Consider the following 529928-nt stretch of genomic DNA (forward strand, 5'->3'; position numbering starts at 1 on the left):
ATATATTATTATTAATAAAACATGGGAGACCAGGGCATGCTTGTGGTTTTTACTTTCCATTTGTTAAAATACATGACCTGCCCTTTCTTTCAAAGTAAATGAGCGTTGGATGTTGCTGGTTCTCCTCTGGAAGGTTATCCAGGATTACCCTTTCAACAAAATAAATGAATATAGATAGTGGTTGCTTTTTATGCACACCTTCAAAACACAGTTAATTACACAGTCTCGTTAATCCAGTATGTGGAGTGGCCAAAGGGAGACCCAGGCTTAAACCCCTGTTCTGCCATGAAGCTCGCTTAGGTCACTGTGAGCCAGCCATTCTCTCTCTCTCTCTCTTTCTCTGCCTAACCTGTTTTACAGGGTTGTTGTGAGGATACATGAGGAGAACCAAGCAATGTATACTACTCTGAGTTCTTTGGATAAAAATATGCTAAATAAAAAGCACATAGTAGTGAATAAATCTGCACAGGATCAGGCTGCATAGTTGGAAGTCCCCTGGTATGTGCTGCTGGAAATTTATTAATGAAACAGCTGGAAATTTATTAATGAAACAATCTGCAGCCTATCTAGAAATATATGGGAAAGTTCCTAATGAAACCAAAATTATTTCCAGTGTTTAACAACCACCAAAACCCTTCAGAATTTAATTTATTCTGAAGTCCATTGTCTAGCTTTGTTTTTCTGGGGCAGCAGGGAAGGGAGCTGGACAGCAAGAGGAGACAATAACTTGGCATAAGCAAATTATGTATATCATGATCCTTGACCTAGTGAGGCCTACAGGTTCCAAAGAAGCCTTTGTAGGAGTGGCTAATGAGCCTACATCTCCCAGGATCCTTGGGTCCCTCTGACTGGGTGAGAGCAGTTTTGGAGGGAAAACTGACCCAGAGAGGGGTGGCACCTGGGAGGAAAGCATAAAAGGCCAAGCCACAGACAGGGTCTTCTTTCTGGAAAAGACTGCAGGAGGAGAGATCCCTCACTTCAAGGGGATGGTGAGTCTTTGCAGTTATAGCAAGAGAATGCCTAGTTAGATGCATCAGGGCTTTTATTTATTTACATCAACTGTTACTGTTTCTTTATTCACTGTGCACTACCCACTTGTTGTTCTAGAGCACTTATAATAAACTCTTGTTGATATTATACTGCCTGGGTCCTCACATCTCTTTGGTCACAGTTAAAAGGTGCTTTCTAACAGGAAAGATGCAGGGCTTGGGTGGGTGTTCTGAGCCCTCCCGTACACACCCTTACCAGAGTGGTGGCAGCCAAGAGAAGGCCCTTCCTAGTCCCCTGCTGTGTGACAATGTACATAACAGGAATGTCATCCAATCACACAAATTACTCCAAATTGGTGTATTGGTGATGACTGAGAGTTTCTACTTTCTGCCTATTATTATGACATCTTCCTGGTTTAGAGAAGGCTTTTCTACCTCTGTATATCCAGGGTCCTACTTGCCTGAGGTAGTTTATAATCTGTGACTGTTTGCATCCGAAGTAGGCCAGGAAAATACTTTGCTTGTGTTGGCTGTCAAACAGGCATGACAGAATAGGATGGGAGTAAAGGAATAAAAGTTATGCTTCTCTCCTGAGGCCATTTTGAGTTATATTGTCATCCTCAAGCAAGGCACCCTTGGATCCCCTGCATCCTCTCCCTTCTCTCTGCTCTACTCTTGTTCTTCACCCTTTGGAAGAAAGCAGAGGGTTATCTTCCTCCTCCACTTCCCATCCTTCTTTTATATTTTATATTCTTTCAATATTAGGTAGCAAGCCACACTTAGCCAGCAAGCCTTCTAAACCCCTGTGAGATCCAATCATCTTGGGGCAGTTTGTATGCTGTTTTGGCACCTCCTTCTTATGCTACCCCAAGCAGCTGCTTGGATGGCTTGGTGGGAGAAATGGCCCTGGCCCCCTCCTAACAACAAGACTAGCAGTGAAACCCTAAGAACACTTTTATGGGAGTAAGCCCCTTGAACAGAAGTAGAATTCTGAGTAGATCTATTTAGGATTGTTCTCTAGACCTGCCAGCCTGCCTATCATAAAAGTGACTAAAGAAAAGGCCTTGTTTTATACTAGCTGGAAGGCAGGCAGAAAGGAAAGATGGAGTGGAAGGCATAGAGGCCTTTGTCTCCCTGGTGAAAAGCAGTTCATCTGCTTTGCAAACAGACTGAGGAGATGATTTTTTAAAATAATGTTTTTATTTAATGTATGTACATGTTGTATGAATGGAGATAGGAACTAAGATTAAGGTATGTCTTGTTTCTCCTCATCAGTATGTTCCATTTTTGTAGCAAATTAATAGGATTTCTGTGAAAATGGCCCAACAACTGTCAGATATGCTCCTCACACAGAGACTCCAAGGAAAAGAGAGGAAGGCTTAGTCATACCTTATTCACACCTGTCTGTGCCTCTATAGCAAGTAAGAATGCTAAGAGGAGTTAATACTGTTTAAGCCCATTGATTTCAATGGATCTGGAAAGCCATAGCTCTGTGTAGGATGGCATTATTCATTACCTCTAAAAATGCTTTCTCCTCTTTGCCTGAAATTTGGGAGGGAGGATCCCTTGGGTGAGGGATGCAGTTCCCAATAATTTCATTTTAATAGGATAGGTGAGCAGAATGAAACCCAGAAATGTGTCTTCCTTTGAAACCAAAGGAACTGGTGGGTTTATTTTCTTATAAAACAACCAGCTCTGCCTCTGATATTAACGGGGCCATCCTAAACAAAATTTCACCCTTCTAAGTCCATGGACTTCAATGGATATAGAAGAGTTTAACTCTGATTAAGATTGCTCTGTGAAGAATCCAACTCTTAAAAGTTGCATATGTGGCATACAGCGTAAGTCCAAATCTGACTTTTTCCAGGGATGGGTGGCACCTTGCTATATATGCCTATCTCCTCATTATTCTGAGTACATCAAAACGTGATTTAGACTCTTCAATCTATCTCTGAAGAGAGTCTGTTTCACACATCCAGCCTGATTTTGGGATGTGAGGCTGTGCTGCTGCCGCCAGTGTCTCTTCGTGTCTAGGAGTGAATTAAACAGCTTATTCTTTCTTAATTGAAGATACCAGAAAGGTTGGATGGTTTTGTTTTTTTAAAAAATAACAAATATTCTTAAATAAATAATGCAAGAGACACTGCCTCTGCCTTTACAAGCTTGCTCAGAGGCAAACAGAGCAAGAAGGAGTGTAACAGCTGTGCTTCCTGCCTCATTCCTTCACCATTCCCACCCATCTTACTTTTCTGGCTGCCATGCGAGTCTTTTTGCTTATTCACAGCACTGAAATCTTATTGCCTATTCTGGAGTCTTATTGCTTATAACATTGGAACTGCTTATTCACAGCAAGCTGAGAAAAGCACAGGCAGGAGAATTGTTAAGAGTGCAGCCATTGCTCCCTGCTTCCTCAGAGCATTTAAAGGTACAGGCAGAAGTTTTGGATTAAAACTTGGCCTCCATAACCAAGCAGAAAACAGCACAATGGATGCCCAGCATGTCTGTTACTCCCAAAAGCTTTAATCAGAAAATGGTAGGACCTGTTAAGGACCATGCCACCAAAGAAATGAAGTCTAGTATGCTCATTTACACAGTGAGGGTTTCTGTACTTTTTAGAAAACACGGAAGCTGTTTTGGAAAGTGCAGAAGTACTGAAAAAATTCCTTCTTCTGCACAAGTACTAACAATGAAGGGTACTTGAATGCCACTGTCTTAGTGTATCTGGTTACCCTACATATTTGGAAAATGAAGTTTTAAAACTGCAGCAGAACTAATCCTTTAGGACTTTTGGACAGCCCTAATAAATCTGCAGTTGTCTGTCAGTACTTGAATTCTGGGATAACATGATTTTTTTCCACACAAACTTGCTCACTCTGTGCCCTCCTCCCTGTCCCCTCCTAAATACAAAGGTTACAAATTATATGCTCCATCTGCTGGTAGCTTCTGTTATTGCAGAGTCTTGGCACAGTAACTTCTTAAGGACGGGAAACAACCATCATGTTCTGGCAGTGTTTGTTATAGGGCAGTGGGATTTTGAATGTAGCCATGCTATCTGAAGAAAAACAAAACTTTTCTCACGATCAACAATTATAAATCTCTACCTCAGGTGTTATTTATGACACTATTAGAAGAACCAACAGAAGCAACCATACCAAAAAGGGCTGTGTCACCAGCACAACTGTAATATGATTCATCTTATGTGCTAACAATGCTCTTCTGCTATTTACAGTGGCCAAATCGGACAGTCTGAAAGTGAAAGATGGTGCAATCCTAAACAAAGTTACATCCTTCTAATTCCATGGTAAGTTTAGGAAGCAATTTAATTGGTCTACTCAGAAGTGAACCCAATGCTATTTGATGGAGCTTACTGCCAGAATAATCTTTATAGGATTTGCAGCCTTAGTAGGGATTGCACTGTAAATAGTCACAAATCACACATAAAGACTCAGAAAACTGGGGGGGGGGGGGGGGGGGAGGGCAGCATTTCTACCTGCTGGACACTTATTAATACATTTAGAGTGTGAGCCTAAGCATGTTTTCTAAGTAAGTTCCATTAAACTTAACATGACTTACTCCTTAGTAGGTATGTTTAGGATTGAATCTTCTGAAGAGGCTTTAATTGTGGATTATCATGATGTATTTTGTGGTCAACACATTTAAACAAATGTTTGAGAATATATTCACTGTGTACTTAGAAATTATTTTCTAATGCTGTAGGCTGTCTTACACGAACATCTTCAAACTATACATTTTGAGCGAATAAAACCTTGTCTTTAAAAAGTACTAATTCCAAAGGAAGAACAAATAGTTTATTTCAGTGCTCCCCAAAATAGCTAATTTTTCTATTTGAAAAGTGAAGTCCTCGGGGACAAAAAAAAAATCCTCTGAATTGTTCCAGTTGGGGGGGGGAGGGGCTTGATATCTGTATCTAAGCCAGGCATTAGTGTGCGGAAGACGCTTCCCTCGTCACCCTTGCCTCGCATGTGGGCTGCAGAGGAGCTGTCAAGGCTGTCTTCAGAGCCAGCGTTAACTGCTCAAGTGACCCAAGCCTTCTGCTGGGGCCCCGAATCAACAAAAGCACATGGAAGGAAAGAGACCACAGTTGTGGCTTGCACCTGCCGGTCTCTTCTAAAGCGATGCTGCTCTGGTCACTCCGCAGCCCAGCCCTAAATCGGTGGGAAGTGGACGAGGAAGGGCACCCTCCTCCACTCATGCCGTTGCCATCGTTAGCCAAAGGGGGCGGCACAGGAGAAAAGGCCCTATTTTAACGACCCAGCTTGCTTCCAGTTTAGACTATAGAGATAATTCAAGATCTGTAGCAGCAAAATGAATGACGAGTCCGGTGGACCGTATAAACTAAGAAAACGAATTCCAACGGAAGCGTTCGCGAGTCAGAGCTCACCTCACCAAACGCGTGCATTAAAAAAAAAACAAAAAATGCCAGCAGCATGCATCTGATGAAGAGTGCTCTGACTTGCGGAAGCATACGATGCAATCAGTTTTCTCGGTCTTCAGGGTGCCATCGGACTCCTGCTTAGATTCGAATACGTCGAAATCCTCATTGGTAATTCCGGTCTAAAACCGCTGGTTTTCCGCTAAACTTCCAGCGGAGAGTTTGCAATAATAAAAATTAAGTTTGCCCATCCGCCACTTTTAACCGTAACGGAAGTCTGTGCCCGGTGCGCCGCTCTAGATTTTTCTTTCGTTAGCTCTATGGTTTAGAGCCGACGACACGCTTTGGCCCTGCCCTTGAACCTCGGCGACCAATGACGCTGCACTCTCGCCGGTAGCCTGAAATCACGTGATTCGCATGCCGGCAGAGCAGGTCACGCGCAGGGTAGAAGCCGGGAGCCAAGATGGAGGAGTATGCGCGTGAGCCGTGGTAAGCCGCCGCGGGTCCCGCGTTCTCTTCTCTTGCGTCAAACACTGGCGGGAGGAGGTTGGAGCATTCGGCGGGTCGGGTGCCCTGGACAAACCCCGCATTGCTTTCTCTTCTCCTATACGTGACTGGGAAAGTTGACCTTGAGGAGGAACAGGACGGTCGGTCGTTTCCTTTGGGAGCTGGGGGTGGGTGGGACGTGGTGTCAGCCCAGTGACCTCCAGAGAGACTGAATGGGCAGGAGTTCCAAGTAACTGTGAAGGTGAAGAGGCCTTCGGGTTATGTGAACTCTGACATGCTTGTGTGGGGTGAGGTTGGTAAATTGTGGTTTCTGAGGGAGAGCGTCATGCCTTCTTGTTGCTGGGTTCTTGCCTAGTGTGCTGCACCAGGCTGATCCAGGTTATTTGTGCATACTCACTTACTGATGAGGTATTCCTTCTCTTTTGAGAGAGCCTGAATATGCATTGTTACTGCAGAGCATAAGAGAACATAAGAGAAGCCATGTTGGATCAGGCTGGTGGCCCATCCAGTCCAACACACTGTCACACAATGGCAAAAAAACAAAAACCATCAGGAGGTCTATCAGTGGGGCCAGGATGCTAGAAGCTTTCCCACTGTTGTCCCCCTCCCCAAACATCAAGAATATAGAGCATCATTTGCCCCAGACAGAGAGTACCAGCTATACTTGTGGCTAATAGCTATTGATGGACCTCTGCTCCATATGTATATCCAGTTCCCTCTTGAAGCTCTCTATGCTTGTAGTTCCTCCACCTCCTCTGGCAGTGAATTCCATGTGTTAATATTACCCTTTGAGTGAAGTACTCCTTTTGTCCATTCTAACCCAACTGATGAGCAATTTAATTGAGTGCCCACGAGTTCTTGTATTGTGAGAAATACCTTCTCTATCCCATGCATAATCTTTTAAACCTCTTTTATGTCACCCCTCAGTCAACATTTCTCCAAGCTGAAGAGTCCCAAGTGCTTTAACCTTTCTTCATAGGGAAAGAGTTCCAACCCTTTAATCATTCTAGTTGTCCTTTTCTGAACTTTTTCCAATACTATATCTTTTTTGAGGTGTGGTGACTAGAAATGAACACAGTACTCCAAATGAGGCTGCACCATTGATTTATACAGGGGCATTATAATACTGACCTAATAATCCCCAGTATAGCGTTGGCTATTTCATGCATTTGAAACATGTTGGGCCATGGAAATTGTAGTATTAAGACACACAAAAGACTGACCTGTATACTTGAGGTTGAAAACAAATTAGGTGCAGAGAAAAATACTTTAAGCTTGAGTTTACAGGGACCCAAAAAATCTGTACAGATGACAACATCTGCCGGCCATCCTCCAGGTCCCTGAGACCAGCTCAAAAAACTACCACTTCCAAAGTGGCAGCAAATCTTTGAGGTGGCCGTCAGTCGCCTCTCTGCCGTCTGGACAAGGAAGGGCGCAAGCGAGGTGACTTGGCTGTGTGGAACTGCCAGGCCACCCCAAACTGGTCCCAGGGTTTTTTTTTAAATCATTCAGAGCACTTGAACACTTGTGTGCATGAGTGTTTCTCCCCCCCCTCGGGAAAAAAAAGGAAATCGGCTTCTGGGGCGCCTTCCAGTGTGGAGGTGCCCAGCCGCCGCACAGACAGGATGAGGGACGCATGCGGGTGAGCGTACGGAGGCATTGGGACGGCTCTTTTTCAGCTGTCCCAATTCGGGGTGCCTCCAAGCCACCCCAGAATGCCCGTCTGTTCTCAGCCGTAGAGGTCCTTACTTATTTTAACAAATTTGCATATATCTACATGTGTGGCACATTTTGGTTCTTTTATTTAATAGGAAGAGGTGGGCTCTAAGTTTGGTACAAATAATTCTATAAAAGTCTTTGGCCCATTCTTCTGCCAGGACCGTAATTCTTTAGCACTTGCTTCCTTGCTAGAACAGAATTTTATGATCTGGTGCACCACCCCATAGAATCGGCAACAGAGCTGGTGCAAGGCTGCAGCTGATCAGTTCACACTTGATACCAAGATTGGATCTGAGCCTGAGTGTTGTGTTGGGGCATCTCATCCTTCTTCCACCATGATATAAAAGAAGCATATAAAGTCCCTTTTATGGTATTGTCAGAGGTAGGAAACGTATATGATCCCTTCTGGGCTATGAATCCAGAGCTTGCTAGGTATTAGTCAGGTGGATGAAACTACATGTTATGAGAAGCATGAAAATGGCAGCTTGGTGTCATAAGAACATAAGAGAAGCCATGTTGGATCAGGCCATCCAGTTGAACACTCTGTGTCACACAGTGGTCAAAAAACCCAGGTGTCATCAGGAGGTCCATCAGTGGGGCCAGGACACTGGAAGCCCTCCCACTGTTGCGCCCTCCCCAAGCACCAAGAATACTCACTATGCTCACTAAAGCTTACTATGGGGGATGCACCCCTAGTTCCTTATGTCATCATGTTGTGCTTCACTACATATTAAACAAGGAGCAAAATTACTGCTTATTCTTATATTGCATTAGCTTAAGGTATTTTGTGGGCGGGGAAGGGGGAAGAAAGGTAGGCAAAAGCTATCTTAAGTAAAAATGAAGTTGCTAGTTTCAGCAGCAGTTCTAGCTTTCTCAGAATCTGTAGTTCCATCATAATTTTAGCTACTGTGACAGAAATTTATATGGTCTTTGGTGACTAAGTGGGGCTTCAAACTTATACTGCAAAATGGCATATCCGTAAATTGTCTTAGCTGAAGTGAGATCCAAAACCAGTTATCTTTCTCTAGGATTGGCACAGCAGTTGTTTGACAGGTCACACAGTTAATTGACTGCCTATTATTTGGCCACAGTCAGATATTCCAAGAAGCCAAGAATGACACTGCACAGATTGCAGTTTACTTTTTATTTCATTAAGATATCCTATGTTAACAAGATCAGGAGTGCTTGCCCCCTAGCCTAACAACAGTTGGGTACAAAAACATAGCAGAGCTTCTGTTAATAATAGCAGCCATTGCCCAACAGGCACTTACAAATATCCGAATAGCTCCTATTGCCTTGTTTTACTCCTGCCTTAATTTTTTGGAACTCTAGGCTGAATGTGGTGTGCCACAGTAAAAGCCAAATAAAAGAACTTTTCAGTTAATTTGCTTACATTTATATAAATCTTTACCTGACATTGTTAAAGCTTAAAATAATTCATTACCTTTCTTAGAAATTGATTTAATTTTTAAGTACCTATGAATTGAATTTGTAGTTAGCATAAGAATAACAACTGGTGATGGTTAAAAAATCTGTTGTTGCCCTAATTAAATTAGTGATTCAGAAATACTTTACCAACATTTAACCAGCCAAAACGACCCTAGTTTTCTTGGTAGCTGGAATGGCTTTGTTGTTGTAGATGTTTTGGGAGAAGGCCTGCAGCACAGTAGTAAAGTATCTTATTAACATAAGAAAAGCCATGTTGGATCAGGCCAATGGCGCATCCAGTCGAACACTCTGTCACACAGTGGCCAGGACACTAGAAGTCCTCCAACTGTTGCCCAATCAGCTTAATGTGCAGAAGGTTGCAGGTTCAATTTCCAGCACCTCCATTTAAAAAGATCAGGTAGTAAATGTTGTGAAAGACCCTTTACCTGAGACTCTGGAGTGTCAGATCAGTGGTCTGTCATGTACACAACGGTTTCATGTATCCATTTCTTCCTTGAACAGAAAAGTGTGAGTGGGTAGAATATAGGATTAATCCAGTCAGATTGTGGCAGGAAGTCTGTTATCATTGTTTTGAAAGTTTTATTAAGTGTATCAAATGGATTGATTAGATATTGAGAGCCAGTGTGGCTTAATGGTTAGAGTGTCAGCCTAAGATCTGAGAGACCCACGTTTGAATCCCCAGTTTGCGATGGAAGCTTGCTAGGTGCCCTTTGGACAGTCACACACTCTCGGCCGAGTCTCCCAGGATTGTTGTGAGGATGAAACATAGGAGAAAAGAAAATGTAAGCTTTGTGTCTCCATTGGGAAGAAAGATGGGTATAAATGAAATAAATTAAAAAAGAAAATATTGTTAAATTAAAAATTCTCACAAATTCATTAAAGTCCTTGATCATGCTTAAGTGGCTTTTGAGATCCAGGCTTTAGCAAATAATTTTATTCATTTTTTTTCATAAGGCTACTAGAAAACATTCCAAAATCAACAAGCTATGTGGGAAGAATAAATAGTGGTTTGAGAATAAGTTTATTTTGTAAAGAAATGATTTTTATTTAAATGAATTTCATGTAACTTTAAGCTTCTATTTTTGAATTCTGGCTGTATGAATATTGTCAGGCACAGTTGTATGGAGTACAGGGAAAGCCTAGCTAGGGCCAGCCCTAGACTGTCTGGCACCCTAGGTAAGGCTACCTTCTAGTGCCCCCCCCCCGCATTGATAACATCACCGAGTCACATGGGGTTGCCCAATTTGGTGCCCCCAGAAGGTCGGCGCCCTAGGCAATCACCTAGTTTGTCTAGTGGCAGGGCCTGCCCTGACCCTAGTGCTACAAAACTTCAGAGAGTCTGTAGGTGAAGCCAAGAACCAGAGGTGGGCTGGCAATTTAACTTACAGGGAAATTTCTCAGTGGGTCACTTGGCTCAGACCCTTTATTGATAATTATTGTCACTGTCATACTGCACAATTTTTGGGAGGAAGCATTGGGTGAGCTAACGCTCATTGTTCGTAATTGTAATTTGCTTTGTAGGGGTTACAGAGACCACTCAGGTTGGCTTGGTTCAGGGTCATTTTCAGTTCCCAGTCTGCTTCTGCCAAGACCTGTCTTGCCTGGGAAGATAATCTGGGTTTATATGTAACGGGGGAAAGTGACACTGCCTTTTTGAGAGCCAGTTTGGTATAGTGGTTGTGTGGACTTTTACCCGGGAGAACTGAGTTTGATTCCCCACTCCGCCACATGCAACTGCTGGTGTGACCTTGGGTCAGTCATAACTCTCAGATGTTCTGGAAAGAGCAGTTTCTGTCAGCTCTCAGCCCCATCTACCTCATAGGGTGTCTGTTGTGGGGAGGGGAAGGGAAAGGAGATTGTAAGCTGCTTTGAGACTCCTTTGAGTAGTGAAGGGTGGGGTATAAATCCAGTCTTTTTTTTCTTTTTGAGAAGGCATACAAAGAAAAGGTAGAGATTGAATGTGAACTGTTTGAATGTGAACTGTTTGCTTGCAGTGGTATTCTAACCTGCATGACATGCTCTTTCACTTAGCCCCTGGAGAATAGTGGATGACTGTGGGGGTGCCTTCACAATGGGAGCCATTGGTGGTGGGATCTTTCAAGCCATCAAAGGATTCAGAAATTCCCCAGTGGTGAGTAAAAAGAATTTCTTGCGGATAAGAGTTTTATTTATATTTTCTTCAATGGCTATGGGCCCCTGGTGGCGAACCTTGGGCACGCATGCCGTTGGCCGTTTTTGCCTCTCCCACTATCCACGCCGCCCGTTTTCGCTTCTCCTGCTCTGCTCCCTGCCACCCATTTTCACCTCTCTCACTCTCCCTGCCACCCGTTTTTGCCTCTCTCGCTCTCCCTGCCACCCATTTTTGCTTCCCCTGCTCCCCTACCACCCTTTTCGCCTCTCCTGCTCTCTCCGCCACCCGTTTTCACTTCCCCGCTCTCCCCGCCACCCCTTTTTGCCTCTGCCGCTCTCCCCGCCAGTCATTTTGCCTCTTCCACTCTCCCCGCCACCTGTTTTCGCCTCTCCCGCTCTCCCCACCACCCGTTTTTGCCTGTCCCACTCTCCCCGCTTCCCCTTTTTCTAAACGATAACCTCAGTATTCAGGTTAAATTGCCGTGTTGGCACTTTGCGATAAATAAGTGGGTTTTGGGTTGCAGTTTGGGCATTCGATCTCTAAAAGGTTCGCCATCACTGCTATAGGCAGTGGCATGAAATTAAAAGGTAGTAAACAATCATACAGGTCTTTGAAAGGTGGCATCTCTGACAGCTCTATCAAGGTCTTGCTGCTTAAGCCTGTGGAAGAATTTACGTGTGAAAGAGCCTCCTTGGAGAACTGATGCTGCCTGCTTAAAAACTTCGCAGTTTTAGTACAAGGTGATGGCTTGGATCCCAAGTACCATGAGTAAAGCAGTGCTCATACTTACTGAGCTCATGTGATTCTGCTCCTGGAATTTGGAGATCCTCATGAAGAGTGGGGAGGGGAGAAGTAAATCAGCTTCCACCCACAAAGTGGAAGTTCAGTTTATTGGCATAAGTACAGTAATGCCAGCAGAACAGCACTTTTGAATACAGCCAATCAATAAACTTTTGTGCAGGTGAAAAGCTATTTTTCTTTACATTCTTATTTGCTATGAAGGGTTTTACGAGTAAAAAATTGCAAAATAACTAAATACAAATTGCAATTGAAACATAAGGGTGAGTAGAATGTACCCTTTCCCCATGCGGAAACTTTTCTATTGTAGCTATTTTGTATGTTAAATAGTTATGTTATAAAATGACCATGGGAAACAGAAATTAAACAAATAAATATAAACTTCAGTGACAGTTGTATATGTATCAGGAGTAAACAATTTATATAGACCTTCAGGGTCTTCCCCACCCTATTAGATGCTCATAGGTGAATTGGTATATGATAGAAGAATAGAGCTACATGAGCCCAGGGAAGAAAAGCCTTGGTAAACCTGAGTTGCCTCTTTTATCTAGACCTGGGAAATCAAAGTGGTTGGGAATGAATCATCTTGATCCGAAGAACTTCTGAGAGTTCTCAGGGTTAAAAACAAGTGCCTCTGTTGAAGATAAAACAAACTGTTAAGAGACTGGATATTTTTAGCTTCACTTATGTTTCCATTTATTGCAGGGTGTAAATTATCGATTGCGAGGTAGTTTGACAGCAGTTAAAACCAGAGCACCACAGTTGGGAGGTAATTGTGCTGTTTATATATCAGTAGATTCCTTTTAAAGGGAATCAGTAGATTGCATTTAAAGGGAAACTGATGTTATCATGGGACATTATGCCTTAGATTACCAAGAATTTAGAATGTTCTTGTGTAATGAATTGGTATTTCTATTCCTAGAACACTTGAAGAATTGGCTGCTAATGAGCAGTATGCTATTCTTTACCTAATTGAAAACATATTCACTTAAGTCCAATACCAGCTTTCACCTCTAATCTATTTGTTGCATCATGCAACAGAGGGGACATATGCACATCATGCTGCTTTATGCTGCATCAGAGCACTGGTCCATCACAGTTAGTATTGTCTACTCAGACTAGCAGCAGCTCTCCAGGGCCTCAGGCAGAGGTCTTTCCCAGCACCTACAATCTCATCCTTTTCACTGAAGACGCCAGGGGTTGAACCTGTGATCTGCATGCCAAGGACATGTTCTGCCACTGAGCTATAGCCCCTTACACCATAAAATGTGTAGTTACATTTTCTGGAAGAGTATAGTTGAGAATTGCATAAGGTTATTAAGGCCATATATTCGTAAAATATTCCATTTAATATATGGAAGTTGCAATTTCACATAATTAGTTGTGTTTAAATCCTGTGGAAAACAATGGAGCTTTTACACATGGAAGGATGTGTGGGGGATAGCTGTCATGTTAGAATAATTAATTACTCATTGTGAGCTAAATTTATGAGCCGCCCTGAGCCTGCCTTTGGTGGGGAGTGTGGGATATAAATCAAATAAATAAATATTGGATGGTAAACAGAAAACACCGGGTGACCTAAGAGAACATGACTAAGGAAACAACTGTTAGTACTGTTTTAAATAGTTCTGATGTCTAAACAAATTTCTCTCCATATATAGGTAGCTTTGCTATCTGGGGAGGCCTCTTTTCCATGATTGATTGCAGTATGGTGAAAGCAAGAGGAAAAGAAGATCCTTGGAACTCCATCACCAGTGGTGCCTTAACAGGAGCCATATTAGCTGCAAGAAGTAAGGGCTGTCAGTGCAGTGTAAATGCTCATGAAGTACCATCTGTCAAAAATGTTGAAATATGTCCTATTTTCTAAACATGTCTGCCCTTTTCCAGTCTTCTGGACTAAGTTTATAGTGATAAGAACACAACATACATTTGTGACACCCTTATAAAAGTTGAATTTCTATTACTTTAACACTGACAGGGAAGATACAATCTGTACTAGAACACACTTTCTAGCTCCTCTGCCTAGATGTGTAACACTGATACGTAACATTGATGAATTGTTTGAAATTTGCGTAATCTGGAGAGCCAGTTTGGTGTAGTGGTTAAGTGTGCGGACTCTTATCTGGGAGAACCGGGTTTGATTCCCCACTCCTCCACTTGCACCTGCTAGCATGGCCTTGGGTCAGCCATAGCTCTGGCAGAGATTGTCCTTAAACAGGCAGCTTCTGTATGAGCCCTCTCAGCCCCACCCACCTCACAGGGTGTCTGTTGTCGGGGAGGAAGGTAAAGGAGATTGTGAGCTGCTCGGAGACTCTTCGGAGTGGAGGGCGGGATATAAATCCAATATCATCATCATCTTCTTAACAAGATGTAAGACAGTATTGTAATCTGTATCATCATTATAAACTTTTTTTAAAAGTCAGCCTTTTCTTATGCTGCCTCTTTCAGATGGACCAGTTGCCATGGTTGGGTCTGCAGCTATGGGAGGAATTCTTCTAGCTTTAATTGAAGGAGCAGGTATCTTATTAACAAGGTTCGCATCTGCACAATTTCCAAATGGTAAGATGTCTGCTGTAATTGAAGGCACAGTGTTTGTAATTCTCCCTTCCAGCTTTATTAATGAATTAACAGTTGGCCTTCCCTTAAGGTAAGCAGAGGCTATTCTGAAATGTAGATAGAGCTTTTAAAAAAACAAGGTTTGTCAGGAAAGCTAAGACAATATGGTAATGAGCTCTGGAAGTTTTCATAGGTATAGAAGTCTAGGACTTAAATTCACTTTAAGCTGATGGTTCTGTTGCTGCTATTTGTTTAAACCCTGCTATGTTTTTGTGTTAAGAATGGTGCATAACAATTTTAGTAACTGTTAAACACTTTAGCCCCTCTCATATTACATAAAACTAATGCATTCTATATTGAATTTTCATTTGTACATATGGGAGTTACTTATAAGTCTGCATGTACATAATTACTTTGAAGTCTCTGGGGTACAGTGATTTCTCCAGTGAGTGCTGCTGGTCACATACGTTTCACAGTTTCCTTATTCCTCAGCAATCCCACTAAGGTTGGGTAGCTGTATTTAGGGTTAAAAGTGTACAAAATTCCTTTTCATGTCTTCTCAACAGAGCTGTGCTGACAGAAGAGTGTTATTTCTTTTTCCTGTCCTCAGTGTAGCTCTCTGTAACCCATGTCAGTGTTAGTCCATGTGCATCCCACAACTTTAAGTATCACCTTCTCAAGCTTCTGCCCATGGGATGGTAAAATACATGATCAAGTTTTTAAATATCAAACATATGAAGCTGTGTTCTACTGAATCAGACCCTTGGTCCATCAAAGTCAGTATTGTCTACTCAGACTGGCAGTGGGTCTCAAGCTGAGGTTTTTCATGCCTATTTGCCTGGACCCTTTTTCATTGGAGATGCTGGGGATTGAACCTGGGACCTTCTGCTTACCAAGCAGATGCTCTACCACTGAGCCACCATCCCTCCCCTGAACTGGGCATCTGAAGACAGCTCCCTTAACTTGATGAATTTTGCCAACTTCTGTGATAAGTATCTAGGAGGCTGCAAGAATGTTAGTATGTCATGAAAGTTAATTGGAAAATTAAAGGCTTGCATGAACCCAAATGTCATCTACATGCAGAGAACTGCCTGCTACCTCCTTATTAATTTGGCTTGCCCTCTAAGCACTTTTTTGGTTTAATCATATTTCTATATTCAATACAAAGAATACTGAAAGAGGCATATTCATCAGGACACTGCTCTCCTAAAACATAGGTGTGGACCATTCAGATGTATACGAAAAGAAAATTTTGATATGCAAGTGAACTGTGCTTCCAAGAATTGTTCATTACTGTTTGGTGTAGAAGCAGCAGAAAATAAGACACCATCCTCTTGTAAAGTAAAAGTGTCCTGGAATAGCATTTTGTTGCTGTTAAGTATCTCAAAGTGCCTTAACTTTGGCTGGATTTTACTCCTGGTGATCAAGCTTTTGTGGACTAAGACAATTAGGCTCAGTGGTTGATATGGAAGAAGTAAACAATAATAATGGTTTTCCCTAATAGCGAACAGTGAGTTTTAAAAGTTGATACCCAAATCAGCTGGTAAATAAAAAACATCCATAAGATCAGTGAATGTAAGCTAGACCAGAAAGCTCTAGAGCCTGATTAATCCATGGATTGGTCAACTGCCTTACATACACTTCACAGGCTACTTCCCTACACTATCCATGCCTGGGGACTGAACAAGTTTGTATTAAACTCAGTCTATTTGTGTACTGTTTTGTGGTCAATTTGTTAGTACTTGTGTAGAAATATCTGAGTATGACTAAAATGTATGAGTGGAAAATGTTCAATTGTGACATGCTGCAGAGTACAGTCTAATGCCTCTCTTAAATTACAGGCCCTCCATTTACAGAAGACCCCTCTCAGTTGCAGCCCTCCCCTTTTGGAGACTACCGGCAATATCAGTGATTTCTTGTATTCTTCTATTCCATTTTGTCACTCTTAAAAGAACAAGCATCAGTTGAAGACCTTTCATTGAATGTGCACACCTAGATGTTCATGCAAGTGTTTTTCACATCATCCACAAATAGCCAAAGTCTTCCTGTAAAGCGGATGCAGGATATTCAGTGTAGCTCCTTTTAAGTTATGTACTAAGACAAGAAGACTAACCAGAGTATTGCGTCATCTTGGATGCAACTGCAGAAAGAACTGAACCCATGTGATTTTCAGTAATGGCACTGAGCGTACTGATGCCATTGACTTTAGACCAACAGTGCATTGAACCAAATATCTAAAGGCACCATGCAAGAAACAAACTGTAGGTGTCTCAAGTAGAAGGCAGAAAAGGAGCACACGGACTAAATAAACAAGCCAAGACAACTGAGGTGGGCTGCTTTTTGCTTTTATATCAGGCTAGTTGGAATGAAGGACTTATCGGGAAAGCTGTGTGAAATCCTCTGAAACATTACAGGAATGCTTTTCTCACTTCATAGTATAACAAAGTATACTACATAGTAAACTGACTTTCTTGGAAGTTGTCCTAGGCCGCAAGACTACACAGCTTTGATTCCTGTTCAATCAGATAAAGTAACTTGCAAACAAAGTCCATTCCAGGGGTCCCCAACCTTTCTGATCTTGTGGGCACAACCACAAATAGGAAGGCCAAGGGAAAAAAGAGGGGTAATTAAAGAAAATACACTGGGGGAGAGAGGTGATAAAATCACCTTTGCAGTGGCAGCTGCCAATAAGACAGTATTATTTTAGCCTACATAGAGGCAAAATAGCAGCTCTGTCTACTGGGCAGGAGCCCATACCTCCTCATAAAAATACTTGACTGTAACCACGTTAGGAACCCCTGGTCTATTCAGTCTTTCTCCCCCAAGTTTCCAGTCCACTGACTGCTTTTGTAACTGGTTTTCCAAACATCTTGCTGTTTTCAGTGGACATTTTAGGTAAATTATGAATCTGCCTGTTATTAGTGATGGCTAAGTCACTGTTCAAGGCAGGAAAATATCTCCTTTCCTACCCATTGACAATTCCAGGCAATATATTGCTGACATGGTACTCTTACCTAAAAAATGACTGTTTTTGCAAAGATGTATGCTTGTAAAATGTGATTGTTCAATAAACTTAATTACTGCTGCTAATTCAGCTGTCTTTATATTGTACAACAAGTTACAGATTGTTTTTTCCTAAGCTGTGCTTTATAAAGTGTACCCTTGAAGAACTCCTGGCACCTACTTTTTTAGATGTTTAAATGGTTTGTTTGACATTATTGTGTGCTGCTTCTTCGTATGCATTTTCTTCAAAAATCCTGTAGCTATATTCTACCACTTTATCCATGTGGGAACTCCTATGACTGAATACCTGTTATACCTATCATGAGAGAGTTTTCTACATACATGGAAACTCTGGCATCCATTTTAGGACATATATTCTATGCAACCTGTTGCAGTAAACATACTGGCTCTAGTTTTGGTACATTCCTTGTTCTCTATATGCACCTTTTGTTACTGCAAACTACTACAAGATACTTCCACAATCTGTTTAAAATCAAAGTACAAAAGGAAGATAAAGGAAAGGGGTCAAGTAGCCTTGACATATACGTTATTAGAGATATTAGATTATCCTTGTCAGACACCTCAATACCTGCTATGTTTACCCTTGTAAAATACACTTGCTACAGTAGTATTCTTTTACAAGACCTTTCCTATCTGACAAGTCTTTGGAATTGTTATAGACATCAAGCTCTATTAATTTAAAAATGTTTATTGCTCAAACATCTCTTAATTTCCCCTAGTTACCATACTGAACAAAATTTTGTTATGCATATACCCCCAACACAAAATAGTGAATACATTTGCTGTTTCTTGTTTGAACATTTGTATCTAAGCAATAAAACTCTTATTATTCCAATTATAATGGAGTCCTTTTGCAATATAGCTATATTAATAAATCCCCCCAGTGATCAAAAATTTTGGATTTGGTTACTTTCATTAGTTGTCTAAATCTCTTAGTTGTTACATTCCTTTTTAAATTACTTACTATAATTTTAGTTTCCCCTTTTGTCCAAGCAAACCTCACACCCCTTTTTGAGAGGTCTGGACATTTGAGTCATGGGTTAATGTATGCAATATTTCCATTTACCCTCAAATAGCATTTCCAGTTCCATTTCACACCTGTATTTGTGTTAATAAAAACACCCACCTCATAGCAACTACAAAGGTTTTGTGCAATGATATTTGTTCCTACTGGTTGCAAAAATGCTTCTACTTTCTCACTGTTTGTTTTCATACTCTCTAGTATTGTATTTGCTAATCTGAATAGCTGCCTGTATTACTACTTTGTTCCCACAGTTAAAAAGCCACATGTACTCCAGATTGCTTGATTGTACTAGAACATGCAAAACTACTACTCTTTCTCAGGAATACTGTCCCAATTCTCTAGTCCATAGCATTTAGGAATGTAACACAATTTCTCTTCTGTTAAGTTGAAATCTACAAAAAAAAATCTCAAATATGTCAAACCCATCTTCCTTAAGTGGTGAAGATTCTTGAACTCATTGTAGACTAAATTCCTCACCTTCCCATTCACTGTCCTTATTCTACTTTTTGAGATTCAGTATAAGTGCTTATGCTGTATCTGTCCTTAACATTACCCCTTTCAGTCAATTTTGCTTGCAGATTTGGATCCACTCCGTCTGTAAGAGTTCTAGAACCCAACCTTAGGGATTGAACTTTAAACAAACTCTAGTTAGGTTTCAATGCTTCTAAATATTACAGGGGGAAAAAATCACCCAAGTGTACTCACTGTGGTTACAAAAACTAATTAGGAAGATGGAAAAACAAGGCAAATAAAGGGACAGTTGCAATACCCTCCAGTAGCTGAAGCTGGGGCACCAAAGGAACACATTTTTATCCCAAGATATGCTAACCTTGTGCCCATTTGACAGGGCAGCGGAAGTGCTGGCCACAGTGCCTGCAGCATGGGATTACTGGCACTAGGCACAGAAGGATAATCTCTTCTACTTTTCATTGAGCAGGGAATACCAAATGCAGATGGAAAGGAAGTTAATTGCTGTGGAGTCATGCAGGAGTCAGCTCATCTCAGATGTTAAAAACAATAGTCCATGAGCTTGTTCTGGCAGAAACACAGGCTTTCAGAGCTCCTTACAGAAAATAAGACTGTCCAACTAGAATGCAGCTGCTATCTGCAGGAGATTATTCTGCAATTTAATTGCATTGTCTCACTTATAAAGCTTTTGGTGAAGGAGTAACAAAATTGATATGGTTTTAGTATGCCTGAGGTAGATTGCACCAGTCTATTTTATTCAGCCTTCTTTGGGGTAGCTGGGATGGAGGTGAGGGTATGGGGCAGAATCTGAAATACAGCAAGCCAGGTTGAGAAACGAACAGCAGTGCTCTTATAAAAATCCCTGTTTACTACAAATAACTGCAAGTCCTATCCTTAAGCACTATACCTCTAATTTCGCATATACCTTGGGAGTTTTCACATCAGCTTTCCTCTCTGAAAAATAATTAAATGGATCTGGAGGGCTAGTGACTTTGTCATACAGAAATGGCCCTTCAAGTGATCCACTGGATTGCATTTTAGTTGCTTAGCCAATCTGGCAGCTGCAAATAATACAGAGGACTCCTTTTTCATTGAAAGGGAAAATCTGGGCAATCACCTCTGCGCAGCAATTGACATGGTACCAGGCTGCCCTGTCCCACCACTAATTTTTGGCAAGTCTGAAGGTTTATGACCACTCTTACAGAGGATAGCACTGTAACAAAACTGCCGATTCCTTCAAGCAGATTAAAAGTGCTGATCTAACTTTTAGGAGGCTAGTTTGGGGTGTGTACCAGCTCCCAAAAGAACATTAAATCCTTGGAAGTGGTTTAGGCTAACTTAATCTAGATTCAAACACAGTTTAATCTCTGCTCATCTTCCCCCCCTCCAAACAAGCTCAAGTTGAGGCTGAAATAGAACTGGAATGGATGTTCAGTATGTTTAGGCATGGCAGCATACAGTACATGTGTTAGTACTAACTGTAACCATATTTTACACCTGGTTCCAGCAGGGAGTACTCAATTTCATGTAAGCCTACAAAGACAAGCACATATGGACTCCCTTGTAAAATATGATAAAGTTCTGAGTAGTTTGTGTAACAAAAACTGGACACTGTCAGCAGGGCCAGCTTCCATCCTGCCCACCAAATGCACCTCTTCAACTGCAATGAGCACAAAAATGGAGGCAAAGTCATCAAACTGGCAGCATCTATTCTTGCCTACAGCCTAGGAGCAAGCATAAAGGAGAAAGGCTAAAGCACACTTCAGTGGGGTAAGGAGCTGGGAGGGCCCCTTATCAAAACTTTCCCCCAAAGTCCATCAACTGGGGAAAAAGGTCCAGCTCATAACTTCTGGCAAAGAGAAAAGAACCCCTTCCCACATTAGACTGGAAATCCAAATGGTGAAGTGCATTAACAGCTCAAATTTCCTAACTTCCAGCAGCAGGAAGCTACTCCACAGCAGATAATCTCATTAAAGGGGGCTGGAGAAGCTTAAGCACAATGTTTCTTAAAACAGCCAAACAAGTCTGCCCCTTTGAAAATTCTTAAAGAAAGCACATCCCAGGCACATGATAAATACAGAAGGCTATCCTGCAGCATCAATCCAGTAAGAATTATCTAGGAGGTAGAGAGAAGGGCATACAGTTGCTGATCTGCCACAAGTCATCAGGGGAAGACAACCACCCTTATGCTTCCCAATATGGTCACAGCCATGAGAACTGTGCAAGCAACTTAATACATGCAGTTGGATTTTCATTTCTCCTACTTCCCCTCTATCTTCCAGAAGCCCCACTCTACCTGAAAGCACAAAATGCTTTTTAAACTCAGGAGCGTCAAACACAGTTAGGAATGCCATGCAAGAGGCTGCTTTTTGTGTGTGTTGGTGGGTGAAGGGGAGGGCCCACTAGGCCAGATGGCTGCAGAGAATGTGGACACTAGCAATGCATTGCAGTCCAGATGATCACAGGACCAACAATACAGAAGCATAAAACATTCCCAAGTGCCAAGCCTGCAGGCCCTGCAAAATGTTTTGTGGGGCTTAAGCAGGGGGAAAACTCATTCAGTCCCTCCAGGGGAAAAAAATTATTAGAAGGCATTTGAGCTGAAACCTTGAACAACCCAGCATTAAAAGCTACAGATCTTTTATTTCAGTCACTGTGGCATAAAAGCAACAGCAGCTCTACAATCCTCTAAACACCCCACTTGTAATACCATGAATAGCTCTCCAGTAACAATATGCTGGAGGGTTAGCAACTTATTTTTTTAAAGCTTATTAAATATTAAATACTCTTTTTAGGCATACAATACTTTTGTCAAGAAAGAGACAGATCTCTAGTTAAATGGCCCTATGCATCCTCCTCCGAGCTCTCCTGCTATGAGCTGCCAGCGCCCTACCACACAAATGCAACTCGTCTCCTACAGATCCAAAGGAGAAATGGGTATCTGATGGATCACAAACATTAAGAGTTTCTTCAAGCATGGGGTATGTGTGCAGCATCAAAGAGCAGGTAACAAGCCCCTTTCCATTTTTTGCCAGGTGCCAGAATTTTTCTAGTGTCCAGAAAACTGCAAATGTAATTCCTGTGAGCAGTCAACTCACTTGTCAAGAAGGGGCTTGCTTGCTGCTGGAGGCACTTCCACTTAGTGGACACTGTTGGCAAACCACGCCACCCCCCATCCCATCTTCCTGAGAGAAGGAAAGCCAGGAATGGCCATTGCCAATGTTGCCAATTTTTTTTTTAAAAGTTCAGTCTTCTTTTGATTTTAGCAAAGAAGAAATTTTAAAAGCACTTGGGAAGCTTGTACCAAAGTCCTCTAAAGTTCTCAGAGAAGAGAGTCGTCAGTACATCCTCCTTCAAGTCCATAACGGAATTCCTGCAAATTGGAGACTCCATAGAAATGGACAAAGGCTGCAGCTACCACCAGCACGTGAAAGATCTGATGGGACTGGAACTGTGGAAATCCAAAAGAAGTGTTAGACTAGACAACCATATTTTGTGATCATTCTAGCAAGGCCAAAATGCAATGTCTTCTTTAAAGAGTCTCACACAACATTTTAAACAGCTGATAAGGCATTTTCTGCAATATCACAAGGGAATTCACCCAAAAAGTTTGGGACTAACCAGTTGGTTCTAACTTCCTATCCAAAAATGAAACCTCTTTTGCATATACTTTTACAAAAGTATGTTGTGTGAAACCAATCTGGTCATAGGTTTCTAATGAGACTTTTTATAGAACATGTATACGTATCCACTTTACAAGTTATAGGGTACACAAAATTAGTACTCTCTAGTCACTAAAAATAATGAACTCTGTATCCAGTAAAACAAATGTAAAAAGGGATCCTTAACAGCACAGAGTAACTTCAAAAGCAAAAATACTGACGCAGCTGCCACCGCCAACATTCTTGGATGGCCAATGTTACCTCCATGGTCAGAGACACAGAACTACAACCTAGTGATTCCTTGGACATTGTTCAAGCACCATCAGAGAAGTCACAGCAGGTGACAGTCCCTAGCAAAGGCCACACTTACCCAGATGTCAAACTTGCCAGGAAAGAAGCGCTCTGGAATTCGGGCAGCATACAGCCCAGCTCCTGTTATGTACATCACGGCCATAAGGAAAAACCAGCCCATCTGGCCCACAGTGGTGGCTTTCACAAAGCCTTCTGCTATGGTGAAATGCATGGTGGGGACCACACCACTCAGCCCCAGTCCCAGGAACACCCCTATGAAAGGAACAGCAAAATCTGTCAGCATTTAAAAGTGCTAAAATAAGAAACCTGACCCCTCCCTAGCTGGCCAGGATATGTTGCTTTTTTATAAAAGGAAAGAACCCCTGGTAACAGTATTGGGGGTATTCTGGAGGGTTAACAGGGTCCTAGGAAAGCTGCCGTCAGCATTCCCAGATTCAAATTCTACGTCCCACATCTTGTTTGGGTGTGTGAACCATTTATAGAAGCAAAGCAAAAACAGCCTACACTACTGGCACAATTAAGGAGGAAAAATAGTTGTGTTTCAGAAAAAAACAGGGTTGCACTTAGCTGTAACTGTTGTTCATTGGGTGGTCTTCTGAGCAGGCACACATTGGCAATGCATGTTCACAGGCCAGCTGCAGAAAAGATTTCCAAAGCTTTCTAGTAACTAGGAGGGCCCATTCTCCCTCTGGCATTTTCCCACAAAAACAATCATATGACCAGGAGGAGGAATGTACTCCCTCAGTTCTCTCCATGCCACTGCTGGAGACCCCAAGAAACTAAGGTTCCAGAAAGTTCACAGTGGGGCGGGGAGGGGTTGTGTGCCTTCACAGAAGACCACTCGATGAACAAAGGTTACAGAAGACCACTCGATGAACAATGGTTACAGGTAAGAGCAATCCTGTTGCCATTGTTGTGGCTTCTGTACAGTCTCATAATGCGAAATTAGCAGCTCACTGAGTGAAGGGGGTGGGGTGTGAAGCTCTCAAAGGAAGAGACCATGGAGGACTGCCTTCCCACTAGTTGTTAAGCATCCCATAATGACCTTCACCCAGAACTGCCTTACAAAGGGAGCTCTCTACCAGTATCTCAACCAAAAACATGCAGGAAAGTGGAAAAGAAAAACAGGGCTCTTTCTGAGAGAGCTGTGATATGTAAAATAAGGAAAAAACAGGGCAGGGGGGGGGATCAGTGTAAAAGTCAAGTGGAAAACCAAAACCCCTGTTTAGATCACTACACAAAATCACTCAATGCATTAAAGATGTATTAAAACAACATATCTATCTCATCTATAAACTCATATCATATGGTTTGTGGTTCAAAACCAATATGCAACATAGTTCCTATTGATTCCATCTTATGGCATAAACTATCGACTGTTTGAAATATTGCTAAGACTGGGTCCCACTTAGAAGTCAATACAGTCTGGAAAAAGAACCATTCAAAACGTGACATTATACATTCTTCTTTGGCTTTTGGAAATTCTTTCATATGATCACTGGTCCACTCCTTAAGGAATTTTGGAAAATACATCCTGACTGAAGAAGAAATTATTGCAGCAGGAGTGAAACTTGTATATTTAGGGACATGTACTTTGGTTAGACACACCTTTCTGCTTAGGGCATATGTGAATATTGTATGTTGCATGTTGATATTGGACCACAAACCATATGAATTTATAGATGAGTCAGACATAAATTGTTTTGTTTTCATACATCTTTAGTGCATTGAGTGATTTTGTGTAGCAGTCTTAACAACGCTTTTGGTTTTCCATGTGATATGTAAAGTGGCATTCAACAGCCATGTACTCAAGAAAGAGTGCGATAGCCTCCACCAACCCACAAGAACGGGTTGTGTGAGGACACTGACCAAGCCTATTTAGAGCCTGAAAGACCAATACAAAGTAGTGTTGAATCTCTAGCAGCCCAAAACTCAAGAAAAGTCACATTCAAGGAATATAAGAGCACAAATGTTCGGCATCAGAAACAAGTGTAAAGAAAACACTATACGACATAAGGACTGAGAGACAATCCCTGTTAAGGAATCCAGGCAAGGGCATCAGACACCCTAACCTTGTGAAACTTCATGAATGGAGCAGGCATTGTTTAGAACCCACAATGCCCTCATTCCACAGTTGCCTATTAAAGCTCCAGGGAAGTGCAAAATTCAGATGTAGGGTTTTGCTTCTGTTTTGTAACATCTTAGAAATTCAGTACGGAAGAGCAAAGTTTAGAGCGGGGTGACCAACGATAGCTCTTCAGATGTTTTTTTTGCCTACAACTCCCATCAGCCCCAGCCAGCATGGCCAATGGCTGGGGCTGATGGGAGTTGTAGGCAAAAAAAACATCTGGAGAGCTACCGCTGGCCACCCCTGGTTTAGAGAGTTTGAGTCCACACAAGAACCAGGGTTCAAACCCTGTTACAGCCCTAGTAGAGATTCTTTTCCACTTAAGAGGTACAAGATCTGGTAGTGAAGGAGTGGTGCTCATAACTCAGAAAAGTCGGAGGCACTAACTTCCAGAGGCTCAGAACAAAAAGAAATAATCTGAGAAAAATGCATTGCTGAGATGACCAGAATGATACACATTAGCCATGTATCAGAGAGAAAGAAAAAACAAATCTGGGAGAAATATATACACAAAAATACAAATTCTGTTTTGGTGTTACATACAGGTATGTATGAATGCCAGAAAATACAGCAGTGGAAGCCAACCCCCCCCCACCCAAAAAACCCCCCTTAACAACCTTAGTAAAATAAGGACTGACTAAAGACTAAGAAAGGCAAAGAGAAACTCAAGTATATATTTCCTAAAGGTAATAATTACAGTTTGCACATCAAAGACTGTGTCCTATGGGGCAGCTTTTTTTAGCAGAACATGTAAGATGTGCTTTATAAAGACAGGTTTATCTTACTCCCCAATAGGGATTCAAAGTGCCTTATAATATTTTATACTTTTCCACTCCATCCTCACTAGAACCTTGCAAGGCAGGACAGGTTGACAGAATGTGATGGCCCAAGCTCACAAGCAAGTTTTCAGACAGAATGGCATTTGAACCTGGGTTTCCCAGATCACAGCCCAATGGTCTGACTACTATACCACACTGGCTTTTGCTACAAATGGCGTCATGTAGGAGTGACTCCAGAGACTCTGAACCCAGTTGAAATGAGAGCTCTCTCCCAGAAGCAGCAGTGAGACTGAGAACTCTGGGCAGAGTCTGTGCCATTCCCTTGCAGGAGGAAGGGAGTGTGGGCAGACATGAAACCGACACGGGAAATTGCCTACAAAAAGATTAAGCTTAGAGGTGCAGGTTTATTATTCTTACTGAAAATGCTAGCAGCTAAGCAGTCCCCAAAATCATTGATGGTTCTGAAGGCTACCATGGAACCAAGAGAAGAAGCAGTTGACCTGATGAGGCTCCTTTTGAGCCATAATGGAAATCCAAAAACATTACCTGACATGTAGTTTATTCTTCACTAGAATGAATACTAATGACAAAAAAGTTTAACAGAAATATGTCTTCTCAGCCTCAAGAATGAGAAAACAAAGACAGGATAAACAGGGACAAACAGTGGAATTAGCACCTCTTCTCCTGGTAATGTGATCAAATTTGGTGGAAATGCGCCAGAGGGAGGAGGCATGCTTCTAGCCTACTAGAAAGATATGGGAATCTTTTCTGAGGCTGGCCTGTGCACTCGCAGTCCCAACTGCATTGATCTAATATTTTGGCCAGGTGCCCCTTTGAGCATGGAAATCAAGAGCCCAGAAGTAATAGTGGCTTTGAAACCAAAACTACCATTCATACTCATTGCACTTCAGATGTTTACATGCAAATCTGACAAGATACAAACAACTTAATCCAAACTTGGCCTATTTCCCCAAATTGCCTGTCACCTCTGCTTGGGCATGCATTTTGATCATCTCTACACTTTACTCCCTTTGCGGATAAAAAAAAAATAAATGTTACACGCTTTCATTTTCAACAACCCCTTTTATTAAAGTGTGAACATGCTGTCCAAGAATTTTCACTCCAGGCAACCCAAAAGAACCCCAAAGATGAAGTATTTTTTTAAAGTTTCAGCCTCCACTATTTATTTGAAATCTGTTGGAGTTATAAATCCCTAGGAATGCATTTTACATTGTCTGAAATCCATCCTACCTGCTCTTGTTTGCCTGTGCTTAGGTGTTGCAAATCTGTCCCACTGTGCAACAATGATTGCTGAGATACCCAGCACACACACAATGGAGAGGTAGATAAGTCGAGGCTGCGGAGAGCAGTAGAAAGAATAATACAGCCATGGAACAAAACTCCCCATAATTAGCAGAGCTATTCCGGAATAATCCAACCTAGGAGGGGGGAAAACCAAAAGACACAGAGGATGCTGTATGAATTCCAGAACTAGAGATTAATTACACTTGCTTAAAAAAGAAACTCCAAGGCATTTTTAAAATGTATTTAGTTCTGTTATGTCACCCATCTATGAAAAATATATTCAAGGTGGTCCACAAAAAAATAAAGCAAGACGACACCATACAAGAAAGGTGTTTTCAGCAGCAGTTCCACACCTCCCATGGCAGCAAGAAACTGGGGACCATATGTGACCAGAGCCCCATCCAAGTGTCATGAACTTTAGCTACAGAAAGCTTTGTTGGTTTTATATGACTTAATTTAATTACCATTGTAAGTGGGGTCTAGTTGGTTTAAAACTTCATCTTGATGCTAGGCCCCCAAAACCTCTCTCCTTCATTTGTAGGGCTCCAAAGTATTAATGGGCGAGTGTGTCATTATCTTTTTTCCATTTATCCACATGTTCTGGTCCCAATAGGTAGCCCATCATTTTGGATTGATTTGCTCTGGACCAGCCAAGCAGGAAGAACATGCTGAGACTCACATGGGGAATGATTTTGGTAACCCCCAGGGCCAGAATAATCAAAACCCACAATTTTTTGCTCTCCAACCAAATCGGTTTCGCAAATCATACCCTGAAAACATTTGCAAAGCATAGTGGCTAAAACCAATTTCTTCTATAAAACTCTGCCCAACAGCTTTGATAGGACTTCAGTGTACTTGAAAAATCATACCTAGACAACAATTCCAGTTTAGACATTTCTTCATACCTTGTAACAAAAAGGACTTAGTGTTTTAATTAATAAGCGGTTACCTGAGAAAACAGCCTGTTGGAACAAAAGTTACATCTTGTCAAATCTTTATTATTCCAACAGACTTACTTGGAAAATGTCCGAGACACCTTTTCTGAATGACAGTAGACTGTATGAAAAAGCCAGGAAAAGCTGAGACACAGCACTGCTCCAAGGAAGAACATTCCAAACACCACCTTTTCCTGAAGAGGGGCCATGAAGTACATATTTGGCCTAAGCATGGTCAAAATTCCCAGGCAAAGAAATAACACAAAGCCTGTAATTGGGATACAGTAGACTCATTTCAGTCAAATTTGTCACAGAAATGGAAAGACTTATGTCAATTATACTAAAATGAGACCCCAGCCAAGGACTAAGCCTAGGCCCTCTGTTTCCCCCACTTCTGCAAGATGGGTGACAAATAACTGCAGATAAAATGGTGTGCATGTGTAATGCAAAAGCTTAGGAGCAACTCTGATTTGCCATGTTAGGGAAGAAGCATAAGTTCTCAACTAATTTTTTTTACAAACCAAAATCATATGTACACCAAATGGAACAGTCACTACCTACAGATTCATGTACCAATTTTGTAAATCAAAATTTGAGCTTCCAAACTAGCAAAAAGATGCATGTAATGTTCCAATACAACTCCACTTGTTCAGAATGGCATTATGATCTAGGAACTGCCATCTACAATGAATCTGCTGTTGTTTGGCTATGGGCAACCAAGAATGATAGTGCAGTTGCTACTTTATTATTTTTATAGTCTTAAGGCTATGGCCAATAAAGCTGTACCACTGAAAGAAAGAAGAATACCAAACTAGTTTATTATTCACAGAGTGTTAGTGTATTTTTACTGGGAGAATTCTTTTTTTAAAAAAACAACAAGAATCACTATGAGCTTAACAAAGCTGGAGGGCCATTACATTTTACATTATATGAAGTCCAATTAGGATACCTTATGGAGCATTCCATACAAAAACAGTATTCTGTGCAAAAAAAGAGCTTGCAGCCATTCAAATCTTCTGTTTCTATTGCTTCAAGGTAGGGAGAATTTTGTAGCAAAGCTGTTAAGTCTATTATGACGCACATTGTGCCTAGCTATGCTTAGGTATTTTTCAAGGTTCAGTTGCAGGACTTGCCCTAATCATGCCCTTGCACCCTGCTCTGTTATCCTTGCAGCCTATCCCTCTTTCAAAATATTTTAAGCAGCCTACAGAAAAGGTTACCACACTTTACCTCTGGCCAGAGTAGGTACTTTTGACATTAAACACCTAGTCTATACATTAAATGGTTTTAGGATAGGAAGAACATTTTGGCAACAAAGCTACCAACATAAACTTCTCCTGAAAATAATCACAACTCTCCACATCCCAGCACAGGAAAATAATTAGTCAGCTTTGAATGTATGTACCTGTGTCCTTGAGAAAGGCAAAAGAACCCCATACTTGAAATGACTAGAAGGCAGCAACAAGGTGGTTTGCACATTCTGCCTTCTAAAGTAGCTGGATTTTAAATTGAAGAATACAAGCCTGAACTCTCCTAGTCTTCTACCAGTAACTTTTATCAGGCCTCCTCCCTGTTTGTGTGTGTGTGTGTATGTATGTGTGTGTGTGTGTGTATATATATATATAAAAGCATATAAATATGCTGGTTTTAATGTTTGAAATGCTTTAATGTTTGCTGCCTTGGAGACTCTGAGCTGGATGAAAAGACAGCATAGAAATGTTTTAAATAAATGAACAGCCAGCTTCTCAAACTAAGTTATTCAATGCCCAGCAAAGGGTCAGATCCCAAGATGGAAAGCAAAACTCCCTACAAAATGAGGCTTTCTCAATTTCCCCCACATAGGAACAGCCCAGTGTGAACCTAAAAATGCTGCCCTCAAGGGTTCAAGGAACCTAAAGGAACACTGATGGAGCATGGTATGGGAGAGAGAATTTACAAAGATTGTCATGCAGGTAGAAAATGAGGACTGGATCTAACCCACAGTTTTCAATCAATCAATATTTATTTCAGTCAAAGACCAGAACAGCAATAAAGGAAGACAACAAGACAACTCATAAGAGTACAGTCGATGAAATCAAGGCTCTTTCAACTATTTCCTCTTACAAATTACAATGTAACAAAATTTTGCTGCTCCCTGAGTTATTGAGCGCTGTATATTTTCCAATAAAAATTTCTGAAGTACCTCAGTTCTAAAATTTATATAAAACTCCAAGGGTTTGAATTCAGATAAAAGTGGGGCAATAAGTCAATCTTTTCTCTTTAAAAGTTCACAGTGGAGAAGGATGTGCAAGACCATTTCAACTACTTTTTCTGAACAAAGACAACATCGTTTCTGCACTGGTAGATGGGAGAACCTACCAGCTAATATTGCAGATGGAAAAACGTCAAGGCGAGCCCTCGAGAAAGCCCATCTATGTCTCGCATATGTTATATTCAATAGATAAGGGGCAGGTGTATAATCTGGTCATGATTTTAATCTGGAATAATTTATGGGGAGCAGTGCTTTATCATTTTGGAGTTCAATGTCACACCAGAGCTTTTGCTTCTTTCAGGCTCCTATCAAAAAGTTCTTCTGGATTCAGCCCCATCAATCTGATTTTTTCAATAATCTTAGAAGACCAGAAAGGATAGGGGTCTGCTGCGAGAAAAAATGGTATTAGGCCCTTCGGCTTTAAGTGAACTCTTAACCAAAAGCAAATTGCAAGTTTCCATATTTTAAACTCTACTCTAGGGAGGCCAGCTTTTTGTCTTAAAATGGTATTAGAGGTGCATCTAGGGACATTAAACAATGATCTAAGAAATGTTGACTGTACAGTTTCTAAGGTTTCTACATTGCTGATTAGGATAATTTGTGACCCATAAAGTAATTGGGGGAGAGACTAGGCTTGAAATAGTTTTAAAGTCGCAGGAATAAAGCCTAGGCCATCTTGTCTGAGGAATCTGAGGACAGCATTAGCGCTCTTTTCTGCCGTGTTTGCTGAAATTATTGTATGCAATTTGAAGCTGGCATTGTGTGGAAAGGTGACACCTAAATATTGGAAAGTTTTAACCTGTTCAATAATTCACAGTTTTGATCTTTCTTCATACACTGAGATAAAGGAATTAAACAGGCCAACAGTAGGAGGCTTCTAAACCTGGAGTACCACAGCATACTTCAGTTCTTCACATTTAACAGCTACACATCATGAGGATTATGTCCAGGGGTTATTTTGCAGAAGAATAGGTGGTGGAGCTCATCCAGGGATTGTTATGCAGCTGCACATACTATTCAATGGACGAGGTGGAACTCTCAGAAAGGTTCAAGAGCTGTGCTCCTGTGAGCTCCCACTGAATCTGAGACCTGATTATGTCAATCATCCTGCTCAGCAACATTCTCTCTAAACTGTGGAGCGCTGTGAGCAAAAATTCTACTTTGTGAGCCAAAAGACCTACTAGCACTAAAGTTGTGAGTGAGCCTACACTTGACTATCACATAAATTAGTTTTGAAGATTATTACTATAACCTTGTAAAAATCTCAAAATAAATTTTAAAATTTATTTTATGAATGATTTAATTCATCCCAGAAGAGATGGACTAATCTCAACTGAGCTTGCAAGTCTATTCTAATGGTAACTGAAATGTCATTTGTATCTAAAAACCTTAAACTTAAATGTACGTATATATCTGTATCTGGCAAAACTCTAAGTGAGTGACTTGTATGTATCAGGCTGATCCATCACAATTACCAATTCATTCCAACACAGAACATGGCTCCTCAAACTAGAAAACATGACACTGTGAACATGCAAGAAAAAATAAACCAACCAAGAAAAAGCAATGCAAGCTGAAATTGTTTGTTCCAATAATCTATCATTATAAAACTTACAGTGTGCCTTTCAACACAATTGGGCTTCAGAAAAATTTGCCTCCGAGGTGCACACTTGATCCCTGGTGCCTTGGTAACTGGCAAATGACAGGGATGATATTGGAGCAAACACCCAGGCTTTGCCACCTTACTTTTAAAGCAACCAATCCACTTGAAGGACTGCTTCACTCTCCCAGTCTAAAGCCAATTTCCTTTGGAGGGCAATTTTAACTGTGCAAACACTGCCCTACATTGAGCCAAAAACCTGTGTGCCAAGGGCTAAAAATCTGTGCACCTGCACAGGCTAGCAGGAATGCTGCTACTGAGTATTGCTAATGAAAAGGGAAGGCCAGTATTTGATAGGACTATTGTACGTGGCACTATCCAGTACAGCAACTGCAGCCAACAGACACTACTTTCAGGCACCTTCTCTCTCCCTAGTTTAGTGTTATAATATACAACCTGAATTTCCATTGCAACTGTAACCATTCAATTAAAAAAGTGTATAGACAGGACTCCCTATTTCCTAATAGGCTTGTTACAGTAGTCCTGGAATCCAGCCCCAAGTCTCTTGCACACAAAAGAACAGCAAGTAATCCTTCAAGCTTGATTCACTGCCTGTCCAGTAATTACCAGAGAAGCTAAATCTGACCCACTGATTTTATTTTAGATTAACTGAAAGAAGACTGCAGGTCTTAAGAGGGATTACCTTTCTATGGCTCTGATCCTTGACAAGATTTGTTCTATATCCAGACTGTTAGATGCAAACACAAGATCTACTGACTGCATAATAGTCACCCGAAAAAAAACTGGACAGAGATTTCCGTCTACTTGCGAGAATCTCATTTATTGTTACAGGAAGCAGAGGTGTAGACAAACTGCATTCACTTTTAAAAAACACTTTTTATGCTCTTATATTTCACTCTGGAAGGACTGCAGTATAACTAGGTGTTGCTCCCTAGCAAGCAGTTTCCTGTCCCTGAGAATATATGATGAAGCATCTGATAAATATCTCAGGAGCCTGAGCCACCAGTGAAAAATAGCTAGTATTCCATGGGGAGTACACTATTTGTTCTGAATTTCGGCATGCTCAAGTCAGTCTAAAATCCGGAGTACAATGGCATTAATACTCTCAATAGTGGAGGCCAGATCATGTGATAAAAATAAAAATAATATCAAAGGTTATTGTGAAAAAGCTCCTAACATTCAGTTCCCTTCCTTGCTGTTCAGCAACGGGATCACATGAATAACAGAAGAACAAATGGCACAAAACTGTCACCTGATAAAGAAGTTTTTAAGTGGGAAGTTTGCTCACTTAATTTGCCATTCATGGCTCTCATTTAAGTCTTACTAGTCAGTTACATGCCCTGATGTGGATGGCTCTAGGTAACCTGATCTCATCAGATCTCAGAAGCTAAACAAGTTCAGCTGTAGTTAGTATTTGGATGGGAGACAACCAAAGAATACCAAGGTTGCTATGCAGAGGCAGGCAATGATGAACCCCTCTGAAGTCTCTTGCCTTGAAAACTCTTTGAGGTCGCCATAAGTCAGCTGCAACTTGACAGCACTTTCCACCACCACCAGTCAGTTACACTGTCAAAGAGATACAACTGCAGGCTCCTTGTGCTGAGATGACTATAGACACAGTGACAATAAAACAGCAGCTCAAGCTTTTAGAGACCAGGCACACAACCCCCTACAATACCCTAGTAACTCAATGTTTCAAATGTATTCTTTTTTTTAAAAAAATGTTTTATATTTAACAGGTTCTTTATCTTTATGCTGCAAGTAGCAAGAATAAAAAAGACAGAAGAAAGGATGATAGTGCTCATTGATTCACAGGAACAAACAGAATGTAAAGTGTAGGACACAGAATGTTAAACAGGGTTCCAACAACAGGTAAAGGCAAAGTGATGTATATAGTATAATACTGAAATGGTTTCATATCAGAACTTTTAAAAATCAGCAGACAAATATCTTTCACATCCAGTAACTAAAACCAGAATGGAGCTACATGTCAAAGGATATTTATGGAATTAAGAAGTGGATTCCTCTGGAAATATAAAGATAATAACCAATTATATGAGAAATACATAGAGTGCAATTAACTGGACTGGCAATTTTCAATTTTGGAGGTATCTTTCCCAATGTCAAAGCTTCCAAATTTCAGTTTACCTTTTAAAATAAGAGGTGCATCTGATTTTTTCCAATATGCTGCTATTGACTTTAATAGGTAGCCAAAGTAGCAAAATTAGCTCCAATATAATTTTGGCTATCAGGTGAGTATTCCCAACAAGAAATTTATGTCATTTTTAATGTGCTATGTTTGATTATTTATGCCATTTTTAATGTGCTGTGTCTTGCAAGCTGCTGTGAAAGTCCTGTGGTTAGACTGCAAGACATTAAATGACAGAAACAATTAATAAATACAGTAGATATGTAATCCAGTGTCAAGACTGAAAATATGTATCTGTTCTGTTGTAACACTACCTCAAAGTACTCCTAGAGCGGCAGAGCTAGAAATGATCAGAAAATCAGAATTCAGGCTCTGTACTGAAAAGTTGCGGACATCAGATGCAGCCTCTCTCCCCACAATATTATCCAATGTTCCATAAGCATTAATAATCTCCAGGTGGTGGTGATGGTGGAAAGTGTGTCAAGTCACAGAAGATTTATGGCGCTTCCATAGGGATTTCAAGGTAAGAGACATTCACAGATGGTTTGCCACTACCTAACTCTGAGTAGCAACCCTGGACCTCCCTGGTGGTTTCCCATCCAGGTACCAACCAGGGCTGACGCTGCTTATCCCCTGAGATTGGGCTAGCTGCGGTCATCCAGATCAGGACTATCTCCAGGATGAAAAAAAAAGAAGCCACCATACATATATCCTAAGTTTCCCAGCCATTCTACTGTAGCAGAAATACTTTGCCAACCACAAATATAGGAGACTCCAATTTAGAGTGAAGCCAGCCCAACAAATTCCCTGGGGTTGGGGGCTTTAAACCATTTGTGCAAAGTCCAGCCCACCTGCTAACATTATAGTCTGTTTCTCCTGAGGAAAGGTGAAAAACAGTTGGTAAAATAAAATAATTTCTAACATTAATATAGAGATTACCTAATAAGTGTGTCCAGATGTTGCCTGTCTCAGTGTGTATGCGGAAGATGCTCTTGAAGCAGGCTCTGAAAGATGGCATGGGGGGCCGATGCCCATGCAACAGGTAATCGTTATCTTTCAACCAGTCAGGCAGCACATCATAAGGAATAACTCTCCAGCGACCCTCCCAGACCTACAAACACACCAAATTGTACAAGCAACTATTTTTACTGGTTTTGATATTCCTTTGGCATTAGAGCAATCATCTGCTGGCATACCTAGGAGACTCCCAGAACTGTTATTGATTTCTCCTGTGAAATATGGTTAAGTGCTTGCTCCTTGCCCACAGGCAAATATTTTGGGAGATTTCAGGCTGGGCTTCATGGCATCTGTAGTTGGTGTAGTAGGATTTTCCATCCAAAGCTGCATGCCGACGCTATTTTACTACGTAGGAAAGTATATTAGGAGCCTGCAAGGCACGCCTGGCCACAGAAGGCTGAATGGTTCTTCAGGGGAAATAACCACCTCATTCAAACTTGCAAAACTCTACACCTCTTATAAGTTCCAATCTACTAGCATAAGGGGTTGATGTCAGGATCTCCAGTAACAAATTTTTACTCCCAAGAAACAGCACAACTGATCCAAATTTTAATGAAGTGCTAGAATTGGTATTCATGACCATACTGAAGCTGTTACATGCAGAATATCATTTGCCTGAAGGAGATGATGAGGAGAAGAGAACAAGGAGAAAGGCCCAATACAAAGTGCTAGAAGCTCTGCTAGCTCAGAGCATTAATAACCACCTCATTAATAACCAAACCACCTAAATCAATTAAGACCATGTGTGCCATTTACCTTATATACAAATTCTTCCATTTTTTCCATAGCATGATGTGCCTGCAAAGGAAGAGTCAGCACCCGCACCTCCTCCTCTTCCTCCTCTTGGGTTGCCGGACATGGTTGGTCTTGGGCCTAGAAAGAGAGACTCATTAAGCCTGAGTACAGGAGGGTGTTCTGAAGGATCTGGGAAATTAACAAACCAACATATTTCCATCTTATGTTGAACTGCATTAATTAAGTGCTTTTGTAAAGGGAAAGCTCAGACCAAGAACAGGGACTACCTCAGAAGAGAGGACAGGCATGATCAGACTTGGATATGGCACAGATTGTGGTATTTATTACTTTTTAATGATATTTCTATACCATCTTCCAACCAAATTCAAGCAGCTTCAAAAAACCCCCCATTATATCATCAATAGTCAGTAAAATCACTAGAACCATGAAATCATGCACCACCACAATGCAACACAACCAATCAACAGGGCCAGGAGAAAACACACCCACATCAAAAGCCTGACAAAACAGAAATGTTTCCACCTGAAATCTAAACTCAAAATACTAGATCCTGGATATGTATATGGGGGAAATTACTACCACAAATAGAGCACCAAGACAGAAGAGACCTCCCCCCTTCTCTGGTCACCATACTTCAGAAGGCAGAGCATACTTCTGCTGTGAATCTTAACAGCTAGGGAGCATGCAAGGTATCCTGCTTGGTGGTGGAGGCAGGGTAACTAAAAACTAAGAGTTGGCCCTATCAGCTGCCAGGTATGGGGCACTTTGGAAATCATAGGCATGTTGAACATTGGAAGAAAAGCAGGGTACGAATTAGATTTTAAGAAATGAATACAAATACACTATAGCTGAAACTTTTAAAGGAGATTATAATTTTAAAATAACCAGGCTTAAAACAAAATCTGAATTTATTATTGTAGGAACTTAAGTCTGTTTTCCTTTTTAAGGACAAAGGGTGGACAACGACTTTGTTACTGATCATGCAGCACAATTAATTCAAGTACTTATACTGCGGCTGAATACTTGGGGGTAAGGGACTAGCAAATCACAATAAGTGGCATCCACACAACCATCTAGGTGATTTCCCAGTATTTTATGCCTAGTAACCATCTGATCTTTGCAAAGGGCTCATTACCTTACCAACCTTAAAACATGGACATTTAACCTTGCATCACACTGTTCTCCTTTGTAACTATTATCAGTTTCTGGTTCAGATAATATATTTCTGCAAGCTGGAGGTAGGGAAGGGCAGTTATACGATGAATGATAAGCTAAAGAGTTATGCCATTAAAGGTTACTGGAACTGATAAGCTAAAGCTAAAAGGAACATCAGAAAAAAACACTGTCTATTATTGATTCCAACTAGCACCTGTCTGGAGTTGGGAGGACAATGTTCTCAAAATAAGCAGGTATTTATTTATGAATTGTTACTCCTCTTCCCAATGGAACTTTAAACTGCATTTTTGTCCATTTAAGTTAACAGGAAAAAAGAGTACTCTGTCTCCACACAATGTCACAGGCTGTGGAATAACAATAAGAAATTTGTAGAGTATTCTGAGGCTGTATGAAGGTTCTACTCAGTTTTAAATCAGTGTGTTCTTACAGCAATCAATTAGTATGCATTTTTATTTATGAAGTCTCTTTAAGATAGAGTGATCTAAATCAATTTATACTGCCTTATACTGTTTAGGGAGTCCTGAAGCTAGTTAGACGTTAAATTATTTCAGCACTGGTAAAATATATTCCCAGTAACTTCCTTCAATCAGCAATTTAGGTGCTGCATGAAGAAGACGAAAAAGAAGAACAAAAAAAGAAAAAGAAGGAGACAGAAGAAATAAAGAAGGAAGGAAGGAAGGAAGGAAGGAAGGAAGGAAGGAAGGAAGGAAGGAAGGAAGGAAGGAAGGAAGGAAGGAAGGAAGGAAGGAAGGAAGGAAGGAAGGAAGAAGAAAAAGGAAGAAGAATTGCAGATTTATAACCTGCCCTTCTCTCTGAATCAGAGACCACAACCAGATTTGGTCAATCAGCTGAAATTGGTGAAAGCGCTACAAGCAAGAATTGTATTTCCATCTCCAAAAGGCCTAACACATTCAAGATGCAAACCTACATTATCAAAGGTAACAGACCAAGGTCTCAGTCCCAGGTTGTCTACACTGTTGATCAACAGCATCTTAGTTTTATGTACAGTGAGTCCAGTTCATTAGTCCTCACTAGGGGCATGCAATTTTTTTTCCTCAGTATTTTTTTGGTCTGGGTGTATGGGTCCTGGAAAAAATTCAGGATTCCCAGGAAAAAGAAACTGGATCCCAACGCCAATAAAGTATTCAGATCCAGGATTTTTTTTGGAAATTCCAATTTTTTTCTGGTCCAATAGACCAGAACCAAAAAATACCTAGCAAAAAAAGCAGTAGCAAAGGTGCAAAAAACAGCTGAGAGGTGGATCAGCTGGAGCTCTTTTTGGCAATCCCTTTAAATTGGACTGCCCCCCCCCAAGAGCCTGCAAAGCAGCTGATTCTGCAGGGAGAACTCTTCCCGTGGACTCAGCTGGGGCTCTCTTGGGTATTTTGAACTGCCCCTGGGAGCCCCAGCTGAGCCATGGGGAGAGTTCTCATCACAAGACTGGCTGCTTTGTAGGCTCTTTTGGGCAGTCCGGTTTAAAGCAAACTGTCCAAGAGACCTTCAGATTCTTTGCAGGCTCTTTTGGGCAGCCTGGTTTAAGCTGTACTGCCAAAAGAGTCCCAGCTAAGTCATGGGAAGAATTCTCCCCATGAGATCAGCTGCTTTGCAGGTTCTTTTGGGCAGTCCAATTTAAAACCAACTGCTCAAAAGAGCCCCAGCTGAGGGGTGGGGGGAAGAGTAGTCCTCCATTCTCCAGTAGTTTTGCAGGCTGTCTTCTGTAGTCACTTTAAACACCCCGTTTTAAAGGGACTGTAGGTAATTCCTGAATATACCCAGGATTTTTTTTTAAAAAAATTTCTAGTTCTCCCAAAAATCCCAGATATATTTGGGATGCCAAAATATACTCAAAAATACTTATAAGGAGCTTTTCAGGTATATTTTTGGATCGGGTAGATCTAAATGCACACTCCTAGTCTTCACCCATCCCATTGCCACTTCCAGACATCTACTGGTGTGTTGTAATGGTCAACATGTCAGCCTAGGTTCTGGAAGGTCCGGGTTCAAAACTCTACTCTACCATGAAGTTCACTCAGTGCCTTTGGGCTAGTCACTTTCCCTCAGCCTAACCTACCTCACAGATTTCTTGTGAGGATAAATGGAGTGAGGCAGAAGAACATACACCACCCTGAGCTCTTTGGAGGAAGAATGAGATCAAAATACACAATATAAGTACATATAATAAGTATTTAGAACATCTACCAGAATAACTGAAAAGGAAAAAAAATTAAGTCTCATTGGCATACTGGTGACATTTAAAACCTCCTGACAATCTCTTCTTAATTTCAAGAAAATGTTAAATGAAAGACCCTCCACAGCAAGACTACCAGGGGACAAGCAACTGTCTCTCAGCACCCTTCTAAGATAGGTCTGCTAGATTAGTGGTGTCGAATATATGGCCTGTGGGCTGGAAGCGGCCATCCTAGGCTGTTATCTGGTCAGCAAGCAACTTGTGCGAGGGAGGGAAGGCGGAAGATTACTAGGTAGGTGAGCAGGCATTTTAAAGGTCTCTGATTGTGAAAATAAACAGCTAGCGAGCATGTAAAAAGCCCCAAAGGCCTTCACTGAAATTCATGGTATGAAAGGAAAGAGAGACACAGAAGAGAAACAGCACATGGGGCAAAAGTTTGTTCAAGTAAATGAAAAATTTATTTCTTCCATTTGCCTCACCACAAGCAGTCCCAAGTTCTTAAGGGAAGAGTGCACACATCGCATGAACAAATCCTGCTCTTCTCCAAATAAGCCCTCCAAGGGAGAACACTCACATATTCAGCAAGGGGCAGAGTGGCAGCTACTTGCTATGCTCATGTGTTCATGGAGAAGTGAAGGGTGGAGGGAAAGCAGGAAGGGTGCCAAAATGGGACATAAAGAGGAGGAACCTCATAGGTGAAAGAACTACAGCTTCTTCCCTATTCCATCTGAGGTGCTTCATGAAAGAAAAAAAACCTTGCAGGGGCCCAAATAAAGCCTCCTAAAGTAATCAATGTGACAAATACACAAAAAGAACCATATATGACCTGATGCATTCTGGCCCACAAGAGCCTTCTTCAAAGGTCAAATAGTACAGAATACAACATAGTCCCTGTTATACTTGTAAGGCAGTAAACAACTGAAATAGGACCAAAAGTGGCAAAAAAAGTCTGCCGTGAAAACATAGTGATGCAACGTCACCCCAGAATCGGAAATGACTGGTGCTTGCGCAGGGGACTACCTTTACCTTTTTAATTTAATATTCTTACTTCTAATCTGGAATTGAATGACACAGACAGAAAAAAATGGGGGGGGGGGCACAAATCTATCTGGCTACATGGATGGGATCTTTCATCCCATCTCATCAAAGAAGTTTAGAGTTGCACAGCTCCTGCCCACTTGAGAATCTTTTTTTTGTTTTAAGGCCAAATAAGTTCATTAGCACTTATGGAGGGCTTTGTCAGAAGAGATCTCATGACAACCTCCTTCAAGACAGTCAAGAGTCTGGACAACCCCTTCCCTCAAAGAAGTGTTACCTAGCTCCAGGGCCCACTCTTCCCACAGTGAGCGGTAATGAACCAAGGTGAGCAAAGATCAAGGAAGGTGAGAAATTTTATTTGCAAAATGTCCTGCAGATGAATGGTAGTGGGGCAATTTATCAACACTGTGGACTCAGATGAAAGAGACCTCTTACAACTCTCCAAGGTTCCATTTGACAACTTTGTACAGATGCAATAATGATGAAAAATTACTTATACTTTGTGGTCTCTGGTGTAAAAGAGTTCCCATCCAGTGCTTCCTTCCTGCTGTCTTTGTCCAAGAGGAAACTAAGTGCATTAGAGAGGGCTTCTTTTTCCTCCCCCAGCTCCCACCTTTCGTGCCTTTCTTCAGTTGCCATCACTACCCAAGCTTTGCCCCTTCTCCCCCACCTGTGGTTGGAGTCACAGATAGATGCTAGGTGCATGCGTACATGAGTATTTACTTCACACACACTCCCTGGTCAGCTAACCATCTGCAGAGCTTCTGGTCTATGAATGAAATGAGCAGTCATGTGCCCTGGATGAGATTCTTTGACCTCAACCTGAGATCTTTAAAAGGAAAATATTTTTATTAACCAAAATACAATACCACGTCACTAGAGCACAAGGACATTAGAAAACCGTATTAGCACACTACAGAGTATTACAGAACTAAGAAAAAGACCTAAAACATATGAAGCACTGCCTTGGCATTCCATTTCCAAAAACGGATAGAAGCCTGCTGTAACTTTGAAAAAGAGAGGATGGTCAAACAGACTTCACTCCTTTGCTCCCTGTTCCCCAGACCTTGGCTTATGTAATTCTGACAGGGTGTCCAGATCTTTTGACTTTTCCTGTCCTGGGGGGTGGGGGTGTCACTTCAACCTATTATGAAACTGGGAGTGGATCTCCAAAGTATTTCTTTTCTCCAACCAAAGCAAGGAGAATGTCCCCAAAAACAACTCAGGACATCCAAACAGCCATCTATCTTGCACCTTTCCGGCAGCTGAGTAAACAGTTTTCTTCACCCTGCCTATTTGTCTCCTTAAAGGAAACAGAGTTACTAGTTGAGGACACAAAGCAACTCTGAGCTGCTTAATAAAATACAGAAGAAAATATACCCCAAAGCAAGAGAGGTTTTCACTCAGCAACTGGTCCATATCATATCAAATAGCACTAGTTTGATACACTGAGCCTTGCAGTATTGCACAGATGAAAACCTAAGGAGCTGATACAGCATCCCCAAGACAGCCTTGCATGTACAGTAATGAATGAACAGCTAGATCATTTTTTAAAAAGCCAATGGAGAGCTTTCCCCAAGTTATTCTAAGCAATCCAAAATAATAAAGCAGTTTACCATTATCAAAAGCTGCTGAGAGGCCCAGCAGGAAAGGAAACTCCTTCAGTGACTGCCCGCACATGCAGCTTTACAGTCAAATGCCAACACTGCAGTAATCCCTGATTTGCTGGAATTCAGAGCAAGGATTAAACCATAGGCTTTTCTCCTTCTTAGGACTAAGAGGACGCCCAAATTGGCAACTTGATTTCCCACCCTGGCTGGAACCCAGGAAACAAATTAGGAGGCAGCCAAAGAAAGAAAGAAAGGACAGGCCTCCTTTTCATCATCTATTTGCTTCCTTAACAGTGCAGACTTTGTGTTTCTCATTTCAAAGCTCTACACTTTCAGCATATGGGAGAAAACAAACTAGTCCTCAACTGCAAGGAGAAGTGGTACTACTAGAAAAAAACATTTCTAGGTAGTTCTACAAGTTAGTTTACAGAGCAGGAATGTGACAGACGTGCAACATAATGAAACAAACAAGCCTCTCTTGCAATGCTTATAAGAGAGGATAAATCAGTTTATTTCCAGGAGTTTTAAAGTCCCAGAACCAGTCTGCTGTATATGATATGGACCAGGAAGACTTGGGTTCAAAGCCCCACTCAGCCATGAAGGTCTAAATCAGGGTTGGTCAAACTGTGGCTCTTTCACACATATTGTGTGGCTTTTAAAGCCCCCACTGTCTCATCAGTTGGCCTGGAGAAGGTATTTGTCTCTTTAAATCACCTGTCCAAATCAAGCCAACTGGTGGCTTGGAGAATGTATTTAAAGTTGCTTTCTTTCCACCTTTCCCATCCTCCAATCTATTTGCCTGCCTTTCAGCTCTCAAACATCTGATGCTTATTCTATGTGGCTCTTATCTTAAGTAAATCTGGCCACCCTTGGTCTGAATCAAGTGTTGTCTTTTAGCTTAATCTCTCTCTCTAGGCAACTGTAAGAATAAAATGGAACCATTCCCATGAATACTGCAGGATTTAAAAGTGATAAATACATTGATGTACCGGTATGTTGTCCAAGAAAATGGAGAAGCATTGCAAGATGAAGGTCAAACCTAAAAATTACACAAGCTCCCATTCTCTTGGCAGAGATTATAGTTACAAAGCTGCTAACAAGATTCTCCAGTATATTTATGGCTATTCTACGACACTGCAAGAACCTTAATACTTGACCTGAGCTCTGCGAACTTTAGGAAAAATGGCATTTTACTATAAGCTTTTTTCACATCATATATTCAGGTACAGTTCTCTAAAAACAGAAGGGCTCATCTATGCACCTTTTCCCCCCTACTGAAAAAATGACTATTTCCTGAAGGAACTATGTTTCAGTGAATGCTGTCAAGTATGTATTACTTAAGGGAGTTACAGCAAAGTGATTTTTAATAAGCAGACGTCTACATAAATGGTTTAATACAGCTGCCTGACAAAGAACTACTTACACTAGATGAATTAGTTGCCACTTGGTCTCCTTTCTCCTCTAACAGAGGTCCAAGTTCAGCCAGTTCCACATCTTCCCTGTCTCTGCCATTATTTGAAGGTCCATTTCCTTGGCTGGTTACTGATCCTTTACGGGACGACATCTGGTCAGAAGACAGACACCAGACCTGGACTTCTGCAAAAGCAGAACAGGAGACTTCTCCAGTACCCTTATGAATTCTCACTAGGAAGAAGAAAATGTTACTTTGCAGACTAGTTTGTTTCTGAAGATGTTTGCAACCTAGATACATAGTAGTTGTTTCTTCCTAGTAGGCCCAAGAATCTTCTACCTGATCAAACAAATCTTAAGCAATTAGATCCAACTAGGTTTGCGCAAAAAAGGAACTAATTCTGAAAAAAAACCCTGTTATGTTGTTTACAGATGATGCACTCATGCATCACAGCAAGCACCATGCTAAGAAAGGAATTTTCTCTTATATGAAACATGACGGAATGCAAAGCTGCTGCTTTTTTGTAATATTTAAAAATTAAAAACAATTGGCACTTGCCCAGATAATCAGGTGAGCATTTTTAATTAGAAGATTTGTATTGGGGGAATATATCCAATCAGCTAGACATCAGAACAGCACTCCCAAAGACTCACTTTCAAAGCACAAGAGTTTGGCAGCCAGACTGGCTTGATTCAGGTCGCCTATGAATACAGTACTCCTTCCAAATGATTCTTCAAAGAGCAAGGGGTTCAAATAGAAGATTCTATGAAATCCAAATAATCTATTATTCAAATCCCTTCCAAAGTCTATGCAACAATTTTGTCCTGAATTTGACATTCATTGAAATGACTCATACATAAGTGGACAGAGGATAAAGAAAGACACATGTTTCATATCCTGGGGGATGGTGGGAGAGAATCAGCAGAAACCAGTTGTTCAAATATAAAGCCACAAAAACAAAAGCTATACATTCCTACTTGCATGAATGAAAACTGTTCTGCTCATGCACAGGCAGGTGAGTGGTAGCTTTCCCCAGGCTGTAGTCCCTCAAAAAGCTGCTCCAGAAGGTCAGAATGACATGTGATGTGGAATGGAAAGATGTAGCCAGTAAGGAATATCTGTAATAGTACCATCACCTCCTGTGTTCAGCAGAGTAAGAGTTTTCATCAAAGCTGTAACAGGCTAGAACAGTGGGAGGCAACGATAAGAGATTATGGAAAGAATTATGCACTGAATAGGAAATAGGTATACCAAAAAGACTTTAAACTTTAAATTAATTGATTGCTGGACCTTGGGTTAAAAGCTGCAAAATTCTGGGATTTCAAAACATACATCATTGAGGTCTGCATATTTAGCAATAAAAACGTGCGGACTAGCTCTCAACAGATTTGCAATGCAATCTATGCAGAATTATCCCAGTCTAAAACCCACTGCAATTAATGAGTTTAGAGTGGAACAACTCTAAGATTGCACTGTAAAATATAGATAAACTGCTGCCCTAAGTCACTGGCAGGGTTCAGAAAACACCTGATTTATAATGCCAACCCGATCATCAGCTTCAAAGAAGTTATTTAGCCACACTAGCCTAAGGGGAAGAACAACAAAAATGTATACATACTAGGTGCTGAGAGGACCATTGTTTGAACACAGACGCTAACAATGAATCAAAACATAACAGAAACTTTGAAAATAATTTGTTACCTGTAAATTGTTAGGAGAAAATGATGCACTTTGCAGGATACCAGCTCACACTTCTACCCAGCTTTCCATTCCAGCTCTGCAAAGCCTAGAAGTAGGAAACCCATAGTTTAGAAATCTTCTAACAAAAATTAAAAACTGTCCCAGCTATGTTTGGCTAAGGTTCAGTTGCAACTATCCATGAATACTTCCTTCACATATATTACCATGCAGTTTTGACAACTCTATAATACAAGGAGAAACTATATTGCCTCTTCCAAAACATACAGAAAGCTTACGGAAAGACTTATGTCTTTCTTATTCCACTTTTTACTATATACTGTCATCTTAGAAAAGATGTTCCCTACAGCAAATGCCATGGGTGCAAGACTTGCAGGACAACCTCTATGAACAAATATGTCTGCTATGAATGTAGCAGAATCAAGGGCACCCTTTTAAAAATGGAGCTGCTTTTCAAGTGCACCAAAAGAAAGTTTGTTCACAGTGATTAGTCTTCTCCACTGTGTATCTGTGTGTACTCAGATTGCACAAAGCCCAACAGGCCTTATTATTTATCCGGCTATATGACTAAAATAGGGTTGGATGCCACTATGTCTATCTCAAGTAACATCCAAAAATACATGATACAATCCACATAACACCTTTTTACTAGAACCAGCCTAGTAACACATAACAATGTATGAACTTTTGAGTTCACCAGGACTCTTAATCAGACTGCATGTTACAAAAGCAAAACATTAAAATGCTTAGAAAGACAAAGGAAAATAGCAACCATAGCTATCATGAGGCCAAAACATGAAAAAAGTCATAAGTTGGATTTAATTTTTTGTTCTAAAGTGGAATATGGTGACCTGATGAGAGGGAAAGAAATCCATCCAATCAGATCATTGTTTGCTGAAACCATGAACCTGTCTTTCACTGCATCAGATCATTGTCTATCTCTGACTGGCAGCAGCTATACATGGTCTTCCACATCACCATCGACTTATTCCTGTCAACTAGAGATGATCCTGGTCCGCAGCCTGTTAACAACCAGGCCGTGCAGGGCATCTCTGCCCCACCCCACCAGCGCCTCCTCCCGCCAGGAAGTGGGAAGGAGGCAAGGCCCAGGAAGGAAGTGGGGAGAAGGCAAGGGCAGCGCCACTTTTTCAGCGGGTTGCTCACTGCTGCTGTCCCCAGTGCTGATCGTGAGAGCGCCAGAGGGCCATGGGAGCTCAGTCTTCAGCGCGGTGGGGGGTCGGCCTTTAAAGAGCCCGGGAGGCACTCCACCGCCCCTTCCTGAGCCTTAAAATTGTGAAGAATGGAGGGGGGAGGAGGCTGGGGAGGCAAACAGGGATTTGCCTAGGGGGCGGGGGGGGGAGGCCAAATTCAGTGCCCCCACCCTGCCGGCCCTGGGGCCAAGGTGGGTGGGCCAGTCCTGGGGCCTGGCCCTGGCGCCAAAAAGGTAGGGGGCCATTGAAGTAGATTGAGCCTGGGACCTTCTACATGCAGCACAGATACTTAAGCACTCCGTCATGTCTCCTACAGTAGTGGTGGATCAATTTCTATAGCGCACCTTTGGAAGTCAACAGATCTGACTGGTTTACAAGATATTGTGGGGGATTCTGACAGTCCAAATGGTAACTAGAGATGAGCACAAACCCACTCACAAACTAAATTCCATGATAAGTTTCATGGTTTGTGAAACTTTCATGGTTGTGCCAGTTTGTGGGCAGATACATTTCCAGACAGACTATCTCCACTCAATTAAAATGTTTACAAAACTTCAAAACAACAACTTGGAGGACATGTAGGTGAGCATTTGAGGGAGGTTCCCTGTAAGTTCGATGTCTCTAGCATGCACAGGATCCATTCTATACACTGCTAGATCTGATTCATTTTGATAGGTACAGGCTCAGGAGTATATAGAACAGATCTTGTGCAAGCTAGAGACACCAAACTCCCAGGAGATCTCTAGCTGACTCTCCTCTATCTGCCCTCCAGTTTGGTGAGGATTGGATTTACGGGGTCTGAGTTATGGTCCCCCAAAGGTGTCCCCAAGAAAGTGCTTTCTGAGGAAATTAGTCAGTCAACTGGAGATCCCCTGCAAGTATGGTGTTTCTAGCATGCCTGTGTGTGTGTATATGTGTATGCACATTCACTGCCCCCCAAACCAAACCAGTTTGTGAGGTGGCCAAAAGTTCATAACAGTTTTTGGTTTGCGAACAGGGCATGCCATGAACGGAACCACGTTTTTCCAGTTTGTGCCCATCCCTAATGGTAACTCTGATGCCTTTATAGGAGTCCAGAATACTAGGTTCCAGGGGACAGCAGACAGGGTTGCTTGCCAGTACCCTATTTCACCCTCATGTAGGAGCACAGACCTTATGGTGTTGGGGACTGAAATGGGAAAGATGATGACTAGGACATGATCAACAGAGAATGTGGGCTGAATATGACGATATGTTATGAAGCTTCTTGGAAAGCCTACTAGGTAGTGGCAGTAACAATAAAGGCACAATACATTCCCACTACCTCTGCACCAGCTAAGTCACATCCAGTCCTGCTATTTAGGATATTCTATGAATATCTGATTCTTAGGTTGAAATTTCAATATCAAAAGCAATTGCTACTAGCAATGATAACACTGGCATGCTTTTTTGCTAAAAATATTCTCTGATTTGCTGGGGTTTTGATGACAGTTTTGGAATTGCTCTGCAGAAGTATCGGCAGTACCATCTGGACATTCTATGGATATCTTCAGCTTGGTATCCCTTTTTTATTGCACTGCTAAGATTAAGGATGTTATGCATACAACTGGGATCCTTGTCAGTCCTGGCTGATAAAATCTTGTTGTGACAAGGTGAGTCTCTAATAGAGCTTAACATTTTTGTTTGAGGGATATTTTCTGTAGGAGGTTGATTTTCATCCTCTATTAAATGTCACCTTTTGACACAAAGAATGTGGCTAATGATATGCAGATCTCATATAATTATATGTACCTGCCCTTTATCCTTTTAAATCCAGTTTCAGATCAGAGCTGGCTTGATCCAACCAGTGATCCTCCACGAGCCTCTAAGACAAATGAGTGCTCAATATTGTTGAAGTGTCTGGAAGTTGGTACACAGATTAGAGGAAAAGTGCTGGAGTGGTTGAAGTTGTCTATCTGATGGAATTTAGAAAGCTGAATCAACATATTGGGATTTATCCCAAAGTATCTCACAGGGTTCTGCATTATCACACATGCTTTCTAATATTTATACAAAGCCTTTGAATTAGATGCTACTTATAAATCTTAAAAATGAAAAATGTTCAGTGTTATCTGATGCAAAATTCTTATGTTCGAGGAAAAGAAAATAGGGTGCAGATACCTTGCAAGTAGATTCCCTAAGTAGGGGAGGGGCTGTCACTCAGAATAGAGCATCTGTTTGGCATGCCGAAGGTCCTGGGTTGTGTCCCTGGCATCTCCAGCTGAAAGGACCAGTAGCAGATGATGTGAAAGATTAATGGCTGTAGAGCCACTGCCAATCTGAATAGACAATACTGACCTTGATGGACCAAGAGTCTAATACAGGATAAGACAACTTCATATGTGTCTATAAGTACAATAAGGCTTCAATTGGGTCCTGAAAAATATTTAAGTTAAAAATGGGTCCCCTACAGAAAGTTTAAGAACCACTGGAGTAGGATGTCATCAATATGCTAATAACAGCACACTACACATCTCTTCACCTAAGCTTCCAGAGGCAGCTTTTCCTATTCTAGGTTAGTAGCTCTCTGCCACAGTAAAGTAACTGAGGTAAATTTGTGAAAGATCAAACCAGACAAGGCAGAAGTGGTGCTGAATAGCAAAGCAGGAATTGTGAGGAATATTGTGCTCCCTGCTCTGAGTAGGGAAAGTCTATTGTTAGCAGATTCAGTTTTGGTGGAACCTGCCCTTTTGCTAGAGAAACAAGTGGGTATGGCAGCAGAGAGTTCTTTCTTTCAATTCTATCTAGCATAGAAATTAGCCCCATTTTTAGCATCAGTCAACTGGCCAAGCAGATCCATATTATGGCAACTTCAGGAGTGGACTACTGCAGTGTACTCTGTGTGAGACTACCCTTGGACAATTTAGAAATGTCATGCAAGATACAGAAGCCTCTAGAGCAGCAGCTCAGTAGCTGCTTATAGCTCTTCGGCATGCCACATGCAGCTCTTCTGAGCAGCATTTCCCATTGAGGCACCTGCTTGTGGGCCAAGAAAGTGGCAAAGCTTGTGGCTGGTGGGTTGCTGCCACCTTGAAACAGTTGCTGAGGGACTGGAGTGCTTGAAACAGTTGCCCAGGGACTGGATGGGTAAACTGCAAACATTCCTGAGCTGCAGATCTCAAACATGAGATAGCCCATCTTCTCCAGCCACCTTTACCTTTCTCCACAGCCTCCACGCTCTCATTCCAGCACCCAGGACAGAAAGAGGACAGAAAGGACAGAAAACCAAGAGGACAGAAAGCTAAGGGAGAAGAGAAAGTAAGTTTACCTCACCTTCCCAGCAGCTATACTGGAAAAAATGAAAGTTGGACGCAGGGTGGGGTGTGAATTCTATTCCCCTTCCTCCACAGCCAGCCTGACCTACTCTGGTTGTCTTGCAACTTCACTAGCCTGAGCTGCAGTGCTGCATGCTGGGGAGAAAACAAGAAGACACAGAGGGAAGAAAAGGTGTCCACTACCCAGGCTTTCCTTTGTCATCTGCAAAGAAAGGCACATGGAAAACAGCCTCAGCTATCCCTCTCTTTCACTTGAGCTGCAGGCTTCATACCAGGAAGCAAACAAGAAGGGCAGTAAAAGGTGCATAGCCTTCCCTCTGCAAAACCTATGGCAGTCTAATGAATCAGCCTCCCTTGCAATGCTCACAGCCTGTACAGGCTCCCACAGTGGGAATCTCAAGCAGCTTTTACTTCCATCTCTGCCTGCTCTCTTCCTCAGCACGAACAATGGTCTGCTGAGGCTGCTGGCTGGATTCAAGCAAGTAGGCTCTGCAAAGGAAAGACAGGTACTTCACCTGCAGAATCCTTTCATCAATGACTATGAGCCTCTGACATCCTCCAAATCCTCAAACACTTGCAATGAAAACTGTATAATCGTCAATCCTTTGCACACTTACCTGAGAGTAAATCCCATTCAATAAAATGGGACTTATTTCCAAGTAAACATGCATAGGATAGCACTGTTAGTGTCTTCACCATCCCTGAAAAGAAAAGTTTTGAATTTGGGGGTTTCTCCAGTCCTTTGGCCCCATCTAGGAAGAAAAACGGGGATCATTTTATCACTGACATGTGCCTAAAACAGAACTAACAGTTTTCTTTTTAAAACACATTACAGGTTGTCTGATTATATCAAAGGTTATGGAGATGCAGAGATTCCACACATGAGAGTGGGTCTACTTATGCTGCTTAATGAGCTGGGAGAATGAGGCATACCACTGTTGAATGTTAACTCATAAAACAAGATCCAGGTGGGCAGCCATTTGGTCTGAAGCAAAAGAAAAAACTTGGGCCGTTTTCCCACTGACCTTTCTCCGGAGCGACGTCCCTCTTCACCGTGCAGCGTCTGCGCGGATTTTCCACCAACTGCTGCGCACAACCAGGAAGAGCTGTGGCTTGTGTGTTGCAGATGTAAACTGGTTTTTAGCGGTTTACATCTGCGACACGAAAGCCGCGGCACTTCCTGGTTGTGCGCAGCAGTTGGTGGGAAATCCGCGCAGACACCGCGTGGTGAAGAGGGATGTCGCTCCGAAGTAAGGTCAGTGGGAAAATGGCCATAGAGTCCAGTAGCACCTTTAAGACCAACAAAGTTTTATTGAGAATGTAAGCTTTTGTGTGCTAAAAGCATACTTCATCAGACAAGCTTGTTTTGTTGTTCATAAAACAAGACTTGTTGCAAATAGAAAAGTTAGCACAGAAAGAGGTTCTAACCACATTTTTGAAGCACATGAAAGCACCACTAGACTCAAACTTTGGTCTCTTAAAATAATGTTACCTTTCTGCTTGTACATTCCAAAAGTCATTTCAAAGCATTGATTCTCACCCTTTAAGACCTTCACGGCCTGGGCCAGAAATTTGAAAGACCAAAAGACCCTGGAATGTTCCTCTCATCCTACAGGCTTTTTCATTATTTACAACAGGAAAGTGGGGAGCACTGAAAAAAATAGGTTCTCTTTTAGAATGAGTGAAATGCTTACGATAAAAAGGTTACGTAATTCAACTCATGAGCATATGCAGAATGTACGACAATCCACTGTATTAGAGAACAACTCCAGTGCATACAGTAGACATATCCAACATTTCAAAATAGTTATTGCTTAAATGTTCCTAATTTGAACATAATTGATATATTGCAGTCCAAGCTCTGCTCATGATCTGAGTTCAATCCCAGTGGAAGCTAGGTTCAGGTAGCTGGCTCAAGGCTGACTCTGCCTTCCATCCTTCCAAGGTCGATAAAATTAGTACCGAGCTTGCTAGGGGTAAAGTGTAGATGACTAGGGAAGGCAATGGCAAACCACTCCCTAAAAAGTCTGCCAAGAAAACGTCATGAAGGACATCACCCCATGGGTGGGTAATGACTCGGTGCTTGCACAGGAGACTACCTTCATCTTTTTATGATACCCTCTCAAATGTTATAATATTAACTCAGTCTCAAATAGGGGTGCACAAAACAAAAATGATATTTTTCAGTTCAGGTCTATTGGACCTGGAAAACATTTTTTAATGGTATTTCCAAAAAAAAAATCCCAGATCCCAATACCTGGTATGGTATTTGGACCTGGTTTTTAAAAAAACAAACTGAATTTTGGGAGGTTCAATAGACCTGAAAAGAAAAATACTGATTTAAAAAGAGACAGCCTGCCCTGGGGAGGGCTCTGCTTTTCCTGCAGCGTGGTTTAAATTGAGCTGCAAGAGGAGTCCACCAGCCATTCAGTATAACTGAATGTACCCAAATAAAAGCCCGCCCCCAAAAATCAGCTTTATTCAAGCTCAGCTATAAAATGAAGCTGATAAGATGCTACGATCTGTAATCAGCTTAAATAACATCTGAAAAATAAAGAATTTCCAGGGGGAGGGGGGGTTGGGTCAGTATATGGTAGAAGAAGAAGATATTGGATTTATATCCCGCCCCCCACTCCGAAGAGTCTCAGAGCGGCTCACAATCTCCTTTACCTTCCTCCCCCACAACAGACACCCTGTGAGGTGGGTGGGGCTGGAGAGGGCTCTCACAGCAGCTGCCCTTTCAAGGGCAACCTCTGCCAGAGCTATGGCTGACCCAAGGCCATGCTAGCAGGTGCAAGTGGAGGAGTGGGGAATCAAACCCGGTTCTCCCGGATAAGAGTCCACACACTTAACCACTACATCAAACTGGTGAATGCACATCCCTAGTTCCACATATACTGCTAGCCATTCTGTGAGTGGATGAGACTGTTTCTACCTCAAATGTTATTAATCTTTATGGTCCTACTGGGCTTTTGTTTTATTCTATCAAAACCATACAATATCTTTTGTTTACTACAAAACTTATTCTGTCTTCACCTTCTGTTTTCTTACAGCTCTGATGGCAAACACTATGATACATATGCTAGAATAAGGTTGCAACAGTTGGCAGGTCTTTCAAGTACTGTCAATGCTGTTTACAGAAAGCACACATACTGTTATATTTATAAATAAATAAATATTTATGACTTTTAACTAACAATACCATTTTGTCACAGATACATTTTATATTAACCAGTAAAATAAGCATATTTTTTCCAATACTGCACATATTTCAGATTTTCCCAAAATTTCATCCCCTCCCCCCCAAAAAACCAAACCGAATACACTACCAACATAGCCCCCACCATGATTTCAAAATTTTCCACACATTTCATAACTCCATCTGGGACCCACATGCTTGCAAGACAGCTTTTCCTAGTATGTTCCCTTATGGCAATTCTTCAGACCAAAGCTTGAGAGCCAGCATAGTGCAGTGGTTGAGTGGTGGACTCTAATCTGGAGAACCAGGTCTGATTCCCCACTCCTTCACATGCAGCCTTCTGGGAGACTGCAGGCTAGCCAAAGTTTTCTCAGAACTCTCTCAGCCCCACCTACCTCACACAGTGATTGTTATGGGGAAAAGAAGGCAATTGTAAGCTGATTTGAGACTCCTGAAGGTAGAGAAAAGCAGGGTATAAAAAGTCAGCTCCTCTTCTTGTTTGTCATTCCATCGGCAGGAATGTTAGAACAGCCTCTGCTGACATTTAGGCATTTTCTTTAGTACTCTCCCACACTGTGGAATGATCTTCCTGACTATTTCAGGAAACATTCACTATGCTAAACTTTCAAAACATTATAAGAACAGATGGCCTTCCCAGATTTGATGGCTGAACTACCTCTAGTGTAGAGGTTATTAGTAGGTGGACATTCATTCTGGTTTTGATGTATTTTAAGGTAACCAATTCACACAAAGCATTGGTTAGACCTGCTAGGTTTCACTGTTGCCCTGCATGAGCTGAAAATGCAGTCTACAAGATACCCAACATATGCCTGTAGCTATCCATTGCAAGGAAGTGTGGTAGCCAAGTTATCATTCAGGCAAAAATAGCCCTCCAAAAATTTATTTTCTCATATGGTATCCTTGAGAAATATTGGAAGAACAACAGAGCAACAACAATCTAGGTAGCTATATCATTCTATTCCCTCCTCCAAGAATTATTTCATAGGCCTTAAATACATTTTCCTCAGAATCCAATAGAAAACCATAATAGCATCCACTGCTGCAATCACAGTCTTTGCAACTGGTCTACTTTTATTCACATAAAATATAGCGTAACATTTTTAATATTGGCTAAATTTAAGGTAGTACTCTGCTCATACTGATAGAGGTCTCTTAGTTTTATGAAATACCTCCCTACACGCATCATTCCCATTTAAAACTTGCTAACTGCCACAATACATTTTAAGCTATATATAAAATAAATACGGATGCTATAATGAATTAGAAGCCTACTAGGGGAAAGGTGGTTTCATTTCCTGTATTTTGTTGCCCATGAACCATAAAAAACCCTACCATAAAATAATTTCTCCAAGGAGCTAAACAAAGATCTCCCAACTACAATAAGTCCCCTAAAATAAAGCTACTGATCAAAGACACATTAGAAGACCACTCAAAAGCCACCATGTGAACTAATACAAAAGAAGCATCTTCAGTAAGAAATCATTCTTGCCATGTTACAGTATGAACAGTTTCTGTACTTTCATGAACAGCTTAGTTATCCAACTCAAGGCGGGGGACTAAAGACTTACATTTTTAGGCCCTAAATATAACTCTAATTGCTTCTTGAAACCAATCTGATCTCAAATTACAGATTCAAGCAACACTTAACTTTGAGGCCACTTGAAATTTAACCTGTCATTTTACAGGGGCTACCAGACTGTATTTGCAAGTTAATAGATGGTTCTTGTTCCCAGAATAGCTTGAAAGAAAGCTTATGAAAAAATGGAACTCTCCTGAATCACTCAGTGCAATAATATAAAGAGTAAAAGGTATAACACTAAACACTACAAGGATGGGCATTTTTTTCCTAGGGCTACTTTCCACAATCTAGGTAGCTATAGCATTCTATTCCCTCCTCCAAGAATTATTTCATATGCCTTAAATAAATTTTCCTCAGAAGCAATATGAAAGCCACCATTAATTATCTTACCATAACACTGGCTTACCCACGCACTACATCTTAATAGCTGTTTTAACAAAGAAAAAAGTGTTGCAGTTTAACAGTATCTCTGTACGTGTCTCTTCAACTGAAAATTTAAATGACTTATGTGGTTCATACTGAAAACTTATACATTGCTTGAGCCACAGACTCAGAATCCTCAACTTTCCACTCACACTTTGCTATACAGCCTGAAGCATGCAGTACAATAGAGACATCACAGACCCCAAAATATACTTTGTTGGCAAGTATGAGAAACTGTGCATCAAAATGCTTCCTCTGCTGATACCACCTTCCTCATCAGTTAACCAAATCATCACCAAATGACTGAGCATTTCCTCTGCAGATGTAGAAACACAGACAGGAAAAACACACTTCTTTTTACCTTTTCTTCCCACTGAGAATAACCATTACAATACCAGCTACCGAACACTTTAAACGGGGTCCCTTAAAAGGAACCATAGGATTAAAACATGGCTTAAAATCGGTGTGTAGATTTAAATACAAGCAGAGGATAGTATCCAGAGGAGTGACTCTAAAGGTATTGTGGGAAGCCAGCCGAGGCAAGGGAAGGGAAAGTTACCTGTGGATATTTCATCTCGGACCTAAATGATCCCTTTCAGTGAGTGCTAAAGAAGGCGCTTGCACGGTCAGAGCCCGAGTTCAGAGCGCCGCATTCACCAAGCAGAACAGAAGCATAACATGCTATACTTTCGGCTGCGGCTAATTGTGCTACTATAATAAGCTTCTTATCCCCAGGATTAGAGACAGGCACAAAGTGAGCGGCAAGGGGATAATATCGGCCGCCCGCAGGTTCTGAGAGCGACACCGCTGGGCCAAAGAACGGCACACAGGAGAGCCTCTGCAGTTCACAGCCAGCCACGAAGACCGAATCCAACGACGAGTGCATATCATAAGGACCGAGCAATGCGGGGCCTCCCTCCTGGACGCACTAAGCCCCCGACTGACGGTCCCTTCCCGTGTGGCCGCCAACGCAGCAGCCCCGACCCCAACACCGCAACCCTCCCCCGCCCCCCACAAAGGACGCCGGGCGCAGCAGGCAAGACCGCTGCGGCGGCAGAAACGAGAGCGGCTGAGCCATGTCGCTCTAACACCTACCGGACTGCCCTCGTCGCTACATCCCGCGAAGAAAGCAGTCAGCACCACCGGCGGCGTCCCCAACAAACAGCCGCCTTAACAGTACCGGAAACGTCCCCCTCACTCAAAGGCTACTTCCGTTTTGGAATTCCAAAGTCACATGATTGTGCGGCAACAACACTTCCGGAAATGGCCTGAGAGGTCCGTCCGTGATACCGGGAGGGAGGGGGGAGGTTGCTGTCTTTCTCCATCTGACTCCAACAGCTCCCTCGTGTGGGGTTAAGAATGTCACAATTTCGCACTAGACTTTTAATCCTGGTTTAGCCCTGTCCCCAAGGTGACATTCTAAACTAAAACCATTGAGTTGGTTTCTCTCATTCTAGTGTTGAATGTCAGTATGGGGACAGAGTTAAACTAGGATTAAAGGCCTAGTGCGAAATCCGTCTGTTTTCTGTTTGGGCCCAGGTCGCTTTCCGAGCCTATTCGTTGATGCCATATAGAAATTCTGTATTTGCGCCTTAGAAGTGATGGTGGGTGTCGTTGGGATCTAATGGGGGTCGATTTTGGAACTTTGGATTGTAATTCTATTCATATTTACTCGGAAGTAAGAGAAGCAAAAACATGAGCACTGAAATACATCCGGAACTCTCAGTCCTGGGTTGTTGTCTCTTTGTGTGTTTATAAGAGAGAGCATTTATGAGTAAATAATCTATCCTTCTTAGTTGCATTTTATTAATTTTACAATTTACATCTCAACCAATAAAAAATAAAACGAAGAAAATGCATCTGGGAGAGTGACTCCCTCTCAAATGACAGAAGCTGTCCCTGTAGCTTTAATGTTTTCTATGCCAATTCCTAGGCATCCACAACAGTATTGGCAGCTTGAACCCTTGGTATCTGCCAGTAAAAGACAGGAGAGAGGAGACAGGGTCCAGATTCTCATAGCAGGGGATTCCCTGCCCACACCAAGGGCTTGGCAGCACTAAACACAACTGTCCTCTGTAATCTGGAGTTCAGTTATAATTCTGAGAGATCTCCAGGCCCCACTGGTAGGTTGGCAACCCCTGTGTGTATGTTAATTGCTGTCAAGTTGTTTCTGACTATGGCAGCCGCCCTGAGACACTTCGGTGAGAAGGGCGGGATATAAGTCCACTAAATAAATGAATGAATGAATGTCCTCCAAAATGGCCTATTTATTAACAGCTTTGCTCAAGTTTTGCAAATTGAGGGCTGTGGCTTCCTTAGTCAATCCATCTTCTGTTGGGTCTTCATCTTTTCCTGCCGCCTCTAACTTTTCCTAGCATTATTGTCTTTTCCAGTCATCTTCTCATAAGTGACCAAAGTACTCTGTTTAGTCATTTTAACTTCTAGTCTTAGTCTCTTTCTGATTTCTTGGTTTCAGTCTCTCTTTTGATTGGTGATGGAGGTAAGGAACAGAAAATCTTGAATAATATCAATTTCTTCTTTGTCAGCCTTAAAGTTGTGTAATTCTCCAGTAGTCATTCCCTTTGTCATTTTGATATTAAGATGTAATCCTGCTTTTGGCACTTTCTGCTTTAACAGCAGCTGTTTTGAGTTTCTGCTAGCAATGTGGTATCATCTGCATACCTCAAATTGTTATTTTTTTTACTCCACCTTCATCTAAATCTAATCCAGTTTTCCTTATGATATGCATATAGATCGAAGAGATAGGGAGATAAAATGCATTCTTCTCTGACAGCTTTGGAAGGTGGAAACCATTCTGTTTCTCCATATTCTGTACTAACAGTAGCCTCTTCTCCAGAGTACAGATTGTGCATCAAAACATTCAGATGCTGTGGCACACCCATTTCTTTTAAAACCAGCCAAAGCTTTTCATGATCCAGACTGTCAAAAGCTTTGCTGTAATCTATGAAGTGCAAGCTGATTTTCTTCTGAAATTCTCTTGTATCCTTCAGTAACCAAATAAATTTGCCATAATATCTCTAGTGCCTCTTCCTTTTTTTAAATCCATCTTGAACATCTGGCATTTGTTGTTCCACATATGATAAATTTTTGTTGTAAGATTTTGAGCATCACTTGACTCATGAGAGAAATTAATGCTGTGGTCTTATGCTTGCTGCAGTCTTTGACATCTCCTTTTTTGGAACTTAAATGTAAATTGAGCATTTCCAGTCTGTGGGCCATTGTTTTGTTTTCTGTATTTGTTGTCCTATCTTTGTTTTGATGGACTCCATTCCTGTGGCTTAGAATAGCTCTATTGATATCCCATCTACTCATGATTTGTTTCTCCCAATTGCTCTCAGTGCAGTTTTCACTTCACTTTCTAAAACTGTAGGTTCTTCTTTAAAAGATTCTTCTTGGAAGGAATCTGTCATTCTTTCATCTCTTTTGAGTAGTTTTTCAGTATGTTATTTCCATCTTTTCTTTATTTTGTCCTGTTCAGTTCATGTATTTTCATGTTGATCTTCCAGTATGCCTAACCAATGCTTTAAATTTCCCTTTGATTTCTTGAACCTTATGAAAAAGATCTCTTGCTCCTTTTTTTTTTTGCTGTTTACTTCTGCTTCTTTATATTGATTATTATAATAGTTCATTTTGACTATGTGCACGTTGCTGGAATGCTGCATTTAGACTTTTGATTCTGTGTTTGTCACCCTTTTGCTTCTCATTTATCCTTAGCAATTCTAAGAGTTTCATTAGTCATAGAATCATACAGTTGGAAGGGACCTCCAGGATCATATAGTCTAACCCCCTGCACAATGCAGGAAACTCACAAATACTTTCCCCCTCAAGTAACCCATTGAGGCTTCTTATATCTTTTGGCTACAGGAATAGTCTTTGCAGATTCTGATTATCTTCTGGTTCTCTTGGTGTTTCTATCTACAGAAATGGGACTTCCGGCAGCCTGCCACATTGCGGCGGGGCTGCTGGGGAGATTTTGCCCTCCCCCGGAGGAAGAGCGAGCGATTTAGCGCGCGTCTTTAGGTGACGGGGCTTCAGCATGCCTGCAGAAGCCTCCGCTCCCCTCTCAGCAGTCCTCCTGCGGTGCTCGGTGTGAGCATGCTCTCACGCTCGTGGCTAGCATTGGGGGGGGTGGGATTAGGCCTTTAAGGGACGTTCGGCATGGAGCATGGCGCAGCGTTGGGCTCAGATCTCATTGTGGGACTGGTGCAGGGAATCTATATCAGCACAGCGGGGCATTCTCTCCTTACTGTTGGTCCCTCTTTAATGTCCTGCACAGCGTTGGTTCTTTATTGGGACCCCATCTTCCCCTCATTGTTGGTGGGTTTTTTGGGGGGGGGATTGCAGGGGCGCTTTGTAGGGGCGGTGGGGGGCTGCATCATTTTGAAGGCCTCATTCTTTCAAGCCCCTTGTTACTCAGCGAGCCTCTCTCTTAGGGCCTTGTGGCCTTGGCGGCCATTTTAAGTGGGCCTGAGGTGGCAGTCAGTGGGTGGGTGAGCTTTGGCCATTTTGTGAGGCACTGGAGTTGCTTTCTTCCTCCTTGCATCTTGTCCCTGGTGGCCATTTTATGCTTGCTTTTCGGCTCGCCTCTTGTCCTCAGCGGCCATTTTAGGTGCTATTGAGGCGGCATCCATTTTAGGGGTGGCCTTTGGCCTTTTTCTGGGTGAGGAAATTGAGTGGTTTTTTGGGGGATTGCAAGACTTAGCCTCTGGGGCAGAGTGGTAAAGCTACAGTACTGCAGTTTAAACTCTCATCAATTTTTGTCTGGTGCCGTAATCCCTTTGGGTGGCAAACATGTCGGGGTGGAAAGGCGGTGGAAAATCTAAGGGTAAGCAGCCTGCTCGTAAGGCTCCTAAGCCGCCCCAGAAGCGTCCTCCGCCCCCCTCATCTTCTGATGAGGAGGGATAGGATGAGGTGAACGCAGTCATTTTTTAGAGGCTGCGGTCCCTGGAACGGGCATCTGGTCTTCCACCTTCTCAGATGCCAAGGAAAGGGCGGGTTCCTGAACTGGATTTGCAGGCGGATATACTGACCCATTTGTCTATTTTGGAGGACAGGTCTGCTGCGACTGCTAATGGAGGAGCTGTTGGGCTGGTCAGCTCGGATGCTGAATCTGGCCCGTTATCCGGTGTGGTTGGTGCGGGAACGGCATTGGTGCCTGCTGTACCTCCTGGTAAGTCGGGGGATGGTTCTTTTCCCTATACTGGGCCTGTGTGGCCCTGGGGGTCTTGGGGATCTGCCACATCTTATGGGGCTGGTGCTGCTTCAGGTGGTTCTGGGACTCCTTCAACTTTGGGCGTAGGACAGCAGAAAAATTGGATGTGGCTGCAGGGTCAGTTTGGCCCATTTGGTAATTGGCCTGGGGCGGGGCAGCAGGGGGCAGCTGCGGCTTTAACTGGTGGATGGGGTTTCCCATCTCCTTACAGGGCGGTCCCTTTTGGCACTATGCCTTTTGGCGAGGTTGCCTTACCTTTGGGTGATCACCTGCTGCCTGCCACGAGAGACAAAATCCTTAAGGGGGAATATGTTGACATATTTTCCCTTTTATTTAGGGAATTAGAAAAAAAGGATAAGGAAGAGCTTGATGATAAAGAGAAGGAGAAGCTTAAGAAGAGGAAGGTTGATCGGACCTTGGCCAATTGGCTTCCAGGGTTGTTTATACATGCGGGAGTGATAGCGTGTGCTCGGCCCTGGCAGGCGGCAGTGCTGATTTAGTACATGGACATCATATATAAAGGGTATACGATGTTCAGCGGCCTGGCCTGGATTCAATATGACCAGGAATTCAGGATGAGGGCTGCTTTGTACCCTTCCCTCCCTTGGGATCGGATTCACCAACAGTTGTGGCTGCAGGTGATGTCACCGGTGCAGCCCAATCTGGGGGACCGCTCTGACAGCGGTCACTTAGTTTCTAAGGGTTCCTCTTCTCCTTCCATTTCATCATCATCTTCCTGCAGGTCTGCAGGGCAGGCGGTTCAACCTTGCTTGCTTTGCTGGGAGTTTGGGTTGCAGGGGGAGTGCAGTCAGAAAGCTTGCCAGTTCAAGCATGAATGCCCCCTGTGTGCTGGCCCGCACTCGTTTAACAACTGTCCAAGAGTGTGGCCACGTAAGGGTCAGAAAAGACAGGGTGGGGGTCCATTTGCTAGTCCTCCAGTGGTTAACCTTAGGGTTTCCCCTTTAGGGGTGGTGCCAAAGAAGGCGCCTGGTGAATTTCTTTTGATTCACCACCTTTCTTACCCCAAGGGTTCTACCATTAATGATGGGATACCTGAGGAACTATGCTTAGTTAGGTATATTACCTTCGATCAGGCCGTGGGCGTCGTTCGACGCTGTGGTCAGGGGGCCTAGTTGGCTTAATGCGATATTAAATCTGCATTTCACCTTCTCCCTGTTCATCCGGATGATTTTGAGCGTTTGGGTTTCTCTTTTGCAGGGCAATTTTACATGGACAGGGCGTTGCCTATGGGCTGCTCTGTATCGTGTGCTGCTTTCGAGTATTTCAGCACATTTCTCGAATGGGCTGTGCACGAGAAAGTGGGTTTACAGGATGTTGTTTATTATTTGGATGACTATCTGTTTGTGGGGCTTGCAGGTTCTGGACGCTGCGCTCAGTTGTTGTCCGGCTTTATTGAGCTGGCCGCTGAGTTGGGTGTGCCATTGGCCGAGGAAAAAACAGAGGGCCCGGCCCATTGCCTTGTGTTTTTGGGGATTGAGCTGGACACTTTAGCGCAATCATCCAGGATTCCTTGCCAGAAGCTGGAGGATTTGAGGGAAAGGATTAATACTTTCCTCCTCAAAAAGAAGGTTACGCTTCTTGAGCTTCAGCAGTTAGTTGGGCACCTTAACTTTGCTTGCAAAGTGGTTGCCCCGGGTAGGGCTTTTCTTCGCAGGTTCTGTGACACTATGGTGGGCCTTCGCTTGCCTCAGCACAGGACCAGGGTTACTAGCAGCATGAGGGAGGACCTGCGGGTGTGGCAGGAGTTTTTGGAATCCTTTAATGGGATTTCTTTTTGGAGAGAGGACATGAGGCTTGAGGCGGAGCTTCAGGTCATGCCCGATGCTGCTGGGTCATTAGGTTTTGGGGTCTACTTCCGTGGACACTGGTGCATAGAGGTGTGGCCGGATTCATGGGTGCAGGCTGGTTTGAGCCGGGATCTCACATTTTTGGAATTTTTTCCCGTTTTGGTTGCGGTTTGGTTGTGGGGGAGCGATATGGTTGATTGCACTGTTCATTTTTTGTGCAACAACATGGCTGTTGTTCATGTTATTAATTCCCTTTCATCCAAATCGCAATGGGTTATGAGGTTGGTGAGGGCCTTCACTCTGCGTTGCCTGCGGCTTAACATTTTGTTTTTGGCCAGGCACGTTCTGGGGGTGAATAACGGGGTGGCTGACGCTCTCTCTCGTAAACAGATGGAGAGGTTTTGTCAGTTGACCCTGGACACCAATCTGGAGGCGGCACCAATGCCCCAGGAGCTATGGCTGATTGGAGAGTCGAGGCCTGCAGAGTGATAGGCCTAGTCATTGCACCTAGCACCAGGAACGTGCTGTGCGGCAGTTTGAAGACTTTAGGGCCGAGGTAGGGTATTGCATTGTTTGGCCCCTCCCGGTGGAGCAGTTGCTCCATTATTGTGTTTCCTTAAAAGGTAAGGGATTAGCCGTGCGATCAATTAGAGGACGCATGTCTGCGCTGGCCTTTGCTAGCAAGGCGTTGGGGTATAAGGAGGAAACAGCAGATTTTCATATCCGAAAGATGCTGGAAGGGTGGTCCAGAGAGGTTGGGCCTAAGCCTCATACCAGGAACCCTATGTCTCCTGAGGTTCTTAGGGGTTTGAAAGGGGTGTGGAGAGCAGTTTGTGCGTCTCATTTTGAGGCTGTTTTGTTTCATGCAGCCTCTTTGGTGGCCTTCTTTGGGGCGCTGAGGATTAGTGAATTGGTGGCAAGCTCCAGGAATGATGTTTCTTGCAGGGCCTTGTCACTGAGGGATAATAGGTTAACGGAGGGTAAGGAGGCTCTTACCATTCGCCGATCCAAGACAGATCAACAGGGCATTGGGACTGTACTGGAATTGGGTCTGTGTTCAGAGGTGGAGCTTTGCCCAGTTTTCGCATTGGCTGATTATTTGGCCGTGTGGGGAGGCTGCGAAGGGTTGTTGTTTTGTCATTTTGGAGGCAGCCCTCTGACAAAACATCAGTTTTGGGCTGTGACGTCTAGGGCTTTAGCTTTGTTGGGATTGTCTGGAGTGAGGTTTGGTACTCACTCGTTTAGAATTGGGGCGGCCTCTACAGCCACGGCCTTGGGTTATTCTTCTTCGTCCATCCAGCGCCTTGGCCGTTGGTGGTCTCAGGCTTATAAAGGTTATATTCGCCCTTTGCTCCACTCTTAGCTTTGTTATTAGGAGCTGGGGGTAGTTTAAGGTTTGGGTTTTATAACTTGTCTGTTTCTCTTTTTAGATGCTGTTGTTCCTGGCCGGAGGATCCGAGTTCTCATCTGCGGGCACAGTTATGTGTTTTGGGCGGCACATCAAGCTCGGAGAACTGCCGTGGGCTCTCAGCTGGGGCTCAGCAAATATATTAGGTTGAATGGCAGGGGCGCCGGGGTCTTCAGTGGCTTGGCTTCCTACCGCTTTTATTTCATGGGTGTGTGGGCCCTCCTCCTCAGGTTTTAATTATTCACCTGGGGGGGAATGATCTCAGGCTGATTAAAGGCAAGGCTTTGATCTTGCAAGCTCGAGATGATTTCGAGTACATTAGGAAGAGATGGCCCGGTATCATTATAGTTTGCTCGGCCATGATTCCGTGCTTGGTGTGGCACAGTGCTTGGAATCCAGCTGGGATAGAGAGGGCTCGTTACAGAGCGACTAAGGAAATTCGCAAGGCATCGGAGGGTGATTTGGGCCACTATTTGCCCCATCGGGATATTTCTTCGGAATATCCTGACCTCTACAGAGGGGATGGGATGCATCTCTCAGAAAAGGGTAATATGCTTTTCCTGAGGGATCTTCGGCAAGGGCTGGTGTTGGCTTTGGGCCTTTCGGTGGGTGTTAAGCCCTAAGTAGAGACTTGGCCTTAGTTGTGGCAGGCTTTACTGGGTTTATGGTGCCATGCAGCCTGGGGAGGACCGGTTGGCCTCCCCCTTTTGGGGAGTTAGGGGCCTGGCAGGATCAACCTTTGGGTATTGGTGACCCAAGGTGTGTGAATGCAGACTGTCCTGGAGACTCGATTGGATGGGTGCCTTTCACTAAGACGCGCGTCTGGTGTCTGGGCCCTCCGGTGCAAGCCTCCCTGCTGGGCCTGCCTGACGGGAGCTGTGACACACAGCTCCGGCTAGGGGGCCGGGTCTCTCGCCCGCTGGAAAAGGCAGGGGAGAGGTCTGAGGAGACCCCTAGCCCTGACCTGGCCGCAGTTTGGTTGCCCTTGCCGCTGCTGTGTTATTTAATAAAGTGGCCCATAGTTTTACCAATTTATTTGTGTCCGCCTCTTTATTCCAACTTGGGGGGGCAAATCAGCTTGCATTTCATAGACTACAGCAAAGCTTTTGACTGTCTGGATCATGAAAAACTATGGCTGGTTTTAAAAGAAATGGGTGTGCCACAGCATCTGAACGTTTAAAGTGCCAGATAGTGTCTGTCCTGCTCGCCTGTGCTTTTATTTGTATATATAGCCATTCATGTTCTGAAATGTATGATTTTACAAAAAGTGGATAAAATCTCCATTTATTCTTCCAACATATCCCCTTTTCCTTAAGCGTAGCCTTTTCCATTGCTTTTTTTTGTAACAGCAACAAAGGTGCTGGTACTTATGTAAGATCACACTGATTCCCCCCAATTCCCCCTTAGCCCTCCCCCCCAAAAGGTGCCAGTACCAGTCAGCACACACACACACACACACACACAACTCTGGCATTTTCAATCTAAAATCTGTGTTATGCAAATGTAAAAACTATGAGATGTTGTGTTGTCTGTTACCTCTTTAAAAAATAACCCAGAAGGCCTCTGGGCAAGCAGGTTTTGTGTGAAAGTAGGATAGGGTTGCTAACCTCCAGGTGGAACCTAGCATTCTTCAGGGATTACATTTGATCTTCAGACTATAGAGATCAATATCCTTGGAGAAAATGGCAGCTTCAGGGGCACACTCTATGGTATGCCATGATATTTAGGAGAAACTAAGTCCTAGAGTAACAAGACATTCCTGCTGAGCCGCCTCCACTCTCCAAACTCCACCCAACCCAGGTACTGTCCCCAAATCCCTAGGATTTTCCCAAGGTGGAATTGGCAACCCTAGAACGAGGGAAACATCTTCAAGTCCAAGTTGCTGCTTTCCAAAAGAAGTTATGCAAAGACCACAGAGTGAATAAATGCATGAGTTATTCCAATGCCACGCCATAGTTGGAACTAAGGATTAATAAGGAGAATTTGGGTCTAGATACTGAGTGGCTGATCATCCAGAATGGATTTTCTTCAGTCTGACTGGTCTTGTTTTGGAGGAAATACCTTCACATTGAATATTAACAAGGGTTTCCCCTGGGAGCAATGCAGAGCACGCAGCAAGAACATCTGCTACTTAAGATACAAGCCATGAAAAGCCAAGCAAGCTCCTCAGTAATAATTCATTTCCGAGTTCACCTTTTGTCCAGTTATATCTAGATCATTTTCCTGGCCCTTGTTAACTGCATCAACAGGAGACTATTTAATTACCTCTCCCAACAATGCTAATGGTGTAATCCTGGCTCCCTTACTCTGCTGCCCTTCATGTATTTTCCTCTACAAGGGTGGATCATGTTCCTTATGAATTATTAGCTTCTGTTTAAGTGGTAGGTCCTAAGGTTGAACTTTGTTGCAAGGGCCCTCCTTGTTGGGAGAGTTGTGCAGCATTGATTGTTAAAGGAGATGAGACAGCCTAGGAGCAGAATCCAGAAACGGTGCTTTGGTAAGTAACATTGAGGGCTGATCAGTAGTGGATCTCTGTGTGTGTGTGTGTGTGTGTGTGTGTGTGTGTGTGTGTGTTCAGCACTAGTTTATATTTTACGTATGATTTTAGTTTAGATTAAAGGATTGCTACCAGCCATACTCCGTCAGGAGGATAAAAATCAGAATAAAGAGAACTCCTATGATTATTTCCCATTTTTTTGTGGCTCGTACAAGAAAAGTTAAGAATGAATTATGTCTGTGTCATCCTAAGAGGAGAGATAAAGTGAATAGTTGCCAAGAGGCAATTAAGTGGACAGGATGAAACTAATTGGTGCACTGTTCAGTGAAAATGTCTACCTCTAGAGAGCCAGTGTGGTGTAGTGGTTAAGAGTGGCAGACTTTAATCTGGAGAACTGGGTTTGATTCCCCACTCCTCCACCTGTCGCCAGCTGGGTGATCTTGAGTCAGTCACAGTTTTCTTAGAACTCTCTCAGTCCCACCTACCTCACAGAGTGTTTGTCATTAGGAGAGGAAGGGAAGGCAATTGTAAGCTGCTCTGAGATTCCTTCAGATCATGAAAAATGGGGTATAAAACCCTACTCCTACTACTTCTCCAATGATCCAGGACCAAACTGATCATGAAGGCTCTATCTAACAACAGTGTTAGTTTATGATGGTTAAATGAGATTTCCATGCTCTGATGTGGTATGCCACTGAATACTGGTTCCTGGGGGACAGCTCAAGAGGAGGGTTACTGCTCAAACCAAACACTTGGCACCTACTTTGCATGAAAAAAGTCCCACATTCAGTCCCTGGCATCTCCCGTTAATTTTTATTTTATTTTATTTATTTTTATTTTATTCGATTTATATCCCGCCCTACCCCACCGAGGTGGGCTCAGGGCGGCTTACAACATAAAAACCAACAGAATCCATTTAAATACATTCATGATAGATTAATAATTATAATTATACAATAAAATATATAAAATACATATAGAATACATAAAAACACATAAAACTTACTACAATATGTACTATGCTAACCTTCCTTAAATCAATTCTTCAATATTCCAGTATTAAATAATCTGGTGTTATAGATTGGAGTGTTCAGGCATTCTGATAGCAATTAATTATATGCCAGCCGGAAGAGGACTGTTTTGCAGGCCCTGCGGAACTGTTCAAGGCTCCGCAGGGCCCTCACCTCTTCCGGGAGCTGATTCCACCAACAGGGAGCTGCAATCGAGAAGGCCCTGTCTCTGGTCACTTTCAGACGGGCCTCCTTTGGCCCAGGGATTGTAAGGAGGTTTTGGGACCCCGATCTCAGCACTCTCTGGGGAACATGTGGGGAGAGACGGTCCCTAAGGTAGGCAGGTCCCAGGCCATAAAGGGCTTTAAAGGTCATAACCAGCACCTTGTACCGAACTCGATATGTTATCGGCAGCCAGTGCAGTCCCCGAAGCCCCGGCTGAATGTGCTCCCATCTAGGGAGCCCTAATAACAGCCGGGCAGCGGCATTCTGCACTAGCTGCAACTTCCGGGTTCGGCACAGGGGCAGCCCCATGTAGAGGGCATTGCAGTAGTCTAACCTCGAGGTGACCGTTGCATGGATCACTGCTGCCAGGTCGTCGTCCTCCAGGAAAGGAGCCAACTGCCTTGCTTGTTAAAGGATCTTTGGTACCAGATGCTTGGAAAGATATTTCTCTGCCTGAGACTGGAGAGACGTTGCCATTCAGAATAAACAATAGATTCAGGATAGACACAAATCATTGTATAAAGCAGCTATACATATTCATATGTGAAAAAGCTTTATGTAAAGTCCATTTTGAACATCCTAGTGGAATCTGGTTGTCTGTGCTGGGAAACAAGATGCTGCACTTTGGTCGGAGCCAACAGTCCTCTTATTATTCTTAATTATTATATTTGTAATATTTCCTGTTATTATGTTGTGAGCTACTTTGAGGACATGTTCCAACAGCAGGATATACATTTAAAAGAAGTAAGAACCTAGAAGGATGAGTCAGTGCTGATCCTTGTCAATATTTCTGGAACTATTGTTGAACTAATGCAGTTAACCACCACTTTAGCTAGTATACATATCTGAAACTAGCTCTATACATATCTGAAACCAGTATACATATTTGAAACTAGCTCTGGGAGGAAGAGCTATGCTGCTTATCTAGCAGTGCCATCATAAGTACCCTTCTAAATTAATTGACCCCAATGGATTTAGGAGGATATAATTCTCCTCAGGAAAGCACAGTCAATCAAAGCACTACTGATAAGGCTTTTTTTTTTAGGGGGGTTCAGTCTGCCCAGAACTACTGGTGAGGTTATGGTTTTGGACCTGAAAGCCTGGAGCTGCTTATAAACGCAGAGGCAAAGATGCAAAGCTAGTGTTAGCTCTGCTGGTGGGGGAGAATGTGCATGAAAGGGCAATAAGGGCTTGATACATAAGAAAAACAGGTATATGGGTCAGAATATTATATTAGACCCAGGAGAGCAAGGAGCAAGTATCAGAGTGAAGAAAATATGCAATTTTATTTGCTCAATGCTGTTTTGAGGATTATATATAAACAGATGAAAGTTTGGGATAGTAAGATACAGTCTATGGCACATTCTCTCTAATGCACGTATATTTTGCATCATATATTTGCCAAATGTATCATATAGTTTCACATAGAAAGTAATACTTATACATAGAAAAAGCTTAATTCTGAAATGCAAACATGACATTCTGAACATCTACATTGGTTTTAGGTTGAAAAGATTAATAGCTCAGTCTCAGGGTTTAGTCATAGATTGTCAACAGACTCAGCTGCATGCTACTGTAAATGTAGTTGTATGCTTAGGAACTTTATATATTTGAAAGCCTCCTATGGATTTTAGAAAATTATAAATTGGGAAATCTCCAGATTAATAGCTTTAGATAAAGTTCGAGTCTATTGACACCTTTATGACCAAGAAAGTTTTGTTCAAAGTATAAGCCTTCATGTGCACTCACACTTCTTCAGATACATAGAGATAGTTCTAGTTCAGAATTAATTTATTTGTACCCCTCTTTCCTCCTTAAAAGAACCCAAATAGAAAATAATACTATATATAAACCAGTAAACAACAAAACAAACTACATCTTGGGCCAGTCAGAAAATATGGGCTTCAAATCACAGGAGTCAAATGCCTTTCAGTTCACCTCCAATGGCTCTCATATCTGGTACCTAAAGGGATTTTTAAATAAATCCTCAGTGTGGCTGGCAAAGGTGAACATAAGAACATAGGAGAAGCCGTGTTAGATCAGGCCAATGGCCCATCCAGTCCAAAAATCTGTGTCACACAGTTGCAAAAAACCCCAACCAGGTGCCATCAGGAGGTCTATCAGGACTACTAGAAGCTCTCCCACTGTTGCCCCCCGCAAGCATTAAGAATACAGAGCATTATTGCCACAGACTGTTCCTCCCACTATTTTCCTCCCTGTTTTACATCTTCTTACAAAGTCTTGTAGGAAAATCCAATGAAAAGCTGACATTCTTCAAGAATAATTCTTCTCCTTGCTTAGTTTTGATTTGCACTATAGGCAGTGTGCTCAGTACAGGTACTTCCATAGAGTGCACTCAACTTTTGTCCACAAAAAATAAAACTACTTCTTTTTCTGGATGTCTTTCATAATATTCTACAATATTTACAACAGTCTTTAAATTGTCCCTAATTTGTCTTTTGGGAAGAAATCCTGCTTGTTCCTCCTTAATAAAGTTCATCAAATATTGTTTAAGTCATTCTGCTAAGATTCTTGTATATATTTTATAGTCATTATTTAACAATGAGATTGGTCTATAGTTTTTTACATTCGTAACATCTCTGTCCTCTTTTGGAATCAGCAAAATTATGGCTTCCTTCCATGTATTTGGTATTTTCCCCTGCAGTCTTATAATATTCATCAGTTTTAAATTTTTTTGCTGTATATCCATCTGGACCAGGTGCGTTTCCCATTTTCATTGAATTAATTGCTGCTTCAATTTCTATTTTCCCAATTGGTTCATTCAAAACTTTTCCCATATTTTCTGTTAAGGGAGCTATTTTAATTTTTTGCAACTATATTTCCATCTTTTCTTTGTTTATCTTAAAGCCTTTAAACAATTTGGCATAGTATTTAAAAATTCTCTTTTGATTCCTTCTTGATCCACAATCTCTTTACCACCAACTATTATTTTGTTAATAATTTTATTTTCTCTCTTTTTTTTCATTTGCCAAGCCAAATATTTTCCAGGTTTATTTGCTCCTTCAAAAGATTTCTGCTGCAATCTTTTCAGATTCCATTCCAGTTCTTTATTTAACAAATGTCTCATTTGTGTTTGAAGTATTGTAATTTCCCTCATAATTTTCTTTTTCCCAGGTCTCTTCCTCAGCTCCCTCTCTTTTTTCCTTATTTCATTCTGAATGTCCAGCAACTGTTTTTCCTTTGCTCTTTTATCTTTATTATTCACTGTAATCAATATCCCTCTCATTACTGCTTTATACGTATCCCAAACCGTTTGAAATTGGATATCCTCCTTATCATTTATTTGGAAGAAAGCTTTAGTTTCTTTCTCTAGAGATGCCACTATTTCTTTATTTTGTAGTAAGTCTTCATTTAACCTCCATCTTCTCACCTTTTTGACCAGCTTAGTTGACCACAATAATGGATTATGATCTGCTCCTACTTTAAGTAAGATCTCTATTTTCTTTGTAATAAGACCTAAGTCTTTTGTACCACACAACATGTCAATTCTTGAAAAGGTATTATGTCTTGCTGAAAAAAAGGTATAGTCCCGCACTTCAGGGTTGAACTTCCTCCATATATCTTCCAAATTTTCTTGTTTAACTAATTAAAAAAAGGACTTTGGCAATTTCCCTTCCTTTTATTTTTTCCCCAGATCTATCCAATGCATTCTTAATTGTTCCATTAAAGTCCCCCATTATCATAATTTGTTCATATGTCACATTATCCAATTGTTGTATAATGTCTTTTTAAAAAGTATCTTTTGCTCAACCCACAGCAGGGCAACTGTAAGCACTCTTGGTCAATGTATCTTCAATACAGACAAGCTTCAAGGACTAAGTTGTCATTAGGGCTGCCAACTTCCAAGTGGAGCTTAGAGTTCTCCCAGAATCATAACTGATCTCCAGACAACAGAAATCAGTTTCCCGGGAGGGAATGGCTTATTTGGAGGGTGGACTCCATGGTATTCTGCTCTGCTGAGGTCCCACCTATCTCAAAGCCCCACCCTCCCCAGGCTGTACTCCAAATATCCAGGAATATCTCAATCCAGGTTCGCAACCCTAGAACTTGTCATGTTAAATCTCTCAAACCTGCACAGCAGGATTCTAGAACTGCTGTGTTAATCTGTCATTTTGTTATCTAAAGACACATTGAAGTGAGCCTTCTATAATACTCTTCTTACCTAGCTAACTTGAAGAATTATGACTTATAGATAACCTCTTTTCTGGATCAAAAATTGATAAATATAGAAATGCGCAAAACAGATTTATTGTGAAACTGTACCATTACCACGTGGAAGTACAATATACTCGATAAGGTACCAAACAAGGGGCGGTCTTAGTGATTTTGGGGCCTTGGGCAAAAGTCCAGGACCTAGAATGACTGCCACCACCCCTCATTGGAGCCCCACTGCTAGCCGCCTGCCAAAAGCAAGCAATGGGCAGCTGTCACTAAGGTTGCAAGGTCTGACTGAGGAAATATTTTGGGACTTTTGGAGTGGAGCCAGGGGACTTTGGGCATGGAGCCAGGAGCAAGGTCATGACAAGCATGATTGAACTTAACTGAAATATGAAGGGAGTTCCAGCCATTGCATTTAAAGGAACCACACTCCTTTTAAATGCCTTCCCTCCATTGGAAATAATGGAGGATAGAGGCACCTTCTTTGGGAGCTCATAGAACTGGACCCACTAGTTCAATCTTTTTGAAACTTGGGGGGGTTTTTTAAAGGAGAGGCACCAGATGATAAGCTGAAAATTTGGTGCCTCTACCTAAAAAACATGTCCCCAGAACCCCAGATACCCACTGATGATTCTCCATTATACTCTATGGGGACTGGTCTCCATAGGGTATAATGGAGTGCCCAGTGGACATTCCACCCTCCCTCTCTTTCTGCTAACCCTGAAGCAGGGGAAAGGCCTCCAAACTAGGGGATCCCCTGCCCCCAACTGGGGACTGGCAACCCTAGCTGTCACTCTGTGTAAAGCTGGTGGGAACTGTTGATTGAAGCTGCTGATGCTGAGCCCTGAATGGGATGGGCAGGTGGCCTGAGCACTGGATAGTGCAGGTGTGAGTGGCAGCAGTGGGAGCCTTTTTTTATGTCTTTTACCCCCTTCCGGGGGGGGGCAGTCAGGGAGCCCAGCATGAGGCCTAGGGAAGCTGCCTCTGTTGCCCATTGGCTAAGAATGATTCCGCTCTAGAGGCATGGATTTGTACACAGAGATTGTGCTGTGTTCATTATAAGTTTCATGATAAGTCCAGCACAAAAAGCCTCAAGCAAAACAGTGTTTCTATGTTACTGACATTGAGAACTTGCCCCAAAGCATGGGCTTCATGGCATTTAGTTAAGACCTGTTAAATATGCCCTTCTCAGTAGCAATGCCAGGGCCTTTTTTCAGTCCCTGCAGGTCCAAGAAGACCATTATGGAAGGTCAAGTGAAGCAGGGCAAAGAAAGGACATAATGCTGATCTTTCTCTCCTTTCTCTTCAGGGCCCGTTGGTTGCTTCTGCCCCCCAGACTAAAGCTGGCTTCGTGATGGGAGTTCTAGACCTTATTAAATACCTGATGTTTGTGTTCAATGTGCTGGTGTTTGTGAGTATTTGGATGTTCATTGCAGCTCTCAATGAGTACACTTGTGCAGATTGTCCACATGCCCAGCTGGGCAGAATGAAGTATATTTATACAATCTTAAGAGGGGGTTGGGGGGAACCAATCAGATCCACTTTGTCTGCGCATATTTTTGCCACTCAGTATTCCCCTGGGGGCATGACAAGTATGTGAGACAGAGTTAAAAGAGGCCTTCTGGACTTAGCGTCCTTACCCAGAAATTCAGCATCATCCCTGATCACCAGATCAAATCTTAGAAATAAGCAAGGTTCTGGATCTGGATATTTTCTAGCAAGGAATATCCATCTTGTCTTTTAAAAAAACAGCAAATGTAGCAAAAGCCATCCTAGGTGGCTATGCAGATTCTGCTATTTATGTTGATACTGAAATCACTAACATTTATATCCCTTATTTTAAAGGAGACTAGTGGATTGCAGATTTCTTTTTTTTACTACCCTGATTTTTGTTTACCTTGGTCTTAACAAAAGCATAACAATTTTAAATAGAATGAACTGAAATGTGTTGTTGATATGTGTACATAAGCAATATTTCCATTATTTCTTCTGAGAAAGGTGTAAATTATGTTTCTAATAGGCTGTTTATGGGTAGTAGCAGAAGTACTATATGCATTGTCTGTGTTAGCCAGTCACTGAAAGCAAAGATTAAATGTGCATATAAATGTGCCTTTTAATTAACCAGTTTATTGTGCCCCCCCCCCGTGCCTATTTTTCAGGGTGGAGGCATCTGCCTCCTAAGTGTGGGCATCTGGGCAGCTGCTGACCCTAATGGATTTCAGAGCATTATCCTTTCCAGTCCGCTTCTGAATGTAGGGGCTTACCTCATCATCTTTGTGGGTGTGGCACTTGCTTTCCTCGGTTTTTTGGGTTGCTTTGGAGCCATCAAAGAAAACAGGTCCACATTATTGCTTGTAAGTAGAGTGCAGTTGTGTTGGAAATGAAGGATAAATATGGAGTTAGGTATGTCATAGACTGGGAAATATTACAAGGGATACAGCAAGCATAGTTGCTACAGTGTGAAATACTGGGAGCCATGGGTGCATTAGCAGATGCATGGGTTATGGATTAATGCTTAATAGCCTCAAGATTTATAATGATATAAGGCAACGTTTGAGTTGGTGGTTGAGTTGACGCATGTGGTTCCAGTATGAAAACCATGCCCTAACTGGTCTTATTCTTGTCCTGCTTCCTCTTGTCATCCCACAGTTCTTTGTGTTGGTGCTTCTGGTGTTCTCTGTGGAGATTGTGGCTGCTGCACTCATTCTTGCCAATAGGAAACAGGTAACAGGTGATCCGGGGTTCAGTAGTAGGGGATGGGCAGAAGTACCTGCCTTCTTCATCCCCAAATCTCCCCATGTTTGTTGCTCCCTCCTCTTACTGAAACTATCTTCTGCAACCCTAAACATTGCCTCCTTCTCTGAGACATTTCTGATGGGAAGGTATTAAATAAATAGCTATATTAATTTACTAAAGATAGGGTTTAATCAAAATAAACATCTAGTGCATGAACAGTGTTAAAGCTATGGAGAATTTTAGGTAGCTCAAGTAACAAAGCATTCAGTAGAGCAAACAGTGCTTGGTTTAGAGATAATGAGGAAATCCAAGATGATGCAGTTTAGCGGCGCATGCTTCTCAAGGCCACTGACAGACCAATCTGATTCTATGTAGAGTTCAGTCCATTGATTTTAAAGATCTTAGGTGATGTAGCTGAATATGGATGTGTCTGCCTCTCTTTTTCCTGATTAGTTATACTCCTTCCTGCAAATTGCTAGGTGAAGGTCCTTCTAGAATTGATAAATTTGGGAGTCTGGAGATTTTGCAGTAAAGCTTCTGATCTTCTGTAAAACTGTCATTGCAGAGTCCCAGAAATCCTCAGAAGGTGACTTGGCTTCTCACTGAGTTTTCAGTTGTGTTATGGAAGTCCTTCTGTATGATAATACTGTTGCTATAGGAAATAAATATATTAAGTTAATCGAACAACCTACATTAGATTGACTGCCTCCCTTTCTTGCTGCAATTTGCTGGGTTCCTCAAAACGCCACTCCTAGAGACTTGTTGGGGTCTCAAGAACAGCATAAAGTGCCTGAAAAGGGTCTGCAGAAGGAGAGGTAACTGGTAGAAATCCAGCACAAGTGGAAGTGCCCCTTGCATTAGTGGAAGGAGCCTTAGGATCGAACCCATGACTTTGGATCTAACCCATAACCTAAGCCTTAGGATCTAGTCCGTGACTTTGTATAGGACTAGGCTTCATTAGAATATAGTGGTTGTCATGAATGTTTGAAATTTTGATATAACCTGAAATCAGTAGAATCAATTTTTTAGAGTGGAATAGAGAGCGCTCTGCTGTGAGCTGGTTCTTTGGATAAAAGTCTCAAGAAATGACCATCTTAGAATTGCCAACTCTTGGGTGTTGCACTTTTGATAGTTAGATGTCATAGAGAGATTCAGCAGATATGGCTTCTTCTGTCAGAGCCAGCAGGAAAGAGAAAGAGTGCAGTTGCTAAATCTCTACTTGTGCAGCTATTAAATACACTGCTGTAGCTTTCAAAATGTGATTTGAGAACAACACTAGCCACATCCAACATCTCCCTTTGAAGCGTTACACTTGTTAGCAGGATAGAAAAAAAAATCTCTACTCTTTCTTCAGATCAAAGCTGAATTCTTCCTGTCTGATCTGCAGAGGAATTACCAAGGGGACAATGCTTCTGATGTGTTCTCCAAGTCTTGGAACACCATAATGATTGCGGTACAGTTCAAAACATTATTATATTCAGATCACAGTAGAGCTGGTGAACTGACTGCAGAAGTGTGTAGGGTTGCCAACTCTGGGTTGAGAAATTTCTGGACTTTGGGGGTGTAGCACAGGGAGGGTAGGGTTTGGGGAGTGGAAGGACCTCAGCAGGGTATAATGCCACCATCCAAAGCAGCCATTTACTGTCCTCTGTAGTCTGGAGATCAGTTGTAATTCAGGGTGAACTCCAGGCCCTAACCAGGCAACCCTGTTAAGATTCCTACCCCACTCCCTTTTGCTCAATAAATGAAGCAATTGTTATTAATTTGTTGTACAGAAGAATCACAATATCTCCATGGGGAGGAATGTGCTTCGGGGGCAACACGTGTTTCTGTCTGTGGTACAAAAAGCGCAAGCCATCTTCTGCAGGATTGTAGAACAAAGGATGAAACAGGAATGCTGACAGAGTTTCTGTTTCATTGTTTGCTAGAATCTGTAAAAGGGCTATCATGGGGTAGGCAACGCCTGGTCACATGTGCCAAATAGTAGCATGCTAGACCATTTTGCTCAGCACACAGGGTCAGTTCTGCGACTGAATGACTGAGGCAAAGTTGGCAGATATTCTAGGGCTCAGTTTGCTCTGAGTGCGTCTGGCCAAGTACAATCTTTGTCCCTCCCACACACACATTTTTGTTTGTTGGCACATCTTCACTGCTATAGTACTTAGGCCAAAAGAATTGCCTACTATCAGTTTTACTGTTACTCTCTTCTGCATCTTCTCTTGTACTTTAGTGAATGCACAAATTCAGCAGTTTTTTTAATCTCTAGATATTATAGCTGGAGAGAGAAGCTGGAACATAGGATTGCTAACTCTCATTAAAAAGCTTAGAAGAAGAACCCAGAAAAAGAATAGTAATTATTGCTCATGTATGGCTAGGAAATGGACATACCAAGCAGTTGCTTGTGGAAAAACTGCAGTGTTTAATGAAGTATTGGAAACGGCAATATAAAAATGACAATACACAATTGATACCGCTAACTGCGGGATTGAAGTTTGTTTTTAGACTGTTATATTGCTTTTATATTGTATATTGTTTTATTATATATATATCTTATTTTAACCTTGTATTATTGACTGTTGTTACCCACTCAGAGCCCATTTGGAAAAGGGTGGGCTATAAATTGAACTAAATAAATAAAAACGCTGCAAAGAATTTGAATATATGCCATCATTTGACTACACACTGTAATGTACCTGTGGCTGATATAACTTTTATACATTATATATTTCCATGTTTGTTTACATTACACTTATTATATTTATTCTTTATAAAGGAACTCAGCCCCAGTTCTTTCAGGTAACTGAGTTTCTTCAAGTGGTTGAGCAAGAACCTGAACTCTGAGTAGGGCTGCCAAGTTTCCAGGCCGGGTGGGGGTTCCTCCGCCCCGGAGGTTCCCAACCCACCAGCTTGCATTGGGCCAGCAGGGTAGGGATCCTCCCCCGATGTCACTAACATGATGACATAACTCGCAGTGATGTCATTGTGCCGGTGACATTGTGCGCTGGCTGCTCTAGGAACTTCTGGGAAAACTGTACCATAGAGTTTTCCTAGAAGTTCCTAGAGCAGCCGGCACATGCTGTTGCTGGTGCGATGACATCACTTGCAAGTTATGTCATTGTGCCTTGTGTGCAAAGTGCGCGTGAAAACAGTCCCCCCCCCCCCAGAGGCTGCAGGGGACTTGGCAACTCTAACTCTGCCAAATTTCTGATTATCCTTTTCTTTCTGTTTCAGTTTTCATGTTGTGGCATTTCAGGGCCTGATGATTTTGGAAACTGCTCCCATTTCCAGGAGCAACAGCCAGATGAACTGTTGCCTCGTGCCTGCTGCACTCGAGACAAGCCCCTTCACACAGGTCACCTTTTAGATTGGAAGCGCTGCAGGCAACGAGATCCCGAGTATCTCAATAGCCAGGTAGGGACAGAAGTCAAGCTACAAATCACTTAATTTCCCCAATCCACATATCATAGTGAAGCTGGGTTCTAGTTTTCTTTTGAAGGAAAAGGCCCCTTACAAGCTCCTCTGACAGAGCAGTAATGGATGAGATACTGCTCTACTCTTCAAGTCTTTTTCTTTATGCAAAGTTCGAAAGTTTGTCCTTCAGCTGGTGTGTAAGTTTGACATGGAGAATGTAACATTATCACCCTTTTATGTGAGAGACTCCTTATATGCAGCCTCTGTAAAAGCACTTCTCTGTAGTTTTCTGAGATGATCTATGTCAGGGGTGACCAACGGTAGCTCTCCAGATGTTTTTTGCCTACAACTTCCATCAGCCCCGCCAGCATGGCCAATGGCTGGGGCTGATGGGAGTTGTAGGCAAAAAATGTCTGGAGAGCTACCGTTGGCCACCCCTGATCTATGTTATGCCGCCTCCTTACATTCCTTAGCATTCCCTACTTATTTTCAGTGCCACCAAAGGCTCTCACAGCATGAGAGCATGGCTCTTTACAGCTTTTAACAGCTTCTGTGTGGACTTTGATTTAGGTCTATTGCATTTTGAAGTTTCGAGTCAGCATTGAAATTAACTGTTCATGTACAGTATAGAATGATTCTATGACAAAAAATTTTTCTTAAGTGTTTTATTGTACATTTTTCAATACAATTTATACCATTTGTGGAATGGCATTGAGTCAGCCATAGCTCTCACAGAGTTGTCCTTGAAAGGGCAGCTTCTGGGAGAGCTCTCTCAACCCCCCTACCTCACAGGGTGTCTGTTGTGGGGGAAGAAGGTAAAGGAGATTGTAAACTGCTCTGAGACTCTGAAATTCAGAGTGAAGGGTGGAGTATAAATCCAATATCACCTTCACCTTCACTTTCACCTTCTTCTCCTCCTCCTCCCCCCTCCTCCACAAAGCCTCTCTGAACTATCCAGTCAACTCTGCCCCTGCCAAGATACAGCTACCATCTAATAATAACACACTTCGATTACACCCACCCCTTCTTACTCTACAGGCCTGCATTTTAAATCACAACATAATATACAGTAAATCTCCACATTAAAACCTTGAAATGTAGCATACACAAAATGTTTAGATTGTGAAAACATCACAGAGAATTTTCATAATTTTGATGAATTTTGCAGCACAGCATATGACTGACATGACCATTATAAATAGGAAAGGCTTGGCTGAGTAAGGTCTTATACACTTTCATCTCTACAGGTTTGTGGACATCCTTTTGTTAGTATCTGGAATTACAGTCTGCTACCCTAGAGCACAGTACAGATGAGATCTTCTAAAAGCACTTGGAAAAAGGTGTCATACAGAGGCGTTGGTCACTTCAATGCATACAGATAATCTGGCATTGCAATTTGGACAGGGTTTTCATTATTATCACAACTGTACTTATAATAATTCCCCCCCACACACACTTTTTTGCAGGGCTGCTTCCCTACGATCGCCTGGATGTTGCAGAAATATATCTCTATCCCTGGGGCCTGTGGTTTGGGAGTGCTAACTATTGAGGTATTGACAATAGTCCACAAGGTTAAAAACACAGATGTTGAAACAGCACTGCAAAGAGATAGACAGACAGACAGAATCAATTACATAACAATAAGATAGAATGTACATGTTCAAGTAATGGTTTTATTTACAGGTATTGTTAACAGGAATCTGATAATCATCTTTCTAGAAAATACTCTTAGTCAGATGATATTTGTGATGACTCCAGGACAACTGTATATTACATTTAGTGCATTCTGCTTTATTGCAACTGCTCAGTCTTGAGGTTTCTCTGCTTTGATTTTCTGATTTCAGGTGGGACACGCTAATTGAAATTATTAGAACCACATGCCAAAGCTAATTAGATATTGGTAGGAACAATCCACACCTGCTACACGTTTCTAGCATCACTGTGGTTAATTGCTCCAGCTGAAGCTGAGGTCCATCAGTGCCTATTAAGCATAAGGTATAGATGGAACACTATGTCTGGGGCAGTGATGCTCTGTATTGTTGGTGCTGGGGAGCAACAGTGGGGGGGTTTCTGAGTCTGGCCCCACTGGTGGACCTCCTGATAGCACTTGGGTTTTGGCCACTGTGTGACACAGAATGTTGGGCTGGATGGGTCATTGCCCTGATCCAACTGGCTTCTTTTAATGTTCTTATTTTTGATGAACACCCGTGGATTTTTGCAGATTATATTGCTTATATATAGTATACTAAAATTACTGCACAATGATTACATACATCATCTTGATACCCTCTCTGGAGCTTGATTTAAGCCTGGCACTAGTGAGGCAAAACAACTCACTTGTAAGATTTCTGCATGGGCCTATTGTCTTGTTTCAGCTATTTTGCATCCTGTGCAAACCAGCTATGCATACTTATGTCCAGTGTTACATAGTGATTAGAATGTCAGACTAGAATTTGGGAGACCCATGTTCAAATGCCTGCTGAGCTCTCTGAGTGGCTTTGGGCCAGGCATTCTTCTTCAGCTAAACTTATCATGTATGTTTAATGTAAGAATAAAAATGGGAAAAGGAGAACAATGCACACTGTAAGATTTTCTGATTGTTAGCTGCTCTGAGTCTGTTTGGTTTTGCAGGATATAAATTGAAAGTAAATAAATAAACTGCTATGAGCTTCTTGAGGAAAGGACAGGATAAAATGTGCTAGATAGTAATTATGCCAATATAACACCTGTTCAGGCTACCAGGCTCTTGCATCTTAAGTGCATGTTATCTATTTTTTACTGGTTGCAGCATACATTAATTGCTGGGTCTATGCACAGGGATATAATTTTGCCTCGTCAGCATCATGCTTAAATCAGGCCTGTCTTTGCTCAGATAGTCAGAACTGAGTAGATACGATATGACAGGTCCCCCTAGAAACCACTCCATCCAGCTATTAAAGGGTCAAGCCATTTCAAACTCTGCAGGGCATATATTTTTCTAATGAACAGGAGTTGCACACAACAGCCACACAGTGAAAATGAAGTCTAAATATAAATTCTGATATACACTGTAAATATATGTGTTGTGTCTCAGTTCAAACTAGTCACAATTTTTTTTTTGGTAACTAAAATGTCTGCTTAACCACCACCCTCTGCTCCCTGCCACTGCTTCAGCAACCAAATCCAACGGATGTTTGAGCCTCTGTCCAATCAGATTCATCCACTTGCCACCTTAACAACCCCCCCCCCCAGCTGCTTACCATGTTGACCTACATAACTGTATAAACACGACAAAGCATTTTATTATGGGCCCTGTTCCCATAATTCCAACATGCACATTGTGTTACAGTGATGTTGCCTGTGTGAACAGCATCCCTTTGCTCACAGACAATACATCCTCAGGTGCATAAAAGTCCCCTTTATTAGAGTCTTATTTATTGAAATATTTATACCCTGCCAGTCCCCAGGGCTCAAGGCAGTTTACAAATACCAGTTTTAAACATACAAAATACAGTAAAGCCCCAAATAATCACCCCCAGCCTTTGTGCTAGGCTAAACAGAAGCTCAAGAGGTAGAACTGGTTGGGGAGGAATGGAGAACTGGTGGTGTTGTATATGAGGTAGAAGTTGGATCTAACTTGTCTCTATCTCTACTTTTGTTTCAGATGTTTGCCATGATCTTTGCTTTTTGCCTGTACCGCTACTATGACTGAATTAGCTTGCTAGCCCTGGAAAAATCAAAGTGTGGTTTCAGAAATGGATAAACTCTGAATATTCCTCTCAGTATTCAAATTAATACCTATTGCTCCCTCCCATAAGTGAACCCAGTTGGCGAAGGCTCACAATTGCCTGATTGGGGAGAAGAATCAGATGCACAATTCTTTAGCCAGGGTTGCATTCTTTTTGTAGCTTCTTGCCCTGGAATAGATAATTTTAGATAAATGGTTCTGTTTTTGTGTACCATATCAAAATTGTTATATTTGGTGCCTTTGCAGCTCCTGCACAGTCAACACCTAATAAGAGTCTATTTCAGGAAGGAACAGAACCCACCATAATAGTCAAATTATCATGGGTCAATTGGGTTGACCCACATGATTCTCACACTTGGGATCAGTCACTGGTGATTATTAAACACTTAGAAGAACAGCCCAATCTTCAGCAGAGTTATGTTCTCTTTAATCTATTCAAATCACTGAGCTTAGGTGGGTGCAACTCAGTTTAAGATGGCACTGTAACAGTAAGCTAACCAGGTTTCATGTTTGTGCTTCATCCAGAGTAGTCACCATCCTTCTACCATACAGTAATTGTTATGTATATGGACTCAAGCGAAGACTTTGGGTGTTCCTGCCTGGCACATTGGAACCATACGGACTGAGCTTGGGGACTTGGGAACAAAGGGCTGCAGGATCCAAATCTCTGCAGCCCTGAACCAATCACAAGCCCCCACCAGTTTGAATTACCCAATGGCGTGCTTGTGCAGGAACCCAGAGATGTATATAAGTTTGGCCCCCAGTCTTGTAATATAGCCTCATACTATGCTATTCCTATTAAAGAGCTTGTTATCATTGATCCTGAGACTCCTCCATGCATAGAACCCACTATACCAGGGGTGGCCAATGGTAGCTCTCCAGATGTTTTTTGCCTACAACTCCCATTAGCCCCAGCCATTGGCCATGCTGGCTGGGGCTGATGGGAGTTGTAGGCAAAAAACATCTGGAGAGCTACCATTGGCCACCCCTGCACTATGCAATAGTAATACTCAAACAGAGCAATAGACCTGCTTAATACAGTAAGGAGTAGATAATATAAGATATATTCACCTCTCTATATTTACTGTGGGGGCATATCTCATTACAATTCAATTCACAAACAACATGGGATCAAGCAGATAGATATTTCCATGTGTTTGGCTTCAGGGCCTTCACACTCCTGGCTTCAAAATATTATTAAACAAGAAAAGGTTTGTTAAAGGGAAAACAGCATAAATAATAAAAAGTAGTATTATGTACAGCTTCTTTTCCACTAATCACTGCAGCAGCATTGTAAGATAAATAAGTACCCTCTTATCACAGGTGGGTGGTATGCCGAGATTTGAATTTAGGGACTTCCAGGTTCACAATTCAAATTGTTAGTCAGTACATTAAAATCAGATTACAGTTGTGTAATATAAAAGACACAAAACATGCTTTCTAATTTAATTTATACTCAGGTTTAGAGATGGAAAATGCCAAATCAGGGTGGATTACTTAGAAGTACAGAAATTCCAAAGGTTATCCATGCATGGTTAAATCAAAGTGTTTTTGTTTCCCAAAGAGCAAGAGGTTGCATTTCTCAATTACACAGAGACATGCCTCATGTTCATAGCAGTGTCTGCTCAGGTATACAGTAATCAGTGTGTGCTGTTCTGCAGGAAAAGGATTATCTGGGATTAATGGTACAATGATCTCCCATCCCACACAGATGAGAATCAATAGGTTCAGGTTTGAATTTTGAATGATAGGTAAATAGGTGATGGACAGCCCAATCCAGACATACATGGCGGGCGGGCACTTGGGCATGGGCAGATCTGCGGCGCCGCTCGTTGTCTTCCAAAAGGGAGTCAGCATGCCACGTCCAGGCGCACACCATTGACCCACTGCCGAGGCAGGGGTGGAAAGGTGGAGGCTCGCGCGGGATCACAGGATTGGCCAGCCCGTTGCACGTGACCGGGCGAGGGGGTGGAAAGCCTGCGCCTGAGAGGCCATCAATCCCCCCACTCCCTCCCACTGTCAGGGGCATGCGCGGAGAAGCAGGAAGTGCCAAGTGCAAGAGTTCCCTGTCCTAGACAGTGGCTGGAATGTGAGTCTGGGAGCGGCCAGACCAAGTCCAAAAGACACCACCCCCACCACCTGAAGCCCCCCCCCCGGTGTTGACCTGCTGCTGGCCCCCACTATGTGCAAAGAACACCTCCCCTGTGGGCCGCAGAACTCAGAGTGCAAGCCGCTGGGCATGCATCCACTTCAGCAACCCGCCCCCCCCCAATGCCCAGTGCACAGCAGCCCTGCACGGTCGGGTAGGCCATCAGCCCGGGTAGGCTGAGAGGCGGCACCCCTCCTCCCCTGTCCAGCCATGTGGGGGGCAGTGTGGCGGCTCATAGCTCGATCCCCACCCCCAAGAAAGAAGTCTGCCCACTCTCCCAGGCACTCCCTTGGAGAGGTCACTGACAGTGGAGGGTCGCCCCGGGAATGTGCAGCATATGCCAAGCAGGAGAGACAACAGAGGGCACAGCTCAGACTTTATTTTTCTGGAACAGAGTGCAACAGTCTCCCTCATATGTGCTGGAAAGTCTCGCCATGGGCAGGGCTCCATTCAGAGCGGCGGCCAGAAGCAGCTGAGGGAGTGGGGGGGCCATGGAGCGGCACACGTGGAAGCCTCTGTGTTGGAGTCCCACCTGCAGAACGAAGACAGAGATCAAGAGCACCTGCAAAGGTGGCGGCTGGAAGAGCAGGCTGCGTTTCAGCCGGGCGCTCTCTTAAAGGAACAGTCTCTGACCCACCTCCCCGCAATGGGGCAGCTGCCACACACACATGCCCCGTGCCCCGCCAGGGGTTGGGAATGCAGAGGGCAGACCAAGGAAGGAGAGCAGGCGGCAGCACAGGGGAGCAGGGTCAGCAGATGCCCCCTGCGGGAGCCCACTGCCTGGTTCACGTGCCAGAGATGCACACCACGTAGTCGAGAGCGAGGGGAGGGGGAGGCGGGGGGGCAGTGGAACATACCCAGCCATGGGTGACAGTCCTTACATGCAGAGCCTCCGGGAGCCTGGAACATGTAGAGACCTGGAAACAAGAGCAGTTAGCCCCAGGGGAGAGACCTCTCTCTCCCCCTCGCAAGGCAAAGATACTGTCAAAGCAACCGCGAGGTGCAAAACCCATCACCAGCGTGCCTGCCTGTCCCTCACTCTAAGTCCATATGGCCGGGAACTTGCCGGCAGAGCTTCCCACCATGAGCTCCTTTCCCTAACAACTGAGTTGTGCGAGGCCAGAGCGGAAGTATTTCTAGGAGGGGGGAGACTGCGATTGGGTGATGAGGTGTGAGGGGATTGGCGAGGCAATCACGCCGCTCCCTAAGGGGTTTCTGAGCTTCTGCAGCTGCGGCGGCAGCCTTTGTTTTTGGCTTCAACGAGTGCCTGAGCCACTTTGTGGGAAGGGCGGGATATAAATCATAAAATAAATAAATATGGGGCATGCTGCCATGGGCATGTCATGGGCCACACTGCTCAGGAAACCGCCTAAGCCTGGCTAAGCCCCCAACTCCACTCCCTCCTCCGCCTGAATGCCATGCTCCACCTCATTTCCGCCCGCGCTTGGGCGCAGCCCTCAGGTGCTGCTGCCCTCGGGCGGGGTGCTGTGTGGGCAGCCCCCTGCCCATGTACCTCCCCTCCGCTCTGGCGGTGCCAGTAGTACGTCGGCGCAAACCCTTCCTGCGCCCACGTACTGGCTCGTCTGCTTCCAAAAGACTTTCCGCCGCCCCACGCTCTGGATTGCGCTTTAAGTAAGATGAATTGGAAGGTTTAGGTGTCATTTTTTAAAATTAAAACTGGTTTCTTACTACTATGTAGTATGTTGGTGAAAACATGGATGGCTAGCAGAAGCTAGCTCAGAAGCTAGACTGACTAGCTTCCCTAAAATACCAGAGAAATGGCAACATCAGGTTGTAGATGTTATAATAATATAGGAACATATTTTAATATGTGGTGGAGTTGCAAAAAAAGCAAAACAAACAAACCACAACCTACGCCAAAATGTTTGGAAGTTGATATATAACAAGATTAATACAATTTTGAAATTAAATTTAATACTTGAGCTCAAAGTAGTTTTGTTATATTTAATCAAAGGAGAAAATATGAAATTGGCACCTAAATAACTGATATGTTCTTAAATAGCAATGAGATCCATATTAGATTATGTTTTTAAATAACAATGAGATCCATATTAGATTAATAAAACAATTGAGTCTAGATGCTTTTTATGTTGCTTGGAATCTGTCTTTTGCTAGACTGTGTTCAGCAACTCTGCATTCTTCACTTAATACTAGGAATTTATGGGAAAATGTGAATTGACAAATAATATAGGCATAAATGGTAGAACTGTAGAAATATCTTGTTTAAGCTATAGAACAAAATGTTTAGCAATGATTGTAAAAATTACTTTTCTTCCTTTTTCTTAATTTCTTATTTTGTTTTTATTTACCTTTTTGTTCATGTATGATTAAGAACATAAGAGAAGCCATGTTAGATCAGGCCAATGGCCCATCCAGTCCAACACTCTGTGTCACACAGTGGCAAAAAATTTATATATATATACACACACACAGACACACTGTGGCTAATAGCCACTGATGGACCTCTGCTCCATATTTTTATCTAAACCCCTCTTGAAGGTGGCTATGCTTGTGGCCGCCACCACCTTCTGTGGCAGTGAATTCCACATGTTAATCACCCTTTGGGTGAAGAAGTACTTTCTTTTATCCGCTTTAACCTGTCTGCTCAGCAATTTCATCGAATGCCCACGAGTTCTTGAATTGTGAGAAAGGCAGAAAAGTACTTCTTTCTCAACTTTCTCCATCCCATGCATTATCTTGTAAACCTTTATCATGTCACCCCGCAGTCGACGTTTCTCCAAGCTAAAGATTCCCAAGCGTTTCAACCTTTCTTCATAGGGAAAGTGTTCCAGCCCTTTAATCATTCTAGTTGCCCTTTTCTGGACTTTCTCCAATGCTATAATATCCTTTTTGAGGTGCGGCGACCAGAACTGCAAACAGTACTCCAAATGAGACCGCACCATCGATTTATACAGGGACATTATGATACTGGCTGATTTGTTTTCAATTCCCTTCCTAATAATTCCCAGCATGGCATTGGCCTTTTTTATTGCAAACGCACACTGTCTTGACATTTTCAGTGAGTTATCTACCATGACCCCAAGATCTCTCTCTTGGTCAGTCTCTGCCAGTTCAAATCCCATCAACTTGTATTTGTAGCTGGGATTCTTGGCCCCAATGTGCATTACTTTGCACTTGGCCACATTGAACCGCATCTGCCACGTTGATGCCCACTCACCCAGCCTCAACAGATCTCTTTGGAGTTCCTCACAATCCTCTCTGGTTCTCACTACCCTGAACAATTTAGTGTCATCCGCAAACTTGGCCACTTCACTGCTCACTCCCAACTCTAAATCATTTATGAACAAGTTAAAGAGCATGGGACCCAGTACCGAGCCCTGCGGCACCCCACTGCTTACCGTCCTCCACTGCGAAGACTGCCCATTTATACTCACTCTCTGCTTCCTATTACTCAGCCAGTTTCTGATCCCCAAGAGGACCTGTCCTTTTACTCCGTGACTCTCGAGCTTTCTAAGGAGCCTTTGATGAGGAACTTTATCAAAAGCTTTCTGGAAGTCAAGGTAAACAACATCTATCGGGTCTCCTTTGTCCACATGTTTGTTCACCCCCTCAAAGAAATGTAACAGGTTAGTGAGGCAAGATCTTCCCTTACAGAACCCATGCTGAGTCTTCCTCAATAACTCGTGTTCATCAATGTGCCTACTCATTCTGTCCTTGATAATGGTTTCTACCAACTTTCCCGGTATTGAAGTCAGACTGACTGGCCTGTAATTTCCCGGATCTCCTCTGGAACCCTTTTTAAAGATTATGTGTAATTAATTTTTTAAAAGAAGAATGTCAATATTTGTGTACACAATAAACATCCCAAATGGTTTATTCATTTCACAGAAGTTTATTCCACTTGTAAACAACACTGGTTTATAATAGGGGAGGATGCAGACCCTATTCTTAAGAATTATGAAGCCCTTGTGGGGAGAAACCTTGTCTTAAGACTACATCTGACCTCTCATTTGTACAGATGCTATTATCAGGAATTGGAACAGCTAAACAAATACTAGAGATTGAATTGGCTTTTCTGGCTGAGTCTGCTGTAAGATGATGCTATCTTGGAGGGACACTGCATTCCTCAAGACTACCTTGCTGTGTACCTGGCTAGGAAATAAGCTTCTGTTCCAGGTGCTTATTTTCTGGCCCCTTCTCCACTAGAACTACTTAACCTATGTTTGTTTCATGAGCTGGTGTGTACCTGAAGATCATCTGGCAACTGCTGAAGATACCATATATGATTCTAATTACATTCACCAGTGTCTGATTTATTTGAGTATTCATAATTTAACTTACACATCAAAGTAAGAAAGATTCATTGATGCGTGCTCTGGTTACATTTCCTCAAGATAAAAACCCATACATTGTCAGTCCGATAGTTAGACTCAAAGTACAAATAAATGACAGTGGGTTTATTGGAAGCTAGAGAGAGGAGTTACATAAAAATGCATCTAGAGATTTCAGTCAGTGCTGTTACGTCTTTCCTTTTGCTCCTGTAGGGTCATTATCCTGCCCTTCAGATGATAGCAGCTGAAAAACATAATGGTGGTGGACACAATCCCAATTGCTAGGGCCAGGGGGTTTAAGGGATCATGTCTTGCCTACATCATAATTCAGAAAAGTAGTTGCTCTACTCCCTTCTAGGCAGGGCCAGCCTCAATATAATGCAGGGCAGCTGTCAGGGCCCAGAGACAGAGCCTCTCCAACCACATGCTGCCAGGAACAGACCTGCTGGTGTCAATGGTGGCACTCCTAGCAGGCAAAGTGGTGGTGTTCCTCTCTTAATTCACCACCCAGCACTACTGGGGAAAGGACATATGGTTAGTAGGAAGGCTCACAAACAGGTGGGGGAAGGAAAAAAACAAAGGAAGGCGGAGATGTGGGTTGCTGAAAGGAAGGCATGAGTGGGAGTCCTGGTTGTGCTCAGAGGAGAAGAGGGGGGCTTTGGATACTCTCTGCCTGGCCCCCTCCAAAACATGAAATAGTTCTTGCTTCTAGGACTACTTGATATGAATGGTACAGAGCCCAGAAGAGTCCTGGAAGATGGAGGTACAGGCTCTGCCTGCTACACTGTTCCAGTTTCCTAGTTGAACCATTATTTTCCAGCCCCATATGGTTCTAAAAAAGGGAGCATGAAAACAAAGATGAACATGAAGGACTTCAGTCAGGCCTCTTCCCTGAGTGGAACAACTCAAGGCACCACAAGTTGCCAAAATTGTTGGAGAACTGGGTTGGGAGAATCCAATGCTTTGATGATGATGATATTGGATTTATATCCCGCCCTCCACTCCAAAGAGTCTCAGAGCGGCTCACAATCTCCTTTACCTTCCTCTCCCACAACAGACACCCTGTGAGGTGGGTGGGGCTGGAGAGGGCTCTCACAGCAGCTGCCCTTTCAAGGACTACCTATGCCAAAGCTATGGCTGACCCAAGGCCATTGCAGCAGGTGCAAGTGGAGGAGTGGGGAATCAAACCCAGTTCTCCCAGATAAGAGTCCGTGCACTTAACCACTACACCAAACTGGCTCTTTGGATCACATATAGATAAAAAAAAATTGCCTTGTATGTTTCATAGCCACTCATTGTGACAAGACTGCAGAATCTCTTGTTGCTCCTCCCACAATGGATTATTGTACCTAGACAGGTCTTTACCCAAAAGCAAAGTCTGCAGAAGTTCCTGACCCAACACAGCATTCATTTAGGGACTGGGCTTTGTCCAGATCCTTATGCTGCGTATGACCAGCCATTCAGTCTGATCTCGAGTTACCACAATGCGTATGCACTCTGGGGCAGAGGCTGCTATGTTCTCCAGGCCCTGTCTGTCAAAGTTTCCCTTCTCAAACAGTCCAATAGAGGTGTACATGTTACAACCTTTACCATCAGTTTTCTTCTGAGTGCCCAACTCAACAAGCCCTGACCGGAGATAGTCTTCATGGTGCTTTTCAGACCCTGTTTGGATCTGTATGTGCAATATACATGCAGGCTGCTTGAACACAATGGTGAATGAGTTTCCAGCTGAGGGGGCCTTGCCCCAGAAGTACTCCTCTGAGTTGGTATAGGCCTTATAGGGTAAGTAATTCTCAAAACTGGCAATATCTGTTATCATGTCTGCAGGGGGATTGTCAGGAAACATATTAGGATTCTCTTCAAAATCTTCATCTTTCAGTTTGTTTGCTGTGCCTTGGAAGGAGGAGTAGAGGCCAATGTGCTGGAAAAGGGATGGCTTGAAACGAATCACCTCCTTCTGGGTAAGAAGAAGTCGAAAGTGTCCAAGAAGCCAGTCACATGGCATTTCTTGGTAAAAGAGTAAGAGAAACCGAGAAAGCTGGGGAAGGTCACTGGAGTGGTAGAGCTTGCCGATGTAGCCAAGCTTGGAGAATTCCAAGGTGACCCAGTAAGACCTCTTCTGAGATTCCAGCACCCTTCTGATCAATGAGAAGAAGTTTTTGGCACACCGGACATCATCCTCGATCATAAGGTAATAGGTGGAGAGGTTGGCCGCAAAGTTCATAAGGTAGGCATAGTCTACATTCTGCTTTGATCTGAATTTCACACGATCTTTAGCATCATTAAAGTTCTGTTTTAAGCCTTCTAGGGAAGGATAATATTCATGAGGGGCATGTATAACTAGTAGATGGCCCAGCAAGATTTCATGAGGAAATCCCTTGGCAATATTCGCCACAACCTGAGCATTCCACTCCTGGTCTGGATCAGCTAGATGCACCACTACCACCATCTCATTCAGCTCTTCACGTGTTGACTGTTCAAAGATGGACCTCAGTGTCTCCAGGAGGTAGTTCCCTTTCTTCCGTTTTACAGAACACAGTCCCACAGTCAGAAACTCTGAAACATGGAGCCAAAAGATATACTGTGTTAATCCAAGACATTTTAGCAATTACAGCATCAGGCATATCACTTCTAATCAATGCCAAATATAGGCTTCTCTCCATTTTTGCACAAGTTGCCCCAGAGCTGTGAGTTGGTGCGCCGCTATTCTGCAGCAAGCGAAATCCTCTGACAAGCAGTTTCTACTTGCTGCAGAAAAGCAGCATGCTAACTAGCAGCTCCATGGCAGTTTATGCAAAAATGGAGAGAAGCCCGGGGGGCAAAAGGGCTCTCTGCCCAGAACAGGCCCTAGTGTGAAATCAATCTTACTCTTATGCTTTGCTTGAAAGCTTCCCAGAATTATTTGGTTAGCCTGTATGGGAAACAGGATGATGGGGTTTTAGTATGGTGTAACAGGGTTCTTCTTATGAACACTTCATATATCCAATGAATATTGTCTAATTTAAAAAAACATTTCACAGTAAGGTAGGTCTAAGACACAGAAGAGGGCAACCAAGATGATTAAGGGGCTTGAGCACCTTATTATGAGGAAAGACTGAAGAGTCTGGGACTTTTCAGGTTAGAAAGGAGATGGCTAAGTGGGAGGATATGATAAAGGTTTATAAAATTATGCACAGGGTGGACAGAGAGAAGAGTTTTCTCCCCCTCTCAAAATAGTAGAACTTGAGAGCATCCAAAGAAGTTGAAGGGCAGTAGTCTCAGGACAAACAAAAGGAAATACTTATCTACACAGCAAGATGGGTAGCCGTATTAATCTGTTTGTAGCAGCAGAAAAGAACAAGAGTCCAGTAGTACCTTAAAGACTAACAAAACTTGTGAGCTTATGTGAACCATAAAAACTTATGAGCTTTCATGAGTCACTGCTCGTTTCTCCAGATAACTTCTTAAGAAGTGATCAGTGACTCAGAAAAGCTCATACCCTGCCACAAATTTTATTTATATTGAAGTTGCTATTGGACTCCTGTTCTTATCCACACAATGAATGATTAAAATGTGGAATTCACCACCAGAGGATGTAGTGATGGCCACAGGCAGAGATGGTTTAAAAGGGAATAGTCATGGAAGACTAATCTATCACTGGGTACAAACCATGATGACTAAAGAGAACTTCCATATTCAAAGGCAGTAAGCCTCTGAATACCAGTGCCAGGAGGTAGCTTTAGGAGAAGGCCTTGGTCTCTATGTCCTGTTGTTGACCTCTAGAGTAATTAGTTGGCCACTGTGTAAGACAGGATACTGGACCAGATGGCCCACTGGTCTAATCCAGCAGTGTTGCTTCTTCTTACACCCAGCTCTGAAATTAACACCTAGGAACATAAGAGTAGCCATGTTGGATCAGGACAATGGCCCATCCAGTCCAACACTCTGTATCACACAGTGGCCAATATATACACACACACACACACTGTGGCTAATAGCCACTGATGGACCTCTGCTCCATATTTTTATCCAGTCCCCCCTTGAAACTGGCAATTCTTGTAGCTGCCATCACCTCCTGTGGCAGTGAATTCCACATGTTAATCACCCTTTGGGTGAAGTACTTCCTTTTATCCTGACAGCTCATCAATTTCATTGAATGCCCACGAGTTTTTGTATTGTGAGAAAGGCAGAAAAGTACTTCTTTCTCAACTTTCTCCATCCCATGCATTATCCTGTAAACCTTTATCATGTCAGCCCGCAGTCGACGTTTCTCCAAGCTAAAGATTCCCAAGCGTTTCAACCTTTCTTCATAGGGAAAGTGTTCCAGCCCTTTAATCATTCTAGTTGCCCTTTTCTGGACTTTCTCCAATGCTATAATATCCTTTTTGAGGTGTGGCGACCAGAACTGCAAACAGTACTCCAAATGAGACCGCACCATCGATTTATACAGGGGCATTATGATACTGGCTGATTTGTTTTCAATTCCCTTCCTAATAATTCCCAGTATGGTGTTGACCTTTTTTATTGCAATCGCACACTGCCTTGACATTTTCAGTGAGTTATCTACCATGACCCCAAGATCTCTCTCTTGGTCAGTCTCTGCCAGTTCACAACCCATCAACTTGTATTTGTAGCTGGGATTCTTGGCCCCAATGTGCATTACTTTGCACTTGGCCACATTGAACCTCATCTGCCACCTTGACGTCCATTCACCCAGCCTCAACAGCCTTTGGAGTTCCTCACAATCCTTTCTGGGTCTCACAACCCTGAACAATTTAGTGTCATCTGCAAACTTGGCCACTTCACTGCTTACTCCCAACTCCAGATCATTAATGATCAAGTTAAAGAGCATGAGTCCCAGAGCCCTGCGGCACCCTACTGCTTATCGTCTTCCACTGCGAAGACTGTCCATTTATACTCACTCCCTGCTTCCTATTAATTAGCCAGTTTCTGATCCACAAGAGGACCTGTCCTTTTACTCCGTGACTCTCGAGCTTACTAAGGAGCCTTTGATGAGGAACTTTATCAAAAGCTTTCTGGAAGTCAAGGTAAACAACATCTATTGGGTCCCCTTTGTCCACATGCTTGTTCACCCCCTCAAAGAACTGTAACAGGTTAGTGAGGCAAGATCTTCTCTTACAGAACCCATGCTGAGTCTTCCTCAATAACTTGTGCTCATCAGTGTGCCTACTCATTCTGTCCTTGATAATAGTTTCTACCAACTTTCCCTGTATTGAAGTCGGACTGACTGGCCTTTAATTTCCTGGATCTTGTCTGGAACCCTTTTTAAAGATGGGGGTGACATTTGCTACCTTCCAGTCCTCAGGAATGGAGGCAGATTTCAATGAAAGATTACATATTTTTTTCAGGAGAGTCACAAGTTCAATTTTGAGTTCTTTCAGAACTCTTGGATGTATGCCATCTGGACCTGGTGACTTATTAGTTTTTAATTCGTCAATCAATTGTAGGACCTCCTCTCTTGTCACCTCAATCTGACTCAGGTCTTTTAACACCCCTTCCAAAATTAATGGTTCTGGAGCAGGCAAATGCTTCTTGTCTTCCACAGTGAAGACTGAGGCAAAAAATGCATTTAGCTTCTCAGCCATTTCCCTATCCTCCTTCAGTAATCCTTTTACCCCTTGGTCATCCAAGGGCCCCACTGCTTCCCTGGCTGTTTTCCTGCTTCTAATATATTTGAAGAAATTTTTATTGTTGGTCTTTATGTTTTTTGCAATATGCTCCTCATAGTCCCTTTTTGCTTGCCTGATCACAGTCTTGCATTTGATTTGCCACTGCCTGTGTTCCCTTTTATTAATCTCACTCGGACTGGTTTTCCACCGCTTACAGGAGTCCTTCTTACCTTTTACAGCTTCCATTACTTTGTTTGTTAACCATGCAGGCCTTTTCTTATACCTGTTTGTGCCTTTCCTAACTTGTGGTTTATATTTTATCTGAGCTTCTAGGATTGTAGTTTTAAATAGCCTCGAAGGTTCCCCAAGGGTTTTGACCGTATTTACCTTTCCTTTCAGTTTCCTCTTCACATGCCTCCTCATCTCAGAGAATTTACCCCTTTTAAAGTTAAACGTGGTTGTGCCAGTCTTTTGGGGCAACTCCCTACTTATACAAACGGTGAAATCAATAACATTATGGTCACTGCTCCCAAGCGGTGCGATCACTTTTACATCTCTCACCAAGTCTTGGGCATTACTTAGGACCAAATTCAGGATTGCCCCACCCCTGGTAGGTTCTGAGACCATCTGCTAAATAGCACAGTCATTGAGAGCATCAAGAAACTCAATCGCTTTCTCTCGACCAGAACACATATTGACCCAATCAATCTGCGGGTAGTTAAAATCACCTATTACGACACAGTTTTTATGTTTAGCCACTATCTTTAATCCTTCCATCATATTATAATCGTCCTCTATCTTTTGATTTTTTGGGCGATAAACTCCCATAGTTAAATTTCCTTTTGGGCCCTCTATTTTGACCCGAAGCATTTCTAGAAGGGAATCAAATTCTTTGACCTCAGTCTTACTGGACTGTATACTCTCTCTGACATACAGAGCCACCCCACTCCAACCCTTCCCTCCCTATCCTTCCAATATAACTTATATCCAGGAATCACCGTGTCCCACTGATTCTCCTCATTCCACAAAGTTTCTGAAATTCCCACAATGTCTATGTTTTCCCCCAACACTAAACATCCCAACTCACCAATTTTACTTCAAACACTTCTAGCATTTGTATACAAACATCTATAATTTCCCAGTCAAGTTTGGCCTGCAACCTTCCTCCTGCTGCCTCAAGACTTCGGCAGGCAGTCCATACTGTTTGTCACCATCTCAATGGACAACTCTGATCCATTACCAGGTAGAAAAGTAACAGTTAATCCTTCATCTCTTTGAGATGAGTCCTCCTGAACCAGAGACATTTCATCTCCTGTCAGCTTTCCCCCAAGATTTAGTTTAAAAACTGCTCTGCTACCTTTTTGATTTTAAGCGCCAGCAGTTTGGTTCCATCTGGCGACACGTGGAGACCGTCTCTTTTGAACAGCTCCCGTTTGTTTCAGAAAGCATCCCAGTGCCTAACAAACTTAAACCCTTCCTCCCTACACCATTGTCTCGTCCACACATTGAGACTTCTGATTTGTGCCTGTCTCTCCAGCCTGTCTCTCCATAGGAAGGCCTATATTGTCTGATTTGTAGCGAAGAAAAAACTCCACTAGCTTGGAATCCATGCTCCTTAGCTTTCTTAAGGATCCTCCTGAATTTCACTTAAGTTGTATCCATCTGGACTCTGCTCCTGGCTCAAAAGCAAACTACAAATACAGGACATGCTGTCCTCAAATGAAGGTACAATGAGGCCTGGAGAGGTCCAAACTGACAGGGCAGCCTACAATACTTTTCATTTGCTGTGAATTTCTGAGCCTCTGTCCATTATTTTTGAGAATTCTTGGAGAACAGGTGAAGTGCCAGAAGACTGGAGGCAGACAAATGCTGTTCCTGTCCTCAGGAAGGGAAAAAATGAGGATTTGGGTAACTACCAACCTGCCAGTTTGACATCTATACCTGGAAAAGTTTTAGAACAAATAGTCCTTAAGCATTTATAAATGATGGCTGTGATCACTAAGAGCCAGCATGGGTTTCTCAAGAACAAGTCATGTCAAACTAACCTTATCTCTTTTTTTCAAGAAAGTTACTACCTTGCTGGATCAGGGGAATGCTGTAGACACAGTTTATCTTGATTTCCATAAGGCTTTTGATAAGGTTCCACATAATATTCTTGTTGATAAGTTGGTAAATGTGGTTTAGATCCTATTAGTGTTAGGTAGATCTGTGACTGGCTGACAAATCACACCCAAAGCGAGCTTGTGAATGGTTCCTCATCCTCTTGGAGATGAGTGACAAGTGTGGTGCCTCAGGGATTTGTCCTGTGGCTTGTTTTGTTCAACATCTTTATTATTGATTTAGATGGAATAAGGGAATGCTTATTAAATTTGCTGATGATACTAAATTGGGAGGGGCAGCAAATATGGTGGAGTCTGGATTCAGGATGATCTTGACAGACTGGAAAACTGGGCTAAAACATATAAAATGAATTTTAACAGGGATAAATGTAACATTTTGCATTTAAGTAGGAAAAATCAAATGCATGGTTGTAGGATGGGGGAGACTTATCTTGGCAATAGTATGTACTAAAAGGATCTAGGGGTCTTTGTAGACCATACACTGAACATGAGTCAGTGGTATGATGCATAGCTAAAATGCGATTTTGGGCTGTATCAACAGAAGTAAAAGTGTCCAGATCATGCAAAGTGATGGTATTACTTTGCTCTAGTTTGACCTCATTTGTTTACTTTTGGATTCCACAGTTTAAGGAGGATCCATATAGACAAGCTGGAACCAATGTTCCCTCTAAGCTGTGGAATCTTGTGAACAAAAATTCTACTTTGTGAGCTACTGGCATTAAAGTTGTGAGTTACTGCATAAATTAGTTTGCTCTGGGGCCATTTTTCCTGAGTCAAGGCAAAAATGTGTGAACTGGAGGCTAAAAAACTATGAGCTAGCTAACACTAACTCAGCTTAGAGGAAACACTGGCTGGAACGTGTCCAGAGGAGGGCAACGAAGATGGTGAGTGGTCTGGAGACCGAGTCCTATGGGAAAGGTTGAAGGAGCTTGGTATGTTTAGCCTGGAGAGGAGATGACTGAAAGATGATATGATAACCATCTTCAAGTACTTGAAAGGCTAGAACAACATAAGAGTCTAGTAGCACATTTTAGATCTTTAAAGTTTTATTCAAGGTATGAGCTTTTGTGCACACACATACTTCCTCAGATACACAGAAATGGAAGATAACTTATAGATGCTTCAGACTCACAGGGCTACCCACGTGGATCTACTTGAAGGCCTGTCATACAGAAGACAGTGCGTCGTGCGGAGTTGTTTTCTGTTGCCCCAGAAGGTTGGACCAGAACCAGCAGGTTGAAATTAAAAGAGTTTTCAGCTGAACATTAGGAAGAACTTCCTGGCTGTTAGAGCAGTTCCTCAATGGAACAGGCTTCCTTGGAGATGGTGGGCTCTCCCTCTCTGGAGGGTTTCAGAAACTATATGGTTCACGGCCCTTTCTTACACACCCAGGGTCAGGAAGCAATTTTCTCCAGGCTAGTTTGGCCAGCAGTCCCAGAGGGGGGGGGGGGGTTGGGCCATATTCTGGGCAAGGAGTGGGGGGACATATTTGTGAATGTCTTGCATTGTGCAGGGGGTTGGACTCGATGACCCTGGAGGTCCCTTCCAACTCTATGATTCTATGATATTATGAATTAAGGGTAGCAACCAGCATGTTTCTACAGCATGGTGGTGTTGCTGTATGTTCCGGAACGTAGCTACTAGATCATAACTCAAAGAGAGATCCTACTTGTCTTTAATATTCTGAGGCAATAGGAGAGGATACAGCCGCTGTGACTCATGCCCTGTTCTGCTAGTTCCTTCCCACACCCTCCACCCACACCTGCTGTTTGTTGAAATCAGAAACCAGCTTGCTACACCAGGTAGGGAGGAGGATGAACAAGAGTATCAGTTGGCTGGCAAAGCAGCAGCTGGTTTTGCAGCTACAGGAAGAAAAAAATGGATGAAAAGTGGAGCAGCAGCAGCCCTGTTCATTCATTTCTTATTCATTGGGTGCAACAGAGGATAAAGCCATGAGAAACACATATAATATATGCTTTTTGCCATATCCTCCCACTGGATGGCAGTGTAAAACCAGCAGTGAAAAGGAAATCCTACTCCTGGATCACAGTCACAAAAGTTTTTCTTGTGTTGTAGAAAAGAAAGAAGCACAGCTCTCCTGCAGAGTGATCTCTCCGCAACCAGAACTGAAAGTAAACTAAGCTAAGAAAGTGGCCCAAGTGATACCTTCCAACTGTTTGGAGGTCTCCCAAGAGACAGGACCAATAAAAAATTAAAGTTACTCTCACCCCAGATTGCAGCTGTGTGATGAGCAAAGAATAAGATCCTAACAGAAAGTCATTCTGTTCCACTGTCCTTTGTGCACTTGGACTTTCCCGCAAAGAGCCAATATGGTATTATAGTGGGTGCCTTCGCACAGTGGCTTTGCAAGTGGATTTTTCCATTTCACACAGTAAAATCTAATAGCAAATTACACTAAAATTGATTATTTAGTGCAGGGGTGGCCAACGGTAGCTCTTCAGATGTTTTTTTGCCTACAACTCCCATCAGCCCCAGCCAGCATGGCCAATGGCTGGGGCTGATGGGAGCTGTAGGCAAAAACATCTGGAGAGCTACCATTGGCCACCCCTGATTTAGTGTATGTGAAAGCACCCAGTGTTGCTGGATTTAGAATAGGAAGATCTTGAACTAGCAAGGTGAGGTGGTTGGAGTACCAGAATGGTGTTTGGGATACCTAGGTTCAAATCCTCACTCTCCCTTGGAAACTTGCTGGGTGACCTGAGGTCAGTCACACACTCTCAGCCTTGTCTACCTCACCGGATGGTTGTTAAAAAGATAAAATGAAAGAGGAGAGAAGGCTGTTGTAAACAATTTTTAAGTCCCTACTGGAGAGTAAAATGGAGTATAAATATCAAAATAAATCAATAAACCAATCAATAAATAAAAACTATGCACAATCACAAAGCTCACAGAGTGACCTCAGGCCAGTCATGAACCCTCAGCCAAATGTACCTCAGTGGCGTGCTGTGAGGATAAACTTTGTGTTCATATAACCTGAACTCCTTTGTGGAAGGGCAGGATAGCATTTAATAAATAAAATAGATGTCTTGAAATGCAAACTGCATTTCTAAGTAACTTGCTGCGCATTTCTGTCAATGTTTTGATTCTGTTGGAGGTATGTGGTACTCACTTTTCTTGAAAGGGGGAATGCCAGCAAAATAATGATAAGAGATACTCAAGACGTTGGTGGCATTGGTTAGATTTCGAAGGCTATGCAGGTTCCAGTCAGCTTGAAGTTGTTGTAGCCCAATATCCTCGGCCCAATGCTGTGCTTCCTCCTGTGGACCCACAGCACAAACAGGAATGTTTAGAAACTTTCCCCACATTCCATAGAATCTGTAGCCCAACACAGTGAGCCAGTTTGGTGTAGTGGTTAAGAGCAATGGACTCTAATCTGGAGAACCAGGCTTGAGTTCCCATTTCTCCACATGCAGCCAGTATGTGGAGCAGTCCTCTCAGAGCTCTCTCAGCATCACCTAACCTCACAGGGTATCTGTTGGGTGGAAGAGGAAGGGAAGGAGACTGTAAGCCACTCTGAGACTTCAAGTGAAGAGTGGGGTATAAATCCAACTATTCTCAAATAGCAAGACAATTAGCAAGCCAAGATTAGTAAAATCTTTACTCTCTCATTAGTAAAAAAATAAGAGCCAAGATGTTTCAAACCCAATGTCTTTGTCATTCCCTTTCTCCTTCACTTTTAAACAGTTTCTCTTGTCAGTAATGTGGGAAGGGGGAGAAGAAGGAAGAAAGAAGGAGGAAATTGGATTTATATCCCATCCACTACCTGAAAGCGTCTCAGAGCAGCTTACAATCTCCGTTCCCTTCCCCTCCCCACAACAGACACCCTGTGAGGTAGGTGGAGCTGAGAGTGCTCTAACAGAAACTGCTCTTAAGCAGAACAGCTCTGCAAGAACTTGTGACTGAGTCAAGGTCACATCAGCAGGTGCACGTGAAGAAGTGGGGAATCAAATCTGGTTCTCCCAGATAAGAGTCTGTGCACTTAACCACTATACCAAACTGGCTTAAGAATATATACTATTCTTAAAACAAAGTCATTGCTTAAGAATATATACTATTGCTTAATACAAAATCATTACTTAAGAATATATACTATTATGCAGCCTCTGCACAATGACAGTCTGTATAATAACATATTTGAACAGAAGTAAAAAAATAGAAGGAAAAAAAAGTAAAAAAGTAAAAAAACAGAAGTAAGAAACTGTTCCCTGGAAGGTCAGCTGCTGAAGCTCAAATACTTTGGCCACCAAATGAGAAGGGAGAACTCCCTGGAGAAGATCCTGATGTTGGGAAAGACAGAAGGCAAAAGAAGAAGGGGACAGCAAAAGATAAGATGGCTGGACAGTGTTACTGATGTAACAAACATGAATTTGAGCAGACTTCGGAGGATGGTGGAAGACAGGAGGGCCTAGTGTGACTTTGTCCATGGGGTCACAAAGAGTCGGACTTGATTGTGTGACTGAACAACAACAAAAAATTTTCAGCAACTCATAAATGCACTGACAAATGACAACAAAAGGGAATTGTGGCCCCCATCAGGCTGGCCCTACCTGAGAAAGCAGATTTGAGGGTATTATTCAGGGGAAATGCATTGACAAATATTTATTATATGTGTACCGTCAATGGAGTTACATTTGTTTAGAAGAAGAATTGCAGATTTATACCCTGTCCTTCTCTCTGAATCAGAGACTCAGAGCGGCTTACAATCTCCTATATCTTCTCCCCCCACAACAGACACCCTGTGAGATGGGTGGGGCTGAGAGGGCTCTCACAGCAGCTTTCAAGGACAACCTCTGCCAGAGCTATGGCTAATCCAAGGCCATTCCACCAGGTGCAAGTGGAGGAGTGCGGAATCAAACCCAGTTCTCCCAGATAAGAGTCCACACACTTAACCACTATACCAAACTGGCTCTAGAGTGGCTTTTGTTGTTGCTGTTGTTGTTGCTTCATTCAAAGCAGGGCTTTTTTTGAGCAGGAACACACAAGAACACAGTTCCGGCTGGCTTGGCACAGCGGGTATGGCCCAATATGCAAATGAGCTTCTGCTGGGCTTTTTCTACAAAAAAGCCATATGTCTCAATGGTGATGTCAGGGGGTGTTGCCTAATATGAAAATAAGTTCCTGCTCGGCTTTTTCTACAAAAAAGGCCCTGATTCAAAGTATCTTGTCCCATTTCTGGACCTCAAAATGGAGAATATGACAATGTGGGAAGGAATAGCTTATTTCCTTGCACTAAGGCAATTCTACAGCAATACCTGTTTCTTGAAGATAATTTGGGAAACAGCTTAAAGGCAGTCCTAGACTTAAAAAGGGATAAGAAAAGAAGTAGCACAACCAATGTCCCTCCTAATTTTCAGTACGTGTGTGCCCAGTCTTTACGAGATGCTCACCATCTCAAGGTCCTTTGGAGTCCAAATAGCCAGAGTGATAAACATAAACACAAGGAGAAATGTGGCTGCTATAAGTGAACGTCTCAGGAAGCATCGCATGACACTTTGGGAAGGAATCCTCCCTGCAGGAGGCTAGCAACTTCACAGGATCTCTGTCTTCACCCTAACAGCAGGGAAAAAAATGTATTAGAAATACCTCAGTGTCCCATCCCAATACACAGTAATAAGGCTTCACTGTACTAGCAAATCCTTCATGAACCTGGGAACCTAATCACAAATCCAACTGCCACAGCAACTTTGCTCTCCAACAATGCATATCAGGCATTTAGAATCATAAGAGAACTATTAAAATCTGTCAACAAACAGAATAGATATTTGCATATTTAATAGACTGAAGATATTCAGGGCTTGATCAAATGGAAAGGTTACCAAGAATATCTGGCTCTTATTTTTTAATTATCATCTTTGTCATTTTCAGTGTACAAATTAAACTGCAGTATATACAGATGATACAAACCAAACACAAAGGCCACAATCTGATGAAGAGTTAAATCTGTTTAAACTTAATTGTGCCCTAGATTGAATTTTTGTGCAGAGCATTTGACTCCATGAAAATAATAAAAGAAACAGCAAAGAGAAAGGAGCTGAGTTATGCATATCCTAAAAACATATGTAAGGAACATAATATATTAAAATTTTAAACAGCCTAAGTAATGGGTATAAATAGTAGTTCATTCTAAAAAAAAAGTTTATATGAAGGATATAGAAGACGATTTATGCCCTTGATTTGGTGAACTTATGTTGGCAAATTTAATAGGGAGAAGGAATTACATTGAGCAATAATAGTAGAACCAGATGGGAAGCCATTTGGTCATATATTAATGTTCTATTATGTTTTATGCAGGGCTTTTTTTGAGCAGGAATGCACAAGAACGCAATTCTGGCTGGCTTGGCATCAGGAGGTGTGGCTGAACAGGCAAATGAGTTCCTGTTGGGCTTTTTCTACAAAAAAGCCCTGTGTGAAACAATGGTGCCACCAAGGGGTGTGGCCTAATATGCAAATGAGTTTCTGCTGGACTACTATTAAAAAGCCCTGATTTTATGCAAAAAACATCCACTTGAATATCTAAATATCCATGGCCTTCAAAAGAGCATTAACAATGGTGGTTTTTCCCCAGTGAGATTTTACTGCAGTCCTAACCTCTAAGAGCCCCATGGCACAGCGTGTTAAAGCTGCAGTACTGCAGTCCTAAGCTCTGCTCACGACCTGAGTTTGATCCTCGGCAGAAGCCGGGTTTTCAGGTAGCCGGCTCGAGGTTGACTCAGCCTTCCATCCTTCCGAGGTCAGTAAAATGAGTACCCAGCTTGCTTGGGGGGGGGGGGTGGAAGTATAGACGCCTGGGGAAGGCAACGGCAAACCACCCCCTAAAAAGTCTGCCATGAAAATGTGAAAGCAACATCACCCCAGAGTCGGAAATGACTGGTGCTTGCACAGGAGACCTTTCCTTTCCTAACCTCTGCCTCCCAGTGATTTAGGAAGGCATCTAAGCCCTGCACAAGCATAAATAGCAGGAGGGTAGAGTTGCTCTCTGAGAGATACATGGCTCAGCCAAAGGGAGGGTAGGTGAGTCATCCCCAATATGGCTAGGCTTTTATATATACAGGATTGTAGAAAGAAATATTGAAGATGCATATATAATCCAAAAATTACAAGTATGAAAAATGGTTGTAATTACAAAATTACAACCCCCCCTCCACAAACACAATAGCAATAAATAGGAACACTATAAAACATTTTGTTTACAATAACCATTACTATTAGCCAGACTGCATTTGTATGGTCACTCAAATTAGGCTTTGCATATGTATAAAAAGTAGGAGCAGTTGGTCAGTGGAGTTGCAGATTAAGTGGCTCTTCTTGGAGCAGTGAGTAGGCTTCCAAAGCTCTCTGATGGGTTGGGCTTTGTGTTGTCAGATTCAGTCCACTGCTTCTCCTCCTCCAGGTGTCAGACAGCTTAACAGACTCTCAAGAGAATTAAATCTTTTGAAGGGAGTGCAGCATAGGGCACAAAATAAAACGAACCAGATAAATTCACAGATACATGCTGGCTAATTAATGGCAGAAACTTCTCCACTTCCTGTGTTCTTGGTAGTTTGATGGATTGGCAACTAGACAACAAATTCCCAAGTTTAAAAATTGGGGCCCTCCAAAAAAATGGGCAGGTAGAGAGGAAGAGTGAATGAAAGAGCAACCTCTCACTATTAAGTTGGCTCCAAATTATATGCAGGGTCCACATACACAGCACTGCCTGCTAGCCAAGACTCAGTCATGATAAGCAAAACAGGAGACAAGGGACGGGGAATTTTGCTGGAGGAAGATGTAGGAAGAGGAATCTGATAAACTTCCCTGCTAACAGAGTACACCTTCCCTCTCAACCCAAGATAACATAGGACGTCACATAGGACCGACCAATGAGGATTGCTGCAGGAAGCGCCACCTGCTGGTGGTAATGAAGAAAAGCTACAGAAAGAATAAAACCCACTAAAAGTCCGCTGGAAAACAGCTCTTGGAAAGTAAGCAGAAACACCGAGGCTAATGCAGCTTCACTCCTGTTCCAGGATTTCAAGTGTAGATTGTACCGAAAAAGCAGGAGCTAGACAGGAGTGAGGCCAGTTTTCAGTGTGGATTGAACCATCTGAGAGGGTAGTATTACTGGCTCTTTTGCCCAGTGCAGAATCGGCCATAGATGCATAAGAAGGCTCCTGGCTGGAGTGGGTGGGGGAGGAGAGGCAGAAGCAAGGAAGGCAAGAAGTCAGAGCAACCAGCTCTTGCTGAGGAAGGAAGAATTATTTTGCCTGTAATCTTGGAAGCCACTTGGAGAAGCCTTGATGGGTGGCGCCTCTAGAAATGTTCAGTATGCAAAAAACTTTGTATCCTCTCCCTTTTTTTTTTTTTTGCAAAATTACCAGCCCTTTACTGTCTTTTCCCCACTGTTTTTGCAAAAGCAGACCAGACATCTCCTGGTCTCAATTACACAGCATCTTTATCTTCCTTACATACATATATGGCCCTCAACATGGTAATACATAGATGATAATAATAATAACAATAAATTTTATTTATATCCCGCCCTCCCCGCTGAGGCATAGAGAGGAGGGTTGAAAAAGCTGAGTGGTATAGGTACCTGAGCTTTGCTTGCTAGCAAAGCACCCAGAATTGTGAAATACTAGTATGGAGAATAAGACCAAGAGGAAGGCTGACAAAAGCAGGGCTGGCCCGTCAATTAGGCAGCAGTAGGCAGCTGCCTAGGGTGCAGCCCTGGGGGTGCTAATTTGGGCCCACCCTCACCAAAGAGGCGAGCACAGCATAGCTCCTGTGCCTCAGAACACACACGCTGCCCAGCTGCCATCACTTCTGGAAGTGCAGACCTGAGAGGCTGAGCAAACGGTGGCTGGCAGTGTGCACGCTCTGAGGTGTAGGAGCTGTGCCGCTGCAGTGGCACTCACCCTTGCTAGGGGTGGGGGGAAGGAGGAAGGGTACGGGTGGTGGGGTGACAGGGTGGGGTGGTGGTGGCGGGGCCTCACCTTGGGTGCCAGACACCCTGAAGCCGGCCCTGGATAGAAGGAACCATGGAGACCAGAAGAAACAATGTTATTGTGGTTTAGGTTTTTTGCAAGAAAGGGACAGGAAGAACAGCAGTAGATGGTGCTTCCTGAGGCAGGAAGAACAGTGTGGCTTGCATGTGGCCCATGGGCTGCAAGTTATGGACCCCTGCTCTTGAGACTTGCATGCTTTCTCCCCAGTCCCTTCCCATGATGAGCTCCTTTCAGCATGCAGCGCTTCTTGACCCCACCCCAAGGTGGGGACAAAAAGGTGGCTCTTTGCTCCCCGTAAATCTTGTTAAGCAAGATGTTGGAATTCTATGATTACTTGCCACCACCCCTAGCTCTTCCTTGTTAGCTGCCCCCCGTTCCAGTGTCACCAGGAGATACAACACTTGGGGCTTATAATAGCATCACAAGAGCAGTCTTAGATGTAAGTGAGGGATCCATGCAAAGCTTCTTAACAAACTAGCTTTATTTCTACAACACATACCTCAAAATACAAGACAGTTTTAAAATACATCTAAGCAAATAAAAGAAAATGAGAAAGGTTATTAGGTTAACTTACAGTCCTTGAACATCTGGCCCAGGCTCAGTGGTGTTCTGGCTATTGACTTCATAGCATGCATACCACCAAGCCATCAACAATCCAATAGCATTTTAACTTTGTACCACTTTGCATTCCAAACCCTTTGCATTCCAAACCACTTTGGATTCCAAACAGCTATATGTGGCTCTGCTTAATGTACCGTACCTCATTCCTCGTCTGAAGAAGTGTGCATGGACACAAAAGCTTACGTTCTGAATAAAACTATGTTGGCCTTAAAGGTGCAATCGACTCCTATTTTGTTCTACTACTTCAGACCAACACGGCTGCCTGCTTGGATCTATCAGAACTGCACTGTGAGCTAAACTCAGATATTTCTGTGCTTTGGGTGCCTTCTTTGCTGGCTTGGATGGAGAATACGAGGGAGGAATTGAAATTATTTGCTTCTGCTGGGACAAGGTCTCTCTGTGGGTCACCACTGCACCCCTACTGCTGTAACAGGGTTTCTCACCTCGACATGAGCCCTCAGACAGGCAGGAAAGAGGCTGAATACCTTCTCCTTTGCCAGCAGTTCCAGGAGTTATGGGACCAAGACAACTTCCTCCTCTTCAGTCCACCTGTTCAACAGATTAAGCACTCACATGATGTCATGCCTGCCCAGGGATCACCTGGTCTTCGGTGTGGTGTTTAGAAGTCCAACGGCACAGTGGTGTTCTCCTCCCAAATCTCGTCTTCTTCCTTACTCCAAGCAGCTCATAGTCCTTGGGCTCTGTGGGCTATATCTTGCCCCAAAATTCTGACAGCCTGTCCATTACTTGGGGAGCTAAAGCTCTCAGGTAGTTTGCTTCCAAGAGCTGTTGGATTTCACATTCATGCTCAAAATTCATGAGGAAGAGCTACACAACCCACTCATTCTCACATCTCTGCAAAGATTTGTGGTCAATTTTGGCAGGGCTAGGAGCTGCTCTGCCTCCCTCATTCTCCCATCCTTGCATTGACTGTCATCGACTGGATGGCTGTTGTGTAGGCAGAAAAATTTTGATTTCTGCAGTCCCACCTACTTGACAGCCATTTTCCCTGCTCCTTTCTCCACAGTGGCCATTTCCCCTCATCACAACTTTGAGGGGGGGGGGAAGCTTTTTAAAATTGGCAACTGAATATTGTCATAATGATATAAAAACCTGTTCTAAGGCAAAGGCATTAAGCACCACTATATAACAATAACCTGAGTTTCCTATGTGCTCAATGTCATAAACCTCTTTCCCAGGCTATATCTGAGGATTTTAATTGTCCCATGCTTCACAAACAAGCATGTGTTATTTCATGGCTTATTTCCTCTTCTCATGAGACTCAGTTGATCAGCACACTTATTTATTACGTATATTACCCCAGCTTTGTCACCAATGGGAGAATGTGCCTTTTTGTCAGTTCTCCCTACCTAAATCAAGGTAGATCCGCACAATGACTATAATATAAAGGCTTCCTTTTCTGCCTTCAGCTGCATGGAATTGAAATAAGGGTTTTATACCTCACAATAGTGCTATATTTCCTTGTTCTAAAAAAAACCCTGGCAATGCCCATCTCCAAGGAGTTCCATGCTTACTTCATATTAAGCCTGGCTCAGGAGATTTGTGCTGTTCCCCACAATCCTCGCTAACTTCAGCAGAGCTAATTAATTACTACTTCCTGTAATTCCTGCTGCTTCAACTGGGGGTGGGCTTTAAGTATTCCTTTTCAACAAATGTGATCATTCATTTTTAAAATTCTTGAAATCATGCAATTTTGAAATTAAAATTATGAAAAATAAAAAGAGCACAGGTTGCATTTGAGAAGAATGCAATAATTGAAGCTTTCTCTCCCACCCACATCCCAAGAAAGGGAACTGATTAAGAATGAATTCAAGAAGTAACCAGTCAAGGACCAAGGAGAGGTAATAAACAGGAAGAGAAGCCATTTCCAACCCACCCCTCTTTAAATCTCTTTACCTCTCTCCTTTCATAGCAACCTCTGAATATCTGTGGTCCATGGTTAGTTTGTGGATAGGGCTGCCAGTTCTGTGTTGGAAAATACCTGGAGGGTGCATCCAGGAGAGAGCAGGGTTAGGGAGGATAGCAACCCTACTTGTGGACAGTTCTCTGCCAGGAAAGGCTTCACTTATTATACTTCAGCAGACAATGTGTGTGTTTTTTCCTTCATAATTGTGCTCCTCAGGGCTTTGCTTGTAGAAAAAGCCCAGCAGGAGCTCATTTGCATATTAGGCCACACACCCTGATGCCAAGTCAGCCAGAACTGTGTTCCTGTGCGTTCCTGCTCAAAAAAAGCCCTGGTGCGCCTAATGCCATTAGGAATGTTAAAACAAACAAACAAACAAACAAACAAAAACAATCACATTTGTTGCAAAGGAAAAGGTAGCCCTACTCAGGTGAAGGATCTATTTGGAATGCAGGGGCATCAGACCCTCTACTGAGGAAGCAATATCAGAACTGTTACAGAAAACCCAGAGACAACAAAATTAAAAGATACAGCAGTCATTGAATCCCTCAGTAGCGTTTTGTCAGTCCCCATGTTAATGGCTGGTGCCACAAATGTTTTTTTTTTTAACTTAACACCACAAAAGGGTCTGGAAAAAATGCAGCAAAAGAAATGATTGGGATAGGCCTTAAAAAAAAAAGTGGCCTTGCAAATTAAATCACTCGTGCGCAAAGAGCCATAATACAACCTGGCTTTTATCCCAGTTATGAAAAGCCAGCCTCTCTACATCTTCATCCAATAAGTTTCCTTTCAACAATGTAAGTGCTCAGGTGGCCAAAAGGGATAGTAGCACAGGAAGGAACCTGAGATTCATGCTTGACAGAGAAGCCAGGCATTCCAAAGAAAGCCTGCCATTAAAAAAAAAATTCAGATACTTTAGTCAAAGGCAACATCCTAGGCAAAACATAGGCTTGTACCTTTCAAGAATAAATAAAGGCTGCTAACAGATGGGCAGTTTGGGGCATATGGGGGGCATCCCAAATTGCGCCAGCTCAGAAAAAAGCATCCTAAACCATCCACATGCTCCCCCACAAGCTGTCCCCATCTTGTCAGCAGAGCAACTTGGTGTGATTGGATGACTGTTGTTCACCCTCCCCTGTAGCTTGGTTCGGGCTTCTTTTTTAAATTTATTTTTTGGTTATGTGCATGAGCATTCATGTGCCCATATGCCTATATGCTTGAAATCAATTTTTTTTAAACAAAAAAAGGCCAGAAGTGGCTTGGGGTGGCTTCACTCCACCAAGGCACCTAGCTTGAGCACTTCTGCATCCAGACGTCGAAGAAGTGACTGGCGTGCAGCTCAGAAATTTGCTACCACTTTGAAAGTGGTCGCTTTTTGAGCCACTGTGAGGATGCTGGAGGACGGGGTGAGTACTGGATGGGGACAAGTGGCAGATGTGCTTGTTTGGACAGGTTTTTCTAGTTGGCTTCTGAGGTGTCTCTGAGTCGCCTCAAACTGCCTGTTTGTAGGCAGCCATAGAGTGACAATACTGACTTTTATTATACCATTTCCATTTGGTATAATACCATTTTCTGGCCCTATCACTGTGCTTTTCAATTAATGCAAGGGGAGGAAATTATTTTCCTTGCTGGTTGTGATTGCAGTAGGAAATGGTGGTCTTCTCTTCTGTAGGTGACTACAGGGCTAGCAATGCCTATGAAATTATAGGTACCAAGGCAGGAAAATCTGAGCAAGAAGGAAGTCAGTGGTTGTTTATTGTGTTTTCTTTTAGATTTGGCAGTACCTGTTCCTACCATACACATTTGATCTTCAGGCACTTGAGTTACAAATGTGGGATGCTTCTACACAGTGGTAACCTTTTAAACCTTGGCTTAGAATCTTGAAGTCTTTTTTTTTTGAGGGGGGGAAGCATCCATACAACACTGTTCTTTAATCCTCCTGTCTCCAGTTTTTCCCTTCCTCAATACACTCTTTCCCAGACCTGCCTTATTCCAATCTTTTTGTAAATAACAGAGTACACTAGGGTTAAACACAGCAGAAGCTTTCTTTGTTCTGAGTGTGTATTATCAAAGTTACAAAGTTGCACAGAGCCTCTCATCAGTTTCAAAGTACTGAAACCTTTATTTTGAAACTACATTCTACAGATGACAGACAGATATAGGCTCCAACTACTCTATCTAGAATGGGTGCAGATGGTGCCAAAAATGGAAAGCAGCCTGCTCTGTGTGTGTGTGTGAGAGAGAGAGAGAGAAGAGGAGGAGGAGGAAGTGAGAAGGCAATTTCCATAAGAGTTATCAATTTACACATCAAAGGGACAGAGGCAGAAGAGTAAACTGGAAAGAACCCCCAGTTTGCCAGTCTACCTAATTGATTCTCTTGTAAGACCCCCCTCTCTGGAGTCTGAGGCTAAGAGATAGTGCTGAGGCCTTCTCTTCCAACAGCCCCCCCCCCCTTTAAGATGTGATACCTGTCATTACATGTTCTGCACTACTCCAAGTATATTTGCAGAAGTGAAACATCTATGATTCCTGAATGATATATGTACCCAGTGGATTACTTTGATCCAAGTAAGTGAGAACCAGGCATAGATGGAATTGTACAACCCAGGTAGAAATCCTGCTCAGCCATGTACTCAACGGCGAAGTTATCCTCCTCCTCAGAGTTTTATAGCTATGGAACTCTTTAGTCTCAGTCTGAGCATTTTCCACAATCACTTTAATAACTTTGGTTAGGAATGTAGAAAGAAAATTTGATGATTTCATTTTGATTATGTACTTTATATTCTAGGAATTACTCTTGTTTTTTTAAAGCCCTCATTTGTTTTTCCTGGCAGGCCTTCCAGAGATGTGGTTCAACAAGAGATTCCTAGCTTACCATACCAGTTATGACAAAAACTACCAGATGCCTGCTAACACTTATTAGGTGCTTAGATAGAAAACTCTTTAATGGAGTCAGTATATAGTAAAAATATAATACAAAAGTAATATAATTACCCAGGATTGATTTTTCCTTGGATCTATCACATAGGAGTCTACTTTGCAGAGAAAAATACTTTTTTTCCCCAATAAACCCCAAGAACTCTGTACCACTATGTTGTGATCAAAAGGTCACTTCAAGGGATGGGGTTTTCCCCCCAAATATTCTTTTTGCACATTTTGTCAAGTAGGTAATGTTTCAAATTAAATGAGGAAGCTTCAGGGGAAATAAACATGGGTAAGTCAGAAATCCTTCAAAGCAAACGTTAGCTAAATAATGGAAGCAGATAAACGAATAGTGGAATTCAGAAAGATCTCCATCAGGAGATTGTTGTATATAGTACCATCAGGGCTTTTTGGGTAGAAAAAGCCCAGCAGGAACTCATTTGCATATTAGGCCACACCCCAACACCAAGCCAGCCGGAATTGCTTTCCTGTGCATTCCTGCTAAAGAAAGAAGCCCTGGGTATCACGGCAAAGGTTTTCAAATGTGTTTATTAAAGTCATGCAATTTAGCTGCAAGCTTGAGTGATACAGGGCTTGTGATTTCTACTCTACCTAGGAAAACATTGCTGTAACTCAAAGTTTTGCATAATCTTTCAGTGGATAATCTTTCAGTGGATTCAGTGCTCCTGCTGAAGAAACAAGATTACAAATTTACCAAATCCTTTCACTCCAAAAATCTCCAGGTATTTCCCAGCTCACATCTGGCAACCCCAGCCCAGCCTGGGATGTATGAACTGGAAAAAGCACAGTACCCCACCCTGAAAGTTCAGGCAAATACATGCTCAGAGGGGTCCTAACAGACTGCAGATCTGCTCAAAGCTTTAATGATTTCAAGCTTTGCTATACATTATTTAATTTAAAAATGGAAGACTGAAAGAGCATACATTAGCAGTAGCACTGTACTTGCTCTCATCAGCAGCTTATCTGATGATGGATTTGGGACACTTGCCAGAATATTTATAACTTTAATGAGCATTAGGGTTTTTTTGTTTTTGTTTTTTTCATTTCATTTTATTTTATTGAATGAGCTATATGAGATTTTGAGTTGGTGCAAAGATGTATTTTTATTTTGCCCTGGTAGCATTTCCCTTCCCTTGACAGAGTTCCTGTCAGCATTACATTTGTATAAAAGGAAATTGGCTAGATTGTTACCATTGTTACAGGCATAAGGGCAAGGTCATCTAACAAACAAGCCTACTAATAAGAAAGGAGCCTGTTGCACTGTTAGTTTGAATTTAGATGAGGATTACCAGCTTCTGTCTGGCAGTGCTCCAGTACTTTTAGCAAGCAGATATTTAGCAGGTGAAGCTTTTCCATCATTCTATGGGCCAAACAAGCTTCACGCATGCAGTTTTCATGTCACACTGCACTAATGTCACACTAACCTGAACTGGAATGTGGAATTTATTGTCTCTGATTTATCCTATTCTTCACCCACACACCTTCTACTAAACTTCCAGTTTGGTCAAAGTACAAAGAATCCAGACATGATAATTGTTAACCAACAATCTGATGGCAGTTTAATAATTTGCTATGAATATTTACAATAACTATTTCCTTGATTAGAACGGTGATAAAGCCAGAAGAGCTCAGAAGGCCAGCTAGCCCAGTCCCCAACCCTTTATTAGGGTTAAGGAATTTCCATTGGTCCACCACTCCCACATCAAGAAAATTTCCTAGTGTCTGAACTAAACCTACTGTTTTGCATCTTAAACTCATCAGAGATAGGAAAAACAGGAACATACAAATAGGGCTGTAGTCCCATAAAATGATCACATGCCAAATGCAGTAACCAATGCCAGGGATATAAGGGATAAAGTTCTCCCTACCCAATGCTCCAGAACCCCCTATACAATGCAGGAAATTCAAAAATGCCTCCCCGCATCCTCAGTGACACCTGCTCTATGCCCAGAACATGGCCAAAAAATTTGATAAGACTGACATGATGCTGATCAGGAAGGCTGAAGTCTTGTAGGACACTGTATTTGCCATATTTGATGGGGGTTCAGCTGACCATCAGTTAAGAGTCTACAGATTACATTTCACCTGGCCCTTACTGCTGGCAAAGCAAGTGAAAAATGCTTTTAGTCTAGAAATTTGGCTCTCTGCATTGATATGTCCAAATTGGCCTGTGGATCTATGTCACAGTACCACAGTACAGCTAAACTATTCTTAAGAGCCAGTTTGGTGTACTGGTTAAGTGTGTGGACTCTTATCTGGGAGAACCGGGTTTGATTCCCCACTCCTCCATTTACAGCTGCTGGAATGGCCATGGGCTAGCCATAGCTACCACAGGAGTTGTCCTTGAAAGGGCAGCTGCTGTGAGAGCCTCTCAGCCCCACCCACCTCACAGGGTCTCTGTTGTTGGGGGAGAAGATATAGGAGATTGTAAGCTGCTCTGAGTCTCTGATAGAGAGAGAATTGCGGGGTATAAATCTGCAGTCTTCTTCTTCTTCTCATATGCTAAATGGGTCTGCTCTTAAAACTCTACCCAGTTTCTACATCTTAGGCTTGATTGCTGATCCAGACAGAGGCAGCCCTCCTTGCAATAAAAGAGGTAATTAATTCTAGGGGAATTCAGGCATGGGTGACCTGTGTCCCAGGTCACAAGTTAAAAGAAAACTCCCAAACCAGGTTGATGGCAAGTGAATTATTGTACCCCATCCATCCAGGAGGTCATTAGGACAGGCAGAAGGTCATAGAAGGGGTGAAGGAGATGGCTCGGTCCACTGCCCAGAAAGAGGCTCCTTAGCTGATCTCCCATCTTGGTGCTTCCACAACATCTGTGTAAAAAAAAAATCTCACACACACTCTCTGTATGCATGTACTTCCCAAACTTTGTTTTGGCTGCTTCAGGCTCGCACATGCACCCCTTCATGCACCGGGGAGGGACGGTGGCTCAGTGGTAGAGCATCTGCTTGGGAAGCAGAAGGACCCAGTTTCAATCCCTGGCATCTCCAAAAAAAGGTTCAGGCAAATAGGTGTGAAAAACCTCAGATTGAGACCCTGGAGAGCCACTGCCAGTCTGAGAAGACAATACTGACTTTGATGGACAAGGGTCTGATTCAGTATAAGGCAGCTTCATATGTTCTTGTATGTCCCCCCCCCCTTTCTCTTTTGTTGCAATCCAAAATCTGCTATTACATTATCTAAACCAGGCAAACTATAGTTTGTGTAAGAGTTTGCCTGCAAACTGGAATCAGAAACCACAACCAAACCATGGCTTTCAGTTCTGGCTTGCAAAGGAACAGTGGTTGTCCAAACCATCACTTGCTCAGTTTGGATGTAGCTCAACCATTGCAGGGTATTAAAACATAGCTAGAGTCTGAGTTCTGTGTGACCAAGAAGAAACTGTTGACATGAACAATCCCATCTATTTTGAAAATTCTACCCTCTTATCTCCTTCCTGTTGATAGAACTATATGCAGACTCCTCCTAACCCCTCCCCTTTCCTCAGTACCACTTCCCTGAACAGATGGGGAGCTGTTTTGAACAAAAACAAAACAAAAAAACCTGGCCACCTCATATATTTTGGCACACAGTGCCAAAGGAAATAGATTAGAAGACAAACATATATAATGGGCTGTAATAAAGTTGCTTCACACTCTTGGCTCAGCTTGGTGACCTTCAAGATTAGGAAGATATATTGTTATGAAGTTCCTGTTGCCAACTAAACATTGTCCTACCGAATAACCAATGGAGTGACTGCAGAATAGGGATAATAGGCACACTCCACATGGCTCCTAATAGTAATAGAGCTGTGGTATTCAGTAATAGCTGAAATTTCTACATTGTTTTCAAGAGGAGACCCATTTAACATGTGTTAAGAATAGTCTAGCAGCCTTGAAGGTACTGTGACATAGAGCCACAGGTTGATTTGGCCATATCAGTTTAGAGCAGGAGTGTCAAACATGCAGTTCAGGGTCTGAATCAGGCCCCTGGAGGGCTCCTATCAGGCCCCCGAGCAACTAGCTGTCATCTGCTTCCTTCTCCCTATATCTTGTTTCCTTCTGCATCACAGCTTGCTTTGCAAGGCTTGCTCAATTGCACAGGAGCTACAGAGCAAAACCTCTATTTTCTCCATTGGCTAAGGGAGGAATAGCTTGGGGAGGAATAGCTTGCTTTGCCAGGCTCTCTCAATTGCACAGTGGAACTACTGAGCCAAGCCTCTCTTCTTTCTATTGGCTGAGGCTCCTCCCCCTCCTGGTCCCCTGGGGAAGGAAGGAAAGCCAGAGCTTCCTTTGCCCAGTTCCCTGGATCCCAAGGGAGAAATACAAAGAAAGCATTTTTAAGACCAATGAGTGCTAACATTTGAAGCATGTTAGTTTTTAAAATATATATATTTGTATTTGTGTCCTTTATAAAATTTATATCTCTGCTACCTAATTTTAAATAGGGACACACATGGCCCAGCCTGACATGGCTCGGCCCAACCCAACATGGTCTGGCCCAACAAGGTCTCATTTATAACAGATCCAGCCCTCATAACAAATGAGTTCGACACCCCTGATTTAGAGAGCCATTCTCCAAGCTAAAAGCATTTTTCACTTGCTTTGCCAGAAATAAGGGCCAGGTGAAATGTAATCTGTAAACTCTTAACTGAAGGTCAGCTGAACCCCATCAAAAGTGGCAAATGCAGGCTGGTTACCCATCGACACTTTGGGCCGACTCAGAGACGCCTCTGAAGTCGGCCCAAAAAATCCCTCCACACGCAAACATTTGTAGGGCGTCCCCATCCCACACTCACCCTGTCCTTCCGGCTGCTCCACCCAGCTCAAAAAGCTACCACTTTGAAAGTGGAAGCAAATATTCGAGCCGGCCATCAGTCACTGGATTGCCATCTGGATGGGGAAGGGCGCATGCAAGGTGACTTGGCAGTCTGGAGCTGTCAAACTGCCCCAAGCTGTTCCAGTTTTTTTTTTTAATTAAACCAATCAGAGTGCTGGTGCACACATGCGCACCAACACTTGCCCCCCCCAGGGAAAACAAAGGAACCCGGCTTTCAGGTTGCCTTCCCATGCAGCAGCGCCCAGCCGCCTCACGGACAGGATGCCGGCGGCATGCGGGTGAGCATGGGAAGGCTCTGGGAGGGCTCTTTTTGGGCCGTCCTGATTTGGGATGCCTCCCTGCTGCCCCCAAATGCCCGTCTGTTCTCAGCCAGTGTGTCCTACAATGCTTCATCCTTTCTGCCAGTATCACATCAGTCCCATCAGGATACAGTTTTAGCTTGTTCACCCTTAGCCATTTGGCCACAGCAGCCAGGCACTGGCTCAGGACAGCATTGTCAGGTGGTCTGGGCAAAAAAATATAGTACTGGATGTCATCAGCACACTGATGACCCATAACTCCAAAATCATGAATGCTGCTGGTTCCGCCCCTCCCCCCCAAAGTACTTTGTACAAAGGTTAAACATGGGAGATAAAACAGCCTTCTGGAATTCCACACAAGTCCCACACTGATGACAAATGTTCTCCAACAGCAACCTTCTTAGGGCCTAATTAGATGCTGCAACATCCCCATGACCCCAGATAAATGCACAACCATTTTAAGGCTGAGATTTTCTCCTTTCAAAAACACCTCAGGGGCTGATCCTAAAAACCAACCAGACAGTGCCTCAGCTGGGCAGACAGCCGGGCAGGCTCCCCCCAGTGGGGAGGGCATAAAAATGGCATGGGGGGCAATAGCCCCAGCAGTGGTGGAGATGAGAGGTGGTGCTCACTGGGCAACGTAGACACCTCATCTCTACTCACGGCTGCTCCCTCATTGCCCCTTACCTACATTGCCACTGAGGCTCCTATCTCTCTGCTTCCATGTTGTTTTCAAGCCTCCTCCCAGCCAATGAAGCCCACCTGAGTCTCTACCAGCCAGTTCAGATCAGGCCCCTGTGGCCTTGTTTTGAGGAAGTGATTCCTAGCCTTGAAATGGCAGTGTGTCTCCCTATGGTGGCAATAGGGATGGCTGTAACATCTAGTTAGGCTCCTCATATGATCTATAAGGAAAATTAAACCATTCCAAAGCACATCTCATGACACCTATTTCTAGCTCCAAATGTCAAAACAGGTTGGCACCTACTTCTAGTTTCAAATGTCAAAATAGGCTGGTCCACTATATCAATAGTCTGCTGACAAATCTAACAACAAAGGAGAACCATCTTTGTTTACATTTAGATGGAAACGAACAACTGAAGCCACCATTCTGTCTCTATCCCGTGGCCCAGCAAAGCAATATTGTGCGCATATCCAATACTAAAGGGGAAAAGTGCTGCAAGCTGCTACACTCTATGATGCCTTAGCACATGTATATTTCTTTTTGCCATATGAGAGGTAGGGAGAAATGAAAGTTGAAAATACAGAACACCCATTCTGAAATACAGGGGGGGGGGAACAGTGTAAAATACGTAGCTAAAAATGTAGCTGAGAGCAATCCTAAGCACGTCTAGGTAGAATCCTACTCAGATATATTCAGTGAGGTTTACTCCCAAGACAGTGTTCTTAGGATTGCACTGTACATCTGCCAAAACAGTTTTCCCTCTGTCAAATGGCCTGTGGTACAAAGCTGTCTTACATGCCCACCTAAAGTTGGCAGGCAAGGCATTCTCTGCACCTTCTCTGGTGGGCAAATCCAGAACAATGGACCCACCGCAGAACAAGCCCATGACTTCTGTTGCCATACAGACAACCCGAGGAAAAGGGATCACCATCACCAGGAGGAAGCTGGCTAACAAGTATTACTGGTGCATGTGAGTATACCCAGAGATGTGGTTCAACAAGATTCTTGACTGTTCCTCGGGAAAAATGCATCATAGCAAAATTTAGGGCAGTCTGGCCTTAGTATAGGAGCTGGTTTCAGGGTTTTTTTAGTTTTCTATATTATCCAAGTGACGGAGTTATACCTGAGAGGGGGAAAGACAGTAGCAAGGGGTGTGCGCAAGCTATGTTCCCTACAAGGACCAGCACCAACTTTCTCTTGGCTTCTGAAGTTGAAACCACCCACTTTCCCCAACATGTCCTTCTGTGTGGGAGATCAACAGAGAAACCCTATTGTGAGAACACAAGTGAAAAGACAGGGGCAACAATCCTGCACTGGAGTTCAGCCACATGGAGAATCTTGAGATAGTACTTTTTATTTTCCAAACACACCAAAGTTGCAGCCATGTGTGCACTTACTTGGAAGGAGGGTAAGGCCCATTGAATTCAGCAGAACTTACCTCTAAGTAAACACGCTACAGGCTCCAGTCCTCCCATTTGCCTCCAGACTCCAGTTCCTGTTCTGACAGCTGCCTTCCCTGAGCGCCGAGACTTTGGAACGCTAGCCCATCACTATCAGCACACCCAGTTTTATAATGCCTGCAAGGAAATTACTTTATTTCCATTCCCTGGAGAAAATCACAGGAAACAACACTTTCCCTCCTGTGATTCAACAGAAATGCAGCCAAAGAAAGAAATAGCCACATATGCAGTGTACATCAACTTTCAACACAGACAAACAATCAAAAACCACTTCCTCCTACCCTTTGCTGTCCTCATTTCCCTTTTACATATATTTAACTCATTTTCCTTAAAGAAACAGATCCTCAGATTCAAGATTTTGGACTAGATTTTTACTACTCTTACTATATTTCAGGATGAGTTACTCCTGCAGAGTTGAACATATTGTATGAGGGGACACAGGTTCAAGCAAGGCTAAGCTTTCATTAACTAGCTGTCCTAACAATAAAGTGGAGCTATCTTCTACCACTAAAATAAAGAGGATCTATCTGCTACCACTAAAATACCCTGAGATATCTCAAAATTAGGATATATGATAGGGTTGTCACAGCAGTCAGACCCCTCCTCATGCAGAGGCTGCAGTTAGCAGTTAGAAATGAGAGATAAATGCTCTTCTTAAAATATCACCCCAAAATCAAATGTGCAGGGCAGTGCCTTGTCTAGACATGGAAATGGAAATAAAATTAACCTGAAACACACACATTGGAGGCTGATCAGGTCAGAGCCTGGGAAACTACTCTGGAAGGTGAATCATAAAGACTGATCAGGAACAACCTTCCTCCGCACCCTAAAGAAACACATAATTTACACAAAGGGTCTCCCAAAAACAGTACCTCACATTGAATTAACCTTATTCACACCCAATCATGATTCCCCTTACCCATTCACCCCAGTTATGGAATATGCATACAACCTGATAGTCTTCCTGACTGGTACTAAAAGGGTCATCAAAGAACATTCACACCTACAGGTGATCTCATCAAGGTTTCCCAAGACCTTTGTTTCATCCCTGGGAAAACCATCAAGCCATTCTTTTAGGGCTATCACTTCAGCATAGCCCCAGGAAACAATTTTCCTATAAATAAAGAACAAAGTTCCATATGTATTTGCATGTGTGTGTTTGCCCATTAGGCAAACTAGGCGGTTGCCTAGGGCACCGGGAGGAGGGGCCCCAAATTGGGCTCCCCCCCCTGCTGCCCACAACAACTGCCTAGTTTGCCTGCCTGACTCTCCCCCCCCTGCTGAGACCCTCCCCCCGCCGCCCCCTGCCTTTCCTCCCTCCCTCACTATATTTTACAATGAGTTACTCCTGCTGAGTTGAACATATTGTATGAAGGGACACATGTTCAAGCAAGGGAGGGAAGGCTGGAAGGGGGGGCAGCAGGGGGAGCTAAGTCTTGTTGTGCAGGGGGCAGCAGAGCGGGCAGGAAGCTTGCCTGGGGTGCTATGTACCCTTGGGCCGGCACTGTGTGTGTGTTTTTAATGCCTATTTCACACCCTCACTTGTGTGTGGGCCCTAGGGTTGCCAAGTCCAATTAAAGAAAAATCTGGGGACTTTGGGGGTGGAGCCAGGTGACATTGGGGGTGGAGCCAAGAACAAGGATGTGACAAGCATAACTGAACTCCAAGGGAGTTCTTGCCATCACATTTAAAGAGACAGCACACCTTTTAAAATGCCTTTCTTCCATAGGAAATAATTAAGGATAGGGGCACCATATTTTGGGGCTCACAGAATTGGACCCTCTGGTCCAATCGTTTTGAAACTTGGGGGGTATTTTGGGGAGAGGCACTAGATGCTATACTAAAAATTTGGTGCCTCTACCTCAAAAAATAGCCCCCCCAGAGCCCCTAATACCCACGGATCAATTTCCTATTATTCCCTATGGGAATCATTCTCCATAGGGAATAATAGAGTGCCTAGTAGACATTTCCCCCCCCCCACGCTTTCTAAAGGGGGGGCCCCTCCAAACTAGGGAATCCCCTGCCCCCTCCCTCTCACACACACACACACTTACCAGATCTTCCTCTGGACAACTCTACTTCCTGTGAAAACGAAAGCAAAGAAAGCCAGAGCGGGAGGTTTGGGAAGCCTAGTGGGCCCACTTGTGTGTGATGAGCTTAATCCCAGGGTCCGACCTAGAAGCTGGCATCCCTATAATCTGCTTTGAGGCCTCTCTAGGATTACCAAATCCAATTCAAGAATATCAGGGGACTTTGGCGATGGAGTCAGGAGACTTTGGGGGTGGAGTCAGGCGCAAGGGTGTGAAAAACATAATTGAATTCCAAAGGGAGTTCTCGCTAGGGTTGCCAAGTCCCATTTAAAAAATATCTGGGGACTTTGGGGGTGGAGCCAGGAGACTTTGGGGGTGGAGCCAGGAGACTTTGGGGGTGGAGCCAGGAGACACTGGGGTGGAGCTAGGGGGAGGAGGGGAAACGGCACCGGGGAGCATGGCTGCTCCTCTGAGATGGGCTCAAATTGGGCCCCTCTCGGAGGAGCAGCTGCGGGGGGGGGGGCAGCGGCGTCGCGCGCTCTGCTCTGCCTCTGGATTGGAATCGGGGGCTGCTGCAGGAGGGAGACGCGCCAGCCTACCGCGGCCTGCTGGCCCAGTGCCTCGTGGGGCTGCCTGCCCACCGCTGAGCACGTGTCGCTTCTGCCCCTCCGCACCCGCCGACCGCGCCCCTCGCCTTGGCGTCGCGCTGCTGCTGCTAGTGCTGCTGGGCGGCGGGCAGCGCGGACGAGGAGCCGCCCTTGCCACGCGGGGACGTCTTGCGGGACATGCTGGCTCAGGGCGCCGCCAGTACCGGCCTCGCCTGCCCGACGCAGCTCCAGCAGCCCCTCCGGAGCGCCGCCGCCATCCTGACCTGCTGCTCGCCCACCTTCTCTTCCCTTCCCGCGGCCCGCTACAGCCGCCCCGCCTCGCCACGCCCGCCGGCCGGCCCCTTGGCACCTCTCTCAGCCCCTGGCAACGCCGCGCCCGCCCCGAGCCGCCCATCCAGCCCCCAAACCCGGCCAGAGGGAGCGGCAGCTGCACGTGCGAGCAGGGGGCCGGGCCGGGGAGGGCACCAGGCCCCCCTCAACACTCCGCCCCCGTTGCTTCCCCTTTGGGAAATGGCCGCTGGCTGAGAGCAGAGCCCCCTTGCCTGGCTTGCCTGCCCTCAGCAGCCTTTGGCCCAACAGCGCCACGGAGGAGCAGCTGCGGGGGGAGGGGGCGTCGTCGCCCGCTCCGGGATGGGGCGGCTCGCCATGTTCGTGGCACCGTTTCCCCCCTCCCCCCGCTTACGTTTTTGGGGGGAGCGGGGGAAGAGGGTGGAAATCCTGGCGTCCCCCGCCAGAGCGGGAGGGTTGGGAAGCCTAGTTCTGGCCTTCACATTTAAAGGGACCGCACACCTTTTAAATGCCTTCCTTCCATAGGAAATAATGAAGGATAGGGGCACCTTCTTTTGGGGCTGATAGAATTGGACCCCCTAGTGCAATCCTTTTGAAACATGGGAAGTATTTTGCGAAGAGGCACTGGATGCTATACTGAAAATTTGGTGCCTCTACCTCAAAAAACAGACCCCCCCCCAGAGTCCCAGATACCCGTGGATCAATTCTCCATTATTTTCTATGGGAATATGTCTCCATAGGGAATAATAGAGTTCCCAGCAAACATTTCCCTCTCCTCCCCCTGCTTTCTGGTGACCCCGAAGTGGGGGAAGGGCCTCCAAACCAGGGGATCCCCTGCCCCCACCTGGGGATCGGCAACCCTAGGCTCTCCCTCTTTCCTCCACTCTGAGAGGGGCAGTATCAGTAAAAAAATACAAGTCATTTCCACACACCCTCCCAGTTCCTCAGACAAAAGGTGGCTGTAAGAAGGCAACCTTGTGAAGTAGTTTGATTTAATGGCTGCTAAAATAAATTAGCAGACAAAATTACTAAGGCATGCATACAAAAGGCTGAAAAGACGCAATTAAGCAAATGGTGAAAACAAAATGGCTCCTGTGATAAAGGCCAGAGAGAAGTGTTTTCTGAGGAAGTTTTTTTTTTTGGGGGGGGGGGAATATTGTCTTTCTATAATGAGAAAAATAACAGATGGATTTACAAGAAAATCCAGGAAGTTCAGCACAGTGGCAATTCAGAAAGCAATCCTAAGCAGGTCTATGTATAAACAAATCCCATTTTAGTCAACGGGGCCTACTCCCAGGACAGCGTTCTTGGTATTGCAGTCTTAGTAGCAAGTCCTGCTCATTTGGATGCACACAAGCAAACACCAGCATAATAGGGATGCCAGCTTCCAGTTCAGGCGGGACCTGGGGGTCCACCAGAATTTCAGAGCATCAGAGATCAATTCCTCTCGAGAAAATGGATGCTTTGGAGGGTGGACTATACAGAATTGTACACCACTGCAATCCCTATGCTCCTCAGGCTCTATTCCAAAATCTCCTGGAGTTTCCCAACCCGGATCAGGCAAGCCTACTCTCCCGTCCCCCACCAATGGCTAAGGGGGAACTTGTCAACCCCAGAGTTCACAGATATCAGAGCAGAAACCCTCTTACTGTCCTTGATTTGGCTATCTGTTTCTAAGAAGAGCCCCATGGTGCAGAGTGTTAAAGCTGCAGTTCTGCTGTCCTAAGCTCTGCTCACGACCTGAGTTCGTTCCCTGGTGGAAGCTGGGTTTTCAGGTAGCCGGCTCGAGGTTGACTCAGCCTTCCATCCTTCTGAGGTCGGTAAAATGAGCACCCAGCTTGCTGGGGAGAAAGTGTAGATGCCTGGGGAAGGCAATGGCAAACCATCCTGCAAAAAGTCTGCCGTGAAAACGTGAAAGTAATGTCACCTCAGAGTTGGAAACGACTGGTGCTTGCACAGGGGATATTTCCTTTCCTTCTAAGAATGCATATGGTTTTGGGTTGCTTTAGGTATTGCTTCACCAGTAAAGGATGTTGCAAAAAGGCAGGAACACTCCCCCAATCACTTGAGTATTTTGTTTCTGTGCCCTATGCTATCAGAAACTTGAAGGTCAGGCAACGTCAATCTTCTCTTATTCCAAAACTCCACAACAAATTTAAACATGCATTGAACATAAGCAAGCAACACCCGCCACACTCTTACCTTTGAAACAGGGACCCTGAGAGTTTCCATTCTGAGTCTGGCTTTGTGGGTGACAAAAAGAAACAGCCTTCTACGAAACCAAGTGCTGTCTTAACTGTGACAAACGGCCTTCCTCCGCCCATACTAAAGTGATCTGGCAGCGTGTTAATCTTATTGTATGCCGTGTTTTTTTCCTGGTAGATGTGTCACTTACCTAGAAAGGGCTTGTCAGCAGCTGACTCTACATTAGGTGTGTTTAGCTTCTGCTGTGTGTATATAGGCTTTAACTTTCTGAACTCAGTGTTCCCCCCTCCCCCTTTAAGAATCACAGTGCTTTGTGGGAGTGGCAGTAACACCAGCATAGCTGAACCTTTCCCTGTATAGAATAATGGTTTTCAGTGACCTGGAGGTTATATTTTGCTGTGTAGCAGCTCTAAATTACAGTGTGATACAAATTTGTTTGTTTTTAAGGTGCACTACACTAGACTCCTACTTGTTCAGATTTCCCATCTCTATAGTTGTGCTAATAATGAGTGAGGGTAGACTGAATTTTAATCTTATTTTTGAAACTCTCTGTGTGTATGTATGTGTCCATCTCAGTGATTTAGAAATCAAAATACCAACTATTAAATTAAAATATAATAAACACAAAGACACTCTTTTGTTAAAAAAACATCAACAGCTGTTATTATAAAAGTAGATTGGCTTTTTCATTAAAAAAAAGTTACTGCTGCAGGTTTGCTGTTTCCTGTATCTGCTTCACATGACCCAGTTGCCAGGTGAATGCAGACAACACCTCTTTCTTTGTTAGGGCAATCACTGAAAACGCAAGCTACAATGATGATCAAGTTACCACAATTAAAAAAAAAACAGTGGCTTTGTGACTCTGTGCTCCTCAAGGTACAATAAAGAAACCAAAAAGCCTTCAATAAACTAAAAAGAAAGGGCTTTCTAGCCTAGAAATGCTTTACAGATAGTGTATCATCAGCTCTTACAATCTCACCGTTTGAAGTCCTGGTAGTTTCTCTCTGGAGATCTTTAACAGATTTTTCTTCTTTTTGACTGGAGACAGACACCTAGAAATATCACCCTTAGAGCAAACATGCAGAGAGACATGCATATAAATGTACCTAAAAACATGCACAAAATATGTTGACCTTTAAGGCCCTTAACAGTCCGGGACCCACGTATCTTTGGGATCGACTCTCCTGGTATACCCTCTGAAAGTATTACATGTGCCTAATAGATCAAAATCTGCTGGTGGTCCCCGGCCCGAGAACTATCCAGCTGTCCTCAGCCAGAGCCAGGACATTCTCTGCCCTGGCTCCAACCTGGTGGAACTCTCTGCCAAATAACATCCATGCCCTGTGGCACCTGATACAGTGTCTCCAAGAACAGCCAACCGTCAAAGGACTTCAGATGCAAACAAATTCAAAGGTACGCCCACACGTCCCCCACTTCTCAGATTGAGTTCCTTTATCATTACTGAGGTTTTGTTTTTGAAAAAGAAAAAAAAAAGCTGAAATGGAAAAGGTCTCGAGGTGGCAACAAGAATACAGGGTCTGTAAGGCAGAGATATTTGGTTGAGGACAGCGACAGCTCAATCTTTCTGGTACTCCCACCCCCTGCCTCCCCATGAGACCAGTGGAACCATTGGGAAAACGATTATGCCATCTTAGGCTACTGCTATACTTTTTTGGTTTTAATTTGTTTTAGTTATGTTTGATATGATATTATGTTGTACACCATCTTGAGCCCAATTTCTCCGGGGGAAGGTGGTTTTAAAATAAATGATGATGATTATGATTGCTCTGACACACAAAACATGTCCTAGTTTTGGTTGAGTGCAAATTTGTCTGATCTGACATCATCTTTCTCGTACAACTTATCACTTCTTTTTTAAATCATACCTAAAATATAATTTTAGGGTTAGGGTTTAGGGTTAGGTTTTCACATGTTTACACCTTAATTTTTCCTTATCTCTCACAACCCTATACAGCTTACCATCCCTGGATTACCCACTTCATAGTCCTATGGGAGGCATCTCTTAGCCTTACAGCATAGCACAATACAACATGTATGTATTTTTAATTTTTAATTTTAAAATGAATTCTTAAATTTTTATATGTATTTTATCCAGGCATAGTTATAACATCTTATATATTATTTTATTACTTAAAATTTCATGTGTCACTTACTTCATTGCCAAACTTGTCCTGTTAGGCCTTTCTCCATTCAGGACTGGACCTAGACTGTTTGGCACACTAGACAAGGCTAACTACTTGCGCCCCACCCACACTGTTCTCCTTGGTCTTCCTTCCCTTCCCTCCCCTTCCAGTGGGCTTGGTCCTCCCACCAAAGGCCCCACACCACTGATGAATCGGGAAACCGCCAGAGCCCAGTCCCCCACCCACCCTCACCTTCCCTCTCTTCCTCACCACTGAATGAATGTGTGATGTTGCAAGCCAAGAATAAAACTTTAAAGCTGGGGTGTCATTTATGGAGCCACCCCTCAGGCTACAAAGACTCACTTGCCTCTGGCTCACATGCACATACGCTCCCTCGAGCTCACATGCACACACTCACCACCTCCCCCCCTTCCCTCTGACACATTCATGCATGCACACTCACCTCCCACCAACAGTGCTGGCTAGTCTTGGCAGCCATATGAAGTGTGCCAGGACTGCGCTGCCAAGGGGAGATGGGCACCCACAGCCTTCCCCGATAACTTAGTCCTGAGGATTGCACCTAATACATTCCAATCTCTTTTTTAGTTTGCCCTGTTGTTTTAAGGGTCACCTCTTAGTGTGTGTCTTTCCCTGTCCTCTCCTTCCTGAATCTGCAGCTCCTCTACCACAGGAGTCAGAAGAGTCCCTTTCTGTTGCTGTCCCACGCAGAGTGATTTTGGATCCAAGGGAGACCTCAGCTGCCTTGTTCCTGCAGATAGGAGCTGTTTATTCCCAGGGCTCACAGCCTATCTTGTCTTGGTCTGTCAGACTGGAGGGTGCTACCTTTGTGACCCAGCTGCCTGGAATTGTGGGGGGGGGGGCACTGTGGCTCCTGGCTCTTCTCAGTGGCATTCTCCTCCTACAGGAGAAGCTGCCTGGTGGCTCCACTCCTTCTCCCTTACTAGGTGCAGGCTGGCTGGCTGGCTGCCTGCGGTGGAAGCAAAGAAGTCTGGTCCTGCCTGGTACAGCCAACTACTCCATTCATCATGCACCACTGCACCAGGAAGGGGCCAGTTCAGAGGGCACTGCCACTCTTCCCCAGAGGCAGGCCAGCTCCTCCTTCAAGGCAGGGCACAGCAGCCCGAGCTGTCCAGGGTCCTTGGCTCCAGTCCAGGCCAGGGTGAGGTGAGGCAAGGCTCTAGCCAGGCAGGGGCTGCAACAGGGGACAACAGCCAGCAACTGATCAGGCAGCCAGGAGATGCGGGGGGGGGGGGGGAGGGGGGCATGGCCTGCAGAAGTGCTGCTTCGACACTCTCTTGGTTCACATTGCATCTCTTCTCACGTTTTCCAGCATAGGTGGATGGCATTTTTAAAAGTGCAGAACTGTTGGTCCTTTACACAAAACTGCCTGAATAGGAAAGGGCAGCTGGGGAGAGGCTCCACAGTCCCTGCCTAGGTTGGGACACCCCTGACCAGCCTCCAGCCTCACCGTTCCTCTGCACCAAATGTTCAGGAACACAATGATCCCTGATGGCAGGGGGTTGTGCTGCCGAGGGGAGATGGGCACCCATGGTCTTTCCTCCACCCCAACCCCTCCCCCTGGCTCAAACACACACGGTCTGGTTGAGCTGCCTCCCTGATAGTGCTGGTGGCAGTAGGCCCCTGAAGGGTGCTGGACTGTGCTGCTGAGGGGGAAGGAGGGCACAAGGGGCTGGGGGGCAAAAAGTGTCAGGAGCTGCAGAGGGGGACAATTATGCACCTCTAGACCACTGGCACCCTAGGCAATGGCCTAAATTGCCTAGTGGGTGGTCTGGCCCTGTCTTCACCATGGTTTAAATGTTGGCTCAAACACCTTCACGGGATATGGAACAGCTGATTGGTTTAGAATAGAAAAAAGAGTTCGACAAGGACGCATATTGTCACCTTGCTTATTTAATTTATATGCAGAGTACATCATGCGGAATGCTGGCCTGGATGAAGCACAAACCAGAATTAAGATTGCCGGGGGGGAAAAACATCAACAACCTCAGATATGCAGATGACACCACTCTAATGGCAGAAAGTGAGGAAGACCTAAAGAGCCTCTTGTTGAGGGTGAAAGAGGAGAGTACAAAAGTAGGCTTGAAACTCAACATCAAAAAAACTAAGATCATGGCATCCGGCCCCATCACACCTTGGCAAATAGAAGGGGAAGATATGGAAGTAGTGAAAGACTTCATATTTCTGGGATCCAAGATCACTGCAGATGGTGACTGTAGCCATGAAATTAAAAGACTTTTGCTCCTTGGGAGGACAGCTATGGGCCGTATAATAAAAAGTAGAGACATCACCTTGCCAACAAAAGTCCATATAGTCAAAGCGATGGCATTCCCAGTAGTAATTTATGGCTGTGAGAGCTGGACCATAAGGAAGGCTAAGCGCAGAAGAATAGATGCTTTTGAGATGTGGTGCGGGAGAAGACTATTGAGAGTCCCTTGGACTGCAAGAAGATCAAATCAGTCAACCCTAAGGGAAATCAACCCAGACTGTTCCCTGGAAGGTCAGATGCTGAAGCTGAAGCTCAAATACTTTGGCCTCCAAATGAGAAGGGAGCACTCACTGGAGAAGATCCTGATGCTGGGAAAGACAGAAGGCAAAAGAAGAAGGGGACGGCAAAAGATGAGATGGCTGGAGAGTGTTACTGATGGAACAAACATGAATTTGAGCAGACTTCAGAGGATGGTGGAATACAGGAGGGCCTTTGTCCATGGAGTCGCAAAGAGTCAGACTCAACTGTACAACAGAACAACAACAACAAACACCTTCATTTGGTTCAACGGGTTCCTTGTTCCCTTTGCCCTTAACTATATAGTTAGGCCCTTCTCTTTTGACTGAGAAACAGACATGGTGGAACAGATGATAGAACAGATTAACAGTTCTTGTCAAAGGGAGGGGTTGGGCTATGGCTCAGTGACATAGAAGGTGCCAGGTTCAATCCCAGGCATATCCAGTTAAATGGATAAGGAAATAGAAAAGATCCCTAACTGAGAAACAGCTATACCTGAGGGGCAAACTAGATAAGATTATTTCTCCAATGAGCAAATGGTGCCCACCCAAGCTGTTTCAGGCCAGGTAAACACTGTGTGTCTGAGTCCAGTAGCACCTTAGTATGCATTTGGGAAGCTAAAAACCCCTCTCCTTCCAATCGAAATCTGGGTCTCATACATTTTGGAGATGATTTCCCAGCAGTTTGGCATGTGGCTAATAGTGTTATATTTCAGCCAAGGAATCTGAACTTGCCTCTTAAAATACTGTCTTATCTAGTTTGCACCAGAGACACTGGAGAAATGCTGCCTGTCATAATAGAAAGTTGGTGGACTCCTCATACATGTTTTCCAGCACAAATTACTTGCATCTGAAATACCATAACTGTGATTGTATAATGATATTTAAAGAACACAAATAATATTTATATAATAACCATATTGTATCATTTTTAAGAATGAGCCATCACAAATGAAAACACTGCCTCACAGAGTATAAGAGAAGGAAAAAAAGTAATAACTTTTCTGATCTATTATGCCTTATTTTCTCTCTCTCCTTACAATTTTTGAAATATGTTTTTAAAAATAATGTAAGACCACCAGAGAGGGCAGCTGCACAGTCTAAGTCCCAGCCACTCCCTTCAACTGGATGTGGATTTAGTTCCTTTTCTCCTTCTTCCAAATGACTGAAATGGTTAAAGCCCTGCCTCCAAAAAGCAAGGGCCAGAGAGGGGAATACTGCCAGTCTGGCTACTTTCTCAGCCTTCTGTACCCATGAGCAGCTGAGACAAAAGTGATTTGAGTGGCACTGGTGTCTTCACCGAGCAGTGCAATTTTACATCACCACATATTCTGTGTGGAACTCCAGGTCCCAGCTCAGATGTTATCCATTCCTCTCTAGTTGTGTTATACTAACAAGTAAAGCTGCAAAGGAAGAAACACACTTACGAACCCAAGGAAAGAATAGCGTCTCCATATACAGGGTCGGCCTTGGAGCAAAGCTGAGATGCTTCTGGGAATGAGATTAGTAAGTGCAGCAGCTCAGCAGACTCAAAAGAGCTCTCATGCTGTACATCAGAGGAGTTTTTTGAATCACCAATTAGAAGCCAGCATCAAATTGCAAGTCTGGCCATTCAGTTCCAATACAGAGAGAAATACAGCCAACAGGGAAAATAAACCAACCTGATCCCCTAGAAGTGGGGCTAAGAGCAGAACAGCAGATAAGAGGAAAGCTCGTGCCTCATCCACCCTTCCATCTGCTGCTGGAAAGAACCACAGAACTGTGTAGCATCCTTGGATCAGGTTACAACTGACCTCACCCCTCTCCATTATTCAAGTGTCTCAGCCTGTCAAGAGTCACAAGTGCAAAAGGAACTAGCACCAAGGCAAAGGTGAAAGAAGACACACAGAGGACGACTAGCCTCTAGTACCACTTCTCTGTGGCTGCTAATGGTTTCTAGTCTCCATCCCCACCTAATCTCCTTTGTCTGTTCTCTCTTTTCTCTTTTGCCATTCTTCCAGCCCTTGCCAAAACAAAGAATGAGAAAGAGGTTGTTTCTACCACTCTTTCAATGACACCCTCTGCCCTGTGGAGTATTGTTTAACATTAGACTTGTATAGAACATATTACTATTTCTGGTTTAATTAACCCAGAATGTATTTTTGTAATTTTTGCGGGGAAAGCAGTTTCCACACTATTTAATTTAAATTAAATTAAATTTATTTTTTTATTTATACCCCTCCATATTCTGCAAGCAGGCTCAGGGCGGCTTACAACAGTAAAAACAACATCAGAATTAAAAAAACATCATAAAACAGTTCCAATAAATCAGAGCAGCATATTCAGAAGAGACAGACACTATTTCAGGCATAAGTGGTAAACATATAACAGCATGTATGGCCAATGGCTGTCAACTCTATACCAGTACCATGAGTGTAAAATGGTGGGGGGAAGTGATAAAACAGTAGCATGGGATTCTTTGTATGCAACATAGTAGACCATATAAATCAATTTACAAAAATGCAACAAATAAAGACTGGGAATGAGCAAAAGTTGTGCCTGCCAACACTTACCTGTGAATAAAGTATGCACATGGGTTTCATTCTAGTTTTCTTTCCACGTCTGATATTCCCTTCTTGTTCCTCTCCCTGCTTTCTCTTTTTATGTCATTCCCATTTCTTCTTTACTCTAGTGCCTACCCACTGCTAATTACTACATTTTCCTTCATTAACAGGTATACCATTGAAAACAAGAAAATAATTTACATCTCTCAGGAAATTAAATCTATAGCAAATTGGTAGCACAAGCATGCTGTACTGCAAACAATTGTTTGCTCAAGATTAATAAAACTCATGAAAGTGGAATGGTGAAGAAATAAAACCTCCCCTCCTATGGCAATGAGGTACATTGGCAGACAGAGGCTCATCCATGATTTCACCACCTTAAAACTCTGACATGATCCGCTGCTGAGCCTTTTTGAGCATATTGCGGGTTTGAAATTACACCAGAGATTTTTTTTTCTCATTTATTCACTGTAAACATTTAAGCAGTTGCAAAATGCATTGAAAACTTTGGCGCAAACACATTTTGAACTTGGACATCTTTTACAATCTTTTGTGGAGCACCCTATGCTGGAAGAGTAATTGAAGCAGGACCCTTTAAGTTGACAGCCTGCACATCAGGACTCCTTGTTGGAAGAATTTTTCTTTGTATATTGTATCGTTAAGTGATGTCTTTGTAATGTTTATGTATGCACAAATTATATCCTAGTTATTTTGGTCACTATAACCTTTGGTTGTTTATATATAAATCCCCAGGTGGGAGTAGGGGATTTCCTGGTTTGGAGTCCCTCTCCTCACTTCAGGGTCATAAGAAAGTGTGTGGGGGGGGAGGGAAATGTCTGCTGGGCACTCCATTATTCCTTATGGAGAATAGGGCATAATGGAGAATTTATCTGCAGGTATCTGGGGCTTGGGGGGGCGTGCTGGTTTTTGAGCTAGAGGCAGAAATTTTCTGTATAGCATCCAGTGCCTCTCCCCAGATAATTCTTAAATTGAACTTGACAACTGTAGTCACAACACTCACATATAATGCATAATATAATTAAAACATTAGTACACAATAGTTAATAGCAAACTGATTTGAAGCACTAAATGTAGAGGAGGAGCTGATACTACAGCCAGCCCCAGATAATTTCCCTCTAATTGGGACTGATAGATGCAAATTTGCTAATATAACAGAGACAATAGAAGTGTCATCCCCTCAGGCAGTGTCCTCTCATAATGAACATATTCCTCAGCAATCACACAAAGACTTCCAGATGAAGTTTATCAGCAACCACTGCTTATTAACAGGGGAAAGAGTAATAGCCATCTTCCAAAACCTAAATGGCATTTCTAACAAGCTTGACATACTTAACAACATGGTTAACAAAAAGATAAATTATTTGGATGAGGGAATGCTTATTACATTTGCAGATGATACTAAACTGGCAGGGATTGGAAATATGGTAGAAGGCAGTGTCAGGACACAAGATGATTTTGACCAGCTGGAAAACTGGGCTGAAACCAATAAAATGAATTTCAGCAGGAATAAAGGTAAAGTTCTTCATTTAGGTAGGAAAAATCCAATGCATAATTACAGGATAGGGGAGACTTGTCTTGGCAGTAGTATGTGTGAAAAGGATCTAGTGGTCTCAGAAGACCACATACATACTGAATATGAATCAACAGTGTGATGTGGTAGCTAAAAAGGCAAAATCAATTTTGGACTTAATCAACAATAGTGTCCAGATCATGCAAAGTGATGGTATCATTTTACTCTGCTCTAGAGTATTGTATTCAGTTCTGGGCATTACAATTTAAGAAGGACATAGACATGCTGGAACGTATCTAGAGGAGGACAGTGAAGATGGTGAGGGATCTGGAAATCAAGTCCAATGATGAGGAAAGGTTGAAGGAGTTTGGTATGTTTAGCCTGGAGAGGAAATGACAGAGAGCTTATACTTCCTTTCATCAGTTCTAATCCAGCTGCTCAGCAATTTCATTGAATGCTCACAAGTTCTTGTATTGTGAGAAAGGGAGAAAACTACATCTTTCTCTTCCTTCTCTATCCCATGCATAATCTTGTAAACCTCTATCATGTCACCCCGCAGTTGACGTTTCTCCAAGCTAAAGAGCCCCAAGCATTTTAACTTTTCTTCATAGGGAAAGTGTTCCAACCCTTTAATCATTCTAGTTGCCCATTTCTACACTTTTTCCAATGCTAAAATATCTTTTTTGAGGTGCAGTGACCAGAATTGTACATAGTACTCCAAATGAGGTTGCACCATCAATTTATACAGGGGCATGGTGCTGGCTGATTTGTTTTCAGTTCCCTTCCTAATAATTCCCAGCATGGCGTTGGCCTTTTTTTTTACAGCAATTGCACACTGTCTTGACATTTTCAGTGAATTATCTATCACGACCCCAAGATCCCTTTCTTGGTCAGTCTCTGCCAGTTCACACCCCATCAACTTGTATTTATAGCTTGGATTTTTGGCCCCAATGTGCATTACTTTGGGACCAAAAATTCCAACTCTATGATTCTATATATGGCAAAGGACAAAGCAGAACTAGGTTGTATAATTATCTTTTATTGTGAAATAAGTAAAAGCAGTCAGTGCTATTGGCTACTCAGGTTCAGTTGCTACAGAAAAACTTTGAAACTGCAAACAGGAAGGCCAGTGACTCATGCTTCTTGGAATCTCTCTGATATACTGATACAAGTTTGATTGTATCTACTAGAGAATGTGGCTTGTGTTTTTGTCTGACAGAATTGATGGCTGATCTAACAAATAACTTAAAGACTTCAGTGGTCCTTAATGTCTTGGAATCTCTATAAAGCAAAGGGAATGAGACCCCTCAGACAGGGCTGTCTTAACGCATGGGCCTCATGGGCACTTGCCCGTGGGCGCCATGGGCATAGGGGCCCCATACTAATCTGTGTATGATGCAGTACTAATAACCAGGTATTGATAGTTTGTGAATATATGACTGGATAAGCTTTTTATTTGTGCAAGTTGAGAAAATGTTGAGTATAGTATTGTAGATTTATACAAAGATCCTGTGAGTAGCTGTCGCAGGGGCCCAATACACTTTTTTGCCCGGGGCCCATAAAGCTGTTAAGATGGCCCTTTCCTCAGAGTAAGGGAGGGCAGATAGAGAGCTAGAATCAATGACCATTTGAAAATAGAGTAAAACAGAGGTACTTTAGCTGGAATTATTTGATCTGGAAGACGCAGGGGAACCATGGAAGCCCATCATGCTATTTTAGGGATTATGATGCATGAGGACAGATTTTACTGCATTTTTGTAGATGTTTGCTTGCTTCCAATAAGTTGCTTCTATGTTTCTCTTTTTTAAAAAAAATTAAAGGACACCACCACTTTCTAATGCCCTCTGATCTACAGATAAAAAATGCTCTTTATTTATTTTCCTCACCCTTTCCCAGCTCAAAACAGTTTACAGCACTTACAAACTAATATAAATAGCAACTTAAACATGATTTCCCCCGCTATTATCTGGTTTCAGCTATGATGCAGGATGTCTGGCTGATGCATAGGTAGCAGGAGAGCTCTCAGATGGAGCTGTTCCAGGTATGACAGAGTTTGGCTGCTCCCTCTTCATCTTTAAGTCTTGCTAATTGCAGGACAGCTGGGAGACTGTTGCCAGCTGGAGAATAAAGTCTGAATCAATGGCACCTTTAAGACCAACAAAGTTTTATTCAAGGTATAAGTTTCTGTGTGCATGCACCAGAATCTGTTGTCAGCTGGGACTATAACCAGGCATGATGGAAGGTTTTTGGCTATTGCCTGTTCTTTGCAACACTGCAATTAGACTTCTCACAGGCTGGGAGCGGCAGAGAGCCTATGTGGCAAAGGTACATATGAGGATGTTATTCAGAATTAGACCATCTCATTTAGCAGAGCCACCTCTGATTGGCAGTAACTCTCCAAGGCCTTGGGGAGAGATCTTTCACACCCATTCAGTCTGAAATACTTTTAATTACAGATGTCAGAGGGGTGATCTGAGATATTCTGCATGCAAAGTATATTTCCTGTCATATCTTTTGGGAGACCACAGTGGCAGTGACAAGCCTCTGCCTCTCAGTGCATGTCATATCAGAGGTGTCAATCTCATTTGTTACAAGGGCCACTCTGTTGGGCTGGGCCATGCATGCCATAAAATGTAACACAAGGTACTTTATAACGATTATTTCAGATGCCAAATGATATAGCAGGCTTGATTGGATGATGTGATATGCACAGGGGTAGTCGGTGTGGAGATACCAGCACTGGTAACGAGACAGGAAATGTAGGTCTCAATTTGGTCCAGGAGGATTCAGTCCAGGAGGATGCAAAGAGTAAATGGACATAAGTCTGACATTAGAAACCACAACATTCAGTTGCTGACCTAAGAGTAGCAGTGCTCTTATAAAGGAATTTCAAAAGGAGGTTAGAAAGAGAGACCATTGAATTGCAATTGATCACTCTCGCAATAGGTAGGAAGTGGCTATGGAGCTGTGTGTGGGCGGGGAGGCAAGAGGCAGGAAAGAGGAAGCAAAGAGTCACTGAGGGAACTGGGAAAAAAGCAAGTTATGGTGCGGCTGCAGCCCTGGAAAAGGAAGCCGGAGAGGGAAGTTGCTCATGGGATGGATCTGAGCCCTTCCTATACCTGGAAGACAACAGGCACATTCTTTCTTTTCACTTGCAAAGGATGTGCAATGGCCTTGAGGTACTGAATTAATTCCCTACGGAAAACAGACTGGGTGCAAGCATAGAGGTACATGTTGATGGCAGTGTTTGTCATTTCCAGCATGGTGCCGATATCTGCCACAATGTTAATGCTCTTAGAGTAATCTTGCCTCTCAATGCCATAGTAGAAGGTCTTGATGATAATCTGGGTGATAAACCTGGTGGTGCAGAGATAGGCAAATGTCATTGAAACAGTCAGCAGGAGGATAATTGATTTCTTCTTCTGGTTGCTGAACTGTGATCCAAATGGGACCCTGTGCAATACATCCCATGTGACACAGTGTACTTTGTTACTGAGGATTATCTGTCGTAAACTGAGGCTGTTTAATGTGAAGATGATGATGTATGGGATAATATAGGTCAGAGAAGTCTGAAACCACAAAAGCCCTTCAACATACATACTTGGCAGGTTAGGCTTAGGTTTGCAGATAGCATCTCCTGTACCATTCACTACCTCTGAATAGTTGGACCAGTAATAGGGGATGGCCACAGTGTAGCTGCAGATATGGATCACAACAATGACAAAAAGTGTGTTCCTGGGGGAGCAGATTCTCACCTTCAGCCTGAAAGAGTTGATAGCAATGAAACGCTCAGCAGTGAAGGAGACCACCAACCAGACAGAAGTGTTGACTGAGCCATAGTTGAAGACATCCCGTAAGGTACACCAGGGGTCTTTGTACCAGAAAGGTCTAACACTGAAGGATTTTGTGATAATTTCAATAATGACAAGGAAAACTAGAACCACTGTGTCTGCCACAGACATAGCCATGAGGTGATAGCGACTGGAGGTGGAAATAAGGCAGTCTTTTTGCCAGAAAATCACTAATGTCACAATGTTTGCTGCAACAAAAAGGAAAAATCATGTAAATATCTGACACAGAAGTATTGGGTGATCTCTTGTTCTCCTGCTGTATAAAAATAGGATCACGTTAGAAGTGTCTCTATAAAGGGGCCCAAACACTATTAAAACAGACGCCCACCACCAATACATTGGCTGGATAGCTCAAAGCAACGGGTGAATTCTTAGACTTCTTATGCCTTAGTTTCACAGCACACTTGTTTGTTTCTTGCTTTTCCTTGTCTTCACTACACCATAGACTTGAACACACAAAGTTGCCTTACAGAGAATCAGACCTTTGAACTGTCAAGAGGAGGTGATTTTTATATCTACCTTAAGGAGTCTCAAAGTGGGTTACAAATCTCCTTCCCTCCTTCTCCCCACAGCAGACATCTTTTGAAGTAGGCAGGGCTGAGAGAACTGTGACTGTCCAAGGTCACACAGCAGGCTTAATGTGAATGAGTGATGTATCAAGCCTGGTTCTCCACATCTGCCAGTCTTAACCACTACACCACACTGGTTCTCAAAATCAGTATTGTCTACTCAGATGGGCAATGCCTCCTCAGAATCTCAGGTGAATGTCCTTCACTCATGTGATCCTTTTAACTGGAGATGACAGAGACTGAACTTGGGACCTTTCGCATGTGAACCAGAAGCTCTGCCAAATAATCGCTTACACAATTTGCTACCTCTGAACAGTTAGACTAGTAATAAGGGATTACCACAGTGTAGTTGCAGAAATAGATCACAGTAATGGTAGCCTACCACATTATTACTGTAGCTAATCCAAAGGAAAGAATCAAACAACAGCTAATGGTACACAGGGGTCGTTTTTTAGAAAAAATAGGTGGAGGAGCTCATTAGTATAACTCATTAGCATATGCCACCCCTTCCAGCCAAAAGCAACCTGATGCAAAAAAAGAGAGCCCTGGGCAAATGAGGCCCGATTGGGCTGGCTAGAGATCCAGGTAGCCCAAGCACTCACCTGGGGCTCTCCTTGGCTGCCCCCCTCAGTCAAAAGGTCAGCAAGCCACTCGCCGCCCAAAATCACATTAGTGGAGAAAGGGTGGTGCGGGCTTCTCCAGGGGTTAATGAATGCTACTGGGGGTGTGGCAAAGCCCCTGGTGGCTGGCTGGCTGCCCACTCTCCTAATCCAGGGATTGTTATGCAGCTGCACCTACTATTCAATGGACAAGGTAAGTGGGAAGAGGGGGAACCCTCAGAAAGTTTCAGGAGCTGTGCTCCTGTGAGCTCCTGCTGAATCTGAGGCCTGGTGGTATATATTCATAGGCCTTTGGATTAGTCTTTCAGTACGATGAAGGGAGGTTTGACTCTTCAAAAACCTTGTTGGTTGTTAAGGTACTACTGGACTCAAATCTAGCTGTTCCACTGCAGACCACCATGACTACCCTCCAAAATTGTCATTCCAGCTGTTTGACTAAGACATCATAGACTTCAGAGGAATGGAGTCCACAGATAATGCAACTAACAAGAATTATTCCAGTCAGTAGAATTATTACAGATCTTGCTACTTGGGGGAATTTTTTCCTGACTGGTTGCTTCAGTTTGCTCAAATGGTCAGATTTAAAAAAAAAAAAAACATACACTATCATCGTTAATGCATGCACTATCCAGGTTTTCCCTTGCTTTACACCAATTTTTCCTTAAACCTAGGACTGATACTTTTGGGAAAAAATCAGCCAGACTATGGCACATGGATAAGAAGGTGTGTATTTCTGTAGATCTTACCCACACTAGCACTATTTTCCTTGACTCAACCCTCCATAGGAACTACTCCCCCCCTCAAGGGCTTCACCCTAACCCCCCCCCCCCGCCCCGATAATTGTTATAGCACTTCAGATCTCAGAAGCTAAGTGGGGTTGGCCTTGGTCAGTATTTAGATGGGAGATATCCAAGGAATACCATAGTCATGATAAGAAGGCAGGCAATGGTAGACCACCTCTGAAACGTCTCTTGCCTTGAAAATCCTCTGGGGTCATCCTAAAACAGCTGTGAGTTGATGGCACTTTTCAGCAGAACTGCAGCAATACCACAACTGCTGGCTTTAAAAGACTCAAAAGTGCCCTCTGGTGGTAGTAGGAGGGGAATGGCTGAAGGAAGGCTGAAGAGGGAAAATTGTGGGGAAAGCAGCACTGAGGACACTGTTGCTGCTAAGAATACCTCTTCATTCATAACAGAGATTAAGGCTTCATGGAGCAACTGGGATGTAAAGGGGCTAATCTAATTCTTAATAGCCCAACTTTTTCAGGAGCTTGTACCCCAAAGTTACCTTCCTGTATACTACAGGACATTTCTGCTTCCAGTTTTTAAAATGCCATGTGAATTCCTGGTTTTTTAAAAATAGAGTATATCTGTGGCTCTGATCACACATAGCTGGGTAGTTCCTCATTTATACTGGGAAATATTTTAATATAGGAGGCTTTTAAATAAGGTGTTCTGGTTGCCTGAAGGACTGGGTAAAGGTGTTTGGAATACCTGAATAACTGATGTTGGATGGATAAGGGAAACATCATTTTGGTGATGTGGGCATTTATGACAGAAAGCAAGCTGTAAGTTGCCAGAGGCTTAGAACAGAGACACACGCCCCGCCCCCCCAGCCCCAGGAATCATGTGCAACATGTGCACACTGTAATCAGAGAGACTATGATCCATTCAGTTAAAAAAGAAAAAAACTTTGGTTAAGATCATACCATATTTCTCTGCTGTGGAAAAAGAGATGGTTCTCCAACTCACAAGATCACATGGTACAGAGATGGTCCTACATTCCTGCCAAACATACTGACTGCAAAATGGTTGTTGAAAAAAATTATTGATGTCTCCTTTTATAGGCTTCCTGTTTTCTGGGGTTGCTGTGCCAAATGCTGCTTTCTGCCCATCAAATGAGTCCATCTGAAATCTGGCAGGAATGATCACTTGGGGGAAGGGTGCTGTCCCTGGAATTACAAGTCCAGTTGGAGGGGGAAAGTTGCAGACAGAAGCACCCTCTAACTAAAACCAGTGGAAATGAAAAACTAATAATTAAAGCTAACTTTTGTAGTCAAGAAAGCAAAGCACCTTTTTAAAGCTCCAAAAGCTATACATCCCTACTGCCTATTCTGCCTTTTTTCTGTTACTCCGCTTCTGTATACTCTTAGCTGCATTAACTTCAGGAACAATTCCTGTTTTGTCTCAGCTTGCCCCTATTTGTCTACTTTTAAAATTAGTGAAATATATGTATTCTTATTTCATATACATTCCCTTCCCTCACAGAAGCTGAACTGCAAAAGTTCTATGCTCCCCCCAAGAAGAATAAATTCCAGATTGGGGGAAAAAATCTCAACTTCCTTCTTTAATTGTTCTGCATTCAGAGCAACAGGTTCAAAGCATGCTTGACTCCAATCTATAACACTTGTCAGCACAGGGAATAACTGTATGAGAACCCCACTTCTGGCCAGTATTTTCCTTGTCCTATTTTCTTTGTCCTCTACTTCACAAGCCTGTTTGTCTGCAAGATATGTAATCTGTTTCTAAGTGCTGGGTGCCGTGGCTCTCAAGATTTATCCCCTATATCTTCAGCTCCTGTTGCTGTCCAAATCTTTGGTTCAGCCAAGCAAACCACGACAGGAGCTCATGATTCCGAGACCTCCTTTAGCTCGCCCCATTTCTGACTTCTGCTGTTGTCCATCATACTCACATGGAATGCCAATTATGGCAAGAAGCGGGTAGAACACCTTTTTAAGAGTTATCATCCAGTGTTCCTGCATCATTTTGAAATCCAGGTTTCTTTTGCTGGTATCTTGGATCCCAGGACCATGAACAAATGTCACCAGTTCCCCTCCAAGTTCAGCTTTTGTAATGGCAGTCTGGTTCTCTGCTTATCTTCCTTATGCTGTCTATATATACACAATCAATTACTGTTATTTAATTTACTCTAGCACCTACAAATTTCTCGTTAATGATTATCAGGTTGCGTAAGGTGAAAGTACATGAGGTGATCATTATTGAGGCTGCTCAAAATTGAAGCAGAACAATTAAATGATAAGGTTACTGATCAAAGGCAGTTTCTGAAATTAGAAAGGATACATTTAGCTTTGGATTCATAAGCCTCTGCTGCAGCCTACCTCCATTTTGTATCTCCCATTGTAAAGTCTGCTTCTTGTTGCCTGTACCTCTTCCGTTGTGCTATCACATTGTTGCTATTCTAGTCTTTTCAGCAGAAGCTGTTGCTGGTGTAGATTCACAGCAGTATCCAAGACAACAGCACTTTGCTTATATATTTGCAGGCAGGCTCACACTAGGTGACTCGGGGAGGGAAGAGAAGAAAAACCCTGACCAGGAAATATTTTAAAACATTGACAATGGTGCAGTTTTCCATTTGTCCTTAAGGACAATGACTCCTATGCATCAATATAGCAAAAATAAATACATACATAAAGACAAATACACTTGCATTTTTACCCTCCCAGACTTTTATCTGAACTTAAGAATGATGGGGGGGGGAACCTCAGTTAATTCAGAACTGTGCATGATTTTGAATGGAATTATCTCCATATGACATCATATCTTAGAAGCAGGGCTTTTTTTTGAGCAGGAACGCCGTTTGGTCTGGCTTGGCATCAGTGGGTGTGGCCTAATATGCAAATGAGTTCCTGCTGGGCTTTTTGTACAAAAAGAGAGAGAGAGCCAGTTTGGTGTAGTGGTTAAGTGTGTGGACTCTTATCTGAGAGAACTGAGTTTGATTTTCCACTCTTCCACTTGCACCTGCTGGAATGGTCTTGGGTCAGCCATAGCTCTGGCAGAGATTGTCCTTGAAAGGACAGCTGCTGTGAGAGCCCTCTCAGCCCCACCCACCTCACAGGGTGTCTGTTGTGGGGGGAGAAGATATAGGAGATTGTAAGCCACTCTGAGTTTCTGATTCAGCAAGAAGGGCAGGGTATAAATCTGTAGTCTTCTTCTTCTTCCTTTAGCCCTACTGTTGGTTCCCTCACTTGTATGCTGTTTTCATCTGTACCCTTACTTCGCACACCTCCTTGTTACAGTTTGTAGAGATGTAACATACTCCTGTGATAGACTTAGCAAGATACTCAGCTAGTTCTCCAAGCCTACTTCCTTCACACTAGTATCATTACTCTGTTATGTCTGCAGATAGCAGAGGCCAAGTAATTAGGTATTCAGATGAGAACTTCTGTTCTTTGGACTGTTAATAAAGGAAATGATCACTTCCTTACTCTGAGATATATCAGGTGTTGTGTGCATAAACAGAACAGCTGTTGTTGCTGTCAGAGGAAAAGAGTTGTGAGCATATGTGCACTCTCACCCCTTCAGATGAAAAATTAGATTGCCTGAACATTTTTTCTTTCTCTCATCTTCCAGCTAATGCCATTTTGCTTCTGTGCTCAGGAACTGAATCCAGTGAAAAAGACTTGCAGATGTGTGGGATATTCAATGACAATCTTTGTTTTACTACATTACCGCAATTTGTTTTGTTATTTACCATCACATTTGGCAATCATGTTCTATAAGCCTTTGTTCCATAGCTAGCATAAAGTGTGAAGGCCAAGTGGCAAGCTAGACAGTTAATTCTCTGTCATCTGAGCCAAAAGGTTACCAAACACTCAGTAGTGGATCTCCCCTCCCTCTGCTATAAGAAGAACAAGCTCCTAGAAACATTTCAGGGTGCTAACAAAGCAGCAGGCATTATTCCATCTACTGCTGTATGGAAACTTGACTGCAATCTATAGTGCTATAAGGGTGAGGTTTGGCTTTCTAAACAGCTGGGGGAGTTGCTAAGAATTTCTGAGTTTGTGTGACTGTGTGCTGAAAATTCTGAGTTTGTAGTTGCTGGGGAACTGCTGTTTGTTTGGCTTGAGTGGGCTGAAGGTGATTGTTGCTGATTGATTAGGAGTGGCTGTTTTCCTGGGGCAGACTGAGGCCCCACCCTCTTTGCATTATTAAGCTGCGCCTTGTCAGAGGCACGAGCCTTTGGCCTGTGGCTCTTGGCCTGTGGTCTGTGTAAGGACCAGGAACCCAGATCCCTATTTTCCTTGTGTTCCCAATAAGGTAAGTAGACTCTCCAGAAGGAGAGCCACATAAACAAAACAGGATTTAAAAGGGGACTGTATATTTTAAAAAAGCTATCATGAAGGTAAAATGCCAGCAGGGGGGTGGGGGCTTTCCAGTGTTTTGCACTGAGTGTCACATGTATGACTATCTGCCCACAGGACAGAAGTCTTGGGTGTGTGCTCGATGCAAGGAGCTCCTGGTTTGTACCCTTGAGGTCGAGGTGACTGACCTGGAGAAGCAGAGACAGTCAGGCACTCGGAGAAGACTCTTAGGGACATATTAATAATAATAATGATAATAAACTTTTATTTATACCCCGCCCTCCCCGCCTAGGCAGGCTCAGGGCGGCTAACAAGACATGGTAAAACCATGATACAAATAAAACAGAATACAATAATTAATAATTTAAACAGTAAAACCAATAAAACAGTATAACATTATAGTACAATCAATATGTGCAAGCAAAATACGTGCAAGATGGCTTGGTGTTATTGATATTATCAGGAGTTCCGTCTTAAAAATCTAATTGGAAGAGGGCGGTTTTGCAGGCTGGTTAAGATCCCGTAGGGCCCGCACCTCCTCCGGCAGTTGATTCCACCATTGGGGGGCCTTTGTAGAGAACGCCTGTTCTCTGGTAGTTTTTAATTTGGTTTCTTTTGGCCCAGGGATTTCTAAAAGATTTTTTTGCGCTTGATTGCGCTTAGATGAGCCCCACTCTGAACGTGGCAGCCCCGTTGCTGCCAGGGAGCATGAGGGTCGAGAGGGAACAGGGCACCGTGCTGAGGATAAGGGGAATGCACCCTCAGAAGGGACCTCTTCCTTTTGTGCCAAGGAACCATCCCTGGGCAGGGAGAGAGGGAAGGTCTTGGTAGCTGGTGATTCGATCCTTAGGCAAGTAGACAGCTGGGTGGCAAAACTGTGTACTGATCGTATGGTGACTTGCCTGCCTGGTGCGAAGGTAGCAGACATTATGCGTGTTGTAGATAGGCTGATAGACAGTGCTGGGGAGGAGCCAGTGGTTGTGTTGCATGTTGGCACCAACAATGTGGGGAAATGCAGTCGTGAGGTCCTGGAGGAAAAATTTAGGCTGCTAGGCAGGAGACTTAAGGCCAGGACCTCCAAGGTAGCCTTCTCAGAAGTGTTACCTGTTCCACATGCAAGGCTGGAGAGACAGGCAGAAATTAGAAGTCTCAATGTGTGGATGAGACGATCGTGCAGGGAGGAAGGGTTTAAGTTTGTTAGGCACTGGGATGCTTTCTGGAACAAGCGGGAGCTGTACCAAAGAGACGGTCTCCACTTGTCCCCAGATGGAACCAAGCTGCTGGCGCTTAAAATAAAAAATGTGGCAGAGCAGTTTTAAACTAAATCTTGGGGGAAAGTCGACAGGAGATTAAATGTCTCTGGTTCGGGAGCACTCATCTCAAAGAGACGAAGGGTTAGCTGTTACTTTTCTACCGGGTAATAGATCAGAGTTGTCCATTGACAAACAGTATGGGCTGCCTGCCGAAGTCTTGAGGCAGCAGGAGGAAGGTTGCAGGCCAAACTTGACTGGGAAATTATAGATGTTTGTATACAAATGCTAGAAGTGTTTGAAGTAAAATTGGTGAGTTGGGATGTTTAGTGTTGGGGGAAAACATAGACATTGTGGGAATTTCAGAAACTTTGTGGAATGAGGAGAATCAGTGGGACACGGTGATTCCTGGATATAAGTTATATTGGAAGGATAGGGAGGGAAGAGTTGGATGTCTGAGAGGGTAAACCGTCCAGTAAGACTGAGGTCAAAGAATTAGATTCCCTTCTAGAAATGCTTTGGGTCGAAATAGAGGGCCCAAAAGGAAATTTAACTATGGGAGTTTGTTACCGCGCACCAAATCAAAAGATAGAGGACGATTATAATATGATAGAAGGATTAAAGATAGCGGCTAAACGTAAAAACTGTGTTGTAATAGGTGATTTTAACTGCCTGCAGATTGATTGGGTCAATATGTGTTCTGGTCGAGAGAAAGAGATTGAGTTGTCTTGATGCTCTCAATGACTGTGCTATGGAGCAGATGGTCTCAGAACCTACCAGGGGTGGGGCGATCCTGGATTTGGTCCTAAGTAATGCCCAGGACTTGGTGTGAGATGTAAAAGTGATCGCACCGCTTGGGAGCAGTGACCATAACGTTATTGATTTCACCGTTTGTATAAATAGGGAGTTGCCCCAAAAGACCACCACAACCACGTTTAACTTTAAAAGGGGTAAATTCTCTGAGATGAGGAGGCATGTGAAGAGGAAACTGAAAGGAAAGGTAAATACAGTCAAAAACCTTGGGGAAGCTTGGAGGCTATTTAAAACTACAATCCTAGAAGCTCAGATAAAATATATACCACAAGTTAGGAAAGGAACAAACAGGTAAAAGAAAAGGCCTGCATGGTTAACAAACAAAGTAATGGAATCTGTAAAAGGTAAGAAGGACTCCCTTAAGCGGTGGAAAGCTAGTCCAAGTGAGATTAATTAAAGGGGAACACCGGTTGTGGCAAATTAAATGTAAGACTGTGATCAGGCAAGCAAAAAGGGACTATGAGGAGCATATTGCAAAAAACATAAAGACCAACAATAAAAATTTCTTCAAATATATTAGAAGCAGGAAACCAGCCAGGGAGGCAGTCGGGCCATTGGATGACCAAGGGGTAAAAGGATTACTGAAGGAGGATAGGAAAATGGCTGAGAAGCTAAATGAATTTTTTGCCTCAGGCTTCACTGTGGAAGAAGAGAAGTGTTTGCCCGCTCCAGAACCACTAATTTTGGAAGGGGTGTTGAAAGACCTGAGTCAAATTGAGGTGACAAGAGATGAGGTCCTACAACTGATAGACGAATTAAAAACTAATAAGTCACCAGGTCCGGATGGCATACATCCAAGAGTTCTGAAAGAACTCAAAGTTGAACTTTTGGATCTCCTGACAAAAATATGTAATCTTTCATTGAAATCTGCCTCCGTTCCTGAGGACTGGAAGGGTTCCAGAGGAGATCCGGGAAATTACAGGCCAGTCAGTCTGACTTCAATATCGGGAAAATTGGTAGAAAGCTTTATCAGGGACAGTATGAGTAGGCACATTGATGAACATGGGTTATTGAGGAAGACTCAGCATGGGTTCTGCAAGGGAAGATCTTGCCTCACTAACCTGTTACATTTCTTTGAGGGGGTGAACAAACGTGGACAAAGGAGACCCGATAGATGTTGTTTACCTTGACTTCCAGAAAGCTTTTGATAAAGTTCCTCATCAAAGGCTCCTTAGTAAGATGAGAGTCATGGAGTAAAAGGACAGGTCCTCTTGGGGATCAGAAACTGGCTGAGTAATAGGAAGCAGAGAGTGAGTATAAATGGGCAGTCTTCACAGTGGAGGACGGTAAGCAGTGGGGTGCCGCAGGGCTCAGTACTGGGTCCCATGCTCTTTAATTTGTTCATTAATGATCTGGAGTTGAGAGTAAGCAGTGAAGTGGCCGAGTTTGCAGATGACACTAAATTATTCAGGGTGGTGAGAACCAGAGAGGATTGTGAGGCACTCCAAAGGGATCTGTTGAGGCTGGGTGAGTGAGCTTCAATGTGGCAGATGAGGTTCAATGTGGCCAAGTGCAAAGTAATGCACATTGGGGCCAAGAATCCCATCTACAAATACAAGTTGATGGGGTGTGAACTGGCAGAGATTGACCAAGAGAGAGATCTTGGGGTCGTGGTAGATAACTCACTGAAAATGTCAAGACAGTGTGCGATTGCAATAAAAAAGGCCAACGCCATGCTGGGAATTATTAGGAAGGGAATTGAAAACAAATCAGCCAGTATTATAATGCCCCTGTATAAATCGATGGTGCGGTCTCATTTGGAATACTGTGTACAATTCTTGTCACCGCACCTCAAAAAGGATTTTATAGCATTGGAAAAAATGCAGAAAAGGGCAACTAGAATGATTAAAGGTTTGGAACACTTTCCCTATGAAGAAAGCTTAAAACGCTTGAGGCTCTTTAGAAACGTCTGGTGCCATGATAGAGGTTTACAAGATTATGCATGGGATGGAGAAAGCAGAGAAAGAAGTACTTTTCTCCCTTTCTCATAATACCAGAACTCGTGGGCATTCAATGAAATTGCTGAGCAATCAGGTTAAAATGGATAAAAGGAAGTACTTCTTCACCCAAAGGGTAATTAACATGTGGAATTCACTGCCACAGGAGGTGGCGGCGGCTACAAGCATAGCCAGCTTTAAGAGGGGATAGGATAAAAATATGGAGCAGAAGTCCATCAGTAGCTATTAGCCACAGTGTGTGTGTGTGTGTGCGTGTATATATATGTGTGTGTGTGTATGTATACACACACACACATATATTGGCCCCTCTGTGTGACACAGATTGTTGGACTGGATGGGCCATTGGCTTGATCCAACATGGCTTTTCTTATGTTCTTATGTTAATTTCCCAACACTTGAGAATGTACACAAGAACTAATGGGAAACAACTACATGGAATATACAAGCCAAATGACCTGAAGTGACAAAGGAAATGCAGAAGAGAAATGAATATTTTTAGCATAAAACTAAAAAGGCAGCTGTTAAAGAGATTCCACTGAGGCCAAGTTCACATTTTCCCTATACATCTGCCTACATTTGGAAAATGAGTTTTTGTCATCATGTCCAAGGAACAAATACCATCAGAAGCACACAACTCCACTACTGTCCATAAGATGATATCAGATTCTTTCAAAACAATAGTCCAACGATGATGTAAAACCGGTCCGTTCTCGTTTCGGATCCTTATGATCCTTCCTCTGGGACCGTTTTATTAATTTTGAATGCAGTAGTCTGATGGTGCCTTATTTCTTTACTATTCACTGTTTTCTAGGTTTTTCTAATTTATTTCATTACTAGAATGCTACTGTACTTTCTCCATCTCTCAGCATTTCATTGCAAAGAAATAACAGACTGGTTTTGCATCATCGTTGGACTGTATTGTTTTGAAAGAATTTGATATTATCTTATGGACAGTAGTGGAGTTGTGTGCTTCGGATGGTATTTGTCACTGGAATTTATATTGTAACACAATGTTGTAATGGAGAATATTGCAGTTATATTTTGATATTGTTTTGTAACATGGAGAGTATTTTTTCTATCATTTCCTGATTGTTGAACCTCTGTGGTCTTGGCATCTATGGTCTTGGAATTGTTTGACATATTGCGCAGAAGCAAAACACTGGGTGATTCCGCATTACCCTTTGCTCCGGCTCCAACGCTGTGTTTCCCCAGGGGCAGATGTTGATTTCCATACATTTTGACCTGGGGCGGCAGTTTGACCCGCCTCCGAAGCGGTGCTGCCCCGAATTAAGGAGATTGGCGAAATACCAGATCTTTTTTTTGCTGCGGTTCCAAGGATTGGAATTTTATGTGTGGAACTCGCGCCAATGCGCTGTCAAACTTCTTGCATCAGTAGAACACACCCACATAACTCCACACCCATGATTCCGCCCAGTTATTTTGTCATACTTCCGTAATTTTACTCCCTTTGAAAATTATGCAATATTTTCTTGAAATGGATTTTTTTAAAAAAAATTCGTTTCGCGTTACAACACGAAAACAATATAACGATGTAACGCTATTTTCTTTTTCTGAATGCATCACTTACTTGCACCTGCCCCCCCTCTTTTCTATATTCCACGTGAATTTGATGTGACATTGCATTGTGATTATGTTCTTCCCCCCTCCAAAAAAAATCAATACTGACTGCTATATTTTTTTCCAAATAAGATCATTGCAACGCAACTAAATAAAAAGCGATGTTGCACGAACTACTTTAAACATGCGTGATTGCCACCTTTATCGATCCCCCCCCCAAGGCCTCAAACGGGAGCGGAAATTTGATTATGTTTATAGCTTTATATTTTTGATAGGTTGGGGAAACTTTCTCCCTTAACCCCTCTGCATATTCCCCCCCCCCGTTTCACGCATCTGTTTGTGATTTGTTATAGGTTTTAACGGAAAACTGGGTGCTTAACATTCAGCGTGTGTGGATAAAAACGGTGGCTCGCAGACTCAGATTTCATGGGGCTTAACCTGCCAATGGCAGGGCGAAAGGAAAACACGTGACTTTGCCAGTATTATGCCTCTGGCATTACATTGTAATGCAAACAAAGACGTTATGTTGTAACGCAAACACGCATGCATGTTAAAAAAAAAAGGGAACGTATGAGGGAGGTAATGCGAAATCAGAAAACATGGAACAGATTGGGAATTGAATCTGGGGGAAATCCTCTAATGCGGAATCGGGCAATCTGGCCCACATGGAACAACCCCGGAGCGAAAGGAGGGCAAACACCAAATGCGGAATCAGCCACTGTCTTCTTTTAAAGGAAAAACACAGGACAAGTTGAATTAGCACCAGAAAAATTTTAATCTAAATTGTGTCTTTTTTCCAGATCAGAAAATATGCCTTACATAAATGTTTAGCACAACCCCATTACCAGAGAATATTACTCCCCACTGGTGATCAAACAATGTATACAGAGGCTGGCTAATCAAGTTCAGTCATTTCTGGACGTTGTATATAGAATATAATCTACAACTAAAATGAAAATTAGGCTTCCTAAAGATTTCAGTTCATATCAAGCAAACTACTTGGGAATCTTCAGTTGTGTGAAGATGGGAACTGTGGGTGCCACCAGTCAAAAAGGCGCACACTGTGCACAGGGTCCATGATAACCTGCACTCCATGGTCAAATCGAGGCTTCTTGCCATTCCACACTGGAGAATCATGGAATACCATTTTTACTCTGTGATGCCTCATATCAGTACTTACATTTATTGTGAACTGCAATGGAGACAAAACAAGAAATCGTAAGCATTATTTCTGTAGCATGCTCAGTTCCATTAAAGTAAGGCATTTTATTGCAACCAAGCTTTCTACAACATCATTTAACTTGTAAATATTTTCAGAGTAAACTTAATCTTTGAGAATATTCTTGGAATTGTGAAAATGGTTAAAAGGACACAAACTCCTCAATGCTGCCAACAGCTTCTTATGTAATCTTACTTTTCTAGGATTTTATTATTTATGTTATTTATTTATGTAATTTATACCCTCCCTTTCTCCCTAACAGGATTTCAAGGCGGCAGTTAGGCTGAATATATCTGGCTAGTCCAAGCAGGGCTGGCTCGCCCACTAGGCAAACTAGCTCGCCTAGGGCACCAGGAGGTGGGGGGCACCGAATTGGGCTCCCCCCCTGGTGGCCATGGCAAATGCCTAGGCAGCGCTGCACTCCTGCACCGATGCTGGTCCTTACCGGCTTCAATGCGGCTGGCCCAGCTTCTAATCCTTTGAAGAGACTTCGCTCCCCCCACACTTCTGGTTCTGCGAAGGAGAGGGAGCGAACTCTTCAAAGGATAAGATACTGCGCCAGCTGCATTGAGGCTGGTAAGGACCAGCCTCGGTGCAGGGGCATGGAGCTGCCTTGCAGTGCTGCAGAGGGAGGGGGGCAGGCAGGGAGTCTGCCCGGGTCGCCATGCGCCCTCAGGCCGTCAATGGGTCCAAAGTCACCCAAGCAAGCTTCTGTGGCAAAGTGGGGATCTGAACCTGGGACACCTGGATTCCAGCCCAACGCTGTAACCACTACACCACACACCACATACAAAAAACTGGACTGGGAAGGAAAAGGCCTATTTCAATGTTGCTATACAAATACATTTTAAGTTCAGAAGCAGATGTAATGACTCCGTCATATCCATGGAACAGAGATCATGACACTGTCTCACCATGTACTACAGAAATGTCTTTTGCTCTAACCATGTAGCACAAAGACTGTCCTGGATGTTTTTCAGGAGTAGTGACAAGCACTTACCAAAGTAACTGTCATGCCCATGACTATGGGTATATATATAAAGTCGAAGGTAGTTATCTGCAGCAGGCAGCAGTCTTGGTCAGGATTTGTATGGACATCTTCATACCGGACAGGTGGTTGAAGTTTTGAATGGTTATTCTTGAACTTGGGAGACTAAAAAAAAAGTTCATTCTGTTTATCAGAAATTGACTCCATATCTATAAACTTTCACTGGCACAAACACAAATTCATGAGAAGAATCATAGAGTTGGAAGGGGCCATACAGGCCATCTAGTCCAACCCCATACTTAATGCAGGATCAGCCTTGAGCTGGCATGGCCAAACTTCCTTAATGAAGGAAGGAAACCAAATAGATGGGGGAAGGGTGAAGTAGAAAGAACGCAACTTTAGATTTATTCTCCAAGCTACCAACTGGCTTGGCGAAGTAATTTAAAGAGACAAATGCTTTCTCCAAGCCAGGGTGATGGGAACTTCAAGAGCCACACAATATGTGTGAAAGGCTCCCGAGCTGCAGTTTGGCCACCCCAGCCTAGAGCATCCCTGATAAGTGTTGTCCAGCTGCTGCTTAAAGACTGCCAGTGAGGGGGAATCAAAACTGCTTTGAGCTTCCTTACTTGCTTGAGTTCACTGTTTCCTTCTTGTCAAGAAGGGCTTTTCATTTTATTTTGAAGCTTTCAATTTCAGAGTCTGAATTTGGAGTGCCAGCTTTTACCATGGTATGCTTTCAGGTGAACAAATTGATTTCAGGAATGGCCTAAGATTTGTCAGAACAGCTGAGACTCAAATCAATCATGGATTTTTCAATTAAGATTTTACCATGAGGAGGGGGAAAATGCTTCTAGAAGGTTCCTAGATACTGTGATATTCCACATTTCTTTAGATGACATTTCACAGCCAATTAGAATCTTATTAATTGTACTGCACTATCATCTCTTGCACACTCAACAGTTTAAGTACTAAATACTATTACAGATTTCAAACTATTAGCATTCAGATTGTAGTAATGGTTTTATTTTCATACCTGTCTTTGGAATTTGAAGCTGAATTCCCACAGTGAAGACTGTTTGTCAACCCTTTTAGACCAGAAAAGAAGACACTGATGCAGAAGAAAGAAGTGTTTAATTTGTAGACATTTTTAGGGGAAAAAAAAGATTAGAAGTAGCTCTTCTAAACAAACTAAGATTAGTAAACATGGCAAAATCTATGAAGCAAAATCTCCCATCCTTTAAAAAGGAAGTAGAGGACAGCGCACTGCTTGTTAATAGCTGTTCTGGGTAACGCCTGTACCAAACTTCAGCCAGCAAAATTAAATATGTAACCCAACTAACTGATGTAACTCACACTGAAACACAGGCAGTAAAGAAACTGACTAAATGTAAAAATGGAGATACAAACTACACTTCACATCCTCAGTGCTATTGATGATTCCAGGCATAGATTACAAGATCTGAACTAGGGGTGTGCATTCGGTTCGGCTGAACCTAATAGACTGCCAAATACCCCCTGATTCGGAAGTATATGGCGTCGTATACTTCCGAATCCAATTAGAAGCCATTATATGGGAGCCGTATACAGCTCCCCATATACTTCTGAATCAATATTCGGAAGTATAGAGAACTCAATGTAAAAGGCGAGAAAGGAGCTTCTGCAGCCTCAGGGAAGCTGCTTGCCTCTTTTCCCGCCTTTGGAAGCCTTTTCCCGCCTCTCCCATAGCCTCCCTGGGATCAGGGAGGGAGGGGGAGGGGGAGAGGAGCCCCAGCAGCCAATCCAAAGCATGCATTTGCAAAATGCAATGCAAATGCATGCTTTCCAGGGCTGTTGAGTAGCTGATGGCTGGGCTAATCCCCCAGCCATCACCAACATTGTTGTTCTTTTCTTTACTTGGGTATCCAAGTAAACACTGTTCTCTGGCAAATTCCAGAGCAGTGGTATTTTTTGAAACTGCTCTATGTAGGGCCAGAGAACCTTTTTAAGGAGTCTGTCTGACTGGACTCCATTACATTGCTGCTGTGTTGGTGTTGGTGTGTGAGAGAGATTGTGCTGTGCTGGCCCTTGTCCTCAGCTGCTGCTGCTCTCTCGCAGCCTTGCCTGACCTACCTGGAGAAGACATCTAAGGTAAGACATTCTTGGAGGAGTTGTTTTTATTTTAGTTAGGATAAAAGTAAAAGGACTTTTCAAAACTCAGAGTCCCTTATCCAGATTTGGGTGGGTAGGTAGTTTATTTGGGGTTAGGGTTAGGGGGTTCTGCTGGGGGTGGGGGTGGTTGTCAATTTGCCTATATCTAACTTCAGTGAGTGGACTTTTAAAAGTGCAGTGTACTTTTACTTTTCCTGATTTGGGTGGCTTGGATTTCTTGGGGTTAGGGAGAAGGTTTTTTTGGGGGGAGGGGTTGGTTAAGTTCCTGTATTGTTAAAAGTCAAGTTTTTTACTGTTTTAAAAGGATTCTGTGTTTGATTTGTTGCTGCTATGTTGTGCTGCTGTTGCACAAGGTCAAGAGCTTGGAGCCGACCTTGACAATGGAGGCCCAAATAGCAGTCACTGCTAAATCCGTGTTTTTCCATCTTAGGCGGGCAAGGTAGTTGGTCCCCTTCCTGGAGCATGGCAACCTGGCAACAGTGATCCATGCAATAGTCACCTGGAGGCTGGACTACTGTAATTCCCTCTACATGGGGCTGCCCTTGTGCCGAACCTGGAAGTTGCAGCTAGTGCAGAACGCGGCTACCCGGCTGTTATTGGGGCTTTCCAGGTGGGAGCACATTCACCCAGGACTTCGGGAACTGCACTGGCTGCCAATAGTATACCAGGTTTGTTACAAGGTGCTGGTTATTACCTTTAAAGCCCTATATGGCCTAGGACCTGCCTACCTTAGGGACCGTCTCTTCCCACGTGTTCCCTAGAGAGTACTTAGATCGGGATCACAAAATCTGTTAATAATTCCTGGGCTGAAGGAGGCCCAATTGAAATCAACTAGAGACAGGGCCTTCTCAATCATAGTCCCCTGTTGGTGGAACCAACTACCAGATGAAGTGAGGGCCTTGCGGAACCTGGTGCAGTTCCGCAGGGCCTGCAAGACTGTCCTCTTCTGGCTGGCATTCAATTGACTTAACACCAGTATTTAAGAGAAGTGGAAGAAGGCTGTCGCCACCAGAATAGCACCAATTTAATAGTCTGCTTTTCTGTTTTAATTGTTTTAACTGTTTTAATCATTATTTTATTACCAAATGTGTATTTTTAATATTAATTTTATTGTTTCTGGGATTTTATGCTGTAAACTGCCCTAAGCCTGCTTGGGCAGGGAGGGCAGGGTATAAATCAAATAAATAAATAAAATCTGTTGCTGTTGGTTTTGCATCCTGTCCTGTTGTCCCTTTTCCTGGTTCTGGTTTTTGGGTGTGTGTGTTAAAAGTTAAGATTCTTTTGTCACGTTTTGGGTTTTTTTAATTACCTTTGGTTGGTGTGGGGTGGGTCCCTTTCATGTTTTTATAGAGATATTTTTGGAGTCTGAGGGTTCCATGCAGTTTTGCTGGCTCTCCCTCAAACCCCCTGCCCCCCAGTAGCCTCTGATTATACCCTATTTTGCCATCGAGTTCAATGACCCATAGGGTATAATGGTGGGATAGGGGCACCCTCTTTGGGTTCCCCTGGAATGTGAACCCCTGGCCCAATCTTTTTGGGACTTGGGGGATTATAGGGGAGAGTCCCCTGCAGGTCCCCTGCAAATTTGGGGGCTCTTCCTCAAATCCCCTCCCCTCCAGGCAGCTTCCAATATACCCTATTTTGCCATTGATTTCAATGGCCCATAGGGTATAATTGGGTCGTATATTCGGAAATAGCCGTATATCTCCTGTATATACAGCTATTCTGAATACTGGTATTCGGAAATATACGATGTTCCGAATATTTTGGCCCCATATATTTCCGAATCTGATTAATTCCAAATATGTTTTTTTGCACACCCCTAATCTGAACCCATAAATTCTGCAGGAAGTTTCCACAGTATGCAATTGCATATAAATAGTTAAATTATTTCTGGAAAGGTGACCTGAAGAATTTGATACCAAGAATTTGATACATGTTGGCTCACTGTAATTTTGTATCCACTGCTTCTTATTTATATGCATGCCAAATCTGTTCCTAATTCCAAGGGTCTTTCTTCTTCCATGGTTCCACAGACAAAATTCTATCATAACTGAAAAGCTGGAATATTATGCAGTTTCTCCAGAGTTTTATGGCAACTGGCAGAGAAAGTGATTGTACACATGTCAAAGTGAGAATGTACACAAGTCAAAGCCGGCAAAAACTCCAGATTCTAACTTTTATTTTAGAGTCTAGTGCCTTGCTTTTCTACATGGCTTTCCTCCGTTAGCATTCAGCTCCTTTCCTTTGATTACCCTTGAGCAGAATGAACATTTAATCACATCACAGCAGGTCGGACAGTTATTTAAGATGAGGTATGTTTCAAAAGTCAAAGCTCTACCATCTTTTATTTCCAGGCTATTGAAATTGTAGCCTATAATATATACACTTATGCCTTCATCGCAGGTTACTTTTACATGTAATAAAATGCAGCTTGTCAATTTATGGTTCCCCTAATTTGGGGAAAGGGTGATGGAATTGACAAAACATTTCCCCCCATTAAATTTACAAGTTTGTGATTTAATGCATCTAACTGACCTGCAAATTGTTTACATAGAAGCATCACATTAAGAAGCTGCAGGTCAATATTTTTGTAGAACAGGAAAGAGATTGTTAAGTGGAAACAAACTACATGCCAAAGCTTATATTTCAAGATAAAGTTCAATAGTCTAGATGAGAAATAATGATTTTTAAGTGAACAATGTTATACACAGAACAGGTAGAGGAAATACACTTCAGGACGCTTCTCAAATGTGTGTTCAGGAAATCCACATTTTGGATTTATGAGGAGCAACTTATTCTGGGTTACACTTATTTTAGTGGCAGCATCCTATGGAAGCTGTATTTCTATTACCTTTCCAGTCATTCATAAGATTTATTAAACATATACAAGCAGTCTAACATGTACCGAGCCCTGTGCCACTGTGGAAAAAAAAACACACAATCCCTCCTTAGGGGCAGACAGCAAACCTGCTACCCAAGTCACCAGCTAATAGGACTGCCTTAATTTTAATCTCAAATTAGAGAACCTAGAAGAATCTTTATAAAGGATTCATGCACAAGCCAAATGGTCAATTGGCATGCAGTAGTAAGGGACATTTATGTGAACTGTCCCCTAGATCTGCCATAATGGAAACATGCTCTCTGCTTAATCCCTTTCCATGCAAAATCTGTTTCAGTGAGCAGCTTTGGATATTAGTTACAAGGAGGAAAGTAATTTACCTCCTAAGGGGCAGAGGACGTTGTCCACGTATCAGTTGACCTGCCCTTCAGATGTATACCATATGGCCTGCTGCTCCAAAGAGTGTGGGTCTCTTATGAGCAAACTTCTGCTGACATCAGAACGGCTCCAGTGTCCCACAAAAGCTATACTAGGAAAGAGAAAAGGAAATTAAATAGGAAACGCTGGATTCAGTAACCAAAGGATCTATGTCTCCCTATCTTACACACATAATGTACGTGGTCATCTCCCATAACCAAGAGGAGGCTCTAAATAGGTAAAAACAAAATCCAACTGTACAGGCTCTCTGAGGTCACAGTGTGCAAAGACACACAGAGGTAAATACAAAAGTGTGACTTTTTTCCTTAATGCCAAGATGCAGTGGAATCAAGCTGATATTGAATTTCTGTGCTTTAAAGGACTTAAGCCAAACCACAACCCTTACTTCAATACAAACTTTTCACATTTAATTTCCTTTCCAAAGTCAACTCATTAGACACAATGAATACATAAATTGTTAGCATTCTCTGTGGACACCAAAGCCGTTGTGATGTGAACATGAGAAAATCCCAAATACCACTCTTTCCACTGGACTGAGAATTGGTTTGCCCCTTCTCCAGCTGCAGTAGGAAAAACTTGAGAGGGGAATGAAAGCTGCTTTGATACATATACTGATACATATATTGTTACTAGACTCCCCAGAAATAGAGATAAATATATCAGTGACTATGCCTCAAAACTGAATGTGAATCCTCTTAATTAATTTCTACTGCAATTCATTCTTAGTTAGATTTTTATCCTGCTTTTCCCTATACACAGGGCTCAGGATAGCTCTTTTATTTGGCAGGCCAAACATCAGCTAGTTACAGAAACCTCCCTGAGAAACTCAGTGCTAAGCAGCAAGTAGAAATGCACACAAATGCTCCTAGCAAAGACAAGCTATGTCAGGAGCTGAATGAGAGGATTCATTCACACATATTTTATTGTCTTACTTAAAATAAGTTAAAGAATTTGATAAGAACTCTTCCTCTACCCAAATGCTGTAACTTACTTTTGAATTTTTTAGAGTGCTGGGAGTAGTCTCTGGGATAGCTGGATTTCTGGCTACTCGAGAAGCAAAAGGTCTATACATATGGTATAAAGATCTAATTACACATGCTCGAAGACAATACATCTTTTCTATTGACTCTGGCTGTAAACGGATTGGGAGAGGTACATTCCTGCTGTAGTGCCTATAAAGAGAGATAATTAAAACAAAACCATTTCCCAAATAAATACCATTTAAATTGGTTCTCAGATTCTAAGCAGAAGTTTACATTTAAATTTATTCTATTTTCTTCCCTCTTGGATGCATGCTTGAACATGGTGAGGGGGAGAGTTGTGTGTCCTGAAGCTGAAAGTAATAAATAGTGTAAGGAGTTTAGTCTCTGTCAACTGAATCACTCAGGGCAGAACGGTCACAAGTGAAACACCAGATTCTTAAGATGCATCCATACACTTCAGGAGCCAACAGCTACATCATCAGAAGAGAACACAGAGTACCAATGGTGATGGGGGCAGAGGAATCCTTGAAGGGCTGATACTACTGGACTAAAGCTGAAAGGATGTTCAGTTGTTGACATGAAAGGATGCAAAAGCAAAGTCCAAAGCTATTTGACACATATAAGGGGAACACGAATCAAGGTAAACTCAAAATTGTAAAACAAGAAATGGAAAGTTTAAACCAGGGGTGTCAAACATGCGGCCCAGGGGCTGGATTAAACCTCTAGAGGGCTCCTATTAGGCCTGTGAGCAAGTCTGCTTTCTTTTCCCTCTCTCTTGCTTCGTCCTTTATCACAGCTTGCTTTGCCAGGCTTGTTTAAATGCACAGGAGCTACAGACCAAGGCCTCTATTTTCTCCATTGGCTGAGGCTCCTCCCTTGGGGAGGAAGGGGGGAGGGGGAGCTTGCTTTGCCAGGTTCTCTCAATCGCAGAGCAGAGCTACTGAGCCAAGTCTCTTTCTTCTATTGGCTGAGACTCCGTCCCCCTCCTCATCCTCTAGGGAGGGAGGGAAAGAGCCAGAGCTTCTTTGCCCAGTTCCCTTGATCACACAGGAGAGATACAAAATCTTTGTGTTTGTCTGTGTCTTTTATAAAGTTTACATCTCCACTACCTGGCATTAGATTTTATGACACATGGCCCAGCCGGACAAAGTCTCATTTATATCAGAACTCATAACAAATGAGTTTGACACCCCTGGTTTAAACACTGCATTCCTGAGAGTTAGTGAACTGAAGTGGACTAGATTAGGACATTTTCTGTCAGAAAATGATGATGTGTTTTACACAGAAAATGACAAGCACAGAAAAACAGTTGCTTTGAAGTGAAATGTAGCACAAGCAATCAGGGAATGTGACTGTAAGACTCTTTGAACTGTGTTCTCTTCTGGTGATGTGGCTGTTGGCTTACATGTGGTTCTCTCTTTGAGGTTGAGAAAAGTGAAGTATAAAAACCAACTCTTTTTCTTTTACTATGAATTGCAGATTGATTATTATGTATGGGTGTGAAAGTTGGACAATGGAGAAAGCTGGCAGGAAGAAAGTGGATTCCTTTGAAACATGGTGTTGGAGGAGAGTTCTATGTGTGTTCTATATCAAATCAAAGCCTGAACTCTCCCTAGAAGCTAAAATGACAAAACTATTGTACTTTGGTCACGTTATGAAGAGACAGGAGTCACTGAAAAAGACAATAATGCTAGACCAAGTTGAAGGCTACAGGAAAAGAGGAAGACCCAACATGAGATGAATTGACTCAATCAAGGAAGCCACAGTCCCCAGTTTGCAAGACCTGAGTAAAGCTGTTGACAATAGGACATTTTGGAGGCCATTAATTCATAGGGCTGCCTTAAGTCGGAAGCAACTTGGATGACATTTAACTCACATGCTTTTTGAGATTCCCAATACAGCACCAACCATCTGTACACAGCATAGCAGGCAGAGACCCTTCCACACAGCCGGGTAGATGCTACTTAGTATGTTCAAACAGTTGTGGAGTGGAGCATTAGTTTAACACTGGAATTACAAAATTTAACACCAAAAGACACCTTGAGCCCTCCTAAAACCTCACATAGGGTGGGTAGCCGTGTTTGTCTGAAGCAACAGAACAAAGTTGGAGTCCAGTAGTCTCTTTAAGACCAATAAAGTTTTATTCAGAATGTAACTTTGTTGGTCTTAAAGATGCTACTGGATTCTAACTTTGTTCTATAGGGAAACATTGTTAGATTGAAACTACATAACTTTCCAAACCTGGTTAGAAGAAAAAGAAGACGATACTGAATTTGTATCTTGCCCTCTACTCAGAGTCTCCTTTACCTTCCTCCCCCACAACAAACATCCTGTGAGGTAGGTGGGGCTGAGAGAGCTCTCACAGAAGCTGCCCATTCAAGGACATCTCTGCGAGAGCTATGGCTGACCCAAGGTCAAACCAGCAGCTGCAAGTGGAGGAGTGGGTAATCAAACCCAGTTCTCCCAGATAAGACCCTGAACACTTAACCGCTACACCAAACTGTAGTGATATGATCACCATCTTCAAGTACTTGAAGGGCTGTCATATAGAGGATGGTGTGGAATTGTTTTCTGTGGCCCCAGAAGGTAGGACCAGAACCAGTGGGTTGAAATTAAATCAAAAGAGTTTCCGGCTCAACATTAGGAAGAACTTCCTGACAGTTAGAGTGATTCCTCAGTGGAACAGGCTTCCTCAGGAGGTGGTGGGCTCTCCTTCCTTGGAGGTTTTTAAACAGAGGCTAGATGGCCATCTGACAGCAATGACGATCCTGTGAATTTAGGGGAAGATGTTTGTGAGTTTCCTGTATTGTGCAGGGGTTGGACTAGATGACCCTGGAGGTCCCTTCCAACTCTATGATTCTGTGAAACTGTGTGGCCAAGTGGAGGAGCAGTCACTCCAACCCCACAAGTCTAATTATAATTAGTGAGGTCTTCAGCTAGAAGATATTCAAACTAGATAGGTCTTAGCCAGGAAGAGGAGGGAAGGTTCCAATATTGTCAGCATCAGGTCCCTCACTCCTAGAAACTTTCTGCCTCTATTCCAGGTGTTTTTTGCTTTACAGGGGAATGCACTGCACAATATGAGAGCCATCAACAAATCTATGCAATGAATGTCATACTTTAAAAATCCTACCAATAAATCTGACTAACCAAAGTGCAAGTTTACATTTAAAGAGACAGTGGAAAAGAAACAATGTGATATGTTGAAATATCTATATGAAAGAGTCTTAGTGCAAATACAGAAAAATGGATCTCAGAAAGAATACTAACTTCTATTGAATGGACTGAAAAACTTGATGTTCAGCTGCTCTCTGCTTATCTGTTTCTTATCACATGGTGCAGTTCTCTCATAGTCAGCCAAGTTAAAGCAACTCACCATGACTTTTTACATATTAGCACACCATTAAATTCCCTGTGTCTGAGAACAACCACTAGTACTTGCAGCAAATTACAGCTTGGTATAAATGTTAGCCTTATTAAGGACTTTAAAAGCAGATGCACTAGTGTGAGCAATGCTGCTATAAACATACTTCTGACCAATTAAGACTCTTCCAGGAATATATGCATGGGGTGTTCCCACTCCCCAATTCTCATAATGTAACATGTTGTACAGGCATTCTGTATTAAAATGTACACATGATCAAGAAGTGGGAGAAGAAATGCATGAGCCAGGCTTCCAAAAAGTGCCCTCATCACATATTATGCACATGGGGTAGGGCTATAACCCCTCCACCTGCTGTGGGAAAAGAATCACTGGCCAACATATAATTCTTTCAATATACATAAAATATGCATGATTAATACTACTGTTTCAATTAAGCTTGTTCATTTGCATGGATAACTTTGTTATAGTATATTGATAAAACAATAGCTCAGAATTTGGAGACTCCTAAATCACTGACAGTTCCATTCCTAACTACAACCTTTTAAATCTGTTGAAGTCAATGGGCTTAGAAGGGTGCAACTCTGCTTAGGATTCTACTGAACACCATCTAGCAAATAAATGCTTGACAAACAGTCATACCTCCTGTACAGTCTGGTCCAAAAGGCAGCAGTGCAAGTGACAGTCCAGGCTCTTTTACAAATAAGAGAAAAATTCACAATATCTTCTGGACGAATGTAGGATGCCAACACCAACCAAATATCAATGGGATATTCCTTGCCTACTGCTCCATCAGTATTTTCTAAATATAGTGAAAAAATAAGTGTTATCAATAAGAACGTAGATTATTAAACATTTAAATAAGCTTTAATGTACTGTTTACACATTTTTGTGAATGTTTAAACAATAAGGCCCACGATGAGCACAGAGAGCCAAGACAGAAATGACAGGATTTACAGAGAGATCCTCTTCCATGTAACTGAAGATGTTTCTAATTAATGTTTTTAAAGAGTTATCAAATTAAATAATTGCTTTTTAAAACAACATTTACATCCCTAGTTACCAGTCATGCTAATATTGAAAAACTTCAGGGCTAGGAACAACTTGATGTCAGATAAGGGGGGAAAAGTGTCTTTTTATTGCAAAGAGGCTACAAGTATTTTTTTTTAATGTTACAGTAAGATTATAATATAGTTTTAATCTATTTGCAATGGTAGAAGGTATTTTATTTAGCTAAACTGTTTCATTAGGAAGCTTGAGCATGATGCCAGATAATACAAGGGCAGTAAGGAAAACACTCAGAAAAAATATTTTGTGTATTTATTGATTCATTGTTTTAAATTTGAATTCTTTTATTTCTTTTATTCACATTTTTCATTCTTTTATTCTTTTGTTCATGGGAGGGACGGTGGCTCAGTAGTAGAGCATCTGCTTGGTAAGCAGAAGGTCCCATGTTCAATACCCGGCTTCTCCAACTAAAAAGGGTCCAGGCAAGAAGATGTGAAAAAACTCAGCTTGAGGCCCTACAGTCTGAGTAGACAATACTGACTTTGATGAACCAAGGGTATGATTCAATATAAGGCAGCTTCATATGTTAATATATGTTCATAGCTGCCTTGACCAGATATTTGGAAGGGTACAACATAAATATACTAAATAAATTGCTACACAGTAAACCAATAAGCAGAGAGAAAGCCTTTACTCCCAAGTAAGTCCATGGAACATGTGCAAGAAATTACTCTTGGTTATTTCCAAGAAAGGAGAGAAAAGCATTCCACTTTGCTTTGGATACAGCTTCAGTTATTTATTAATTTAGTTTTAGCCCAAGAAGCATACGTAACATTTTATCTCTACAAGAATCCTATGAGGGAGCAGAGATGGACAGGTCCAAGAATATTCAGTGACTTTTATAACTAAGCAGGGATTCAAACCCAGGTCTCCTGGTTTAAGTCCAACATTCTATATAATTCACTAGCTAAATAGAATTTAGCCCTCTGTCCTACAGAGAAACTAGGAAGAAGATCATTACTCAAAGAAATAAACGCACAGATGTCCGATCAGAGAGTTTAGATGCAGGTAACAGTCTGACAAATTGGAATAATTAAGGAAGCCATAGCTTTTACCTTTATGTCTCTTGCTTTTCTTTTTTTGAGATAATATTCTATGACTAGTGAAGCCCTTAGAATCCATTTCGTCACTACTGCCACAGGATTCTGTTGCTGATAGTACTTCATCAGTTGGTACAAAAGAGGCCTCCAACCCACAAAGTGATTTTACTAGAAGCATAAACACATACACACAAAGAGTACATTAAAATATACTAACTGGTAAATGCTCATGATGCTTCAGTCTAGTACTTCTACTGCCAAAGTAAAAGAAAAAAAACAGAAAAAGGGTAGTTCTAAATTCAGCATATAATCTATTCTACAAAATTTCAGGTTAGCTCTCATTCAAAATTTCTGCTGACAGAGGAAGAGAAAAGGTCCATTGGAAGGCTAATCAGTAGACAGTAGGCTACAGGAAGAAAAAAAGAGAACAATTCCTCCCAAAGTAAAAAACCTTAGGACGCAACAGGCATTGGAGACAATGAATTGAAAAAGGTAATGGACTGTGTCAGACACACACACAAATATAAAATGTCACGCACACACAGACGTATATAAAATTACTGGCAAGAAGGAAGCAAGAAGAAGTTTAAGATTTGGATGGGCTGGGTCTGTGCGCCAGTGATTCCAAAAGGTATAATGTAGTGTCACTAGGTCCAGACCCAGTTAGGGCTTCTATTGCAGCATGGCAATATAGCAAACCCAAAGAAAGCAGGAACAGAGCTATGTTTCTGCACATCGAATTTGGAATAATCAAGCAATTATTTGGCTGCAGCATTCTAATAGTTTCTTGTTATCCTGTAAGAGTGTTATCAAGCCTTTCGATACCTAAAAGGCACATGGGGGGGGGGGGAAGAAGAATAACATTGGAAGCACCCCTTCTTTCTTGCACTTGCAGACAAATACATTATTTGAATCAGAGCTCAAACAATACAGTCATTCGGTCTGCAAGTACAGGATAATCCAATATTCCCTCTTAATAGACAACCCCTCTACTTTACTACTTCAGGAATAAGACAATAGTTACTGACCAAAATAGCCATCCCTCCACTTGTCCACAGAAGGGGGTGTAACAGGGAATCCCAATACACCTTAATTCCCTTCCTCAAGATGATGCCATCATTTGATTCCTACATAGGAATAGAAGAGCTGAACATAACGCACATTAAAGGATGTTATATTTCAGCCTGTATGGTAGTGGTTAAGTGCAGGGACTCTTATCTTGGAAAACCAGGTTTGATTCCCCACTCCTCTACTTGCATCTGCTGGAATGGCCTTGGTTCAGCCACAGCTTTCACAGGAGTTGTCCTTGAAAGGGCAGCTGCTGTAAAAAGCTATCTCAGCCCCACCTACCTCACAGGGTGTCTGTTGTGAAGGGGGGCAGAAGGTAGAGGACATTGTGACTGCTCTGAGACTCTGAGATTCAGAATATAGGGTGGGATATAAATCCAATATCATCATCTTCTTCTAATGTCAAGTAAGCTTTCAAAATCCTCTACCTTCTGTAGTGTCAGATCTAAAACCTGACCTCAGCAACTCCTTTTATGTTATTTCTCTTGTCAGTCAAAACTACATTAAGGTATTCTTCATTTTATAGGCACTGAAAAGGAGCACCAAGTCAATGAGCTCAGTCACAGGATGATACCTGAAGCAAGATGAGTCATCCAGTAACCTTCACTGAACTCATTTATGCCAGCAGCAGTAGACCTTTCTGACAAGTCAAAGTGCCACAAGTGCCACTCCTATATTGCAAGCTAGTCACTTGTGAACTATCCAGTCCAAATTGCAATATACTGCAATATACTGCAAGAAGCAAGCAGGTACATGAGATAAGTGTACTTGCTTGGCTTGTTTACATTTAGCATCCTGAACTATTTCCATGTTCTGAACTTCTAGGGAAGTGAACTTTCAAGGACTGCTGCTATTCTGACGTAGAGGGAAATAACTTCCTGACCACAAATATGGCAAGCTAGGGCACAAACATAATCTATTATTCAGATAATCCTCTTCTATATTCTTGGCTATGGCAATTCCTGATGCCAAAGAAAATTTACGGAAAGGGGACCAACCACCATAAATATAGGCAGAAAAACAACAACTAATTGATCCCTATGGTCAAAAACAGAAGCATCATGGGTAAAAGTCTCATCACAGTCCATACACATGCTTCACCTATAGTAAGACTATGTTCACAGCAATTTCAGAAACACCGTTTCAGAAATGTATACACTTCCTGTTTAAATCTGTTTTTTGTTTCAGTGTTTCTATACATTTCAGATCACTTTCATCTGAAAAACAGAAATGCTACCATTACAACTCTAATGGCCTGGTATTAACTCGTGTAGAGATGATACTGTGTAAATTCATAGTTATGTTAGTTTTACAAGTTCTTTTTTAGTTATACTTTGTTTATTTTGTAAAATTACTTTCAATTTCTATCCTGCCGTTCCTTGTGCTGAAGTGCTCAGAACAGGTTAAAAGGTAAAGCACCAGTCGTTTTGCGACCTTGAAGATTTTGGGGGTGAAGCCTGGGCAGGGTTTAGAGAGGGACCTCAGCAGGATATAATGTCCAAAGTAACCATTTTTCTCCAGTGGAATTAATCTCTGCAGAGTGAAGATAAATTGTAATTCTGGGAGATCTCCAGGCCCCACATGGAGGCTGGTAACCATCACTAAAGTTTCATGTCCTCATAGCATATAATCGGCTCAACCATCCTTGTTTGTTCTGGTTCAACTAAGTAAACCAAAATGTCAGGGTAAACCTATACGGAGGAACTCCAACATCCTTGTTTGTTCTGGTTCAAGTAAGTAAACCAAAATGTCAGTGTAAACCTATATGGAGGAACTCCAACATAAACCAATTGATTCAAGTGGGTTTGAACTAAGTGCACACAGGACAGCACTTCAAGTGTGTTAAGCCTCTGAAGTGCAGGAAAGCGCTTGCAGGAGCAGGCTGCAGCTTCCCCTCCTCTGGGACTATCATGGCACTGGCATGATTCTTTGGGTCAGAACATATTTTCGTGGGCCCTTCACAGCCGAACTCACCCTCCTGTTGCACTGCGTTGGCCACAGCCTTCTTCATGCGTCCTGATTTCACCACGGCAGGATCCGAGTTGGCATAGTCGGCCACAGTCACTAAGGAGAGAGCACAAGAGCCTCTAGTCAGCAGCCCGAGCGGAGGGACAGCGACAGGGCCGTAGCCGGCGGCGAGGGGGGGGCACAGGTGCGATGCCCCCTATAGAATCTACTGCACCCCAACCCAGTCTTCCCTAAAGCCTAGGGAAGACTGAGTGGGGTGCTGCAGATTCTACAGGGGCCACCCCCTGCTGGCTACAACTCTGGGCAAGACCGCCAACCAGAACAGACTCAAGAGGACCACCACTCACCGCGCTCAGAACAGACGTCGTCAGCCCGAAACTTGAGGCGCTTTCGGGCTCCGCGCTTTCGCATGGCGAACGGGGGTGCCACTACCGGACGGTCCCGAGGCGCCATTTCTTCCACAATGGCTGAGCTTGTTGGTCGGCCCTGCGCTGCTCCTCAGCCATACCGTTCTTACCGGCACCTGAGTGGCCACGGCACCAACTCTCGCGACAACACCAGATTTCTCGCTTCTGACGCCATCATCATGCGACAGTAATGGCTATTGGGAAGAGTGGAAGGAGTGTTTCAGAGAACGCGGTCGCAACTAATATTAACATTGGGTACCGGAGCGCGTCTGCTGTATTATTGTACACCCAGGATTCCTTTTTGAATTCACCAACAAACGACATTTTCCGGCTTCGTTTGCCAAAGAACTAGGATGGAACCGTAGACGGGCTTGGACGGAAAGTCTTGAGTTAAAATTTCGATTCAGCAGATCCTTACCAAGTCACTTTTTTGAGAGGATGCGGTGGCTAAGCAGGTCTACTCGGAAGTTAATCTAATGTTATTCAATACGATATACTTACAGAAAAATGCCCTTAGTATAGCCGCTGCACCTACATTTCAAAATCCTTTTTAATTGCACTTCCCTTTCTAAATCCTCAGTTAAAAGGTATTATTCGGAAGTTGTGATTTTCTTCCACTATGCAGTAACTGCTTATAGCGTTCAGTATTGAATTCGAATGTAATGGTATTATTCAGCATGTTATAGGACGTTGTGCTACAGTTGGGCTGTGTTTTAGTATTCCTCCTTCTGTTTGCTAGAGAACTTGTTGCTTGCAGCAGACGGAGTCAGCTCAATTTGTTTTGGTCTAAGTAAGCAAGTTACAAGGTTCCCCACACCTCAGTTGGGAGTATCAGAGTCCACTGTAACCTACTCAGATGGGTCATGCTCGATCATTTTTGTCAAGTGCAGTATTTTTTGCCTTCCAGGCAATCTGATTGAGGACAATTCAGCCTAAATTATCTTCCCTTCAGGCCTTCCAAGCTGATTTGCTATCAAAGCCCTTTTTATCCTGGTGAAAACCATACACTAGTGGTTCCAAACCCATACACTAGTGGTTCCAAACCCTCTTGAGGCTGTTGGCATCTTTGGAATTCTGACAGGGTCATGAGTCAACCACAAAATAGCTGCCAGAAGAGGGGAGGCTAACCACAAAATGCCAAGGAGTGAGGTTATGTATAACTAATGGTAACTCTTCAACGTTTTAGCAGAAGTTCAGTATAACTTTTAAAATGAACATTGTGTTTAAAAATATTTTCTTGCATACACCTTCAGTCATGGAGTGAAGATCTTTGTGCTGTGGTAGCAGCTGCTGCCACATCAACTTTTAAAAAATCTGCACAGCCAATGGCCATTATGAAATCTTGTTGAGCAAAATCCCTATTTGGCTCCATACACATTCTAAAAACATTTGACAAGTACCCAGAAAAGGTATCTGGGTGCCATGGAGTCTGTAGGCCCTAATGTGGGGATCCTTGCTGTAACCCCCAACCTCCTAACTTTAAAGGAGAATGAAATGATCTGAGTTTCTTACATTTTGCCTTAGTTGATTTATCCTGCCATTTCACTTAATAAGAGACATAAGAACATAAGAGAAGCCATGTTAGATCAGGCCAATGGCCCATCCAGTCCAACACTCTTGTGTCACACCGTGGCAAAAAAAAATTATATATATGGAACTTGTGGTTCCATGTTCCCATTTTCTGACATTGAGCTGCTACTCACAGAATTTCTACCCTCAGTAACCCAATTATACAATATTCATTAGAAAACTAGTTTACTAAGAAACACTACATTTCATACAGAAATGAAAGACTTTTGAAAGGCCCTAGAAGTAGTTACCATATAATTGTACATTTAGGTAGGATTACCAGCTGACCAGGAAAAAACAATGACCTGGTCTGATTTTGTGCATTTAAGAGCTGTTTAAGGTGTAGAAATTAGCAGGTGGAAGTTTCAAGACACAGAGGTAAAGATCACTTGTTAAAGTCTGTGTATCACACTGTAATTAAAGGAACAGCTTTGTGGGCTGTTGGAAAATGGGCACCCAAAAGTGCTGGAGTTCTCAGAGTAGTAGTAGAAGAAGAAGATATTGGATTGATATCCTGCCCTCCACTCCGAATCTCAGAGTCTCAGAGCGGCTCACAATCTCCTTTACCTTCCTCCCCCACAACAGACACCCTGTGAGGTGGGTGGGGCTGAGAGGACTCCCACAGCAGCTGCCCTTTCAAGAACAACATCTGCCAGAGCTATGGCTAACCCAAGGCCATTCCAGCAAGTGCAAGCAAAGGAGTGGGGAATCAAACCCGGTTCTCCCAGATAAGAGTCCGCACACTTAACCACTGCACCAAACTGGCTCTCCAGTGAAAATGTTCATTTGGGTTCAGTGCTGATCTGAGTAAAATGTGTAAAATTACACCTTATTCTCAAGAGACTGAAAATTCAGGCTGACAATCACTAGTACTAAGAAGATGGTGCAGTTTTTTTAAAGAAATATTTTACTTCAAGATTAAATTTTGTGTTAAACCTCATTTTCCTTTCTTGCAATAAAAATTACATAGGTTTTTGTAAAAAAAAAAATCAAAATAGATGTGAATAGATTACACAATAGCAAACACTGTTTTCTTGAAAAAGCCCACTGAAAGCTCTGTAGTAACACAGAAAAAAAATGGGGGATATTGCACTTGAGAGGGTGTCGAAAGACCACAGGGTTCTCAACTCTACTCCACTTCTCAAGGATGATTTGATTCCACTGTACTTGTATCTGGGGAAAAGGAAAGGTCCCCTGTGAAAGCACCAGTCGTTTCTAACTCTGGGGTGACGTTGCTTTCACAATGTTTTCATGGCAAGACTTTTTATGGGGTGGTTTGCCATTGCCTTCCCCAGTCATCTACACTTGCATCTGGGACCCTGGAATAACTCTGGTAGTCTGACCAGTGTCAAGCATGCGGGTTCAATGACGAGTCGAAGTTGATACAAAGACTACGTTTATTGATAGACCAATACTTTGGTAACAGGTTCTTGAGAGTAATGCTGAACACACATTGATACAATAATTTTAAGGCCTACTTCAAAGGGATTACAAGGGATGGGGTTGCAGGGTAGCATTCACACATAAACTATCATAAATGTCTACATTCCCATAGCGTTATCAGGACTGTGTCCTTGCTTTCCCCAGATGTCTCTTACTCCCTTACAGGAATGTATGGGAAGGTGCTGATTACTTGGTTTCAGTTCTCACTACTTCTAATTATGAGCCATAAAGCAAGACGGGGGAAGGGAAAGAATAATAAGCTAGCAAGGTTGGATCCTCCATGATACTTCCCAGACCAGGTTAGGCAGGACCCTTAAACAATCAATTATCGATGGAATTTCACCATGCTTGACATACTGCCCCCCCCGAAACTAACCTTGGGGTTTCTGAGGAAACGCTCTGTGAAACTTGTTTACCAAATCAGGGGCTAATACATCTTTTTCTGCTACCCATTCATTTTCACTGGCTGGGAAATATTTCCACTTAATCAAATAATACAAAATCCCACGTTTCATCTTTGAATCTAATATATCTTGCACTTCATGATGACTCTTGATTCCCAATCTGGATAGGTTGTGGAGCTGGTGCCAAGAAGAACCACCCGGGTCTCATCGCAAAAGACTGCAATGAAAGACAGGGTGTATTTTACTAAACATTTTGGGCAACTCCAATTCTACGGTCACTTTGTTAATCACCCTTTTGATCTTAAAAGGACCCAGGAATCTATACACCAGCTTCTTGGAGGGTTGATTTAGTGGGAGATTCTTTGTTGTCACAAATACCGAATCTCCCACTTTAAAATCCCAAACGGGTACATGAGATTTATCATACTGCTTTTTGTACGCCTCCTTAGCGGCTTCCAAATTTGCTTGAATCCCCTTCCAGTTGTCCCCTAATTTTCCCCACCATTGCTCGAACGAAGTGGGGTCACGGGTTCGCTCTCCCCCCGGCAGCAACGGAACAGGCTTCCCCGCATATCCATTTACAATCTGAAACAGGGAAGCCTTGGTTGAACTGTGCACACTGTTATTATAACCATATTCCGCAAATGGCAGGAGGTCCACCCAGTTAGACTGTTGGTGATTCACATAGCACCGAAAATATTGTTCTAACAGTGCGTTCACGTGTTCCGTCTGTCCGTCTGTTTGGGGGTGGTGGGCCGAACTCAACCCTTGTTCCATGCCCGATAATTTACAAAACTCCCGCCAGAAGTTGGCAACGAACTGTGGCCGCCTGTTACTAATGATCTTATCAGGGAACGAGTGTAGTTTCACAATGTGATGGAAAAACAGGTAGGCTAGTTTCTTAGCTGTGGGCAGCTGTGCACAAGGAATAAAATGGGCTTGTTTGGAAAAAGTGTCCACTACTACCAGAATTATGGTTTTGCCCTGCGATACTGGTAGTTCGACTATGAAATCCATTGACACTACAGACCAAGGACGTGTAGCTGTCTCTAAAGGTTTTAATAGCCCGGGGGCTTTCCCCCCCTTCTTTTTGCCATTAAGCAAATTGGGCAGGAAGCTACGAATTCAGACACGTCCTTTTTCATGGAAGGCCACCAAAACTGTCTAGTAATTAAATGTAGAGTCTTCACGTACCCAAAGACTCTTCGGGATGTACAGCTTTTCTCCTTTGTACCAAAACCCATCCTCCCCCTTCTGTACTTCCCCCGGTTTGTCTTCTCCCTCCTTCTCAGTTTCGATGGCCAGGTGCTCTCCCCCCACTTATCGGGCTGTAGATTCCACTGTGTTTTGGACTGGGTGGTTACCATGGCGACTACTTGAGAAGGAGGGATCAGAGAGTCTACTATCTCCTCTTTTTGACTGTTATGCTGAAGAAGGCGCGAAAGGGCATCCGCCAAAAAGTTTTTCGTCCCAGGGATGTGCCTCAGCACAAAGTCAAATTTAGAGAAAAACTCCGCCCACCTGATCTGCTTTTCACTGAGTTTGCGTCGGCCTTTGAGCGCTTCCAAATTTTTGTGGTTGGTCCAGATCTCAAATGGTACCTTAGAGCCTTCTAGCCATGACTTCCAGGTCTTTAGAGCATAAGTCACAGCAAAAGCCTCCTTATCCCAGACCGACCAATTTCTCTGCTCTTGGGAGAACTTTTTAGAGATATAGGCACAGGGCTTTAGCCTCCCCTCCTCATCTTTTTGCATGAGGATGGCTCCGACGGCAACATCGGAGGCGTCATATTGCACAATGAAGGGCTTTAGCTCATTGGGGTGGGTTAAAACGGGTTCACTAGTGAACAATCGTTTGAGCTTAGTGAACACCTCTGTGTCCAATTTAATTTCGTCCCCGGTTTTTTGGTGTCGGGACCCTTCCCCTTGGTTTTCAACAACTCCGTGAGGGGTAACATAATTTGAGCAAACCCTGGTATGAAGGTTCGGTAAAAATTGGCGAACCTGAGGAACGATTGGAGCTGTCTACATGTCCTCGGGAGAGCCAATCCAGTACCGCTTGAACCTTACTTGGTTCCATGGCTAGCCCCCTGCGCTGATACCCGGAAGCCCAAATAGTCTAGTTTGGTCTTATGGAACTCACATTTTGACAATTTAGCATACAGCTTGTACTTCAATAGGGTGCTAAGAACCTCCCTCACTAATTTCACATGTGATTTAATGTCTTGTGAGTAGATAATTATGTCATCCAGGTACACCACCACCCCCTTGAACAAATAGTCTCTCAACACTTCATTGATAAAGTTCATGAACACTCCCAGCGCCCCTTGTAACCCAAATGGCATCACTAGATACTCGAAGTGTCCCATGGGTGTGTTGAACGCCGTTTTCCATTCATCCCCCTCTTTGATGCGCACTCTAAAATACGCATCCCTCAAGTCCAACTTGGTAAACACCTTCCCCTCCGACACCATACTGAGCAAGTCCTTGATGAGGGGAATTGGGTAGGCATTGGAGATCCCATTAATCCCCCGAAAATCAGTACAAAGTCTGAGCGAGCCATCCTTCTTTTTCCTAAAAGGGACCGGGGCTGCATGGGGGGCTGTGGTGGGTCAGATGAAACCTCGCTTGAAGTTCTTATTGAGGAACTTTCGCAGTTCCACCTTTTCTGCCCACCCTATTGAGTACAGTTTGGCCTTGGGTAAGGTCTGCCTCGGGATCAGTTTGATGGCACAGTCCGTGTTCCTATGGGGCGGTAGCTCATTGGCCCCCTGTTCGCTGAACACCCCCCTCAAGTCTCTATAAGCTTTGGGAATCACTTGGACCTCCTCCATTGTCAAGCAGACCTTCACATTTCGAGGCGGTGGACTGGGACCCCCTCTTTAGTTCGGTGATGGTCTTTACATCCCGGGTCAATGAATTCTATTGTCTGGTCCCCCCACCGAATGTCTGGCTCATGCTTGGCCAACTAACCTACTCCCAAAACCACATCATAGGAGGAGGAGGGAGCAATTACAAAGGCCTCCTGGTCCCAGTGGTCTTTGATGCCCACCAGCACTGAGTCTCTAACACGCAGGGTTCTCCCCTCATCACTTACCCATCCATCTGTTCAAACTGGATGGGGTGCGGCAGAGCCATCATGGGAAGCCCCAATGCGTCCACCAGTTTAGGGGTGATTATGTCTCTTGTGCAGCCCGGGTCAATCAGGGCTTTCACTTGCACGAACCAAAATACAAAATACAGCAACCCCGTTACTCTCACCCTGAGTGGTATTGGTTCATTGGCAGCGACCTGCTGGCTGGCACCATTTAGAGCAGGTCGTCCTCGTTTCCTGATGGCTTGTCAGCCCAGGACATCTCACTCAGCTCATCTGTGACAATGGTGTCGTCGTCTGCTGTCGAGCTCGCAACCGTGCTGCTCTTCGCCGCTTCCTTAGGGCGGCCGGTCTGCTTCTTTGGGGTCAGAGTGCTTGTTTTGGAGGTGCTCGAAGGTGGTCAAGTTGGGTTCGGACAGCTGCTAGCCAGGTGGTTCGGATCCCCGCACCTGAAGCATTTGCGGGTCCTTGTGGCCTTCCCACCGGCTCCCCCCCGGGGTTTCTTCGCCTCCGCCTGTTAGTATATGTGCAGGAATCAGACCACTGCTGACAGCACAAGATCTAAATGACAGTAGATGATCTGGCTGGCGTGCATTTGGCAGACTGCCAGACTGCCAGATTGCATCAGCCAGGCTGAGGTGAGCATGACTCAGCACAAACCTGATTGGTTCCTCACCTGGAGAACTTGTATAAATGTACAGAAGTACTTCATTACTTGTGGAGGTTGGATGGTGAATTGTAAGCGGAGCACTTTGACAGTCTGTATCATAATTGTAAATAAATTGTATATAGCTAGTTTAAACATAGCTGTGTTGGCGTCTTCAGAGCTCTTACTCAATAAACGTGGAAGACCAACAGGGTTATGGGCCCAGCACGCTTCCGCTGCGCCTGAGTGCCGTGAGTGGAAGAGCTGAGTGGTGGAGAAAGACGCAGAAGTGCTCCAGGAGTAAGCTGCCTCGGTGGAGGAGAACGGCAGTAGCTGAGAAGCAGGTGCTGAGCAGGATGGCTACAGCGGTGGCTACAGTGCTGGTAGATAAGCTGACTCCTACTAACTATAATGTGTGGGCGTTATGTACTGAACATTTCCTTAAGCGAGAGGGGCTGTGGAACTGTGTATCTGCTCCTCCTGCGGATCCCACACCTGAAGATGTTGTTCGGGACCTGAAGGCTCTTGCAACCATAATATTGAGTATTTCTAATTACCAGTTAGTGCACGTCGGAGGAAAACAGGAGGCGAAGGAAGCCTGGGACGCGCTCAAGGCCGTCTACGTGCAGACAACAGCTGGCTCACTGATATCGCTGACGAGGAAGCTGTATCGAAGGAGAATGCTGGCCGGAGAGACGGTGAGAGACCATCTCAACAGCTTATCTGCATGCTTCCAGGAATTGGAGCAGAGAGGTAAAACAATTCCAGAAGAGGATAAAGTGTACATTATTCTGAGCTCTCTGCATGAAAGACTTGATATGCTGCTAATGGAGTTCGAGGGCCAGGATGCTAGTAAACTCACTCTAAACTTTGTGACTGGCAAGCTTCTGGCTGAAGACCAAAGACAGCAAGAGTGCAGAGAGCAGGCAGCCCACGCTTGTCAAAGCCAGCAGAAGCTGGAGCGTGTGGGAGACGTCTCGAGCTGGCAGCAGTCACCGGAGGAGAGAGTGCTGAAAGTGAAGAAGAAATGTTTCCTGTGCGGCAGTGTAAAACATCTGAAGAGGAGTTGCCCTGAGCTACGGAGAGGCAGGAAGAGGTCTTTGCAGAACCAGCAAGTGAAACTGGTGAAGATTGACTCGGGTCTGCAGAGAGCACCGTGGATTATCGACTCCAGGGCCACCCAGATGTTCTACTGTGAGGAGAGACTGCTAGAGGATACTGAGCCTGCAAATCTGCGGTTTGTGAGTCTTGCTGATGGCAGAAAGGCTGAGGTTCTCTGCCAAGGGACTGTATGTTTTCCTGGACTGAAGCACAAATTTGTAAATGTGTTGTGTGTGCCTAGTCTTGAGACAAGCCTGTTAAGCGTCTCTGCATTGACTAAGGCAGGCTTTACTGTAACTTTTGATGTTAATAGTTGTAGCATCTTTAAAGCACGTAAACAATTGGCCAGGGGTACATTAAAAGATAATGTTTATGTGCTAGATCAGACTGAAAGGAAAGCACAAGCTGTGTGTAACAAGCAGCCTCACCATAAATGTATCCATAGGTTGCACAGGAGGTTGGGGCATGCAAGTTATAATACTATTCATAAAACTCTGGCCATTCTAGAGGGGGAAAAGATAGAGTCCTGCAATGCATACCTTGACTGTAATGTGTGCAAGCAGGCAAAATCCAAGGCCTACCCAATGGCCAAAGTGAACAACAGAGTCTCTGAGAGGCCCCTACAGCTAATTCATGCCGACGTCACCGGTCCTTATGCTCCCAGTGTATCTAAGAACAAATATGCCCTAATCTTGGTAGACGACCACAGTCGTTTTACTTAGGTATATGTGATGAAACAGAAGTCAGAGGTGTATTCAACCTTCAAATACTGGGCTAAGCGTGTGCAAAGGCAGTTAAACTGCAAAATAGGTGCTTTGCAAGCAGATATGGGGGGAGAGTTTGTTGGAAATCAATTTGCCTCCTGGCTTAGAGATCAGGGAATACATCACAGAATGGCTAATGTCTCTACACCATCAGAGAATGGGGTGGCGGAGAGAAAAGGGGGAGTCCTTCAGATAATGCTCTACGCTATGTTAAAAGATAGTACTAAACTATGACACAATGACAATAAGAATGGAGATGTAAAAGGAATGCTGTTAATGCAATGTAATGTTGCTAATGTGTGCATTAAAATGTCACTGTGGAAAAATTCATAACATTAAGGAATATGCTGCAACTAGTGGTCTGCACCTGAGGAGGGGTGTTAGTATATGTGCAGGCATCAGACCACTGCTGACAGCACAAGATCTAAATGACAGTAGATGATCTGGCTGGCAGGGGCATTTGGCAGACTGCCAGATTGCATCAGCCAGGCTGAGGTGAGCATGACTTAGCACAAACCTGATTGGTTCATCACCTGGAGAACTTGTATAGATGTACAGAAGTACTTCGCTACTTGTGGAGGTTGGATGGTGAATTATAAGCGGAGCACTTTGACAGTCTGTATCATAATTGTAAATAAATTGTATATAGCTAGTTTAAACACAGCTGTGTACAGGACTGGATTTATTGGCGTCTTCAGAGCACTTACTCAATAAACACTGAAGACCAACATCGCCTTCCCTCCAGATTTCGGGTCACGACTCGACTTACTGCTTTGATGTTGACGTTGCATGGCCACTCTCTTCATGTTCGTCTCCACCTCCCCCGCTAGCTGGATCCATCCCACCAGGGTGGTTGGTCTGGCCTGCTGCAGGGCTCGATCCAATATGCTCATGTTCAGCCCATGGGTGAAGTGCTCGATCTTCATCAACTCACTCCACCCCCTCACCTTAGCGGCGTTGGTACAGAACTCAGCCGCATACTCCCGAATTGTCTTGAAGCCCTGCTGCATGTCCCTCAGAGGGGCCAGGGCATGGGTCTCCTGCAGTGGGTCTTCGTACTGGGCCAGCAGAGCTTGTAGGAAAGTGGCTACAAAGTCCAGCTCCAGGCTCATGGCTTACAGGCTTACATACCACCTCTTCGCAGCTCCCTTCAATTTCGACCCCAGATAGTCCACGTGACTGAATTCATCAGGGAAGGTGTTCCCCCAGTAGTGCATGTAACTATTCGCCTGGATCGTGAAATACTCCACTTCCTCGGGATCCCCATCGAAGGTGGCATCCAGCTCTCTCCCACGTCCCCCTTCTCATGGAACGGGGGGTGCTGCCGGTTGTGGTTGCGGTGGCACTGTCGGAGGTCTAGCTGCGGGCGGTTGCGGGGCTCTCCTCAGGTCGGTCGCTCCCAGGACTCGGTCGATTTGCTTGTTGAACTCTCTGGCCATCATGATGGTCATCACCTGCATTTCGTCCCGCAATCCCTTGGCGATGACCTCCTTGCGGATCATCGCTTGGAATTCATGAGCCATCTCGTCTTCCTGAACATATGAACATATGAAGCTGCCTTATACTGAATCAGACCCTTGGTCCATCAAAGTCAGTATTGTCTTCTCAGACTGGCAGCGGCTCTCCAGGGTCTCAAGCTGAGGTTTTTCACACCTATTTGCCTGGACCCTTTTTTGGAGATGCCAGGGATTGAACCTGGGACCTTCTGTTTACCAAGCAGATGCTCTACCACTGAGCCACCGTCCCTCCCCACTGAGCCATCATTCCTCCTCTCTCAGGCCCGGTGTTTCGAGGTTCCCAAGTCCCGCACCCAGAGGGGGGTTGGCCTCCGCACTAGTCACTGCCACGGGCATGGCGCCCTCTTCTTCTCCGGGTCTGGGGTTCTCACCCACTTTGTTGGCCATCTTTACCTTGTGCATGTGCCTGGTTAGGATGGCTTCTCAGCGTACCGGGGCCTCGTCCATCATGGTGGTGGAGGTACGTGGCTGCCACTGCCGTGGGGTGACCAATAGTTGTTGGATGTGGAGAGGGGAACTTGGTCCAGCTACTCTCCGGGTGTCCAGCACGTGCCACGGTGGGGTTGGTGCTCTTACCCCTTCTTCAGGTTCAGGAAGTTCACTGCTTACTGGAATCCTTTCAGCCATTCTGCTATAAAGTTGCCAGGGTGGTTAAACTTCTTGAAGATTACTCTCAGAATGTCAAGCATGCGGGTTCAGTGACGAGTTGAAGTTGATACAAAGACTAAGTTTATTGATAGACCAATACTTTGGTAACAGGTTCTTGAGAGTAATGCTGAACACACATTGATACAATAATTTTAAGGCCTACTTCAAAGGGATTACAAGGGGTGGGGTTGCGGGGTAGCATTCACACATAAACTATCATAAATGTCTACATTCCCATAGCGTTATCAGGACCGTGTCCTTGCTTTCCCCAGATGTCTCTTACAGGAATGTATGGGAAGGTGCTGATTACTTGGTTTCAGTTCTCACTACTTCTAATTATAAGCCATAAAGCAAGACGGGGGAAGGGAAAGAATAATAAACTAGCAAGGTTGGATCCTCCATGATACTTCCCAGACCAGGTTAGGCAGGACCCTTAAACAATCAATTATCAATGGAATTTCACCATGCTTGACAACCAGGACTGGGTGGGACTCTCATGCATACAGAAGAACACACCAATAAAAGCAATAAGATGTATTGAAAGAAATTTAAAAAGCTCTTTAGGCTTTAACATAAGGAATATGAGCAGGCGCATAACAAAGTCTATCTTTTTATACATACAGGCAGAGGTGGGATTCAGCCGGTTCACACCGGTTCTGCAGAAGTGGTACCTAATGTACTATCAGTTCTCAGAACCGGTTGTTGGCCGGGCGCCTGCTTCCCTTCGCTTCCTCTCTCAGTCGCTGCCAGACATTGTTGGGGTGGCTCCTTCCCCCTTTTTCACATTTTTCTCGCCGCCTTCTTTGCTTCCTCCGTCCTTTCTTTCCCTTCCACTCCACCAGCGCGGCGCCAGCAGCAGCCCCTCCGCTCCGGCAGCCATTTAACCCCCGCAGGTGCTCAAATCGATTTTTCTCGCTGCTGCCGCCGCCTTCTTTGCTTCCTCCGAACCCTTCTCCCTTTTGCACCCTGAGCTGCTTTCCGCAGCCCCTTCCCCTTTCTCCTGGGTCCTTCCTTCCTATGGAGCCGGTAGAGCGCTTTGCAAAGCTTCTCTTCCATTGCTGTGATTTTTCCAGTGGAACTCCCGGTGCTGAGTTCCATGCCTCCACTCCGCCTCTCCTTCCCTTCCCTGCCAGGCGTTCGGGCTCCTGAGAGCCAGCTTGACTCGGTCACCGGGTTACTTACGCCCTTTCTCCCAGCTGTTGATTTACAAGGAGGGAAAGCCCTGGCAGACTTCTCAGCCTGAGATTCTGGTGTGGCTTGTTTGGGGTTGTGTGTGTGTGTGTGTGGTTTTTTTTTTCCTTCTCCCCCTTCGCGTTCTCCTCCTCCACCTTCAAAAGTACATGAAAGACACATGCTGCGTTTTGGTGCAGAGGACAGGAGGAGAGGAGACCCGGCGGCTGGGCTTGGGTGAGAATCACGCCAGGGGTGGACTGCAGGTTTCTTTGACCCCCCCCCCCAAGACGTTCCCTGCAGCCTCTGAGGTTGGTGGGAAACGAGGAGTCCTCCCCAGGCAGAAGAGGCAAAGGGGCAAGCGCCCCGGGCGCGCCAAGGTATTTCCTCGCCCTCCCTCCCCCGCAAACCTCTCCTGTTGCAGAGCCCGAGGGGGGAGGCCAGAGAACCAAGCCCTTCCTTATGTTAACCCCCAAATCTGCTGAGTCTCATCTGCTGGGGTCGCTCTGCAGGGACCTGGGAGCAAGCCTTCCAATGTTGCCATTTGGCCTCAAGAGTTGATCCCAAAACTCGGATCTCCCAAGCCAAATGGGGCATCCCCGTCTGGGTTTGGGTTTTGTTCTGGGCTGGTGCCATGAAGGGACGGGGGAATGACTGAAGTGCTCAACCTTTGAAACCAGCAAGCTTTTCAGGATCCGAGAGCCGAAGCGTCCTTTGTCAGGAACTCTGGGGATGACGGGAGTTATTCCCAGGGCTTTTTTTTGTTTTGTTTTAGCAGGAACACAGTTCTGGCTGGCTTGGCACCAGAGGGTGTGGCCTAATATGCAAACGAGTTCCTGCTGCACAAAAAGATCTGCGTGAAACAATGGTGGCGTCATGGGGTGTGTGGCCTAATATGCAAATGCGTCCCAGCTCAGCTTTTGCTACCCAACAAACCAGCAGTTTGCTGACTGCTGTTGCAACCCAGCCCTTTAACAGTGCCTGTCAACGGCTGCCAGTGGCTGAAAATTTCTTGGGATTTCAGGTGCAGAGGTCTTAGCTCTATGCCCATCCAGAGAATCAGGGTGGGGCACTTCCTGAGACCCATTTCTCGGCTAGAGAGAGCCCAAGGCTGAGCAGAGATGCTAGACCAGGGGTGGCCAAACTTGCTTAATGTGAGAGCCACATAGAATAAGCATCAGCAGTGTTCTCTCTACGCTGAGATAGTGTGAGCTAGCTCACAGATTTTTAGCCTCCAGCTCACACCTTTTCGTCTTAGCTCAGGAAGGACGACCCTAGACTAGGGTTCCTAGAGCACACTAATTTATGCAGTCTCTCTCTCTCGGCTTGACTTCGCGAAGGAAGATTTAAGAAAGGTGCAGTAGTCCACGTCTGCTGCAGGCTCGCTGGTGGCTGACAAGACCAATGCGGGACAGGCAGATCCGGCCACAGTGGCTGCAGGGAAAAGTCTGATTTGGGGTTGGTGCTGTAGCAGTGCGATTCTTCCTCAATCTCCTTTTGTCCTCAAGACCAGCTATGCGTGCGTTCTCAAAGGAAGAGACAGCCTGGTGGATGGTGTGCCTCCATGCTTTGCGATCTGAGGCTAGGTCAGACCACTGGTGATGGTTGATGCGACAGGTGCCAAGGGATTTCTTCAAGGAGTCCTTGTACCTCTTCTTTGGTGCCCCTCTATTTCGATGGCCGGTGGAAAGTTCGCCATACAGAGCAATCTTGGGAAGGCGGTGGTTTTCCATCCTAGAAATATGCCCTGCCCAGCGCAGCTGCGTCTTCAACAGCAGTGCTTTGATGCTTGTAACCTCCGCCCTCTTGAGGACTTCAGTGTTGGTCACAAAGTCACTCCAGTGGATATTGATGGTGCGAAGGCAGCGCTGATGAAAGCGCTCAAGGAGTCGCAGGTGATGACGGTATAAAACCCACGATTCGGAGCCGTAGATGAGGGTTGTCATCACAACCGCTTTGTAAACATTGATCTTTGTGCCTTTTTTCAGATGCTTGTTGCTCCACACTCTTTTGTGCAGTCGGCCAAATGCACGGTTTGCTTTTGCCAGCCTGTTGTCATCACAACCGCTTTGTAAACATTGATCTTTGTGCCTTTTTTCAGATGCTTGTTGCTGCACACTCTTTTATGCAGTCGGCCGACTTTTATGCAGTAGCTCACAACTTTAATGCCAGGAGCTCACAAAATAGAATCTTTGCTCACAAGACTGCAACTTAGAGGCAACATTGAACATCAGATGTTAGAGAGCTGCAAGACATGAACATCAGATGCTTGACAGGAGGGAGGGAGGGAGATGGACGAGGGAGGAGGAAGGGATGGAAAGAAAGCAACTTTAACTTTAAATGCAGTCTTCAAGCCGCCAGCTGGCTTGGCTTGGAGAAGTGATTTAAAGAGACAGATGCCTTCTCCAGGCCAGCCAACAGGGTGGTGGGGGCTTCAAGAGCCACACAATATGTGTGAAAGAGCCACATGTGTGTGGCTCCTGAGCCACAGTTTGGCCACGCCTGTGCTAGACTCATTTTTGCACAGTGAGAAATAGGAAACTGTCCTGGGAGCTTTGGGCACAACAGCAGGGTCAGGATTACACAGCTGGGCAGACTTTGTGAGCTCTGCATTCAAATTTCCATTCTGCCGCAATGTGTGAGTCACTGTATGATCCTGAGCCAATTGCTCTTTCAGCCTAACCGACTCCGCGGGGTTGTTGCAAGATGCAATGGAGGAAAGGTGTGTGCTGCCTGCAACGCCCTGGTGGACGGGTGGCTTGTTCCGTATAGGGCTAGCCAGCACCAACCCCTTGAAACGAGGTCTTGCAGAAGGCACTGGGGGGCAACTCATCCTGCCCATTCCTTCCAATCGCAGCTGTCCTTGTGGAGAAAGTTTGCCATCAGAGTTTGCAGAGGAGAATTTGGGGACAGGAGAGAGCAAACCAGCATCTCATCATTCAAACATAATCTAGTTGTCTTTACCTCTTTTACTGTTCTTATTGCAGTATTTAATGCGTGAATTATTAAACTACCTTTCGGTATATCTTTTGGTATAGTTAAAATGGTCATTAGGACATAGAACCTGTTGTTAATTTATTTGAATCCCACCACTGCATACAGGCAAATTGCAGTATCTTTAAATCAGAATCAGTAACAAAGCAACAGAGGGGAGATACAGTGAGATGGTTGTTGATCCCCCAATGACAATATTAGGCCAGACTAATAACCTGTTACTCAGCCCCTTGTGTATTTCTTCACGTGTTATTGTAATCTCTCCTCCCTTGTTTTCCCAGATAATCTAACTTTATAGAAAAAGCAAATCACTGGCTCCCTGTTCACTTGCCATCAAGAATGTGATCCACAAGATGATTCTTGAAGAAGAGCAGACCTCATGCTTTTATATTGGTCCGGTAATAGCGAAAGAATTATAGGCATTTGACATGAAACTCTCCCCAATAGCACAACAGGAAATAAGCTGTTGTTTTGAATTTACAACAGGGCCAAATGCTGACATTTTAAAATGGTCAGGTTGATCAATGCAGAGGTGACCAGAGGCTGATGGCAGGAAAATAGCACTGATGATCTGGCAGCAGGAAAATGCACATTATTCCTTCCACATGAAATGCTAATGCACCTTTGCACTTCCAAAAGGACTGGAGCATACTGAGCACAAGGAAAACCTGGAAAGATGATGATTAGAGAATGATGTTCTGGATGCTCCTAAAAGGGTGGGGGAAGAAGGGAAAAGGAAACCAAGGTGGAGAAAAACCTCCATATGCAAGCAGCCATAGTAAGGATATCATTCTAAATTAACCTTCCTGTATAACCATCCCCGTGGCGCAGAGTGGTAAAGCTGCAGGACTGCACCTGAGTTTGATCCCAGCAGAAGCTGGTTCAGGTAACCGGCTCAGGTTGACTCAGCCTTCCATCCTTCTGAGGTCGGTAAAATGAGTACCCAGCTTGCTGGGGGGAAAGTGTAGATGACTGGGGAAGGCAATGGCAAACCACCCCATAAAAAGTCTGCTGTGAAAATGTTATGAAAGCAACGTCACCCCATAGTCGGAAATGACTGGTGCTTGCACAAGGGACTACCTTTACCTTTTTATAACCATCAAACAATTCAGAAATGCATTAGAACCACATTTAAAACACTTTTCCTGGTTTTTAAATTTTTTTGCACACATACAAGTACATTTAAAACTGTCTGTTTTTCAGATGTGTTGTTTAGCAGCAGGAGAGGGGGCGAACAGTGCTTTCTGTGGTCCATGTGAGTTTGATCTAAAGCATTTTGGGTTTTTCAGTTTAGAGAAAATGCTAAGACAGGACAGGATGGAAATTTATAAAATTATGAATTATATGGAGAAAATGGATCTAGCAAGATTTCCCCCCCTTTCATTGGGATTATCTAGTGACCCATATATTTGCAGTAGTTTCAGAATGGACAAATGGAAATAGTGCTTCACACAACCCATAGGCAATGTGGAATTCTCTACTATAGGCTGTAGTGACAGCCACTAATACAGAATGTTTTGAGAAGCAGGCCGGAGACAAAAAATTAAACGAGATGTCTATCAATGTCAGCTGTGATAGCTTAATGGAACTTCCATGTTTAGTGGCAATATATCTGAGTCTGAATACCAAATACTGTGGGCACACAAGGGAAGGCTTTTGTCTTCAGATCCTACCTGTGGGCCTCTTGGAAGCATCTAGTGGGAAAGAGGGTGGTGGATTTGATGGACACTCAGTGTAAGGAAGTAAAGCTCTTATAGTATTTTTAAATTAACTACATAATTGTCAAACAAGACAATTGATACAACTAACAAAGCTGATACAAGTAACAGTCTATAATTACACATAACATACAAACCTATATAATTACATGTGTGTATAATATTTCAACAACAGAGGTAATTGTTTAATTTAGAAGCTGAGTATGTTTCATAGCAGCAGTGTTAATAGTGTAACTTGCACATGCTCTGAGGCATTTTGTCCTTAGGCCCACTTTTAAATATGAAGGTTGTTCATTTTTTCAAAGGAAAAAGAGACATTCTGGCTTTCAGTCCCTTTTCCAAAAATATTTCTTTGCAGAAAGGACATGGCTCAGATGTATTCAGCCCATGATGTCAGAATTTTTAAAAACCACATTTGGCAATCCTTTGTAGACTGGGGTGTAATGAATGGATTGTAATTTGCCTGGCTTTTCTTTTCTAGTTCATTTTTTTTGTTTCAGCTCAGACTTAATGCTAAATGACTTAATATTTCATGCATCCATCTGAATTAAATGTATATTTATGGAAGCTGGCATTGGTCAAGTATTTAGGCCCTTCCTCCCTCTTCCAAGTACAGCTGGAAGTCATATCTGATGGGCAGAATTTAAAAAAAATGTATATTAAGGCCAGTTTCTTAACAGCGGAATCTCACATAAATAATCCATTGGCATTGTGTGTGCCTTGGAGGGGGGGGAGTAGTTGCATAAATAGCTTTATGATACTTTGTTCCCCTCATATATACAATTACACTGTTAACAATAAGTAACTAACCACATCAGAGCCTATGTAGGCTAACTTGGGAGTCAGTTACTCAACAGGATTGCCAGCTGACCTAGGTATTCCTAGGCCTGTTCTTACATAGCAGAACCAGCTCTTAATTTTAAGCAATTTCTATGGACATGTTCTCTGATTATGCAATTTCGGTGACAGGTTTGGATGTGTCTGAATGATCTGTAAGCACCAGGGCTTGCTATTTCTACCTCAGAAGAACAATCATATTTCCCTCCCAGAGGCAGTGATGTTATAGTAGCGCCTCTTCCCTGGGAAAAGCAAGGTAGCTCAAGGCTGTGATCCTAAAACACTAAAGAGCATGATCTGTAGACAGATCAACAGCGTCCACCCGTGCCGGCGAACCACTTCGTCCATATCATAGTTCTTTAAAAAAATAATTAAAAAAACCCCGCGTAAACCATTGGGGTCTTCTTATCCGCATGGAGAGAGGCGGGGCTAAAAAACGTCTTCAAGGGTGTGCCGGAGTCATGGAGGGGCGGGGCTTCGCCTGGTGGAACGACTGAGTAATACGCAAAAGCCCGGGGCGGGATAACGATGGGGGCGCGGCCATGTTCTATGAGAGCGCCGCTTAGGGGCGTGCCTTTGCGCGAGCTATGAAGAGTGAGGCGGTGCGGGGGGCGTGGCTTTGCGCAATGAGGGACTCTGGCGTGTCCGTTGCGAGGTGAACCGTTTTCCAAAGCCGGTGAGTGACGGTTATTTCGGGGGGGGGGGCAAGATGGGGGTCTGAGTCTTTCTGACTGTTTCTCCCCTGAGGGCTACATGCCCGGATGGAAAAGGTTTGGCTGAGGGGAGGCTTGGTCTGACCGTAGCGGTGAGTAACTTGGCTGTCAGCTTTGAGGTGCTGTGGCTGTGTGGGGATGGAGGAGTTTCGGGAGGCTGGGAAAGCTGGCGCTTCTGCGGCTGGAGCGGGTGAGGCGAGCGCGCCCGCTGTTCGGGCCTCGTTCTGCCCGTCCTTGCTGCAACACGTCAGCCCCCCCCCTCCCCCCTAGTTTTTCCGCGGCTTCGGGGAGCAACCGAGGCCGCGAACAGGTGCCTTTAGTGAGGCACGTCGGAATCGCCGTTGAAGTAATAGGAAGGAACCTGCCCCTTTGAAAGGAGGAAAGGCGGCCAGCATCCTCGTGAGGCCCGCTGGAGATGCAGTTGGGGAAAGCAGTGCCTTGAGCCCAGCAGCCTGCCTGTAGCTCTCGCGTTAGAGCCGCTTCACTTGTAGGCAGTTGCGGGAATAAAGATGATGGGCGTAGACGCGCCATTCAGGAGCCGCGATGCTCGAGGGGAGGGAAGAGGAAGAGCACTTGTGGGGCGACCCTGGCGGCTCGTGCCGGTGCATGCTGTCCTTCTGCCATGCTGCCTAGCGAGGCTGGCTTGCTTGAGGCCATTCCTGGAGACGTACAAACCGGCTGCCCTTTTTTTTTTTTTTTTTTTTAAAAGCATGATTCTTTCGAACTATAAAGTCGCTGTTTTCTGTTAACGGTAGAACAGCAGAAGCACAGGGAAGGTGGGGGTTTTAACTTTGGGGTACTCCTCAGTCTGAGGACCGCAGGTACGCAGGAAAGATGCTTTCGTGAATTAACTGAAATAAAATGCTCCCCCCCCTCCAAAATGGCATGAGGACTAAAAAAGTTCCAGGATGTATGGAATGTTGAGAGCACCTGAGAGTCACTCAGTCGGGAGTGGTGGAAAAAATATGCACATTCAAGTGCCTAGGGTCTTTTGGGATCTTGGATGGCGAGAGTTTGTGTGGAGTAGACAATTCCCAAACTGTTTCTCCTGTGATTCCTTGTAGATCCACAGCTTGTTTTGTCTAATAGCAAATTTGGTGACCCACAGCCAATCGGTAGGGTAGTGAAACAGGGGCCTCCATAGTCAGATAATTTACGTATATCCCCAGTGGCTAAATTTGCTTTGGAAGATGGCTTTCACATGAGAGTCAGACAAAGGGAAAAAGCAGGAAGGGAAAATTAGCCTGATCAAATCATTGAGAGCTTTTACTTTTATTTATTTATTTTATTTTTTATTTATTTAGAATTTATATCCCGCCCTTCCCACGAGTGGCTCCCCTACACTCCTGGAGGGGAGATTTTTGTGTATGGTTCCCCTCCCCCCCCAAATGGTTTTTATTTCCTGTCTTTCCACACAGGTCCCTAGCTTTTTAGCTCTTAACTGGAATCTAAAATATTTTATTCTGCCTTTATTAGAGGGGTTCATTGGAGGAAGGAGGTTGCTTTTAATAAATGGGTTATAATTTGGAAATGAATTCTAAAGATTCACCTTATATTTACAAAAGCATGACTCCTATTTGGTAGAGATGGCTTTCTAAAATATTGTGATGTAAATTTGCTGTATTTGCCATTCTTTAAAATGGAGATGTTTTGATGACTGTCATATTCAGTTGTGTAAATTCTTAGTTATTGATGCTTCTGTGAATTCCTGTCAGTGTTGCAGAATTATATTCATTTTGAAAAATGAATAGCTTGCCTAGTTATGGAGTTGTTATTTACTATGGGAAAATACAACCCTAATTAACTTGTATTATGATAATGCTGAGAAGGGATGGTTCTGTTTCCAAAAATGATGTTCAGGCTTGCAGGGGGTGGGTGCTGGTGCTGGAGTATTTGTCCAAAGATTTTGAAATCAAGCCTGAAATAAGAAGGAACAGATGGATGTAACAAATGGTTGAAAGAAACACAAGGGGACAGCATGACAGTACAGAACAGGAGAAACAGCTGTCATAGCACACCAGCTGCTGAACCATTCTTGAGTGTTCTGTAAGCATTATGGCTGCTTTGATAATTGTTTCTGTGTTTGCACATAGAATAAGGCAGAATAAGTATATTCATCTAGAAGATAAAAAAGTCTCAGGTGAATGATAGACTCAAAATCCTATAAAACGGTCCCTTTACTATCAACTAATGGAATTATGTTCTACATAAGTGAATAGAAAAAGGAGCATGACAAAGTTGCATTTCCTTCCTTACTAACCCAGAAGTTCTTCAGGGTGTCAGGTATACAATTTCCATGCATGTAATACTTGCAAGCTGTATGAGAACCACCGATGGCCTGTTTTCTGCCCAGTGTTGTGGCATATACTATCATGAGGAATATTTTTGGATAAACTCGTAGTCAACCCAGTGAAAGAGCAAACTTATTGAGATAATGGGAAGGACATTTGGCATCTTGTCAGTGTCAGGAAGTGAACACACTGTTTGGAAGGCTGCACCTCTTTCTCCTAGGAGAACTTCCAGAAAAGCTTTTGATGACTTCCAGAAAGCTTTGATAAAGTTCCTCATCAAAGGCTCCTTAGAAAACTTGAGAGTCATGGAGTAAAAGGACAGGTCCTCTTGTGGATCAAAAACTGGCTTAGTAATAGGAAGCAGAGAGTCAGTATAAATGGGCAGTCTTCGCAGTGGAGGACGGTAAGCAGTGGGGTGCCGCAGGGCTCGGTACTGGGTCCCATGCTCTTTAACTTGTTCATAAATGATTTAGAGTTGGGAGTGAGCAGTGAAGTGGCCAAGTTTGCGGATGACACTAAATTGTTCAGGGTGGTGAGAACCAGAGAGGATTGTGAGGAACTCCAGAGGGATCTGTTGAGGCTGGGTGAGTGGGCGTCAACGTGGCAGATGCGGTTCAATGTGGCCAAGTGCAAAGTAATGCACATTGGGGCCAAGAATCCCAGCTACAAATACAAGTTGATGGGGTGTGAACTGGCAGAGACTGACCAAGAGAGAGATCTTGGGGTCGTGGTAGATAACTCACTGAAAATGTCAAGACAGTGTGCGTCTGCAATAAAAAAGGCCAACGCCATGCTGGGAATTATTAGGAAGGGAATTGAAAACAAATCAGCCAGTATCATAATGCCCCTGTATAAATCGATGGTGCGGTCTCATTTGGAGTACTGTGTACAGTTCTGGTCGCCGCACCTCAAAAAGGATATTATAGCATTGGAGAAAGTCCAGAGAAGGGCAACTAGAATGATTAAAGGGCTGGAGCACTTTCCCTATGAAGAAAGGTTGAAACGCTTGGGACTCTTTAGCTTGGAGAAACGTCGACTGCGGGGTGACATGATAGAGGTTTACAAGATAATGCATGCGATGGAGAAAGTAGAGAAAGAAGTACTTTTCTCCCTTTCTCACAATACAAGAACTCGTGGGCATTCGATGAAATTGCTGAGCAGAAAGGTTAAAACGGATAAAAGGAAGTACTTCTTCACCCAAAGGGTGATTAACATGTGGAATTCACTGCCACAGGAGGTGGTGGCGGCCACAAGTATAGCCACCTTCGAGAGGGGTTTAGATAAAAATATGGAGCACAGGTCCATCAGTGGCTATTAGCCACAGTGTATGTGTGTATATAAAATTTTTTGCCACTGTGTGACACAGAGTGTTGGACTTGATGGACTGTTGGCCTGATCCAACATGGCTTCTCTTATGTTCTTATGTTCTTAACTTCACATCATGGGAAGGACTAGTCTAGTCACAGCCATATGAAGTTATCTGCCTCAAGTTCAGTTGAAAAGTGGGTTTTCTTCTGTCCCTACATCATCATGGTACACTCATGCACCTCCTAGATTTCCTCATGTTTTCCTCCAGTCTTCCTCAAACCTGCTTTGCTCTGAAGTTTTGTGAGAGAATGTAGCAAAGCCTGGATAGCTGCTGTGAGAGTGGGAGCATTCAGATTATTCTAGTCCCACCCTAATGGCAACTATGTTCCTCACAGTGACCACTTCCTCCCTTTTCCTCTGGAGGGCTTTTTTTTTTGTTTTGTTTTTTTCTTAACCAGGACCTGAATATTATCATACTGATAAAATAGTACAAATGATTTTGTATTATTGTAAAAGGATGTGTATGGATTACTTCATTATTCTCTTCCCCAGACTGTTTCCCTTATCCTGGCAGCCCCATATTTTCTTCCCTTTTCCTGCTTTTTGCTGTTATCAGATGAATCATGAACAAAGAAATCTGCATGTTGTCTTGGGTGATGCACACATGGAATTCTCTGCCACAGGAGATGGTGGCAGTTACAAGCATAGATGGCTTCAAGAGGGGATTGGGTAAACATATGGAGCAGAGGTTCATCAGTGGCTATTAGTTGCAGGGTATAAATGGAACTCTCTGTCTGTGGCAAGTGATGCTCTGTATTCTTGGTGCTTGGTGGGGGCGCAACAGTGGGAGGGTTTCTAGTGTCCTGGCCCCACTGTTGGACCTCCTGATGGCACCTGGGTTTTTTGGCCAATGTGTGAGAGTATTGGACTAGATGGGCCATTGGTCTGATTCAGCATGGCTTCTTTTATGTTCTTATGAGAGACCGGTCATTCATATTGCACATTCAAGTATTTAAGAATTTTGTGTACATCCTGTGGTTAGTCATTACAGCTACAACAGTCTGTAAGATAGGCCAATTTTGCTGTCTTCATATTACAGCTTGGGGCCAGATAAAACAGTACTTTGGTTATAATCAGGAGCTCATGAATTTTTATTAATAATCTTAAATTCAGCAGAACCTACTGAACATCCTTAGGATTGCAGCCTCAAGTTTGCATTCCTGAAACACTTCCTGTCTCCAGAAAGACATTTAGGAGGATGTAAAAAACCAGTACATCTTAGTATGTTCAGGACATGTTTAATTTAGCATTTGCCAATTTCAATCATCTCGTGGTGGGGTGGGGGGAAGGGCAGTTCTTGAATGACTGACCCTGTAGCTTTGAAACAGCCCTGAGTTTTGTATCTTAGAGTGCAAATTAAGAGCAGAAGAATAATCAAGGCAAGGCATATATCTTTGTGGGATTAGTAAAATCTATCACCTTGTTGCCATCAGCTTTTTGTGGTTTGGAGGGTTTGTATTTCAGGCTGTTTCTTAAATTAGCAAAGTGTTTTTAGTTATTATGTGTGTTCTGCTTTCTGAGTGGTGAGAAGTTCCTGGAGCATTGCTTTACATGCGTTGGTTCCTTTTGGAGGAGAGCACATTGGAGACTTTTACAGTTTGCTTTGTTTACAAATATACAAATGAAGCACAGGTGGAAGCTCAGAATCAAGTCTTAAGGACAGCAGATATGCTGCCTCATATCAGATCTCCAGGGAGAGGAACCTGCACCCTAAGGCACTTCAGCCAGTTCCAGAAAGGACTGGTTGCTTCTCTGTCACTTCCAACATCTAAAAGTAAACTGCCCATCTGCTTGCTCCTTCCCTCCAACTAGGCAGGAAGCCCACCTCTTCCATGCCCTGACACTTAAAACTCATCCAGAGAAATATCTATAGTTAAGAAGATACATTGCCCTTGTTTTTGTGATGTGGAGTAGATTGATCCACAGTGATCAGAAGCAAAGCCCCAACATTACAGTTGAATCATGCAAACTACAAATAAGTGGAGTAAACCTAAATGAGTTTAAACAGATGGAGTAAGTATAATTTGCTCTGGTGCAGTGATGCTCACTCCATGGCACACAGTGAAGCATGTTTACAATCTATGTCAATCGAAAGAGTCACATGAATTACTGAACGTCCACTGCACCATGCTATTAAACACACACAACTTCACCATGTTTAGCTCAACTCTGCTGACAAAGGCAAGTCTTCTGCTTTTATGCTTACTTTTTCCTTTTAATGGCCTTTGATAGGCCAGTGGTTTTCTCTGTGGTATTCACTGGCCCTGCATTTCTTCTAGCACTACCATTTTTCCTTTGGTGTGTACCCCTGAAAAGCCCCAGAACATGAAAGAAGAGCCACAGGAGAGTTTTGAAATAGCCCCATGTGGCTTGCAAGACATGGAATGATTATCACTGTTCTAGTGCAAGTAGTATCAATATTTCTTATTTTATTCCTGAAAAATCAAGCCATAATTGTTAACCAATTTTAAATTTTCTGCATCTTGCTTCATTTTCTTCTCTCTAAGGTCACAGAAGTATCCATGGAGAGGAATTCTGTTTCTATGGCACTGACTAGAAGTTTCTAGTCCATTTCTATCTGTTGCACAGGCATGGAAGCACAAACTATGCAATTTAATTTGCTGCACTGCCAAGTAGTACTCTGCATTAAGAATCTTCCATACCTCATCTTAATTAACGTTAGGTATTTTTATACTTCTGGGCATTGGACATTGCTTGCACTGGGGCACTTGTGTTGTTGTTTTTGACACTTAAGTGGTCTCTAAAGGCTGCAGCACATTTGTGCCAATGCATAATATACAAATAATAAGTATGTCAGAGCTGCCTGTTGTAGGTTAGAAACCTGTGCTGAAGTCTTATTTAAATTTGTATAGTGTTTTTTAATTCTTTTCTGAATTAGTTCTATATCAGCATTTATATAGACTTATAAAAAGGAAACATCCTTTCAGACAGTATTGTAGTAACATTTCTTTTCAGTTGATATATTCTCTACTTCTCCATCACTGGGGTGTGTATCTTAAGGGAAGTGATGGGGGATGGGGAAAGGAGGACAAATGGATTTCTTTTTCAGAAGGTTATTACCATGTAGGAAAATACATCATGCCATTTCTGTAGGATCAGGCTTAGCATAAGTGCCAGAACCAACCAGTATGGGTTGGGCAATATAACTTCCTCACCTGCAAATAAAAGGACTATACATGGTAAGCCAGATGTTCTGTTTTCCTTGTGGGGAGGAAGAAATAATGAGCATGGTATAATACAGATGTTCAAAGGACTGCTGAAGAATCCTTTCCCCAACATGAAGGAATCCATTCTAAGTGTTATTCAGTTGATGCCAGAGGCTCATGTTGCAACGTTGCAGATGTTGTGTAGAGAAGCTTCGGTGTCAAACACTGCTTCTCTTCACTGAGTGGGCTATAATACCATCAGGAACCTTTGCTCTTGTTCTTGGTTGGCCATTCTAATATATTCCTTGACCTCAGGTTGGTATTGGTATCTTTTTATTGTACTGTGGTGTGAAAGCAATTAAATAGGAACAGATTTTAGAGGGATTTTTCAATTCTGGATGAAAGTAGTCAGTGCTTTTTCAACATCCAATTTATGGTATTCCTTTAGGATCAGTATCCTAAAGTTTTTGGACAAAAAGAAGACATAGCTCTTGATCTCTGTGAAAAGTGAGTTAACTTTAGGGATAAGCACTGGATTATGTCCTAATGTGACTATTTCCTTGTGAAACATGCAGAGCCTGACCAACAGGAATGTTTTTATTTGTCACTACTACTGTAAAAATAATCTTGGGTATCAGGAATTCCAGGGATACTGTAAGTATAGATTTGAAAGACAATTGGCTTAGTGCGTTAAACCTGTTAATTGTGTTTTTCAGTAAATCAACTACAAGTTAGGAAAGCTTTTACTGTATTCCAAGGCACATGAAACTATTTTTTAACCACCAAGTCACAGCTGATTTATGGTGACCCCGTTCAGAGATGGTTTGCCATTGTCTGACTCTGCATTAACAACCCTGTACTTCCTTTATGGTTTTCCATCCACGAACTAACTAGGGCTGACCTTGCTTAGCTTCCAAGATCTGACAAGAGTGGGTTAGTCTAGACTATCCAGAACAGGGCTGAAACTACTGTACTAGTGAGGAATGCATCCTTTAAAGTTCAGACAGGACTGTGCTTAATTTTTACTGTATATTTGTTGGTTGCAAAGTGATAGAAATGCTAGCTGAAATTGAAGAGTTGGATTCTTTGCCTCATGAGCATATGGAAAAAGACTTTTTCTTGCCTTCCCCTTTTCCAAGCCCATTAGCTTCACTGGACGCCCTTGAGTTCTAGTAATTTGGGAGGAGAAGAAAAATTTCTCTTTGTCATTTCTTTCTACCCTGCTTAATTTTATAAACCTCTATCATGTTCCTCCCTTAATCATCTAAAAGTTCCAGGCTTTCCTCACAGGGAAAGTTTTCAACCCTCTAATCATCTTGGTTGCCCTCCTCTGTACTTTTCCCAGCTCTGTGATGTCTTTTTGACCAGAACTGTACACTATTTGAAGTGAGACCACTATAGATCTATACAGAGGCATTATAATATTGGCTGTTTTATTTTCAGTCCCTTTCCTAATAGTCCCTAACATAGAATTCACCATTTTCACTGCTGCAAGCGCACTGGGTTGACACTTTCATTGAGCTATCCACTATGACTCCAGGATCTTTTCTCCTCTCAGTCTCAGCAAGTTCAGACCCCATTAGCCTATACTTGAAGTTGGGGTTTTTTTGTCCTAATGTCTCAAAAGAAAATAGTGAAAATCCTGTTCAAGGGCATGCTCCACCCCTCCAAAGCTTCTGAATCTTTACAAAGTACTGCTTGCATTCTTTCAAGTATAAGAGCTAGAAAACTTTCTATACTTACATTCTTTGTAAGTATAAGAGCTAGAAAACTGTGTTTCTAAAATGGGGAAATTGATTCTCAATATGATGGGGGGTTTTGCCTGGTACAAAATATTTTGTGCGGCTGCTATGAGTGTAGTGTTATAGTGCTTATAGGCCTTTTTGTAAATATCATTACTCTTTTATTTTTATTTATTTAAGACATTTTCTATGTGACTTTTCTGCCCAAATAGAATCTCCCAAGATGGTAGACATCCAACAATAAAAAAATCTCAAAATTAAATTACAAAATTTGTGCATAATTTGGTAAAAACATATAAATACATAATGCCACAATCAGAGAGGAGGCCAATAACAGTTGCTGGAAGTATGCCAAGCAGAACAAAAAAAGTCTTCACCTGCTGGCAGAAGGCAGCAATAGAAGGAGACAGATGAATTTGCCTTGAGAGTGAGTTCCAAAGTTTTAAGATTCCATTGGGCCTGTTGTCTTGTTTTATAAGTCAGCTGTGACTTGACGGCAAAAAAGCAACACAAAAACAATTTTACAGTCATTGTTTTTGTGTTGCTTTTTTGCTGTCAAATTGCAGATGACTTATGGCAACCCTGTAGGGTTTTCCAGGGATCATTTTTAGAGAAATAGGTGGCGGAGCTCATTAGCATAACTCATTAGCATATGCTGCCTCCCCTCCAGCCAAAAGCAACCTGATGCAAGAAAGGAGAGCCCTGGGCGAGCGAGGCCTGCTTGGACTGGCTAGAGATCCAGCCAGCCCAAGCAGGCCTCACTCACCTACAGTTCTCTTGGGCCACCCCGCCCCACAGTCAAAAGGCCTGCAAGCCACTTGCTGCCCAAAATCACATAAGAAGTGGAGAAAGGGTGGTGTGGGCTTCTCCAAGGGTTAATGAGGGCTGCTGGGGGTGTGGCAAAGCCCTGGTGGCTGGCCGCTCTCCTAATCCAGGGATTGTTATGCAGCTGCACGTACTATTCAAGGGACAAGGTAGGTGGAGAGGAGGAGGGGGAACTGTCAGAAACTGTGATGAGGAGGAGGGGGAACTGTCAGAAAGGTTCAGAAGCTGTGCTCCTGTGAGCTCCTGCTGAATCTGAGGCCTGGGGTTTTCAAGCCAAGAGATGTTCAGAGGTGTTTTGCCATTGCCTGCCTTTGTGCCATGACCTGGTATTCCTTGGAGGGCTCCCATCCAAATACTAGCTGGGGCTGACCCTGCTTGTTCTTCCTTGCAAATCAGTCATAGCAGAACAATGTGTGTTTGTGAGAAATTTGTGCCTAATGGAACCTTGTCTGTTTTTCAAGATAAGTGGAGGTCCTCTGAAGACTTGAAAGAGAGGGGGAGATCTTATTCTCCTCTCTTTTGCCTCCTGACTTTATTGATTTTTCCTTTTTTGGAGTCTTAAACTCTCCAAATTGTCTTTCCACTTTTTACATTTTCCTGCAAACTTTGTTCCTACAGGTTTGTAGAAATATCTTTATCCCTGGTGGCTCCACTGTACTGATTTTATTTTATTGGCACAATGGAGTCAAATTGAGAATTGGATGTATGGTGATTTTTGCCAGGTTTTTCATACAGTTGCCAAGGATGAGAATTATAATGAAATACAGTATATGTTTATACAGGGCCTTCAGTATACCCTGAGTCTTGTGTTGTTATACAACTTCTAGGTCAATATTTGCACAGAACATTTCCTATGCCTTATATACATCTCTTGTCGCACAGCACTATTTGAATTATATTGGTGCTTTATGGTAGTGTTTGAGAAGTTGTTTGCCTTCATTGACTTTTGATCATGACCTCTTTTAGGTGATTTAAGCAAGGAATTATCAGCCTTTTCAGCTCCCTTTGGGGGAAGATATAGTTATGCGGATGCTGAATATTTTTGCGCCCTGTTTGATTTCCCCAATGCATTGTACTGTGAAGGTTTTCTTTAGTAACATGTTTAGTGAGCTGTTCCCAGCTCTCACTTATAATTTTTTTCTGTTAGGGAGTGTTAATGAAGCATTGAGTCATACACATTCTGTTTACTGAGGTTGTCTGTCTATCTGAAGATTCCTGTTGGTGCTGTTTCACTTTGGAGAGCATGAGCATTGTGCCCAATGGCATTGCCATCTGAGTGCTGACACTGGTTTTTCTGAATTTGGACCCAATCATCACTGCTACTAGGCATATGGCAAAAATACTGAAAACTACCAAAGCAGCTGTTGCCTGCATTTGAAATGGCAGGCATGTTAGCAAATGATTTAGGGGTCATCCTGCCAGACAACAGGGGATTGCAGAAGCAAAAGTGGAGGTGTAAACTGGCTGCTCAAAACAAGGGAGTACAAAACAGAGCATCAAACTGAAACAGAAAGCAATTCAGACAGCTGTAAGGAGATCTTTGGTGCCAAAATTCTCATGCCGCCTTGCAGCAGCTCTCAGCAGCCCATGTTAGCTGCCACTTCTCCTGCAGCAAAAATGCAAAGTGATCAAGAGGTGGTGAGCATGTAGGCCAGTAGCCTGTGTTAGCTGCCTGCCACTTCCCCTGCAGCACAAAAGAAAGCGATCAAGAAGTGATCTAGATGGGTAGCCATATTGGTCTGAAGCAGCTGAATAAAGTTAGAGTCTCGTGGCACCTTGAAGACCAACGAAGTTTTATTCAAGGTATGAGCTTTTGTGTGCAAGCACACTTTTTCAGATACAGTGGAATGAAAGAAAACCATTCAAACTTATAGACAGAGGCTTTCTTCTATTTCATTCTGTCTGAGGAAGTGTGAGTGCGCATGAAAGCTCATACCCTGAATAAAACTTCATTGGGCTTCAAGGTGCCACGGGACTCTAACTTTGTTCAAGAGGTGGTGAGTGTGCAGGTCAATCCTGCTTCCTTAGAAAATGCCTTTATTGCTCTGGTGTATTTTCAGGAGTGACTGACCAACTTCTTTAATAATGAGATGGTCAGAAGGGAGCAGTCTCAGCAGAAAGACACAGCTCTTCAAGTGGCCCCCCCACCTCTTCAACCTACCTCCTGCCTAAGAGGCAGGTTACCCAGGGGGCCAGATGCAATCACTGAGGTCTTTCCTTCTGGGGGAGGAGATTTATGACTGTGATTCTGGGCGCTTGGAGTCTGACTCAGATAAGGGAGCTACTGGATGAAGAACATCTCTTGACAGGCTTTTCAGTCTCACTAAAGGGGTTGAGGAGGAATGAACTGAACTGAGTTCGCTCGCGGAGAAGGCGGGACACAAATTCTAAGTAAGTAAATAAATAAATAAAGCTTTTAGGTCAGTGCTTCCACACTGGGCATGCCAAAAGATTTCCACCCTAGTGGCCAGTCTGATCTCAGGCATGGCTGTTCCTAAAGAAAGGGAAAACTCCTTAAAAGTTTCCATGGATAAAAAAGTGAGACAGCCTTATGCAGAGCTAATGAAGCGATGGCCTATACTAGGCATGTCCAACTTCAAACAGGTCATGATCTATTTTTCCCGAACAAAAGTGCTGGTGATCTACTACTATGAAAATTAAGTTTCAAATTAGTTTCGAATTAGATTTTAACCCACCAAAGTTGGGTTCCACCGCCCCCCATCCCATTTACAATGCACCTTCTGTCATTTACTGGTAAACTAAATAAGCAAAAACAAAACAGAGATGAAGATCCAGAAAGTACTGCGAACAGTTTTCCTTAAATTTTTATTGTTATAACTTTCTTTAACTGTCTTAATAACTTTATTTAACTTTTATTGAGTAATTTGTGTTAAATGTAGGTCAAGTATTGATCCAGGCTGATTTTGCGCAATCTTGAATACTTCGCTCTTTCCAGTTAGTGAGACGTCTGAGCCTGCATTTCATCCACCAGCTTTTTGAAGTTGGGTGAATATTGCGTGAGGGCCAGTCTCAGGGAATCCTAGAGATGTTCATCTGTCATGTTGGAACGTTGTGTACTCTTTGTCATTTTCAGATGGGAAAACGCAGATTCATACAAATAAGTTGAACCGAAACAGAAGTGTACAGCTTCACTGCATCTTCTCAAGTTGGGAAATTTGTCTCTCGGCACTAGCTTCCAAAATGTTCTTGCTCAGCACGGGTCTTGAGAAAAATGTCATTTTTAAGGGTTACTGTTTAGTTTTCAAGAAATGCCTTGTTCAATTAGTAATTTTTACTGACAGCAGCTGCAGTTTCCTTAATGTTCATATCTGCTTTGAATGGGTATGACAAGTGTTGGAAATATATATCTGTTCTGTATGTCCTTTGCAATGTTCTAAAGTTCCAGTCATTATAGGATTAACACTGTGTCTGATTCCCTATTGTCTGTATGACATAGGAGGAAGATACTGACTGCTGTCAATCAAGGTCTAGAAGCGGGAAAACCTGCTTGGTCAGTTAGTCAGGTAACTTCCTTTGTTCAGGCAGAGAGGTCAAGAAGGAGGAGGAAGTAGCCTCCATTAAGCACATGATCTTCTAGTATGGAGATGTAGTTCTTTAGTGTTTGTTATTTTCACCTTCCAGTATCCTTTCCCTATAGAAATAAATATGTTTTTGCTTTTTCATGTTAAATGCCTCTCAATGATTATTTGATCCAGTGATCCATCGCAATGTTTGAGATAAAGAAATAGAATTTCAAATAGAAATTCACATAGAATTCTCTAACAAAATTGATAGCAGAGCAGATGGTTCTTGGTTTTTGCCATCAAGCTGGTAGTTTATAACATGGACTGTTTTTTGAACTCGAAATGATTTTTTAATCTGGATTGCCTTTAAGAGCATTTAGAAAGCAATAGAAAGCAAGCTGCAATGCTGTGCAGTCAAGCCTCAATTTTAAAACCTCTTTTTTTTCTTGCCATTACTGAGATCGTTCTGACTTAAATGAGCTTTGAATTCAGATTGTCTCAATCTGGAAATGCTGCTACTTTTGTTTAAAAGCCTCAGATGTGCTAGAAAGAATTTTTGGGGCTTTTAAACCCTTTTTCTGTGGATTACGTTGGAGACCTTGGAAGAGCCTTGCTGCAAGCAGGTGTGCATATCCAGCCACCTTTTCTCTCCAGTGAGGAAGGAAGAATGTTTAACCCTGCCCTGCCTGATTGCTGTGAGAAATGTCAAACCCAGAGAGAGGAGCCACTGGACCTTCTGTTTCCACGTCTTCAGGAACAGCAACTGCAGATCTTGGTTTTGGTACTGTGAGTAACCTACCAGTGATAGGATTTAGTACCCTGAAGTTAACTAAGAATAATTACTCATTCTGGCTCTCGCTCCTAATGCAAAGACTTGAGATTTATGGAGCTGAAAGAGTTTTGTCTGAAAATCCCCCTGAGAATGAGCAAGAAAAATAAAATTTTAAATGGCTAGATGGTTTTGCAAAAACTCTCATTTTAGAATCTCTTGAGGCATATGAAATTCCTGAATTGCACACTCTTAAAACTGCAAAAGAAATGCTTGAATGCCTTAAAGATAAATATAACAAAACTCCCATAAGCACGATTCATGATTTAAAGGGCAAAATATTTGGTTTTCAAGTGCAAGAAGGGGAGAATGTGACTAAACGTCTGAAGGAATTTATGTGCATGCAATCCAGACTACAGGAGCATGGTGAGGCTATTGCAGAAAGAGACTTAATCTCAACTATATTGAAAACCCAGTATTTACAAGCCAATTAAGATGATTTTGAGACTGCAAAAGGATTTGAGTCTGGAAGGCCTGTTAAATGCTATCGAGGAGGAAGCAGCCTCCAGATCTGGGGACAAGGACACTGAACAAAGGAATAGCAATTTTAAAGCTCATGTTTCCAATGAGGGAACATGGTTGCCATCTCGTGGCCATAGAAATAATAGCAGCCAGAAATTTTTAAAGTAAAAATTTTCCAAGCCACATGGCCCAGGTGGGAACAAAGAAAAGAACAGAGAAAGTACCATGCATGTTAATGTGAATTTTATTGGTGAAAGAGGACGAATTTTGTTTGATAGTGGATCTTCTATGCATATTTGTTGATATAAAGGCATGTTTTCAGAGTTGGATGAAAGTCAGAGATCTGCAATGATAGGTGCCAACCAGAAACCCTTACAAGTTTGTGGTGAGGGTGAGATCAAAATGAAATTGCTTACCACTGATGGAGATTTAATGCCAGTAAGACTGAAAAATGTAGCTTATGCACCTGAATCAATTGAGAATTTACTTTTAAGCCAAATGCTTATAAAAAATAATTATGCTGTATATCTTGATAAAGGAGATGAAGGTGAAATTATTCACAATAATTCTGGAATTAGTTTTAAACTAGATGAAATAAATGGAGCTCATTATATTATGGACTTAAATGAAAGGTCAGATGCTGTTGATGTTGTGGAAAAGACTATTTGCCAGATTGAAGGCAGAAAGTGTGACCATAGGAGATGTGTTTATGCTTGGCATGTAAAGTTAGCACACAGAAGCATGCAGAGTGTTGAGAAATTGCTAAAGGATGGTGGACTTGATGTTGTGCATTGTGATAAATCCAAGGAAAGATGTGATGTTTGTCTGAGAGCAAAAGAAACCGCACCTTGCTTCAGTGGAAAAAGCAGTGTGCATAATGAAAGGTTTTTGGATACAATATTCAGTGATATTATTGGGCCTATAACAGCCTCGATTGGGAGAAATAAATTTTTCTCAGTATTCACAGAGGCAAAGACAAAATATAGCACTGTCTATATGCTCAAATCAAAAGATGAGACTCTTGATAAATTTAAAGAATATATTGCCATGGTTAAGAACAGATTTGGGTGTGCACCTCAAAGCTTGCTGACGGATGGAGGTGGTGAATATTGCAATAATGAGTTTAAGAAATTTCTGAAAGCAGAAGGGATTGAACATAAAGTGACTGTCCCATACACTCCACGGCAGAATGGGAGTGCAGAAAGACTTATTAATGTGTTACAGGAAATGACCAGAGCAATGCTCATGCATTCTGGATTACTTAAAGGCCTGTGGGTTGAAGCTGTAAATACAGCAGTATACACCCACAATAGAATACCTTCAAAAGTAACAGAAATTACTCTGTTCCAGGCTTGGTTTGGTAAGAAGCCAGGACTTAAGTATATTAAAACTGTTGGAGCAAAATCCTTTGCATATGTTCCTAGAGAAAATAGAGGGAAGCTTGATGCAAGGACTGAGATTGGATTCATAGAAGGATATCCCTCAGTGGAAAAAGGCTACAGAGTCTATGATCCAAAGCTGAATAAGACTAAACTTTGTAATGCCGTGTTTGTGGATGACAGTAATTTGCCTAGAGCACCCTGTGTACCTGAATCTGATCCTGAGGTTACTGATGATGCTTCTGAAGATTGGTGTACCTGGTTACCTGTAGTGACCACCAGTGAACCGGCAGGTCTACCTTCTGAAGAGTCTACTGAACCAGAAGGGGAAACGGGGACTGCATTGCAGGGAAATAAATAAATAATACATAAATAAACGACAGACCCTCCACTCATTTTAAGACGATCAGAAAGAAGCACAAAGGGCAGCCACCACAGAAATATGGATACTGTGATACTGTGAGATTTATAGAGATTGTGAAACCTAAAGAGGAACCCAAGAGCTGGAAACAAGTGTGTGATTTATCTAATGAAGAAAAGGAGAAATGGATTCAAGCAATGGAACTAGAGATACTATCCATTTATGAAAAAGTTGGACTCTTACAAAACTACCTGCAGGAAGAAATCCTGTTGGATGCAAATGGGTCTACAAAATAAAGTACAAAGATGATGGAACTATAAACTTGTACAAAGCAAGGCTAGTAGCCAAAGGCTATGCACAAGAATTTGGAACTGATTATTCAGAGGCTTTTGCACCAGTTATCAATAGTGCTACACTTAAAACACTACTGAGTGCGGCATCATCTACAGATATGCTCGTAGAGCACCTAGACATTAAGACAGCATTTCTTAATGGTGAGTTATCAGAGGAAATCTATACGGAAATACTTGAAAGTTTTGAAGTCCCTGGCAAAGAGAACTGTGTTTTCAAAAACAAAGGACTGTATGGTTTAAAACAAGCCGCGGAAAGTTGGTATGACAAAATAACTGGACTACTACAGCAACAAGGATTTGAGCAAGGGAAAGCTGAACCCTGCATGGACACTGGGCTTAAAGATGGAGAATATCAATACATCCTGGTTTACATTGATGATTTGGTTGTGAGCTGCAAGAACAAAGAGGACATTAAGGACATTGTTGAAAAGCTGAACAAAGAGGTTGAAGTCAAAAGACTTGGAGATATTAAACACTATCTAGGAATACAGATTGAGAGACTCGAGGATGGAACCTTTCAGCTATGCCAAAGATGAAAGATTATGGACTTTATAGAATCTCTTGGCATGAGAGACTGTAAAGAATGTAAGATACCTCGTGAACCTGCATACCTGAGAGCTCAGGGTGGTCAACCACTCAAAGACATTGGAGAGTACAGAGAAGCTATAGAAAAACTACTGTACCTGAGTAAAACTACCAGACCTGATATAACAGCTGTTGTCGGAATACTGAGCAGAAAAGTAAGTTCGCCTAATCACCACGTTTGGGATGCAGTAAAGAAACTTGCCAGATACTTAAAAGGGACTTTGGACTTAAGACTCATCATTGAACCTTCTGAGAATCCCAGATTAGTTGGATACATGGATGCCAACTATGCAGAAGAATTGTGCAATTACAGATCAACCAGTGGATACTTGTTCTTCTATGGAAATAGACTTGTAGAATGGACTAGCAGAAAACAGACTATAGTGACACAATCTACAGCAGAAGCTGAGTGTGTGTCAGCAGCCAGTGCCTGCAGTGAACTTGAATGGATTTTTCATCTGCTGGAAGACTTCAGGATAAAAGAACCTCTACCTATTGTAATGCTTGAAGATAACCAAGCATGTATTGCTATATGTAAAGGGGAAAGTAGAACAGCAGAAGTAGATCTATTGGTATTAAATGTGAGTTAGTGAAAGATCTACACTAGAAGGGGCTGATTAAGATAGAATATTGTTGTACAAAAGCTATGGTAGCTGATATACATACAAAGCCATTACCTTGTGCTAGATTTGAACGTTTACGTGAAATGATGAATCTAGTTGATGTAAATGTTACAGTGAATAATGAGTAATGACTATTGAATGTATAATGACTTTGACATTAGACTCTTATATATATCTGTTCTGTATGTCCAATGCATTTGTTTTTACCTTGTAGTTCAATATTCATATCACTTAGTTCGCCTGTAAAGTCAGCGAGAAATGCCAGATCACATAACCACTCCTCATCTTCCAACTTTGCTTTGTCATCTCCCATCTCCTTCAAAAACCTTCTTATTTCATTCAGCAAATCACAAAATCCTTGCAGAAATTTGTGCCCACTTAGCCACCTTACATCTGTGTGCAAAATGTTTTCCGCTGCCCCTTCATCAAGAGTAAGATTGAAAAGCCGTCTTTGAAGTGATCTTCCACGAACTGAATTTACAATTTTGAAAGTGGTGTCCATGACAATCTGTGTATTGAGTCTCTTGCTTGCCAAAACTTGCTGGTGAATGATGCAGTGGTAAGAAGGGAAATCTGGAAAGTTGTCATGGTGTCTACAGAGGCCTATGAAACCGTTAACCTCACCTGTCATTGCTCTTGCTCCATCAGTAGTGTTGGGAACAAGTTTATGCAATGGAAGATTACACTTTGTAGCAAAAGAATGGAAAGAGCTGACTATTTCCTGACTACTAGTTCTCCCTTTTAAAGAAATCATTCCAAGTAGTTCTTCATTGACTTTGTAACGCCGCTTCAAAAACCATCCGGATAAAGACTAGTAACTGGGCTATGTCTCTTATGTCTGTAGATTCATCCAGTTGGAGTGGGAAAGCAACACAAACTGAAACATCCTCCAACATCCTTCAGTTGTGTCTTCACCCATCTTTTCTATTTGCTGCACAACGCTGTTTCTTGACAATTGTACATCTTGAATAGCAGCTCTAATCTCTTTTTTATACTTAAATCATTCAAAAAGATTGTCTGCTGCTTCAAGAAAACAATCTTTTACAAATTCTCCTTCATTGAAAGGTTTGCATTTCTTTGCGATCAGGTTGCTGACCTTGAAGGATGCCATGGTTGCATTGGCCAAATGTGACCTTGGCTTCGCCATCAACTGTTGCTGTGCAGCCAGTTTAGATTTAAGTTCTTTGAGCTTCAATTTACGAATTTCACTTTTGGGTAGAAAATCAGCATCCAATTTATTGCTATGCAGAGCCTTATAATGACAGATTACCCTTTTTGGGCAAGGATACAGCGGCATTACAAAGTAGACAACAACACTTGTCTTTCACCATGATGAAGGAGTCCATTTCCCATTCATCATGAAAGTGGTAGTTTTTATTCTTTTTTGGAACATTCATCTTCGTTATACTGGGACGGCTGGATTTCATGATTGCAGCCATTGCAAGCACACTCCAGGAACTGTAAGTAGTTCTTACTTCCTCACTAGCAGTCAGTTGTGCTCATGTGGCACTTGTGACTGAGAGTTGATCCATAGTTAAGGAATTCCCTTGGTTGGTGGACTGCTGCTTCACATCTGATCAAAGGCAAAGAGATCCATCCAGAGATGGACCTGCTTATTACCACAGATGCAAGTCTTTTGGACTGGGCAGCTCACTGCTTTCTGGGCCAGATTGAAGGAATGTGGTTGATCTTGGAACATACCAATAACATCAGTTTCCTGGAACTCAGGATGATTTTTCTGGCACTAAAATTCTTTCTGAAAACATCTCAGTGCTTCATGTTTGTATTTGGAAACTTGTAACAAACACCTCCCCAGGACTGAACAGGAATATTGTTTTTTTATCTCATTACATATACTAAATGCTCTTTCACCCAGTATAGCTATATATCCAATGCATTTCTCTTTTAGATTAGTATATCAGAATAATGTTTTTTGTATTGACATACTCAAACAAGGGATATTGGTTGTTTATCTCATTACATATACTAACCCGTATTCCATTATATTTTAATGTATTCTTTTTTCTAATGGCAAACTAGAATTATGTTTATATGTGTGTTACATGTTTAAATTAAACCTGCCCTCATTTTAACCCAGAGCTAACATTACAACAGACTCTCATTTATTGCACTTCACACCCAGGGTATTTAATGAAAGACATGAATCTGCTATTTTGACTTATATTACCCTTCATTGTTGTTTCAGCCCAGTCAACACAAACACCAAACCCCAACTTGTGATTCTTTTAATCTGCTAAAAAACATTGCATACTAACTCACTGCCCACTTTCTCTATATTTAGAAGTGCTTGCCATGCCGTACTATTGCCTGATGAAGTGTGCTTCTATCACACGAAAGCTTACATTCTGAATAAAACTTTGTTGGTCTTAAAGGTGCGACTTGACTCCTTCTTTGTTCTTCCACTCTATACAGTTATCAATCTAGTAATGCTTGATTACAGCAAGTAGTACCATTCTAGCATGAAATTATAAAAGATCTTATCACAGTTTTTACTGTGGTAGTCATTGTCAAGAGTGCCTCTTGCCATGAATTATGCTTGTAGTTTGCCATGACCTGTAGTAGCCTGCAGTGGTCCAGTGTCACTTGCTGGGGCTGGGTCAGGCGAAGTCCAGGGGCAGTCCAAGGTCTGTAGCTGGGGAGCAACGAGGGTCCAATACACCAAAACCGAATCACAGTCCAGGTATCGCAAGTCAAAGGTCCAGGAGCCGAAGTCGGGGGGGTCCAGAAGTCAAAGCCAAAGTCAGGGGGTCCAGAAGCCAAAGGCTAAAGTGGATGCTAGAATGTCAGGTAAGTGACTAGTTGCTTCCACAAAGCCTTCTCCCAAAGCCCACAGCTATATAGCCCTCTGCTGGCTGTTGCCCATTTGGATTAATTGCTGACTCAGAGGGCGGCCAGGATCCTGCTGGGACTCAAGCATCCTCACTCCTAGAGGAGCCAGGATCCTTTTAAAACTCAGGGCTCAGGGAGCGTCTTGCTCATGAGCGTGCCGCCCTCCTCCGGTCCCTGAGATCCTGACGCAGGCGGTCACGTACACGAGCCACCCGAGAGGGCGAGGCCGGGGGGCTTGGATCTTCTCCAGTAGGCGGCAGGGGCACGGGTGCAGGTGGCAGGGGTACAGTTTCTTCTGCAGGCTCAGCTTCTTCTGCAGGGTCCCCAGCACCCATGACACTATCCCCCCCCCAGGGCCCCCCTCTGTCGAAGGGCCTGGGAGGTCGGGGTGGTTGTTGTGGAACTGCTGTACCAAGTCCGGTGCATGAAGATTGTCCACCGGCTCCCAAGACCGGTCTTCTGGGCCATATCCCTCCCAGTCCACCAGGTATTGGAGGCCTCCACGATGGTACTGGGAGTCCAGGATCTGGCACACCTCATATTCGTCTTCGTCATTCACCAGCACCGGTGGCGGCAGTGGTGGGGAAGGAGGCCGAGCTGGGTCAGGGGGTGAACCGCGCATCCAGCTTGTGAGACCGACCAGGCCTGCGCAGGTAGTGGGTTGAGAGCCATACCTGATTCCCCCGGCTGCATTGGAGGGCCTTCTTGCCTCTTCCGGTCCGCAGCCCATATGTATGCTTCCTTGGCCCGTTGTAGCTGCTCTTGGAGCAGGTCTTGGCTGGTGCGGAGTTCTTGTAGGTAGGCTTCGACAGTGGGGACCTTCGTGAGTGGCAGGATGGCTGGGAAGAACTGAGGGTGGTACCTGTAGGTTTCAGCAAACGGGGTCATTTGGGTGGAAGAATGGACGGCGTTGTTGTATGCAAACTCCACTAGGGGCAACAGAGTGGTCCAGTTATCCTGCTGGTAACAGGTGTAACAGCGGAGATATTGCTCTAGCGTGGCATTGGTGCGCTCTGTCTGACCATCTGTCTGTGGGTGGTAGGCTGAGGACAGGTGCACTTGGGTACCCAGGCTGGAATGGAGGGCTTGCCAGAACCGAGAGGAGAACTGGGGACCCCGGTCTGAGATCAGGTGGGTTGGGAGCCCGTGCAGCCGAAAGATGTGTTGCAGGTAGAGTTGGGCCGTCTCCTGAGCTGTTGGAAGTTTTGGGCACGGACTGAAGTGGGCCATCTTCGTAAATAGGTCGACGACCACCAAGATACAGGTCTGACCCTTGGATCGTGGAAGTTCTGTGATGAAGTCCATCAATATGGTGTCCCAGGGTCCTGAGGGTGTGGGCAAGGGCTGTAACAACCCTGAGGGTTTGGCTGGGATCTCTTTGGCCCGTCAGCAGACGTCACAGGAGCTGACATAACGGGCAACACTGGAGCGAACTCATGGCCACCAAAATTCCCGTGTGAGTAAGTGGGTGATCTTATGCTGTCCGAAGTGCCCGGCGGGTAACGAGTCGTGGGTCAGGCGTAACATCTCTGCCCGCAAGGGCCCGGGCAGCACATAGAGGCATTCGCGGTGTAGCAAGAGGCCGCCTCGAGTTGTGAACTCGCCTGTTGCACTATCTTGGAGTGCCTGAAGGTGTTGCTGGACCCAGGGATCATTGGCCTGGCTAGCACGAATGTCTTCCACCAGTGTGGTTGAAGTGGAAGTGGCTGCGAACACGGAGGGTGGCAGGATGGGCGCAGCAGGCGCGGTCTCAGTTGAAGCAGGGGCGTATTCTCGTTTCCGCGAGAGCGCATCTGCTTTCTGGTTCTGGGTATGGGGGTTGTATGTGACCCGAAAGTCAAAGTGGGAGAAGAATAGGGACCACCGGATCTGGCGTTGGTTGAGATGGCGGGTGGTCTGGAGGTGCTCCAAGTTCCGGTGGTCGGTGAGCACTTGAACGGGGTGGCGAGCCCCTTTGAGGTAATGTCTCCAAACCTCAAAAGCCGTTTTGATCGCGAACAACTCCCTCTCCCAGATGGTTTAGTTCCTCTCTGCAGCAGTGAGCTGGCGCGAGTAATAGGCACAGGGCTGGAGTGGCTGGGACGGTTCCTTGCGCTGGGACAGCACTGCTCCCAGGGCCACATTGGAGGCATCAGCTTCCACCGTAAAGAGGAGCTGGGGATCGGGGTATCGCAGGAGTGGACCAGTGGCAAAACGGATCTTCAGGGTGGAGAAGGCGTTATCGGCCTCTGGGGACCAGCGGAAGGGTTCTTTGGGGCGGAGTAGTTGAGTTAGGGGTGTGGTCAGGGATGCATAGGCCGGGATGAATTGTCGATAGTAGTTGGCAAAACCAAGGAACCGCTGCAGGTCTTTACGATTCTGAGGATCCTGCCAGGTTAGGACCGCTTCCTCTTTTTTCGGGTCCATGAGGATTCCCTGCGGTGACACAATGTGAGCAAGGAACTCGACGGACCGCACTTTTCCAGCTTGACGTAGAGGCCATGGGTTCGTAGGCGCTGCAGGACCTGGCGGACGTGCTCAGCGTGCTGGGCAGGGTTGTGGGAGTAAATCAAATTGTCATCCAGGTATATGATTGCAAAGCGGTCGAGCAGGTCCCGGAATATGTCATTCATGAACCTCTGGAAGACAGCGGGGGCGTTGGTCAACCCAAAGGGCATCACCAGGTGCTCGTACTGCCCATATCGGGTCCCAAACGCGGTCTTCCAATCGTCTCCAGGCCGTACGCGCACTAAATTGTACGCTCTACGGAGGTCCAGCTTGGTATAGATTTGGGCCCCCCTCAAGCGATCCAAGAGTTCAGGGATCAATGGTAGAGGGTACCGGTCTCGGATGGTGATCTTGTTCAGGGCCCGGTAGTTGTTGCACAGCCGAAGCTCCCCACTTTTCTTCTTCACGAAGAGAACTGGGGCGGACAGGGGAGAGGTTGAGGGTCGGATGAATCCGCATTTCAGGTTCTTGTCCAGAAAGTCTCGCAGGGCTGCCAACTCAGGCTCCGACATTGGGTACAGGCGCCCCACCGGGAGTGGTGCCCCAGGTACTAAATCAATGGCACAGTCATAGGGCCGGTGAGGGGGAAGCTGATCAGCTCCTGTCTCTTCAAAGACATCAGTGAAATCCGCGTACTTCTGCAGGAGCTGAGGACCGCCACTCGGGATGCCGGCTGCTAGGGTGGCGGGAGGAGTTGGATGGGGGCATGGGTCTCGGAAGCGTAGTTCCTGCTGGGCCCAGTCCACGATGGGGTTGTGCAGCTTCATCCAGGAAAGGCCTAGGATCAGCGGGAAGCGAGGCATGTGGGCAACATCGAATTGCAGCTGTTCTTGGTGCTGCTGGACATGGAAAGTGATGGGACAGGTCTCCCGGGTGATGGGGCTGGAATGGAGGAGGCGCCCGTCAATAGCCTCCACCAGCGTCGGAACCTCTTTTGTTTGCACGGGGATCTGGTGCTGCTTTACAAAGGTGGCATCTACAAAACAGTGGGCCGCTCCAGAGTCTAGCATGGCATACATGAACAGCCAGTGGCCATCAGGCTAATGGAGTTTAATGGGTAGCAGGAACGGGCCCGGGGTGTCAGCCTGCTATTCGGAGGACCCCGCTAGTCGCCCCAGGCTGGCAGGTCCACTTATGCCTGGGGCTGCCCTTTTGGCGGTGGTGGCAGCAAAGGTCCGGGTATCCGACGCTTAGCAGGGCAGCCAGAGGCGTAGTGGCCTGCCGTGCCGCAGTAGAGGCACAGATTCTGTGTGTGGCGTCTGGCCTTTTCCTCGGGAGTCAGGCGGGGCCGAGCCGCTCCAAGCTGCATAGGCTCACCCTCATCTCTGGTACTGGCTGGGGATGGGAGAGGAGCCAAGTGGAGCGACGCAGGGAGCTGGCGCCCGCTGGCCTTGGCTTGGCGGCGACTTTCCAGGCGGCCATCTATGCGGAGGTAGAGGGTGATGAGTTCTTGGAGCGTGGGTGGCTGCTCCACCCTGGCCAGTTCGTCCAGGACCTCCTCAACCAACCCCTCGGTAAACTGGTCCATCTGGGCAGCCTCATTCCACGCCAAGTCTTGGGCCAGGAGCTTGAATTCGGTGGCATACTGAGCCACCGAGGATTTGCCTTGTTTCAGGGCTCTGATTTTCCGGTTGGCCGTGGCTGCTTGGACTGGGTTTGAGAAGGCAGCCAATAGGTGGGCCTCAAACCCCTGGTAGTCAGTCAGTAGGGGAGAGGATGCGACTAGTAGGGGTGTGACCCATTTGGCCACCTGCCCCTTTAACAGACTAATAATAAAACACACCTTTGTTTTATCATTGGAGACGTCCCGTGCTCTTAGCTCGAAGTACAGCCGACACTGCGCCAGGAAAGCAGGAAATTCTTCCATGGCGCCTCCAAATCTGTCAGGTGGGGGAACTGGGCACTTGGCCGGAGTGCTGGCTGCTGGTTGTTGCTGCAAGTGCACTACTGCCTGTGTCAGTTGCTGTACCTGGACTTGGAGGGCCGCCAATAGTCCTGACACCATCTGAACCAAATAAGTTTATCTTGGTCTCGTCAGATCACAGGACATGGTTCCAGAAATCCATGTCCTTAGTCTGCTTGTCTGCAGCAAACTGTTTGCAGGCTTTCTTGTGCATCATCTTTAGAAGAGGCTTCCTTCTGGGATGACAGCCCTGCAGACCAATTTGGTTCAGATGGTGTCAAGCGTGTGTGGCGGCAAACAGGTGAGGAGTACAAAGACAAGTGTGTCTTGCCTACAGTCAAGCGTGGTGGTGGGAATGCCATGGTCTGGGACTGCATGAGTGCCGCCGGCTCTGGGGAGCTACAGTTCATTGAGGGAACCATTAATGCCAACATGTACTGTGACATACTGAAGCAGAGCATGATCCCTTCCCCTCAGAGATTGGTCCTCAGGGCAGTATTCCAACATGATAACGACCCCAAACACACCTCCAAAACGACCCCTGCCGTGCTAAAGAAGCTGAGGGTAAAGGTGATGGACTGGCCAAGCATATCTCCAGACCTAAACCCTATTGAGCATCTGTGGGGCATCCTGCAATGGAAGGTGGAGGTGTGCAAGGTCTCTAACATCCACCAGCTACGTGACGTCGTCATGGAGGAGTGGAAGAGTACTCCAGTGGCAACCTGTGAACTCTGTGCCCAAGAGGGTTAAGGCAGTGCTGGAAAATAATGGTGGCCACGCAAAATATTGACACTTCGGGCCCCATTTGGACATTATCACTTAGATGTGTATTCACTTTTGCTGCCAGCAGTTTAGACATTAATGGCTGTGTGTTGCGTAATTTTGAGGGGACAGCACTTTTACACTGTTATACAAGCTGTAAACTCACTACTTTACATTGTAGCCAAGTGTCATTTCTTCAGTGTTGTCACATGAAAAGATATACTTAAATATTTGCAAAATGTGAGGGGATGTACTCACTTCTGTGACATCTCTCTCTCTCGGCTTGACTTCGCGAACGAAGATTTAAGAAGGGTGCAGTAGTCCACGTCTGCTGCAGGCTCGCTGGTGGCTGACAAGACCAATGCGGGACAGGCAGATTCGGCCACAGTGGTTGTAGGGCAAAGTCTGATTTGGGGTTGGTGCTGTAGCAGTGCGATTCTTCCTCAGTCTCCTTTTGTCCTCAAGACCAGCTATGCGTGCGTTCTCAAAGGAAGAGACAGCCTGGTGGATGGTGTGCCTCCATGCTTTGCGATCTGAGGCTAGGTCAGACCACTGGTGATGGTTAATGCGACAGGTGCCAAGGGATTTCTTCAAGGAGTCCTTGTACCTCTTCTTTGGTGCCCCTCTATTTCGATGGCCAGTAGAAAGTTCGCCATACAGAGCAATCTTGGGAAGGCGGTGGTTTTCCATCCTAGAAATATGCCCTGCCCAGCGCAGCTGCGTCTTCAACAGCAGTGCCTCGATGACATACTGTGACACACTGTATATATATACACACAACGACCAAACAGGATTTTTGCCTAACCGTAATATTGCACACAATATTAAAAGAACTCGAAGTCTAATGTCATACAGTCAATAAACAGAAACCCAAAGTCAAATTATGGCATTAGATGTAAACCTTTGACACTGTAAACATCACTTACTTAAAATGCTTATTAACGAGATGCGGTTTGGACGCAACTTTTAAAATTTAATCAAGGCACCATGTACAAATCCTTCAGCAAAATTAAGAGTTAATAATTCAACTACAGACCCAATCTCCTTGCAAATAGGTACTAGGTAGAAGTGTCCCCTGTCTCCACTATTATTTATTATGGCCTTAGAACCTTTGGCAACTATGATTAGGGAAAATGAAAACATATATGAAATCAGTATTGACAATAAAACGCACAGAATAGTGTTGTATGCAGATGACATCATACTTTACCTTAAAAACCCCTTTCAGTCTCTGCCAGATTTCCATCAGGTCGTTCAAAGCTTCAGCAATATCTCTGGCTTGTCTTTCAATGAGAAGAAACCCATAATGCACCCTATTAATATTCCACAACGAGAACTAGACTTAATAAAAACTCAATATCACTACCTTCTTCTGACTAAACTCTGGAGATATCTAGGGATATATATCCCTAATAATATCTCAGACCTCTTCTATGCCAATTTCAATAGGTTACAGAAAGAAATAGAAAACACTTTGAACAGAAGCAATGCAAAAATATTGACATGGGCAGACAGAATTAGTATCTTAAAATCTTTTATCCTACCAAAATTTTTATTTTTGTTTCATACACTGCCTATCAAGATCACCAAGGACACCTTCTGTTCTTGGCAAAAACTTTTCACAAAATTTCTATGGGTACAAAAAACCAGAATCAGCTTCAAAACCTTATCTAGACCGCTAAAAAGAGGAGGTTTGGATATACCAAATTTAAAATTGTACAATTAACATAAAGCAATTAACACTGGAACTTTAATAACGGCAGCTACAGCAAAAAACCCACCTGACTGGGTGGCAGTTGTACTATATCCAGTCCACCCTAGCATGCTTTATGGTATCCTTTGGAATTTGAATCTTATAAAAAAGCAAAAAATAGGCAAAAGAAATTCTTGAACAATTCTTTATATGATGTAAAAGAAGAGAAAAATTAGCTCCACAGATCTCTCCAATAACTTCCTACATTAACCAGAACTGGTTTGTTCCGTGAATAGAAACTTCACTCTTCCAAACTTGGAAAGAGGCCTGATTTGTATATATCAGTCACTTTTGGGAGAAGTGTTCTCTTATAGACAAGACAGCATTAGAACAAAAATTAAAACAAAGAGTACCCTGGTTTTACTGTCTCCAGCTTCGGCATTGTCCAGAACCGGGATGTCAAACATGTAGTCCGGGGGCCGAATTAGGCCCCTGGAGGGCTCCTATTAGGCCCCTGAGCAACCAGCTGTCATCTGCTTCCTTCTTCCTCTCTCTTGCTTCCTTCTGCATCACAACGTGCTTTGCAAGGCTTTCTCAATTGCACAGGAGCTACAGAGCAAAACTTTGATTTTATCCATAGGCTGAGGCTCCTCCCTTGGGGAGGAAGGGGGGTGGAGGCAGAGTTTGTTTTTCCAGACTCTCTCAATCACACAGCAAAACTACTGAGCCAAGCCTCTCTTCCTTCTATTGACTGAGGCTCTTCCCCCCCCCCCCCCCAGTCCCCTGGGGAAGGAAGGAAAGAGCCAGAGCTTCCTTCGCCCAGTTCCCTGGATCCCATGGGAGAAATATAAAGAAAGCACCTTTAAGACCAATGAGTGCTAATGTTTTAAGAATGTTTTAAGTCTTTGAAAAATATATTGTGTTTTTCTGTATCCTTTATAAAGTTTATATCTCTGCTACCAATCTTAAATAGGTACACACATGGCCTGGCCTGGCCTGACATGGCTCGGCCCAACCCAACATGGTCCGGCCCAACAAGGTCTCATTTAGGTCAGATCCGGCCCTCATAACAGATGAGTTCGATACCCCTGTTCTAGAATCCAAACTTTTAAGACAAGCTATGAGTGGAGACATGACCCCTTTTGAATTAATTCTGTACAAAAATAGAACACTTCTACCTAAACTAACCACTTTACTATATAAAATTGTACTTACAATTGAAGAAGATGAAACAATTATTTATCAAAATCAATGGTCTATGGACTCAGGAAAACAAATAACAAAAGACAGCTGGTTGGAAATTTGGTCCACCTCAGGCATTAACTCTAATAGTTTTGAAGCTAAATTTCAGTCTTTTAAACTAATTTCTAGGTGGTATCTAACATCTTCAACCTTAAATAGATTTAATGCTTCACAATCACCAAACTGTACAAAGCAATGTGGACATGTTGCTTCATACATTTACTCATGGTGGTCATGCCCCCACATTAGGGTTGCCAAGTCCAATTCAAGAAATATCTGGGGACTTTGGGGGTGGAGCCAGGAGACATTGGGGGCGGAGCCAGGACCAAGGGTGTGACAAGCATAATTGAACTCCAAGGGAGTTCTGGCTATCACATTTAAAGAGACAGCACACCTTTTTAAATGTCTTCCTTCCATAGGAAATAATGAAGGATAGGGGCACCTTCTTTTGGGGCTCATAGAATTGGACCCCCTGGTCCAATTGTTTTGAAACTTGGGGGGTACTTTGGGGAGAGGCACTAGATACTATACTGAAAATTTGGTGTCTCTACCTCAAAAAACAGCTCTCCCAGAGCTCCCAAAACCTCCAGATCAATTCCCCATTATATCCTATGAGAATCGATCTCCACATAGGGAATAATGAAGTGCTCAGCAGATGTTCCTCTTCCCCCCCTTCCCCCCATTTCTGGCAACTCTGAAGGGAGGGATTGGCCTCTCTACTCACCAGTTGCAGCCGACTTCTTCCAAGTAACACAGACACCCCATCCCAAGAGGAAGCCTTTCAATCGGCGACTGAAACCTCCGGAGGGGGAAAAATCACATGGTGGCTTTGGTGGCGGGGCTTCCCCCCACCGGCCAGCTGACTGGGGGCGGGAAGCAGCCTGGGAAAGCGGAAGAACCCCTGCTGGGACCTGGGGATTGGCAAGCTTACCCCACATTCAAAACTACTGGAAACTTATCATACACCACATAAATCAGATACTGAATATACACTTACCTTTAGATCCAGAAATCCTTCTGTTAGAAAATTGGACACAATCTGGAATAGAATATAGAAAAAGAGAAATTATTACAATCCTACTATCTATTGCAAAAACGCTTCTAGCATTTAACTGGAAGTCTGCTACACTACCATCACTAAACTGCTGAAGAAAAAAGATTTGGGATTATTTCATTTTATATAAACTTGCTTATTCAGCTCATAACACTTCTCCTGCAGTACATGAAAAGAAAGTAATTGAATTATGGTATCCTGTAATAACATATTTATTAGAGGATAATGTTATACCGAACAACCCTGTATACAAAGATCTAATCTATTTTTGAATTGTTATTTTGTAATACATTGTAATAATGAATACTGTTGTAACTATATGGCAATAATAAAAATGTTGAAAAGTTAAAAAAAGGAAGTAAGTTTGAAATATATATAGTCCAAAGAAGTCCTGCTTTTCTGCTATACAGTAGACACCATTTCAATTACAATGTAGTCAAATTAATTTACATGAGGCAGAGGATTTTAAAAATGAATAAAGTAAAATCTGTTCTGTTTTAAAATTGTACTCTTCATGAGAACCTGTGGCCCACAGGATGGGAGTAGGGAATCAGGAGTGATGAGGTAACTTTCTAGATGGGTTCCAGCAAAAATGTGCCCTGATTGGATTGTCGATCAGCTGATGCCAGTTGGCCAAAAAAGTATAATTGGGCTAAGAGCCTGGAGAAGGGAAACAAACTTGGAGTCTGATGGGCTGAAGGGCTGGACTATGGTGTACTTAAATTGCAATGAACAGCATTGTAGAGAGGACACTTAAGCTATGACCTTTGACTTTTGGACTTTAAAATTGTACCATTTAATGCAAGTTTCAACTGTGATAGAAAGATAAAATAGTTTTTCTTGTTTTATTTTGCTGTATGATTTTAGAGTGGTGTGTTTCCTAGAGATAAGTTATTTCTGTAAATTATTCAGATCACTTCATATATTTTTACAAGACTGAAGCCTTCCCTCTTTTATGGTGTTGATCCAGATCAGGGAATGCCTGGGAATGGAGTTAACAGCACAAAACTGATCTTTGTTCACTATTCACATGGTTACTATGTAGATTTTGTAATTTGAATCTTCCTCAGTCTCTGCAAATAACTGGGTATGATCTCAGTATTCTTTTATTGAATGTTGATTTAAATTCACTTTATTAATTATGGTCTGTGATGTTACCTATCAGTGGCGGTGATGGGTTTGGTTTCTTCTGACTTGCATAGGGAGACTGATAAAAGAATGGAAGATTCTGAGTTGAGTCTAAGTTTTCTTATGATGGTAGGAAGTTTTGTATCTCTGGATCTATAGAATTTGGATGTTGCTGGAATCATAATTCTCTGTCTAGATAACCATTATATAGTTAGAAGCTAAACTGTTGCAGTTTTCCCATACGTTTGTGTGACTTCTTAAGGTCATTGAAGTTGTTATGTGAATTATAGAGCAATGTATCATGATAGCAGGAGAGCCTAAAAAAACAGTATAGAGAAACATCAGTCTAAGTAGGGTTCAGGGTTATGTAAGTCCAAGCCCCCAGGAGCATGTGGCAGTAGAGCTAAACAAATAGCATTATGCCTGAAGCTTTGCCAGTTCAATCATGAGATATTGTACTGAATATGAATTATTTTGAAATGCTAGACAATTTATTTGCCTAATAACAGTTGCTCACTGCTGTATCCCTAAATGTGGACTTTGTGGTTAAGGTGTAAGTGATCGTAATTACGTTTATGAGCAGACATTATCTTGTCTTAACCAGCAGTCTGCCTGTAGATATATAAAATTTATAATAGGGCCTTTGACTTTTAAGGACAAGTCTTTTAGTGGTAAAACAGCAGTTACATTCGCTTTTTATCTTTGTAGGTATGATCTTATTTATTCACCTTTCATATTGTAAAATATTAATATAAAAATGAAATATGTGAAAAAAGTAATTTAAATAACATGGTTCAGAGGCAGTTGTCTAGTTACAATTTGTACAATTTACCTGGCTAAAATTACCTGCTATCTTTCTTCATCCAAAGGATGATTAACATGTGGAATTAATTGCCACAGGAGGTGATGGCGGCTACAAGCATAGCCAGCTTCAAGAGGGGGTTAGATAAAAATATGGAGCAGAGGTCCATCAGTGGCTATTAGCCACAGTGTGTGTGTGTGTGTGTGTGTGTATACATATATATATATAATGCAATTTTTTTGGCCACTGTGTGACACAGAGTGTTGGACTGAATGGGCCACTGGCCTGATCCAACATGGCTTCTCTTATGTTCTTATGTGTGTATTTGCTGCACAGGCATGTTTTAGTGCGTCGAGCCCAGGTCAGGATAAGTCTGAAGTGGGACCAGCCTTAGCTGGCTTGCTGTCTTTTTGTTGTGCTGCTTCCATTGCTTTTTGTGTTGTTAGTTGTCTTACTTGCCCCTTTTATTCAGCTGTGACTTGTGCCTTCAGTCATGTTGCTGAAATCCTCACTGAATGATTGGAATTTACATGGACATGTGGCTTACAAATGGATGGTCTAGCTGCTGTGTTGTGATCAGTTTTATTTACTTGTTTTTAACCTAATATATTGTATTTTGTGATGTTGTTAGCTGCCCTGAGACCTGCTTGCAGGAAAGGGCAGACTACAAATTGAAAAATAAAGTCCCCACCTCACCCCAGTCTGCAGGTTGTGTCTTACTTTCCCATGTCTTGTACTTTTGTGTCCATACAGTAGCAATGATGGTAGCTGCTCATCTCTGTAAGTTTGGATTAATTTTTATTTCCAGGCCTCAAGCATGCACTTTTTCTTAGTGCAAGAGTCATATTACATAAACTGCAGCTTTTTGGCATGTAGTAATATGCTGCAGCTGCATGTAAATAAGTCTGAAATGATCAGGTAACAATTATTGTAATTACTGATCTGAAACCCTGACTAGGAGAAAAATAGCTGGTAGAGAAAGTTAATTATCTGTCACTTTCCCCCTGAAAATTACTCATTCCTCATACTATTTTTAGAGAGAAATAGTGCTTGAGGTTTCAGAATACTAGGTCACATGGAAAGTGCAGTCCTGGCTTAATTGATTAGGATCTTTTGATTATAGTACATGAATCTCTCTCTCTCTCTCTCTCTCGGCTTGGCTTCGCGAACGAAGATTTAAGAAGGGTGCAATAGTCCACGTTTGCTGCAGGCTCGCTGGTGGCTGACAAGACCAATGTGGGACAGGCAGGTCCGGCCACAGCGGCTGCAGGGAAAAGTCTGATTTAGGGTTGGTCCTGTAGCAGTGCGATTCTTCCTCAATCTCCTTTTGTCCTCAAGACCAGCTATGCGTGCGTTCTCAAAGGAAGAGACAGCCTGGTGGATGGTGTGCCTCCATGCTTTGCGATCTGAGGCTAGGTCAGACCACTGGTGATGGTTGATGTGACAGGTGCTAAGGGATTTCTTCAAGGAGTCCTTGTACCTCTTCTTTGGTGCCCCTCTATTTCGATGGCCGGTGGAGAGTTCGCCATACAGGGCAATCTTGGGAAGGCGGTGGTTTTCCATCCTAGAAATATGCCCTGCCCAACGCAGCTGCGTCTTCAACAGCAGTGCCTCGATGCTGGTAACCTCTGCCCGCTTGAGGACTTCAGTGTTGGTCACAAAGTCACTCCAGTGGATGTTGAGGATGGTGCGAAGGCAGCGCTGATGAAAGCGCTCAAGGAGTCGCAGGTGATGAATAACCATTCAGGAAAGAGGCTTGGCCAAAAGAATGGATTTAAATAGTCTTGATATTAAAATGCAGATTTTAGTGCCCCTCCCCAGTTTAGTAGCAAGTTTGTACTTTCTGCATTAAAACTACCAAACAGTTCCAATATATTATTGCATGCCCTCAGATGCTCCTAGAAATGTCCACTACAGGCACAAGGATTCCATGGACCCTAGAAGTTTCATTCATGGTGCTGTTATGTATTGAGCTTGATGTTTGGCTGGAAGTTTTCGCGCCTGGCAGCAGCAGGATTGTTTATTTTATTTTATTGGATTTATATCCTGCCCTCCCCATTGAAGCAGGCTCAGGGCAGCTCACAACAGTAAAAGCATTTACAGGTTAAACATTAACTAATTAAAATCTTACAATAAAACAATCAAAACATTTTAAAAACAGTTTGGTGCTAATAATAATAATACATTCCAGTAATTTCAGCCTTCTTGAGTACCCTCATATGTGACTGTCCATTAAAAGCAAGTTGAAATAAAGCTGTCTTGCAAGTCTTGTGGAACTGAACAAGGTCCCGCAAGGCACTTGTTTCTTCTAGCAGTTGGTTCCACCAATAGGGGGCCGCTATAGAGAAGGCTCTCTCCCGAGTGATCTTCAGTCTTGCCTCCCTTGGCCCAGGGATCGATAACAGGTTCCGTGTCCCTGATCTGAGTACCCTGTGGGGAACATATGGGAAGAGAAGGTCCCTAAGGTAGACAGGTCCTCGGCCATATAGGGCTTTAAAGGTAATAACCAGCACCTTGTAACTAATTCGGTACACTATCGGCAGCCAGTGCAGTTCCCGCAGCGCAGGCTTTATGTGTTCCCGCATGGGGAACCCCAATAACAGCGTAGCCACTGCATTCTGCACCAGCTGCAGTCTCTGGATTTGAGACAAGGGCAGCCCCATGTAGAGGGCATTACAGTAGTCCAATCTCGAGGTGACCGTAGCGTGGCTCACAGTTGCCAGGTCACCACGGTCAAGGAAAGGGACCAACTGCCTTGCCCGCCTAAGGTGGAAAAAGGCGGATTTGGCAGTGGCTGCTGTCTGGGCCTCCATTGTCAATGAAGGTTCCAGTAGCACCCCAAGCTTCTGACCTTGGGTGCCACTGCTGGTAGGGGGATTCCCCTTCCCGGGTCGCTGTGACTCAGGCAAGGGACCTCTGTCTTTGTCGTATTCAGCTTCAGTCGACTCAGCTTAAGCCACCCTGCCATGGCCTTCAGCACCAAGTCCAGATTTTCTGGGGTACAGGTAGACTGGACGTTCATCAGTAGATAGAGCTGGGTGTCATCAGCGTACTGATGGCAACCCATTCATACCTCCTGGCAATCTGGGCAAGGGGGCGCATATAGATGTTAAACTGCATTAGGGAGAGCACCGCCCTCTGAGACACACCACAGTTAAGTGGGTGTCTCTGGGATGTCTGTCCCCCGATCGCCACCCTTTGTCCCTGACCGCGGAGAAAAGAGGAGAGCCATTGTAAGGCCAACCCCTGAATCCCTGTGTTGGCAAGGCAGTGAATCAGCAGCTGATGGTCAACTGTGTCGAACGCAGTCGACAGGTCCAACAACATCAGTATCGCTGAACCGCCTCAGTCCAGATGCTGCTGGAGATCATCCACCAGGGCAACCAGTACTGTCTCCACCTCATGACCTGGGTGAAAGTCAGACTGATGGGGGTCGAGGATGGAAGCGTCCTCCAGAAAACTCTGTAACTGTAGCACTACAGCCCTCTCAATAATTTTGCCCAGAAAGGGCAAATTCGAGACCGGCTGATAGTGTGCCAATTCGGCTGGATCTAGTGATGGTTTTTCCAGGAGACGGCAGACCACTTCCTCTTTGAAGGGCCCGGGAAAGAGCCCCTCAGAGAGGGATCTATTTACGATATCCCATATAGGATATCATAGCTCCAACTGGCAAGCTTTAATCAGCCAGGATGGGCAAGGGTCCAGATCACATGTTGGGCGCACAGTACAGAGAATTCTGTTGACTTCCTGCAGGCTGAGTGTTGTAAAACGATCCAAAGCTGATCCGGAAAAGAGGTATGGAGCCTCAAGTTCACTTACTGTTTCAACAGTGGCAGGGAGGTTGTTGGGGAGCAACGAGATCTTATCTGCGAAAAATGTCGCAAAAACCTCACAACCAATATTCAATTCCCTGCAGTTTGGTCTGCCTTGTGGCAGAGTTGTGAGATTCTGAATAATACTAAATAATTGTGCTGGGTGCGAATTTGCAGATGCAATCTTAGCTGTGAAGTAAACTTTCTTTGTGGTTTTGACTGCCATCTCATAGGACCTCATAAACTCTCTATAAGATGTTCTGGTCGCTTCGTCTCAGGTACGCCACCGCCTCTCTAGCCGTCTGAGCCTTCATTTCATCAGCTGCAGCTCTGGATTATACTACGGGGCCAGCTTAGAACAAGGACACAGAGGGCGCCATGGAGTGATCACATCAATGGCCATGGTGAGCCGGTCTTGCCAGGTCTCAACCAGGTCATCTAGAGATTCGCTGGGGGGCCAGGGGTCCCACAGGGCCATCTGGTAACACACTGGGTCCATCAGGTTCCGTGGGCGAGCTAAAATATGCTCACCGCCTAAACAGGTTTGGGGTGGCACATCCATATAATAATAATAATAATAATAATAATAATAAATTTTTATTTCTATCCCGCCCTCCCTGCCGAAGCAGGCTCAGGGCGGCTCACAACATAAAATACACTGTACATCAATTATACTTATAAAAACATGGTTAAAACAAAATTATAGATTATTAAAATTAACATTTAACAATGTGGCGTTATAAACATTAGATCTTCAGTGGAATTCAGTAACTAAAAGCATATGAGCCTTCAGGGCATAGTGGTCCGACCATGGCACCGCTTCTGCAGTGATCCGGTCCACTAAGACTCCTGTCGCAAAAATCAAATCCAGCATGTGTCCAGCCTGATGCGTGGGTACTGTAACAAATTCGGAGAGGCTTAGTGTAGCCTGACTAGAGTTCAAGTCATCGGCATGGACATTGAAATCACCCAGGACCAAAAGCCTTGGGTGTTCCAATGCCCAGCTTGTTACGGCCTCCATCAGGGACGGTAAGGCGCTGACCGGGGCGTTAGGTGTTTGGTACACCAGCCAGATCACCAACCCCTCCCTAACATCCCATGCCAGATCGTCACATTCAATACCATCAATCTTTGGAGACGGGAGGGCCCGGAAGGAGTAAGCTTTCCGTATGATTAGGGCCACTCCTCCCCCCCACCCGCTAGCCCATTATTGGTGAAAGACTGAGTATCCTGGGGGAGCCACCTGGGAGAGAGCTACTGTCTCCCCATCTCTCACCCAGGTCTCAGTCACACAAGCCAGGTCCATTTTCTGTTCACACAGAAAGTCCTGAAAGATTGAGATCTTATTATTAATGGACCTGGCATTGCATAACACCAATGATGGAGGTGAGTAATTTGACCTGACCTCACAACCTGCTACCGTTGGGATGGGATGCAGACTGGAAGGGGATCGAGCGCCTTCACATCTCGGCCGCCTTCCTTTATATCTATGTTTGCTCCCACCGTCATACCTTCCCCTCCCCAGGAGTACTGGGATCCCTAGGCCAGTCATCCCCTATTGGTCTCTGTGACAGCCTCAGACCAATATAAGGATACACCGCTGCAACTGTGCATTGTTCGATATACTTCCCGCTCCGCCCTTGCCAACTAAAGCCACCCTCCCTAATCCAATTTACTCTCCCCCTGCCAATTAATATTCCCTAAATAGTTAATTAATGCTAAACCTTAATTTCCTACCCAATTAATTAGCTAAAAAACCATTAAATTTAACCAGTGGCCAATTCTAAAAAACCCTCTCCTTCAGTAATACACCTTAATCAATTAGCCAATAACACATCCAATCAATAACCAATTAATTCCAATATCAATTAATTCTAACCCCAAATTACTCCACCCAGTTAATCAACTACAAATATAATAGGATCAATTAATTTAGCAGCTAAAAGTCACATAATTAGAAAAAAAAATTTTTTTTTAGTCCTATAGCTGGCCATGGACATAGATTTCATTAAGTGGGTATTACTGAAGTGCACAGTTGAATAAAGTGCTAAGATGTTAAAGGCAGAAAATAAAGTGCCAAGGTGTTAGGTGCAAGTGCAATATTAAAGTGCGGTGTGTATGCAGGAGCTTTCTCTGGCCCAGGGCCTGATTGGATTCTCTCCCTTTAGCCCCTGCCTAATAACTAAGCTCAGCAGGCCTGAGGGGCAAAAGCCCTCCTTGAGCCCCCAGATAGCCGAAGTTCTTTAAGGTGACAGGCTGAGCAGCACTGGGGCCGGATAGGAGCAAGGTGGGCGGCCAAAGTTCTTTGTAATAGCAGCCGAGGCAATACCGAGACCGATGGAAGCATGTCGGATGCAGTCCAGCGGGCTGCCTGATGGAATAGCACCGGTAGCGACAGTAATGGTGGCTCCGGCAGTCCCCCGCAGTCGCCGAGATGGAACATCCGCAGCCGGGCAACAGCACAGAGGCAGAACCGGCGACCGGGCAGCAGCACAGAGGCCGAACCGGCGGTTGGCAGCAATCAAAACAGCTGCCAAACTGGACCCCGCAGCTGGGCACCCACACAGAAGCCAACAACCAACCAGGCTAGGGGCAGCCGACGAACTGGCGCCCACGGCTGGACGACGGGCTGAGCCTCGGCCCAGCAACTGCCAGACTAAGCCCACAACCAACAGCCGGGGAGCTGACAATACGGTGCCCTCAGCCCGCCACCAGAGAGCCAACAGCACGTCCTCATTGGCAGGGGTAAGTCTCTGAGTAGCGTGTTCACTACTGGCTCTGCTTTTCCCAGCGGCTTGGATAGTCCCGTTGTTCCCAGCGGGCTGTCACTGCTCTCCGCTTGCAGCACGGGTCTGCTGTGCACTCCACCTCGCGGTCACCCGAGTCCTCCACAGCAGAACTAGGCCAACTCCACAGAAGCCGTGGGTGTCTTTTTTGTTGATATAAACAATCCAAAGAGGTTGGAAAATGCCTTCCTGCAGTCAACCACAACAGCAGCACATTTTAAATCCACCATTTATTGAATAAAACACAGGGCGAGGCAGTCGTAGTATTTTCTCACAGGAGCCCTAGCACCGAGGATGCTAGAGACTCTACTGCATTAGAGACCTGGACTCTAAATGGGACCAATGTGTGGGTTTGGTGCGAAGCTTAACTGTCATGATTTGGTATGGGGATCTGGGGGGTGGTTCTTGTGCATGAATATAAGCGGGGTCATGGCCCTGCCATTTTGTCTTGTTCCAGAGTTATCAATAAAGCATCTTCCTGTTTGAACATCTGTGCATCGAACCCAGTATTTAACACTGGTGATGCAGATGTGATCCTGTTGTGTCACCCTATCACTTAGCCGCACTGCGCTCTGAGCTCTAGTACCCTGCACTCAAATTCACACTGCACTGTGGCTGGGATCATGGCGGCTGCTCCAGGACATCATCTGTTGGAATTTGACCCCGCTCACCCAGACTTGTGGGAAACCTGGGTGGACCGGCTGAAGGTCTACGTGATTTTCCACAAGATTGAGAGTGAGGTGAGCAAGAAATTCCTGCTATTCAGCTCATGTGGCATCCGACCCTGAAGTTGGTGAAGTGCCTCATTGCACCCACCACGCTGGAAGATGCCACCTACAAGGGCCTGACCTGGGTGCTTACTGACCACCTAGCACCCCAGCCAGCTTGCATGGCGCACTGCATTGAGTTTTTACTCCCACCAACAGAAGCCTGCAGAATCAGCTGCAGACTATATTGCTGAGCTGCGGGGACTGGCACTCAACTGCGAGTTCCTGAATACTGACGATACCATACTGGACAGATATATAATGGGCATTCAGGAGGGGAAACTATGCTGCCAGCTCGCCGTCCAGGACGACCTTAACCTGATGAAGGTGCTCCGGGAGGCCACCACCTTTAAACAATCCTGGTGAGACGGCCCAACAACCACCACACATCAGGCCACTGCATCTTCCACATCTGAGGTGTCTGACAGCAAGGAGGCCCATCAAATTCGATACTCTCCTCACTGCGAGATTCGACCAAGAGTAGCCGCTCATCCTTCTGGCTTCAGCGGCTTGCATAAGCTGTGGAGACATGCACAAGCATTGTTCCTGCAACTACTGGAATGCCATGTATAGGAGCTGTGGCAAGACCGGACACATCACCCATGTCGGCTGGGCCAAGTCACCCCCAGAGATGCCAAGCCGCGCACCAAGAGTCCGCAGGACTACACTCCACTACCATCGGCCATCTCCAGGTACTTAATCTACCCCAGGACACCCCTGATAAAGGTCACGGTGATGATCGAGGACACTCTCTGCTGGATGGAGCTAGACACAAGGTCCTCCATATTCATCATCTCCGAAGACACCTTTAAGAGACTTTGCCCACAGGCTTGCTTATGGCCAGCCAGGTTCATTCTGAGATATTTCCAAAAGAACCTGATGACTATCAAGGGGTGGGACAGTTTCCAGGTGCAATACAAGCACTTTGATGGCATGCTGGGCTTGTTGTTGGGTCTACTACTACTGGCCTGGTTTGAGCCCTTGGGTGTAGAAGTAATAGTGGTACACCAGTCGCAGCCCTCTAGTTTCCTAAGCATCTGTGATGAGTTTCCCAAAGCGTTTGGTGGGTTTCTTGGCTGCTATATGGGTCCCCTGGTGCCACTACAATTGAACCAGGCAACACAGCCCATAACGCTGAAGGTGAGGTGCGTCCCATTTGCACTCAAGCCAAAAATTGAGGCCAACCTACACTGCTTAGTAGTTTAAGGGGTGTTAGAGCTAGTAGTGCACACCCTCTGGGAAACACTGGTTGTGATGTCCATCAAGCCAAATGGGGATGACTGCATGTGCACAGACTATGTGCACTATCAGTAAGGCACTACAGGACCACGCATACCCAGTCCCAATAGTCAGCCACGTATTGGCTTTGCTGGTGGGCACCAAGATTTTTGGGAAGCTGGATCTAGCACAGGCATACCAGCAACTCCCTGTCAATGACACAACCACCGAGGTGCAGATCATAGTCACCCACTGGGGGGCTTCAAAGTGAAAAGGTTGCAATTTTTCAAAACCTCATGGACTCTCTTCTTAAAGGAATCCCTGGGGTCCAGCTGTTCTTTGATCGCTGCCCCCACTGAGGAAAAGTTTGGCTGTCGCCTCTGCGCAGTGTTGCAATGGTTCCAGTTTGCCAACCTAAAAGTGAAGAAGGAAAAGTGTTCCCTGGGTGGAGTTCCTGGAGTTCGTAGTCGATGCTGCTGGAATTCACCCCACACCTGAGAAAGTCTGTGCCATCATGCAGGCTCCCACACCCACTTCCAAGGTGGAACTGCAGGCTTTTCTGGACCTGTTGAACTTCTACCACTAGTTCCTGCCCCTCAAAGCCGTGCTGGCCGAGCTGCTTTACCGGTTGCTGGACGAAGGCTCTGTGGGTCTGGGGTGAGAAGCTGGCTGCCATGTTTCAAGCAGTCAAGAACCTTCTCATTTCCAATGAGGTACTGCACCATTTTGATGAGTGGTCCTAGTATGCGATGCTTCTCCCTACGGTGTCGGGGTGGTACTGGAGCATCAGTTGCCAGACGGCCAGGAGGTGCCCATAGCCTACTACTCCTGCACCTTGTCATCTGCGGAGTGGAACTACTCCCAGAAAAACAAGAAAGTGCTTGCCATCGTGGTGGGGGTGAAGAAGTTCCATGATTACTTGTGTGGGCAGCCTTTCACCATTGCCACTGACCACCAGCTGCTGCTGGGATTGCTCATCCCGGATTTTACAGTTTTCGCCTCCTGCAAGGACAAACTTTCAGCATACAAGGGGTGCCTACTCTGAGGAAGCCATATAGTGGTTCCCCCACTGCTTCAAAAAAAAGTCTTAGAGGGCCTACACGTGACATACCCTTGTGCACTGCACATAAAGACCCTTGCCAGGAGTTACGTATGGTGGCCCTGACTGGATGGAGAGATCAAGATGTGGGTGAAAGAGGTGCTAGACCTGTCAGGAAATGTGACCGGAACTCCCACGTGCAACTGTGCATAGGTGGGAGTCTACTCACACACTATGGGTAGGGCTACACTTGGACTTTGAGAGCCCGTTCCACAGACAGATATTTTTCATTCTGGTGGGCTCCTATACCAAATGGTTGGAGGTAATGCCCATAACTTCAACATCCACCCGATCCCTCAGATGGGTTTTCAGCACCCATGGTCTGCCTGACAAAGTTGTGTTCAACAACAGAACCACCTTCTCCTCTGAGGAGTTTCAAGAGTTCTTGGGGACACTACTTAATTTGTCATCTTTGGTCCACTCCTTTCTACCTCCACCAATGGCCAAGCGGAGAGAATGGTGCACACAACCAAGTAGTCCCTCCATAGAATCATACATGGGGACTGAGACCACAGGCTGGCAGCCTTCCTGTCTGGCCACTGTGTTCCACAGCCCAGTGGAACTCCTCATGGGTAGGAGCCTCACAACTCGTTTGGATCAGCTATACCCAGACCAAGCTCCAGAGCAGTGCCCTAACCTGATGAGTTAGGAAGTGCCCTGGGGTTTTTTCCTGGGCGTCCCTGTGTACGCTAGAAACTTTGTGAGCAGCCTGGAATGGGTTCTGGCCAGGGTGACCAGAGTCACTGGTCCCCTCTCGTATGAGGTGTCCACCAAAGGGGGCCAAATACTCCACCGGCACATCGACCAGCTGTGCTACAGGAAGCTTCTGGAGGAGCGGGAGAGCCCGGGAGCAACATAAGAAGACAAGGACCAGGGAGCCAGAGTGGCCACAGACTGAGAGTGAGCCAGCACTGATCAGCCCATCATCCAACAGCCACAGAGAAGCAGACCCTCTTACCCAGGCTGCGAACATTCCAGATTGTGTTCCTGTATCCCTGCCACAGCAGAGCGAAGTTTCAGCCATACCGAGCTTGACTCCAATGGCACCTCCCCTCCAGGCAGAGCCTTGACGCTCACAGAGGGAACGTTGCCAGCCAGAGTATCTGGACGAGTATGTGTGTTAGGTATTTTGGAACTTGGTGGGGGGTGGGGAGGGGTGTTATGTATTGAGCTCAATGTTTGGTGGGAAGCTTTTGCGCAGCGGGGTGCTAGAGACTCTTTGCTACACTAGAGACCTGGACTCTAAACGGGACCAATGAGCAGGTTTGGCGCAAATCTTAACTGTCATGATTTGGTATGGAGCTCTGGGTGGTGGTTCTTGTGCATGAATATAAGCAGGGTCGTGGCCCCACCATTTTGTCTTATTCTGGAGTTATCAATAAAGCATGTTCCTGTGCATCGAACCCAGTATTTAGCAGATGCACAGTATTTTTAGCAATTATTTCATTGCAGCGTGCCTAAGTAGTTCTCAGTGGAAGTACAAGGCTATAACTAGTTAGCATGCTGGAGTCTCGTTTGTTATTGGAATTAACTAGACAGATCACTCCACCAACTAAAAGTGGCCATGTACTACCATCCACAGAATTAGAGCTATCAATTTGTTAATCCTTTCCTGTATTGAGTCAGATTTTATTTATTAAGTTTATATCCTGCCCTATCCCAAAAATGGGCTCAGGGTAATTAAAATATAAACAACAATAACATATAATGAAAACCATATAGTAAAAACCAAGTTAAACGAAGGCAAGACTACAAGGCAGTCCATGATGCCTCCTCTGGGATGATTAGTCTGGTGATGTATTTCTGTTAGCAAGGAAGGCCAAAATGGGTTAAATGTCTGCTGCCTTAGCCAAAGGCCTGGCAGAACAGCTCTGTGGAACTGTAATGAGGCTTGCAGGGCCCTGATCTCACATGGGAGCATTTCGGTTGAGCCTAAGTGGACACCTTTCAGGCCAGGGACTATCAGAAGGTGTTGATCAGCAGAGCACAAGGTTCTTCAGGGCACATACAGGGAGAGCTGGTCCCATAGGTTTGCTGGTCCCAGGCCATATAAGGCCTTGGTCAATGCCATAACCTTGAGCTGGATCTGGCACTCAACTGGCAGCCAGTGCAGTTGGCTCAGATTAAGAGGCTCTACTCCTGGTGGTGCCCTTCAGTCAATTTCTTTAAGTTTCAGCTTTGCAACTATATTTCCCCTGGAACCCAAAGATTTTGGTTTCCTGGAAGCTGTCTGCAGGTCATGGGAATAACACCGCTGGATTGCTAGTTGGCTTCATTATGGTCAGAACTGTGATGTTATCTGATCATCTTGAAACCTCTGACTTTTGTTCTTGATTACTGAAAATATTCTTGGCAAATGCTATAAAATTCGTGTCATTACATTTATGTGTGAATTTAACTTTACACCATTCAGTGGTGGTGGGTGAATTTGTTTAACCAGGTACTTTCTATACTAACTCTAATATCCATTTAAATTGAGATTTTAAAAGCAATAATAGAATTACAAGAAATGGGGGGGGGAGAAAGTTATTTTAGAGGTTAACTTTATGTTGTGCTTATAACCAGGTTTTTTTTATTGCTATACATCTTTTAGCTTCAATAAAATTATAAAAAACTGTGGAAAAGTTTATGTTCTATAGTAGTAGTAATATGAAAACATGGTTATTAAAATACAAAAGCTTGAAGGTTGAAAAATGAACCTGGCTCCTAAACCGTTGGGCTGGCTTTAAGAGCCAAAGAAAATTGTCAGAACCTTTTTCATGTGGAATTACATTGATCTCAGAACCTGTGTTCTCAAAGATATATTGCTCAACTGTAAAATATACAGAAGAGGGCAAGCAAGCTGATTACGGGGTTGGAAAACCTTTTCAATGAGAAAAGGATGGAGCATCTGAGGCTTCTTAGTTTAGAAAAAAGGCTGGGTGGGTGTGGAGCAAGATAAAAGTTTTAAAAAATATTGATAGGGTAGAGAAAGTGGGTAGAGGGAGCTTTTCCCTGTCCCATAATACTGGTACTCAGGAGCACTGAGTGAAGTTGATAGACAATTAGGTATATGGCAAAGCAGTTATTAAATTGTGGAATTTGCTGTCAATGGATGTAGTGATGGCTGCAAGCACAGGTAACTTTAAAAGGGTTTAAGCCTCCATAATCAGAGACAGTGCACCTCAGAAACCCTGTGCTTGGAGGAGGTAACGTCAGGGGAAGGCCTTGGTTTGTATGCCCTATTAATTTGGTTTTCCAGGGCCACTGGTTGGACATTGTGAAAAAAGATGCTGAACCAGATGGATTGGTCTGATTTAGCAGAGTTGTTCTTATGTTCCCTAAAATATTGAAAGACCTTTGGCTTCTGTTTCCAGTTCTTTGAGCTTAGTCTTCTACTCACTCACTCTGTTCTTTTATAATTCTGGTTGATGCCTTTCTGGTTGCTTCAAGCAACCACTTTTATCGCTCATTGTAGGTACATTTGCTATACATCATGGTTTCAAAATGGGTAGCTGTATATTGGAGGTGTATCTGATACATATTGTATACATGTATCCAGGGATTTTTTTAGAAAAAGCCCAACAGGAACTCATTTGCATACTAGGCCACATCCCCCGATGCCAAGCCAGCTGGAGCTGCATTCCTGTGCATTCCTGTTTTTGTTTTTTTTAAAGCCCTGCATGTATCTCATCTCCAGTTTTGGGATCACAGTCGTTTCAAGGTATGCATTAGAAAGATAGGAACCCCACATTTTCTTCCTATATCTGATTCCTTTGCCTTTCTGGGGATCTGATCTGAAGCTTTTGTCAAACTTCAGTGGGACAGAGGAGTGGAGAAGCTGAGCAGTCACCACCTTCTTTTTTTCATTTTTATCTGCTTCTTCCCTCCCTTCCACACACAATTGGAGAATGTAGAGACTGAGCAGCACACTTCTGCCATTTTGCAGTTTAAGGATCTTTCCAAAACGTGGTCCATCAAAGTATTTCCAGCAGAAATTCTGACATTAATAGAAAGATTTGTCAAGATTAGAATCTCTGTGGGGAACACAGTCAAGGGATAAAAAAGGTGATTATTCAACTTAAAGAAGGTTTAGCTTCAAAGTTCTGTGAGGCTGTGGCAGTATTAAAGGTGAGACAGGGCAGTTCTGTACAGCAGCCTGAATTGGCTTAGTCCTCTGTTTGGTTCTCTTCCATAAGGCTTTGTAGGAGGCTGTTCAGCCTGACAATGCACCCTGCATTCTGCTCTGAAAGAACAGTTTACATTTATGAGTTCCAGTCTTGAAAACAAAACACCTAGATAAGTCATATCTAGATTTTTGACTTCAAGACTGGAACTCATAAATGTGGCTACAAGCTCTTGCCTTGAAAGAGAGGGTGTTTATAACCTAGTAATACAATGACACTAGTCAAAGGCTTCTGGTCAGAAAAGGGAAGGGTCCGGATTTTGTCAGGACCATCCAATTTAATGATTGACAGCTAATCTGAATTCTGAAGGTATTTAACAGCAATGTTTGAGATGCCAAGGGCCCTGTGCCAACACCATGGTTAGGTCTTGCTGGAGTGACTGGAATGCATTACTGAATAATATTTTCCCCAATTGGAGGAGGGCTCCTGGGTCTTCCTGTTGAGTGTGTAAAAGGAAGAGAAGTGATTAGAGCCCCCTTGTTTGTTCGGAGCTGCTCTGCTTTCATTTTCCTGTTAGTCCAAAACTAGGATTTTTTTTGTAGTAGGAACTCCTTGGCATATTAGGCCACACACCCCTGATATAGCCAATCCTCCAAGAGCTTACAGTAGGCCTGTAAGAAGAACTGTGTAAGCTCTTGCAGGATTGACTACATAAGAGGGATGTGGCGTAATATGCAAAGGAATTCCTTCTACAAAAAAGCCCTGGTCTTAAGAAATTGGTTGAAAGACAGCAGATGGTTACATTCAGCAATTCCAGTGAGTAAATTGCTCCAGTGAGAAAATTGCCCCAGTGAGATCACACAAGTGTGTGCTTGCAAACTGTGTTTATTTGGCTGTTTTGTGAGTGTGTGTTCACTTTCATTTAGTGGAAGTACAGTCAGCTGCCAGTGGATGAAGAAATGAAGACCGTATTTAAGGGAACTGCATTATTGAATTTTTATTTTTTGAGGAGGGAATGGGAAAATCTCCTGGCTCCACCCCAAGAGTCCCCAGGTATTTTCTGAGTTGGACCTGGCAACCCTACAGCCAAGCTTGGTTCTGTCAGTAAAAGGCTGGGGGAGGAGGCCCTTTCCAAGCCTATTTTGGTCTTTGAGGGAGAACTCCTTGGAGTCAGTTCTGACTAGGGCTGCCAGTTCCAGGTTGGTGGGAAATTCTTGGAGATTTTGTGAAGGAGTCTACAGAAGCCAGAGTTTGGGAAGGGGAAAGGCCCCCGATAAATATGATGTAATAGAGCGTACCTTCCAAGTAGTTACCTTCTCCAAGAGGAAGGCGATCTGTTGTCTGGAGTTCTGTTGTGATACCAGGATATCTTTGTGTTTAAAACAATTTTATTGATAACATACGGTAATCTATATCTTACATCTTAAAAAAACCCTTTTATCTACCCCATATATTACTTTCTACCCACCCCTCCCCCCGTTATTTGACCCCTGCCGGTGTTATTTACTTAAAGTGCAAATATTTAAAGGTACCCTTAACTATTAAAACAAAAATTTATATTCTTCTTCTTTTTAAAACTTAATCATTATCAAAGATTGTCCAATGTCCTTTTATTTTCCACTCTTTTTCTACATATCTTCTAAACTTTTTCCATTCCATCTTAAAAACCTCTAAATCATAGACTCTTAATATTCTTGTTAATTTGTCCATTTCACTCCATGTCATAACTTTTATAATCCAATCCCATTTCTCTGGTATTTTTTCTTGCTTCCACAATTGCACATACAATGTCCTAGCAGCTGAGAGCAAGTACCAGATTAAAGTTCTATCTTCTTTTGGAAATTTTTTCATTTGTAGTCCCAACAAAAAAGTCTCTGCAACTTTGTTAAACTCATATCCCAAGATCTTAGAAATCTCTTGCTGAATCATCTGCCAAAACATTTTAGCTCTTTCACAAGTCCACCACATATGGTAGAAAGAACCTTCATGCTTTTTACATTTCCAACATCTGTCTGGCATCTTATTATTCATCTTTGCCAATTTTTTAGGAGTTATATACCATCTATACATCATCTTAAAACAGCTTTCTTTAATACTTTGACATGTTAAAAGTTTCATAGAGTTCTTCCACAAATATTCCCAAGATTCCATCTGTATTTCTTTATTTACATTAATTGCCCATTTAATCATTTGCGATTTCACTACTTCATCTTCTGTAGACCATTGTAGAAGTAATTTATATACTTTTGAAATTAATTTATCATTGTCTCCAAGCAGAACTTTTTCCAATTCTGTTTGCTCTTTCCTTATTCCTTCAGTTTTAATATCATTCTCCACCAAGCTCTTTATTTGTTGCATTTGAAACCAATCATATTTATGATTCAACTCTTAGTGATACCAGGATATCTTTAGCCTCACCCTGGAGTTTTCCTACTCTAGGCCTGGCAACACCCTTAGGGTGACTTGATGCCACCTGACTGGGATGACTTAGCTAGACCTGGCTGCTTGCTTATGTTCAGAAAATTTAAAAAAAACCCCTCAAAACACTGTGATGATATACTGGCTAACAATAGTTAGTAAAACATTTTTTTTTGAAGTTATATAAATCCTTTTAAACACACTATAAAAAATTCAACTTACAGGATTGCAAATAAAAGTCCATCCAGTGAGCACTTGAATGTGTGCTCATTCCAGCAAAAGTCTTCCTCAGGAGTATTTCTATTTTCTTCAAAGTTTTCAGCTTCTTATTACAATTCAGTATTAACACTGGGACCCAGCCAGGCCTTAACAGCTTCTCTGCAACATCTTTATTTTCTTCAGAACCATGGTAATTATAGCGAGATACCACACAAAGCAGGATGGAAATGAATAGTTTAAAATTTTTTTAATGAATATATTTTTAAAAATATATTCTTGATTGTCATCAAGAACTTACTTCTCAATCCCACTTAAGTGTTTATATTTATACTAGGAGCAAGCCAGTCCTAAACCTCTTCCCTAACCAGTTGCAAAAACCTGGAGTTGGCTAGACAAATGCTCTGTGCATTACATTTCTATTAGGAGCCAGACATTCCTGAACCTCTTTTCTAATCAGATGCAAAAGCCTTCTGTATTTTGATGGCAAAATGTTCTTTCCAAAAAGTTTGAAAACTAACTCTGCTTAAAGAAAACTATTCTATTCTAGGTAACTCCATGCAGCTGTGTCTTGGATATCACATTCTTAAAAGTATAAGACAGTGATATAGTAAAGATTCATAAATGGTGTTCCATTAGATGTTCAGGGAAATAATAGGTTTCTGGTATAATTTTAAAATGTTTTAAATACTTCATTCATGTATCATTGAAGGGGATGCTGCTGCAGTTATTGGGTAAATGTAAGAAATAGAACCTAGTTCATCTCTTAAAGTTATCATATTTAAAGTACATTGAAGTGGAAGTATTACATACGATTTCAGCCTACAATAACTTTGACAGCCACAGTGACGTGACAGTCAGCACTTCAGGGCAGGGTCTGCTAGACTCAGGTTCCTATTGTGGAAGCTGACTGGGTGATTTTGGGCCCAGAATTGGATTAGACTTTCAGCCTAACCTACCTCACAGAGTTGTGCGGATCAGAAGGGGGAGAGGAAAATGATGTAAGCTGCTTTAGTCCCCACTGTGGAGAAAGACTGGGAATTGGGGAGGAGATGGAAAGCTGAAGTCAGAGGGGCAGATAAAGGTAGGCTGATGGCTGGCTGGGAAGGAGAGAGGGTTGCCAACTCCAGGTTGGGAAATTCTTGGAGATTTGGGGGGGTGGAGCCTGCAGAGGGTGGGGTTTGAGGAAGAGTGGGAACTCAGGTACAATGCAACCCCCAAACCAGCCAATTCCTGGGAACCATTGTTGCCAATCTCCAGGTGAGCAGCAAAAACAGACAGTGTAAGAGTTGAGTAATCACAAAAATAAAACACTGTGTAGACTTACTTATATTCTCACAATACATACTCACACAGTATTCTATCACACATTAACATAACGCTTGGACTTAATTCAGTAAGCCATTTGAACACGTCTCAAACAGCGAAAGTCCACAGATGACTCTAGTCAGTTTCCCTTTATTCACAAATATAAGTTGCTAATAGCTCAGTTGCTAATAGCTCAGTTACAAAAACCAGTGCTGAAAGAGGACAGCCTTCCTTAACGCTTCTTAAAATTTTAATCGGTGCTGATAAGAGGTCTGATATTTCTAACCTTGAAAGCAGTCTGAATAATTGAATAATAATAATAATGAATAATTGTAGCCCAGTTTATAATGCTATTTCCACAAAATGCTATTTCCACAAAAAAAGTCTCCAGAACTACTAATAAGAGTTTAGGTTCTACCGGGTCAACTTCCTTCTCTGCATCAAGAAATATGAAGGCCACTTCAAGTTTTTTAGTAATTACAAATTGTACCAAATGACAAACTTTCCTTATATTCAAAGACCATTTCAAGATAAAGCCAGTTTGATCAATATGTACGTATTTTGAAATTATCTGTACCGAATGAGATGCCAGTAACTTTGAAAGAGTTCATAATCATTATTAATAATGCTATAAGTCTTGAAGAGCATCTTTGCCAATTGCAACTTTACTTGTATTCCAAGAGACTCAGTTGTTTTCTAAGTTATATGTGGCATTTGAATTTAATCTAAATGCTCTGCTTTTCTAGGTTTTTGTGGCCCTGGTGCTTCCAGTCAAATCACTCTGGTTATAACCTTGAATGTACATCACTATGTTCATCGTTCATAAGGAGCTTAACTGTCCAAGTCATCATGTAGGCTTCAGATATTTTCACTTTGACTTGAGGACCCTGCATGGCATTTGTTGAATAGTTGTCTCTGGAAGGTAAGTTCTGGATACATTACCAGGGAAGACTTCTCCATGATGTTATATTTCTTTCCGCTGTTTACTAGATGACTGTAGTAATGTCATTGTAGCTTGAGCATCCATTGCCTTTCTGCAGCTGAGCAATCAGTACTGACAGGTACTAGAAGCAGTCCAGTTCTGTTTAATAAGAATTCTCACCATTACATGACATTTCCCAAACAGCCCACCACAGGAATTTTCAAAATGTTGTGTTACAGCTGAAAATCATGGCAAAATATGGCATTGAAAGCAACGCCCTCATGGCGCCAAGGTTCTTTGACTTGTGTGACTAACCAATTAAAGTCACACAGTGAGACAAAATCCAGAGAACAAAAAAAGCTAACACAAGTTTTATTCAAATAAGGAAGAACGTACAGTCAAAGGTTCAGCTCAGTTGTTCACTGTGCTCCAGTTGTGTTCAAACTTTTATACTCTTGATCTTTCCTACCCGTTATGTCATTAATCTGACATCATCACACATGTGCTCCTGCATTTTCTTTGTCTCTAACATTCATTAATCTTACATTTGACAAACAAGATGTTCCTGGCTTATTTTCAACTTTACTGTCCTTTTCATCCATGTGTTTTCATCCAGGTGTGTTATCAAACCTTCCTCATTAAAAATAAAATGTAATATCCTTTCAGACAATGACCTTTCAGTTACGTCAGTTGGCTACTTTCCTAGACTTTCCAACTCATGAACTTACAACCTTAAATTCATATTACAAGCAAAACTTAACCTTTATATTGTATAATACCATTTCTACAAGCATAAAAACATTTATTTATTAAGCATTCCTACAAAATATATGAAAACAACTGATAATACCATATCAGCCATTTCTTAGAAAAATTGAACTTTTATATGGATTTTTCAGCTTCAAAATACCATATGCTGAAAGAATTCTTTTTTCTCTCTTGAATATTTATTCTTGTTCATTATCTAATTGATCAGGAAGCTTTTATCTAATTTTTTCCAATATAGTTTATATTTTCTGCAAAACCTGCAAATAAAGTACTTTTCTTCTTACCCACCTGAGAGCCCTCTTTGTATAAAAATCATTTCGGATGTTCTAATTACTATTTTAATTAGTCTTCAAAATTTGATTTACTTTCACCTGGATACAGAGGTTCTGGATAAGACCATAAATATCAAAACATCTGCTCTGTTAGAAGTATCTTATTTGACAGAGATCCCAGTCTAGTTTGTCCTTGGGTTTTAATTGGTTGAAAATACTTTTCCTCAATGAAGGTTACCCCTGCTTGTTAATGCTGATTGCAGCAGGTTTTGATTACTTGCTACTAGCACAGAATCTGGTAGATTAAATAATCAAACTGTTTAAACTTCATAAATTTCCTTAAGTGAATATAATTCTTTAACAATTCAATATAACACAGTATTAAGCATGGAGTCTTGTAATAAACATACAGCAGAGGAGAATTATTCCACATTTGGGTGCTAATAAATCATGTTAACAAGCAAAACTTCTGTTATCTGCTTGTTCAGAGACTGTTTGTTCAGTGAATATTCTTTTATAAATTCATACTGCTGAAAACTATCATTTTATAAACTTTTCAGACTCTAAACTGTAAGCAACAGAGATATTTTGTAGCTAGTATTAAAAGATTATGGACTATAAGCAACATTGAGGAACTTTAAACTTTAATTCACCTCATGAGACTGTGATTAACCTCAAATAAAGAATGGGCATTTTGCTAAGTTTTTCTCTTCACAGACTTAAAAATCATAAATTTACTGTTAGTTCCGATTTTGACACTTCATTAAAGAGTCTTCCCTCATTAGTAAATTCCATTGTATGGCTTGTGGACAGCTAATTAGGTTGATAAAATCCAGATTGCCTCTGTCTTCTAGAGTTGTCAACTGCTTTCCGGTGGCCCAAAGCATTTCCAGGAATTTCCCCCAAATTTTTATGAAACTACACTCATTTAAGCCTTGGGTTTACTCTAAAGTATCCTAACTAAAATATCTAAATTTGCACGTACATCAGGGAAGGTTCTTACATCTTTAGGAAGAGTATAAATTTTATGAATAAAAATCTGTGTAACCAAGTAGTGATTAGATTGCTTCTAAAGTGATATTGTAGCAATGTTCAATATCAATGCAAGTTTTTTGAAATAATATGAAAGGGCAAGGTAGTTACGGTTATCTGGAAATTTGCGGGCGTATCTTTAGCTTAGTCTTAGGACAACAAGAAGAAGAAGACTGCAGATTTATACCCCGAGACTCAGAGCAACTTACAATCTCCTATGTCTTCCTTCCCCACAACAGACACCCTGTGAGGTGGGTGGGGCTGAGAGGGCTCTCACAGCAGCTGCCCTTTCAAGGACAACTCCTATGAGAGCTATTGCTAACCCAAGGCCATTCCAGCAGCTGTAAGTGGAGGAGTGGAGAATCAAACCTGGTTCTCCCAGATAAGAGTCCACACACTTAACCACTAAACCAAACTGGCTCTCTTCAAACTGCTTGGGCTGGCTAGAGATCTAACCACCCCAAGGAGTCTTCACTTGCCTGGGGGCTCTCCTGGGGCACACCCCACCCAGGCAAAAGGCCAGCAAGCCACCCACTACTCAAAAATCATATTAGAATCATAGATGACCTCCAGGGTCATCTAGTCCAACCCCCTGCACAATGCAAGAAACCCACAAATTACCTACCCCAGATTCACAGGATCTTCATCACTGTCAGATGGCCATCTAGCCTCTGTTTAAAAACCTCCAAGGAAGGAGAGCCCACCACCTCCTGAGGAAGCCTGTTCCATTGAGGAATCGCTCTAACGGTCAGGAAGTTCTTCCTAATGTTGAGCCAGAAACTCTTTTGATTTAATTGCAACCCATTGGTTCTGGTCCTACCTTCTGGAGCCACAGAAAACAATTCCACACCATCCTCAATATGACACCCCTTCAAGTACTTTAAGATGGTGATCATATCACCTCTCAGCTGCATTCTCTCCAGGCTAAACATCCCCAGGTCCTTCAGCCTTTCCTCATAGGACTTGGTCTCCAGACCTCTCACCATCTTTGTTGCCCTCCTCTGGACGCATTCCAGCTTGTCTATATCCTTCTTAAAATGTGGTACCCAAAACTGAACACAATACCCCAGGTGAGGTCTTACCAGAGAAGAGTAAAGTGATACCGTCACATCACATGATCTGGACACTATACTTCTGTTGATACAGCCCAAAACTACATTTGCCTTTTTTGCTACTGCATCACACTGTTGGCTCATGTTCAGCGTATGATCCACTAAGACCCTTAGATCAGGGGTATCAAACATACGACCTGTGGGCCAGATCAGGTCTGCAGAGGGCTCCAATCAGACCCTCCAGCAACTGGCTGTCATCTGCTTTGTTTTCCCTTGCCTGCTTTTTCCGCTTGCCATTTTGTGTTTCTCCCCGGATAAACCAGAGCAGCAAAGCAGTCTTTCCCTCTCCCCTTCCCTTTTCCCAAAGGAGGGAGGCGCAGTCTCAGCCAATGAGGGAGCTTGGCTCTATATCTCTGCTGGTTGATTAAGTTTACCAGGCTTGATTAATCACTGCAGAGCTACTGAGACAAGCCTTTCTAATGAATGGCTGAGGCTCTTCCCCCTCCTCCTGCCCTGGGGAAGGAAAGAAAGTGCCAGAGTTTCCTTTGCCCAGTCCCCACCATCAGGAGAGCTACAAAGAATGCTTTTAAGACTAGCAACATTTTAGTGAAGGTATGAGCTTTTTGCCTTGCTACAGAGAGAGAGAGAGAGTTTTGTTGGGCTTGTAGCTGGGTTCCCCTCCTCTTTTTCACTGTACTCATGCCCTCCAGTCTTTCTCAATAAGAAAGCATGTGAACTATTTAGACGAGAAATATCAGCATTAGGCTGAGAGTGTGTTCCACCCCAGGTTTCCCCAGCAAATTTTCCTTATTTTTTCTTTCACATTTTCCTTTGATTGTGGGTCTTGAATTTAGACTTCCCAGATAGTAGGCTGACACTGACCACTGTACATGGCTGTCTCTCTGTTCTTGTAGTTGTTTTTTTGGGGAAAATTGTATTTTTTTTTAGTTGTAGTCATTTTTCTGGGGGAAATTATAGTTTTGTAGACAAGCACATAGCCCTCCGTCTGTGCCTTCACATATTCTTGACTAGTACATGAAGCAACTTCTGTACAAAAGCTCACAATGCCGAACTACTTCATGTTCCTCTGGGTCTTAGGCTCAAAGCATTGACCTTGAGATGTCTGTAATGTATGTCAATGAATCAAAAGTAGGTTTGCAAAGTACAGATGTGCACACCTGAACAGCACATATTCAAGAGTGGTACAGCAAAGACGTCTGCAGTTTTTGATGCAATAATTCATAGCAAGAGGTGACATTTATCAGAGACTGTAAAACAAAATACTGCAAGCGGGCTAATATTTTAAGCATGTTTTATTTTAAGTTAAAAAAATCTTTAATTGTGTGTCTGTGCACTTTATAAAGTTTATATGTCTGCTACCTGGGATTACATTTTATGATACACATGACTCAGCCCAACAAGGACTCATTTATGTCAAATCTGGCCCTCATGAGTTCGACACACCTGCCTTAGATCCTTTTCGCACATACTACTGCTAAGACAAGTCTCTCCCATTGTATAACTATGCATGGGATTTTTCCTACCAAATTGCAGAACTTTTCATTTATCTGTGGTAAAATTCATTTTATTGGTTTTAGCCCAGTTTTCCAGCCTGTCAAGGTCATCCTGTAGCCTGTTTCTGTCTTCTACTGTATTTGCAACCCCTCCCAATTTAGTATCATTGGCAAATTTAATAAGCATTGCCTGTATTCCCTCTATTCCTTCATCCAAATCATTTATAAAGATGTTGAACAAGACAGGTCCTAGGACAGATTCTTGAGGCACTTCACTTGTCACTCTTCTCCAAGAGGATGAAGAACCATTCACAAGCACTTTTTGGGTGTGATCTGTCAACCAGTTATAGATCCACCTAATGGTAATAGGATCCAAACCACATCTTACCAACTTGTCAACAAGGATAGTATGTGGAACCTTATCAAAAGCCGTACTGAAATCAAGATAAACGACATCTACAGCATTCCCCTGATCCAGCAAGGTAGTCACTTTCTCAAAAAAAAGATCAGGTTAGTTTGACATGACTTGTTCTTGAGAAACCCATGCTGGCTCTTAGTAATCACATCCATTCTTTCTAAATGTTCCAGGACCAACTGTTTGATGATTTGTTCTAAAACTTTTCCAGGTATAGATGTCAAGCTGACGGTTCGGTAGTTACCCGGATCCTCTTTTTTCCTCTTGAAGATGTCGATGCGCATAGAGAGACCCAGAGGTTGATGCTTAGCGACGCAAGAATGAAGGCTGTACACAGTAGCTGTAAAACCACTATATACATTTATTTACACCAACTCACTCTCCTGACTGACAATATGCTCCGCTGCACTCCAACTCCTTTAACCCACAATCACCACAGTTGCTCTGTACATTTATACATGGGACAGCCAATCAGCAACTTGCTGTGTCATGCTGACTCTGCTTGGCTGATGCAATCCTTCTGGCAGCCAGCCACCAGCTGTCAGGTAAAATCTGGTTGAATCCAACCCTTTACCTATACATTGTTCTCTATGTTTGAGCCCTGTTTGAATGTTAAATGTGTAGGTGTTAGATAAGGGAAGAAGCCAGTGGGAGGTCCCATACCATTTGAAGAGGCACCATTGAAAATGTTTTCTTGGAGGAGTTGCAGCTGTTCTAGTATGTGATACATGGTCAATTAAGGTTACTGCCCTTTTGAAGTCCCCCCCTTTAATCTTAAAGGACCCCCTCAAGTATACCTTGGGAGATAGTAATATAGTGTGATAACTAATATAGTTGAGCATTGGATATGGGAACTGATTAAATAAATGGTTTTATATTAAGATTTAAATATTTAAATATTAAGATTTAAACATTAGAACACATTTCAACTGAATGTATACTAAACCAAAAAAACTGCATAAAAGAAAAAAATGAATCTAATCACTGCCCTGTATATACCCCATTTAGATAACAGTGATCTGTTTGGTTCTCTGAAGACCCTTCTTTTCTCAGTTCTTTCTCATCCTCCCTCATTCTTTTGATTAATTTGCTTTCAGGTTCTTTTTGAGTCCATTGACTATAATGTACTGTCAGCAAGGCCAGCTCGCCCACTAGGCAAATTAGGCATTTGCCTCGCCCACTAGGCAAATTAGGCATTTGCCTAGAGCGGCGGCCGGGGGGGGGGGGATTTGACCCTCCCCCCACCTGCCCCCTAGGCAAATCCCTATTTGCCTCCTCTTCCCTCACAATTTCAATACCCGGGAAGGGGTGGTGGAGTGCTGCGCTCCCCGGGCTCTTTAAAGACCACCCTCTGTCGATCAGCTGATTGGCAGTTAAAACATGGCTCATGGCTCCTATGCTTGTCCTCTAGCGTGATCAGGATCATTGTGGGGCTGAGGGGGCAGCAGCAGCGGGAAGGACGAGCGAGCCACTGAAAGAGTGGCTGCCGCCACTGCCTCCTCCCCTTTCCCTGCGATCTAGAAGGAAGGGGGGAGGTGGCGGCTGCTCTTTCAGCGGCTCAGTCATACTTCCTGCTTCTGCTGCCCCCTCGACCCTGCACTGATCTTGATAGTGCTGGAGGGCTGACATAGGAGTCGCAAGCCTTGTCTCCTTGGTAACAGAAGATAGGTACCAACGGAAGGTGTCTACAAAGCTGGAATGTGACCTTGGAGAAAAGCATAACAACATAAGAGAAGCCATGTTGGATCAGGCCAATGGCTCATCCAGCCCAACACTCTGTGTCACACAGTGGCAAAAAAAAAAAAAATTATACACACACACACATACACACTGTGGGTAATAGCCACTGATGGACCTCTGCTCCATATTTTTATCTAACCTCCTCTTGAAGCTGTCTATGCTTGTAGCCACCGCCACGTCCTCTGGCAGTGAATTCCACATGTTAATCACCCTTTGGGTGAAGAAGTATTTCCTTTTATCTGTTTTAACCTGATTGCTCAGCAATTTCATCGAATGCCCACGAGTTCTTGTATTGTGAGAAAGGGAGAAAAGTACCTCTTTCTCTACTTTCTCCATCCCATGCATTATCTTGTAAACCTCTATCATGTCACCCCGCAGTCGACATTTCTCCAAGCTAAAGAGCCCCAAGCGTTTTAACCTTTCTTCATAGGGAAAGTGTTCCAACCCTTTAATCATTCTAGTTGCCCTTTTCTGTACTTTTTCCAATGCTATAATATCCTTTTTGAGGTGCGGTGACCAGAATTGCACACAGTATTCCAAATGAGACTGCACCATCGATTTATACAGGGGCATTATGATACTGGCTGATTTGTTTTCAATTCCCTTCCTAATAATTCCCAGCATGGCGTTGGCCTTTTTTATTGCAATCACACACTGTCTTGACATTTTCAGTGAGTTATCTACCACGACCCCAAGATCTCTCTCTTGGTCAGACTCTGCCAGTTCACACCCCGTCAACATGTATTTGTAGCTGGGATTCTTGGCCCCATTGTGCATTACTTTGCACTTGGCCACATTGAACCGCACCTGCCACGTTGACGCCCACTCAACCAGCGTCAAGATATCCCTTTGGAGTGCCTCACAATCCTCTCTGGTTCTCAGCACCCTGAACAATTTAGTGTCATCTGCAAACTTGGCCACTTCACTGCTTACTCTCAACTCCAAGTCATTTATGAACAAGTTAAAGAGCATGGGACCTAGTACCGAGCCCTGCAGCACCCCACTGCTTACCGTCCTCCACTGCGAAGACTGCCCATTTATACTCACTCTCTGCTTCCTATTAATTAACCAGTTTTTGATCCACAAGAGGACCTGTCCTTTTACTCCATGACTCTCAAGCTTTCTAAGGAGCCTTTGATGAGGAACTTTATCAAAAGCTTTCTGGAAATCAAGGTAAACAACATCTATTGGATCCCCTTTGTCCACATGTTTGTTTACCCCCTCAAAGAAATGCAACAGGTTAGTGAGGCAAAATCTTCCCTTACTGAACCCATGCTGAGTCTTCCTCAATAACCCTTGTTCATCAATGTGCCTACTCATTCTGTCCTTGATAATGCTTTCTACCAACTTTCCCGGTATTGAAGTCAGACTGACTGGCCTGTAATTTCCTGGATCTCCTCTGGAACCCTTTTTAAAGATGGGGGTGACATTTGCTACCTTCCAGTCCTCAGGAACGGAGGCAGAGTTCAATGAAAGATTACATATTTTTGTCAGCAGATCCACAAGTTCAACTTTGAATTCTTTCAGAACTCTTGGATGTATGTCATCCGGACTTGGTGACTTATTAGTTTTTAATTTATCTATCAGTTGTAGGACCTCCTCTCTTGTCACCTCAATCTGACTCAGGTCTTTCAACACCCTTTCCAAAATTAGTGGTTCTGGAGCGGGCAAACACTTCTCGTCTTCCACAGTGAAGACGGAGGCAAAAAATGCATTCAGCTTCTCAGCCATTTCCCTATCCTCCTTCAGTAATCCTTTTACCTTTTGGTTGTCCAAGGGCCCTGCTGCCTCACTGGCTGGTTTCCTGCTTCTAATATATTTGAAGAAATTTTTATTGTTGGTCTTTATGTTTTTTGCAATATGCTCCTCGTAGTTCCTTTTTGCCTGCCTGATCACAGTCTTGCATTTGTTTTGCCACAGCCTGTGTTCCCTTTTATTAATCTCACTTGGACTAGCTTTCCACCGCTTAAAGGAGTCCTTCTTACCTTTTACAGCTTCCATTACTTTGTTTGTTAACCATGCAGGCCTTTTCTTATACCTGTTTGTGCCTTTCCTAACTTGTGGTATATATTTTATCTGAGCTTCTAGGATTGTAGTTTTAAATAGCCTCCAAGCTTCCCCAAGAGTTTTGACTGTATTTACCTTTCCTTTCAGTTTCCTCTTCGCATGCCTCCTCATCTCAAAGAATTTACCCCTTTTAAAGTTAAATGTGGTTGTGCCGGTCTTTTGGGGCAACTCCCTATTTATACAAACGGTGAAATAGTTATGGTCACTGCTCCCAAGCGGTACGATCACTTTTACATCTCTCACCAAGTCTTGGGCATTACTTAGGACCAAATTCAGGATTGCCCCACCCCTGGTAGGTTCTGAGACCATCTGCTCCATAGCACAGTCATTGAGAGCATCAAGAAACTCAATCTCTTTCTCTCGACCAGAACACATATTGACCCAGTCAATCTGCGGGTAGTTAAAATCACCTATTACGACACAGTTTTTATGTTTAGGTGCTATCTTTAATCCTTCCATCATATTATAATCGTCCTCTATCTTTTGATTTGGTGGGCGGTAACAAACTCCCATAGTTAAATTTCCTTTTGGGCCCTCTATTTCAACCCAAAGCATTTCTAGAAGGGAATCTAATTCTTTTACCTCAGTCTTGCTGGACCGTATACCCTCTCTGACATACAGAGCCACCCCACCTCCAACCCTTCCCTCCTTATCCTTCCAATATAACTTATATCCAGGAATCACCGTGTCCCACTGATTCTCCTCATTCCACAAAGTTTCTGAAATTTCCACAATGTCTATGTTTTCTCCCAACACTAAGCATTCCAACTCACCAATTTTACTTTGAACACTTCTTGCATTTGCATACAAACATAATTTCCCAGGCAAGCTAGGCCTGCCACCTTCCTCCTGCTTCCTGGAGACTTTGGCAGACAGTCCATACTGTTTGTCACCATCTCAGTGGACAACTGTAATCCATTACCCGGTAGAAAAGTAACAGCTAACCCTTCATCTCTTTGAGATGAGTCCTCTCGTACCAGAGACTTTTAATCTCCTGTTGGCTTTCCCCCAAGATTTAGTTTAAAAACTGCTAAAACACCGGGGTCTGGGAACGAACTGAAAGACTTTTGGGTGGGAGATGTTTAGGTGGGAGAAATGATGTGCTGTTAACCTGTATCCTATATTTGGGTTGTAACTTTCACTGGCTGGTTGTGACTTTCCCTGGCTGGCAAGACAAGTAGTCTTGCGTTGCACATGCTACAAGTGCTTGCTGCTTCATTAAAAGCTGTTTTGCATTTTCTGAAGAAGTCTTGTGATAGATTCTGGGCAAAACCTTACATGTACCTCCCTTCCTTCAGCTTCCTTTAAACTCCCTGTAATATCTTTTCTTCATCCTACAACCTCTTCTCAGTCCCCAGGCTATTCCTGTGTTCAAATTTTTATCATTGCTAAATTGACAACTTTACCTTCTCTTAGAATACTTGTCTTAAAATGGTTTAGTTCCCTGTTAATATTTTATGCCATTGTACTAGCTCAGCTAATTGGTACTAAAGGCTTCACTGTCACAAATAGATCACCATATTGCAGGGGTGTCAACCATACAACCCATGGGATGTATCTGGCCCCTGCAGGACTGGTATCTGACCTGGGAGCAACTGACCATCTCCTGTGTCCTTCTGCCAGCCCCTACTATTGCTGTGTGGAAAAGCCTCTCTGAGGGGGAATGGAAAAAGCACATACACATGCACCAGAGAAAAGCTCCCTCCACTCTTTCCTGCTTCCTCTACAGGGGCTGTTCTCTTCCAAGCCTCACTTCCCTCCTTTGGAGAGGAAGTTCAGGGGGAAGGAAAAAGAGAATGCATATCTGCACAACAGAGAAGCTCCCTCCATTCTCTTCTGCTTCCTCCACTGGGGCTGCTACTTTAGTATTGCCAAGCATATCTTCCCTCCTTTGGAGAGGGAGGTAGGTAGGTAGAAGGAATGAGAGACACAGCGCTTTTAAAACCAACACAGTTTTATTTCAGGTATAAGCTTTCCTATGCATTCTCACTGCTTGGGGTGGGGGCAGCAAGACTTCTGATAAGTCCTGCTCTGCTGTTTACTTTGAGAGGTCCCCCCCCTCACACATGCACACGTTAAAAAGGAAGGGAGGTAGGAAAAAAGATGCTGCTGGGATATGGGGAATTAAAGGGGAATTATTTTGACTTATTCTGAAAAGGTTTTTTTAAAAAAAAATTAGATTTCTATGTGCCTATCTGGGATTTTATTTTTTTTCAGTGTTTTGTCAGATACTTACAATTCTTATTGCCTTCCAAATTGCTATGTAGTTTATCTGCATACTATGCCTATTTGTATAGATTATATTACTTTTGTACTGAGCCTACTTTATGAACCATGCCTGTATGATTCTGAAGCTAGGTGGATTGTAACATTGTATTCTATCTTAAGTTTCTGTTGGAGGGGGTAGGTTTGTGGGTGAACATAATTCTGCAAATGCTGTATATTGTGTTGTAATTCAATAAAAGCTAAGAATTGAGGGAAGGAGGAAGATCCTGATTAGGCATTACAGCACTTGGATTGGATTCCATGGTTTAATGACTGGAAGTAGATGGCTAAATATTTAAATATTCCATATATTCCAGTTCAACACATGGTCTCCCTTTCTCCCCTCCCACTTCATTGGCCATTTATTTTCACCTTAACTGATCCCCCCCGTGCTATTTAAACTCATCACTAGCAGTGAGTGAATTTTGTCCAGCTTAAAAGCAACATGGTATTTCTCTTAGTCACTGTTTACTTCTTCAGATACAGCTAGAATGTGAATCTATCTGTCATATCTTGGAGAGTGAAGGGATTGCTGATGCCAAATAACAGTAGCAGCAATTGGTAATGAGAGAAGAAACCTAGGTCTCAGTTCAGTCCAGGAGGATGCATTGAGCTTCATTATCAGTTGCAATTCAGCAATCTCTCTTTCTAACCTGCCTCTGAAATTCCTTTGTAAGAGAAATGCTACTCTTAGGTCCTGGAAGGTTAAAATGTCCCCCTACTGGTTTTTGAATGTTGTGGTTTCTTGTAGCTGTAGAAAGAGTAAGAGTCTAGTAGCACCTTGAAGACTAACAAAATTTGTGGCAGGGTGTGATGGATGCAGTGCATATGAGTGACAGCTAATTGAACTGTAAATGTGTGACAACTAATGGATCTCATTCCGACTGGGGAACCGCAGCTAACTGTCAAAAAAGAGGGTCAGTTAGGCAGTTGGAGAGAAGAGAAGATTGGATGAAGACAGTGTGGTTGCTTGAGACACCTTCTCATGTGAGAAAAGCCTAATAAAGCAGAGTGTATGTGAAAGCCAGTGTGGAGTGGCTTGGAACATATGAGAGACTCTGATGGGGGACAGTTCCCAAAAGTATAGTCTCTCTGTGCGTAAAAGAATCACACATTGAGTGGGAATTTTAGTTCTCAAGTATTAAATTTACTGTCCTGTGGGAGAAGACTGTCAGTCTATAAGATCAGGCAAAGGGTGTGCAGTGGCACTGAAAGGCCATCAAATGCCAAAGTGCCAGGTTATTTATCTTAAAGGGTAGATAATAATGGTCTTGCTGGAGAAAAGGGGTCTAGAGCAGTGTTTTCCAACTTTTTCAATGTAGCAGTACCCTTGACTTCACTCTTCATATCTCACTTGGGGAAAACACCTTTTTTTTTTTTTTAAATGATTTGCTTTCTAATTATGTGAGAGACATAATAGTTTATTGCTTTTAAGTAAGTAAGTAAGTAAGTTTATTTTTATATCCCGCCCTCCCCCGCCAAAGGCAGGCTCAGGGCGGCTCACAGACATGGAAACCATGATTTAGATAAAATACAATGTAAACAAGAATTTAAAATACAATTCAATTACATAAATTAATTAAAATAGATAAAACAGGTACTATAAGGTGCTATAGGTCACAATCATACATAAGATGGCTAGATGGTTACAGGTCAGTTCCAATTTCAATTTAGCCAGGTTCTATCTTAAAGGCAAGCTGGAAGAGAAAAGTTTCGCAAGCCCTGCGGAACTGATTCAGGTCCCGCAGGGCTCGCATCATCTCTGGAAGTTGATTCCACCATCGAGGGGCCATTGCTGAAAAAGCTTGCTCCCTGGTTGTCTTCAGTCTAGCTTCTCTTGGCCCAGGGATTTTTAAAAGATTTTGAGAGCTAGATCTCAGTGCTCTCTGGGGGACATATGGGGAGAGGCGGTCCCTGAGGTAGGCAGGTCCTCGGCCATATAGGGCTTTAAAGGTAATAACCAGCACCTTATAGTGAACACGGTACATAACCGGCAGCCAGTGCAGGTCCCGCAGCCCAGGCTGCACGTGTTCCCACCGAGGTAGTCCCACCAGCAGCCTGGCCGCCGTGTTCTGCACTACCTGGAGTTTCCGTGTTCGGTATAAGGGCAGCCCCATGTAGAGGGCATTGCAGTAGTCTAATCTCGAGGTGACCATTGCATGGATCACTGTTGCTAGGTCGCCGCATTCCAAGAAGGGAGCCAACTGCCTCGCCCTCTTGAGGTGGAAGAAGGCGGCTCTAGCAGTGGCAGCTATCTGGGCCTCCATTGATAAAGAGGATTCCAGTAGCACTCCCAGGCTCTTGACCCTGCGCACTGGTATCAGTGGCGCACCGTCAAAAGCCGGTAGGGTGATCTCCCCTCCTGGTCCGCCGCAGCCCACACAAAGGACCTCAGTCTTTGACGGATTCAACTTCAGCCCTAGGGTGACCATAATGTCTGAAGGCCAGCCAGAAACACTGGGGGGGGGGGGGGGTGTGCGCGCGCTCTGCGCGCGCGTCCGGAAACAGGAAGTGACGTCACTTCCGGTGATGTCATGCCACCACCGGAAACAGGAAGTGGCATCACTTCCTGTGACATCATTTCCCCCGCGTCACCTGCCGGAAACAGGAAGTGACTTCACAGCACTTCCTGTGACGTCCCCAAAAATCCCCCAAATATCACCGCCGGAAACAATTTTGTTCTCAAATCCTGTATATACTTCATCAGTATATGGGATAAGGCACTTTCTCAACTGTGCTGCATAATGCAGCCTATTTATTTTGTCCTGTTTGCTCTGTTGGCTCTATCTGCGCCACCTTCATCACTTTCGGGGTGCGGATCCCCCAGTGGGGTGGTCTCCCGACTCCCTCCGCCGGCTGTTTCTGATAGCCCTGCACCCCCTCTTTCATTTGATATGTGTCCTGTGCGGGTGCCACCCTCCCGCCGGGAGATGCCGCAAAATGAGCCCCCTTGAGGCTTATGGCGGCAGGGCTCGGGGGAAGCGAGCTAGACTGCTGTTCTTTTGAGGGGTTATAGAGTGTTTCGAGCCCGTCCCTGTGGCATCGGTCTCATCGTTGTGGGACCCAGGGGGCCGGCGCAGCGGCCCGCCGAAGCAGCCTGTCACTAATAACACAGGTCGAGATGCAGCACAGGAACCCGGAAGTGACCGACAGGCTGCTTCAGCAGGCCGCTGCGCCGGCCCCCTGGGCCCTACAACGATGGGACCGATGCCACAGGGACGGGCTCGAAACACTCTATAACCCCTCAAAAGAACAGCAGTATAGCTCGCTTCCCCCGAGCCCTGCCGCCATAAGCCTCAAGGGGGCTCATTTTGCTGCATCTCCCGGCGGGAGGGTGGCACCCGCACGGGACACATATCAAATGAAAGAGGGGGCGCAGGGCTATCAGAAACAGCCGGCGGAGGGAGTCGGGAGACCACCCCACTGGGGGATCCGCACCCCGAAAGTGATGAAGGTGGCGCAGATAGAGCCAACAGAGCCAACAGGACAAAATAAATAGGCTGCATTATGCAGCACAGTTGAGAAAGTGCCTTATCCCATATACTGATGAAGTAAATACAGGATCTGAGAACAAAATTGCACTAGAAGACACAAACACAAAGCTCCCTTACACTGAATCAGTGCTTGGGTCCACCAAAGTCAGTATTGTCTACTCCAGTCACAAACACAAAGCTCCCTTACACTGAATCAGTGCTTGGGTCCACCAAAGTCAGTATTGTCACATAAGAGAAGCCCTGTTGGATCAGGCCAGTGGCCCATCCAGTCCAACACTCTGTGTCACATAAGAACATAAGAGAAGCCCTGTTGGATCAGGCCAGTGGCCCATCCAGTCCAACACTCTGTGTCACATAAGAACATGAGAGAAGCCCTGTTGGATCAGGCCAGTGGCCCATCCAGTCCAACACTCTGCGTCACATAACAACATAAGAGAAGCCCTGTTGGATCAGGCCAGTGGCCCATCCAGTCCAACACTCTGCGTCACATAAGAACATAAGAGAAGCCCTGTTGGATCAGGCCAGTGGCCCATCCAGTCCAACACTCTGCGTCACATAAGAACATAAGAGAAGCCCTGTTGGATCAGGCCAGTGGCCCATCCAGTCCAACACTCTGCGTCACATAAGAACATAAGAGAAGCCCTGTTGGATCAGGCCAGTGGACCATCCAGTCCAACACTCTGTGTCACATAAGAACATAAGGAGGGAGGGAGGGAAGGAAGGAAGGAAGGGAGAAAGGGAGGGAGGGAAGAAGGGAAGAAAGGAAGGAGGGAGGGAAGGAAGGGAGGAAGGAAGGGAGGGAAGGAAGGAAGGAAGGGGGAGGGAGGGAAGGAAGGAAGGGGGAGGGAGGGAAGGAAGGAAGGGGGAGGGAGGGAAGGAAGGAAGGGGGGAGGGAGGGAAGGGAGGGAGGAGGGAGGGAAGGAAGGAAGGCAAGGGAGTGAGGGAAGGAAGGAAGAAAGGAAGGGAGGGAGGAGGGAGGGAAGGAAGGAAGGGAAGGGAGTGAGGGAAGGAAGGAAGAAAGGAAGGAAGGGAGGAGGGAGGGAAGGAAGGGAAGGGAGTGAGGGAAGGAAGGAAGAAAGGAAGGAAGGGAGGAGGGAGGGAAGGAAGGAAGGGAAGGGACTGAGGGAAGGAAGGAAGGAAGGAGGGAGGGAAGAAAGGAAGGCCGCTCCCCGCCCCCCCCGCTTTCGGCCCCCTTACCTTATTCCAGGGCGGCGGAGTCCGGCGGCGGCGGCGGGGAGTCCTCCGGCGGCGGCCTCGCGGCGAGGGAGGGAGGGAGCTGCCGGCGCTGGCCTCTGGAGGCCTCCAGGGACCAGCGCCGGCTGCTCCGCGGCTTCCCCGCGGCCTCCGCTGGTCCCTGGAGGCCCTCCAGAGACTCTGGAGGGCCTCCAGGGACCAGCGGAGGCCGCGGGGAAGCCTTCGCTGGCCGGCGCTGGTCCCGGAAGGCCTTCCAGAGGCTCTGGAAGGCCTTCCGGGACCAGCGGAGGCCGCGGGGAAGCCTTCGCTGGCCGGCGCTGGTCCTCGAAGGCCTTCCAGAGGCTCTGGAAGGCCTTCCGGGACCAGCGCCGGGTGCCCCGCGGCCTCCGCTGGTCCCTGGAGGCCCTCCAGAGTCTCTGGAGGGCCTCCAGGGTCCAGCGGAGGCCGCGGGGAAGCCTTCGCTGGCCGGCGCTGGTCCCCGAAGGCCTTCCAGAGGATCTGGAAGGCCTTCCGGGACCAGCGCCGGGTGCCCCGCGGCCTCCCCGCGGCCTCCCCGCGGCCTCCGCTGGTCGCTGGAGGCCCTCCAGAGTCTCTGGAGGGCTTCCAGCGACCAGCGGAGGCCACGGAGAGGCCTCCACCACTGCCGCCGGGCCCCGCGCGGGGGCGGGGAAGGCGGCGAGTGAGGGAGGGAGCGTCCCTGCGCAGGCGCAGGGACGCTCCCTCCCTCACTCGCCGCCTTCCCCGCCGGCGCCCGCGGCCCACCGGCTCCGGGGCTGCCTAAACCGGGACCTTTAATGGTCCCGGTATAGGCAGCCCGGGATCCGGGATTGGGTGGCCAGAACCGGGAATGTCCCGGGAGACCGGGACGGTCTGGCCACCCTATTCAGCCCACTCAGCCTGAGCCAGTCAGCCACGGCTTGTAACGCTCGGTCCAGATTTATAGGGACATCACCAGTCCGGTCGTCCATCAATAGATAGAGCTGGGTATCATTAAAGTTTTTGTTTATTCATTAATGATGTGAAAATTAACCCAATATGAGTAGCATGCAGGAAAAAGCAATATGAGTAGCATGTAGGAAAAACCAGGTTAACAGTGCAATCCTAAATGGAGTTTTCATCCTTCTAAATTCATCAATATCAGTGGGTTTAGGATGTGACTCTACTTAACACAGTATTGTTAGTCCTTGATTGGGTGCACTACAACTTTGCAACCATTCATCCAAGAGTGGCTACTCCAAAATAAACCTAATTAGAAAACATGTCTAAATACTCTGTGCTATTCTTTAAGATCCTTAAAAGTAAAAGGAGCTGAGGAGGTAACCTGCCCGGGAGAGTTGTGCTGCAACTTAGTGCAACTTGTGGGAGGATCTCTCCCCACACCTATGAGGGCAGGGGCCCATTTTGCATCAGTTTGGCACCTGCCATTTTAGGTGCCTTAGAGAAGAGGGGCAGAGCTCTAGCCGTTGCTGTTGAGGCCACTTGCCTGGTGCCTACTCTCTGCCTCACCTCCCTATCCCCTTGACTCATTTATCTCCCAGTAGGTCCCGGTTCTGTGTTTGCCTTGCCTCGCTGCCTCCTGCTCCCTCTGTGTCAGTGAAATTGCACTCAGCAGCCTCAAGAGCCCTGGCCCCCAAGGCCCGCCCAGCCAACTTTCCCCCACATACCCTCCTTGTGGCTTGGCATGTTGCTGAACTTGCTGCTTACCAGTCTGCCATCAACTCAATACTATGGCTGGCAGTGGCACCCAGCCGTCAATCCGAGAGACAGAGGAAGAGGAAAGTAGCTGGGTGATCTGCCTGGTGGCACGCTGAAAAAGGGGCATCAGCATCATGCAGTGGTAGCAGCAGGCAATACATGCTGTTCTGCTTGCTGCCTGCTGCTGATTGGCACAGCACACACAAAAAGGAGGCTGCTAAAGAGGTGGGACCAGGCAGCGCTTCCTTGCACCTGCATATGGTGGCACTGCCAGCCTTGTGTGCATTCGTATTTTGGAGTCACCTTGTGCCTGGCTGGCCTGGTCAGAGATGGGTTGGTTGGCTTCATGGTACATCTACATCTCGTAGTACCCCTAGGAAGTGTTTGTGGTACCCAAGGGTACTGTGGAACCCCGATTGGGAATCACTGGTCTAGAGGGAAGATCTCTGGTACCTCATGTTATAAGAAGAAGACTGCAGATTTATACCCCGCCCTTCTCTCTGAATCAGAGACTCAGAACATAAGAACATAAGAGAAGCCATGCTGGATCAGGCCAACGGCCCATCAAGTCCAACACTCTGTGTCACACAGTGGCAAAAATGTTATATACACACATACACTGTGGCTAATAGCCACTGATGGACCTGTGCTCCATATTTTTATCTAAACCCCTCTTGAAGGTGGCTATACTTGTGGCTGCCACCACCTCCTGTGGCAGTGAAATCCACATGTTAATCACCCTTTGGGTGAAGAAGTACTTCCTTTTATCCGTTTTAACCTTTCTGCTCAGCAATTTCATCGAATGCCCACGAGTTCTTGTATTGTGAGAAAGGGAGAAAAGGACTTCTTTCTCTACTTTCTCCATCCCATGCATTATCTTGTAAACCTCTATCATGTCACCCCGCAGTCGACGTTTCTCCAAGCTAAAGAGTCCCAAGCGTTTCAACCTTTCTTTAATCATTCTAGTTGCCCTTCTCTGCACCTTCTCTAATGCTATAATATCCTTTTTGAGGTGCGGCGACCAGAACTGCACACAGTACTCCAAATGAGACCGCCCCATCGATTTATACAGGGGCATTATGATACTGGCTGATTTGTTTTCAATTCCCTTCCTAATAATTCCCAGCATGGCGTTGGCCTTTTTTATTGCAAACGCACACTGTCTTGACACTTTCAGTGAGTTATCTATCATGACCCCAAGATCTCTCTCTTGGTCAGTCTCTTCCAGTTCACACCCCATCAACTTGTATTTGTAGCTGGGATTCTTAGCCCCAATGTGCATTACTTTGCACTTGGCCACATTGAACCGCATCTGCCACGTTGACGCCCACTCACCCAGCCTCAACAGATCCCTTTGGAGTTCCTCACAATCCTCTCTGGTTCTCATCACCCTGAACAATTTTTAGAATTCTCATTTGCAGACTGGCTTACAATTTGCAGAGTGGCTTACAATCTCCTATATCTTCTCCCCCCACAACAGACACCCTGTGAGGTAGGTGGGGCTGAGAGGGCTCTCACAGCAGCTGCCCTTTCAAGGACAACCTCTGCAATAGCTATGGCTAACCCAAGGCCATTCCAGCAGTTGTAAGTGGAGGAGTGGGGAATCAAACCCAGTTCTCCCAGATGAGAGTCTGCACACTTAACCACTACACCAAACTGGCTTTTATAATTTAAGGCACGCATGGCTATATATATCTCCGGTACCTCATGTTATGATTTAAGGCACACATGGTTCGGCCTGACAAAGTGACATGTCAGATCTAGCCTTTGCAACAAATGAGTTCAACAGCTCTGCTGTATAGATTGCAGTCCTTAATTTTTTTCATACTCAGTGCTGACTTGCCTAGTAAATAGGACCTACCTTTTTTTTTTTTAAAATTATGTGACTGTTTCTTTGCTTTTTTCACTCCATATCCAACATCTCTTTATTTCTTTCCAATGATGCGAGTTGTAATTAGTAAATCTAAGGGAGAAGTTTAATGTCTTCTTTTGAATTCAGGTGTTAAAACCATGTCCATATAGTGTTCTGTTCTTTGTGAAGTGTATTTAAATGAGCAAAAGCACACTGTTGCTGCAAGTGCTCAAGGAAAATTCGTGTTAACAAATACGCTTTGACTAAGCGCTAATCTCTGTGTATAGCACAGTGTACTTTCCTAATATAGATAGGCGTCCACTGCTGTTTGTTCCCAGAAGCTCTTTTTAGAATTCTCATTTGCAGACTGTGTTTGAAAATGGAACTGTACCGTTAAGATTCTCAGTAGTGTTTCTGCTGTGGACTATCATTGTGCTTACGTTTTTTATTCAGTAAATATTTTTTCTGAACAAGTTACAGACTTGTTCAGTGTAGCAAGCCTTGGCTACAGCTGTTATGAACTCAATTTGCCAGTCTAAATCTGGAGGCTTGCTTTCCGTACATGCTGGATGTAATAATCTTTATTTTTACTGCCTGTGTGGAAATTTACATGCCTGAATCTGCCTTAGGGAATCTGGAGACCTACAGATTGTGCAGGGTTGTTTCTGTAGTAAATTGGATATGGTTCCACATAAACAGATGACTATTGTACATCATGTGTTCATTTACTGTGGGCAATGGAGGTTCAAGTCTGGTATGCCCATATTGTGTCCAGGTAATTTTGGATGCAGATTCATTATCTGTCAGAATAATTTGAAACTAAAAATATGATTTGGAATACATTCAAAGCTTTTGTTAAATAACCAGATCATCGATGCTGTGTTCAAACTGCTCATGCTGAGACCAGAGAACATTTTTATAATATGTGGTGTAGTTCTATTCTGAAGCTAAGTTAAATGGAGTCTGACCAGGCTGCTTTTAGAAACTCTATACTTTGTTATGTACTTCAGTAGAAATGCTGCCTTTTTTATAAATTAAGTACTTGAAAGGCTTTTCTGGGGAGGGATCAGTAGTTTATCTACGTATAATTTATTTTATTTGATTTATATCCTGGCCTTCCCTGCAAGTGGGCTCAGGGTGGGTCACAACATAGATATAAGCAATTAAACAGTTTCTTAAAACCATAACAATACGAATCCTGAATTAAAAACAGATGGTAGGCCAGCAATAATGAATTGTGCAGTTTATGTTGGAAGATCAGGACAGCAGAAATATGATAAATAGTCCTGTTACAATTAATGGTGATGATTGCCATCTGTACCATAGGTGATCTGAGGGCAGTTTGGACAGGAGGGGGGGTAAATTGATGGATGGCTGAAAACCTGGCAGAACAGCTTCATTTTACAGGCCCTGCAGAACTGTAGTAAATCCCATAAGGCCCTATTCCCAACTGGGAGCATGTTCCACCAGACTGGGACTAGGCCAGAGAAGACCCTGGCCCTAGTCGAGGCCAGGTGAGTGTCTTTTGGGCTGAGGACTGCCAGTCAATGTTGCTCTGCCAAGTGTAAAGCTCTCGAGAGCACATATGGGGAAAGATGGTCCCGCAGATAGAAGTTCATCAGTTTATTTGGTATATAACCAGCATAATCTCTATGTTAAAACCACATCAAAGTACAAAGGTTTAAAAGTTCAGTTGATTTACCTGCAGTATTTACATTAAGAACATTAAGTACACAATTCTAAAAGCACTCGTATAGAACCTTAAACCTCACAAAATCACTTTACCTCTATATTCCATCTGGACTAGGGTTGCCAAATCCAATTAAAGAAATATCTGGGGACTTTGGGGGTGGAGCCAGGAGACTTTGGGGGTGGAGCCAGGAGATATTAGGGGTGGAGCCAAGATCAAGGCTGTGACAAGCATAATTGAACTCCAAAGGGAATTCTGGCCATCACATTTAAAGGGACGGCACACCTTTTCAATGCCTTCCTTCCATAGGAAATAATGAAGGATAGGGGCAACTTCTTTTGGGGCTCATAGAATTGGACCCCCTGGTCTAATCATTTTGAAACTTGGGGGGTATTTTGGGGAGAGGCACTAGATGCTATACTGAAAATTTGGTACCTCTACCCCCAAAACAGCCCCCCCCCTCAGAGCCCCAGATACCCCCAGATCAATTCTCCATGATTTTCTATGGGAATAAATCTCTACAGGGAATAATAGAGTTCCCAGCAGACATTTCCCTCCCCTCCCCCCGCTTTCTGACGACCCTGAAGCGGGGGGATGGTCTCCAAACCAGGGGATCCCCTGCCCCCACCTGGGGATTGGCAACCCCAATCTGGACTTTCTTTGTGAATTTTATGAGCTATGGTTAAAAAATTAGCACTGTTCAATATGAACTGTGGATTAGGGTTAAATAATAATTTCTAGCTTCCATGTCTGAAAAATGCATGAAACCTTTTTAATATAGGATGGATGATCTTTTCTCTACTATCTTCATAATACCCACAGTATAATTTATTTATTTATTTATTTATTTATATTAAGATTTATACCCCGCCCTTCTCACCTAAGTGTCTCAGGGCGGCATAATAGTATATGTTCAATAGATTCTATATTCTCTTAACCCCAGGGGCAGAACCGCTCTATCAGTGGTACTTTTTTATACTAGCCTTCTGTTACTGCTGAGGGGGAAGACATTGAACATAAGAACATAAGAGAAGCCATGTTGGATCAGGCCAATGGCCCATCCAGTCCAACACTCTGTGTCACACACTGGCCAAATTTTTTATATATATATATATATATATATATATATATATATATATATATATATATATATATACACACACACACACACACACACACACTGTGGCTAATAGCCACTGATGGACCTCTGCTCCATATTTTTATCTAAACCCCTCTTGAAGGTGGCCATGCTTCTGGCCGCCACCACCTCCTGTGGCAGTGAATTCCACATGTTAATCACCCTTTGGGTGAAGAAGTACTTCCTTTTATCCGTTTTAACCTTTCTGCTCAGCAATTTCATCGAATGCCCACGAGTTCTTGTATTGTGAGAAAGGGAGAAAAGTACTTCTTTCTCTACTTTCTCCATCCCATGCATTATCTTGTAAACCTCTATCATGTCACCCCGCAGTTGACGTTTCTCCAAGCTAAAGAGTCCCAAGCGTTTCAACCTTTCTTCATAGGGAAAGTGCTCCAGCCCTTTAATCATTCTAGTTGCCCTTTTCTGGACTTTCTCCAATGCTATAATATCCTTTTTGAGGTGCGGCGACTAGAACTGCACACAGTACTCCAAATGAGACCACACCATCGATTTATACAGGGGCATTATGATACTGGCTGATTTGTTTTCAATTCCCTTCCTAATAATTCCCAGCATGGCGTTGGCCTTTTTATTGCAAACGCACACTGTCTTGACATTTTCAGTGAGTTATCTACCACGACCCCAAGATCTTTCTCTTGGTCAGTCTCTGCCAGTTCACACCCCATCAACTTGTATTTGTAGCTGGGATTCTTGGCCCCAATGTCCATTACTTTGCACTTGGCCACATTGAACTGCATCTGCCACGTTGACGCCCACTCACCCAGCCTCAACAGATCCCTTTGGAGTTCCTCACAATCCTCTCTGGTTCTCACTACCCTGAACAATTTAGTGTCATCCGCAAACTTGGCCACTTCACTGCTCACTCCCAACTCCCAACATTGCATCTGTGATGTAGTGGAGTCTCTAGAAGTGATAAATATGTTGCAGGGGCTACTATATATTTAATTTCCTATGAGGCCAAATAGCATGAAGAAAAATGATTTCACCCTTATCTCTTGCCTTTCAAAGGACAACAGAGTTAACATTGCTGGCTATTGCATGATCAAAATGTAAGAAGACATGAATTGTCAATATTAAATGGTCCTGCAGATATATTGGTCCTTGGCTGCATAGGGCCTTAAAAGTTAACACCAACACCTTAAACCAGACCCGGTACTTAATTGGTAGCCAGTGCAATTGATACAGCACTGGCTGAATGTGCGCTTGCACAGACATCACAGTCAGTAAGCACATAGCTATATTTTGCAGCATCTGGAGTTTTAGGGTCAGATTCAAGGGCAGCCCCGCAAAGAGCAAGTTGCACTGGTCTAGCCTGGAGGTGTCCATTACATGGAACACTGTAGCCAGGTCCTGGGGGGGAAAAACAGGGAACTAGTTGCTAAACTAGTTGCTAAACTATATGCGCCCCCTTGCCCAGATTGCCCAGCGGTTTGGGCTGGGTTGCCATCAATATGCAGATGACACCCAGCTCTATCTACTAATGGACGGCTGGCCCGACCCCGCTCCAGGGAACCTCGACCGGGCCTTACAGGCTGTTGTGACATGGCTCAGGTTGAGCGGGCTGAAGTTGAACCCAGCAAAGACAGAGGTCCTGTGTGTGGGTTGCGGCGCTCCAGGAAGGGAAATAGCTCTCCCGGCCTTCGATGGTGCGCCATTGAAAGCAGCGCACCAGGTAAAGAGCCTGGGTGTTTTACTGGAGCCTTCATTATCAATGGAGGCCCAGATAGCAGCCACTGCCAAGTCAGCATTCTTCCATCTGAAGCGGGCAAGGCAGTTGGCCCCTTTCCTTGAGCGCCGGGACCTCGCAACAGTGATCCACGCAACGGTCACCTCAAGACTAGACTACTGTAATGCCCTCTACTTGGGGCTACTTCTGTGCCGGACCCGGAGACTGCAGCTAGTGCAGAACGCGGTGGCCAGGCTGTTGTTGGGATTCCCAAAACGAGAACATATACGGCCGGGGCTACGTGAACTGCACTGGCTGCCGATTATATACCGGGTCCAGTACAAAGTGTTGGTCATTACCTTTAAAGCCTTATATGGCCGAGGACCTGCCTACCTGAGGGACCGTCTTTCCCCATATGAACCCCAGAGAGCACTGAGGTCAACTGGGAAAAACCTAATGACTATCCCTGGGCCGAAGGAGATTAAATATCAGAACACTAGAGCACGGGCCTTTTCGATCGCGGCCCCTACCCTGTGGAACCGACTCCCCGAGGAGGTGCGGGCCCTGCGGAACCTCGATCAGTTCCGCAGGGCCTGCAAGACCACCCTTTTTAAACTCGCACACTCGGACTGCTAAGAAGGTCGGTAATTAAGAATCCGCCAATGCGGTCTAAAGATCTATACCGCTGTATAACTGCATTTATTGGACTGGTTTTAATTTTAATTTTAATGTTTTAATGTTTTATATTGTTAATCTAAAGGTTTTATTTACTATTGTATGTTTTATAGAATGTTGTTAGCCGCCCTGAGCCTGCCAAGGTGGGGGAGGGCGGGATATAAATGAAATTAAAAAATAAAATAAAATAAAATAAACCATGCTGATTTGGCAGCATTGGTCTCTGGGGCTCCATAGTTAATGAGGCATCCATTATCACTCCTAGAATTCCTATCCTTGACTATGGCACTAACTATGCCCCACCAAGGGTTGGAAGCTGGATTCCCAAATCTGCCTCCCCTGCAACTCAGGAACAGGATCTATTTCTTGAATGGATTTAGTGTCAGCCAATCACCAATAGCCTCCAGTGCCCTGTCCAAGATATCCAAGCGCTGAGTCTGGCCAGCTGTCCATCAGCAGATAAAGCTGGGTGTCATTAGCATACTGGAGACACCCCAGCTGAACCCTCCCCTCATATTAACTAGATGAGGGAGCGCATGTAGATAAAATCAGGGAGAGAACTGCCTACTGAGGGACACCACAAACCAGCGAGTATTGCAGTGAGATTCTCTCCCCCAGCACCGCCCTCTATCCCTAACCCTGGAGAAGGGAAGACAACCATTGTAAGGCAGTCCCTTGTATTCCCACACCGGTGAGGCTGTGTATCTAATCGACAGTGTTGAACAAGTGTTGTATGATCAAGAAGCAACAGTAGCTCCAACCTTTCTTAGTCCAAGTGTCTCCAGAAGTCATCCATGAGGGCGACCAGTGCTCTCTCAGTCCTGTGGCCAGTGTGGAAACCCAGTCTTGAATGGATCCAGGATTGAGGCATCATCCAAGAAAACCTGGAGTTGCTTAGCTGCTGCTCTCTTAACCTCCTTACCCAGAAACAAAAGGTTCAAAACTGGTAGTTAGCAAGAACTATGAAGTCCAGAGACAATTTTTTCAAGAGCAGTTGCACCACTGCTTCTTTCAAACTCCCTGGGAATATCCCTGAAGACAGGGATAGGTTTATAATATCACCCTTGGGGGCCCAAATGGCACCTCTGCTGGCATTAACCAGCCAAGATGGGCAAAGGTCAAAGAGGCAAGTTGTGTGCTTCACAGCTGCCACGACCTTGTCAACTTCCTCCTGGGAGAGCCAGCTGAATCAGTCCAAAATTGAACCAGAAGATGGTCAAGGGGCTTTGAGTTCTCATACTGTTTCAGTTGTGGCTGGCAAGTCTTAGCAGAGCAAGCAGACTTTGTCTTTGAAATGGCTTGCAAATGCCTCACAGTTGGTAGCCAACCCCTTACTCTTTTGTTTGCCTTAAGACAAAGATATTAAAGACCTGATTGTTCACAATAAGTGGGCATGATGAGAGCTCAGATACAATGGAGGTCATGTAGAATTCTTTCTTAATGGTCTTTATTGCCATTTTATAGGTCTTCATAAACATTCTATAGCAGGGTTTCCCAAACTTTCCCCCCCCTGTGGCCCGGTTATTTTTACACTTCTCCTTCGTAGCCCACTAAAATTTGGGGGTGGAGTCAGGAGACTTTGGGGGTGGAGCCAGGAAATGATGTACAAACATGCTTAAAACTCTTGCAATATTTTGTTTAGGAAAGGTAGGAGAATAGTGGGATTTTGCAATGCAAATTTAAAAATAAAACATAAAGAAAAAGCACAAGGATCACACAACTAAAAACTCAAAATATAAAATGCTCAGCCTGGGAAAACATGAAATGGCAGGCAGGCAGGAAGAAAGGAGAGAGACGGGGAAAGAATGACAGAGAGAAAAACAGACAGACAGAAAAAGGAAAAGACGGGAAAAGACTGACTGACAGAAAGAGAGAAATAAGGAAGGAAGACAGGAAAAGACTGACAGAAAGAGAGAGAGAGACAGAAGGAAGGAAAGAAAAAGGGAAAATACTGACTGACAGAAAGAGAAAGCAAGAAGGAAGACAGGGAAAAAGACAGACAGAGAGAAAGAAGAAAGGAAGACGGGGAAAAGACTGACAGAAAGAAAGAGAAAGGAAGACATGGAAAAGACTGACAGAAATAGAGAGAGAAAGAGAGAGAGAAAGAAAGAAAAACATGAAATGTTTTCAAGCTTCTCTTCCCCACCACCCCTGGTACTCAGATTAGTAACGGGAAGGAAGACAGAAAGAAAGAAAGGAAGACAAGAGAAAAGACTGACTGACAGAAAGAGGGGGGGGGAGTGGAAAATAAAGCAAATAAAGTTGCCTTCCGACACCCTTCTGGACATTGTAATTGACCTGGGGAGGGAGGAGGAGGCGGGGGGGCAAACTTGACATTTGCCTCCCCCCCGTGTCACGCCTAGTTTGCCCCCCCCCGTCTCCTCCCTCCTTTCCCCATCCCAGGTCAATTACAATGTCCAAAAGGGAGCTTCTCAGGGCTGTGTAAGGCCCCCCATCACCTGAGCGTTGGGGAAAATGGAGCTCACTCAGCCTGGGCAGGCCAGCAGCAACAGGAACCAACCCTGTTCCGAAAGGGCACCGCTGCTGCAGTGGGTAGAGCTGAGCCCCATCACCGGTCCCTCCCCCCGATCAGAGGGACACCGCTAGGAGGCTTGGGCTTTTCGGCAGGGCCAGGTTGATTTTAAGTTATTCAAAAAGCATGCTGAAGGAAGTGAGGGGGGGAAACTCCTCCTCCAGTCTGTTCTTCAAACAATGTCGAATCAGGCCAGGGCCTGTCGAAGTGAGCAGGGCCTCCGAGCCTCCTCCAATTGTGCGGGTTTGGGGGCGGAGCAGGGCACGGCGCTGGGGGAAGGGAGGGGACGGGCCCTAGTGGCGGTGGTGAGCCGAGCCTTGTCGTGCTGAGGTGTGTGTGTGTGTGTGACGGAGCGGCACATTGCGGATGTGCCACCAATATGCAGATGACACCCAACTCTATCTGCTGATGGACGGCCGGCCTGACTGCGTCCCTGAAAATTTAGACCGGGCCTTGCAGGATATGGCAATGTGGTTGAGGGGGAGCGGGCTGAAATTGAACCCAGCGAAGACAGAAGTCCTTTGTCTGGGTCGGGGCGCCCGGGAAGGGGAAATACCTCTCCCGGTCTTCGACGGGGCGCCGCTGAAAGCGGCGCACCGGGTTAGGAGTCTGGGAGTTTTACTGGAGCCTTCTTTATCAATGGAGGCCCAGATTGCAGCCACTTCCAAGTCAGCCTTTTTTCACCTGAGGCGGGCACGGCAGTTGGCTCCCTTCCTAGAGCGCCAAGACCTGGCAACGGTACTTCACGCAACGGTCACCTCGAGACTGGATTACTGTAATGCCCTCTACATGGGGCTGCCTCTGTACCGAACCCGGAAGCTGCAGCTGGTGCAGAACGCCTATATGGTCGAGGACCTGTCTACCTTAGGGACCGTCTCTCCCCATACGAACCCCAGAGAGCACTGAGGTCAGCTGGAAAAAACTTGTTGACCACCCCCGGACCGAAAGAGGTGAAGCTGCAATGCACCCGTAACCGGGCCTTCTCCTCTGTAGCCCCGAACCTATGGAACCAACTTCCAGAGGACATGCGGGCCCTGCGGGACCTTGAACAGTTCCGCAGGGCCTGCAAGACCTTCCTCTTCCGACTGGCTTTCGCTGACGAAGAAAGAAATTGCTAATGATTACCGCCATTATAAAAGAACAAATAGCATTAGCACTTTTATCAATTTAATTAAGTGGTTTTAAACTATCAGATTTTTAATGTTTAATGTTTAATGTTAATGTAACCTTGTCTTTGTATAAGGGAAATTGAATGATGTTGTTAGCCGCCCTGAGCCTGCTCCGGCGGGGAGGGCGGGATATAAATAAAATTATCTATCTATCTATCTATCTATCTATCTATCTATCTATCTATCTATCTATCTATCTATCTATCTATCTAACTGCGAAGGTGTGTGGGGGGGTGTCAGTGGGCAGGGAGTGGTGGCCCGGTTGCAAACAGGCTACGGACTAGTACTGGTCCGTGACCTGGGGTTTGGGAACCCCTGTTCTATAGGATGCTCTTGCAGCTTTGTCATGAGTACGCCACCACCCTCACTTAAGCCATCTTCGCTCCTATTTCTTCCTCTACACTCTAGGTTGTATCACAGGGCTGGTTTGGCAGAAGAGTGAAGAGGGCACTGTGTGTGTGTGATTTTGTCAGTAGCTTCAGAGAGTTTGTTGAATCAACTTGTGTGTGATTGGCTGGAAAAAGTTAATGGATCGCTTATCAGGCTTCCTGGGATACAGGAAAGCTGTGTTCTGTTTAATAAATCACTGCTGTTATACCTTCTGAGCAATAGAACAAAACATTTGAGCATTAGGAATCCTTAATTATTTCCTGTGGAAGAAAGGCATTTAAAAAGGTGTGCTGTCCCTTTAAATGTGATGGCCAGAACTCCCTTGGAGTTCAATTATGTTTGTCACACCCTTGTTCCACCCCCAATATCTCCTGGCTCCACCCCCAAAGTCTCCTGGCTCTGCCCCCAAAGTCCCCAGATTTTTCTTTAAATGGACTTGGCAACCCTACTTGCACAGGGGACTTTTTCCTTTCTGCCCCTTCCCCCACCAGGAAGGAATGCTAATCTTATTTTTACTCAATCTGAAATCTTTAACAGAACCAGAAAAGAGAATTGTTAGCATCTTTGCAAAGAGTCAAAGTTTTCTCTTTTGCAGGGAATTTATGTCCTAGTAACTTTCACTGGATTTTGGCTAGGAAAACTCTTGCAGACTATCTTTAGCTGTTTTGGAAAGAGAAGACACTTAGCAAAATTAAGTCTTAATTGTAGAAATAAGAAGTGTAAAACCTGAACCCCCCCACCAGGCAGATATCTCATCACCTTCCCCATCTTGTGTTTATATTTATGCCCCATGGTATCAAAGGGGGGAGGCACAATTGAGTTATCATATTCTCCTGGTTTGGGGTCTAAGGATACAAATTCAAACGTTTGAAATTCTGCAAGAATGTCTCCACAAATAAAATGAGTAGTTTTAGATGCCTGGAAGGAAGATGTGTATATTTTAAAATAAGCAAGTCAGTTTGGGAGCTCCTTGGCTTGCTCAAAACATTACTGTTTTGCAAGGGTGTCAGTCACCAGGTGGAACTTGGAGATCACTCCCAAAAATATAATGTGATGCCCAGAACATTAAGGCTAGTGCCTCTGGGAGAGAAAGTGTCCAGGAGGGTGGACTGCATGCCGTGTAATCTTCATATTTAATTCAGATATTCAGAAATCTCCACCTTGGAGCTGGCATCCCAAAGTTTCACTTACAGCTAATCTTTCTCTGCCAGAGAAAAGAACCTGCCTGTAAACTGCCTTGAGGCAAGAGTTCTTCTAGATTAGAAGCTATTCCTCTGATAATTTCTTTCTTTCTTTTTTTTGCTTTACCTTTTGAGTCTGAGAATATTTTTCTAGTGGCCGTTATTAGTTTCCCTTGTACTTAGATTGTGTAGCTTTAATTTTAAGGGGAATATTTATAATATATTTAGCTTGTGATCTCCTTTGCTTTAAAGAAATGGTGCACCTAACAGATCTTTTGTTAAGTTTTTTGATCTGGGACAAAGGGTTGGAAGTTTATATTTGTAATCTTGGGTTTATATGGAGTATCTATTCTGCTAAAGCAATACAGTATCCAACCTTTTGGAAATTTTATTCTCTTTGGATTTTTGTTAAGAACATCTCATGTCAGAAGCATGTGGTCTTCAGGTGTTGCATCTGGCAGTTTTTCTGTCTTACTTTGGGCTGCTTCCCATTCATTTGAATATGGGGGTTCCTTTGGTTGTTGGTACTGAGTTTTTGTTTAGAGCAGTGTTTTGAAGTTCTGCCTCATAAATTTTGGTTTCTACAAGACCTCTTTCCATTTGAAGTTATAACGTGTTATAGAGGAACATCTATACCCTTCCTTGGGTGGAACTGCCCTCTCACTGTGCATCTTCTTTCTTAAGTCTTGAGAAAGTAATACTTTGCTGTACCAGCAATCCAGTTATTCTCAGTGTCATGTTTCCTATGGAAATACCCTTTCTAGATTTCTTAGTAATTTAGTAGGCAGGATTCCTGAAAACTCTTGGTCTTCATTGGAAATCTGGACTTTAATAATGTTCTGCATTCCTTAAAATGTATATCTTCAATTGTTCTCTTGATGTCATTTATAGTTATGTTCCATTTATGAACTGTGCATATCAATCTTCCTATTCAGCTATATGGTGAACCTTTTACTTGTGGAAAGAGGCATCTATATGCTTATCTATCATATTTTATGCCTCCATCTATAGTATCTTGTTAGAGCATGACTTTTTCTGAGTGTTTTGCTCAGAAAATTCTTTCTATGTTTCATGTTCTTATCATGGTAGGGCTCCAATTCTGTTTAATTTTGTCTTTCAATCCAGTCTCCAGTCCTGGCCAGGCTTGCTACTGGATAACACATTTCCATTTATTTGTTTTAAGTTCCTGCCTCTCTGTTATTTCAACCTTCTTTGTCAAGGTGTATTAACTAGAATTTGCCTTCCAGGATTGTTTTGGTATATATGAAGAAAATCGGGATCTGCAATTCAAGTTTAGTGCATGCTCATTGTTATATAGTAATTTTAAGAATTACTGGTATGACTGCTAAGAATTGTTTGTTTAAGGATTAACTATTATTTGCTTTTGGGATTTTTGATGAAACCTACTCTCACACCTACGCGAGACTCACAGAAAAATTTTTGGATGAGCTGACACGGAGGAAGATGGAGTTCAGTGGACTTGAACACCCCACTGATGTCCAATGGTTTAAATTCTCTAATCATTTTGGGTCTGATCCCTCGCATACATGTATGTTAAAGCTGGCATTGTTCTATTGAGGCCTCAGTTTTGTTTTGTGTTTGTTTTTGAAGTTTTTCTTCCCTTTTTGTGACCATTTTCATAATCCAGGAGTAACTTCAACTCTGGTAATCTCTTTTTGGCGCTCCAAATTGTGTGCACAATTTCATGTTTCTTTTTTAGATTCATATCTGTTGCAACAAAATAAAAAGCCTCTCATGAACCACTAGGTGCTCATTTTCTATATGGATATGCACTAGTCTGAATCATGAGAAGTGATGCATGGGTTTATATTGTGGATTTGTGTTCTGCATAATGTATGTTGTATGAAATCTGTCCTTTAACATTGGAAGCGTAGAGACCTTGTCAAACTGAAACACCATGTGAGAAGGAGGAAGTCTCCTGTCCAAAACAAGTATGGTAATTTAGCTAATGTATGCAAACCTATCTCAACAGGGTTGGACTCAAGTTATGGCAATTTGTGGACAGCCAAGGAAAGCTTTAAAAGGAAAAAAAACCACCTATTATTGCTGTTTTATTTGTTTGTTTCTTCAAGGATGTTTTCCAGGCTCCTCCATATCTACCTAGAGGTCCTGAAATTTGCTTGGTCATGCCTCATTGATGTTGGAAGGAAGGCCTCCCCGAGAACCCCATCCAAATTGAGTTGTGGAGAAAATTTATTTCCAGGGAAATTCCTCTGCCTAGCAAAAGGCTGGTTGCCCCAGCTGATCACAACAGCAGCCCACTGCCACTTCCAAGTTGTGCTTACAGGAAAAGGAATTCCTTTTGCTACAACAGAAACAGATTTCCCTGTGAAAAGATTGTCATGCATAGAGCATGCTAACTCTGCATGAATTCAAGAAAGAAGATCTTTTGTTAGACTAAGGGAGGAGGGGAATAAGGAATTAGTCAGGAAATGGTTTTTGTATTGTAATAATGTGGCCAATGTGGACTGCCCACAACTGGCAATGTTTCCAAGTATGTCTGAATGTGTGTATCTTAATCACCTAGGCTACAACAAGGTGTTTGCCATAAAGGCACATGAGTTGATTCAGTTTATAGCATGTCATTTGTATATGTCTCTTGTGTGTTTTAGAATTGAGATGAGTTCTTGTGTTCTTGCATCATAACTAATAACGTTTTATTGATAAAGAAATAAGTTCTCTAGGATCCTTCCAAGATCTATGTTCACAAATTTAGACTGGACATGTGTAATTATTCAATGCATATATCATGAATGGATTATTTTATATTTTTTAACTTAGGAATAGCCTATTTTTGGTAATTGACATTCCTAAAACCCTTTCCCTTTGTCCCAACTGTGTCTCAACCCTGGTTGTTTGAAGTCTGATCAGCAATGCACCATGAAATGTGACACACACCCTGCAAGGACTGGACAGTGCCAAAGAGGAGGAATTCATACCACAGTGCTGCCAAATAAAGAGGGTAGCCTTAAAAGACAAGGGGGAGCCCTCTCAAGCTAGTCTGTGTGCCCAGAAAGGCCCCATAATGGAGACCAGGAAAACTCCATATTGGAAGGCTGGGCTGCATAGCCAAGGCATGCCTCTGAGTGACCTTCTTCCCCCCCCCCACACACCTTCTCAAGATGGAAAATACTGGAATGTGCCAATGTGAATGGATAATCCCATCACTATCTTTCCTTCTGTGACCCATCTATACCCCATCTCTGTTAATATACTATTGCATTACCCCATTGTAGTGTCATTTCAGTCTTTCATGGGAATGTCGAAAACCAAATTGTCACCTAGCTGCCCTTCTTGAGTGGGCATATAGAACTGATTTGTTTAATAATGATGATGGTCAGTCTCCTTCAGATTTAAAATAAAAAATAAAAAAACTTTCAGAAACTGAAAGGGGGGAATGAAGAGGGACCCCTGAGTAATTAATGAATACCTCAATAATAATAATAATGGAAAATATGGTTGTGCCTTCAAAAGAGAATGTCTGATGCAACATTTAGAGTGACTGTTAAGAGGCCCCTCAGAGGAGCTTCTGCTAAACTCTTAAAACCAGACAGGCTAAGGATGTGAATCCAAGATAACAGGGGTCCCGCAGAGAAGGAGCTTCTTGCTGATAACAGAGGGACAGAGCAGGGGAAAACTACAAGAAATTACTGGAAGGAAAGCAGGAGGTGGAGCATTTGAATTAGATAAGAGGGGGGTTGTCTGCTTGTTTTGGGGATGAATAAAAATGGTCAGAAGGCTGATGAGTTTAACTTAGTCATTTTGAGCTTATGCTGACAAGTTCTACTTTGATGTCAAAGTAAAATACCTCACTTCAAACCAAGCAATGTGTGGGGCTTCGTTATTTACCTGCTACAATTGATAATAATTCATCAAGATATTTAAGCCATAAATCTATTTTTAAAGTATTGTATAAGTCTTTAATATACACACATTGCATTATCTAATGCTTAGGCTATCTCACATAAAGAAAATCTTAATACTAACATATTTTGAAAGAGTAAATCCATGTTTTAAAGAGCATTTTATTCATTCCAACAGAAAATATTCCACAGGATTTCCCCCCCTAGAATTTGCCAAAAATACTAGTTTAATGCCCTTGATGTCACTTCCACTTTTTTGCTAGATGTGGTGTTTCCTGATTGATTGTGTGATGCTGATGTAATTGTCTCCACCCCCACCCCAAATCTTCCTGGCTGTGCCAGGCAATGGTTTTGTATCCCTACTCTTATTGTAGTGTGTCTTTTGACAAGCACTCATGCTTTCTGAATAATAAGCCAGAAATGGTGAATCGTGACTAAGACAAAGGTGGATCCTGTGATGCTGTCTGCCTTTCTTCAGTTGCTAAAGCCAGCCTCTTATCATCTAATTGTTGCCTGCCTTCTTGCTTTGGACTGCCAAATACAGCCCACTCCAGTTCTGGCGTTTGCTTGCCTTGATTTGCTAAGTACTTCTGTTTATTCCTTTGTCTGCCTTCTAAGGGTACAGATGTCTTCTTCCTACTCAGCAAGCAAACATTTTGTCACTCATAAAACTAATAACCCTTTTCCTGGCTGCCTGAAATTTTGTAGTAAGGTACCCTTTGGTGAGGGATACAGTATCTGGATGGGAAACAAAGTTGCAACTGAACTGTAGTTTCAGATAGCTGTAGTAATAGAACAAAATTAGACTTCAGTAGTTCCTTAAACTTAAGGACTAACAAAATTTTCCAGTATATAAGCTTTCATGTGTCAAAACTCATTTTGTCAGCATTACAAAGGTGTTTTATTTTACTTTTATTTATTTATTTTATTTAGTAGGCTTATATTCCGCCTTTTCCTGTAAACTTTGATTTGTGGTAGGAATGTGTGATTAGACAATGTTCTGTAGTGGTTTGAGGGTCCCAGCTAGGATCTGAGTGATGGTGCTGAATTCTTACTTTGCTATGGAAACATTCTGACTGACCTTGGACCCATCATTCACCCTAATCTATCTCATATAGGGCTGTTGTGAGGATTAAATGGATGTGTATGATGGTGTATTAATCAATATCAAATGCACTATACTTTAATATAATCATTATATCAAATTAAAGCATTAATTACTTTCAGAAATATTGAAAGGTTACTAATCCTTTATATTCTGGTGCATCCCTGGAGGTGGTCTTGTTGAAGGACAGAAGGAGGGATGCTATGGAGACTGATTTAGCAAAAAATATATATGGCAGGCATATTGTCCAGCTAGCAAAGTGTATGTCTTGCCACCAAAGGGGATTGTATTGATAGGTTTCTCAGCAGCATTTCTGGTGTCTTGCTGACCTGGGAAGTTATTTTTGGATTCCATAGAGTAGGAGAAAGCACTACTACAGTTCCCTTTGGACTGAGTATTTTCTCATTAATGGGGTGCATATATTATACAAGTTCTTCTGTAACTTGCTTTGCTATTGTAGATGTTGTGAGAGAGTTAGGCCGAATGGCAGCTCTTCTCCCAGTACTTGCCTTCAAAATACTTGCTATGCTGCTAGCTTTATTGCAAGCCACTGTACTTACTCTACAATGCTACCTTCACCTGTCTTTTTTGAAGTTTAGAGTGTCCCCACGCTTGTTCTGCTTTGTTGACTGCCTTTTTGTGTTGCCCAGCACCGTTTTGTGTTCGTGGTCCATAATTGCTTGTAAAGTTGAGTTCCTGTGTCCTGTCTGCAAAATAGTGGTACAGCTCCTGTAACTGTCATTTTAGTAAACTGACTGGAAAACCAAATTGTTGCAGACAGAAATGAGTTTCTTCCTCTGAGGAATAGGACATTTTGGTAGGTTATTCCCAGCCTCCTACCATGGAGGCAGGAACAAAATCTTCTCCACTTCCTGTATTCTGGGTGGGAATCACCCATTCCCTCAGTTCTTTCCCTCCCTTTACGGGGAGAGCAGCATAGAATACGCTAGATCTTTGTAATGCTCTCTACATAGGGCTACCCTTGACCCTGACTTGGAAACTACAGCTAGTGCAGAACACTGCAGCACGGCTGTTAATGGGGCTCCCTTGAAGGGAGCACATTCAAACAGTGCTGAAAGAGCTGCACTGGCTACCTATTGTGTTCCGAGTTTGTTTCAAGGTGTTGGTATTGACCTTTAAAGCCCTATATGGTTGAGGGCCTGCCTATCTAAAGGACCGCCTTTCTCCATATGTTCCCCCGAGAGCACTGTGTTCAGGGACACAAAACGTACTATCTATCCCTGGACCTAGGGAGGCCAGACTGTGTTCCACACGGGCTAGGGCCTTCTCAGTGGCAGCACCAGAAATGTGGAATGGCCTCCCAGAGGCCATAAGGGCCCTGCAGGACCACTCTCAATTCCACAGGACCTGAAAAATGAACTATTTTGACAGGACTTGAACACCTAAATTGGGAGAGGACTACCACCCTACACTGCTGAGGAACTATAATCACTATAGGACCACTGTCAGAAGAAAGAAAGATCCTGCCTATACTGAAGTTGAACAGCACCATGAAATGTATTTTAATTGTTATTTTATCATTTTAAATTGTAATTGTAAATGTTTTTAATTGACTGTTAGCCGCCCTGAGTCTGCTTGCAGAGAGGGCAGGATAGAAGACTAAAGTAATAAATAAATAAATAGAAATAAATATGTCTATTCATTCTATTTTCATTCCTTTACCTTTTTCCTAACACTCTTAGCTTCTTTTCTCAATTCATTCTGATTTCTTCTCTATTCGTCTTTGTTTTGAGTGCTCCCACCAGCAGGCAGCAGGAAAAGTTTTTGTAATAGGAGGGAGAGCTTTTGGTTGCAGTGGACAATTTCTCAGCAGAATGGCACTCAGAGCACATACCTTTTACCACTCCAGATACTGGAGGGCAGCAACAGCTTTCTCTTTGAAGGTAAAAAGCCCCCACCTGCCAGTGAAAGGGTTGCCAGGTTCCACACACCCCCTCCGGCATGTGAGGCCCTGGTTTCTGCCACTGCTCACAAGCACTGACCAGTGGGGGAGAGTTATCATTCCAAACGTGATGTGCCCATCACCTGGAAGTGATGTAGTCATATAAGAACATAAGAGAAGCCATGGTGGATCAGGCCAATGGCCCATCCAGTCCAACACTCTGTGTCACACAGTGGCCAATATATCTGTGTGTGTGTGTGTGTGTGTGTGTGTGTGTGTGTGTGTATATATATATATATATACACACACATACATACACACACACACACACAATATGAAGGGGAGAGTGCTCTAGTTGTTGGACAAAACACTATGGTAGAATTAACTTCAAACGATAGTTTTCCCAAAAACCAGAGTATCATCCCTGACGTCACTGACATGCCTACATCATCCAGAGGTGACATAGGCCCGACGTGCTTCTTCCCTTTCCAAGAGCATCCTGGGAATCCTCTGCCTGCTTGCTTTTTGGACCTGGCAACCCAAGCCAGTCCTGGCTTTGTTACAGTAGAAGCTGCTGCAGAATAAGCAAGAACCATTTTGTCAGACATCCCTGAGCTGAAGAGAAAGTGAAAGTAAAAGGCATGCCAATAAAGCATGCCATTCCTCCCTGCGCTCTCTGCTGGTAATAGTCATATTTGAGCCTGCCACTAGAAGAGACCTTCCCAACCAACTGGGAAGAACCTGAGGAGTGGGTGTCACCACATCCATAAGCTATGCAAAGATACCAGGATGCAGAGAAAGTAATTCAGAACACCCTGCAGATAATGCAGCAATGGCAACCAAAGCAAGCAGTGTAATAGGTCTGTGCATGAGTAATGTGGAAGGATTGTTACCCTCAATGTTTTTTCCCCTGAATTTATAAATGTACTCAGACAAACCATGAGATCTTGCAGGGATCCAGTAAAATCAGTATAAAATGCCTGAAAAATGAGAAATGAGACCATATTTTATGCTAACAGTTAAAAACTCTCATGAACTATTCTGCAAAGACCTAAAACTGGTCCAGTGGCACCATAAAGACTAAAAAAAATTGTTTACAGCTTAAATTTTGTGAATCAAAGCTCCTTTCATGAGATGCATGTTATGCTGTGAACTCTGTTGTAAAAACGTTTGCTGGAGTAAGTTTTGTTAGTCTTTAAGGCACCACTGGACTTCTGTTTTATTTTTCTGCTAGAGACCAACATGGATATGCTTCTGGAACTGTCATCTGTAAGAACTTGTGCATTTGCAACCTTGTGGCTGCAGGAATATCGGTTTTGAATAGAACTGCTGTTCATGACCGGATAGGGCACTGGTAAATTAAATCCCCACTACTGAAAGTTCTTTTGAGAGTTGGATTGGGAATCATGGGCCTAACTGATGCAGTACATTACTGATGCAATGAAACAACTACTATGTATAGCTGAATAGACTTAATATTTGTATATTCATATTTTTCAGTCACCTTCTGCATGTTGTCATCTCTAATGTATGTGGTTCCCACTCTTTGTCTGTTGAGATTCTTTACTGTTGGGTTCCAGTTGGCAGGGCTTTCCTTCCAGTTTGAGAAGTGTGGTTGTACTTTTGACTATTAATGGACAAGGGCAACACTCTTGTCTGAGAAGCTGAAATATTCTACCTCAGGGCTAATTTTGATTTCTGTATTCTGTTTCACTTCAGCTAAGGTGGGTGCTGAACAGGCCAAGTTTGGCCACCTCTCTGAAAATCACTGTCCTAGTTTGTCTGCAGAAGGGCAGATCTGTGGCTTCAATATGTCAGTGCTAAAAAATTTACTGTAATTGACACTGTTGGTTGGTGGATTATATGACACATAGTCCTGCTTCAGAATATTTAGTAGCTGGATCCTGCCAAGATTTTTGCTCAGTTTTGCCTAAGTCTCCTGCTTGCTACAGCCCACATGGCTTTTGTTTGTTTGTGATCCCTATCATAGTCTTTTTTTGTATGGGTGAAAGGGACCCCTCTACCCACTTTTACCAGAAGAAAAGCTGATTGACTTCAACCCATTATTTGCATGATTCACTTTGATCCTTGACCACAGATGATGTGTGTGCATGTGTACCTTGCTTCAGCAGTTTATGGTTTCCATAGAAAATGAGTTCAGTTTTGAGAATGAGGAACATGGATATTCTAAGAAGTTATGTAGTCACTGCAGACCTGTGTGTTCTGTTTATGTAGAGGGAGGCAGCTGGTGATAAATTCTCTTCCCGACACTGGTTTTTTTTTTTCCCTAATAGAGTGGAGGATTGGGCCACTCCTTCTTAAGAGTGGCTTCTTTGTCTGGGTTTCAAAGGGTGAAATCACTCTGCCCTGCAACTAGGGTGCTAAGGCAGGGGGTGGGATATGTAAGCTGTATTGCAGATGATGAGGAGCAAGGCATAATTGTCTCATCAAAGCTTTAGTTATAGCATATACTTTGGCAGTGCTGCTCAGTGCTGGTGACTCTGAATAAATTAGCACTTGTTGTCATGGTCTGAGTAATGCAGAGGAGGAACTGTGTGTGCTAGTGTGGTTGAGACAGCAGAGACTGCTGTTGAAAGATGCACCATTTCCATAATGACACAGATAATTACTCATTATTGATATATTGGCAACTGCAGAAGGCTAGGATCCCTTCCTGCCTTGATGTCTTAAAGGTGACATGCCAGTATCTCTTTTTAATTTTAGAAGAAGGGAAACCTGTACTTATGGCTATGCAGTTGCTTTGTAACCTGAGTTGAAACCTAGTGGTTTTCTGCCCAGAATTTGTGTTTTGCTTAGATAATTGATCTTTTGCTTCATTGAAGTAGCCAGAAGAGCAGTAGTTTAAACATTGTAGCATGTACCAACAGTACTTGGTAACTTGGCAGTACTTACTCAATAATGTGTGCTGCCTTGTTTGTTCCCAGGCCCTATTTCCCAGGGTAACTTTATGAACCTGCCAGTCTGCTGTTGAATGATCTTCTCCACTTGCCTCCACTGGCCAAAGTAGGCAGTTAGAAGGAAAAGAGCCACCTCAGTTGACTCCTGCGACTGCTCATTTTTCTGGTGCTGAATTTCTTTACCTTTCTGCATCAGGGTAAAACATATTTATATTACCCTGGTTTTTTTTTTTTTAGGTTCTGTCTCTCTCTTACTTTCCCTTGTAGTGGGAAGTTCAGATTATAAATACTGGAAAGTTTAGATCCTGTGATTATCTGTTAACAGTTGGTTCTTCCTCTGGTGCTTCCTTTGATGAAAGAGGCAAAGTTTCTTGCATTGGAGAAAGAATCTGCTGTTAGTAGATTAGAAGCCTAAGATCCAACCTAATATAAAATAAGAAGGGCACTGCTAAATTAACTGTAGGAAAGCATTTTTGTTTAAAACTGTGCTCAGTATTTTCTTTTAAAACCATTCTTTATTGACTTCCCTCTTTCTCTGTGTACCCTATAGCATATATCCCTTCTCGCACTAGGAGTTTCCATATACCTCTCTATTAATCTTTCCTTGTTTTTCTCTTTCTGTTATCTATTATTACTGTTATCCCAACCTTCAAGCAGCTTAGAACATAACATATGTAGTTCTCCATTTTATCATCACAACAAACCTATGAGGTGGATTAGGTTGAGAGACTAGTTTAGGATCAGTGTGAACTGCACAGCTAAGAAGGGATTTGAGTGTGGATCTTCCAAGTCCTAAATAAACTCTGTAATTATAGCCTTTCTGGCTCTTATTTCTATTTGCCAATGGCACAAGACTTTGACTTATTTGCCAATGGCACAAGACATTGACTTACCCAGCAATTCACACCAGAGAACTGGAAGGTAGCAAATGTCACCCCCATCTTTAAAAAGGGTTCCAGAGGAGATCCGGGAAATTATAGGCCAGTCAGTCTGACTTCAATACCGGGAAAGTTGGTAAAAACCATTATCAAGGACAGAATGAGGACTGGAAGGTAGCAAATGTCAACCCCATCTTTAAAAAGGGTTCCAGAGAAGATCCGGGAAATTACAGGCCAGTCAGTCTGACTTCAATACCAGGAAAGTTGGTAGAAACCATTATCAAGGACAGAATGAGTAGGCACATTGATGAACACAAGTTACTGAGGAAGATTCAGCATGGGTTCTGTAAGGGAAGATCTTGCCTCACTAACCTGTTACATTTCTTTGAGGGGGTGAACAAACATGTGGACAAAGGAGACCCGATAGATATTGTTTACCTTGACTTCCAGAAAGCTTTTGATAAAGTTCCTCATCAAAGGCTCCTTAGTAAGCTCGAGAGTCATGGAGTAAAAGGACAGGTCCTCTTGTGGATCAAAAACTGGCTAATTAATAGGAAGCAGAGAGTGAGTATAAATGGGCAGTCTTCGCAGTGGAAGACGGTAAGCAGTGGGGTGCCGCAGGGTTCAGTACAGGGTCCCAGGCTCTTTAACTTGTTCATAAATGATTTGGAGTTGAGAGTAAGCAGTGAAGTGGCTAAGTTTGCAGATGACACTAAATTGTTCAGGGTGGTGAGAACCAGAGGATTGTGAGGCGCTCCAAAGGGATCTGTTGAGGCTGGGTGAGTGGGCGTCAACGTGGCAGATGAGGTTCAGTGTGGCCAAGTGCAAAGTAATGGGGCCAAGAATCCCAGCTACAAATACAAGTTGATGGGGTGTGAACTGGCAGAGACTGACCAAGAGAGAGATCTTGTGGTCGTGGTAGATAACTCACTGAAAATGTCGAGACAGTGTGCAATTGCAATAAAAAAGGCCAACGCCATGCTGGGAATTATTAGGAAGGGAATTGAAAACAAATCAGCCAGTATCATAATTCCCCTGTATAAATCGATGGTGTGGTCTCATTTGGAATACTGTGCAATTCTGGTCACCGCACCTCAAAAAGGATATTATAGCATTGGAAAAAGTGCAGAGAAGGGCAACTAGAATGATTAAAGGGCTGGAACACTTTCCCTATGAAGAAAGGTTAAAATGTTTGGGGCTCTTTAGCTTGGAGAAACGTCACCTGCGGGGTGACATGATAGAGGTTTACAAGATTATGCATGGGATGGAGAAGGTAGAGAAAGAAGTACTTTTCTCCCTTTCTCACAATACAAGAACTCGTGGACATTCAATGAAATTGCTGAGCAGTCGGGTTAGAATAGATAAAAGGAGGTACTTCTTCACCCAAAGTGTGATTAACATGTGGAATTCACTGCCACAGGAGGTGGTAGCAGCTACAAGCATAGCCAGCTTCAAGAGAGGGTTAGATAAAAATATGGAGTAGAGGTCCATCAATGGCTATTAGCCACAGTGTGTGTGTGTGTGTGTGTATATATATAAAATTTTGGCCGCTGTGTGACACAGAGTGTTGGACTGGATGGGCCATTGGCCTGTTCCAACATGGCTTCTCTTGTGTTCTTATGAGAAGACATGTCTGCTGCAGGTAGGCTATGAAATGGGAAATCATAGCCACAGGTTCAGGAGTGTGTTGAACAGACCCCCCCGCCCCCCAAGCTAGAGGCATCAAACTCACAGAGGACCTTCCTGGCACGTTCCTCTACCTGCTGTCCAAGTTTGGTGAGGATTGGCTGTGGGCTGGGGCCTGAGTAGCATTCCCCTCAAAGCAGGTGCCTCCCCAGAAAGTGCTCTCTGGGAAGATCACAGTTGCAGGTTCAGGAGTGTGTTGAATGGATCCCCTGCAAACCATAGGCATCAAATTTGCAGCTCACCTTTCTCGACTCCTCATCTATGTCAAGTCTGTGCAAAACTCTGGTCAAGTCTGTAGCTAACTTTGGCTCAGGCAAAGAGCATCCTGGGTAAAAGCCAAACTGTACTCAATTGCTGCTAGCTTAAACTCTCCCTACCCCCCTCCTCCTCTTTGTTATGTAGTATTGCTTTGAAATGGGAATATGTGAAAGCTTTATCTGTGCCTTCTCAGGCTTGGCTCAGGGGGAGTCTGGAGCCGGCGACGCTCAAGGCCAAAGCAGGCCTGAGAACGAATTGGTAACATCAATGTGTGAATGTGCCCTGCGTAGTCCCCCCTCCCTGAAGAATCCCTTTGAAGTGTACCTATATGTTTGCATTCTACTGTATGATCCTTAGTCTTTAAATCTTAGCCTGGTCGAGAACAACAGTATCAATAAACTAGTTAATCTTCTTCGTGGTCTCTGTGCATCACACTGATGGGAGTAAGGCGCCTGCGCCGATCTCGATTGGTAAACTCAAAAGCTGCGGATTTTCGCGCCGACGTCCCAGTGTGCATGCCCAGGAGCCCCACCGCGCATGCTCACTGCTACGGGCGCGGACATCCCGCCAGTTCTCTTCTGACCGCCGCGCTGATCAGTCGATCTTTCTGCTTCGGTCGGTGAACTTTTTTCTCTTTATATTTGTAGGTTTGTAGTTAGTTGTAGATCGTTATTACAGTTGTTAGTTAGTATAGTGAATTAGCGGCTTGTTGTTGTGGTGCGCGTGGGTTGAAACGCGAAATTTCCATCCCCCCCCCTGTCTTTTCCCACTTTCTCGGCTGCATATGGAAAGGCGGTGGGGATTTTTTCGGAGGTGCTCCAAGTGCGGGAGCAAGATAGCTCCACCCGACGGACACTCGGTCTGTTTACTGTGCCTCGGGGAGCTACATCGCCCTGACTCTTGCACGCATTGTGCTAAGTTTTCGAGACAGACCCGGAAGAATAGGGCAGCGAGGCTCACGGCAGCCCTCATGGAACAGACCTTGTCTCCGGGCCGCTTGGCGGCAGAACTGGTCGATCAACCTATCGCCACCGATATACCATTGACATCGTCAGCGGTCGATACCGAGCGCCCTATTTCCGACGGCGAGCGCCATACAAAGTGCACTGCCTCGGCTGTCTTGTCGGAATCCTCTGTACCTGCTAAACGGTCTAAGAAGGATAAGGGCTTGCAGGGAGAGAAGAAGAAAAAGGCGAGAAGACTGGATAAGCCGAAACGTAAATCCATGTCTTCCGCCTCTCCTGTCTCTCCTTCGGACCCGACAGCACCGATCATCCCACCGTTGAAGCTGTTTGCTTCCCCGACTCGTCCGATCACCTCGATGTCGATGGAGCTTGTCATCTCCTCTGACTCCGACCGGGAGATCAAGTCTGCGCAATGTTTCGGTACCGAACGGAGCCCACCAGTTCGACTCCAATCCCTTCGATCCCGTAGCCCACATTCTCGGGACCGGGAGAGAGGACCTAGGGACCGGTCGTCCAGGAGCCGATTGCCTCGATGTCAGGATGTCGATCCACAGCGCCCCCCTGCGCAGATCCCCTGGGATCAGAGACAATGGCAATATTTGTATGGGGCCTACCCCATGCAGCCATCCTTCCCGTGGCTCCCTCCTCGCCAGCTGGATTGGGATCAATCCTCCGACACCTCCTACCGGTCCAGAACGTCGTATCGTCCGCCGTGGTGTCTGCCATCTGCTTTGGCGTTGAAACCTCCCGAGGTCGAGGACACAAGGCAAGCGACCCGACATAGAGCCCCATCGGAGAAACCTAAGCCTAAGCCCAGGCGTCAAGCATCGCCACCGGAACCACACGTGTCTGACCAGTCGGACTCACCAGCTGTGTCTCCTAGATCTGAAGAGGGATCGTCTGCTGCGGAACAGGAGGCATCTTCACCTGGAGAACCCTCCCCTTCGCAGAAGACATCTAAGGAACAGCCCATTTCCCCTTCGGAGGACTTGAAATCCTACGGGGACCTTATTAAACGGATGGCCCAGTCGCTGTCGCTTGCTACCACGCAACCTCAGCCTGTCATTACCGACAGTGTTTTTGACATTTTCCAGATGGACACTTCCACTGCGGTGGCTTTGCCTCTGACCAATGTCATGCTTCATACAGCTAAGACCTCTTGGGACAAGCCGGTGTCGACACCTATATCGTCTAGGCGCCTAGATCATATGTAACATATCCAGGAGTCAGGTGTGGAGTTCCTGTACAATCACCCGCAACCGAACTCAGTTGTGGTTTTGTCGTCTTCGAAGGCAAAAAAGACTCATTCTACTCCTCCCGATGAGGAGGGGAAGAAATTAGACAATATGGGCAGGAGGCTATACTCTGCGGGGTCCTTGGGCGTCAAAATCGCCAATTTTGCGGCCTGTATGGGCCGGTACCAATACGCTCTATGGGACCAGGTTTCTACGCTCCTTCCCAGCCTCCCAGAGCAGAGCAGGAATGCCTTTCGGAAGCTCCAGAAGGAAGGCATGCTTCTGGCTAAACAACAGCTGAACTCTTCCAAGCATTCAGGCGATACCTGCGCAAAGACCTTAACCACAGCCATTGCCTTACGTCGCCACTCCTGGCTACGATCCACTGCTCTCCAACATGATACCCAGGCTTATATAGAGGACTTGCCATTTGATGGCTCAGGTCTGTTCAGTGCAACCACTGATTCGGTGTTGCAAGAAATGGACAAGAGCATAAAAACATCTAGGAACCTGGGGGTCTCTACTTCACGGTCCCAGTCCAAGCGCCCGTGGCCGAAGCCTTGGAACAGGAAACCATTCCCTAAGTCACCGGACCAACCTTGGCGCCCGAAGTCTGCGTCACCATTTTCCAAACAGCCGTACATGCCAAAGCTGAAGTATTCTTTGCCGGCTACCCAGTCGTCCAGACAGAAGGGGTCTAAACAACCCAAGCAGGGCCTTTGACTGCCTTTTGGCCCTGCCCCCATGCCGTTCTTCTACGTCGGACCGTACCCGCCTCTTCCCATTTCTGAAGGCATGGTCAGCTATCACCACCGACAAGTGGGTCCTCGGCATAATAAGGAGAGGCTACGTCATAGAATTTTTTCAGAACCCTCCCACCCCCACTTTCGTTTCTACCAGCCCCACGGACACGTTAAGAGAAGAAGTCACCTCTCTTCCTCAAAAAGATGCCATTGAACGTGTTCCTTCTGGTCAGAGCAGGCTCGGTTTTTATTCCCGTTATTTTATAGTTCCGAAACGGGACGGGGGTCTGCAGCCCATCATGGACCTCTGGGCTCTGAACGTATTCATCAGTTACCACAAGTTCCGGATGACATCTCTGCCGAGCATCCTCCCTCTCTTAAACCGCGGGGATTGGATGGCCACGTTAGATCTAAAAGATGCCTACTTTCACGTGTCCATCCACCCCCTTCACAGGAAATTCCTGTGGTTTACGATTGGATCTGACCACTTTCAATATCGGGCCCTGCCTTTTGGCCTATCTGCAGCCCCCAGGGTCTTTACAAAGACTATAGTGGTGATTGCAGCCTACCTGCGGTTACGGGGATAACCCTGTTTCCGTACATAGACGATTGGCTACTAGTTGCACCCTCTCGGGAGACTCTACTGCACCACATCGCCACTACTCTCTCTCTGCTACAAGACCTGGGTCTGCAGGTGAACCACAAGAAGTCTCGGCTTCAACCGTCGCAGAGGGTCCAATTCATTGGGGCCGTCCTGGACTCTCGGGCCTGCAGGGCATTCCTGCCGTCTGATTGGGCAGACAACATCATTCAGTCGGTGCAGTCTCTTCAGCGCAACCCATCGGGCACGGCTTGTCAGTTCCAGCAGCTGCTGGGGCTGATGGCCGCCACCACTTCAGTTTTAGTCTTTGCGAGGCTACGCATGCGGCCGCTGCAGCTATGGTTTCTGACGCACTTCAAGTGCGGATGGGACTCTCCCGAGCGTCGCCTGACTCTTCCACCAGAGGTCCTGGCATCTCTCGACTGGTGGGCACGGAGAGCCCATCTGATGGAGGGGGCACCCTTTCACAGAGAACCTCCGTCCCTCACGATCACTATGGACGCCTCTCTGTGGGGCTGGGGGGCGCATATGGAAGGTTTCTGTGTAGGAGACCGATGGCCTCAGTCCCAGGTGCACCACCATATCAGCCTTCTAGAGCTGTTAGCAATATTCCATGCTGTCCGGTCTTTCCACAGGTCCCTCAGGGACAGAACAGTGGCAGTCCTGATGGACACTGGCGTATGGCGTATGTGAACAGGCAGGGAGGCGCAGTTTCCCGCAGACTCTGTGGACTAGCTCTAGCCTTATGGGAAATGTGCATCGCTTTGGGGGTGTCACTAGTGGCCACTCACCTCCCGGGAGACCTGAACACCCAGGCGGACTTTCTCAGTCGAGGGGGTGCTTTCATACACGAGTGGGAACTCAATTGGAAATTCCTGCGCCCTGTCTTTGTCCTGTGGGGGACACCTGAGCTCGACGTGTTCGCCACCCGTGCGAACAGGAGGTGCGCGCTCTTCTGCTGCCGGGGAGGGGCGAACCCGCTGTCCCTCAGGGACGGGCTCCTTGTGCCTTGGAGTCTGCACAAGGTTTACCTCTTCCCGCCCATTCCCCTGATTACCAGGGTAGTCCAGAAGATCATCAGGGAACGGCCGGAGGGCATTCTCGTGACGCCCTGGTGGCCCAGACAACATTCGTTCTCGCTGTTCCTTCGCCTAGCCGGCGGGGTGTTCCACCACTTCCCACAGGCCCCAGACCTTCTGTTGCTGCACGGGGGGCAGGTGGTGTATCATGACATCCCATAGCTGAAGCTGACGGCCTGGTGCCTCCAGTAGAACCTCTGTCTGACAGGGCTCAGTTTGTGATGCTAAATAGCAGGAAACCCTCCACCCGTAGGGTGTACTCCTATAAGTGGGGGGTGTTCGTCCAATTCTCCTCTTCTCGGGCCAGAGACCCAGTGACGGCGGGCCTGCCCATCATTTTTGATTTCCTATTGTCCCTTTTGGACAAGGGGCTCTCGGTATCCTCAATCCGAGTGTATCTTGCAGCCATTTCAGCGCATCATGCGCAGCTGGAGGGTTGTACCATCTTTGCCCATCCAGATACCAAGCGCTTCCTGAAAGGAGTTGCTAGACTGTACCCAGCAGTGAGGCAGCTGGCCCCAGCTTGGGATCTGCCCCTGGTTCTTTGAGCTCTTTCGGGGAGACCCTTTGAGCCCATGGCTACATGCTCCCTCCAGTTGCTGGTCTGGAAGACGGCTTTCCTCGTAGCCATTACCTCGGCGAGGCGAGTAGGGGAGTTGGCGGCTCTGCGGTGCGATCCCCCTTATTTGTGCTTCTCCGAGGACGGAGTGCTTTTGAGGCCCGACATCACCTTCCTCCCCAAGGTGGTTTCGGTGTTCCATCTTAGCCTGGAAATCTGCTTACCGTTTTTTTCCCCTAATCCGACTAATGACGATGAGCGTAGGTTGCACGCCCTGGACGTGAAATGGGCGCTGGCGTTTTATTTGCATCGCATGAAGTCATTTAGGAGGGATTCCAGACTTTTCGTGTCCTATGTCCAGCCTTCCCTTGGGCGAAGGATTTCGGCCCAGAGGTTGTCAAAGTGGATAACGGAGACTATTAAACTTTGTTACCTGTTGAGCAAGAAACCCTTGCCGGGGCCCATTAGAGCGCACTCTACTCGTGCGATGGCGACGTCGGCGGCCTTCATGAAGGGTGTTCCGCTGCAGGACATCTGTAGAGCCGCTACCTGGTCCTCTGAGCACACCTTTGTGCGCCACTACGCGTTGGACTTGCGAGGACGCAGAGAATCTGCCGTGGGCCGAGCGGTGTTGCAGTCTGTTTCCTGTTGATGGACCGTTGCTCCCGCCTCCAGGTAAGGTCTTGGCTTGCTAGTCTCCCATCAGTGTGATGCACAGAGACCACGAAGAAGATAAACAGGTTTCCTACCTGTAACTGATGATCTTCGAGTGGTCATCTGTGCAGTCACACTCCCTGCCCTGCTTCCCCGCTGCGGTCGGTCCATCTCTGGGCTGACGTGGCGGTCAGAAGGAACTGGTGGGATGTCCGCGCCCGTCGCAGTGAGCATGCGCGGTAGGGCTCCTGGGCATGCGCACTGGGACGTCGGCGCGGAAATCCGCAGCTTTTGAGTTTACCGATCGAGATCGGCGCAGGCGCCTTACTCCCATCAGTGTGACTGCACAGATGACCACTCGAAGATCATCAGTTACAGGTAGGAAACCTGTTTTTTTGTATCAACAACTCGTTATTGAATCTGCCAACTTGACATTCTACCTGCCCTCCAAGTTTGATGAGGATTGACTGGGGGGGGGCTGAGTTCTGCCCCCTCCTCATTTGTATTCATTGTTGTTATAGATCAGCAATCCTTCTCCTTGGGCCTGGGAGGCAGTTGCCTGCTTGCCTCTCCCTGGTGACCAGATTTTGAGGGATGGCCTGCCACATTCCCCTTCAGTCTTGGGAGGTGGTTACCTGGTTGTGAAGATGGATTCCAGGAGGTGGTTTCCTGCCTTCACCTCTGGCCTGGGAGGTGGTCACCTGCTTGCTACCCCCTGGTGACTAGGTTTTGAAGGATGGGCTATCACACTCTCCCTCATGCCCAGGAGGTGGGCAGCCACCAGCCTCATAATTGAGGACAAAGGAGATTGTGAGCCGCTCTGAGACTCTGAGATTCGGAGTGGAGGGTGGGATATAAATCCAATATCATCATCATCTTCTGAGAGGTGGTCACCTGCCCATTGTTGCTGTAGATGGGGAAATGCTGGGTGCAGTCAAACAGCCTTGCTTGTATGACTGGATGTTTGACAAGGTAGATGTTTGCATTAGTGGATGTTGGTCCACAAGGTAGGTGTTGTGTTATGAGATAGATCTTGGTTCCTGAGGTGGGTGTATTTAAGTGTTTGACAAGATCTGCATCTTTTTTCTTTGAAGTTTTTTCTGAAAGTTCTTTTTTGTGTGAAAATTTTTAACTTCCTTTGAGCTTAATACATATGAAGTATTAACTACAGTGCTAAATGAACATTTTAGATAAGGTATCTTTGACATGGCTTGTCTGCCACTTGTTTTCATATCTTCAGTACAATTCAAAGCTTGCTAAGTTTTTTAATCCTGTTGCTGTTTTCTGCATGTATTTTGGGATTGTAAGTGGATAGCTTGATGAAAGTGTGTAGCAATGTGAATAAGGCAAATTCTGTGTTCTGGAGATTGTTAGGGAATGAACTGAAAATAAAACCAATATTGTAATGTCTCTGCCCCTATTCTATGGTGAGGTCCCATGTGGGATATTGTGTGTAGTTCTGGTCACCATGTCTCAGAAAGCATATTACTGGGTTAGAAAAAAATACAGAAGAGGATAATCAAAGTAATTAAGAGGTTGGAACCCCTTTCTTATGACTCTTATCCATTCAGAAAATGGATTACTGATGCAGGACATAATACAAGTTCAGAACATTATGCTTGGTGTGCCAAAAGTGGACAGAAAACATTTTTCTCCCTCTCCCATGATACTAGCATGTGGGGCTTCCTATGAAGTTAATGGGCAATATCTTTGGGGCAGATACAAGGAAATACATCTTTACTTAATTAATATTTAAATAGTGAAATTCAGTGCCAGTGGAGGTAGTGCTGACCATAAGCATCAGTGGCTTTGAAAGGAGGTTAGACATATTCATGTGGGATAGGTCTGTAATGTGTACTAACCATGATACTGAAGGGAACTTTCACATTCAGAGATAGTAGGCCATTCAGAAGTAGAAAAATCTCTAAATACCAGTGCTAGAAGGCAAAATCAGGGGAAGGCCTTGGCCTCTTTGTCCTGTTCATTATCCCTTCAGGATAACTGGTTGGCTACTGTGTGAAAACAGATTGCTGGCTTTAGATGAACCTCTTGTCTAATCCAGCAGGGCTCTTCTTAAATTCCTAGCCATTTTGGAGAATAACAAGAACTAATGCTATGACATCCTGGATACTTTTCTTTTGTACTTACTATATGGTAGAACTACCTAAACAGAGAAAGATGGTGATGTTAAATGTAAGTACTGCAGCTCAATTGATCTTTGCAAGATACTGGAGAAAGAATCTTGCACCTAAGAGTGAATGGCTGGAGAAGGTTGAAATGGTATGTGTCTTAATAAGATTTACAGCCTTGCAAAATATACATACCTGAAATTATTATTGGACTCAGGAATGTATAGTAAACTAACAATTGGGAATAAAAATTGTGGAAAAATTGTGTTAAGTCTGTGCTCTTGTAATCTCCAGCCTGAGCAAGGTTTAAATTACTGTATTTTAAAAAGGAATTTTATGTATTAGGTGGAATTATTTAATAATTTAAATAAAATTCTGAAGGTAGCCATGCATTCACCGTGTGCCCGGAAAATAGTAAATTTTCACATCTTTACTAGTTTATTAAGCAAATGTTAAAACACTGCTGTATGAACTACCGTATTTTTTTTAGTTGGCTCTCAAAGGACTGTTGTCATGATTAAACTCTTTGTTTTTGTTAGGAAGCATATTTCTACAAGATTTCTTGAAGCATATGGCTTTCTAAAAACAGCTGCAAGATGTTTCCTTTTCTTATGCTGCTTGTTGCTGAACTGTGTTGTGTTGAGCATATGAATATGAGCTTGTTTTGTTAGGCCATGTGTGGATAGCACTTTTGAATGGATTTAGCATCCAATATGTATCTTAATTCCTACCTATTGGTTCCTTCTTTGCTCTTATCTGGCACATTGCAAACAAGGCTAGTTACACAACTACTTGGGCTGTTGTAGGGAGGGTCTAATGTTTGCTTTCCACTAATGCATTGAATTGATAGTGTGGGAAGCTGCTGAACAACCTCAGAATCTTTTATAGCTGCATGTGTCCTTTCAGTATCCCCAACTTTTAATTCTGCTCTTATATTAGTCCTGTGCCCCTGTTAGACTTTGAAACTGTTAACATCTATAACAAATGGTGTGGGGTATATTTATTTGCTTCTGGGGGTGTTAATGGGCATTGCTTTAGTTGATAATTTCTTTTACTGCTTGAAGTAACAGATGCCTAATAAGAATGTGCTTTGCCTCAGCAAGTGTGTATGCTCTTGTGTCTGAATTCTGGCACAGTGAAGAAACTTCTCAGTTGGCACTACCATTCTTGGAGGTAGACCAAAGAGCAATGGATTTGATGAACTATTTAGAGTAGATAGAATACAAGATGGTCTGAGTTATTTCTCCGCCTTCCTTTCTTGCTGTAAAGCTGAGTTAATCTGCTCTTTTCATTGCTGCTGATGTCATTCTCAGCCATTACTCATCTCTTCAGCAAAGGTGACTGAAATGAGAAATAGCCATCAGACTAGCATTATTTTACTCTTATGATATGTGTTCTGATTCATTTGTCTTAGAGAACACAACACAGTGTACCTGATGCCCTTCCATTTACTTTTTTTTTAAAAAGCTCATCCTTCTCCCATGTGGAAAATGATAGTATAAGGTTGATGGTAATAACTTAGCATTATTTTAACAGAGATAATTTCCTGGAGTCAGTCCTTCTCTTTCATGTTCTTACCCAGTCTGATCAGGAAAGTATTTCTGTGATCCCCTAATCTTCCAAGAGAAGATTTCCAGGCAAATAGATTCTGTGCTTCTTTTCTACTTTCTATCTGCTTTTCATCTCTAGCTTTTCTAGTGCCTTGTCCATGTAAACAGGTGCACAGTTATGTATTCACTAACAGCTGACTTCTTTGTTGGATTGGGTGAATAGTTGGAGGGGCAATTTCATGTTGTTTTATTATAAAGTCCAGAGTTACAACATCAATCAATGTATGTAAAGCACAATGACTTGTTGGCAAAATATCAACCATACTATCAAAATATAAAGATTAAAATATTAAAAGGAATGCAATAATCATATTAATATCCTTCATTTATTCCATCATGGAATCCAAGGCAGTGTAATATGTTTTCAGACCTGCATAGCTTCAGCAAGTCTGCTGTATGTGTGTTCTTGATGTTTGCATAACAACATATTGTTCGTTGATGGAGAACCATGTATATGCTTCTCTAAAGAAATTTATAATATGGTAATTTATTGCTGCTTCAACACTAGCTTCTGGTCCTCATCCATCTAGAAGGTAGCCTAAGTGCTCCTGCATGATACAGGTAATTCCATATTGTTACTACTTCCTCTTCCTGCAGTCTCAGCCTTTCATATGTTAAGATTTAAAAATTTCCAATTAACAATGAGAGGAACACATGTATGGAAGTCTGTGAAGTTTCCTAAGAACACAAGAAGACGAAGAAGATATTGGAATTATATCCCGCCCTCCACTCCGAAGAGTCTCAGAGTGGCTCACAATCTCCTTTACCTTCCTCCCCCACAACAGACACCCTGTGAGGTGGGTGGGGCTGGAGAGGGCTCTCCCAGCAGCTGCCCTTTCAAGGACAACCTCTGCCAGAGCTATGGCTGACCCAAGGCCATGCTAGCAGGTGCAAGTGGAGGAGTGGGGAATCAAACCCGGTTCTCCCAGATAAGAGTCTGCCCACTTAACCACTACACCAAACTGGCTCTCCACCCTGCTCTATCAGACCAGTGGTTCAACTAGGCCAGCATCATGTCTCACTCAGTGGCTAACCAGTTCCTCTGGAGGGTCTCCTGGTTCTGGGATTCAGAGGTTTTGTGCCTCTGAATGTAGAGATTTTCCTCAGCCACCATGACTAGTAATCACTGATAGACCTATTCTCCTGGAATCTATCTATTCCCCCTCTTAAAGCTGTTTATTCCTGTGGCCATTACTACATTCTCTGGCAGCAAATTCCACATTTTAATCACTCTTTGTGTAAATAAAGAAGTATTGCCTTTTCCTGTTGTGAATCTACTGTCCATCAGCTTCACTGGATGCGCTTGAGTTCTAGTATTTTGGATGAAAGAGAAAAATTTCTCTTTCTCAACTATCTCCACCTTATGTATAATTTTAAAAACCTCCATTATAGAGCCCCTTAGTCATTTTTTTTCTAAACCAAAAAGTCCCAGATTCTTCAGCCTTACTTCATAGGGAATGTGCTCCAACCTCCTAATCATCTTGGTTGCTTTCCTCTGTACCTTCCCCAGCTCTACAATGACTTTTTAAAGATATGGCTACCAGAACTGTACACAGTATTCCAAATGCCACACCATAGATCTATACAGGGGCATTATACTATCAACTATTTTATTTTCCATCCCTTTCCTAATAAATTCCTAGCATAGAATTTTCCTTTTTCATGGCTGAAGCACACATTCATTGAGCTAATCACTGTGACACCAAGATCTTTTCCTTCTCATTCTCAGCAAGTTCAGACCCCATTAGCCTTTACTTGAAGTTGGGATAATTTTTTTGTCCCAAACTTCATCACCTTACACTTAATGACGCTGAATTTCATTTGCTGCATTTTCTCTCACTCACTAAGTCTGTGATGATGAAGAAGAAGAAGAAGAAGAATTGCAGATTTATACCCCGCCCTTCTCTCTAAATCAGAGACTCAGAGCAGCTTACAATCTCCTATATCTTCTCCCCCCACAACAGACACCCTGTGAGGTGGGTGAAGCTGAGAGGGCTCTCACAGCAGCTGCCCTTTCAAGGACAACCTCTATGAGAGCCATGGCTGACTCAAGGCCATTCCAGCAGGTGCAAGTGGAGGAGTGGGGAATCAAACCCGGTTCTCCCAGATAAGAGTCCACACACTTAACCACTACACCAAACTGGCTCTCTTGGACTTATTCACAATCAGCCTTTATTTTTATCATCCTGAATAATTTGGTGTCATCTGCAACCTTGGCCACACTACTCACCCCTAGTTCTAGATCATTTATGAAAAAATTAAATAGTACTGGCCCCAATACCAATCCTTGTGGGATCACACAGCTTACTTTTCCTCCTTGTGAGAACTCTTCCCTTATTCCTACTCTTGCTTCTGATACTATAACCAATATTTAATCCATAAGAGAACCCATTCTCTTATCCCATGGCTGTTGCAGAGACAAGTTTCCCCAGGAGTCTTTAGTGAGGTACCTCGTCAAAAGCCTTTTGAAAGTCCAAGTATATAATGTCTACTGCTATCTACATGCTTGTTCATTTTCTGAAAAAACTAAAAGTTGGTGAGGCAGGACTTCTTTGCAGAAGTCATGCTGATTAGCAAACTTTGTTGCTCTATGTGCCTAATAATTACAATTTCTATTAATATGCCTGGGGCATTAGGCTGACTGACCTGTAAAGACATATTTTCAGTTTTTTAAATGACAGGTCTCTGATCTTGCTCTTTTGCTGTGGCTCTGTGTCTTAAGTGGCTTTGCATTAAAAAAAATATTTAAAACATTTTTATGCTACCTTTCCCACACCTAATCAGAGTCCATAAGGTGGTGAACATATGTTTAAACAAAAGATAGTTAAAACTGTAAAATCCAGTTTAAAACATGTAAGCAAACAACACTAGAAAGAGGGCCAAAAACCATTATTGGGGTATGCCAGATGATCTGGCTGGCAGATTATACCAATAGCTGGAGAAAGATAAATCTCCCTAGGGGAGGGAGTTCCAAAGTTTAGATGCCACTATGGAGAAGCCCCTTTCTTAGGTCACCAACTGTTTGGTCTTAGATAGTGGAGGCAGGGCCTATGAGGATGACCAGAGTGAGCAGGAAAGTTAGTATGGGAGAAGGTGATCCTTTAGCTATGTTGATCTCAGGCTATACAGTGCTTTAAAGGTCAATACTAGCAAGTATGTGTGCTAGTGCTATTCCAAGACAGCATGATGAGTCTTGAGGTTTGCATTCTATGTCTGTTACAATCATAGTTCTACATTCTGGCAATGGGATATAAAGATAACATGATGAAGTAAGTTTATTCCTGTCTCTTGGTAGTTGCAGGATGTGTTGCTCATAACTGAAATGCCTGTAATATCATTAGAGAAATGCCCTGAATGCTGTGCATGTTTGAAACACTAAGTTTTGAGGATGTAAGCCTGAAAATACTCTAGTCAGAATGCAGTTGTGTGTTTTCTGTTTTTGTTACAGATATTACTAGTAGACTAATAAATAGAAAAGCAAACTTCAAAATATTGTGCCACAAATGCCAGCACCATCCTCCTCAGTGGAGGGCTCAATCATGAGTAGAGAAGACAGTATGCTGTTTATTCTTTTATGGATGTGTCATTTAAAATTACAGTGCCTTTTCTGTTAGAATAAGAATACAGTTCATTTTCCTTTTTTTTTTTTTTGAGACAGAGCATCCACAAAGTGGCCTGTGATCATCCCTTGGACAAGCATGACTAAAATGCTGAATGATCTTTTTGTGCCACATATCTCTTCCCAGCAAAATAGCGGAGTCCATGCTGTTCTCAAAGTTTGGATATTGCCACTCTCTCTAGGTACTTGAACGGGAATCAAAAAGTCAAGTTGAACCACAAATATGTCTACCTGTTGGAATGTCTAGTGCAGGGGTTGCCAAATTTGCTTAATGTAAGAGCCACATAGAATAAACATAAAATGTTTGAGAACTGCAAGTTGTGAACGTCAGATGTTTGAGGGCAGGCAGGAGATTGGGAGGGAAGGAGAGGTGGAAAGAAAGTAACTTGAACTTTAAATGCATTCTCCAAGCCAGCAGACAGGGTGGTGGAGGCTTCAAGAGCCACACAATATGTGTGAAAGAGCCACATGTGGCTCCTGAGCTGCAGTTTGGTCACCCCTGGTCTAGTGTATAGTGTTCTCCATTGTAGAGGTCTAGATTCGGGGGGGGGGGGGCTGTCATGAGGATGGCTGAATGAAAATAAATGCAGAACGATTTTTTCTGTTGGCATATGTATAGGAGCTGGCCAGCCAACTAGAAAGGTTGTGTTCTGTTATGTACTGGACTCTATATTTAAAAACATAAGAGAAGCCATGTTAGATCAGGCCAATGGCCCATCCAGTCCAACATTCTGTGTCACACAGCGGCCAATATATATATATATATATATATATATATATATACACACACACACACACACACACACGCACACACACACTGTGGCTAATAGCCACTGATGGACCTCTGTTCCATATTTTTATCAAACCCCCTCTTGAAGGTGGCTATGCTTGTGGCCGCCACCACCTCCTGTGGCAATTCCACATGTTAATCACCCTTTGGGTGAAGAAGTACTTCCTTTTATCCATTTTAACCTGTCTGCTCAGCAATTTCATCGAATGCCCACGAGTTCTTGTATTGTGAGAAAGGGAGAAAAGTACTTCTTTCTCTACTTTCTCCATCCCATGCATTATCTTGTAAACCTCTATCATGTCACCCCGCAGTCGACGTTTCTCCAAGCTAAAGAGGCCTAAGTGTTTCAACCTTTCTTCATAGGGAAAGTGTTCCAGCCCTTTAATCATTCTAGTTGCCCTTTTCTGGACTTTCTCCAATGCTATAATATCCTTTTTGAGGTGCGGCGGGTGGCTTTCGCACACCCAGGCTACTGTGGGAACGTTTGAGACTCTGCAATATATTCTGAGATCTGGGCTCCTGGTATGAACCAATAAAGCGTGGTTCCTGTTTTACTCTGATCCATTGAACCCAGTATTTAACATTTTATGTGCATCTTGGATTCTGTCCAAGCTCTAGAACCAGCGTACCTACATTGGGTATGTGTATGCATATTCCCAAACTCGTGTTAATTTTTTGACATACTGTACAATGGGCAGCTGATTATTTATTTATTTGTTTGTTTGATTTATACAGTAGGAAAGCAACATTTCATTTATTTAAAATATATATGTGTGCTGCCTCTTTAGAGAACTCCAGGCAAGTGGCTTTGGTTTTTGTTTTCAACTTTAGTGACTCTTACAATGTGATACATTTCCCCCTTTGAGTCTTTCCATCAGATTTGTAGCTAGGTTTTCCTAGGTTTTCCTTTCCACTCTTCCGTATAGTGAATATCTTTGAAATAACTGATTATTGAGTATGTGACCTTTTTGTGCATGTCTGATTCTAATAGCAATCGGTTGGATTCTTGGAACAGTAGTTGAAGTAGTTAGCTGGGAAATTATTAAATCATAAAATTGTAAAGGACCAAAGATCTGATGCAGGGGTCCATGGGCACCACAGAATCTGCTGATATCTTTCCTGGTTCACACTAAAGGCAAATGGGCAGGGCTGTTGGCCAGCAGGACTTCTGATTGGCCATTTGATTAGCTGTGCAGATTAAAATGACCTTGGGCTTTTCTGCATTCTCATCTTCCTCGCTTGCTTGTTTCTGTTCCACATGTGTTTTTCTCCTTCTTGTGGTCTATTTGTGGTCTGGCATATCTCCAAACTGCAGGGAGATATGCTGGACATAAACCATTTGAATATTGAACTGACCTCTAGAGGGAGCAAAACATGCAGAACAGAAACCCCCAAAAGCCACAGGAACACACAAGTGAGGAAGATGAGAATGTGGAAAAGCCTGTTGCTGCAGTGGCAGCTGCCAATGCAGTGTTGATTTTATACTCTCTCACTCTTCTCTCCCGGTATATTTTATACCTCTTCTCCCCTGCACTTGGGCTTCCTCTGTGTGTCTGTGGCTCTGCCTCTTCCAGCAGTGATTTAATTTAATTTAATTTTACGATTTATATCCTGCTCTTTCTCGCAAGTGGGCTTAGGGCAGCTTACAACAAAGTTTAACACTCAAATTAAAATATAAAAACATCATAAAAGCATACAGCCTAAAAATCTGAGGGCAGTGCAGCATATCAACCAACAGGCACAAGAAGGCATATCTACGCAACAACATATAGACTAATGTCTAGCAACATAGCGCAGTCACAGTAATGGTAAAAAAATTTGGGGGAGGCAGCTGGTGACAAGAGGATGCCATCCAGATCAGTTAAAAGCCTGGTGGAAGAGCTCTGTCTTACAGGCCCTGAGAAACTTTGATAAGTCCTGCAGGGCCTGGATCTCCAGTGGGAGCTTGTTCCACTAGGTAGGGGCTCAGACCGAGAAGGCCCTAGCCTTCATTAAAGCCAGCTGGGCATCCTTAGGACCAGGGACCACAAAAAGATGTTTCATAGCAGATCTCAGAACCTGGGGAGGGGCTGATATGGGGAGAGGCGGTCCCAAAGTTATGCAGGCCTCTGGCTGTATAGGGACTTAAAGGTGAGAACCAATACCTTGAAACAGATCTGGTACTCAAGGGGTAGCCAGTGCAACTTGCACAGCACTGGGTGGATCCACACCCACACAAGCATCAAGGTCAACCAGGGTAGCCCCACATAGAGAAAGTTACAATAGTGTAATCTGGAAGTGATTGTTGCATGAATCACTGTGGCTAGATCGTGGGAGGCAAGATAAGAGACCAACTGCCGAGCCTGCCTTAGATGGAAACAGGAGGTCTTTGCAGACTCTTATCTGGGAGAACCAGGTTTGATTTCCCACCCCTCCTCTTGCAGCTGCTGGAATGACCTTGGGTCAGCCATAGCTCTGGCAGACGTTGTCCTTGAAAGGGCAGCTGCTGCGAGAGCACTCTCAGCTCCATCCATATCACAGGGTGTCTGTTGTTGGGAAGGAAGATAAAGGAGACTGTGAGCCACTGAGATTCAGAGTGGAGGGCAGGATATAAATCCACTGTCGTCGTCTTCTTTTTCCTCCTCCTCCTCCTACATTGTAATATATAATGAAATAATTATACAACTCACAGACTGGTTGCTAACAGGCCACGGACCAGTACCGGTCCACGGACTGGGGGTTGGGGACCCCTGCTCTAAGGCAACCAGCACCATCTCTGTCCCACATGCAGGATGGAAGCCAGACTGGGAGGGGTCCAGGACATCTGTTTCCTCCAAGAAAACCTGGTTGGCTCCACCTCCTGTAGTTGTAGTTGGCTCCACCTCCTGTCGCTCCAACCACCAGATGTCAAAATTCCAGCGCACACACACACCCATGCAAAAAACCCTACCTGTTGGCATAATCCAAAGCTGTGTATCGTGATTTCTCTCTTAATGTATGTGATGCCATATGGACATATGAAGCTGCCTTATACTGAATCAGACCCTTGGTCCATCAAAGTCAGTATTGTCTACTCAGACTTGCAGCGGTTCTCCAGGGTCTCAAGCTGAGGTTTTTCACACCTATTTGCCTGGACCCTTTTTTGGAGATGCCAGGATTTAACCTAGGACCTTCTGCTTACCAAGCAGATGCTCTACCACTGAGCCACCATCCCTCCCCTGATGCCGCCACCAGGAGTTTCATTACAAACACTTTATTTAATGTTCCCAATTGAATTGTACCCAAGCTCTAAGGCTTCTTCATTGGACTATGTGGCCCTGAGGATGAGACTTCTATAATTTAGTATCATAGGACTCTAGGTTAATATAAAATAAAACTTTATTTGAACAATAAGGGTATTGATTTCAAGATGTTAATAGCTTAATTTTTCAGTGAATAATAACAACTTCTGACTGAGGTGTCACTCCACACACTCCTCACTCTCAAATCCTCCTTTCAATGTTCTGACAGCTTCTGTCTCTCACACTCCTAGAATACTCTGATAATAGTAGGTTTTGACTATCTAGCCCCTAATATGTCCTCTAAACCATTCTACTTTTCTTCTCTAGAATCTTAATTCCTTTCACAGCACTAGTATGGGATTCTGTTCAGAAGACTGCTTCTCAGACTGTAGATTGCTGACTGACCCCGACCGACTGTTAATTGCTGTCACTCTGCTGAGAGTTAACTGCTGACACCCTCCACATGCACGCACACACACACATACTTCTTCGCTTCACCCACACTCTCTCAGTCACCAACCAATCGCCTCACTCATTCCCCCTCTTTAACTCCCCCCTTTTTCTACTGCAGTTTACCAACAATTAAAGGAACACACAGATATAAATTCAAATCGTGCTTATCACAAGCAGAGATAAAGTTAGGGTTTGTAGAATCTTTCGGGCTCAGAGATAAAGTTCTCACAACAAAGGATCAAGTTCTTGAACAAAGCCAGAACAAGGACAGAAATTTCTTTGGATTCACTGTGTGAAAATAAATATTATTGAGTGGAATGTACTTTGATGTAACTTATTTAGGATCAAGGTGCCATATTTGAAATTGTGTGCTTGCGTAATCTCATTCAGCTCAAAAGTGAAATTATGTCACACTTTCATTGGCTTCTCAACATTGGTTTCTCATCTGTATTTATTTAGCGCTTCAGTATTAACTCTTAACTGTACCCATTTGTTTGCTGACTGCTGTTTTTCCACTTTTTGCTCTCTTCTTTTCTGTTTCTTTTGCACTTCAACATTCCCCCCCCCCCCTTAAATTTGGTTGCATGCTTATTCTTTAGGAGCTCCCTACAGTGCGTTACCTCTTGATACTGTCCACAGCTTTTCTGGTGGACAGTTGTATGTCTATTGTTACTTTGGAGTTGCCATTTTCCTGTTTGTATACGTATGCCGCCTCCACTTTTTAAAATATTTTCTTCTCTTCTTGGTGGTTGAGTAAATTAGACTTTTGGACAGGTTCTTATGTTTTATTTTTCTTGCGTAGTTCCTAGTGTTTATAATTATTTGGAACTGTGAGAAGTCCAAATACTAAGACTAGCAGGCAGAAATAGTTAATATAAAAGTAGTTAATATAGAAATGTGGTGGAATCGTGCTGGTCAAGACACTTAATTTCATATAATCTGATTATAAATGACAGGTGAAGTGTACTGTGGAGAATGTAGCCTCAAAAAAAGGTTAAAATATTTGAATGAGGAAAAATAATCAAAATCTATAGACATGCTGTGCCTAGATTAAGTAAAAGAATGTGCCAGCAGCATTGATTAGCTCTCACAGATGAATTACTTTCTCATGTATTTTATGGTAATAATCCAAGGAATTTGAAAAAGTATTTGAAATATGGATTTGTAAGGCAACTGGTGGACACTGTTCTAATGTCTAAAATATTCTTTCCCAATAGATTCCAGAGTGAATGAAAGATGTCTTTGGTTTGGCAAATGACCAGTCTGCTGCAATATCATGCTAAATTTTACAAGGCAATGGCTGATCTGTCTACGCTGACTGTTAACATCAAGAAGAGTGAAGTACTTTGCAGTCTCTGGATCTCATAAGATATTAAGGTGACTGTGCAGAACAAAGACAGCATAATTTTTTGAGCAACCTAGAGCTGTAGCCCATAGATGGTGACTCACACTGGAGAGATCTCATATCTGTCAAAGGTGCTTGGAATGACCCTCAGAAAATCACACAGTCTGTTCAATTCTTGGGCCTTGCTGATCTTAATGACTTAATAGTAATGTTGTGATGACTTTTTAAAGACTTTTTACAAGTGCAATGTAATCTCCAGTTTTTTGCAAAAGGAAATGGAGGGTTTACGGACTTTACTGCGCAGCCTGCATTTGACACTTGCCACAATCTGCAGTGGGCAGCAGTAACAATGTGACCTTAACTTCCTATTTCTACAGCCCTAAGTGGCACCCTGCCTAGGAATTTCCTGCCAGCCCCTAAGCTTTCTATAACACAGGGCATTCACCCAGTGTTGCCATGATGTGTGAGGTGATGCCTACCATCAGCGAGAGCGACCCCTTGGGGTCACAGCCAGGTTCTGATTCTGATGCCAACTTTGAACAGCTGATGGTGAACATGCTTGATGAAAGAGACAAGCTGCTAGAGACTCTTCGGGAAACACGTGAAACTCTGTCAGTGACTCAGGGCCGGCTACAGGAGGCCTTGCATGAGCGAGACCAGTTGCAGAGACAACTGAACTCTGCTCTCCCTCAGGTAAGAAAATAAATATATGCATACATTGTTTATTTACAATCCAGAGATCAAACAACATTATAACAACAGTCTGCTTCTAGTGCACACTCCATATAGGTGTAAACATTAAAGAGAATTAAAATTTTAGAGCCTTATACATACTAGATGTTAAAAGTTTGGATTATTATCTTCTTTGTGGGTGAAACCTTTGCCCAAAACTTGACCACTTAAATGGAGGTCTCATTTGAATGATCTGCAAAGAGGGGGGATGTGTGAAATGTATCTGATCTACCTGGAAATTTAAATAGAATAGGGGTGAGATGCACATGTCCTTATAGAATTATAGAATAACACATGCTTCATTATTTTAACTGTTTAAGATTGGCAGACAAAGGCTATGGGAGTATTGAATGTGTATGTATCTCCCTTCTAGAAGTTCTGAGGGCAAGAGATTAAGCTGAGCCAGAGTGAAGGCTTTGTGGTATTTGGGAAATTCTATGGTGTAGAGGTAGTTTGCTGACACAAAGCTTTGGGTATAATTCCCCAGCACCAGATAGAAATGAGCCCAAACTTTCAGTTTGGAGAGATGTATCCCAATTTGTTGTTTTATTATTTCTTTGGCTCTTGAGGGATCAAAGTAGCAAATTTCTGAGGAGGAAAAGTGTAATTTGTTCTCAGTGGCAGCTGCCTAGCCTGAGCAGAGTTGGCTAAGTAATTAATTAATGCAGCAGCAGTGGACAACCTGATTAAAGTGTAGATAAACGTTTATTTAGGCACTAGCATACTTGATAGTAAAGAGAAGAGACAGAGACAGGATCATAATTACATCTCTAGCTGAGAGAGAAGGTAAGATTAAGAAGTGTGGAACTTCTGAGAAGAAACAGGATATTGCCGTAAAAGTTGCAATCTGAAGAAATACAAGGAAAGACACTGAAAAGGAGAGAAGATCCTGACATTATTATCCTATGTACTTTTCTTCTTGCTGCCCTTTTCTGGATCTTTTCCAGAGATGTGCATTTGGGTGTACCTGAAAAAAAAGTATACCTCAAAACACCTTATCAGTATTTTTTGGGTATATTTTGACATTGCCGGCAAACCTGGAACACCTGCTGAGGGGCTATGGGGAGAGTTCTTTCTACAGGACCAGCTGCTTTGTGGGCTGTTTTGGGTAGTTTGGTTTAAACCGTTTTGCCCAGCAGAGCTCTAGCTGAGCCTGTGGGGAGAGTGCTTCCTGAAGGGCAGCTGCTTTGTGAGCTGTTTTGGGCAGTCAGTTTAAACCCAGCTGCCCATCAGAGCCCCAGCATGTTAGTATATGTGCAGGCATCAGACCACTGCTGACAGCACAAGATCTAAATGACAGTAAATGATCTGGCTGGAGAGGCATTTGGCAGACTGCCAGATTGTATCAGCCAGGCTGAGGTGAGCATGACTCAGCACAAACCTGATTGGTCCATCACCTGGAGAATATGTATAAATGTACAGAAGTACTTCACTACTTGTGGAGGTTGGATGGTGAATTGTATGCGGAGCACTTTGACAGTTTGTATCATAATTGTAAATAAATTGTATATAGCTAGTTTAATCACAGCTGTGTACAGGACTGGATCTCTTAGCGTCTTCAGAGCTCTTACTCAATAAACACGGAAGACCAACACAGCAGAGCCTATGGGGAAAGTTCTCTTACCTCAGGATAAGCTGCTTTGTGATCTCTTTTAGGCAGTCTAGTTTAAAGGGATTGCCCTAAAGAACCCCAGCTGAGTCACCTCTCATCTGGTTTTTGTGGCTTTGCTGTTGATTTTTTCCCTCTGTATTTTTCAGTTTGGGTCTATTGTATGCTTTACTGGTGTTAGGATCCTGGATTTTTCAGGAATCCTATTTTTTTTAGTCCAATAAACCCAAGCAGAAAAACAGCAAGAAAAAAAATTGCACACCCTTAGTCATCTTTTCTTTTTCATAGACAAGACATTGTTTATTCCAACAAGTTGTAAGTATCTAGAAGGATTAAGGAGGCTAATCTAAATGAATTAAGGTTTAGTTTAAACCAAAGGCATATTGCCAGATATCAGTTGCATTTGGTGACTTGTGACGTACACCAAATATATTCCTTAGGAATGTAGGCTATATGGCTTCTAGGAGGCAGATGTCATTATATAAGCAAATGTGTTAGTCATACAGAGGTTTGTCTAATACTTTGGCTTGAAAAACTTTATTGGTTTAAGGAACATTTATTTATTTAGATTTATATCCCACCCTTCCTATGAACAGACTCAAAGTGGTTTACATCAATATGTTAAAAGAATAAAAACAATTACAATAAATATCAGAGAATAAAATAATTTAAATTAATAACATATCAATCATGGGTTGGCATTGTGCTGGTTGTAGCATGAATGCCTGATCTGGGAATGGTTGGACCATAACCAAGCAATGTAATCTTTGATGGTGTTCTGAGCTTCAACAAGAAGGCCAGCTGGTAGATGCTCAGGGCCTCATCCATAGGCCTAGCAAAAAATTACTGCTACAAACAGTACCACTGAAAACAACAACAATAATACATATGCTTCAATCCTTATATAATTTAAACCAGTGTATACAATGTCATTATACCTTCAAAGAAATTTACAATTGCAATTCATTACAAATCAATTGCTTCCACAGTTTCCAGTAGAGGGATTAGTAGTCTTCAACAATTTCTTCCTTCAATAAATAAAGTTCATAATACAGTCCATGAAAAGTTCTGAAATTTTTTCAAGTAGGAAGGACCAGGAAATCTTTACAGCCTTCATAAGATGTCTCCTCTAGATTTCAAGACGTTTCAGTACTGGTCTTCAGTTATCAGGCTGTCAAAGGAGCCATCATTTTCTTCAGGGAAAGAAGGGTGATCTTTATAAACGATTTGGATGAAGGAATAGAGGGAATGCTTATTAAATTTGCAGATGATACTAATTTGGGAGGTGTTGCAAATACAGTAGAAGACAGAAACACGATATAGGATGACCTTGACAGGCTGGAAAACTGGGCTAAAACCAATACAATGAATTTTAACAGGGATAAATGTAAAGTTCTGCATTTAGGTAGGAAAAATCCAATGCATTGTTATAGGATGGGGGAGATTTGTCTTAGCACTAGTATGTGTGAAACGGATCTAGGGGTCTTAGTGGATCATACGCTGAACATGAGTCAACAGTGTGATGCAGTGGCTAAAAAGGCAAATGCAGTTTTGGGCTGTATCAACAGAAGTATAGTGTCCAGATCACGTGATGTGATAGTATCGCTTTACTCTGCTTTGGTAAGACCTCACCTGGGGTATTGTGTTCAGTTTTGGGCACCACATTTAAGAAGGATATAGACAAGCTGGAATGGGTCCAAAGGAGTGCGACAAAGATATACACACGCACACACACATATTGGCTAGTGTGTGACACAGAGTGTTGGACTGGATAGGCCATTGTCCTGATCCAACCTGGCTTCTCTTATGTTCTTATGGTGAGGAGTCTGGAGACCAAGTCCTATTAGGAAAGGTTGAAGGACCTGGGTATGTTTAGCCTGGAGAGGAGGCGGCTGAGAGGTGATATGATCACCATCTTTAAGTACTTGAAGGTCTGTCATCTAGAGGATGGTGTGGAATTGTTTTCTCATTTCAAACAATTTTTTATTAGTAACATATGGTAATATATTCAATTTCTTATATCATTAATAACTACCTTTTTTTAATCCCATGTATTACTTTCTACCTACCCCTCCCCCCTTTGCTTGACCCCCGCTGGTGTACTAAATTCAAAACATCATTTCAAAAGGTACCCCTAATTAATAAGAACCAAAGTTCATATCTTCCCCCCACTTACACTTAATCATTATCAAAAATTGCCCAATGTCCTTTTATTTTCCATTCTTTTTCTATGTATCTTCTGAACTTCTTCCACTCCATCTTAAATACTTCTAAATCATAGTCTCTTAAAGTTCTTGTTAATTTATCCATTTCACTCCTTGTCATAACTTTAACAATCCAATCCCATTTCTCTGGTATTTTTTCTTGCTTCCACAACTGCGCATACAGTGTCCTAGCAGCTGAGAGCAAGTACCAGATTAAAGTTCTATCTTCTTTTGGAAATTTTTCCATATCTTCTTTGTGGTCTCTGTGCATCACACTGATGGGAGTTAGGCGCCTGCGCCGATCTCGATCGGTAAACTTAAAAGCTGCGGATTTCCGCGCCGACGTCCCAGTGCGCATGCCCAGGAGCCCCCACCGCGCATGCTCACTGCGACGGGCACGGACATCCCGCCAGTTCCCTTCTGACCGCCGCGCTGATCAGTCGATCTACTTGCTTCGGTCGGTGAACTTTTTTCCCCTTTCTTTGGATAGCATAGTTAGCTGTAGATAGTTTTCGTAGTTATAGTTGTAGTCGTTAGTATTAGCTGCTTGTTTTTTGGGGCGTGTGGGTGGAACGCGTTGGTTTTTGTTCCTTCCCCCCCCCTGTCTTCCCGCCTTTCTGGCGTATGGAAAGGCGGTGGGGATTTTTTCGGCGGTGCTCCAAGTGCAGGAGCAAAATAGCTCCACCTGACGGGCATTCTCTCTGCCTCCTGTGCCTTGGAGAATGACATCGCCTCGACTCTTGCATGCACTGTGCAAAATTCTCTAGACAGACCCGAAAGAATAGAGCGGCGAGGCTTGCGGCGGCCCTCATGGAACAAACCTTGTCTCCGGTTTGTTCTTCGGCGGAAAAGACAGACCAGCCTGTCGCTACCGACCCGCCATCGACATCGACGTCTTCGATGGTCGATACCGAGCGCCCTCTTTCCGACGCCAAACGGCACGTGAAACGCACTGCCCCGGCTCCTTTGTCGGACTCCTCTATGCCAGCTAAGCGGTCTAAAGAGGATAAGGGCTTGGAGGGCGAGAGGAAGAAGAAGGCAAAAAGGCTGGATAAGCCGAAATCCTCATCCTTCGTCGCTCCCGTCTCCCCTCTGAACCCGACGGCTCCGATCATACCGCCGCTGAAGCTGCTTGCCTCCCCGATTCGGCCGCTAGCATCGATGTCGACGGAGCTCGTCATCTCCGACTCCGACCAGGAGATCGAGCCCGGCCAGCGTCCCGACATCGATCCACCGTTTCGACCCCATCCTCGACCCTCCCATAGTCCACACTCTCGGGACCGAGAGAGAGAACCCAAGGACCAATCGCCTAGGAGCCGCTCGCCTCGAAGCCGAGACCCTGCGCAGATCCCATGGGACCAGAGGCAATGGCAATATCTGTATGGGGCCTACCCCATGCAGCCGTCTTTCCCATGGCTCCCTCCTCGTCAGCCTGATTGGGATCAATCCTCCGACGCCTCCTACCGGTCTCGGACATCTTACCGTCCTCCACGCCGTCCACCCTCCGCTTCGGTGTCGAAGGCTCCCGACGTCGAGGATGCTAGACCATCGGCTCGGCATAGAGCCCAGTAGAGAAGCCGAAGCCGAAACTTCCGGTGTCGCCGCCCGACCCGCATCTCTCGGATCGTTCGGACTCACCTGCCAGATCGTCCAGGTCGCATGAGGCCTCGTCGGCTGACGAGCAAGACACTTCTTCACCTGGGGAACCCTCCCCTTCGCAGAAGACGTCCGAGGAACAACCAATCTCCCCGTCGGAGGACTTAAAATCGTATGGGGACTTGGTTAAGCGCATGGCCCAGTCACTATCTCTCACCACGGTGCAACCCGAACCGGTCATCACCGACACGGTGTTCAACATCGTTCAGAGGGATACCTCCACCCCGGTGGCCCTGCCTTTGACCAATGTCATGATGCATACAGCCAAGGCTTCGTGGGATAAACCCATGTCGACGCCAGTATCGTCTAGACGCCTGGATCATATGTACCGAATCCAGGAAGCCGGGGCGGAGTTCCTACATAATCATCCTCGTCCGAACTCCATCGTTGTCTCGTCGTCTTTGCGAGCCAAGAAGACGCATTCCACTCCTCCCGATAAAGAGGGGAAGAAATTAGACTCTATGGGCAGGAGGCTGTACTCTGCGGGGTCTTTGGGCGTTAAAATCGCCAACTACGCGGCCTGTATGGGCCGTTACCAATATGGCCTTTGGGACCAGGTTTCTACGCTCCTCCCCAGCCTTCCCGAGCAGACCAAGGTCGCCCTCCGCAGACTGCAGAAAGAAGGTATGCTGCTAGCAAAGCAACAATTGAACTCCTCCAAACACTCGGGCGACACCTACGTGAAGACACTGACGACCGCCATTCGCGCTGCGCCGCCACGCCTGACTCAGATCTACGGCCCTCCAACATGATACCCAGGCCTATATAGAGGACTTGCCGTTCGATGGCTCTGGTCTGTTTAGTGTTGCAAGAAATGGATAAGAGCATCAAAACGTCGAGGAATCTGGGGGTCTCCGCCGCACGGCCTCAGTCCAAACGACAAGGATCAAAGCCTTGGAACAGGAAACCGTTCCCCAAGTCGCCGGACCAGCCATACTCCAAGCAGCAGTACACCCCCAAGCCGAAGTACTCTCCTCCAGCTGGCCAGCCCTCTAGGCAGAAGGGTTCCAAGCAACCCAAGCAGGGCCTTTGACTGCCTCCCGGCCCTCCTCCCGTGCCCTTCCCCTTCCTCGGACCGTACCCGCCTCTTCCCATATTTGAAGGCCTGGGCGACCATTATGACCGACAAATGGGTCCTCAGCATCGTTCGAAGAGGTTATGTTATAGAGTTTTACCAGCACCCTACCATCCCCACTTTCGTCTCTACCAACCCCACGGACACGTTGAGGGAAGAAGTCGTATCCCTTCTCCAGAAGGATGCTATTGAGCGAGTGCCCTCAGACCAGAGCAGGCTCGGATTCTACTCCCGGTATTTTATAGTGCCCAAGCGGGACGGTGGCCTACGGCCCATCATGGACCTCCGGGCCCTGAACTTATTCATCAGCTATCACAAGTTCCGGATGACATCTCTGTCGAGCATCCTTCCCCTCCTAAACCACGGGGATTGGATGGCCACGTTAGACTTGAAAGACGCCTATTTCCACGTGTCTATTCACCCTTTCCACCGGAAATTCCTTCGATTTACAATTGGCACAGACCACTTCCAGTATCGGGCCCTCCCCTTTGGCCTCTCTACGGCCCCCAGGGTCTTTACAAAGACTATGGTGGTGATTGCAGCCTTCCTACGGCTACAGGGCATCACCCTGTTTCCGTATATCGACGACTGGTTGCTAGTCGCACCTTCTCGAGAGACTCTGTTGTGCCACATCACCGCTACCCTCGCACTGCTGCAGAACCTGGGCCTACAGGTGAACCACAAGAAATCTCGACTCCAGCCCTCGCAGAGGGTCCAGTTTATTGGTGCCATCCTGGACTCCCGGGTCTGCAGGGCGTTCCTGCCGCCAGATCGGGCGGACGACATTATTCAGGCGGTGAAGACTCTCCAGGAGTGTCCGGTCGCCTCCGCCCGCCAACTGCAGCGGCTGTTAGGCCTGATGGCCGCTACAACCTCGGTGTTGGTTTTTGCAAGGCTTCGCATGAGGCCTCTTCAACTTTGGTTCCTGGCCCACTTCCAAACCGGGAGAGACTCGCCAGAGCGCCGCCTGACTCTCCCACCAGAGATCCTGCATTCCCTCGACTGGTGGACGCGGAGGACTCATTTACTAGAAGGAGCTCCCTTCCACAAGGAACCTCCTGCCCTCACGATTACCATGGACGCATCCCTGTGGGGCTGGGGGGCGCATATGAAGGGGTTTTGTGTGGGGGGACCGATGGTCCCAATCCCAGGCAAGCAACCACATCAACTTCCTGGAGCTCCTAGCAATATTTCACGTGGTGAGATCCTTCCACAAATTCCTGCGGAACAAGACGGTGGCAGTTCTGACGGACAATACCACGGCTATGGCGTACGTGAACCGACAGGGCGGCACAGTTTCCCGCTGACTCTGTGGCCTAGCCTTAGCTCTGTGGGACATGTGCATTGCCCTAGGAGCCTCACTGGTCGCCACTCACCTCCCCAGGAACCTGAACACCCAAGCGGACTTTCTCAGTCGGGGAGGCGCTGCCGGGCACGAGTGGGAGCTCAATTGGACCTCTCTGCGCCCTGTCTTCCTGGCGTGGGGGACTCCGGAGCTCGACGTGTTCGCCACCAGGGCGAACAGGAGGTGCCCTCTCTTCTGCTGCAGGGGCGGGGCGGACCCGCTGTCCCTCGGGGATGGACTCCTGGTGCCTTGGACAAGGCATAGGGTTTATCTCTTCCCTCCGCTGCCCCTGATCACCAGGGTGATCCAGAAAATCATCAGAGAACGACCGGAGGGCATTCTTGTGACTCCCTGGTGGCCCAGGCAACATTGGTTTCCCCTGCTCCTTCGCCTGACCGGCGGGGTGTATCACCACTTCCCGCAGGCCCCGGACTTGCTGCTACTGCACGGAGGGCAGGTGGTGCACCACGACATACCATAACTGAAGTTGACGGCATGGCACCTCCCGTAGAGTCCTTGTCGGAAAGGGCCCAGTTCGTGATGCTAAATAGCAGGAAACCCTCCACTTGTAGAGCGTACTCCTACAAGTGGGGAGTGTTCGTTCAATTCTCCTCTTCTCGGTCTAGCGACCCAGTGACGGCAGGCCTGCCAGTCATCTTCGACTTCCTACTATCCCTACTGGACAGGGGGCTCTCGGTCTCCTCCGTCCGAGTGTACCTCGCGGCCATTTCTGCGCACCATTCGCAGTTGGATGGGCATACTGTGTTTGCCCACCCGGACACTAAGCGCTTCCTGAGAGGGGCTATTAGGCTGTATCCGGCAGTGAAACAGTTGGCTCCAGCCTGGGACTTGACTCTGGTTCTACAAGCCCTCTCGGGGCGACCTTTCGAGCCCATGGCTACGTGCTCCCTTCAGCTGCTAGCTTGGAAGACGGCCTTCCTGGTAGCCATAACCTCGGCTCGACGGGTAGGGGAGCTGGCAGCCCTGCATTGCGATCCCCCCTACTTGTGTTTCTCGGAGGACGGAGTGCGTTTACGACCTGACATCACCTTCCTCCCAAAGGTAGTGTCAGCATTCCACCTGGACCTGGAGACGTGCCTTCCAGTCCTTTTTCCCAACCCGTCCGATGAGGATGAGCGTAGACTGCACGCCCTGGACGTAAAAAGGGCATTAGCCTTCTACCTGCATCGAGTCAAGCTCTTTCGGAAAGACCCTCGGCTCTTCGTATCCTATGTCCAGCCTTCCCTGGGGCATAGGATTTCGGCCCAGAGGTTGTCCAAATGGATAACAGAGACTATTAAGCTCTGCTACCTGTTATGCAAGAGGCCCTTGCCCGGGCCCATCAGGGCTCACTCCACCCGAGCGATGGCGACTTCGGCTGCCTTCATGCGGGGCGTCCCACTACAGGACATCTGCAGAGCTGCGACCTGGTCCTCTGGGCACACCTTCGTACGCCACTACACGCTGGACCTACGAAGTCGGGGCGATTCGGCTCTGGGCCGAGCGGTGTTGCAGTCTGCTTCCCGTTGATGGACCGTGGCACCCGCCTCCAGGTATGATTGTGGCTTGCTAGTCTCCCATCAGTGTGATGCACAGAGACCACGAAGAAGATAAACAGGTTTCCTACCTGTAACTGATGATCTTCGAGTGGTCATCTGTGCAGTCACACTCCCCGCCCTCCTTCCCCGCTGCGACCGGTCCATCTCTGGGCTGACGTGGCGGTCAGAAGGAACTGGCGGGATGTCCGTGCCCGTCGCAGTGAGCATGCGCGGTGGGGGCTCCTGGGCATGCGCACTGGGACGTCGGCGCGGAAATCCGCATCGAGATCGGCGCAGGCGCCTAACTCCCATCAGTGTGACTGCACAGATGACTGCACAGATGACCACTCGAAGATCATCAGTTACAGGTAGGAAACCTGTTTTTGTAATCCTAACAGAAAAGTCTCTGCAACTTTATTAAATTTATATCCCAAGATCTTAGAAATCTCTTGCTGAATCATCTGCCAAAACATTTTAGCTCTTTCACAAGTCCACCACATAAGGTAGAAAGAACCTTAATGCTTTTTGCATTTCCAACATCTATCTGGCATCTTGTTATTCATCTTTGCCAATTTTTTAGGAGTTACATACCATCTGTACATCATCTTAAAACAATTTTCTTTGATATTCTGGCACGTTGAGAGTTCATAGAGTTCTTCCACAAATATTCCCAAGTTTCCATCTGTATTTCTTTATTTACATTAATTGCCCATTTAATCATTTGAGATTTTACTACTTCATCTTCTGTAGACCATTGTAAAAGTAATTTATATACTTTTGAAATTAATTTTTCATTGTCTCCAAGCAGAACTTTTTCCATTTCTGTTTGCTCCTTCCTTATTCCTTCAGTTTTAATATCATTCTCCACCAAGCTCTTTATTTGTTGCATTTGAAACCAATCATATTTATTATTCAACTCTTCAGCAGTTTTCAGTTCTATTTTGCCACTTTGTATTTTTAACAGTTGACTATATGACAACCACTTTTCTTCCCCTATCTCGGCTGTTATTTTTATTACTTCCGCCAGTACTATCCATAACGGTCTTCTCTCATCTCCAGACTTCTTATATTTCATCCATGTACTTAACAAATTATTTCTTATATAATGGTGAGAGAAAAAACCGTCCATCTTCTTTTTTCCATAATACAAATGTGTGTGCCAGCCAAATTTCTGTGACCTTCCAACACTAAAAGTTTTTTGTTTAACAGCGTTATCCATTCTTTTATCCACACTAAGCAAACTGTTTCCTGATATAATCTTAGATTCGGTAGTTGAAATCCACCTCTCTTTTGCATCTGTCAAAATTTTCGTTTTAATCCTTGGTTTCTTCCCGGCCCACACAAATTCTGAAAATTTTCTTCGCCATTTATCAAATTGTTTACTATCCTTCACAATAGGAATAGTTTGAAACAAATACATTATTCTTGGTAGAATATTCATTTTAATTACAGCTATTCTACCCAACAATGACAAATTAAGCTTGTTCCATTTTAATATGTCTTCATCCATTTTATGTCATAACTTGTCATAATTATTTTTAAACAGATCAATATTCTTTATTGCTATCACCACCCCCAGATATTTTACCTTGGAGGTGACTTCGCAGCCAGTTAGTTTCTGCAATTCTTGTTTATTTATCTGCATATTTTTTACATAGAATTTTGGATTTTTCTCTATTAATACAAAGTCCCGCCAACTCCCCATATTCTTGTATTTTAGCTGACAACAAAGGTGTAACTTGTATGGGGTTTTCATTTATAAACATTATATCATCAGCAAAAGTTCTGTATTTGTAAGTAAATCCTTTTATTCTTAATCCTTCTATATCTTTTTCTTCTTGTATCTGCATCAATAATATTTCGAGAGTTATTATAAACAACAATGGTGAAAGTGGACAACCTTGTCTAGTACCTTTGCTGATTTTCATATCTTCTGTAAGATCTGCATTTATACATAACTTTGCGCTTTGTTCAGAATATATTGCTTTTATCATCCTTATAAAGCTTTCTCCAAGCTCCATTTTTTCCATTACTGCAAACATAAAGTCCCAGTTTAAATTGTCAAATGCTTTCTCTGCATCTGCAAAGAATAATGCTACTTCTTTTTCTGGATGTCTTTCATAATATTCTACAATATTTACAACAGTTCTAATATTGTCTCTTATTTGCCTTTTGGGAAGAAAACCTGCTTGATCTTCCTTTATAAAATTTATCAAATGCTGTTTAAGCCGTTCTGCCAGGATTCTTGTATAAATTTTATAGTCATTATTTAATAGCAAAATTGGTATATAATTTTTTACATTTGTGACATCTCTATCTTCCTTAGGTATCAACAAAATAACAGCTTCCTTCCATGTGTTTGGTATTTTCCCTTTCATTCTTATCGTATTCATCAACTTCTGCAACTTTGGTATTAATTCCCCTTGGAAGATTTTTAAAAATTTAGTTGTATATCTATCTGGCCCAGGTGCTTTTCCATTTTTCATTGCGTTGATTGCTGCTTCAATTTCTATTTTTTCGATTGGATCATTCAAAACTTTTTGCATATTTTCAGTTAAGGGCTCTATTTTTACCTTTTGTAAATATTCATCCATCTTCTCCTTTATTTTAACACCTTTAAATAATTTGGCATAATACTTAAAAAATTCTCTTTTTATTCCCTCTTGGGTAACCACTTCTTTTCCATCTACCACAATTTTATTAATAATTTTACTTTCCCTCTTTTTTTTCAGTTGCCAAGCCAAATACTTTCCCAGTTTATTTGCTCCCTCAAAGGTTTTCTGCTGCGCTCTTTTCAAACTCCATTCCACTTCTTTATTTAAAAGATGTCTCATTTGAGTTTGTAATATTGTAATTTCCCTTATAATTTTCTTTTTCCCTGGCCTTTTTCTCAACTCCCCTTTTTTTTCTTTATCTCATTTTGAATGTCCAACATCTGTTTTTCTTTTGCTCTTTTGTCCTTATTATTCAAAATAATCAACATTCCTCTCATTACTGCTTTATAAGCATCCCACACTGTCTGGAAATCTATGTCCTCTTTGTCATTCATTTGGAAAAAGGCTTTAGTTTCATTTTCTAGGTATGTCACTGTTTCTTTATTCTGTAGCAAATCTTCATTCAATCTCCATCTTCTCAACTTCGTGGACAATTTTGTAATCCACATTATTGGGTTATGGTCAGCCCCAATCTCTATTTTCCGTGTTATAAGACCTAAATCTTTAGTTGCCCACAACATGTCAATTCTAAAATAAAGTTTTATGTCTTGCTGAAAAAAAAGTATAGTCCCGAACTTCAGGGTTAAATTTCCTCCATATATCTTCTAGATTTTCTTGTTTAACCAATTCAAAAAAAAAAAAAAAATTGGCAGTTTTCCTTCTTTACTCTTGTTTTTTTCCCCCTCCAGACCTGTCCACTGAGTTCTTGATTAAAATCTCCCATTATCAAAACTTGATCATAGGTCAGTTCATCAAGCTGTTGTATAATGTCTTTTAAAAAAGCATCCTTTGCACCATTAGGCGCATACAGTCCCAATAGCAACGTTTTCTTTCCATTTAATATTGTTTCTACTGCAGCAAATCTCCCATCTTTATGTTTAAACACTAATTTTGGCTACAATTCTTGTTTAATATAAAAAATCACTCCCCTTTTCTTCTGTTCAGCCAATGAAAAAAATTCTAGTCCCAATTGTTTATTCCATAAAAATTTGTAATCCTTTTGTTTAATATGCACTTCTTGTAAACAAATTATATTACAGTTTTGTTTCTTAATCCAATGAAATGTTGCCCTTGCTTGTTTGTGGTGAATTTAGTCCATTAACATTCCAAGACAATAATTTGTAATCCATCATGATGCAAATTCTTTATTTTCTTCATAAAATCTACGCATTTCCTGTGCATTTGTAATTGTGATTCTTTTCCCCTGAAGTTCGAAGCTCAGACCTTCAGGTAGGGTTGCCAAGTCCAATTCAAGAAATATCTGGGGACTTTGGGGGTGGAGCCAGGAGACTTTGAGGGTGGAGCCAGGAGACATCGGGGCGGAGCCAGGACCAAGGGTGTTACAAGCATAATTGAACTCCAAGGGAGTTCTGGCCATCACATTTAAAAGGACTGCACACTTTTTTAAATGTCTTCCTTCCATAGGAAATAATGAAGGATAGGGGCACCTTCTTTTGGGGCTCATAGAATTGGACCCCATGGTCCAATCATTTTGAAACTTGGCGGATACTTTGGAGAGAGTCACTAGATACTATACTGAAAATTTGGTGCCTCTACCTCAAAAAACAACGCCCCTAGAGCCCTCAAAACCTCCAGATCAATTCCCCATTATATCCTATGAGAATCGATCTCCACATAGAGAATAATGAAGTACGTACTCAGCAGACTCCCCCCCCCCATTTCTGGCAACACTAAAAGGGGATCGGCCTCTCTACTCACGAGTTGCTGCCAACTTTTTCAAAGTAACACAGACACCCCATCCCCATCAGCGACTGAAGCCTCCGGAGGTAGAAACGCACATGGTCCTTTGGGGGCGGAGCTCCCCCCCCCCTCCGCCGGCCAGACTCCCCAAGGAGACGCCTGTAGCAGCCGGAGAGGATGCAAGGACTACGAGTCCCAGCATGCACCTCGCGAAGGGAGGCCGCGCTGTTCCCCCCCCCTCCCGCTTCCACGTTCTTGGAGATCGGGGGGAAAGGCTCCTAATCCAGGGGTACCCCGGCAGGGCGGGGGGGTTGGGAACCCTACCTTCAGGTATTATCCATCTAAATTTTATTCCATTATCTCTTAATTTTTCTGTCAGTTTTTTATATGTTCTTCTATCATTTATCACTTGCCTTGGCAGCTCCATAATTCTTACTCTACTGCCTCCCACTATCAGTGTCTTTTCAAAGTTTTTATTCATGATCCTTCCCACCATTTCCTTTGTCATAAATCTTATAACAACATCTCTTGGTAAGTTATTTTTCTTGGCATAAAGTGAGTTCACTCTGTACATATAGTCATACATGTTTTTAGTCTCTTCAGGATCTTCCTCTAAAAATTCTTATTTATTTTTAAAGTCTTTAAATGTTTCAAAATGGCGGTCGTGACTTTTTGCTGCTCCTTACAATTTTTTCCCCTTTAAAAAACTTCTAAAGTCCACACACATAATATGTCCAATAATACTTATCTTCTTGTCCTCTTCTGAGTTAATTCCAACAATTTTTAATGTCCCCAACACTTTAAAAACCTTATTTTAATTTTGACCTCTAAGCAATGGCCACCGCTATTTCTCAATGGTGTTATATTCCTAGAGTAGGTTTTCCATCCACTACTTCCTGGTTTACTTGCCACGAAGTCTCATTCACATTAGTAAGGAAATCTCACAATACTTGACATACTTCCTGTTTTGCTTGAATATGCTGCAGGGGGAATATGCAGACTTCCGTGGGAGGAAAATGTCGAGCTGAGCTGCTTCTCATAACGGGAGCAGGCTGGAACTTCTGTTCGGGGTAGTGGAAGGCAAATTAATGCCTACTGCCTACTTTTCTCAGTCAGAGATTAGTCCAAGATATGCACAGGAAACCTTGAGGAGATTTACCTTGGCTAAAAGGGAGTCCCGGGGGGGCGCTCCTTTGAGTTTTCAGAGTCATTTATTTGACATAAGCTCGACAGAATCCTAACCTTCTTGGACATTGCTAAACATTTAAAGCTACGCAAGACCGGTGGGAACTTGGATAATTGGAAGAGAAGGTACAGATTACTATCTTTCACTCTGGGACTATTTACAATTTAATGGAGTAAATTTAAAAGGTGGGAAATGAAAATCTAGAAAGCTTGGAAGAAGAAGGGAAAAAGAGGTGAAATTTGGACTTTGTAAATATAAAGGACAGTGCTAAAAAGTGGAAAGGAATTTATTGTTTGGTCTACTTGCGGTTTTGAAAAAAGAGCACCATCGGAATTGTTTTCTGTGGCCTTGGAAAAGTAGGACCAGAACCAATGAGTTGAAATTAAATCAAAAGAGTTTCCAGCTCAACATTAAGAAGAACTTCCTGACCGTTAGAACAGTTCCTCAGTGGAACAGGCTTCCTTGGGTGGGCTTTTCTTCCTTGGAGGTTTTTAAACAAAGGCTAGATGGCCATCTGACAGCAATGAAGATCCTGTGAATTTAGGGGGAGGTGTTTGTGAGTTTCCTGCATTGTGCAGGGGGTTGGACTAGATGGCCCTAGAGGTCCCTTCCAACTCTATGATTTTGTGATTCTGCAGTAGTCTGGAGAGGAGCCAGAATTCCAAGAGATCCTCAGCCAGGCCTCACCTGGAGGCTGCCATCCCTTCTTCCCTTTCCCTTTCCATGGGCCATTCAATCAGCCTCTTTAGTGGGGTAGGGGAGAGCAGGCTTGTTTGGGCTTCCAGTAGCAGCCCTTGTTCTTGGTGGGGTTTACTTCCAAGTAAGTGGAGAAACAGGATTGGGCCGTGGGAAAAACAAAGGGACTGGCTGCTGGCAGGATGGAATCATGGATCTCTCAATGCATGCTTGTGGTTTGTACAGAGGTTTGCCGGGGGAGGGAAGACGCTTTTGCTCCTTGAATTTTACCCTCTTTTTGAGTTCAGTGAGTGTCTTGACAGTTCAGCTGCTCTGATGAAGCCCTTTTCTTCCAGCCCCCACCCTTCAGATTAGAGGCAAGAGATCCAATCCTTTGAAAGGGAGACAAAAGAGGAGGAGGGGTCTTCCCAATCCGGAGTTGAACGGCTCTTGATGGAGTCAAGGGTAATTTTTTCTGGTAAGAGACTACCTTGCACATTGGCTGGGGGTGGGAAGGTGCAAGTAGTTAGCCTCACCTAGGGCACCAAAAAGGCTGGCACTTGCCCTGACTCTGATAGATATACACTAAGTGGGAGAGCATCCAGAGTTACAGGGAAGATTGTCTAGGTATCTGGGTTTTGTGATAACTTGGAGCTTCACTGAACACTTCCAAAACCAGAAGGTGTTCAATTATACTCTGTACATGAAGAGAGGGAGCATGTAAGCACAAACAAACTTGGTTAATGCCTACAAAGAAAAACTGTTTTCACTAAACAGAAAACATTTCATCATGGAATCTAAATATGTTGGAACATGGTCATGTGAACAGATTTCCCAGTCCTCAGGTCCCAGCATGGGATCCCCTGGTTTACAGGCTCCTCCCTACCACCAGCCAGCTGGCCAGCAGGGGAAAGCCCACCCCAACAGCCACCATGTGCCTTTAAACCTCGGCAGGCTTAGAAGATGCTTACAACTTGTGTTTTGGAACATGCGTGTGTCTTGAAATCTCACCAGCAGGAAAGCAGGAGGTGGGGTGAGCAGGTGGAGCCACAAGTGTGTGAAGCCTGTGAGAAAGGCAGAGAAGCAAGCACAGAAGTCCTTCTGTTTGCATTCACTTCAGAAGTGGTTTCTGTAGTAAAATGGAGAGGAAAGAGTTAGTTAGAACCTGATTATGTTATGGGATGGAGGAAAACTCCATCTCCTACGCTGCTTTCCTTTCCTGTTCCTGTCTGAAGAAGCTGGTTGAAATACAGCAGATGGTTACATTCAGCAACTCCCATGAGTAAATTCCCCCTGTGAGATCTGTAAATTCCCCCTGTGAGACATAGTTAGGTGCTCCAGCCAAAAAGCCAAGGGAAAGAAATGCTTAGTCAGGAATGGTTCATGTTTGTATTAGTGATGGGCAAACTTCTTCAAGTTCAGTTTGGAATATCAGAGGATACTTGGAATCCACCTCCTTTTCCTGTTCTAAATTTCATCCTAACTATTCCAGCAGTGGGAGTTTTCCCTCTCCCCCTTCTCCCTTCCTCATGCCTAGAATGAATGCAAGTGTGACTGGTGTAGTAATGCTTGTTCCATGCAACAGGAGGGGAGAGTGTAAGAGCTCCTTGAACTATTGTCATAGCAGCCTGATGAATCTGTGGATAATCTGTAGATAAAGTGGTGATCCTTGCTTTATGGAGCATTAATGCTTAATTGGTACTGTAGAGGAACATAACAAACGGAATTAAGAAATCTTGCAAGGTGACTAGTTTATACATACCTGTAGTCGCTAGGGGTATGCCAACTATACATAGCCTACGACAGCTTTAACTAGTGGTATGCCAACAGCACAGCACAGTGCCTTTGCAGTCTTCATTGTGGTTTTGTGCAAGTTTAGAAGGTATGTTGTTTAGTTGCATTCTGTGAGATACACTGACAAATAAGCAAGATCATGTTTTGCTGGGTTTCTCCTGAGTAAAATTTCATGTAAGTAGACATAGCTGTGTGCCACTTTATAAGAAACAATTACTATTTTACACAAAGTGAAGGATACTATGTACTTCATTAACAGAGTTAGCAACTGTCATCTGACAAAGTCTAAAATGAGATTATAAAGCAGTATATGATCCTGTAGGCCAGCACCAGCTAGTAGTGTTGTGTTAAAGAACATATTATGCATAGTAGCTGGTATGAACTTAATTCAGGATGACTTAAATGAAACTAGATATTTTTGCTAATTAAAAACACCCTCAATCTTAGTTTTAGTAAATATTTTATATAGAAACCTTCTGCTGGTGCTGGATGATAATTCTCTCAAAAATTCCTGAATCTTGTTTCTGATTTCTTTCATGCTAGCTATTTAGTCTGGAATTGACACCATTAAAATAAAGAAAATGGAACATTCACATTATATGTTGTCTCTACTTCTGGTTTCATTATTTCTTGTTCACATGTGATGGCTGCAGCATTTTTGAATCAGTCTACTTTTTGTTTGGGTCAAACTTAACTACAGCTTTTTGCTTTATACCCAAAGTGATTTCTCATTTCTCATTGGTATGGATAACACGAATGTATGATTGCTTCCGATTTTGCAGGTATGTTCATTGGTAAGAGCGAAGACTTTGAGTAGTTAATATGCAGACCGGAAATTTTACTGAAGGATGATAGAACATTAGGGTTTGCAGAATCTTTCGGGATCAAGTGCCGTGTTCTACTGGAGAAAGTTTTCCTTCCAGACGTTTCGTTCTCAGCTGCGGAGAACATCCTCAGTGGCGTTGCAGCCGGAGCAGGCGCTCAGACCTTCTTGGCTGCTGTGCATTGAGTGGGGCCAGGGCTGCTGGAGAGCTGCTATTTCTAGGCTGTAGGGGGTGTGATGAAAGGGCTATGCACAGCAGCCAAGAAGGTCTGAGCGCCTGCTCCGGCTGCAACGCCACTGAGGATGTTCTCTGCAGCTGAGAACGAAACGTCTGGAAGGAAAACTTTCTCCAGTAGAACACGGCACTTGATTCCGAAAGATTCTACAAACCCTAATGATGTTACCAGCCGTGAAAACCTGAATTCTTTGATGATAGAACAGCTTGAAGTCTTGAAAGTGAATTCTCTGGATCTGTGATGTAAAGCAGCATATCATCTGCGAAAAGGTTGATTTTAAATTCATGCTGACCAATGCTAATTCCGTGAATGAGAGGATCATGGCATATGAGGGCTGCAAGAGGTTCTAAAGCCAAGGCAAAAAGAGCAGGAGACAATGGACAGCCCTGTCTAGTTCCTCTCTGTAAATGGAAGGTGTCAGACATTAAGCCATTGATCTTGAGCTGTGCTGAAGGTTCTGAATAGATAGCTTGAATAGCCCGGGTGAAGCTGTTGCCAAAACCCATATATTCCATCAACAATAGGAGGAATGAAGTCTCAAGAGAATCAGATGCTTTCTCTACGTCGAGAGAGAGGAGAAATGCAGCAGTTTTAGATGATTCGCATGAGGACATTATATGAAGGGTTTTGTGGATGTTATCTGTTATTTCACGTCCTGGCATAAATCCAGCTTGGTCAGTATGGCTATATCTTGTATTGAGTGATTTCAGACGCTTAGCCAATGTGGCTGTGAAGACTTTATAATCTTGATTTAAAAGAGATATAAGACGGAACGAGGCAGGATTGGTGAGATTTTTGTTTGGTTTAGGGAGGACAATAATAGAAGCAGCATTCCATGTTCTAGGTAAAGTGCCAGATGATAGAACCTCATTGCAGGCGTTGGTCAGTGGATGAAGATGATTTGATGATAATTTTCTGTAGAACTCAGAGGTGTAGCCGTCTGGTCCTGGTGCCTTGTTATTCTTGAGATGTTTAATAGTGTCCATGATTTCCTCAGGTTCAAACGGCCGATCTAGAAAATTACGGTGGTCTTCAGAGACTCTGTTAAGAGTGGGGTGCGAAGAGAGAAAATTATTAATTGAAGTGGGAGATGGATTTTGAGAAGTATATAAGGAGTGGTAGTATTCCAAAATTTTTTTGACAATATCTTCAGATTTGGTTAGCAGATTTCCCTTTTTGTCTTTAGAAGCATAGACATGCTTGGATTTTGAGACCTGTTTTATTCTCCAGGAAAGGAATGTTAAGGAATGAGACGAGTTAGTCCAATGTTTCTGCTTAATATATAGAAGATTCTTCTGTATTTGTGAGCTTTCAAGCTTCTCTAACATTTTATGCATCTTGTGCGGGCTTCTGGTATGACTGCTATAATGTCCCGCGACCCTTTTCTAGTCGGGTGATTTGGCGCGCCCATTCTAAAGGCTGCTGCAATATATGGTGTAAAGCCTTCCTCAAGCTCTAGTTCTTTCACCACCCAATCGGAGATGAAGGCAGGGAAGTCAGATTCAAAAGACATATTTTCTGCAAAGCCTGTAAATTTTAAAGAGGACTGCTGGGCTGATGCCTCAAGGTGTAAGATCCGATCATGCAACACACCATTTTCTGAGCGGAGGCTACTTACGTCTTCCCTCAGAGTAGAGCACATTTCTTTGGCGCCTTCTGCTGTCTGACTGACATTTTGTAATGTAAGTTTAAAGTCTGCAAATTGGTCAGTCAGTGGCTGAACAGATGCTGCTATTGTTTCTTTAATTTTAAGTTCGACTGTGTTCAATAAAGAAGTGAAAGCAGGATAATTGATGGTAGGAATTACTGGGGCCGAAGAGATCTCTTCAGTCGCCATGGAGTCAGAGTCGGCCGAGTCGTCAGCTTTAGAATTGGGTTGAGATATTTTTTAGGGAAAAAAGTGGTTATAGCCTTCCTGTCAGCGCTGTTAGGCTGAGGTTTGTCTGAGTTGGATTTTCTCATTATTTTAAAAACATACAGAGATTTTGAATGCCTGAAGATAAAGAAGTGGGGTAAGGAGGGACGGAGCTCTCAGATTATGCTGTCATTCTGCTCGGCATCAAAGCCATGCCCCACCTATCAAAGATTTGAAATCATATGCTGAACAAAATCTGGAATACCTATCCATGAAGCCCCAGACAGCAGACCCCATAATGAAGGTCCACTACACCTCAGAGTTGGGACCCATCACTCTGCCACTGCTCCAAGGACATAGCTATGACTATCTGACATACAGGCCATTGGTATGACTTCCTGATCCAAACTGGCTTCTAACTCTGAGAAACTCGAGAATTTATACAGGGTCAGGGAGGAAAACTTACCTAACACCCAGAAGCCAACTCTCTACTTTCCAAGGTTCTCCCAGCAAACAGAAGATCTGGCGCTTATTCATCACCAGTGGACAAGGAGGGACACAGATTCAACTACTTAAGCCAGAAAATCTGTTCTTCAGGAGTGATGATACTGAGGGCGGCAGATTTTCAGCGATTAATGGGCTGCTATCAGATGCTTTTATGGGATAGGCTATCACAGTTTGTTCAGTTGACCCTAGGGGAGAAAAAGATACTTAATTTTGAAGTTTAAGTTACCAGAAGGACAAGTATGGACATTGGCATCAATATGTGCCTCAAATAATACAAAAAATGATTTTAAAAATATCACTTTAAAACACTATTATTTATTTATTATTACTTTCAATTTGTATCCCGCCCTCTCTGCAAGCAGACTCAGGGTGGCTAACAATCAGTTCAGTTCAAACATCTGTGATTACAATTAAAACATTTTATGGTGCTGTTCAGTACAATATGGGTGGGATCTTCCTTTTCTAACAGTGATCCCATAGTGATTATAGTTCCTCAGCAGCGTGAGGTGGCAGCATAGGGTGGCAGTCCTCTCCTGGTTAGGTGTCAAAGGCCTGTCAAAATAATTTGGTTTTACAGGCCCTGCAGAATTGAGAAAGATCTCACAGGGCCCTTATGACCTCCGGGAGAGCATTCTACATTTCTGGTGCTGCCACTGAGAAGGCCCTGGCTCGTGTGGAACATAGTCTGACTTCCCTTGGTCTGGGAATAGACATTAGATATTGTGTCCCTGAACACAGTGCTCTCTGGGGAACATGTGAAGAAAGACGGTCCTGTAGATAAGCAGGCCCCCGATCATATAGGGCTTTAAAGGTCAATACCAATACCTTGAAATGGACTTGGAATACAATAGGTAGCCAGTGCAGGTCTTTCAGCACCAGCTGAATGTGCTCCCATCGAGGGAGCTCCATTAACAACCGCGCTGCAGTGTTCTGCACTAGCTGTAGTTTTCAAGTCAGCATCAAGGGTAGCCCCATGTAGAGAGCATTACAGTGATCTATTCTCGAGGTGACCGTGGCATAGATCACCATTGCTAAGTTGTCATGTTCCAGGAAAGGGACCAACTGCTGAGCCTGCCGAAGATGGAAAAAGGTGGACTTGGTAGCTACCTGGGCCTCCATTGACAAAGAGGACTCCAGAAGCACTCCCAAGCTCTTGACTTTAGAGGCTGGTATCAGTGGCACCCCGTCAAGAGCTGGCAAAGAGATCTCCCTTCCTGGGTGACCCTGACTCACATAGAGTACCTTCGTCTTTGTTGGGTTCAGCTTCAACTGACTCAGCGTGAGCCAAGATGCTATGGCTTGAAGAGCCAGGTCTAAATTTTCCGGGGTACAGTTGGACTGGCCACCCATCATTAGATAGAACTGGGTGTCATCTGCATATTGATGACATCCCAGCCCATACCTCCTGACAATCTGGGCAAGGGGAAGCCTATAAATGTTAAATAACATCGGGGACAGAACCACACCCCGTGGCACACCAGATATAAATGGGTGTCTTCGGGATGATTCTTTCCCCAAGACCACCTTTTGTCCCTGACCTTGGAGAAAAGAGGTCATCCATTGTAAGGCGGACCCCTAGATCCCCACATTGGCGAGGTGGCTAGACAGTAGCTGATGGTTAACCGTGTCAAATACAGCTGACAGATCTAATAGTGACAGCACCACTGAGCTGCCCCAATCCAGATGTTGCATTAGGTCATCTATGAGGGCGGCCAGAACCGTCTTTGTCCCATGACTTGGCCGAAAGCCAGACTGGAATGGATCCAGTGCAGAAGTGTCATCCAGGAATCCCTGTAGCTGAGTCACCACTGCCCGCTCTATGACCTTACCTGAAATGGGAAGGTTCGACACCAGCTGATAGTTTGCCAATACAGCTGGGTCTGCAGATGTTTTTTTCAAGAGGGAACGGACCACAGCCTCTTTAAGAGGCATGGGAAAGGTTCCTTCTAAGAGAGATCTGTTGACAATGGCCTGCAGTGGTTCCTGTAGCATCACCTGGCTAGCTTTTATAAGCCAGGACGGGCATGGATCCAACCCACAGGTAGTAGGGTGTACAGACCATTAGACTTTCAAGAAGGCAAGATACTAATTTTTGGATATATGGATGGAGTTTTAGACAGATTTAAAAATGTCGGTGGAAAACTCCCAAAAATGTATTTCGGTACATGAGAATTTTAGAATTGGAAGACATCTGGTGAACATTGCATCCAGACAACACTATATATTTTTTTTCTGACAGACACCAATCATAATCAAGGATAGATGTGTGTTGGATATAAAAAACCTTAAATACAAAAGTTGGGAAAGCAGAGATTCTGCCAATGATCGCAGCAGATCATAATCTGATACAGTTAATCTGGAAGAAAGAAAATGGAGATTAAATGACACTCTATTATTACAAGATGAAGTAATACTACAATGTAAAAATAATTTCACAGAGTATTTTAACACAAACAGCACACCTGCAACAATATAGGAAGCCAGCAAAGCTTATATCGGAGGCACTTCTTTCAAAATAGCATGTCCAAGACAATGGAGGTCTATGTGGAACAGAGAACCACTACCAGCATCAAAAGTTATGAAGCATTTAATAAACAGAAAATGTTCACAAGCATACTTTTTTAAAAATACTTTCAATTTTTATTAATTTTTCAACCATAACCAACAACTAAACAGCAAAACAATTACAATAAATACATATATTATATTCAAGGCATACTTATCATTAATACTAAGCAGAGCTCCTCTACACTTTTCTATCATTTCACAATATTGCATATATCATCCATATTTCAAATATATTGTCATTCATTATATAGTATGGGATTTAGGAAAAAATCTTCAATAGTACGAGAAATTAATATATTTCTTTGGAATATGCTTTTCAAAGTCTTCTGAATTTATATAGTTAAAAAAGGGGAACCATTTCTCAACAAAGTTATTGTTCTTCTGCTGTATATTAAGTACCCTTATTTGTATGGCTAATTTGTCTAAAGCTGCTACTTCCCATACTTTGGCCATCCATTGCTGTTTGTTGGGAGACACATCTCGCTTCCAATACTGGGCTATCAAAAGCTTGGCCGCCATCAATAGAAGAGTTGCCAGTTCTTTTTTCAATGGAGAAAGTTTTGTATTTGGCCAGTAATTTAAAAGAAATGATTCTGGAGTAAAAGGAATATCACCCTCTATAATGTTTTCTATTGTGGATTTGATTTCTTTCCAAAATTTGTTGACTTCCGGGCATAGCCACCAACAATGCAAAAATGACCCTTCCTGCTTATATTTCTTCCAGCACTCGGGGGTAGGCTTTATATGTGATAAAAAAGGTTTTTTAGGTGTCAAATACCACCGTGAGAAGAGTTTATAGTTTTGGAGCTTCAAATTTAATGAAGATGTGTTATAGAGTGGGGATTCCCAAATAGTCTGCCATTGTTCTAAAGTAAATAATATGCCACAGTCCTTCTCCCAGGCTTTCTGCTGGCTTGTGGTTTCAGACCAATCTTTAATATTGAGCAGGTTATAAATAGTTGATGTTAAAGTTTTAGCTTGCTTTGGATTCCTTCTCAACAAGTTTTCAAATGTTGTTAATGACCTATCAATTACATCTGTAATTTTGGGGTCACAAGCATACTTTTAACACAGCACCAGACTGAGCAAGGGATTAAAAAGAAATGGTTAAATTTAAATTCCTCTGTCCCTCTCTCTGTACATGCCCTGCCAGATGTTAAAATACAGGATGGGCGCCTTTTGTTTGGATGTTACAGATCTGTACAGAATAATCATTACTTTGCAGCTTTCTCCAGCCCTTCAGGCCAGCACATGGTTAGTGGCTGCTTCCTCAGTTGAGAGTTCTGTTTGTTCTCATGGACTCAGCGCCCCAAGAAAAAAAGAGCTTCCTCCTTGGTCCCCTGAGCATTATCACCTCTCTTTCCCTCTCCCTGTGACCCAGTTAGGCCAGGTCAAGGAAGCTTTTCTTGACTTTTTATCCTTAATTCACCCAAGCTTCTGTTCTCTGCTTGGAGTCTTTATGTAGAAAACCATGACTTAAATCTAGTCTTCCTGATGAGCGATTTAAATCAAATCCACCCTGGTCAGGACATCACCCTCTCTATTTTCCCCCATCCCCAACTTCTGCTTCAGAAAAGACATCACACACACTAGACACTAGAAGAACTCTTTTTTAATTTAAGAAGAACAGCAGGGTTCCAAAGAGATAGAAATTTGCTCATTGGCTTCTAGAGCTGCAATAAGGGAAAGGCAGTATGAGCTCAGTCATTATCTAGATGGATGGTGTCTGCAATTAGAACAGCACACACTGAGGCAAGTATAGATTGTCCCATCACCATGTCGACTCACTCCAACAGGGCTCAAGCTTTATCACTAGCTTTTATATCCAGGCTGCCACTAGATGAAGTTTTGTAAGGCAGCCACCTGGTCAATTGCCTCAAGGTTTGTTTGGCATTACTCCATAGATGTAGACTCCCAGAACAAGGCAGCTATGGGGAAAGCAGTTTTACCGTCAATCTTCTGCTGATCCAAGCAACACCCTCCTCACTTAACTTGCTGTTCTCCCATGTGGAACTGCACAGAAGCCAGGAAGATGAAAATGGGATAGCACTTATCTGTAACTGTTGTTTATTGAGTGGTCTTCTGTGCAGGAACATATCCCTCCCTCCCACTGTGGGCTTCTCTACTGAAGCTGACTCTTTACAGCAGCGAAGGGAGGATTGAGGGGAGAGTGCTTGCCTCTTCTCTGTCATATGACCCTTTGGGCAGGATAGGCAACGCTGTACATGGAGGAGAGGGGGGCACTCTTGGACTCTAGAAATTCCTTTAAAATGCTTGCTAGCTCCTTTGCATGGCTGGCCTGTAAAAGCACAATGCTCATGTGCCTACACAAAAGACCACTCGAACAAAGGTTACAGGTAAATGCAATCCCATTTCCCTCTCCCAAAATTCTGAAACTCAAGGGTATCCAGTGAAACTACTGGACAGTAGGTTCAGGACAGACAAAGGGAAATATTACTTAATCCAGAGAATGGTTAAAATGTGGAATTTCCTCCTGGAGGATGTAGTGATGGCCACAGGAATAAACAGCTTTAAAAGGGGATTAGGTAAATTCATGGAGAATAAATCTATCAGCTACTAGCCATGGTGGCTGAGGGGGGACCACCGCATTCAGAGGCCCAGAGCCTCTGAATCCCAGAGCCAAGAGACAACATCAGGGGAAGGCCTTGGCCTCTATGCCCTGTTGTTGGCCCTCCAGAAGATCTAGTTGGCCACTGTGTGAGACAGAATGCTGGACTATATAGAGCAGGGGTGGCCAGCGGTAGCTCTCCGGATATTTTTTTTGCCTACAACCCCCATCAGCCCCAGCCATTGGCCATGCTGGCTGGGTCTGATGGGAGTTGTAGGCAAAAAACATCTGGAGAGCTACCGTTGGCCACCCCGATATAGACTATTGATCTAATCCAGCAGTGCTCTTCTTACGTTCTTAACATTGTTTGGATGGGATTTATTTCCAAATAAGCATTTAGTAAGAATATGTCTATATGTGCTGTCTTTTTTTTATTTGTGGAGGGTGATATGGAGCTGTAAATGGCCATATGGAAGCACAATTTCACTTGCATTTGCAGCTGTTCGCAGGAAAGAAAAGACTGTTGTACATTGTTCAAGAAAGTTATTGCCAGCAGGTGGTGCTACAATCTAGAGAAGATCCAGTTGTTGATGACCAACACTAGATTCCAGTTATGTTCCATTCCACCCCTTCCCCCATTCAACTGTTACTATTTGTTTGCAGTGTAGGAACTGCTTTATTGTGACTTTGTCTATTTGACTTATTTCAAAGTATTTACTCCTAATTATTTATGAATATGGGGCCTCTTTTCTTGTTATATATTGATCTGTCTATGGAACTGCTGGTGCTTAGGGCAGGATAACTGTGTTAAAGCTTAATGAGGCAGTTGGGGTAGTGTAGTAGATATCTTGGTCATACTAGGACACTTAGGAGGAAGGTAAAGCCCTATGGCATCCTTAAACTGGTTACAGATGTCATGTGGATTACCTTTGAACCTCATTGCAATTAACATATACATTCCATTTAGAGCCATGTAGACAAAGCAAGTGTTCACTTGTGCCTAGGAATGCCCGATAATCCTGTGATGTTTGCAACTCAGTAGTAGAGCACATAACTTCCATGCATAAATTTTGATCCTTGGCCCTTCCATTTGGCTAGGAAAGATCTCTGCCTGAGGCTTGAGAGAGCTGCTGTCAATCAGAAAATGATTGTTCTAGATGTATGTCACACTGGCACAACATCTGTCAGTTGCTAGAGCATTCTCAGCATGTTTATTTTGTGCATACAGAACCTTATGTATTCTCTGGAGTATCTTCAACTGGGACAAAAATGGAGGTAGCCAACTACTGTGTACTGACAATTGAGTGAAGGTTCTATGATATTCACCACTGCAACAATGCCACTGCCAGTGTCTGAAGCCATAAACAGAGTAGGCCTTATGTTTCATGTCTTATGTATTGTGTATTATGGCTTTCACTGTTCCATCAGTTGTCTATTTGGTGGCAAAAGTTGAAACACAAATTTTTGTTCCGCATATTGATACTATGAGAACTAGATAGGATTACTAATGCACAACTTTGTGCTATGGTTTAGAATAGGGATGGCCAAGCTTACTTAATATAAGAGCCACATACAATAAACGTCAGATGTGTGAGAGCTGCAAAACACAAACATCAGATGTTTGAGAACAGCAAGGCAGGAACCAGACAAATAGATGGAGGGAGAGGCAGCAGCGGCTCTACAGGGAAGTGTGCCCTAGGCAGGTGAAAGCGACAGGGAGCAGCAGCGTGTCTTCGCCTCTGAGCATGTGCTGTGAGGCTTCTGTAGCTCTGCCCCTGCTTCTGATCAACAACAACAACAACAACAAAAAATTTTATTTGTATCGGCAGAGCTACAGGCAGCCTCACAGTGTGCTCTGTGGCGCAGGCATGCTGCTGCTTCCCATCGCTTTCACCAGTATTTTCCTCGCCACAAAGATGAAGGTGGGAAGGCAACACCGGCGCCCAACTGAGGCTTCCACCAGTGCCCTTGCCAGGGCTGAGCCCCAGGCAGCCGCCTAGTCTGCCTAGTGAAATGGCCAGCCCTGGGGAGTGATGAAAAGAAAGCCACTTTAAATGCATTCTTCAAGCTGCCGGCTGGCTTGGCTTGGAGAACTAATTTAAAGAGACAAATGCCTTCACCAAGCTGGCTGATGGGGTGGTAGGGGTTTGGGAGCCATACAATGTGTGTGAAAGAGCCACATGTGGCTACCGAGCCACAATTCAGCCATCATTGGTTTAGAAGAAAAGTGGCCTTGGGATTTCTTCCTACATTTGGTTTTTTTCCCCCAGGGTATTGCATTTGGGAGGCTCTCCTATAAAAAATCGTCCCACTTTTTGATTTTACAAGTGTCTGTGTCACACCATGGCATACAGAGCTGCTTCTGCGTTTATGGCCCACTGGTGTCTGTCTTACAGAGATATGAATCAGTCCTCTGCTTTCCCAGTGCAATTTTACTCATTCTATGAGAAAAATCAGAACACAGGAAAAAATTCTCAAATATTGATATAGGATTGATTTAGAAGGTCTCCCAACAACCTTTTCTATTTGCCTTCAGAAGCAGTGGTAATATTTATGGTTGCCAAGCCTATATAGTGTCTGATTTAAGTAGAGTAGAATTATGTTACTTTTGCAGAAAAGTGCTACACACAGCACTGATGTAGCTCCAGGGCACAAAGATAAGCCAGTCCTAAAAATTGTTTAATGAGGTGTCAATGTCCGGAAGAGGCCCAGCACTTTTAGTGGAGGGCAGACAAAGTTCTCCAAGCAGCAGAAAACAGCACAAGTGATTGTTACCAGCACTACAATGAAGCTCTGAGCCACTAATCCATCACCCATAGAATAGCAAGGAGCCTGGGGTTTGGATTAACCTTGCCAGCTAGGTTCTGAGGATATTGTTTAATGAGTCAGCTATGAATCCATAATTAGCACCCCCCCCCCCCGGTGCCTTGTCATAGAGCTTGGCCGAGGGAATGAGTACTCAGTGCCTAAAAGCAAGGGTGTAGGATCCATAATCTGAGGGGAGGGCAGGACTATGTTCTGCTTCTTAGTACTACCAACCCCAGGGTGTCTTGTATACAGCTGAGCAACTGCAAAAGTTTGCAAAAGAGGATGAATGAAAGTCAGAGAAGCAGGCTTCTTACAAGCACAATGAGAACCTCTTCCTGCCCTGACAGATTTTGGTCTTGCTGCTTACTGGACCTCCTCCTTCTTGACAAATTTTCATCTGAGTCAGATCCACTCTTCTGATAAATTCTGAGTAGGAGAGGGTGGGAAATAAAAGGTGCCCTGGCCATTTCTGGGCTGAGCTAATTTTCAGCCTCATGTCTTTTTGTAGCCTCCATGCTCAGCACCCTCCTCCTGGATTGAGTGTCCAGACTCTTGTGTCTATACTGATCCATGCTGAGCAGCTGGGCAGAGAGCATGCCAGGTCAGCCAAGGGAGGGTTATGCCTTTTGGGCTCTGCAGCCTCTTGGATTAAGGGGCTATGCGGATTTACTCTCTGCTCTTGCTTCAATTCCTCTCCCTTTGCTGTTCTGTGTAGGGAACATGCAAGCAATGCAGAGCAAACTAGGTCATCACAAAGGGACTTCGTGCATCTGTGAGATCCTCTGGGGGAGGCCGCTAGCTCTCCCAGCTCCTGCTCTTAGCTCTTTTGCCTCCCTTACCAAGTAATACTGCTGCCTCTCCTGGATCCTGAAAAGGGATGTGATTAGCACGAGCAGCAGATGGGGAATTTCTGTTGGTTCTAAATGCCTCTTGCTGACAAGTGCTTCACTGACACTGTTCCAGTTCCCAGTTTTTCTTCTCCTGCCAGGCCAAGATACTCTGCAACAAACAACTTCCTGCTGGTTTGAACCTCACATCCAGAGAGTCTGCAGCAGGATATGGAACCTAGGCTTCATCCAACTTTCATCTCTGGATGTAGTTGCTGTTCTCCATTCAGGCTGGCAGAAGCATGGATTTACAGATCACGTTGGCTATGATTCCCCAGTATGAATACAGGGAGCAAATCCATAGCCATCCATCTGTCCAATGGCACTAATTTCAGCATGTACATGTATCAGGTAAGCGGGATGTCCCCTGCAGTGCCTGCCCACCATGATCTTTTGGTATATGGAAATATTCCAGGTGCTTGAAGCTAGTGCTCTGCTACCTAAACTCTACAAGCAGCCGCTTTCCTGCTAGGCAGTCTTCCTGCTTGCAGGAATTAACTGTGGTCATGAAGATGTGCTTGCTTTTGTTTGTGTTAAGAAAATAAAATAGCAAAACTCTAGGCTATCTCAAAAGTCCTTTTTGGGTTAATAGAGCATTGGACACACTTACTAGTATCTGTACTGCCACCAACAGTTAAGAGGGAATAAATGAAGGGGGGGGGGGGCTTGTTAAGAACAGAGTATGCATTCTCAACCTTGTCCTTACATGCTGTATTTGTTGGAGACAAGCAAAAGGATATTTGACCTTTGAGATCTACTGATCTAGAGTACTTTTGGGTGCAGTGTCCTTTATGAGCTATCACATAAATGAACACCAGAAGTTCATATAGGGAACTGGAAGTAGGAAATAGCTGATCATATAAGCATTCTGAGCATGCAGCTTGTTCTGTCATATTTTTAAAAAATTGCTTAGTGACCTGTGGGCTACACTTGCAGGTAAAATAATGCAGTGCAGAGTTCTTGTGAACTTGAGTCATATTTTCATGATGGTGGATGTAGGAGGAGCCATTTCTATATAACTAACTGGCTATATGGCCCCATAGCCCCCCTATCAGGATTAGAGACATCCTAAGTGTGCAGCCATTTGACATCCTAGAAATTCCTTGTCTGGTGTTTCAGAATTTTGAAAACTATTCAGAGGTGATACCTAATAATATGAAATCTGGTTTCCCCAAAAGGAATTTGACTTTTCCTCTAACTCTGCCCCTATCTGTCAGTCAAAAGCCACTGTACTATAATTGTTAAGAATAGGGACTTGACTGACATGAATTTAAATCCTGACTTGGTCATGGTGCTTGCTGGGTGAGTCTAGACCAGTCTTTCTCTTTCAGCCTCACCCATTTAATATGGTTCTTGTAATAATAAATAATAATAATCTATGTTTGCTGCCCTAAGTTACTCAGAGAAAGAACAGGATAAAAATTCAAGATAGGTAAAAACCAGTTTTGCAGGTTTTGATAATACTACAAGTTGAGCTTTTTAGAAAACCTGAAAATAATTTCAGAAGTATAGTCAGTGTTGTGGCAACCAATATGTGTACATGTTAATGCCATCACCCTGGTCATCTGGATGATGATACTACTGTATCTCACTCTTGTATGCCTGAACTGTTTTGGACCTGAGTTTTGATAAATAACATGGATTATATTTCCTAAAATCTTCTTAGGAAGGAGTCTGTTCACATAGTTGTTCCTAATTAGATTGGGTGGCTTCCTGCCACTGTGAGCGGTTGTCATGGGACTGTAGGGAAGCTGATCTATGCAGGTCTTCCAGCAGGAATGGGCCACAGCAACAAATTCCAAAGACTGTCCTAATTACAAGTCATAGGGAAACTGAGGGAAGGTTTAAGATGGTCCAGGCAATATCTGTTTGCTGCTTGGACTTAGTGCTTGGACTTACACAAGCTATGCATACAGGGATATGTAGGATGCTATATTCAGGTTTCCCAAATTCAGGTAACCTAATTTGTCTGTAATGGAAATGGCTAATTATGCTAGTGAAGCTTGTCAATTCTTGTGTTATCTGCCAGTTGCTTCGCAGCTCCTCTCTCCAACTGCAACGAAAAAAATTAGAAACCCTCTTTCTTTATCTGATCCTTTGCTTATGCCAGAATTTGCTCAGGCTGTGTTCTGAGAAAACATCAGAGCTTCTCTGGAAGAGAGAAGAATAAAGCAAGGCACTCTACTCTGTGATTTCTGGATATGTTGCTCCAAGAACAACAAGGCTCTGCAAGTAATGTTCAGTGGAAATTCTGGTGTATGACGTACTTATTTATTCTTTTCTCCCAAGTATTGAACTTTAGAAAGTTAAATACTAAACATCCACATATCTTATTTGTAGTGTTTTTAGCCTTTCTAGAAATGAAAAGTCTTCACAAAAAATGTTTTCAGTCATTTCAGCACCATTACTTCTCACACTGGGAGAGCACATAACATGCAATCCTCTCAGTATGCACATTTGCCATTATGTGTGATTAAGTCCACACATATTTTGTACCTTTGGCATACCCCACTAGAAATACAGATTTTTGAGGGCACATGTTTGCATTTACCTAATCTGGAAAATATGTGTGTTGCCCTACTTGCACAAATGGCAATATGTGTATTGTGACAATCATATGTAGTACAGTCTCCTGGTATATGAGGTGCAAGTGCCAAGATTATAACTGGAAAAGGCTATATAGGTAGCTGAAATAAGATCTGTGCCGTATACCCCTCCTTCCTATTGACTTCTGTAGGTTTGCAGTGGTTTCCATAAAATTTTATTGTCAGTGTATAGTAAATAGTACAGCAGCCTTAGTCACATACTACTTTACTCATAAGTAAATGCTATTCATTTAAATGGAGCTGTCTTTCAAATAGGCGTGTGTAGTACTTCAGCCTTGTAATTTTCAAATATCTCCTCAAACTACACAGTAATTGTAAGACAGAAATTCTCTGCACATACTACTACACTGGCTGTTTTCCACATGTGGATGTGAAATTATGCCTCCTCAGTGGAAACATCAGCAAGCAGGTTAGAAGCAGGCAGGGTTGGCCACCCTTCAACTGTTAAAGAGATAATGGGGGGGATGGGAGGAGTCCAAGTTTCTTAGCTTTGAAGGCAGTGCTAAACTCCACTCCTCCCTGGATGGGTTGTGAGTAAAATTTTTACATGAAAGCTGTGTCTACAGCCATTGTTTCATTTTCATAAGGAAGGCTCTAGTAGCTCTACAAGCCATGCTTGTAAAGAGAATGCACTCATATGGAAGCTCTCAAAGCAGAGCATGCTGGGCAAAAATCCTCATGTAGAAACAACCACTCAAGATTAACCTCAGTCTATTATCTGTGCTGCTGTCACAGATTCAGATGTCACACAGAGATTTCTAACAACTGCTTATAGTATTTACAACTGCCTGAAACTTGCAGAACCTAAATCTGCTTTTTAACTCTCTGATGGGCCTTCCTTTTGCTGACTTTCTCTGGCCTTTCGCCAGCACAATTAAATATTCCCTGATGTGAACATTTTATGTATTTATTGATCCAGGAGAACAAAGTAGGAGTCAAGTGTACCTTTAAGACCAACAAAGTTTTATTCAGAACGTGTGCTCCAAGCACACTTCATCAGATAAGGAGTCAGGTACAGTGCGCAGGGCTATATATAGCTGGTAGGCAGTGGTTTAGAATGCAAAAAGGTACAAATTTAAGATCCAATGACAGAATAGTAAAATTAACAAATTGAGCAAACCTTTGATCTGGGTAGCATGAGCATGCGAAAGCAATAAAACAGTAATATGTCAAAATGTGAGAATGTCTGTCAATCACTCTATTATATAAGCCTGGGTCAAAAAGAGGGCATTACTTTGTCAGAAGTTTTCCCCATCTAATTAATTTACCTTTTAACATGTAACATACATATAGTTTGCCATTAGAAGAAAAATACATTAAATTATAGTGGAAGATAGGTTTCATATATGTAATGAGATAAACAGCCAATATCCCTATTTGAGTATGTCAATACAGCTAAAAGAGAAATACATTGGATAGTGATGTTCTTGTCTACCTAATTTAGTATTTAACATGTAAACATCATTCTGTCCTTGAATCTTAAATTTGTACCATTTTGCTTTCTAAACCACTTCCTACCAGCTATATATAGCCCTGCTTACTGTACCTGATTCCTTGTCTGATGAAGGGTGCTTGGAGCAAACGAAAGGTTACGTTCTGAATAAAACTTTGTTGGTCTTAAAGGTGTACTTGACTCCTACTTTGTTCTACTGCTTCAGACCAACACGGCTGCCCACTTGAATTGATCCAGAAGAGTTAGCCATGAGTGAGTTGCTGAAAAATAGTAGATTCCAGTAGTACCTTCAAGATCAACAAATTTTCTTGTAGCTTAAGTGTTCAAGAAATACAGCTCTCTGACGAAGAGAGCTGTGCTTCTTGAAAGCTTATGCTACAATAAAATTTGTTGGTCTTGAAGGTACTGCTGGAATCTTTACTATGTATTTATTGTAATTTTATTGTAATCTGTAGTTGTGATTAGTAACTTAATGTTGTATATATTAAACTGTTTTAATTAATGTATGGTTATTATTATAATATGTTATTTGCCCTGAGGCCTGCACTAGCAGGGAAGAGCGATTCAGAAACAGAATGAATGAAAGAAAGAATGAATGAATGAATGAATGAAATTGACGCATCCAATCAAAATATATGCTGATGGATCAGTACTGGGAAGATCATCAGATAGTTGGTACAGTACCTTTCTTTCAGCGTATACATTTAAAAAGCAGAAAAATACCCTGTGCAGAAACAGCCTGGGCCTCAAAATCCAGAATCATGACCAAAACCCTGGGTTGAGAAACTTAACTGTGTAAAAAGAAAATAATTAGTCACTTCTATTTAGATTTTTAGGCCAGCTATATTCTTTCCAGTCACTACTTATTCTATAGTTAGACTTGCAATATGTGAATTTCTAAAAAGAAACTGATTCTCCAAACGTGATTGCCCCTGCATATCTGAAGCTAATTTCAGATTTTCCCTCTGTAACTAGGTAATGCCATTCAATTAGAAAATTTGAAAATGACTTTGTTTTTCTGCTGTTCTCAAAACCTTATCGACTACCATTACGCACACACACACTACTGTTTTGGGAATAATTTAAATTTACAAAAATACATGACATACTTTTCCTTAAAATTACCTATTTTTAGAAACCAATTAATAGTAAAGAAGCAGAGTAATCAATTGCTGCTTCAGGCCCTATCAGTAACAGTCATGACTTCCTTCATTGGCTAGAATAAAAGGAAGTAGACTTGCTTTTAAAAAAATGAAATCTGGAAATGAGCCAAATGGCACCAGATTCTTCGTAAAACCTGTCTAACCAGGCAGTATGGCATCTCTGTACAAGTGGTTGTCTCAGATCAGCTCCATGGAATAACAGTGGCACTTCTAGTCATGGGTAGTGGTGGAAACATTAACAGCTGTGGTATGTTTTGTCACTGACTATTCTGTAAACAAAGGTAATTACAACAGTAGTTGGAGGGGTTTTTCTATTGAAATTTAGGTTACCATAATCCTACTCCTGTGAGTAGGCATGAGGTAGGCACCATACTTTAAAAGCATCTTGGAAGTTGAGAAATTATTAGAAATGTGAAAACCATAATTCATTTGAACATCTCTCCCCTCCCCAGATTTTTTATGCATATTGGACTAATTGTTTTCAATATTGGGAAATCTATAGAATCTTCTGTACAAAGTAAGCCTGTTACTTATAAAATAAAGCTGATAGGAAAACATTATTCTAGATTAGGGTCTGAAATGAGATGACAGTCAGACCTGACTCAGGGTTGGACCCTTGTATTCTCAAAATAGTCACCTGCATAGAAAAAAAATGTGCTAATTTTCTAGAAAAAAGAAACAGCTGTACTTTTGAATTCATCATTGTATTTGATTCTTGAGTGTGAAAGAAATTAACGTCATCTAACTTTTTAACATCAAGATCTTAAGTTGGATCATTTCTAGCAATAAGGTGAAGGAGGACATCTTTAAATTAAATTAACTGCAGTGAGAAACAAACTGAAATCAAATTAGAGATTGTGAGCTTCAGATGCAATATATTCCCAATAACTGAACATCAGATATTCATGGATAATCTAGGTTTATATGTATTCTTAATTGAGCCAGGATTAGGTATCCTTGTTTCACTTTTTAATCCTTTTATAGGTGTCTGGGCCTAATCTGGAAATCTTATGGCTGTGTAATTGTCTGTTTAAGAGCTGAGGAAACGTCTAATCTAAAATGTCTTCTTGAAGGCATATAAGCTTAAAAGATTTCAGTGATTTGAGGATGAAGAATCTTATTAAACAAGTCCATTAGACAGCTTTCTTCTAACTTCCAATTGGATGCCCAAGAACACTGAATTCCATCCTAAATCATATGGAATTAGCACCAAATTGTTTAAACTGTTTTAAATTGTTTATTTTAATGTTTAATCTAGCTATTTTTATTGTTGTTCTATTATGTGAGCAGCTCTGAGCCTGTTTCGGCAGGGAGGGTGGCAGATAAAGGGGTCAGGTTGAATTATTCGCCTCCGGCATTGGTGTTATATAATGCCAGGTCCATAAATAATAAGACCTACTCCTTCGGAAGTTCTTGCTTGAGCAGGACAGGGACCTGGCTTGCGAGACTGAGACCTGGGTGCGAGATGGGGAGACTGTAGCTCTCTCCCAGACGGCTCCCCCTGGATACTCAGTCTTTCACCAATCATGGACTAGCGGGCGGTGGGGAGGGGTGACTGTATTCATATGAGAGGCTTACTCCTTCTGAGCTCTCCCGGCCCCAGAGATTAACGGCATTGAATGTGCCAGTCTGGCGTGGGACGTTTGGGAGAGGTTGGCGATCTGACTGGTGTACTTTTTGCCTCACGCACCAGCCAGCGCCTTACCGTCCCTGATGGAGGCCATAACAGGCTGGGCATTGGAGTATCCAAGGCTTTTGATCCTGGGTGACTTCAATGTCCATGCCGATGACGCGACCTCCAGTCAGGAGATGGACCTAGTGTCATCCATGGCGACACTGGGATTCTCCCAACTTGTTACAATGCCCACTCACCAGACGGGGCACATGCTAGATTTGATTTTTGCAGCGGGAGTTTTAGTGGATGGTATTACTGCTGAAGCAGTGCCATGGTTGGACCACTATGCCCTCAAGGCTCGTATGGATGTCTCACCCCAAGCCGTTTAGGTGGTGAGCACATTTTAGCTCGCCCGTGGAGCCAGATGGACTTGGAACAGTTCCAAATGGCTCTACGGGATTCCTGACCCCCTGGCAATTCCCTAGATGACCTAGTTGAGTCCTGGCATGACAGACTCTCCAGAGCCATCGATGATATCGCACCTTGGCGTCCTCTGCACCTTGCTCTAAGCTAGCACCATGGTACATCCTGGAGTTGTGGCAGATGAAACGAGGACTCAGACGGCTAGAGAGGCAATGGCGGCATACTCGAGACGAAGCGACTAGAACATCTTATAGAGAGTTTATGACGTCCTATGAGATGGCAGTCAAAGCCACAAAGAAAACTTACTTTGTGGCCAAGATTGCATCTGCAATTTCGTGCCCGGACAATTGTTTAACACAATTCGGACCCTTACAACAATGTGTCAATTCGGCCAGAATTCTAGGGAATTGGAGATTGGCTGTGAGGCTTTTGCAAACTTTTTTGCATATAAGATCTCATTGCTCTGCCACGACCTCCCCTCCACATTGGAGACAGTATGTGAACTCGAGGCCCCGTGCCTGTCTTCTGGTTCTGTTCTGGACTGCTTCAATACACTCAGCCTAGAGGAAATTGACAGGATCCTCTCTATTGTATGCCCAACAACTTGTGATCTGGACCCTTGCCCCTCCTGGCTAATTAAAACTTGCCAGTGGGAGCTCAGATATCCTATATGGGATATCATAAATAGATCCCTTGTGGAAGGGCATTTTCCAACACCTCTTAAAGAGGCTGTGGTCCGCCCTCTCCTGAAAAAATTGATATTAGACCCGGCTGAATTGGCACATTACTGACCGCTCTCAAATTTACCCTTTTTGGGTAGAATTATTGAGAGGGCAGTAGCGCTACAGTTACAGAGCTTTCTGGATGATGCTTCCGTCCTAGACCCTCACCAGTCCGGCTTCCGCCCAGGTCACGGGACAGAGAAAGTGCTGGTCACCCTGGTGGATGACCTCCAGCAGCATCTGGATTGAGGCGGCTCGGCGGTACTGATGTTGTTGGACCTATCGGCAGCGTTCGATACAGTCGACCATTGGTTGCTGACCCGCCGTCTCGCCAACACAGGGATTCAGGGGTTGGCCCTGCAATGGCTTTCCTCCTTCCTTGATGGTCGGGGACAAAGGGTGGCGATTGGGGGTGAACTGTCCCAGAGGCATGCGCTTGACTGAGGGGTGCCTCGGGGCGGTGCTCTCCCCAATGTTGTTCAACATCTACATGTGCTCCCTTGCTCAGATTGCCTGGAGGTATGGGTTGGGTTGTCACCAGTACGTTGATGACACCCAACTCTATCTACTGATGGACGGCTGGCCTGACTGTGTCCCAGAAAATTAGGACCTGGTGCTACAAGCCGTGGCTGGATGGCTGAGTAGATTGAAGCTCAGTCCAGCAAAGACAGATCCTTTAATTGAGTCGTGGCGGTCTGGGAAGGGAAATTCCCCTACCGGCGTTTGACGGTGCACCACTGGCACCGGTATTTAAGAGAAGTGGAAGAAAGCTGTCGCCACCAGAATAGTATCAACTCAATATTCTGTTTTAACTGTTTTAATCATTGCATATCTATTTTATTATTGAATGTGTAACTTTAATATTCATTAATTTAATTGTTTGTGGGATTTTATGTTGTGAGCCGCCCTGAGTCAAACTAAACTAAACTTGGTTCCAGTATAGACAGAGAGATCTTTAATTGCTCCAAGTTGGTTTTTAGCTGAAATGTTGGGGGAAATCTCCTAATTTGTCTTTGATGAGGCAGGTTGTTACTAATGAAAGATCATAAGAAACCAGTTAATTCTCACAGCCTTTCTTTTAGTTGTTCTAAAATCAGAAGACTAAAGTATGCTTCCTAGGTAGGATGTAGAATTCTGTTTCCTTGAGGAACAGCATGATGCTGATCATGATGTCCTATGTCTAAATGGGACCTGACAATAAGTCCAACAAGTGGATCTGAACTTTTAAAATAAGGATAGAGTACATACAGGTGCTCTCAAGCAGCAGGTGGTCTCTATGATACATGGGCTCAGTTCAGTCATGTGCTGGGCAGAAAATGGGTAGCCATGTGCTGGGCAGAGAATAGAGACAACACCTTTATGATCACAGCTCTATAGGTTTGGCTTGGCATATGGTAGTGGATTCAAAGCATTAGGCGACCTGCCTGCCCCCTAAGGAAAACCTATCCCTCAGCCCTCCAGCAGCCAAATAGAAGCACCTGGGTGCAGGTCACTGTATGATTTCCCTGCCACCACCTAGGGTCAAGGAGAGGTTGACAGCCCCGGAGCTGGGTGTGCCTCCTTAAACTGCTGCCCACAAGACTCCTTAATGGAACCCTCAACTGGGATAATTTGCATACAGTCCCAGCCTTCCCTCAAAAGGATTAACCAGTGCCAAAACCAGCTACCAAGTTGTGATGATAGAACATGGACAAAACTATGCAAACTAGTAATAATGAGCAATATGTGCAACCGAAGTGAGGGGGGAGGGTTGGGTGGGAAAGCCATTGAAGACAAATGCAGCTTGGAGGTGGAAGTAATCAGAGCAGGTGGACCAGACTGAAAACTGACCACCTCAGGTTTGCCTGCCCAGCCCTGCCCTGCCCCAGAGCAAGCCCAGCTGGTTGGGAGAAGAGCCACAGGGGCCTGTGAAAGTCACAGAGAACCCCATCAAATGCCAGCATGTCCATTGGAAGGTCTCCCCCAGGCCAGCAAGTCACCCACCTCTCAGGGCACCCTTGGTAAGCTGGGGACTTGTTCTTCTGGAACTGCTACCATATATCATTAGAACTGCTCTCACATGTTACACAGCCTTCATGAGTCTTATTCTGCTGCCCAGTCTGAAGTTAAAGTTGCCGCGCTCTTTTTAATACCTAAATAACTGCAGAGTCCTTATAAATGTGCTCTGTACAGAGAGCATAAATGAGCAGCTGTTTTTTCCCCTAGTCCATAGTTATTTGGACTTCCAGCTGCCATTTTGGAGCATGGAATTTCTTTTAAATCATAAAAAAGCAGTTGTAGGCAGCCTTTCTCAAGGGGCAGAGCAGTCTTGAATCCAAAGACAAAGTTATGTTTCAATTCAAAAATTCAAGACATTCTACTGGCAACTCACCCAGTGACCATTCTTCAGATCGGAGGTCTTTCAGATCATCTTCCAAGAGATATTTTCCAGATGCAATCTATGCTTGCATGCTCAAAAGCTCCATCCATTTTGAAAATCAGTTATAAAATAAAATTTGTTTAATTGATATTTTCTTCTTTCTAACTGAACATACCAGTGCACCGAATCTGGCTACATTAAAAGCATTTTCATTGCATGGATTGCCAAGCAGAAGAGAAATTTAAAATTGGTGAGATCTCCCTATATGATTGGACATAACTGGATTAAAATTGGTGAGATCTCCCTATATGATTGGACATAACGGGATTAATATACATATTCTGAATGTTCTGGTAAAACCTACAATAAAAGAGGATGTGCTCAATTGTCTCTACCATACCCAACTGGTATGGGCAGAGGCATTTCATGTGCCTTCTTTCTAAAAGGGCAGATGGAAGAATGTTAAGTTGAGCCAGAGTGAAAGCTCTGCAATATTTGGGGAAATTCAAGCATAAAGAGATAGTGATATGGAACAAAAATTTTGTTGCAGTTCCCCTTAGCTGGTACAGAGTAGGCTCATGATTTGTCCGTTTGTAGGGAAATGTTCCAGATAATCTTTGTTTAATTATAGTTTTAGTTTTTTGATAACCACGGTGCAAAACAGCTGCACAGGAAAAACCAGAGTTGCAATTTGTCCTCAGTTGCTCTTACCCACCTTGAATGAAAACTATCTAAAAATATTAAAGAAATTAATCTTGGGGCAGGGGGAGAGATTTAGCTTTAGCCAGAAACATAGCTTGCAGTCAAACCCATGATTCCAGTGTTACCAGGCCTGCCTACAAACTTAGTAAAGCTTTGGGTACACACTGGGGAACTCCAAAAAGAGATCTCAGAAATTTAGACTGAATTGTTTCCAGTTGGAGATAATTGTTATATAAACAACTGTGATCCGTACATAAGCTGAGACAGCACCTTCCTTTGAAAAACGTTCAAAGTGTATGGGATGTGGGATCCCTCTTTAGTAAGGAAAAATTCCTTGGCCCAAATGGAAGTTTCCATCTAAGTAGCCACTTGTTCTTGCTGAAGCCATTCTTTGGGTAGATTCTGTTACTTGAGTGCTGAGTAGCCCACAAACCTGATGACTGAAAAATCTCTCTCTCGCCTTGACTTCGCGAACGAAGATTTAAGAAGGGTGCAGTAGTCCACGTCTGCTGCAGGCTCGCTGGTGGCTGACAAGACCAATGCGGGACAGGCAGATCCGGCCACAGTGGCTGCAGGGAAAAGTCTGATTTGGGGTTGGTGCTGTAGCAGTGCGATTCTTCCTCAATCTCCTTTTGTCCTCAAGACCAGCTATGTGTGCGTTCTCAAAGGAAGAGACAGCCTGGTGGATGGTGTGCCTCCATGCTTTGCGATCTGAGGCTAGGTCAGACCACTGGTGATGGTTGATGCGACAGGTGCCAAGGGATTTCTTCAAGGAGTCCTTGTACCTCTTCTTTGGTGCCCCTCTATTTCGATGGCCGGTGGAAAGTTCGCCATACAGAGCAATCTTGGGAAGGCGGTGGTTTTCCATCCTAGAAATATGCCCTGCCCAGCGCAGCTGCGTCTTCAACAGCAGTGCCTCGATGCTTGTAACCTCCGCCCTCTTGAGGACTTCAGTGTTGGTCACAAAGTCACTCCAGTGGATGTTGAGGATGGTGCGAAGGCAGCGCTGATGAAAGCACTCAAGGAGTCGCAGGTGATGACGGTATAAAACCCACGATTCGGAGCCGTAGATGAGGGTTGTCATCACAACCGCAATAACACCTAAGTATTTTAATACTTTTAGTTGGTTGATCTTGTGACCATCAGTAAGCCACCTATGTCTGGTAAACCTTTTGGCAAAAACAAATATTTTGGTTTTGGAGAAAATGTTTGTTAAGTTCTCCTCCTTACAGTATAATGAGAGTGCCCAAAAGAGCTCTACTTCACCTAAACTGGGAGAGGACTGTCACCTTATACTGCTAAAGAATTACGATCATTATGGAATCACTGTTAGAAAAGGATGATCCTGCCTGTATTGTACTTGAACAGCACCGTAACATGTTTTAAAAATGTTTAATTGTATTTTATTATTTTTAAACTGTGATTATAGATGTTTGAACTGAACTGATTGTTAGCCACCCTGAGTCCGCTTGTGGAAAGCATGGGATAAAAGTTGAAAGTAATAAATAAATAAATATTACAGAATAATGACCATGTCATCAGCTTATAAGAGTGTAGGGATTGGTCTTGTCGCCAAATTTGGAGAATGAAAATCAAAGTTAGAAAAAACCTGGACCAATGTGTTAATATAAAAATTAAACAATAGGGGGCAATGATGCATCCTTTTTTCACCCCTCTAATGACTGGGACTTTGTGAGACAGGTGCCCTTGGAAATTACATCTCACCAATAAGTAGTAGTCCTCATGAAGAGCATGTATGAGGATTACAGTCTACTGTGGAGGCTTCGAGTTTTAACCAGAGCCTATTATGGGAAACACTATCAAAGCCTATCCTATAATCAACAAAAGTTGCAAACAGTGCCCCATTCAGTCTAGCTGTATAATTCTCTACCAAGTGGTGCAGAACCAAGCATTGATCCATTGGGGAACAGCCACTTCTGAATTCTGCTTCTCTCTCAGCTAAGATGTTCTTCAGTCAAATTGTCAATCCAGTCCCAAAGCTTCCAGTATAAATCTCGGGCATACAACTTGCCCCCCACACTAAGCAGGCAGATTGAGTGATAGGCTGATTGGACTGCTCCCATAGGGTATAATGGATATGCACCATATGCCTGTGAAGTTCAAGCTTCCGTTTCCAAGTGTGGGAAGCAAAATGGACCACTCAAATGGCTGCCAGACATTTCAGGCTGGAAAAATAGCAAACTCTCTCGTTTACAAAGTAATACAATATAATTAAACAGTCTTCACCAAATCACCTTCAATTTCCAGTAGGTTTAAAGATACAGTACAATAATGCAGTTGAAAAACCATCCGGTGCACAACAAAGCTACTGTCCACAAATCATAATAATTTTCTAATAAGATCCAATGATAAAAGAACTGGTCCAATTTCATTTTGAATATACTATCCTTCTTCAAGGGACCATCTTGTCATGTTCATGGGTTCAGTAGACTTGAAGTGCCAAAATCTCCTGGCATTCTGTGATTTTTTTGTATTTGTTTATGGAATGTCCCTACCAGTTTCTATCTGTCAGCGTTCGGTTGCGTTCAATTTGTCTCTTTCTAACTACACCAGATCAGGGATCTCTGCACTCTTCAGAGCTAACTCTGTTTGATTGGGTAGGGAATTTTCTTCTCTTTCTAGAAGATCTCTTCCCTTTCCTTCACCTGAATGGAAGTCTCCATCTAGGTACCCACTTGTTCTTGTCAACATTACCCAGTTTTTCTGTCTGTTAAACTGCTCTTGGTTGGAGCTGAATTCTAAATGAATTATTCTCCTCTGCATTCAGCTGTAAAGTCTCTATCTGTTCAACTAGTGCTAACCAATGAGGTCTCTTGGATCAGCCTGTCACTCAAGACTCTCTGGCTCTATGAAGAATTAACCCTTCACAGTCCTTTATCTGTTTACATAGCACTTCTAAGCTTTTAAAAGTGCAATCTGTTACATACCCTTCATAATATTGACCCAGTACCTTAAGTGCAGAGCACTACTTGGGCCAAAATGGACCAAGATAGATGCCAGCCAGGCATCAGCTTGGGAAATCAGTTTTAAGGTGCAAGTCAGAGCTGCTGGGTGGCTACTACTCCCTCCTTGCCCTGGAAGATGCAGGACTTTAGAACAATGAGTGACCCAGGACGTGTTGATTCACTTAGTATAATTCTCATAGGGACAAATCCCTGTATACATAGATGGAGATTCCAGTTACCATCTCTTGCTCTGTCTCCAAACTAATGTCCCCAAATTAAATGGCGACTACCTACTTAGGGTAACAGTGTTTCATACTACCTAGTAAATGAAGCATTCAAAATTTCATTGATCTAAGACTAAATTTGCTCTTCAGCCACTGTGAATAAAGCCTTACCCTGTGTGCCTCAGCCACATCTATATAGCCCAGACTTGGGTTCTGCTTCTTGATCACTTTAAAGGGATATTAGGATATTTATGGGCTACTAGATAGCTTTCTCATATATGAGAAAGAGCCTCGTGGCGCAGAGTGTTAAAGCTGCAGTACTGTAGTCCTAAACTCTGCTCACGACCTGAGTTCGATCCCCAGTGGAAGCTGGCTTTTCAGGTAGCTGGCTCAAGATTGACTCAGCCTTCCATCCTTGCGATGACTGGGGAAGGCAATGGCAAACCACCCGTAAAAGTCTGTTGTGAAAATGTTGTGAAAGCAATGTCACCCCAAAGTTGGAAAAGACTGGTACTTGCACAGGGGACCTTTCCTTTTTTCCTTTTCCTTCTCATATTTGTAGATGATGATGTCTTGGGTAGTTTCTTCAATTCAGAGCTGGAATTTAAAAATTAATATTATCTATGCCCCAGTGTCGCAGACAGAAACAGAAATGCACAAGAGCAATTTTTTCCTCTTATTACATCAGCTTGATTTTTATGCCAGGCTCCCAAACAGGTATAAGAAGAACTGACTTGGTAAATACTGTTCCTTTAAAAAAAAATTCTGAAACTAAAGAATCCTAGATACAGGCCTACTCAGTTCCCTTTCAAATGCTGTGCTAGTGATAAAATCCCTTTTCAGTATTGGCTGTAGAAGATGCTTCATCAAGTGTTCCACGTGGGTGGGCTCTCACACAGTTCCTATTTTGGTTTCTTTCTTTGAACTCTGCTTGGTTCATCCCTGCCCTTTCAGAGCTAATCCCTACAGCTGTTACAAATTTTCCAATTGGCATTTATTTGTATAAGATCTCTGGTTTATAGAAGAAGAAATGAGAGATGCTGGCTGGCCGGGAAGTTCCTGCCATCATTTCAACTTCCTTAATTCCCTCAACATACAGCACTTCTCCTTTCTTTCTTCCATTTTGATGTATTAACCTAAACATTGTCAGGCAGTGAGGAGAGGTTCTATAGCTCTGGTACAATAGCTTCTGGTAGGGAAGCATTTCCCTCTTATACAGTTATATCGGAAGGATAGGGAGGGAAGGGTTGGAGGTGGGGTGGCTCTGTATGTCAGAGAGGGTATACAGTCCAGTAAGACTGAGGTAAAAAAATTAGATTCCCTTCTAGAAATGCTTTAGGTCGAAATAGAGGGCCCAAAAGGAAATTTAACTATGGGAGTTTGTTATTGCCCACAAAATCAAAATATAGAGGATGATTATAATATGATGGAAGGATTAAAGATAGTGGCTAAAAACTGTGTCATAATAGGTGATTATAACTACCTGCAGATTGATTGGGTCAATATGTGTTCTGGTCAAGAGAAAGAGACTGAGTTTCTAGACACTCTCAATGACTGTGCTGTGGAGCAGATGGTCACATAACCTACCAAGGATGGGGCGATCCTGGATTTGGTCCTAAGAAATGCCCAAGACCTGATGAGAGATATAAAAGAGATCGCACCGCTTGGGAGCAGTGACCATAACATTATTGATTTCACCATTTGTATAAATAGGTAGTTGCCCCAAAAGACCAGCACAACCACTTTTAACTTTAAAAGGTGTAAATTCTCTGAGATGTGGAGGCATGTGAAGAGGAAACTGAAAGGAAGGTAAATGCAGTCAAAACCCTTGGGGAAGCTTGGAGGCTATTTAAAGCTAAAATCCTAGAAGCTCAGATAAAATATATACCACTGTAGCAGGAAAAAGCTCATACGTTACCAATTTCAGCCGGATCAATAACGGAGGCAGCATGGGGCGAAGTCAGGAAAACAGCTTTCTTTATTTAATTGCACATGGGCCCTGCACACGGGCTTCAGACCCGAGAGTCTGAGCATAGGCTACATTGAAGGGCATGGGTTACATTGAAGCAGGGCAGGGACTGGTGACCTTTAAGGGAACTGAACGGGGCCTTCAGTGTGGTTCGCAACCTTTTACATTCACCAGTTCCCTTCAACGTGAAACCACATAACATCTGAGGTTAACCACAAGCTACTACTGATCTTGCTTGTGGTAACTTTTCAGTTCCTCTTTATTCTTTACTTGCATCACAGCTATTTGCAGCTACTTTTCTAACTTCTGCTTTATAGCTCAGGCTAAAATATTTCATTATAGCAAGCTATTATAAGCCAAGCCCAGACATGTCTTCAGCAGGTCTATCTTCTCTTGATCCTTGTACCCTAATACATTTCTTTTCCATGATTCCAAAATACTCTTTCCAATATTTCCTTCTTGGCTTCCTGCCTCACCACAAGTTAGGAAAGGCACAAACAGGTACAAGAAAAGGCCTGCATGGTTAACAAACAAAGTTACGGAAGCTGTAAAAGGTCAGAAGGATTCCTTTAAGCGGTGGAAAGCTAGTCCAAGTGAGATTAATAAAAGGGAATCCGGGCTGTGGCAAATCAAATGCAAGACTGTGATCAGGTAGGCAAAAAGGGACCATGAGGAGCATATTGCAAAAAACATAAAGACCAGCAATAAAAATTTCTTCAAATATATTAGAAGTAGGAAACCAGCCAGGGAGGCAGTAGGGCCCTTGGATGACCAAGGGGTAAAAGGATTACTGAAGGAGAATAGGGAAATGGCTGAGAAGCTGAATGCATTTTTTGCCTCTGGCTTCACTGTGGAAGATGAGAAGTGTTTGCCCGCTCCAGAACTGCTAATCTTGGAAGGGATGTTGAAAGACCTGAGTCAGGTTGAGGTGACAAGAGAGGAGGTCCTACAACTGATAGACAAATTAAAAATTATTAAATCACCAGGTCGGGATGCCATACATCCAAGAGTTCTGAAAGAACTCAAAGGTGAACTTGTGGAACTCCTGACAATATGTAATCTTTCATTGAAATCTGCCTCCGTTCCTGAGGACTGGAAGGTAGCAAATGTCACCCCATGATGACAGAGTGTGCTGGAAGACGTCCCTCAGGGCCACTCTGGTCAGCCCAGCCTCAGCTAAAGTTCTAATGAATTCAGACTCACAGACAGCCAGTTCAACAGTTGTATTAGGGTTAGGTAATAGCAAAGTCAAGTACAGTCCAATAGTCAGTCCACTTACAGTTAGTCCAGTCAGTTCAAAGGTACAGTAATCACAGTCCAAAAGAATAGTTAGTTGTACAGTCCATCAATATCCGTACATCCAATAATCCAACAATCCAACAGTATACCACTCCTCTCCGTCCGTTCTCTCCACAGTAGGTAGCAGTGTGGCTACTGCTGTTATACCCCCACCAGCCAATCACATTACTTATTGGTTAATGGGTTGCACATGCTTCTCACATGCTTTTACTTCATCACCTGTATAGCAAGTGTTACATAATCCTGCTAACAGGCCCAAAAAGCCTTAAAGCGATGGGTCCTGTCACATCTTTAAAAAGGGTTCCAGAGGAGATCCGGGAAACTACAGGCCAGTCAGTCTGACTTCAATACCGGGAAAGTTGGTAGAAAGCATTATCAAGGACAGAATGACTAGGCACATAGATGAGCACACATTATTGAGGAAGACTCAGCATGGGTTCTGTAAGGGAAGATCTTGCCTCACTAACCTTTTACAGTTCTTTGAGGGGGTGAACAAACATGTGGACAAAGGGGACCCGATAGATGTTGTTTACCTTGACTTCCAGAAAGCTTTTGATAAAATTCCTCATCAAAGGCTCTGTAGTAAGCTCGAGCATCATGGAGTAAAAGGACAAGTCCTCTTGTGGATCAAAAACTGGCTAATTAATAGGAAGCAGACAGTGAGTATAAATGGGCAGTCTTCGTAGTGGAGGACAGTAAGCAGTAGGGTGCTGCAGGGCTCAGTACTGGGTCCCATGCTCTTTAACTTGTTCATAAATGATTTGGAGTTGAGAGTAAGCAGTGAAATGGCTAAGTTTGCAGACAACACTAAATTGTGCAGGGTGGTAAGAATCAGAGAGGATTATGAGGCACTCCAAAGGGATCTGTTGAGGCTGGGTGAGTGGGTGTCAACGTGGCAGATGAGGTTCATTGTGGCCAAGTGCAAAGTAATGCACATTGGGGTCAAAAATCCCAACTACAAATATAGGTTGATGGGGTGTGAACTGGCAGAGACTGACCAAGAGAGAGATCTTGGGGTCGTGGTAGATAACTCACTGAAAATGTCAAGACAGTGTGCAATTGCAATAAAAAAGGCCAACGCCATGCTGGGAATTATTAGGAAGGGAATTGAAAACAAATCAGCCAGTATCATAACGCCCCTGTATAAATCGATGGTGCGGTCTCATTTGGAATACTGTGTACAATTCTGGTCAACGCACCTCAAAAAGGATATTATAGCATTGGAAAAAGTGCAGAAAAGGGCAACTAGAATGATTAAAGGTTTGGAACACCTTCCCTATAAAGAAAGGTTAAAACGCTTGGGGCTGTTTAGCTTTGAGAAACGTTGACTGCGGGGTGACATGATAGAGGTTTATAAGATTATGCATGGGATGGAGAAGGTAGAGAAAGAAGTACCGTACTTTTCTCCCTTTCTCACAATACAAGAACTCGTGGGCATTCGATGAAATTGCTGAGCAGTAGGATTAGTATTGATAAAAGGAAGTACTTCTTCACCCAAAGGGTGATTAACATGTGGAATTCACTGCCACGTGGTGACAGCTACAAGCATAGCCAGCTTCAAGAGGGGTTTGGATAAAGATATGGAGCAGAGGTCCATCAGTGGCTATTAGCCATGGTATATTATTGGAACTGTCTGGGGCAGTGATGCTCTGTATTCTTGGTGCTTGGGGGGGGGGGCAAAGTGAAAGGGCTTCTAGCCACACTTGTGAACCTCCTTTTTTTTGTTGGCCACTGTGTGACACAGAGTGTTGGACTGGATGGGCCATTGGCCTGATCCAACATGGCTTCTCTTATGTTCTTAAAGGCAGCAATTGAATAACCTCTTTGACAGCAAAGCAGTAGTTTATGATAATTGTGGAGGATGTTTTGAAGGACTCTTGAAATTACTCTTTGAGTGGGAAGGCTACAGTTTTTACTTTTATTCTTTCATTCTTTCAAATGTATAGTCTGCCCTCTCTCCAAATTTTGCTTGTTTATTGCATGCAAAACCTATAGAGTGGGCCTTTCCCTACCTTACTCTTGTGCACATTTTTGTCCTTGGATTTCAGGGGATCATCATAAACAGCATAAAAGCAAAATAGAATTCTGCATTGGAAGGTGGAATCAGCAGGAAATTATACCCCTATTGATGGAAGGGCCTTTTCATTACTAGAAACACACTGTAGAACACAAGGCTTTATTAATAATGTCTACTAGAGACCAGGTCAACTAGATGTTAGGTATGGCCATCAGGGAAAGGTCAGGAAACTTAATCAAGAATGATGTAGAAGGCAAGTGTCTTTCATTCTCCTGTAGGATGTTTGTAATTCACAACACTGGTGCAGCAGTCTTCCACTGCTGCTGTGACAGGGAGACTGTTCTTCTAAGCACTCCCCTAGAACAATCACCCTGTTGTTGCTTCAGGTGTCAAAATTCACCTTTCAGAAAATGGCACAGTAGGCACAGGTAGCGATTTAAACAAGTTTTGGTTTATTTAAAGAGACTGGCAGGGAATGGTTGGGATGGGATATTTACATAGGGTTTGGGGGTTTAGAAGATATGGGCAGAGAGTTAAAACTGAACATAGAACTATGTCTGCAGTTACTGGCTTCACTAGATACAGTGTTACCCTTAACTTGGTTTAACTTTCACTAAAGATATTCTTGATGTTAAAGTTTTATCTTTTTTTAACTGTTCTAGATTTCCAGTTAACTTTCTCACTTTCTAATCACACAATCTAGAGTGTACCTTGCTTTGTCCCTTTGGTTATAAGACTAAGGACTCTTCCCTTGACCTCTTTCTCTGGCAAGATTGTTAACTATCTTCCCTTTTAGATAAATAACCTGGACCTTTGACACTGTTTGAGGGACTTTCACTGCCACCTCAAAAACTTTTGCCAAAGCCTGATCTTCCAGACTTCCAGTCTTTTCCCCCTTTGGATGCTAAGCTTAATACTGGAAACTGTTTTCATTCTCAGGATGTGATTCTTTGTTTTACAAACACAGAGACTGTTTTTAACTCCTGGGAACAGCCGTCTACCAGATTTTCTACTATTCAAAGCCACCCCACATGGACTCTAGATTAGACTCTGTTTTGTGTCCCTTGGCACACACTAGACAGCATCACAAAGACCACCACTCTTTTTTAGTTGCTCTCCAACACTTTCACACTGTAACTGCTCTCCTTAACTGTCTAACTGACACTCTCTTTTGACAGTTAGAAGCTGTTCACCAATCACAGTGAGTTCCACTAGCTGTCATGCATATGCACTGCCTCTCAGCGTGCATATGCCTGCTGTCTGTCACAGCTGCATTAACAGAAGGTTCGTGATATTATTGTTTAACTGAATCATCTGGGTTTACATGGGTACACCAGCCTCTTGGACTCCAGACCCCCCCCCCCCAGTGATTCCTTTACCACAATGTATATATTTTAATTATTTAGATAGGCTGTTCTAAACCAGCCTTCAGTTTGCAGAGGGCTATAATTCAATCCAAGCCAAGCTGACAGTCTAAAAGGAAAATTATTCTTATTCAAATGTTGCTAGGGGAAACCAGTCAATAATTCTCCTTTTGACTGTAATCTGCATGCTTGGGATAAGGAAAAGGATGTTACCTTCTCTTGTTCTTCTCCCTTAGTTTTGTAGAGTGAGTGTGAAGCTGCCTACACATTGTAGAATTAACTCAAAAGTTCAAAATGTAAAGAGTTTTTATGAGGGGGGAGGGGCTAACTGAGGGGATCTAAACTGAAACTGCAGTGAAATTGCATTTAATAGAAGGTTCATGGTAAATTAGACATCCATGTTATCATTTAAGATGTGATTGCTGTTATAGAGACCTACCTTTGAAGATACTGGACTAGTGGCTAGCTTTGATTAATCAGTCTCGTACTTTTAATAGCATCACCAAGCAACTGGGTTGGGAATGTATATATTCTTATCTGGGAGAACAAGGTTTGATTCCCCACTCCTTCACTTGCAGCTGCTGGAATGGCCTTGGGTCAGCCATAGCTTTGGCAGAGGTTGTCCTTGAAAAGGCAGCTGCTGTGAGAGCCCTCTCAGATGTCTAATTTACCATGAACCTTCTATTAATTGCAGTTTGACTGTAGTTTCAGTTTAGATCCCCTCAGTTGGCCCCTCTCCCCCTCATAAAAACTCTTTACATTTTGAACTTTTGAGTTAATTCTACAATGTGTAGGCAGCTTTGCACTCACTCTACAAATTTATCTGTAATCTGTTAAAACTAGCCAAATTATTTGTTTATGAGATATATATTCTTGGAATTAGATGACTAATTTAGACTGGAAATTCTGTCATAATAGACTCTCCATTAAATTGTCAGATTTGTGGCTGAGCTAACCAAACGGGGCTCAGTAGTGACACTGAAGTCTCAGGGCTGTGTCATGAGGGGTCAATTTAAATGATAATGCAAGCACTAAGGGATTTTAACTTTTTGTATGTTGAAATGTCTTGAGGAATTCCTCAAAATGAAAGCACATAACACATGAGCTAATGTCTGTATCATCCTCTGTTTTACAGTGCATATGAACTGCTACTAGAAAAGCAGACACCTATATTGCTAGACATTTATCTACATTGCGATACATGGATTGCAGTAACAGCTGGCATTCAAGCTGTTTTATTGAGTTGGAGATACGCTTGACTACTGACTTACAACTGCTTTAAATGTTTGGAACAAAATGCTCTACCTCCCGTTTCTGTGGTTACTTTAACTGGTAGCAGGTGAAGAATTGTCACCCAGGGAAGAGTTCTGGTGGTACCAGTATTGCCTTCTGGATATGAGCTGGCAATATTGTTGGCGTGAACATTGTGTTTAGCATAAGAAACTGTGGCAGACTTATAAGTAAGATGGGACGGTTCTGTATAGCAGCCGAATTTGCATAGACTACTCTGTTTGGTCTCTCCCTTAAGGTGTTGCAGGAAGCTCTTCAAGCCTGACAATGCACCCTACACTCTAAACATTTAGATATGAGGATTTGTGGTTCCAAGCTCTTGCCCTGACAGGGAGGGAGTTTTAACCTAGTGACCTGGTCAGAATCTCAGAGTCTCAGAGTGGCTCACAATCTCCTTTATCTTTCTCCCCCACAACAGACACCCTGTGAGGTGGGTGGGGCTGAGAGGGCTCTCACAGCAGCTGCCCTTTCAGGGACAACCTCTCCCAGAGCTATGGCTGACCCAAGGCCATTCCAGCAGCTGCAAGTGGAGGAGTGGGGAATCAAACCTGGTTCTCCCAGATAAGAGTCTGCACACTTAACCACTACACCAAACTGGCTCTCAAGAGGAAAAGGGTTTGGTTTCATCAGGATCATCTGGTTTCTTGATTGACAGCTAATCTGGATTCTAAAGGTATTTAACAGCAGTGTTTGGGACGCTAAGAGCCCCTCTGCCGACACTGTGGTTAGGTCTCACCAGAAGCAGCTAGAATGCATTCCTAAATAGATAATAAATGTTCTATTTGTTTATAAATATCGGTTTGTCTTTTCTCTTCTGTAAGATGAACAGTGAAATTGCTTCTTGCGTGAAAATTGGTGCAGTATGGTTTTCTTTCAATAAATCATAAATACTTTGGAACATGTTTCTCTCTCTCTCTTAAACTATGGTGTTCCTGCCAGTTTCAGTGCCCCACCCCGTCAAGCAGGATGGGATGGGAGTCCTAGGAAAGGTTCCTGCACTCCCAGATTCCCTAACAGAAGCCCCTAACAGAAGAGTGACCAATCAGTTTGAATGCTAATTCATTATGAATTTAAATAATTAGCTAGAAAATAGTGTCGTATGGAGTGTTCCTCCAAATCCTTTGAGGAATCCCAGGGCAAAAAGTAGTGCTTCTTTTCTGGTGAAGAGGGAGTTTATTTATCTTATTTACCTGACACTGTTATTCTGATTCATATTTGTGCTCCTCCATCTTTGTCAATTAGCATGTGTTTTGATCCTCTTTGGGAATCATAGAGTTGGAAGGGACCTCCAGGGTCATCTAGTTCAACCCCCTGCACAATGCAGGAACTCACAAATATCTCCCCCTTAAATTCACAGGATTTCATTGCTGTCAGATGGCCATCCAGCCTCTGTTTAAAAACCTCCAAGGAAGGAGAGCCCACCACCTCCCAAGGAAGCCTGTTCCACTGAGGAACTGCTCTAACTGTCAGGAAGTTCTTCCTAATGTTGAACCGGAAACTCTTTTGATTTAATTGTAACCCATTGGTTCTGGTCCTACCTTCTGGGGCCTCAGAAAACAATCCCGCACCATCCTCTATATGACAGCCCTTCAAGTACTTGAAGATGGTGATCATATCACCTCTCCGCCGTCTCCTCTCCAGAATAAACATGCCCATCTTCAAGACTTTCTTCATAGGGCTTGGTCTGCAGACCCCTCACCATCTTCGGCACCCTCCTCTGGACCCATTCCAGCTTGTCTATATCCTTCTTAAAAAATGGTGCCCAAAACTGAACATAGTACTCTAGGTGAGATCTTACCAGAGCAGAGTAAAGCGATACCATCACTTCACATGATCTGGACACTATACTTCTGTTAATACAGCCCAAAATTGCATTTGCCTTTTTAGCCACCACATCACACTGTTAACTCATGTTCAGCGTATGGTCCACTAAGACCCCTAGATCCTTTTCACACATACTACTGCTAAGACAAGTCTCCCCCATCCTATTTTTATGTTGTAAGCCGCCCTGAGCCTGCCCTGGCAGGGAGGGCGGGATATAAATAAAAAGTATTATTATTATAACCATGCATTGGATTTTTCCTACCTAAATGCAGAACTTTACATTTCTCCCTGTTAAAAGTCATTTTATTGGTTTTAGCCCAGTTTTCTAGCCTGTCAAGATCATCCTGAATCCTGTTTCTGTCTTCTACTGTATTTGCAACCCCTCCCAATATAGTATTATCTGCAAATTTAATAAGTATTCCCTCTGTTCCTTCATCCAAATCATTTATAAAGATGTTGAACAAAACAGGCCCAGAACAGATCCTTGAGGCACTCCACTTGTCACTTCACTCCTAGAGGATGAGGAACCATTCACAAGCACTCTTTGGGTATGATCTGTCAACCAGTTACAGATCCACCTAAAGGTAACAGGATCCAAACCACATTTTACTAACTTGTCAACAAGGATAGTGTGTGGAACCTTATCAAAAGCCTTACTAAAATCAAGATAAACGACATCTACAGCATTCCCCTGATCCAGCAAGGTAGTCACTTTATCAAAAAAAGAGATCAGGTTAGTTCGACATGACTTGTTCTTGAGAAACCCATGCTGGCTCTTAGTAATCTCAGCCATCCTTTCTAAATGTTCCAGGACTGACTGACTGATGATTTGTTCTAAAACATTTCCGGGTATAGACGTCAAGCTGACAGGTCGGTAGTTAGCTGGATCCTCCTTTTCCCCCTTCTTGAAGATGGGGACAACATTTGCCTGCCTCCAATCTTCTGGCACCTCTCCTGTTCTCCAAGAATTCTCAAAAATAATAGCCAGAGGCTCAGAAATTACATCTGCAAGCTCTTTTAGAACCCTTGAATGCAGTTCATCTGGCCCTGAGGACTTAGTTTCATTTAAAGAAACTAGGTGTTTATGTACTACTCTTACATTGATCCTAGGTTGGAACTTTATACTCTCATTATATGTTCTGTTTTTGCCATGTTGAGCACTGTTTCCCTCAGAAGAGAAGACTGAGGAAAAGTAGGAATTGAGCAGTTCCACCCTCTCTGCATTACCTGTTACAATTTCACTTTCATGCCCATACAATGGGCCTACCATGTCCTTGCTCTTTTTCTTACTCTGAACATAAGAAAATAATCCTTTTTTGTTGTTTTTAGCATCTTTGGCCAGCCTAAGCTCATACTGAGCTTTAGCTTTCCTAACTTTTTCTCTGCAAGTGATTTGTTTATATTCATCCTTGGTTATAAGGCCCTCCTTCCAATTCCTAAAGGAGTCTTTTTTATTAAGTCTTTAGAGAACTGTTTATGGAGCCAACTCGGCTTCTTTAGGCTATTTCCATTTTTTCTTTTGTTAGGAATCATCTGTGATTGTGCTGTCAGTATTTCACTTTTAAGAAGCTCCCCCCCTTCTTCCTAAGTATTTCTTACATGGGATTTTACTCAGCATAGTTCTAAGTTTATCGAAGTTTGCCTTTCTGAAGTCAAACCTATAAGTCTGACTATGTATAACTTTTCCCTTCCCTAAGACTGTAAATTCCAAAATCACATGGTCACTACTGCCACTATTTCCACTTCTTCAATCAATTCTTCCTTGTTGGTGAGAATCAAATCCAAGATAGCAGATCCCCTTGTTTCCTTCTTCACTTTCTGGAAAAGGAAGTTGTCAGCAAGACAAATCAGGAATCTATTTGACCTTTCATTTTTAGCAGAGTTGGACTTCCAGCAGATGTCCAGGTAATTGAAATTTTCCATGATCACTGTATTCCTTCTCTTGGAGAACTTTGCAATCTGTTATAGGAGTATCTCATCCAAGTCCTCTGCCTGGATTGGTGGTCTCTAGCAGACCCCCACAATAATATCACTGTTATTTCTTACTCCTTTTATTTTTACCCAGAGACTGAACTGCCATTTTCAGAGTCACATATTTCCCCACAAGTATATACCTCCTTCACATATACTGCTATGCCTCCACCCTTTCTCATTTGCTTGTCCCTTTTAAATAAGTTGTACCCCTGAATCCTAATATTCCAGTTGTGAGTGTCATCCCACGAAGTTTCAGTAAGGCCTACTATGTTAGTCTCCTTCCTGTATTAGAACTTCCAGTTCCTCCCTTTTGTTTCCTGTACTCTGTGCATTAGTGTAGAGACATCAGAATCCATGTTTTATGCATCCTGAGGGTTTAGTTTCTGGACATACCTGCAAGTTAACTTTACCTAGCATATGTGCCACTCTTTGCAAATCTTTAGTGTTCTTATCCCCAGTTTCTGGCATCATACGAGGCTTTGAATTATTGTCTTGCTTCCCCATACAGTTTAGTTTAAAGCCCTCCTTATTAGGTTAGCAAGGCTGTTACCAAACACCCTTTTCCCTATCACTTTAAGGTACAAACCATCTCCCGATAGAAGACCACCATCTCGAAAGCATAAGCCATGGTCCAGAAATCTGAATCTTTCCTGACGACACCATCGACATAGCCAGTTGTTTATTTGAAGTATTCTTCTTTCTCATCCTAAGCCACAGCCTTCAACAGGAAGAACTGATGAGAACACAGCCTGTGCACTCAGCTCGTTCACCTTCTGATCCAGAGCCGCTTAGTCTTTTCTAATACGTTCAGGGCTATGATGGGCAGTATCATTCGTTCCCACGTGGATCGGCAAGAAAGGATAGTAATCCATGGGCTTGATAAGTCTTCCAATCCTTTGTCACATCCTGGATGCGTGCACCCAGCAGACAGCAGACCTCTTGGGATGACAAGTCTGGTTGGCACACTTTGGGCTCCACCCCTCTGAGCAAGGAGTCTCCAATCACCACCACCTTCCTTATTATATATATTGGGAAGCATATATGCTTTCTATATATTGGGGAGCTCCAGACTTCTTATCCATAGGATCCTGAGAAACTTCCTTTAAGTTTCGCGGAGGTGGGGAAGTAGCGCTTTTCCCAGTGGTTCAGAATCAGTTACTGTGGGGAGATCCTGGAATCTATTGCTGAGCAGCAGAGCCTCAGAACATCTCTTGATTTTCTTGCTCCTTTGGGTTACATTTTTCCACGAACTCTCCTCCTGTGTTGGATTCTGTTCCAATTGCTGAGATACCACTTCCTCTCCCACCTCTTTTTCTTTCAAGAGCACCTTATGTGTTCTGTCAAGAAAATCCTTACCTTCCTTTATACACTACAGTGTGGACAATCGTGCCTCCAGTCCCTGTATCTTCTCCTCCAGCAGGGCCACTAACTTACACTTGCTGCAAGTGTAATTGCTGCTACTCTCAGGTAGAAATACAAACATCGCACAGTCTTTACACGTCACTGCCTCTGCTCCCTCACCAGCCATGCTGCTGCAGTCCATTTCAAAATTCTCTTTATCTTGACTTCCCTGTAAATTCCACTACCAGCTGCCACTTAAAACTACTTGTGAGTAACTACCAACCTTTCTACAGAACCCCTAGGCTAAGAGCCACAGGCCAAGAGCCCTTTGGCTCTCATCTTTCAGCTTGTGCCTCTGGCAAGGATGAGCCTTGCAAATTAAAGGCCCAAGCCCCCACCCACCTCTGACTCAATAGCCAGAGCAACACACAAAAGCAATCAGAAGGGTGGGGCTAGCAACTACCCTCAGAAAAACAAGCTGTCCTCACTCAGCAACAGTTTACCATCAGCTCTGTCCCAGCTCCAAGCACCTTCCTCTAATGCAGCTGAGCCACTTCTGCATTACAGCAGAATGCATTACAGCTACAGCTTTGTCCTGTTGTACCTGTTTGATCTTTGTAACACTAACAGTTGGGAAATATGATGCTCAAGCTGGTAAGTGTTTTGCCCAAGCCAAAGGGAAACCTGACTACAGGTAACTTCTGACTGTAAAAGTGTGATTACTTTGCAGGAATTTGCAACACTAACCAGGGAACTCAATGGATGTCGAGAACAGCTTTTGGAAAGAGAAGAAGAGATCTCAGAACTGAAGGCAGAGCGCAATAACACAAGGGTGAGTTGAGATTGAATTTTGGTTCTGAAGTCCTCATGGTCTGTTGGCAGCCTGATCTAGAGGAAACACCCACCCCCTTCTGCCATAGGGTGTAAAAGATCTAGTTTAAAGTATGGTTGGTCTCCCTGATTAATCTGTGGAAGGCTTGCAATCTTTTATCTCAGTAAGGTTTAACAAAATATAAAGCTTTCTGTGGAATTTCCTGCCCAGTCAATGTTTGATAGGAAACCAGTATCCTTGATTGAATGTTTAGGGCTTAGCATAATCTCTGTAAAATCCAATTTAATTTCTATAGAACATTACTGTTGTCTCATTCTTATTACAGTATAGCATGTTTCATGCTTGTAAAAGCAGTTCATCTCTACATCAGAATAGTATTTACTCTGGAGCTCTAAATCTGCTAAGAAACCTTTGTCTTTAGCATCCTCATTATGTGTGTGTAAAGTGTCATAAAGTCACATCTGACTTATGGCAACTACCATAGAGTTTGCTGGGCAAGAGACTAACAGAGGTGATTTGCTATTGCATAATGACCCTGGAATTCCTCTGTGGTCTCCCATCTAAATACTGACCAGAGCAGAATCTCCTTAGCTTCCAAGATCTGATGAGATCAGGCTAGCCTGGGCCATTCAAATCAAAGCATCCCCATTAGCAATGTACAAATGTAAATGGGCATCTTCTCAGGCAGTTGTTTTGAAGGCACTTTCATTTGGACCTAATGCTGCAGCTCAGCCTTCATTTTCGCATTGCTGCACTAATACTTTTTAATTAGCTTGCCATCAAAGTGCAGTAGAACATGAGCTGATGATTCTGAGTATCTTTGTGATGACTCTAAGTTGTTAAAAGTATAAAGCAGTAGGTAAGAGGCCCAGATCCTTTGCTGTTTGTGACCCCTGTCATTATCCAATTTTGCCCCATTTTATTCCATCATTCTTTGGTTCAAATCTGAACATCACTGATTACATTTTTGAAAGAGAGTGATAGTAAGTTGCAGACATGTGGAATATACTAGCTTCAGCAACTCAATACATGCAGTTTTGTACATGAGAGAAATAATCTGTCAGAGCTTCACTACTCAAACAGGTAGGTGGTTACTTTTAATCAATAAGGATTATGTCACCCCTGTTCTGATAGATCTGTATGGGCTGCCCTTTGGTTTCTAGATACAAGTCAGAGTGCTGTTTCTTACCTTTTAAGGCCCTAAACTTGGAGCTTGGAGCCTCAATACTTAAAGCACTGCCTCCTCTCACACTGTCAGTTAAGACCCCCACCCTAAGTCCTGCTGTCTGTGCTTCTGCTTTCAGAGTTAAGTGGGTAGTGACCAGAGATAGGTTTTTTTTTTAGTGGTGACACCTTGTGGTTGGAATGTCTTTGCCCTGTGGGAGGAACAGTGGGAAACTTGCCAAGGAGAGTGGGGTGTCAGAAAACAACTTTCAGCTGTGGGTTGGCATTCATATTTCCCCCTCTCTGACAAATCTCCTCATTGCATTCCTGCTGGAACATGGTGAGCTTCTGGGGAGGTGGTCAGTATACCACCTCCTACCCATACATGGGTCCACCAGGCTGTATACAGCCCACAGGCTATATGGTGTGCTCTCTAGGCATCTTGTAATTATATATACTTTCATGTTCCTAGGTCATTGGATTTTGAAGTTGAAGACACCCTGTGTTTGGCAACTATAGCATGCTAACTGTTAGGCAAGTAATACACGGTGCTTTTCACCTCTGAGGATGGAAATAGTTTGACAATAAAACCTGATAATCTTTAGTGAAGCCTTGAAAGTAACAGGACATTGAGAGCTTTTTCTATCTTGTGTTGACTCTGAGTACAGAGTAACTGATGTTATACCCCATCTTGCAGCTTCTGTTAGAGCACTTGGAATGCCTGGTCTCAAGGCATGAACGTTCTTTGAGGATGACTGTGGTGAAGCGGCAGGCTCAGTCTCCATCTGGTGTTTCCAGTGAAGTTGAAGTTCTAAAAGCACTGAAATCTTTGTTTGAACACCATAAAGCTTTGGATGAGAAGGTGAGGCTTGAGTTAACGGCTGTTTTTTTTTTTTAAAGGTGAGTGCCTTGTTTCAAGAAACTAGCTAATCACAATATTAAGTCAAAGCTGACAACTTTAGTCAGCATGTTCCAGCAGCTCTCTCACCAACTTTCCAGTTCCCTTTATGAGTGACTTTGAAGAGTAAAATTGGTGGGAGGGAAGAGGGGCTTTTGAATACTTTTAATATCACGTTCCTTCTGAAAATTTCTACCCCGATATAGCTTTATCCCCACTGGAGAACACTTACAGGATAATTTTTAGGGGGAAAATAGGCTCCATTTTGTGAAACAAAAATGTCCTAAGAAGAATGACTACATACACTAGTTCTTAGGAGAGCAATTCTAAGCAGGCCTACCCAGAATTCTACACAGGTCTATTCAGTGGGCTTACTCCAAGGAGTGTTGAAAGTGTTCTTGGAGTCAAAGCCTCCTGCTTAGTGTTTGTTGTTACTTGCATAGTTAGCTGAGAGTCAGGCTCCTGAAGGTTGTGTAGTTCTTTTGAACCCTTCTACTTTGCAGTGAGAATAGAGAGGCAAGACTGTGAGCTGAGCTCCATGATGCTAGACATTGTAATGTGTGGAAGTTTTGACCTATAAGTAGCTAAAATGTCTCTGAGGTCTGTGCCTCAGATTTGCCTTTGATTTTTTTCCCTTCTTGCTTTCAGGTGAGAGAGCGCTTGCGGGCAGCGCTAGAACGAGTAGCTACACTAGAAGAACAGTTGGCAAGCGCCCACCAGCAGGTAAATATAGGATTTCAAATTCCAGCATGAATTTCAGATGCTTTTCAAAGAATACACAAATGCAGCAAGACTACATCCTGTTGTCTGCTTCATATTGTAGCTTGAAGTAGCTTGAACTGTTTTGAATGAAGTGTGAACCACTGTTGTCATCACATAGATGGTTGGGTACATGCTACAGATAGGCTGATTGAATGACTCTGCTTTAAATGACCATGCTCCACAAGTGTCCAACTGGAGCTCATGTGGGATGAGTCAGTGAGCTGCCTGGCAATGGTAATCAGCCCAAACCTATACACCCTTGTCCCACTCCGCATTTTACTGCAGTGGTCACAGTGGGAGTGGCCTGGTGAAGGTGCAGCACCCTTCTTATTTAAAGTAGAAGGAGAGTCCCTAGTCAAACCTGCATTTCATGTAGTCTCAGGTTATGGACTGAAGGTACATAATGTAGCAGTGTGGCTGCTTCTGAGCACGATTAGGTCTGGTCAGTGCCTGGATGAGAGAGACCACCTGTAAACCCTATATACAGCATCTTGGATTCCAAGGAAGAAAACCGAGGTATAAATAAATTGAATATTCTTTGTTTACTTTGTAAAGTGAATGGTTAAAACTGGCATCATCTTGTGTCCAGATTCCACACACAGAGCATCTTTTCAGAACAAAACTATCTTTTCTGTTCACTGTATGGGCAGACTGGTATGTCATACATTCCAAACCCCTCTTACACAAAAGGTCTCTAATAACTTATTAGAGTGCCTACTATCTTATCCAGATATGCCAAGCTCATTGAACTGCTTTGGATAATTCAAAATCCAGACTGTAATAAACTTTCTTTGGTGTAATATGCAGCGAGGGTCTCTTAATATTAGATAAGAGAGAGGTAGTAGAAGCTTTAAAGTCTTTGGTTGGAGTGGCAGAAGACAGACCAGGCAAGTAGCTCTCTACATCTGTCCATTTCTTTTTCTTGTTTTTCATACTTATTGTCCTTTCCCAAGTATATTGAAGATATATTTTGCAGATAAATATTCTTCAACAAGGTCCCTCCCAGAGAGAAGCCCCCGTGGGAGAAGATGACAAAAGGACTGAGGGAAAAGAACCTGGGCAGAAGATTCTTTGGAAGGTGAGTGCGTGCTGTCATGCTGTGAATACAGTTCTGCACTTGTGGGGCAACCAAGGAGTTTGGAAGATCTCTTTTCCTGCAGAGAGAATTATAGGCAAGTTGAGTAAGTGCCCAATAATTTTTAAATAGAAAGTGTACATTGAAGTCAGACCCCTGATTTCCAGAAGGCACCACTACTATAGTAAAATGTCCACCTCATTAGATTAAAGAATTGACAGCATCCAGTGCTGATATCAGTGCTCATCCAGATGGGCCAGTGCAATATTGGCCTGTATTAAAAGGAGTATAGTGTCCAGATCATGTGAAGTGATGGTATCACTTTACTCTGCTTTGGTAAGACCTCACCTGGAGTATTGTGTTCAGTTTTGGGCACCACATTTTAAGAAGGATATAGACAAGCTGGAATGGGTCCAGAGGACAACAAAGATGGTGAGGGGTCTGGAGATCAAGTCCTAGGTTGAGGATAGGTTGAGAGAGTTGGGCATGTTTAGCCTGGAGAGGAGACGGCTGAGAGGTGATATGATCACCATCTTCAAGTACTTGAAGGGTTGTAATGTAGAGGATGGTGCAGAATTGTTTTCTGTAGTCACAGAAGGTAGGACCAGAAGCAATGGATTGAAATTAAAAGAGCTTCCAGCTCAACATTAGGAAGAACTTCCTGACAGTTAGAGTGGTTTCTCAGTGGAACAGGCTTCCTCAGGAGATGGTGGGTTCTCCTTCTTTGGAGGTTTTTAAACAGAGGCTGGATGGCCATCTGACAGCAATAAAGATCCTGTGAATTTAGGGGGAAGTATTTGTGAGTTTCCTGCATTGTGCAGGGGGTTGGACTAGATGACCCTGGAGGTCTCTTCTAACTCTATGATTCTGTATACTGGCAGGTGAGGAGATGATTTCTAAAGGTAATTCTTTTTCAGTCCCTTGTTACTGTGAGTTGTACTGTGTGTTGTTTATCCCTTGGAGACAGAATACTTTCCTGTTTTTACAGAGACTTCCTAATGGCTCTGTACACCCAGATGATGAGGCTAGTCGGTCTGTGGAATTGCAGGAACTTCTGGAGAAGCAAAACTTTGAGATGGCACAAGCTAAAGAGCGGTTATCTGCCCTAGCTGCCACTGTTGCTGAGCTGGAGGAAGATCTGAGCACTGCCAGGAGGGACCTAATCAAATCAGAAGAAATGAGCAGCAAGTACCAGAGGGACTTACGAGAGGTTAGAGAACTCAAACAGCAGACATGTCACAGAAACCCTGGATCTATTAAAAAACCTACTAGTTTCCCCAGCTGTCACAAAGACAAAATAGCACTCTGAACTTCTGTCTGCAGCAGGCAATTGCTGCAATTGTAGCAGTGGGTTGAGTTATCCATCCACAAAATCAAGATACCCTTTTGCTATGAAATATTCAATGCTGGATCTGGCTTTTAGTAGACTAGGTATTTCTCACACATGTTATAATTCAGACAGAGAGTTATAGTTGCTTAATAAACAAAAGTAAGTGATTTTCTTCATGCCTTAAACCCCCAGGCTTTGGCACAGAAAGAAGATATGGAGGAGAGGATCACCACCCTGGAGAAGCGTTATCTGGCAGCACAAAGAGAAGCCACATCTATTCATGATCTCAATGACAAACTAGAGAATGAGCTTGCAAATAAAGACTCACTTCATCGCCAGGTAATTGGTTTTTGTGCCATAACACCTGAAATATTAGTGGCAATTAGGCAGAGAAGTATACAGGTGATGAGACCTATCTTTCAATGTCCATTTTCCTCCTTGGCAGAATATTCTGCTTGGCTATTCTTCTCACCCAAAAGGGGGGTCCCCCCAAACTGAGAAACTGGGCCAGCCAGTCTCCTCATAGTGTTGATTTTGGTATTGTGGAGACTGCAGTCCCAGACTGCTCTTGTTTGATAGGTAATACTAACAGCTGGACAGAATTGAGTACTATAAAGCAGTTATGGGAATTTGCCATTGCAGACTAACATTTTGTTTGGTACCCAACTTTTGGACAGAATCTAAAGCATGTGCAGCCACAGAACCAAGCACTCTTCCTTCAAGGAAGAATTGCAGTGGAAGGTATGGCTGTAGTGCTGTGGTATTTTTAACATTTCTACATCCTTGCGCTTATTGTTGCCATCCTGAATTGATATGCAGTGTGAGGAGAAGGCACGACACCTTCAGGAGCTTCTAGAATTGGCAGAGCAGAAGCTGCAGCAGACGATGCGGAAAGCAGAGACGCTTCCAGAAGTGGAGGCTGAGCTGGCCCAAAGGATAGCAGCGCTCACTAAGGCAAGTGCACAACCAGGAGCTGCCAGCAAAAGGTACAGAAAGCAGAATTCCCCTGAGATGAGGAGGAAGTTAGAGGAAACTTCTTCATCAAAGTTGTTTTCAGTTGGACAAATTTGAAATAAGAGACCATGAGGACCCTTGGTTTTCTGCAGTCAGCATGTTTAAGAATTGAGCTTAGGGCAGAGAATGTGAGAAGTGCTTGTAAACTCCGCTGTGTAGGTGCTACAAGGATTGCCAAGGGTCATAAAGAAGTAGTGTAGCAGGATTCAGAGGCCCACTAACTTTCTTCAACCTTTGTTTAGTGCAAAATTATTTTAGATATGAGTCTGTTCTTTGTACTTGAACTCTAAGCTTGAAAGATTCTATTCATCATTTTTGTTTGCCACTGATCCCAATTTCCCATAAATCCACCATGGATTTATAGTAGAGCATGTTAAGCCATATCCCCAGAGTTTGTAAACACTGCTGCCTCGTTGGAGACTGTCTTGTTTTGCACAGGCAGAAGAAAGGCATGGCAGTATTGAAGAACGACTACGGCAGCTGGAGACTCAGTTGGAGGAGAAGAACCAAGAACTGGCAAGGGTAGGTTAACTTCCATAGAGGAATTTAGTTTTAACACATCCCTTATGGTAGCTTCCCACATGTTTGCCTCTGGTCTCCAACCATATTGTCATAGACCAGCTTTTAAGGGATGTGGTTTGATGGCTTAAAATTGGAACAACCAATCACTCAAAAAGGCTACTTCACACATACAAATTTATGTGCTGTATTTGTGCTACAATCCTTTGCTCAGATATTCAGTTGTACTTAAGAATTGAATCCCAAGTTCTGAGCTGAAATGCGTATTTTCTCTAACTCTTCTCCTGTTTAGAACCCTTTATCTCCCTGCCACACAGCATCCGTTTATTAATCAGTCTGTTTTTCTTTTCTTGTGCTGATATTTCTGTGATTGATAACAATAGCAGTTTAAATTATTAACTTTGTACTGGGGAAATAGTTGCCAGTTTGTCATTCTTGTATTTTAGAATAAACTTGTGCTCAGAAGAATGGTGTTCACCTCTAATTTTCAGCATAATTAATATTCACAGAGATCAGTCTCTCTGCTAGTATAATTTGATGCAACTGTACCAATGACAGCTTAGAGCATACATTCTTGAAGCTTTTGATACAGTGGATGAGGGGGTCATAGCATGGTTGGTTAGTTGTGAAGACATTTCTGTGTCAATATGGGCTGGGTGCAGCGAAGGGTAATTTTTGGGTTTCTTTAATGATTAGAGCTATTTTTACAGCTGTCTTAAGGCAAATCTTCTTGGAGTTGCTTGACTGATCATGATTTTCCCCACAGGCCCGTCAGCGGGAGAAGATGAATGAAGAGCATAATAAACGGTTGTCTGATACTGTGGATAGACTGCTAAGTGAGTCCAATGAGCGCCTGCAGCTTCACCTGAAAGAGCGAATGGCAGCCTTAGAAGAAAAGGTATTACTGGCCCTTTTGTGGTGTGATGTTCACATACAGAAGGATAATTTTACTGAGCATCATGACATCTGAAGTGCTGTGGGTCTCAGAAGGGCCTAAAAAGTCGCTGAGACATTCAGTAGATTGATTAATTCAAAGTGCTACCATGCATGCCCAAGGTTTAACAATGCTACCCTTTTGTTGCTGTATGTGCCAGAGCAGAGGATTCTAGAGCAATCCTGGGGTTAGAAGTCTTGGAGAGTGACTTTGTTGTAACTGGCAAAACAGTCAGCATGTGAAGGTGTGGTCTGCCTCAGGCTATTTATCTAAATATTGGTAAAATTATACAGCAACCATAAATATTTCCAGTTAATCTGGATAGCTTACATATCTGCTAATCACTTAGGAACATAGGAGAAGCCATGTTGAATCAGGCCAGTGGTTCATCCAGTCCAACACTCTATGTCACACAGTGACTAAAACCTAGATGCCATCAGGAGGTGCCTACTTTGAAACTCAGCTGAACCGTTTAAGTGCCCCCACTACAATCTCCCTCCTAGTGAGTCTAACATCCACATGTGTGAATATGGACTTCCCTAAGCAGCTCAGTAGAAATAAATAATTCATTTCTGTTCTTAAAGTCCTCATGAGATAATTTATCAGCTGTCTTCAACCTGTGAAAAATAATCAGTCTTGGTATACTAAGAGTAGTACAGCAGACAATTCTTATTAGATCTCATAGATGTAAAGCACCTGCCTAGCTACACTGGTCACATTAAACAGTCCCTCATCATTTTAGGGTTTCCCCATAGTTGTGGAGTGGTCTAAGATGATGGTGGCATTAGCAAGCTTCGCAATATACATATGATAAAGGAACCTCTTTGAGGCTCCTGAATGGGAATGATATTGCATGTAATTAATTGTTCCAACTCTCTTGTAATCAGAGTTTCTTGGGATCTGTTCTATTACAACAGTTAAATTTTCACTTGGGAATGCAATAAATTGAAACCACAATGTCAAGATAATGAGTGAGGGCTGCTGGATTGAAACCTTCTTGAGAAAGACCTGTTTATCAGAACATTCTGTGCAAAGCATTTTTCAGGTGGGGGATGCATACCCAGGCATATTGCCACCTTCATTCCATGCTGATGTCCAGCCCGCAGTAGCCTCCTAATTCTATTTTATTACACTGCCAGTGTGGGGCCAGCATAGTAAGCACAGTGGTGGGATGAGATGTTGGAATGGCTTCTCCTATGCTCGTTCCTTTCTGATTTGTGGGGGATGCACTTTTAGTACTAACACATTACAGGAAAACCAGAGGCAGCTCCCATGCATTTGTGCAATCAGAATTAAAGCACATAGCAGCCATCAGATTGGATTCGTTTGCTTCATGAATCCCAGAACAAATGCTGTATAACCGTGAGGTTCTGGTTTAGGGAAACCAGATTTTTCTTTGCATGAACTCAGTGTCATTTGTAGCAAAATATTCCCCTCTGGCTAATGAGTCCAGAATTTAGGGAGCTGATGGGCCATTGCCTCTTGCATTACTTCATTTATGTCAGTGCTGATTAATAATAGCATTTCATAAGCAGGTGTAAGTGATTTTATGTGTGTGTAGGGAAAGATGTTCTGGTCTAATAGTTGCCTTTTTGAGAACAATTCTTCTAGAATTTTGGCAGGATGAACTTTGCTCAGCTCTGACAGTGGCAAGTTTTAGTGACCTTTGCAGCTTTCCCCATACTATCTGCTTTTAATAATGCTAATCAAAATGTTTGATGAACATATATATGAAACTGCCTTCTACTGAATCAGACCTTCAGTCCATGAAAGTCAGTATTGTCTACTCAGACTGGCAGTGGTTCTCCAGGGTCTCAAGCTGAGGTTTTTCATGCCTATTTGCCTGGCCCCTTTTTAGTTGGAGATGCCGGGGATTGAACCTGGGACCTTCTGCTTACCAAGCAGATGCTCTGCCACTGAGCCACCATCCCTCCCCTTAAGGACTGAAAGTGTTTCACATACCCTCTATAAATATTTATAATTTTTGTCTTGCTTTCTCTGTCAAGCTCAAAATATGCTGAAAACATCTGTCCTCCACAAAACCTTTAAATAAAAACCATTCTAATCTTTACAACAGTCTTGCAAGGTAGGTCAGTATTATTACATTTCTTTGAGGGGGTGAACAAACATGTGGACAAAGGAGACCCGATAGATGTTGTTTACCTTGACTTCCAGAAAGCTTTTGATAAAGTTCCTCATCAAAGGCTCCTAAGAAAGATTGAGAGTCATGGAGTAAAAGGACAGGTCCTCTTGTGGGCATTCGATTAAATTAAGAACATAAGAGAAGCCATGTTAGATCAGGCCAATGGCCCATCCAGTCCAACACTCTGTGTCACACAGTGGGCCCCAAAAATTATATATACACACACACACACACACACACACACACACACACTGTGGCTAATAGCCACTGATGGACCTCGGCTCCATATTTTTATCTAACCCCCTCTTGAAGGTGGCTATGCTTGTGGCCGCCACCACCTCCTGTGGCAGTGAATTCCACATGTTAATCACCCTTTGGGTGAAGAAGTACTTCCTTTTATCCGTTTTAACCTGTCTGCTCAGCAATTTCATCGAATGCCCACGAGTTCTTGTATTGTGAGAAAGGGAGAAAAGGACTTCTTTCTCTACTTTTTCCATACCATGCATTATCTTGTAAACCTCTATCATGTCACCCCTCAGTCGACGTTTCTCCAAGCTAAAGAGCCCCAAGCGTTTCAACCTTTCTTCATAGGAAAAGTGTTCCAGCCCTTTAATCATTCTAGTTGCCCTTTTCTGGACTTTCTCCAGCGCTATAATATCCTTTTTGAGGTGCGGCGACCAGAACTGCACACAGTACTCTAAATGAGACCGCACCATCGATTTATACAGGGGCATTATGATACTGGCTGATTTGTTTTCAATTCCCTTCCTAATAATTCCCAGCATGACGTTGGCCTTTTTTATTGCAAACGCACACTGTCTTGACATTTTCAGTGAGTTATCTACTACGACCCCAAGATCTGTCTCTTGGTCAGTCTCTGCCAGTTCACACCCCATCAACTTGTATTTGTAGCTGGGATTCTTGGCCCCAATGTGCATTACTTTGCACTTGGCCACATTGAACCGCATCTGACACATTGACGCCAACTCACCCAGCCTCAACAGATCCCTTTGGAGTTCCTCACAATCCTCTCTGGTTCTCACCACCCTGAACAATTTAGTGTCATCCGCAAACTTGGCCACTTCACTGCTCACTCCCAACTCTAAATCATTTATGAACAAGTTAAAGAGCATGGGACCCAGTACCGAGCCCTGCGGCACCCCACTGCTTACCGTCCTCCACTGCGAAGCCTGCCCATTTATACTCACTCTCTGCTTCCTATTACTCAGCCAGTTTTTGATCCACAAGAGGACCTGTCCATGACTCTCAATCTTTCTAAGGAGCCTTTGATGAAGAACTTTATCAAAAGCTTTCTGGAAGTCAAGGTAAACAACATCTTTCGGGTCTCCTTTGTCCACATGTTTGTTCACCCCCTCAAAGAAATGTAACAGGTTAGTGAGGCAAGATCTTCCCTTACAGAACCCATGCTGAGTCTTCCTCAATAACCCGTGTTCATCAATATATATAATTTTTTTTGGCCACTGTATGACACAGAGTGTTGGACTGGATGGGCCATTGGCCTGATCTAACATTGCTTCTCTTATGTTCTTATTACCTAATTGGGTTTTTGTAAAGATAATTGATATGTAATCACAGCAGATGTAATTCCCAATAATAAACCAATTTCTCCCCAAATAGTCGCTAAACTCACCTTTTTCTTGGGTCATCACTGGAGACCCTAATAACTATTCTAGAAGGAGCAATACTGTGAAGGTTTGTTTGTCACTAATTCCCACTGTTGTTTAGTTGCACAGAACTATACTGTTGAGTGGAGGAGGTTATGTGAATAACAGCTTTGCCTGCAGCACTTCGAATTAGTTGTCTGATGGTTAGACAAGGTATCATAGAATCATAAAGTTGGAAGGGACTCTTCCAGGTCATATAGTCCAACCCCCTGCACAATGCAGGAAATTCACAAGTACCTCCCACCTGTTCCCAGTCCAGAAGATGGCAAAAAACCCCCAAATCTCTCCAGGATCCCAGACCAATCCCTGGAGAAAAACTGTTGCCTAACCCCAAAGTGGTGAATAGTAATTCCCTGAGTGTGTAAGAAGCGGCCATGAGAACTAAGCACTGATTTAACCCTTCCCTCCTTCTCAAGATCTGCCTAAGTTCACAGGATCAGCATTGCTGTCAGATGGCCATCTAGCCTCTGTTTAAAGACCTCCAAGGAAGGAGAGCCCATCACCTTCCAAGGAAGGTTGTTCCACTGAGGAACCCCTCTAACTGTCAGGAAGTTCTTCCTAATGTTTAGTCAAAAACTCTTGATTTAATTTCAACCCATTGGTTCTCGTCTGACCGTTTGGGGCAACAGAAAACAATTCCCGCACCATTCTTTATATGACAGCCCTTCAAGTACTTGAAGACAGTGATCATATCACCTCTCAGTCATCTCCTCTCCAAGCTAAACATACCAAGTTTCTTCAGCCTTTCCTTGAAGAACGTGGTCTCCAGACCCATCACCATCTTTGTACCCTCCTCTGGATACATTCCAAGTTGTCTATATCCTTCTTAAATTGTGGGGTCCAAAACTGAACACAATACTCTAGGTGAGGTCTAACCAGAGCAGAATGAATCAATACCATCAGTTCAATTGATCTGGACACTATACTTCTGTTGGTACAGCCCACAATTGAATTTGCCTTTTTAGCCACCGCATCACAGTGCTGACTCATGTTCAGTGTATGGTCCACTAAGACCCCTATATCCTTTTTGCACATACAACTGCAAAGACAAGTCTCCCCCATCCTATAATTATGCATTTGATATCCCTGTTAAAATTCATTTTGTTAGCCCAGTTTTCCAGCCTGTCAAGATCATCCTATATCTTAACTCTATCTTATACTATATTTGCTACCACTCCCAATTTAGTATCATCTGCAAATTTAATAAGCATTCCCTCTATTCCTTCATCCAAATCATTTATAAAAACGTTTCACAAAACAGGTCCCAGGTTAGATCCTTGAGGGACTCCACTTGTCACTCCTCTCCAAGAGGATGAGGAACCATTAACAAGCACTTTTGGGGTGTGGTCTGTCAACCAGTTACAAATCCAACTAACAGTAATAGGATCCAAACTATATTTTACCAACTTGTCAACAAGAATATTATGTGGAACCTTACCAGAAGCTTTACTGATATCAAGATAGACTATGTATAATTGCTTGCACTGTCCCCAAAGGCAGCCTTTGGCTAAGTACAGGTGTGATTAATGTTGTCTGTGACAGTCATGCCATGACCTTCTAGGAATATTTCCTGACTTTTCTGGAAAGTAGCCTTTCAGTGTGGCCTCTGAGGTTTTTTTCTCAGCTTGAACTACATTGTCTCTCCACCACCACATTTGTAATTACTCACCTTTGCTTTTCAAGAACACGTTGTTACAAGAACTGGAAAGTACCCAGAAACAGATTGAGGAGCAGCAGCATGACAAGGTAAACTCCGTTCCAGTGCACATTGCAAAGACTGTGAGGTGTGCTTGTCTGCTAATGTGCATTTTTGGTGCCTTGGTAAATGCACTGGCACTGCATGATTGGAAGATGATTGTATCATTATCATCAGTAGTTCCACCAGCACTAACTGTTTTAGGTTGCTATAAGCTGCCATGTATTCCTGTTGGCTTCTCTATTATAATGTAAAAGTCTGGTCCTAACCTGCATTCTCCTTTTCACAGTGTGATCTCACTGAGGCCTATGTGTTCCTATCATGTCCATATTTAGTATAATCTTACCAGGAATGGCATCTGGATTGTATCAGAAGGTTAAAATGTGAATAACTGTGGTCCTGTCTAGTTGTGGCTGAGATGGCTGGATGTATTATTTAAAGGCCAAAATTTGCCAAGCAATATTGGTGATATTTTTGCTTTTATCTTTCTGTTGAATCAGAACATTTAATATATCAAATTATCATTGGACTACCTATAGTGACCATGGATATTCGATTGCGGAACTCCATCATTAGCAATAGCAAAGACTGGAAGCTGCGTGTTTATAAAATGTGCTGTTAATAGCTGACTTATGGCAGCCCCATAGGATTTTCAAGGCAAGAGATGTTCAGAGATGATTTGCCATTGCCTGCCTCTGTATGGCAATGCTAGACTTCCTTGGTAGTCACCCATCCAATAAATAACCAGGGTCGATCCTTCTTAGCGTCAAAGATCTGACTTAGAGCAGGTAGTGTGAGGAAAAGCCCCCTACTTTTCATACATATGGACATCGTGATCACCAGTATGGTTGCCAGGGTGCCTGGAGTTTGACTCTCACACATCTGCTCTAAGAAGTGGACTTTGCTTACAGTTTCTAAGGCTTATGTGGATACTATAAGCCTCAGCTTTGCAGCAGCATTCTACATCTCTGAAGGGTGTTAGCCAGAACTACAGACATGCTCCAGCTGCTCCTTGTGTGCCCAGTCTTGGCCACTGCAGTGGAAGAAGCCAGGCCACCATGTTTCCAGCCTGCTTCCATGAACCAAAGGCTTAACACCACCAGAATCCATCTTGCTTTCCTGATCCAAGCATACCCTGCCAGGCTGGACTCCATTCCTTCTTAGTGGGAAGATCACCCACCCTGTGTCACCCTTTGCCTGCAAGCAACCCATTTGCCTCATGAATGGATTAATAGCCCAACTGTTAGTCCTGATTGTTTAGCAGAACCTTAAACAATGTTTCCTGCCCATAAGATGATGGGATAAGAAGAAGAACATCTCCTGTCATTGTCAACTCTTTTGTCTACCCGGGTGATACCTAGGCCAGTATTTGATTCCCTATTGTCACCTTCCCAGATAATCCCATTTAAACTTAAGTATCCAGCCATTCCCATTCTCACCCCAGTCTAATACCTTGGAGCCGCCTCAGGCAACATTGCAGCTTGGAAATTTCCAGGTTCACGGGACTAAGGTGAAGTTCATTGGTTAAAGCTGACACCCAATTGGATGTCACCAAAGAACTCACCATTGGCTCTGCTAATGTCCAGCATCCTTGGTCATCACAGAGCCTCCCCCCTGCTCCTCCCCAAGACCTCCCAGCCCCTAAGGGTCTAAGGGAGTCTATTTAACCTCTGACCCAACTCCACTCATGTGTGCATCTAACAGTATCCCAGGTCCACTGTCTAGATCCATCCCCAATTCTGGCCACAGTTTTGGGTCCATTTCCCCTGTCCTCTTATGTCGCCATTGGAAACCTTCCTGGAAGACTACGATGGTAAATATTACCCTGTTTGTCTACCCATATATGTTCCCCTATCAATGTATCTATATTTCTTAGACCTGTGTGAATGTGTGATTGTTTTGTATTTTTATCTTGTGTGAAAGAACTATTATTCCAAATAAATTACAATTGGTTTTTATTAAATTAGAGTCCTTTTATTGAGCATTCACCTTCTGGATGGTTGAGCCTGGTATACATTTGGTAAAAAGATTCCTATTAAGCCGGGTGTCCACCTAACTAATTCCCCAACCTCGTTTTGAGGGCATTTGGCTTAACAGAAGCCTGGGCCTTCCAGGTCAGGACAGGTGCGTATTTCAAAGATGAAGAAGAGAAGGTTTTTATAATCCTCTTTTCTCTACCTTAGGGAGTCTCAAAGCAGCTTACAATTCCTGCCATTCCCCACCACAGGCACTTTGTGAGGGTGCTGAAAGAGTATTGAGAGAACTGTGACTGGCCCAAAATCACACAGCAGGCTTCATGTGTAGGATTGGGGGAACCCTGTTCTCCAGATTAGAGTTCACTGGCTCTCATTTTTATACAACAAACTCTAGATAGTTGTTCATTTTCCATTTGGGGATATGCTTCTGTTTCACAGGGTTTTGGGGTTTTTTTGAGTGCTCAAAACCCCCAATATTTTCTTGGGTGTCAGATAAGATCCTTCCCTAATCCTTCCCCACCTGCAATTGGATAGTGTCTATGACGGCTGTGGTTGTAAAAAACTGAAATCTGTTTGCCTGTACTGCTCTTGTTTGGCTAATTTGTCCCTAATGAGCAAAGCCAGATCCCCTACTTGACTGTCTCTAGGCTGCTGCTGGCTAGGTTGACAAAATTTGCTTTTCGATTCTTTGTTGCAGCTTGTAGCAATGGCATTTTAAAAAATGTGGATCCAAGCTGAGGTTGTTCTTTTGACATTCTCCAATACTGTACATTGCTCAAGCTTAAAAACAATATCCTTTGCATTAAAAGTGTGTGTGTAGGGGGGCGGAATATCAGCAGCTGCATAGCTGTCCCCTGCAGGAAAGCTATATTCAAGTAGCATGTATTTTGCACCTCTTATCTGTAATGTGTGGAAAAGAAATTGTGTCCTTATCTCTATAATGAAAATTTGCAGTTGAGGCTTGCCCTCAGTGAATATCTGACTGTGCCTTGACTAGGGAAGGGAACAAGTTAATTCTATAGCTGTGGATTGCTCACTTAAACTGTCTTTTGCTGGTATGCTTGTAGGTGTTCGCTGAGCAATATCAAGAATGCAATCCAGTGCACAAATGCATTTGCTTCAGTTTGGTGTGGTTAAGAGTGCAGACTCTAATCTGGGGAGAACCAAGGTTGATTCCCCACTCTCCCATATGCACCTGCTGAGTGACCATGGGTCAGTCACAGTTCTTGAAAGAGCTGCTCTCTCAGAGCAGTTCTAGAAAGAACTCTCTCAGTCCCACCTACCTCACAGGGTGTCTGTTGTGGGGAGAGGAAGGGAAAAGGAGATTGTATGCCACTCTGACTCCAAGTGAAGGGCAGGGTATAAATCCAATGTCCTCTTCTTCTTTTCTTCTTCTGAAGCAGGAAGTGCCTGTTTCTTACCCTTTTGTCAGCCTCTTTGCCCCAGATATGTTTGCTTTCCTCTGTTTTGCCTTCAGAACAGTCATCTGCCATTATCTGCATTAAATGTGCTTTCCTTTATGTGCGAAGTATGTTTGACATGGTTGCTTTTAATGGAAGTTTTCACTGGGGGGAGGAGAAAGATTGGTGATACTGACTGTAATGAAACCATTTCTTGTTTTATTCTGAACAGAGAAGGCTGTCAGAAGAAATTGATAAACTGAGATTAGAAATTGACCAGTTAAAGACAAGGAGTGGATCTTTTCTTGACAGTGTCCATACAAGGTAAGGATGCTCTATTCCTTTTACATGATGCAGCAGAATATTCAGGAACTTCAATAGCTAACCTATCAAGAGCCTCCAAGGGGAAATGCTGTGCTGGAGGGTTTTCTGTCTGGACTGGTGGCTCAGGCTATGTTTTGTTTCCAGGATTTTCATCTTGATGATATGTTATCCCTCTCAGTTGTTGCACAGTGAAACAGAAAGAACCATCAAGTGTTCATTCCTATATGAGAGCATTTTTTCCAGCATGCTCATTGTCTTGCAATACTTGCTTGGTTTCTTCTTCACCTTACTGTATTTTGGAGTCTTAGAGTTTAATAATCATGACTGGATCCAAGTGGGGAACTCATAAATTATGAATTAAGAACCAAAAATACAGCAAATCTAAGGGCCAAATAAACATACAACATAAATATTATCAAATATACAAAAATACATGTATTTCTTACAAATCATATAAAAACAGATATAGGTCTAAATAGTACTCAAACCAGGTTAAAATCATACAGCTTTATCAAGCATAAACCATGTGTAACCAAGACCCATATGTGTTTTGACCAATTTGACCTTCCTCAGTGTTCAAGCATATTTATTGCACATTGGTTCCAGATAACACAGTACTAAAATGGACAACTGAAAATTGTTCTCGAGGAGAAAGGAAGAAGTTTCAAAAACCACATTTTTAATATAATGGAAGGACATGTTAAAGAGATCTCTTGAGTTACTTATAATAAATCTCTGTGACTGAAGGCAGAGATATGTACTACACACTGCTATTTGCTATTGGCTCCAGACTACATTAAGAATATATTTTCCTTGGACCATGAGAGAAAGGTATTTTTTTCTTGATTTTCTCTGATTTATAGGTGACTTGATTTTAATTCTTTATATATTTCCTGATTTTTTTTTACAAAAAAACCATATTGTGTTCATCAAGATATTATTGAATATTTCTACAGACACATAATTGAAGTATCGTTCAAGATACTAGTACATGACCAGGACAGAAAGTATTTAAAATGTGGCCTCTGTACTATTCCAGTTTTGAAAAAAGAGATGTCAAAGACTGCAGCATTATTGGACCATTGCATTAGTTTATCATGCAACTAAAGTGATGTTGAGAATCTTACAGCAAAGACTGCTACCATATATGGAATGGGAAATGCTAGCTGTTCAAGCTGGATTCAGAAAAGGAAGAGGCAGTAGAGATCGTATTCCAAATTTATGTTGCTTAGTGAGCATACAAGATAATTTTAGAAGAAAATCTTCTTGTGTTTCTTAGTACAGCAAAGCTTTTGACTGTGTGAATTATGAAAAACTATGGTTGGTTTTACAAGAAATGGGTGTGCCACAGCATCTGATTGTTTTGATACACAACCTGGGACAGAATAGGGAGAAATAGAATGGTTTATAGATGTCAAAGGTGCAGGCAAGGATTTATTTTATCTCCCTGTCTCTTCAATCTGTATGCATAAGGAAAACTTAATTAGATTTAGATGAAGGTGGAGTGAAAATTGGTAGAAGGAAGATTAACAATTTGAGATATGCAAATTATACCACATTACTGGCAGGAAGTAGTGAAGACTTGAAATGACTGCTGTTGAAGGTTAAAGCAGAAAGTGTCAAAGCAGGATTATAGCTGAATATCAACAACACAAAAGTAATGACTACTGAGGAATTATACAATTTTAAGACTGACAATGAAGAAATTGAAATTGTTCAAGATTTTCTGTTCCTTGGCTACATCATCAACCACAAGGGAGACTGCGATCAAGAAATCAAAAGGGGATTGAGATTGGGAAGAGCAGCCATGAAGGAGCTAGAAAAGATACAAGTGTAGGGATGTGTTGCTAGCAACCAAGATCATGTTAATTCATGCCATAGTATTCTCCATTACTATGTTGGAACATGGAAGTTGGACAATGAAGAAAGCTGACAGGAAGAAAGTTGAATACTTTGAAACATGGTGTTGGCCCTGACCTGGATAGCCCAACAAAGCCTAATCTCATCAGCTCTCAGAAGCTAAACAGTGTTGACTCTGGGAAGTACTTGGATTGGAGACCTCCTTGAAATAACAGTAGTCAGAAGGACAGAGGCCGGCTTTATTCAGCCACCTCTCTGAATATCCTCCAGGTCCCCAGACGGGTCAGTCAGCAGATATTGCCATGACGTCCAGGTGCCAACACACACATGCACACAAAAAATACAATAATACCAAAAAGGGAGGGGGGAATGTGGTGTTGGAAGAGAGTTTTACAGATATGGTGGACTGCCAAAAAGACAAAATGGGTGCAAGATCAAATCAAGCCTGAATTCTCCTAGAAACTGAAATGATTAAACTGAGGCTATTGTACTTTGGTAAAATTATGAGAAAACAAGGGTCCCTGGAAAAGATAATAATGTTGAAGTTGAACTTAGCAGGAAAAGAGGAAGATCAAACATGACATGGGTTGACTCAATCAAGAAAGCCATGGTCCTCATTTTGCAAGACCTGAGCAACAATAGGTCATTATGTTAATGATAGGACATTATGGAGGTCATTAATAATTCATAGGGTTGTCGTAAGTTGGGAGCAATTTAATAGCATTTAACACAAACTCACACACTGCTGTCCCTTGTCAGGGCTGGCACCCATACACTGCCCTCTGCTGCTGAGAATATTTCTCCCTGGAAGAGGGAAGTGTTTTACTTCTTTAACTAGAGCTGGTTTGGGGGAGTTTCAGGAAGCCAACATTTTCTTGCAACAATGATAGAAAATACCTCATTTGTGATCCCCATATATCCACATACAGGGGACCTGTTTTACTAATAAGTTGACATAGACAGTTTTCAGAAATGTGACTTCTGTTGCAGGAGAAGAAAGTGCAAATAACAGAGAATGTTTCTATTCTTTTTGGCATCTACAAAATCGCTATTAACATTTAGTAGGAGTTAAAATCTGACAGACTGCAATTTCTGAGTGAACCAGTAGAGGGCACAACCACATAAACATGCATTCCTGCAGAATAGCGGCAAACTTTTGCAGCTCTGCAGCTGTCCATCGTATTGCAGCCTTACTGATGGATAGGAGGAATGACTTCTAATGATCTTTAGAACACCAGAAGGTCTCTTTACACACATGCAGCATTGCTCTTGTGTGTGATTTCATTTTGTATCTCTCTGCCTTATTTTTAATTTACATTATTTGTAGTCCTCTGTTCTCACCAAGAGTCAAGGCAGATTACATAGTGTATAGTATAGCCGAAAGCCCCTGTATGTTTATCAAAACATTTAAAAACCATTTCATTACAATATTATCCATGTACAAAAGTCTTTTGAATAGTTCAGTTTTGCATAGCTTGTGGAAATCCAGGGCGACTGGTTGGCTGCTGGACTAGATGGATCACCGGTCTGATACAGCTAGCTCTTCTTATATTCTTAAGAGAATGGAAATTCAGGCAGGCCATTCTGTAAGAGAGGGCCCACAACTTGTATTTGTTGATTTTACCCACATTTGTAGGCTGGCACCTGCAGAAGGCCCTGCTCAGATAAGCTAGGCTTTCATGGTGAAGCATAGAGGGAAAGTCATGAAAACTATGAAGAGCTTTGCATGTGATAGCCAGTATCTTGAATTCATCCAGGTAACTATTGGGCAGCCAGTGGAAAGGCTGCAGAATGGGAATGATATGCATGCTGTGTCTACCTCCTGCTAATAACTGCCTTTAAGTCTCCAAGTTACTTTGAGAGGAGACCTAGAGTGCATTAGAGTAGTCTGGTTTCTGTGTTACTGTGACATGGATCCAGGTGGCCAGTTCAGCTGTTTCAAGGTAGGGGGGGCAACTTCTGATTTAGACAGAGTTGGAAGAAATCTTTTGTAGCTGCATTAACTTGCTTCTGTAGAAGTCATATGGATCCAGTATAACCTCTAGGCTCTTTACTGAGGTAGCAAGGATCAACTGAAACCCCACAAAAGAGGAGAGCATAGTATCCTTTAAGCTCTACTTTCCCAACCAGCATTGCCTCTGTCTTTCCAGGATTTAGTTTCAATTTATTCATTCTTAGGTACTTAACACCAGTAGCCAGTCAGTGATCCAGGACCAGGAGATTTGGATAAGGAGATATAGAGCTGGGTATCATCAGCATATTGATTTGGGCTTTACTTAGAGATTGAAAAGCATGGAGCACTCCCTCTCAGTAGGTTGCACACTGATAATTTGTTTCCAACAGCAACTCTTTGAGTCTGGTTCATGAGGAATGATTTGTACCAGTTCAATGCTTATTTTGTGTCTCTGAATGTCTCAGTGAGATGGCATGGCCCACTGTATCAGGGGCTGCTGATAAATCCAGTAGGAACCACAAAGAGGCAAGGTCTTTGTCTGCATTAGATAGAGGCTATTAACTAAATACAATAGCCATCTGTCCCATAGCCCAGATTGAAAAGGGCCCAGAACAGATGAGTTATCCAAGAAGACCTGGAGTGGTCCACTATTGTTCTCTCAATCTCTTTGCTTAGAAAGGGTAGATTAGTAACTGAGCAGTAATTGCTCACATCATTTTTCTGTAAGGTTTTTTTTTTAAGTAGTGCATCTATGTATGACTGAGGAGGGCCAGTGCTAGTGTTTTTGGCACCCAAGGCAAGGGGGACACACTCCCCTGCCAGCTCCACTCAGCCTTCCCAGGTCTATGCTGAAGTAAAAACCCGGAAGGGGCTGAGCATGAATGACAGCATGGTGCATGCACTCACATTGGAGGCACTCAGAGACTCCCACTGCCTCCAAGGAGAGTACAGCTGATGCCACACCACTCTACTCAGCCTCTTCTGGGTCTGCTTTGGCACAGAAGGGGCTGAGCAGGGATGACGGCACGGTGCATGCACTCGCCTCGGAGGCACTTAGAAATTCCTGAAGTGAACGCAGCAGACACCCATTGCCCTGCTGTCTCACCCAGACTTCCCAGTCTGAGTCTGTGCTGAAGCACAGACCCAGAAGGGGCTGAGCAGGGACAGTGGCATGGCGCAAGTGCACAGGGTGACAGGGTGTGATTGGGGAGGGGGTGCCCGCCCCTGTGGCCAGGTGGTGCCCTAGGTGACTGCTTACCTAGCCTTCTCAGATGGCCATCTCTGTGGCTGAGGAAAGGTTCCCTGGGTTAGTGACTGGTTTATAATAGATGTTAAGGCACAGGTGTCAAACATCCAACCCATGGACCAGAACCGATCTGCCCAGGGCTTTAATCAGGCCCATGGGGCTCTCCCTCCCCCTGGCCGCTGTCCTCACCCTTGAAGTTCTGAGGCTGCTGAAGTTTCCAGTTCTTTCTTCCTTGTCTTTGCGGGCTGAAGCAGGAGGCAATTCTGGGCTTGCAAAGCTGCAAAGAAAATGCAGAATTGACTTTCCATTCAGCCTGTGCCCAGGTAGACTATTCAAGGAGTAGTCTATCTGGGCACAGGTACTTTAATGGAAAATCCATTCCATTATTTCATTGCAGCTTTGTCTGTGCTGCAATGTATTTTAATGGAGTGAAGCTCAGTTTCACTTTTCAGCATTTATATGGCCAATTAGAAGCTGTTCCGGCTTGAGTTGTGTGACCTTGCAAATAAAGGGTTGATGCTTTAAACCAGCATGTCTCTGCTGCATGGACCTTAGAACTGTTGCCTAGTGAGTACTCTAACCTGGGAACCCACAGCCAAAGGAGGATATTACACTGAAGAGCCATTGCCAATCTGTGGAGACCTGAGGGCAGGGGGAGAAGCCACTTCATGTTTTTCTAAGCCCAGAGTCTTTTATATTTTTGGCTTATATTTTTAGTTTCTGCTGTGATCCTTGTGCTTTTGCTTGATGTTTTATTTTTTAAAAAATCGATTGCCAAATTCCACTATTCCCCCACCTTTCCATTTAAAACAAAACATCGCAAGAGTTTTAAGCATGTTTGTATTTTAAGTAAAAAAATATTTTAATTCTCTTTAATTTAACTTTTTAATTCTCTTTAATTTAACTTTTATAAAGTTTATATCTCCACTACACGTCATTACATTTTATGATATGCATGGCCTGACCTCACAAAGTCCCATTTATGTTGGATCTGGCCCTTGTAACAAATGAGTTCGACACCCCTGCATTAAGGTCTCATTGAGGTGATGCTTGCATAATTTTAGCAGCCAAGGTGGACATGGATCCAATGTGCAGGTTGTAGCCTTCAGAAATCATAGAATATTGTCAACATCTGTTGCAGAAACTGAACCAGAATGGTCCATAAAGAGACTGCATGCTTAAATTATGATTACAAGTTCAATGAATCTGTGGAGTAACTGGTCATATAGTCATTTACTTATTTTCACATATACTATGTTGCAGCTCCATTTTTATCTGCTTTAGAAGAAGAAGAAGAAGATACTAGATTTATATCCCACCCTCCACTCCGAGTCTCAGAGCAGCTCACAATCTCTTTTATCTTCCTCCCCCGCAACAGACACCCTATGAGGTGGGTGGGGCTGAGAAGACTCTCACAGCAGCTGCCCTTTCAAGGACAACCTCTGCCAGAGCTATGGCTGACCCATTGCCATCCCAGCAGGTGCCATGTGGAGGAGTGGGGAATCAAACCCAGATCTCTCAGATAAGAGTCCACACACATAACCACTACACCAAACTGGCTTTAATGGCAGCTATGTGATATTCCTGAAGTGATAGTCATCACTGCTTCATCCTGTACAGTGTGTTACACTTATTTATGAACCAAAGGATGATGGTGAGAAGAGAAAGTTGAAAGTTAAAGTGAAGAGCAACTGCCATACTTGGCCTTACCAATGATCTTTGTAGTCCATGTTCCTGCATAAGAATTGGAATCTTCAAAAGAAACGCATGAATCCAATTATGTAGTCTGTTTGGTCTGTGTTTTTAGTAATAGGAGGCATACTGATACAGTGAACATGTGACTAGTATGTTAATATATCATTAGAAGATCTATATTTTCTTGAGATGAATAGAAATTCGTACCAAAGGACAATGAGGGGACCATTGCCAAATATGTCATCTCTGCCATTCTGCCTCCATGTCACCATCAGTGGAGAAGAGGAGGTGGCAGTCCTACTGACAGTTGTTTGTCTGACTGTTTTGCATATTAGGAAATGTTTCCTTCTTGGCGTAAAAAGCTTTCTGTCCTGTCCAGCTGCTTTTAAATGTGAAATCATCCCTCTCTCTGACCATGTGCTTCACTGTGCATGCTCAAGGAGGAAGAATTTGCAGCTTCCTGCTCAGTTCTGTTTTGTCTGTCATTGCAGCAGCTTTAATCAGCAGCATTCTTCTCAGAGAACTTTCTGTAAGCTAGTGAGAAAATTTATTTTAAAAAAAATACTGTTCAGTATAGTTTCTATATTTTTGTCCAGCCTGCTCCTTTATGGTGCAGTGGGCCATCTTCAAAAGGTGTTGGATGTGTGGGAGAAAATTGCCTTCTTTAGATGGGTGCAATTGTTGGATGCTTTCACACAGCGACTGTTTACAAGCATTGTTCCCTCTAAGCTGAATTAGTATGAGCTAAGTCACAGATTTTTAGCCTCCAGCTCACACATTTTTGTCTTAGGTTAGGAAGGATGACCCTAGAGCACACTAATTCATGCTGTAGCCACTTTAATGCCAGTAGCTCACAAAGTAGAATTTTTGCTCACAGGACTCTGCAGCTTAGAGGATTGTTTACAAGTGGCTTTTGCTATTCTTCCACAGTAAAAGTCCAGTTGCAAAGTGCATTATTTAGTGTGTGTGAACATACCCTTGACTCTTCTGTCATGAGGAAGCACAGTAGGTGGAAATGTGTGCCTATTGCCAAAAATTCACTAGTAAGGCAGTTTTTTCTTTCTCATGCCATTCTGAAAAAAGGAGACAAATACCATCCCAAACCCACTTTGAGTACGATATGATCAGAATGAGCTGTCTTTTGGAACAAAACCAAGTCTTCACGGTGCAAAGAACCTGAGTTCAGTACATAGCCGCTGCCACCTTCTCCATGAGCTGACACAATTGAACTTGTAGGGCTGGACTGAGTTTTTTGTTTGGATAGTCACCAGACACTGAGAAATCAAGAAATTTTTTTCATAAGGCAGGCTGTTGTGAGGGTTGTTTAAAAATTATTATGTAAATATCTGGCTCAATTTTCTTTAAGGCACAGTTTTAATATATCAAGAGCCCCATGGCGCAGAGTGTTAAAGCTCCTGTACTGCAGCCCTGGTGGAAACTGGGTTTTCAGGTAGCCGGCTCAAGGTTGACTCAGCCTTCCATACTTCTGAGGTCGGTAAAATGAGTACCCAGCTTGCTGGGGGGAAAGTGTATGTCTGGGGAAGGCAATGGCAATCCACCCTGTAAAAAGTCTGCCATGAAAACGTCGTGAAAGCAACGTCACCCCAAAGTTGGAAACGACTGGTGCTTGCACAAGGGGACCTTTGCTTTCTTTCCTTTTCCTTTAATATATCACTAACATCATTTGCAGTCCAGAAGAACTTTCCATGTAGAGAAACATTAAAGATCAAAGGTTGCCTGTTTTTGGGGCACTGGAGCTTTTGCATGGGGTGGGGGTAGAACTGATAACTATTGAATAAGCCTCCTTCTGTGTATAAGGAAGGACTTCTTTGTGAATAGACAAATATTTGTGTGTGTTCTCTGCAAAACTGAGAAGCCAGTTTGTAGGACTGGAAAGTTCTGCACCCACTGGGAAGCTCAGCTGTTACTTTTCCTTTGATCTCCTTCTGGCCAGACTGAAATGGGCCTCCAGACCAAACAGCGTGATGAGAGAAGGCTTGACAGCCTGTACATGAACTTATTATGGCATATAAAATTATGATTTAAATATGATTTTGAATTTTTAAAATATATACCATTTAAAATGTTACATGTGCACTCATAAAACTATTTATCATTTGCTTCCATATTTTAAAATAATTAATATTTAATATCAATTTTATTGTCTCTGGTTCTGATTATAAATTATTTATTTCTGTCTTGAATTTCTTTCATAATGGAACAAAGCAGCACACATAGTGTTTCTGGGAGGTCTTCCAGGCCTTGGGCAGAGCTAGGCCTGCTTAGTTTCAGCAAAGTTGCCATATCACATGCCCTCAGAATGGGTTCCTAGTCCACATACTGCTTTAAGGAATTAAGCAGTTGTTTCATTAACATAATACATTTATTTCAGTCATATAGGATGAGTAGTGGAAATGGATGCTGCACATGTTTCCCTTAGCTGGAAAAAAGGATTCAAAAAAATCTGTTGGGGGGGAGCTGATGATTGGCATTCCAGCTCAACTTTCTGGACAGCTCTTTTCAGCCCTGGAAAACATTTCTGTAGCTCCCATTTGCACTGCATTTCCTCTGGTTGAACAGAATACTTTACTTTGTCTGGTGTCATTTGGGAAAGGAGGAAGGGTCTGTGGGTTATTTCCAATTGAGGGCAGTTCACGTTTTGCTCTCAATCAGTAGGATACTTGACTATAGCAACGTCTTAGATCCTCACCAGTCCGGCTTCCGCCTGGGTCATGGGACGGAGACAGTGCTGGTCGCCTTGGTGGATGACCTCCAGAGGCATCTGGATTGAGGCGGCGTGGCAGTACTGATGTTGTTGGATCTATCGGCTGTGTTTGATACGGTCGACCATCGGTTACTGACCCAACGCCGACCCAACGCAGGGATTCGGGGGCTGGCTTTACAGTGACTTTCCTCCTTCCTTGATGGTCGGGGACAAAGGGTGGCAATTGGGGGAGAGTTGTCCCAGAGGCAATCACTAGATTGTGGGGTGCCACAAGGCTCTCTCCGATGCTATTTAACATCTACATGCACCCCCCTGCCCAGATTGCCCGGAGATATGGGCTTGCATGTCATCAATATGCAGATGATACCCAGCTCTATCTACTAATGGACGGTCGGCCTGACTGCATCCCAAAAAATCTGGACCTAGCACTGCAAGCTGTGGCAGGTTGGCTCAGGCTGAGTAGGTTGAAGCTGAATCCAACAAAGACAGAAGTCCTTAGCCTAGGTCGTGGCAGTCTGGGAAGGGAATTCTCTCTTCCAGTTTTTGACAGTGCGCCATTGAAAGTGGCATGCAAGGTCAAGAGCTTGGGGGTCCTACTGGAGCCTTCCTTGTCAATGGAGGCCCAGATAGCAGCCACTGCTAAATTCACTTTTTTCCATCTTAGGTGGGCAAGGCAGTTGGCCCCCTTCCTAGAGCGTCACGACTTGGCAGCAGTGACACATGCAACAGTCACCTCAAGATTGGATTACTGTGATGCCCTCTACATGGGGCTGCCCTTGTGCCGAACCAGGAAGTTGCAGCTAGTGCAGAATGCAGCGGCCAGGCTGTTACTAGGGCCAATTGTATACCGGATTCATTACAAAGTGTTGGCCATTACCTTTAAAGCCCTATATGGCTGAGGACCTGCCTACCTTAGGAACCGTCTCTTCCCATATGTGCCCCAGAGAGTGCTGAGATCAGGTGCACAAAATCTGTTGACAATCCCCGGGCCAAAGGAGGCCAAATTGAAGATTACGTGAGAAAGGGCCTTCTCGATCACAGCTCCACACTAGTGGAACCAACTACCGGATGAAGTGCGGGCCCTGCAGAGTCTTGGTCAATTCCATAGGGCCTGCAAGACTACCCTTTTCCAACTGGCCTTCGCTTAATGTGAATTTTAGTCTACTACATACGGCCATCATAAATTACAAGAGGAGAACGTCCAGAACACAGCACCTGTAAATGTTAGTTTTTAACTTTTGATGGTTTTAATTACAATGGTTTTAATTAGCAAATTATATATTGTACTAATATAATGTTTTATATTGTAATTTTGTATTTATTATATATTGTGAGCCGCTCTGAGCCTGCTGCGGTGGGGAGGGCGGGATATAAATAAAATATTATTATTATTATTATATCTACTGCTGATTTTTAAAAGGTTTATAGGAATACCTGCTATCTTTTTTAAAAGGAGAAATAATGGGCATGAGGGGAAATGAGGAAGAAAGTGCACTGGTTATGGGTATGCATATGAAGAAATTCATACCTTCCCCTCCACACTCTTCCTAAACTCCACACTTTGAGAATGATGTTTAAACTGGCTTGGTAAACTCCAGAGGAGGGCCAAGGAAAACCTGGAAGGTGGGTGATGGCACAACAAAGTTGTACAGAAGCCTTCCCCTGAAACACTGCTCCGGGGGGAGGTAGAAGAACATGCAAGCAACCTTGATTTTTTAAAAAATCTGGAACTTACTTCAAAGGCTTGCTTGTATCAAGGGATAGAGCTAAGGTGAGCAGACTGTTCCTCCTGTCTCACCCTGTTTGGATTATTCTTCCTTGGTTCCAGTGATGACTCAGCATGTGCAATGATACATACATGCTTACTTTTTCTCTCTCAACCCCAGTTGCTTCTTGGTTTCTGTATTCCTTGTCTGTTCCAAGAGTAGCTTTTGACTGTTCCAGTATAAAGGATATTCTTGTTTTCCTATATTTGTGATTATCTTAAAAATTTGGAGGCTTTTCAAACCATTGTATTACATTCAATGTGTGTTCTGTTTCAGCCACTGGGTGTACCCCTAACTTCAGGATATTGAGTATAAATGGAAAGAGAAAACCATATTAAAATGTAATTAAATTGAAGAATGTTGACACTTAAGAAAGAGACTTTAAATGACACATTTGAATTATTTATTGAAGTTAATTTATCTTATTCAGAAAAGTGCAATGTCTTGCTTCATGTCTGTTTTTTCATAGGTCCCTTGTTGGAAGTACTCCAGACCTTCGGTATCCCCTGAGTACTATGGTCCATGCACCAGTTGAACCTTTTGGAACACCCTCTAGCCTTCACCGGGCACCAAAGAGCCGATTTGGAGCTCTGCGGGAAGAACCCTCCAAGGTAAAATGTCTGCTAATCTTTAGCAGGCAGCTCCAGTTACGCCTGCATCTTGGAGCAAATCACCAAATGTTTGTGACTGCAACAGCTGCAGCAGCTGTCCTGGGCCTTTTAAATGGGGGGCTTTAGGCTTTCACTTGGCAGTAACAGCTGCAGGCTTGCCTTCTCTGAAGGAAAGAGACTCCCTGTTGTGCAGAAAGGCTACTGGATGGTGGCCAGGACAGTACTTATTTGATGGGCTTTTACAGAGGGTGGTGATATGAAGTTTCAAAGGATCTTTGCCGTACTGTGAAATCTGGATAAGGAGGAAGCCTGTTGCAGCCCTTATTTGGCTGTGGTATTGGGATTTGTTTTATTGTATTGTTATGGTTTTAATTATTGTGAGCATCTCTAGCTATAAATGTGTTAAAGAAGGGCTTAGATATTTAACTAACAGCCCAAGACAGGAATTGCAGATACTATTGATATGGTTACAGGCTGAGAAGCCTTTTTAGTGACAGTGACCATATGGAACAAAATCACACCTGTCCTATAAAGCGCAAGAAGGGTGAAATATGATTATAAACGAGCCTTCATGTACAGCCGTCCATCAATTTAGAAACCTGATACAATTGCATTTTAAACTGTCTTTCTGTTTTTCCATCATGCACTTTGGGAGAAGAGAGTATAAAGTCAGTCTTTGTGTTTGATGTGTACTTAAAGCCCTTATTCAAATTTGGCTGTAAATACAGTTCAGTAAGTTTGAACTCTCATCAGTCTGGTTTACTAAATACACTTAACAAAAAGACTACATCAGGAGTTACTAGCAAAGTGAATGTGTTTTCTTCAAGGGTAGAAGCTTGATTAGCTCTGGAGTAAGTAGTAAGGTACTACTTGTTAAACTCTAGTGTAAAGAGGTCTCTGTGTATAGAGCTGACAAATAATGGATATAACAGGATATCGGTGACTTTGAATATAGCTGAAAATTTTACCTACAGTTTTTTCCTGCTGTGATGCTAATGGAAATATATGAGAAAATTGCAACCAGCAAAACATTTAGCACCTACCTGTTAACAGAGACTCATTATAAATGTAAGGAAGGTAGTTCCTTATGCCTTTGTGGCAAAGAAGCTGTGCCATATTTACCTGTACTTGATAGAACAACTAAGCTAGTTGACAGCAAAGTACTCTTTAGTATGTGGTCTGTGAGTTTTGGGGTATCTAAATGTTTCTTTTATCGTGGCTTTGTGTGATTTACTTTTATGCTTAATTGTACTGCTTTGAATGCTACCACTTTGCTCAGCAAAATTGAAATTCTTCCAACCTAAGGAGGCTTTCTTTGTTGGAAGAAGAGCCTCTTTCATCTGAGGAAGACTTTAGTCTTGGCTGAACAAAATGGTAGGATTCAAGCCACAATTATTTATGGCAGGCAGTGCATTTGCTGTAACTCTCTTCTATGTAATTTTTAGTCACAGTTGTACTACCCCATATTTAATTTGGCAAGCAATGTCCAGACTACACTAAATATAAGAAACCACAAATATATTGGCCAAAAGAGCCTTTCCAGCAAAGCTAAATGCTAGTACAGTTTATAAGCATTATAAAATCCTTGAAACAGCAAAGTGAATTCCAGTTGTGGAGGTTTCTATTCCTTGTTATGAATTAATTATAAGAATGTATCTGCAGCCCTCTTACTAACAGGGACCTACATTGCCACTTTCCAACCTGGGTCAGTCACATGAAACAGAAAAGAACAAGGCTGATGGTTCTTCTCCTGCTTCACTGCTGTCTCTGTAAGTGTGCCTGCCCCCCATCTGACTGATGCTGCAGAGAGCCCAGCCTAGATACCACATACATCTGGGAAAAGACAGGTAGTAACTATATAGTTGTTGGGAGACAACACTTTCAGTTGTTGATAGATCCATTTAAAGGCCTGCACATTGTGGAGGCATATGTTTCAGACATACAAAATTCTCACTGGACCATGTCCAAATTCCTCTGAGGCACAATCTCAATACAACCCAATTGAGATTGGATAGGGGAAGGCTTGGTACAATTTTCAAAAATGGCATCCTTTCCTGTGGCACTTCCATGGTGATGTCTCAGCATGGTGGTAATATTTTGACTTTTGACTGAACATGGAGTGGTACTGCTGTATGTCAACTATCTTGTGATTTTTTGTATGTAGGACTGGGAGCTTGCTCAACCAAGTGGGGTCTTGGCCACCACAGCTCATTCCTTTGACAGTGATCCAGAGATCTCTGATGTTGATGAGGATGACCGGGAGACAGTCTTTAGCTCTATGGACATGCTGTCTCCCAGTGGTCACTCTGATGCCCAGACCCTTGCCATGATGCTACAGGAACAGCTGGATGCCATCAATGAGGAGATAAGGTATGAAATGCATCAGTCCAGCGTGTATGCAATTTACTTGAGCCCATGCATATTCACAAAGCAAATAGCTGTGTAATTTATCTCTAGGAGTATGAAACATTCTCTGAGAAGGGAACAAACATGCTCTAAACAGGCTTCATACAACCTGGAAACTCAAGAGTAGATGCTGTGTGACTGGGTTAAAATCCAAGAGCCCTGGGTTTGTAATAGAAATACAAGCTCCTCATTCCTCTCTTGTCTCCTCCTGCTGAAGATCTCTAAAATACAGTATGATTATTTTTTTTTAAAAAAAGACAAAAAATCTTCATAATATGTAAAGCAGTGGTCCCCAAACTTTTTGGCACCAGGGGCCAGTTTCATGGAAGACAATTTTTCTATGGACCGGGGGTGGGGAGAGGGGTGATGGCTTTGGGATAATACAATTGTGCACTTTATTTCTATTATTACATTGTAATATAGAATAAAATAACTATACAGCTTACGGCCTGGTTGCTAACAGGGGATGGGGACCCCTGATGTAAAGGATGAATAAATGCGATATTTTAGCATTCTCTCTCTGGAAACCTACAAACAAAGGAACAAATAATGTCTAAATGGGAAGGGTGAATAGAAAGGAAATCTAGCTGCCTCAGAATAATTCAGCCACATTAGGGACTTGGGATAGGCATGGAGCAGGAGGTTTGTGAAGGTTCATGAGGTGGCTCAGCTTGCAAAAGCCATTTAAAAGGTTCCCTTTAAATGGCTTTTGCAAGCCATGCTGCTGCGGTACAACTCGCAAGTGGCCTCAGAAGGCATTTAGAGGGATCCCTTTAAATAGTTTTAGCAAGTTGCCACTGCAGTGCAATTCACAAGTGAGTTCAGAAGGCATTTAAATGTTAGTTCAGAAGGCATTGCTACATCATGCCACGATGGTGACTGCGGTCTCTTTAAATGCCTTCTCCAAGCCCTGGTGCCAGCATGTCTGCTGATGTTAACCACATGAATGCCCAAAGCCATCTGGGAGTTCTGTGGGAGGTTCATGGGGGCAGAATAGCATGAAATGAGGTTTGAGAACCACAAACAGGGCTCAATTTGTGATGAATTTTGGTTTATAATTTGGTTTATGCCCATCCCTAGTATGGAGATACAATACCATTCTGCTCTAAGGAGCAGGTTATCTCAGTACTAAATCAACACTATGCCAGATAGAAGCATATGCTTGACCATTCAGATATGCTCTGAGAAGATATAGTTGTTATGTTAAATAAAACTGAATAATCTGTCCCTTCCTCAGTCTCATAGTTGTGAGTCCATAGCAAGTATTTGATTGTAACTGAGCCTTTTATACATCAAGAAACACAGGAAACTTGGAAACTTCACAAAAACTTTATGAGACACCACAGGACCTACGGAATAAGAACTGGAGTGGTTTTAGTTACTATTTTACTGTTGTAATTATCATTACCTTTTTAAATTTGACAAGAAATGAGCTGAATGGAGCCTGGTTACCAGTAATTTGAACACATCTGGATCTCAACTTGTAATAAAAAGATTTCTTGTATAGCACTTCAAATTTGAAAATCCTTTTTAAAATGTGAGCTACATGTAAGAGATGCCTTAAAGAGTAACTATTATAAAATTGGAATTTCTATTGGTGCCTGAAGGTCTGTGTTCTAGCCCAATTCCTGCACTTGCACCTGAACATTGTTCACCCTGCTTAGCCACATAGATGTGCACTCCCTAGTGGAAGAACTGGAAAGACTTTCTGGAAAATGAATAAAATATCAGGGAGAAGAAAGGCAGATGGTTGCTCTCTGGATGATATTTGAATTCTGGGTTTGGCCTGTCATATGGGAATGTTGTGCCAGAACTCTTGAATTCCTTTATTAATACCTTGAATACTTGTGTAATGTGAACAATAGAAAGGAAGAATTCCAATTAATGCTTCTATGGAGGATATGTTGGAAGATGCAGTGCTGAAATGCATATTCTTCTTCAGAATGATTCAGGAGGAAAAAGAGTCCACAGAGCTGCGTGCTGAACAATTGCAGAGCCGTGTCACTAGTGGTAGCATGGAGGCCCTGAATCTAACACAGCTGCGCAAGAGAGCATCCATCCCCACCTCCCTAACTGCACTGTCCTTGGCCAGTTCATCTCCTCCTATCAGTGGGCGCTCCACTCCAAAGCTCACCTCTCGCAGTGCAGCTCAAGATCTTGATCGAATATGCAGCATGACCCTGGTAAGTGGGAAAGGGAGGCAGGAGTGGGATAAACCAGGCTACAGAGACAACTGGGTCATTCTGTGGAATGTTGGATATACAGCAGCCATGTCATGTTGTCCTCCCTCAGGCTCTTAAAAGTTCCTCTTATAGACTTTTCCACATTGAGTATTCGATGCAGCTCAGCTTCTTAAATGCATGAGTTCCCTCCCTTCTTTATGAACCATATGGTTTGTTGATATTTTCAGAGGGTAGCCATGTTGGTCTGCAGTAAAAGAGTTAGATTCTAGTCCAGTAGAAGACTGAAGAAGACTGCAGATATAAACCCTGCCCTTCTCTCTGAATCAGAGTCTCAGAGCGGCATACAATCTCCTTTATCCTTTTCCCCCACAACAGACACCCTGTGAGGTGGGTGGTCTGAGAGAGCTCTCCTAGAAGCTGCCCTTTCAAGGATAACTCTTGTGAGAGCTATGGCTGACCCAAGGCCATTCCAGCAGATGCAAGTAGAGGAGTAGGGAATCAAACCCGTTTTTCCCAGATAAGAGTCCGCACACTTAACCACTACACCAAACTGGCTTGTCAGAGACCAACAAAATTTTCAGGGTTTGATCTTTTGAAAGTCAAAGCTCCCTTCATCAGACACAAGTCTTGTTGCTGATCTGGGTTTTTTCAAGTTTTTCTGACATTTTTAAAGCCACCTTTGAGGCACTCTGAAAAGACATGGGGTAAACTTGCAAAAAGCTGGGGAGAGCAGTAACCAGCTCACATCACTGCCTGTAAGTGAGAGGAAAACCTCATGCAGTTAAGATGATGTGCAGCGGAGTGTGGAAACTGTTTCATGTGATAGCACAATTGCCCTCAGAAGTTCTCATTCACATGGATACAATTTATGTTAAGTCCGTGTAGCAAGCCTTTCCCGTGATTAGTGGGAAAGGTAGCATCCAAATATTTTAATAAATAAAACTGTAGCAAAAACAATATTAGCATTCTGCCTTCTGTTTCATGATTTCATATTGGCTAACTTTTTATCCATTCCATGTCCTGCCATTGACAGCCCAGTGACTTGAGGAAACACCGAAGAAAACTGCTTGTGAGTCTAGCTGTTTCTTCTTTTTCTTTGATGTGTAACCCTTCTGCTCCTCTGCTAACCCTGTTGTAGCAATGTTGAGTAGTTTTAGAACATTAACAATGTGGAGCTGACTGTATTATGGAAAGTTTCTGTATCCTCAGGATAATAGTGTGAAGGGTGCAAAAGATAAGGATGTTTTAAATAGGATGCTAGTTGCAGTCTTTAATCAGCTTCCAGAAAATTTATTCCTATTAAAAGAGGGGAAATTGTCCCAGACTCTTCTATATAAATGTAACCCATGTAAGTCCAACTTTATGTCAGCATCATTCCTGCTCATGGTAATGTTGAGTGTTTTGAATTGCAACTTAGCAGCTCAGCTTCTATAGAAGACACCTATGCTGAAAGTAACAAGAGGCTGTGCATAGGCAAGTTAAATTGCTTGGTAGATATGCAGTTAAGGCAGATAAAAGTTTACCTTGTAGTTCTAGTCACATGTGCTGTCTTTTCTATCCTATGTGTGCATCTAGGACACCCTAAGGACTTTATTCCTCAGTGAATGTACAGCTGTTGTTCAGTTGTTGCAGAGAATCCAGAAGTCTTTCTCTAAGACAGCAGCTCTGTTGCAGAAATATCATGTTTTCCCTTTACTCAAACCAAGATACTTTTGTTGCAGAGAGAATATGATCCCTTTCTAGAATTGGAATGATATTGGGAGTGCTATGTAAAATGTGATGGTGCAAATGTATCATCACTTATGACATACAACACATCTCCCACCTACCTTGCCATTTGATTTTTAAAATAAGTTTTTCTTTTAAGAGTTTTAGAGCAGAGGCATCTGTCGAACTCATTTGATATGAGGGCTGGATCTGACATAAATGCCACTTTGTCGGATTGAGCCATGTGTGCTATAAAATGTAACACAAAGTACCAGAGATATAAAATTCATAATTTCAGATGCCGAAAGGCAATAGCAGGCTTGATTGGATCAGGTTGATATGCAGAGGGGTAGCAGGCATGCAGATATCTGACAGGAAACCTAAGTCTTAATTTGGTCCAGGAGGATTTAGTTCAGGAGGATGGAAATAAGTCTGAAGACATGAGCAGTGACTCACAAAAGCTCATACCCTACCACAAATTTTGTTAGTCTTTAAGGTGCTACTGGACTCTTTCTCTTTCTACTGCTATTAGAAACCACAACAGTCAAAAACCAGTGGGGGGAGCATTTTAACCTTTCAGGACATTCAGTTGCTGACCTAAGAGTTGCTGACCTAACTTGGTGATACGGGGAAGTCAGCAGGGATTTGTCCACCAATAGATCCTGCCAGACCAACTTCATTTCCTTCATTGATCAGGGGTATGCTGTTGATGGTGTTTTCCTGAATTTCAGTAAAGTTTTTGACAGGGTTCCCCATGATGTTCTGATGAGTGAACTAGAGGAGTGTGGGCTCTAGGATAGTTAGGTGGATAGGGAACTGGTTGGAGAACCACACTCAAAGAGTAGTTGTCAGTGGCATTTCATCTGAATGGAGGGAGGTGTCCACAAGGCTCAGTTCTGGGCCTGGTACTTTTCAATATTTTTATCAGTGATCTGGATGAGGGTGTAGAAGAGCTACTCATTATATGTGCAAATGATACCAAATTGGAGCAGCAAACACACTAGAAGATATAGAATACAATGAGATCTGAACACACTGGAAAAGTGGGCAGATGTGAACAAGAAACAAGTTCTGAGTTCTACATCTGGGTGACAAAAACGAACAGCGCGCTTACTGGATGGGGGATACACTTCTCGGTAGCAGAGTGTGTGAACAAGATCTTGGGGTATGGGCGGATTGTAAGTTAAATATGAGCAGCCTGTGTGATGCAGCAACAAAAAAAGCTAATGCAATCTTGAGGTATATCAGCAGAGGCATAACATCCAAATCGCAAGATGTCTTAGTCCTGCTGTACATTGCACTGGTCAGGCCACACCTGGAGTATTGTGTGTAGTTCTGGAGGCCCCACTTCAAAAAGTATATGGACAAAATGGACCACATGCAGAGGAGAGCGATGAGGATGATCAGGGACCTGGAGAGCAAGCCCTATGAGGAAAGGCTGAAAAACTTGGAATGTTCAGTCTGGAGAAGGAGGGGCATGATTGTTCTCTTTAAGTATTTTGAAGGCTGTCACTTAGAGAAGGGCAAGGAGCTGTTTGTGTTGGCAGCAGAGGAGAGGACTCACAATAATGGGTCTAAATTAAGGGTGGGAAGGCACTGGCTGGATAGTAGGAAAAACTTTTTTACAGTAAAAGTTGTTCAACAGTGGAATCAGCTATCTGGGGAGCAGTTAAGTTCCCGTTCACTGGCTGTCTTTAAGCAGTGGCTGGACAAACACTTGTCAGGGGTGCTGTAGGCTGATCCTATGTTGAGCAGAGGGTTAGACTAGATAGCCTGTATGGCCCTTTCCAACTCTGATTCCATGATAAGAAAGCAATTCTCTTACAAAGGAATTTTATAGGGAGATTAGAGAGACTGCTGAATTGCAGCTGATAATGAAATTCAAGACAATGCATCCAGGACTGAATTGAGTCTTAGGTTTCTTCCAATGCCTGCTATTGTCATTTGGCATCTGAAATCACTTCACTCTCCCAGATATAAGGACTGATGGACTCATGTTCTAGCTGTATCTGAAGAAGTGAGCAGTGACTCATGAAATCTCATGCCCTGCCACAAATTTTGTTAGTCATTAAGGTGCTACTGGATGTAATGTCCCCCTTTGGCAGTGGGTTCCCAGGACAGAGTACTCACTCAGGCACCTGTTCTCAGGTCCATCCAGCAAAAACAAGCTGGCTTAAAACATCAGCCATTTATTTGCAAGGAGGCAGCTCCAACAACTAACACCTTCAGCAAAACATACAAAACTGGAACTGAAACAAGAGTTCCATCCAATAGGACCAAACCAAATCACACAGATACCAGAGGAGGAGCATGTAATGTTCCATTACATACAGACATGTGTACAATAAATATACCACACTGGACTCTTGCTTCCTTCCACTAATAAAGATTGCAAGCTATCATGTTAGGTTTCTCCCCTCCCCCCATTAGAACTGGAAAGGGGGATTTCTCGAAGTGCCACAGGTCGGTCAGTCTCTATCAGCCTCTTTCTATCTGTTTGCCTCTGTCTGTCCGTCTCCCCCCCCACCTCCCCCGAGGAAGTGTGCGGGCACACAAAAGCTTATATATGGATTATAATGTGGTTGGTCTCAAAGGTGCCATGGGTCTCTCTCTCTCTCTTTCTTTTGCTCCCCCTCTCTTCCTCCCCAAAGGAAGAGCCCTCAGCCAATCCAAGGAAAGGAGGTTTGACTTTTTTTCTGTCCCCTGGAAGCTGGAGAGAGCTGGGTAAAAGTGAGCTGCAATGCAGGAAATAGGAGAGAGCCAGTTGCTCACAAGCCAGATATAGGAACCCTACAGGGGCTAATTCTATCCCATGTTTGACCCCCTGGTTTAATCTATGTACAGCAGTTAGTGGGTTTTACTATGTGTGCAATGTTGCTAATTCAGAAGTTTCTCACATGTGCTCCTCCTATCAATATAAAACAGTCTCCGTGTATTCTGTCCAATTTTGCATGCATGGTTGTACAACCAGATCTAGAAATCTACACTTAAAATTCCATCTGAAATCAGAAGCCCCAATTTGTGTGACAATAATATAAGACATATGGAGACTTCCAGGATTGGAAAATGCCGAGCTGAACTGCTTCTCAGAAGGGGAGCAGGCTGGAACTTCTGTTCAGGGTAGTGGAAGGCAATCTAATGCCTACTGCCTACTTTTCTCAGTCAGAGATTTACGTTGGCTAAAAGGGAGTCCCGGGGGGGGGGGGGCTCCTTTGAGGCTTTGAGGGATCTCCGGAGATGAGTTGCATTTTCATCATCTGCATAAGTTTCCAGAGTCATTTATTTGACATAAGCTTGACAGGATCCTAATCTTTGAAACTGCTAAACATCTAAAGCTATACAAGACCAGTGTTGATCTGGAAAACTACAGAAAAGGTACAAATTGCTATCTTTCATTCCGGGACTAATTAAAGTTAAACAAAATAAAATCAGAAGGTGGGAAATTGAAATCTAGAAAGCTTGGAAGAAGAAGGGGCGAAATTTGGACTTTGTAAATTTAAAGGACAGTGCTAAAAAGTGGAAAGGAATTTATTGTTTTGTCTACTTGCGGTTTTGAAGAAAAAGCCCCATCGTCATAGACTTGCAGCTCCCACAGCCAACACAGGAAATACGTCAAGCATCGTGAGATCTCTCTACCAGTGAAAACGGGATTTGGTGGCAAGCAAAGCAGGAAGTATCGGATGGAAAAGGGAAATCATTGAAGCAGCCAGCCTATTCTAGGACTATAATATCATAGAAAAACATCGGCGACCATTGCTAGGAGGTTAAAAATTAAATAAAATTTTTAAAGTGTTCGGGACATTAAAAATTGGTGGAGACGACAGGGGTGATGATTATAAGGTAAATACTATTGGACATTACTGTTAATGACCATTTTAGAAGCTTCTAGAAGAAAAAGGAAAAAAAATTTAAAGTGAGGCAGAAAGTCGCGACTGCCGTTTTGGAAAAAATAAAAACTTTAAAAATTAATATCTGAGTCCAGGAGGCTCTGAGGACAGCGAAATTAGGCTTACTGAAAAGAGCAAGCCTCACTCTTTTAAATCTGATAGTTGAAATTTAATTTGGTGAGGTCAAAATTTTCGGCGTTTTTACATGTCAGATCATAAGCAAACCCGTGCAAGGACTGCTTCAGTGGAGAAAATGCAGGACCAATTAGATGCAATGGAAGCCAGAATAATGAAAGGGATGAAGGAGATGATAACTGCTTCCAAAAAAGAAATTAGAAAAGATATTGAAGAGCTAAAAAAAGATATAGAGGATCTCAGAAATGAGACTGTGGTGACATCAAAAAAAGTGCAAGAGATGGAAGGGAGAGTGAAAGTACATGATTCCACCTTGTTAAAAATACAAGAAAAAGTGGCAATTCATGACTGCAAATTGATGGAGACCCAGATACGTCTGAGAGGAGTACCTGAGGATGAAGAAACTGATTTGAAAGAATATATAATAAAAATAATTGCAGAATTTTTGGAGGAAGATCCTGAAGGGACTAGAAATATGTATGTCTTTTTGTATAGAGTGAACTCACTATATGCAAAAAAAAATAATCTACCAAGAGATGTCGTTATAAGATATATGACAAAAGAAATGGTGGGAAAAATCACGAATAAAAACTTTGAAAAGACATTGATAGTGGGAGGCAGCAGAGTAAGAATTATGAAGGAGTTGCCAGGACATGTGATAAATGACAGAAGAGCATATAAGAAATTGACAGAAAAATTACGGGACAATGAAATGAGGTATAGATGGAAAATACCTGAAGGTTTGAGCTTTGAGCTTCAAGGAAAAAGGATTACAATTACAAGCACATAGGAACTGCGTGGATTTTATGAAGAACATAAAGAATTTGCACCATGATGGATTACAAATTATTATCTTGGAATGTAAATGGACTAAATTCACCACAAAAAAGAAAGACAATGTTTCATTGGATTAAAAAGCAAAATTGTAATATAGTTTGTTTACAAGAAGTACATATCAAACAAAAGGATTACAAATTTTTATGGAATAAACAATTGGGACTAGAATTTCATTCATTGGTTGAACAGAAGAAAAGGGGAGTGATTTTTTATATTAAACAAGAATTGGGCCCGAAACTAGTGTTTAAAGATAAAGATGGAAGATTTGTAGCGGTAGAAATAATATTAAATGCAAAAAAAACATTGTTAATGGGACTGTATGCACCAAATGGAGCAAAGGATGCTTTTTAAAAAGACATTATACAACAACTTGATGAAGTGACATATGATCAAGTTTTGATAATGGGGGACTTTAATGGAACAATTAAGAACACACTGGATAGATCGGGGGGGGGGGGGGAAATAATAAGGAAGGAAAATTGCCAGTCTTTTTTTGACTTGGTCAAACAAGAAAACTTGGAGGATATATGGAGGAAATTTAATCTTGAAGTGCGGGACTATACCTTTTTTTCAGCAAGACATAAAACTTTTTCCAGAATTGACATGTGGGGTACTAAAGATTTAGGCCTTGTAACAAAGAAAATAGAGATTTTACCTACAATTTGGGCTGATCATAACCCAATAATGTGGATTACAAAATTGTCTAAAAAGTCGAGAAGATGGAGATTGAATGAAGATTTACTACAGAATAAAGAAATAGTGACATCTCTAGAAAATGAAACTCAAGCTTTCATCCAAGTAAACGATAAAGAAGATATAGAATTTCAGACAGTGTTGGATGCTTATAATCAGTAATGAGAGGAATATTGATTATATTGAATAATATAGACAAGAGGGCAAAAGAAAAACAGATGCTGGACATTCAAAATGAAATAAAGAAAAAAGAAGGGAAACTGAGAAATAGGCCAGGGAAAAAAGAAAATTATGAGGGAGATTACAATATTACAAACACAAATGAGACATTTGTTAAATAAAGAACTGGAATAGAATCTGAAAAGATTGCAGCAAAAATCTTTCGAGGGAGCAAATAAACCTGGAAAATATTTGGCCTGGCAATTGAAGAAAAAGAGAGAAAGTTAAATTATTAATAAAATTGTGGTGGAGGGAAGAGAGGTGGTAGATCAAGAAGGAATAAAAAGAGAATTCTTGAAGTATTATGCCAAATTGTTTAAGGCTGTTAAAATAAAGAAAGAAAAGATGGAAGAGTATTTACAAAAGATTAAAATAACACCCTCAACAGAAAATATGGGAAAAGTCTTGAAGGGTCCAATTGAAAAAATAGAAATTGAAGCAGCAATTAATGCAATGAAAAATGGAAAAGCACCTGGGTCAGATGGATATACAGCTGAATTTTTTAAAACCTTCAAAGAGGAGTTAATTTCGAAACTTCAGAAATTGATGAACATGATAAGAATAAAAGGGAAAATACCAAATACATGGAAGGAAGTTGTTATTTCATTGATTCCAAAGGAAGATAGAGATGTCACGAATGTAAAAAATTATAGACCAATCTCACTATTAAATAATGTCTATAAAATATATACAAGAATCTTGGCAGAACGGCTTAAACAATATTTGATAAATTTTATAAAGGAAGATCAAGCAGGGTTTCTCCCCAAAAGGCAAATAAGAGACAATATTAGAACTGTTGTAAATATTGTAGAATATTATGAAAGACATCCAGAAAAGGAAGTGGCATTATTCTTTGCGGATGCAGAGAAAGCATTTGATAATTTAAATTGGGACTTTATGTTTGGGACTTTATGTTTGCAGTAATGGAGAAAATGGAGTTGGGGGAAAACTTTATAAGGATGATAAAAGCAATATATACTGAGCAACGTGCAAGGTTATGTATAAATGCAGATCTTACAGAAGACATGATAATTAGCAAAGGTATAAGCCAAGACTGTCCGCTTTCCCCACTGTTGTTTATAATGACTCTTGAAATCTTACTGGTGCAAATCCAAGAAGATAAAGAAATAGAAGGATTAAAAGTAAAAGGATTTACTTACAAATATAGAGCATTTGCAGATGATATAATGTTTATAAATGAAAATCCCATACAAAGCACACCTTTGTTGTGAGCTAAAATACAAGAATATGGGGAATTGGCGGGACTGTGTATTAATAAAGAAAAATCAAAACTTTTATGTAAAAATATGCAAGTAAGCAAACAAAAGGAACTACAGAAGATAACGGGATGTGAAGTTACCTCTAAGGTAAAATATTTGGGTGTGGAGATAACAATGAAAAATATTGACTTGTTTAAAAACAATTATGAGAAGCTATGGCGTAAAATGGATGAAGATACGATAAAATGGAATAAACTTAATTTGTCATTGCTTGGCAGAATAGCTGCAATTAAGATTAATATTTTGCCAAGAATAATGTATTTGTTTCAAACTATTCCGATTGTGAAAGACAGTAAACAATTTAATAAATGGCAAAGGAAAATTTCAGCATTTGTGTGGGCTGGGAAGAAACCAAGGATCAAAATGAAAATCTTAACAGATGCAAAAGAGAGAGGAGGATTCCAATTACCAGGTTTAAAATTATATCATGAAGCAGTTTGTCTAGTGTGGATAAAAAAATGGGTGACGCTGTTAAACAAAAAACTTTTAGCATTGGAAGGTCATGGAAATAAATTTGGCTGGCACGCTTATATGTACTATGAGGAAAAAAAGATGGATGTTTTTTTCTCTCACCATTATATAAGAAATAATTTGCTAAATACTTGGATGAAATATAAGAAGTATGGGGATGAGAGAAAACCGTTATGGATAGTGCCAGCAGAATTAATAAAAATAACAGCTGAGATGGTTTAAGAAAAGTGGTTGTCATACAACTATTAAAAATACAAACTGGCAAAATAGAATTGAAAACTGCTGAAGAGTTGAATAATAAATACAATTGGTTCCAAATGCAACAAATAAAGAGCTTTGTGGAAAATGATATTAAAACTAAAGGAATAAGAAGAGAGCAAACAAATGGAAAAAGTTCTGCTTGGAGACAATGAAAAATCAGTTTCAAAAATATATAAATTACTTTTAAAATGGTCTACGGGAGATGAAGTGTTGAAATCTCAAATGATTAAGTGGGCAATTAATGTAAATAAAGAAATACAGATGGAAACTTGGGAATATTTGTGGAAGAATTCTATAAAGCTTTCGACGTGTCATATTAAAGAGAACTGTTTTAAAATGATGTACAGATGGTATATGACTCCTAAAAAGTTGGCAAAGATGAACAATAAGATGCCAAATAGATGTTGGAAGTGTAAAAAACATGAAGGTTCTTTCTACCATATGTGGTGGACTTGTGAAAGAGCAAAAAAGTATTGGCAGATGATTCAACAAGAAATTTCTAGGATCTTGGGATATGAATTTAAGAAAGTTGCAGAGACTTTTCTGTTGGGATTACAAATGGAAAAATTTCCAAAAGAAGATAGAACTATAATTTGGCACTTGCTTTCAGCTGCTAGGACACTGTATGCGCTGTTGTGGAAGCAAGAAAAAATACCAGAAAAATGGGATTGGATTGTAAAAGTTATGACATGGAGTGAAATGGACAAATTAACAAGAATTTTAAGAGACTATGACTTAGAAGCTTTTAAGATGGAGTGGAAAAAGTTTAGAAGATATGTAGAAAAAGAGTGGAAAATAAAAGGACATTGGTCAATTTTTGATAATGATTAAGTCTTAGAAGGTAGAAGAATATTAATCTTTGTTTTTATTAGTTAAGGGTACCTTTAAATGTTAGTATTTCAAGTAAATAACACCGGTGGGGGTCAAGTAACGGGGGGAGGGGTGGTTAGAAAGTAATATATGGGATAGATAAAAAGAAGTTATTAACGATGCAAGAAATAGATATTGTTACCATATGTTACTAAATAAAATTGTTTTAAATGAGAAAAAAAATAATATAAGACATATATGATCCTTATGTGTACTAAAGATTTGCTTTTATTTGGGGACTGTGGGGGTTTTTCTTTAAAAGCTGTGTAGCATGAGGAATTGATAAAGATATTGACAGGAAAAGATGTGGAGTACAGAAGTTCCACATCTTGACTGAGAACCAATTATTCTTTTTCAACAGAACAGAAAATTGGAATTTTAAAAAATAAAATTTGAGATTTGTGAGCTATGTACAGCCTATGCTTTTTAAAAAGAGATGAGGGATGCCGTTTTAATGTTTCACTTACAAGGAATGCTGCATGTCTCCTCCCAGATCATTCTGCATTGGTCTTGTCCCCGTACTCAGAGGATTTACAGTGGTTGTTTAAATTCAGCTCTCCTTTTAGTGAGTGTCTGATAACAGTAAACCTGTCATAAGGACTTGTTTGAATAATTTGAGGACTAGATACCTGTATGTTCTTCCCTTTGGAGCGAACAGTAGATCTGAGGGAAGTGGAATTTGCATGGGGAAGTCTTTAAGCACCCCCTCACACGCACACACTGCTTCTTTCTTTAGAAAAAATGACAGGAGATCCACATTCATATCTCCTGCCTAATGTGTCCTTAGGGTCCTGCATGAACTGTTGGTTTAGTATTCAGAACCCATGTTCTACAATTCATAGCAAGCCACAAACTTGCTGTCTAAAGTAGGGAGCATAACACTGTCAGGGTCTGCATGCCTCCACCTATTTCTTTGCTTTATTTGTATCTCCCTTCAACCCTGTGATGTGCGGAGTACAAATGAGTTTCACTATAGTCTCCTGTTTAAACTGTAATATTCAGTCTCTCACGTGGCTGAGTTGTATGATCGCCATGGAAGCATGTTTTGTATCTCTGATTAGATGCTTTGAGTGACTCTATTTGCAGCATCAAATGTTACTGCATTACAGAGAATGCAGTGCACAGCAGGTGAAACCAAAACAGATTTATGTTGAATACTAATGATTTTTTTTTTAGTCTGGCAGAAGTAGAAATCTTAAGAATTGACTAGTAATGAGAATTGTGATATATTTCCCAGTGACTGTAACAGGTTGCTTTGCTTCAGGCCAGATTCTGAGAGAACAATGCATTCTTTCAACATGCAGTACTTTTCTATTTACCCCTTTCCCCCCCCACCCTGCTTTAAGCGTGTGGTGTTGTGTGTGGTGTAAGCATGCTCCTTCAGTAACTTTTGGAAAGGAACTGTGCATGTGCACCAGAGTATATGATGAGCATCCTGCCAATGCTTGAATTGTGCAGACTGGTTCCATTTCCCTGGCCCAGGAAAGGTACTGTCAGCCCCCAATCCAGTGAGCAGAAACTATATTGCAAATGGGTACTTCAAGGATGACCCTTATAACAATGGAAAGCTGCTCAGTATCCCATAGAACCAGATGAAGCATAGAAATATGCGCAAGGTTCATCTATATGATGCCAACATTTTACTGTCTTCAGAGATGTTAGATTAGTTAGACTCAAAAAGTGACCCATACTGTGTGTGTTATGTGGCTTTCACACTTTGGGCTAGTCCTTAGGAAGGGAGCATCTGTGCTCCTCATTGCTGCTTGTTGCTCATGGGTGACAAACTGTCTCCTCCCTCCTGCTGTTATTGGGCTCCATTCCCTCTTATTAGGGCTGCATCTCTCCAGTTACACTGATAATTGTCACTCAGTCATTCAGGCCTTTGGATTAGAGCATACAGTGATCAGCAACCTCTGTGATATTCTGAATATATGTGGCCCTGTTCCACTTCTTCTTTAATTGAACTAGCAGGTGAGCTATGCCTCTGGTGAGTGTGCTAGAGATGGGAGGGAGGTGTATGGGCAGAAATCTGCATTCTGACCTTGCCTTATCTGTTCAGTCACCAGCTGGTCGGGATGAGAGTCGAGAAGATAAAACCACCATAAAATGTGAGACTTCTCCTCCTTCCTCACCCAGGACCCTACGGCTGGAGAAACTTGGACACCCTGCGCTGAGTCAAGAGGAAGGCAAGAGGTATAGGGGTCTGGCATGGGAGATGATGTACCTCTTCCGTGGCCAGATGTAAACTGCACTACTGAATAGGTTATAGAGAGGGATTCCTATACCTTTTCCAGTTGAATGGAGAAAGTGTCATATGAGAACCAGAACAAAGTGCATAGATGAACATCTGCAAATGTTTCCTGCTGACTTTAGCCTTGCTATTTGAGGGCTGGGAGCAGAACTGGTACCAGGAAGTGGAAATCTCTTTATGTATACAATCAACTGATCTCTTTCAAATTACACAGTACAGTAATTAAAACATGCAGTTCATAAAGTAAGCTAAGTATGAACTAAATAAGATTCTGTAGGTGACTGCAGGCTTTCCAAGTGCACATATTTTGATGTGGGCTCTGTGGCTTGAAATATCCACCAAATGTGTATGGAATTATGACCTTAAAATTGACGTGTTTGATGCGGGCTCTGTGGCTTGAAATATCTACCAAATGTGTATGGAGTTATGACCTTAACATTGACCGTATCTGAATGGGCAAGTGAGTGCTGGCTGATGTTCAGCATTGTTACAGTTTACCTGCATTCAGTCTTTGAGGACCCCTAAACTGCTAGGCATACAAACAGGTGTGATATGGATATAGGGAATTGACTGTAATGGCTGTAATGACACCAAGATACTGTCTAAACTAGTGATATCCTCATATCTAGTTCCTAAAAGAGCTTTCCCCTTTATATAGTTCTTAAAGGGAATGGACATTTAGGAGTTTTCCTCAGTGTGAAAGGTTGCAAGTTCTCCGCTATCTCTTGCCTTACCCACCTTATCCACATTCCAACAGCACCTCTCCCACCCATAATAGCAGGATGGTTCAAGAAGAGGAAAGGGAACAAATAGGCTGACTTGCAGAGGAGTGTGACTGCTATATAGGATTCTGAACAGTAACTGGGGATCTTAAGATTGATTTCTGGGTATTAATGGTAGTCTTGTATCTAAAGAGATGTCATAGCCTTCATGTTACACAGGCAATACAAGCAGCAGTTATTTGGCATAACACTGATGCTGAATTCTGTCCTCATTCCCCAAAAGACCTGAGTGGGTAGTGCACAGCAAGAAGTGTGATTAATGTTTTGGTAAAAAGAGTAAATAGTACTAATTCTGCAAAGGTTATCTTGCTTCTGTCATCGGCTGGGTGCAGTTGGGAGCAAAGTCCAAGTCCAGTCTGGGGTCAAGCCAGGGAGTTCTAACTGAAGCTGAGTCAGGTAGCTGAATTGGGGGGCCAAGAGCAAAGTCATCTGGAGCCGAGACTCAGGAAGCTGAGGAGTTTGATCAGGAGCGCGAGAGCCAGGGTGGACGCAAGTCATCACAGATGTGACTTGTTGCTTCCATGAGGAGCCCAGCACCAAGCAGGGGGCTAAATGGGCCTCCAGCAATGTTCTCATTAGTACATGGTGAAGCTTCTGTCAGAACTCAGGACTCAGTGACCATCTTCCTCGCAGGCGTGTATCCCTCCAACAGGTCACTAAGTCTCGACAGATTCGCTCCCTCAACCAAGCTACCCATGGGGTGAGTCTGGTGGGTTTCCCACTTGCAGCTGACCCTCTTCCACTGCTGCTGGGTCAGTTGTGGGGAATGCTGACTCAGGTGGCAATAGCAAGCGGTCATCAGGGGGACTGGCTGCAGGCTCTGGGTGGGACCTCAGCATGGTCATCGCTGTCGCCCATGACAGCTTCACTATGTTCTTCATTGTCAGTGGATGTTAGCCTAAATCTTTAACTTTTTCCTTTGCATCCTTTAGCTCTTTGGAGGACCAGGCCAGTAACCCCAGCAGCAGTAACAGCAGCCAGGACTCTCTGCACAAAGGCTCCAAGAGAAAAGGAATCAAATCTTCTATTGGGCGTTTGTTTGGAAAGAAAGAGAAAGCTCGCTTGATCCAGATGAGCAGAGAAGGTGCCACTGGGCAAGGTCTATGAGTTTCTTTTATGCATCTAAAAGGAAAGCTATCCTCCCACATGTCTGTGGGCAGCTGACATCTCTGGATAGAGAGTTACTTTTGAACACCATTAGTAGAATAGAAAAGTAGTTATGGAAGCAGCTTGCCAGTTAAGAACATAAGAGAAGCCATGTTGGATCAGGCCAATGGCCCATCCAGTCCAACACACTGTCATACAGTGGCCAAAAAACAGGTGCCATCAGGAGGTCCACCAATGGGGCCAGGACACTAGAAGCCCTCCCACTGTTGTCCCCCCCTGCCGCCCAAGCACCAAGAATACAGAGCACCACTTGCCCCAGACAATTAGTTTCATTTATAACTTCTGGCTCATAGCCGCTGATGGACCTCTGCTCCATATGTTTGTCCAGTTCCCTCTTGAAGCTGTCTGTGTTGTAGCTGCCACTACCTCCTATGGCATTGAATTCCATGTGTTAATCACTGGGTGAAGAAGTACTTCCTTTTATCCATTCTAACCCAACTGCTCAGCAATTTCATTGAGTGTCCACAAGTTTTTATATTGTGAAAAGGGGATACTTCTTTCTCTACTTTCTCTATCCCATGCATAACCTTGTAAGCCTCTATCATGTCACTCCTCAGTCATCATTTCTCCAAGCTAAAGAGCCCCAAGTGCTTTAACCTTTTTTTTTTAAGGAAAGTGTTCCGGCCCTTTAATCATTCTAGTTGCCCTTTTCTTAAACTTTTTCTAATGCTATACTATGTTTTTGGAGCTGTGGTGACCAGAATTGTACACAATATTCCAAATGAGGCTGCACCATTAATTTATTCTGGGGCATTATAATACTGGCTGATTTGTTTTCAGTTCCCTTCCTAATAATCTCCAGCATAGCGTTGGTCTTTTCTATTTCAATGGCACACCATCTTGACATTTTCAGTGAGCCCTAGATCTCTCTCTTGGTCAGTCTCCACCAGTTTAGACCCCATCAACATGTATTTATAGTTAGAATTTTTGGCCCCGATATGGATTGCTTTGCACTTGGCCACGTTGAATCTCTTTGCTATGTTGACATCCACTTGCCCAGCCTTGACAGATCCCTTTGAAGTGCCTAACAATCCTCCCTGGTTCTCACCACCCTGAACAATTACTGTTATCCCCAAATTTAGCCAAATCTATGTTCTCTCCCCCACCCCCCAATTTACAAAATAATCATCTTCTGCCTTCCTACTCCAAAGGGGAAGCCATGTTAGAATCTGCTGTAGCCAAAAAATAATAGTTTCGTAGCACCTTGAAGGATAACAGATTTAGTACGGCTGAAGCTTTCAGGAGCCTGACCTCATTTTGTCAGGTGCATGAAGTAACACTAACAAAGTGAGCTCTGATGCTTGAAAACCTAAGCCACAATAATTTTATTAGTCTTTTAGGTGTCACAAGACCCTTTCCTACTGTTGCTGAACACTCCTTGGAGGTAGTTAATAAATAAAAAAGAGAGAGAAGAGGACACAGTCTGGAAAATTAGGACTGTGAAAAGGAATGTTCGCCACAGAATAGCTGTGTTGGTACATAGAGGGCATTAAACCCAAACAATGCAATCCTGCAGACATTTGAACAGAGAGAGAGAGAGAGAGAATATAAAGTGCAAATTGCAGCTGACTTATGGCAGCTGCATAGGGTTTTCAAGGCAAATGATCAAACAGAGGTGCCATTCCACATACTTAGGTCCCTGAAAATCAGTGTGCCACAAAAGTAAATATTGAAAAAAGTATTTAGTAAAGGTGAGGAGCACTGGATAATGATGATAGCTTTGATGAGAAACAAAGTTTTCAAGCCTGGCATAGAGGAAAATACAATGGCATAAACAGGAGACCTAACCAAAGACTGAATAGCAGCTCCCCTTGTTTATACATTCATTTCTTTAGTACTAAATTGGAAGTGTCAGAAGTGGAAAATAGGTCAGTTTTCTTGCACTAACGCTATGAATCTCCTGAAAAGATTCAGATCCAGGACATACCTCACCTTACAGTCTCATTGCCCAAAAGGGGCTCATGGTAGATAAGTTTGTGGGGGACAGACTTAAGCAAGAAAGGGAGGATAGAATGGAAGGTTCTGAAAGTACGGACTGGCAAACTGAAGGTGTGCAAAGCCACCAGAGGCAAATACTGAAATCAGTAGCCATGTGGTCATGGCAAAAAAGTAGAAAGAAGGGTTTAGCATGGGCCTTTTGAATTGTTTGTAAGACTGTACCCATAGGTAAAACAAACAAACAAACTTCTAAGGCAGTTGTTTCAGAGATTATATGTTTTTCTTCCTTCTGTATAGAGTTGCTGTTTCATTGAAAATGGCAGCCATATCATACCGTCCTATCAAAGTAATCAGTTTCACATACCAGCTGTCTGAAAATGAATTCAGCCATAGGCCTGAATGCATACAATAAGTAATACCTGGAACCAGCAAAAAAACATAGGAAGATAGAAGCAGAAGGAAGGAAAAGGTTTGAGAGGGCAGGGAAGTTGGGAAGGAAGTGCTGAATACAGTGAAGAGGTGAGAGGGTGGGTATTGAGGCACATGGTGTTCTGTGGTACCATGTACATTGTACAAGATTTAGAAATAGTATTGCTTGTATGTACAGTGTTAAAAAATAAGAGACCACATACAAATCTGTAGGAATGCATAATGCTATATTCTTTAATTTAAAAAATCCTTATTATCCACTCTACTAAACTCTCATAGCTCATACCCTGAAGCATCAGATCTTTAGCACTTCTCTAGCACACTATACTATGCTAAGAATACTTTCAATACGACTGTCATGTGTAAGTGCAAATCATTATACTCTTGAAAATTACTAAATTCTTGATGCCAAGGGAAGTGCAGCAACTAAAAATGTGATACAAAGTGTTTGTTTATGAAGATTTGCTTCAGAATATGTTTCCCTTTGTAGTTCCAGCTCTGTAGGTCATCAGAATCCACTAGTCTAATCTAATCCTCTGTCTTTTACATCTCTCAGTTTTGCTGACAGATTCAGAAATTAACATTCAGGACACTCTTGGTCTTGGCAAACTGGGAGCTCAAGCAGAGAAAGACCGACGGCTCAAAAAAAAGTGAGTGTGCTGGTTCAGTATTCCTTTCAGAAAGGTTTTTAAAATATCCTGCCTCCAGGGAACCCATTTAACACTGATCTGAGTGCTGAAGAACTTTTGTGCTTTGGCCCTGTGCTATTGTAGAACATTTTGAGATGAAATCTCAGTTCAGGTGGGACGCTGTTGAAGGACACTTATCCCATATATGCCCATGCTTTCCTTGAAGATACACATTGCAAGGAAAGATTGTTTAATATCTTTTTGGCAGATTTCCAAAGCTTCACAATCCCTGCCTTTTCAGTAACTTCCTGTCCGCATAGCAAAATTAGAATGGCTAGAAGAAATTTTTGAGGATAGCTACAGGTCAGCTTATCTGTGCAGATTTTTCTGTGTGTCTCGAAGGGCTTTTCCAATGGTACAGAACCTGTTTCCACCCCCCCCCCCTTAGTGCTATACTAGTGTTAGTCTAGTGATGGAGGCCAAAATCCATTGTGCAAAGGCTTTCCTTCTGATGCTTAGCACAGGCAATAAAGCTCTGAATACCAGTTCTCAGGACTTTTTTTGAGCAGGAATGCAGTTCCGGCTGGCTTGGTGTCAGGGGGTGTGACCTAATATGCAAATGGGCTCATGCTGGGCTTTTTATACAAAAAAGCCCTTTGTGAAATGATGGTGACATTAGGGAGTGTGGCCTAATATGCAAATGTGTTCCTGCTGGGCTTTTTCTACAAAAAGGCGCTGCCAGTTCTAGAAGACAACATTGGGGAAAGCCATAGCCTCTATGCCAGGTTGGTTGGCCCTCCAAGTCAAATGGGAGGCTGTTTTGTGAAACAGTATGCTAGATTAGATAGATCTTAGGACTCATCCAGCAGAGCTCTCTTAATGTTGTTTTGTGAAACAGTATGCTAGATTAGATAGATCTTAGGACTCATCCAGCAGAGCTCTCTTAATGTTGTTTTGTTCTTCCAGACATGAGCTTTTGGAAGATGCTCGAAGAAAGGGCATTCCCTTTGCTCAGTGGGATGGCCCAACTGTAGTGTCCTGGTTGGAGGTAAGACTATTTCAAGAGCTACAAATTATTAATAATACTTACTTTGTTCAACTCTAGGACTGTGACAAAATGGAAAAGCTTTCATCCATTGTGGAAAGTGCTCGAGCTTGACACTAGCAGCAGGGCACTACATTTCACTTAAAATATTTCTTTGCTGCCTTTTCACCCAACTTAGGTGCCCACTGTGGTGAATATTCAAACGTCCTGAACTTTAAAACATGAAAATAGTATATGTATATTTAAAATGCATTTAAAATACTGAAAACAAAACTTATAAACATAAACACATATAAATACATCAACATAGAGGAGGACTAATAATATCTTCAGGACTGCCTCTCCCCATATGACCCCCCCCCCCCCCCCGTACCCTGGGCTCTGAGGTCTGCTGCTCAACATCTTCTCATAGTCCCTGGTCCTAAGGATGCCCAGCTGGCTTCAACAAGGCCCAGGGCCTGTTCGGTCCGGGCCCCTACCTGGTGGAATGAGCTCCTGCTGGAGATCCAGGCCCTGCGAGACTTATCAAGGTTTCGCAGGGCCTGTAAGACGGAGCTGTTCCACCAGGCTTTTAATTAATCCAGTGGGCATCCTCTGAAAGTCATCACTTCTTCCAGCATTTCACCATTATGGTGTTATGTTATGCTACTAGCCATCAGCCGCATGCTGTCTACTGCCTATGTCTAAAATTGTTTACTGTACTGCTCCTGTTTTGTAATGTCTGTTTTATGGTTATTGTTTAAACTCTGTTGTTTTATTGTTGTGATCCACCCTGAGCCCACTTGCAGGATAGGGCGGGGTATAAAACACAGAAGTCTTCACCCACTGGCAAAAGACAATGATAGAGAGAGGCAGACAAATCTTCCTCCAGTGGGAGTTCCAAATTTTGGCAGCACTAAACAGGATAAAAGTTATTAATAAGACCAAAAGCATTAACCTTATTCCAAATTACCTTTGAGATGCCAAATCTGATTGGGTATGTGTCATTGTGACATTATCACGTTGACTGTGTGATCCCCAGTTGATCAAAGAAGGGAACAGGCTGCAGACATCAATGAACAAGATGAATAAGGGAGAGGGTGTTGGGGATTTTGGCCACTTCTAACCAAAAATGTTCACATATGAGCACTGGGTGCAGTCTCATTCCTATATGAGTTACATTTTTAATCTATTACAAACATTCCATCCTTTACGAGATTTTCCTTCAAGCTGAGTATTCAACATTTTAATGAGAAAAATATTCTGATTGTCTTCATTTCTCCTAGTAAAAATCATCTGTGTCCAACATAAGAAAAAGTTGGAAAGAATGTTAATAATTTGGTGTACCTCCTTGAACCATTGAATGTGTGCATGAGCCCATCTGTGGTTTTCTTTGTTGCAGCTTTGGGTGGGCATGCCTGCTTGGTATGTTGCAGCCTGCAGAGCCAATGTAAAGAGTGGTGCCATTATGTCTGCCTTGTCAGATACAGAGATACAGAGAGAGATTGGCATCAGTAATGCCCTTCATCGGTTAAAACTGCGTTTGGCCATTCAAGAAATGGTATCTCTTACAAGCCCTTCAGCTCCTCCTACCTCAAGAACAGTAAGTGTTGCATGTTGCATTCTTAAGATTAACAGGTCTTCCCTGCTGAGCCCTATGGGGAATGGGCGGAATAGAAATATACTAAAATAAATAAATGATAAAAAGCTGGTGTTACTAATTTCCCTTACCGTGTAAAGGGCTAAAACCCAAATTCCAGAGCCTTTCAGTAAGACACAAAGGCATGGATGATAGCTAGCATCAAGCATTCTGCTTACTTGTTTCCCATCTCTTCTCAAAGAGGGCATAGTAAGCCCTATTCTTCATGTGAGGTTCTTAAGATAAGCTGGTAGCAGTGCCTGTGTGTCAGGCTGTTCTCATGATCAGTGGAAGTAGCCTGAATCTAGGTCACCAACTCTGTTGGCTTTATTTGAAGAGAGCTTTGCTCTCCCCAAAACTCATGTGCTTGCTTTGGGCTTCTTAATTGCCAGAACGTTGTATTAGATTTCTCATTTCCCCTCATTGCTGTAAAACTGGGGTCCCCAATGTTATGCCCACAGGCCCCGTGGTGCCCACCAACACCTTTTTGGTGCTCACTAAATGTTTTTAGTAACTGGGTGTGGACAGGTGCAGCTTTTGCCCAGCAAGGCTTCTGAGTGACCATTGGAGATTTGATTGCCTGTGCAGATTTTTAAAAATGGTACTTTGGGAGCAGCTGCCACCACAACACAAGGATCTTCACTTTGTGGCTGAAGATAAGCTGTGGCAGCCATTTTGTGGCTGGCTTTGTCTCCCACGGTGGCTATTTTGTGATTGTGCCCACTATGCTATGTCTAATTTCCAAAAGCACCCGTGGGCTCAGAAAGGTTTGGGAACCCTGATCTAAAGGAAAAGGAGATGGGTCAGCATAAGGCAGGACTGTAGGACAGGCCAGGAGGCTGGCCAGTTATTAGAAGTGCTAAAGAATGTACAAGCAAGAAACTGAGAAAACAAAAACAGAGGCTGTCGTTGCTGCAGTCATGACGTTCTAGAAGAGGCTTCCATCACCTCTGTTCCTTTGAAATGTTACATATCCCTACCACCAGGGAGAAAAGTGATCATTGTTAAAAGTATCAGAATTCATTACCCTGAGAATCTTTGTCTTGTGGGTAAATTGGGAGGACTTTTCATAGCATCTTTGTTATGACAGCCGCTGAAAACTTTATCTACATATCAACAGGCAGTTTAAGCCTACATATCAGGCTTAAATTAGGATGGGTGTCAAGTTAAAATGCTTGTCTTCCTTGCCTATTCACCTGTCTGATCTTTCTCCTTAGTCATCGGGGAATGTCTGGGTCACACATGAAGAAATGGAAACTATGGCCACTTCAACCAAAACGGTGAGTCTCCTTTGGATAATAATGGTTCAGTATCCATTTCTTCATCCATAGCAAACTGGTAAGGGATGACAGTTTGCATTTTAAAAAACTTTTTGAGAATTAATACTGCAGTTTACCTTTTATAATATAACCTACCCACAATAAGAGGGTGTTGTGAGTTTGGCACAATAAGAGGCTGTTGTATGAATAAGAAATTTTTTTTTGTTCATGGACTGCAAGTGTTGAGCTTCAAGTCAGAGGTAGCAATTGTGTCCCTTGCAATTTGCATCCGTTTCAATTTAGATACAGATGACCTATTTAATAGAAAACTTGTTTGTGTGTATGGTAACTTAAGTTGTTCTTGTTGAAGCTCTTTTTCTACACGGTGCGGTCTCATTTGGAGTACTGTGTGCAGTTCTGGTCGCCGCACCTCAAAAAGGATATTATAGCATTGGAGAAAGTCCAGAGAAGGGCAACTAGAATGATTAAAGGGCTGGAGCACTTTCCCTATGAAGAAAGGTTGAAACGCTTGGGACTCTTTAGCTTGGAGAAACGTCGACTGCGGGGTGACATGATAGAGGTTTACAAGATAATGCATGGGATGGAGAAAGTAGAGAAAGAAGTACTTTTCTCCCTTTCTCACAATACAAGAACTCGTGGGCATTCGATGAAATTCCTGAGCAGACAGGTTAAAACGGATAAAAGGAAGTACTTCTTCACCCAAAGGGTGATTAACATGTGGAATTCACTGCCACAGGAGGTGGTGGCGGCCACAAGTATAGCCACCTTCAAGAAGGGTTTAGATAAAAATATGGAGCACAGGTCCATCAGTGGCTATTAGCCACAGTGTATGTGTGTATATAAAATTTTTTGCCACTGTGTGACACAGAGTGTTGGACTTGATGGGCCGTTGGCCTGATCCAACATGGCTTCTCTTATGTTCTTATTGGTAAACATTCAAATTCTAGGAGTCTGGCAATTGACTGTACTATTACCAAGCCAGCATTTGTGCTTTGGGACTAATGAAAGTCAAGTACAGGCATCTTTCTCTTGCTAAATCATTCTATACTAAGGCCAAAGGTCTTTAATAGGGATGAGCATGAATTGCATTTTTGTGTTTTGGTTTGTGGCAGAACTGATATGCTGATTTGCAGACTGAACTGATTTGTATCAGTTTGTGAGCCATTTAAAGTCCAGACCCCTGCTTTCTGCTCTCCACAGCTTTTTACAGGGGACAGAAAGCAGGGTTTCCAAGCAGCTGAGCAGTGGTCCCTGCCTCTCAGCTGTTCAGAAACCCTTGATTTCTGCTCCCACAGCTTTTTGCAGGGAGCAGAAAGCAGTGGTCTAAGGACTCCAAGCCATTCAAGTCAACGGTTGCAATTGTGTCTCCAAGAAATTGTGTTTCCGAGCCATTTAAAGCTCAGTCGCTTTCCGTGAATCACGACAAACTGCAGCAAAATTTGTGGAAGTTCTTCAGTTCACGAACATTGTTTTTTGAACCACGAACCAGCCACAACTCATGATGAACTTTAGTTCATCAGCCAGTTCATGCCTATCCCTAGTCCTTAATCTGTGCAAGAACAGAGAAAAGAATAAATAGCATATTGGATACATGAACACATGAAACGTCTTATGTTTATCAAAATCAGTATTGTCTACTCAGACTGTCAGTGGCTCTTCAGAGACTCAGGTACAGATCTTCCATATTACCTACAACCTGATCCTTTCCACTTTTCACTGAAGGACTGAGCCTGCGACCTTCTGTATGCCAGGCATACTGAGCCATACTGCCACTGAGCCATGGCCCCTTCCACAGGACTTACATTGAGCAAATGTTCCTAATGTAATATGTAGCTACTAGAAGTTATCCCAGAGTCACTTGTAGGAGCACTGCACTCCCAGTCCTTTTGGAATAAAAGCTGTTGCTTTTCAAAAACGGTTTATCTCTGTGTTGTGAACTTACTCATCTGCCTGAACTGCACATGCATTGGTGTCATATTGAGCTGCGGTTGCCAACTGTCATGGAGAAAAATGACCTGTCCCTTGTAATAGAGGCTTAATATATGGAAATGGGTAAGTGAAGTTTTTCATAGCATGGAGGTAAACAACATCCCACTAAGCCTCAATTGAAGAGAAGTCATTTTTCTCCAGGTCTCTTAGCAAACTGTTATGTGGCTAGAGCATATCTAGGTTTCTTAAGCTTAGCCTTTGGAAGCCCAAAATTATGATCACAGCGTGATATTCTATAGTTTGATTTGCTAAAGAATGGGAGTCTCAAAGGGAAGCATTATGCCTCCATTACATTACAGCCTCTGTGTGTAAATATCTGGTTGGTTTGTTGCATTGTCTACATTTTTTCACAGGTGTTTGTCCTCTTTTGTATCTGAAGTATTTTCAGGCTATGTATGGTAGTGGTAACTGACTTTGCCTATTGTTTTGTTGACATGCTACACTGTTACATTTAGGACACTGAGGAGGGCAGTTGGGCACAGGTGAGATTCTTGCATTATCTTGTTTCGTGTTCACTATAGTTAGGAACATGGAGCTGTGTGAATGGGCAGAACTCAGAAAACCTAAAGTGAGGAGTGACTCTATGAAACTTATATTACTTTGTTGTTTTGAATACTTATTTCCCTAAGATTGTTCCCAAACATGCATCACTGAAAGTTGAAGGAGGACAGATTCAGAAATCTGTTTTGCTCTTTTCCTTTGTTGTGCCTTCTATGTAAACTTTTCATAAGTCCTCTTGATACAGTATATGCATAATATTGCCAGGTATATAACATATATACAAAATGTATATTCATACTCTAGAAAGCTGCTTTCCAAACTGTAACATAGATTGTTGACTTCATTGGAGCTACCTTAGTGTAAACAGTCAATGAATAGCCTCTTTAAAATACTAGAGCAAGTATCAGTAATAGGAGTAATATTACAGGCTTTTCTAAGTGCAAGACATAGGATTATTGGACCTTTACAGAAGTGTCCTAAATTTCATCCCATCTGTGACGATGGACCTGGCAATTGCTTCTGAGGAGCATGCACTCAGTCTTTGCTTTATTTTTACAGACACTAGCTTATGGTGACATGAACCACGAATGGATAGGGAATGAATGGCTTCCTAGTCTGGGTCTCCCACAGTATCGTAGCTACTTCATGGAGTGTCTTGTAGATGCAAGAATGTTGGATCATCTGACTAAGAAAGATCTCAGAGTGCACCTGAAGATGGTAGACAGTTTCCATCGGTAAGCAAACTCTGTAGACGTAGACATTAAAAAAAAAAATCCCAGTAGAAGTCTTGTTGCAGTCAGCTTGTAGTGTGTTTCCTATGTCCATTTTTCTTAGGTTTTGTGGAGTCTATTTAAATTCCTTCAGGCAACTAAAAATCAGCACCACTTTTCCTCTTTTTAAAAGTGAAGTACTCTGATATGATACATAATGTAGAGACTATTAGAAGCTGAGACTGATGCTAAGAATTCCATTATTTTATTAGTGCTCATAGATCATAGGTCATAAGCAAAACAGAGAAGAAAAAAGAAAAAAATAGTAGTATACAGGTAAACATGGGAAAACCCAAAAGTACAGAATTATAAATAAAAGATTTACATTAAAAGGTAATACCATTAAATGCCATAGACAAAACTTCTGCAAATTTAAGAATCACATTTGTGTCAGTATCATGTAATATTTTAGCTACAATCTCTTGCTGTACAGCAGGATTCCATTTTGGGATGTAAATTGTGATCCACTTGTCATGGGCAGTATTATATTTGTTGCAATTGATAGAGGGAAAGTGCCAAATGGTATCTAATTTCCTGGATTTGTAATTACAAAGCCACTCAAAGAATGGAGTCCCTGAGAATCTACCTGCTAGTCCTCCTAGTGGCCGGACATTTAGTCTTGCCTTAGAGAATAGTATTCTATATTTGGTAACTGTTAAAAACTTACAGTAAGCAAGTAGATTCTTTGGAATTGAAAGGGTCAGATTATATAGGGAACATACCCTTGGAGCTCTACAGCCAGTGCTGCATTTAGCAAAGTGTAGTATGCTAGATTTAATCTGTTTACATGCAGAGGAATATTCCATTTAATTGAAGAGCTCAAAGGAGAAGCCCATTCTCTGTAGCCCATCATCAAGTAATTTTAGCCTTGAGCTTCAAAAGCCCACTCTAGAGAATAAAAAAAAATGTAGTCTGAAGAAGAATGTGGCTATCCCACCTTTGGCCTCCAGAGATTGTTCAGCAAATTCCAAATGAAGTTATGTATTGAACAATGATTGGACAATAAATGTAGAAACAATGGACAGTGGTTGGACAATGAACATAGAAAGGAGTTTATACAAGAGTCTTATCATTGACCTTATCATATGCCATGTAATATTGAAGGGGCTACCTTCTCCTGAAAAGCCCAGATAGCAGCAGGTACATAGTTACCTCCTGAGGTCCAAATGAATCTCAGGAGAGCTGACAAATGTACTGACACTAACTTCTTAGCAGCAGTAATATGACTGATCCAGGACAAATTATAAGAAAAAAGGACACAGAGATAGCAGATGCTGTTCAACTGATCAATTGAATATCCAGAGAGAGAAAAAAAGAGTGTGGCTCTGCTTCTGCAATATAAACAGTACAATGTTTCATCAGCAACATAAATTGCTATAGATATTTGCCATAGTGTTAATAACTTCTTGGAACCAGTTGTGACTGAAAAATGGCTTTGAATACAGAATTTGTCTTTTATTGCTATAATGCATCACTCAAGTAATATCCAGCTTATGAAGGAGGCTATGAAAGGTCTTCTGGTAAGCTAGCAGTAAACTCTTTGTTGAAATCTTGCAGAACAAGCCTGCAATATGGTATTATGTGCCTGAAGAGACTGAATTATGATAGAAAGGAACTGGAGAGAAGGCGGGAGGAGAGCCAGCATGAAATCAAAGGTAGGTGACAAAGTAGAGATCTTGAAGCAAGCTGCAAAAGAACCAGTCTCTCATACCAAATTCTTGGTGCCATTTTGGAAATAAAGTGACTCCTACTACAAACACAGCATTTGATACTGGATTTTTGGTAAAGATTTGATTAGCACAAAATACGTGTTTGGAAAAAGAGTCATAATTTATTTCCTGAATTAACTTTTTCCTTATTCATTCTCCCAGTTGTCTATCCTGCTAACTTTCCCCATACAAGGGAAGTAGAAGCCTGGTAGTTCAGGAGACAGAGAGCCTCCAGAATTAGCTTCCATGGAGAATTGACCCCAGGGTAGAACTTTAGCTAACAATTTAGTGAATGGTTTCTTCATCTAGGTGGAATTGCCTTGGGCTTTTGAGGAAACAGAATAGTGGTAAATTTTAGTCGGTTTAGTTGATTCTGTCTTTTAATACATCAGGTAAATGTTTCTGTTTCCAAAGGCTTCAAATATATTGGCACATTTCAGAAAAGTCATAATTTAACTTGAGCAATTAGGTAAGTTGGAGTATAGTAAAGATGACTGCTCTTCATTAAATTGAAGGCTGGTAAAGTATTTGTTTCTGTTGAGGACGCTGAAAAAGATAATTAATTGAGTTCTTATTTAGTAGATTTAATTGATGTACATATATTCATTTCAGCTGAGGATTGTTTTTCTGGCAAAAAAGGTATAGTGAAGAGAAGCCATGTTAGATCATGCCAGTGGCCCATCCAATCCAACATGCTGTGTCACACATTGGCCATAAAGCAAGTGCCATTAAAGGCAGAATATAAATTTAACAGAACATAAATATCTTCTTCGTGGTCTCTGTGCTTCACACTCATGGGATAGAGCACCTGCTCCGATCCCCGAATCGGTACCTAAAAAGCCCGGGATTTTTTCGCGCTTGGCACCAACGGGCATGCGCAGGCGTCCCAGTGCGCATGCTCGCTTGCGCCAACACGAGGATCCCACCAGTTCCTTTCTGACCGCTGCGCTGAGAGGATCTCCTTTTGTATCCCTGGTCAGTAAAGTAATCTTAGGATTGCCTTTCTTGTTGTATATAGCCCGTTTGTTATTTTCCTAGTGTAGTTAGTTAGATAGTGTTGTAAAAAAAAAAATAATTGTTGGACTTGCCCTTCAGGGCCCAGTTTTCCCCCGTTTTTCCCCTCAGAGACTTTCCTGGGTGGGGTTTTTTTAAGAGCTGCCGCTCCTGTGGGAAGAAGATTGCCCCCCCCCCCCCGACGGCCATTCCCTCTGTATCCTTTGTTTGTGCGAGGGACATCGTGTGGATTCTTGCTCACACTGCCTGAGGCTGCGGCAAGGCTTTCGGCTGCGTTGGTTGAGTCGGCACTTTGTCCTCAAAAGATGGCTGTGGCCCCGATGGTCACATCAGCCAATACATCACCGATCAGGACAGAGATGCCAGTCGAGCACGGGCATTCCACAAAACGACCTTCTGAAGGGTCAGTGAACACCCCAGCTAAGAAGCGTCGGGATGACTCAGGGACCCGATCATCCGCACCAAAGAAGGTGAAATCTAAGGAGAAGCGGAAGAAGAGATCGTCCCACACTCCTTCCCCTTCTCATGACACTTCGACATCGATGTCAACCGCTCCACCGAGGAAGATCTTGGCATCCCCACATCGTAGCCCTTCGGTGTCGAGAAACAGTGCTTTGCAGCAGTTGCGTCTATCGGCATCAGAGCAAGAGATCGACCTCACTCAGCGCTCCCATTCTTCGAGTTCGAGGCGTCGCAGTGAGAGTGACTCTGTCTCGGAGGTGGAGGTGTCGGCACTGATGGAGCCGTTGGCACCGCTGGATCAGGCAAGAGATCGGAGAGATCTGGAACCGACCACCGTAGCTCGCCGCTTCCCACCGCTTCCACCGTGGGAGCAGCGCCAGTGGCCTCCCTATGCCTATCCATAACCGCCATACCAGTGGTACCCCTCTCGTGAGTTTGCAGACTGGGACCAGCAAACTGAGGCATCCCATATGTCGAGGCTTTCCCAGCATTCTAGGCAGCGTCCCTCGGCATCGATGTCTGTCCCACCCGAAAGACGCGCCGTGGTTGTGGAGGAAGTCCACCCTAGGTCATCGGTGTCGATCCGGTCACCCGTCAGAGAGTCAATGCCGGTGCTCTCAGAACATTCTTTGAGGAGAGAGTCTTCATCGTCGGACTCCGAGGTCAGTACCGACGATCCGGACAGGGCTTTGGAACCTTCGCCAGTGTCTCATACCGCCGAGGATCTTCCCATTTCACCATCGGAGGATCTAAAGTCATATGGGGACCTGGTGAAGAGCATGGCACTCTCCCTATCTCTCCTGGTGACACAACCGCAACCCATTGTAGACGACACCGTGTTTGACATCATGCAGCAGGATATGTCTACAGCAGTTGGCCTGCCTGTAATGAAGGTAATCTTACAGGTGGTGAAGGAGCCCCGGGCGAAGCCTGCTTCTACACCTGTGTCATTAAGAAGGTTGGACCATGTGTACCACGTCCAAGAGGCCGGTGCGGAATTTCTCTTCACGCATCCAAAGCCCCATTCGGTGGTCGTATCCTCGTCAAAGGCCCGCAAGACACACTCCTCTCCACCAGACAAGGAGGGAAAGAAGCTGGTCAACGTTGGGAGGAAGCTTTACTCTGCTGGGGCGCTGGGAGTAAAGGTATCTAATTATGCCGCATGCATGGCTAGATACCAAATACTCAGTGTGGGAACAACTTACCCCCCTCCTGTCTTCCCTGAGTGAGGAGAAGAGGTCTGCTGCAAAGAAGTTGTAGAAGGAAGGCTTTGCTGTAGCCAAACAACAACTGGCTGCAGCAAAGCACATGGTGGACATCTCAGCAAGAACCATCACTTCTGCTGTCTGCCTCCACCGCCACTCCTGGCTCAGGTCAATGGCCCTCCAGCAAGACACCAGGTCCTTTGTTGAAGATCTGCTCTTCGAGGGCAAAGGCCGACAATGCACTCCAGGAAATGGATAAAAGCATAAAAACTTCCAGGAACCTGGGTGTCCCGGCGTCTTCCAGAGCTACGAATCCAAAACAGTGGAACAAACCTTGGTCAAAGAAGCCATCTCAAAAGTTCTCCCCGGAACAGCAGTGGAGACCTCGCTCTGCCCAACCTGTGAGTAAGTCCCCACAAAGGGGGAACAATTGAAACCGCTATGCTTCTGCATAGACCACTGGCAAGTCCAAGGGCGCTCACCCTCAAAAGCAGGGCCTTTGACTTTCTGGTAGCACACGTCACCATCCCCACTTCTTCGTCTATCCACCTCCGCCCATTCCTGTCGGCCTGGGAGTCTATATCTACGGCCTGGGAGTCCATTTCTACGGAGTCCATCTCAGTTCCACCTTAACTTAGAAGTTTGGTTGCCCAGTTCTGTGGACAGGTGGGTGCTTTCCATCGTCGCGGAAGGATACAAAATAGATTTTGCTTAGATTCCGAACCAATCTGTGGTAATCACAACACCCACTTCCCCACCTCTGCTGGCGGAGGTGAGCAACCTCCTACAGAAACACGACATAGAACGGGTCCTGGTGGAGGCCAGGATGGGAGGCTTCTACTCTCGTTACTTCCTGGTTCCCAAGCTGGATGGGGGGTTTGAGACCAATCATGGACCTTTGAAATCTGAACAAGTTTATTCTGTACCAGAAGTTCAGAATGTCCACTCTGCAAACAATTCTGCCCCTCATCAACCAAGGGGACTGGATGGCAACACTGGACCTCAAGGATGCCTACTTCCATGTCAGCATCCATCCTGCATTCAGACGTTTCCTTCGGTTTGCAGTAGGTTCTCAACACTTCCAGGTCAAGGCCCTTCCGTTTGGCCTGTCCACTGCACCTCGGGTGTTCACGAAGATGATGAGCATTGTGGCTACCCACCTCCGACTTCAAGGAATGGTCGTCTTTCAATACATCGACGATTGGCTCCTTGTGGCGGAGTCGAAGGAAAGTTTGTCAAACCATATTGCCAACACTCTTCGTCTTCTTCACACCTTGGGTCTGCAGGTCAATTTGGAGAAATCACACTTTACTCCATCACGGACAGTTCGGTTCATAGGTACTTTGCTGGATATGAACCTTCATCACACTTTCCTGCCTCAGCAGAGAGCGATGGACATTATCAACCTTGTTGAATTTCTGTAGAGTCGAAAGTGGGGCACGGCGCAGCAGCTGCAGCGGATGCTGGGGCTGATGGCGGCGACGACAAGCGTGCTGATCTTTGCGAAGCTGAGGATGAGAGGCCTACAACTTTGGTTTCTTCATCAGTTTCGACCATTAAGCGACTCACTTCAAAAGAGGTTTGTAATTCCACCTGTGACGCTTCAAACACTACAGTGGTGGAAATCAAAGGACAACATTTGTCAGGGAGCTCCCTTCCACCTACCTGTACCAACAATGACAATCACAACAGATGTGTCTTTATGGGGTTGGGGGACCCACATGGACGCTCTGTATGTGGGGGGCCCTTGGCCTTTGAAATTGACTCACTGCCATATAAATTATCTGGAACTGCTGGCAGTTCATTTTGCTCTTTGATCCTTCCTCCCCATGGTGGCGGGGAAGGTTGTTGCTCTGCTTGCGGGCAATACCACTGCCCTGTGTTACATCAACAGACAGGGAGGGACAGTTTCTCGACGGCTTTCTGCGTTGGCACTGGAACTGTGGTCGGAGTGCCTGGACCATGACATCTTTGTGAAGGCTGCGCATCTCCCAGGGGTGCTCAACCTGCAAGCAGGCTCGCTTAGCAGGGGTGCAGCTTTCTCACACGAGTGGGAGATACAGTGGCGCTTCCTTCATCCGTGTTTCAGCTCTGGGGGTATCCTCAGGTGGACATCTTTGCCACAGCCGAGAACCGGAAGTGTCCTCTGTTCTGCTTCAGAGCGGGCTCAGATCCAGAGTCGTTGGGAGACGGTCTGCTGTTCCCGTGGGAAGGTCGGTTCCTATATCTGTTCCCACCTCTGCCACTATTGACAAGGGTGGTCAACAAGATCGGAAGAGAGGGACCATGCTGCATCCTGGTGACTCCATGGTGGCCTCAGCAGAACTGGTTCCCTATCTTGCTCCAACTGCCGAGGGGGGTCTTCTACCAGGTTCTGGCGGAACCGGATCTTTTGTCAGCTCAGGACAGTCATGTATTCCATCACAACGTGCCCCACCTGAAGCTGACAGCGTGGTTCATGGACCCTATGAGTTCTCCAGCAGAGTCCAACACGTTTTCCTGAATAGCAGGAAGCTGTCTACCCGCACTTCTTATGATAGGAAGTGGCGGAAGTTTCTTCAGTTTTTAGTTGATCCTACAGTTTCGCCCCAGAGGGTGGGGCTGCTGGTTATTTTTGAGTTTTTGTTATCTCTGGTGGATGCTGGCCTTGTTTTTTCCTCCATTAAAGTTTATCTGGCGGCAATATCTGCATTCCATGAACCAGTGGAGGGGCATTCAGTTTTTGCACACCCTCATTCTAAGAGATTTTTGAAGGGTTTGCTTAGGCTTCATCCTTCTTCAAGATCACCTCCACAGTTGTGGGATTTGACTCTAGTGTTGGACAGGCTGACTCGGCGTCCTTTTGAGCAGATGGCCACATGCTCGTTACAACTCCTATCTTGGAAGACTGACTTTTTGGTAGCCATCACATCAGCACGCCTTGCAGGGGAGCTCACGGCTATGCGTTGTGACTACCCATATTTAGCTTTTCAGGAGTCTGGAGTGTCCTTAGCTCCTGATATTTCCTTTCTCCCCAAGGTGGTTTCTCAGTTCCACCTTAACTTAGAAGTTTGGTTGCCCACGTTTTATCCTACACCTTCCTAGATTGCATGCTTTAGATGTTAAGTGTGCCTTATTGTTTTATTTGAGTTGCTCCAAGAGTTTTCATAAGAAGCAGCATCTTTTTGTTTCTTATGCTGCTTTTAAGTTAGGTTCTAGAATCTCGTCTCAGCGGCTTTCAAAATGGCTCACTGAGACTATTAAACTGTGTTATTTGTTGGCTAAGAAGCCGTTACCTGGGCCTATTCACGGACACTCTACAAGAGCGATGGCGACGTTGGTGTCGTTCCTAAAAGGCGTTTCCCTGACGGACGTTTGCAAGGCTGCCGCCTGGTCCTCTCCACATGCCTTTATGAAGCACTATGCGCTGGACGTGCATGCTCAACAGAGGACTTGTCTGGGAACTGTGGTGCTGCAAGCTGTTTCTTCTGGTTGACCGTCTTCCCGCCTCCAGGTATGTCTTGCTTGCTAATCTCCCATGAGTGCGAAGCACAGAGACCACGAAGAAGATAGACAGGTTGCTTACCTGTAACTGTAGATCTTCGAGTAGTCATCTGCGCATTCATGCTACCCGCCCTCCTTTCCCACTGCTGATGGTCTCCCTCCAGTAGGGGCTTCCAGCGTTCAGGAAGGAACTGGTGGGATCCTCGCGCTGGCGAGCATGCTCACTTGCACGCCTGCGCATGCCCGTTGGTGCTGAGTACGGAAAAATCCTGGGCTTTTTAGGTACCGATTCGGGGATCAGCGCAGGCGCTCTATCCCATGAGTGTGAATGCACAGATGACCACTCGAAGATCTACAGTTACAGGTAATCAAGCTGTCTTTACAGGAGAACTTTTTTTCCATACGCTGATACAGAATTGAGGAAGTCAGCAAGTCTGTGCAGTATGCATAGTGGTATGAAATTAATCATCCATGCTGATTAATCAAGGCAAAGGTTAAGGCTTGATCTTAGTAACAAGTTTGCCCCTGCCATGAATAATTCTTTATCTTGTATTAGAGAGAACCAGTTTGATGTAGTGCTTAACAGCACAGACTCTAATCTGGGGGAACCAGGTTTGATTCCCCACTTCTCCACATGCAGCTGTTGGTGTGACCTTGGGTCAGTCACAAGTTCTTTTATAGATGTTCTCTCAAGAGCAGTTATCAAAAGAGCTCTTTCAGCCCCACCTGCCTTACAGTGTCTGTTGTTGGGGAAATGAAGGGAAAGGCGATTGTAAGGCATTCTGAGCCTCTTAAGTGAAGGGTGGGTATAGCAGCGCCCGCCTCACGGCCTCACTGGATCTCTTTATTTCAGTCTCTTCGGGGTATTTTACTTTGTTATTTGATGGAAATAGAATTCTCTACGCAGGGAACCACAGCAGCTTTGTAGTTTTTCCCAAAAATATAGGCTCTCAAGAACTTTAACTCAAACCACAGATTTATTATAACACAAAGTCTTTAAACTGGGGATATGGGAGATATTTACACAGGCTAACACGTTGCTCAGTTGTTTCAGGCTTTACAAAAACTTTTTCTTCCTTTAAGTTTCTCAGTTACACAGTTCACAGTTTCCCTATAACTCACTCTCCACCTCTAGCCAAGGTCTGGCCTCTTGGGAATGATGTGCCAAGTCTCACCCCTCGACTGGAGCCACTACTGCCAGTCCTCCTGGTGTCTCAGACCCACATCCGCTCCCTCAACCACCTCACTAGATCTTCAGAGTTGTCTATAGGTGTCTGTGACCGTTCAGGTCTTGACTGACTCACACTTGTTCCTCACACACAGCCCTCTTGGCTGGTTTTGTCGAGCTTGCAGCCTTTGGAAGTCTTTCCTGCCACTGTCTCAAACTCCTTCACAGGATCAGCTGTCCCCTCAGCCTCGGTCAGGCACAAACTGACCCACTCAGTCTCTGTCAGGCCCCAACACTGACAGACTTCTGACAGGCACCAACTCTGTCAGACACCAACTGACTGAACGACTGCCTCAGCAGTTTCTGTCACTCAACCACTTTCCCTCCCTGAGAGCTCCAAGCACTTTGCCCCCACCCTCAGGTCACCTGACGCAGGCCCTGTGCGTCTTCAGTTTCTGCTTAACCCCTAGCTTTCCATCACAGTGGGGTATAATCCAATCTCTTCTTCTAGCAATTCCATTTACACAAAGGCCCATTGGAAATGATTGACCTTGAACATACAGAAAACTTAGTCTTTGCTATAGAATGACCATTGGATACTTCCCGTGAGGGGGTCCTTCTCCTCTGAGAACAGGAGGACATCTTGTGGGTGATTCCTAACCTACTTGCAGGGAGGCAGAACTTGAAGTTTCACTTCCTGTTCTGGTTAGGAGTCACTCATCCCTCAGTTTGGTAACTCCGAGAAGCAGTAACTCATTGGAAAAAAGACTTGTATAAAAACTGTTAATAACCTCAAGAAGAAGGAAACATTCCAGAACAGGAAAAGAAATAAGAACAGCATTTTCTCTTGAAACATAAAGCTTCAACAAACTGTTATTGGTATCATGCCAACCCTGTACTAAGGTCATGTACCCCATTGCTAAGGTAAATATCCATACTTTCGCCTTAGGCACATCCTAACTCTCTCTGGTATATGACTTTTTTTTTCAACCGATGAATAGACAGATGAATTTTTGGAGCAGGTGCCTGGAGAAGGAGAACAAACCCTAGGCGGGCCAAGATGTCCTCCTGTTCTCAGAGGAAAAGGACCTCTCACGGTAAGTATCAAATGGTCGTTCTCCCTCTGAGGCAGGAGGACATCTTGTGGGACATCTCAAAGCAATGTCCCAATTCAGGGTGTGGAAATGTTGTCCTCCTCCTTCAGTATCTGCTGCAGTACTAGACGGCCAAAAGCCACATCCGCTGATGAGTAGACATTTATCTTATAATGCCTTATAAATGTGGACAGGGACGACCAGGTGGCAGCCCTACAGACTTCTTGAACAAAAGCTCTCCTATTAAATGCAGCATTGCTGGCTGCGTTGCGGACACAGTGGGCTGTTATACCCTTGGGCACTGGAACGTTTTGGATTTTATATACCTTGGCAATGCAAAGCCTAATAGCCTTACTAATAGAAGCAGCCGACATTTTCTTCCCCATATAAGGGGGAGAAACATTTATAAATAAAATATCCGTCTTGCATATTTTCTCAGTTCAAACAATGTAACATTTGAGTGCACGCCTCACGTCCAAAGTATGCCACATTTTTTCCTTTGGCCGCGACGGACCTGGATAGAAGGATGGTAAATATATCTCCTGCTCCAGATGAAATGTGGATGAAACTTTGGGTCTGAAAGTAGGGTCTGTCTGAAGCACAACCTTGTCCTTATGAAAAACATAACTCAGATTTGATAGACAAGGCTCCTAGCTCTGATATCCGCTGAGCCGATGTAATTACTGTAAGGAAGAGTGCTTTCATCTGAAGATGATTCAAGGAAGATTCCTGAATGGGCTCGAAGGGATGTTTGGTTAAGGCTACAAGAACTGTACTGAGGCACCATGTAGGAAACCTGTGCACTTGTGGTGGTTGGGGCAATGTTGCACCCCTAAGAAAAACGCGATACATGAGGATGCTTAGATAGGGACATCTTGTTGAGCCTTGGCAAAACCGATGCTAAAACTGCCACTTGCCTCTTCAAAGTGGTGGCATGAAGACCCAAGGTCAGACCCTCCTGAAGAAAGTCCAAAACATTTATCAATCTTGGTCTCAGACAATCCCCTTACGGCAACCCCATTGAACGAACGTCTTCCAGGTAAGTTTGTATATTGTTGGGTAGATGGTCTTCTAGAAGCGACTATGGTTTCTGTTAGTGAATTAGAGTATCCTAAACCTAACAACTTTTTTCTCTCAATTTCCAAGTGGTTAAGTGAAGCCACTCTGGATGTGGATGTACTATGGGACCCTGCTGAAGTAGGTCCTCCTGAATCGGAAGTGTCATTGGAGTTTCCAGAGACAACTCTACTAGATCTGCAAACCAAGGGCGTCATGGCCAGTGGGTTGCAACTAGTATCACATCGGCCCTCTTCTCCCTGATTTTCCAGATCAGTCTGGGTAGAAGAGGAATGGGTGGAAATGCGTATAGCAGCTCCCTTGGCCACTGGGTTATTAGAGCATCCGTTGCTTCCACCATCTGACAATAATACTTTGTGAAGAACCGCTTCAGCTGATAGTTTGTGCTGGAGGCAAACAGATCTGCTTGAGGCCGACCGAAATGTTCCACAATCTGTCTGAACACTCTGGGGTTGAGAGACCATTCCGACTGCTTGATCTCCTGGCGACTCAACCAGTCTGCTCTGATGTTGTCCTCTCCCCTGATATGTTTGGCCCAGATCGACGCCAGGTGCACTTGGGTCCAAGAAAATAGCATGGACGCTTCCTAGTGTAGACCCTTGGACCTGGAGCCCCCTGTTTGTTTATATAAGCCTTCACAGCCACATTGTCAGTCCATATGAGAACATGAGCTGCTTCCACCTTGTTGGAGAATTGAACCAGTACCAGTCGAACAGCCCACAACTCTAGAATGTTGATAGGAAGACTGGTTTCCTTCCGAGACCACTTCCCTTGAATTGAGGAATTTTGAAGGGTAGCCCCCATCCCGATAGACTGACGTCTGTAAAGATCTGAAGGTGCTCTGCAATCCAGAATACTTTCTCCTTGGACAGGTTCGATGTCTTCGTCGACCATACTAGACTGTGTTTGACTGGGAGGGGAACCCGAATAGGCATATCTACCTTCTGAGAAATCTTGGCTTGATATGGGCAAAGAAAACCTTGAAGTTTTCTGGAGTGGAACCTGCCCCATTCATTGAATGGTGACAATCGTGGAAATCAGTAGACCCTGCAGGGCAGCCATGGACCTTAGGGAAGAGTGTCTGCTCCGGATGACTGACCTCACTGCCTCTCTGTTACGCGCAGCCTTCTGACTTGGAAGGTACAGATGTGTCGTCATCGTATCCAGGATTACCCCCAGGTGTTCCAGATGGTGGGTTGGGGATATGGAACTCTTCTGAAGATTCATCAGGAAACCTAAGGACTGAAGACGATCGACAGTCTCTTGCGTGGCCTATTTGGCTCTCTCCAGGGATGGGGCATGAATCAAGTTGTCCAGATACGGATGAATATGGATGCCCTTCTCTCTCAGCATAACTACTGGTGTCACTAGAAGCTTTGTAAACACCCTTGGGGTTGAGGCCAGACCAAAGGGAACGGTTCGAAACTGAAAATGCTGATCTCTGTAACAAAATCGTAGAAACTTCCGATGCCCCACAAAGATTGGAACATGCAGATGTGCCTCTGTGAGATCTATCGAAGTCAGGAACTCTTGAGGTTGGAGTGCTTCCGCTATGACTCTCTGTGTTTCCATCCTGAAGTGCATTAGAACTACAAATCTGTTGACATAAAGTATGTCAACAGATTTGTAGTTCCAAGGCACTTCAGGATAGAAACACTGAGAGTCATAGCAGAAGCACTCTTTGGGACCGTGAAAAAAATAGAGTAGACTCCTTGTTGTCTTTCTAAGATTGGAAGCCTTTCTATGGCTTCGATGTCGAGAAGGTGTTGAATAGCTTACAGAGTTCACTATGTCTTCTCTGGCTTTCTGTGAACTGGGGAAGGAAAAAATCGAGGAGATGGGAAGGACACAAAATCAATTTTGTAGTCGTCGGAGATGACTTCTTGGCACCATCTGTCTGCTGGAGACGTCATCCACTGTGAAGCGAAGTACTAAAGTCTTGCTCCGACTGGCAACAGAAGGCAGTCATGCCTTGTTAGACTTAGGATCTCTGTCCGGCCTGGTGGATTGCTTGTTGCCTGATTTTCCAAATCTGTTTGGGAAGCTTTGCCTACGAAAAGAGTTCTTCTGATTCCACGACGATCTCCGGGAATCCTGATTTGCTCTAGGAAGAGTGCTTTGGGTCCGAAAGAATGATGAAAAGGACTGTCTTCTGTCTTTTTGGCATTGCCTTTTTCTTGTCCTTAGTCTCCACAAGGATCTTGTCCAGATCCTCCCCAAACAGCCTACCTCTGTGAAAAAGATAAGCCATAACAATATTCTTGGAATGAGAATCAGCTGACCAAGCTCTAAGTCACACTGTACTTCTGGCTGCAGGGGTGGACGAAATAACACGAGAAGCAAACACCATTGAATCCAAGGTTGAATTCGTGAGGAAGGAAATAGCCTTTAGGATCCTATTTGCCCCATCAAAGATCTTACAATTGTCATCTGGTAACATCTGGATCAATTTCCTCATCCAAACGATGCTTGCCCGTGCAACCATGGACCCCACAGCCGAAGCTTTTAGAATCATGGCTGTGCTCTCATGAGCTTTGCGCAATGCAAAATCTGCTTTCTTATCTAGGCTGTCCTTCAAGGAACCATGCCCATCTTCTGACACTAGGCCAGAGCTTTGCAATGCCGTAATTGGCCCGTCTACCATGGAAACTTTTAGAAATTGGTCTGTGGAGGAATAAAGATGGTATAATCTTTTCAAGAACCCAGGGTACTGTTTATTGACAAATGGCTTCTTCCATTCTGCCCTCATCTGCCTTTCAAAATATGATGGAAAAGGAAAAGCCTTGCCCGACACAGCATGCTTGGGGAAAAACTCTGAATCCCCTTGTTTATAACGCTTACTGGGCTGTTGTTCCGGCTTCTCTTCTACATCAGGATCATCGTGTAGATCTAAGGCCATTAAGGCCTTAACCAAAATATAACTATGATCCTCTACCTTAAAGAACCTGGCAGATGGTTCAGGGACTTCAATATCCATTTCTTCCTCCTCTTAGGAGAATTCCCCCTCTTCTCTAGTGCTTTGATCATCCCCCATGGCACAGCCTGCGCCCATGGACAATTCAGCCACATTGCGGTTTCCCTGTTTCTGTGCCGCCTTTGTCGGCCATTTAGTCCCCTTAGAAGCCTTCTGCCTTGTACGAGGGGAAGGGGAGGAGGAAGAAGAAGAGGAAAACCTATGTCTTCTTCTACCTCTTTTGCCACATGCCCTAGAAAGCCCCTCTATTAACTGCTCAGATAGTTGCGCAAAAAATTCTGGAGGCAAGGTCACTGGGGCCGTATTGCCTTGCAATGGGCATTTGGTCTCCTTGCGAGGTGGACACAGAGGGAGCCGAACCCTCAGCGGTAGCCATCATAAATACACTGAAAATAAAGCAGTCGGCTGCACAGCTCACCACCCAGGTGATACCAGACGAAGCAGCACGACCTCCCAGGCTTTGGAAGCCTCTCCTTCACAAGTACGCTGTCGTCCAGTCCGCTAGCCGCTTTGGCGTGCTTTCCTCAAAGAGGCGATATGGCGGCTATGATAGGGAGATCCGCACAAGCCAGCTATGGGTCTTGTCAGCTTCACTCCAAAAGACGCCCCGGGTCAGCCCACCTGCAAATCAGCTGGAATCCAGGTCCCTTGGCCTTGCTCTAGGCCAAAAGGCCCCGGATCTTCTTGCGTTGGCGCGAAAAAACCACACTTAAAATGGCTGCCAGGACAACCCTCAGCCAAAAAAAGGCACTCCCACAGCCAAACGGCTGTCTAAACTCCCCAGAACTCTTTCTCTGGCTGAGAGCAGAAGTATAGAATAGAGGGAGACAGGTAAGAGATAAGACAGTATAGAATAGAATTGAAGAAAAAACAAGTATTTTAAAAGAAAAAACTGAAGCAGGCGAAGCCTGCTGCAGGTGCTCTCCCTTCTGAGGCAGGAAAAGAACTGAGGGATGAGTGACTTCTAACCAGAACAGGAGGTGAAACTTCAAGTCCTGCCTCCCTGCAAGTAGATTAGGAATCACCCATAAGATGTCCTCCTGCCTCAGAGGGAGAACACTCTTCTTCTTCCGCTATCTAGTTGTCATGGAACTTGTTCATATGATCCAAGCATTAGCTTTAGTTATTTAATGTGCTCACTAAAATTTGCAGCCATTGGCATTTGGTTTTTTCATATTCTTTGGTTTAATCTTGAGGGAAAGTATGTTGTTAACAGTAACTATACTGTGCTTATCATACATGCAAAATAGTGATACCAGGTATGGTATATAGAAGGATTTCTTAAAACTTGGCATTGTGCATATCTTTATATGTTCACAGGCTCTATTCATGTGATCAGGAACTCTGGAAAAGCAGAATTTCCAATTGTGTTTGTGGGAACCTGTGCCCATACAATTCAAATGCATGTAGGATCTGTGCCAGTGTGGGGATCAGTGTGCACAAGTAGGAAGTGGAGCTAGGTGGAGCTAGTAGGTGCAGTCAGCTCTTTGCTGCATGCATGTGGGCTGTGTGACACACAACCTGTGTGTGTGTGTGTGTGTGTGTGTGATGTGAATGATTAGTTACAGTTAACAAGATGTTTTCTATCTTGGGCAGTTTATGTGGATTTGAAAACTGTTCTCAATAATAGTTTGGGCAGTTTATGGGGACTTGAAAACTGTTCTCAATAATAGTTTTATCTGTCCTGAATGTATGGCAACACTGTCTCCTAGATGTGTTAGTCTGGACCAATGATCAAGTCATTCACTGGATTCAGTCCATTGGGCTTAGAGAATATGCCAACAACATCATTGAGAGTGGAGTCCATGGGGCACTCATAGCTTTGGATGAGAATTTTGATCATAATAGTCTGGCACTTGTGTTACAAATACCCACTCAAAACACTCAGGTAAGAAGAAATGTTCATTGATGTTCCAGGGCAAAAGTCATATATTTCTTTCTTTGAGTCTTGGTATCTGCCAAAGAATTAATGGAATTTCGGAGAACATGAAAGAAATTGAAGTAAAATGTTAACTGAAACAATGTCCTTTTAAAAATTGAATAATTCAGTCTGTTAGGAAGTGTAGCAGTTTATGCCTTGAAAACATAAGAGCTCTACAAATACCCCTCACCCCATGTTAATCCACTCCAACCACATTTCCCCTATACTATACTCTATTCACCTATACTTCCTTGTACCAGAGCCCAACCTACAGAATCCCTGTCACCAGTCAAGATCACTAAATGGAATCTCTGAGTTCAAAGGCAGTCTACCTTAGAATACCAGATGGTGATAACAAACTTTTATTTGTTTGTTTCAATTTATATTCCACCATTCCTGCTAGCAGGCTCAGGGTGGGTTGCAACAGTAAATTATACAATCATTAAAATGAATAAATAAATATCAGAACAGTAAAAGCAGTTAACATTGGTAAAAGGTAGGCATTACAACAGATTGCAAGCTTAGTGATCCTAATAGAGGGAAGCAATTGGGCCACAGCTGAAGAGGATCTTCTTTGTGGTCTCTGTGCTTCACACTCATGGGATAGAGTGCCTGCGCCGATCCCCGAATCGGTACCTAAAAAGCCTGGGATTATTTCGTGCTCGGCACCAAAGGGCATGCGCAGGCGTCCCACTGCGCATGCTCGCCGGCACTAGCGCGAGGATCCCGCCAGTTCCTTTCTGACCGCTGTGCTGAGAGGATCTCCTTTCGGGTCCCCAGTCAGTAAAGTAATCGTACGATTACTTTTTCTTGTTGTATATAGCCCGTTTGTTATTTTCTTAGTGTAGTTAGTTAGTTAGTTATTAGATAGTTAGTGTTGTTTAAAAAAAATGTTGGACTTGCCCTTTGGGGCCCAGTTTTCCCCCATTTTTACCCTCAGAGACTTTCCTGGGTGGGTTTTTTCCTTGGTGTCTATGGAAAGACGTTGGGGTTTTTTTAAGAGGTGCTGCTCCTGTGGGAAGAAGATTGCCCCCTCTGACGGCCATTCCCTCTGTCTTCTTTGTTTGGGCGAGGGACATCGTGTGGATTCTTGCTCGCACTGCCTGAGTTTTTCTAAGCAAACTCGCAAGAATCGAGTGGTGAGGCTTTCGGCTGCGTTGGTAGAGTCGGCACTTCGTCCTCAAAAGATGGAATCGGGCCCGTCGGTACCGATGGGAGAGGCCGTGGCCCCGACGGTCACATCGGCTGATACATTGCCCATCAGGACTGAGATGCCAGTCGAGCACGGGCGTTCCACAAAGCGACCTTCTGAAGGGTCAGTGGACACCCCAGCTAAGAAGCGTCGGGATGACTCGGGGACCTGATCATCTGCACCGAAGAAGGTGAAACCTAAGGAGAAGCGGAAGAAGGCATCGTCCCGCACTCCTTCCCCTTCTCATGACGCTTTGACATCGATGTTGACCGCTCCACTGAGGAAGATCTTGGCGTCCCCACATCGTAGCCCTTCAGTGTCAAGAGGCAGTGCTTCGCAGCAGTTATGTCTATTGGCATCGGAGCAAGAGATCAACCTCACTCAGCGCTCCCATTCTTCGGGTTTGAGGCATCACAGTGAGAGCAACTCTGTCTCGGAGGTGGAGGTGTCGGCACTGATGGAGCTGTTGGCACCGCTGGATCAGGCAAGAGGTCGGAGAGAGCTTGAACCGACCACCGTAGCTCGCTGCTTCCCACCACTTCCACCGTGGGAGCAGCGCCAGTGGCCTCCCTACGCCTATCCATACCCACCGTACCAGTGGTACCCCCCTCGGGAGTTTGCAGACTGGGACCAGCAATCCGAGGCATCGCATATGTCGAGGCTTTCCCAGCACTCTAGGCAGCGCCCCTCGGCATCGATGTCCGTCCCGCCAGAAAGATGCACCGTGGTGGTGGAGGAAGTCCAGCCTAGGTCATCGGTGTCGATCCGGTCACCTGTCAGAGAGTCAACGCTGGTGCTCTCAGAACATTCTTTGAGGAGAGAGTCTTTATCGTCGGACTCCGAGGTCGGTACCGACGATCCGGACAGGGCTTTGGAACCTTTGCCAGTGTCTCATACCACTGAGGATCTTCCCTTTTCACCATCGGAGGATCTAAAGTCGTATGGGAACCTGGTGAAGAGGATGGCACTCTCCCTATCTCTCCCGGTGACACAACCGCAACGCATTGTAGACGACACCGTATTTGACATAATGCAGCGGGATACGTCTACAGCGGTTGGCCTGCCTGTAACGAAGGTCATCTTACAGGCGGTGAAGGAGCCCTGGGTGAAGCCTGCTTCTACACCTGTGTCATCAAGAAGGTTGGACCACCTGAACTGCGTCTAAGAGGCCAGTGCTGAATTTCTCTTCACGCATCCAAAGCCCAATTTGGTGGTCGTATCCTCCTTGTCAAAGGCCTGCAAGATGCACTCCTCTCCACCAGACAAGGAGGGAAAGAAGCTGGACAACGTTGGGAGGAAGTTTTACTCTGCTGGGGCACTGGGAGTAAAGGTATATAACTATGCTGCGTGCATGGCTAGATACCAATACTCAGTGTGGGAACAACTTAGCCCCCTCTTGTCTTCCCTGAGTGAGGAGAAGAGGTCTGCTGCAAAGTAGTTGCAGAAGGAAGGCTTTGCTGTAGCCAAACAACAACTGGCTGCAGCAAAGCATATGGTGGACGTCTCAACAAGAACCATCACTTCTGCTGTCTGCCTCCGCCGCCACTCCTGGCTCAGGTCAACGGCTCTCCAGCAAAACACCAGGGCCTTCGTTGAACATCTGTCCTTCGAGGGCGAAGACCTCTTCAGCTCGACCACTGACAATGCTCTTCAGGAAATGGATAAGAGCATAAAGACCTCCAGGAACCTGGGTGTCCTGGCTTCTTCCAGAGCTGCTAAACCAAAACAGTGGCACAAACCCTGGGCCAAGAAACAATATCAAAAGTTTTCCATGGAACAGCAATGGAGACCTCGCTCTGCCCAACCTGAGAGTAGGTCCCCATACAGGGGGAACAATTGAAACCGCTACGCTTCTGCACAGACCACTGGCAAGTCCAAGGGTGCTCGCCCTCATAAGCAGGGCCTTTGACTTTCTGGTAGCACGCATCACCGTCCCCACTTCTTCTTCATCTATCCGCCTCCACCCTCCTGTCGGCCTGGGAGTCCATCCTACAGAAACACGCCATAGAACGGGTCCCGGTGGAGGCCAGGATGGGAGGCTTCTACTCCCATTACTTCCTGGTTCCCAAGCTGGACGGGGGTTTGAGACCAATCATGGACCTTTGGAATCTGAACAAGTTTATTCTGTACCACAAGTTCAGAATGTCCACTCTGCAAACAATTCTGCCCCTTATCAACCAAGGGGACTGGATGGCAACACTGGACCTTAAGGTTGCCTACTTCCACGTCAGCATCCATCCTGCGTTCAGACGTTTTCTTCGGTTTGCAGTAGGTTCTCAACACTTCCAGGTCAAGGCCCTTCCGTTCGGCCTGTCCACTGCACCTCAGGTGTTCACAAAGATGATGAGCGTTGTGGCTGCCCACCTCTGACCTCAAGGGATAGTCGTCTTTCCGTACATCATCGATTGGCTCCTTGTGGCGGAGTTGAAGGAAAGTTTGTCAAACCATATTGCCACCACTCTTCGTCTTCTTCACACCTTGGGTCTGCAGGTCAATTTGGAGAAATCACACCTTACTCCATCACGGACAGTTCGGTTCATAGGTACTTTGCTGGATACGAACCTTCATCACGCTTTCCTGCCTCAGCAGAGAGCGATGGACATTATCAACCTTGTTGAATTTCTGCAGAGTCGAAAGTGGGGCACGGCGCAGCAGCTTCAGAGGATGCTGGGGCTGATGGCGGTGACTACAAGCGTGCTGATCTTTGCGAAGCTGAGGATGAGAGACCTACAACTTTGGTTTCTTCGTCAGTTTCGACCGTTAAGGGACTCACTTCTAAAGAGGTTTGTAATTCCACCTGTGACACTTCAAATACCGCAGTGGTGGAAATCAAAGGACAACATTTGCCAGGGAGCTCCTTTCCACCTACCTGTACCAACAGTGACGATCACAACAGATGCGTCTTTATGGGTTTGGGGGCCCACCTGGACACTCTGTGTGTGGGGGGCCCTTGGCCTTTGAAATTGACTCATTGCTATATAAATTACCTGGAACTGCTGGCAGTCCATTTTGCTCTTCAATCCTTCCGCCCCATGGTGGCGGGGAAGGTTGTTGCTCTGCTTACGGACAATACCACTGCCTTGTGTTACATCAACAGACAGGGAGGGACAGTTTCTTGACGGCTCTGTGCGCTGGCACTGGAACTGTGGTCGGAGTGCCTGGACCACGACATCTTTGTAAAGGCTGTGCATCTCCCAGGGGTACTTAATCTGCAAGCAGACTCCCTCAGCAGGGGTGCGGCTTCCCCACACGAGTGGGAGATACAGTGGCACTTCCTTCAACCTGTGTTTCAGCTCTGGGGGTATCCTCAGGTGGACGTCTTTGCCACAGCTGAGAACTGGAAGTGTCCTCTGTTCTGCTCCAGAGGGGGCTCGGATCCAGAGTCGTTGGGAGACGGTCTGCTGTTCCCGTGGGAAGGTCGGTTCCTATATCTGTTCCCACCTCTGCCACTATTGCCAAGGGTGGTCAACAAGATTGGAAGAGAGAGACCATGCTGCATCCTGGTGACTCCGTGGTGGCCTCGGCAGAACTGGTTCCCGATCTTGCTGCAACTGGCGAGGGATGTCTTCTACCAGATTCCGGTGGAACCGGATCTTCTGTCAGCTCAGGACGGACATGTATTCCATCACAACGTGCCCCACCTGAAGCTGACAGCGTGGTTCATCAACCCTGTGAGTTCTCCAGCAGAATCCAACATGTTTTCCTGAATAGCAGGAAGCTGTCTACCCGCGCTTCTTATGATAGGAAGTGGCAGAAGTTTCTTCAGTTTTTAGTTGATCCTACAGTTTTGCCCCAGAGGGTGGGGCTGCAGGTTATTTTTGAGTTTTTGTTGTCTTTTGTGGATGTTGGCCTTGTTTTTTCCTCCATTAAAGTTTATCTGGCGGCAATATCTGCATTCCATGAACCAGTGGAGGGGCATTCAGTTTTTGCACACCCTCATTCTAAAAGAACATAAGAACATAAGAGAAGCCATGTTGGATCAGGCCAACAGCCAATCCAGTCCAACACTCTGTGTCACACAGTGGCAAAAATTTTTTATATATACACACACACTGTGGCTAATAGCCACTGATGGACCTGTGCTCCATATTTTTATCTAAACCCCTCTTGAAGGTGGCTATACTTGTGGCCACCACTACCTCCTGCGGCAGTGAATTTCACATGTTAATCACCCTTTGGGTGAAGAAGTACTTCCTTTTATCCGTTTTAACCTGTCTGCTCAGCAATTTCAAAGAATGCCCACGAGTTCTTGTATTGTGAGAAAGGGAGAAAAGTACTTCCTTTTCTACTTTCTCCATCCCATGCATTATCTTGTAAACCTCTATCATGTCACCCCGCAGTCGACGTTTCTCCAAGCTAAAGAGTCCGAAGCGTTTCAACCTTTCTTCATAGGGAAAGTGCTCCAGCCCTTTAATCATTCTAGTTGCCCTTCTCTGGACTTTTTTTGAAGTGCTTTTTGAGATTTTTGAAGTGTTCGCTTAGGCTTCATCCTCCTTCGAGATCATCTCCACAGTTGTGGGATTTGACTCTAGTGTTGGACAGGCTGACTCGGCATGAGCCGATGGCCACATGCTAGTTACAACTCCTATCTTGGAAGACTGACTTTTTGGTAGCCATCACATCAGCATGGCGTGCAGGGGAGCTCACGGCTATGCGTTGTGAATACCCATATTTAGTTTTTCAGGAGTCTGGAGTGTCCTTAGCTCCTGATATTTCCTTTCTCCCCAAGGTGGTTTCTCAGTTCCACCTTAACTTGGAAGTTTGGTTGCCCATGTTTTATCCTACACCTTCCTCTGATGAGGAACGTAGGTTGCATGCTTTAGATGTTAAGCGTGCCTTATTGTTTTATTTGAGTCGCTCCAAGCGTTTTCGTAAGGACCAGCATCTTTTTGTTTCTTATGCTGCTCCTAAGTTAGGTTCCAGAATCTCTTCTCAGCGGCTTTCAAAATGGCTCACTGAGATTATTAAACTGTGTTATTTGTTGGCTAAGAAGTCGTTACCTGGGCCTATTCGCGGACACTCTATAAGAGCGATGGTGACATCGGTGTCGTTCCTGAAAGGCGTTTCCCTGACGGACGTTTGCAAGGCTGCCACCTAGTCCTCTCCGCATGCCTTTATGAAGCACTATGCACTGGACGTGCATGCTCAACAGAGGGCTCGTCTGGGAGCTGCGGTGCTGCAAGCTGTTTCTTCTGGTTGACCGTCTTCCTGCCTCCAGGTATGTCTTGCTTGCTAATCTCCCATGAGTGTGAAGCACAGAGACCACGAAGAAGATAGACAGGTTGCTTACCTGTAACTGTAGATCTTCGAGTGGTCATCTGTGCATTCACACTACCCGCCCTCCTTCCCCACTGCTGATGGTCTCCCTCCAGTAGGGGCTTCTAGCGGTCAGGAAGGAACTGGCGGGATCCTCGCACTGGCGCCGGTGAGCATGCGCACTGGGACGCCTGCGTATGCCTGTTGGTGCTGAGCGCGAAAAAATCCCGGGCTTTTTAGGTACTGATTCGGGGATCGGCGCAGGCTCTCTATCCCATGAGTGTGAATGCACAGATGACCACTCGAAGATCTACAGTTACAGGTAAGCAACCTGTCTTTATGCTAGTATAAATTTTCCAAAGGAATTTGGCTAGTCACTGTTTGAAGTAAGATGTTGGATTAGATGGAGACATGTGTCTTATCTATGATCACAAACTAAATGCAAGACATAGGTGAAGTACTCCCAAATATCATTTTTTTCTCCTTTCAGTTAATTTTCCTCTCAAATTAATTACCCTTCAGTTTAATTATAAGAAAACGTTCAAATATTGTCCTTATCCACTTTATTTCTAACTTCCCATCCAGCTTTCCCCATTCAATTAATTTACTTTAAAAATTCCTTCCCTGTCCCATGTATTAGAAAAAAAAAATTCCCTCGGACTTTCCCCCTTTTGAAATGGAAGAAAATGCCTGTTTTCCTTCAACATCTTTTGATCACAGACTGTCCAAGATAGCTCTGTGTCTTGAGCCACTGCACTAAATCTATACATTAACATTGCCCTGTTATCATGGCTTCCTCCCTCCAGCTTTAAGAAAACAAAGTCACTTGAATTTGAAATTGATCCAATCAACAGCCACATGCCTGCTAGTGATGTCATGACTCATTCACAACCCATGGATAGGCATTGATTGGGCAATTGAATCTCATCTATAGAGGCAGCAGAGAGTAGCTTTATTTGCTCAGTTGTAGTGGCAGCTTGGGACATTGATTTTTATTATACATTTGCCTATGAGATGGCAGTTCAGCTCCCTTTGTGTGCTGAAGGGTCTTTACAATTGGTGCTGTCCATAAGTGCCATTTGTAGATGTTCTAATGTTTTGAAGTAAAATGATGCTCTTAGTTCACTTTCAGGTATGTTCACTATGGACGTGTTCTGAGAAAATAAATCAGCTTTCAGGAAATGATTGATGATTTTCTATAGTGTTCCTAGTGTTTGTGTCCTTTAGTTCCTAGTGTTAGTTACTTTCTTTTGATAGACCATTACTGTTGTCTTATCTGATGTTATTTCCAGGCACGACAGGTGATGGAAAGAGAATTCAACAATCTGCTTGCCTTGGGCACTGATAGAAGGCTTGATGATGTGAGTACCAAGTACTATACTCTGACTAAGTCATGGTGGGAATTTGAGAAATTTGGGGCACATGCTATTGACTAAGAAATTGCCAAAGCAAATTGTACTGCTCAGGCTCTACACAGAGGGGAAAAAAATAAAGCATACATATTCTATCCAAGGAGACTGCAGATTGCGAAATGGAACCTATTAGGAAATGGTGTGGTGCAGACAAGAGAGGTTGTCTGCTTATTTCAGGGGTGGTGGGGGTTGTGGCAGCAGAGCTTGTGCTCTTTTCTTTTCTTTTTTTCTTTTCAAGGGGATCCTGTTTGTCAAATACTAGGCCATTAGCAACAAACTAACTTCTTCATCTTTAGGAAGCAGGATATCATTTCTCTATGAATAATCCTTTTTCTTTAGTTTACCATTAAGCCCTCATCAGTTGGACTAAAGGAAGTCTGAGCAGCCACAATTTTACATAAACCTAAATTCATTTATTAGTCAAAATGGTAAAGTAGACAAATCCTTAGTATGTGGACCATGGAATCCACTTCCTAAGAAGTGATAGGAATCACACAGTTTCACACTACTTGTGACAAAGCTCTCTGAAGACCAGTGATGTTGGAAACACTCTTGCCTTCATCTGGGACCTCATAGCCCCTCTGTCACCACTTCCAGTCAACTAAATCCCATGAAGTGTGAAGCTGTTCTCCTTTTCAACATTATGATGGCCTGCTATCAGAGTTTCGGGAGCCCAGCTGCTATTTGTATGCATTGTGAATCAATGTCACACTGCTTGCTGTACCAAAATGCCTGTATTATTCAGTCAATAAATATACACACTGGACTGAAAATATGCTGAGGGATTTCTTTAAACTTGGGGATCTGGGACCATTTCAGTACCAATGTCAGTTCTGCATGAGAACATAAGAGAAGCCATGTTAGATCAGGCCAATGGCCCATCCAGTCCAACACTCTGTGTCACACAGTGGAAAAAAAATTATATATATACACACACACACTGTGGCTAATAGCCACTGATGGACCTCTGCTCCATATTTTTATCTAAACCCCTCCTGAAGGTGGCTATGCTTGTGGCCGCCACCACCTCCTGTGGCAGTGAATTCCACATGTTAATCACCCTTTGGGTGAAGAAGTACTTCCTTTTATCCGTTTTAACCTGTCTGCTTTTTTGAGCTTTTCAAACGCATCTTATAAGATAAGCTGAACACATATCCCCTTGAGGCATGGTAGAGCAAGAGAGAAATAGAGCAAGAGAGAAATATTGGGCAATGACAGAAAGCCTTATGGATTTTTCAGTGTTCAGCAACTACAGGAGATGCTAACTGTTCTCTTAGTATTCCTGAGAGTGAGAAATGCATGCCAGATTAGATAATAGGAGCGGAATAGTTCAACATAAGACACTACCAAACCCCTATAAAGGCAGGGGGGTGGGGTAAGGACAACAAACAATTTAAGTGCAGCATAGGTGGGTAGGACTGAAAGCAGAATTCTTCCACTATCCGCAATTGCTTCTTCCCAGCTATTTTACCTCCATCTGGGTTTTGGGGTTACAGAGTGCCTTCTGGAGAAGAATGGCTAGAGGAAAGTGATATTAGTAGGAGGAGGGAGATAGGCAGCACTATGAAAAAAGAATTCAGCCATTCCTTCTAGCCTGTCTATCACAAACACTTTTGATATATTATATTTTGTAGATCTTCACTAAAGATTGGTTTCATGAGCAACTAAAAGTTTGAGTGAATGAAACAAACATTTTCAGAAAGGTGTGCTAGGTGCATCTTCCTGTTTTGGTGTACAGTTGGTGACAAACCAGTTTCATTCTGTATAATTAGTGAAATGGTTTCTTCTTATGAAGGTTATGGAAACAGTATGTTAACCCAGGGATAGGGGATCAAGATGAGATATAGATTGCACCTATTCTCCATGATATATATCAAATGAAAAAACTGGTATATACATGACCCTTGAGGACAGTTTTGCACATGGATCTACTATGCTGAAAGCTGTCAGACTTAGTATGTCTGGTACTCTTCCATACTATGGAAAGAAGATGAAGTCTCTCATGGAATCCTTCAAGTTAACATACTTAAAAGCAGCCATGGTGAGATCATCGCACATACCTGAAGTGGCAGACTTTGCAAAGGTAAGTGTATCTGCTGCATTTCTACAACCAGAATCATGAAGGACATCCAGTGACGTAAAGGTCATCTTATCATGCACATAGCCATGAGCAAAAATCTGTGGCACCAAAATTGCACACAATTATCTATAGATTAAAGAAAACTTTTACAAGCTTCCTCTCCCTGCCAGTTTCTCAAATAGCAGTGCCCCATGTGCACTTGAAGCACAGATCTGAGTAGTGTGGTCAACCCCAGATAATCCAAAATCAAGTCCTTAGATGAGAGGGGGGCAGGTTTAAATAAAGTACTATGAATGATTTTCATGTTCTGAGTCATGACTCTTTAAAAAAACACAAAATACAATCTCTTGAAATCTAAAATCTAGTCTCTTATTAGCTATGAGTTTCGGCAACTTTCTGTTTATAAAAAGATAAAAATTATACTCTGTATTCCAAGTGTAATAATTGTTTAAGTGGTTCAAAACTTTAATGCTTTGGATATTGGGACAGTTCCAGTATAAGTTTTGTGACGTAATCATTTTGGAAAGGGATGAGGTCAAGAGCAGATAGAACACTCATCCCCTGTAGAGTGCATATCTTGAAATACTTTTGAGATAAGTAATTCTGTTCATTGCATTCTACATCATAACTCCTAGGACTGTGTCAGCAAGCTGTTCTGTTGTCTTCAGTTATGCTACCTGCCACTCCACTGAACAAAGTTTGAAGGCTTTTTCCTATCTGTGGAGACTTCCTCCAACTTAGATCTCTTCCCACGAATGGAAGAGCATCTTAGACTGGAGGAAGCTCCTCCAGCCTAGGGTAGGAGACTGCTCACTGAAATTGTCCCATAAATTATACATGACTAAGGAGATGTTCCTGGAATTGGAGACTCATAGTTAGCCCTGCCCTAGATATCCTGGGCCACCCTGATCTTGTCAGAAGCTAAGCAGAGCCAGCCCTTGTCAGTTAGTTGGATGAGAAGTTAAGCTAAGTTAAGGGTTGCTATGCAGGGCCAGGCAATGGCAAACCACCTCTGACCATCTCTTACCTTGGAAACTTTACAGGGTTGCCCAAAGTTAGCAGAACACCTAGGATATGCAGATTGTCCTAAAAACAAACCTGGACACAGTCACATCCTTAAAGATCTCCCCAGTCTTAACACCAAAGAGCAAGACTTTATTTGAAGAGTGGAGAAGCACTGGAGACCTAGCCTGAGGACTGCTTCACATATGAGATGATTTCCTATATGGAAGATCATCTCTGTATAGGAAAGAAATTCATATGATCATATATACAATCATGCTTAAGACAGGTTCCTTTATTTTTCTGACATTATGCATGTTTGGAAACCCCTGCACAGTTTCCAAGTATATGCATCTGAGGGCCAGAGTAGACGTTAAAGGGTCCATGGGACTGACCTGTAGATACCAAAACAGCCCCCTAAGGCAGAGGGGGGGGCAGAGAGCAAGATCACAGGGTCCTGCCAGCTCATGACATTTCAAATGGCCAAGTTCAGCTATAAAATTGTGTCGGTTATAAAATTATGCTTCACCATAAAGTCTAGTTTGGCCATGAGGCAATATGAAGTGTTGTTACTTCAAAACATGACATCTGTGAAGTTAGGTTTAGTCAGGCCATTGGTTCAGCTGAAAACTGTCTACTCTGACTGACAACTCTTAGTCCTTAGGTCCTTTAAGTGGGAATGCCAGAAGTGAACCTGGGCACTTATGCCAGTAAAGTGCATGCTCTGCTACTGAGCCACAGCCACTCTTCTGACATGCTATCCAAGACTCCCCAAGATGTTGAGGAGAGAATCCAAATGGTGTTCTATCATAGTGATAAATATATAATGAACTAAATAATTGACAGTTTGCTACCCTTTAACAGAACCCCCAAATCTGCTGTGTGTGGTGGACTGCACTTAACCTAATAATAGGGCTAGCCATGAGATTTTCCTGAGCCTAGCTTATATGAAGCACATAGAGGTAGAACCAGAATGACCTGAGAGAAGAATGGAACAAAGGGGTATGCATGTGGAATTTTCCATTATTTAGAAAGAACTCTGTCAGTTGGGTGCTATGGATTCAGAGACATCAAATATTTTTAGATGAAGGGAGGTAATCTAATAATGTACAAGTTAGCCTAGCAATTTTTGGGGATACAGTATTGGTATGTTGCAAATAACTGTTAGAGGTTCCTAATTTCCTCTTTGAGGGCTGGAAATAGATGCTCTTAAGGACCATTTCAGAATATTCATTGGCCTGTCAAGGTCTGTATTGTTTGCTCTGACCAGCACCACAACCAGTACACAATATCACAGCAGCAGAAATTTAAAAGCAACAAGGAAATGGAGTAGTCAAAGTAGTAAAAATACTTGATTTGCTACAAATCAGCCAGTTTGATGTTTCTGGCTCTGATTTTATAATTTAAGAAAATTGAGGAGGTAACTAATCAACATTTGCCATTCTGGTTATGCATATATGTTCCAGTTACTTGATTCAGTCTCAGCTATTGCACACAAAAACCACATTTGTGCATTTCTCTAGATTATGGGTGGCCAAACTGGTTTGAGAGCCACATGTGACTCTTTCACACATATTGTGTGGCTCTCAAAGTCCCCACTGACCCATCAGCTAGCTTGGAGAAGACATCTGTCTCTTTAAATTACTTCTCCAAGCCAAGTCAGTTGGTGGCTTGGAGAATGCATTTAAAGTTGCTTTCTTTCTACCTCTCCTTCCCTCCTCTCTCCCCCATCTTCCTTCCTTCTCTCAAACATCTGACATTTGTTCTATGTGGCTCTTGTATTAAGCAACTTTGGCCACATGTGGTCTAGATAATTTGACCTTTTTGGATGAACTAATGTAGGGATCCCCAGCCTTTTGAAACCTGAAAACTTAGGAATTCTACCAGTGTTGTGAGCACAGATATAAAATGGCTGCTTCAGAAGATTGAACCAACTACAAAATGGCTGTCACAGGAGGCATAGCCAACTGCAAAATATCGGGTTATGCATAACTCTAATAGTAAGTCTTTAACATGTTCAGGCAGAAGCTTTGTTTAACAGAATGGATTTTAAAATGAACATATGGTTTCAAATTTTTGTCTTGTATACACACAGTTTATTGTCAGACATGCAGTAAAGACCTTTGTGGTGTGGTGGAGCTGCTGCTAAAGCAATGTTTTTCAGTATCTGCACAGCCATTCACAAATGCTGCTGGGCAAAAAACCCACCTGCCCCACTCATTTTCTAAAAATGTTTTGGCTCCAGAAAAGGTACCAATAAGTGCCATGGCACCCATGAGTGCCACGCTGGGAACCCCTGAACTAGAGATTCAGTATTTAGAGTTCTAAATTGAAATCAGCCTTTGTTAATATGGGTAATGTATCCTTTTTTAGACTCACTAGAACTCTGTGAGAATGGATGAGACTGACAGGTCAAAGGTCATCCAGGAAGCTTTATGACAGTATTGCAATCTGGATATCTGACATCTAGAATTTTACACCATGATACATCACATTGTCTGAATAGAAAACCTCACTGAAATGCTAGCAGTTAAGCTTATTCTAAAGCTCTGCCCCATTGCAAATGATGTAGCGTGTGTGTGTGTGTCTGTCAACCTTGCTATAATCCTGAAAACTTTTTTTCTAAACAGTACACAACTTCAGTTTTTCCTGAGATTTTATGGAGATTTGTATGAAGATCCTTACTGAATAAACTCTTTTTGCTGATATTTTATTCTCTAACACTCTATACTTGGGGTATGCTATATTTTCTGCCAGACCCTAGGTATAGTTGTAGAAATGAACTTTTGACACTTTTGACACTGTAAACAGTAACTCCTATCTACTAAGTGAGTTTTAGAAGCAAGTTCAGATCCCATTAGCATATGTTTGAAGACTCATTTTTTGTTCCAGCGTACATCACCTTAAACTTACCAACACTGAATTTACCACATTGTCACCCACTCACCCAATTTGTGAGCTTCCTCCTAGAGCTCTTCACAGTCAGCCTTGGTATTCACCACCCTGAAGAGTACTGTGTCATCTGCAGACTGGCCATTATGCTGCTCACCCCTAGTTCCAGATCATTTATGAATAAATTAAATACTTCTGGTCCCAATACTGATCATTGTAGGACCCCACTGTTTAGCCCAGGGGTGTCGAGCTCATTTGTTATAAGGGCTGGATTTGACCTAAATGAGACTCCGTTGGGCCAGGCTGGGCCATGTCGGGCTGGGCCGTGTGTGTACCTTTTTAAGATTAGGTAGCAGAGATATAAACTTTTTAAAGGACACACACAAACACAACTAAAGTTTTTTTTTTATATAAACTTTAAAACATGCTTAAAACATTAGCACTTATTGGTCTTAAAAGTGTTGTCTTTGTATTTCTCCCATGGGATTCAGGGAACTGGGCAAAGGAAGCTCTGGCTCTTTCCCTCCCTCCCCAGGGAACCAGGAGGAAGAGGAGCCTCAACCAATGGAGAAAATCGAGGTTTTGCTCTGTAGCTCCTGTGCGATTGAGCAAGCTTTGCAAAGCAAGCTGAGATGCAGAAGGAAATGAGAGAGGGAGAAGGAAGCAGACAAGAGCCAGTTGCTCGGGGGCTTGATAGGATTTGATTTGATTTATTCATTTATATCCTGCCCTCACCACCGAAGCAGGCTCAGAGCGGCTCACAAACAATAAAAGCAATACACTACAGTAAAACAGTTAAATCAAACATTAATTAAACATTTAAACAATTCATCAGATTCGGCCCACAGGCTGCATGTTTGACACCCCTGGTTTAGCCAGTTTGGTGTATTTATTTATTTATTTATTTGGGATTTATATCCCGCCCTTCCCACGGATGGCTCAGGGCGGCTAGTGGTTAAGAGTGGTAGACTCTAATATGGAGAACTGGATTTGATTCCCCACTCCTCCACATGCAGCTGCTGAGTGTCTTTGGGTCAGTCACAGTTCTTTCAGAGCTGTTCTCTCAAGAGCAGTTCTCAAAGCTCTTTCAGTCCCACCTACCTCACAGGGTTTCTGTTGTGGGGAGAGGAAGGGAAGGAGATTGTCAGCTGCTCTGAAACTCTGAGTGAGAGGTGGGATATAAATCTAATATCTTGTTCTTCTTTCTTCCATCCATTGTGAGACCTATCCATTTATTCCTGTTCTTTGCTTTCTGTCATTTAACTAGTTTTCAATCCATCAGAGAACTTGTTCTCTAATCCCATGACTGCTAAATTTACTCAGGAGTCTTGCCAAAAGCCTTTTGAAAGTCCAAGTATATAATGCCTACCAGGTCACTGTTATCTTTGTGCTTGTTCACTTCCTCTAAGAACTCCAAAAGGTAGGACTTCCCTTTGCAGAAGCCAATCTGATTTTCCCTCAGGAGGCTTTGTGCCTTAATGATTCTGTCTTTGATTACAGTTTCTACTAATTTCCTTGGGACAAGAAACTATAATTCCTGATTCCCCTCTGGAACATTTATTAAAAATTGGTAAAACATTTGCTCGTAGCCAGTCTTCCAGCACACACAGTGGCTGAATTTAGTGATCGGTTGCATATACAGGTTATGTGGGTCAGTAATCTCACATTTGAGTCTCATAAGAATGCTCAAGTGTATGCCATCAGGATCTCAAGATTTATTGTTTTTTAATTTCCCCAATAGATCTAGAACTTAATATCTTGTCACCTCAATTTGACTCAGTTCTTCGGACTCTTTCCTGAAAATAATGGTTGTGGCATGGGTGCATGCCCCACACTTTCTACAATGAACACAGAAGCAAAAAAGTTTACTTTGAAGTTTACTGTAAAGATGATAGTTATTCCTTTGATCTGGGGAAACACAACAGCTAGATGGGAAAGCCCGCCCCCCCCCCCCCAAGTGGTTCCTTCTTCCCTACTCATTCCAGGTACATATTTAAACATGAGGTCTGTGCCAAAGTTGCAAGCTGAAGGGCAAGAGCACAAGTGCTCTTGCCCTTTGGCTTTTCATCTGGTATGCAGAGCCAGGACTCAGGCACTACATGCAATGAGTGGAAGAAGGTTCCCCCACCACCATTAGAGAGTGAGAGTTACTCTCTAATGGTGGTTGGTTACCCAGAAACCAGGAGCCATACTGACATACCTTTTGAACCACTCTTACCCCAGCACATCATGACTATGCTTCGGACTATTGTATGGCTTCTCTGTGGACACAAGAATGTTGATGGTGGGGTGCTCAATAATAATAGTTTGGGAAAATCTTTACATGGAACAGGATGTTTTATGAATGCAGTATTCCAGTGCAAATAGAAGCTGGTAGGTATGAGAGTGAGATTTATCAAAGATGGCCCGTATTTGGCAAGGATGCTTGCTGTCTGTTCAGTCTCTATAGCATCCTGAGAGTTGATGGTACCAGGTCGCCTTTTCCTCCCACCTCTTCACTAATATTGTGCAGCATCAGATCAATGAAGCACAAAACTTCATACCTCTACGAAATGTTGTTAGAAGAAATTGACATTTCTTTCTTAATGAAAACCTGGCTGGAATAGAGCAATATCTGTCCCAACTAAGAAACACTGGTTATGCTATCCTCCACCTACCCCATATAACTGGCCAAGGAGGAGATGTGGCTGTTATCTTCCATGAGTCCTTCAACTTCCACAGACTTCCTGTGCAAGCTATCAGCAGTATTGATTGTATGCTTCTTACACTAGGGCCCAAAGACAGGTTAGGCATTTTTCTTGTCGACTGGCCACCTAGTTCCTCAGTGGGTGCCCTTTATGAGTTGGCAGAGATACTGTTGGATGTGGTTTTGGAGACTCCTAGACTGATTGTTCTGGAGGACTTCAGTATTAGTGCTGAGGATACTTCACCATGATTGTCCCAAGATTTTAGTCTCTCTTACTTCCTTGGGCCTCTATCAAATCATAACGGGCACAACACATGAAAGAGGCCACATGTTGGATTTAATTCTTTTGCACCAAGCAGTTCAGGGAAGTCCTGGTTTTGGCCAATTATTGCCAGTCCCCAGTGATGTAGTAGAGGTCCTGAATAACTGCCTGGCTGCTGTGTTAAATTGGGTAAGAGTGTACAAGTTGAAACTAAACCCTGAAAAGATGGAGGTAATGCTGGTTGAGAAGGAAGAGCTCTTGAAGGACATTGTGCTTTCCACTTTTGATGGTGTTCAGCTGATCCTTGCAGACACACATGTTTTGGGGTTATTATATTGAACCCAGCATTATTACTGGAGAAGCAAGTTAATGCAGCTCCACAAAAAAAGCTATATTCCAACTCAACCCAAAAGATGGTCCCTTAGCTTGATACAACTGGTCTGGCCACTTGGATCCATGGCACAGTTACATGGAACCTAGACTATTGTAATACACTGTACATTGGTCTCCCCTCAAAATCAATTTGGAAACTCCAGTTGGTGCAGAATGCTCAGCTGTTATCAGGAGCTAGATAGAGCATGCATATTGGTCCAGTTTTGCAGTCACTGCACTGGCTGCCCATCAGTTACTGGGCTCAATTTAAGGAACTTCCTTTTCATGGTCTCAGACTCTCATACCTGCGAGAATCTCTTTCTCCTGTGGTCCACCTCAATAGCTATACTCATTTTAGCAAAGTCTTCTGCAGATGCTAGCCTGCAAATGGGCAAGATGCCTTTTCTGTTGTGGACCCTACCTTCTGGAATGGCCTTCCTGGGGAGGTCAAGAAGGCTCTCACTCTCTTGGCTTTCTGAAACTATGCAAAACTGAATTATTCAAGGGGGCTTTTCAGTGCAGGCAATAGAATTGCACTGCAATAAATCATTCTCCCTAAGAGGCGGAGGATATCTTGTCCGTCCAATCAGGGAGGCAGGAATCTTAAAATCTTCCTTTTCCTGTGGCTGTGGGAACCACCCCTCTCCCAGTTTATTTCCTGCCTCGACAGGGAGAGCAAGCATTTAGGATAGGTTCCTATCCCTCTATACTTAATCTGTTGTCTTTAAAATAATAATAATAATAATCCTTCCTCTTTCTTTACCTTTTTTACTGTCTGTTCTTCACATCTCCTGGCTAACTCCTTCAGACTTTTCTATCTTCCACTTTAACTCCTCCAGCCTCCTCCGGTTTTTTTTCTCCAGCTGATTCCTCCGTCCTCCCTCCCCCCTCATCTCACGAGGAGCGGCGCTGCGGCAGTCCCGGGCCGAAATCCAAGCCGCGGCTCGAAGAGGAGGCAGATGGCGCGTTGGACAAAAGACGCGTTCATGAGCGATGGACCGGCTCTTGGCGCTGGACGCGGAGCCGAGAAACAGCTTCCCGGAGGCGGCATGACCGCTGGGCTTGCCGCGGCTGCCGGCAACGTGCCCTGCAGGGGCAGTCCTCAGAGGAGCGGGCGCAAGCGGCGCTAGTCTTCATCAGCCGCAGAGGAGGCTTCCTCGTCAGCGTCCTTCCCCGGCACCGGCAGCCATTTTGCAGAGCGCAAAAAGGCGCAAAATGAGGCCGGCCAGCAGTCTTGCAGTTTTCAGGCGCAGGGACCCTCCGATGGCAACCTCCTGGCGGGAGACTTCAACCTGGAGGATAGCCAACCTGACGAGGAAGCCGAGCAGACCTACCAGCCCCAGAGGGGCTCGGGTAACGTAGCCATGATGGGATCTTCATTCCTTTCAGAATTCTTAGAGTCAATAAGACAAACTGTGGGTTCTGCAGTCAGGGCAGCTGCCCATAAGAGATTGGGGCCCCCCAGCTCACGTTCTTCCTCCAGATCACCATCACCCAAGAGATCCAGAGATGGAGCCGGGCACTCTATGGCCCATAAGAAAACCTTAGTTAGTGATCAGCTAGAGAGTGAGAGATCCATGTTTGGGTGCCAGTCTGAGGATTCTTATGGGGGAGACCGGGAGGAGGGCGAATTCTTATCCGATGAGGAGATAGAGAACATTACTGTTCCAGAACCCTCTTCACGTTTCTTCAAGGCAGAAGAGTTCCAGCACCTCCTGGCTAAAGTGCTATCTGCCCTAGAACTTCAGGTGTCCCCAGAGGAACAGGAGTCTTCCAGTCCCTTGACTAATCCCAAAAATAAACCCAAGGGAAACACAGAATTTTTTCCCGGTACCGATCTTCTGATAAGGTTTTTCCCTTCCCAGAGTTCTTTGAACGCCAGTTAAAGTCTGAGTGGGCCAAGCCAAGCTCTAACAAACAAGTGCCCAATTTTGTTAAGAAGATGTATGAGTTGCCTTCCTTTGCTAATGATACGCTTCAGGTTCCCCTGGTGGGTGCCTCAATTGCAGTCTTGCAGTCCCATGGTTCGTTAGCCGAGGATGGTCATGGTTCGGTCCATGACAACTGGGACAGAAAGATTGACCTAGCATTAAAGAGGAGCCATGACGCTACGGCCCTGGCCATCAAGGCGGCTGCCACGAACTCGATAGTGTCTAGAGCAGCAATCGTCTGGATAAGACACCTAACTCAGCTATTGCCGGATGCGGATAAAAGGATCCTGGAGGGCACCAACAGACTTCTTAGGGTGGCTGAGTTCTCAGCGGATGCTTCTTTGAATACTCTTACCTTCTCCACTAGAGCGATGGTGTCAAACACCGTGGCAAGAAGGGGCCTTTGGCTTCGGGCCTGGCTGGCAGACATTCATTCGAAGTCGATCGTTTCAGCCTACCCTTTTCAAGGAGAGAAACTGTTTGGAGACGCCCTGGATAAGATCCTGGTGGAAACCCTGGACAAGAAGGCCATGCCCAAGTATCTGAGACGGTCCGACAGAAGAGGGTTCGGATCTAATTCCTTTCGTGCCTCCACCAGCATCTCCAAACCTAAACAGGAGTATAGAAGATCATCCTGGGGACAACCCAAACAGAACTTCCATAAGAACTTTACCAATCCCTGATTTCAGAGAAATCAGCCCGACAGGTCAGACAAGTTTGAGAAAGGCCCCAAACACAATAAAGCATGACTGGGGATCCATCCCAGTAGGGGGCCGCCTTCTACATTTTCACCATGTGTGGGCGGCATCAAAGGCCGATTCTTGGACTCTGGAAATTGTGTCATGGGGTTACCCGATAGAGTTCAAAAGGACTCCTCAGGATCGTTTCATTATGTCTCCACTTCGTTCAAACCCGGGACAAAGAGACATCACCTTCAAAGCTATACATCTACTAGAAATGGCGGCAATAGAACAAGTACCTCCGCAGCAAAGATGTCAAGGTGTTTATTCCATTTTTTTTCACGGTTTCCAAGAAAAACGGGGACTGGAGGGCAATCCTGGATTTGAAATTTCTGAACAAGCACATAAAACTTCGCCACTTCAGGATGGAGTCCATCAAATCCATAACGGAAGCCCTGCATCATCAGGACTACATGTCATCTTTGGATCTGACAGAGGCCTATCTCCACATACCAATTCTTCCTGCACATCGCAGATTCCTTCATTTTTGTGTAAACGGGCACCACTACCAATTCAGAGCCCTACCATTTGGCCTCGCGGGTGTTCACCAAGGTATTGGTGAATCTGATAGCACACCTAAGGCAGAGGGGAGTACATGTGCACCCTTACCTCAACGACCTGCTGATAAGATCCACGTCGAAGAAGAATGCAGAGCAGGACGTTCAACGTACAACGCAGTGCAGGACGTTCAACGTTGTCTTCAACAACACGGTTTCATAATCAACCTATCCAAGAGTCATCTATGCCCAACACAGAGACATCTGGGCATAGTCATCGACACGAACTGGAACTCTATTTTTCTCCCAGAAGACAAGATACTGAAGACCAAGAGGTTGGTACAACAGGTGGTACAGGAGTCAGCGTCGTCTCTTCAGACTTTGGCACGTCTCATGGGCCTTTTGATATCAAATCTGGAGGCGCTCCAGTGGGGACGTTTCCACACCAGACAGTTACAGATGTTTCTATGTCCATATCAAGTCCAGATCATGGAGAGGCGTGCCATGTCTCTGACGGTGCCCAGGAGCGTCAAGGAAAGTCTGCTGTGGTGGACCAAGGATGTCAGTTTGCATCAGGGGAGAACCTACTTCACGGAGAGAGAGATACAGCTGTTCTCAGACGCCAGCCTCTCAGGTTGGGGGGCGACCCTCAACGAGATTCCCACACAGGGTCAGTGGACAATCAACCTCCTGGAACTTCGGGCCATTCGTTTGGCTCTGCTACATTTTCAAGAACAGGTGTCTAGGCAGCAGATCCTAGTTCAGACGGACAATATAGCGGCCAAAGCCTACCTAAACAATCAAGGGAGATCCAGATCCAGTTCCCTCCTCAAGGAGGCCCGGAAACTGTTCGAATGGGCGGAGATTCACTTGAAGTCGATAAGGGCAGAGCATATCAAAGGGACTTGCAATGTCAAAGCAGACTGGCTCAGTCGGGAGAGCATTCAATCGGGGGAGTGGTCCCTCAACAAGACTCTGTTTCTAAAGATAGTGGAGCACTTTGGTTTGCCGGTGTTGGATCTATTCGCGTCTTGTCAGAATCACCAACTTCCTCGATTTTTCACGAGGTACTACCACAGTCAGGCAGAGTCCACAGACGCTCTGACATCTCCCCGGCCTCAAGGCCTGCTGTATGCCTTTCCTTCAATCCCGGTCATCCCAAAGTTACTCAGAAAAATCAGTCTGCTGGGAGCCGAGATCATTTTGGTGGCTCCTTGGTGGCCTCGACATCACTGGTTCTCATCAATCCAACAGATGTCAATAACGGAAACATTTCATCTGCCAACATGGCCAGACATGCTATTACAGGGACCGGTGTGGCATCTTCATCCAGACTGGCTGAGATTGACAGTCTGGAGGTTGAGAGGAGATCATTGTTAGATTTAGGTTATACAAGCGACGTGACGAATACCATCCTGGCTTCCAGAAAACAATCCACAACATGGATTTACAACATGTCATGGAAAGCCTTCCATAGGTGGTGTCGGAGAAAGAATGTGGACCCTCTGCATCCTTCTGTCCCTAAGATTCTTCAATTTCTTCAGGACGGTCTTCATTCTGGCCTGAAACCAGCTACCCTCAAGTGTCAGGTCGCGGCCTTGTCTTCAGTACTCCAGCAGGTGGGCAATGTGAATCTGACATCACATCCTCATATTCGTCGCTTTCTTAGAGGGGCTTCTATGAGTTCTCCACCACAAACTCATTGCTTTCCTACCTGGCGACTGAATCTAGTGCTTTCAGCCTTAACAAATCCACCATTTGAACCTTTAATGTCTGTGCCTTTAAAGATGATGCGCATGAAAACTATCTTCCTGGTGGCAATAACATCGGCCAGAAGGGTATCCGAAATTGGATCCTTGTCGGTTAAGCAAGAGTTATGTGTGTTCCACAAGGACAAAGTTGTTCTTTATTCGGACCCTACCTTCCAGCCGAAGATTTCGTCTAGGTTCCACCAAAGCCAAGGAATCAATTTACCATCTTTTTGTCCGGATCCTAAGCATCCCAAGGAGCGCACATGGCATACCCTAGACGTGCGTAGAGCAATCAAGGTTTACCTGATTAGAACTGAATCTATTCGTACGTCAGATTCCATGTTCATTAACATAGCAGCGCCCAGATTGGGTCAGAAAATGTCCAAGTCAGCCATTAGTTATGCCATCAAGCAGTGTATAACGGAAGCGTACAGAGCATTACATCTTCAGGTTCCCGCTGGGATCACTGCGCATTCGACCAGAAGTGCGGCCACCAATGCAGCCTTTAATAAGAACGCCTCTGTTGAGGAAGTGTGTAAAGCAGCTACGTGGTCGTCTATCTCCACCTTTATATGCCACTACAAATTGAATGCATACGCGTCAGCGGATGCAACCTTTGGCAGACGAATCCTGCAACATGTACTGTCTGAGTAGGGCGATCCCACCCTGACTAACATACTGCTCTGGGAGCACCCAAGATGTCCTCTGCCTCTTAGGGAGAAGGACCCTTGGCACTTACCGTGAGGGGTCCTTCTCATAAGAGGACAGGAGGACATCTTGCCCTCCCTTCTCTCGCCCTACCTTGGGCAGTATCTTTCTGTATCTAGTTCTGTAGCCTTCATCTAAGGTTTTTTCATGCTAATAACTGCTACCTGTTTTTTACCTATTTATTCCTATAAGGGTTTTCTAGTCGGTCGGCCTGATTAATGCCATTGTTTTTTTCTCACCAACTGTTAGTTGTTTACATTAGGAGTGTTTTAGGTATGATATTCTTCTTACTGCTTCTCGGAGTCACCCAAACTGAGAGAGGGGTGGTTCCCACAGCCATAGGAAGAGGAAGATTTTAAGATTCCTGCCTCCCTGATTGGACGGTGGGAAACACCCAAGATGTCCTCCTGTCCTCTTAGGAGAAGGACCCCTCACAGTAAGTGCCAAGGGTCGTTCCCAGAGTTACTTGGATAAATTACTAGATTGTAATCTATACTACTGTGTATAGTTTAGTGAAACTACAATCCTGCTATATAATTTTGCATCATTTAATGTGTAACGTTAATGCTTATGCTTTGCTTCAGTTCTATTTTTAAACTTCTGATTGGTTCTACAATCCTAATCCTGTTATTTATGTTTATGTTTAATTTGATTTATACTCCACCCTCCCCGCCATGGCGGGCTCAGGGTGGCTTACATCAAAATCATAGTAAACTATGTTCACAATCATAAAATCAATAAAACCATTAAACAATATAAGTTAAAGCAATATACAGTTGGTGCTAACAAATTAGATGTTATTCATATTCTCAGGACGACAGTTGTTCCAGAATTCTCTTACGGTCGATTGAAGGCTTGCTAGAAGAGAATGGTATTACAGGCCTTGCAGAACTGAGCGAGGTCCCACAACGCCCTAACCTCTTCTGACAATTGATTCCACCAGGAGGGGGCTGCCACTGAAAAGGCCTGATCCCTGGTGGTCAACAGTCTCGCCTCCTTCAGCCTAGAGATCACTAGGAGATGTTGAGATCCAGATCTTAGTACTCTCTGGGAAACGTGTGTGGACAGATGGTCCCTCAGGTAAACGGGTCCTCGGCCATATAGGGCTTTAAAAGTGATAACCAGCACCTTGTAGCGAATCCGGTATACTATTGGTAGCCAGTGCAGTTCCTGCAGCACTGGCTGTATGTGCTCCCACTTGGGCAGCTCCAATAACAGCCTAGCAGCCGTGTTCTGCACTAGCTGAAGTTTCCGGGTTTGCGACAAAGGCAGCCCCAAGTAGAGGGCATTACACTAGTCCAATCTCGAGGTGACCGTTGCATGAATCACAGTTGCCAGGTCACCACGGTCAAGGAAAGGAACCAACTGTTTTGCCCGCCTAAGATGAAAAAAGGCAGATTTCGCAGTTGCTGCTATCTGGGCCTTCATCGTCAGGGAGGCCTTCAATAGCACCCCCAAGCTTCTGACCTTGGGCGCCATTGTCAATGGCACCCTGTCAAAAGCTGGTAGAGGGATTTCCCTGCCCAGGCCACCGCAACTCAAGCACAGGACCTCTGTCTTTGTCGGGTTCAGCTTCAGTCGGCTCAGCTTAAGCCAACCAGCCATGGCTTTCAACACCTGATCCAGGCTTTCTGGGACATTGTCAGGTCGACTGTCCATCAGTAAATAGAGCTGGGTGTCATCAGCATACTGATGGCAACCCTGCCCATACCTCTAGACAATCTGGGCAAGGGGTCACATGTAGATGTTAAACAACATTGGGAATAGAACCGCCCCCTGAAGCACACCGCAATTAAGTGGGTGTCTCTGGGACGACTCTCCCCCAGTTGACACCCTTTGTCCCTGACTACGTAGGAAAGAGGAAAGTCATTGTAAGGCTAGCCTCTGAATCCCTGTGTCAGCGAGGCGATGGGCTAGCAACTGATAGTCAACCGTATCAAACGCAGCGGATATTGCATTGTTTATATATCCCATACTGTGTATTGTATTGACTCCCTCTGCAATCTGCCTTGAGTCCAAGTGAGAAAGGCTGACTATAAATAATGTAAACAAATAAAAATATATATGTAAACACTGGAGAGGCTACAATAATATATGCCCCTCGCTATTTATTTATTTATTACTGATTTATATTCCACCCTATCCCATGGGTGGGCTCAGGATGGATTACAACAAATTTTAACAAGTAACAATAAAACAATAGACAATTAACAACAAATATTAGCAGTTAAAACAATAACGAAATTACTCCATTTCAGACGGTAGATAAATCAGGCCATAATACAGACAGAGCTGGAACCGATGATACATCAATTGGCCTGATAGAAGATGAAATACTGCCACAAGGGAGGCCAGACTCAATGTACTAAGGGAGTCCACCACCTCACTCAAAGGTCTGGTGGAACAGCTCCATTTTACAGGCCCTACAAAAAGGTAGTCGGTCATGTAGTAGCACTCTGATCTCTAATGGCAGCATGTTCCACCAGGTTGGGACCAGGGCAGAAAAAGCAGGAAGGGAAATTATTTCATAAATATTTTTCATGGAATATACTACCTTGCACTTGTCATAGTAGCGTTGTCACTTTATAAATGCAAATGTTCCACAGCAACAATCCACCATTATAGTTATCTTTGTGATGGTTATCGTTTGGGGAATGGAACAGTAAAATTCCTAGAACATTTCTAGAATCAGAAAAGATATGTTAAATATAGTGAAATAGGGTCTGTTCCTGAAATCATATCACTGGGTTAGGATATAGCAGTTCTGCTGGATGCTAAGCTGTTTGTATTACTGAAAGTCTGTGTGTCTCCAGATGGGAATATTTTATGAAGACTGATGGAGCTGACTGGGGTTTTCTTACCCCTTAAGCTGGATGTCTAAAAGTCTACGTTCACTCCTGACAGCAGGTTACTGTTAATGTCTAATGAATTTAGTAGCTTTCATCATTATAAGATGCATGCCAAGATTTTAACTGGAATTTCGTTATATTTTTTCAAATTTTGTATTACAAGCATACCAGCAGTCATAAAATAGATGCATAATTGCAATGCAGCAGCCCTAGACTGGAGCCTCATTTTAAAGGGATTACTTGCTCAGTGTTGTTTCTTATCAACAGAGGGGCCACTTAGTTTTAGAATACAGCATAAATTTTATTGAGAATATTGGGGTTTTTTAAAAAAAATGGTGGCAGGATAAATAATCATTATTATTGGACTACTTGTGTGTTTTTTAAAGCCAAGTTCCTGATTTTTGAACATAAAAGAGTTGAGATACAATCTTTCCCATCAGTCTTCCTGGGAGGCTGTTTCCTCATGATTTTTCTTAGAAGGTTCTTCTGTCCTGCACTTGATATTGTTTTAAACAATTTTATTGATAACATATGGTAACAATTTCCATTAATAACTTCTTTTCATCTATCCCATATGCTTCTTTCTAATCACCCCTCCCCCCATTACTTGACCCCCACCAGTGTTATTTACTCAAAATATTAACATTAAAAGGTACCCTTAATTACTAAGAACTAAAATTAATATTCTTCTTCCTTCTAAAGTTTAATCATTATCAAAAATTGTCCAAAGTCCTTTTACTTTCCACTCGTCTTCTACATAACTTCTAATTTTTTCCCACTCCCTTTTAAAATCTTCTAAATCGTAGCCTCTTAAAGTTCTTGTTAATTTGTCCATCTCACTCCAAATCATAACTTGTACAATCGAATCCCATTTTTCTGGTATTTTTTCTTGCTTCCATAACTGCACATATAGTGTCCTAGCAGCTGAAATCAAGTACCAAATTATAGTTCTATCTTCTTTTGGAAATTTTTCCATTTGTAATCTCAACAGAAAAGTCTCTGTAACTTTCTTGAATTCATATCCCAAGATGGTAGAAATTTCTTGTTGGATCATCTGCCAATACTTTTTCACTCTTTCACAAGTCCACCACACATGGTAGAAAGAACCTTCATGTTTTTTGCATTTCCAACATCTGTCTGGCATCTTGTTATTCAACTTTGCCAATTTTTTAGGAGTCATATACCATCTATACATCTTTTTAAAACAGTTCTCTTTAATACTCTGACATGTTGAAAGTTTCATAGAGTTCTTCCATAAAGTTCTTCCAGCAGGGGGTTGGGGGCTTTCCAGTGTTTTGCACTGAGTGTCACATGTATGACTATCTCCCCAAAGAACAGAAGTCTTGGGTTTGTGCTCGATGCAAGGAGCTCCTGGTCCTCAGGGAATGAGTTCGTACCCTTGAGGCTGAGGTGACTGCCCTGGAGAAGCAGAGAAGGTCAGTTAGGCACTTGGGAAAGACTCTCGGGGGCGTATTAGATGAGCCCCGCTCTGAACGTAGCAGCCCCGTTGCTGCCAGAGAGCATGAGGGTCAAGAAGGAACAGGGCACCGTGCTGAGGATAAGGGGAATGCGCCCTCAGAAGGGACCTCTTCTTCGGTTGGTGAGCGGGAATCCTTTTGCACCAAGGAACCATCCCTGGGCAGGGGGAGAGGGGTTTTTTTGTTAGTTGGTGATTCGATCCTTAGGCAAGTAGACAGCTGGGTGGTGAAACCGCATACTGACCGTATGGTGACTTGCCTGCCTGGTGTGAAGGTAGCGGACATTACGCATGTAGTAGATAGGCTGATAGACAGTGCTGGGGAGGAGCCTGGGGTCGTGGTGCATGTTGGCACCAACGATGTGAGGAAATACAGTCGTGAGGTCCTGGAGGAAAAATTTAGGCTGCTAGGTGGAAGACTTAAGGCCAGGACCTCCAAGGTAGCCTTCTCAGAAGTGCTACCTGTTCCACGTACAGGGCAGGAGAGACAGACACAAATTAGAAGTCTCAATGTGTGGATGAGACGATGGTGTAAGGAGGAAGGGTTTAAGTTTGTTAGGCACTGGGATGCTTTCTGGAACAAGCGGGAGCTGTACAAAAGAGACAGTCTCCACTTGTCCCCGGATGGAACCAGGCTGCTGGCACTTAAAATCATAAAGGTAGCAGAGCAGTTTTTAAACTAAATCTTGGGGGAAAGCCAACAGGAGATGAAATGTCTCTGGTTCGGGAGGACTCATCTCAAAGAGATGAAGGGTTGGCTGCTATTTTTCTACCGGGTAATGGATCAGAGTTGTCCACTGTTATGGTGACAAACAGTATGGACTGTCTGCCAGAGTCTCGAGGCGGCAGGAGGAAGGTGGCAGGCCTAGCTTGCCTGGGAAATTATAGATGTTTGTATGCAAATGCTAGAAAAGGTTTGAAGTAAAATTGGTGAATTGGAATGTTTAGTGTTGGGAGAAAACATAGACTTTTGGGAATGTCAGAAACTTGGTGGAATGAGGAGAATCAGTGGGACACGGTGATTCCTGGATATAAGTTATATCGGAAGGATAGGGAGGGAAGGGTTGGAGGTGAGGTGGCTCTGTATGTCAGAGAGGATATACGGTCCAGTAAGACTGAGGTCAGAGAATTAGATTCCCTTTTAGAAATGCTTCGGGTTGAAATAGAGGGCCCAAAAGGAAATTTAACTATGGGAGTTTGTTATCGCCCACCAAATCAAGAGAGAGGACGATTATAATATGATGGAAGGCTTAAAGATAGTGCCTAAACATAAAAACTGTGTCGTAATAGGTGATTTTAACTACCCGCAGATTGATTGGGTCAATATGTGTTCTGGTCGAGAGAAAGAGATTGAGTTTCTTGATGCTCTCAATGACTGTGCTATGGAGCAGATGGTCTCAGAATCTACCAGGGGTGGGGCGATCCTGGATTTGGTCCTAAGTAATGCCCAAGACTTGGTGAGAGATGTAAAAGTGATTGCGCCACTTGGGAACAGTGACCATAATGTTATTGATTTCACCGTTTGTATAAATAGGGAGTTGCCCCAAAAGACCGGCACAACCACGTTTAACTTTAAAAGGGGTAAATTCACTAAGATGAGGAGGCATGTGAGGAGGAAACTGAAAGGAAAGGTAAATACGGTCAAAACACTTGGGGAAGCTTGGAAACTATTTAAAACCATAATCCTAGAAGCTCAGATAAAATACATACCACAAGTTAGGAAAGGCACAAACAAGCATAAGAAAAGGCCTGCATGGTTAACAAACAAAGTAATGGAAGTTGTAAAAGGTAAGAAGAACTCCTTTAAGCGGTGGAAAACCAGTCCAAGTGAGATTAGTAAAAGGGAACACAGGCTGTGGCAAATCAAATGCAAGACTGTGATCAGGCAGGCAAAAAGGGACTATGAGGAGCTTATTGCAAAAAACATAAAGACCAACAATAAAATTTCTTCAAATATATTAGAAGTAGGAAACCAGCCAGGGAGGCAATGGGGCCCTTGGATGACCATGGGGTAAAAGTATTTCTGAAGGAGGATAGGGAAATGGCTGAGAAGCTGAATGAATTTTTTGCCTCCGTCTTCACTGTGGAAGATGAGAACATTTTGCCTGCCCCAGAACCACTAATTTTGGAAGGGGTGTTGAAAGACCTGAGTCAGATTGAGGTGACAAAAGAGGAGGTCCTACAACTGATAGACAAATTAAAAACTAATAAGTCACCAAGTCCGGATGGCATACATCCAAGAGTTCTGAAAGAACTCAAAGTTGAACTTGTAGATCTTCTAACAAAAATCTGTAATCTTTCATTGAAATCTGTCTCCGTTCCTGAGGACTGGAAGGTAGCAAATATCACCCCCATCTTTAAAAAGGGTTCCAGAGGAGATCCGGGAAATTACAGGCCAGTCAGTCTGACTTCAATACCGGGAAAGTTGGTAGAAAGCATTATCAAGGACAGAATGATGGACATGGGTTATTGAGGAGGACTCAGCATGGGTTCTGTAAGGGAAGATCTTGCCTCAGTAACCTGTTACATTTCTTTGAGGGGGTGAACAAACATGTGGACAAAGGAGCCCAATAGATGTTGTTTACCTTGACTTCCAGAAAGCTTTTGATAAAGTTCCTCATCAAAGGCTCCTTAGAAAGCTTGAGAGTCATGGAGTAAAAGGACAGGTCCTCTTGTGGATCAAAAACTGGCTGAGTAATAGGAAGCAGAGAGTGAGTATAAATGGGCAGTCTTCGCAGTGGAGGACGGTAAGCAGTGGGGTGCCACGGGGCTCAGTACTGGGTTCCATGCTCTTTAACTTGTTCATAAATGATTTAGAGTTGGGAGTGAGCAGTGAAGTGGCCAAGTTTGCGGATGACACTAAATTGTTCAGGGTGGTGAGAACCAGAGAGGATTGTGAGGAACTCCAAAGAGATCTGTTGAGGCTGGGTGAGTGGGCGTCAACGTGGCAGATGCAGTTCAATGTGGCCAAGTGCAAAGTTATGCACATGGGGGCCAAGAATCCCAGCTACAAATACAAGTTGATGGGGTGTGAACTGGCAGAGACTGACCAAGAGAGAGATCTTGAGGTCGTGGTAGATAACTCACTGAAAATGTCAAGACAGTGTGCGTTTGCAATAAACAAGGCCAACGCCATGCTGGGAATTATTAGGAAGGGAATTGAAAACAAATCAGCCAGTATCATAATGCCCCTGTATAAATCGATGGTGCGGTCTCATTTAGAGTACTGTATGCAGTTCTGGTCGCCGCACCTCAAAAAGGATATTATAGCATTGGAGAAAGTGCAGAAAAGGGCAACTAGAATGATTAAAGGGCTGGAACATTTTCCCTATGAAGAAAGGTTGAAACGCTTGGGACTCTTTAGCTTGGAGAAACGTCGACTGTGGGGTGACATGATAGAGGTTTACAAGATAATGCATGGGATGGAGAAAGTAGAGAAAGAAGTACTTTTCTCCCTTTCTCACAATACAAGAACTCGTGGGCATTTGATGAAATTGCTGAGCAGACAGGTTAAAACGGATAAAAGGAAATACTTCTTCACCCAAAGGGTGATTAACATGTGGAATTCACTGCCTCAGGAGGTGGTGGCAGCCACAAGCATAGCCACCTTCAAGAGGGGTTTAGATAAAAACATGGAGCAGAGGTCCATCAGTGGCTATTAGCCACAGTGTGTGTTTCTCTGTGTGTATATATATATAAATTTTTTGCCACTGTGTGACACAGAGTGTTGGACTGGATGGGCCATTGGCCTGATCTAACATGTTCTTATTCCCATGTATGCATCTATATTTCTTTATTTACCTTTATTGCCCATTTAATCATTTTAGATTTCACCACTTCATCTTCTGTAGACCATTTTAAAAGTAACATATAAGTTTTTGAAATTAATTTTTCATTACTCCAAGCAGAACTTTTCCATTTCTGTTTGCTCTCGTCTTATTCCTTCAGTTTTAATATCATTTTCCACCAAACTCTTTATTTGTTGCATTTGAAACCAATCGTATTTGTTATTCAACTCCACAGCAGTTTTCAATTCTATTTTGCCACTTTGTGTTTTTAACAGTTGATTGTATGACAGCCATTTTTCCTCACCTGTCTCAGCTATTATTTTTATCACTTCTGCTGGCACTATCCATAATGGTTTTCTTTCATCACCATATTTCTTATATTTCACCCAGGTATTCAACAAATTATTTCTTATATAATGGTGAGAGAAAACAAGTATTCATCTTTTTCTTCCCATAATACATATAAGCATGCCAGCTGAATTTATTTCCATGATCTTCCAACACTAAAAGTTTTTTATTCAACAGCATCACCCAGTCTTTTATCCACACTAAGCAAACTACTTCATGATATATGGTAATCTTAAATCTGGTAATTGGAATCCTCCTCTTTCTTTAGCATCTATTAAAACTTTCATTTTAATCCTTGGTTTCTTCCCAGCCCATACAAATTCCGAAATCTTCCTTTGCCATTTGTTAAATTGTTTACTGTCTTTCACAATCAGAATAGTTTGAAACAAATACATTATTCTCGGCAAAGTATTCATCTTAATTGTAGCTATTCTTCCAAGCAATGACAAATTAAGCTTATTCCATTTTATCATATCTTCATCCATTTTACGCCATAGCTTTTCATAGTTATTTTTGAACAGGTCAATATTCTTCATTATTTCCACACCCAAATATTTTACTTTAGAGGTAACTTCACATCCTGTTAGTCTCTGCAACTCCTTTTGTTTATTTACTTGCATATTTTTACATAAATTTTTTTATTTTTCTTTATTAACATAAAATCCTGCCAGTTCTCCATATTCTTGTATTTTAGCTAACAACAAAGGTGTTACTTGTGTAGGATTTTCATTTATAAACATTATATCATCTGCAAATGCTCTATATTTGTAAATAAATCCTTTAACTCTCAACCCTTCTATTTCTTTATCATCTTGTATTTGCATCAATAAAATTTCAATAGTCATTATAAACAACAAAGGTGAAAGCGGACAACCTTGTCTTGTACGTTTGCTGATTACCATTTCATCTGTAAGATCTGCATTTATACATAACCTTGCACGTTGTTCAGTATATATTGCCTTTATTATTCTTATAAAGTTTTCCCCCAACTCTATTTTCTCCATTACTGCAAACATAAAGTCCCAGTTCAAATTGTCAAAAGCTTTCTCTGCATTCGCAAAGAATAATGCAACTTCCTTCTCTGGATGTCTTTCATAATATTCTACAATATTTACAACAGTTCTAATATTGTCTCTTATTTGCCTTTTAGGGAGAAATCCCGCTTGGTCTTCCTTTATGAAATTTATCAAATATTGTTTAAGTCGTTATGCCAAAATTCTTGTATATATCTTATAGTCATTATTTAGTAATGAAATTGGTCTATAGTTCCTTACATTCGTGACATCTCTATCTTCCTTAGGAATCAAAGAAATTACAGCTTCCATCCATGTATTTGGTATTTTCCCTTTTATTCTTATCATATTCATCAATTTTTGAGGTTTCGGTACTAATTCATCTTTAAAAAATTTTAAAAATTTTGCCATATATCCATCTGGCCCAGGTGCTTTTCCAATTTTCATTGCATTAATTGCTGCTTCAATTTCTATTTTTCAATTGGATCATTCAAAAATTTTTTCATATATTCAGTTAAGGGTGCTGTTTTAATCTTTTGCAAATACGCTTCCATCCTTTCCTTCTTTACTTTAACACCTTTAAATAATTTAGCATAGTACTTGAAAAATTCTCTCTTTATTCCTTTTTGATCTACCATGTCTCTTCCATCAACCACAATTTTATTAATAATTTTCTTTTTCTTCAATTGCCAGGCCAAATACTTTCCAGGTTTATTCGCTCCCTCAAAGAATTTCTGTTGTAATTTTTTCAAATTCCATTCCAATTCCTTATTTAACAAATGTCTCATTTGTGCTTGTAGTATTGTAATCTCCCTTATAATTTTCTTTTTCTCTGACCTTTTCCTCAGTTCTCCTTTTTGCTTTATTTCATTTTGAATGTCCAACATTTGTTTTTGTTTTTTGCCCTTTTGTCCTTATTGTTTAATGTAATCAATATTCCTCTCATTTTGGCTTTATAAGCATCCCACACCATCTGAAATTCTATATCATCTTTATCATTTATTTGAAAGAAAGCTTTAGTTTTGTTTTCTAGAGATGTCACTAATTCTTTATTTTGTAGCAAATCTTCATTTAATCTCCATCTTCTCACTTTTTAAGACAGTTTTGTATCCATAATTTGGGTTATGATCTGCACCTATCTTCAGTAAGATCTCTATATTCTTCGTTATAAGGCCTAAGTCCTTTGTACCCCATAGCATGTCAATTCTGGAAAAAGTATTGTGTCCTGCTGAAAAAAATGTATAATCTCGTACTTCAGGATTAAATTTTCTCCATATGTCTTCCAAGTTTTCTTGTTTAACCAGTTCAAAGAAGGATTTTGGCAGTTTTCCTTCTTTATTGTTATTTTTTTCCCAGATCTGTCCAATGTATTCTGAATTGTTCCACTAAAGTCTCCCATAATCATGACCTGGCCGTATGTCACTTCATGAAGTTGTTTTATAATGTCTTTAAAAAAACATCTTTTGCACCATTTGGTGCATACAGTCCCAATAATAAAAAAATTTTCGCATTTATTATTACTTCCACTGCCACAAATCTTCCATCTTTATCTTTAAATATTATTTTTGGGTCCAATTCTTGTTTAATATAAAAAATCACACCCCTTTTCTTCTGTTCAGCCAATGAAAAAAAATCCAGTCCCAATTGTTTATTCCATAAAAATTTATAATTCTTTTGTTTAATATGAACTCGTAAGCAAATTATATTACAGTTTTGTTTTTTTTAATCCAATTAAATATTGTCTTTCTTTTTTGTGGTGAATTTAGTCCAAAATTTGATATCACCAAATTAAATTTCAACTATCAGGTTTGATAGATTAGAACTTGCCCTTTCAAATGAGCCTAATTTTGCCGTCCTCCGACCTTCCCAGGCTCAGATATTAATTTTTTAAAAATTTAGCCTCCCAGTAATGACCGCCAATGTTTTTCTATGGTAATACAATCCTAGAGTAGGTCTACTTCTTCAATAGTTACTTCCTGCTTTGCTTGCCCCAAGCCACGTTCTCACTGGTAACAAAGTCTCACGACACTTGACGTATTTCCTGTGTTGACTGTAGAAACTGCAGATCTCTGATGATGGTGCTTTCACTCCACGGCCGCAGGTAGACAAAACAATAAATTCCTTTCCAATTTTTAACACTGTCCTTAATTTAACAAAGTCCAAAATTCACCCCTTCTCCTCTTCTTCTTCCAAGCTTTCAAACTTTCTCTTTCCCACCTTCTAATATTATTTTGTTTGCTTTAAAATAGTCCCGGAATGGTAGATAACAATCAATACCTTTTTCTAAGGTTATCCAGATCAACACTGGTCTCGTACAGCATCAGGTGTTTAGCAGTCTCAAAGAAGATTAGGATCTTGTCAAGCTTATGTCAAATAAATGACTCTGTAAGCTTCTGCAGATGATGAATATGCAATTCTTCTCCGGGGATCCCTCAAAGCCTCAAAGGAGCCCCCCTGGGACTCCATTTTAGCCAAGGTAAATCACCTCAAAATTTCCTATGCATATCTTGGACTAATCTCTCACTGAGAAAAGTAGGCAGAAGGCAAAAATTTGCCCTTTACTACCCCGAACAGAAGCTCCAGTCTGCCCCCCTTAGAGAGGCAGGTCAGCTCAGCATTCTCCAAATCCTGGAAGTCTGTCCTGCACCTGATATTGGGGGTAGGGGAGAGTGAAGAAGTCCTAATATTGTGGTCCGTTATTTTATTGCCTAAGATCCTGACTTCAGGCATGTTCACAAGAAGGTTTTTCATATAATCAGGCTTTATAGTATGAGTATAATCTGAACACATTCTCCTTGCACAGTCTTGCCTGCTTTACAATAAAGGCTTTCTTGACCATAGGACTTTTCATTGCATCTGCTTGAAACTGTCAATTTGGTTGATGCAGGATTAATGAAATTATTTTGTACCTGCAGCTTCCCCAAATATACCCTCCTGTGGTACAGGAGGCATGACCTCTGTTTTCCTTCCAAATGCTCTGCTGATCATATGGCTTGATATGCAGAATAATTTTTCTTCCCCTACAGGGCGATGATAAGAGCTTTCGGCGAACTCCTTCCTGGCGAAAGCGTTTCCGACCGCGAGACATTCACAGCATCAACATGCTCAGTGGGTCAGCAGAGACTCTCCCAGCAGGATTTCGAGTGACTTCCTTAGTACCTCTGCCACCTCCTTCAGCACCACCGAAGAAAATGCCACCGGAAGGTACTGTTCAACTTGTTGTTCTTATGTATGGAATAAATAATTTCAAACTAACATCTTCAGTCTCTCAGGTATCTGAATGCTATAAGGCATCCACAAGGGAGGGGGTAGATCACATTACTGCAAGGAAAGTTTTAAACGGATCCCATAATCCCACCCCTTTTGCTTTTTCACAATATTCATGATCCCTCTGGAACCACTGTTTGCCCTGTAATGACAAGCATATACGTGGTGGTGGTATTCTCTCACTTCCCCAGCAAACAGTAATTCTTGCTAGGAGTTTTTTTTTTGTGGGGGGGATGGCATGGACAAAGGGTTTTGTAAAAGAAAAATGGGGAGGAAAAGGAAGCAATAACCTCCCCTAGCACCCGGGCCCTAGATATATGTTTTTAATTCTGATCAGAAATTGGGTTGTCACAGGTTTTTTTTTTATTTCTTTAATTTGAGAGCAGTGATACAAAAAAGATCAAGGACCAGAGTCATTTGTATCTATTTACCTATTTCGCATTTGACTTTGGCCCAAAACCTTGTGAACAGAATAATATTATTAGGGCTCATAAGAATTTTAGAAATCTAGAGAATAAATCAACTCCCAACCTCTACCAAGTTCTGAGACTGCCCCAACTCTCTCAATTAGATGACTATGAATAGTCTAGCTCCTTTAGGCTTCATTTTTGTCATTCAGCTGGCCAAATTTTCTCTTTGAGGCCATATGTTCATTGATCCACTATCCCTTCTGTGCTAGAATTCTACATTTTTACTTGTATTAATAGCACCAGATACTAGTTCTTTGTTGACAAAAACAATAGCTTGAAACAAAAGCATCTTCATCCTCAACAGGCAATCCAAATCTAATGGTTTGCTTCGCATGAGTGCTGTGTCCTCATTAATAGCATGCTTTTGTGTGTTGTTGGTGAATGGTTTGCAGTTGGTGCATCTGGGTCCCAAAGACTGGAGACGTCCACAGTTCGTACATACTCCTGCTGAAATTCAGTTTCCAATGAGACTTGGCCCAGGCTCCAGGTAAGCTTAGAAACTAGGACAGAGTAGCAACAATCACAGTATTTCACAGAACTTCATGGAAGAAACCAGAATTTCTATACAATATGAATTTGAGTATATTTCCTCTGAGCTTTAAAACATAGCTCTTCTTGTCTTAGGTCTTGTTTTCAAGGAAGTCTCTTGTGTTACTGGTCTGGTCCTGTAGTACTAAGGTGGAAGTGCAGGAAACAGTATGAGAACAAAGGGTGTCACATGAAACAGTTGTATGCTTGGACTGCAACATCCACACTGACCTACAATCTGTATTTATCTCTGTATCAGACCTGAGAACTCAGTACAGTTGTCATGTGGCTTCTGGCAGTCATTGAATCAGCCTAACCCCAACACAAACCTTGGTCATTTTCGCACTTAGCGTTTGCTCCCCTTATTCCGCGGCGCAATTATGTCCGGATCATTTTTCTCGTTTTCCCACTAGTGACTCTTTGCGGAGTCGCCTTCCCTGAAGCCCCGGCTCAAATCGTTTTCCCACTGGCATCGACTTGAGTCCGACGCCCTGTCAATCATTTTTTTTTTAAGCGCAAGTCTGGTTGCGTAATGACGTACTAACGTAACATCGAGCTGTTCCCTCCCCTTCTTTTCTTGGACAAACCGCATCACGTGTGCTGCTGCTGCTTATGGATTGGCTGCAGCTGTAGAATCCTCCACAGCCCTTTATGTATTAACGGAAGCATTCACAGTGGAGAATCCTAGCACTAGATTCCCCCCCCAAATTCTGAAGCACTAGATTCCCCCCCCCCCCAAATTTCCTCCGCTCTCTTTCCCCTCCCCGGCTGGCGCTTGCAACGGGGACCTGACTGATTCCTGCTGCCAGAGCTCCCCCCCGCTCCATTCTCTCCTTCCCCTTCTGTGGCGCGTGTGAAGAGCGAGCTCGCGTCTATTTTCTAACCGAGCGGAATGTAGCCAGGGAGAAGAATACAGGACTCCAACTTCCCATTTTATACATGGCGATTTTGTGCAGGTCCAGAAATCCTGGTGGCACAGCTGAGGGAGGCATTCCCTTTTTAAAACACACACACATGAACGCTTTGGCCCACACCGGCACTAGATTCCCCCCCCCCAACAATGGTCGTTTTCGCATTATCGAGATAACGCAACAGCGAAATAACGCAACTAAAGTCAATAATAATAATAAAAAATTCTAACGAAACCAATTGAAGTGGCAATTGAGGCTATTCCAGGAGGGTTTTTTTTTTCTATTTGTTAATTTCGAAATATCGCTATTACGCAAAACTGTAAAGTTTAAAAAAAAAATGGCCGTGCCGGCACTTTGGGGAAGCGCCACGAAAGGCTGATGATTGGCCAAGGGGGTGGATGGGGTGGGAGGACGGAAAGGGAGAGGGTGCCGCCCACACAGCAGTCGATCCGGCGTGGATGGATTTCCCACAGAAAACTCCGCGGAGTGGATCCGGAGTGGATCCGGAGGTTTTCAAAAACTCCGGAAGGAGGTGGATCTAGATACTCCGGCGTGAAACCCCTGCAGCGCCGGAGCAAACCGCAGCGCCGGAGCAACAGGTGGGAAAACCAGGAAAAGATCCGGAGGTAAATGGGGTGCTACGCCGGAGTAAACGCTAGTGCGAAAACGGCCCTTGTGTTGAGAGGCACTGAAAACTATCAAGGTTTTCTCTTTGTTGATCTTTGCAGGAATAGATGTCAGCACAGCAGGGACTTCACATGTTGTAGATGCAACTGCTCTGACTTTGTTGTAGTGGGGTTTTTTTGTCCGCTGGACAATCTTGTAACTGAGGGTTTAGATTATAAAAGTAAGTAGGCTCCCTATCTACCCTGGAGACAACTATCTTAAATATATTTGAATCAGTGGAAACCAAAGAACAGCTTGGTGTAACAGTAAGAATGATGTGGGAAGCCTAATTCCTACTTGTCTGTGAAGGTCACTGGTGTCTCTCTCAAAAAGTTATCATGAAGCCAAAACACCCTTCCTTAGAAGCAGGTACACATGAAAACTAAATGGATAAACAATGGACTCAAGGCATCTTATAGCTAAGATACAGAATAAAATAGCCTAGCAGATAGATCTTCCAAGGAAACCAGCTTGACCATCAAGCAAGCTTCATTTAAAAAAAAATACACACACACAATGAGTTTAATAAGGTAGGTGGATGCATTCTGGGTCCATTTTTACAGCCAAGCCACTTGGTCACTTTGTCTTTTTTCGGTGTATTTCGGAATCTGCTCTCTATCCAGTGGAGTCTAAAATCTTGCTGAGAGCTCCCTGCCCAAGAGATGCAAGTGCCTGAAGTGCTGACAAAAGTGTACTGGTAACAATAACAACAACTATGAGGAGGAGTAGAAGGAATGTGCTGAATAGAGACTGGGGAGGCAACCATGGAAAGGAAGATGACAGCTGTTGGATAAATATAGCAGGCTTTCCTCCCTTCCTCCCTCTCCTCAAGGCAGCATCAGCCCTGGAGCTCCCCATGACATGAACAGATTTGGGTCTTGTTCAGTGTGGATTCTGTTGCCCATGAATGAACCACTGTTTTCCTTGTGTTTGCTGTAGCAGCCTCTACACCACCTCTGTATTATCAGTGCAGATTGTGATGGTTTGTGAAAGACTGATGAATGGAAAGAGCCAAATGAGGCAGAGAGGATGACTGTCCTTCCTGCCATTCATTTATATTGTATAAACCCTCCCTGGCCAGTCTTTGAACAGATCTGTTTCCCTATGCCTAGTCATGGAAGAAGGCAGTCTTGTAGTAGCCTGTCTTATTTGTAGGTTCATGCCTGGGCTACCTCAGCTGCTAGAGCAGAGCAAATTTAGATTGGCATATGACAGTAAAAGCACAGGGTCAAAGCGGATTACTATGGCACTGTATCAGTTTCTGTTAATATATGCTTTCTGCTTGTTTGTTTTGCAGCACATTCCCACTACTTGTATGGTTATACACTGGCTGCTTTCCGAGAGTAGGCCAGAGAGACCAGAATATGCTTGCTCCTTGGCTCCAAAGAATGGAAGCTACTGGCCAACCATTTGGGGCTACATGGCCAAAAGGATACTCTTCCTCCTGCTTGTACACAATCCCTGGTCTCCTGTTCGGTGTCCTTAAATCCCAATTATATCTGTGGCTTCCCACTTCTCTCTTCTCCTTCCCTTGGTTATAGACCCATTCCTTGCCAAGAAAGGGAACAGGCTTTTCTCCTCCCAGGTTAGTCCTTTGTGTGATGCTGTGATCTTGACGTAGGTCTGGTAAGACATGGAGACATCCTGACGTTGGGCAGCAACAGTCCCTGCACCGTTATCTTCCTGTGCTTCATTTTGTCATTATGCCAGAGAGCAGCAGTACTGCTGGGACCCTATAAGATGATCACCAAGGAAACATGGCAATGAGAATATAGGAAAACCCAGCTTGGTTCCTTCCCTGAGGCACATCACGTTTCTGCTGGATCTGGCCACTATGCCCAAGAAACAAAGAGAACCTGCCTATGGACAATCTTCTCAGAAATGAAAGAGTTGGGGCTAGAAACAGAGCAGGGTATTGGGTGCTGAAAGGAGAGAGAGAACCTATCAAGCAAGTGTGTGTGTGTCTTCCAGGTCCCATGTCATGTATAAAATCTGTTGCTGGGAGTACAAAGTGCAGTCCCCACTTTTCTGTTGGGTACACAGTAAATACCCTCTCTACCCTTGTAGACAAACAGAAATCTCCCCTTTTCTTCTCTCTACATTTACAGGTAGCCTGTGGTCCAGAAGGTTCCTCACTGTTTCTCCCTTCTAGGGTAGGATCTGTTTGTCTTCTCATGCTGCCTTTGCCTTGTGTGGCCCCTTATTACTGACGTGGTATTTCTTGGTGGCTGGAATGCCCTATACTCATACTGTGCTGTTTGGAAGTGCAATATCCAAGAGACTGTACAGTTGCAATGTCTTTTTGGTGTACTACTTGCCTAATACAGTATTAAATATTTTTTTAATTTAAAGAGTAACTGATCCCTTTATATCAATTACCTATTTCTTTTGTCATATTGGTACTGCATGGATTCCAAACCCTGCAAACAAGTCAGGAATGGGTGTATGTGTGTTCCAATAAACCAGATTTTAAAGCAAGGTTGGTGGATTCATAATTCTCTCCTGCTTTCATATAAATTCTCTCTGTGCAATCCCAACTGCCCAGAGATCTTTCTGGTAGAAATCAAATAATAGAGCCATGTGATCATAAGTTGGATCATCCATCTGATAATGCTAGTTGTAACTTTGAGCAAGTGGGCCAATCCTGACTAGCAGTTGTGAGCTGCTTCCATTTCTTCCTCTGGCTCCAGCTGATCTGTGTTCTTAGACAGATGGTGTGAAAGATGGAGTATACTAACCACTCAGTCCTGTCTAATTAACTTGAAATGTATATGTATTTAGAACTAGCTTTTTGAATCTTTAAGACTGAGGATTCTTGAAAGCCTGTTTAGACAAATGAATGATCAGAACGGAAGAATCCTAATAATCATAACTTATGAGGTAGACAAAACCCCCAGAATCCTACATAGACTTTACAGACCAAGAACCCTCAGTTGAACAGATCTGTGTCCCTATGTTCATAGTAAAAATTAGCACTTGATGCCATGCTGGGTATATAACTATTACAGTATACCTACACAGCCCTTCTGCTGCTTTTTAAACATTTTTCTTTGGTTTGCCTAACTGCGGATATCCTGGTGGGAATAGCTAGAGGGAGAACAAGAAAATATGAATGGAGGATTTACTGTTTCCATAGTCAGGGAACCCAGCCCAACCTCCTTGCAACTGCAACATCAGAATAGGTTGCCAAGATGATTTCCTAAGATTTGCCCCAAACTCTGTTGTGTAACTATGGAGTTTTGGGTGAATACTAAAGCATCACCTAGCATGATGGCATAATTTCCAGATTGCACTGGAAGCAACATCATCACACTGGGGACACTAATTGTGTCTGCCTCCATTTTGTCCACGCATTTCCTCCAGCCACCCAGCTGAGCAGCAGCAGGCAACAAACACTGGACACAGGACATCTCCCACCCCCAACAGGAAGATAGAAACCCTACCAGAATATCTATATGTACACACTTGTGCAGATACAGACATAAATAAAATCCATTGCACACAACTTTATTAATTCCATAGGACTGACTTCAACTGGATTCTGTAAAGACAGGAGCCACCAACATTTATTACTATTGAGTAAATATTAGCCTGTATTACACTATTATCTGAAAGTTCTCTTGACTGTCCCACCCAAACTGAAATTGTATACCCCCCCCCCCAACATTTCACTGAAACTTTATTTAAATACAAGTGGCAAAGGCCATAGTTCACCATGTTATCTATTTTATGGTGGTACCCTGCTACCCATTCCCAAATTCCAAAACTGTACTCAGACTCAAGAAGATTAGAGACTCCTTCATAAACCACTTTCAGATTGGCATGCATTTGTGGGGGTGCATTTGCTCACATTTGTACTTGAAGAAACTTAAGAACAGAATGTTAATCAGAATTCCATGTGAGATAATGCATGGACCACATAAGAGAGTGAACAGAGCACATCAATAACTAGAAACTGGTGTAGATCCTTATGCTCTCTGGAACAGAACACTTAATTCTGAAATTTAACACCTTTTAATGTTTTGCTTTTATTATTTTTATTTTGTAAAGCACCTCAGACAGATTCCTGGAGAGGCAGCATAGCAATTATGTAAATGAGCAGTCTTCCTGAAGCCTGCAGTCACTGTGGTAGACCATTTCACAGAAGGAGGCCTACCAGAGAATGCCTGTGACAGACTGTTACCGAATAAGAACATAAGAGAAGCCATGTTGGATCAGGCCATTGGCCCATCCAGTCCAACACTCTGTGTCACACAGTGGCCAAAAAAAAATTATATATATATACACACACACACATATATATATATATACACACTGTGGCTAATAGCCACTGATGGACCTCTGCTACATATTTTTATCTAACCCCCTCTTGAAGCTGTCTATACTTGTATCCGCCACCACCTCCTGTGGCAGTGAATTTCACATGTTAATCACCCTTTGGGTGAAGAAGTACTTCCTTTTATCTGTTTTAACCTGACTGCTCAGCAATTTCATCGAATGCCCACGAGTTCTTGTATTGTGAGAAAGGGAGAAAAGTATTTCTTTCTCTACTTTCTCCATCCCATGCATTATCTTGTAAACCTCTATCATGTCACCCCGCAGTCGACGTTTCTCCAAGCTAAAGAGCCCCAAGCATTTTAACCTTTCTTCATAGGGAAAGTATTCCAACCCTTTAATCATTCTAGTTGTCCATTTCTGGACTTTTTCCAATGCTATAATATCCTTTTTGAGGTGCGGTGACCAGAATTGCACACAGTATTCCAAATGAGACCACACCATCGTTTTAAACAGGGGCATTATGATACTGGCTGATTTGTTTTCAATTCCCTTCCTAATAATTCCCAGCATGGCATTGGCCTTTTTTTATTGCAAACGCACACTGTCTTGACATTTTCAGTGAGTTATCTACTATAACCCCAAGATCACTCTCTTGGTCAGTCGCTGCCCGTTCACACTCCATCAACTTGTATTTGTAGCTGGAATTCTTGGCCACAATGTGCATTACTTTGCACTTGGCCACATTGAACCTCATCTGCCACGTTGACGCCCACTCACACAGCCTCAACAGATCTCTTTGGAGTTCCTCACAATCCTCTCTGGTTCTCACCACCCTGAACAATTTAGTGTCATCCGCAAACTTGGCCACTTCACTGCTCACTCCCAACTCCAAATTATTTATGAACAAGTTAAAGAGCATGGGACCCAGTACCAAGCCTTGTGACACCCCACTGCTTACCATCCTCCACTGCGAAGACTGCCCATTTATACTCACTCTCTGCTTCCTATTACTCAGCCAGTTTTTGATCCACAAGAGGACCTGTTCTTTTTCTCCATGACTCTCGAGCTTTCTAAGGAGCCTTTGATGAGAAACTTTATCAAAAGCTTTCTGGAAGTCAAGGTAAACAACATCTATTGGGTCTCCTTTGTCCACATGTTTGTTCACCCCTTCAAAGAAATGCAACAGGTTAGTGAGGTAAGATTTTCCCTTACAGAACCAATGTTGAGTCTTCCTCAATAACCCGTGTTCATCAATGTGCCTACTCATTCTGTCCTTGATAATGGTTTCTACCAACTTTCCCGGTATTGAAGTCAGACTGACTGGCCTGTAATTTCCCGGATCTCCTCTGGAACCCTTTTTAAAGATGGGGGTGACATTTGCTACCCTCCAGTCCTCAGGAACAGAGGCAGATTTCAATGAAAGATTACATATTTTTGTCAGGAGATCCACAAGTTCAACTGAGTTCTTTCAGAACTCTTGGATGTATGCCATCCGAACCTGGTGACATTAGTTTTTAATTCGTCTATCAGTTGTACGACCTCCTCTCTTGTCACCTCAATCTGACTCAGGTCTTTCAACACCCTTTCCAAAATTAGTGGTTCTGGAGCGGGCAAACACTTCTCGTCTTCCACAGTGAAGACGGAGGCAAAAAATCATTCAGCTTCTCAGCCATTTCCCTATCGTCCCTCAGTAATCCTTTTACCCCTTGGTCATCCAAGGGCCCCACTGCCTCCCTGGCTGGTGTCCTGCTTCTAATATATTTGAATAAATTTTTATTGTTGGTCTTTATGTTTTTTGCAATATGTTCCTCATAGTCCCTTTTTGCCTGCCTGATCACAGTCTTGCATTTGTTTTGCCACAGCCTGTGTTCCCTTTTATTAATCTCACTTGGACTAGCTTTCCACCCCTTAAAGGAGTCCTTCTTACTTTTTACAGCTTTTTACAGCTTTTTTCACCATTACTTTGTTTGTTAACCATGCAGGCCTTTTCTTATACCTGTTTGTGCCTTTCCTAACTTGTGGTATATATTTTATCTGAGCTTCTAGGATTGTAGTTTTAAATAGCCTCGAAGCTTCCCCAATGGTTTTGACTGTATTTACCTTTTCTTTCAGTTTCCTCTTCACATGCCTCCTCATCTCAGAGAATTTAAACGTGGTTGTGCCGGTCTTTTGGGGCAATTCTCTATTTATACAAACGATGAAATCAATAACGCTATGGTCACTGCTCCCAAGCGGTACGATCACTTTTACATCTCTCACCAAGTCTTGGGCATTACTTAGGACCAAATCCAGGATCGCCCACCCCTGGTAGGTTCTGAGACCATCTGCTCCATAGCACAGTCATTCAGAGCATCAAGTAACTCAATCTCTTTCTCTCGACCAGAACACATATTGACCCAATCAATCTGTGGGTAGTTAAAATCACCTATTACAATACAGTTTTTACGTTTAGGCGCTATCTTTAATCCTTCCATCATATTATAATCGTCCTCTATCTTTTGATTTGGTGGGCTATAACAAACTCCCATAGTTAAATTTCCTTTTGGGCCCTCTATTTCAACCCAAAGCATTTCTAGAAGGGAATCTAATTCTCTTATCTCAGTCTTGCTGGACCGTATACCCTCTCTGACATATAGAGCCACCCCACCTCCAACCCTTCCCTCCCTATCCTCCCAATATAACTTATATCCAGGAATCACTGTGTCCCACTGATTCTCCTCATTCCACCAAGTTTCTGAAATTCCCCCATGTCTATGTTTTCTCCCAACACTAAACATTCCAACTCACCAATTTTACTTTGAACACTTCTTGCATTTGCATACAAACATCTATAATTTCTCAGGCAAGCCAGGCCCGCAACCTTCCTCTTGCCACCTCAAGACTTTGGATACTTCATCCCTAGGTCAGGTGAGGGTTCCACCAGGAGAAGGCTGTTTGAGGAATGCAGCTGGCTCATGAGGGTGTACTGGGAGATGTGGTTTGACAGGTATGAGAGTCCCAGACCATGAAGGGCTTTAAAGGTGATAACCAGCACCTTATATTGAGCCTGAAAGCAAAAGGGCAACCTGTACAGTTGACACAGCATAGGTATTATATGTTCCAGTAGATCCTTGGACATTCTATACAAGAGCCAACTAGCTGATTTTGCCGGTCCTATGGGAACTCCTTGCTTCCTCTCAGCACAAAATGAGTGAAACCATCTGATAGCTGTCCCTTTTCACCCCACACATGGATTGCAGATGATCCACCCAAGTATCATGACTGACAGTATCAAACACTGCTGATAGGTCTGGCAATATCAGCAGTAGTAGCCCTTATACAGTGTTCTTATACAGATGTAGCTGGAGATCAGTCACAAAACACAGCCTGAAGACAGATGGAAATATGTCCCATCCAGAATTGCCTGCAGCTGTTCTGACACAATCTGTTCATTCACCTTACCCAGAATGGGGAGACTGGACACAGTTCGATAATGCCAACATTGCTCTTATCCAAAGATAATTGCTTAAGAAGGAATCTAATCACAACTTCTTTCAGCTGTGAGTGAAAGGACCTTTGAAAGGACATATTAATAACCTTTGGCAAAGCGTGTATCATTTCTCCCCTGGCATGATTTTTATAGCCAGCATGGGCAAGGATAACAGTTTACAAGAAGTGGCCATCACAACCTGTGGTTATCAGTCAGGGAGACCACTCTGAAAATACAAGGGATTGCTACCAGTACAGCCAGTAGAAGATCTACCCTAAAGCTGGAATCTAAGTCAGGCTGGATGAAAGAGACTTCACTAGCTGTATCCCTACTGGGGGTTGGGGATCCCTAACCTCAGCAGGCATTTCCTCACTAGTGCTCGGTTGGCCAGAGGGAAGGAATGCCAGCAGTGTCCGAATGCACTGTCGTCACTACTTGTGCATCCAGAAATGACAGCACATGGCTGGGTGACAGTGTAGACACTGGCATTTGGACAAAACTCTGTGGTTCAACCATAGTGTTTTGCCCAAATGCCAGAGTGTCCCTGGCCCAAATGCCAGATTGGGTTGCCCAGGGAGTGAAGTCAGCATATTGCTGGGTGATATCAGAGACACTCTGCCATTTGGACAAAACTTTGTGGTTAAATCACAGCATTTTACTCAAATGTCAGAGAATCCTTTGTGTCCTGACAATGTGCTGACATCACTTATGGGCACATGGGGAGTGGCATCAGCATGTCACCCACTATGTCATTATGTCACTGATGAGTCCCCTCTGCCACCACTAGTCCCCCCCCCCCGCCACTGGCTGCCAGACCCTGCCTAGTAATCATATTGGTACTTAATTGATCAAAATCAGCATACTTAATATCCCGGTTAGAATCAAGAGTGTTAGTCCCAGATGCCATTAGGCCTGAACCTCCCTAAATAATTTTGCTGGACAAGATTCAGCTGATGCAAGGATAGCAGAAGAAAATTCTTTGTTGCCATCACCACTATCTTATAGCCCTTTAAATGGCCCCTACAGTGTTTTCTATCTGATTCAGTATGAGTTTTCTGCCAACTGTGCTCTGTCTCCCCAACCTCTTCACATTCTGTAAGTATATCCATTTACTCACCAAAGACAACCAGTCAGTTCTTGTGCTGTCTCATAAACAGATATTTCTGTGACATTGGATGCATCTTGCAAAAAAATTCCATAAGACACTTCAAACAAAAATGCCTTTATTTTTTTAAAAAAATCTCACAATAAGTTAGCAAAAATACAAAAATGGCAACTCCACACAGTAGAAAAAACTTCTGTGGCAGCATTTATATGGCTTCAGAGCCTGGAAATTGCAAACTGCCAAAAGAAGTTGGTCAGATAGTATCTTTTTTTTAAAAAGTACACACACTTGCACACACACACAAAAACCATTGGCCCCCAGTGAAGCAAAACTTCTACAAACGGAAGAAAACAGCCACTCTGGAATCCTTCCTTAATATGCTGAAGTGATGTCCTCTCGCCCTTAATTAATGTTCCCAAAATTCATCAGAATGCTTTTATCAGCTAATTCCAGCCCAATTTCCAGAGGAGATGAAACATTTATGTTATCAGTGAAGTCACTGTAATACTACCTTTTTGGAGACCTGGCAGATACATAAATAAATTAATGAGGCACATTTCTCATTAGCTTGCCTCTGAGCTTGTGGGGTGGGGAGCAGAACAGCTTTTCAGACATATGGAATTGGATAAGTGGCTTCACCAGTTAAAGTCTATGACTTTGGCTAGGAAAAAAAATCTCATCCAGTGTTAGAGTGGAAGGAGAGCTCTTCCCATTTGGAACATCTTCCAGTGTTACTGAAGACAGAGAGAGCTTCTCCCATTTGTAAAGTCCTAGTGTCATATTTCTTCTACTCTACAATCTGCTGCTGGTGACTTTCATTTTAAAAAGTGAGCGAGTTGGGCTTGTTTTCCTGTATCCTCAGTTCTGAGACCTCTCCTCTTGGAACACAACGGCTACATCCTCCACGACAATACTATCCACAATTGAAGACAGTGAGTGAAGGTTGCGGTCTTCAGACGAATCATCACTCAGCAAATGATCTGTTGGAAACAAAGTAACTATGAGCAGGTGGCTTTCTTTCAGGATTCTGTGGCTTCTGAACAAATGGGGGAAACTATCTTAGAGAAAAGTAAAGGTCACAAATGTTTTTGTGGTTAGAACCACACTTGGAACTTGTTGGAATTCATGATAGTTAATTTTTTCCATTAATACCTGAAGTGCTTGTTGTCCAGTTGGACCATCATTATGATGATACTTCATGACTAAAAAACACCACCTGTTCCAGAGAACACAGGTTATGTCCAGAGTTCCCACTCTGTGTCATGATGTGTAATGCTCATGAGCTGCACATTCCCCTCATAGAATAGCTACTACAGCTACGAGTGAAGAAGGGATTTTGGCCTTCAGCTCTCTGCACCCAATTTTCCTGACCTGAAACAGACTTGTGCATGCTACTTGGCCTGTTGTAGAAACTCATGAATGTACACATGGCCCCTAACAGGCCAAATAGTGTATCTCTGAAGCAGGCTGACCACTAAGTACTCTAAATCTGAGAGGCTCTTCTCTCTACCAGTCACTATTGTGAGCCAAGGAAGAGGCAGAGCTCTCTTCTCAAGGTCCAAACAGGGAGGTTATAACAGTATTTAGACCTCTCTTGGAGAATAGAATAACCATGACATTTAGCAGTGGGAAAGAACAAGAAACCAGTAATACCTAAAAGACCAACAACATTTGTGGCAGGGTATGAGCTTTCATGAGTCACTGCTCACTTCTTCAGGTATCACGAAAGCTCATACCCTGCCACAAATGTTGTTAGTCTTTAAGGCACTACTGTACTCTTGCTCTTTTCCAGGACTTTTTTGGTAGAAAAGTCCCAGTAGGAACTCATTTGCAGATTCTGAAAGTTGGGTGGGTAGGTGGGCAGCCAGCCCCACCCCCTGCTCCCAGCAGTCTTTTGCCTGGCCATGAAGACCTGGGGGCTCCATAAGCTGCCTTGTTTTCCACCACTATGAGCCTGAATGGTAAGTTCTTGGGTAGGTGGGAGGAGAGGCCCCTAGATTGCACAGGCTGCAAGGGCAGCTAGAGTCCTTCGGGGTAGGGCAGGAGGGAGGTGGCCAGGACATGTCTCTCCCAGCCAGTGTGTACAAGCCACACACCTTCCCTGCTGCTCCTTTTTGGGGAAGGGCACAGGAAAGCAGGGAAATGAGGAGAGAGCACAGAGGTACAAAGCCTTCTTTTGAATTTTGGAAGATGTTCACTGCAGGCTGAGCTCCAGGAAAGGTAGAAGGAGAATTGGAGCTTACATTCAATTTAAATCACACTGGAGGGGTCAGGTAGAGGGGTGGCCCCAACCTCTCCAGCTTCTTGCTGTCACCCCCATGACCCCCCTCCTACAGCCCCCTTGTGGCCTCCTCCCTCTTTGACTCTTAGCTATGGGGCTGCTGTCTGAACTTAACATTGGAAACAGAAGTTGGGAATATGCTTATGCCTCCACAAGGTCTCTCCCAGGATAGGCAGGGTAACCTCCATAAGGAAAAAAGAGAGCACACACAGCACAGCAATCCCAAGAAGAGCACTGATCCTCCATAGTGAACTGACCAACCAAGTTTATCACAATGCTCCTGGAATACTGGGTATATCCTGCCAGAAGGTGGGAGATCCTTTTGTGTTAAGAATCTGGGATGATGAAAAGTGGATAGAAAAGCTGCTTACCTCCAGGATGAGTGCTGAACTCAAGCTGGGTGCTCCAGTCTGGGCTACATGAAGTGCTGCTGGATCCATGGTCACTGGATACCTGGAATCACAAAATAGGGTTTCTGGGAATTATATTCAGACATCTAATTATGACTGTACCCTCAAGCAAGTCCCCCCCCCCCACATCCTGAAACTTAACTTTCTACTTCCTGGAAATAGTTCTTCTGACAGGAATATTGTGGTGCTTTATTAATGAAAATAGGAACCATAGGAAGCCCACAATGCATGAAACTACAGTGTAAAGAGGATTCCAATGGAATTTGGATGAAGGGGCTTATATCCTGCATGACAATGTGGTGCTCCTGGCAGCTGGTTCTGTGTCAGAGGAGGTACAATGAAGTAGGTACTGCAGTTCTATCTCAGTTCTGCCTTCTTCCAGAAAGTACAAAGGGGTGATTAACTGAAGTCCATCATGACCCATGAGATGGCCACAGACATCAGCACACTCACTTCCTGTCCATAGTCAGAATGTACTACAGTTGGAAACATCACACACAAATGCAAGATACAAGTTCCTGGTAGAGGTGAGTGCTTCCACAGCAAAGAGAGAGGACGTGGGTTGGCAGGGTCTCTGTGCCCTAAGGTGAGAGTATCTAGGCTGATTCTGTAATTCTGACTAGAAGGAAAATGATGTGTGTATGTGTAGTCATGCAGTTGTTTCACTGTGGACCTACAACCAGCAAATTTCATTTGGTTGGCTTTTCCCAAAAAGTTACCACTTCACGGAATACAAAGGGATTAGTAACTCAAAGACAAGTGAGGTTTTTGTTCCTAGCTGTAGCTGCTTTGTTCTTGTTAACATTTAAAAACATGGCAGTGGGGGTCTGGCCTGACCAAGATCTATAATCCTGCCCACTCAAAAAAAAAAAAAAAAAAAAGGACATTCACTTGCTGTAAAGCATTTCTTTCAGATTTATTTTCACTGACTAGATTTATTTAAAGTGCTTTTGTTCAACTGTGGAACACTGAAATTTTTGTCCTTGTTTCTCCTTTGGTTTAGGGTATTTCTGCATGATAAAAGGTAAAAGTTGCCTTAGACATATTTTATGGCTAAAACTTGAGTTCTACAAGTTCAAATCCAGTGCCAGCACTAGGACACCTAAAGGGTAGTGTATGTGTATGCGGTGGGGGGGACAACATACAGTTGTTCATAACAATAGATAGTCTGGATGAGCACTCCAAAGCCAGCTTTGTCCAGTATAGAAGCATGCTGCTTGCAAGGTTTTTTGTTTTTGTTTTAAATTAAAGAAGTAAAGGTTCTGAAATGATCAGATTGTGTGGAAAGAGGAGGACAGTGACGCGACTCTTTGAACTTTTGAAATTATTGAAACTATTTATATCCCACCTTTCCCAAAGGCTCAGGGAAACAAAAAGTATCCATACCCATGTTCTAAAAACTTCAACCAAAAAATGAAGAGTCCAACTCAGTTCCCAGCAAAAAGGGAACTTGATTGTGTATCACAGTGGATACCATAAAACGTTGGAGGAGCCCTCCAGTGCTAGAAGAGCTCAGCTAGCATGGGCTCCCAGAGGGAAATCAGCCCTTGCCTCCTCGCCACCCCCCCTTCAGAAGAACACACAAAAAATGCTTGACTAGAAGGAGAACATTGCTGCTGTCTCCATTGCTGCTGCACCTTGCTAGGGTCCCTAGGCAACCTGGTCCCTTAGAATTCAGTGCCCTTTGTCCCACACTGCTTAATTTGCTCTCAGAGAACCAGAGGACAAAGTGGGACAAGCAAGGGAATTCTGCCAGTTGTCTCAAATGACGCCCAAGGCAATGACCAACTGGTGCCTGTGATATTTATGCAATCACATTCTGTGTGGCAGTCATAATAACAATAGATGTGTTCTTGTGCAGAGAACTTCGCATTTTTCCAGGTCCTGGTTCATAATGTATTCATGCAATGCTGCTAAGCTAAAAGTGAAACTTCCGAAGAACTAGTGCAGTCTGCGTGTAGAAACAAAAGAACTCAGTGTGATATCTATAAAAGTAGTAAATATTTAAAAAGCAAGTCATGCTAATTTTAAGGAGGAAAACCATGAAATGAAAAAATACCCATTGCACCTTGCTTATACTATAGCAGTCTCAGGTAGATGTCTTTCACATTGGGTTGGATCCTGCCAGATTCTCCATTCAATTTCTCTCCTTCCTACAGACCCTATCCCACATGACTTTTGCTTATGCAGGTCCCATGATCCCCTGCATAGCCTTTTGGCAGTCCATGTGGACCATTTCCCCCTCTTCTTCCCAGCTGAAACACTTCTTGGATCCAACCTTTTATTTTTGACCTGATCCTTTTAATTGGAGATGCTGGGGACAGAACCTGGGACTTTCTGCATGCAAAGCAGATGTTCTCCTACTGAGTCACAAGCCCCTCTCCATAAAACATAGGGCAGGATCCAAACATCCAAGGAAGGAAGCTTGGAAAGGGAAAACTCTGAAGCTTCTGTACAAGCCCTTCTGCTACGGAACCAAAAATGTTTTTTAAATGAATTAAGTGCTCTGGCCCCTAGGAATAAAAGGCTGCAGTTTGTACCCAAATGCCCTTGTGCAACTTTAAATGGAGACATCTAGTTACCCATTTGAACTCAACAGCTGTCCCAGTCTCAAGCCTCCCCCCTTCCCACCCTATCTCATTGGCAAATGAGCTGGAATTTGCTTCTGAAGTGCCATCTGTTGGTTAAAATTTTGTGTACCAGTCACTTTGGTGGTAAGGGTTACCTTCCTATCCATGCCCATCTTCTGTATATCTCTGATATTGCATCTATTGCACAGTAAAGCCCTTACGCTTGACCAGCAAGTGATTATGCTATTGCATCCTTTTGAATAAGGGAATGATACTCCATGAGTTTAAGTGGGAGGTCCCTGGACAGTTGCAGCTGTACTTCAACTGTATCACAATGCAAAAGCACAACCAATTTTTGAAGATTAACCCCTAAAAATTACACTCACTAAAATAAATTCCCCCACTTACTGGACTGAATGTATGTGTTAAGAAGATAATCCTCCAACCCATGCTTACTTCTCTAAGCAAGTGCTAAAGGTTGATTTTACAGTTGCCTTAGGCTGCACATATTAAATACACTGAGGGAAATGGTAGATCCATCTCCCTGTGTAGGAAAAGCAAAGGCAAGATATCAACAATCCACTTTGCTTTGGGCAAGGAGAGCTCCAGTGTGGAGTGCCAATTATTGAAGCCAGAGACACTGGCATCCATTGCTGTGGGATAACCACAAGCCAGCAGTACTGGCTCCTAATGCTATCCGAGCAATGTGCTCCATGGTAACACTGATGGTTCGCTGGTGGCTCTTTCCCCTCTTTTGGCACTTACCCCTGACTGGGTGCTGTTGCTACAGTAGCGCAGTTCCCTCTGGTCCCGCTCTTGCTGATTGAGAGTGCTCAGCAGCGCTTGCAAGCGCTCAATGTATTGAATGGCACTACGCAGGATCTCCACCTTGGGCAGTCGCTGGTTGGGGTTCAGCAAAGTGCTCCGTTTCAGAGCTTCGAAGGCCTCATTGACCTTTTTCAGCCTGCGTTTTTCCCTCAGGGTAGCGGCACGGCGCCTATCAATGGAGACACTCTTCCGCTTGCATACTTTGCACGCCCATGGCAGGCACTGACCAGGACTGTGGTCTGGCAGGGCTGAGGCCTTCTCTTCCAAACCAGTCCTCCCTTCAGGACAGAGGGCCACAGCTGCACGATCTTGGTAGGTTGTCTGCTCATAGCTATGTAAGCGAGGGCTTAGGTAGTTTTCCCCATCATAAAATCGCTGTTCTGTGAAAAAATACGGGTTGGTCTCTAGGAGTTCCATAGTAAGCGTCTGGCAAGGAGAAGCCTGTGTTGGGGAATGAAACTCCAGCTCCTCACACCAACTGCTTGGTGGCATTTAAACCCGTGCTGGCATTAAATCACAGAGATAAATATAGCAAACCTCCAGGAAACCTGAGCTCGCCCTAAGCTGCTGCTTCGCATCAAAACTTGTCCATCTGATTTCATGTACTCTCCCTGTGGGGATTAGTCTGCTGCTTGGGGCAGTGCTGTGGCTGGAGGAGGGGAGCTGGCATGTGCTCCAGAGAAGCCCAGCCGCCTCTCAAACAACGGCCCCATTGGATTTATTTTCACTTGCTCTCCTACAATGATATTGATGATCAGTCGGCTCCCTGAGCTGGCAGCTCTGTGCAGCATTCCTGCCTCATCTGCTCCTTTCAATTACTGCTGCCTGCCAGCCCCAAGCCACATACTTCCCAGCCTTTCCAGAGAGAAGTAAGGCAGGGACAAAGGCAGGTCAGACCCTCCCCCCCATGAATATAACAGCCTTTTCCTCTTCCAACACCTTAGTTCCTACCTTGACCTGGATGGCAGGATTAGGGTTGTCCCTCCTTCATGGAGGGAAATGGCATGCGTTTTGCAACTTCATAAGGCCCTGGGCAGCCCTACATGGTAAAGCTTTCCCCAGCACTGTAAATCCATGCTGGAGAAACTTTACCTGTTGATTTTCTGCCTCTCATGCAGTGAGCACAGAATCTAGTCCATCCATTAAAAAGATGGCAGTCTAGGCAAGAATTAAGCCTTCTGGCTGAATTGGCACATCCCATCATCTGCACCTCTTGTGTCTTCCACTCTTTTTGTGCCTCAGCTTACTTGTTACAGTAAACACTTAATGCACAGGTGAGCAAATTAATTTTCCACAATGGAGATGTATTAAATTATTTTTACTAGTATCCATCTGTTATTTATTATTGTATTGTATTTAAATATTTTATCCTGCTTTTCTCCAGAAATGCAAGGCTCAAATTGGCCTACCAAAGCCAAACAAAAACCATGACACACTGAACAATTTTGCACTCAGCTTACTCCACTGTCACGTTCCTCTTCACACAGCATGTGTCAGATTCCCACTATCTGCTCCAGAGCTGCAAGAAACATCGCAGTTTTTGCACGGCAAATAGAAACTGCTAAAAACCAATTTCCATTTGCCCCACGAAAACCGCGATGTTTGCTGCAGCTCCAGAGCAGATAGTGGGAAATCCAAGGACGATGTGCGGAGAAGAGGAATGTGACAGCGGGGTAAACTGAGTGCAAAATCAGTCACTGATTAATACACTGATAAAACAGCGGAGGCAGCCAGGCAGTAGGGCTGAGCAGGTGGAAGTGCTTACCCCTTGGTGGAATAGACTCACCTGGCAACACATAGCAGTTCCACTTCAGGCCTCAGCAGTCAAGAAGTGGTGCTTGGAGGAAGAGCCCGTGGTGGAATAGTCTTCCTTGGTGAGGAGCGGCACTTATTTGGAAATAAAATGCAAGTTGGTGATCAGATAGGGGAAAAAGGACTATGAAAAACATATTGCAAAAAAAAAAAAAAAGACCAACAATAAAAAATTCTTCAAATACATTAGTAGCAGAAAACCAACCAGGAAGGCAGTGGGGCCACTGGATGACCAAGGGGTAAAATGATTACTATAAATAACAGCAAAATAGCAGAGAAGCTGAACACTAGGCTTCCCAACCCCCCTCTCCCCGCCCTGGTGTAGGACCCCTGAATTTGCAGCCTCCTCCCCCGCTCTCCAAAAATCCGGAAGCGAGGGGGGGAGAAAATGCGTGTAGGCATCATGTAGTTGTAGAGCTCCTGATCCATATGTAAAATGTGTGCTTTTAAGGCTGCGCAGGAAACAGGAAGGGCTTCATTGGAAAGGGTCAGTAATAGTTTCCATAGAGAACGGCCCCTCCCTTTCTTTTGCTTTTGTTTTCACAGCAAGGAAAGTTCTGCAGGAAGAAGATCTAGTAAGTATTTGTGTGTGTGAGAGAGGGAGGGGGCAGGGGGTTCCCTGGTTTGTAGGTCCTCCCCCCTTTTAGAAAGCATGGGGGGGAGGGAAATGTCTACTGGGCACTCTATTATTCCCTATGGAGAACGATTCCCATAGGGAATAATGGGGAATTGATCCACGGATATTGGGAGCTCTGGGGGGGCTATTTTTTGAGGTAGAGGCACCAAATTTTTAGTATAGCATCTAGTGACTCTCCCCAAAATACCCCCCAAGTTTCAAAACGATTGGACCAAAGGGTCCAATTCTATGAGCCCCAAAAGATGGCACCCCTATCCTTAATTATTTCCTATGGAAGAAAGGCATTTAAAAAGGTGTACTGTCCCTTTAAATGTGATGGCCAGAACTCCCTTGGAGTTCAATTATGCTTGTCACACCCTTGTTCCTGGCTCCCTTCCCAATGTCTCCTGGCTCTACCCCCAGTCTCCTGGCTCCGCCCCCAAAGTCCCCAGATTTTTCTTTAATTGGACTTGGCAACCCTACTGAACACATTTTTTGCCTCTGTCTTCACTGTGGAAAACGGGAGGTGCTTTCCCACTCCAGAACCACCGATTTCAGGGACAGTGTCCAAAGACCTGAGTTGGATTGAGGTAACAAAAGAGGAGGTCCTACAACTGATGGACAAATTAAAAACTGACAAATCACCAGGCCCAGACGGCATTCAAAAGTTCTGAAAGAACTCAAATGTGAACTTGTGGATCTCTTGACAAAGATATACAATCTATTACTAAAATCTGCCTCGATTTCTGAGAACTGGAAGGTAGCTAATGTAACCCTCATTTATAAAAATGGTTCCAGAGGAGATCTGGGAAATTATAGACCAGTCAGTCTAATGTTGATACTGGGTAAATTGGTGGAATCTGTTATTAAAGACAGAATTAGTAGGCACATTGATGAACAAAAGCTATTGAGGAAGAATCATAATGGATTCTGTAAGGCAGGGGGAGCCAACAGTAGCTCTCCAGATGTTTTTTGCCTACAACTCCCATCAGCCCCAGCCAGCATGGCTATGCTGGCTGGGGCTGATGGGAGTTGTAGGCAAAAACATCTGGAGAGCTACCGTTGGCCACCCCTGCTGTAAGGGAGAATCTTGCCTCACTAACCTTTTAGAGTTCTTAGAGGGAGTGAACAAACATGTGAACAAGGGAGACCCAGTAGATGTTGTTTAACTAGACTTCCAGAAAGCTTTTGATAAAGTTCCTAATCAAAGGCTCCTGGGTAAATTCAGCATAAGAACGTAAGAGAACCCATGTTGGATCAGACCAATGGCCCATCCAGTCCAACACTGTGTCACACAGTGGCCAAAAACCCCAAGTGCCATCAAGAGATCCACCAGTGGGGCTAGAAGCCCTTCCACTGTGCCCCCCAAGCACTGTGCCCCCCAAGCCTCCCCCAAGCACTGTGCCCCCCCCCAAGCACAAGAATACTGAGCATCACTGCCCCAGAGAGAGAGTTCCAACAATAAGCTGTGGCTAATAGCCACTGATGGACCTCCATATGCTTATCCATTCCCCTCTTGAAGCTGTCTATGCTTGTAGCCGCCACCACCTCCTGTGGCAGTGAATTCCACATGGGATATCACAGTGTATCCCAGTCATGGGATAAGAGGATAAAACTTGTAGATTAAAAACTGGTTAATTAACAGGAAACAGAGAATATAAATGGGCAGTTTTTCACAGTGGAAGGTAGTAAGCAGTGGGGTACTGCAGGACCTGGCACTAGATCTGGTGCTTTTTAACTTGTTCATTAATGATTTGGAGTTGGGAGTAAGCAGTGACGTGGCTAAGCTTGTGGATGACACGAAGTTGTTCAGGGCAATGGAAACCATGAAGGACTGTGAGGTGCTCCAGAGAAATCTAACAATGCTGGCCAAATGGGATGTCAACATGGTAAATGAGGTTCAGTATGAGCAAATGCAAAGTAATGTGCCTTGGAGCCAAAAAATCCTAACTATAAATATACATTGATGGGGTCTGAATTGGCAGTAACTGACCAGGAGAGCAATCTTGAAGTTGTGAAAATGTTGACTCACTGTGTGACTGCAATTTAAAAAGGCAAATGCTATGCTGGGGATTATTAGGAAGGGTTTTTTTTAAAAATCACCCAGTACCATAATGCCCCTGTATAAATCTGTGGTGCGACCTCATTTGGTATACTGTGTACAGTTCTGGTCAATGCACCTTAAAAAAAAGATATTATAGTATTGGAAAAAGTTCAGAAAAGGGCAACTAAAATGATTACGGGATTGGAACAGCTTCCCTATGAAGAAAGGTTAAAGAAGTTAGGGCTCTTTAGCTTGAAGAAACAATGATTGAGGGGTGACATGATAGAAGTTTACAAAATTATGCATGGGATAAAGAAGGTAGCTACTAATCACAAAGGTATAGATGGAACACTATGTCTGGGGCAGTGATGCTCTGTATTCTTGGTGCTTGGGGGGCAACAATGGGAGGCCTTCTGGAGTTCTGACCCTACTAGTGGACATCCTGATGGCACCCTCATTTTGGCCACTGTGTGGCATGTTGGATTGGATGGGCTTTTGGCCTGATCCAACTTGACTTCTCTTATGTTCTTAGGTTCCCTGACCCTGTTACTAATCTCTGCTTTCCATTGAGTTTCTGAGCTTCCCATTCAGAAGGGACAAGTTTAAATCTTTGCATCCCTAAATCCTCTAGCGCATAGGGGAATCCTTTCTCCTGCATCCATCATCCTCTACACTCTTTTTATCCCATGAGGCTTCACTTCAATTACCCCAAGTCTTATCTCTGAATATGATCCCATGGCTCTTAAATTTACAAAATAAACTCATATTTCGGATCTCTGCACAGTAAATGAGTAGCTAATCCTTTTAAAAAGATGCTGTGTATGGGCCATATTTCAGAAGGTTGCTGTCCATATATTTTATTTATTTATTTATTTATTTATTACTTTACATTTATATCCCGCCCTCTCCGCAAGTGGACTCAGGGCGGCTTACAACATCATAAAAACAATCAATTCAGTAAAACATATAAAACCATAATTTACTTATCAATTTAAAAACTATTTGCGCTGTCTCAGTCCAGTCTAGCGGTATTGGCTTCTGACTATGATTGCCAGCTTCTGTAGGATGTCCGGTGGCAGCCCATTTTCAATCAACCAGAAAAGCCTGTTTAAATAGTTCGGTCTTACAGGCCCTGTTTTTATTTTAAGCATATCATGTTTGACCAGACTGGACAATCATGTGAGCTAATTGCCCAGTCTCCTTGGTTCAGCACTGAATGACCTGAATGTCTGCTGAACAGGTTTCTATCAGAAACTGGCATGTTTGAAAATGCTGCTGATCCAAACAGATTGGTAGTCATGAATGTAGCTAAGTATTTCTTAGATGAACACTGAACCGTAGGAGGTTTCTTTTTCAAAAAGAACAGTATTTATGATGGACATATTATTTGTCACTGATTAAACTGCGTACTGTAAATAGTTTTCTGCTGATTGGAGCAGTAGTACAGCAAAGAGCAGAACTGAAGCAGACTGTATGAGAATGCACATATATGCAAAGCCAGTTGCACTATACTGCACTGTTCAGAAGAAATAAAACTTGCTGAACAACCATGAAATGGTCAACAAACAAATGAACAGTTACAGTCCATCAATACTGGCAATCAGAACATGAACCAAGCTGGCAGGCTTTAAGGCATCTCTAATTCTTTATAAGATTTGAGCCAACAAGATCTAGGGGGTCCACCAGAAACTGGACAGTGGTCCAGAAGTTAATGGTAATCTACCTTCTGTGTATCCCTGACTTAATAAAATACCCAGGCTCTTGATTATTATTTTTTTCCTGCTTGGATTTATGGCTCACCTTTCTTCAATCATGAAACTCAAGACAGTTTATGCAAATCTCCCTTCGAGTCACTAATCGATACATGATAACTTCATAACATTGCTGACTCATGTACCTTTCCACCATACCTTGGGTTCTACTTTACAGCCATACCCAGGACTCATGCAAGGCAAACTCATTTATCTAAAACTAAGGTTTATCAAGTAAGGACAGCCTCTCTAAGAAAATGTGGACAGTTGCTTGGGAAAGTTATCAGCTCCTCCCTGACCTTTTCCTAATGTGTAGGGATGGACATGAACTGGGAAAATGCAGTTTGATGGTGTGCACAGTTTGCAAACCACAAACCATCACAAACTTTTAGCAGCCAAATGAACTGTTTTGGTTTGTGAGGTTCATGATGACCTGGTAGAATGGATCCTGTGGAAACTAGAGAAACCAAACATGCAGGGATCTCTGGCTGACTCTCCTCTACTTGCCCTCCACGTTTGGTGAGGATTAGATTTATGGGGTCAGAGTTACAGCCCCCCAAAGAAGGTGTCCACAGGAAAGTGCTTTATGGGGAAATGATCACCAGTAGAAATATAATGCATCAAGAACAAGATAACACATAAAAAGTGAAGTCCATAGACTCATTCTGTTCCTTGAAACATCTTCTGAACCATAACTCTATCATCTTGGCAACAATGTCTTCCTGAACAATTCTCTTCCAGAATGCCAGAATCTTGGGAGTCTTCCCTGACCTCTTCAGACAGAGCATTCCACAAGGGAGGGAGGGGGCAAAAAAGAGAATGCACATGTATGGGCAGCTGATTGTGCCCATTTGCAGGGTGGCACCTACAGAAGACCCTGTGTGGACAAGTGAAGCTGTCATGGCGGATCTTAGGGAGAAACATGGTTATCCAATTATTAAGGACCAAGACCATGAAGGCCTTGTTTGTGATAGCCAATGCTTTGAATTGAGCCTAGTAACTGATAGGCAGCCAATGGAGTGATTGTAGAATGGGAGTAATAGGCATGCTCTGTCTGGCTCCCAATAATAATTGAGCTGCAGCATTCTGCACCAACTGGAGTCTCTAGTTGACTTTGAGGGAAGATCTATGCAGAGTGCATTACAGTAGTTTAATCTCTATGTCATGAGGGCATGTTAGTGCAGCATGGATCCAGATGGTCAGATGAGTCAAATCAAGGTAGTATGCCATCTCCTGGCTTAAACTAAGCTGGAAGAAAGCATTTTTGTGGCTGTATTAACCTGCTTCTTGATCAGGACTAGAGTTGCCAGTCCCCAGATTGGGGCAGGGGATCCCCCCAGTTTGGATGCCCTCCCCCCACTTCAGGATCGCCAGAAAGCAGTGTGTGTGTGTGTGGGGGGGGAAATGTCTGCTGGGCACTCCATTATTCCTTATGGAGGCTGATTCCCAAAGGATATAATGGAGAATTGATCCATGGGTATCTGGGGCTCTGGGAGGGGGTGTTTTTTGAGGTAGAGGCACTAAATTTGCAGCATAGTATTCAATGCCTCTCCTCAAAACACTCTTCAAGTTTTAAAAAGATTGGACCAGGGGGTCCAATTCTATGAGCCCCAAAAGAAAGTGCCCCTATCCTTCAATATTTCCAGTGAAGGGAAGGCATTTAAAAAGGTGTGCTGTCCCTTTAAATGTGATGACCAGAACTCTCTTTGGAGTTCAATTATGCTTATCACAACCTTGCTTCTGGCTCCACCCCCAATGTCTCCTGGCTCCACCTCCAAAGTCCCCAGATATTTCTTGAAGTGGACTTGGCAACCCTATCAGTAATACTGGGTCCAGTATAACTCCAAGACTCTTAACTGAGTCAGAAAAGGTCAGCTGAACCCCACCAAAAGTGCAGTCCACAGTCCCTATCCCTTTACCAAAGCATCTTTCTGAACCACTTTGTTACACTATAGCTCTATTACCTATATTTTAAAACCCTGAATAATTCAGTTCTAACATTCAGTCACACAGACATCCTGTGAAGATGGAACAGCTTAATGTACAAAAGGAGAAATGTAACTTGTAACTTGCTGGAAACCATATACTATCTGACCTACATCCTTCTGCTTCTTAAATACACAGACAGGAGCGGTGACTGTGCATTGCTAAGGACCAGGAATTTTTGCACATGGTCAAGGAATGGACACTCTCGTCAGTCTGAAAGCAAAAGTCCTGTATAATGCTACCAGTGTACCACTGAATAAATAATTACTGGAGGACCCCAGCAGTAAAAGGTCATTGCCTTCAAGGGCTTCCTGAGAGGGGGTTTTTTTTTAGGTCTCTGGCTGAGCACTGTAGGGAATGGACTGCTAGATGGACCTCCAGTCTGGTCATGCAGGACTCCATCTACATTTCCTCAGTCCCTTCCAGTAGATCATAGTGGCTTGGATCCACTTCTGTATATGCTTGTGCAAGTGGAAGTGTGAACAAACCCTCATGCTACTATAAACATAGTCTATCCCAGTCCAGTTTCTCAGTTGTGCAAAGCAATTTCTGAGCACTATAAGATACAAAGGAAGGAAAGCTTCACCAGTGGCAGCAGATCTCACACAAGCAGAATGACACCAAGTCCTTCTACATTGCCGCTTGTGCATTGCTGGATCCAAGCTTGGAAACAATCACTGCTGCTGTGGATGGATTTTGCATACATTTGGGTTCTGCACAGAACAAGACAGATCAACTGTGACCTTCTCCATTTCAGAGCCTTTTTGGCACCAAATTTTACAATATGTTTTTCTTTTTCCCTGTATGTCTGAGGTGCCAACTGAGGATAACAATGTATCTTACATTGTGGGCTGTAGTGCCCAAAATCTTAAGTCACAATGAAAGTGCTCATAGTGCCACTGGACCCTGCTAAGTTTTAAAGACAGAGTGGATCAGAGATGGAAGTGGCTGGTGGTGGTGAAAATGCCATCAAGTCTCAGCTGACTTACAGTGACTCCACAGGGTTTTCAAGGCAAGAGGCATTCAGAGGTGGTTTACCATTGGCTGCCCCTGTGTTGCGACCCCAGGCAAGTAGGCCAACCGGAGAACTACTGACTTGCCTTGAGAGCTTCATGACTAAGTACAATGGGAATCCAGATCTCCTTTCTTGGTCTTACATTCTAACCACGTTCCAAGCAAGGTTTTAGTTTTTATTTACTCACCCCATTGCATCATACTTAAGAGGAAGAAAGTCCCATTGAACTCATTGTTGCTTACATGTGAATGTGCATAGGAAAGGCTTCCATCCATCCACCCATTTCATCTGGGTTCAGCCTTCCTCTGCACCAAATACCAGCCCAGGGACTGGTCAATGGAAAGAATGTCAGCAAAAAAGAGGTGATAATATTTTCCTTTCCAAATTCCCCCTCCCATTTAGAGAGACTTTCTATTTTGCTCACATTTCTCAGCCCACAAACTCAGTGGGGAGGGACTTGGGGCAGATTTCTTGCATGTTTCAAGTTTGCCCCTGCCGAGTCAGAAGTCACACTGGCCTATGATTCATCTTACAATCCTTTTTTTGGAAATTCATAACTGAGCTGCGGAACAAGACCAGAGTTTTATGTTTAATTTTAAACAGAGCATGAATAGTATTCACTGGAGAATGAGTTACTCCTCATACCTGAAATTCTGGCTGTTTTCATCTCAAGATTCTCCCTTGTGCTTTTTGCACTGGTGGTGAGATGCTTCCTTTTGCTTGCAACTCAGGAGTAAGAGTCTAACTCCAGCTCCTGCTCTTAGGTTCACACAGCAGAGGTAGGTGATTCAAAATGACATTGATTTATTAGTCAGGAGATACAGGGATGGGAGCAACTGGCTTTAGGCTAAGGGACCCCATGCAATTTTCAGCTTTAATTAACACCAGGGCTAAGAAGCAAGGATTCCACTTCATCAAACTAGACCATCACAAACAAATATCAGGGGAGATAAGTAGACTGTTCCATTTGTAATGTATACAATAAATACTCCACAGACAGTTCAACCCAGAAAGAATCCATAACTCAGAAGACCACATCTGCTATCTCAGTTCAGTTCCAAGCCCAGGATCACCCAGAAACCTTCATGGCTATGTGGTGATTTGAACATGAATTTCCCCATTCCAGTCTGACACTCTTGACCACAATACCACATAGGCTCTCTCAATAATATAAGCTTTAATATCCCTGTAGTAAAGGGAACCTTTGCAAGTGTCTGGGCTTCTCAGAGAGCCAGTTTGATGTAGTGGTTAAGTGTTTGGACTTTTACCTGGGAGAACCGGGTTTGATTCCCCATTTCTTCACATGCACCTGCTGATGTGACCTTGAGTCAGTCACATGTTTTCACAGAGCTGTTCCTCTCAAGGGCAGTTTCTGATAGAGCTTTTTCACCTCCACCTACCCCACAGGGTCCCTGTTGTGGGGAGGAGAAGGGAAAGGAGATTGTAAGCCACTCTGAGACTCCTTTGGGTAGTGAAGAGTGGAGTATAAATCCAATCTCCTCTCTGCCTCCTCTTCAAGCTGGCCACATATTTCTAATGAAATGACACTTCTCCCCATTGTATATTCACGTGTGAATCTTATACCTTGCTTTGGGAATATCAGGTTTTCACTTTGTGAATGCTCTGTGTGTGTGTTTAAGTTTAAATTGCCTATTCAATTAGCAGGCTCACAAGAGAGTTAGCTTCCCTCTACCATTTTTCCAATAAATTAATTTGCATGTCAATAGAGAAAGGAGAGACAAGACCACTCATGTACACAATGGAGGAGCCTGTGCTTTTTTGTCCTGCCCTGATATAGTTGGACAAAAGGTAGGGATGCCAGCCTCCAGGTGGGACCTGGGGATCCCCCAGAATTACAGATTACAGAGATCAATTCACCTGGAGGAAATGGATGCTTTGGACATAGACACTATGGCATTGTACCCCACTGAGGTTTTTGTCCTTTCCAAGTTACATCCCCAAATCTTTAGGCGTTTTCCACCTGGAGGTGGCAACCCTACCCCCACTACCCCTTGTCAGTGACCTGTGGGGACCTGCCAACTCTAACAAGTGGGGTGCAAGGAACAAGAAACCTCCCTTTACAAGGGGGCAGCTGTGCTTCAGGCAGTTCAGGGACAGCCATGCATTGTGAGGGGAACTGAGAAGGAACCATCAACAATAGCAGTGATACACTGGCACATGGCCTGATGAAAGATGACTAGTCAGATGAAAAAAAAGGTAACTGGATTGTTTTAATCTGAACAATAGACCTGCAACCAATAAGACAAATTTACCCATCTCTTTGCATGTCATAGAGATAAGGGACAGAAGGATGCACTTAATAATCTTATGTGTAGTATTGTATAATCTCATGTTGTTCAATTGTTTGTTTTTGTGTTTCCATTGCATACTATACTCATTAAAATAGATTGTTCTCTTTCTGAAACTGGTGTCATCTAGTCACTGCACCCACAAAAAGCCTCATACTTGGGCTCAAGCTCACCAGTGTATAAACTGGAAGCTCCTGCTTTGCAGAAAATCTCATTCGCAAGGTTTTAAGAGTTTTCTTTATGCCCATGTTGGCTGATCACAGAATCATAGAGTTGGGATGTCCAGGATCATTATGTCCAATCCATCCTACACAATGCATAAAACACGCAAATACCTGCCCCCCCACACTCCGATACTTGCTCCACAACCAAAAGATGGCAACCCCCCCCCCCCTTTCCTGGATCCTTGGCTAAAATGGCCTGGAGAAAAATTGCTGCCTGACCCCAAAGTGGCAAACAGCATTTCTGTGGACATTTAAGGAAGGGCCACGAGAACTAAGCAGTGATGGAACCTTTCCTGCCTGGTTCTAATACTATTAAAGAGAGTCAGTTTCTGGCTGGCACGCTGTAAAACCTCTTAGAGACCTGACCTGTGTTATGAGAAAGGATACTGAGTGGGATTTTTTTAAAGAAAAAAAGAGGTGAACTCCTTGTTGAGGTCTAGCAACTTGAGACCAACGCCGACAGTATAAATCCTTCTTTCTCCATAGTAAAAACAAAGGCCTAGGGCATATTTTAGCACACTATGTGTTTATCTTGTTATGTTATTCTGTCCCTTATAGTGTCACAGTTCATTGCATCACCCTCCATTAAATACCGTTTGGTTGTTTGAACTCCAGCCTTTGATTTATGGCATTGTCTCACCAAACCCCTGTGATTGGTACCAGAGTGAAACATTCCACACAGCCATCCTTCTGTTCCTGGTTGTAGCTGGGTTGTCTGTCTGATCTGTCTCTGGCACTTCAGTTCCATTACAGTTCAGAGTGGACTGTAGGACTTGGAAGAATCTCTCTGGCTTAAAATGGACTTAACCCTATGTCTAGGCCCTTTGTAATCCTATCCTCAGAATCCACCGTCTGCTCAGAAAACATCACATTTGACATCACAATGCAGACAGTTTTACAAGGTATGAAACCAGTGAAAGGACAATAGACTTCTTTTTTTTTTCAAAAAGAGCCCAAAACACCACACTTCATGTATGAGCTGCCACTGAGATCAAAATTCCTTCTTGAGTAGTTATCCTAAAGTTAGTGGTACTACTTCAAAGTGAGACATTAGAAGTTGCAGTTTGTGTGAATCATAATAATTTGATTATGAAACTGTTCCTAGGTTTAGCTTTGTGATACACAGGAAATAGTTGGTTAATGTAATAACTCCAGCAGGGTAACCATATTAATCTGCTGCAGAAAGATAAGAACAGGTGTACTGCAGTACTTTAAGGACTAACAAAATTTTATTTGAGAACACACTTTTAAATCTAATCAAGAAAAATACAGAGTCTGTTCACTATCTATGGTAAATGAGTTAACACCTGCAATGGATGAAAAATTACAGGTTTTGCTAAGACAGTGGGATAAAAATCTGAAGCCCAAGTTCAACTGACTTGGAGGTAAAGTCAGCCTCTTGGTTTGTTCAGAGCCTGGCTTCTGCATTTGTGTTTCTGTTGGTGATGAGAGAAGATGCTGTAGACTCAGTTTGGTGTAGTGGTTAAGTGCACGGACTCTTATCTGGGAGAACCAGGTTTGATTCCCCACTCCTCCGCTTGCACCTGCTAGCATGGCCTTGGGTCAGCCATAGCTCTGGCAGAGGTTGTCCTTGAAAGGGCAGCTGCTGTGAGAGCCCTCTCCAGCCCCACCCACCTCACAGGGTGTCTGTTGTGGGGGAGGAAGGTAAAGGAGATTGTGAGCCGCTCTGAGACTCTTTGGAATGGAGGGCGGGCTATAAATCCAATATCATCTTCTAGGTTAGGAAGCTGTCTGTATTAAGTTCTGCTACCTGTAGCCAGTGTGAGAGAAGTATTATTATCCAGAATAGGCTATATATCACCAACGATACGTTGAAGATACAATATCGTTTTGAGCTGGGATATGAAAGTTACAGTGTGGTGTTCTGTTGTTATCTTTTCTGGGCCTATCTTGTACTATGCTATTTCTGAATATCAGTCCAGTTGTGTTGGTCTTTCTTCACTTCTTTGAGTGGGTATTGTAATCTGAAGAATGTCTGTTGTAAATCCATCAGGGGGAATCCCTGTCCAAGGGACTGGGAACTTTTATCATACCATAGCCCTTTTCAGACATTTGGTTTTGACTCTCCAATCATGCATAATGTAAGCTATGCATGATCCTCCCAGTATGTATGGCTGCCATTTTGAGTGTATTCAGCTTTGGTACATGCAAATTTGTTCTCTGAAAAATCTGGGATTCTGTTTGCACATATTGCCCAAGACACACAAAGTGGTGATGGCACGTATCAGGTACATCACACAAAGAGCTCACCCCCATTATGCACAGCTCAAATGCCAGAACTGAACATCTGAAAAGAGTTTATAAGTCCTAACTACCTTAATAAAACTCTGACCTGAATATCCCAGGCTAGCCTGATCTCGGAAGCTAAGCATAGTCAGCCCTGGTTGGTACTTAGATGAGAAACTACCAATGAGGCAAGCAATGGCAAACCACTTCCTTTCGTCCTACACCTTGGAAACTCTACAGGGTCAGCTGACAATGGCATTTTCCACCACCACCTTACAAAAACTGGGACTCTCCACTACTTATAAGTGTTAGTACATCTAGTAAATGATCTCTGTCTTCTCCTTGGATGTTACATAATTACATTTCACCCTGGACTTTCTACTTTTCACCCTGGATTTTCTGCCCATGACCTTGCAGTTTATGTTTTTCATACCTCTTATATAAATGTTTTGATTAGTGAGAAGCCACTGTCTTGCATCTGAAGTATGGCTGTAGTTCATAAAAGGTTATGCTGGAATAAGTGTTGTTAGTCTTCAAGGTGTAACAAGACTCCTGTTTGACATAAGCAGAGCACATAACTGTAAATATGAAATGGCTCAGTGACAACTTATCTAGTAAGACCCATCTTTCGCTATTTTTTGGACTCTACAACCAGGACCGGCACATGGTGTTCTGGCGCTCAGGGCAAAACACTAACACACACACACCCCGGGGAGAAAAGTTTTTGTGTGCCCCAGAGGTTACATCATTGCCCTCGGCACTTCCCTTTCCCAGCACCCTTGGAGGACACTGGGGAAGGGAAGCACCGCTGTTTCTTGGCTCTGAGGGATCAGGAGAGCTCCTCCAATCCCTCAGAGCTGAGAAAAAATGAGCCCGAGGCTCAGGAATGGTGCAAATGGGGTGGGGGTGCCTGATCACCATCCCTGCTGGGAGCTGCCAACCTAAGCAATTGCCTAGTTTGCCAACTCCTATGCGCCAGCCCTGTCTACAACTGCTATATGGAAATTCATATAAAATTGAGACTGGCTCAATACACAAAATAGGGGTTTTTTCATTCATATAGTTATACAAAGGTTTAAAATCACATTAATTTTTTTAAAACATTCCATTTAACCAAATACAATACAAAATTTTTCAGGTGCTAAATTCTATTCGTAGGATCATGATAACAAAAGTCACTCAACATCAGTCTCTCAGCCAGCAAAGGCTATCCTAAAAAGGGTGGTCTTGCAGGCCCTGCGGAACTGGTCAAGGCTCCGCAGGGCTCGCACTTCATCTGGGAGCTGGTTCCATAGGTGTGGAGCTGAGATGGAGAAGGCCCGTGCGCGAGTATTTTGTAGTTTGGCCTCCTTTGGTCCAGGGATAGTCAGCTGGTTCTTCCCTGCTGACCTCAGTGCTCTTCTCTCTGGGGTTCGTATGGGGAAAGATGGTCCCTCAGGTAGGCAGGTCCTCGACCATATAGGGCTTTAAAGGTAATAACCAGCACTTTGTGACGAACCCGGTGGGTAACTGGCAACCAGTGCAGCTTGCGTAGCCCTGGCTGTATGTGCTCCCACTTCGGAAGCCCCAATAGCAGCCTAGCCGCCGTGTTCTGCACCAGCTGCAACCTCTGGGTTCATCACAGAGGCAGCCTCATGTAGAGGGCATTACAGTAATCCAATCTTGAGGTGACCGTTGCATGGATCACTTCACTCTGGGCGTTTTCCCACAGAGCTTACCGCGGAGCAACGTCCCTCTTCACCGCGCAGCGTCTGCGCGGATTTCCCACCAACTGCTCCACATAACCAGGAAGAGCCGCGGCTTTTGAGTCGCTAACGTAAACTGGTTTTTAGCGTTTTACATCTGCAACGCAAAAGGTCCGGCACTTCCTGGTTCTGCAGAGCAGTTGGTGGGAAATCCACGCAGACGCTGCGCGGTGAAGAGGGACATCGCTTCGCGGTAAGCTCTGTGGGAAAACGCCCTCCGTCTGCTCTTTCCCTGAGCCAGACCTGAGCTCTCACTGCTCTCTTTTTGAGGCAGAACTGAACTCCTTCTGTGCTCTTCTTGAGGAAGACCTGAACTAAACTCCTGTTGTGCTCAGGGCTGAATTATGACTTTTATGGGGCCCCCTAGGCACTTTTGCCTTTGTGGGCCCTTCCCACCATAACAAAATCAATATTAAATGTTATTTCTGATTTACTTTTAAATGCCTCAACTTTTTTTTTCTGTTCCAGGCAAAATTTAATAAATTTTCACAAGCCCTAAACATTTCATTTTTTCTGATGTGAGAAAAAGAAATCAAAACATTTTCTTCTACCCTAAACATTCAGTTTTTCCCCTTCTGATTTTAAAAGAAATTAATACATTCTTGTGCCTACTGTCTAATGGAAAAGTTGACCCTGGCTGTGCTTGCCCTCCAACATTCCATACTGCTCCTGAAAGGTGATCGGATGCTTCAGCAGCACTCCCACAGGCTCAGCTGAGTGGCCATTTCTCCCTTTAGGGGCAGGACAGCCTCTTGTCCATCACAGTATACTCTAGTGCAGGTGCACAGGTTCCATGCAAATAGAGTCCCTGAATGCAAGGAAGTCAGGCTGGGGCTGGTGCACACAATCCCCGTCAGGGTTCTCCATATGCATCTATTTGTACCCAAAGGAATAAATGTGCCTGCAAAATCCTAGCCCTGTGGTTTTTGTGCTGTTGAGTCTTGATAACCTCAGTAAAATCTGTTGATTCACCATCTGTCTGAGCCAATTTGAGAGATGTGCAGTATAACAGGACAGCATGATCTGCCTGGCAAACTACAAGAATTCTGAAGAAAACAAAGCTAATTTTACTAGGACCTTTAAGAAGAAGTTTGACATACAGAAATGAAGCCGGTGGGGCATTTCCTGCCATGGGCCAAGAGTACACAGAAAAAATGCCACCTGATGAATTCTAGCATGCCAAGATACTATTGAAGGCTCTTGTTGAGGTGCAAGACCAATAAAAACAGTTGGCAACTCTAGGAAGAATCCTCTGAAACAGTCTAACAAGCATTAGACTCCCATGTAGAATGATGGGATACGAACTGGGCATTTGTTGGCACATGATGGCATTTCAGGCTTCATCCAAAGTAGAAATAGCATCCTGGTGATGTCTGCATGACTGCTGACAGTGTGGAGAGGAGATACTGCTAATGACTTGTCACCATTCCACAGCATTCTTAACATGCATGTCTGTTTTCAGTTGTATCTCCAATAACTCAGGATAAGAGGAATCAGCCCAAAATCGAAAACTGTGCTTGGCTTTGTCTAAACCAGCATACTGTGCAAAGTTATAACTCTAGAAATGGGGAGGAGGCGCCCTGTACAGCAGTGTGGTGTAGCAGTTAAGAGTGACAGACTCTAATCTGGAGAACCAGGTTTGATTCCCCACTCTTCTTACACATAAAGCCAGATGGGTCACCTTGGGACAGTAACTCAGAACTCTCTCAGCCCCACCTACTTCACAGGATGTTTGTTGAAGGGAGAGGAAGGGAAAGAGATTTGTAACCTGCGTTGAGATTCCTTAGGGTAGAGAAAAATGGGATATAAAACCAGCTGTTCTTCTACAGACTGGAGAACTTGGTACTGGAAAGCAGTGACACAGAAGGCTCTAGTCACTGGACTGGTGCATGTCTGTTTGGGAACTGCTCCTGTTCCTGATTCAGCACTAGTTCCAAACTCCAGATACAGGGGGAAACCTCAGACTTCTACATATCACTGCAAAGAGACCAAACAGGAAACACACATGAATACCATTAGTATGTGTGGGCAGGTGGGCTAATTAACATTTTTGTGGGCTAATGAATTTTATGCACATATTTAGCAGGTGGAGGGATCTGTGCCAATATTGGGGAGGAGCCATGGCTCAGTGGCAGAGCACCTGCTTTCCATGCTGAAAGTCACAGGTTCAATCCCCAGCATCTTCTTACAGCAGGCAATGTAAAGGCTGCTGCCAATCAGAACAGACAATACTGACCTTGATAGACCTCTGGTCTAATGCAATATAAAACAGCTTCATTTAGGCATGAGATTTTACTTTGATATTTAGTTATATCATAGCCTTTTTGTATTCCTCAGTATGAATGATAAAAATATGTAAGGCAGAAGACCGATTAATTTCTTTCTTAACCTTTTTTCTTAGCAGTAAAAATGCTATGCTGCTTCACTTGCCATGTTTGGTTCTCTGTGTGATGGGGATGCTGTAAAGTTCCATGTGTGTGAAAAACTACACTCACACAAATCAGGTAAGGGAGAGGACCTAATTGCCCCCTTCATGGAATATGATGTCTATTGCTGCCATTCATGCTCAGAATAGTGTTGGAAAGTTAGGACAATGAAATAAAACAAACTATAGCAATTTCTGAATTGCACATGATGTGTTTCTGTAGCCACCACTAAGCAGGTCTGGTTTTGTAAATTCTCTCAATGCCTGGGAACCACCCAGAAATCCATTTGTGCTCTCTGGAGGGTGTTACTGTAGTAAATGTAAAATGGAAGATCAGAATGAGCAATCCATGAGTCCTTCACCAGTTACAGCAGGATATAAGAAAAGGTCTGATGGCCAACCAGATGACTTGGAAGGCCTCTAAGCAGGGCATGGGGGCCAATGTCTCCCCCTGTTGCTCTCCAGCAAGTCCTGGGGAGAGGCACACTGCCTGAGAACCTGGAAGCCCCAATTCCTTCTCTCCTGCTTTCTTAGCTTTTATGCCTCTAGTTCTCAGTGGTAAATGAGCAAATGTCTCCTCTGCAGTCTCTTTCACATAGCTTGAGGTGAAATGGAAGAAACTGCAGCGAAGCAAATTAAATAGGAATGATGTATAATGTAATAACACCATGCTGCTAATGCTTCCAGCTCCGACTGCAATGCACATGGCTGACCGTGATTCATAAACAGGTCTCTCGGGTCCAATCTGCACTAGCATTCATCCCAGTAGGGCCCCCGTGTATGTCCCTGTGTCTTTGGGAATCTGCAAGCACAGATAGAGATGCTCCATTAAAAACATAGGAACAGCAAATTAAATTCAAGAATGGAATAGCGTGGAATCCCAGGAACATGAGGACTAGAATGTTTTATTTGCCATTCTGGCCTCAAAGAATGAGAGCAGTAAAGGGGAACTATTTGATATCTTTTCACCAGTGGGAGTGGACTGATTAAGAGTAGCAAAGCTCTGACTACTGGTAGCAAAACACTTTTCTTTCAGAGATGCTCCTGTTCCATGTTTGATGATGATGGACTTGCTTACATCTTTACCTTTTGATGCAAGAATCCCACCTTTCCTTCAAAAAATGTAAGACAGACTCTGAACTTGTGAAGAAATATCAAAGCCCTAATAGCTCAGTCCAATCTCATCAGATCTCCAAAGCTAAGCAGGTCAACTCTGGCAAGTACTTGGATGGAAGACCTCCTTGGAATACTAGAGCTTGGAGGCAGGGGCAGACTTTATTCTCTGAATATCCTCCAGACCCCGAGTAGGGATCAGTCACCAGAGGTTACCATGACTTCCCAGTGTGCACATGTGCACACAGACATGCACAAAAAAATCAAAAATACCGAAAAAGAGAAATATGTAAAAGCAGAAACCAGGAATAGCTTATTACAATACAAATGCTTCCTTTTTATGAAAAACCACTGCATTCTCTAATGGCTTTTCTGGCCAGTGTTTTCCTGTCTGGATCATTTCCCTGCCTGTTTTTTACTCTACATTGTAAGTGCATCTTGAACCAGGCAGGCAACATCAGACTTCTTGAGGGTATATTGCTGCATCATCTAATTGTCAGATGGTTGGTAATGTTTCTTGCAAATATCCCTTAGTGGTGTGTGTATATATTAATATTTTGCATCATTATTCTATCCTCCAGGATAAGGCTGGGTCCAGACAGCAACTCTGAGGCAACACAGGGACAGCCCCCAGATGGATTTATAAAGAACATTCAGAAGCACACATCTGGCAACAATCCTGCTCCCATGCTCACCCCATCCTCTGCCGTTGTTGAAGCAGCTTTAAAAGCTACCACTTCCTAAGTGGTAGCAAATCTTCACCACACTTCCCTGCTGCCTTTCCTGGCCATCTGAATGGCTGGGGAGCATCTGGCAGCCCCACTCAAATGCTTGAGCGGTCTGACCACTTCTCCAGAGCGTGCACAGTAGGCCGTGCACAGTCTGACTGCCCCCAAGGGACTTTCCCCTCTGCCAGATTTCTTCTGGGAAGGGAGGCTGCTGCCCTGAGCTGTCCGTCTGGACCCAGTCCTTAGTTACAATCCTATGAACCCTTACTTAGTAGTAAGTCCCATTGAAGTGAATGGAACCCACTTCTGTGTAACTGTGGACAGAACTGCATTGTTTCCCCATCTTAAAACTATCAGAGTTTGCACATTCATCCCTTTTTCATTTCACCAAATTCTCTCCTCCTCTCCTGTCTTCTTCCCCAATTGTCTCATAGTGCTGTCTTCCAATTTATGTACAAGTGTGTGTGATAATCACACAAAAACATGCATTTTCCCTGCACCTGTGTTTATCTATTGAGGTAAAATGTTATATGCATGTATATGGCAGGCAATCTAGCCCTTAGCTAGCTTACTGTCTGGGTCCACAGCAAGGTTGAGGGACCCATGGAGCATCCCTGCTCTGCAGCAGAAAAGCTGGAGCTCCTTCCTCCACATCAAGATGAGGCTGCTCTGTGTGGAGGAGGCTCCTGTAGCTGCGTAATTTCAAGCTGGCCTGGGGGATTAGGGCTCTGCTGCCGGCTGTCAGGTTAGACCATGATGGATGGCCACTGATGGTAACAGCACAAAGACAACACTGTGTGTGCGAGAGGCGAACGTGTTCCAATCCGTCATGGGCTGACATTTTTGTGTTAAAGGGAGGAGGAAGGGCTGGAGGGCCCTTGGTGGGGGCAGCTCACAAACTCACAGTCAAGTGGGAATTATAGCCAGAGGGCAAAATTAAACCCTGTCTTTAAACAACTTGGGCTGTTGAGAAAACCGCAGGGAGCAAAGCTGGCCTTTAGGTCTTGAGGTGTGAACTCGAGGTACTCCAGTTCTCTGGAGGTTCACAGCAATGCCTGTCACTCTGTTCATTCATGCGCCAAACTTGGATGATAGAATTGATTGATCTGTAGGCTTCCTAGGACCATTCTGTGAAACAAATTGATAAGCCTTGCACAGCTCAGAAATAAGGAGGAGTTTGGTTGCCTGCCTAGATATACAGTTTTTAATTCTGTGTCTCTTTGATGAAAGCCTCAAGTTCTCGCCCTCCCTCCCTTGGTCAGTCTGAAACTCTGTCCTGCACATCTTACTCCCATCTATCAGTAACATTTCAACTCCCTTCAAGCTCAGAACGTAGCTTTGACAGCAGGATATAAACTTTAATCTAATTACTTAAAAAGGATGGCAAATTTGAATGGTCAAAGAAGTGACTGAGGAGGATTAGTTCATGCTTCTTTGGTATGGGTTTCTGAAAAGGGGAATTAAAGGAAGTTATTTCTTCTAATAACAAAAGATGGGTTTTGTTTATAATTTTTTCAGCATTTCAAAAAGGCATCTGTATTGAGGTTTTGGTACTATGGAAATATTTTTGAATATAATCAGTGAACAACTAAACTTTAATTGGTTGACAGTCTTAAGGCACAAATAAATGTGACAAAGATCTCTGCCTGTAAAACAAAAATTACACCTACACACAGCTCAGATTTGGATCAAGGCTATGATCAAAAAGGATCATGGGAGTTTAATTTTGCCAATGTAAATCTAGGTTCCCTGAGTTTCTGTTAGCTTTTAAAGGAAAAGACATTCCCTTAAAAACCTCAACTTTCCTTCTTAAAATATTAATACCAATATTTCTTTCTTTGAAATACTAATAGTCAGGGGTTGTTTTGTGGGAAAATAGGTAGCAGAGCTTATTGACATAACCCATTAGCATATGCCGCCACCCCCCAGCCAAAAGCAACCTGATGCAAGAAAGGAGAGCCCCGGGCAAGGGAGGCCTGCTTGGGCTGGCTATAGATCCAGCCAGCCCAAGCAGACCTCACTTGCTCTCCTGGGCCACCCCCACCACCAAGTCAAAAGGCCAGCAAGTCACCCACCTCCCAAAATCACATAAGAAGTGGAGAAAGGGTGGCACAGGCTTTTCCAGGGGTTAATGAGGGCTGCTGGGGATGTGGCAAGGCCCCTGGTGGCTGGCTGGCTGCCAACTCTCCTAATCCAGGGTTGTTATGCAGCTGCACCTACTATTCAATGGACAAAGTAGGTGGGGAGGAAGAGGGGGAACCCCCAGAAAGGTCCAGGAGCTGTGATCCTGTGAGCGCCTGCTGAATCTGAGGCCTGCTAATAGTATTTAAAAGCCTCGTCTTGATTAGTAAAATTGAGTGCAGGTGAGAGGGGGATTAAATTCCCTCTTTCTTCCCAGCATGGCCCTGATCTGAATAAAGACTGCGTGCACATGTCATGTCCCTCTTACAGAGAAACGAAGATCTATTATTTTCATCATGTCTTTGTGCCATTGCTTTCTGCCTTTCTTAATCTCTCCCTGCTATGCAATATGTGATCTCCTAGGGCACTCTTGTCTGCCATTTGTTTCTTTTACCTTAGTTCTCCACCTTCTTTTGGCCGCTTCCTTCTCCACTTTCTGCAGCTTCTATGTAGGGTTGCCAATCCCCAAGTGGGGGCAGGAGATCCCCTGGTTTGGAGGCTTCAGGATCATCAGAAAGTGTGGGGGGGGGGGGGAGGAAATGTTTGCTGGGCACTCATTATTCCCTATGGAGACTGATTCCCATAGGGAATAATGGAGAATTGATCCACCTGGAGCTCTGGGGGGCCCCTGTTTTTTGAGGTGGAGGCACCAAATTTTCAGCATAGCATCCAGTACCTCTCCTCAAAACACCCTCCAAGTTTCAAAAATATTGGACCACTGGGTCCAATTCTATGACCCCCAAAAGAAAGTGCCCCCTATCTACTTCATTATTTCCAACACAGGGAAGGCATTTAAAGGTGTGCGTTCCCTTTAAATGTGAAGGCCAGAACTCCCTTTGGAGTTCAATTATGCTTGTCACAACCTTTCTCCTGGCTCCACCCCCAATGCCTCCTGGCTCCACCCCCAAAGTCCCCAGATATTTTTTGAACTGGACATGGCAACCCTACTTCTATGTCATCTTCCTGTTCCATCCTCTTGTGTTGTTCCTGGTCCTGTTGCTTGTAATAATATCTGTGCAACGGACCAGCACCTGTTCCCACACAAAGAGTAATAGGACATTTTTGGAAATCAACATCCATAAGGGCTGTGCTTCAATGTATGTCTAACACCCCCTCCCTTCAACCAGAGTACCACTGTACCGAATGCTAGTTAGTTTGTGTTAAATGTTGCAGAAAAACTGATAATAATGCAAGCCCATTAGATATAGATTTGGAGCTTAGCAGGAGCAGCACCAATGTGAGACTGAAATCACACATGCACAGTAAGGTACAGGGAGGCTGAAATGTGATTATATGTAAACACAATACAAACAAAATTAAAACTCCTCTCTTGTTCACCCATCCACAGCATGAATGGGAGAAGACCTAAATGGCATGAATGAATCTGGCTAGATTGCTGCTATAAAAGTCTCATAAGGTCCATTCAGGCAGATGGGAATGACTGCAAGTTTCCTCTCCCCTCCTTACTGAGGGCTATGTAAGCATATAAAAGGCTCAGAAGGAGGAGTATCAGGGGCATTGCTTTGTTAGTGTCCAACAAAGAGCCCTGTCTTCCTCACAGCCTACAGACAGTAAAGCTTTTCAAATATGTTAGAAACCTGAGTCAAGTACTCCGTGCCTGCTCATGTGCCCCAAAGTACGACATGGTGGATCAACAGGCAACATTCGATTTCATGTGGCTCATAAAGCAGTTTGAATGCCTGCCAGTTTTAACAGGAGGCTCGTACCAATTCAGTTGTAGGTGGACGATCACCGCCATATGATTTATTGGTCTAACCCTATAAACACAGCACACTACCATGTGCAACGAACAATGGTACAATTAGAATAGATCCCAAAGGATAGTTCCCAGCAGCCCATTCTTAATAAAAATGAATAACTAACTAAAACTGGTTTTTTTTTACATTTTCTTTTTTGATCATTTAACATCATTAACACTTTTAAATGAGACATTATGAAATCCTACAAAGGAACAGAAAGGACTTTCTCTACATCTTAGTGTTAACTAGCCAAGGGAAGGAAAGCATCACATAATGGGTGATTTGTTATTCTTCCACCACAGCTAATCACATAACACATTCCTTTTTTTTAAACTTTGATTTTGGTGCATTTGGGTTTTCTTGTCTGTAGAATGTTTTCAACATTTCCACAGCTTCTGATTGATAACCAGCTATGCACTGGAATGGTTCTCCTGTGTTTGTTAAGGTAGCAGAAGAGGTGTTCAAAACAGAATCACAACTTCCAAACCGTTCATTTTGGCAACTGTATACAAGTGGGGTTTTCATCATGCACGGGGCAGCTGCACACATTATACAGGGCTCTACAGTGACATATAACACTGTATGCCAAAACACTTTGGGATCTTTGTTCTGCTGACGACATCAGGCTATCATCTTATCAATTGTCACAATTTTTGCATAGTGAGTAGCATTTTTAGTTTCATACACTTCATTTTTCTCTTTCCCTATGATCTTGTTATTGTAGACCATGAGACAGCCAATGGGCATCTCACCATTTTCTAGTGCTTCCTTAGCCATGTTTACGGCTTGATCCATCCAGGCCTCTGTCTCTTCTGCAATCACCTACCTAGAATGTCTCTGTACATGTTCCTGTAGGCCTGATAAGGAATGGATGGTGGTGTTTATGGAGCTGGGACCCAGATGGGATCCAGGGAAAGGGGCAGAGACTTCAAATACTTGATAGTGTTTTTTAACAATGATATTGTCAGTCTACATTTTCTAGATATTTTCTGCTTAACTACAATCCCAATAGTTTACAAACAATCACATCCATAGGTAGTTTTAGGATGGAGATCCTCATAAAATGACTAAATACAAAAGGTGGATGGAGATTTGGGGTATTTAATAAAGATTGAACTACAATCTCTCATGCATATTCAGCATCACTTTAAGATGAAGGCAGATGTACTATAAAAAAGAGAATTCAGCATGTCCCTCAGCCGTACAGTGAATCTGGCTTCTTTGACCTTCGGCACACATGCCAACAAACTGAACATTGGTTCAGCTGTGAGACTTGTTCCTCCCTTAACCCCCCATGCTTCAAACGGCTTGCCTACTTCTGTAATTGAGACAAGGTGGCAAGAATGTTAATCCATTCATTCACTGTCTTGCCTTAATAATAAAATTGGGCTTCTTAGAGTGTAAAACCGCTACAGGAATTAAAAAAAATGACATAATGAGTGTAGTGTATCGCTAGGATGCCATTACGATATAACGCAAGGACGATAGACCAAGCAAACGCGGCCATGTGCAGAGGCAACTGGGCTGCCCCCAGGCGACTCTGCACAGGGCGCGGAACACCCCGCCCATCACAGGCTGTGGCGGGAAGTTTAACTGGCCAGGATTGGGCTGGCCAGCCAGGGAGGTTGTTCCGGGATATTGTATATAAGCGGGGCCCGGCCCGCGTGTTCTCTCTCTTGTAACGTGCCTCCATTAAAGCATGTTGCCCTACCAACGTCTCCTATCTCAGTACGTTACAGTGGTGACGAGGATGGGATTCTAGCCACGTCAGCTACAGTGGAGACAGGGCAACCCACAGGCCGCGACCGCCGCCGCCATCAGCATGGCTCAACAGAGCGGAACCACCGGTCACATCGAGCCATTCAACCCCGTGAATCCCGAGGCCTGGGAGTCCTACTCGGAGCGGGTGGAATGCTACCTGAGGGCCAACAAGATCACCGAGGACAGCATGAAGAGGGACGTTCTCCTGAGCATCTGCGGGGCGGCCACATTCGAGATCGCCAAGGGTCTCTCGGCCCCTGCCCGCCTCACGGAGAAGTCCTACGCGGACATCACCAGACTTCTCACTGGCCATTTCTTGCCACAGCCTTCACGGGTGGCCCACTGGTTCCTTTTCCACAGAAGGGACCAGGCTGCAGGGGAATCGGCTGCCGACTACTTGGCGGCCCTACGCAGGATCGCAGGGAACTGCAACTTTCCTCAGCTAGAGGAGACCCTGGCCGATCGCTTCACGTGGGGCCTCCGGGACGAGAGGCTCCAGCAGAAGCTCTTTGCCAAGGAAGAGCTCACCCTCCAGAGCGCCTTCAGCGAGGCCGTGGCGTTCGAGAGGACCGCGAGGACTTTTCCCAAGGCCCGGACCGACGCTGTCCACCACGAGGAGCTGGACCACGACCGCCCGGAAGAGGGAGAAGCCTACCAGCTGCGCCACCCAGCCGGGCCACCCAACCGAGCACCCCAGCGCCCCCGAGCGCCCGAAAGATCCCCAGCGGCGGAGAGACCGCCGGCCTCCAAGTGCGCCAGCTGCGGTGACCCCCACAACAGAAGGGACTGCCAGTACCGGACCTGGGACTGCCGGAGCTGCGGAAAGACCGGCCAAATTCCTGGGTTTCGCCGTAGACGCAGCTGGCATCCACCCAACGGAAGAAAAGACCCGAGCCATCGTGCAAACCCCGGCCCCCACCTGCAAAGCGGAGCTACAAAGCTTCTTGGGGGTGCTTAATTTTTACCACTCGTTCCTACCCCACAAGGCAGCCCTAGCAGAACCCCTACACTGGCTGCTGGACAAAAAAACTCCTTGGGTTTGGGGCAAACAACAAGCCACCGCGTTTCAGGCGGTCAAGGACGTCCTGGTGTCCAACGCGGTGCTCCACCATTTTGACGAGGGCCTCCCCATCATCCTGGCTTGCGATGCGTCGCCTTATGGGGTGGGGGCAGTCCTGGGGCACCAACTCCCGGACAGGAGGGAGGTACCGGTTGCATACTACTCCCGCACACTGACACCAGCTGAGCGCAATTACGCGCAGATAGATAAGGAGGCTCTGGCGATCGTGGCGGGGGTCCGGAAGTTCCACGATTATCTGTACGGGCGGAGGTTCACTATAGCCACGGACCACAAGCCGCTCTTAGGTTTGCTGGCCCCGGACCGACAAACCCCCCAAATACTTTCACAGTGCGTGTTGAGGTGAAACCAATTCCTCAACTCATACACGTACACACTGGTCCACCGAGCCGGCAAAGCCATGGGCCACGCGGACGCTCTCAGCCAATTGCCTCTCCCAGTCACCGAACCTGACCCAGCCCCCGCACACCTGGTCATGTTGGTCGAATCCCTCCCGGAGCAACCCCTCCACGCCGCGGAGGTCGCCAGGGCTACAGGGAAGAACAAAACACTAGCAAGGGTTCTCGACTGGGTGGTGAGGGGGTGGCCAGATGGGAACATAGGGGAAGAATTTAAGCCCTACAAAATGAGAAGAGAGGAGCTAGCAGCACACAAAGGGTGCATCCTATGGGGAAGCAGGGTGGTGGTCCCCCCCCCCGCTGCAAAAGCGAGTCCTAGAGTCACTCCACGAGACCCACCCCGGTATAGTCAGGATGAAGGCTCTAGCCAGGAGCTACGTCTGGTGGCCGGGGATGGACGAGGAGATCGAGAACTGGGTGCGGAGGTGCAGCATATGTCAATAGTCACGCCCCGAGCCACCAAGCGCCCCGGTCACACGGTGGGAAACCACCCGGAAACCTTGGTCCAGGCTACACCTAGACTTCGCGGGGCCCTTCCAGGGACAGATCTTTCTGATCATGGTGGAAGCCTACACCAAATGGCTGGAGGTCATTCCAGTAGCGTCCACTTCATCAGCCGCCGCAATACGGGCACTGCGGCGGGCCCTTAGCACCCACGGCATTCCGGACACTATAGTCACTGACAACGGGGTGGCCTTCACCTTGGGGGAATTTCAGGCATTCCTGCAGAGGTACCTGATCAGGCACATAAGGTCGGCCCCGTTCCACCCAGCCACCAACGGACAGGCAGAGCGAATGGTCCGAACAACCAAGGAAGCCCTGGGCCGGATTGTGCAGGGCGACTGGGACCACAGACTAGCCGCCTTCCTGTTTGACAACAGGGTAACCCCCAACCCGGTCACGGGGGTAAGCCCGGCAGAGCTCCTCATGGGGCGCAAACTAATCACGAGGCTCGACAGGCTGCACCCTGACCGAGCCTCAGACATCCGAAGGTCCCCGGAGATCCGGGAGGCAGCCCGTGGGTTCTTCACGGGGGACCCCGTGTTCGCACGAAACTACACCCAGGGACCCATGTGGGTGGCGGGTCGGGTGCGGCAGGTAATTGGGACCCACCATTACGAGGTAGCCATGGAGGGGGGCCAGACCCTTCGGCGGCACATCGATCAACTGCGTCGCCGCACCTTACCGGAAGTGCCAACCGACGTGGAGGAGGCATCCCCCGGAGGAGAGCCCGCGATGGGTCAGCCGGAGACCATCGCGCCGGCACTGACCCCGCTCACTCAAGAACACTCAGGACTGGCGGAGCCCGAGCAACCCCCAGAGGTCGACCTACGGCTTGCAGCAGCATCGCTCCCTGAGGAGGCTCCCGCCGCCGAAACAGCACCTACACCACAAGCCGCCCCCAGTCGATCAACCCGGGAGCGCCGGCCGCCCGCCTACCTAAGGGACTATGTACAAAGACTGGGGGGGAGGGGTGTAGTGTATCGCTAGGATGCCATTACGATATAACGCAAGGACAATAGACCAAGCAAACGCGGCCATGTGCAGAGGCGACTGGGCTGCCCCCAGGCGACTCCGCACAGGGCGCGGAACACCCCGCCCATCACAGGCTGTGGCAGGAAGTTTAACTGGCCAGGATTGGGCTGGCCAGCCAGGGAGGTTGTTCCGGGATATTGTATATAAGCGGGGCCCGGCCCGCGTGTTCTCTCTCTTGTAACGTGCCTCCATTAAAGCATGTTGCCCTACCAACGTCTCCTATCTCAGTACGTTACAATGAGGTAACAGCCTATCAACAGTAGTATAGTTTACCAGAGTGTGTTCAGAGGGTAAGATCATTTCCTGCATTCAGGAAGGCATATAATACATTGTTATTTCAAAGGGAATTTGAAGAATAAAGTGTTTTTGCTGTATTGTTTTGATCTTAGGTGTTTTTATTTTCCTGCTGGAGTATTTTATTGTGTTTCATGACTTAACAATTTATTGTTGCTTTGTTAGCCACCTTGAGTCTTAGGTAGGGTTACCAGATGTTCTCTTTTTAGAGGACAAGTCCTCTTTTTTTTGTCTTCATCATCTTTTGGGCTCTTTTTTTTTAAAGTGCTAGAAATGTCTCCTTTTTGGGTTGGAAGGTTAGGAATCTTCCTAATTAGTAGCAATTATCATAGCTTAAATAGTAGGAGTATTTAAAATTATACTTCTCATAGTGACCACTTGTTTGAAGTAATCAGTTGGGAAATATGTCTTCTTTTTTGCTTTTCAAAATATGGTAACCCTAGGCTAAGGAGATAAAAGAGGGATTAAAAAATTGGCTCTGCTAAAAACTCACAAGACCCATTTTGTTTTTGTTTTTGCAGAGCTTCAAGTGGAGAGGAGAGAGATGCTGGGCTTGAATGCAGTGAGATGCTTCTAGAGCAACGCCATTGCTCTAGAAATGTGTCTGTCTTTGCCTTTCCTTGCTGTATGGCCTGTTGCTTTCTCTTTGTCAAACTTCTGTACCACCCCCCTCTCTCACTTGTCCCAATAGTATGTAAAGCAATCACTCTGCCTTCCTTGTCTTGGGCTTTCATCTGCCACCTTTCTTTCCCCAAGACGAAGGTCCCTGCTGCTTCCACCCACTTAGCATATATTATTGCTTTGTTGACAATGACAAGTTGCAACATATTTTGGAGCAGCTGCTCTTATCCTGCCCCAAGATGCTAGGCTGACTCCACCCGCCCCCACATCACCTCTCAAGGAATGTGCAACAAGCCCTTTCCCTGCGCTCAGACACAGTATTTCCAGCCGTACTTGCTCAGGGGAGACTCAATGGAGCCTGTAGTGAAGGGAACAGATGCTCTTCTAAAATGTGCAGAAATAGCCTCTTCCTGAGGACCTGGTTGCATGCCCAGGTAACAATGTTTGATTGACACGCCAGGGTACGGACTAACATCCTGTATAGGCTAACTCTTGGAATGCAGTACTGTTCCCTTCTCTGATAGTCCAAACAGCCATTGTTAATGTCTCTCTCTTACATTACATTTTTACAAAAGCTGGTACTGGCAGTTCTTTAGATTTAGCACTGAATCCCACATTTCCCTCTCTACAGCAGTCCTTTCCAACCCCTGGAAAGTTTATATCCAGATTTGCAATACCTATGTGGAATAAGAGCCATCTAGGTTGGGAGATTGCAGAGGTGAGATGGAAGGCAAGGAAATCATTCTTTCTGCAGCTTTACCGATAAAAGATGAAAAAAGGTGTGATTTCACCTCCTTCAGTCTCTCCACTGCAGCCTCCAAACCTGCATGTCCTATAACCCAGGAATAAACTTTCCTGGGGTTAGAGAAAGCTGGGAACAGAAGAATGTGAAAGATCTGTGATCCCTGCCAGAGCTGCCAAGAGCTACCATGGACCCCCCAAACAAAGATCCACCTCCCCTCCCTCATATGACCCTGATCCAAACCAAATATCATAACAAAACAAATCACTTGGCTTGCTGTCACCATGAAGCTACAAGAATAAAAGAACCGGCTGGTCTAGCCACCTGTCCATTTATGGCAGGCATAAATCATCAGAGAATAAAGCTAAAAGACTCAAAATTGGCCACCAGCTTCTCGATGATTGGGGGAGTTCCACGGCCAAAATTCAATGTCATGGGAATATCCTGGCCCAGATGAGACAGACACCCCCACCCAATGTTATTTGCAATGGAAACTAGGGATCTTTGTTTGTGGCAAGAATAATGCTACACATTTGGAAACAGGTCACCAACCCCAGAACGGTGATGTAAACTGCAATTAGAACAGGACTGTGAACCAGATTATCTTCTGGATAAGCAATATGTAATAAGAGAGTTTTTAAGCTACCTGTCATATGTGTCTAATACTCAGGGGCCCAACTGCCATGAAAGGTTGCTGGGTGACACATTCTGCCAGACCTACCTCACAGGGTTGTTGCAAGGATAAAATGGAGAACAGGAGAGCAATACAGTTCTAGGTCTCCATTGAGGAGAAAGACTGGGTATGACATTTGTTATAAATGTAATTTTAATGACATTAAAAAGATTGTATTACTTGTCATATGGCAAAGTAGCCTTTACAAAGGTTAGTATATCTTCCACTAATGCAATAATATAACAACCCAGTGCCTGAACTGGGAGTTCTAATTTCTGTTCCACATGCACAGCAACCACTAATACAGATAAATCCTCCATTAACACCATGTAAAAAGAAGAAGAGGAGGGAAACATCCTTTTACTACTTTCTTCAATCATGGGGTAACATTACCTTCCCCCCTTCTGTTCATAATATTAACTGTACTACTGTTTAGTACACTGTACTACTTAACTGCTGTTCTACTATTAAGTACAAGCAAGATAGGGATGGGAAGACAAAGACTTGGAAATAAATGGAGGTGGGTCATAAAAAATAGTAGAAGAAGAGAAAAATGAATTAGAAAAGAATGGAAAAGAGGAAGAGAAATTAAGTAAAAGTGAGGGGAAGGTTGTTTTATCTAGCTGCAGCACACTAACTACCACTTTGCTTCAGTCTCGCGGAAAGGCAAGGCTGCCCAGCAGGCAGAGTGCCTTTTACTGTGCTCAGACTTCCCTGTGTCCCTAGTGGCTATGCCAATAACTGCATCAAAAGGAAAATAATTGGAAATGTATTCAGCTGGATGCGGCATAATGCTGGCTTCATGGACACTTCTCCAACTGACTTGGACCCCCTGAATTTTGTTCTCCCAGTCCCTCCACAAGCAGCTTTATCCTTGCATCATGGATCTTGGGATCTAGCACATGAAACTGCCTTATACTGACTCAGACCATTGCTCTATTGAAGTCAGTATTACCTATCTGTCTGGCAGTGGCTCTCCATGCTCTCAGGTGGCAATCTTTCCTATCACCTACCACCTGAAGATCCAGGGACTGACTCTGGAACCTTCAGCATGCCCAACAGATGCTCTACCACTAAGCTAGGACCCTTCGCTTAGAGGATGCATGCTCAACATCATTTACCACAGATTAGCTCTCCATCAACAAGTCTGGACCACCCTTCTAAGCAGGGAGGTTAAAGACAGGTTAAATGGATTAATTTCCCCCATTCTGTCAATTCCTACTTAAGGGCAGAATGTCATTTTAAAAGAGCTAGAGACTGTGGCTGTAAGCCAGCATAGAGTTAAGTGTGATTAAGCCACAATTGATTTCAAAGCTTTAAAATGCTTGTCTCTTTGTTGGATTCTGGCCTGTGAGTTTCTGTATGCTTTGAAGTAGAAAAAGTATCCATCGTGAGTGGTTTACCAAGGAATGATGCACATGTCTCTTTGGTCTTGGTATAGCCACCTTGCGGTGCCATTTGTGGAAGGGGGGAGGCAGTATAATGGCCAATCTAGTGAATCCTTCTGTATTTGTTGTGATCGCAGTTTGCGAAATCTCAACTCCACAGGTGTTTCAAATTCCAGAATGCAGTGAGCTGGTTCAAGGCTGGGTCAAAGCGCTGATGCAAAAAAAGATGGTTTTCTCCAGTGCTGAGGAAGAGGCCTTCATCCAGCCACAGCAAACCACACTATACTCAGCCCACACTGCATTCCTCACTCTGGACTGGTTTGGTACACAGCAGATTGGGAAGACGGATAGTGGAACTGTATTCAGAGATGAAGTCTTCTCACTGGTAGGAATGATAATGGTTGGGGCATCTCCTGCCACTCAGATTCTGCTTCTTGCTGGGTTTTCAAGCTCTTTCTTGTGCGGCTGTTGCAATCAGGTTCCAAAAGCTGAGTTTACCTGAGTGTAAGTACCTTTCTGACTGGGTCTGCTTTAGGTATCATGTGAAGAAGCTTTCAAAGACCCTTTTCACTTTTAGATATCATACAGTTTCCTTATAATATATATCTCTGTCCCCAGACACTAAAATATTTCAGACATAGTATACATTAGATGAGTTATGTGAGATCTTTTTGCCAGCAAGGTGTGCAGATACTAGGTGCAACAGCCATGGTTCAGTAGTGGAAATTTTGCTCAGGTCCTTCTGAGGTGTCTCCCATCTGTCAGCACTTTCCCAGCCCATTTTACCATCCAATATGTTCAAATGCATAATAACTGTGTCACAAAAGAAGAAAAGATTCTCTCATTAGAGGAGTACTTCCTGATTTCTCCAGGTTCAAGTTTTCACAAATTGCCCTTCACCAGTTATCCACACAGCAGTTCACAGCAGAGCCCAGACCCCACTTGAGATTAGGAGTTGGTCACAGGGGCCAGTTTCATCACCTGTATTATTGGTGGGAGAGGTCTTCTTGAACTGAGTGCCATCAACAGGATGATAACATCCAACTGTGTAGTTTTGTAACTAAGCAGCCAGGAGAAGTTGCCATGCTTCTGAGCTATTGGCTAGAAATCATGGTAAGAATGATAAGAGTTGACATGTGGGCTTTGAATCTAGATAAAATGACAATGATACTGGTTGGGATCAAGAATTTATATTCTTCCTGCTTCCAGTAGTATGTGTTTCCCTACTAGAGCAAATACACACTTCAGGTTTACTCTGGGATCCTGCATTGCAGTTGGATAAGCAGATAGGTACAGTGGCCAAGAATACTTTACATCTGACACATTGCAGATAGCCCACAATGTTCAGGGTGGTAAGAACCAGAGAGGATTGTGAGGAACTCCAAAGGGATCTGTGAGGCTGGGTGAGTGGGCGTCAACGTGGCAGATGAGATTCAGTGTGGCCAAGTGCAAAGTAATGCACATTGGGGCCAAAAATCCCAGCTACAGATACAAGTTGATGGGGTGTGAACTGGCAGAGACTGACCAAGAGAGAGATCTTGGGGTCGTGGTAGATAACTCACTGAAAATGTCAAGACAGTGTGCAATTGCAATAAAAAAGGCCAATGCCATGCTGGGAATTATTAGGAAGGGAATTGAAAACAAATCGGCCAGTATCATAATGCCCCTGTATAAATCGATGGTGCAGTCTCATTTGGAATACTGTGTGCAATTCTGGTCACCGTACCTCAAAAAGGATATTATAGCATTGGAAAAAGTGCAGAAAAGGGCAACTAGAATGATTACAGGTTTGGAACACTTTCCCTATGAAGAAAGGGTAAAACGCTTGGGGCTCTTTAGCTTGGAGAAACGTTGTCTGTGGGGTGCCATGATAGAGGTTTACAAGATTATGCATGGGATGGAGAAGGTAGAGAAAGAAGTACTTTTCTCCCTTTCTCACAATACAAGAACTCGTGGGCATTCAATGAAATTGCTGAGCAGTCGGGTTAGAATGGATAAAAGGAGGTACTTCTTCACCCAAAGGGTGATTAACTTGTGGAATTCACTGCCAAAGGAGGTGGTGGCGGCTACAAGCATAGCCAGCTTCAAGAGGGGGTTAGATAAATATATGGAGCAGAGGTCCATCAGTGGCTATTAGCCACAGTGTGTGTGTGTGTGTGTGTGTGTATATATATATATATATATATATATAAAATTTTTGGCCACTGTGTGATGCAGAGTTTTGGACTGGATGGGCCATTGGCCTGATCCAACATGATTTTATGTTCTTAACAAAACAGTTATCCCAAGCCTTTGTAATCACATGTTCTCACTATTGTAATCATCCTTATTTCATGAGCCCTGACGAGGAGGAGCTGGAAGGGTTAACAGACCTGGAAGAGTTGCTAGCCCGTTCCTCAGCTGAACAAACAGCAGCTGGCCCATCAATCACTCTCCAGGCACCAGTGTCAGCTGCTGACGATCAATTTCCTCCAAGCTCTCCTCCTCCCATCTCAAGAGTTTGAAGCAGGCCCTGGAAAGAACTTTCAGAGTGATGACATGAGGCACACCGATGCTTCAGATCTCTCAGCCCTGAGTTCTAGCAGAGTCACTGCCACCCAGGGAGCAGGCTGAGACTCCCATATAGCTCCCACCCAGGACCTGGTAACCTTGTGGAAGCTACAAGTCTATTCTCTGGCTTGTATCCACGCTCCTTCCTGATTCCTGATCCTGACCTGCTTGATTTCCTTGTCACCTTGACCTTTTGGCTTTTGGACATTGACTTCTGATTCCGGTTTGTGATTCTGCATTGGTGACTTGGCTCCTGCTTGACATCCTGGACTTTGACCTTGGACTGGCTTTGGATTCCTGCCTGCCTGCGCCCTAAGAACGTGACACCTTAGCTGGGACTGTCCTTGAGGATAGCTTAGAAGTTACAGCTTGTGCAGAAACCTGCAGCTCACTTGATGGAAAATATGCCAGGAGGAAAGGAAAGGTCCCCTGTGCAAGCACCAGTCATTTCCGACTCTGGGGTGACATTGTTTTCACAACGTTTTCACGGCAGATTTTTTACAGGGTGGTTTGCCATTGCCTTCCCCAGTCATCTACACTTTCCCCCCAGCAATCTGGGTACTCATTTTAGCAACCTCGGAAAGATGGAAGGCTGAGTCAACCTTGAGCCAACTACCTGAAAACCCAGCTTCTGCCAGGGATCGAACTCATGTCATGAGCGGACCTTAGGACTGCAGTACTGCAGCTTTAACACTCTGCGCCACTCTATTCTGTTCTATGCCAAGTACACTGGTTGCTGTTTTTGTCTTTAAAGTCCACTGTGACCTGAGACCATCAATACTTTGGCATTGCTTCTGCCCATGTGAACCTTTTACAAGACACTGTGTAGGGATGGGCACAAACTGGCTCACAAACTAAAATTCATGATGGATTTTGGGTGGTTTATATTTTGTGAAGTCATGTGTGTGGCAGGTCAATCAGCACAAATTTTCCACAAGCTTTCAAGCTGTTTGTGGAGGTTCATGCAGGTTAGTGAGCAGAGGCATTTCCAGACAGACTGTATCTGCGCAATCAAAATGTTTACAAAGCTTCAAAGCAACAACTTTTTGGAGAATATGTAGGGGAACATGGGAGGGGAGGACTCTGATGTGTCTAGCTTGCTTAGGATCTGTTGTATACCCTCCTGAACCTTGGTCATTTTTACAGGCACAGGTTCAGAAGGTTCAAGAGGGTATAGAACAGATTTTGTGCAAACTAGAGACTAGAGGGGACCTCTCCCTCCATGCTCCTCTACATGCTCTCCAAGTTTGATTAGGATTGAATGTACAGAGTCTGAGTTATGCCCCCCCCCCTGCCGAAGGTGTCCCCCAGGAAGGTTCATGAGGTGGTTAAAAGTTTGTGATGGCCCTTGGTTCACAAACAGGGTACACCACAATCCACAAACTGAACCACATTTTTCCAGTTTGTGCCCACCCCCATCACTGAGAGCCCTGCTCTAGTATCTGGGAGAACTGGGTTTGATTCCCCACTCCTCCACTTGCACCTGCTGGAATGACCTTGGGTTAGCCATAGCTCTTGCAAGAGTTGTCCTTGAAAGGGCAGCTGTTGTGAGAGCCCTCTCAGCCCCACCCACCTCACAGGGTGTCTGTTGTGGGTGGAGAAGACATAGGAGATTGTAAGCCACTCTGATTTTCTGATTCAGGGAGAAGGGTGGGGTATAAATCTGCAATTCTTCTTCTTCTTCTACACTGGGGGAGGGGGGTTAGTATGCTACCTGTAAAGTGGATTTGACTGGAGGGAAGGAATCAATTTCCTATAATTCTTACATTTTATCTCCCTTGTCAGTGATTTTATTGTAGTGGTTTGTAAAACTTTTTAATGAGGTTTTAAGCTGCTCTGAGTGACTGTAGAAAAGCAGAGCTAAAATGTTTTAAATACATGCATCACTCATGGCTGCCTGAGGGAAGGGCAGTCTGTGCTAGGGTAAAGGTAATGAGCAAGAAAGTGATTCTATATATTCTGGGTCAGGCTTGCAGAGCTCGACAGGTACAGGGTGGCAGAAGTACTGGTGGTGCAGAGATCAGAGGAAATTTACATAGAGTGGGCTGGTTGCCGGGAATGGTGGGCCACAGATTACAAGATTTACCAGGCTTTGAACAGCACAAATTAAAATTGTCACACACAAAAAAATCACTTCAAATAACATTTGAAAGACCGTTGTTCTTCTCTGGGTGAGCAAGAACAGTTCTAACAAGCTTGAAGTGATTTCCAGGAAACATCCATGGCTAGATTGCCTCTAAATTTTTGTCTAAAGCAAAATATGAAACTAACGTGGAGGTCCAACAGCTGAAGAATTTTGAAGGAAGTCAAAAGGGTTTTAAGAGGAGTCACAAAATGGTTCTTTGGTGTTCTAGTTATGCATCTATACATGCAATCTGACTCATGCAGTGACAGGCGCACAGGGAGGGAAAGAGATAACTAGGCCCAGTTTAGCATAGCAAGATCTCTCACACTTCTTTTGGGTTGGCACACAATGCATCTGACTCTTCTGTGAAGAACCCTCACATCCATGCCCTTGCCACAGCCGGGAGTCTGATAGGAATCCCCCTTGTCTTTTCTCTTCCCCTGCCATTCAACTCATCCCTCCTGATGGCGCAGCTGTGTCCCTGCCCTCCCTCACAGATCCAGATCTTTGGAATGATAACTAAGCTTCTGAATGTGAGACATGCATTGGGTTCTGTCCTATACAACACAGCACATTGTAAACATACTGAGTCATGCTGGGATTCTCAGCTGTTGAGTTGCTGAATGTGGTGCCAGTGCCAACCTAGAGTCTAACTAATGCTCTGGCCCTGGTCACAACAGTGTCATCCCACAGGTCAAAGCACTACCTACTTGGCAATATTTCTGTCAGGGCTAAACAACCCCTGGCAATTGTCCCTACTTTGGGGAGTGCAGAGACAGTCACTCTGGCCACAACAGCAGACCAAACACTTGATCCGAAGGAAAGGTACAGCTGGCTCACAAAGTATTGTTTCTTGATTACTTTTCAGGGGGTAGGGTGTTTTTACACTCTTTTCTCATTGGCCTTTACAGTTGCACTGTAGGCTACAATGTGAACTAGGGAGATATCAGGCAAGCTTTCCCCCCACAGACACACACATCTACATCTACTCATCCAGCTCATGGACTTATTTCTACAGTCACTGTGGATGTCAGGAGTAGAGTGCAAAGTGCAAATGGGCCTGGCAAGCCCAGCTTAGCAGTGCTTGTGGGGCTACAAGCCAGCTCCACTGCAAGTGGGGCAAACAATAGGTATTTGCTTACCCATTGTCTTCTCCTGCAAACATTTGATGAGCTGACACCAGTGACCAAGCTGATGCAGGGTCTAAGCCAAGCAGCTTCCAAGGCACTGGCTGAGTGGTTGTGGTTGCCTCTGTTTGTGTTGGGCCACCAGTGACCCTCAAGGGAAGTGATTCACTGAGAAATTTCCCAGTAGGTTCAATGGCCAGTCTGGTGTCGGCCTCAAAGGATGTGATACTGAAGTGATGAGCAGGCTTTTTGCATGACCAAATAATATCCTGGTCATCATTTAGCCTCACAGATTAGGTTTTGGATTGGAGCATTAGAATCCCAGGCTTTTATGGACAAGCACGTATCTTGCACCCATTTTTTAAAAATTGAAATCAGTTGTGGGAGGAGGTGGGTTGCCAAGTCCCGGAGTGGGGAACTTTCGCATGCGCGTGATGCATTGACGTCACCTGGAAGTGATGTCATTGCACCGGTTATGGCACACACATCCGCTCTAGGCGTTTCCAGGAAAATTCTATGGTTTTCCTGGACATTCTAGCCATTTGGGAGGGAAAACCTCTATGGTACCTATGGTGGTGTAAACCTATGGTACCATAGAGTTTTCCTTCCCAAATGGATAGAGCGTCCAGGAAAACCATAGTGTTTTCCCAGAAATACCCAGAGTGGCCGCTGTGCACCATCACTGACACGATGATGTCACTTCCGGGTGATGTCATCACACCGGCATCATAAGGGGAGGTTCCCCCCACAGGCCCAATGTGGGCCAGTGGGTTGGGAACCTCCCGGGCAGGGGAACCCCCGCCCGGGCCAGGGGTTTGGCAGTCCTAGGGAGGAGGTTGGTCTGAAAGTGTTAGTGGAGGAAAAAGAACAAGACTGCTTAACTCTTTGTCAAGTCGGCTGACTCAATAACGAGACCTTTTGATAAAAAGTTTCTAGTTTATTGAAATCATTGTATCCAACAGCTAGGAGATTGAGAGACTGGGGAACATACAGTAAGGATAATCATATAAGGTGTTTCTTCAAAGAAATTCTTTAGGGAGGGGGTACTATGCAGGGTACATTCACACATTGATGTTACAAATCGTTCTCAGGCCGGCTGGCCTTGGGCAAGGCGCCTCTCCCCCATTGCCCAGTCTGAGAAGGCACTATTATCTCTTTCACATACTCCCATTACAGAGCAAACTACATAACAAAAGACAGGAAAGGAGGGGGGGGGAGTATAGCTAGCAGCATTGGCATACAGTATGGCTTTACCCAGAATGCTTTCCCCTGAACCAAAGATTCCCCTGAACCAAAGATACAGGCTTGACCAGAGTTGAAGCAGACTTGACACTCTTTGGCCCTTGCTCCACTCAAAAATCACCCCCCCCCATCTGCCTTTCCACCATAAGTACCATCGTGGGGGGATAATTCTAAATGGAAGAAAAGGAGCCAAGCTGCAGTGTTCAGCTCAGGAGGTGACATTCATTAGGGATAAGGTCTTTCCCACACTGATTGTCCTGTTGCCTTCATATGCTCACATGAATTGCTTGCCCCCCCCCTTCTACAATCCCAGCTCATTTGCATTTTTATCTTACTATAAATATTTGCTGTTAGATTCAAATGTTGTCATGTTTTGTAATCTGTTCATTGATTGCCTGTTGTTATCATATTTTGTAATCTGTTTACTGATTGACTGAAATTTTTTATCATACCTGTAACCTGCCTTGAGTCCCAGTGAGAAAGAAACTCAAGGCAGATTAGGAGAAAGGGACTCAAGTAAAAATTATAACGATAATAACAGTAATACTCCTCCCGCCCTTTCTTCTGCTCAAACTTGCAATCTTTTGACTTTTGAGGAAAGACACACAGTATGTCATGGGCCCTCTTTAAAACAGAAAAAAGAAATGTATTTTCCTGACCTTCAAGGTTTTTGAAAACTTCCTAAAAGCATGAGAATTGTATGATTTGCTTTATTGCAGAAACTCTCAACCAGGGCAGCAACCAAAGCCCACCTCACTCAGCCACAGTGTCCAAGTTTAGCTTGTTTTAAATATTTTTTGCTCTTCAGTTAAATGAGAGTTTGTTCTCCCTTCCCCCCCCCCATGTATTTGAACAAATTAATACATGCCCTTTTTAGCACAACTACAGTGCTTGGCGCTGTGCAGATTGGAATACATTTAAGTAAATATATGGTGAACCAATTAGATCCAGTTCCTTCCCTTCACTAGTTGCTCATTCCACATGCACCAGCAAAAGCAGCCTGTTATTTCTAGTGCCCTCTAGTGGGCACAAGATTACTGCTTTTCTTCTAGTCCTGGATTTACCAGTGCACCCCTTCAGACGACACACTCTTTCCCATCTCTGTTGGGCACTTATACATAAACTGATTTGATCAGAATCCCCCAACTATATTGTTCACCTTCCTCTGTTCTTCTCAGTTGATACCAACATGGTCAATGCATTGATACTTTATTTATATGGAGCACTTGCAGCCCTCCTTTTCTCAGAAAGGATCAAGGCGAATTAACAACGACCATTCTGGCAACTGCCTGGACCCAGCAAAATGGCTGCCTGGACCAGAAATTATAATTGAGGACAGCTGCCAGAAACAGTGATGGAGATGGCTAGCAGCAGGCTGATTGGCTTCCTCTACACTTAGGATAAATGACCCATGTGCCCAATGGATAAAAATATCTGCAGTGAAAATGGTCTGCAATGAAAAATTTCATCAGTTGCTAAAATACTGTATTATGAATGTTGAATGATGTCAGCCAAAAGAGCTGAAAAAGAACATACACACATACATATACCCCATGTGGTTGCCTTCTTCAATTGCAGAGGGAATAATGATTTTCCCTCAGCCAAGACTGTATCTGCCTAGTAATGACTAAATTTTAAGTCATGTTGAGAATATAAAAAGAAAATGTAAGAAAGCACCAATTAATGAGCAATGCCTATAGCTCATTATTATTAGAAGAAGACTTGGGTTTCATACCCAGTTTTTTCCTCTATCCTATGGAGTCTCAAAGCGGGTTACAAAAATCTTCTTCCCTTCCTCTCCCCACAACAGGCACCTTGTGAGGCAAGTGGGGCTGAGAGAGTTCTGAGAGAACTGTGACTGGCCCCAGGTTACCCAGCAGGCTTCATGCAGAGGAGTGGGGAATAAAACTCGGTTCTCCAAATTAGAGTCCATCGTTCTTAACCACCACACCACACTGGCTATAAAGAAAGATTATATGAACTCACATGAAGCTGTAAATCAGGTCAGTATTATTTACTCAGACTGGCAGCAGATGTCCAAAGTCTCAAGTTGAGGTTTTTTCCCCCATCACTCGTCACCTGGTCCTTTCAAGTGGAGATGCTCAGGAATGAACCTGGGACCTTCTGAATGCCAAGCAGCCACTCTGCGACTGAATCATAAGCTTTAGCAGCATAGAATCTAGGAATGTTCATATGCCATACATCCAGTTACAAAGAAATACCAATGGCTTCAAAAATAAACCAGTTCAGATTTGAGAGCCAGCATGGTGTACTGGCTAGAGTGTCAGACTAAGTTCTGAGAGACTCAGCTTCGAGTTCCTGCTCTAACATGGAAGCTTGCTGAGTGACCTTGAGCCACTCACATACTTTCAACCTAACCTACCTCAAGGGGTTGTTGTGAGGATAAAATGGATGGGAACAAAATTATATAATCCAATCTGGGTCCCTGCTTGGGAGAATGATGGGGTACAAATGCAGTAAATAAACAGGCCCATCAGTATTTTGGAAGGCATTTCAGGATCTCAGAAGAGTACTGCTAGATCCGTTTGTCTGTGCTTTTTATGGTTACTAGGAAAACCCTAGCAGGTGCACGCTGAAAAATCAAGAAACTGTTGACTTTGATGACATTCTGGGAGCAGAAACCATCTTTGGTACCAAAAGATGGAAACTCTTAAACCTAGGCTTGCCAATCCCCAGGTCCCAGTGGCAGTTCTCCTGCTTTCCCAGGCTCCTTCCCACCCCAAGTCAGCTGGCTGGCGAGGGGAAGCCCCACCCCCACAGTCACCATGTGACTTTCCACCTCTGAAGGCTTCAGTCTCCAATTGGAAAGGCTTCCTCTTGGGATGGTGTGTCTGTGTTACTTTGAAGAAGTTGGCAGCAACTCGTGAGTAGAGATGCCAATCCTTCACTTCAGAGTCGCCAGAAATGGGGAGGGGGGAGGGAAATGTCTGCTGTGCACTTCATTATTCCCTATGTGGAGATCGATTCTCATAGGGTATAATGGGGAATTGATCTAGAGGCATCGGGGGCTCTGGGGGGGGGGCTGTTTTTTGAGGTAGAGGCACCAAAAATTCAGTATAGCAACTAGTGCCACTCCTCAAAATACCCCCCAAGTTTCAAAAAGATTGGACCATGGGGTCCAATTCTATGAGCCCCAAAAGAAGGTGCCCTTATCCTTCATTATTTCCTATGGAAGGAAGGCATTTAAAAAGGTGTGCTGTCCCTTTAAATGTGATGGCCAGAACTCCCTTGGAGTTCAATTATGCTTGTCACGCCCTTGTTCCTGGCTCTGCCCCAAAGTCTCCTGGCTCCACCCCCAAAGTCCCCAGATATTTCTTGAATTGGATTTGGCAACCCTACTTAAACCTGTGTGGACTGTGTGGGAGTGAGTCCTTCAATCATCCCAGAATGTTTGGATTATCTATCCTACACTTTTTAAAATAGACAAATTTTAGTCATTGAGGTTTAAGTTGATTAACTGCATTAATTAATTATTTAGATTTCATAGCCTCATGCCAAACCCATTCATTACTGGGGCTAAAGTCTCTTTCTTGCAAGTTTTTATTTTTGTGTTTGTCTAGTTGAAGAGATTCATGACTATGCCAGTTCAAGCATATTCTACCTTATTAATTTTTTTTTGTCTCACCTTCCTCCAAAGGGCTCAGGGTAGGAGAACCACTGCTTCTGAGCTCTGTGGAGGAAGGCTGGGATAAACAGGCCATAGATATTCATGTCTAGTGTTCAGAAATGTGCCTTGAATCTAATTTGAACCCAGTGTGGATTTGTTGCTTGCACCTCAAAAACGATATTATAGCATTGGAAAAAGTGCAGAAAAGGGCAACTAGAATGATTACAGGTTTGGAACACTTTCCCTATGAAGAAAGGTTAAAACGCTTGGGGCTCCTTAGCTTGGAGAAACATTGACTGTGGGGTGCCATGATAGAGGTTTACAAGATTATGCATGGGATGGAGAAGGTAGAGAAAGAAGTACTTTTCTCCCTTTCTCACAATACAAGAACTCGTGGGCATTCAATGAAATTGCTGAGCAGTCAGGTTAGAATGGATAAAAGGAGGTACTTCTTCACCCAAAGGGTGATTAACATGTGGAATTCACTGCCACAGGAGGTGGTGGCGGCTACAAGCATAGCCAGCTTCAAGAGGGGTTTAGATAAAAATATGGAGCAGAGGTCCATCAATGGCTATTAGCCACAGTGTGTGTATACATATATATATAACATATATATAACATATATATATATATATATATATACACACACACATATATATACATAAACATATACATATATATATACATAAATTTTTGGCCGCTGTGTGACGCAGAGTGTTGGACTGGATGGGCCATTGGCCTGATCCAACATGGCTTCTCTTATGTTCTTATTAAATCAGCAAGGCCTTTTGTTCTATATGTGATAATAGATATATGAATGTATTCTTGTTAGGTCAGAAGTCTAAATGTACATGTATTAATTATTTATCCATATTTCCATTATCTAACCACTATATTAAGCACCTTAATAGTCTGAGACCGACATATTTCCTGGTATACCCCCAGAAGAGCATTGTGCTCAGCAGATAAGAAAGAACTTATTGGTGGTCCTTGACCCAAGAGATATCCGGCTGTCCTTGAACAGAGCTAAGGCATTTCCCACCCTGGTTCCAACCTGGTGGAACTCTCTACCGCAGGCGTAGCCAACGGTAGCTCTCCAGAAGTTTTTTGCCTACAGCTCCCATCAGCCCCAGCCAGTATGGCCAATGGCTGGGGCTGGTGGGAGTTGTAGGCTAAAACATCTGGAGAGCTACCGTTGGCCACCCCTGCTCTACTGAATAACATTTGTGCACTTCTGCAGGGCCTATAAGACAAAGCTGTCCCACCAGGTGTTTGGTTGAGGACAGTGACAGCTCCATCTGTCTGGCACTCCTACTCCCTGCCTCCCCCCCAAGAGGCAGTGGTGCAACCAGGAGTATTTAACGTCATCTCTCAGGCTGACTGTTGTACTTTTAAAACTTTGTATTTATTATAGGAGTGTAGTTGTACACTGCCCTGAGCTCCATCTTTACAGGGGAGAGTGGTTTATAAATCCCATTAAATAAATAAATAAAATATATTGCACTGGGTCACATGTTGGAAGGGAGAAGTCCAGTTCACATAAAAGTTCACAGTTTCCCAGGGAGCAGATCCTTTCCCCGGTAGCACAATACGTTTATGTGGCAACATACTGACCTTGGATGTCAAAGTTACACTTTAGGAAATTAATCTTAAACATTCCTTTGATGTACAAAGGCCCTTGCATCTTGCAGACATTTATCCCTACATTTTGCTGTTCCATGCAATACCATTAGAGGGCACCAGCAGCCTATAGAAATCAAATGAAGATAATACTGTAGTCCCCCCCCCCCCCTCCACTGTTCTAGTGTCCTTCAACCAGAGCCCAAATACAAACAGTCTCTTGGTCAACCATGGGAGGCATGATCCTGCCCGCACAGAATGTGGCAGTTAGGTGTTTGCTTTTAATGCGTTGGGAAATACACCACGCACATTGGCTTTACTTTAATGAGAGGTCAAGAATTTATGGCAGAGAGTGTGAATGCCATGATCAAATTAACTTGCCCAAATATTCTTCTTTTTGATTTTTAAAAGCTGGCAGGCATGGGCAAGACAGTGCTAGCCGGTGATGGTGCTTTATCATACAGAGGTTTGGTGTTTTGTTTTTTGCCATCAAGTCACAGTAGACTTCTGGCAACCCTTTTGGGGGTTTTCAAGGCAAGAGACGCTCAGAGGTAAGCTACAGACGGTAAGCCCATCAGCACTGCTTTTCAAGACCAGTAAATTTTTAATACAGCATGACAGTTTTCCTGGCTCTCTCCTGCCTGCTCCATCTTAAAACTTAAAACTACTAGACTGGATTCCATTCAAAGTCAGGCTGAGTTCAGGTAGAGAGCAACCCCTGTTGCCCTTTTCCCTGGCTTCCTGCTCTGCAGGGGGTCCTCTTGCCCCAATGCCCATGTCTCAGCTGGTCATTTCTGATCCATTTGCTTAATTGTTCTTATGAAGAAAGTGCTGGTGTGAGAAGAATTTCTTGGCACTCAAAGCCTCTCTCAAGGTGCTTTAGAACAACCTGGGAAACTTGTGCACAGTTCGTTCCAGGAAAGTTTATCTGACTCCCCTGTTACTATGGAAGGTAAGGATTTGAACTGAAATAAGCAAGGCTCCATTCCCTTCTCTTGTTCACTCAAAGCTTTCTAACCCAGCAGTCTCCTAGCATATTTCCCAATTACTATTATGTAGTGCAAGCACAGCAAAAATCAGAAAAGCTAACGTAGAATGCAGTCGTAAACACGCAATGGATTGCAGAAACGTCAAAGTCTCCTATATTTCTGATTTAAAATATAAAGGGGAAAAGATAAAGCTTTTATGGCAATACAAATGGCCCTCATATCAGTGTGTACACTCAGCTGTTTAGCCTGGGGCTGGGTGTTCAACATTGGAGGGAGGGTAGAGGCTGAGGGTCAAACTGGATATGCTTGTTTTTGAAGAGTTGGGCACTGGTTCCCCCAAGCCAGGTCAGTTCCCTGCAGCCACAAAGCAGCTCTGAGGAATATGGCTTTTCAAAAACAAAGGAGAGGGGCCCCCAGCAGTTTTCCCGTGCTGAAACTGTGCTGGGGTGGGGGGGATATTTCCCCATATTTGTTGCTCCACAAGGATATTCTGTACACTTGGAATAGCAAAAAAAGTGTAACTGCTTAGGAAAATGATTTGCAGGGGGAGCCCTTCGTCTTCCCATGGCAGTGTTCCAAGCCCAAAAGGGCTATTCTCCATTCTAAAAACAAGCACATCTTATTTGACCCCAAGATCCATTGATAGGACAAACAAATACTCAACAGTATAAAGACATGAAGGAAATTTGTACAGTAGTTAGAATGTTAGACTAGAATCTGGAAGAACCAGGTTCAAATTCCACCCCCACTTTGTTTGTTTATGTTTAATTCGATTTATATCCCGCCCTCCCCACTGAGGTGGCTTACATCAAATCATAGTAAACTATGATTGCAGTCATAAAATCAATAAAACCATTAAACCGTACAAGTTAAAACAATCTATAGTTGGTGCTAACAAATCAGATGTTACCCATATTCTCAGGACGACAGTTGTTCCAGAATTCTCCTACAGTCGACTGAAGGCTTGCTGGAAGAGAGCGGTCTTACAGGTCTTTCTAGGGTTGCCAAGTCCAATTCAAGAAATATCTGGGGACTTTGGGGGTGGAGCCAGGAGACTTTGGGGGTGGAGCCAGGAGACATTGGGGCGGAGCCAAGAGCGAGGGTGTGACAAGCATAATTGAACTTCAAGGGAGTTCTGGCTATCACATTTAAAGGGACTGCACATCTTTTTAAATGCCTTCCTTCCATAGGAAATAATGAAGGATAGGGGCACCTTCTTTTGGGACTCATAGAATTGGACCCCCTGGTCCAAACTTTTTGAAACTTGGGAGGTATTTTGGGGAGAGGTACTGGATGCTATACTGAAAATTTGGTGCCTCTATCTCAAAAAACAGCCCCCCCCCCAGAGCCCCTGATACCCGCAGATCAATTCCCCATCATTCCCTATGGGAATTGTTCATGGTGGTGCATGATGGCTGTGGGGGTGGGGATTCCCCCGCCGGCCAGCTGGCTGGGGGAGGGGGGAAGCCTGTAAAACCGGGGGATCCCCCTCTGGGACCTGGGGATTGGGAAGCCTAGGCCTTGCGGAACTGAGCGAGGTCCCGCAAGGCCCTAACCTCTTCTGGCAATTGATTCCACCAGGAGGGGGCTGCCACTGAAAAGGCCCAATCCCTGGTGGTTGACAGTCTCGCCTCTATCAGCCCGGGAATCACTAGAAGATGTTGAGATCCAGATTTTAGTACTCTCTGGATGACCTGGAACCAGTCACACTGTCTCAGCCTACCCTACCTCAAAGGGTTGTTGTGAGGATAAAAGGGAGGAGAGGAGAACAATGTAAGCTGCTTTGGTTCCTCATTGGGGAGAAAGGTGGGGTATAAACAAAGTAACAAACTCACATCAGCACATTTCCACTATGGAACATACGTCTTCAAAAATCACTAGGAACACCATTGCTTGTTAGAAAAGCAACACACCTGGAGGATACTGTGTGTACCCTCCTGTTTCAGCTCACCCCTCCCCCCAACCAACTGCAGCAGAGAAAATCGTGCCTTCCTTCTCTCGACCTGAGAGACCTTGCCAGCTTCATTGAAGCACTGTTTTGAATTGAAACAAAACTGCCTTTAGAATATGTGACAAACCAAGACGAGTCCCTGGGAAATCAGGCCAGCTTCAGCCACAGATCTGCTCTTGCTCACGTCTCACCAAAGAATCCCACCAGCTCTGTAACATCTTTTTGTGTACTATAAAATATGTGCAGTTAAGGATGGGACCCTTGGTCTGGTTTTTTTTAAAAAATCTGTCATTTAGAAACTGGCTCTGAAATGTCATCTCTATGCATTGTGGTATCCAGAAATGCCTCATCCTGAACTGACATATGCACACTTGTCTAGGATCTTACAGCAATTTTCTATCAGGCAACACTGGGCATCTGGATTTGGTCAGATAACTGCCATGAGTACCCTGCCCTTGACACTCAGGGACAATTTCAACAAATATCTCAGCAAGTCTAAATGTCTTTGTACATGCAAAGACTAATCATATGTGTGGAGTGGTTTTTTTTTTAATTAAACAATATTTTCTATTCTTCTTTGCTTCTAGAAGAAATTCTCTTCTACCTTCCCCTCTCTTTTCTTTCTAGGAACAAAGATACCCCACCCCCATGTAGAAAATGAAAGCATTAACAGCTCAATCTGACCATTGTTTACTTGGAAATAAATCCCATTGATATTGTTTATGGTTGCAGCCATGCAGCAAAAACCTCAGAAGTGAGCCTTCTCCACAGTCAGATTCAATAAGAATTGCAGCGATAAAGTTCCTTGATTTTGGGCTTTGGATGAACTTTTCTCAAGCATCTCCATTGTGGTATTTTCCCCTTATAAGGAAGATTTCCTCGAACCCTTCTCTTTGCTCTGGTTATTATTCTTGTGGCTGAGGGCACTTGTTTTATATCCTTTGTGGGCTGGGGTTATCATATTGTGGGAAATGTCCTATGTCCTTAATGATCAGAAGCTTTCCCCCTAGACTACTTTACCAGAACCTGTGAACATATGAAGCTGCCTTATACTGAATCAGACCCCTGGTCCATCAAAGTCAGTATTGTCTTCTCAGACTGGCAGCGGCTCTCCAGGGTCTCAAGCTGAGGATTTTCACACCTATTTGCCTGGACCCTTTTTTGGAGATGCCAGGGATTGAACCTGGGACCTTCTGCTTCCCAAGCAGATGCTCTACCACTGAGTGTGTTCCTATTGTTTCATGCTAAAGCACTGATTGGAGTAGAATTTTTCCAAAAATTTAAACAAAATGATCACTGTCCTTCCACCCCAGCAACCCTGACCCCAATATATTTGAACACGATCACACTGAACTGGGTCATTGAGGAATATTACATGAAAGCATATGGCAGCAGTCTTCAGACATGAAGGAAGACAGAAGAGCAGGATCCTCCTAGATAGTCTCACACCTGATCTTGACCCATTAATTGGGCCACTTGCATAGTGGTGGCAATGTGCATGTATGCTGTAGGTGCATAGACTCTATTTGGAATACCCACTGGAAAGCCAGTTTGGTGTAGTGGTTAAGTGTGCGGACTCTTATCTGGGAGAACCGAGTTTGATTCCCCACTCCTCCACTTGCACCTGCTAGCATGGCTTTGGGTCAGCCATAGCTCTGGCAGAGGTTGTCCTTGAAAGGACAGCTGCTGTGAGAGCCCTCTCCAGCCCCACCCTCCTCACAGGGTGTCTGTTGTGGGGGAGGAAGGTAAAGGAGATTGTGAGCCGCTCTGAGACTCTTCGGAGTGGAGGGCGGGATAGAAATCCAATATCTTCTTCTTCACTCAATCCACAAAGATCAGGAACCAGGTTGTGAACATCATCTCTCCCCAACTACTGATTATACATGGAATTTCTGTAGTTTTGTAGCGTATATCTGCACTACAAATGTCTCTCTTTTATGCCAATTGAATTGTTATTTCTTTCCCTT

General features: G+C 43.6%; 7 protein-coding genes and 1 pseudogene across 17 annotated transcripts; 3 read left to right on the forward strand and 5 right to left on the reverse strand.

Annotated features, from left to right (window-relative positions):
* The first annotated feature begins 5734 nt into the window (after positions 1-5734).
* Positions 5735-17632, forward strand: TIMM17A (translocase of inner mitochondrial membrane 17A). The gene is made up of 6 exons (XM_060231088.1): positions 5735-5871; positions 11089-11188; positions 12692-12755; positions 13648-13776; positions 14435-14545; positions 16384-17632. The coding sequence occupies exons 1-6, from the start codon at positions 5846-5848 to the stop codon at positions 16452-16454; spliced, it is 501 nt and encodes a 166-aa protein (XP_060087071.1). The 5' UTR covers positions 5735-5845; the 3' UTR covers positions 16455-17632.
* A 4049-nt stretch (positions 17633-21681) lies between these two features.
* On the reverse strand, positions 21682-73529 carry ADIPOR1 (adiponectin receptor 1). Of its 5 annotated transcripts, none has more exons than XM_060231084.1 (10): positions 73445-73529; positions 45098-45182; positions 44374-44578; positions 43409-43629; positions 35974-36090; positions 35140-35311; positions 28261-28447; positions 27191-27378; positions 23091-23284; positions 21682-22509 (listed from the first exon to the last, which is right to left on the reverse strand). In XM_060231084.1, the coding sequence occupies exons 3-10, from the start codon at positions 44399-44401 to the stop codon at positions 22381-22383; spliced, it is 1236 nt and encodes a 411-aa protein (XP_060087067.1). In that variant the 5' UTR covers positions 44402-44578; positions 45098-45182; positions 73445-73529; the 3' UTR covers positions 21682-22380. The 5 variants fall into 5 exon arrangements, with proteins under 5 accessions (XP_060087067.1, XP_060087066.1, XP_060087070.1 ...); XM_060231083.1 differs by lacking the exon at positions 73445-73529 and adding an exon at positions 55916-56063; XM_060231087.1 differs by lacking the exon at positions 44374-44578 and having other exon boundaries at positions 73445-73528.
* Positions 55724-81103, forward strand: LOC132567304 (tetraspanin-18-like). Its single transcript, XM_060232986.1, has 9 exons — positions 55724-56060; positions 59896-60011; positions 72490-72591; positions 73340-73534; positions 73830-73904; positions 75271-75369; positions 77148-77327; positions 78794-78877; positions 80971-81103. The coding sequence occupies exons 1-9, from the start codon at positions 55724-55726 to the stop codon at positions 81016-81018; spliced, it is 1236 nt and encodes a 411-aa protein (XP_060088969.1). The 3' UTR covers positions 81019-81103.
* A 5954-nt stretch (positions 81104-87057) lies between these two features.
* Positions 87058-100810, reverse strand: LOC132566253 (alpha-1,6-mannosyl-glycoprotein 4-beta-N-acetylglucosaminyltransferase-like). Its single transcript, XM_060231090.1, has 3 exons — positions 100654-100810; positions 98376-98523; positions 87058-90072 (listed from the first exon to the last, which is right to left on the reverse strand). The coding sequence occupies exons 1-3, from the start codon at positions 100750-100752 to the stop codon at positions 88928-88930; spliced, it is 1392 nt and encodes a 463-aa protein (XP_060087073.1). The 5' UTR covers positions 100753-100810; the 3' UTR covers positions 87058-88927.
* A 46585-nt stretch (positions 100811-147395) lies between these two features.
* Positions 147396-164325, reverse strand: TMEM183A (transmembrane protein 183A). Of its 2 annotated transcripts, none has more exons than XM_060231091.1 (8): positions 164131-164325; positions 163790-163879; positions 160763-160915; positions 159282-159441; positions 155266-155446; positions 149880-149954; positions 148859-149011; positions 147396-147831 (listed from the first exon to the last, which is right to left on the reverse strand). In XM_060231091.1, the coding sequence occupies exons 1-8, from the start codon at positions 164234-164236 to the stop codon at positions 147649-147651; spliced, it is 1101 nt and encodes a 366-aa protein (XP_060087074.1). In that variant the 5' UTR covers positions 164237-164325; the 3' UTR covers positions 147396-147648. The 2 variants fall into 2 exon arrangements, with proteins under 2 accessions (XP_060087074.1, XP_060087075.1); XM_060231092.1 differs by having other exon boundaries at positions 148859-149002; positions 164131-164307.
* An 18470-nt stretch (positions 164326-182795) lies between these two features.
* PPFIA4 (PTPRF interacting protein alpha 4) lies at positions 182796-467819 on the forward strand. 6 transcript variants are annotated; one of them, XM_060231093.1, is made up of 32 exons: positions 182804-182899; positions 232714-232889; positions 294259-295079; positions 352910-353011; positions 354873-355037; positions 355722-355796; positions 356812-356913; positions 357899-358120; positions 358433-358579; positions 359060-359198; positions 359697-359776; positions 360540-360671; positions 366219-366281; positions 369840-369931; positions 381647-381788; positions 383953-384158; positions 386137-386377; positions 387411-387446; positions 398797-398930; positions 400703-400869; positions 403861-403954; positions 404900-404981; positions 406360-406560; positions 407814-407876; positions 410321-410347; positions 410925-411100; positions 412694-412791; positions 427035-427210; positions 434984-435052; positions 462526-462703; positions 463629-463723; positions 466639-467819. In XM_060231093.1, the coding sequence occupies exons 3-31, from the start codon at positions 294843-294845 to the stop codon at positions 463685-463687; spliced, it is 3705 nt and encodes a 1234-aa protein (XP_060087076.1). In that variant the 5' UTR covers positions 182804-182899; positions 232714-232889; positions 294259-294842; the 3' UTR covers positions 463688-463723; positions 466639-467819. The 6 variants fall into 6 exon arrangements, with proteins under 6 accessions (XP_060087077.1, XP_060087076.1, XP_060087078.1 ...); XM_060231096.1 differs by having other exon boundaries at positions 182805-182899; positions 400703-400854; XM_060231094.1 differs by lacking the exon at positions 232714-232889 and having other exon boundaries at positions 182796-182899.
* A 6475-nt stretch (positions 467820-474294) lies between these two features.
* MYOG (myogenin) lies at positions 474295-480832 on the reverse strand. The gene is made up of 3 exons (XM_060231099.1): positions 480220-480832; positions 476846-476927; positions 474295-475173 (listed from the first exon to the last, which is right to left on the reverse strand). Exons 1-3 carry the CDS (start codon positions 480772-480774, stop codon positions 475052-475054), a joined length of 759 nt encoding a protein of 252 aa, XP_060087082.1. The 5' UTR covers positions 480775-480832; the 3' UTR covers positions 474295-475051.
* Positions 480833-504534: 23702 nt separating this feature from the next.
* LOC132567571 (tRNA-specific adenosine deaminase 2-like) lies at positions 504535-505055 on the reverse strand (annotated as a pseudogene).
* Positions 505056-529928: the final 24873 nt, after the last annotated feature.

Source organism: Heteronotia binoei, chromosome 2 (genome assembly GCF_032191835.1).
Source record: "Heteronotia binoei isolate CCM8104 ecotype False Entrance Well chromosome 2, APGP_CSIRO_Hbin_v1, whole genome shotgun sequence".
Taxonomy (NCBI): Eukaryota; Metazoa; Chordata; class Lepidosauria; order Squamata; family Gekkonidae; genus Heteronotia; species Heteronotia binoei.

What these genes read in the sequence shown, in the direction of transcription:
- LOC132566253 (XM_060231090.1), bottom strand. Translation starts at nt 100,752, where the DNA reads ATGCGATGCTTCCTGAGACGTTCACTTATAGCAGCCACATTTCTCCTT. An exon ending in CTCCAAAGGACCTTGAGATG is followed by an intron (nt 98,524 to 100,653) that starts GTGAGCATCTCG and finishes GTGGGTCCACAG; the next exon opens with GAGGAAGCACAGCATTGGGC. An exon ending in CATTCCCCCTTTCAAGAAAA is followed by an intron (nt 90,073 to 98,375) that starts GTGAGTACCACA and finishes TCCATGTTTCAG; the next exon opens with AGTTTCTGACTGTGGGACTG.
- TIMM17A (XM_060231088.1), top strand. Translation starts at nt 5,846, where the DNA reads ATGGAGGAGTATGCGCGTGAGCCGTG. An exon ending in GAGTATGCGCGTGAGCCGTG is followed by an intron (nt 5,872 to 11,088) that starts GTAAGCCGCCGC and finishes TCTTTCACTTAG; the next exon opens with CCCCTGGAGAATAGTGGATG. An exon ending in ATCTGCACAATTTCCAAATG is followed by an intron (nt 14,546 to 16,383) that starts GTAAGATGTCTG and finishes CTTAAATTACAG; the next exon opens with GCCCTCCATTTACAGAAGAC.
- MYOG (XM_060231099.1), bottom strand. Translation starts at nt 480,774, where the DNA reads ATGCCACCAAGCAGTTGGTGTGAGGAGCTGGAGTTTCATTCCCCAACA. An exon ending in GCAACAGCACCCAGTCAGGG is followed by an intron (nt 476,928 to 480,219) that starts GTAAGTGCCAAA and finishes TTGTGATTCCAG; the next exon opens with GTATCCAGTGACCATGGATC. An exon ending in GTTCAGCACTCATCCTGGAG is followed by an intron (nt 475,174 to 476,845) that starts GTAAGCAGCTTT and finishes TGTTTCCAACAG; the next exon opens with ATCATTTGCTGAGTGATGAT.
- LOC132567304 (XM_060232986.1), top strand. Translation starts at nt 55,724, where the DNA reads ATGCGGGGCCTCCCTCCTGGACGCACTAAGCCCCCGACTGACGGTCCC. An exon ending in CCGAGTATCTCAATAGCCAG is followed by an intron (nt 77,328 to 78,793) that starts GTAGGGACAGAA and finishes ACTTTTTTGCAG; the next exon opens with GGCTGCTTCCCTACGATCGC. An exon ending in TGGGAGTGCTAACTATTGAG is followed by an intron (nt 78,878 to 80,970) that starts GTATTGACAATA and finishes CTTTTGTTTCAG; the next exon opens with ATGTTTGCCATGATCTTTGC.
- TMEM183A (XM_060231091.1), bottom strand. Translation starts at nt 164,236, where the DNA reads ATGGCGCCTCGGGACCGTCCGGTAGTGGCACCCCCGTTCGCCATGCGA. An exon ending in TGGACCAGACTGTACAGGAG is followed by an intron (nt 155,447 to 159,281) that starts GTATGACTGTTT and finishes CTCTCTTTATAG; the next exon opens with GCACTACAGCAGGAATGTAC. An exon ending in TGGGCATGACAGTTACTTTG is followed by an intron (nt 147,832 to 148,858) that starts GTAAGTGCTTGT and finishes TCTCCATTGCAG; the next exon opens with TTCACAATAAATGTAAGTAC.
- PPFIA4 (XM_060231094.1), top strand. Translation starts at nt 294,843, where the DNA reads ATGATGTGTGAGGTGATGCCTACCATCAGCGAGAGCGACCCCTTGGGG. An exon ending in AGGAGGGCAGTTGGGCACAG is followed by an intron (nt 410,348 to 410,924) that starts GTGAGATTCTTG and finishes TTATTTTTACAG; the next exon opens with ACACTAGCTTATGGTGACAT. An exon ending in CTGATAGAAGGCTTGATGAT is followed by an intron (nt 435,053 to 462,525) that starts GTGAGTACCAAG and finishes CTTCCCCTACAG; the next exon opens with GGCGATGATAAGAGCTTTCG.
- ADIPOR1 (XM_060231084.1), bottom strand. Translation starts at nt 44,401, where the DNA reads ATGAGCAGAACAGTTTTCATTCATGCAA. An exon ending in CATCTGGACACACTTATTAG is followed by an intron (nt 28,448 to 35,139) that starts GTAATCTCTATA and finishes TCCCAATTACAG; the next exon opens with GCTTTGTGTTATTTCTTTGC. An exon ending in GCACAGGCAAACAAGAGCAG is followed by an intron (nt 23,285 to 27,190) that starts GTAGGATGGATT and finishes TTCCTTTCATAG; the next exon opens with GGGTGTTCCTGGGACTGGGG.